The 492,168-nt window shown below is 42.6% G+C and overlaps 9 protein-coding genes and 2 long non-coding RNA genes across 29 annotated transcripts in view; 6 read left to right on the top strand and 5 right to left on the bottom strand.

The window, feature by feature from the left end:
• Positions 1 to 30,040: 30,040 nt before the first annotated feature.
• On the bottom strand, positions 30,041 to 32,084 carry LOC124040742. Its single transcript, XR_006839780.1, has 2 exons — positions 31,834 to 32,084; positions 30,041 to 30,724 (listed from the first exon to the last, which is right to left on the bottom strand). It is a non-coding gene; the product is annotated as an uncharacterized LOC124040742 (long non-coding RNA).
• Positions 32,085 to 60,253: 28,169 nt separating this feature from the next.
• On the top strand, positions 60,254 to 189,767 carry LOC124041206 (muscarinic acetylcholine receptor M3-like). Of its 4 annotated transcripts, XM_046358507.1 has the most exons (3): positions 60,254 to 60,490; positions 119,873 to 120,001; positions 182,518 to 189,767. In XM_046358507.1, exon 3 carries the CDS (start codon positions 182,534 to 182,536, stop codon positions 184,406 to 184,408), a length of 1,875 nt encoding a protein of 624 aa, XP_046214463.1. In that variant the 5' UTR covers positions 60,254 to 60,490; positions 119,873 to 120,001; positions 182,518 to 182,533; the 3' UTR covers positions 184,409 to 189,767. The 4 variants fall into 4 exon arrangements, with proteins under 4 accessions (XP_046214463.1, XP_046214461.1, XP_046214464.1 ...); XM_046358505.1 differs by lacking the exons at positions 60,254 to 60,490; positions 119,873 to 120,001 and adding an exon at positions 166,743 to 166,862; XM_046358508.1 differs by lacking the exons at positions 60,254 to 60,490; positions 119,873 to 120,001 and adding an exon at positions 168,347 to 168,716.
• A 4,177-nt stretch (positions 189,768 to 193,944) lies between these two features.
• On the top strand, positions 193,945 to 195,540 carry LOC124042249 (myosin heavy chain, fast skeletal muscle-like). The gene is made up of 5 exons (XM_046360663.1): positions 193,945 to 194,019; positions 194,438 to 194,590; positions 194,870 to 194,974; positions 195,056 to 195,151; positions 195,287 to 195,540. Exons 1-5 carry the CDS (start codon positions 193,945 to 193,947, stop codon positions 195,482 to 195,484), a joined length of 627 nt encoding a protein of 208 aa, XP_046216619.1. The 3' UTR covers positions 195,485 to 195,540.
• Positions 195,541 to 196,784: 1,244 nt separating this feature from the next.
• Positions 196,785 to 259,653, top strand: fmn2a (formin 2a). The gene is made up of 18 exons (XM_046360662.1): positions 196,785 to 196,932; positions 198,458 to 200,481; positions 203,324 to 203,496; positions 206,240 to 206,356; positions 207,911 to 208,728; positions 209,894 to 210,038; positions 219,646 to 219,733; positions 225,604 to 225,665; positions 229,637 to 229,728; positions 229,824 to 229,953; positions 230,315 to 230,461; positions 230,842 to 230,901; positions 231,433 to 231,553; positions 233,191 to 233,283; positions 238,952 to 239,003; positions 254,169 to 254,318; positions 257,939 to 258,020; positions 258,430 to 259,653. The coding sequence occupies exons 2-18, from the start codon at positions 198,489 to 198,491 to the stop codon at positions 258,454 to 258,456; spliced, it is 4,350 nt and encodes a 1,449-aa protein (XP_046216618.1). The 5' UTR covers positions 196,785 to 196,932; positions 198,458 to 198,488; the 3' UTR covers positions 258,457 to 259,653.
• On the bottom strand, positions 259,533 to 268,109 carry LOC124041205 (gremlin-2-like). Of its 2 annotated transcripts, none has more exons than XM_046358503.1 (2): positions 267,537 to 268,109; positions 259,533 to 260,828 (listed from the first exon to the last, which is right to left on the bottom strand). In XM_046358503.1, the coding sequence occupies exon 2, from the start codon at positions 260,825 to 260,827 to the stop codon at positions 260,273 to 260,275; it is 555 nt and encodes a 184-aa protein (XP_046214459.1). In that variant the 5' UTR covers position 260,828; positions 267,537 to 268,109; the 3' UTR covers positions 259,533 to 260,272. The 2 variants fall into 2 exon arrangements, with proteins under 2 accessions (XP_046214459.1, XP_046214460.1); XM_046358504.1 differs by lacking the exon at positions 267,537 to 268,109 and adding an exon at positions 265,364 to 265,845.
• Positions 268,110 to 269,651: 1,542 nt separating this feature from the next.
• On the bottom strand, positions 269,652 to 324,625 carry LOC124041204 (regulator of G-protein signaling 7). 4 transcript variants are annotated; one of them, XM_046358500.1, is made up of 19 exons: positions 324,453 to 324,625; positions 323,361 to 323,470; positions 291,329 to 291,425; positions 285,957 to 286,007; positions 283,041 to 283,147; positions 282,355 to 282,406; positions 281,824 to 281,888; positions 280,148 to 280,224; positions 279,830 to 279,911; positions 277,937 to 278,011; positions 277,732 to 277,830; positions 277,496 to 277,557; positions 276,991 to 277,101; positions 276,620 to 276,745; positions 275,275 to 275,461; positions 275,004 to 275,093; positions 274,248 to 274,301; positions 270,661 to 270,697; positions 269,652 to 270,228 (listed from the first exon to the last, which is right to left on the bottom strand). In XM_046358500.1, the coding sequence occupies exons 2-18, from the start codon at positions 323,430 to 323,432 to the stop codon at positions 270,677 to 270,679; spliced, it is 1,428 nt and encodes a 475-aa protein (XP_046214456.1). In that variant the 5' UTR covers positions 323,433 to 323,470; positions 324,453 to 324,625; the 3' UTR covers positions 269,652 to 270,228; positions 270,661 to 270,676. The 4 variants fall into 4 exon arrangements, with proteins under 4 accessions (XP_046214456.1, XP_046214455.1, XP_046214458.1 ...); XM_046358499.1 differs by lacking the exon at positions 270,661 to 270,697; XM_046358502.1 differs by lacking the exon at positions 274,248 to 274,301.
• A 4,031-nt stretch (positions 324,626 to 328,656) lies between these two features.
• LOC124041203 (ubiquitin-conjugating enzyme E2 D4-like) lies at positions 328,657 to 331,843 on the top strand. Its single transcript, XM_046358498.1, has 7 exons — positions 328,657 to 328,839; positions 329,934 to 329,997; positions 330,175 to 330,206; positions 330,562 to 330,639; positions 330,757 to 330,862; positions 331,076 to 331,169; positions 331,437 to 331,843. The coding sequence occupies exons 1-7, from the start codon at positions 328,816 to 328,818 to the stop codon at positions 331,480 to 331,482; spliced, it is 444 nt and encodes a 147-aa protein (XP_046214454.1). The 5' UTR covers positions 328,657 to 328,815; the 3' UTR covers positions 331,483 to 331,843.
• A 4,933-nt stretch (positions 331,844 to 336,776) lies between these two features.
• On the top strand, positions 336,777 to 412,912 carry LOC124041202 (protein bicaudal C homolog 1-like). 10 transcript variants are annotated; one of them, XM_046358496.1, is made up of 21 exons: positions 336,777 to 337,257; positions 364,577 to 364,623; positions 374,261 to 374,330; positions 380,633 to 380,712; positions 382,942 to 383,100; positions 386,239 to 386,292; positions 389,774 to 389,956; positions 393,001 to 393,252; positions 394,204 to 394,335; positions 395,454 to 395,643; positions 396,390 to 396,539; positions 396,679 to 396,866; positions 397,117 to 397,258; positions 398,201 to 398,351; positions 398,663 to 398,834; positions 398,958 to 398,997; positions 399,104 to 399,258; positions 399,503 to 399,665; positions 400,771 to 400,934; positions 405,167 to 405,266; positions 409,848 to 412,912. In XM_046358496.1, the coding sequence occupies exons 1-21, from the start codon at positions 337,065 to 337,067 to the stop codon at positions 409,973 to 409,975; spliced, it is 2,913 nt and encodes a 970-aa protein (XP_046214452.1). In that variant the 5' UTR covers positions 336,777 to 337,064; the 3' UTR covers positions 409,976 to 412,912. The 10 variants fall into 10 exon arrangements, with proteins under 10 accessions (XP_046214452.1, XP_046214451.1, XP_046214450.1 ...); XM_046358495.1 differs by having other exon boundaries at positions 382,939 to 383,100; XM_046358494.1 differs by having other exon boundaries at positions 382,939 to 383,100; positions 405,167 to 405,281.
• Positions 412,913 to 423,771: 10,859 nt separating this feature from the next.
• LOC124041200 (phytanoyl-CoA hydroxylase-interacting protein-like) lies at positions 423,772 to 445,109 on the top strand. 3 transcript variants are annotated; one of them, XM_046358484.1, is made up of 6 exons: positions 423,772 to 424,181; positions 435,118 to 435,244; positions 438,319 to 438,515; positions 440,230 to 440,404; positions 440,545 to 440,662; positions 442,175 to 445,109. In XM_046358484.1, the coding sequence occupies exons 2-6, from the start codon at positions 435,199 to 435,201 to the stop codon at positions 442,719 to 442,721; spliced, it is 1,083 nt and encodes a 360-aa protein (XP_046214440.1). In that variant the 5' UTR covers positions 423,772 to 424,181; positions 435,118 to 435,198; the 3' UTR covers positions 442,722 to 445,109. The 3 variants fall into 3 exon arrangements, with proteins under 3 accessions (XP_046214440.1, XP_046214439.1, XP_046214441.1); XM_046358483.1 differs by lacking the exon at positions 435,118 to 435,244 and having other exon boundaries at positions 423,777 to 424,181; XM_046358485.1 differs by lacking the exons at positions 423,772 to 424,181; positions 435,118 to 435,244 and adding an exon at positions 435,852 to 436,029.
• On the bottom strand, positions 434,598 to 436,511 carry LOC124041201. Its single transcript, XR_006839897.1, has 4 exons — positions 436,218 to 436,511; positions 435,095 to 435,229; positions 434,951 to 435,012; positions 434,598 to 434,869 (listed from the first exon to the last, which is right to left on the bottom strand). It is a non-coding gene; the product is annotated as an uncharacterized LOC124041201 (long non-coding RNA).
• Positions 444,539 to 492,168, bottom strand: part of LOC124041199 (protein FAM13A-like) — a 125,005-nt gene continuing 77,375 nt past the window's right edge. Inside the window, exons 7-20 of the mRNA XM_046358482.1 lie at positions 462,591 to 463,526; positions 462,157 to 462,289; positions 461,115 to 461,206; positions 455,336 to 455,372; positions 454,078 to 454,249; positions 450,160 to 450,373; positions 449,882 to 450,023; positions 448,806 to 448,887; positions 448,375 to 448,583; positions 445,962 to 446,045; positions 445,765 to 445,872; positions 445,360 to 445,562; positions 445,131 to 445,232; positions 444,539 to 444,735 (exon numbers count right to left, since the gene is read on the bottom strand). Coding sequence (XP_046214438.1) covers positions 444,612 to 444,735; positions 445,131 to 445,232; positions 445,360 to 445,562; positions 445,765 to 445,872; positions 445,962 to 446,045; positions 448,375 to 448,583; positions 448,806 to 448,887; positions 449,882 to 450,023; positions 450,160 to 450,373; positions 454,078 to 454,249; positions 455,336 to 455,372; positions 461,115 to 461,206; positions 462,157 to 462,289; positions 462,591 to 463,526 — 2,638 coding nt within the window. The 3' untranslated portion in view covers positions 444,539 to 444,611. The remainder of the gene's footprint in view (positions 444,736 to 445,130; positions 445,233 to 445,359; positions 445,563 to 445,764; positions 445,873 to 445,961; positions 446,046 to 448,374; positions 448,584 to 448,805; positions 448,888 to 449,881; positions 450,024 to 450,159; positions 450,374 to 454,077; positions 454,250 to 455,335; positions 455,373 to 461,114; positions 461,207 to 462,156; positions 462,290 to 462,590; positions 463,527 to 492,168) is intronic.

Below are 492,168 nucleotides of genomic sequence, written 5' to 3'. Positions count from 1 at the left end.
CTTGCAGCGCGATCTGCGTCACAAATAGAACTGACTTCTATTTTAGTCCTTGGCAACGCAGAAGCTCGTTGGCACGCGCGAGCAGTGTGGGTGCAATAATTGAATGATATAGATTTCTAAATTTATTTTGCAATGAGAGCTGTGTAGTCATCCTGTTAGCCTGCAGCTTTGATATGTGCTGATATATGATATATATCAGACATTATACCACAGGTATGACCAAACATTTATTTTTACTGCTCTAATTATGTTGGTAACCAGTTTATAATAGCAATAAGGCACCTCGGGGGGTTTGTGGTTTATGGCCAATATACCAAGGCTAAGGGCTATGTCCAGGCACTCTGCGATGCGTCGTGCATAAGAACAGCCCATAGCTGTGGTTTATTGGCCATATACCACACCCCCTCGTGCCTTATAGCTTACTGATCTATTTATTTTTTGTAACACTGCATCTGTTAACACAGTTTACCACTCATTTTGTAGATTTCCTATCTTCCTATGTATAATCCAGAGTGACGAATGTGGACTGTCAAATGTAGAAGGATGATATCCACGTTTATCCTTGGTCTGAAAGCATAATGTATGTGTTTTGTGTGGAGAGAATTAGTCACTTGAATTAATTAAATTCACCAGTGCTGGTTGTTCTGAGATGACTGCCCTTACAAAAAAAACATGGTTTTCGGGCACGTGTGAACAAATCATGGGAAAATGTTCACGTGATGAAAAAATATATATTTTTATCTTCTCATGAGTCAGACAAATGTTTTTTTTGAGTTCACATGTTATTTTTCGTCACTCCCAGCTACATCTGGTTTACCATCCAGGGACCAACCACGACCAACCCTGCTTAGCCTCAGTGGCAAACCATCAGGGGATGCAGGGTACTATGTTGCTGGAATGAATGTGCCAAAACCTACAATTGGAAAAAAGGCAGGAAAGGCATAGGCCAGGGTAACATCCAAAGATAGAGAAAATTGCAGGAAAGAAGGATGTGTTTATTTAAAAATCGTGTTACCATAAAAACAATGACTGAATTTTTTTTTTCTTCCATTTAAAATGCATTTCTTCTCGCATTTCGAAATTATTTCCTTGCAATGATTTCATAAGTTTGGCTTGATATTAACAGCACAAAAGTAACTCAGTCACTAGAGGATTGCACCATATAACACTATTACTCTATTAAATGTGTTTAAAGCAGCAATCCTTAATTGAAACATTAACAAAGTTGACTCCCTGCCACAGTTGTGGTAAAAAGCCGAGAGCAGGGCTGGAGAAATGCAACCCCTCTGAAATCTATAGACTACACTATGGATTACATTTAACATTTTAGTTATTTAGCAGGTGCTCTTATCCAGAGCAATTTACAGTTAGTGCAGTCATCTTAAGACAGCTAGGTGGGACAAACACATATCACCGTCATAGTAAGTACACTTTTCCTCAATAAAGTAGCAAAGTCTGGTTGAGATGAGAAGGGGTATTATTTATGACACTCTTTGAAGAGGTAGGGTTTCATATGATTTCGGAAGAGGGATAGGGACAGCTGTCCTGAATAAGTTGCAGGGGTTTGATGGCACAAGCTGACTGTCCATAATATCAAAACTCATTTTAACCATGTTTTGAGGCTATGCAGTAGTTGTTAACAAACATTGCAGGAAAGCAAAGTTATATTTTGGGTTCTGATGGGTAACAACAGCTGAACTAAACTCATATGTTATATTCTTTAAGAATCAATGGGTATATATAATTTATTTATATGTCCAAAAATGGATGTAGCAACTAAAGATTGACCATTTAACAGGCAGATACCGTCATACAGTAGAACTATGTCGCCATTTGAACGTGATCCATTAACTTGCCCCCCAAAAACTGTTCTGCGAATGTCCCGCAAAATCGTTCCCTTGTTCTGCATTTGGGCATTTTAGATGTGATCACCCTAATTCCACCCTGTGGAACATTGATAGTGCAACATGTTAACACTTTCTTTTCTCATGCGAGGAGAATATAACGTTACTTAAACTCCGGCAAATTCGATTTTCCCTTTCACATGTGGAATTGCAAGTTCACGGGAAAAACAATTATGTTTAAAAAAATATATATACGTGAAAAACGTTAATGTGAAAATCTCACTTTCACCAATGGAATTGTAAGTTCACATGTGAAAAACAATCACGTGAATGTTTTTCACATGTGAAAGTGAATATACGATTTTCACATGAAACCACAAATTTGATACTGAAATTCACGTGAGGTGACAACATGTTAGCCGCCTTACATGTGAAAAGGTGGTGTTAACATGTGAACTCTAAATTAAATACATGTGAAAATATAGTTTCACGTGTAAAATGTAAAACAGCTATTTCACACATAAAACTGCAAATGTACATGTAATAAATGTCACATTAATTCAAGTGCATTAACTGTACATCAGTAGTTTTGCTTCCATTCATATTTTATTAGCATTTTGGATTCTACTACTTGAGTATTATCAAGAAGAAGTAGCAAACAAAAGTTGTGTGAATATAAGGAGCATGTCAAATCTTCAGTCAGTCTCCAATCTGTCCATTCAGAGCCATGTCTCTCTGGTATGCCTCTCTTACACAGAGATAAACACTTTAGCTCTCACATCTGTTCCTCTCACCCTTCTATTATCAGGCTGACTCTCCAGTCTGAACAACGTTCGGAGCGGTGCAGGGCCAAACCCTCACCATGACTGTGAAATGAATCGCCCATGCTTAACAGCATGATGGACCACTGCTTCAGAGGGCCCTAGCGATTTCTTAGAGGCTCTAAGCGCAACAAAGTGATTACAGGACCGCGGCGAGGACAGTTAACCATTAAATGCTGTGTGTAGGAGATTGGCAGGAGTGAGACGGGGCCCTGCATGCCACCTGCATATATCGTCCTCATTATGCTGAGGTCAAGGAGGAAGCAGGCTATTACTGTGGCCATGTTTTGATTTGTCTCATAAGACCTAGCAGGGAATTAGTGTTGCTTTGTCTTACTCCAGTTGATTGAACAAAGACAGGTTGAATACGTTCCCTGTTCATCATTGTGATCTCAATGAACTCGTTCAAGGGTCTTTTCATAAAATCATATATGGGCCTGGACTATGTTCATTGTAACAACAACAATAAAAACTCCATTGCTGGGTCCTTTGCACATAACGTGGCAATTGTTCCATTGGAAATGTGCTACTTGGGGAAAATGAATGTCTCTAACATATTGAACATAAAGGAGGCCACCCAGATTTACCTACAGTAAAACCGACTATCCCAGGGCATGGATGGTTGAGATTATCTATGGTTGTCACATCCTTCCTCGTCTAGAGCAAGGACATGAAACCCCTCTCATCGAAACCCTCTCCCCTTTGGAAAGGTATCCCATTCCAATGTGAATGAAGAACAGATGCCCAACTTGCCTTGTGGTTCCCTCGACGAACAGAAGCTAGTTGTTGAACCAGCTGAGCAGCATTCTAAACGATTGTTACAGGAACACAGTGTGCTGAACCTTAGACACTCGTCCTTAAACCAACCCAAATAAAACATGTTTTGTTTAGTGGCTACCGGCCACCGAGCCTTGATCAAAGGCACCCAGGACAAGATGGATGATAGCAAAGCAGACAGCAATGCTATTTCCACGTAGCAGAGCAGACGGCGCCGTTTCCCAACGTCCTTAAACAGTAGTTGAGTCATGTTGAAGACAGCTGGTCCTGGCTCTGCAGTCTGCAACACGTCTGCCTGGCTGCTGAGGTAGAGTATGGACTAGAGGGCCACATGTGATCAGCCTCATTACTGGGGCTAATGGAGAAGTGTGGACAGCAGCACAGCCCGGGCTATCTGATAGCAACGCCGACCACAGTTCAGTTAGTAGAGAGCTGCAGCTATCTGTAGCAGCTGCCGACTACACAAGAGTGGCTTATGTACAGACATACTGTATATATTGTATTAGGCAGGCACATTATACCCCATACAAAGAAGAACACACATGCAAATACTGGAGCATAGAAATAGTTTGCATAAGGTCTCATATCTCCTGGGTGAAATCCCCACTGGGTTTTCTGTCAATGACAGAAAAGCCTAGCGGTTAAATGTCGCTGGTTTGAATCCCTGAGCCGACTAAGTGAAAGGTGCTTAAGCCTAATTCTTCCTTTAAGTTGCTTTGGATAATAAACCTGAAAGCACGAAACACCACATTTAACCATAGTAAGGTTACTGGGAATATACAAACAGTGTAGTTATTCCCTCCGTTAGGCAATAAAATAGGCAAATGTCGGTACAGAGACAAAGTGGAGTCGCAATTCTGGTTGACTGGCAGATCTGGAAGATTCTGGCTGACTGGCAGATCTGGAAGAATCTGGCTGCTCCTTGCAGACTGGCAGCTTCTTGCAGACTGGCAGCTCCCTGCAGACTGGCAGCTCCCTGCAGACTGGCAGCTCCTTGCAGACTGGCAGCTCCTTGCAGACTGCAGCTCCTTGCAGACTGGCAGCTCCTTGCATACTGGCAGCTCCCTGCAGACTGGCAGCTCCCTGCAGACTGACAGCTCCTTGCAGACTGACAGCTCCTTGCAGACTGACAGCTCTGGCTGCCTCATGCAGACTGACAGCTCTGGCTGCTTCATGCAGACTGATAGCTCTGACTGCTCCATGCAGACTGACAGCTCTGACTGCTCCATGCAGGCTGGCAGCTCTGACTGCTTCATGCAGACTGACATCTCTGACTGCTTCATGCAGACTGACATCTCTTACTGCTTCATGCAGACTGACAGCTCTGACTGCTCCATGCAGACTGACAGCTCTGACTGCTCCATGCAGACTGACAGCTCTGACTGCTCCATGCAGGCTGGCAGCTCTGACTGCTCCATGCAGGCTGGCAGCTCTGTCTGCATTGAACAGACAGGAGACTCCGGTAGCGCAGGAGAGAAGAAAGGCTCCGACAGCGCTGGAGAGGCGGGAGACTCCGACAGCGCAGGAGAGGCGAGGCACACTGTAGGCCTGATGTGTGGTGCTGGCACTGGTGGTACTGGGCCGAGGACACGCACAGGAAGCCTGGTGCGGGGAGCTGCTACCGGAGGGCTGGGGCGTGGAGGTGGTACTGGATAGACCGGACCGTGCAGGCGCCCTGGAGCTCTTGAGCACCGAGCCTGCCCAACCTTACCTGGTTGAATACTCTCGGTCGCTCTGCCAGTGCGGCGAGGTGGAATAGTCCGCACTGGGCTATGTAGGCGAACCGGAGACCCTGAGCGCAAGGCTGGTGCCATGTAAGCCGGCCCAAGGAGACGCACTGAGGACCAGATGCGTAGAGCCGGCTTCATGGCATTTGGCTCGACGCTCAATCTAGCCTGGCCGATACGCGGAGCTGGAATATACCGCACCGGGCTATGCACCCCCACTGGGGACACCGTGCGCTCCACTGCATAACACGGTGCCTGCCCAGTCTCTCTAGCCCCCCGGTAAACACAGGGAGTTTGCGCAGGTCTCCTACCTGGCGTAGCCATACTCCCTGTAAGCCCCCCCCAATAAATTTTTGGGGCTGATTCCCGGGCTACCATCCACGTCGCCGTGCTGCCTCCTCATACCAGCGCCTCTCCGCTTTTACCGCCTCTAGTTCCTCCTTGGGGCGGCGATATTCCCCTGGTTTAGCCCAGGGTCCTCTCCCATCGAGGATTTCCTCCCATGTCCAGAAATCCTTATTGCGCTTCTCCTCTTTGGGCTGCTCCTGCCTGTTGACACGCTGCTTGGTCCTGTGGTGAGTGATTCTGTCAGAGTTTTCAGATGGTGAAGGAGAGTCGGACCAAACTGCAGCGTGTTGATTGCGATCCATGTTTATTGAAACCAACGTAAACACGACTAAACACAAATACTACAAAAACAATAAACGAAAACCGAAAACAGCCTATACTTGTGTCAACTAACATCGATAAACACCTGCCTCTGATTGAGAACCACTTCAGACAGCCATAGACTTTCCTAGAACACCCCACGAAGCTACAATCCCACTAAGCTACACACCACATACAAAAACCCATGTCACACCCTGGCCTGACCAAATACATGGGAAAAACACAAAATACTTCGACCAGGGCGTGACAGACAGAATACAGGCAACAGAGTTTAAACAAAGTTGATATACATTATATACAACTAGGCAGAGTGAGCATAGAGCTATAAGAGAATGAGCAGATGTACAGTTTGTGTATGGTTGATATACAGTGGATGTACAACTTTACAGTATCAGTATGAGTATATCTAAATGCAGAGAGCTGGACAGAGTTCAATGCAGTTTAGTGCAGTTATTTAGTGTACAGTGAAGAGATGCCTTGATGTGGTGTGCAGGATAGAGTGCATAGTCCTTTAGGCTCTATGGGCCAGATGGCCAGTGGGTCAGGCCCACAGCATAGTCCTTTAGTCTCTATGGGCCAGATGGCCAGTTGGTGAGGCCCACAGCATAGTCCTTTAGTCTCTATGGGCCAGATGGCCAGTTGGTGAGGCCCACAGCATAGTCCTTTCGTCTCTATGGGCCAGATGGTGAGGCCCACAGCCCGGGGGAAGAAACTGTTTAGGTGGTGGGTGGTTTTGGTCATGGGTGACATGAACCGTCTGCCAGAGTGACAGAGGTGGGTGGCAATGATCTTTCCTGCACAGCCCTGGAGTTGTGCAGGACCCCCCCCCATAACAAGCTGTTTTAAAGCTAATTTCCTGCAATTCTACATATTATCACATAGCTTAGGCCAGGGATATCATCAACTAGATTCAGCCGGGGTCTGTTTTCTTCTTGAGCGCTTGGTCAGGGGGCCAGAACAAATCATTTGTAGACTGCAAATTGACCGCAAGAAGCCCAAAGAGATATAATGTTTGCTAACTGGGGGATATTGTATGGCATTGTTTTTTGGTTAGAAAATGCCCATGTTAATGGTTGGTGGCAGTGACTAACCATATGATGGATTGCAGTCTCTCCTTGTCCATAAGAAACCAACATGTCAATATGTCATTAATTTGGGTGCCCTATCCCTCTAAAATAGAACTGTAGAAAATCCTGCCTAGAAGTAGCTCTCCAAGAGGGTTGGCTGCCAAGCCCTGATCTACAGTACCTGTCAAAATTTGGACACACCTACTCATTCCAGGGTTTTTCTTTATTTTTACTATTTTCTACATTGTATAATAATAGTGAAGACATCAAAACTATGTAATAACACATTTGGAATGATGTAGTAACTAAACAACTCAAAATATGTTTTATATTTGAGATTCTTCAAAGTAGCCACCCTTCGCCTTGATGACAGCTTTGCACACTCTTGGCATTCTCTCAACCAGCTTCATGAGGTAGTCACTTGGACTGCATTTCAATTAACAGGCGTGCCTTGTTAAAAGTTCATTTGTGGAAATTATTTCCTTCTTAATGCATTTGAGGTAATCATTTGTGTTGTGACAACGTAGAGGTGGTATACAGAAGATAGCCCTATTTGGGAAAAGACCAAGACCATATTATGGCAAGAACAGCTCAAATATGCAAAGAGAATTGACAGTCCATCATTACTTTAAGACATGAAGATCAGTCAATCTGGAAAATTTGTTCAGTCGCAAAAACCATCAAGCGCTATGATGAAACCGGCTCTCATGAGGACCGCCACAAGAAAGGAAGACCCAGAGTTACCTCTGCTGCAGAGGATAAGTTCATTAGAGTTAACTGCACCTCAGATTGCAGCCCAAATAAATGCTTCACAGAGTTCAAGTAACAGACACATCTCAACATCAACTGTTCAGTGGAGACTGCATGAATCCGGCCTTCGAATTGCTGTAAAGAAACTACTACTAAAGGACACCAATAATAGGAATAGACTTGCTTAGGCCAAGAAACATGAGCAATGGACATTAGACGGGTAGAAATCTGTCCTTTGGTCTGATGAGTCCAAATGTGATATTTTTGGTTCCAACTGCTGTGTCATTGTGAGACGCAGAGTAGGTGAACGGATGATCTCCCCATGTGTGGTTCCCACCGTAAAGCATGGAGGAGGAGGTGTGATGGTTTGGAGGTGCTTTTCTGGTGACACTGTCTGTGATGAATAACCAGCATGGCTACCACAGCATTCTGCAGCAATACGCCATCCAATCGGCTTTGCGCTTAGTGGGACTATCGTTCATTTTTTTAAATGACAATGACCCAATACACATCCAGGCTGTGTAAGGGCTATTTGACTAAGTAGGAGAGCAATAGAATGCTGCATCAGATGACCTGGCATCAACAATCACCCGACCTCAACCCAATTGAGATGGTTTGGGATGAGTTGAACCGCAGAGTGAAGGAAAAGCAGCCAAGTGCTCAGCATATGTGGGAACTCCTTCAAGACTGTTGGAAAATCATTCCTCATGAAGCTGGTTGAGAGAATGCAGAGAGTGTGCAAAGCTGTCATCAAGGCAAAGGGTGGCTACTTTGAAGAATCTCAAATATAAAATATATCTTTATTTGTTTAACACATTTTTGCTTACTACATGTTTCCATATGTGTTATTTCATAGTGTTGATGCCTTCACTATATTTCTACAATTTATATCATAGTAAAACATATAGAGAAATCCTTGAATGAGTAGGTGTCCAAACTTTTGTCTGGTACTGTATTTCATTATATAATTTCACTTACTCTTTTCTTCTCTGTAAATGCCGTCATGGCTGTATTTTTACTGTAGGACTACTAACACGGAACCAAAACCTGCTGCGTTCATGCGCTATCGTGCATACATTTATTTTGTCCCCCTACACCAAACGCGATCACGACACTCAGGTTAAAATACCAAAACAAACTCTGAACCAATGACATTAATTTGGGGACAGGTCAAAAAGCATTAAACATGTATGGCATCAACCCTAAATCCGTAAACATGGGCACCCTAATAGACATTATCCTGACCAACTTGCCCTCCAAATACACCTCTGCTGTCTTCAATCAGGATCTAAGCGATCACTGCCTCATTGCCTGTATCCGCTATGGGTCCACGGTCAAACGACCACCCCTCATCACTGTCAAACGCTCCCTAAAACACTTCTGTGAGCAGGCCTTTCTAATTGACCTGGCCCGGGTATCCTGGAAGGCTATTGACCTCATCCCGTCAGTTGAGGATGCCTGGTCATTCTTTAAAAGTAACTTCCTCACCATCTTAGACAAGCATGCTCCGTTCAAATAATGCAGAACTAAGAACAGATATAACCCTTGGTTCACTCCAGACCTGACTGCCCTCAACCAGCACAAAAACATCCTGTGGCGAAATGCAATAGCATCGAATAGTCCCCGCGATATGCAACTGTTCAGGGAAGTCAGGAACCAATACATGCAGTCAGTCAGGAAAGCAAAGGCCAGCTTTTTCAAGCAGAAATTTGCATCCTGTAGCTCTAACTCCAAAAAGTTCTGGGATACTGTAAAGTCCATGGAGAACAAGAGCACCTCCTCCCAGCTGCCCACTGCACTGAGGCTAGGTAACACGGTCACCACCGATAAATCCGTGATAATCGAAAACTTCAACAAGCATTTCTCAACGGCTGGCCATGCCTTCCTCCTGACTACTCCAACCTCCCCCCGCAGCTACTCGCCCAAGCCTCCCCAGCTTCTCCTTTACCCAAATTCAGATTGCAGATGTTCTGAAAGAGCTGCAAAACCTGGACCCATACAAATCAGCTGGGCTTGACAATCTGGACCCTCTATTTCTGAAACTGTCCGCCGCCATTGTCGCAACCCCTATTACCAGCCTGTTCAACCTCTACTTCGTATCATCTGAGATCCCCAAGGATTGGAAAGCTGCCGCGGTCATCCCCCTCTTCAAAGGGGGAGACACCCTGGACCCGAACTGTTACAGACCTATATCCATCCTGCCCTGCCTATCTAAGGTCTTCGAAAGCCAAGTCAACAAACAGATCACTGACCATCTCGAATCCCACCGTACCTTCTCCGCTGTGCAATCCGGTTTCCGAGCCAGTCACGGGTGCACCTCAGCCACGCTCAAGGTACTAAACGATATCATAACCGCCACCGATAAAAGACAGTACTGTGCAGCCGTCTTCATCGACCTGGCCAAGACTTTCGACTCTGTCAATCACCACATTCTTATCGGCAGACTCAGGAGCCTCGGTTTTTCTATTGACTGCCTTGCCTGGTTCACCAACTACTTTGCAGACAGAGTTCAGTGCGTCAAATCGGAGGGCATGTTGTCCGGTCCTCTGGCAGTCTCTATGGGGGTACCACAGGGTAAAATTCTCAGGCCGACTCTTTCTCTGTATATATCAATGATGTTGCTCTTGCTCTTGCTGCGGGCGATTCCCTGATCCACCTCTATGCAGACGACACCATTCTGTATACTTCTGGCCCTTCCTTGGACACTGTGCTATCTAACCTCCAAAACGAGCTTCAATGCCATACAACACTCCTTCCGTGGCCTCCAACTGCTCTTAAACCAAATGCATGCTTTTCAACCGTTCGCTGCCTGCACCCGCACACCCGACTAGCATCACCACCCTAGATGGTTCCAACCTAGAATATGTGGACATCTATAAGTACCTACGTAGGTGTCTGGCTAGACTGCAAACTCTCCTTCCAGACTCATATCAAACATCTCCAATACAAAATCAAATCTAGAGTCAGCTTTCTATTTCGCAACAAAGCCTCCTTCACTCATGCCGCCAAACTTACCCTAGTAAAACTGACTGTCCTACCAATCCTCGACTTCGGCGAAGTCATCTTCAAAATAGCTTCCAATACTCTACTCAGCAAACTGAATGCAGTTTATCACAGTGCCATCCGTTTTGTTACTAAAGCACCTTACCACCCACCACTGTGACCTGTATGCTCTAGTCGGCTGGCCCTCGCTACATGTTCGTCACCAGACCCACTGGCTCCAGGTCATCTACAAGTCTATGCTAGGTAAAGCTCTGCCTTATCTCAGTTCACTGGTCACGATGGCAACACCCACCCGTAGCACGCGCTCCAGCAGGTGTATCGCACTAATCATCCCTAAAGCCAAAACCTCATTTGACCGCCTTTGCGACTGGAACGAATTGCAAAAACCTCTGAAGTTGGAGACTTATCTCCCTCAACAACTTTAAACATCTGCTATCTGAGCAGCTAACCGATCGCTGCATCTGTACATAGTCCATCGGTATATAGCCCACCCAATTTACCTACCTCATCCCCATACTGTTTTTATTTTATTTACTTTTCTGCTCTTTTGCACACCAGTATCTCTACCTGCACATGTTCATCTGATCAGTTATCACTCCAGTGTTAATCTACTAAATTGTAATTATTCACTCCTATGGCCTATTTATTGCCTACTCCTCATGCCTTTTGCACACAATGTATATAGATTCTTATTCTTCTACTATGTTATTGACTTGTTTATTGTTTACTCCATGTTTAACTGTGTGGTTGTCTGTTCACACTGCTATGCTTTATCTTGGCCAGGTCGCAGTTGCAAATGAGAACTTGTTCTCAACTTGCCTACCTGGTTAAATAAAGGTGAAATAAAATAAATTAAAATTAAGATAGTTAGCTTGCACTTGCTAGCTAATTTGTCCTATTTAGCTAGCTTGCTGTTTCTAGCTAATTTGTCCTGGGATATAAACATTGAGTTGTTAATTTACCTGAAATGCACAAGGTCCTCTACTCCGACAATTAATCCACACATAAAACAGCTAACCAAATCGTTTCTAGTCATCTCTCCTCCTTCCAGGCTTTTTCATCTTTGAACTTATATTATATGGTGATCCATTTAAACTTTCATAGTATTACCATGACAACCGGCAAAACAGTTTGTCTTTCAATCACCCACGTGGGTATAACCAATGAGGAGATGGCACATGGGTACCTGCTTCTATAAACCAATGGGGAGATGGGAGAGACAGGACTTGCAGCGCAATCTGCGTCAGAAATAGAAAGGAGTTCTATTTTATCCCTTGGCATTGCAGACGCTCCGGTCTGGTCAGCATGTTAGGGTCGCTGATATCGCGGATCTTACAAAGTATGGGAATATGTTCACTGTGTGCATAATCATCTTATAAAGCCAATGGTGAAAACCGTATTCCATCAAAAGTTAAAGTTGTTTCTCCCTGTAGAATTGCCAAAATTATGGAACAAAAAACGGAGGCGCAAGATTTAAAAAATATATATATATAAAAAACAGTGGTAGCTAACTGAGAAAAATGCTTCTCAGAAACAACACAATTTGTAGCAAAAGCTATCAAACTATAGCCTATACATGTAGGCTATTGTGTTGTTAAATTGTGTGTAAATACAATAATTGGAAAGCAATCGGAAAGCAATATTTATAATCAATTAGAACGAATAGGCCTATAACAAGCAGCTGTAATTCACCTCAAGTATTTTCCTCATTTTATTTGTAGCCTACCTGAAACGCTGATATTTGCGTTGTAAACTACTATTCACCTCTACCCAAATGCGCAGGACATATAGGCTAACAACATTGACGTAAAATAGCTAACCATTTTGATACGTGACATAAGCCTATAGTATTTTCATATTTTGATGTACGCTTTCATATTCAATGTTAAATACCTGTCCCTTTTCGATGATTTCCCACAAAAAAACAGACGAAAATCTCAACGGAGCTTCAAGCATAGCCTACACGAGACTTTACAATTCAAAGCTCTTGTCATCCTAATTGTACTTTTTGCGACCCGCAGAACTACAACATCAAATCTCCAATAGTTGATGCGAGGAGGCGGCACTGCTGTCAATAACGAACAGTGATTTGCTGTAGGATGTATTAGGTTACAAAATCCGATTTTGGATATAAGCCTAATGTTAATGATTTGTTCAAGACATACCGCACTGGACGACTCAGAAACGAAAAAGTCGTATTTTGCCGGGGAAATGTGTTTTTATACTAGAAGGAAGTGAACTTTCCTCACTGAATTGGCGTTTCCCTCACTATGAACCTGTGCCTAGGTGTACACCCAATACACATAAATACATTGTGGAACGGATACGCAAACATGGTTGTTTGAACCAGTTAAGACAACGATGTGCACATTCCAATGCGACAGTCTATACGCAATGAATGGGACAGTAGGAAACCGTATTTCTGTAGGCTATTAGAATGACATTTGGAGCGTTGTTCAATACCATTGTAAAAATAGCTCTACTGTATAAAATATATGGTAGGCTGACAACATTAAGTTAAAGCAATCATAACCAATAATTGTTGGATGAGCTGCCGCTAGTTTTTAGGCTAATCTACAGTATAGCCTACAATGTGTAATATCACATGAACGGCTGCATGATTTCAATAGTAACAGTAATTGGCACCGAGAGTGGAGGCTATCGATGTATGCTACATTGCTAATTCAATGTTTTGGGGAATATCTTACTGTTTACATAATTTAGTAATTTAATGATAGAATACACTAGGTCTGCTTCCACAACTTGTTTTTAAAGTATAACTTTTGAATGTATATAAATGTAACCGATGTGAAATGGCTAGCTAGCGGGGTGCTCGCTAATAGCGTTTAAATTGGTGACATCACTCACTCTAAGAACTTGAAGTAGTTGTTCCCCTTGCCCTGCAAGGGCCGTGGCTTTTGTGGAACGATGCTTCATGGGTGTCAGGCGTAGATGTGTGCGGAGGGTGCCTGGGTCGAGGAGAGGGACGGGATCTATACTGTTACGTAAACAAAGTGCATATAAATCTAACCATTCAAAACGAATACAATCTGAACCGCATAATATAATATTGCACCATATCAAAGAAAAATAAATTACAATTTGCAAAACTGCCGCATCCCACAAATTGAAAGGATGCTATTACACATGTGCATTTAAAGAATACATTTTTTAATGTATACAACAAAGTGCATATAAATGTAACAATTCAAAACTAATACAATCTGAACAACATAATAGAATATTGCACCATCAAAGACAAATAAATAACAATGTGCAAAACTGCAGCACCCCACTTAAAACATTAAACAGGTCCCTCTTTTCTCTCTCTTCTTTATTGCCATGTTATAACCAGCAGCACACAGCAATGCTGGCCATATTTTGCTTTTATGAGAGATTTGCATTCAGAAGTGCAAGCTGCCTCACTCGAGGGGCTGATGCGGTTTCTTTTCTCAGTAATTATTTGTCCCGTTTTCGAGAAGACCCTCTCAGAGGGAACGGATGTGGCCACTATGCAGAGTATTCCTGTCATGACTTTAGTAAGACGTGGGTAGATAGAGGCCTTGTTCTTCCAACAGCTCAGAGGATCTGCAGATCTTTGGAGGATCGGACCTCCATTATGGCATCTGCTGAGGGATTCCATCATGCTGCATCCCTAGTTTCTCTCTTGTCAAACAGCAGACGTTTGTGGCACTACTGCTGGTGCTTCTGCTCCATCTGATCCCTCTTCTTCCACTTGCCCTGGTTCCTGAGCCAGCTGACTGCTGGGGCTGTCCAACCCTGCTGCTGAGGTTATTCTTTGAAGTGCCTCATCAATTGCTCTGGCATCACTGAAGGCTAATTTCTTAAACCTGGTGTCAAGTGCAGGGGCTTCTGATAGCACGTGATTATATTTCATTCTGTGGAACTTTCTGTCCATTGATGAACATAGGGTGTCCATCAACTCGGTCACATGTCCTGTGGTTAAATTTGCTTCTCTCTGGTGGCTGGCTGTGATTCACCGCAGACCCTTACACAGAGTATCATTTTTGAGGCTGTCACATTGAATTCCACCTTGTAGTGCAGTCTTGTTTAGGCTTCAGATCAGGCATCTCCACCTGGCGTTGTGTAGACTTTAGTTTTTCAGCACCTACAGTGCTCCTGTGGATGTATTCCAACGCTGCTTTCACTTTGTCCACAGTGGGCTTCATCACCTCCAGAGCATCTCTTACAATCAGGTTGATTGTGTGGGCAAGACATGGATGATGGGTCCATTGTAACATTTTTATGGCTTTGGTTATGTTAGCTGCATTGTCGCTTTTCCATCTACTTGCCATTCTCTGGCCACTCCCAACAGTTCCTCTGCCAAGTTCTCTGAGGTATGTCTGTCGCTGAACTCTAAACAGTCCAGAAGACAGCTAGACATCAAAAAATCTTCAATGAAGTGACATGTAACCGACATGTAAGAAGTGAGGCAAACTGCAGTAGCTTTTTGGACTCTTTACCACACTGAAGCCTGTATGCTCTCGTACAGTTGTAGAATAAGTGATTTTGAAAGGGTTTTCCTGCTTGGAATTGTGTACATTGGATTTAGACCAATAATTCCTAAAAACCTCAGTGGCAATAATTTTAGCCAATGCAATATAATTTTGGCCTTGTTTTGCTCCAGACATAGACTTTGGCATAAACTGGTCCATAGAAGACTACATTGATGTGGGTCGCAGAGTAGGCCTACTTGACTGAGTGGATACATCTCCACGTGTGGGGGTGCTGGTTCCACCACTATCACTAGCCGGTCCCAGCTAGCTTCACAGCTGGGTGCACAGTTCGCATATGCTGGTGTAGGTTGTGCGTAGAACCGGCTTTATATGAAATTTTGTTTTGGAAAATTCTACACTGTTCTCTAACATTGTCTGCATTACTAAAATGCATCCAAATGCTACTGTGCTTCTGACTCATTTTCCAGCTGTTGTCCTCGCTCTTCTCGGCTGCTAAGTGTGTTGACTGTAAGTGAGTTGGCTCGGCCCTCCCTCACGCATCTTTGGTTCATTGGTTGACACCGCGTGTCTTATTGACAGGAACAACAGTTGAGGCTGTTAGTCTGAGCAGACAGTCAGAACGAATGAGCTTGAGCATTTAGGCCTATATTATTTTATTTATTTTTTCGTTCTTTGAATTAGTTAAATCTATTCATTTAAATCTTTTGATTATTTATATCTACATTTTTATATTTTTATAAATAGCTGGCTCCCAACGTTCACCTACAAGAGCCGGCTCTAAGAGCCGACACGTTCGCAAACGACCCATCACTACCTTGGAATTACCTTGATTTCAGCATAAATTGGTCATAAAATTTGATCTGATCTTCATCTAAGTCACAACAATAGACAAACATAGTGTGCTTTAACTAATAACACAGACATTATTGTATTTTTCTTGTCTATATTGAATACATCATGTAAACATTCACAGTGTAGGTTGGAAAAAGTATGTGAACCCCTAAGCTAACTTGGAGTCCAATCAATGAGACATGATTGGAGATGTTGGTTAGAGTTGCCCTGCGCTATAAAAAAACACTCAAAATGCTATTCACAAGCAACATTGCCTGATGTGAACCATGCCTCAAACAAAAGAGATCTCAGAACACCTAACAATTCTTTACAGGATGGCCACTCCTAGGGAGTGTAGCAACAGTGCTGAACTTTCTCCATTTATAGACAATTTGTCTTACTGTGGACTGATGAACATCAAGCTATTAGAGTTACTTTTGTAACCCTTCCCAGCATTATGCAAGTCAACAATTCTTATTAGAATGCTCAATGAGTTTAAGAAGAATCCTAGAGTGTCAGCTAAAGACTTACAGAAATCTCTGGGACATGCTAACATGTCTGTTGACAAGTCTATGATACGTAAAACACTAAACAAGAATGGTGTTTATGGGAGGACACCACGGAAGAAGACACTGCTGTCCAGAAAAAACATTGCTGCACATCTGAAGTTCACAAAAGAGCACCTGGATGTTCCACAGCGCTACTGGCAAAATATTCTGTGGATAGACGAAACTGCAGTTGAGTTGGTTGGAAGGAACACACAACACTGTGGAGAAAAAAAGGCACAGCACACCAACATCAAAACCTCATCCCCACTGTAAAGGATGGTGGAGGGAGTATCATGGTTTGGGGCTGCTTAGGGCCTTGACAGCTTGCTATCATCAATGGAAAAATGAATTCCCAAGTTTATCAAGACATTTTGCAGGTGAATGTAAGGCTATCTGTCTGCAAATTGAAGCTCAACAGAATTTTGGTGATGTGAGCCTCCCGAGTGGCGCAGTTGTCTAAGGCACTGCATCGCAGTGCTAGCTGTGCCACTAGAGATTCTGGGTTCGAGCCCAGGCTCTGTCTCATCCGGCCACGACCGGGAGGCTCATGGGGCGGTGCACAATTGGCCCAGCGTTGTCCGGGTTAGGAAGGGTTTGGCCGATAGGGATATCCTTGTCTCATTGCACACTAGCGACTCCTGTGGCAGGCCAGGCGCAGTGCGTGCACACTGACACGGTCGCCAGGTGTACAGTGGTTCCTCTGACACATTGGTGCGGCTGGCTTCTGGGTTGGATTGGCATTGTGTCAAGAAGCAGTGTGGCTTGGTTGGGTTGAGGACGCATGGCTCTCGACCTTTGCCTCTCCCATACAGAGGCAAAGGTGCAGAAATGAGAAAAGACTAACTACTACCAATTGGATACCACAAAATTGGGGAGAAAAGGGGGTGAAAAATGAAATACATTTTTTTTAAAGAAGAAGTTGGGTGATGCAGCAGGACAACGACTCAAAACACAGAAGTAAATCAACAAAAAATGGATTCAACAGAAGAAAATACGCCTTCTGGAGTAGCCCAGTCAGTCCTGACCTCAACCCAATAGAGATGCTGTGGCATGACCTCAAGAGAGTGGTTCACACCAGACATCTCAATAATATTGCTGAACTGAAACAGTTTTGTAAAAAGGAATAGTCCAAAATTCCTCCTGACCGTTGTGCAGGTCTGATCCGCAACTACAGAAAATGTTGAGGTTATTGCTGCCAAAGGATGGTCAACAAAGTTAGTAAATCCAAGGGCTCACATACTTTTTGCACCCTGCACTGTGAATGTTTACACTGTGTGCCCAATACAATGGAGCAGCAGGTAGCCTAGTGGTTAGAGTGTTGGACTAGTAACCAGAAGGTTTGCCACATTGAATCCCAGAGCTGACAAGGTCAAAATCTGTTGCTCTGCCACTGACCAAAGGCAGTTAACCCACTGTTCCTAAGCCGTCATTGAAAATAAGAATTTGTTCTTAACTGACTTGCCTAGTTAAATAAAGGTCAAATAAAAAATAAAGACATGAAAACATATAATTGTTTGTGTGTTATTAGTTTAAGCAGACTGTGTTTGTCTATTGTTGTGACTTAGATTAAGATAAGATCACATTTTATGACCAATTTATGCAGAAATCCAGGTTATTCCAAAGGGTTCACATACTTTTCTTGCCATTGTAGGTGCAAAGTTTGTGTTGGTCAGAGAAGATGCACCTTGGGGTGACACCAAATTACCAAAACCTTCTTTGTACATATTTTTTTTGCTGCGCGCCACTGTTTAGCGGAAGAAAATTGGAGCAAAATGTCATCTAGCCTCATCATTTTCTAAGGTGTGATCTGTACTGTTAACTGCGCTTTACGGATGAGTCGTCAAGCCTGCATGTGTAGTTATGGTGACCTGCATGTGTAGTTATGGTGACGTGTAGTTATATATTCCTAAATAGTTATATATTCCTAACTACAGTGCATTCGGAAAGTATTCAGACCCCTTGACTTTTTACACATGTTGTTACATTACAGCCTTATTCTAAAATAGATTACATTTAAAAAATCTTTAGCAATCTACACACAATACCTTATAATGACAAAGCGAAAAAATGTTTTTAGAAATGTTTGCAAATTTATTTAAAAACTAAACAAAAATCAGACACATTGCTATGAGAATCTAATTTGAGTTCAGGTGCATCCTGTTTCAATTGCTCATCCTTGAGATGTTTCGACAACTTGATTGGAATCCACCTGTGGTACATTTAATTGATTGAACATGATTTGGAAAGGCACACACCTGTCTATATAAGGTCCCACAGTTGACAGTGCATGTCAGAGCAAAAGCCATGAGGTTGAAATAATTTTCGTAGAGCTCCAAGAAAGGATTGTGTCAGGGCACAGATCTGGGGAAGGGTACCAAAACATTTCTGCAGCAATGGAGTTCCCCAAGAACACAGTGGCCTCCATCATTCTTAAGTGGAAAAAGTTTAGAACCACCAAGACTCTTCCTAGAGCTGGTCACCCAGCTAAACTGAGCAATCGGGGGAGAAGGGCCTTGGCCAAGAACCCGCCGAGTTTCTCTGTGGAGATTGTAGAACCTTCCAGAAGGACAATCATCTCTGCAGCACTCCATCAATCAGGCCTTTATGGCAGAGTGACCAGATGGAAGCAACTCCTCAGTAAAAGGCACATGACAGCCCGCTTGGTGTTTGCCAAAATGCACAAAAAGGACTCCCATACCATGAGAAACAAGATTATCTAATGAATGAAACCAATATTGAACTCTTTGGCCTGAATGCCAAGTGTCACATCTGGAGGAAACCTAGCACCATCCCTGCGATGAAGCATGGTGGTGGCAGCATCCTACTGTGGGGATGTTTTTCAGCGGCAGGGACTGGGACACTAGCCAGGATAGAAGGAAAGATGAAGGAAAGATGAACGGAGCAAAGTACAGAGAGATACTTGATGAAAACTTGCGAAAAGACTGCAATGAAAGTGCACCTTCCAACGGGACAACGACCCTAAGCACACAGCCAAGACAATGCAGGAGTGGCTTCGGGACAAGTCTCTGAATGTCCTTGATTGGCCCAGCCAGAGCCCGGACTTGAACTTGACATCTCTGAAGAGAACTGAAAATAGCTGTGCAGCGACGCTCCCCATCCAATCTGACAGAGCTTGAGAAGATCTGCAGAGAAGAATGGGAGAAACTCCCCAAATAGAGGTGTGCCAAGCTTGTAGCATCATATACCCAAAACGACTTGAGGCTGTAATCACTGCCAAAGGAGCTTCAACAAAGTGCTGAATAAAGGGTCTGAAATTATATGTAATTGTGATATTTCAGTTTTTTGCAAGCATTTCTAAAAACCTGTTTTTGCTTTGTCATTACGGGGTATTGTGTGTAGATTGATGAGGGACAGAACAATATAATCAATTTTAGAATAAGGCTGTAATGTAACAAATTGTGGAAACAGTCAAGGGGTCTGAATACTTTCCGAATGCACTGTATCTCACTATGTAAACTTCTTCCACTTCCATTAATAGTAATACTTTTAGTCAGTTGAGCAAACACACAAAATTTCTTCTGAAACTTCCTTTTCTAGTTAATTTCTACCCTTCGTGTCAGCATGTGTTTGCAGTCGTTGAAGGACATGTCATTTAAGTGTGTTGACTCAAAGGTCAAGAGGTGGCTGTTTGTTGAGCCGTGTCTCATCCACATATCCTTAGACAGAAATGTCAACGAGTGTTTTCTTACTTTCTCAAACTTTCTCTAGTCTGTCAGAATCACTTGAGGTGTGCTTACTGGACTGCAGTGGAGATGTAAGATATCGAGATTCATCCCCTGATGCTCCTGGAGAGGCAGAGGCAGGCTCAATATCATGCATCCACAATGAGGCAAGTTCTCACTGTAGTCAGCCAGGTGTTTCTCTATACACTTGGGAGCTCATCACAGAAGTAGAGGAAGAAATATACAGTACTGTCAGCTAAAATGTGAGTTAGAAGTCCAGATAAAAAATAATCTTAGTTGAAATATACCTGTACTTATCTTCCTTGGTTTGATTCCCATAAGGCATTACGTTGTGCTCCATCTGTTGGAAATGTCTAGCAAACTTTATCACAATGATTCAAGCACTCTTGCTGGTTTGTTTAAAAAAAAATCTTACTTTTCAATTATGGTTTTAGGATACATCAACTACATATGTCAGAATAAAATAACCTTATAATGCATCATTTTCATTTAGGGATGCTTTATGGCAGCAATCCTAGGGTATACAAAGGAGTTCAAGAATGTGGCTAAAGAAAAATGGTAAGTTTTTACCATCAAACTAATGTTCAGACATTTTCAGAAAGGTCAGAAACCTTTCACTGCACTACTCGAGGCTTCAAAGAGCCAATCTGGTTTTATTCTAGTACTGGACCCAGCTGAAAACCTTCATCTTTAATAACTACAACTGCAGGAAATCAAACATGTCATTTCTTATCAGAAGTTCAAAGACTACAGCATTAATACTTCAATTGCACAAGGAGATGAAAAGATGGAATTCATAGGTACAGTATCAAACATTTCAGAGTAATGAACATTTTAGTGTAGTTACATATTAAGAAGAGACATGCAGGTTTTATGAGGCAGGTTAAATATATACAGTAGCACCAACATATAAAAGTTGGTGCAGGTTACAATTTGTGCAGAAAGCAAACGTATAATGCACCCTGTCTGCACCTTGACTTCCAATGCACCTTGAAATTATAGGTAATATTGTCTCGCTAAGTTCTTTGTTGCTGTCTCTGTGGAAATTTGGGAACATTTTGCATAGGGAATAGAATAGTTTCATATCAGTGTTGCCAGTGTTTGACACAGTTCACTCTGACATACAGTACCAGTCAAAAATGTGGACACACCTACTCATTCCAGAGTTTTTCTTTATTTTGACTATTTTTTACATTGTAGAATAGTGAAGACATCAAAGCTATGAAATAACACATATGGAATAATGTAGTAACCAAAAAAGTGTCAATAGTTCATTTGTGGAATTTCTTTCCTTCATAATGCGTTTGAGCCAATCAGTTGTGATGCGACAAGGTAGGGATGGTATACAGAAGATAGCCCTATTTGGTAAAAGACCAAGGCCATATTATTGCAAGAACAGTTCAAAAAAGCTGAGAGAAATGGCATCATTACATTAAGACATGAAGGTCAGTCAATCTGGAAAATTTGAAGAACTTTGAAAGTTTCTTCAAGTGCAGTCACAAAAACCAATAAGCGCTATGATGAAACTTGCTCTCATGAGGACTGCCACAGGAAAGGAAGACACAGAGTTACCTCTGCTGCAGAGGATAAATGCATTAGACTTAACTGCACCTCAGATTACAGCCCAAATAAATACTTCACGGAGGTCATCAACTGTTGATGAGACAGCATTCTGCAGCGATGCACCATCCCATCTGGTTTGCACTTAGTGGGACTATCATTTGTTTTTCAACAGGATAATGCCCCAAAACACCTCCAGGCTGTGTAAGGCCTATTTGACCTAGAAGGAGAGTGATGGAGTGCTGCATCAGATGACCTGGCCTCCACAATCACCCGACCTCAACCAAATTGAGATGTTTGGGATGAGTTGGACCCCAGAATAAAGGAAAAGCAGCCAACATGTGCTCAGCATATGTGGGAACTCCTTCAAGACTGTTGGAAAAGAATTCCAGGTAAAGCTGGTTGAGAAAATGCCAAGAGTGTGCAAAGCTTTTTGGTTTACTACATGATTCCATATGTGTTATTCCATAGTTTTGATAGTTTTCACTACAATGTAGAATAATAGTAAAAATAAAGAAAAACCCTTGAATGAGTAGGTGTGTCCAAACCTTTGACTGGTACTGTACAAAATCACAACTTTCTAATATCAGTTCTAATTTTCACTGCAGCAGAGCTAGAGTTTCTTGTAATGCTTCTCAGTAAACATGTATTACCATATGTGAGCAAGGGAGTCAGAGGGCTCCCCACATTAGCATTTAGATTGGAGACCTCCATGCCAAGAGAAAGCCAATTATCAAGGAGGGTTTAGTAGGGAGGAAACAAAGCTAAAATGGCAAAGACCACAGAGGCGAGTTATCACCTCAACCTAGATTATCTATGAACCTCCCCTTCTGATAGAAACCCTATGTCCAACCCCCGCTCTATTCGGGTTGGTGACCACTGTCCCCCCATAGAACACCATTGCCGAAGAGATGCAGAGGGTTGTTGCTATTAATGCCAGTAGTTGCTGGCATTAATAATTCAAATGTAAATGAGCTCACTCAAAGTTGGGCTGAAACGGTTTGGAAAATAATCTACTTTCCAGCTGCATCTGTGTTTTACATTGTCCCTGTTTTTCATGGAACTCTGTGTTTCTGGTTTATCTTTGGGACTGATTGCGAGACCAATGAATTATATATGATACCTTAATCAATCTTTTGAAATGTAATACATTGGTTTACACTGAAGGAATAAATGTGAATATTGTACATCTCAATCGTATTGTTATTATTCATTAGTGCATGGAGCTAGACCTGATAGTGTTGTTTATGGATTTTCTTGTGATCCATTCACAAATGTCAGGGTATCCGACAGATGTTACTGCTCAGTTTTTCTGTCTGACAAACATTCAGGGGTGCATAGAGGGGAAAAGCTGAGGGAGAAAGAGCTGAGAGATTGAATATGTGTCGAGAGAATATAGGGAGGAAAAGATTGTTGGATTTAGTCAAAAAGGTGCAAAGTGCAGTAAATATGAATCACTTCATTTGTCAGTTGCGTTAATTTATAAAATAACTACTTTTGCCAAACAACTCTCAAAATTGACCGGATGGCCTTTATTTCAAAATATAACTTTTCCCAAGAATAACTGTAGTTCAAAACATGATCACTTGTGGTAGAATATAGCCTAGGCTACTAAGCACAAACTGGTAACATACTACAAGGTAAATGTTACGTTATATTATGTTACTACTTTGTGCTTAGGTTATATGCTACCACAAGTGCTCCCGTTTTGAACACATAGAATGCTATTCTGTTCTTTTGAAATACATTTTCTTAGGTTTCTAATGTTTCTAGAGACCTGACAAATGAAATAATAATGGATTTCTTTGTGATAGATTTAACACTTACTTACTTGAATTGTGGTGTTTTTTTGCTGTTTTTTATTTTTTACATATAGTCTACAGTTACATAAAGTAATACAATGCTATTCAGTTACATAAAGTAATAAATGTATTATTTGAAATATTACCTAATGTTACCTATAACCTTCTTAAACACAACCAAAGTTGTATGAAATGTATTAGACTGTTAGAAGGTTGACGTCAAAATTACAGGTCATTGGCTCAGAACGGCATGGCACGAAGCCCGGCTTTTGTAGTGTTACATTTTGAAGTGACAAAGGCTTTTTATGTTCACCTGCAATATAAAGCACTCTCGTGCACCAAACATCCAGGCAGCCAATGTACTGTGTGCCTGAGTGGCTCTGGCATTTGCAGACTAGCAGATCCTCAATCACTGTCCAAATATATTGAGATCGGGAAAGGTCGCAACACAGCAAGAATGCAGTAACTTGGCCAGACTAATGGCCTGAATGATGAGCAAGACATCTCTACTTCTTTCTTTCTTCCCCTCCCCACTATCTCTCTCACACACTCTCTTTCTCTGTGTCTTTCTGCCTCTCCCTCTGTCTCTCATAAATTTGAATTTTAATCTAAATACAGTCCTCTAGTCCATGTGAAGGTTTTAGCTCAAACCTACAAACCTAAAATGATAAACCTTTCTGATTGTCCACTCAGTTTGAAAAGCACCTTAATCCCAACACAATTTTACAAAATTAATTTACCAACATAAATTAATTCTCTACACATTTCTCTGAGAAATTGACTATAGTAAAAATCTCTTCGATGGGCAGTAAATTGCAAAACGATACAGGTATTAAAGTATTAAGGTCCAATCGATAGAGCTATAACAAATATCAGTGGGATAATCCGAGATCATCAGCCAACCATCAAAGCTTCCTGAGAGTGAGAGAGACAGAATGAGTGACAGGAGAGACCTGGATGTAATGTAATAATATGTCTGCTGCTGCTAGCCTACAGTTAAGATGTTAGGTCTCTGCTCTCTCCAATTTTGTCACATTTTCCAGTTGAAGCCTTGTGTGTACAGTTGATTTATATATATAGAGTAGCATAGGGAGGCAGAGGTCCTGAGAACTGGTCGAGCCTGATCTGCTACGTTGTTTCACCAGGCCTGTGAGCATGTGATTAACCTACATCGATACATGGCACCGGTCACCCTAGCCTGCATGTTCTGGGATCTGCTTGGCTTGGGGGCCAGGAGGGAGAATGCCTGGGTGAGGATGGAGGTGTGATTTTGACTGGATGAATGGTGACAGCCGATATACTGCATGCTTGTAACTGGCTGTTAGTTATTACCTGATTTAACCCAGTGATTGTAAGGAAAGCGGCCGTTCATCACCTTATCTTGTTCCCTCGGGTGAGTCACTGAGACAGTGCACACTCTTAGAAAAAAGGGTTCCAACAGGGTTCTTTAGATGTCCCCATAGGAGAACCATTTTTGGTTCCAGGTAGAACCCTTTGAGGTTCTAAATAGAACCCTCTGTAGAAAGGGTCCTCCTATGAGGACAGCAGAAGAACCCTTTACATTTATTCTTTTCTATGAGTGTAGGCTGGTCTTTTTGGTGCATTTCATGTTTCAAAATCCAGTGAAACTGAGTAGAACAAACTTCGCTGCTTGATTCTGAACAGTTGTACAAAGAGCTCCAGACTCAAACCAACAAACCTAAACCCAGCAGGAGACTCTATACTTCAGCAACTGTATTTGTTGATAAATCCTTCATACTGAAATATGAAATACCAAGCTCTATTGACATAAAAAACTGCACATATTTCAATTCTGCTACCTTTTATCCTGTAGCCATTGGCTCTAAATACCTGATATGCTTGAGAACAGAAAATCAAAGGGTAAACAAGCTTCAATATGTTCCCTCATAAAAGACGGAAATTATGACTGGAATTTGTTTTGCCACTGTCAATGCCATGAAGGCCTCTCAGACCCAAGGGAAGTTCATGCTGGAGGTTATCCTGAATAATCTGATCGGCCATGGGTCGGCCGGCCGTTAGCCACAGATACTAATCCTCTACATTCTCCTCAGGTGTCAGAGTTCAGTCAACCTGACAGTATCAGTCAAAAGGACGTTGTGACATTTGGGATTACTCCTTGGCACTTAGTCTTTGAGTCCTCTATCCACAACCTGGCTCTCTATCCACAGCCTGGCCCTCTATCCACAGCCTGGCCCTCTATCCACAGCCTGGCCCTCTATCCACAGCCTGGCCCTCTATCCACAGCCTGGCCCTCTATCCACAGCCTGGCCCTCTATCCACAGCCTGGCCCTCTATCCACAGCCTGGCCCTCTATCCACAGCCTGGCCCTCTATCCACAGCCTGGCCCTCTATCCACAGCCTGGCCCTCTATCCACAGCCTGGCCCTCTATCCACAGCCTGGCCCTCTATCCACAGCCTGGCCCTCTATCCACAGCCTGGCCCTCTATCCACAGCCTGGCCCACAGCCTGGCCCTCTATCCACAACCTGGCTCTCTATCCACAGCCTGGCCCTCTATCCACAACCTGGCTCTCTATCCACAGCCTGGCCCTCTATCCACAACCTGGCTCTCTATCCACAGCCTGGCCCTCTATCCACAGCCTGGCCCTCTATCCACAGCCTGGCCCTCTATCCACAGCCTGGCCCTCTATCCACAACCTGGCTCTATCCACAGCCTGGCCCTCTATCCACAACCTGGCCCTCTATCCACAGCCTGGCCCTCCCAACTTCTATCCACAGCCTGGCCCTCTATCCACAACTTGGCTCTCTATCCACAGCCTGGCCCTCTATCCACAACTTGGCTCTCTATCCACAGCCTGGCCCTCTATCCACAGCATCCACAGCCTGGCCCTCTATCCACAGCCTGGCCCTCTATCCACAGCCTGGCCCTCTATCCACAGCCTGGCCCTCTATCCACAGCCTGGCCCTCTAGCCACAGCCTGGCCTATCCACAGCCTGGCCCCCTACTAGCCACAGCCTGGCCTTCTATCCACAGCCTGGCCCTCTATCCGCAGCCTGGCCACCTACTAGCCACAGCCTGGCCTTCTATCCACAGCCTGGTCCTCTATCCACAGCCTGGCCTTCTATCCATTCCCTGCCTATCTGCCTCTCCTTTCATCTCTAGCACTTGGATCCTGGTTTTTGAATCAGTCCTTTATTGTATTACATTTCAAGCTGACTGTAAAAAGTACCTACAGTTGAAGTCGGACTTTATATACACTTAGGTTGGAGTTATTAAAACTAGTTTTTCAACCACTCCACAAATTTCAAATTTTAACAAACTATACATTTGACAAATCGGTTAGGACATCTACTTTGTGCATGACACAAGTAATTTTTCCAACAATTGTTTATAGACAGATGATTTCACTTATAATTCACTGTTTCACAATTCCAGTGCGTCAGACGTTTACATACACTAAGTTGACTGTGCCTTTAACCAGCTTGGAAAATTTCAGAAAATGGCTAAAGCCATGGCTTTAAAAGCTTCTGATAGGCTAACTTGACATAATTTGAGTCAATTGGAGGTGTACCTGTGGATGTATTTCAAGGCCTACCTTCAAACTCAGTGCCTCTTTGCTTGACATCATGAGAAAATCAAAAGAAATCAGCCAAGACCTCAGAAAATAATTGTAGACCTCCACAAGTTTGGTTCATCCTTGGGAGCAATTTCCAAACGCCTGAAGGTACCACGTTCATCTGTACAAACAATAATACACAAGTATAAACACCATGGGACCACACAGCCTTCATACCACTCAGGAAGGAGCGGTATGGAGCATTCCCTCCACTATTATTCTGACATTTCACATTCTTAAAATAAATTGGTGATCCTAACTGACCTAAGACAGGGAACTTTTACTGCGATTAAATGTCAGGAATTGTGAAAAACTGAGTTTAAATATACTTGGCTAAGGTGTATTTAAACCTCCGACTTCAACTGTATATTGACAAATTCAATTCTGTGAAGGGTACACATCCCATATATTTTGTAACCACCCTCTGGCAGCTACTTGCTTACCTTCAAAATAAATACTCTAGTTCCTCACATTGAGCACAAAGTCACTGTCACACTTGACTTACATTTTTGGCACAGAGCAACAACTCTTCTTTGCAGAAAGCCTGCAAATCAAATTTACCACCTGATTACATTGACTACGTCTGGCTCATGATTTCCTTTTTGATTATATTTAGTTCATCATTCTACCGGCTGTCTACCAGAGCAATTATGCCTCCATGTTTATTATCCTGGTGTGTTTTCACTGTGATTATCTTGTAATCTCTGTTACATCGACAACTATGGGGTCAATACAGAGGAAATTAGACACATTTTCTCTGAAAGGTCTAATTAAGGTGTATGTGTTTATTTTTTGTTAACTCTAGACACTCCTCCATCCCTCCTTACTTCCTTATCGTTCTTATCCTCACCTCACACAACCTCTCAGACCATGGACTGATTACTGGTCTGTCAATTTACTAATGGTTGAAATTCCAGCAATTCTATACCACTGCTGTGTCCTTGCGAATGAAGAAAGCCCACTGTCTGTTTTGTTAGGCATCCCGCTGTAAAGCTGGGTAATGTCATCAATGTACACCATGTATGGTCTGCAGCATGTCTTTTCCAATAATCTTTAGTTTTTCGAAGAAAACAAGCAGGATACATACCACTGAGGTGAGAGAGCAGATAAACATCAAAGTCTATCCCCTCTCAGCTCATCTCATATAATCCTCCTGCGGCCAAGGATATAATTTTAGTCTATTGGTCTATAGGTTAGAGGTCGCCTGTTTTAAGCCAGGGGTTGGTCCCTACCTCCCACACATCGCTGATATAATCTTTAGAGTCTTTTGCAATTGGAAGGAGCAACTGTGATCATCCCTAACATTTTGTATTCATGTTAACGACCTTCTTCTTCAATGACCATGGTCCAATATCCATAACGCCAAACGTCTTTCACTTAACAGCAAAGGAAATGACTACTTGTGAGTTAATGGATGTATTCCTGAAACAGTATGTGTACAAGATATTTGATTAAACGGTTAAATACGTAACATTACAGTGTGATAAAGACGTCTCGCTCTACATGTTTGAAATCAATTGCAGAGATTGACTACACTGTAGAAGTTGCTGCTATTTACAAGACTGCGATACTCATAATTCTGTAATTACCAAATGTAATTTATCAATTACAGCAGAAACGATCCAGCAAGCAGTTTTAATCACTTACCATGAGAACAACTTTTAAGTATGATAAGCATGTGTTTAGTCAGATTCCCCCGCAAAAACGCTGCTGAGCATTACTGTTCCTTTCCCTTTCATCCAACAGTGAGGAGTCTGAAGAGTCCTCTAGCAACAGCTGGATGCAGGTAGGACCAGATAAGGGGAGCAATTGTAACATTCCTTTAGATAAGAATGTGTTTAGTCAGATTAATGTTCGCAAGAAATGAAAACCTGCTGAACATGACTGTACATTCCCTCCAACAGTGAGGAGTCAGAAGAGTCCTCTAGCCACAGTTGGCCTCAGGCAGGGCCAGACAAGGGGAGAGACTGTGAATATCTGATGGTAGGGTTCTGGGACACTGCTCCTGCTGAATTCCCTTGGCTCTAGAGATTAGGGGTTGTTTGGAGGAGCCCACATTTGGTATTCTGGTCACATCTCTGCCCTCATCTAGAAGAGTCTTACCCACCCGCGGATGCTCAAGGGCCAGTATTGCCTGTCACCCCGGTGCAGAGCTGTGAGATTCTAGATGAAGGACTAAAGACGGTGTATCTACCCGTCAAATATCCACTTCATTTCAGTAATGCAGCTGCTGGAGTACTCTAGTACTGTATAAAAGGTTGAATAGATGGATAAAGCGGTGGATGGATGGAGTGTTATTAGTAGTGAGTGATGTAGCAGTGGTGACTACAGTAGTAGTGTTAGTACTGACTGCAGTACAATAGTAGTATTAGTACTGGCTGCAGTACAGTAGTAGCAGTAGTAGTATTAACTGCATTACAGTAGTAGTATTAGTACTGACTGCAGTACAGTAGTAGCAGTAGTAGTAGTATTAACTACATTACAGTAGTAGTATTGGTACTGACTGAAGTACATCAGTAGTATTGGCACTGACTGAAGTACATTAGTAGTATTGGCACTGATTGCAGTACAGTAGTAGTATTCGTACTGACTGCAGTACAGTAGTAGCATTAGTATTGAGTGCAGTACAGTAGTAGGCTAGTAGTATTTGAAGGACAATGGAAGTATGCTTAAAAACAATCTTGTTAAAAAACAATAAAAATTCAAGTTGTTAGGTCCATCATTATTCATCGTTGTGCGTTTTCAGTAGTTGTCCTCGTTCTAGAGCCAGATGCCCTCATCCAGCTGCAGGAGTATTCTTAAACTTTATTCCAGTTTGGATAGATGGATGGAGTATTAAATGATAAAAGGAATGAACAAATATTTTTTTATGATGGAATAAAATCTTTTACTTTTTTTACAAACACACATTTATAAATTGTGAGCTGAAGATAATTGTTCACCTAACAGGATTGTCTTTCTTCTGTGGTTTCACCAGCCAGGTGCCCTCGTCCAGCACATTTTCGTGCTCTCCAGTAATGAACCACCTGGCCTTGTAGCGTTGGTCTCCTCTGTCTTTCCCAAGGTCCCACACCTCCATAAACAGTATCTCTTCAGGCTCTTCCAAGCAGTCAGAAGTCAGGCCAAGTTTCTGGAGATCGATAATCAGAGTGGGGTTGGAGTCTAGGTACTGGGCCAGGCCGGAGCTGAGGTGATTGGTTTGTGAATTCGGCTGAGGCTGGTATTGCCTATTGAGGCCTGTCAGGTTATTCATAACCCCCAGACAATGGCACACAAAGAATACATTTCATCCCCTTGCTTTCTTCATTGTCAAAAAGAAAAGAAGAATTATTGTTTCCAAAATGTAGAATTGGAACTAACAAACACGTTTGCATGTTAAAGGTCAACATTCCAAGTCAGGTATCCTTTGTGACATCGATATGATGAGAATGAAAATTAGATGATCACATCAACGTTCTATTGTAATAATTCTCATAATCTCTCAGTTTCGATTTATTGGTTTATTCGGATCCCCATCCGCTTTTGCAGAGGCAGCAGCTACTTTTCCTGAGGTCCACAAAAACACAAAACATGACAAGTAACAAGACACTGATACACAAAACAGTGACACAAATGTAAAATACAACTATATACAAACAAAACAACACAAAAGAGTACAAACATTACAACAAAAATAATGTGTGTGTCTGATATTGTTCCCCTAAAGCTGATACCCCACATCTGATGTGGTGACATAATTGAATAGACATCATGTTATTGCTCTTGTATAACTTTAGAGGAGAGTATACTCCTTACTCTCCCCTCTATCTCTCTCACACACACTATTATAAGTCGAAGGGGTGAAGATATTCTGGATTTATACCAGTGGCGATCAGTGCCGTTTCAGATGAGACAGGACGATTTGTTTTTCATGAGCATGGACTTATTTCTATTACAGCATATCAGATGACTGTCATTCATATTCCATTCACCCAGTTAAATGTAACAGCAATAGGTTTAGGGTATTAAATGATACTCACATTTTCCCTATACCCATTATGAGGTTGCTATAACCTAGCCTACTGTCTGAATGAAAGTTTACAATGTAGGTGCATGCAGGTTGAGAGACACATTTGATATGACAGACATGGACAGACATTGACATTCAATACTGCCTTGCACACTCTTGCCTGCATCTAGCTGATAATGGATGTAATCAAGGTTCTCTTTCTCTTTCTCCAATTCAGGTATGTTTATCCCCGTTTTGTTCCACTTGCTTCTGTTTAAGAAACGTTGTTGAACAGAATCGACGGAATGAATACACCCCTTATCATGCATAAACAGAGTAAACCGTTTCATAACAGCCACGTTGTATTCCTTCTCTCATCTACGTTATGCGCTCTCCTCCACTCACCTCTTCCCTTCACTTGTGGACTTCAATGCACAACACCTCAGCTGTATGTGACCAGGCGAAAAAAACTTTCCAAGCCAAACCGCTACACACAGCCTATATTGTTGTCCACATAATAGCTAAAGTAACGTCATAGTCAGCATAGCTAATGGAACTAACGCATTAGTAAAACCGCTACAATCATGCAGTAGCGTTAGTGTACAGTCAGTAAGCAGTAACACCAGCGGGCCCCGGTGGCAATACATTTGTAAAACCAAAAGCTAACCTTGACATGGCAGAGTTCCAGTGTTGTGTTGGATAGTCCTAGCCAGCTAGCTAACATAGCATCCCACTCTTTGAGCAGGGTGTTAGGATAAACTAGCTAGCTGCATTTTCTAGCTAAGTAAGTGAAAAAAAAGATAATCTCTCTATTTCACTCTTGCTTCTCCTTCATTTAGGAATAAATTAATTTGTTCAACTATTTTCTTTCTGTCTCTGAGTCGACCACTCACAACATGCAATGCAGTGCTAGCTAGCTGTAGCTTATGCTTTCAGTAATATATTCATACACTGATCCTTTGATTGGGTGGACAACATGCTGCAAGAGCTCTGATAGGTTGGAGGATCTGATCCTTCAACTAAATTTACCTTTGCCCCTTGGCTCCCGCAGTCTACCAGTCTAACAACTCCAGTATCAAATTGGGATCAAGTGTTCCAGGCTCTCTATCAGCTTACCTGAATTCTGTTGGAAGACATTAAAGGAGTGAAGTAGAGGTTTATTTTATGTCTTACCGAGGACATCGTATTGACATGCTGTCTGTTACTTAACTGAGGGAATACCAAAATGAATGCAGAGATTTTGCTGGTTTAATTGTCCCAGTAAATTGGACTTAATTTCTGAGGCACAACTGCATTATTGTGATTGGCACAGTAGAAGATGAGAATTCAAACCCTCTGCTTCTCTAATTGGGTCCCCAACAAAACCAATTTGGATAGTGTGGTGCACGTCTCACAGATGAAGCCGGCTTATAGGTCTAACACGCCTGTCTGTTTTCTTAATGTTGTATATTTCATGTTAACAAAATACAACACCCTCTGAGTATACCCCAGCTTAGCTGTTTGATTTTGATATCAACACTTGCCAGGAACTTTATAATTGTTTTTTAAATTTTTTATTTTTTTATATCCCTTCAACCAACCTTCCCACTCAAAGCATGATGAGAAAAGGTTCATTTAAACCAAAATACATCATTAGGATCTCACACTGCAACCGCATAGATGTAAACAACACCACTGAACAGTTTCAGAACAAAGCTCAGAATTCAAAACTAATTATTTTTTATTTATCTAGGCAAGTCAGTTAAGAACAAATTCTTATTTGCAATGACGGCCTACCCCAGCCAAACCCTAACAATGCTGGGCCAATTGTGCGCCGCCCAATGGGACTCCCAATGGGACTCCCAATCGGTTGTGATACAGCCTGGAATCAAACCAGGGTCTGTAGTGACGCCTCTAGCACTGAGATGCAGTGCCTTAGACCGCTGTGCCACTCGAGAGCCCTTAACCATTAAGTTAAACTCTGTGACTGATCTGTGATTTTCTAAACCTTATTGGGGTGACTCATAAACAAGTACTCTGAGTGTACAAAACACTAGGAACACCTGCTCTTTCCATGACAGACTCTGAAGTGATATTAACACAAGTAAGAAAGTGATTGAAGAACAGAGGAAGCTGGAGACACCCTAAGACCATTATCTAAAACCTTATCTGTGTGGGTTCCCAACAAATCTGTATATATGGCTGACCATTTTCTATCAATACTCTGGGATGTCGATGCAAGTTCCTCCTAGCATGGCTTGAGTGGCTAATTGTGTCCTTGTCCAATCAGCAAGCTGACCTGACCTTCCGTACACTCTCCTCTCAGTATGTGGCTAATGAAAAATGTGTGAATATGTGAACATATCTGTCAGAAAGGAATGTCCCTCATGATCCAATGTGGTGTGTGTGTGTGTGTGTGTGTGTGTGTGTGTGTGTGTGTGTGTGTGTGTGTGTGTGTGTGTGTGTGTGTGTGTGTGTGTGTGTGTGTGTGTGTGTGTGTGTGTGTGTGTGTGTGTGTGTGTGTGTGTGTGTGTGTGTGTGTGTGTGTGTGTGTGTGTGTGTGTGTGTGTGTGTGTGTGCATGTTCATGCATGCTTCCTGTTGGCAGTCTCTGTCCCAGATGTAATTTTCACCTGAGATGGCTGCCAATCTTAGCCCTGTAGTGTTGGCACCACCTTAGCAGAGCACTGTGTGCCAGACCTAATGAAGACACACAGATGTGCTGGTAAACAAATCATCCCCTGGCACAATGGCACTGCCACCATTCAGGAAGACAGCCAAGGGACTTAAAAAAGTACACAACTTTGCTCAGAGAGAGAGGGGGGGGGGTTCATGAGCAGATGAGCTTCTGCATTTTTCTGCAGTTCTTAAAAATATATATAGATTTAGAGTTAGATAAACTTGGATTTTACAGCAAGGACATATATACAGGATACAAACAAACACAACATAACCTTCACTCCAAATCGAAACTCAAAACGTACAACCTGATTTTGGACAGAATTACAGAATTACCTGGAAGGCTTACAACTACCAAAGATGATTATTCCCAAGCTATACAGCAAATGCTCTGTCAAACAAACAGAGGGGTGTTACCTATGGGTGGAAACTCAGGATACTAGACAACAAGGACTCTGAGTCAGCTAATATAAATCTCTATAAGTCTGGAACAGTATTGGTACAGGGCAACTGCAAACAATTTCACCTGGACTTTCACCTAATCAAAGAAATAGCTCAGCAGGAGAAGCTCTCCCTTGAGAAAAATACCCCCACCCTGAACGGGTCAGATCAGACCTCTTCATTACATAAACCCACAGACGAGCAACTCCAAGAGGAAAGTCAACCTCCGAACACAGAGTACTACTCCCTCATTGAAATGAAAGATAAATTCACCCAGCTAGAGGGAGGGCAGTTAGAGCTGGAACAGCAGGTGATTACACTACAGTCAGCATAGACCCAGACAACAGTCCAGCACAACAACACCCCCTTTACTAGACCTGGAGAGCTGGAGGTGGAGAGAGACAGATCTGCACTCTGGACTGTAGTGAGGCAACATATACAGGAGAACGAGCAGGAGCAGGAGCAGGAGCAGGAGCAGGAGCAGGAGCAGGAGCAGGAGCAGGAGAAGAACGGAGCACTAGAGGAGAGGATCAGACTGCTGGAGGGGAGGGTGAGGGGGATGGTGTGTGACCGAGAACAACCCATTAGAAAGGTGGCCACCCCAGCAGAGAAGCCAACAGAACAGCCCACCTCAGCTCCCAACAAAAGTCTCGACACCACAGCAGTGGTCCACCCCAGACCCTGACCATAGCGTCAACAACTCAGTGGGACAGACAAATGAAGAAGCCCAAGCCCCTGGGATCCCACCCCCTCTGAGCACCCCTCATTGTCAGCCACCAAGATAGTCCTCCTGACAACCCCCTCCTCTTGGACTCAAGAGGGAAATATATACAATAAAAATAAATAAAAATTCCCAAACATAGAGTGTCTAAACTCTGGTGTCCAAACACCCAGTGCGCCCTAGACCTTCTGTCTGAGGACAACTAGGGTCACCCAGCCATATAATAATACACACAGGCACAAACAACCTGAGAGCACAGCAAGAAAGGGTGGCCACAGCACTCAAGGGAGTGATTGAAGAAGCTTCTTCTACTTTCACCCTTCTACTCTCCACCCTGCTACCATGAAAAGACTTCCACCCTTCTGCCATACAGCAGGTAAACCCAAGTATTTCCAATGACTGTGCCTCAAAGCCAAATGTTTTGAGGCACAGTCCACCCTGGACTTGAACAGCCTTTACGACCAGGTCCACCTATACAAGGCAGCAGTGCCCACCTTCGCCCTGACCCTAAAGGACATCGCTCTCAAACGCAGCCCCAACACTTCACACAGAAGCAACACATCAATAGACACCCAAGATGCAAGATGCTGGTCTGGGCGAGATGCTGGTCCCCCCGAGGACCCACGCTGAGAGAACCTACATCCAGACCACAACACCACCAGCCACATCCACCCACCCCAAACAATCAACACCCCCCCAAGTCAACCATGCCCACACCCCATTTAGGCCCCCTCAGATCAGACCTATGCCCCTCCTGCCCACCACATGCCCCCCACTCCCACAAAGAGGGCCTCAACATGGAAGTCACACATACGCCGAGCACATGAGTGGGCAAACAAACCCAACCCCCACTAAATATATATACAGTATATCCATATACATATATATACACATATATACATACACATACCTATATAGATATACATACTTTTTTGAATACACCTTTATTATTCCCAACAAACCCTACCACCCTTCCCCCAATTGGAGTAAACTAATAAACAATAACACTTAGGCTTCTACCGTCAGTATATACATCCTATACACATTTTACAGACACAATGTGTTTTAAAATAGTTATATTTATTTTGGTTTTAGTCCTTCCTCTATTTCTGAAGTCCATCCAGTTTGATTTCTATTTGTAACTGTGTTATTTCACAACATTTCTGAACCTATATACATTTTACAGACCCCGTATGCTTTCCATTGGTTATCTTGTTATTAGTCCCACCCTTCAGCTCCATTCAACCCCTCCATTTTGGATTTCTATTTGCCATATATTTTTCAACTGTGCTGTGATGCTTCACAAAAGTACTGAACCTTTCTATTCTCATAGCTTTGGCAGATTGTAAATTAAAAATAAACATATTTGGTTAAAGAATTATTATATTATTGATTGATTGACTGTGGCTTTTCATATCACCCAGTATTGCTATCTGCAGCGTTAGTTCTAGGTTAAAAACTAGCTACATATGGACAATACCTAAAAAAATTATTTAATGACTCTGCCTCTTCACAGCAAAATCTGCAGAGCTGGGAAGATTGTATCCCCCATATATATAACATTCTATTGGTTGCAAGAATTATGTATAGTATTTAAATTGAAAAATGTGAAGTTTTGAATCCGGTGTTGTTTTGTGTATCAATTCATAAACCATGTGCCATGGAATGGGTACAACGAAAATCTCTTCCCAACTATTTTGCAATTTATATGGCACAGCTGTCAGTTTTTTGGTCCTTAAATGAAATTGATGTATGTTTTTATTTATCACACTTTTCTTTAACCATGTACGTACTTTAATACAGGGCCGACATACAAGTTCCTTACTTTTCCCCTTCTACTTGCTTCTTCCATCTTTGTTGTAATGCTGCAATTAGTTGGTTGTAATTTTGGATAGAGCAGACATTTCCATATGTCTGTGTTAGCTGCATGTGTGACATAATTCCACGAGTCCTATTTATGATATCATAAAATTATACCTTTTTATAAATGTATTCGAAAAATATGTTTTTTTAATCAATTAGTATATTTTAGTTGTTGTATTATTTGTTCTGTCTTTTCAGGTGGATTAAACTGAAAGTGCAAGCAACTTTCTAAGGCTTGTTTAAAAAATAACAATATTTTGGAAATGATCTCCTTTTCAAACAACCAAAAGTGAGCAGTTGTTATCTGAATAAAGGGAATAAGGCCATTCTTGAACATAGGATGAGACATTCCTATCAATTTACTAGAGAACCAGTTTGGATTTAAATATAACTTTTGTATGATTGATGCTTTTAGTGAGAGGTCTAATGCTTTAATATTTAATCATTTCTGCCCTCCAAATTCATATTCCTTATATAAATAGGCCCTTTTAATTTTGTATGGCTTTCCATTCCAAATAAAATGTAATATTTTTGTTCATATAATTTAAAAAGCAGGTCACTAGGTGTAGGCAAAACCATAAGCAAACAGGTAAACTGTGATATGACTAAATAGTTAATCAGGGTGATTTTTCCACAAATATACAGGTATTTTCCTTTCCATGGTAGAAAGATCTTATCTATTTTTGCTAACTTTCTATACAAATGTATTGGAGTGAGATCATTTATTTCCTTTGGGATTTGTATACCGAGTACGTCCACATCTCCGTCAGACCATTTCATTGGTAAACTACATGGTAATGTAAAATTAGCATTCTTTTAGTGATCCAATACATAATATCATAATTTGGTTTTAATCCAGAGAGGATAGCAAAAGTATCTAGATCCTCTATGAGGCCGTGGAGAGATTCTGATTGTGGTTTTAAAATAAAACATGAATCATCAGCATACAATGACACCTTCGTTTTTAAGCCATGGATTTCTTATCCCTTAATATTATTTTTTGATCTAATTTTAACAACTAACATTTCGATGGCAATAATAAATAAATATGCCGATAGTGGACAACCTTGTTTTACTCCTTTAGATAGTTTTAAACTTTCTGAGCCATTATTTACTATTTTACACCTAGGGTTACTATACATAACTTTAACCCATTTTATAAGAGATTCCCCAAAAATGTAAATATTCTAGGCATTTATATATAAACTCCAGTCGTACTTTATTAAAAGCCTTTTCAAAATCAGCTATGAAAACCAGGCCTGGTGTCCCCAATATTCCATAGTATTCTATTGTTTCTAGTACTTGTCTTATATTATCTCCAATGTATCATCCATGTAAAAAACCTGTCTGATTAGGATGAATAATATCTGACAATACTTTTTAAATTCTATGCGCCAAGCATTTCGCTAGGATTGTTGCATCACAACACAGGAGTGTAAGAGGTCTCCTATCTGATAATTTACAATTTATATAGGAGTGGTTTAAAACATGCTAATAATGGTCCTCTGAGTATATCAAAAAATGTTTTGTATACTTCCACTAGTATGCCATCCAGCCCTGGAGTTTTCCCAGCCTTAAAGGTCTTAATTGCATCAAGAAGTTCCTCCTCTGTAATTTGGCCTTCACATGAGACTTTCTGTATAGATGTTATTTTGACATTATTATTAGGAAGAAAATCCATACAATTAGTTTCAGTTAGTGGAGATGGAAGAGACTGAAACGAAAACATATTCTTAAAGTACTTTATTTCCTCTTTCAAAATATAATTTGGTGAATCATGCATGACTCCATCATTTGTAACAAGTTTCAATACATTTTTTTGGTAGCATTTCTATATTGAAGATTGAAAAATAATTTGGTGCATTTTCCCCCATATTCCATCCAGTTCGCTTTTTAAAAATATATTACACGGGATCTTTCTTGAACAAGTTCCTTAATTTTTTTTTGTTTTTCCTTTAACTTATTTAGTGCCTCTATGGTACAGTTTGTATTGCTATCAAACTGTACTGTTAGTCCTTCAATTTCCTTTGTTAATATGTACTCTTTTGATATAAATGACTTTTGTTTTATAGATGAGTACTGAATTGCATGGCCTCTAAAGGCACATTTAAAAGTGTCCCGTACAATAAGGGGATCTTCTGTACCTATGTTATGTCTGAAAAAGTCAATTATAAATTATTCTGTCCTAGTTCTAAACAATTTACCATCTAGTAGGCTTTGATTAAATTTCCACGCCCATGTGGAAATTTTGTAAGAGTAATATATATGCCAATTATGTGATGATCCGACCGCATTCTGTCCCCTATCAACACTTTTTAATGAAGACAGCTTCCCCATCCTGGAGGGGGAAATCAATCATTTCCAGGCCCAGGGACATGTACTAGTCTGTGGCGACCTAAATGCCAGAACCGGACAAGAACCTGACACCCTCAGCACACAGGGGGACAAACATCTGCCTGGAGGTGACAGCTTTTCCTACCCCATATGACCCCATAGGCACAACTATGACCACATAACCAACAAAAACGGGTCTCAACTCCTGCAGCTCTGTCGTACGTTGAGCATGTACATTGTCAATGGTAGGCTTCGAGGGGACTCCTATGGTAGGTACACCTATAGCTCATCTCTTGGCTGTAGTACTGTAGACTACTTAATCACTGACCTCAACCCAGGGTCTCTCAGAGCGTTCACAGTCAGCCCACTGACACCCCTATCAGATCACAGCAAAATCACGGTCTACTTGAACAGAGTAATACACAATCATGAGGCTTCAAAGCCAAAGGAACTGAGTAATATTAAGAAATACTATAGAGGGAAGGAATGTAGTGTGGAAACCTACCAAAAAAACAATTAGGCAACAACCAATTCACTCCATTTAAGACAAATTCCTTGACAAAACGTTCCACTGTAATAGTGAAGGTGTAAACTTGGCAGTAGAAAATCTAAAAATGTAAAACAGAAAACCGAAGAAAAAGAACAACAATGACAAATGGTTTGATGAAGAATGCAAAAACGCAAGAAAGAAATTGAGAAACCTGTCCAACCAAAAACATAGAGACCCAGAAAAGCTGAGTCTACGCCTTCCCTATGGTGAATCCCTAAAACAATACCTAAATACACTACGGAAAAAGAAGGAACAGCACTTCTGAAATCAGCTCAATGTAATTGAAGAATCCATTGAATCTTAACCACTTCTGGGAAAATCGGAAACCACTAAACAAACAACAACATGAAGAATTAAATCATAACCGCCAACGATAAAAGGCAGCCGTCTTCATCGACCTGGCAAAGGCTTTCGACTCTGTCAATCACCGTGTTCTTATTGGCAGACTCAACAGCCTTGGTTTCTCTAATGACTGCCTCGCCTGGTTAACTATCTATTTCTCAGATAGAGTTCAGTGTGTCAAATCAGAGGGCCTGTTGTCCGGACCTCTGGCAGTCTCTATGGGGGTGTCACAGGGTTCAATTCTCGGGCCAACTCTTTTCTCTGTATATATCAATGATGTTGTTCTTGCTGCGAGTCATTCTTTGATCCACCTCTATGCAGACGGCACCATTCTGTATACGGCCCATATACGGCCCATATGGCCCATCTTTGGACACTATTAACAAACCTCCAAATGAGCTTCAATGCCATGAAACACTCCTTCAGTGGCCTCCAACTGCTCTTAAATGCAAGTACTAAACTAAATGCATGCTATTCAACCGATCGCTGCCCGTTCCTGCCAACCAAGGTGAAATAAATCAAATTAAAATAAATGAATTCAAATCTATCCAAAATGGATAAAAAACTTCTCCAATCTTTTTGGCTCTATAACAAAGAACAAACAGCAAACACATATACATGATCAAATACAAATCTTAGAATCAACTATTAAAGACCCACTGGATTATCCAATTACCTTGCACGAACTACATGACAAAATAAAAACCCTCCAACCCAAAAAAGCCTGTTGATGGTATGCTCAATGAAATTAGAAAATATACAGATAACAAATTCCAATTGGCTATACTTAAACTCTTTAACAACATCCTTAGCTCTGGCATCTTTCCCAATATTTGGAATCAAGGACTGATCACCCCAATCCAAAAAAGTGGAGACAAATTTGACCCCAATAAATACCATAGGATATGTGTCAACAGCAACCTTGGGAAAATCCTCTGCATTATCATTAACAGCAGACTTGTACATTTTCTCAGTGAAAAAAATGTACTGAGCAAATGTCAAATTGGCTTTTTACCAAATGATCATACGACAGACCACGCATTCGCCCTGCACACCCTAATTGACAAACAAACAAACCAAAACAAAGGCAAAGTCTTTGACTCAATTTGGCATGAGGGTCTGCTATACAAATTGATGGAAAGTGGTGTTGGGACATTATAAAATCCATGTACACAAACAACAAGTGTGAGGTTCAAATTGGCAAAAAACACACACATTTCTTCTCACAGGGTCGTGCGGTGAGACAGGGATGCAGCTTAAGCCCCACCCTCTTCACCATATATATCAACGAGTTGGCGAGGGCACTAGAACAGTCTGCAGCACCCAGCCTCACCACACTAGAATCTGAAGTCAAATGTCTACTGTTTGCTGATGATCTGGTACTTCTGTCACCAACCAAGGGCCTACAGCAGCACCTAGATCTTCTGCACAAATTATGCCAGACCTGGGCCCTGACAGTAAATCTCAGTAAGACCAAAACAAGGGTGTTCCAAAAAAGGTCCAGTTGCCAGGACCAAAAATACAAATTCCATCTAGACACCATTGCCCTAGAGGGCACAAAAAACAGTACATACCTTGACCTAAACATCAGCACCACAGGTAACTTCTACAAAGCTGTGAACAATTCTGAGAGACAAGGCAAGAAGGGCCTTCAATGCCATCAAAAGAAACAAAATATTTGATATACCAATTAGGATCTGGCTAAAAATACTTGAATCAGTTATAGAACCCATTGCCCTTTATGGTTGTGAGGTCTGGGGTCCGCTCACTAACCAAGAATTCACAAAATGGGACAAACACCAAATTGAGACTGCATGCAGAATTTTGCTAAAATATCCTCTGTGTACGACATAGAACACCAAATAATGCATGCAGAGCAGAATTAGGCCGATACGCATAAATGACAAAATCCAGAAAAGAGCTACTAAATTCTACAACCATCTAAAAGGAAGGGATTTCCAAACCTTTCATTTAAAAAAGCCATCACCTACAGAGATTAACCTGGAGAAGAGTCCCCTAAGCAAGCTGGTCCTGGGACTCTGTTCACAAACACAAACACACCCCACAGACCCCCAGGACAGCAGAACAATTAGACCCAACCAAATCATGAGAAAACAAAAAGATAATTACTGGATACATTAGAAATAATTTACAAAAAGAGCAAACTAGAATGCTATTTGGCCCTAAACAGAGAGTACACAGTGGCAGAATACCTGACCACTGTGACTGACCCAAACTTAAATAAAGCTTTGACTATGTACAGACTCAGTGAGCATAGACTTGCTATTGGGAAAGGCCGCCGTAGGCAGAACTGGCTCTCAAGAGAAGACAGGCTATGTGCACACTGCCCACAAATGAGGTGCAAACTAAGCTGCACTTCCTAACTTCCGGCCAAATGTATGACCATATTAGAGACACCTATTTCCCTCAGATTACACAGACCCACAAAGAATTTGAAAACAAACCCGGTTTTGATAAACTCCCATAACTACTGGGTGAAATACCACAGTGTGCCATCACAGCAGCAATATTTGTGACCTGTTGCCACAAGAAAAGGGCAACCAATGAAGAACAAACACCATTGTAAATACAACCCATATTTATGTTTATTTATTTTCCCTTCGGTACTTTAATCAGTTGCACATCGTTACAACACTGTATATATACATAATATGACATTTGAAATGTCTTTATTCTTTTGGAAATTCTGTGAGTGTAATGTTTACTGTTCATTTTTATAGTTTATTTCACTTTTGTATATTATCTACTTCACTTGTTTTGGCAATTTTAACATATAGTATGTTTCCCATGCCAATAAAGCGCCTTGAATTGAATTGAGAGAGAGAGAGAGAGAGACAGGGTGGTGTTTAAGACTCACTACTCTGAAAATGGATTTTTCCCTACAGCTATCTGTACAAACAGGTAACATATTGGTTTTTCTTAAATCGTTTGGTCAGAGCTCTATTCCACCTGAGGTTTTCCCAAAACCACTGTGGGCTAAAACACAGCATATTAATAACAAACTTGTTTTGAGGAAAGCCCAGCTACTCCCAACATGCGGAAAAATGTTTTGCTGCTGTGTTTTAGGCTGCCACACTGTAACCAATCATCAGATTTGGAATCCCATTTACTTTCTTAATTAAGCTTAGCGAAAGCTTTTTTATTTTCAAATGAGCTTGCCTTCTTTTACTTCATGCATTGTGCAGGCTAACAATTCAATTATTCTTCATTGTGCTTCACAAAGAGCATGACCTCAATAAAAATGTTTCCTCTTCCAAGGTATTAAAACATTCCCTCTTATGAGTCCTACTGCATATCTGGGAAGTGAATGCTTTATGGAGAGGGCTAAAACCAGGTGGTGAAGCCGCAATGTTTATCCACCTCACCTCAGGTATTGTTCTCATCCAATGTCAAGCCAATGGCAGCTGTATGGCTGTGCTGCGCTTGGTAGTTATCCACTTGAGAAAAGCAAATATTTAAGTTGGAGAAAGTAGTTTCACAACGTGTCCCATCTTTTTACAGTGTAGCACTCTGACTTACTGTGCCAACGTCATTCACGCCCGTCTCATTGACTTTGGCCCTGTGGAGTGGAGTGAGTAACAGAATGTTCCCTAAGGAGGTTATCATTGTCACAGAGAGGCTAAATGGTCAAAGGCAGAGAGCCTCTCTCTGGTTCCTACTCCGGTATTAGCCAGCTGTCATCTACTGCAATCACACCATAATCAAGGACTTCTGTTATGCTGCGGTTACGTACGTTACTTTTATCTCACAGATTGATGCCCTTGGATATGATCAGGACTCAGGCCATGTTATATGAAAGTAGGCCTACTATAGAAGCATTCATGCAGTGGCGTCATGTATACAGAGAAACATGAATTTCAACCTTAGCATGAACTGTATAGAGTTAAATTAGATATTTGTATTTTTTATTTTTTATTCACTCCCATTTAAAATGGAACATCAAAGTTGATAGTTGTTTTACTCCAGTTAAGTCCTTTAGGACTATACTTCCATATGTATTTACTGTATACTATTTTTGTTTTTCATCTGTTTGTTGTAATTGTAATCTCATTCATAATATTGTATTTTGTACAACTCCTGAGGCTCAACAGAAACGGCAGACATTAAACATGCAGGATCCCACTTAGAGGTAATGCTATCTTATGTGTTATTGCCAGAGGCCTTCTCTGTGTCCATTAAAGATGTTTTATCCAGCATTAAGCTCTGTGCTTGGCTGAAATGATTGTGTGATTTTACCTGCATGGACTAGTGATATAAGTTTAAATACCAGCTCCAGATGTGTATCACATCCTCTAGAAGTATAATGGAGGGTTAGACTGGCTACTGGCAGTTAGCTACTGTGTATCCCCTTCCCTGTTATAATTTCTCTCCCTACAATACACACACACATGCAAGATTGCAGCCATGAATGTACGTTTACACACACACGTGCATCCACACGCACACACACACATACACACTTACCAAACACTTGCCGCTCTTGATTACCCCTCCAATCCCTCAGATCTTTTTGGCCCATATGAAAAGATACTATATTATACTATGATGTAAATACTATAGTATTCATTGTAGTGTTTTTGCTGACTTTACTGTAGTATACTGTAGTATTTATAGATAACTACAGTATAAATACTGTACAGTTGAAGTCAGAAGTTTACATACACCTTATCCAAATACATTTAAACTCAGTTTTTCACAATTCCTGACATTTAATCCAAGTAAAAATTCCCTGTTTTAGGCCAGTTAGGATCAACACTTTATTTTAAGAATGTGAAATATCAGAATAATAGTAGAGGGAATGATTTATTTCAGCTTTTATATTCATCACATTCCCAGTGAGTCAGAAGTTTACATTCACTCAATTAGTATTTGGTAGAATTGCCTTTAAATTGTCTAACTTGGGTCAAACGTTTCGGGTAGCCTTCCACAAGTTTCCCACAATAAGTTGGGTGAATTTTGGCCCATTCCTCCTGACAGAGCTGGTGTAACCGAGTCAGGTTTGTACGCCTCCTTGCTCGAACACGGTTTTTCAGTTCTGCCCACACATTTTCTATAGGATTGTGGTCAGGGCTTTGTCATGGCCACTCCAATACCTTGACTTTGTTGTCGTTAAGCCATTTTGCCACAACTTTGGAAGTATGCTTGGGTTCATTGTCCATTTGAAAGACCCATTTACGACCAAGCTTTACTTCCTGACTGATGTCTTTCGATGATGTTTCAATATATCAACATAATTTCCCCACCTCATGATGCCATCTATTTTATGAAGTGCACCAATCCCTCCTGCAGCAAAGCACCCCCACAACATGATGATGCCACCCCCGTGCTTCACGGTTGGGATGGTGTTCTTCGGCTTGCAAGCATTCCCCTTTTTCCTCCAAACATAATGATGGTCATTATGGCCAAACAGTTCTATTTTTGTTTCATCAGACCAGAGGACATTTCTCCAAAAAGTATGATCTTTGTCCCCATGTGCAGTTGCAAGCCGTAGTCTGGCTTTTTTATGGCGGTTTTGGAGCAGTAGCATCTTCCTTGATGAGCGGCCTTTCAGGTTATGTCGATATAGGACTCGTTTTACTGTGAATTCAGATACTTTTGAATCTGTTTCCTCCAGCATCTTCACAAGGGCCTTTGCTGTTGTTCTGAGATTGATTTGCACTTCTCACACCAAAGTACGTTCATCTCTAGGAGACAGAACGCGTCTCCTTCCTGAGCGGTATGACAGCTGCGTGGTCCCATGGTGTTTTTACTTGCGTACTATTGTTTGTACAGATGAACGTGGTACATTCAGGAGTTTGGAAATTGCTCCCAAGGTTGAACCAGACTTGTGGAGGTCTACAATTTATTTTCTGAGGTCTTGGCTGATTTCTTTTGATTTTCCCATGATGTCAATCAAAGAGGCAGTGAGTTTGAAGGTAGGCTTTGAAATACATCCACAGGTACACCTCCAATTGACTCAAATTATGTCAATTAGCCGAAGCCATGACCGTTTTCTGGAATTGTCCAAGATGTTTAAAGGCACAGTCAACTTAGTGTGTGTAAACTTCTGACCCACTGGAATTATAAGTGAAATCATCTGTCTGTAAACAATTGTTACAAAGTAGATGTCCTAACCGACTTACCAAAGCTAAAGTTTGTTAACAAGATATTTGTTGAGTTTTATTGACTCCAACCTAAGTGTATGTAAACTTCCGACTTCAACTGTATACTATAGTAATTAATATGGTGTTTTTGCAGATTGTAGTATACTGTAGTATTTACTGTAGTGTTTTGGCAGACTGTAGTATACAGTAGTGTTTTTGTGGACATTACTGTAATATCTACTGTAGTTTTTAATTATATTTGATATAGAAACCTACTGGAGAAATACTAAAAAGGCAAATGTTCCATAACCTGTAGGTAGGTATGACTGGGGTCTGAATGGATTGTTCAGAGCTTCTGCTTTTTTCTATAACCTGTAAGTAAAACAACATACTTTATGGTGTATACTTGGCATGTAGGTTTCTCACCCATGGGTGCTACAAATTGCAATGTGGGGGAGGGGAACGGGCAGGGTATATGTAAATAAGATACTGTGGTATTTACTACAGTTTAAAAAAAGTGTGGTGTTCTTGCGGACTGTAGTGTTTTTGCGGACATTATTATTGTATTTACTACAGTGTTTTTTGTTTACTATAGATTCTACAGTATACTGCAACATTCTGTAGTAAGTACTACACATGATCGAGGGATAGTACAGTGTATAGTATAGTATTCTACAATAGTTTACTATAGTATTTTACAGTACGTATTCTACAGTAAACTGTAGTATTTTTTATGTGGGAGTATCAACAACATCTGCCCACTCCTCATCTTCCTGTCTGGATGTCCAATTCAGAATTAATCAAGAATCCAAGAAACTGTTCTGGAGACAAACGGATGAGAATCCATGTCTTTGGCCTTTAAAGGTAACCATCTTTCAGATGCAGCGAAGAAAAATAAATAAGAAATTGTCCTTATTAGGCATACACTTCTATCTAATCTATCTCTGTCTCTCTGTCTCACACACACTTTACCCCTTCTGAACACTTGTCTTTTGAAGTGTGCCCAATGAAGAGCCTCTGACTTTCTCCCTTGTTTAGTAGCTAATCAGCTGAAGCTGTGTGTATAATCAGGAAGGGGAATAGTCTATGTGAGGGATTCTGGCGTTGGAGAAGGTAGGAGCGAGCCAATGAACATCTGGTGAACAGGTGTTACGGTAAGACACACTGAGTCACATAAGGCAGTGCATTTCAAAAGACATGTGTTCAGAAGGGGTAAGGTGTGTGTGAGACAGAGAAACAGAGATAGATCTTCCTGTCCGGATTGGCGCCCCCCTCGGGTTCGTTCTGTGGGGGAGATCTTCGTGGGCTATACTCTGCCTTGTCTCAGGGTAGTAAGTTGGTGGTTGAAGATATCCCTCTAGTGGTGTGGGGGCTGTGCTTTGGCAAAGTGGGTGGGGTTATATCCTGCCTGGTTGGTCCTGTCCGGGGGTATAGTCGGAAGGGGCCACAGTGTCTCCCGACCCCTCCTGTCTCAGCCTCCAGTAATTATGCTGCAATAGTTTTTGTCAGAGGGCTAGGGTCTGTCTGTTATATCCGGAGTATGAGTTACACATGGAGTAAAACAAACATACAGTCAATAATACAGTATAAACAATTCTATATACGATGTGAGCAAATGAGGTGAGATAAGGGAGGTAAAGGCAAAAAAAGGCCATGGTGACAAAGTAAATACGATATAGCAAGTAAAACAGTGGAATGGTAGATTTGCAGTGGAATAATGTGCAAAGTAGAAATAAAAATAATAATAAATAACTAAATAAAAATAAATACAGTAGGGAAAGAGGTAGTTGTTTGGGCTAAATTATAGGTGGGCTATGTACAGGTGCAATAATCTGTGAGCTGCTCTGACAGTTGGTGCTTAAAGCTAGTGAGGGAGATAAGTGTTTCCAGTTTCAGAGATTTTTGTAGTTCGTTCCAGTCATTGGCAGCAGAGAACTGGAAGGAGAGGCGGCCAAAGAAAGAATTGGTTTTGGGGGTGACCAAAAATATATACCTGCTGGAGCGCGTGCTACAGGTGGGTGATGCTATGGTGACCAGCGAGCTGAGATAAGGGGGGGACTTTACCTAGCAGGGTCTTGTAGATGACATGGAGCCAGTGAGTTTGGCGACGAGTATGAAGCAAGGGCCAGCCAACGAGAGCGTACAGGTCGCAATGGTAGGTAGTATATGAGGCTTTGGTGACAAATCGGATTGCACTGTGATAGACTGCATCCAATTTGTTGAGTAGGGTATTGAAGGGCTATTTTGTAAATGACATCGCCAAAGTCGAGGATTGGTAGGATGGTCAGTTTTACAAGGGTATGTTTGGCAGCATGAGTGAAGGATGCTTTGTTGTGAAATAGGAAGCCAATTATAGATTTAACTTTGGATTGGAGATGTTTGATGTGGGTCTGGAAGGAGAGTTTACAGTCTAACCAGACACCTAGGTATTTGTAATTGTCCACGTATTCTAAGTCAAAGCCGTCCAGAGTAGTGATGTTGGACAGGCGGGCAGGTGCATGCAGCGATCGGTTGAATAGCATGCATTTGGTTGTACTTGTATTTAAGAGCAATTGAAGGCCACGGAAGGAGAGTTGTATGGCATTGAAGCTTGCCTGGAGGGTTGTTAACACAGTGTCCAAAGAAGGGCCAGATGTATACAGAATGGTGTCGTCTGCGTAGTGGTGGATCAGAGACTCACCAGCAGCAAGAGCGACATCATTGATATATACAGAGAAGAGAGTCGGTCCAAGAATTGAACCCTGTGGCACCCCCATAGAGACTGCCAGAGGTCTGGACAGCAGACCCTCCGATTTGACACACTGAACTCTATCAGAGAAGTAGTTGGTGAACCAGGCGAGGCAATCATTTGAGACACCAAGGCTGTCGAGTCTGCCGATGAGGTTGTGGTGATTGACAGAGTCGAAAGCCTTGGCCAGATCAATGAATACGGCTGCACAGTAATGTTTCTTATCGATGGCGGTTAAGATATCGTTTAGGACCTTGAGCGTGGCTGAGGGGCACCCATGACCAGCTCTGAAACCAGATTGCATAGCAGAGAAGGTATGGTGAGGTTCGAAATGGTCGGTAATCTGTTTGTTGACTTGGCTTTCGAAGACCCTAGAAAGGCATGGTAGGATGGATATAGGTCTGTAGCAGTTTGAGTCAATAGTGTCCCCCTTTGAAGAGGGGGATGACCGCAGTTGCTTTCCAATCTTTGGGAATCTCAGACGACACGAAAGAGAGGTTGAACAGGCTAGTAATAGGGTTGGCAACAATTTCGGTAGATAATTTTTAGAAAGAAAGTGTCCAGATTGTCTAGCCCGGCTGATTTGTAGTGGTCCAGATTTTGCAGCTCTTTCAGAACATCAGCTGACTGGATTTGGGAGAAGGAGAAATGGGGATGGCTTGGGCGAGTTGCTGTGGGGGGGTGCAGTGCTGTTGACCGGGGTAGGAGTAGCCAGGCGGAAAGCATGGCCAGCCATTGAAAAATGCCTCTTGAAATTCTCAATTATAGTGGATTTATCAGTGGTGACAGTGTTTCCTATCTTCAGTGCAATGGGCAGCTGGGAGGATGTGTTCTTATTCTCCATGGACTTTACAGTGTCCCAGAACTTTTTTAAGTTAGTGTTGCAGGAAGCAAATATCTGCTTGAAAAAGCTAGCCTTGGCTTTTCTAACTACCTGTGTATAATGGTTTCTAGCTTCCCTGAACAGCTGCATATCACGGGGGCTGTTCGATGCTAATGCAGAACGCCATAGGATATTTTTGTGTTGGTTAAGGGCAGTCAGGTCTGGGGAGAACCAAGGGCTATATCTGTTCCTGGTACTACATTTCTTGAATGGGGCATGCTTATTTAAGATGGTTAGGAAGGCATTTTAAAAAAAATATTATAATAACCTGGCATCCTCTACTGATGGGATGAGATCAATATCCCTCCAGGATACCCCGGCCAGGTCGATTAGAAAGGCCTGGTTGCTGAAGTGTTTCAGTGCTGAGTGGAGGTCCGTTTGACAGTGATGAGTGGAGGTCGTTTGACCGCTGACCCATTACGGATGCAGGCAATGAGGCAGGGATCGCTGAGATCTTGGTTGAAGACAGCAGGGTGTATTTAGAGGGCAAGTTGGTTTGGATGATATCTATGAGGGTGCCCGTGTTTAAGTCTTTGGGGAGGTACCTGGTAGGTTCAATGATAATTTGTGTGAGATTGAGGGCATCAAGCTTAGATTGTAGGATGGCTGGAGTGTTAAGCATGTTCCAGTTTAGGTCGCCTAGCAGCATGAGCTCTGAAGATATATGGGGGGCAATCAGTTCACATATGGTGTCCAGAGCACAGCTGGGGGCAAAGGGTGGTCTATAGCAGGCAGTTCTATCTTGTCTGAAAATGTTGTAGTTTGGGATGAAAATTTTAGAATTTTTGGTGGTCTTCCTAAGCCAGGATTCAGACACAGCTAGAACATCCAGGTTGGCAGAGTGTGCTAAAGCAGTGAATAAAACAAACTTAGGGGAGAAGGCTTCTAATGTTAACATGCATGAAACCAAGGCTATTACGGTTACAGAAGTCATCAAAAGAGAGCGCCTGCGGAATAGGAGTGGAGCTAGGCATTGCAGGGCTTGGATTCACCTCTACATCGCCAGAGGAACAGAGGAGGAGTAGGATAAGGGTACGGCTAAAAGCAATAAGAATTGGTCGTCTAGAATGTCTGGAACAGAGATTAAAAGGAGGTTTCTGGGGGCGATAAAATAGCTTCAAGGTATAATGTACAGACAAAGGTATGGTAGGATGTGAATACAGTGGAGGTAAACCTACGTATTGAGTGATGATGAGAGAGATATTGTCTCTAGAAACATCATTGAAACCAGGAGATGTCATCGCATGTGTGGGTGGTGGAACTAATAGGTTGGATATGGTATAGTGAGCAGGACTAGAGGCTCTACAGTGAAATAAGCCAATAAACACTAACCAGAGCAGCAATGGACAAGGCATATTGACATTAAGGAGAGGCATGCTTAGTCGAGTGATCAAAAGGGTCCAGTGAGTAGTGAGGTTGGTTGGGGTCACGGCGATTCAGACAGCTAGCCGGGCCATCGGTAGCAAGCTAGCATAGGATGGAGGTCTGTTTTTAGCCACCTCGTGCGTTTCCGTTGGTAGGATTAGTGGGGTTCCGTGTGGTAGAGGGGATCAATCCAATTCGCAAAAAAAACAATAGATATAGTTATAGAGGCCCCCAAAAAAAAAAATTCCGATAGGTCTATTCAGATAGCAGCCGATAAGACAGCTAACGATTAGCGGACCGCAGATGGGCGTTCAGGTAACGTTGCGACGGAGGAGCCAGCCGGATAACTCCCTCGGATAGATAACGTCGGTAGTCCAGTTGTGAAGGCCCGGTGGGGCTCCGCGTTGGCAGTAAAACGGGTCCGGATAGGTGATTGTAGCCCAGGAGTGACTGATGGAACTCTTCAGCTGGCTAGCTCCGGAATAATTGATGTTTGCTCCGGAATCGACGTAAGCCGATAGTCACACGCATAGCAGCGAGCTAGCTGCGAGATCCAGGTATAAATGTCCAGAGTTAGCGGTTGAAATCCGGGGACATGGAGAGAAAAATAGGTCCGGTATGAGCCGCGCTGTACAAAACTGGTGATAGATGTTCGAGCTAAAGGATAGCTGATGACCACAAAGCGTGGTTAGCTGAATACTAACGATTAGCCAGTAAAGAAGCGAACTAGCTTCTGATTAGCTTCTGGATTAGCTTCTGGCTAGCTTCTATGGAGGATTACAGATTTGAGGTAAATAATACTTTCTTTAAAAAATATATAAATTGGTGAGTGTTTTGAAGATGAGTTTATGGAAAGTAAAAAAATAGATATAAAAATGTATGCGAGGAAAGTTGTAAATATATATATATATATTACAACACATGCCGAAAAGCTGCTGTGTTGTTCAATGTACATGTTACCAGGTCAAAATTCCTGACCTACGGTTTGCAATGCTCCCACGTAGGTACATAGAGACTGCGAAAGAGCCCTGTTGCTTCAGGCTATTCGGTGAATGGAAAATGGAAAATTTAGGGGACACAGTGTCCAAGTATTCTACATGTAACTGTGTGTAGAAATTCTTTAATCACAGGTGATACATTTAACTTTTTTACTACAGTCAGTTTGTAACCCCGTTCACTACTTGTAGTTGGATAGTTCTGGTCGGTAACTTGCTAGCACTCACGTGGCTGCTATCACCATCATGAACAGGGGCATGAGGGAAGCCCTACAATATAATGTTTCCTAAGTAGTGAGAACGCTTCGGAGCAGGCATTATTGAAAAGTCATCTTTAGACATGTTGTACTTTTTAAAATAGTTATTTAATGACTAAAATAAGCAGACAACAATAAACTTGCATTTGAAAAAGGTCACTTTGTTGCTGTGAGGCAATGGGGTAACCTACCGAAGGTAAACACAGGTTGTTAACCCTACAGGTGGGTAAGGCCTTCTACGTTTTATCTAATATTGACTGGGACTATTGCAGGTGTTTGAAAAATTCACAATTCACCAACTAGTCCCCCTCCAGACCAACCCCCAGTCACACTCACGTACTTTGTGCCCCCTCAGATATTTGGGGTTTATGACGTCCCTGTGGTAAGTGGTTGGTGTTATGGTGGTGACCATTACAGCTGGGTTTTAGATGATAAGAGGCAACAGTGTGGAACTGAGCTACAACAGCCCTTTCTTAGAGCTTCATGTTGTGCTCAACATGGCATGGTGGGACACAGAATTGAGTACCGCTACTGTTTGTATATTATTTTAAAGATGCATTTAGCACTACCAAGCTATAGTTGGAATGAACCTACAGTATTAAATCTTAAATAAATATGTTTTGCTTTGAGCTGTGCTATAGTGTAGGGAGACACTCTGTCCAAGGTTGAGGTTGCTTCCTCCAATTATCCTCATGTTGTTCTTTATTTGTCCACTAACTTGCATTGATGGATTAGGCTTAGGGATTTCATATGACATTCTATGGTCTCACCTTGATTTTCAAAGTGAAAATATGCTTTCAAATGTGCTTTCAAACCATACACAGATGTTTTGCGGCAGCCATTTGAAGGAAGGTAAAGTAATCTGGCCCTCAAACCATCACGGTCACCTAATAATCCAAAGTTTACAATTGGCTCATTCATCCCCCTCCTCTCCCCTGTAACTATTCCCCAGGTCGTTGCTACGAATGAGAAAGTGTTCTCAAGTCAATTTACCTGGTAAAATGACAGATAAATAAAAAATCATCCACTTTCTATCACGATTAAAGGGGAGAGAACGTGACAAAAATAAGGATGATTCAGGTGAACCCACTCGCTCTCTATAGTCATTAAAATATTCAGAATGTTGAATGGCCATAGGTTTCATAGACTTTCTTGACACTGTGAGTGATGGTGATTGTATCCATGTCCGACATTGTAAGGGTCACATGCTATAGGCTTCCTGAACAAGCTAAGTAGAACTGTGGATTGTAATTCCCACTACACCTTTCCAACAAATGAAAATCGTTGAGTCAATTCTTAGTGATTTACCAATTTGGCTTCATGTTGATTCCATTATGTTTTATTGTGAGGTTTTGCTCCTTCCACTTTTAAAATCAGTGCATGGTTTACAGCTTGCTGAATGAAAATGTAGGAAATTGATTAGATGTTCACAGATCAATAAGATGTGAATTGTGAATCAAGAAAATGTGCTGAATACCATTTATGACGGATGGGACCCCTGAAAAGGGGAACAATGCTCTGTGATTATGCACATGCAGACTAAAGTGTCTGCTAGAATGTGACAAGCAGATTGAGTGGACTGAAAATCAAGTCAATTCATATGATTATTCCATCAAGCACCGATCAAGCGCTATATAGCCTCAACACATGGTTAAAGCTATCATTTTATATTGTGAATGATCAGTCCATGCATAGCTCTGTTTTTTAATTTGAGAGTGTTTCCATTTCTCCAGCTCGGTTCCTCAGATTTCTACCAAAACAGTGGCGGGGAGTTCGCTTTGTTATTGTTTCAACAGATAATTCCCCCTTTATAGGTTTTTGTGAGCACAATGTATAATGCACCCATTGAGAAAGTGTGCCTGACAGTCAGTCAGTATTCAGACATGAATCATACCGACTTGTGATCAGTGTTTGAATGGGACTCCCATCCCATAGTAGCGCTCTAATAGTGCCCAAGACTGTATGTCTGGGTGTGTTCCCAGCTCTGCTTCATGTCACACATTATTATTAACCCCCGGGCAGGCCTTTGATAGCTGGGGCTGCTGTCCTATAGAAGGCCCTTATAATCAGAGCCCCATAGAAAACAGAGAGGTCCTGCAGAAAGGGAACTCTCTGAAGCTCACGAAAGCTGCTTGTATGCTAACGGGGATGACATGGAAAAGGATCAGAGAGAGAGAGAAAGAGATAGAGAGAGAAAGGGGGGGGGGGGAAACAGTAGTGACTGAAAGAGAATGTATGGCAAGTAGAGATGGAGAGGAGGAGAAGTGCCGGAGAGAGACTGAGTCAGCAGGGCACTGTCACTATGATGGAAAGCGAGAGGGCACTGTCACTATGATGGAAAGCGAGAGAGCACTGTCGCTATGATGGAAAGCGAGAGAGCACTGTCGCTATGATGGAAAGCGAGAGGGCACTGTCGCTATGATGGAAAGCGAGAGGGCACTGTCGCTATGATGGAAAGCGAGAGGTCACTGTCGCTATGATGGAAAGCGAGAGAGCACTGTCGCTATGATGGAAAGCGAGAGGGCACTGTCGCTATGATAGAAAGCGAGAGGGCACTGTCGCTATGATGGAAAGCGAGAGAGCACTGTCGCTATGATGGAAAGCGAGAGGGCATTGTCGCTATGATGGAAAGCGAGAGGGCACTGTCGCTATGATGGAAAGCGGGAGAGCTCAGACAGAAAGGAGAGGAAAGGATATGTATGGAGAGAGGTTGGAGAGAGAAACAAAGACAGAGATGGATCAGAGCAGCTTTGGTTTAGTATTCTGGTCCAACAGTGAAATTCAATAACTCATATCTCATATTTACAAATTATGCCAAGGACATACAGCAGCTATCCCTTGCCTATGAAGGAATCATTTTTTTTTTTAAATACATGCCTACCAAATTGGATGCCCTCCACAAAATGAATGCACTGCTCAGCGAGCATTCTGAAAGGGACTTTCATTGTCACAATAAGGTGATGTTATTAATATTTTGTATACCCTGTATACTTTAGAAAGTTAGATACATGCTTTTTCTTTTTAATCTACAGTAACATACAGAGTTTTGAGTCAGAAGTTTACATAGACTTAGGTTGGAGTCATTAAAACTAGTTTTTCAACCACTCCACACATTTCTTGTTAACAAACTATAGTTTTGGCAAGTCGGTTAGGACATCTACATTGTGCATGACACAAGTAATTTTTCCAACAATTGTTTACAGACAGACTATTTCACTTATAATTTATTATATCACAATTCCAGTGGGTCAGAAGTTTACATACACTAAGTTGACTGTGCCTTTAAACAGCTTGGACAATTCCAGAAAATGATGTCATGGCTTTAGAAGTTTCTGATAGGCTAATTGACATAAATTGAGTCAATTGGAGGTGTACCTGTGGATGTATTTCAAGGCCTACCTTCAAACTTAGTGCCTCTTCACTTGACATCATGGGAAAATCAAAAAAAATCAGCCAAGACCTCAGAAAAAATGTGTAGACCTCCACAAGTCTGGTTCATCCTTGGGAGCAATTTACAAATACCTGAAGGTACCACGTTCATCTGTACAAACAATAATACACAAGTATAAACACCATGGGACCACGCAGCTGTCCTACCACTCAGGAAGGAGACACATTCTGTCTCCTAGAGATGAACCTACTTTGGTGTGAAAAGTGCAAATCAATCCCAGAACAACAGCAAAGGACCTTGTGAAGATGCTGAAGGAAACAGGTACAAAAGTATTATTCATCCACAGTAAAATGAGTCCTATATTGACATAACCTGAAAGGCCACTCAGCAAGGAAGAAGCCACTGCTCCAAAACCGCCAGACTACGGTTTGCAACTGCACATGAGGACAAGGATCGAAATGTCCTCTGGTCTAATGAAACAAAAATAGAACTGTTTGGCCATAATGACCATCATTAGGTTTGGAGGAAAAAGGGGAATGCTTGCAAGCCGAAGAACACCATCCCAACCGTGAAACACGGGGGTGGCATCATCATGTTGTGGGGGTGATTTGCTGCAGGAGGGCCTGGTGCACTTCACAAAATAGATTGCATCATAAGGTAGGGAAATTTTGTCGATATATTGAAGCAACATCTCAAGACTGTAACGGCGTTCGTCTGTTGAAGGAAGAGAGTCGAACCGAAATGCAGCGTGTTTGTTACTCATGATCTTTAATGAAAGAAAACGAAACGATACATGAAATAACTCAATACAAAAACAACAAACGGAACGAGAAACCTAATACAGCCTGTCTGGTGAACAACTACACAAAGACAGGAACAATCACCCACAAAATACAAAGTGAAACTCAGGCTACCTAAATACGGTTCCCAATCCGAGACAACGAGAATCACCTGACTCTGATTGAGAATCGCCTCAGGCAGCCAAGCCTAACTAGACACACCCCTAATCATTCACAATCCCAATAATACAAAAACCCCAATACGAAATACAACAACAAAACCCCATGTCACACCCTGGCCTGACCAAATATATAACGAAAACACAAAATACAATGACCAAGGCGTGACAAAGACATCAGTCAGGAAGTTAAAGCTTGGTCGCAAATGGGTCTTCCAAATGGACAATGACCCCAAGCATACTTCCAAAGTTGTGGCAAAATTGTTTGAAGTCAGCAAAGTCAAGGTACTGGAGTGGCCATCACAAAGCCCTGCCCTCAATCCTATAGAAAATGTGTGGGCAGAACTGAAAAAGTATGTGCAAGCAAGGTGGTATACAAACCTTACTCAGTTACACCAGCTCTGTTAAGAGCAATGGGCCAAAATTCACCCAACTTATTGTGGGAAGCTTGTGGAAGGCTACCCAAAACGTTTGACCCAAGTTAAGCAATTTAAAGGCAATGCTACCAAATACTAATTGAGTGTATGTAAACTTCTGACTCACTGGGAATGTGATGAAAGAAATCAAATCTAAAATAAATCATTCTCTCTACTATTATTCTGACATTTCACATTCTTAAAATAAAGTGGTGATCCTAACTGACCTAAGACAGGGAATTTTTACTAGGATTAAATGTCAGGAATTGTGAAAAACTGAGTTTAAATGTATTTGGCTAAGGTGTATGTAAACTTCCACCTTCAACTATACAGAAGGATGCAACTTTTATGATTGTATACCATAGTAAAATAGGATGACATATGATAGTGATTTTACCTCATAAATATAATATATGCTAATTATGTGATTGTATGCACTGATTGACAATGAACATATACTGCTTTGCTTCACTATACTCTGATGATTCTATGAAGAGTGTGTTCTCATGCCTAGATGTGAGTAGTGCTGAGCATATTCTCATCACAACCAAAGTTCAAACATGGCTAACATGCTGACCACACCGCTTGCATCGTGTGCTGGAGCATTGCAAAATAAATGTACACATACATGTTATTCAATCATTGCACCCACAGTGCTTGTGTGCGCCAACAAGCGTCTGCATTGCCAGGCGTTAAAATAGATGTCAGTTCTTTTTGTGATGCTGAACGCAGTGCAAGTCGTGCCTCCCATCTCCTCATTGGTTTATAGAAGCAGATACCCACGTGCCATCTCCTCATTGGTTGTCCCCACGTGGGTGATTAAAATATATGAACTGAGGTCAGTCAATCGTGGTAATACACCTATGAAAGTTGATGCCAATCGCCATATAAAATCCAAAGAAGACAAAGCCTGGAAGGAGGAGAGATGACTAGAAACGATTCGGTTGGCCGTTTTATGTGTGGATTAATTGTCGGAGTAGAGGACCTTGTGCATTTCAGGTAAAATAACAACTCAACGTTTAAATCCCAGGACGAATTAACTAACAACAGCAAGCTAGCTAAATAGGACACATTAGCTAGCAACTGCAAGCTAGCTAGCTAAATTGCCATACATGTTTAATGCTTTTCGATCTGTCCCCAAATGAATATAATTGGTTCAGAGTTTGTTTTGATATTTCAACCTGATTGTCGTGATCGCGTTTGGTGTGGGGGGACAAAATCTATATGCGCCCGATGGCGCATGCGCTCGTCCGGTTTGGGTATGGTGTTAGAGGAAATTATGTTTACCATTACAGTGGCAATGCCGTATTACCCTCTATTTTACAGATGAATGAGTATCATGAAAGCCAGCAGGATGACACTATAAAAGAGTATTGAAGGAGGGTAAGCTCCTGACCTTTGTTGTGAGGTTACAGACAGTGGGTCATATTTGTGTCCATACAAAAACACAATACTCCACAACCCCGAAAGAAAGCCTGGACTCCGTTGCACAATGACAAGAGTGTGTGGAAGTCCACTGGTCCAACACTTTTGCCTCTGACCAAATGACCTGCCATAGCAATGGTGGGCATGGGTGTAAAATTGGAAAAGTGTGAAATTGAAGGATGATGGGCTCACAACCTAATTTTCAACTCTAGAGTGGGAAGGGGGGATGGTCAATTATCTTTCTTAAGGCAAGGGGAACCTCAATTTAAAGACTAAGTACTTTCTACCATGTAATCTGACAGAGAATAACGAATGATTATTATGATAAACCTATTATTTATTACAAATGCAGCTGCAGCAATCAATATCTTTTTTGCATCTTTTTTGGGGTGTAGTTTTTTATAAATTTGTTTAATATTTGTCCTTGTTCTATTGTACTTTCTTTCTTTGTTTTTGTGTTTGTTTGTTTCTGGTATCGCTTTCTTAAATCTCTACAAGCATACCCACAGGATTTACCTAAAATCTAGGGACTATCTTAGCACATGGTGAAGTGCTCACTCCAAAGGGCTCAGACACACCAATAGCGTTTTCTGGCCACTTAGCACCTCTGAAAGTAATTTGTGAACCGAGTGCACACCAATTATCACCAATGTCCGTTTCACCATCATGTTGCTGATTAATGTTGCAGTGTACCATTGTCATATTCTCTGAAATTACAGAAAATGTGATAATTATAATATTTGGAAATGGTTTAGTTGTGTCATTTACTGTTACACACCATATGTCTACAGCGGCTGGTCCCTAAAACACAGCGCGCTGAACTATTGGCAGATGCACGCTAACGTTAGATCGTATTTGTTGCAATGTGTGCGAGCCTTTAAATATACATCGCTCAATGACCTGAAGAGTCAGCCTACATACAGCACTGCACTCAACATGTCACACCCGCGCACGCGCACGCACACGCATGGTGATGACGATGATGATGATACGGTGTTTATCAGAAATGATATTTAGATTATATAATTTAACCATGGCTATACATTAATTTTGTCTGATTGTCAAAGGAATATAGAAGTTCTGAATTTAAATATGGCGGTGGGGCTGGGCAACAGTCTACGCTGGATAAATAAGTAGGGCGAGAGAGCCCATTCCCCAAGTCTCTGACAGTATTTATAATTGGTTTACACATTCCACTGTGGATTAACATTCACTTCTTGTTTGTGTTTTAATCAATCAATTAAAACATTTGGTTTGGCTTCCTGTCTTGCACATGCTCGTGTCAAACCACACAATCATATCTACTGTAAATAGATAGTTTTATTTCAACGGATTCATGTACTAAACACTAAATGATTGGAAACAAGGTTGTGAGTGCCTTGGACACAGCAGCTTTGTTATTATGTTCACAAAAAAAAACATTGGAAAATATGAATAGGATGGTAATTACAGGATAGTAATTCAACGCACAATAGGTGTCATTCCTCGCATACTTTAATCACTGTATCAAATGTTTCATCCACTAGAAATCCTTGCATTCCACACAGAGCTCCTGGAATGATCAATGAATTCTCGATAAAACAACGGTTGTGCCACCTGCTGGCACGTCATTGTCCTCCTGGCCAATCACACTAATGTACCCGGAGAGACACTTCCCGTGCGCTCCTGGAGATTCCACAGCCTTCCGTAATTAGTGCCCGGTCCTTGGCGGGTTGTCCGCGAACAGACAACAGTTAAGCAAGGCGCGAGCGGCAAGGCTGGGCACACTGTCAGAGGGCTTCAACGACTTTGTTTGGACTGACCTATGAAACTGTGGCGAACTGTGGACTGCCTCCTTATGCCAAATATATCGTCCTCGGCTTTATCCGTCAATTAATACCGTTGTTTGTAAGAGGTAAGTACACATGTGTGAGTAATATTACAACGTGTGTTTTGTACAAATATTTTATTTTATTAGGTTATATACTTTTTTTCTTGGTCACGGTTTCTTGAATTTCTTTCTAGTAACGTTATTTGCATAACGTTAGTTGTACGCAGTTTCACCATTATGTTGCTGATTAATGTTGCAGTGTACCATTGTCATATTCTCTGAAATTACAGAAAATGTGATAATTATAATATTTGGAAATTGTTTAGTTGTGTCATTTGCTGTTACACACCTTTTCTATAGTGTCTACATTCGAATATCGCTCTTTTCTAAGTTCGAGGAAGCAAGTGCTAAGCGCATATAGCTATAGCTTTTATTTTAATGTGCTGACGTTACACCCCAGCATCCTCTACTGCAAACTGTCCCCTGAAAATAAATGAAAAAATGTTGCTGCCTCGCTTCATCATTTAATTTCCTTGTATTCGTGCATGATAGTTATGTGCATTTTTTGAGAAATGGAATTGAATTGTGCCCTTACATGGCATGTGGCAGCTTTCATGTATTGTGGTTACTGTTTATTTACAATGTCCAAAAATGGAAAGGCAAAGGAATGTTCCTTTTTTTACTTGAGGGTACTTTGACGTAGTGTCAGATAATGTCAAGCTTTATAGCATTGGTAACAAACTATGTAATCTACAGCCACCCCAGTGGTATAACTATCTTATTCAAGCTTTATATAGGTTGTTTAAAGATATTTTTTACATTATTCCAAGCCAGATGTTTCACTCATATGTTTAGAGGCTTAAATCATATCTGCTTGCCATTATTTGTGATTTGTTGCATGATATACAAACTGTCAGCTATACCTGGAATGTGTTTGAGAAAATATGTATTTACATGCAGAGACTGAGCCAGTTGACTGAATATTAGAGATACAGGTTTTGTGGTTTGGTATTTGTTACAGTTGCTATACTGTAGGTAAAGTGGCTTTGGCCTATAGATGGAAGGTGCCATGGGAATGTTGCGATAGCCTGAGATTATCATTGTTGACTAGATACAGATTCTACCCCAGATAATGTGATATAACCAAAGATTTTTGGTGTCCATTACTGGCCGTTACAGGAAAGCCCAACATGTTTTGTTCTCGATGTGGCCAAAGTGGTATCTTATAAATGTCCATGTCCAGTTGCAGGTGGTTCGTTTGAATTTAGTCACCTACTCCATCAATAAGATAAGATTTGAAATAGGCAAGATGGTGGCGTATACATTGTTGGATTACTTCATGGAGCATTTTCAAAAATTCAAATTACCGCCTGCAACTGGACACAGACATATAAGGTAGTTCTTTCGGGGTGGCAGGTAGCCTAGTGGTTAGAGTGTTGGGCCAGTAACCGAAAGATTGCTGGATTGAATCCCCGAGCTGACAAGGTAAAAATCGGTTGTTCTGCCACTGAACAAGGCAGTTAACCCACTGTTCCCCTGTAGGCCGTCATTGTAAATGAGAATTTGTTCTAAACTGACCTGCCTAGTTAAATAAAGGTTAAATAAATAAGAAAGTATCACAAAATATCTATAGCGGCGGTTTGTATGGGTTTTCCTGTAACGTCCAGTAATAGACACCAACAATCTTTGGTTATACACTCTAAAAAGAAAAGGTTCCTGGAGTATCCTTTAGGGGTTCTTCAAATTGAAACTGTTGGGGAACCCCTATAGTTCTTCAAAGAACCTTTTGTAATGGATCCTCGAAGAACCTTTTGGGGTTAATTATGGACATACCGTGTCCATAATGTAAAGGCCTATGAGATATTAATTGAAGAGCTAAGGGAGGAGGATGGTAAATGTGATCTACATAACATACCAATACCAATTCACATACCTTTGTATGCCTCCTTGTCTGTATACCTGCAGAGAGACACAAAGGTGAGCAGTTCAATCATCCAATACAGCTAGCCTTCAACATATTCTTATAGCCTACATATTCTTACCTCTATGTTAATTGATTGAATTGTGTCCATTCCATGTTCTAGAAAGTTTTGCATAAATATGAAAAGATAGATGCTATCATCATAAAACAATGTCAATTTAGATCATACAAGGGACTAACAAACCTTACCTTAAATTGAGGAGATCTTTACATTTTTCAGTTAAGTGCCTTCACCTGCTGTCCTTTCAAATTCAAATCAAAATATTTCAGTTGGACAGTTAGGTTCCTGCAAGAACCCCCACCAACTAAGGAATTTCCTCGATAAACCCCACCTCCTATGGGGTTATTGGAAGAACCTTTTGGGTGCCATTTTCAGTGCCAAGAACCCTAAGGTTTTTCAAAGAACTTTGAGGATTTTAGAAGAACCCTTGTTGAACCCCTCATTTTTAGTGTATCACATTATCTGGTGTACAATGTGTAGCTAATTTCTGACATGTTTTCATGGTGTGGTACTGAAGGATATACTGTACAACGGTTGTTTAATCCTGGATGCTGATTGGTTAAAACCATGTTCCAGCCAGTGTCTATTCCAGAAGATAGCACCGGTTAAGGCAATGAGGTTGAAATGCTTACTTACTGTTCCATCTCATTGCGTAATCCACGGTCTCACCATCCCAACCAGGCAATTTATAAACTTGATCTCCACTGTAAGAAAGCATATAGACATTCTATTCTTTCTTTTGGTTTTCAACAGCAGAGATTTGTATAAACCTCGCTATCTGTCTCTCCAACATTTGCAACATTGTTTCAATATTGAAATCTCCAGCTGGCCCATAGTAATAAACATGTCGGGAGTTGGGATCAGACAGACAGGCAACTTCTTTCTGCCAGTTGAAATCATGAATCAGCTTCATTTTTATGTATATAGACAAGGAAATGTCAATTGAAATACAGGTCAAACAAAACAAAATGCAGATAGTTTGCTGTTTTTCCAGCAAACTGGGAGGGGGGTGGCTAGTGGTGGCTATTCATCCTGATGGTCTGGGGGTAGAAGCTATTGGCCAGTCTGAAAGCTTTTGCTATGATGCTTCTATGCTGCCTTTGTCTGAATGATGGAAGTGGGGATAACAGGGCGTGGCTCGGGTGGCTGAGGTCCTTGATCTTCTTGGCCGTCCTGCGACACCTGGTGTTTAGGCAGGCAGTGTGCACCCAATGGTGCGTCCGGCTGAGCGTACCACCCTCTGTAGAGCCCTGCGGTCAGCAACCAGGTTGTGATACAGCCCGACAGTATGCTCTCGATGGTGCTTCTGTAGAACACTATGAGGGCCCTCGGGGACAAGCAGGATAATGCCCTCGAAGCCCGTGTTTGGAGGATATATTGGCATGTTTTGGTCATTATCACTTAAATAATACACCCTTTGATGGCCTTAGTGGGGCTGGTTAGCCAATTGTTGCTCAGACAAAACTGCATTGCTGTTCTTGCTGTAAAGGTGAACTTTTCAATGCATTATAGTGAAAATATTTCAGTCCTTGACCTACTTCATTGTAACCATACAGGTTCATTGTACTGTATATAGGCAAAATTGTTGCATTTATTTGTGTTTTCCTGAGGAAATATGAGGGAGTCTCAAACTACTTTCCTTCACAATTGCATTTTAGTTACAACTCCTAAACCACACAGGCATATCTTGAGGAAAAGTCTCATTCATGTTCCAATTATTTTATGGTACATTGCAGTAGGAAGCTCTGTCTACTTTTAGAGCAGAAATAGTAATCTATTTCACTCATTGAGCTTAATTAGTCTTCATCTTTATGTTAAATCCACTGTAATCCACTTTCCCAGGACTTCAAAACAGACCAGGACAGAGTGGCTATATTTAGACAGGCCACCACTCATTCCATGCCACTGCTTTTGTTTGTGACATCTCTTTTCAGATAGAAAATCTAAGGGCAATCTTGCTTTGTTAGAAAACTCCTCAGCTATTGGGGATATTGCTTTTGAGCACTTTGATACAATTTCCAGGTAAGGGCAAAAGCATTCTGCGAAATTTAGATGGAATGGGTCAATGGGAAGAGAACTCTGCAAAGAGGTGGTTAGGTTGAAATACCTGTGAAGTATTGGAGAAGGTGTTGAAAGTCTCTGCAGATCATTCCTTTATTGTAAACACATGTATCAAGTATGAAGGTAAGACCCAGATGCAGACAACGTCGAATTAACCTCTTTGGGGCCACCTGGCCAACATCCGGGGAAATTGCAGAGCGCGAAATTCAAAATACAAGTGTTATACATCAGTTAAAATTTCAACTTCTTGTTCATCCAGCCGCTTTGTCAGATTTCACAAAGGCTTTACGGCGAAAGCATACCATGCGATTATCTGAGGACAGCACCCTGCATACAAAAGCATTAAAAACATTTTCCAAACAAGCAGAGGCGACACGAAAGTCAGAAAAAGCGATAAAATAAATAATTTACCTTTGAAGATCTTCCTCTGTTTGCAATCCAAAGGCTCCCAGCTACATCACAAATGGTAGTTTTGTTCGATAAAGTCCTTCTTTATATCCCCAAAAGGTCAGTTTAGTTGGCGCGCTTGACTTAGTAATCCACCGGTTTCCCTCATTCAAAATGCATACAAATGAATCCCGAAAGTTACCAATAAACTTTGTCCAAACAAGTCAAACAACGTTTCTAATCAATCCTGAGGTAGACTAATATGTAAATAAAATATGAAATTTAAGATGGAGAATAGTATGTTCATTACTGGAGATAAATAACGAAGTGCGCATCATCACCGACGCGCGCCACAATACTACAGCCAAAATGGGAGACACCTAGAAAAACTACAAATTCTAGCTAATTTTTCCAAAAACAAGCCTGAAACTCTATCTAAAGTCTGTTGACATGTACTGGAAGTCCTAGGAACTGCAATCTGGGAGGTATTCCTTTGATATTCCCATAGACAGCCATTATAATGAGTGGTGACCTAAAAAAAAAATCCCGGATTGATTCTCCTCGGATTTTCGCCTGCTATATCAGTTCTGTTATACTCAGACATTCTTTTAACAGTTTTGGAAACTTGTGTTTTATATCCAATACTACCAACTATATGCATATCCTAGCTTCTGGGCCTGAGTAACAGGCAGTTTACTTTGGGCACCTCAGTCATCCAAACTTCTGAATACAGCCCCCTACCCCGAAGAAGTTAACAATGGTTTAATAATCCAACAGGGGCAGGCAATAGACAGGTCAAGTCAGGCAGAGGTCAGTAAACCAGAGGTGGGGCAATGGTACCGGACGGTAGGCAGGCTCAGTGTCAGGGTAGACAGAATGGCCAGGCAGGCGGGCTCAGAGTCAGGACATGCAAGGGTCAAAACCAGGAGGGTGAGAAAAAGAGAGACTGGGAAAAGCAGGAGCTCAGACACAAAAACACTAGTCGACATGACAAACAAGATGAACTGGCAACAGACAAACTGAGAACACAGGTATAAATACACAGGGGATAAAGGGGAAGATGGGCGACACCTGGAGGGGGGAGACAATCACAATGACAGGTGAAACAGATCAGGGTGTGACAGTACCCCCCCTCCTCAAGGGGCGCCACTTGGTGTCCTACCTGGGCACATACCTGGTTGACCGGGGTGCTGGCGGTGGAAGTCGGCGATGAGGGCTGGGTCCAGGATGTCTCTAGCAGGGATCCAGCACCTCTCCTCCGGGCCATAACCTTCCCCAGTCAACCAGGTACTGGAACCCCCTGCCCCGACTCCACCCGGAGGTGCAGGTTTCGGGTGGAGAGCCATACACTCTGCGTGGAGCAGGGGTCTGGTGGCAATCCGCTTGTCGCCTATACCTGGAAGTGGTCTTCAGAGTGGCCCGGGCTCTCTTCCAGGTACGGCGATAGTAGTGGATGAACATCTGGGCAGAGGGATTGCTGACTTCCTCCTCTTGCTCAGGGGAGAGCGGACGCTGATATCCCAAGAAACACTCGAATGGCGAGAGACCCGTGACAGAGCAAGGAAGGGTGTTGCTGACGCCAGGCAGTAGGGTTGGCGGAGACTAGGCAGTAATGAGTCGTCTCTAAGTCCTGGTTAGCTCGCTCCGACTGGCCTTTGGACTGGGGGTGGAATCCGGAGGACATGCTGGCCGACAACCCATTGAGTGAGCAGAACGCCTACCAGAACCGGGACGAGAACCGGAAGACCTCCTTGGCCGAAGGTACTTTGGGGAGAGGAAAGAAGTGGCGGCTTTGAAAAACAGGTCGACCACAGTCAGGATAGCAGTGTTGCCCTCAGACGAGTGGAGACCTGTGACGATATCCAGGGATATATGGGACCAGGGACATTGAGGGACAGGCAGTAGTTGGAGAAGACCAGCCAGAGTTTGCAGAGGAGTCTTGTTCTGTGCCCAGACAATGCAGGCGGCGACAAATGCGAGAACATCCCGAACCATAGTGGGACACCAAAACTTTTGTCGCACAAAGGCCAGGGTCCGACGAGTGCCCGGTTGACAGGCAAGCCTGGAGGAATGGGCCCACTCCAGGATCACAGAGCGGACAGCATCAGGCACAAACATCCGGTTATCGGGCCCCCACCCAGGGTTCGGCTGGGATCGCTGCACCTCTCGGACCTGTTTCCCTATATCCAAGCTGAGTGCCGTCGCCAGGCACGAGGTGGGAAGCATGGTCTCGGGCTCTGGGGTGGTAACCGTGGGGTTATAGTGGCGAGACAGGGCATCCGGCTTGACGTTCTTGGACCCTGGCTGGTAGGAGAGGGAAAGCTGAAACAGGTAAACAGCAGGGCCCGTCTCTCTTGCCTGGAGTTGAGGCGCTTGGCGGTGCGGAGATACTCCAGGTTTTCGTGGTCGGTCCACACAATGAACGGATGTTCCACCCCTTCCTAGCTGGGGCCTCCATATCCTCCAACACCATCTTCACAGCGAGATGCTCCCAATTCCCCACATCGTAGTTCCTCTCAGTGGCGTTGAGGTGGTGGGAATAGAAGGCGCAGGGATGCCGCTTAAGGTCCAGGGCAGAACGTTGGGACAGAACACCCACCATTCCGCCATTTCCGAAGCATCGGCCTTCACCACGACCTGAGGGAAAGGGTCAGGATGAACCAGGATAGGAGCAGTGGTGAAGCGGTGTTTAAGGTCAGCGGCAGAGGACCATGTGAATGGAACCTTGGTATAGTAGAGGTGAGTGCAGACAGGGGAAGGCAAGGGTCCTGTAACCCCGGATAAAGTGCGATATAAGTTGGCTAACCACAGGAAGCATTGCAGCTGCTACCTGGATGTAGGCTGAGGCCAATCCACCACCGCTCTCACCTTCTCGGGATCCATCTGGACACTTCCAGCAGAGATGATGTAGCCCAGAAAGGGAATGGTAGAACGATGGAACTGGCACTTTTCCAGCTGGAGAACCTGTTGGACGTGGAGCACTTGTTCTTGGTGGGAGCGGGAGAAAACAAGGATGTCAATGTAGATGAAGACGAACCGGTTCAGCATGTCACAGAAAACATCATTCACCAGAGCTTGGAACATGGCAGGGGCGTCGGTGAGGCCAAAGGGTGTTGATCAGATAGTGGCCGCTTGCCGCTTGCCGTGTTGAAGGCAGTCTTCCACTTGTCCCCCTCTAGTATCCGCACCAGGTGGTAGGCGTTTCGTAGAAAACAGTGGCCCCCTGGAGCGGCTCGAAGACCGAAGAAATGTGTGGTAGAAGATAACAGTTCCTCACAGTAATGTGATTGAGTCCCTGGTAGTCAATGCATGGCGCAGGGTCTTGTCCTTCTTCTCCACGAAGAAGAAACTTGCACCAGCGGGAGAGGAAGCGGAGCGGATAAATCCTGTTTCTAGGGATTCCGCAATGGAGGTCTTCATAGCCTTGGTCTCTGGTCCTAACAGAGAGTACAGACGTCCCCGGGGCGGCGTGGTGCTAGGGAGAAGGTCAATCCTGCAGTCATAGGGGCGGTGCGGCGGAAGGGAAGTGGCCCGGGACTTGCTGAACACCTCCCGGAGGTCCTGGTACTCTGCGGGACTGGCGGAGGCGTTCGGAGCAACTTCCGAACACCCAGGAAGACGTCCCGGGGCAGGTTGCGCCGACTTCAGACAATGGGCGTGGCAGAATGGGCGTGGACCATGATAGCACCCGTAGAGAGGTTGAGGAGGGGATTGTGTTGCTGGAGCCAGGAGAATTCCAAGACCACGAGAATCTGGGGGGACTTGATGAGCAGGAATTGAATGGTCTCACTGTGATTCCCTGACACACGCAGGTTGATGGGAGTGCTGATATGGGTGACCCGACCTATAGAGCGCCCAACCAGCACTCTAACATCCATGGGAATGGAGAGGGGCTGAGTGGGGATGTTTAGCTCGGAAGCCAGTGTGGCGTCCAAAGAGCTCTCATCGCTTGTGTTGATCCTGCGTTGCCGTTCGGCTGGCGAGAGCCCAGGAAACCTTGGGTGCTCTCAGCAACGGGACCATCGGGGACTTCCGGGATGACTCGGGGGCGAGGTGGAATCCTGCAGACTCACGCACATGGCCGGCTGTTGCTCCCGTATAGGAGGGCTGAAGCTCAAAAATTAGGACACACTAAGCTAAAAACGCCTAACAGGTGCTCGGCTCTCCATTAAAGCGTTCCGGGGGAGGTAAATGGGGTTCCCAGGAATGTGGAGTGGCCGGTGGAGCGGCGCTGCTAACCGCAGAGTTACTGAGTGGTGGTGGGGGTACCACTGTGGCAGGCTGCCCCCCAGACAGCAGCATGTCCAACGCCCGGTCATGGCGCTCAGCCCATGTTTTGACCCCCTCCATAAGACATTGAAGCAATTCCTTGTGCCAACCAATGGATGCTCCTTGGGAGGAGATGACATTGCACAGCTGGACCAGGTCTGCTGGGTCAGTCATGGCCACTTCGTACTATCAGGTATGAAGGTAAGACCCAGATGCAGACAACGTCGAATTAACAATGGTTTAATAATCTAAGAAGGGCAGGCAATAGACAGATCAAGGCAGGCAGGGGATCAGTAAACCAGAGGTGGGGCAATGGTACCGGACGACAGGCAGGTTCAGGGTAGGTAGAGGGCAATAATCCAGAGGTGGGGCAAAGGTACAGGTCAACATGCAGGCTCAGGGGAAGGCAGAGTGTTCAGGCAGGCGGGCTCAGAGTCAGGACAGACAAGGGTCAAAACCAGGAGGACGAGAAAAAGAGAGACTGGGAAAAGCAGGAGCTGAGACACAAAAATGCTGGTTGACTTGACAAACAAGACGAACTGGCAACAGACCAACAGAGAACACAGGTATAAATACACAGGGGATAATGGGGAAGATGGGCGACACCTGGAGGGAGGTGGATACAATCACAATGACATGTGAAACAGATCAGGGTGTGACAACATGGTTGGTGGTTCATCAACGTAGTAGCAAAATGCTCAAGGATCCACCCATGCAATCGATATGAAAGATCCGGCAGATAGCATAGTATGGTGGCAGGTATCCTAGCAGTTATAGTGTTGGGCCTTTAACTGAATGGTCGCTAGTTTAAATCCCAGAGCTGACATGGTGAAACAGCTTTTGATGTTCCCTGAACAAGACATTTAACCCAAATCGTGCCATGGTTGCCGTTGATAATGGCTGACCCTGGCTGTGACCCCACTCTCGGGGAGTTGGAATATGCAAAAAATAAATGTAAAATATAATCACCCACCTAAATATTATTCCATGAAAGTCTATAAAAATATCCCTGTTGGCATAAGTGGATGAAATCAGTATTAACTGACTGACTAGCAAATATCCCTGTTTTTAAAAAACTGGTCTATGGTATATTGCCTGTTGTAAAACAATGATCAATCTGGTGTACAGTATACCGTTTTCTTTACAGAGTCTCAGTCGTGTACTTAGACCCGAGGGCATGATTGTAGCGAGGCCTTGTGAGGTGACTGACTGCTGTCTGTGCTGTCTCTACTCATGCTCTCACAAGGCCTGCTTAGCTTCACAGAAACTGGGAAAATAGACATTGCATCCAGTAGCATGTCATTCCCCTCCCATATCCCAAACACATTTCAAAACACACAGCCTAGCTACGTCTGCAGCCGATGTATGGGCTGCATTTAAAAAGAGCAATGATTACAATGGAGTTTAATGCACAGTTTTACTGCATCATTAACAACTTCAGACAGTGAAAGGCCTCCTATAGTCAGGGGCATTCAGTGTAGGCTACAGTTGATTGGACTATTGATTAGTTAATTCAATTGTTTTAGTAGTTGCAAAGTGCTCATAATTCATTGACCTTTACCTCCAGGATGTGACTTGGTGTGAAGTGTACCCTGGGCTTACAGTTAAGTGTTTTTATGAGAGCTGTTAAAGGAGCTTATTTTTTGTATTGGCATATTGTACTGTATCTACAGTTGGCTACTTAGAGATCCCCGACCAAAGTCAGATAATGAAAAGTGTTCAATGGGCAGATTTTTGGTAAAATGGGAAAATTCATTATGGTAAGAGAGTGGACATCATCAATCAGGACATTTTATAGCCAATGTTTTCCTTCAGTTGAAATCCCCACATTTAGTTGAGAACAGCACATCCAAAACAGCACATTGGATGTGCTGTTTTAACTGTAATGGAGACACTCCACTGTGCTAGTATTCATATTTCTATATTTATCAAATGTAAGTGTTGAGGACTGGTCCCTTCAGGCAGCTCTTCTGTGCTGATGCCTTTCTCTTTCTCTGATAGTGCGAGTCGAGGGAATGTTGATTCATGGTTAATATACTGTATGGAGCACTTTTTTCTGCCTGCTCTGTCTCTTCTATGTACTTAAATCAATAAGGCCTAGCTGTCCATCATTTTGTGAGGAAGAGACCAAGAGAGGTGTAGAAGGAATGAGATAGAAAGGGAGAGGGAAAGAGGGAGTGAGTGAGGGACAGAGAGAGGGAGTAAAAATAAGTGAGAGAGGGGGAGGGATAGACAGACAGACCTGCTGTACCCTGGCCTTATATGACAGCCTGTTAATCCAAGGCAGCCTCCACTCCAGTCAAGGCGAGTCTCGGGCCAGGCAGCTCCACTCCAGGCATGGCGAGTCCAGGGCCAGGCAGCTGTGTGTGGAGGGACAGGGTACAGTGAGAGGATGGAAATTAAAGGGATAGAGTTAGTGGAACAGACAGAGAAGGAGCGCGAGATGGTGAGAGCTGCAGAGGGACAAAGCAAAAACACTGACAAACTCTCAATTACAGTGATTTGCTACTGTGTTTTCATCAAACAAGGAGCTGACTGTATTAGATGGTTTGTTTATTATTCCGAGCTAATGTACTGGCTCACAATACTGATATGATAAAATATTACTTTCCAAATGAAACTTCAATAGGTTGTTTCTTTTACTTCTTTGTGGCATACTAGTCAGTCATATTGTTTTGGCTTTTTTTACTCCAAACAATTGTTGCATACAATTATTTTCTCTGGGTATATTTCCAAGTAGGAATAGCAAAGTTTATTTTCTGAACGTCTCTTAAATATTTCCTTTGTGAGATGTACTGTAGCGTAAGCAACTAATTTGATCAAAATGTGCGGAAGATAAAACGGTGAAAAACCATGTTGTGTGTCAATCCATGGGTTTCCCATTTGGGTTGTCTTTTCTCCTTGATTAAATAAACACCCAGTGTTAATCAGGCTGCCCACACACCCTCGTGTCTCACACAATAGAACCATCTAGAACACACATCTACTGCTTTGTGAGTCATCAGTTTAGAGGGAGTCAAGCTACAAAGGAAACCAGTGACAAATGGAATTCTAAGATAATGAGCTTTAAATTTATTGAATTGTTCCCCACAATGAAATCGTGGCAGGGACTGTGGGTCTGTCTCCGTCCGTTCGTTCGTACGTTAGTCACACGCGATATCTCAGACAACACTGGCCCGATTTTCACAAAACTTGGGTGAATGATGTGTCTTTCCATAGAGATCCGGCATTTTACACTGATTACACTGATTGGTCAAATGGTGGTGCTATAACAAGAGATGAAAATCAAACTTTGAAAGGTCATGCTCCTTACCCCATTTGACCTAAAGTCATGGCATTCGGTACATAGGTCCCTCTTCTCACAAGGAACAAATTTGCCTCAGGGACCCAGAAGGTCCGCCATGATGGATTTACCACCATTTTGAATTTTGTGAAAACACTTCTGGCACTGAATGACTATGTGGCATTTATGGACAAAGGTCTCAGCGAAATATTTTCCAGACTAGTACCTAAAACAACATGGCCACTATTGACCAATAAATATTCACATGGGTGTGGTCTGGCACAGAAATAAATATAAATTAGTCAAGGATATTGGTATTGCAACACAATTTGGTACACATGTTGCAAACACTGTCAAGACTCAGCATATGCAAGAACATTCATATTGACCAAACAGTGGCACTATAACGGGCACATGTTTATATCTTTTGATCTGTTTGACTGAGTGTGAAACTTGGCACACATGCTGAGGGATGTGAGTCTAGCTAACCCACGCGATATCTCAGAGATAACTGGCACAAATTTGACGAAACTTGGGTGAATGATGCATCTGGCCATAGAAAGCCGTCATTTACAAAATGACATTGATTGGCCCAAAGGGGGCGCTGTATTATTCGTAGGGGACAACATGTTTACTGTTGTCTTGTATGTTATTTCGAGTAACGTCTAAAAAAATGAAAATTAACTGTAGTTTATAATTCCGTTTTCAGTTTATTTGATGTTGAATTATTCCACAAGACTACATTAAATGTAAAATCATTAGGTTTTTGTCAAACGAATCCAGGAGAATCTGTAGCAGAGTTTCTTTCAATTAAGCTGTGGCATATTCACTTTGAAACATGTCTCCTGCTTGTTTTCCTCGTTGCCTAGCTGTGTTTGTTTCTCTTCACCTCTCTGGTTCTTTGATGACACAACTCATCAACCACATCTTCAGCATGTCAAACATAATTTCAGACTGCTAGAATGCATAGCTGAATTACATTTTCTTCACAAGTTTTCGCATTCAATTTTTAAAAAATTGTCTAGTGAGGTGAAGTGTTTTGTTGATAGACACTGATTCATTTATGCACCTTCTGCACCAGACATTTCCTAATATCTGTCTTGTCATGTTTTTTTGTGGAGGAAGAAAGTAAATGTCAAGAGAAGGAAAGATGCACAATATTGGATTAGTCCACAGAGAATTTGATCATTACTAGGGTTGCAAAGGGAGGGTATATTACTGGAAACTTTCTAAGGTTACCAGTAAACTACCAGAATTTGGGTATCTTTCTGGGATTTTAAGCAATTTATCTCAAGACATCTAGTGCCACTTTTGCGTATTTCAGATTATCGCAGGTGTATGTAATTATCTCTGGCCTTCTCTCTGGCCTTGTCACATGCAAAACACATAAAATAGACAAAAAAATAGAATGAAACGGCTGTAAAACATTATCCTAAATATAAACCATCAACTAAGTGAATACCATTGGTATGCGGTTTAATATGCGGTTTTAACCATGAAATATATATTGTAATATTGTAATATATGCCATTTAGCAGACGCTTTTATCCAAAGCGACTTACAGTCATATCATTTTAATTTTATACACTTTTATTTATTTTACTATAGCAGTTTGTATTTGTTGTTAAACTGGTGGCAGTTGTGAACAAATCAGTAGTTGGATGAGTTGCAGAGGTAACTGAAAATAATGCTTGTTAAATAGATGCTTTTTTCATTAATTAGGCTGTTTTCTCTTGAACCGTATTGTCTGTCTATTAGAAACTCATGGATAATATGAATACAGATATAAAAACATGAATACTATGTATGAATCAAACATTTTTTACAAGTTATTTAAGTATAAATAAGCAAAATTACGATAGATGGCCGCATATTTTCTGTTAATTACCAAAATTACTGAAGATTCCAGTAACTTTGGTAAATTACCAGTAGCTTTGCAACCCTAATCATTACTATTCCTCTCAAAGGCTGCACAGTTTGTCTTGTCAAAGCCTCCATCGTAACTACCAGTAAGAGATAAGAGATATAGACAGTCTGTAATATGCTCTCACTCCTTATGTCATGACGTCAGTGATATTCAGTTTGGAAAGTTGTAGTTCTAGAAAGATGCGCGAGTATTCAACTTGGAATTTTGATTTGGATGACTGTTCAAAACTATTTTCCCAGTCAGAGCGAATGTTTTTATTTTTTGAATTCCCATTTGTTTTGAACACTGCAGTTTGTATTGTTCTCCCGTTCTGTTCTCTCTGGGAGCACAAACCAACACCTGTTTAGAAACGTCACCGTGGCTATGTGTGATTGATACATGCATGTCTATCAGTGCTACCAGGAGAGAGAGAGAGAGCCCTCTGGCCAACTCCTGGGAAGTACATTAAACAGGGAGAACTGTACCAACTAGCCTGGGTGCTTGGGAGATACGTTCACTTTTCACAAAGAAACAGCCATAATGGGAGCATTGCACATGAACATATGGAACTAGTTTCCTTCTCGTCATTGTAGCTAGCTACAAAGAAACCACTGGGCTTAAATGTTCTATTGTTAGATAGACAACCTACTATGTAAAGACGGAATGTATGTGTCATGTTTTGTCTTTGATTATCATGCCTTGTCCCTGTTCTTCTCCTTCTATTCGTTTCCCTCTGCTGGTCTTATTAGGTTCTTTCCCTCTTTCTATCCCTCTCTCTCCCCCTCCCTCTCTCACTCTCCCGCTCTCTCTTCTCTCTATCGTTCCGTTCCTGCTCCCAGCTGTTCCTATTCCCCTAATCAATCATTTAGTCTTCCCACACCTGTTCCCGATCCTTTTCCCTGATTAGAGTCCCTATTTCTCTCCTTGTTATTCGTTTCTGCCCTGTCGGTTCCTTGTCTAGAATTCACCGTGCTGTGTTTGTGTATCGCCCTGTCGTGTCGTGTTTTCCTCAGATGCTGCGTGGTGAGCAGGTGTCTGAGTCTGTTTGGTTCAAGTGCCTTCCCGAGGCAACCTGCTGTTCACCTGCTGTTCAAGATCGAGTCTCCAGTTTGTCCTCGTCATTTCGAGTGAAAGTTGTGTTTTTTGATTGTATTTACTTTACTGGATTAAAGACTCTGTTTTCGCCAAGTCGCTTTTGGGTCCTCTTTCACCTGCATGACAGAAGGAACCGACCAAGGAATGGACCCAGCGACTTCAGACGCTCGTTACACTGCCGTCAAGATCCAAGGAGCCATGCTCGGCAGACACGAGCAGGAATTGTCTGCTGCTCGCCATGCCGTGGAGAACCTGGCCGCTCAGGTTTCCGACCTCTCTGGACAGTTCCAGAGTCTTCGTCTCGTGCCACCTGTTACTTCCTGGCCTGCCGAGCCTCCAGAACCTAGGGTTAATAACCCACCTTGCTACTCCGGGCAGCCCACTGAGTGCCGCTCCTTTCTCACGCAGTGTGAGATTGTGTTCTCTCTCCAACCCAACACATACTCTAGAGAGAGAGCTCGGGTTGCTTACGTCATTTCACTCCTTACTGGCCGGGCTCGAGAATGGGGCACAGCTATCTGGGAGGCAAGGGCTGATTGCTCTAACAAGTACCAGAACTTTAAAGAGGAGATGATTCGGGTTTTTGACCGTTCAGTTTTTGGTAGGGAGGCTTCTAGGGCCCTGGCTTCCCTATGCCAAGGTGAACGGTCCATAACGGATTATTCTATTGAGTTTCGCACTCTTGCTGCCTCTAGTGAGTGGAACGAGCCGGCGCTGCTCGCTCGTTTTCTGGAGGGACTCCACGCAGTGGTTAAGGATGAGATTCTCTCCCGGGAGGTTCCTTCAGATGTGGACTCTTTGATTGCTCTCGCCATCCGCATAGAACGACGGGTAGATCTTCGTCACCGGGCTCGTGGAAGAGAGCTCGCATCAACGGTGTTTCCCTGCTCCGCATCGCAACCATCTCCCTCCTCTGGCTCAGAGACTGAGCCCATGCAGCTGGGAGGGATTCGCATCTCGACTAAGGAGAGGGAACGGAGGATCACCAACCGCCTGTGCCTCTATTGCGGAGTTGCTGGACATTTTGTTAATTCATGTCCAGTAAAAGCCAGAGCTCATCTGTAAGCGGAGGGCTACAGGTGAGCGCAACTACTCAAGTCTCTCCATCAAAATCCTGTACTACTTTGTCGGTCCATCTACGCTGGACCGGTTCGGGTGCTACATGTAGTGCCTTGATAGACTCTGGGGCTGAGGGTTGTTTCATGGACGAAGCATGGGTTCGGAAACATGACATTCCTTTCAGAGAGTTAGAGAAGCCTACGCCCATGTTCGCCTTAGATGGTAGTCATCTTCCCAGTATCAGATTTGAGACACTACCTTTAACCCTCACAGTATCTGGTAACCACAGTGAGACTATTTCTTTTTGATTTTTCGTTCACCGTTTACACCTGTTGTTTTGGGTCATCCCTGGCTAGTATGTCATAATCCTTCTATTAATTGGTCTAGTAATTCTATCCTATCCTGGAACGTTTCTTGTCATGTGAAGTGTTTAATGTCTGCCATCCCTCCCGTTTCTTCTGTCCCTACTTCTCAGGAGGAACCTGGCGATTTGACAGGAGTGCCGGAGGAATATCATGATCTGCGCACGGTCTTCAGTCGGTCCCGAGCCAACTCCCTTCCTCCTCACCGGTCGTATGATTGTAGTATTGATCTCCTTCCGGGGACCACTCCTCCTCGGGGTAGACTATACTCTCTGTCGGCTCCCGAACGTAAGGCTCTCGAGGATTATTTGTCTGTGTCTCTTGACGCCGGTACCATAGTGCCTTCTTCCTCTCCGGCCGGGGCGGGGTTCTTTTTTGTTAAGAAGAAGGACGGTACTCTGCGCCCCTGCGTGGATTATCGAGGGCTGAATGACATAACGGTTAAGAATCGTTATCCGCTTCCCCTATGTCATCAGCCTTCGAGATTCTGCAGGGAGCCAGGTGCTTTACTAAGTTGGACCTTCGTAACGCTTACCATCTCGTGCGCATCAGAGAGGGGGACGAGTGGAAAACGGCGTTTAACACTCCGTTAGGGCATTTTGAGTACCGGGTTCTGCCGTTTGGTCTCGCCAATGCGCCAGCTGTTTTTCAGGCATTAGTTAATGATGTTCTGAGAGACATGCTGAACATCTTTGTTTTTGTCTATCTTGACGATATCCTGATTTTTTCTCCGTCACTCGAGATTCATGTTCAGCACGTTCGACGTGTTCTACAGCGCCTTTTAGAGAATTGTCTCTACGTAAAGGCTGAGAAGTGCTCTTTTCATGTCTCCTCCGTTACTTTTCTCGGTTCCGTTATTTCCGCTGAAGGCATTCAGATGGATTCCGCTAAGGTCCAAGCTGTCAGTGATTGGCCCGTTCCAAGGTCACGTGTCGAGTTGCAGCGCTTTTTAGGTTTCGCTAATTTCTATCGGCGTTTCATTCGTAATTTCGGTCAAGTTGCTGCCCCTCTCACAGCTCTTACTTCTGTCAAGACGTGTTTTAAGTGGTCCGGTTCCGCCCAGGGAGCTTTTGATCTTCTAAAAGAACGTTTTACGTCCGCTCCTATCCTCGTTACTCCTGACGTCACTAGACAATTCATTGTCGAGGTTGACGCTTCAGAGGTAGGCGTGGGAGCCATTCTATCCCAGCGCTTCCAGTCTGACGATAAGGTTCATCCTTGCGCTTATTTTTCTCATCGCCTGTCGCCATCTGAGCGCAATTATGATGTGGGTAACCGTGAACTGCTCGCCATCCGCTTAGCCCTAGGCGAATGGCGACAGTGGTTGGAGGGGGCGACCGTTCCTTTTGTCGTTTGGACAGACCATAAGAACCTTGAGTACATCCGTTCTGCCAAACGACTTAATGCCCGTCAAGCTCGTTGGGCGTTGTTTTTCGCTCGTTTCGAGTTTGTGATTTCTTACCGTCCGGGTAGCAAGAACACCAAGCCTGATGCCTTATCCCGTCTGTTTAGTTCTTCTGTGGCTTCTACTGATCCCGAGGGGATTCTTCCTTATGGGCGTGTTGTCGGGTTAACAGTCTGGGGAATTGAAAGACAGGTTAAGCAAGCACTCACGCACACTGCGTCGCCGCGCGCTTGTCCTAGTAACCTCCTTTTCGTTCCTGTTTCCACTCGTCTGGCTGTTCTTCAGTGGGCTCACTCTGCCAAGTTAGCTGGTCATCCCGGTGTTCGAGGCAATCTTGCGTCTATTCGCCAGCGCTTTTGGTGGCCGACTCAGGAGCGTGACACGCGCCGTTTCGTGGCTGCTTGTTCGGACTGCGCGCAGACTAAGTCGGGTAACTCTCCTCCTGCCGGTCGTCTCAGACCGCTCCCCATTCCTTCTCGACCATGGTCTCACATCGCCCTAGACTTCATTACCGGTCTGCCTTTGTCTGCGGGGAAGACTGTGATTCTTACGGTTGTCGATAGGTTCTCTAAGGCGGCACATTTCATTCCCCTCGCTAAACTTCCTTCCGCTAAGGAGACGGCACAAATCATTATCGAGAATGTATTCAGAATTCATGGCCTCCCGTTAGACGCCGTTTCAGACAGAGGCCCGCAATTCACGTCACAGTTTTGGAGGGAGTTCTGTCGTTTGATTGGTGCGTCCGTCAGTCTCTCTTCCGGGTTTCATCCCCAGTCTAACGGTCAAGCAGAGAGGGCCAATCAGACGATTGGTCGCATACTACGCAGCCTTTCTTTCAGAAACCCTGCGTCTTGGGCAGAACAGCTCCCCTGGGCAGAATACGCTCACAATTCGCTTCCTTCGTCTGCTACCGGGTTATCTCCGTTTCAGAGTAGTCTGGGTTACCAGCCTCCTCTGTTCTCATCCCAGCTTGCCGAGTCCAGCGTTCCCTCCGCTCAAGCGTTTGTCCAACGTTGTGAGCGCACCTGGAGGAGGGTGAGGTCTGCACTTTGCCGTTACAGGGCACAGACTGTGAGAGCCGCCAATAAACGCAGGATTAAGAGTCCAAGGTATTGTTGCGGCCAGAGAGTGTGGCTTTCCACTCGCAACCTTCCTCTTACGACAGCTTCTCGTAAGTTGACTCCGCGGTTCATTGGTCCGTTCCGTGTCTCCCAGGTCGTCAATCCTGTCGCTGTGCGACTGCTTCTTCCGCGACATCTTCGTCGCGTCCATCCTGTCTTCCATGTCTCCTGTGTCAAGCCCTTTCTTCGCACTCCCGTTCGTCTTCCCTCCCCCTCCCGTCCTTGTCGAGAGCGCACCTATTTACAAGGTACATAAGATCATGGACATGCGTTCTCGGGGACGGGGTCACCAATACTTAGTGGATTGGGAGGGTTACGGTCCTGAGGAGAGGAGTTGGGTTCCGTCTCGGGACGTGCTGGACCGTTCACTCATTGATGATTTCCTCCGTTGCCGCCAGGATTCCTCCTCGAGTGCGCCAGGAGGCGCTCGGTGAGTGGGGGTACTGTCATGTTTTGTCTTTGATTATCATGCCTTGTCCCTGTTCTTCTCCTTCTATTCGTTTCCCTCTGCTGGTCTTATTAGGTTCTTTCCCTCTTTCTATCCCTCTCTCTCCCCCTCCCTCTCTCACTCTCCCGCTCTCTCTTCTCTCTATCGTTCCGTTCCTGCTCCCAGCTGTTCCTATTCCCCTAATCAATCATTTAGTCTTCCCACACCTGTTCCCGATCCTTTTCCCTGATTAGAGTCCCTATTTCTCTCCTTGTTATTCGTTTCTGCCCTGTCGGTTCCTTGTCTAGAATTCACCGTGCTGTGTTTGTGTATCGCCCTGTCGTGTCGTGTTTTCCTCAGATGCTGCGTGGTGAGCAGGTGTCTGAGTCTGTTTGGTTCAAGTGCCTTCCCGAGGCAACCTGCTGTTCACCTGCTGTTCAAGATCGAGTCTCCAGTTTGTCCTCGTCATTTCGAGTGAAAGTTGTGTTTTTTGATTGTATTTACTTTACTGGATTAAAGACTCTGTTTTCGCCAAGTCGCTTTTGGGTCCTCTTTCACCTGCATGACAGTATGTATCCAGGATATATGATGACACATTGTACAGCAGACGGCCATCTATGATTTCTATTATATTTTACAGCTACAAATCAATAGAACAGGATTAGGAGAATGCAGATGTATTATCCACTTGTATTGGGAGACAAACAGTGGAGCTCAGTCTCTGTGTACATTCCCACGGTTGCCCCTGGTTATTCCAATACAAGCCGGTCGATGAGTGGCCAATGATAAATCAATTGGCTTTCCCTGAATTACTGCAAGATTAGATGTTCTTTTTACAACCCCCATCAGATGTTACAAATGCAAAATTATCCTGATTTGGGAGAATCTATTGGTATCAGTCTGTCTTGTGCATAGGTTTGCAAAGCAGTTATTTTGATAATTAACAGAAAATCTAAGGCAATCTATCATCATTTTGGTAACTCATACTTGAATAACTTAATACAAAATAATATATATATATAGTATTCATTTTTAAATCTGTGTCCATATGTTCCATGAGTTTCTAGTAGATAGATCATATGGTTCAAGAGAAAATAGCCTAATTAATGAAAAAAGCATCTGCAACTTGTCCAACTATTGACTGTTTTACAACTGCCACCATGTTGATGCCAAAACATTGACAACAAATACATAGACATGGTCAAATAAATACAACTGTATAAAATACATATAAAATATATTTCATGCTGAAACCCTCATATTACACACCAATGGTATTCACTAAATTGATGGTTTATATTTAGGATAATGTTTTACAACTTTGTCATTCTATTTTTTATTAGAAAATCATTATTGAATTATTTCTTATATTTTACGTGATAAGGTCAGAGAGAGGGCCAGGGATAATTACAGACACCTGTCATAATCTGAAAAACCCAAAAGGGCCACGAGATGTCCTGAGATAGATTACATAAAAACCTTGAAAGATACAAAAATTCTGGTATTTACTGGTACATTTTGAAAGTTTCCAGTAATACACCCTTCCTTTGCAACCCTCCTTGTGCACAATCACATTTCCTTTTCATTTTCCTTTCACCTCTTGACTGCCAGATCATAAAAACATTTAACACACCCAGGGAATTGTCAGCGCTCCACAAGTGATAATAATCTGGAGCTCATGGTCATTCCTGGAATGTCGACATTTGGCGTGACATGAAAGTGCTCTGATGGAAGTGTGAAGATATTGATTTTGAAGTAAACTTTCCATATGGCTAATCTGTTTTAGTTCACAGTATTATCTCTGTCATAGAAAATGGCCTCAAGGCAAAAAGCGTAACATCTCATTCCATAAACAGTGTAATTTAGTGAAACAAATTGTTATTTTCCTTTTAGTGTAACTATATCAAATTGTGAATTTGGGAAATATTGCGATCCTACGATGCTGAAGGAAATTCTGAGCAAAAATTCTGAGCAATAATTAGGATCTGAAGTTGCTGAAGTGGAATCTTTGGATTGGACACAGTCCCTGAACAAGAAGGAATTAAATGGTTTGGCAAGGCTCCAGCCAATGTATTTATGGCAGACATTCACTGGCAGACAGAAGTAAATAGTTTGTTGCTTTGATGCTCTCTTGTTTTTAAAAGTAATCATAATCTGAGCTCACTGCATTTCTTTATACAATATGGACACACACTGAATGGAGTAAGTGCAAATTACTATCATTCAGCCAAAACATAGAGCATACACATAAATACCACATTTAATTTGAAGCAACTTTCACCACCCTACATAAAAGCTGACAGTATTAGAATCTACAAAAATATCATTGCTTAATTTCTTGTGTCATAAAGGTAACATAGAAACACAGTTTTGAATATGAACTGTAGCTGACCTACAGTAGTTTGCCATGTAGATCAAGTTAATTGTAAAGAGCTTGTTTACAGCAAGCTTATACTTCAGAGTTTTTGTCAAAAGAACCCAGAAGAATCCGTTGCGGTTTCCCTCACTTAGTCATTGCTTAGCTTTGTTTGTTTCTCTTCACATCCCCGGTTCTTTGATGACACACCTCATCAACCACATCTTCAGCATGTCAAACATAATTTCAGGCACTGCTAGAATGCATACCTAAATTACATTTCCTTCAGAAGTTTTCAACTTCAGACGTTGTTTTAGGGTGAAGTGTTTTGTTGATCGACACTAATTAATTTATGCACCTTCTGCACCACACATTCTCATTTCTTGTTCATGTTTTTTTGTGGATGAAGAAAATAAATGTCCCCGGAAGGAAAGATGCACAATATTGAAATTGTCCGTACGACGGCTGCACAGTTTGTCTTGCCAGAGCCTCCACAGTCTATACCATTCAGGGATAAGAGTTATAGACACTGTGATGGTTACTCCTTGTGTCCCTATGTCACCAACCTACATAACAGCTGGTAGTATTAGAATCTACAAAAATATAATTGCTTAATTTCTTATGTCCAATGTTGTTTATAGGATTAGTTTGTCTTCCAAGAACTAGCTCTTGATAATTTGGCCCGGATCTGCATTGCCCTATCATCTAAAAACTGCTCCTCACAGGCTCCATCTTTAGTGCTTCAATGTCTGCCTTCCAGGATGCAATCATCTGGCCTATGTAAGTACTTACAGTACATCAGTCAATCCCTTAACTGCTGCAAAGTGTCAGGGGAGTCGGACGTCTTTGTGACCCTGTTGCTGCTCCTCTGACGTTTATTATTTACTTATAAAGATATCATGATATTATGTGATGTAATTAATAAATAACGAAAGCCTATTTAGAGCTTGAGGGAGCAGCTACGAGTCTGAGTCATTTCCCTGTCTTCTCCGTAAAGACTCATTGAGCCCAGGCAGGTCTGTTTCTAATAACCGAGAACTCCAGCGTTACATCATAATCAGGAGATATCTGGCTTTATTTACATAGTTCCTAATCAAGTGTTGGGACCACCTTTTTTTGGGTGTGTTTCATGGCTTTAGTATTGTTAATGTGAAAAATAAAAGGCCCAGATGCATGTGGTTAGGGTTCAGTCAGGTGTTTAATTGTCTGCTCGCCTCGGATAGAAAATCCTTAACTATTAAATGGTACACTTAATCAGTGCCAAGAAGACAGAACTTACAGTTGGCTTTCAAGAGCCAGCCATTAACCAAATTCCTCGATTAACCCTCGCCTTCACACCTATTGTGTTTGGTCATCTAGCAGATGAAGCCAATCCATTTCCCTGTGTCAAAAAAAACATGCAATGAAAAGATAAATCTTTCACAATGCCCAACACTTGGCAGTGTGTTTCTGGTAGCATTCTGAGTAGTGCATAACCAAAATACTGTCCTCTGAAAAAGCAGTCACTTCAAAATGTTGTTTGTGTCTTAGTACACTGGCCAGGTAGCCGGAATGGGCCTTCTTTTTTTGTGTCCTTTGATTAATATACAGTGGCAATAAAAATTATGTGAACCCTTTAGAATTACCTAGATTTCTGCATAAATTGCTCACAACAATAGACAAACGTAGTGTGCTTAAACTAATAACACACACATTATTGTATTTTTCTTGTCTATATTGAATACATACATTAAACATTCACAGTGTAGGTTGGAAAAAGTATGTGAACCCCAGGCTAATGCCTTCTCCAAAAGCTAATTGGAGTCAGGAGTCAGCTAACCTGGAGTCCAATCAATGAGACGAAATTTGAGATGTTGGTTAGAGCTGCCTTGCCCTATAAAAAACACTCACAAAATGTTAGTTTGCTATTCAAAAGAATCATTGCCTGATGTTAACCATGCCTCTGTAACGCTTCTTGTTGGTGGAAGGAGAGGAGGACCAAAATGCAGCGTGGTCAGTGTTCGTCATGTTTTTAATAGAACAAACTGAACACTACACAAAATAATAACGAAGAGAAAACGAAACAGTTCTGCCAGGTGAACAGACACTAAACTGAAATTAACCACCCACAAAACACAATGGAAAACAGGCTACCTAAATAGGGTTCTCAATCAGGGACAACGATTGACAGCTGCCTCTGATTGAGAACCATACCAGGCAAAACACAGAAATAGAAAATCATAGACAAACTAACATATACAACCCACCCAACTCACGCCCTGACCATACTAAAACCAAAGACAGAACAATGGAACTAAGGTCAGAATGTGACAGGCTCAAACAAAATAGATCTCATAAGTCCTAAGATTAAGAATTGTTGACTTGCATAAAGCTGTAAAGGGTTACAAAAGTATCTCTAAAAACCTTGATGTTCATCAGTCCACGGTAAAACAAATGGTCTATAAATGGAGAAAGTTCAGCACTGTTTCTACTCTGCCTAGGAGTGGCCGTCCTGCAAAGATGACTGCAAGAGCACAGCGCAGAATGCTCAATGAGGTTAAGAAGAATCCTAGAGTGTCAGCTAAAGACTTATAGAAATCTCTGGAACATGCTAAAATCTCTGTTGGCAAGTCTACAACACGTTAAACACTAAGCAAGAATGGTGTTCATGGGAGGACACCACGGAAGAAGCCACTGCTGTCCAAAAAAAAACATTGCTGCACGTCTGAAGTTTTCAAAAGTGCACCTGGATGTTCTACAGTGCTACTGGCAAAATATTCTGTGGACAGATTAAACTACAGTTAAGTTGTTTGGAAGGAACACAAAACACTATCTGAGGAGAAAAAAAGTTACAGCACACCAACATCAAAACCTCATCCCAACTGTAAAGTATGGTGGAGGGAGCATCATGGTTTAGAGCTACTTTGCTGCCTCAGGGCCCGTTTAGCTTGATATCATCGACAGAAAAAATGAAGTCCCAAGTTTATCAAGACATTTTGTGTAAGAATGTTAGGCAATCTGTCCGCGAATTGAAGCTCAACAGAAGTTGGGTGATGCAACAGTATAACGGCCCTAAACACAGAAGTAAATCAACAACAGAATGGCTTCAACAGAAGAAAATACACCTTTTGGAGTGGCCCAGTCAGAGTCCTGACCTCAAGCCGATTGAGATGCTGTGGCAGGACCTCAAGAGATGTGTTCACACCAGACATCCCAAGAATATTGCTGATCTGAAACAGTTTTGAAAAGAGGAATGGTCCAAAATTCCTCCTGACTATTGTGCAGGTCTGATCCGCAACTACAGAAAACATTTGGTTGAGGTTATTGCTGCTAAAGGAGGGTCAACCAGTTATTTAATCCAAAGGTTCATATACTTTTCCCATCCTGCATTTTTAATGTTTACACGGTGTGTTCATTAAAGACATGAAAACATATAATTCTTTGTGTGTTATTAGTTTAAGCAAACTGTGTTTTTATGTTGTTGTGACCTAGATGAAGATCAGAGTAAATTGTATGACCAATTTATGCAGAAATCCAGGTATTTCCAAAGGGTTCACATACTTTTTCTTGCCACTGCAGAACAAATATAAACATGGTTTGTATGGATTGCTTTTCTGAAAATAGCCAACTCGTTCATGTCTGTTATTGGACCCTGTCATTGTGTTTAAGTGATGGTTAAGTCGTTGTGCTCAAACTCAATGAGTCCATCAGTCAGTGGGTGTGACTTGCAAAACGTAAACATGACACAGGCCGTGTCTGAACAGCGGGCTCGGTTGATTGCTGCACCAAACACATCCATCATGAAGACATATGCAAATGATCCTAGCGTACTGGGTCTGACATCGGTACCCTTCCTTTAGCCTGTTCATAAGTCTTGTCAGAACACAAGCTGAATAAAACAAGCAAGCATACGCTTCTTTAGACAGTTTTCTTCATCAGCATTAAAGGTTATAAATTGTCCCCAAACATGATAATAAGCTTAATCATGAAAAGTTGATTTTCAGTTTACAACCATCATCATCATTATGGCTCTTAAAAAGCCAGGGAACTGTAGTATAACCTTTCACAGTTCTATCAACTCAAGTGCTAAAGAGCCCTGGTCTGGGTCAATGTAACTTCAATGCAACAAAATGGAAAGTTAATTTAGAGTTGGTCCTGTGACGGCTTAGCAAACAACAGAGATCATATTCATGAACAATGACCAAACATAGATTTTTAAGCTCTTGGTAAACTTTAAGTTCCCATTTTTTTCTGGAAAGCAAAGTTTGTTCAATACATTTTGGTGGATTCATACAGTCAACACATTCAATATTTCAATATGGTTATACAAGTCAATGCTTCTTTACACTTTTCCTGCATGCATAGCTGGGGGCTTTTCTAATTTTCGGACTGATGTTATGTCTGGCATGGATAGGACAAAATTAATTTTCCTCCATCACAGGCTCTCTGTTTGCTTACATTGGGCATAATGAACCATTAATTCACTGCTGTCGCCTGAAGACCGCAGTCATTTTGAGAAGAATTAGCTCTTGGAGAGACAGGGCAGATACAGAAAAACTAAAGAGTCAAGGCATATACGAGTTTCCATATACCCTGTGCCACAAGACACTGGTCATTTTAGTTAAGATGGGCATTTGTCTTAATGTGGGAGACATACAGTGGGGCAAAAAAGTATTTAGTCAGCCACCAATTGTGCAAGTTCTCCAACTTAAAAATATGAGAGTGGCCTGTAATTTTCATCATAGGTACACTTCAACTATGACAGACAAAATGAGAAAAAAATCCAGAAAATCACATTGTAGGATTTTTAATGAATTAATTTGCAAATTATGGTGGAAAATAAGTATTTGGTCACCTACAAACATGCAAGATTTCTGGCTCTCACAGGCCTTTAACTTCTTCTTTAAGAGGCTCCTCTGTCCTCCACTCGTCACCTGTATTAATGGCACCTGTTTGAACTTGTTATCAGTATAAAATACACCTGTCCACAACCTCAAACAGTCACACTCCAAACTCCACTATGGCCAAGACCAAAGAGCTGTCAAAGGACACCAGAAACAAAATTGTAGACCTGCAGTAGGCTGGGAAGACTGAATCTGCAATAGGTAAGCAGCTTGGTTTGAAGAAATCAACTGTGGGAGCAATTATTAGGAAATGGAAGACATACAAGACCACTGATAATCTCCCTCGATCTGGGGCTCCACGCAAGATCTCACCCTGTGGGGTCAAAATGATCTCAAGAACGGTGAGCAAAAATCCCAGAACCACACGGGGGGACCTAGTGAATGACCTGGAGAGAGCTGGGACCAAAGTAACAAAGCCTACCATCATTAACACACTACGCCGCCAGGGACTCAAATCCTGCAGTGCTAGATGTGTCTCCCTGCTTAAGCCAGTACATGTCCAGGCCAATCTGAAGTTTGCTAGAGAGCATTTGGATGATCCAGAAGAAGATTAGGAGAATGTCATATGGTCAGATGAAATCAAAATATAACTTTTTGATAAAAACTCATCTCATCGTGTTTGGAGGACAAAGAATGCTGAGTTGCATCCAAAGAACACCATACCTACTGTGAAGCATGGGGGTGGAAACATCATGCTTTGGGGCTGTTTTTCTGCAAAGGGACCAGGACGACTGATCCGTGTAAAGGAAAGAATGAATGGGGCCATGTATCTTGAGATTTTGAGTGAAAACCTCCTTCCATCAGCAAGGGCATTTAAGATGAAATGTGGTTGGGTCTTTCAGCATGACAATGATCCCAAACACACCGCCCGGGCAACGAAGGAGTGGCTTCGGAAGAAGCATTTCAAGGTCCTGGACTGGCCTAGCCAGTCTCCAGATCTCAACCCCATAGAAAATCTTTGGAGGGAGTTGAAAGTCTGTGTTGCCCAGCAGCAGCCCCAAAACATCACTGCTCTAGAGGAGATCTGCATGGAGGAATGGGCCAAAATACCAGCAACAGTGTGTGAAAACCTTGTGAAGACTTACAGAAAACGTTTGACCTCTGTCATTGCCAACAAAGGGTATATAACAAAGTATTGAGATAAACTTTTGTTATTGACCAAATACTTATTTTCCACCATAATTTGCAAATAAATTCATTAAAAATCCTACAAGGTGATTCTGTGTTTTTTTCTCATTTTGTCTGTCATAGTTGAAGTGTACCTATGATGAAAATTACAGGCCTCTCTCATCTTTTTAAGTGGGAGAACTTGCACAATTGGTGGTTGACTAAATACTTTTTTGCCCCACTGCATATTAATTTATGCCTGTTTATTCACAGTGTAGTATACTTGCCAGTGATTGTAAGGCGGGCATTATTTGCAGACCCTAACCAGTAGGCCAAGCCCTAAGGCGTCATACACCTTAGTAGTGATTGCCATATTTGGTCTCTTTCTCACTATGTTATACTTTGTTGGTTATACAAGTGGATGAAAGTGAGGGGGCCCATTCCAACCAGCTTGAAAGAGCTTGCCCCTGACCAGAACAACACAATATTAGAGCTAGTCTTAAAGCCCTCTCTCCCTGTAGGGCCCAGTCTGTCTCTGTTCCCTCTGTGAATTCTCTTTATTAAGTCCTCATCACTGCTGACTCTCCCATCTCCAGTGGACACGGTTCAGCTGTTCTTTCCCTCTCAGTCGACCCAGTGAAAACAGCCTGCTTAATTAGTATTAGAAGGGCCTCAACTATCTGTCACATCTGAGAGTCAATGCTGTTGGTTTAAGGTGTTAGTTTAAGGATCTGTAAGTATATATTAAGTATATATCAAGTACTATATACTTGCGTGTCACTGAATGTGACATTGAAAAAAATAAGACTTCTAAGGGGTTTTAGTTAGGAGTGTTGTAAAGGAAACATTCTTATCTTTCTCAGTCAGATAAGTTTGAAATGTTTAACTAGATGCCGTTCTTGATTGAAGGCGGTACCACTTGCTGCTAATCCCTTGTACAGTACAGTATATCCTTCTGTACTTTTTACTTAGTAAGCGTTTACGTAGCCACTGTTGCCACAGGTCTTCAATAATGTTTTTTAGGATCTAACAGTCTTTGACATATTCTTTGACGAAGACCTTGTAAAGACAACCAACAAAACTTTAAATATTTCTGTTGTCTTTTCATCTTCTCTCAGTTTATACAATTTGTGTTGTTTGATGTTAAAGGTCTGGGAGCATAAAAAAGATATTGCATTGGAACATCAACTTTTTGTTCTTGTCAACACTGCATGGCTAAATAAAATACAAATACACTTTTAAAATTAAAATTAAAAGCCCTAATATGCTGTTCCCATGATATCAGAATATTGACTTTGAATCCTACATGGCAATAATGATATGTGCGAAAGTCTCAGCAGAGATGATTTGAAAACACAAACACTTCCCGCTAGTGAATGTGCCTTACTATGGAAAACGTATATGGGAAGGAATTAACACAGATGCCGTGAGAAAATATTGCTTGAGGATGGTTTGGTAGTGAAGTGTTTGTTTTAGTGACACACTATTTAAAGGGCCCCAAATGTCATCCTTCGACTGTCCTCCATGCTGTTTGATTCCTCTCTCAACCTCTGACCTTTTTTCCCCAGTTTTCCATTCCACAAGAAAACCTTCACAGCGTCTTACACAGCCTTTAAAGATCTGCAGTAGAAATAGTATGTCTCTGAGTCTTGTGATTGACTCTGCTAAAATACTTAAAGGGCAGCTGCACTGCCTGATTTGGCCTCATTTTAGATTTGGTTCATTAAGAAAAGCCAGCGGCCATTACTGAATTCAAACATGAGTTGGTTTCGGGGTGTGGTTTGATGTGGGTGTCTCTTGTGTGTGTTCACAGGTGGGAAGAGTTAGTCTAATTATTTAGCCAATTAGCTTCAGCTGGCTGGTGTGCCACCGTAGCAAAATTTGTTTGACTTTGGATAGCCTATCTCTGGGAATAGTTAAAGGCGGTCAATAAATTACACAATGTAAATGGAACAATATTTTAATGTTGCACATCTTTCAGTTGTCTCATTAAATTCTTTCAATATTTGCATATGAATTTCTATTTTTGGGGGGATGTTTCTGGTTTTTAAGTCATTGAAATTGGAGCTATTGACCTTTTAAAATATTGTCTCATGTACATTGTGTAATTTACTGATGGTCCCTAACTAGCCCTGTAGCGATATGGAATGTCAAACTGAATTGACCGTGGGCATTACGATCGAGTTGTGTGCAGCTGCGCCCCGAATTGATGGTTACTTTGGTGTTGCCAGCTGTGGGCAGTTTTGAAATGAACCCAAACCACAGAAAACAGTTAGAATATCCTTCATTCCGTGACATACCATTTTTTCCTATCATCTCACAAACCTCCGTTTTGGACGAGACTGACTTTATGATCAAAGTTATCCTATTTACACTTGGTGGTCAATTTTTACACTAGCATAAATGTTTCTTGTGGATATACAGTGCATTCAGAAAAGTATTCTGACTCCTTTTTCCACATTTTGTTGTTACAGCCTTATTCTAAAAAAAGAAAATCATTAATCTACACACAATACCCCATAATAACAAAGCGAAATCAGGTTTTTAGAAATATATATATATAAATGAGGTATTTACGTAAGTATTCAGACCACTTGCTATGAGACTCGAAATTGAGCTCAGGTGCAGCCTGTTTCTATTTATCATCCTTGAGATGTTCCCATCCATTTGATTGGAGTCCACCTGTGGTAAATTCAATTGATTGGACATGATTTGGAAAGGCACACACCTGTCAATATGAGATCCCACTGTTGACAGTGCATGTCAGAACAAAAACCAAGCCACGAGGTTGAAGGAATTGTCAGTAGATCTCCGAGACAGGATTGTGTCGAGGTATAGAAGGGTACCATTTTTTTTTTGCAGCATTGAAGGTCCCCAAGAACACAGTGGTCTCCATCATTCTTAGACTCTTCCTAGAGTTGGCTGCCCGTCCAAACTGAGCAATCGGGGTAGAAGGGCCTCTGGCAGAGCTCCAAAGTTCCTCTGTGGAGATGGGAGAGACTTGCAGAAGGACAACAATCTCTGCAGCACTCCACCGATCAGACTTTTATGGTAGAGTGGCCAGACGGAAGCCACTCCTCAGTAAAAGGCACATGACAGGCCGCTTGGAGTTTGCCAAAAGGCACATAAAGACTCTCAGACCATGAGAAACAAGATTCTCTGGCCTAATGAAATCAAGATTGAATTCTTTGGCCTGAATGCCAAGCGTCACATCTGGAGGAAACCTGGCACCATCCCTATGGTGAAGCATGGTGGTGGCAGCATCATGCTGTGGGGATGTTTTTCAGCGGCAGGGACTTGGAGACTAGTCAGAATCGAAGGAAAGATGAATGGAGCAAAGTTCAGAGATCCTTGAAGAAAATCTGCTCTCGATTGCTCAAGACCCAGACTAAGGCGAAGGTTCACCTTCCAACAAGACAATGACCCTAAGCTAACAGCCAAGAGAACGCAGGAGTGGCTTTGGGACAAGTCTCTGAATGTCCTTGAGTGGCTAAGCTGGAGCCGGGACTTGAACCTGATCGAACATCTCTGGAGAGAACTGAAAATAGCTCTGCACCAACACTCCCCATCCACCCGAGAGAGCTTGAAAGGATCTGCAAGGAAGACTGTGAGAAACTCCCCAAATTCTGGTGTGCCAAGCTCATGGTGTCATACCCAAGAAGACTCAAGGCTGTAATTGCTGCCAAATGTGCTTCAACAAAGTACTGAGTAAAGGGTCTGAATACTGATATTTCTGTTTTTATTTTTTATAGATTATTTGTATATTTTCCCCAAAATACGGTTTTTGCTTTCTCATTATGAGGTATTATGTATAGACTGATGAGGGGGAAAACTATTTAATACATTTTAGAATAAGGCTGTAACGTAACAAAATGTCAAAAAAGTAAAGGGGTCTGAATACTTTCCGAATGCACTGAATGCACACATAGACTATTTTCGATACAGGAAGTTGCATTTTAGGGGTAGTTGGTCTTTAAACTTAATAATAATAAGCTTAATTATCTTTGAGAATTTAGAACAGGTTCTGTCTCCGTTGGGTCATGGATATTGGCATGTGGGACATGAATATGACATTTTTAAGAGTTCTATTCAACCCTTGAAATAACTGAAATTGGAGTAGAAATGACCCATGCTCTGATATTCAATATTATTCATTTTATTTGCTGCATGGTGCTGAGATGAAAGGAGTTGTGTAAAAAAAAGCAATATCCCCCTCACCCCTGTCCTCCCCTGCACCCCACCCTATATCACCTCTGCTGTAGCTTCACCTCAGACAGTCACATTTGGATGAGAGAGCATGGATCTCTGCACACGCACACACACGCACGCACGCACGCACGCACGCACGCACGCACGCACACACACACACACACACACACACACACACACACACACACACACACACAGTGATTCAGCTAGGAACTCTGTTGGAATGTTGGGTGCTGTGAAGCAGTGATGATGAACGCCTTGATGACAGTTGGCTCAATGGAGCATGCCGTCAGGATTATTAATTAAGTGTCAAAGGAGCTCGACTGAGCTGTGTTCAATTACCCACCACAGATATCATATTATAAGCTACATCAGTTATCACGTATTACTTTTCATTTTATCCATCCCTTTGTAGGATGTGTTGGTATAAGTGTGAGGTACTTTGAAAGTTAACTCCAAATACCAGAGCAAAATCAATGGTCTGCCTGGTCTATTTTACTTGAATAATTTTATGCACCCTAGCCAGTGCTTGGATTTCATTGGAGCAAAGAAAGTGTGGTTGTTCAGTCAAAATCTCAAAAGCGTAAATAGTTATTGCTTTTATCTCTTTTTATTGCCACCTTGATCATTCACCTGTATTTCCATGAGCTCCCAGCTCTCACAACAGGATATAGTCTGTTTCTTTTTAAACTTAGCCTCACAAATGGCTTGTGTAAGATTTTTAAAAAGGCTAAAACGCAACAGTACCTCAAAGTGTCTCGGTCCTGTGCCGTGTCTATATGCCCCCCCTCCTTTCATGGTATGATCTAATATTGACCAGTAGGTCAATGTAGCACGGCAAGGTTAATGAGATACTGTAGACTACATGTTCTGCTTAGTTATTCATGGATACAGTAACACTAAATTTGACACCCAGTGTCATATCACTTTATGACACAGTCGTAACTATGTCATAATATAAAAACCAATACTAAAAGCTGACATAACTTGTCAGGTGGCATATATTGCATTATTTTATGGCTGGTTATGACACCTACAGTGGGGCAAAAAAGTATTTAGTCAGCCACCAATTGTGCACGTCCTCCCACTTAAAAAGATGAGAGAGGCCTGTAATTTTCATCATAGGTACACTTCAACTATGACAGACAAAATGAGAAAAAAATACAGAAAATCACATTGTAGGATTTTTTATGAATTTAATTTGCAAATTATGGTGGAAAATAAGTGTTTGGTCAATAACAAAAGTTTATCTCAATACTTATATACCCTTTGTTGGCAATGACAGAGGTCAAACGTTTTCTGTAAGTCTTCACAAATCAAATCGATTTATATAGCCCTTTGTACATCAGCTGATATCTCAAAGTGCTGTACAGAAACCCAGCCTAAAACCCCAAACAGCAAGCAATGCAGGTGTAGAAGCACGGTGGCTAGGAAAAACTCCCTACAAAGGCCAAAACCTAGGAAGAAACCTAGAGAGGAACCAAGCTATGTGGGGTGGCCAGTCCTCTTCTGGCTGTGCCGGGTGGAGATTATAACAGAACAAGGCCAATATGTTCAAATGTTCATAAAATGACCAGCATGGTCCAATAACAATAAGGCAGAACAGTTGAAACTGGAGCAGCAGCACAGCCAGGTGGACTGGGGACAGCAAGGAGTCATCATGTCAGGTAGTCCTGAGGCATGGTCCTAGGGCTCAGGTCCTCCGAGAGAGAGAAAGAAAGAGAGAATTAGAGAGAGCACACTTAAATTCACACAGGACACCGAATAAGACAGGAGAAGTACTCCAGATATAACAAACTGACCCTAGCCCCCCCCCCCCGACACATAAACTACTGCAGCATAAATACTGGAGGCTGAGACAGGAGGGGTCAGGAGACACTGTGGCCCAATCCGAGGACACCCCCGGACAGGGCCAAACAGGAAGGATATAACCCCACCCACTTTGCCAAAGGACAGCCCCCACACCACTAGAGGGATATCTTCAACCACCAACTTACCATCCTGAGACAGGGCTGAGTATAGCCCACAAAGATCTCCGCCACGGCACAACCCAAGGGCGCCAACCCAGACAGGATGACCACATCAGTGACTCAACCCACTCAGGTGACGCACCCCTCCCAGGGACGGTATGAGAGAGCCCCAGTAAGCCAGTGACTCAGCCCCTGCAATAGGGTTAGAGGCAGAGAATCCCAGTGGAAAGAGGGGAACCGGTCATGCAGAGACAGCAAGGGCGGTTCGTTGCTCCAGAGCATTTCCGTTCACCTTCCCACTCCTGGGCCAGTCTACACTCAATCATATGACACACTGAAGAGATGAGTCTTCAGTAAAGACTTAAAGGTTGAGACCGAGTTTGCGTCCCTGACATGGGTAGGCAGACCGTTCCATAAAAATGGAGCTCTATAGGAGAAAGCCCTGCCTCCAGTTTTTTGCTTAGAAATTCTAGGGACAATTAGGAGGCCTGCGTCTTGTGACCGTAGCGTACGTGTAGGTATGTACGGCAGGACCAAATCAGAGAGATAGGTAGGAGCAAGCCCATGTAATGCTTTGTAGGTTAGCAGTAAAACCTTGAAATCAGCCCTTGCTTTGACAGGAAACCAGTGTAGGGAGGCAAGCACTGGAGTAATATGATCAAATTTTGGGGTTCTAGTCAGGATTCTAGCAGCCGTATTTAGCACTAACTGAAGTTTATTTAGTGCTTTATCCGGGTACCCGGAAAGTAGAGCATTGCATTAGTCTAACCTAGAAGAGACAGAAGCATGGATACATTTTTCTGCATCATTTTTGGACAGAAAGTTTCTGATTTTTGCAATGTTACGTAGATGGAAAAAAGCTGTCCTTGAAATGGTCTTGATATGTTCTTCAAAAGAGAGATCAGGGTCCAGAGTAACGCCGAGGTCCTTCACAGTTTTATTTGAGACGACTGTACAACCATTAATTGTCAGATTCAACAGAAGATCTCTTTGTTTCTTGGGACCTAGAACAAGCATCTATGTTTTGTCCGAGTTTAAAAGTAGAAAGTTTGCAGCCATCCACTTCCTTATGTCTGAAACACATGCTTCTAGCGAGGGCAAATTTGGGGCTTCACCATGTTTCATTGAAATGTACAGCTGTGTGTCATCCGCATAGCAGTGAAAGTTAACATTACGTTTTCGAATGACATCCCCAAGAGGTCAAATATATAGTGAAAACAATAGTGGTCCTAAAACGGAACCTTGAGGAACTCCGACATTTACAGTTGATTTGTCAGAGAACAAACCATTCACAGAGACAAACTGATATATTTCTGACAGATAAGATCTAAACCAGGCCAGAACTTGTCCGTGTAGACCAATTTGGGTTTCCAATCTCTCCAAAAGAATGTGGTGATCGATGGTATCAAAAGCAGCTCTAAGGTTTAGGAGCACGAGGACAGATGCAGAGCCTCGATCCGATGCCAATTAAATAAAATTTACCACCTTCACAAGTGCAGTCTCAGTGCTATGATGGGGTCTAAAACGAGACTGAAGCATTTCGTATACATTGTGTGTCTTCAGAAAGGCAGTGAGTTGCTGCGCAACAGCCTTTTCTAACATTTTTGAGAGGAATGGAAGATTCGATGTAGGCCAATAGTTTTTTATATTTTCTGGGTCAAGGTTTGGCTTTTTCAAGAGAGGCTTTATTACTGCCACTTTTAGTGAGTTTGGTACACATCCGGTGGATATAGAGCCGTTTATTATGTTCAACATCGGAGGGCCAAGCACAGGAAGCAGTTCTTTCAGTAGTTTAGTTGGAATAGGGTCCAGTGTGCAGCTTGAAGGTTTTGAGGCCATGATTATTTTTATTATTGTGTCAAGAGATATAGTACTAAAACACTTGAGCATCTCTCTTGATCCTAGGTCCTGGCAGAGTTGTGTACACAAGGTTTTCACACACTGTTGCTGGTATTTTGGCCCATTCCTCCATGCAGATCTCCTCTAGAGCAGTGATGTTTTGGGGCTGTTGCTGGGCAACACAGATTTTCAACTCCCTCCAAAGATTTTCTATGGGGTTGAGATCTGGAGACTGGCTAGGCCACACCAGGACCTTGAAATGCTTCTTCTGAAGCCACTCCTTCATTGCCCGGGCGGTGTGTTTGGGATCATTGTCATGCTGAAAGACCCAGCCACGTTTCATCTTCAATGCCCTTGCTGATGGAAGGAGTTTTCACTCAAAACCACACGACATATGGCCCCATTCATTCTTTCCTTTACACGGATCAGTCGTCCTGGTCCCTTTGCAGAAAAACAGCCCCAAAGCATGATGTTTCCACCCCCATGCTTCACAGTAGGTATGGTGTTCTTTGGATGCAACTCAGCATTCTTTGTCCTCCAAACACGACGAGTTGAGTTTTTACCAAAAAGTTATGTTTCATCATGTTTCAAGTTTGGTTTCATCTGACCATATGACATTCTCCCAATTTTATTCTGGATCCTCCAAATGCTCTCTAGTAAACTTCAGACGGGCCTGGACATGTACTGGCTTAAGCAGGGGGGCACGTCTGGCACTGCAGGATTTGAGTCCCTGGCGGCGTAGTGTGTTACTGATGGTAGGCTTTGTTACTTTGGTCCCAGCTCTCTGCAGGTCATTCACTCGGTCCCCTTGTGTGGTTCTGGGAGTTTTTCTCACCGTTCTTGTGATAATTTTGACCCCACGGGGTGAGATCTTGCGTGGAGCCCCAGATCGAGGGAGATTATCAGTGGTCTTGTATGTCTTCCATTTCCTAATAATTGCTCCCACAGTTGATTTCTTCAAACCAAGCTACTTACCTATTGCAGATTCACTCTTCCCAGCCTGGTGCAGGTCTACAATTTTTTTTCTGGTGTCCTTTGACAACTCTTTGGTCTTGGCCATAGTGGAGTTTGGAGTGTGACTGTTTGAGGTTGTGGACAGGTGTCTTTTATACTGATAACAAGTTCAAACAGGTGCTATTAATACAGGTAACAAGTGGAGGACAGAGGAGCCTCTTAAAGAAGAAATTACAGGTCTGTGAAAGCCAGAAATCTTGCTTGTTCGTAGGTGACCAAATACTTATTTTCCACCATAATTTGCAAAGAAATTCATTAAAAATCCTACAATGTGATTTGCTGGATTTTTTTTCTCTAATTTGGTCTGTCATAGTTGAAGTGTACCTACGATGAAAATGACAGGCCTCTCTCATCTTTTTAAGTAGGAGAACTTGCACAATTGGTGGCTGACTAACTACTTTTTTGCCCCACTGTACATAAGAGTGCACAAACATGGTCTGATCTGTTTATTAGGCCTACAAAAATGGGAGACATAAATATAATATGATGTCCATCTAACCTGGAGAAGGAAATTACTGTTGAAATACATAAAAAGTGGCACTGACCCAATGATAAAGACAGTGAATATGCACAATATGGCCGATGTTCTCCACTAGAGATAATAATACTTTTTGCTGAAGTTGAGAATTTTGATAACTAAATGACAGATTGGAGTCTTTTCATTGTCTACTCCTTACAGCAAAAGCCATTTGTTTTCCAAACTGTTTTTCAGCAATTGTAATTTTAAAATATTGCGATATGCCTGGCTGGGTCTCTTAATTTTTTACATTTTTATTTAACCTTTATTTAACTAGGCAAATCATTTTAGAACAAATTCTTATTTACAATGACAGCCTACCAAAAGGCAAAAGGCCTCCTGCGAGGATGGGGGCAGGGATTTAAAAAATAAAATACAAATAAAAAAATAGGACAAAACACTCTGCTTATCACAAGCAGTCGCAACTTAACCATAATCTATTTGGTATTTGCCACATTTTCTGCCCAAATTTTTGGCCCTTCCGACTGTAGCCAAATCATGCTTTCTGGTGAAGTAGCCTATTTGTAATAATTTGTTTATATTTCTGTATAGACAGGATATCCCTGTTTCGAATTGAACGAATCATAATAAATTGTTTTACATAGGCCCGCCCCAGCCTTTCCGCTTCTTCCAGCCAGCCAGCCCTTCCGGGTTAAGAAACACAGCTAGCTAGTTAGCTAACACAGCTAGCTAGCTAGCTAGCACAACACTTGGGACATCGTTTGCCACTAACATCATAAATATGGAGCATAAATCATCACACACATTTTCAAAATGTCCTCTGTTTTAGTAGACACTCTTATCCAGAGTGACTTACAGGAGCAATTAGGGTGAAGTGCCTTGCTCAAGGTCACATTGAATGATTTTTCACATAGACAGCTTGGGGATTCGAACCTGCAACCTTCCGGTTGCTGGCCCAATGCTCTTAACTGCTAGGCTACCTGACACCCATGTAGTCTAGCTACTACTGCTGTACTGCCCAAGTTTATTCTGGAAAGTTTCCTCTGCCCCCTAGTACGAAGTTCCCTAAACATCATCATAGGCTGGCCCAAAAAGATCAGCAAGTATGACCAACAAAACCAAAAAAAATATGAATCCTCTTTCATCAAGTCATCCTACAATTTCTATCTAATGTAACATTTACTAATGTAAAGATAAAGAAAAGAGAGGGCATGTAAAAAGTATTTTTTTCTCAGCATGATATAAAGCAAACGTAGAGGTGTCGACTCAGTGAAGATCTAAAGTGAAGTTGTCTTTTATCTCTCGCTGTACCCTGGTGCAGGGAAAAATTCCTGTTCAGCCTCAGAGAAGCATGATTCTGGTTCTTATTCTGGATAGCTCAACTCCTGTAAATAGTGAAAGGACATTTGGATGTCTATGGGACCGTTTTCCAATCATAACATTGTAAAACACTCACAGTGGGATATGAGTTTTCCCAACTTGAGACTCAAGGGAGGATGAATGACCTGTCGAACTAGGGTGCCCCTTAATTAAAATGTTATTCACACAGTATGTCATCGCTAAGTTGATATGTTCATTTCAGTTAATGATTTGGAATGAAAAGGTCTACTTGCCAGCCAGTGCATATGTGACACGCCTCGTATATCAGTGGTTGACGGCTGGCTTGGGTCTCTCTGAGTTGTTCTGTTGTCTATTGTCATCCATATAACCCTCTTGCAGGTACTATCTTCTTCATCCTCTCTGCATCATACAGCAGGAGAAGTGGAGAGAAGAGAGAGAGGGGAAAAAGAGGTACCTGTCATGCTAGGGGTCATGATGTATGCGCTGAAAGGCGAGTGGGCAGGCATCGACCACAGACACCCACACAGGCTTAAGTTAAACCACCTCTGCCACTACTTCTTGCAGTACATAAGTTTCCATTTACCATTCCATAGACATTAACTTCCTAAACCAGACTATACATGTATAGTCCTGAGTCTTTCTCTCTCTCTCGCTCTCTCTATCTCTCAATTCAATTTAAGGGCTTTATTGGCATGGGAAACATGTTTAAATTGCCAACTCAAGTGAAATAGATAATAAACAAAAGTGAAGTATACAATAAAAAATGAACTGTAAACATTATACTTACAAAAGTTCCAAAATAATAAAGACATTTCAAATGTCATATTATGTCAATATACAGCGTTTTAATGATGTGCAAATAGTTAAAGTATAAAAGGGAAAATAAATAAACATAAATATACAGTGGCTTGCGAAAGTATTCACCCCCCTTGGCATTTTTCCTATTTTGTGGGGGTTTGTATCATTTGATTTACACAACATGCCTACCACTTTGAAGATGATAAATATTTTCTTTTGTGAAACAAACAAGAAATAAGACAAAAAAACAGAAAACTTGAGCGTGCATAAAAATCCCCTGGGTCGTGGTGTAATCATAACAACATTCAGGAACTCAAGTCCTTTTGTTCACCTGACCTAGAATTCCTTACGATCAAATGCCGACCGCATTACCTACCAAGAGAATTCTCTTAGATTATAATCACAGCTGTGTATATCTCCCCCCAAGTAGACACCTTGACGGCCCTGAAAGAACTTCACCGGACTCTATGTAAAACTGGAAACCATACTGTATATCCTGAGGCTGCATTTATTGTAGCTGGGGATTTTAACAAAGCTAATCTGAAAACAAGGCTCCCTAAATTTGATCAGCATATCGAATGCGCGACTCGAGCTGGCAGCATTCTGGATCATTGCTACTCTAACTTTCGTGATACATACAAAGCCCTCCGCCACCCTCCTTTCAGAAAATCTGACCACGACTCCATTTTTTTGCTCCTAGCTTATAGACAGACACTAAAACAGGAAACGCCCGTGCTTAGGTCTTTTCAACGCTGGTTTGACCAATCAGATTCCATGCTTCAAGATTGCTTCGAATCACGTGGACTGGGATATGTTCCGGATAGCCTCAGACAACAACATTGCTGACTCGGTGAGTGAGTTTATTAGCAAGTGCATTGGTGATGTTGTGACTAATAAAACCTTCCCCAACCAGAAACCGTAGATTGATGGCAGCATTTTCGCAAAACTGAAAGTGCGAACCACTGCTTTTAATCATGGCAAGGCTACCGGAAACATGACCGAATACAAACAGTGTAGCTATTCCCGCCGCAAGGCAATCAGACAAGCTAAGCGTCAGTGGAGGGACAAAGTAGAGTCGCAATTCAACGGCTCAGACACGAGACGTATGTGGCAGGGTCTACAGTCAATCACGGATTACAAAGAGGAAGCCAGCCCTGTTGTTGACACCGTGTCTTGCTCCCAGACAAATTAAACAACTTCTTTGCTCACTTTGAGGACAATACAGTGCCACTACCGCGGCCACAATCAAAACCTGTGGGCTCTCCTTCACCATGGCCAACGTGAGTAAAACATTGAAACGTGTTAACCCTCGCAAGCCTGCCGGCCCAGATGGCATCCCTAGCCGAGTCCTCAGAGCATGTGCAGACAGGCTGGCTGGTGTGTTTACGGTCAAATTAATTCAATCCCTACCCCAGTCTGCTGTGCCCACATGCTTCAAGAGGGCCACCATTGTTCCTGATCCCAAAAAACTAAGGTAACTGAGCTAAACGACTATCACTTCTGTCATCATGAAGTGCTTTGAGAGACTAGTCAAGGATCATATCACCTCCACCCTACAGAGACCCACTCCAATTTGCTTACCGCCCCAATAGGTCCACAGACGACGCAATCGCAATCACACTGCACACTGCCCTAAACCATCTGGACAAGAGGAATACCTATGTAAGAATGTTGTTCATCGACTACAGCTCAGCATTTAACACCATACTCTCCTCCAAACTCGTCATCAACATCTACTGCATCTTGCCATTGCCGCACGGCCATCGCTCATCCATATATTTATATGTACATATTCTTATTCATTCCTTTACACTTGTGTGTATAAGATAGTTGTGAAATTGTTAGATTACTTGTTAGATATTACTGCACGGTCAGGACTAAAAGCACAAGCATTTCGCTACACTCAAATTAACATCTGCTAACTATGTGTATGTGACCAATAACATTTGATTTGATTTGAAGGTTTTCATTTTGAGCCCTGACCCATACAGAAAGATACTGTTGTTTGAGTGCTGTGATAAAAAGTAGGCTATAGATTCTTAATTCCCATCCTCATTCAGAATAAATGTATAATTGCTGACATTATAAAGAGATAAAAGCACATTGATTACTATGCACTTCTTACTCATTACGTTTGTACAAATAGACAACTTTCAATCAATCATTCACTGGTGTGTCATCACTATGAGTTTGGAGCTGTATAGGACTGAGGCCATCACTTCTCTCCCAGTCATCGCCAACCAGCTCTCCGGACTTTCGAAGACAAGGTCATATGCACCCTCCCATATAGCATTCTTGTCTTCCTCCACAACCACTGCTCTAAAACCTATGGCTGTTGCCTTGTGGATTTGGTAACTTCGTCCAGCACAGCCTTTAGCGGTGACACGACAGTCAGAATTTGAGTCTCTTTTCCTAGCTTCTTGAAGACTAGAACTAGCTTGTTGGAAAATTAGGCTTTTCCCAAAGCCTGTTGGCAAGACTGCCATTACATCCTCCCCTCGCACAAATGATCAAAATGGTGAAAAACAAAAAATGGTCGGTCGTTACTATGTGGCAGTGTCGTCTGTCTATCTCCTTTTCAGAAAGCTCCATCAGAGTTTTTCTAACTTTAGCTTCCGGCTTGTTTACTTATCTCTGGTGGGGGGCGTAGGAAATTGACGTGGAAGCGTGAGGGACATTGCACATGCAAATAGCGTGCATAAGAAGACCAATCAAAACATTTGGTCAAATTCTGAGTGAATATCTAATTTGACACACTCTCCTGTCCAGACCAGTGAGTCACAGCTCTTCTTCACTGTGTAGTCACTAGTCACGTGGGTTGTGCCAGCCAGGCTAATTCTTTACAAACATTCTACCTATGGACCTTCCTCATTAGAATTCGTATAGTGGTTGAAATTAGGCCTGTCAAACAAATAAAATAATTAATCAAGTTAATGGCATGAGTTCATTGTGATTAATCACAATTTTTGAATTTGCTCACATTTGGCCCTAAATATGACAAAAATGTCAAAAGCAGTGCATTGAGTTATAGGCATACTATGTTTTGATTGTAAGGGAAAGAAACACAAAATAATCTGTATCAGAATGTTCTTAATGAAATTTTCACCATAAAAACACAACAGTCATCACTATAAGGGATAGTGTAGGGCATTTATTATTGTAAAGGAATAATTCCTAGTTGTCTTGTTATGGGATGCTAAGTCTATCCTCCAATGGTCAGCACTGTCATACTAAGGATCTTGGCTAGGCAGCAACCACATTCAAGTTCTTCATTTTACAGCCCAGTCCTACAGTTCTATATTAAAAGTGTAATGAGAAAAGGTTCCGGTTGGTTTTTGAATTGAAAAATCATATCCACTGCAATCTGTCTCACTCGGTCTCTTTCTCCATTTTCTGAATTAAAGTAGAGTATTTTGGGACTGCAGGACCCAATATCAAGATTTATACTTAGCTTTCATTCCCTGCCAAGGAGATCATTTGTAATCTATTGACCGGAGCTGAGTGAGGCCAGCCAGATAAACATTAAGAGCGTGTGTAACTTCAGCATTATGCTTATGAGTTATTTCCCATTCTTGCCTTGCCTGGCTACCCATGTCATGTTTGTCATTTATTATCATGTCTTGTCCCTGTGCTCCCCATTCTGTTCGTTTCCCTCTGCTGGTCTTATTGGGTTCTTTCCCTCTTTCTATCCCTCTCTCTCCCCCTCCCCCTCTCACTCTCTCGCTCTCTCTTCTCTCTATCGTTCCGTTCCTGCTCCCAGCTGTTCCTATTCCCCTAATCATCATTTAGTCTTCCCACACCTGTTCCCGATCCTTTCCCCTGATTAGAGTCCCTATTTATTCCTTTGTGTTCCGTTCCTGTCCCGTCGGTTCCTTGTTTAGTATTCACCATGCTGTGATTGTGTTTCGCCCTGTCCTGTCGTGCTTTTTGCCTTCATCAGATGCTGCGTGTGAGCAGGTGTCTCTGTCTACTACGGCCTGCGCCTACCCGAAGCGACCTGCAGTCTGTGGCCGCTTCTCTTGTTATTCCCCTCTACAGACTAGAGGATTTCTGTTATTCCCTGTTTGGACTTGAATAAACTCTGTTTCTGTTAAGTCGCTTTTGGGTCCTCTATCACCTGCACGACAGAAGGAACCGAACAAGGAATGGACCCAGCGACTACAGACGCTCGTTACACTGCCGTCAAGATCCAAGGAGCCATGCTCGGCAGACACGAGCAGGAATTGTCTGCTGCTCGCCATGCCGTGGAGAACCTGGCCGCTCAGGTTTCCGACCTCTCTGGACAGTTCCAGAGTCTACGTCTCGTGCCACCTGTTACTTCCTGGCCTGCCGAGCCTCCAGAACCTAGGGTTAATAACCCACCTTGCTACTCCGGGCAGCCCACTGAGTGCCGCTCCTTTCTCACGCAGTGTGAGATTGTGTTCTCTCTCCAACCCAACACATACTCTAGAGAGAGAGCTCGGGTTGCTTACGTCATTTCACTCCTTACTGGCCGGGCTCGAGAATGGGGCACAGCTATCTGGGAGGCAAGGGCTGATTGCTCTAACAAGTTCCAGAACTTTAAAGAGGAGATGATTCGGGTTTTTGACCGTTCAGTTTTTGGTAGGAGGCTTCTAGGGCCCTGGCTTCCTTATGCCAAGGTGAACGGTCCATAACGGATTATTCTATTGAGTTTCGCACTCTTGCTGCCTCTAGTGAGTGGAACGAGCCGGCGCTGCTCGCTCGTTTTCTGGAGGGACTCCACGCAGTGGTTAAGGATGAGATTCTCTCCCGGGAGGTTCCATCAGATGTGGACTCTTTGATTGCTCTCGCCATCCGCATAGAACGACGGGTAGATCTTCGTCACCGGGCTCGTGGAAGAGAGCTCGCATCAACGGTGTTTCCCTGCTCCGCATCGCAACCATCTCCCTCCTCTGGCTTTGAGACTGAGCCCATGCAGCTGGGAGGGATTCGCATCTCGACTAAGGAGAGGGAACGGAGGATCACCAACCGCCTGTGCCTCTATTGCGGAGTTGCTGGACATTTTGTTAATTCATGTCCAGTAAGAGGCCAGAGCCCATCAGTAAGCGGAGGGCTACTGGTGAGCGCTACTACTCAGGTCCCTTCATCTAGATCTTGTACTACTATGTCGGTCCATCTACGCTGGACCGGTTCGGGTGCTACATGCAGTGCCTTGATTGACTCTGGGGCTGAGGGTTGTTTCATGGACGAAGCATGGGTTCGGAAACATAACATTCCTTTCAGACCGTTAGACAGGCCTACGCCCATGTTTGCCTTAGATGGTAGTCATCTTCCCAGTATCAAATTTGAGACACTACCTTTAACTCTCACAGTATCTGGTAACCACAGTGAGACTATTTCTTTTTGATTTTCCGTTCACCGTTTACACCTGTTGTTTTGGGTCATCCCTGGCTAGTATGTCATAATCCTTCTATTAATTGGTCTAGTAATTCTATCCTATCCTGGAACGTTTCTTGTCATGTGAAGTGTTTAATGTCTGCCATCCCTCCCGTTTCTTCTGTCCCTACTTCTCAGGAGGAACCTGGCGATTTGACAGGAGTGCCGGAGGAATATCATGATCTGCGCACGGTCTTCAGTCGGTCCCGAGCCAACTCCCTTCCTCCTCACCGGTCGTATGATTGTAGTATTGATCTCCTTCCGGGGACCACTCCTCCTCGAGGTAGACTATACTCTCTGTCGGCTCCCGAACGTAAGGCTCTCAGGATTATTTGTCTGTGTCTCTTGACGCCGGTACCATAGTGCCTTCTTCTTCTCCGGCCGGGGCGGGGTTCTTTTTGTTAAGAAGAAGGACGGTACTCTGCGCCCTGCGTGGATTATCGAGGGCTGAATGACATAACGGTTAAGAATCGTTATCCGCTTCCCCTTATGTCATCAGCCTTCGAGATTCTGCAGGGAGCCAGGTGCTTTACTAAGTTGGACCTTCGTAACGCTTACCATCTCGTGCGCATCAGAGAGGGGGACGAGTGGAAAACGGCGTTTAACACTCCGTTAGGGCATTTTGAGTACCGGGTTCTGCCGTTCGGTCTCGCCAATGCGCCAGCTGTTTTTCAGGCATTAGTTAATGATGTTCTGAGAGACATGCTGAACATCTTTGTTTTTGTCTATCTTGACGATATCCTGATTTTTTCTCCGTCACTCGAGATTCATGTTCAGCACGTTCGACGTGTTCTACAGCGCCTTTTAGAGAATTGTCTCTACGTAAAGGCTGAGAAGTGCTCTTTTCATGTCTCCTCCGTTACTTTTCTCGGTTCCGTTATTTCCGCTGAAGGCATTCAGATGGATTCCGCTAAGGTCCAAGCTGTCAGTGATTGGCCCGTTCCAAGGTCACGTGTCGAGTTGCAGCGCTTTTTAGGTTTCGCTAATTTCTATCGGCGTTTCATTCGTAATTTCGGTCAAGTTGCTGCCCCTCTCACAGCTCTTACTTCTGTCAAGACGTGTTTTAAGTGGTCCGGTTCCGCCCAGGGAGCTTTTGATCTTCTAAAAGAACGTTTTACGTCCGCTCCTATCCTCGTTACTCCTGACGTCACTAGACAATTCATTGTCGAGGTTGACGCTTCAGAGGTAGGCGTGGGAGCCATTCTATCCCAGCGCTTCCAGTCTGACGATAAGGTTCATCCTTGCGCTTATTTTTCTCATCGCCTGTCGCCATCTGAGCGCAACTATGATGTGGGTAACCGTGAACTGCTCGCCATCCGCTTAGCCCTAGGCGAATGGCGACAGTGGTTGGAGGGGCGACCGTTCCTTTGTCGTTTGGACAGACCATAAGAACCTTGAGTACATCCGTTCTGCCAAACGACTTAATGCCCGTCAAGCTCGTTGGGCGTTGTTTTTCGCTCGTTTCGAGTTTGTGATTTCTTACCGTCCGGGTAGCAAGAACACCAAGCCTGATGCCTTATCCCGTCTGTTTAGTTCTTCTGTGGCTTCTACTGATCCCGAGGGGATTCTTCCTTATGGGCGTGTTGTCGGGTTAACAGTCTGGGGAATTGAAAGACAGGTTAAGCAAGCACTCACGCACACTGCGTCGCCGCGCGCTTGTCCTAGTAACCTCCTTTTCGTTCCTGTTTCCACTCGTCTGGCTGTTCTTCAGTGGGCTCACTCTGCCAAGTTAGCTGGTCATCCCGGTGTTTGAGGCACTCTTGCGTCTATTCGCCAGCGCTTTTGGTGGCCGACTCAGGAGCGTGACACGCGCCGTTTCGTGGCTGCTTGTTCGGACTGCGCGCAGACTAAGTCGGGTAACTCTCCTCCTGCCGGTCGTCTCAGACCGCTCCCATTCCTTCTCGACCATGGTCTCACATCGCCTTAGGCTTCACTACCGGTCTGCCTTTGTCTGCGGGGAAGACTGTGAGAGCCGCCAATAAACGCAGGATTAAGAGTCCAAGGTATTGTTGCGGCCAGAGAGTGTGGCTTTCCACTCGCAACCTTCCTCTTACGACAGCTTCTCGTAAGTTGACTCCGCGGTTCATTGGTCCGTTCCGTGTCTCCCAGGTCGTCAATCCTGTCGCTGTGCGACTGCTTCTTCCGCGACATCTTCGTCGCGTCCATCCTGTCTTCCATGTCTCCTGTGTTAAGCCCTTTCTTCGCACCCCGTTCGTCTTCCCTCCCCCTCCCGTCCTTGTCGAGAGCGCACCTATTTACAAGGTACATAAGATCATGGACATGCGTTCTCGGGACGGGGTCACCAATACTTAGTGGATTGGGAGGGTTACGGTCCTGAGGAGAGGAGTTGGGTTCCGTCTCGGGACATGCTGGACCGTTCACTCATCGATGATTTCCTCCGTTGCCGCCAGGATTCCTCCTCGAGTGCGCCAGGAGGCGCTCGGTGAGTGGGGGGTACTGTCATGTTTGTCATTTATTATCATGTCTTGTCCCTGTGCTCCCCATTCTGTTCGTTTCCCTCTGCTGGTCTTATTGGGTTCTTTCCCTCTTTCTATCCCTCTCTCTCCCCCTCCCCTCTCACTCTCTCGCTCTCTCTTCTCTCTATCGTTCCGTTCCTGCTCCCAGCTGTTCCTATTCCCCTAATCATCATTTAGTCTTCCCACACCTGTTCCCGATCCTTTCCCCTGATTAGAGTCCCTATTTATTCCTTTGTGTTCCGTTCCTGTCCCGTCGGTTCCTTGTTTAGTATTCACCATGCTGTGATTGTGTTTCGCCCTGTCCTGTCGTGCTTTTTGCCTTCATCAGATGCTGCGTGTGAGCAGGTGTCTCTGTCTACTACGGCCTGCGCCTACCCGGAGCGACCTGCAGTCTGTGGCCGCTTCTCTTGTTATTCCCCTCTACAGACTAGAGGATTTCTGTTATTCCCTGTTTGGACTTGAATAAACTCTGTTTCTGTTAAGTCGCTTTTGGGTCCTCTATCACCTGCACGACAACCCATCCACATCTCTCCTCAACTGATGTTTCTTCTCCACCATGATGCTGGATTTGCCTCATTCCACTACAATTTCTAGAATGCGAACACATTCTAAATGTTCCAATTGGTCCCTGAAACCGATGGGTTGGGCCGGAGCCGGCGTACACGATGACGTTATCAACTTTGATACTCTGATTGTTTGTACTTGTTAAAGATTATCCAATCGCTGATTAATTTGTTTTTGTGCAAACAATGCCTCTCATTTTGAAGTCACACAAACAACTTTTAGTCTTTCAGTTTCAGACCAAATGTATGTAGCGATCGAAAGAGCAGCGGAATGAAGTTCAGAGTGAGTCGTTAGGCATCCTCTTCCTTCAGATGATGTGAAGGTTGAAGTCGTGAAGTCTGATGTGATGGTTGCATTTTTATCTCAGTGGCTGGTGACTATTGCTGACTGTCATATCCACCTCCTGGCAGTTTATACCACTATGATACTTGACTTTTATACACTGTCAATTATTCCTTCAGTGTCAGTTTCATACAGGGCAAGGTCAGTAAACACACCTACGAACATGCTTTAAGCCCACTCCACGGTTACTGCCTTAGCCAGAAGGGAGGATTTCACCTTTGGAACACCCAGTAGAATTCAAGTGTAAATGAATCCTCTGTAAAGATCTGGAAATGCAGTTAACATTTGACATCCAAACCATGAAGAACAACCCACTGGGCACACACTGGTTGAATCAATGTTGTTTCCTCATCATTTAAAAAACATTCTGTTGAACCAAAGTGGAATAGACATTGATTTGATGTCTGTGCCCAGTAGGAAGTTGAAAGTGTAGGAGCTCTACATCGTGCCGTCTAACCAAGTACTTTCAAATCCTTCAGTGCATCAACCAAGCAGTGCTCCTAACTGCATTTTGTATTGTAAATGTTTATGTACAGTGTTAGGCTTTGAGAACATGTATTATATCCCTGTCCATCTGTGGAACCTGCACTGCCATCCTTCCTTCAAATAGCCTCCAAGTAATCCCTAAGGATAGCTTCATTTTCTTTTAACATTCAATATTTGGCCCTAAATTGACTGTGACAGTGGAGACAGTGGGTTTGTTTGACCTTCCTCAAGATAAAGAGCTTTAGAAAACAGAATAAAGGTGTATGCCCCAGTTTGGCTAACACTCAAAGTATCTATCTCCTTAGCTCTCTTGGAAGGATTATGTAAAGTAACACTTTCAAGGATTATATTAGATTATTAATGGTACTCACTCAGATATTAGCATGCACTCAATTAAGGGGTAAATAGGATTTTGCTAGAGTTCTGATTATTCATGTTGTTTATGAAGTTCATCATGAGGGCATCAGAGAGTAAATTAAGTTTATTAACATAGACTGACAGCAACATCATTTACTGGATTTTCACTACAAATGTTATATTTCAGTAACATCATTCATTTTTATCATTCATGAATATGCCAGGACTCAGTATGTCTCTGTGGCTAAGGAAAGAAGGAGCCTATCTGCCTTGGAAAATGATCCTGACATGTCTCATGTCAGCTGGAGAACCATTGCACCTGCATTTCAATGGAAGCCCAGGACAATTTCAGCAGAGGGTGGGACTTGACTGCCACAGGTTCAAATATCCCACATTGATATTCCCTTCTCAGTTAAAAGCAGTCTAATTAAACTGCATGCCAAACCGTAAGGGTGGCCTGGTCAATATCATAGTGCTTATTTGCTGTCACAAAGCCATTGATAAAAGCTCTCTGATTCTTGCCCACACAATTCAGAGACAGGCTTATAAGTGGATGGATAGTTTTAAATTCATGTCTGTTGTGTTTATGTTACATTATGAAACATGGCTGTGACTTCAAGACCGCTGGCACCACTTTCTCTGTCATGAGGTTTATATAGTCGCTCCTTGAAGTAAACAGAAGAGGAGACTGATGTGGGATGCTACACATGGCCGAGTGTTGTATATGGGTTTTCCTTATGGCTGTTGTATCCTTATGTGGGGACCATTACTCATGGAATTAACATCTAAATGATGAAAACATTAACTCATAGGATGTACTGTAGCCTACATTATAACATGTTATTTTCAGAGATGTGACTTAACTCATCTTCCAATTGTCCACCTAACCTTGTGACTTTCCCCACTCCTGATAGAGCAGGGATTGTCAACTAGATTCAGCCGCGGGCTGATTTTTTCTTGAGCGGATAATTTGTAGTCTGCAAATTGACTGCAATAAGCCCAAAACAAAAATAATATTTGACTAAAACAATCATTTCAAACCTTGCTTACGATCACATATACAATATCTCTCTATTATGCTTGGGAATACTTTGGAACAGATTTCCAAAATTAAAATCCCTTGGAGCTGGTTGGCTTGTGGTTTTACAGTCTTTATGTCTTTTAATAATAATAATACAATTGCTTGTGGGCCGCCAGTTGGGGAACCCTATTATAAAGTAGAATAGCTTTTGGTCAGTGAGACTGACAGTTATGTAATTTGGATTAGAGAAAGTGATTCAATTCACACAATCATTCAAGGTGAGTGATCAAACATAATTGGATTATAACTGATTCTAAATTCCCTTACAGGACACAGAAGGGTCTGTGGCATGCTAAGTAGGTCTTATCTGTGCAAATAGATCGGTTTATCCCACTGAGTTCCAGGCAGTCCGTGTTATGACTATAGAGATGACCATGGGTTTCTCTGGAAACAGGGGTCTTCATTCCCCACCATCAGCCACACTCTCATCCCTGACTCACCCCCTCTCACACATTCCCCTATGCGGTAGCACAGCTGGACAGAATATACACCTCAGTACGCCATCACTTCACCATACTGAGGTATTTATTAGACATGCACTAAGCCCTGACTTACCTTGGTTATTACCTATCAACAAATCAAGTAAGCATCGTTGTAGGTGGTTTAACACATATGTAAAATGTGGGTGTTATCTTGTCTTAAAAGCTTTTAGTTAGGAGATATCCAGTACCATGTGTGCCCTTGTTGTTGTCATGACGCAAGGTTTCAGGTTTGAGGCCCTTTTTTATGATGTCACGTTGGACCTCAGACCTCTTAAAGTGGAACAGTCAACGTTTTAACTACTTTGCAGATATGAACAAACAGACAATCATAATATCAGTCAAAAATATCAAATTCTCAGTTTATGCTTCAAAACCAACTTTATAAGAGGTTTTAAAAATAGGTTCTATTTGATACAAAATTCCATGGTGTGCAGTAAGGCAATAGATGGATGCAGTTCAATGCATGATTCATATAATTTACCAATACATTTCTTGGTAGTCCCAAAAAATATTGCAGGTTGTAAATCACAGCTGGCCTGGTACATTGTTTGCTTCCTGCATTCGGGATGCACTGTTTCAGTTTCAATGACACAATACCTTGAACAAAAACGGACAACTGTAACTAAGGCTGGAAATGTCAATACAATCAAATTAGCAAGGGCAATGATCACAAGTCAGTCATAACATGGCTAATAGGCTAGCGCACGTGTCAAATACAAGACCCGCGGGTCGAATAGGACACACAAGCGATTATAAAGGAGTCAGCAGTTGAGTCATCTACTTTATGAAATTGCAGCCTGATGCCCTGGCATCAGTGCATTCAACGTCAATTGTGCCACTTTTGTGTGTCCCCTTTACAGCAAGCAGAGGAAGGGAAGTGTACAAACAGACACATGCCACAGTCCTAGCTAGGCTACTAAAATGTTGTAGACTGGCTTTGGTTTTTAAAGCTTGACCATGAATAACCAAAAAACTAAACCTGCAACAAAACACCATGCAAAGGAAAAACATGTAGGCCTATTACAGCAACATCTGAGCAATAGCCTTGCCTGGCTACTTGCTACTCAACTACTAAGGCTGGACAAGTATTATTTAGATCTTTTCTGTTTTAATACGTTAAAATGCTATATATGTACATACTGTAAGTGGACATTATAAAGGGTCATATTAAAAATAAATAATAATAAATGGCACGTTTGGGTAGCAGTTGCATGTAAAAAAATAAATACTGTAAATATGCTATATCTGGCCCGGCGAATTAATTGTTTTTTCAATGCACTGATTGAGTTTGACACCCCTGGGCTAGCGTTTCTATTGATGTAACTAGCTATTTATTTAGCAAGCTAAAAAGCTGCTGACCGACTTTTCCCCCTCATATCATTTTTCTTTGGCTACAGCTAGAGATGCTGCAGGTGTCATTTAACTAGCTAGTAATAAATGTGAATCGCTAACATATGTCTTAGTTGTCAATCAAATGTATCAAATGCATCCATCAAATGAGCAGGCAGGCAAGTTCCCATTCAGTTGTCATAACGTGGTTTGGGACGAGCATGCATTGGCACAATTTGGCAGGCAAACTGCAGAAGGACGATGTGCATAGACAACTGAGGGAGAGAGTGATTACCTTTTTATGGTTGTTTGATCAATTGGATTGTGAAGTTCCAAAATGTCAGAGGACTCCCGTGGTGTTTGCATATTTGCAAAAAATAAGGTACATTTTGTGGAATTTTTCTACTGCATGTTAACACACAGTGCAGTTTAAAGTTAATTATTACAGGCCCATGTGGCAAATGGCTTATTTGCAAATAGGCCTACTGTAGCTCTGATTGGCTATGGTGCACCGGTCTGTGTAGACACCAGTCCTGGACAGGACAGATGTTTTTATTCGGTTTTATTTACTGCAATGTCTATTAATTGTCCAAACGCACGGCCGTTTCCCACTCTATATTTCTATTGAGTTTTCACAAATGCCTTGCTATACGTCATTCCCAAACATTCTATTAATTGCTGAAAATGTGAAAATTAACATATCTAGGTGCTTGCTTGTACTCGCTTGTATATTAAAATATTTTAATAAGATTGAATGTTGCTAAAATGCTGTCAGTTCCACTTTAAATCACTGTGAGACCATTTGGGACCACTGAAAATGGTAGGTCCCAAAACATGTGGTTCCATACAGTTTTTCATCCTCCAGGGTAAGATGAATACAAACAGTCAGTGAAATGGGTTATCAATGTGGTATCAGCCAGTATATGTGCAGAGCAGATAGAAGTTATACCCTAGTTGGGCAAGATAAGACTACTCTTTAAAAAAGGAATGCCTGAGCTTACATAAATACGACCCAGCTTGTGAGTTCTCCTCTAGCTGTGTGCTGAGAGAGAGGAATATGGGCTCGCTGAGGCTTAATTAAAACCAAGGTTGTGTCCTGTAGATGTTACGCTCCCCCGAACTGTCAACTGAATTCGACAGGCCGTTTGGCTAGAGCACAGACAGACAGCCACTGTAGCTTATATTTTGAGCAAGGGTAGCTGTGTGTTACATATGTTATGAAAATAATGAGATAATGTCAAGAGGACTATGGACATGTCCCGTTTAGTTCATTTAATGTTAATGACCAATGCTCCCTGAGAACCCTTTCAATGATAATTCTGACCAATTATAAATACTTAAAACTTAAATAAGTTATTCTTATAACCTTACTATGACCTTATTATGACGTGAATTCACCCACCCACGCGCACACACACACACACAGTCACAGGCACTTACACACAAACACATGCTCACATGGACACACCTCACACACACATGCACACTTAGATTAGCAATGGCCTATTGTGTTAGAAAGTCTCATGTCAGATGATTTCCATTTCTCATTATGGAGAAAAAGTAATCCTATTCATGCTTCACGCATATTAAGAGTCACATTAGCCTTTCTCTTCAGATTAAGGAAGGAAGCTGGGAACATGTTCATTGTCTCATTTTAACTCCATATCCTTTTTATGGCAATCATATGAATGTATTTGAATACTCAGCCAAAAGCTGCCTATAATTAGCTAAGTGAGGTCACTGATCTTAAAATGAAATACCATGTCTTGTTGGAATGCACTAACTGTAAAAGGACTGTTTTTGGGGAGAATGAGAATTGGTCATACAGTATGTCAATAGACAACCAATTAATGGTTACAAAGTAAGTGGAAAATATTTAGCTACATACAGAATTTGTGTTGATGATGATGTTTGTCAATACAGAAGCTATTCCTTTTTATTATCACTAATATGCAGCAATATTGATCTATTGATCTAGCCCATCGTTCAAGTGCAACATGCGATGAAAGGACCTTCCAATACAATCAGCACAGGAAATTAATTGTTTTACATCTGCTGTAGTACTGTTACTATAATACTGTAGTCAGCTACCTGTATAGAAATCCTATCTGTGCTTCTAATAAGGTCCCATCCAGCTTGTCATTGGCCCATTCTCATTGAGTGTCTCCCTCAACAGACCCTTTCTTTAGCAAAGATGTTTTAGTCTTGGAACTCATTCACGACCAGTGCTATTTTTTTATGGGTTGATAGGGGGTTCATATTTTCTCTTAACTAGAAGACTTATTTAATCAGATGTCATAAATTCTCCTTTGTTTCCATATCAGGCAATGCAGAGCAAGTATCAGTAGGTGTCACGTTGTATAAATGATTGAATTCAGGCACAGGAATTCGTAATAGGGGGGACGAAGCCCTAAGGCACGGGGACGAAGCCCAAAACAAACACCTATACAAAAACACAGGAATGTAACCCCAACATAATGAGCGAGATAACACCTCTAATAAATACACGGGACGAGACCTGCAACACACTACACGGTGCGAGATCCGTAATAGAAAATGCACAACAATACACAGGACATGACCCGTAATAACAAGGGCACAATACACGCAGAACGAAAGCCAAAAACACAAAGCACAGGTACTCACAGACCAGCTGACATGGGTACAATAACCAACAAGACAATGGTGAACAGAGGGCACATATATGCAATTACTAATCAGGGGAATTGGAATCAGGTGTGTGTAATGAGTTCAGGGATGCCTAGGGTCCGGTGACGTAGACCCCCGGAACTGGTGCACGGGAGTCAGTGACAGTAGGTCTATGAAGAGACTGTTTGTTTAACATATGCAACCCAGTGGGCAATGGAAGCCATTTGAAGTGAGCTTCTTGTGGAACTGTGAAAGGTTCAACGAATTGTGTGAGGGGTAGAAATGTGCGGATTTCTACGTTCCCTCCGGCCATTGCGTTCAGCAGTTCAATGACGAGACATGTCTCAGTCCCTGGAGCAAAAACTTTGTGCTATACAGGATCACAAGTACAGGACATCAATAAGCTGCTCCCAAAAATTTTAAACCAGCATCAGGAAATTGAGTCTATCATAGTTCATGTGGGATTCAATTACATTATGAAGGGCAGCTCAGAACAGCTCAAGATGGATTTTAAAGAACTGATTGGGCCACTGCTTGACACCAACAAACACCCTATAATATCTGTCCCGCTACCCTCCCTAAATCGTGGCATTGAACGTTTCAGCAGACTTTTAGCCCTCCATAACTGGCTACAAGACTACTGCAGCTCTGTGGGTATAACAGTTATTGACAATTTTGCTTCCTTCTGGAGACAAAGCTTGTTTTATAATTACGATGGTATCCACCCAAATCATTTGGGTTACTGGATCCTTTCACAGCGACAATTATTTATATAATGGCCTTAAGCCCAGCTCAGTTAATCCCTTCCATTGTGTTGATCAGTTGTCATAATGTTTCAGCCAATGTACATTATCCCAGGGGTATTGGAAGACACAATGTAAGTAACCTAATTTTTGTCCCTCTAAATGCCCTGAATGTCTCTGCTGACCCCACTGCTATTGTATACAGTAATCATGTGCCTATAAACAAGAGTTCTACTGTTAGCACTCAGGTGGTGTGTCATAGTAGGAAGTCCACTGTGTGCAGCTCATCCTGCACTAACATAAATAACATGAGCATGTCTACTTCTGCTAAGCTTCCCAGTAAAGCAATGACAACAATCAAGCATCCCAAAAAAGTGCTAAAAATAGCCCACATTGACATTTGTAGCCTAAGAAACAAGGTTCATGAGTCAATAACTTGCTAGTAACAGATGATATTCATATTCTGACTATCTCTGATACAGTGGTAGCAATACATGGTAATTGTCAGAGATATGTGTATAGGTGGCAGGGAAGTCAGGTGCAGGAGAGTCAAACGGAGTGTAAAATGGAGTCTTTTAATATATGTCCAAGTAACATGCTCCATAACACTAAATAGAAAAATTAATATAAACAAATATGGGTTCGAAGACCCGTCGCGCACCTATACAAACAACACTACACTGACAATAAACAATCTCTGACAAAGACATGAGGAAACAAAGGGTTAAATACACAACAGGTAATGAATGGGATTGAAAACAGGTGTGTGGGAAGACAAGACAAAACCAATGGAAAATGAAAAATGGATCAATGATGGCTAGAAGACCGGTGACGTCGAACGCCGAGCACCGCCCGAACAAGGAGAGGCAACGACTTCGGCAGAAGTCGTGACAGTAATAACATCTACAGAAAATACAGAAATGCCAATGAGGGCAGTGTTGCGGTCTATATTAAAAACCACATTTCTGCAAATGTTATAGAGAATCTCATGTTAAATACTGTTGAAGTAATATGGCTAGGTTCATATGCCTCACCTAAATCCATTCTTGTGGGAAGCTGCTATAAACCACCAAGTGCTAACAGTCTGTATCTGGATAATATGTGTGAAATGCTTGATAATGTACAGTATGTGATGTTAACAGAGAGGTATATTTTCTGTAACCAGTGCCTGCAACCTGGTTCAGGTTATCAGTCAACCTACCAGAGTAGTTACAAACAGCACAGGAATTAAATCATCAACATGTATTGATCACATCTTTCCTAATGTGGCAGAAATTTGCTTTAAAGCAGTATCCAACGCTGGACTTGACAAATTTATAAAATTGCTTATTCCAGTTACTAATAAGCATGCACCCATTAAGAAAATGACTGTAAAAACTGTTAAATTCCATTGGATTGATGAGGAATTGAAAAATTGTATAGTTGAGAGGTATGAGGAAAAAAGGTATGGCAATATGTCTGGCAGTACAATCGATTGGCAAACGTAGATTGAGAAATCATGTGACTAAATCTAATAACAAAACGAAGAAGAAACTATACTATGAAACAAAGATAAATTATATATAGAATGATAGTTAAAGGCTTTGGAGCACCTTAAATGACATTTTAGACACAAAGGCAAACTCAGCTCCATCATTCATTGAATCAGATTGCTCATTTATCACAAAACCCACTGATATTGTCAACTACTTTAATGACTTTTAATTGGCAAGATTTGTAAACTTAGGCATGACATGCCAGCAACAAACGCTGACATTACACATTGAAGTATAACTGACCAAATTATGAAAAACAATCATTGTAACGTAATGTGAGTGTGGAAGAGGTGAAAAAATGATTGTTGTCTGTCAACAATGACAAGCCAACTTGGATGAAAAATTATTGAGGATAGTAGCGTACGATATTGCCACTCCTATTTGCCATATCTTCAATATAAGCCTACTAGAAAGTGTGTGCCCTCATGCCTTGAGGGAAGCAAAAGTCATTCCGCTACCGAAGAATAGTAAAGCCCCCTTTAGGGGCTCAAATAGCAGAGCCAACTTTTGGAGAAAAAAATTGTGTTTGACCAGATACAATTCTATTTTACAGTAAAATAATTGACAACAGACTTTCAACACGCTTATAGTGAAGTACATTCAACAAGCACTTACACAAATGACTGATTATTGGCAGAGAGAAATTGATGATAACAATATTTTGGGGGCTGTTTTGTTAGACTTCAGTGCGGCTTTTGACATTATCGATCATAGTCTGCTGCTGGAAAAACGTATATGTGTTATACACCCCCTGCTATATTGTGGATAAATAGTGACCTGTATAACAGAACACAGAGGGTGTTCTTTAATGGAAGCCTCTCTAACATAATCCATGTAGAATAAGGAATTCCCCAGGGCAGCTGTCTAGGCCCCATACTTTTTTCAATCTTTAATAACGACATGCTTGAGTAAAGCCAGTGTGTCTATGTATGCAGATGACTCAACACTATACACGTCAGCTACTACAGTGACTGAAATGACTTCAACACTCAACAAAGAGCTGTAGTTAGTTTCAGAATGGGTGGCAAGGAATAAGTTAGTCCGAAATATTAGTCCTAAGCTAAAAGCAGTGTATTTGGGACAAATCATTCACTAAACCCTAAACTTCAACTAACTATTGTAATGAATCATGTGGAAATTATTGCTTGGAGTAACCCTGGATTGTAAACTGTCATGGTCAAAACATATTGATACAACAGTAGCTAAGATGGGGAGAATCCATAATCTATCCATAATATAGCGCTTCTCTGCCTTATCACCATTGTCAACAAGGCAGGTCCTACAGGCCCTAGTTTTGTCGTGCCTGGACTACTGTTCAGTTGTGTGGTCAGATGCCATAAAGAGTGACTTAGGACAATTGCAATTGGCTCAGAACAGGGCTGCACATTTGGCCCTTGGATGTACTCAGAGAGCTAACATGAATATTTTGCATGTCAATCTCTGCTGTCTCAAAGTGGAGGAGAGATTGACTTTATCACTACAATGTATTTGTGAGAAGTGTTGACATGTTGAATGTACCAAGCTGTCTTCTTGAACTACAAGCACACAGCTTGGACACAGTCTCTTCACAGTCCCCAAGTCCAGAACAGACTACACATTACTACATAGAGCCATGACTACATGGAACTCTGTTCCACATCGAGTAACTCATGCAAGCAGTAATATTAGATTTGAAAAACGGATCAAAATATAATTTATGGAATAGAGACACAAACCCAGGCACAGACACACAATACATATACACACACGATAACATATGCACTATACACACATTTACACATGGATTTTGTGTTGTAGATATGTGGTAGTAGAGTTATGGCCTGAGGGCACACACTTAATGTGTTGTGAAATCTTTTGTGAATGTATTGTAATGTTTTTAAAATTGTATAACTACCTTAATTTTGCTTCCTTGGCAGCAGCTTATGGGGATCCACAACAAATACAAATACAGATAGGCGTGATGTAATCAGATGAATTGAGTCTTCTGAGAGCTGATTTACGTAGTGACCCAAAGAATGGTGTTAAGTCTACAGTCACTACTGAGCCTGTATCTAAGCTTTAACAGCAATTCAACTCTAGCACATATCTGAAAGGCATCAAATATGAGTTTAAATTTTTTTGCCTTCTAAAGGTGACGGAGAGACATTTTTCTGTAAGTCCAGTCCTTTTTTAGGGACTTTTGTTATTGTATTTCAACACAGTATTCCAAGGTTCTCTGTTCAGTTCATGAGGTGTATTGTTAATGGGTTATTTTTAGCTCAGTGTATCATGGTACCTATAATTTAGGCCGATGTTGAGAATGCAATATCAATACACTCTTAGAAAAAAAGGGTTCCTAATGGGTTCTTTGGCTGTCACCATAGGAACCCAAATGGGTTCTACCTGGAACCAAAAAAGGTTATCCTATGGGGACAGCCAAATAACCCTTTTAGGTTCTATATAGCCTCTTTTTTCTATGAGTGTACAGTAGTTTCAACAAGGACTGATCCAAACTTCAATTTCGTCTCTCTCTCTCTCTCTCTCTCTCTCTCTCTCTCTCTCTCTCTCTCTCTCTCTCTCTCTCTCTCTCTCTCTCTCTCTCTCTCTCTCTCTCTCTCTCTCTCTTGCTCTCTTTCTTCTTTCCTCCCCCTCTCCCTCCCTCCCTCCTGTCCCCCCCCCTCCCTCTCCTCCAGACACCATGACCCAGTCGGAGGATAAGCACTCACAAGTGGACGGCACAGATACTGAAATGGACGTCATAGACGCTGAAATGCACTCCACTGAAAGGTGACTTCCAGCCACTTCACCTTCCCAAACTTTTGGTAAGTAAACTGAATCCTTCACAGCTCTGGACGGATAAGAGACACATGCTCCTTCCCCCTGCCTGTCGCTGTCTACTTGCTTTCTCATAAAGACCTTACTGTATATAATGGTAATCGTAGAAAGACTTTATGCTCCAACTGAGGAGAGCTGTCTTCAGCTGAATCAATAATCTTTTTCATGTTTTTGTCGTTGTTTTCTGCTGGCCCACACTCTGAAATGGCAGTCAGCTGACTGGGCCTAAACTTCTCTTGCTTTAAACTTGCAGTATTGATTGGCTGGCCCCAGTAGAATTGTGTTTTCATCTGGGTGAGAAACATGCCTGGGAAAAATCTTTATTTCTTAATTAAGAGGCAGTCTCTTTGATGGGGCCACCGTTTCATTCCCTTTTTAGAATGACAAAAAATGACAAAAAATATACATCATCATCAATTTGAGATTGCTTCCATCTGGAGAATACGCCTTTATGACATACAGGCCCCCTGTTGTGTGTGAGTGTGTCAGACGAAGGGGATACACACCCCTACTGTGTGTCAGACAAGGGGCATGTGGTGCTGGATATTGATCGGTGATCAGATGCATAAATGTGGAGTGTTTATTGTTTCTCACACTGGGTCGATGTGGGATTGTGCGTGAATGTGCATGTGTGTTCATGCTTGTGGGTGTGCGTGGGGGGGGTCTGTACATGTCTGTAAGTGTGATTGTACTTTTTACTTGCTCCCCTCAGAAATCAATTCATGGAGAATGGAGAGATTCCAGACCATGTGTCAGTCAGATTTGTAATTTTTTAAAATTATTTTACCCCTTTTTTCGTGATATCCAATTGCTGGTAGTTACTGTCTTGTCTCATCGCTACAACTCCCGCACGGACTCGGGAGAGGCGAAGGGCGAGAGCCATGCGTCCTCCGAAACACAACCCAACCAAGCCGCAATACTTCATAACACAGCACGCATCCAACCCGGAAGCCAGCCGCACCAATGTGTCAGAGGACACACCGTACACCTAGCGACCTGGCCAGTGTGCACTGCGCCCGGCCCACCACAGGAGTAGCTAGTGCGCGATGAGACAAGGATATCCCTGCCGGCCAAACCCTCCCTAACCCGGACGATGCTAAGCCAATTGTGTGCCGCTCCATGGGCCTCTCAGTCGCGGCCGGCTGCAACAGAGCCTGGGCTCGAACCCAGAGTCTCTGGTGGCACAGCTGGCACCGAGATGCAGTGCCTTAGACCACTGCGCCACCCAGGAGTCCTAAAGTCCGATTTTTAAGGTTTGCGACCTACGTAGAAAGGCTAGTTACGTGACTCATGTTCAACATTGTTCAATCAACTGGTGTCCTTCAAAATAGCCTCCGGATATAGTTTATTTATGATTATGCATTGGCTCAGATTTGTGTAGTTACTGACCTACTTACACTGACCTATGGGTTGATATAAGTGCAACCCCCTACCACACAATATCATTCGGACTTGATTGACATTGGCAATATACTCCCAAATATTTTGTGCTTACCTAACCACTCAAATGGTGGCCTAAATTGATGATGGACGTCTGTCAGTTCAATGAAAACAAAAAGAGAAGGGCCATTCAGTTTTGTATGAACACTTTTCCATCCATACTGACAGAGATGAGTTTCAATTGTATTTCAACAGAGGCTTGCAGGGCCAGATTGACTATTTGAGGCAATGTTCTGTACGCTAAACAAGATTGACTTCATGATCGATAGAACAGGCCTTACGTCAGGCCAAAATAATTGTCTCAAGCTCTGCTGGGATATACATGGGCTCTCCAATCTGCCTGGTTATAAATCCGATAGAACTGTGTCAACATCCGTTTGTGAAACTGAGGTAGCAATATTCACCAAGTGATGTAATTAAACAGTTTTTGTCATTTAATTTTTGTGAATATAATGACTTGTCCAGAATAATGCCTGGAGTCCACTCATTGTTTGGATCTCAGCAGTGTCTCCTATTAAAGTAACTGTTTCCATATTTCTATGAAATATGACCTAAAATGAATTGCAATATGAGTGAAATAGTTTTCCTTCCAAAAATAGGTATTTCAAGTATTTTAAAAAGCAGCTTTCCTGTGTTAGAATGGTGTGGGCATACCCCAACAACAGAATGGTGTGGACATATACTGGTCATTAAAAATATTCATGCATTTTGACCACTAATTGGCCAGCTCAGCCAATGAGCCAACATAACATCATGTTCTATGAGGAAATAGCAAGCATTTTTGAAATGGTCTGTTTGAGATACATGTTTTGGGTGGGGGTTTTGAAGTGTTTTTCTCCAATTTATGCTTTGGCCACAAATACGAGTATAGGACGAGTCAACAACATTATTTGGGTATGAGTTAACGGAATATTAACGTTTAACCGTTAGATTTTCACTGGACAGTTACTAACAGCTCTTGGGGAAAGTTACTTATACAGTAACTCAGCGGCGTTGTATACTGTATGGATATAGTATCTCATGTCAACCCATGTTATATTCTTCATTTTAGTCTGTAGTAACCAGTAGAAACCGGGTCTCATTCCCGATAATAAGGTTGGGGACAAACAGGGGCTGTATGAAAGGTTAATATGAGGACTCAGTGTTGAGATAATTGGAACCGCTGAGACATCATTAAAATGGGTCTTGCATATTAGAAATGATGAAGGTTAGGTTAGGTGACTTTGTTTTGATCTGGTTCTGGAAACTGATAAAGCTGTTTTATACCGTCGTTTTTCATACAAACAGAATAAACGAGTCATGATTATTTTATAAATGTTGTGTTCTTTGCTGGGTTGTTGGTCACGGGTCTGTACGTGTGTGCTTTTGGTATTCAGATGCAGTCTTAAACCGCATTCATTTGCAACTCTTAAATATTCACTATGCTGCCTACAGTAGATTTTGGTTCAATGATGTTTTCCAATGTGATTATTTTTTATACACAATTAAGTATGCAATGATGAGTGACAGGGCAGATTATTGGGGAACAACAAAGCCACAAGGCTGTAGACATGTCTGTCGATCAGAACACAGATTTTTCTAAACCTATTTTTTAATTATTGTAATGGACTCAGTGTTTTGCTGTGTACTGCATTATGAGTTACTGTTACAATTGCAGGCATTGATTGTCTGTTTATATCCTAAAAAACATCCCCTCCTCCTCCTCGAAAGAACACTTATTACGATCCGTCCTCGCAGCCCAGGAGGGGTATTTTTTCATGCATGACAAGACTGCAAAAGTACTCACCTCGAGGAATGTTGCCATCCTCTTGGTAAAATCTTAAGGTGGCATTAGTTCTTATGGAGGCACAAATTAAAACTTAGCCATACTGTTGTATTCCAAGCGTTCCCGTCTCTCTTCCCTTCAGGGCATCTATGGACTCTGTCACGATCTATAGATGTAGAATTTGAGCCAGTTCGCTATATCAGGAAACATTTTCCTGCAGCAACTAGACATGTGAACTATTATGTGGCCTATAATTAATGGACATTTTTGTAAGTGTTGATACATTTTTCATATGGGAAAATCAAGTCTGAAATTTTAATGTGGAAATAACTTCAGAAAACTTTAACCTCAAATACACTATAATGTTCTAAATGTCCCGCATTGCATGAAAGTTCTCCTGCAACAGGGCGATCAAATTAAGATCCTACATCTGTATATCATGACTGCCATTAATTAAGACCAATGGGTAGAGGATGGCAGAACATGACAATGAGAGATGAAGGGTATAGAGGAGTAAGGGAGCCAGAAGCCCACGGTGTGACTCTACCCTTGATAACTTTTTAATTGGCTACTTGTAAAGGCCCCAGGGCTGTTGTCACCAGACAAAGTAGCTGGCAAGGCAAAGTGATCTGAATTCCATGTCAGTCTTGAGTGGATAAGGGAACTGGCAGGTATACAGAAGTGGGTGAAGACACATTCTGTCAATCCCCTAGTCAGTGGAGCTGCTATGTTCTGAATAACTCAATCTGGGACCTTTTAAAAAGACAGATAGTGGCGCTATCATTTCCCTTCAGTTATTCAGTTCATCTGCCCAATCAAATAGGGATTTCAAAAATACTATTAGCCCTACAGCCATGATTTATTATGTTCCTCACAAATGAAAACTTATCATCGTACTACAGAGCATTCGGAAAGTACTTAGACCCCTTGACTTTTCCACATTTTGTTAAGTTACAGCCTTATTCTAAAATAGATTAAATTGTTTTTCCCCCTCATCAATCTACACACAATACCCTATAATGGCAAAACAAAAACCTTAAAAAAATAAAAAGTTTTTTGCAAATGTATTAAAAAAACAGAAATATCACATTTAAGGATTCTGTTACGGTTTTCTTCCTAGGAAGGAGAGGAGGACCAAAATGCAGCGTGGTTATGGTTGAACATCTTTAATAAAGATGATAACGTGAACAATATACATATACAAACCGTGGAAAAACCAAACCAGTCCTAACTGGTACAAAACACAGAGACAGGAAACAATCACCCACAAAATTCCCAAAGAATATGGCTGCCTAAATATGGTTCCCAATCAGAGACAATGATAAACACCTGCCTCTGATTGAGAACCACTCTAGGCAACCATAGACTTACCTAGAATACTACACTGAACACAACACCAATCTACAAAACCCCTAGACAAGACAAACACATAATCACCCATGTCACACCCTGGCCTAACCAAAATAATAAAGAAAACACAGAATACTAAGGCCAGGGCGTGACAGATTCAGACCCTTTGCTCAGTATTTTATTGAAAAACCGTTGGCAGCATTTACAGTCTTGAGACGTCTTGGGTATGACGCTACAAGCTTGGCACACATGTATTTGGAGAGTTTCCCCAATTCCAATTCTTCTTTGCAGATTCTGTCAAGCTCTCTCAGGTTGCATGGGGAGACTAGGCTATTTTCAGGTCTCTCCAGCGATGTTTGATAGGGTTCAAGTCCGGTATTTGGCTGGGCCACTCAAGGACATTCAGAGACTTGTCCCGAAGCCACTCCTGCATTGTCTTGGCTGTGTGCTTAGGGTAGAGGTCCTGAGCGCTCTGGAGCAGGTTTTCATCAAGGATCTCTCTGTACTTAGCTCCGTTCATCTGTCCTTTGATCCTGACTAGTGTCCCAGTCCCTGCTGCTAAAAACATCACCACAGCATGATGCTGCCACCACCATGCTTCACTGTAGGGATGATGCCAGGTTTCCTCCAGACGTAACGCTTGGCATTCAGGCTGAAGAGTTCAATCTTGGTTTTATCAGACCAGAAGATCTTGTTTCTCATGGTCTGAGAGTCCTTTAGGTGCCTTTTGGCAAACTCCAAGAGGAGTTGCTTCCGACTAACCACTCTACCATGAAGGCCTGATTGGTGGAGGGTCGCAGAGATGGTTGTCCTTCTGGAAGGTTCCAAACTTCTGTGTTCTTGGGGACCTTCAATGCTGCAGGCATTTTTTGGTATCCTTCCCCTGATCTGTTCCTCGACACTATCCTGTCTCAGACCTCTACGGACAATTCCTTAGACCTCATGGCTTGGTTTTTGCTCTGACATGCACTGTCAACTGTGGGACCTTGTATAGACAGGTGTGTGCCTTTCCAATTAATATAATATACCACAGGTGTACTCCAATCAAGTTCTAGAAACATCTCAACGGTGGTCATTGGAAACAGTGTGCACCTGAGCTCAATTTCGAGTCTCGTACCAAAGGGTCTGAATACTCATCTACACTACCGTTGAAAAGTTTGGGGTCACTTAGAAATGTCCTTGTTTTTGAATGCAAAAAATCAAATTTTTTCAACCATTAAAAATAACATCACATTGATCAGAAATACAGTGTAGACATTGTTAATGTTGTAATTGACTGTTGTAGATGGAAACAGCTGATTTTTATTGAAATATCTACATAGGCATACAGAGGCCCATTATCAGCAACCATCACTCACTGTGTTCCAATGGCACGTTGTGTTAGCTATTCGAAGTTTATCATTTTAAAGGCTAATTGATCATTAGAAAACCCTTTTGCAATTATGTTAGCAGAGCTGAAAATGGTTGTGCTGCTTAAATAAGCAATTAAACTGGCCTTCTTTAGACTAGTTGAGTATCTAGACACTAATGTACTTGTCGTCTTCCTCAGTTGTGCAACGGGGCCTCCCACTCCTCTTTCTATTCTGATTAGAGCCAGTTTGCGCTGTTCTGTGAAGGGAGTAGTACTCAGTGTTGAACGAGATCTTCTGTTTCTTGGCAATGTCTCGCATGGAATAGCCTTCATTTCTCAGAACAAGAATAGACTGACGAGTTACAAGCATCATGAAACCACTGAAAAGCAGTTTTTTGGACCTAACTTGTTTAACACTTTTTTCATGTGGTTTCATCTTTCTTTCAGACTCCATGAAATGATGATCTCGTCCTAAATATTTGGTCAAATTATTTGTTTTGTGTGTAGTTATCTAGAAACAAGGGTAGCTCAACTTACCCCTTTGGCTCAACTTACCCCTCTCTCCGCCTATTTGTTCTACCCAGTCTTCAGTACATTTGTACATTGAATTTGAACTTTTTTATTTCAGGGCAACCAGGTTTTGTTTCATGTGCTCTATTTCAAGAAAGCTCAGTTCCCTTCCTGCTTGTGACCGTGTCCAAGTGATCTGTGTCTCTAGAATTGGATTTTCTGGTGGGTTTCTTTAAATTAATAAATCCCTTTAACCTTCCAGCAAAAGTAGCACCAAGAAATTCCTCATTGTGAAACCACTTCATTACTGTAACGGCTTTTCTCTTCCTCTTCTGAGGAGGAGTAGCAAGGATCGGACCAATACGCAGCGTGGTAAGTGTTCATCTTGGTTTTTAATAAGATTAATGAACACTGAACAAAACAATAAATGACAACTTGAAAAACCGAAACAGTTCTGTGTGGAACAAAACACTGACACGGAAAATAAGCACCCACAACTCAAAAGTGAAACCAGGCTACCTAAGTATGGTTCTCACTCAGGGACAACGATTGACAGCAACCATACCAGGCCAAACACAGAAATCCCAAATCATAGAAAAAAGAACATAGACAACCCACCCAACTCACACCCTGACCATACTTAAAACAAAGACATAACAAAATAACTAAGGTCAGAACGTGACAATTACTGAAATATGAAAGCTTTTCTATGATCTCTTTCAGGACTACTCTTCTTAGAATGTTAATATGTAGCCTACATTAACCTTTTCTGACATCACTCTTTTATTGACCAGATCGTTAAAATATGTCATCTTATATTTTCCCAATTTACATGTACGTATGCGTACATTCATGAGAATTATCGTAAAGTCTCCTGTGATCTACTATTCATATTACATGCATTATGCAACTTCAAGGTGACTGATCTGAGACAATACCATGAATGACATAGCAAGGTCATTACCAGAAGATTAACAGACATTACTTTGACAAAAACCCAACCACTGCGGTAGCTTACTAAAAATGGGGTGTATCTATTATCGCGTGTCACAAGTGTAGGCCTACTTGCTCGTTGTCTTTTACTTTGAAGAAAATTACAATTGGAACATTGAGCGAAGGCTTCAGTGTCTGTGGCAGGCCATCAATTTACTGTCTCAAAGGAAAACAAAAGAGCTGTCATAGTTCACACACACAATGGAAATCTTGTTTGGCCCTCAACCCCCAGTGTTCTTTATAGAGTTGTTTGAAAGGGTTGAATGTATTTCAGAAGATTGGCTTCCGATACCATCTTCTCTGTGTCATCTCTTGGCTGAGTCATTTTAGTGCGGTCATTTTCTTCATCCCAATAGAGTATCCATGGGAAAACCTGCCAATAAATGCTGGATCTTAATGTGATGAATGATGATACATTACATTGACTGTAAAGGGATTTTTATCAAATCAAAAGGGTTTTCTTGAGTGCCATAAACTTTGTAGCGTTTGATTCCGTTAAAGCATGTTTTATTCCAAAAGCCACCCAGACAGACATGCCCAAATACTTTGAAGCACTATGCAAATGTTGAGACCTAACTCTTTGGTAATTAATACTGTCTGGTTCTGGTTCTGTTGAGTGTTTGGCAGTGTGATTAATACAGGGAACTTCATGTTTCTACTCTTGGCTTCAGATGGACAGCATTCTGGTAAATTGTACATCTCCGCTCCTGACACCGTTCATCTCTTTTGTCATCTCTCTCTCTCTCTCTCTCTCTCTCTCTCTCTCTCTCTCTCTCTCTCTCTCTCTCTCTCTCTCTCTCTCTCTCTGTCTCTCTCACTCGCTCTCTCTCTCTCTCTCTCTCTCTGTCTCTCTCACTCGCTCTCTCTTTCTCATTCCCTCTCCCTCTCTCTCATTAATTTTGTGTGGTATGTCATTTAGAAGACATAGGTTGCAGCTGGTATGTGTGTGGTAAAATTCACTGATATGACGCCTGGCGGTGAGATAAAGATTGTTTGAGGAGAGGACAGAAACAGAACAGGACATTTCTCATCCTGACTACTGAGTCTGTACTGTTCTGCACTCAGCTGAACGGTATGTCTCAGTAATTGCTACAGAGAAAATAATGATAAAGATACTAAAGCAAGACACAGGAAGTTGCACATTCCGTGGTGAATATGAATGTTATTTTATCCAACTACATCATACTGTAGATACATTTGTAGACTTACTAGACTATCACCAGATAAACTACAAGATTAGAGGAGAGGTTAACATCTGTCATCTATTGCCATCCAACCATCCTATGATGCTAACTGACACATTTCTCATTTTGCAGTGTCTCTGTCCAAGTGAATGTTTTTCCATTTGGGGGCTGAAATCTGAAGATCTTGAATTGATGATTCTGGCTTTAATTAGTATAGCCTGTTTTAGTGATCTCAATAATTCTTTACATGCTATGCTAATCTGGGCCAGAACCAGCAATGCTTTGGGATGGACAAATTCACCAGACTCTTTACGATGTGCCTGCAATGTTTTCATTTCGTAAATTCTGTTTTTTTATGGCTAAATGCTCAAATACGAATGACTGGATAGATAAAGTCCACCTGCTAACCTCTGCTTTTGGTTTTGTAAGGTAAAGATATCACTTAAAAATCTGTGGGTAAACTCCCTATATTTTCTATACATTATTTATGCGATTGGTGGGTAAAAGCCTATCCATTACACCACTAATAGGTGGGAAAACGCCTATCCAATACACCACTGATAGGTGGGTAAACTCCTATCCACTACACCACTGATAGGTGGGTAAAATCCTATCCACTACAGCACTGATTGTATCGTTATTGATTTGTTACAGATAGCACCATGTAATGTGTGAAACTATCAGTGTGTCATTCAGGACAAACATGTGGCTACTGTGGGGGGCTGCTTTGGCATCAACTACATGGTCAGTGTAAATTTCGATATCCTCATCACTATCTACCGTTACCAGTTATGGCAGGAGTCATTTTCTCCCATAACTTTCTCGATTCGCTTCTGTCTCTGTGAGGGCGACAACGGCAAGTAAAAGTATTGATGACTAAATCTAGACTCTCCACTAGTGGAGGCTGGTGGGAGGAGCTATAGGAGGATGGGCTCATTAAAATATATATATATTTCACCTTTATTTAGCCAGGTAGGCAAGATGAGAACAAGTTCTCATTTACAACTGTGACCTGGCCAAGAATACAGCAAAGCAGTTTGACACATACAACAACACAGAGTTACACATAGAATAAACAAAACATACAGTCAATAATACAATTGAAGAACATCTATATACAGTGTGTGCAAAAGAGGTAAGAAAAGGGAGGTAAGGCAATAAATAGGCCATGGTGGCGAAGTAATTACAATATATCAATTAGACACTAGAGTGATTGATGTGCAGAAGATGAATGTGCAAGTAGAGATACAGTAATGGCTGGAATGTTATAAATGGGAGGGAGTCAAACATGTGTTTTCCATATGTTTGATGTGTTCTATACCGTTCCATTAATTCTATTCCAGCCATTACAATGAGCCGTCCTCCTATAGCTGCACCCACCAGCCTACTCTGCTCCCCACTATAGTGCATTCTCAATTAACCCAGAGGTCACAGAGCGGTGTGGATCCTTTGGACAGGTAATTTAACAGTATGCCTCCCCTTTCAAAAATTCATTATCTCCTTTAAGATCCTCTGACCTTGAGGGGTGAAATAGTGAACAGAACTCATGATATAGTGTTTTCCTTACAGTGTATAATTAAAACCATTCACAGTGCTGAGCACAGAACATGGTGTGATCAACATGCTACATTCTATTCTAGAGGTATTCACAGCAGTTTCTCATGTGTTGTGTTTGGAGATCTATTGCTGCACAGGGTCCTGTGTTCCCTGCAAGACAACGCCATTTGTACTGTATCAGCTCGTGCCAATGGCGATTCCCTTCCATCATGTCAATGATGTGTTGATATTGATGCATACTGTTTGTTGAACTCTTTGACAGTATCCTTTCTTTTTTAAACTCTAGCCAAGTTTTGTTTTGGTCAGTCTGTGTTGCTGTTGCTACAGTATATCCATGCATGATACTGTCCATATGTAATGCGGGTTCTCTGATAATCCTGAACTTCAACCTTTAAAACTCCTGTAGTGTTGCAGACTGGAGCCTCTCAGCTGTATTCATGAGGCACAGTGTGTTCAGTCACTGGGGACTGGCTTTCTGGCTTGGCCCTTAAGTGGCAGGGGAGTAAACGGCAGAGGTTTCTGACTCTGCAGGCTTTTGGCTCGAACCTCTCAACCTCCTCCCACCCTCTTATCTCTCTGGCGTAGGCAAGGGCTATCAAAGGACCTGTATGGTGCCTTAGGCTGTATGTTTATCCCATGCAGAAGGGAAGGGGGATAGTTACATAATCGCTACTGCCAGTGAAATAATGTAATAGTGCACATTCATTACCTTTGAGGTTATTAGTTCTGGTGTTTTTCTATTCTAATCTAGTGTAGTTTATAGAGTGAAATATCAGTGTGATAATACACACAACTTTGATATAGCGTTTATAAACTCATCAAAAAAAGAAACGTCCTCTCACTGTCAACTGCGTTTATTTTCAGCCAACTTAACATGTGTAAATATTTGTATGAACATAACAAGATTCAACAACTGAGACAGAAACTGAACAAGTTCCACAGACATGTGACTAACATAAATGGAATAATGTGTCCCTGAACAAATTGGAGGTCAAAATCAAAAGTAACAGTCAATATCTGGTGTGGCCACCAGCTGCATTAAGTACCGCAGTGCATCTCCTCCTCATGGACTGCACCAGATTTGCCAGTTCTTGCTGTGAGATGTTACCCCACCCTTCCACCAAGGCACCTGCAAGTTCCCGGACATTTCTGGGGGGAATGGCCCTAGCGCTCAGCCTCCGATCCAACAGGTCCCAGACGTGCTCAATGGGATTGAGATTCGGGCTCTTCGCTGGCCTTGGCAGAACACTGACATTCCGCGACACGTCAGTGAAGACCACTTTTTGCCAGTCCAGTCTGGTCAAGCGATGGTGGGTTTGTGCCCATAGGCGACGTTGTTGTCGGTGATGTCTGGTGAGGTCCTGCCTTACAACAGGCCTACAAGCCCTCAGTCCAGCCTCTCTCAGCCTATTGCGGACAGTCTGAGCACTGATGGAGGATTGTGCGTCCGTGGTGTAATTCAGGCAGTTGTTGTCGCCATCCTGTACCTGTCCTGCAGGTGTGATATTTGGATGTACCGATCCTGTGCAGGTGTTGTTACACGTGGTCTGCCACTGCGAGGACGATCAGCTTTCCGTCCTATCTCCCAGTAGCGCTGTCTTAGGCGTCTCACAGTACGGACATTGAAATGTATTGCCCTGGCCAAATCTGCAGTCCTCATGCCTCCTGGGAGCATGCCTAATGCCCATTCACGCAGATGAGCAGGGACCCTAGGCGAGTCAGTAGAAAGGCCTCTTTAGTGTCCTAAGTTTTCATAACTGTTACCTTAATTGCCTACCGTCTGTAAGCTGTTAGTGTCTTAACCTGTTGCGACGAGCAATCCCGTATCCGGGATCTTAAGTATAGCCTCAAGCTCATTAGCATAACGCAACGTTAACTATTCATGAAAATCGCAAATGAAATGAAATAAATATATTGGCTCTCAAGCTTAGCCTTTTGTTAACAACACTGTCATCTCAGATTTTCAAAATATGCTTTTCAACCATAGGAAAACAAGCATTTGTGTAAGAGTATTGATAGCTAGCATAGCAGTAAGCCTAGCATTCAACAGGCAACATTTTCACAAAAACAAGAAAAGCATTCAAATAAAATAATTTACCTTTGAAGAACTTCGGATGTTTTCAATGAGGAGACTCTCAGTTAGATAGCAAATGTTCCGTTTTTCCAAAAATATTATTTGTGTAGGAGAAATCGCTCCGTTTTGTTCATCACGTTTGGCTGAGATAAAAAAGCGAAAATTCAGTCATTAAAACGCAATTTTTTTCCCAAATTAACTCCATAATATCGACAGAAACATGGCAATCGTTGTTTAGAATCAATCCTCAAGGTGTTTTTCACATATCTATTCGATGATATGTCACTCGTGGCAGTTTAGTTTCTCATCTCTTCAAAATGGAAACATGCACGCGCCTGGAGATTACGCAATAGTTTCGTAGGAGGACACCGAGCGGACACCTGGTAAATGTAGTCTCTTATGGTCAATCTTCAAATGATATGCCTACAAATATGTCACAATGCTGCAGACACCTTGGGGAAACGACAGAAAGTGTAGGCCCATTCCTTGCGCATTCACAGCCATATAAGGAGACATTGGAACAAAGCGCCTCCAAAATCTGGGACATTTCCTGTTTGAAATTGAATCTTGGTTTTGCCTGTAGCATCAGTTCTGTGGCACTCACAGATAATATCTTTGCAGATTTGGAAACGTCAGAGTGTTTTCTTTCCAAAGCTGTCAATGATATGCATAGTCAAGCATCTTTTCGTGACAAAATATCTTGTTTAAAACGTTTTCATCCCAAAAATTGAATAGCGCCCCCTAATGCATAACTGGTTAACGACCATTCCACAGGTGCATGTTCATTAATTGTTTATGGTTCATTGAACAAGCATAGGAACAGTGTTTAAACCCTTTACAATGAAGATCTGTGAAGTTATTTGGATTTTTATGAATTATCTTTGAAAGACAGGTTCCTGAAAAAGGGATGTTTCTTTTTTTGCTGAGTTTAGTATTATTTGTTGATGAATGTTTCTGCCTTTGCAGCTGACCATAATTAACTTGCCTGTTTAATATGATATTCATCTTCTTCAACTGTGTTCAAATGCTTAATATGGTCTATTAGAGGGGGAGCTTTGCTCTACAGAAGGCTATTGATTCCATTACTGCGCTCCCCGTACATCAGCTTTGTCCTAATAAAGTTAACGCTCTCAATTATCTCTCTCCGCTGAGGCTTTTCTGTCTTGATCTTGTCTCTACTCAATCACCCCGTCAATGAAAATGATGTCCAATTATGTCAGGTAATTACATTAGCTTGTCTTGGGGAGAAATCAAATTATGTTCACTTTTTCCTCCTGCTGTCCATTGCTTATGTTACCTCTGCATGTGTTTATGACATGCCATTGTAAGTATTCTTTCTTACTTCGGCAAGTCTTTTTATGTTTAGCACTTTGTAATACTGCATCTGTGCCCTATCCAAATTCCGCCAACCTTTGTGACCTAATTTAACCTTGAGGAAAGTGCACTCGGATGCATGTTGTTAACCAACATAACAAATCTCATAGCTATGGCGGAGGGAGCTAGGCGAGCAAGGCGTCCTAAGGTCACCTTATCACATTGTTATATCCCAGAGCACCAGACTTCTCTCATTTAGCTCAATTACTGATTACAGTATGGGGAAAGTGATATGGCTGCTCTGCTGTGTGGTCATGCTTTATAAGGAGGTGTGTAGCTCTCTCTCACCATGCACTGATAAGCACAGGGTTTGAATTTCCCTGTTTTGCAACATTGCCAGAAGCAGAATAAATAAACGAACAAATGTAAGTTTTCGCATTTCATTTGGACAAATTCAAGACTGACCACAGTCCATGAGAGCTCATTTGGAGTCTCACTCATTTGTTAGCATGTCAAGAAAAATAAACGCAGAATATCAGTTACTAAAGACAGAATGTTTGTTTAACCCTTACTGCGTACGCTATGTGTGTAATTGTAATGAAATTCTTGTGTGCTTTGCAGTTAAATGCTGTTGGAAAATATTTGTCTTTTGAAGTTAAATCTCTTGCATTTTTTTGCTGGAGGTGTGTGTGTGTGTGTGTGTGTGTGTGTGTGTGTGTGTGTGTGTGTGTGTGTGTGTGTGTGTGTGTGTGTGTGTGTGTGTGTGTGTGTGTGTGTGTGTGTGTGTGTGTGTGTGTGTGTGTGTGTGTGTGTGTGTGTGTGTGTGTGTGTGTGTGTGTGTGTGTGTGTGTGTGTGTGTGTGTGCGTACATGCGCGTGTGTGTACGTGTATGAGTGTGTGCGTGCAGGAGTACATTCTTGGAGCAGAATATCCAGCCAAGTAAACCAATCTGATTTTAATGAGTCCTAACATTACAGGGTGTTTTCTTGTTCATTTCTCAGCAAATTCAGACTTTGTTGCATCGTGTTCGTCAGCTAACTATTGGAGTGATTTGTGAGGTGCAATAACACTAACAGCCATTTTCTCTGTGAATTATTGAAGCCAAGAATACGACCCTGTGCTGCAATTCATGACAGTCCATTGATTTGGCTCTTTTTTATTTGGATAAAAAAGGTATTCAGAAGTATGTTTTATTCCCCATGGGGTCCTTTTCAATCCCATTTTTTACTGCACACTTTTACATTTGTGTCTCTGAGCACTTAGCAAAATGCAAAGACTAGACCCAGCTACATCTCCCAGACCCAGACAGTAGTCAAGACCAGCTCCCCAGTGAAAATACTATTTCTTTAGATATATTCTGCAGACTGATGCCTGTGCCGGCCCTCTTGCTGCAGTCAATGATGTGCTAAACAGGGATTATGTGCATCATCAAACATGGCTCCTATTTTGCATATATTTAACATTTATTTTTATACGAACTACAGACAAAGCTATCCCAATGATAGATAGAAGAGATTATGCAGGCAGACCTGAATATTTATCCATCCTAAGTAATGTCATTGGGACAAAAGATAACCATCCTTTTTACCCTTGAATTTCAGTTCACACAGAGTCAATGAATGCACATATTTAGAAAATGCTACTCAAGATTGTTGGGATTATTTCTTATCACATTGGATTTCATGAGAGTTGCTAAAATCCCTGTCTTTCAGACATCTTTTATGGTGCATCTATGGCGAGTTGTATTTTTTCTCTTCTCTCCATTACCTTGAGGAATGACAGGGAGTTTAAAAAAGGAAGGATCATTATCACACACCTATCCCTGTCCTTCATCCTCTTTCTCTCTCTCTCTCTCTGTCTCTCTCCCTCTCTCTCTCCAGTCTCTCTCTCTCTCTGTGCCCTCTGTCATGGTATGTTTTATAGGGGCAAGAATAACCCCTATACACAGTTGGCAGCCTACCATCAGCATTATGGTGGAGGTATATTTGCTATTGGTCAGCATAAAATCATGTTGAGTCTAGTGTCCCACTGTATGTCATTGTGCAAGGCTATGGGTGTGTAAAGGCACTCATGTGTATTGGGAATGTGTAATGAGAGAGGTTAGAGATGGTGGTTTGTGACTTATGCAGGTTGGCTATGGGGACAAGGTTACTGTAATGTAAGGAGAGAAATGTATCCCTGGACTTCAAAATAGACCTTGGTCACCTTTTCCTTAGTTATCCTGGGGAAATGCTTTTACTATTGGAATGTGAGACTGTGTATTATTGATATCTAGGCCTATGACATTGTACTGTATCATCCCTGCAAACCACTAATTTGAACTCGTTATTTCATGAAATATTTTCACATGAAAACAAGATTCCACTTGGAAATGTGTTTCTGTATGAATAATATAAAATAATTAATAAACTTAATCGCACACAACAGCAAATGCTGCTCCGTGCACATAGTAATTACCCCAACCTCCCGTCAATGAAACGACCCTGTGGCTAAAAATAATTTATCTTCTCCAGAATTCTAGTATTGGTCTGTTTATTTTTTATCTTCAAAATATTTCCTTCACTAGCTACGTTTCCATCCAATTGGCAACACACTTTCATGAATACTCTAATATCTACATAAAAACAGTCCCACCAGAGATGTGTTTCCATCAAATTGACTTGTTGGGGATGAAAGGCTGTGCGTGATGAGGTAGTGCACATGAAATTACCTTTTACAGTTAAATTCGTACCAAATAAAAAATACAAGGGTATTGGGTTACTGTAGCATTTTCAACTCTACTGATGGTTTCCTCACACAAAAAAGCATTATATAGTGAGTGTGCCCAGTCTGGTATTGGCACATGCGCTCTAGCCAACAGCTCACAGATACAGTGTGGGTATAGCCTACATTGTGAGATTATTATTATGGACTTTTTTCCCCAATTTCGTGATTATGATATTGTCTCTTTGCTGCAACTCCCCAACAAGTTTGGGAGAGGCAAAGATCAAGTTATGCGTCCTCCGAAACATGACCCGCCAAGGCGCGCTTCTTAACACCTGCCCGCTTAATCCGGAAGCCAGCTGCACCAATGTGTCAGAGAAAACACTGTTCAACTGACGATCAAAGTCAGCTTGCAGGCGCCTGGCCCACCACAAGGAGTCGCTAGAGCATGATGAGCCAAGTAAGGCCACCCCCCGGCCAAGCCCTCCCTTAACCGGGACTACGCTGGGCCAATTGTGCACTGCTTTATGGGACTCCCGGTCACAATCCTGTCTCGGATCTCTACGGACAATTCCCTCGACCTCATATCTTGGTTTTTGCTCTGACATTCACTGTCAACTGTGGGACCTTATATAGACAGGTGTGTGCCTTTCCAGATCATCTCCAATCAATTAAATATACCACAGGTGGACTCCAATCAAGTTGTAGAACCTCTCAAGGATGATCAATGGAAACAGGATGCACCTGAGCTCAATTTCAAGTCTCATAGCAAAGGTCTGAATACTTATGTAAATAAGGTATTTCTGTTTTTGCTTCGTCATTATGGGCAATTGTGTGTAGATTGATCAGGATTTTCTTTTAAATAAGGCTGTAACGTAAACAAAATGGGGGAAAAATGAAGGGTTCTGATTACTTTCCGAAGGCACTGTACTTTGATCTGATTACAGCATTGCATGTTGAAAGGCATGAACACTGTTGTGATGTTAATGAGTTTAATTGCCTAACATTGTACCCATGTTGATCTACAGCACATGGTGGTGTGCTTGTCCCTGTGAAGATACAAAAGGTGATAATGAATGACACATTTATCACATTAAATCGATGCATATGAACATAGTCATTATACACATTAGTCTCCAGCTGACCTAATCAAATGCTCAGCATGAGATAAATCCAATATTCACAGTTGGTCCTCAATCTAATGGTTGGAACAACTTCTGAAATGTTTTTCCTCCAACCAGCCTCAGCCCATGCAGTAAATTATTACTAAATGCAAAATCATGTTGCTGTAAGTGTGAAATTAACATGTGCATTACCATATGCAATAATTAGTACATTACTGTAGCAAATCATGGGGTTAGTCATGCAGGGGCTTTGCACATGCTGAACCCCAACACACTACTTGCTACACCAAAATTGTGTGTTGGTAAAGTTACACAGTGCCAAGTGAAGAGATGTGGCCGCTACACTGATAGTGTTACTGGTTTGCTAATCATAATGAATAAAACAACCCTTTAAGTTAAATACTTACCCAGTATCCCTGCCACTCTCTCTCCTCTCTCTTCTCTCTCTCTCTCTCTAGCTCTCTCTTTCTCGTTGGTATTTGGTATTTTATTAGGATCCCTATTAGCTGTTGCGATAGCAGTGGCTACTCTTCCTGGGGTATGCACACAACATGAAACATGACATAATACAGAACCTTAACAGACAAGAACAGCTCAAGGACAGAACCTCTCTCTCGCGCTCTCTCTCTGGGTGAATGAGGAGTCTGAAAAACTCCTGTGTCAGCATCTCTGAAGAAGAAACAACAACGTGCTGTTGTTTTTTACGCCATGCAGGATAGAGCAGAGAGGCAAAGGAAGCGTAGATGCTGTTCGTCAGACTTCCTGGTTTGGAAGCAGACTGATCAATATGCATAGTTGTAGGGTCCTGTAGCACAGCGGGTAGCCAGGCCTACACCCCATATTAGTTATAGGTGCTGCTTGTACATAATTTGATCCCATATAGTACATGACGTGCTAACAAAGCCATAATACCAACCTGGGCCAAAAATAGGCAATCATTTGTTTGTTCCCAAACCACACGTGTCACGTGCAATAGGCCTAATCATTAAATTCACGTTGAGGATGTGGAAAGGTGGAGCAGTTGAACAGCCGTAAAATGTGTCCTTAGAAAGCATCTCCAGGTCAGGAATCTGACTTCCCTAGGGTTGCATGGGTAATTTAAGGTCCACAACAGTAAATGTCGAACACGACCGTATTTCAATAGGCGAGGAGAGCGGTGATAAATTGCTTACTGTTGCCTCACCTCCCACAGTTTGAGACGTATATCACCCTTACATGAAACACTATCTTAGGCTCTCATAAACAGCTTAAATCCATGTTCAGTTCACCCTGATTTACTCATGAAACAACATGGAGAAGGGCCATGGTAACCAATAACACAGTAAATCCATTGTTGTTGTTTCCATCTCTGAACATGGTAGAAAATCAGAGGTATTTGGCACTGTGATATCACAGTTTTTTTCCTACATTTGTCATTTGCTGTTTTAGAGATTAGGATGATCTCTTTTGAGAGTATTAGCTACCTTTATAGATTTTCGCTTTAATAAAATGGCTTTCAAAGGTAATATAATTATTTAAGTCTGGTCCCCAGAAATGGTGTGTTGTCTGTAATTTAAATGAGACTATTGAGTCTATTTTATCTATATTCTTTGTAATGGTCTCACATTTCTAGAATATTATGTGTGTTGAAACTGTCACAGAGTCACAAAGATAGCCACTGAACTTGGGATCATTCACAATGTTTCAGAGAAACTTAGTTTCTCAGAAAACCAGAACAAAAATGATGCGTAATTGCATCAGATGCTAGATTAAGCTCTCAGACAAGATGTAAAGAGAAAGATACTAAATCGACTTGCAAAGTCTCCACCAGTGGAGGCTCCTCAGAGGAGAAAGGGGAGACGATCCTCCTCAGTGAAAAAAAAGTAAAAAAGTGAAACATTTAAAAAGTTATAATTTTTTGAAGACTACTAAATATAATGACGTCACTAAATAATTGATTACAACATTATTTTGCAATGAATGTCGACAGTAGGCTCAACAGCACTCTGTAGGGCAGCACCATTGTGTCGCCGGAGGACAGCTAATTTCCGTCCTCCTCTGAGTACATTGACTTCAAAACAAAACCTAGGAGGCTCGTGGTTCTCACCCCCCTCCATAGATTTACACAGTAATTATGACAACTTCCAGAGGACATCCTCCCACTTATCAGAACTCTTACAGCATGAACATACATGTCCACCCAATCAAAGGATTAGAGAATGAATCTATACTGTTAAAGTTCATATTAGCAAATCAGTCAATTTAGATCAATTCAATAGGTCCTAATCTATGGATTTCACATGACTGGGCAGGGGCCTGGGAGGGCATAGGCCCACCCACTGGGAGCCAGGACCTACCAATCAGAATGTGTTTTTCCCCACAAAAGGGCTTTATTACTGACAGAAATACTTCTGAGTTCCATCAGTTGCCCGGGTGGCTGGTCTCAGACAATCCTGCAGGTGAAGAAGCCAGATGTGGAGGTCCTAGGCTGGCATGGTTACATGTGGTCTGTGGTTGTGAGGTCGGTTGGACGTACAGCCAAATTCTCTTAAACGATGTTGGAGGTGGCTTATGGTAGAGAAATGAACATTATATTCTCTGGCAACAGCTCTGGAGGACATTCCTGCAGTCAGCATTCCAATTGCACGCTCCCTCAAAACCTGAGACATCTGTGGCATTGTGTTGTGTGACAAAACTGCACATTTTACAGTGGCCTTTAATTGTCCCCAGCGAAAGGTGTAATGATCATGCTGTTTATGTCATGTTTGTCATTTATTATCATGTCTTGTCCCTGTGCTCCCCATTCTATTCGTTTCCCTCTGCTGGTCTTATTAGGTTCTTTCCCTCTTTCTATCCCTCTCTCTCCCCCCTCTCTCACTCTCTCGCTCTCTCTTCTCTCTATCGTTCCGTTCCTGCTCCCAGCTGTTCCTATTCCCCATAATCATCATTTAGTCTTCCCACACCTGTTCCCGATCCTTTCCCTGATTAGAGTCCCTATTTCTTCCTTTGTGTTCCGTTCCTGTCCTGTCGGTTCCTTGTTTAGAATTCACCGTGCTGTGATTGTGTATCGCCCTGTCCTGTCGTGTTTTTGCCTTCATCAGATGCTGCGTGTGAGCAGGTGTCTCTGTCAGCTACGGCCTGCGCCATTGGACCAAAGCGCCTGCAGTCTGTGGCATTCTCCTGTTATTCGCCTCTACAGACTAGAGGATTTCTGTTATTCCCTGTTTGGACATTTCCTGTTAAGGATTCAGGATTTGTCGTTTTTTAAACTGTTTGGATTTTTATGAATTATCTTGAATTCCTGAAAACTCTGTTTCTGTTAAGTCGCTTTTGGGTCCTCTTTCACCTGCATGACAGAAGGAACCGACCAAGGAATGGACCCAGCGACTTCAGACGCTCGTTACACTGCCGTCGAGATCCAAGGAGCCATGCTCGGCAGACACGAGCAGGAATTGTCTGCTGCTCGCCATGCCGTGGAGAACCTGGCCGCTCAGGTTTCCGACCTCTCTGGACAGTTCCAGAGTCTTCGTCTCGTGCCACCTGTTACTTCCTGGCCTGCCGAGCCTCCAGAACCTAGGGTTAATAACCCACCTTGCTACTCCGGGCAGCCCACTGAGTGCCGCTCCTTTCTCACGCAGTGTGAGATTGTGTCTCTCTCCAACCCAACACATACTCTAGAGAGAGAGCTCGGGTTGCTTACGTCATTTCACTCCTTACTGGCCAGGCTCGAGAATGGGGCACAGCTATCTGGGAGGCAAGGGCTGATTGCTCTAACAAGTTCCAGAACTTTAAAGAGGAGATGATTCGGGTTTTTGACCGTTCAGTTTTTGGTGGGGAGGCTTCTAGGGTCCTGGCTTCCTTATGCCAAGGTGAACGGTCCATAACGGATTATTCTATTGAGTTTCGCACTCTTGCTGCCTCTAGTGAGTGGAACGAGCCACGCTGCTCGCTCGTTTTCTGGAGGGACTCCACGCAGTGGTTAAGGATGAGATTCTCATCCCGGGAGGTTCCTTCAGATGTGGACTCTTTGATTGCTCTTTGCCATCCGCATAGAACAGACGGGACAGATCTTCGTCACCGGGCTCGTGGAAGAGAGCTTTGCATCAACGGTGTTTCCCTGCTCCGCATCGCAACCATCTCCCTCCTCTGGCTTTGAGACTGAGCCCATGCAGCTGGGAGGGATTGTGTCTCGACTAAGGAGAGGGAACGGAGGATCACCAACCGCCTGTGCCTCTATTGTGGAGTTGCTGGACATTTTGTTAATTCATGTCCAGTAAAAGCCAAGTGTCAAAGCGGAGGGCTACAGGTGAGCGCAACTACTCAAGTCTCTCCATCAAGATCCTGTACTACTTTGTCGGTCCATCTACGCTGGACCGGTTCGGTGCTACATGTAGTGCCTTGATAGACTCTGGGGCTGAGGGTTGTTTCATGGACAAGCATGGGTTCATGAAACATGACATTCCTTTCAGAGAGTTAGAGAAGCCTACGCCCATGTTCGCCTTAGATGGTAGTCATCTTCCCAGTATCAGATTTGAGACACTACCTTTAACCCTCACAGTATCTGGTAACCACAGTGAGACTATTTCTTTTTTGATTTTCCGTTCACCGTTTACACCTGTTGTTTTGGGTCATCCCTGGCTAGTATGTCATAATCCTTCTATTAATTGGTCTAGTAATTTATCCTATCCTGGAACGCTTCTTGTCATGTGAAGTGTTTAATGTCTGCCATCCTCCCGTTTTTCTGTCCCTACTTCTCAGGAGGAACCTGGCCTTTTTACCCTTGATTTGACAGGAGTGCCGGAGGAATATCAATATGATCTGCGCACGGTCTTCAGTCGGTCCCGAGCCAACTCCCTTCCTCCTCACCGTGTCGTATGATTGTAGTATTGATCTCCTTCCGGGGACCACTCCTCCTCGAGGTAGACTATACTCTCTGTCGGCTCCCGAACGTAAGGCTCTCGAGGATTATTTGTCTGTGTCTCTTGACGCCGGTACCATAGTGCCTTCTTCCTCTCCGGCCGGGGCGGGGTTCTTTTATAGTTAAGAAGAAGGACGGTACAGTCTGCGCCCCATCAGGATTATCGAGGAGGTGAATGACATAACGGTTAAAATCGTTATCCGCTTCCCTTATGTCATCAGCCTTCGAGATTCTGCAGGGAGCCAGGTGCTTTACTAAGTTGGACCTTCGTAACGCTTACCATCTCGTGCGGATCAGAGAGGGGGACGTAATGTGGAAAAATGCGTTTAACACTCCGTTAGGGCATTTTGAGTACCGGGTTCTGCCGTTCGGTTGCCAATGCGCCAGCTGTTTTTCAGGCATTAGTTAATGATGTTCTGAGAGACATGCTGAACATCTTTGTTTTTTCTATCTTGACGATATCCTGATTTTTTCTCCGTCACTCGAGATTCATGTTCAGCACGTTCGACGTGTTCTACAGCGCCTTTTAGAAATTGTCTCTACGTAAGGCTGAGAAGTGCTCTTTTATGTTTCCTCCGTTACTTTTCTCGGTTCCGTTATTTCCATCTGAAGGCATTCAGATGGATTCCGCTAAAAACAGTCCAAGCTGTCATGAAATTGGCCCGGGATGAAAGGTCACGTGTCGAGTTGCAGCGCTTTTAGGTTTTACAGTTAATTTCTATCAAGGCGTTTCATTCGTAATTTTCAACAAGATGCTGCCCTCTCACAGCTCTTACTTCTGTCAAGACGGTTTTAATGGTCCGGTTCCGCCACAGGGAGCTTTTGATTTCTAAAAGAACGTTTTTTCCCCGCTCCTATCCTCGTTACTCCTGACGTCACTAGACAATTCATTGTCGAGGTTGACGCTCAAGTTATGCGAACAGAGGTAGGCGTGGGAGCCATTCTATCCCAGCGCTTCCAGTCTGATGAGCCAAGTAAGATAACCGGGACTACGCTGGGCCAATTCATCCTTGCGCTTATTTTCTCATCGCCTGTCGCCATCTGAAACTATGATGTGGGTAACCGTGAACTGCTCGCCATCCGACAGGCGTGTGCCCTTCCGAATGGCGACAGTGGTTGGACAGGGCTCCAATCCTTTTGTCGGATGACAGACCATAAGAACCTTGAGTACATCCGTTCTGCCAAAGGTCTGACTTATGCCCGTCAAGCTCGTTGGGCGTTGTTTTTGGGCAATTGTGTCGGTTTGTGATTTCTTACCTGTCCGGGTAGCAAGAACACCAAGCCTGATGCCTTATCCCGTCTGTTTAGTTCTTCTGTGGCTTCTACTGATCCCGAGGGGATTCACTGGGCGTGTTGTCGGGTTAACAGTCTGGGGAATTGAAAGACAGGTTAAGCAAGCACTCACGCACACTGCGTCTCCGCGCGCTTGTCCTAGTAACCTCCTTTTCGTTCCTGTTTCCACTCGTCTGGCTGTTCTTCAGTGGGCTCACTCTGCCAAGTTAGCTGGTCATCCCGGTGTTCGAGGCACTCTTAAATGCGTCTATTCGCCAGCGCTTTTGGTGGCCGACTCAGGAGCGTGACACGCGCCGTTGCCCGTGGATGCTTGTTGGACTCAGACTAAGTCGGGTAACTCTCCTCCTGCCGGTCCTCAGACCGCTCCCATTCCTTCTCGACCATGGTCTCACATCGCCTTAGACTTCATTACCGGTCTGCCTTTGTCTGCGGGGAAGACTGTGATTCTTACGGTTGTCGATAGGTTCTCTAAGGCGGCACATTTCATTCCCCACGCTAAACTTCCTTCCAGTGCTAAGGAGACGGCACAAATCATTATTGAGAATGTAATCAGAATTCATGGCCTCCTTTAGAAATACTTTCAGACAGAGGCCCGCAATTCACGTCACAGTTTTGGAGGGAGTTCTGTCGTTTGATTGGTGCTGTTGCGTCAGTCTCTCTTCCGGGTTTCATCCCCAGTCTAACGGTCAAGCAGAAGGGCCAATCAGACGATTGGTCAAGGACATAACTACTCTCGCGCCTGAAACCCTGTGTCGTCTTGGGCAGAACAGCTCCCTGGGCAGAATACGCTCACAATTCGCTTCCTTCGTCTGCTACCGGGTTATCTCCGTTTCAGAGTAGTCTGGGTTACCAGCCTCCTCTGTTCTCATCCCAGCTTGCCGAGTCAGCGTTCCCTCCGCTCAAAAATAGCGTTTGTCCAAACGTTGTGCAGCGCACCTTGGGATGTGGAGGTGAGGTCTGAACACTTTGCCGTTACAGGGCACAGACGGTGAGAGCCGCCAATAAACGCAGGATTAAGAGTCCAAGGTATTGTTGCGGCCAGAGAGTGTGGCTTTCCACCTCCCAACCTTCCTCTTACGAAACAGCTTCTCGTAAGTTGACTCCATGTTCATTGGTCCGTTCCGTGTCTCCCAGGTCGTCAATCCTGTCGCTGTTTCCATCTCTGCATTCTTCCGCGACATCTTCGTCGCGTCCATCCTGTCTTCCATGTCTCCTGTGTTAAGCCCTTTCTTTAGCACCCCGTTAGTCTTCCCTCCCCCCCCCGTCCTTGTCGAAGCGCACCTTTTACAAGGTACATAAGATCATGGACATGCGTTCTCGGGACGGGGTCACTATATTCTTTGTAATACTTAGTGGATTGGGAGGGTTACGGTCCTGAGGAGAGGAGTTGGGTTCCGTCTCGGAGAACCGTTCACTCATCGATGATTTCCTCCGTTGCCGCCAGGATTCCTCCTCGAAAGTGCGCCAGGAGGCGCTCGGTGAGTGGGGGACGTACTGTCATGTTTGTCATTTATTATCATGTCTTGTCCCTGTGCTCCCCATTCTGATTCGTTTCCCTCTGCTGGTCTTATTAGGTTCTTTCCACTCTTTCTATCCCTCTCTCTCCCCTCCCTCTCTCACTCTCTCGCTCTCTCTTCTCTCTATCGTTCACAGTTCCTGCTCCCAGCTGTTCCTATTCCCCTAATCAGAACTTTGCATCATTTAGTCTTCCCACACCTGTTCCCGATCCTTTCCCTGATTAGAGTCCCTATTTCTTCCTTTGTGTTCCGTTCCTGTCCTGTCGGTTCCTTGTTTAGAATTCACCGTGCTGTGATTGTGTATCGCCCTGTCCTGTCGTGTTTTTGCCTTCATCAGATGCTGCGTGTGAGCAGGTGTCTCTGTCAGGTACGGCCTGCGCCTACCCTGGCGACCTGCAGTCTGTGGCCGCTTCTCCTGTTATTCGCCTCTACAGACTAGAGGTGGCTTATTTCTGTTATTCCCTGTTTGGACATTTCCTGTTAAGGATTCAGGATTTGTCGTTTTTCTGTTTGGACTTGAATAAACTCTGTTTCTGTTAAGTCGCTTTTGGGTCCTCTTTCACCTGCATGACAGTTTAATCAGCTTCTTGATATGCCACACCAGTCAGGTATATGGATTGTCTTAGCAAAGGATAAATGCTCACTGACAGGGCTGTAATGAAATTTGTGCACAACATTTGAGAGAAATAATATGTTTGTGGTTAGTAGTTGACTCAAAGAGAGAGAAAGACAATAGTTTAACAGTTTTGAACAAATTGTTTTCTTCAAAAATTAAGGAAGAGAGAGAGAGAGAGCCTACTCAAACATCTGGACCTGCCTTGTTGATAGTGCTGTTAAGAAGGTAGAGCAGCACTTTATTATGGACATACTTCTCCCCATCTAGCTCCTGTTGTGTCAATATGTTTTGACCATGACAGTTTACAATCCAGGGTTACTCCAAGCAGTTTAGACACCTCAACTTGTTCAATTTCCACATTATTTATTACAAGATTTAGTTGAGGTTCAGGGTTTAGTGAGTGATTTGTCCCAAATGCTATGCTTTTAGTTTTATAAATATTTAGGACTAACTTATTCCTTGCCACCCACTATGAAACTAACTGAAACTCTTGATTAAGTGGTTAGTTGTTAGAGCATTGGGCCAGTAACCGAAAGGATTGAATCAACGAGCTGATAAGGTCGTTCTGCTCCTGAACAAGGCAGTTTACCCACTGTTCCCCGGTAGGCCGTCATTGTAAATAGGAATTGGTTCTTAACTGACTTGCCTAGTAAAATTAAAAGTGTTGCAGTAGTTTCAGTCGCTGTAGTAGCTGACATGTATTGTGTTGAGTCATCTGCATACATAGACACTGGCTTTACTCAAGTTGTTAGTAAAGATAGAATGTTTCAATGTCTGTCACCTTGATCACTCAAATGTCTCTTGACCTGTGTACACCAACTTTGTAAACGTTCATTCATAGGCTAGGTTGTAGCAACCTCATGATGGTTATATGGTAAGTGTATGTATCATGTAGTAGCCTAAACCTATCAATGTTACATTGAACTGGGTGAATGGAATATGAATTAGATTCATCCAATATACTGTAATGGAAATAAGGCCATGCTCATAGAAACAAATATTATCCTACCTCATCTTAAACGCACTGACCACCACCTCCTAAACGGAAACTTTCTGCAAGTTTCAGGAAAGTATATGGGCCAAATGTCCCCTCCCCTTCCAAAATTCAAAAGATTTGAGCACCTGTGAAATTGTGATTTGTCCAAATGATCAATGAAAAGAAAATCTGCATACCAGAGCTAAGTTCCTTGTTAGTCATCACATTCCACAGTCCGTTGACAGATGCTACTACCATGTATGTTATGTACGTATGTCCAGGGAGATTAATAGTGTCACAGTGTCAAGGAGGTGTGACTGCTGCTCGCAATGGTTGTTACTTAGTTATTCTAAGACAGTCACACTGCTTAATCATATGGAAGCCCTGTGCAACCCCAGCATTACTAGAACAGTAGTGTTGTTGTCATTGTTATTGGCATGAATCTTCTGGTAGATTGCTGTAGTAATTACAACTGAAAAGCTTCGGTCCCACTGATGTCACCCTGCATTTATATCCTCTAACCTGCCCCAACAGATTTTCTTTCAATTCTTTTTAGTTTTCTTATTTGTAACTTCTGATAATTAATATCATGGTATTAAGAACACACTCTTAGTTTGGCTGGCTATTTTCGTCTTTTGCTTTATTGCATTATTTGGATAAAAGTCCAAAACAAAGAGCTAAATGGATAACTTTTACACAATGTTTGGCTATTATTTACACCGATGAGTGCTGGACTGTGTCCTCTTGTTTTGGGGAATTACAAATAACAGTGAAGGTCTACCTAGCCATGTCTATCTATGTCTACTTATGTCTACCTATGTCTACTTATGTCTACCTATGTCTACCTATGTATAATTATGTCTACCTATGTATAATTATGTCTACCTATGTCTATCTATGTCTACCTATGTCTACCTTTGTATAATTATGTCTACCTATGTATAATTATGTCTACTTATGTCTATCTATGTCTACCTATGTCTACCGATGTCTACCTATGTCTACCTATGTATAATTATGTCTACCTATGTATAATTATGTCTACCTATGTATAATTATGTCGACCTATGTATATCTATGTCTACTTATGTCTACCTATGTCTGCTTATGTCTACCTATGTTTACCTATGTCAAATCAAATCAAATTTTATTTGTCACATACACATGGTTCGCAGATGTTAACTTATCATTTATATTGCTCACTGGAGTCATATGTTAGCATCATTTTCGACCGAGGAGGACAGTGCATTCAGTCAGCTGGAACTACCTGTAATGAGATAATTGAGAGAAATGATGGTAAAGCAGAGCAGGATGCCAGGCAGTCACAGCCAATTTAACCAGGATTTAACCAGCACCCAGGCTGCATTCCCTGAGTTTCTCCCCCTCTCTATCCTACACCACTCCCCTACTCTCTATTCTGTACTTTTCATTTCTACACTTTGACTGTGTAGTGTTGTACCCCCTTTACCTCTTATCTCTCTCTTTTTCTAACACGACTCTCCTCAAACTATTGACTCTATTTTCTTCTCTCTCTCTCTCTCTCTCTCTCTCTCTCTCTCTCTCTCTCTCTCTCTCTCTCTCTCTCTCTCTCACACATGCTTTACTTGATATGTGTTTGGACTCATTCCCTATTTCCAAACTCAGCTATCGACTTATATAACACAAGTCATGTTCTACCTAGACTTTTTTCTACTGTATGCCTACAGCTAAATTAGTACAATGTTGCCACGTGCCTTCAAATTCCTTTTGAAAAGTCTATTTGGAGAAAATGGAACTTTGGTCCTCTGGGAGGTTTAGAGAACGCATGACTGAGTGAAAGTGATGATCTGGATTTTGTAACTGTTATATGGCATGAGATTGGTATGCTTCCACATCTTTTCAATGACAGACACTTCTGTTTAACCCATTGAGATTCACAGCACTGACTCATCAATAATGTAGGTTGGCTGTGCATAGGACCATTCTTAGTAGTAGCACAACAAAAGTGCAATGACAAGCTGTTGAAGATATCTTAGGACATTTCTTCTATGGTTTTGTGTCACAGAAATGTTCCATCCATGTCATCATTTATGTGATGCATGATGATCAACTTTAGCTCCTTAAGTGCAAAGAGGCTTAAGTATTTAACTGCAGTACAGTATTGCATTTCTCCAAAAACAGTCTCGCTATCCATCACACAAGCTCCAAGGTAGAAATGATTTATTATCACTCTGGAAATTACACTACATGATCAAAGGTATACAGTGCCTTGCGAAAGTATTCGGCCCCCTTGAACTTTGCGACCTTTTGCCACATTTCAGGCTTCAAACATAAAGATATAAAACTGTATTTTTTGTGAAGAATCAACAACAAGTGGGACACAATCATGAAGTGGAACGACATTTATTGGATATTTCAAACTTTTTTAACAAATCAAAAACTGAAAAATTGGGCGTGCAAAATTATTCAGCCCCTTTACTTTTAGTGCAGCAAACTCTCTCCAGAAGTTCAGTGAGGATCTCTGAATGATCCAATGTTGACCTAAATGACTAATGATGATAAATACAATCCACCTGTGTGTAATCAAGTCTCCGTATAAATGCACCTGCACTGTGATAGTCTCAGAGGTCCGTTAACCTGTTGATCCTACCCCCTACTTTTTCGAACATTCTGTTAAAAATCGCGCAACATTTCAGCGCCCTGCTACTCATGCCAGGAATATAGTATATGCATGTGATTAGTATGTGTGGATAGAAAACACTCAGACGTTTCTAAAACTGGTTAAATCATGGCTGTGACTATAACAGAACGTGCGTTTCATCGAAAAGCGCAGGAAAATCTGATCACTGAAAATTGGAAAATATATCAATGCGCCACTTGAATGTAATGTTGAATGGGAACCACATTACCTGGAGCCGAGATTGCAATTCCTACAGCTTCCACACGATGTCAACAGTCTTGTCATTTGCCTAGGATTTGTTTCTTGGTCAAACGAACAAGAGACAGCCCATTTCTTCCGGTCTGTGACCGGATATTTTGGTTGGAATTTATCCGGAAATTATTTCAAGATGGAGAGCTGTAGAATATACATCGCCTCGTGATCAATTTGATCGATTATTAACGTTTACTAATACCTAAAGTTGCATTACAAAAGTATTTCGAAGTGTTTTGTGAAAGTTTATTGTCAACTTTTTTAATTTTAAAAAATGACGTTGCGTTATAAAACGCTGTTTTTTCCTTGATCACACAGTCTTCATAGTTCGATATCTAGGCTATATATGGACCGATTTAATCGAAAAAAAGACCCAATAGTGATGTTTATGGGACATCTAGGAGTGCCAACAAAGAAGATCGTCAAAGGTAATGAATGTTTTATATTTTATTTCTGCATTTTGTGTAGCGCCGACTATGCTAATTATTTTTTTTCACGTCCCCTGCGGGTCTTTAGGGGTGTTGCATGCTATCAGATAATAGCTTCTCATGCTTTCGCCGAAAAGCATTTAAAAAATCTGACTTGTTGGCTGGATTCACAACAAGTGTAGCTTTAATTCAGTACCCTGCATGTGTGTTTTAACGAACGTTTGAGTTTTAACGAGTGCTATTAGCATTTAGCGTAGCGCATTTGCATTTCCAGATGTCTAGATGGGACGCCTGCGTGTCGGGTCGACCTAAGAGGTTAAAAGCGCTGAGAGCATCATGAAGAACAAGGAACACACTAGGCAGGTCTGAGATACTGTTGTGAAGAAGTTTAAAGCCGGATAATATTGAAATGGAAGGAGTATCAGACCACTGCAAATCTACCAAGACCCGGCCGTCCCTCTAAACTTTCAGCTCATACAAGGAGAAGACTGATCAGAGATGCAGCCAAGAGGCCCATGATCACTCTGGATGAACTGCAGAGATCTACAGCTGAGGTGGGAGAGTCTGTCCATAGGACAACAATCAGTCGTATATTGCACAAATCTGGCCTTTATGGAAGATTGGCAAGACGAAAGCCATTTCTTAAAGATATCCATAAAATGTGTCGTTTAAAGTTTGCCACAAGCCACCTGGGAGACATACCAAACATGTGGAAGAAGGTGCTCTGGTCAGATGAAACCAAAATTGAACTTTTTGGCAACAATGCAAAATGTTATGTTTGGCGTAAAAGCAACACAGCGCATCACCCTGAACACACCATCCCCACTGTCAAACATGGTGGTGGCAGCATCATGGTTTGGGCCTGCTTTGCTTCAGCAGGGACAGGGAAGATGGTTCAAATTGATGGGAAGATGGATGGAGCCAAATACAGGACCATTCTGGAAGAAAACCTGATGGAGTCTGCAAAAGAACTGAGACTGGGACGGAGATTTGTCTTCCAACAAGACAATGATCCAAAACATAAAGCAAAATCTACAATGGAATGGTTCAAAAATAAACTTATCCATGTGTTAGAATGGCCAAGTCAAAGTCCAGACCTGAATCCAATCGAGAATCTGTGGAAAGAACTGAAAACTGCTGTTCACAAATGCTTTCCATCCAACCTCACTGAGTTCGAGCTGTTTTGCAAGGAGGAATGGGAAAAAATTTCAGTCTCTCGATGTGCAAAACTGATAGAGACATACCCCAAGCAAAAGGTGGCGCTACAACGTATTAACTTAAGGGGGCTGAATAATTTTGCACGCCCAATTTTTCAGTTTTTGATTTGTTACAAAAGTTTGAAATATCCAATAAATGTCGTTCCACTTCATGATTGTGTCCCACTTGTTGTTGATTCTCACAAAAAAATACAGTTTTATATCTTTATGTTTGAAGCCTGAAATGTGGCAAAAGGTCGCAAAGTTCAAGGGGGCCGAATACTTTCGCAAGGCACTGTATGGACATCTGCTCGTCGAACATCTCATTCCAAAATCATGGGCATTAATATGGAGTTGGGCCCCCCTTTGCTGCTATAAAAGCCTGCTATAACAGCCTGCTATAACAGCCTCCACTCTTTTGGGCACATAAATGTACACTACCGTTCAAAAGTTTTGGGTCACTTCGAAATGTCCTCTGTTTTTGAAAGAAAAGCAAATGTTTTGTCCATTAAAATAACATCAAATTGATCAGAAATACAGTGTAGACAGTGTTAATGTTGTAAATGACTATTGTAGCTGGAAACGGCTGATTTTTAATGGAATATATACATAGGCAAACAGTGGCCCATTATCAGCAACCCTCACTGTTCCAATGGCACCTTGTGTTAGCTAATCCAAGATTATCATTCTAAAAGGCTAATTGATCATCAGAAAACTCTTTTGCATTTATGTCTGCACTGCAGAAAACTGTTGTGCTGATTTAAGGAGCAATAATACTGGCCTTCTTTAGACTAGTTGAGTATCTGGAGTATCAGCATTTGTGAGTTCGATTACAGGCCCAAAATGCCCAGAAACTCGTCAGTCTATTCTTGTTCTGGGAAATGAAGACTATTCCATGTGAGAAATTTCCAAGAAACTGAAGATCTCGAACAACGCTGTCTACTACTCCCTTCTGTCCCGCTGTCTACTAACCAGAATAGAACGAGGAGTGGGATGCCCCGGTGCACAACTGAGCAAGAGGACAAGTACATTAGAGTGTCTAGTTTGAGAAACAGACGCCTCCCAAGTCCTCAACTGGCAAATTCACTAAATAGTACCCGCAAAACACCAGTCTAAACGTCAACAGTGAAGATGAGCCTTCTAGGCAGAGTTGCAAAGAAAAAGCCATATCTCAGACTGGCCAATAAAAATAAAATATTAAGATGGGCAAAAGAACACACTGGACTGAGGAAGATTGGAAAAAAAGAGTTATGGGCAGACAAATCTAAGTTTTAGGTGTTCGTGTCACAAAAGAAGAACATTTGAAAAGATGCTGGAGGAGTGCTTGACGCCATCTGTCAAAAATGGTGGAGGCAATGTGATGGTCTGGGGGTGCTTTGATGGTGGTAAAGTGGGAGATTTGTACAGGGTTAAAGGGATCTTGAAGAGGGAAGGCTATCACTCAATTTTGCAACGCCATGCCATACCCTGTTGACGGTGCTTAATTGGAGCCAATTTCCTCCTACAACAGGACAATGACGCAAAGCATAGCTCCAAACAATGCATTAACTATTTAGGGAAGAAGCAATCAGCTGGTATTCTGTCTATAATGGAGTGGCCAGCACAGTCACCGGATCTCAACCCTATTGCGCTGTTGTGAGAGCAGCTTGACTGTTACGGATACAGTTATCCTGTGTGTGTGTGTGTATCCTGTGTGTGTGTTTCTTTTCTCTCCTTCTCCCCTCACAGGTGAAAATCATCACTCCCCAATCAGTCAACAATCAATCATCAATCAGAAGACACACCTCCTCCTATTTCCTGACCTATCACAGTTCCTTCCCCATGGTTTAAAAACCCCATCATTTGTTTGTTCTAAAGCGCAATCTCTAGCTCAATCTCTCTGTAAATGCCATGTCTGTAGGTCTCTGTGTTTCACTCTCGCTTTGTGGCTTAACCTCTCTTTTGTTTAAAGCACCTCCATAGCACTTTGTCATCACCTCTGAGTATTGTTTTTGGTTATGGTGTTTGTTTGTTTGCTAGTGGGAAAAGGGGGAAACCAAGACAAGTCGCCCATGGGCATACACTACCCGTAGGTGAACTTTGTTAAATACACTAGTTAGAACTGGGCGGACCACCCACTGTATTTTTGGTTAGTTAGTTAGTTGTTGTTAAAGTAGGCTAGTCTAGCTTAGGGGTGTGTTTTTGTATATTTGTTTCTTTCCTTGGGTCCAGCTCAGCCCCTTTTCCTGCTCCCCCCATTACCGTGTGTTTATAAATAAACCTAGAGTTTGACGGTAGATTTCTGTTGTCGTGCACACTTTTACTTTGTCACAATAATAATTTGCATGAGTTATGTTACGGGTCTCATTACCATCCCCCCTAGACTGTCGGGCCAAAAGGGATTCGTAACATTGACTGTATGGTACGTAAGAAGTGCCCATCAAGCCAATCCAACTTGTGGGAGGTGCTTCAGGAAGCATAGGGTGAAATCTCTTCAGATTACCTCAACAAATTGACAACTAGAATGCCAAAGGTCTGCAAGGCAGTAATGGCTGCAAATGAAGGATTCTTTGACGAAAGAAAAGTTTGAAGGACATAATTATTATTTCAATTAAAAATCATTATTTATAACCTTGTCAACGTCTGGACTATATTTTCTATTCATTTTGCAACTTAATTTCATGTATGTTTTCATGGAAAACAAGGACATTTCTGAGTGACCCCAAACTTTTGATTGGTAGAGTATATCATTCATTTAAAAGACAAATGGATGTAGCAACTAAGGATTTTACCTACTATGCAAAATCTGGTTGAATCAAATCAAATCTTAATTCAAATCAAAATGTATTAGTCACATGCGCCGAATACAACAGCCTTACAGTGAAATGCTTACCTACGAGCTGCTAACCAACAATGCAGTTTAAAAAAAATACAGATAAGAATAAGAAATAAAAGTAACAAGTAATTAAAGAGCAGCAGTAAAATAACAATAGCGAGACTATATACAGGGGTGTACCGGTACAGAGTCAATGTTCGGGGCCAATGGTTAGTTGAGGTAATATGTACATGTAGGTAGAGTTATTAAAGTGATTATGCATAGATGATAACAGAGAGTAGCAGCGGTGTAAAGGGGGGGGTGATGCAAAAAGTCTGGGTAGCCATTTGTTTAGATGTTCAGGAGTCTTATGGCTTGGGGGTAGAAGCTGTTTAGAAGCCTCTTGGACCTAGACTTAGCGCTCTGGTACCGCTAGCCGTGCGGTAGCAGAGATAACAGTCAATGACTAGGGTGGCTGGATTCTTTGACAATTTTTAGGGCCTTCCTCTGACACCGCCTGGTATAGAGGTCCTAGATAGCAGGAAGCTTGGCCCCAGTGACGTACTGGGTCGTTTGCACTACCCGCTGTAGTGCCTTGCGGTTGGAGGCCGAGCAGTTGTCATACCAGGCTGTAATGCATCCAGTCAGGATGTTCTCGATGGTGCAGCTATAGAACCTTTTGAGGATTTGTGGACCCATGCCAAATCTTTTCAGTCTCCTGAGGGGGAACAGGTTTTGCCGTGCTCTCTTCATGACTGTCTTGGTGAGCTTGGACCTTGATAGTTTGTTGGTGATTGTAACAGTCTTCTTCCTCCTCTGACGAGGAGTAGTGGGAAGGATCGGAGGACCAATGCGCAGCGTGGTAAGTGCTCATGGTACTTTTAATAGAACACAGAAAAATACAAAATAACAACGTGAAAAAATAAAAACCAAACAGTTCCGTGTGGAACACACAGACACAGAAAATAGTCACCCACAAATCAAGGGTGAAAACAGGCTGCCTAAGTATGGTTCTCAATCAGGGACAACGATTGACAGCTGCCTCTGATTGAGAACCATACCAGGCCAAACACAGAAATACCAACTCATAGAAAAACAAACATAGACAACCCACCAAACTCACACCCTGACCATACTAAAACAAAGACATAACAAAAGAACTAAGGTCAGAACGTGACAGTGATGTGGACACCAAGGAACTTGAAGCTCTCAACCTGCTCCACTGCAGCCCCGGGAAGAGAATGGAGGTGTGCTCTGTCCTCCTTTTCCCATAGCCCACAATCATCTCCTTTGTCTTGATCACATTGAGGGAGAGTTTGTTGTCCTGGTACCATACGGCCAGGTCTCTGACCTAATATAATAATAATAATAATAATAATAATATATGCCATTTAGCAGACGCTTTTATCCAAAGCGACTTACAGTCATGTGTGCATACATTCTACGATAACAACATTAGACCATTAGACCATAACAACATTAGACCATAACAACATTAGACCATTAGACCATAACAGCATTAGACCATTAGATCATAACAACATTAGATCATAACAACATTAGATCATAACAACATTAGACCATTAGACCATAACAACATTAGACCATAACAACATTAGACCATAACAACATTAGACCATAACAACATTAGACCATTAGATCATAACAACATTAGACCATTAGACCATAACAACATTAGACAATTAGATCATAACAACATTAGATCGTAACAACATTAGATCATAACAGCATTAGACCATTAGATCATAACAGCATTAGACCATTAGACCATAACAACATTAGACCATAACAACATTAGACCATAACAACATTAGACCATTAGACCATAACAACATTAGACCATAACAACATTAGATCATAACAACATTAGACCATTAGACCATAACAACATTAGATCATAACAACATTAGACCATAACAACATTAGACCATAACAACATTAGACCATAACAACATTAGACCATTAGACCATAACAGCATTAGACCATTAGATCATAACAACATTAGATCATAACAACATTAGATCATAACAACATTAGATCATAACAACATTAGACCATTAGACCATAACAACATTAGACCATAACAACATTAGACCATAACAACATTAGACCATAACAACATTAGACCATTAGATCATAACAACATTAGACCATTAGACCATAACAACATTAGACAATTAGATCATAACAACATTAGATCGTAACAACATTAGATCATAACAGCATTAGACCATTAGATCATTAGATTAGACCTCCTCCTAATAGGCTGTCTCGTCGTTGTCGGTGATCAGGACTACAATTGTTGTGTCATCGGAAAACTCAATAATGGTGTTTGAGTCGTGCCTGGCTGTGCAGTCATGAGTGAACAGAGAGTACAGGAGGGGACTGAGCACACCCCTGAGGGTCCCCTAGGTTGAGGATCAGCATGGCAGATGTGTTGTTACCTACCCTTACCACCTGGGGGCGGCCCGTCAGGAAGTCCAGGATCCAGTTGCAGGGGGAAGTGTTGAGTCCCAGGGTCCTTAGCTTATTGATGAGCTTTGAGGGCACTGTTGTGTTGAACGCTGAGCTGTAGTCAATGAATAGCATTCTCACATAGGTGTTCCCTTTGGCCAGGTGGGAACGGGCAGTGTGGAGTGTAATAGCGATTGCATCATCTGTGGATCTGTTGGGGAGGTATGCAAATTGGAGTGGGTCTAGGGTTACTGGGATAATGGTGTGATGTGAGCCATGACCAGCCTTTCATAGCACTTCATGGCTACAGATGTGAGTGCTACCAGTCAGTAGTAATTTAGGCAGGTTACCTTAGTGTTCTTGGGCACAGGCACTATGGTGGTCTGTTTAAAACATGTTGGTATTACAGACAGGGAGAGGTTGAAAATGTCAGTGAAGACACTTGCCAGTTGGTCAGTGCATGCTCGCAGTATATACGTCCTGGCAATCCATCTGGCCCTGCGACCTTGTGAATGTTGACTTGTTTAACCTGTTGCGACGAGCAATCCCGTATCCGGGATCCTATTTATAGCCTCAAGCTCATTACCATAACGCAACGTTAACTATTCATGAAAATCACAAATGAAATGAAATAAATATATTTGCTCTCAAGCTTAACATTTTGTTAACAACACTGTCATCTCAGATTTTCAAAATATGCTTTTGAACCATAGCTAAACAAGCATTTGTGTAAGAGTATTGATAGCCTAGCATAGCATTAAGCCTAGCATTCAGCATGCAACATTTTCACAAAAAGAAAAGCATTCAAATAAAATCATTTACCTTTGAAGAACTTCAGATGTTTTCAATGAGGAGACTCTCAGTTAGATAGCAAATGTTCAGTTTTTCCAAAAATATTATTTGTGTAGGACAAATCGCTCCGTTTTGTTCATCACGTTTGGGTAAGAAAAAACCGGAAAATTATTTCATTACAATGCAAACTGTTTTCCAAATTAACTCCATAATATCGACAGAAACATGGCAAACGTTGTTTAGAATCAATTCTCAAGGTGTTTTTCACATATCTATCGATGATAAATCATTTGTGGCAGTTTGGTTTCTCCTCTGAAGAAAATGGAACGCGCATGGACCTGGAGATTACGCAATAATTTCGACGGAGGACACCGGGCGGACACCTGGTAAATGTAGTCTCTTATGGTCAATCTTCCAATTATATGCCTACAAATACGTCACAATGCTGCAGACACCTTGGGGAAACGACATATAAGGAGACATTGGAACACAGGGCATTCAAAATCTGGACCATTTCCTGTATGAAATTTCATCTTGGTTTCGCCTGTAGCATTAGTTCTGGGGTACTCACAGATAATAGCTTTGCAGTTTTGGAAATGTCAGAGTTTTTTCTTTCCAAAGCTGTCAATTACATGCATAGTCGAGCATCTTTTCGTGACAAAATATCTTGTTTAAAACGGGAACGTTTTTTATGCAAAAATTAAAAGAGCGCCCCCTATCTCGAAGAAGTTAAAGGTCTTACTCACATCGGTTACAGAGAGCGTGATCACACAGTTTCCGAAACAGCTGCTCACATGCATGTTTCAGTGTTATTTGCCTCGAAGCGAGCATAGAAGTAGTTTAGCTCGTCTGGTAGGCTCGTGTAACTGGGCAGCTCTCGGTTGTGCGTCCCTTTGTAGTCTGTAATGGTTTGCAAGCCTCCAACATCCGACGAGTGTCAGAGCCGGTGTACGATTTGATCTTAGTCCTGTATTGACGCTTTGACTGTTTGATGGTTTGTCAGAGGGCATAGCGGGATTTCTTCTAAGCTTCCGGGTTAGAGTCCCGCTCCTTGAAAGCTATGAAAAATACCTATGAAAACTTTAGGTAGATAGTGTGGTCTACAGCTTATCATGAGATACTCTACCTCAGGCGAGTAATAGCTTGAGACTTCCTTAGATATAGTGCACCAGCTGATATTTACAAAAATACATCGTCTGCCGCAACTTGTCTTAACAGACGCCGCTGAGGTAACCTGCCGGTACAGCATATAACCAACCAGCTGTATGTTGAAAGTGTCGTCGTTCAGCCACGACTCCGTGAAGCATACGATATTACAGTTTTGAATGTCCCATTGGTAGTTTAATCTTCCGTGTGGGTCATCAATTTTATTATCCAAAGATTGCGTGTTTTATAGCAGAATGGAGGGGAGTGGGGGTTTATTCGATCGCTTATGAATTCTCAGAATCCTCTTCATGCAAATCACGGGGATCTGGGCCTGTTCCCGAGAAAGCAGTATATCATTCGCTTCGGGCTCGTCAGACTAGTTAAAGGAAAAAAAGGATTCTGCCAGTCCGTGGTGAGTAATTGCTGTCCTGATATCTAGAAGTTTTTTCCGGTCATAAGACATGGTAGCGGAAACATTATGTACAAAATAAGTTTAAAAACAAGTTACAAACAACACAATCGGTTGGGGACACGTAAAACGTCAGCCTTCTCCTCTGGCTCCATTGTTATATTGTTTCCACATCATTTCAACAACAAAAAATCTATGTGATGATGAATCAACGTGGAAAACTGAATGAATTTTCGAAAAGTAATCAACATATAGGCATTTCTTCTTTACCTAAATCCAATGACATGGTTACGTGTTTTGTAGATTTCATGTTGAATTCAGGTTAGTTGACAACTCAACCAAATGTATATCAAAGGTAGACGTTGATCTGACGTCTGTGCCCAGTGGCTGTAATGAGGCCTGTGTAATTCAGATCTGCCTCCTGAATGTTAGGAGGAGACACTCTCTCTCATGCAATTTGGCTAATTTAATCTTTTTCCCAGTTGTTATCTTTGGTCTAATGTGCCCTCTTCAGGATATTGCATCAATGTTGTGTCATATGCAGGTAGCTTGGAGGCAACCGAAAAGTTGCTGGATCCAATCCCCGAGCTGACAAGGTAAAAATGTGTCATTCTGCCCCTGAGCAAGGCAATTAACCCACTGTTCCCCGGGTGCCGTGGATGTCGATTAAGGCAGCCTTCCGCACATTCAGAGGGGTTGCGTTAAATGCGGAAGACACATTTCAGTTGAATGCATTCAGTTGTACAATAGACTACGTATCCCCCTTTTCCATATGAAAGCATAATTTTGCTTCTGATCAGTGTAGAGAATCTTTTGACCAGTCATCATGATAATTAAAAAACAGAAATGTCCAGATATGTGGGCCTCAGCTAAGTTCAAAGTTCATGTGAAATCTAAGCAAACAGCATGAGCACTATTTTTTCACAGACCTCAAAGCAGTCAGAACCTCACAAACGAGAGACATGCGTGGAGGGTGACTTATTGGATTGCAAAGAGAAGAAGTCAATTTCACAATATAATGAGCTAATTTCGAGTGAGCATTGAGAGGCCAGCTATACATTTGATCCAGAATTGAGTAGAATTGAGATCCAACTCCTTCAGGATGTTTATGGTTCAATTTCAGATTGCGTTGGAGCTTTAGATATGAAGCTGGTATGGATTGTTCTGCATTATTTCGACCAAGTGTTCAACCATACTGACTTGTTGATATTGATTGTTTTATAAAAGTAATTTTAATGGACTGCCTGGTGGTTGAGTTTCCTCTCCTCTCTTTCTCTCTAGATACTTACATGATTGGAGCATAAACATATAAACTTAATGTCACAATATTGCTTCTCTGACAGGGTCGTAATTTGAAATTGATTGCAAGTGAACATAGACAGACTAAATGGTGTTTTAGAATGTCCAAGGCTGAAATAGCATGAATGACAATAAAGGTGAAAGGGTCAATTTTAAGAAAACATGTCAGCTCAGTAAATTGCAATCAGCTTTTATTGCACGTGAAGGACAGTTCACAGGAAGACAGTTAAGTAAGATCAATGAAAGAAAAAATCTATTTTAACTGGTGCTTCATGCTCTCTCTTTTTCTGAAACAATTTTCTGAATGGATAAAAGGACAAATTGCATCTATTATTACAGAGTTATGAGTCTTTGTGAAACCAGGCCAAAATGCCACTCTGGCACTTCACAGTACCATTTGTGAGAAACAAGGAACAATATGTTTTTGAACAAGCCCAAGTAACACAATTACAAGACTTGGACCTATTAAAGTGATTATTGACACTGCTGAATGCTTGATGAGTAACATTAGATTGTGTTTGATGATTAATCTAACGTTAGATTCCAGGTGTACAGTTGTCAGTGACTCAAGAGATTCTCCCTTGGGCTGTTTAAGCCACATTCACCTATTAAAAACAATACAAAGCAAGTAGTGGGGAACCTATAAGCAGGGCCTGACATGGTATTTTTATTTTCAGACAAACTGCATCTCTGCATGTTATCATTTCCTCTGTTAGCCAGGTCCTGGCTGCATGAAGAGTTGACTGTGTACATTTTTCATATAGCTTATGCTGTGATTGGCACAAAATAGTGTGGGGTAACAAAATGATCCCTCAAGTCCCCAAAGCCTGAAGGCTCGTCCATCAAGTAGTGTTCACTGAAGCCCAATCTGTGTGTGCAGTGCTGTGCCAAGCATAGCAAGGGCATTTCACATTACTGTTACCTTGGCCTTAAGATTTACACATGAGACATAACTGTGACCTCACAAGGGGGGAAGACCCCCAACACAGCCAGAACTTCTTGATGATTACAGTTTATGATGCACAAAGGCCATTTAAGCCATTTTGTGCTCACGAGTGGTGCAGCAGTCTAAGGCACTGCATCTCAGTACAAGAGGCGTCACTGTAGTCCATGGTTCAAATCCAGGCTGCATCACATCCGGCCGTGATTGGGAGTCCCGTAGGGCGGCACACAATTGGCCCAGCGTCATCCAGGTTTGGCCGGGGTAGGCCGTCACTGTAAATAAGAATTTGTTCTTAACTGACTTGCCTAGAGGTTAAATTAATAAAACATTTTAAAAAGTATAGTAACTTACAGCCCATAGATGTGCCTGACTCGTCAATAGGTATGAGCTGGATGAGGATGATGCTCATTAATATAAATTAGAATGTATAAGCGGAATGTAATGTTTTGGACTGAGTGAGGGTTGATTTTCCCAGTGGGATTAATTTAATGCTAACTTTCTGTTTTGGGTTGTTTTCCCATGGTGTATATTTATTTTTGCTGCCATTGCAAAAACTCAGCTGATCAGTATGTTGTCTGACACAGCGAGTGTTGCAGTAAAAATTCAGTGAGTTGATGAGCTGAGATGAAAGTTGTGTTTAATACTGACCATCAAAAAGCAGGATGAAATAGTGCTGTACTCTATGTAATTTTGTTTTAGGATGGAATAATTCATTTGAAAGGTTTTAATTTCTTTCAAATGACTCACTGTAACCCCCAATGATTGCAGTGTACAGTAGCAGGAAGCCAAGTCAAGGGCGTGAGCAACCTTTCGAAAGACATTTTGGCTATATTTTTCCTCATGAGTTTCTTCCCCATCCTATTCTAGTTGTCGCACCTTAGGGTACATTTATAAAGGAAGTTAAGGCTGAATTATTCATTTGCTGCTATGAATAGACAAGAACACTGCCATTGAAAAAGACAGCAGCAAACTATTTTAACTTCCTAAGTGGTCTTCTCGCTATCTCTCTCTGTCTCACCCTCTCTCACTGTCTTATTCTGTCCCTTGCTCCCTTAGAATCTCTCTCTGTCTCACCCTCTCTCACTGTCTTATTCTGTCCCTTGCTCCCTTAGAATCTCTCTCTGTCTCACTCTCTCTCACTCTTATTATGTCCCTTGCTCCCTTAGAATCTCTCTCTGTCTCACCCTCTCTCACTGTCTTATTCTGTCCCTTGCTCCCTTAGAATCTCTCTCTGTCTCACCCTCTCTCACTGTCTTATTCTGTCCCTTGCTCCCTTAGAATCTCTCTCTGTCTCACCCTCTCTCACTGTCTTATTCTGTCCCTTGCTCCCTTAGAATCTCTCTCTGTCTCACCCTCTCTAACTGTCTTATTCTGTCCCTTGCTCCCTTAGAATCTCTCTCTGTCTCACCCTCTCTCACTGTCTTATTCTGTCCCTTGCTCCTGTACCACAGCTGTAGAATCTCTGTCTCTGTCTCAGCCCCAGTTCAATCTCACTGTCTTATTCTGTCCCTTGCTCCCTTAGAATCTCTCTCTGTCTCACCCTCTCTAACTGTCTTATTCTGTCCCTTGCTCCCTTAGAATCTCTCCCTGTTTCTCTCTTTATAAGTTTCCCCTTTCCTTTGATATTAAACAAAGACACTGAATATAGGTTTCAAACCTCTCTGATATTACTGTGGAGACTGATTCGGGTCGCATGCTGTCTGTTAGGGGAAAGAAGGGCTGGCTGTGTAAAGTAGCATTGATTAGATGTGACTGACCAGTGATTAATTTAATCAGGCCTCTGATCCAGCTGTAGGTTATGCCCAGTTCAATCTGTCCCCTCACTGTACCACAGCTGTAGGTTATGCCCAGTTCAATATGTCCCCTCACTGTACCACAGCTGTAGGTTATGCCCAGTTCAATCTGTCCCCTCACTGTACCACAGCTGTAGGTTATGCCCAGTTCAATCTGTCCCCTCTCTGTACCACAGCTGTAGGTTATGCCCAGTTCAATCTGTCCCCTCTCTGTACCACAGCTGTAGGTTATGCCCAGTTCAATCTGTCCCCTCACTGTACCACAGCTGTAGGTTATGCCCAGTTCAATATGTCCCCTCACTGTACCACAGCTGTAGGTTATGCCCAGTTCAATCTGTCCCCTCTCTGTACCACAGCTGTAGGTTATGCCCAGTTCAATATGTCCCCTGTAGGTTATGCCCAGTTCTCTGTACCACAGCTGTAGGTTATGCCCAGTTCAATCTGTCCCCTCACTGTACCACAGCTGTAGGTTATGCTGTAGGTTATGCCCAGTTCAATCTGTCCCCTCACTGTACCACAGCTGTAGGTTATGCCCAGTTCAATCTGTCCCCTCTCTGTACCACAGCTGTAGGTTATGCCCAGTTCAATCTGTCCCCTCACTGTACCACAGCTGTAGGTTATGCCCAGTTCAATCTGTCCCCTCACTGTACCACAGCTGTAGGTTATGCCCAGTTCAATCTGTCCCCTCACTGTACCACAGCTGTAGGTTATGCCCAGTTCAATCTGTCCCCTCACTGTACCACAGCTGTAGGTTATGCCCAGTTCAATCTGTCCCCTCACTGTACCACAGCTGTAGGTTATGACCAGTTCAATCTGTCCCCTCACTGTACCACAGCTGTAGGTTATGCCCAGTTCAATCTGTCCCCTCACTGTACCACAGCTGTAGGTTATGCCCAGTTCAATCTGTCCCCTCACTGTACCACAGCTGTAGGTTATGCCCAGTTCAATCTGTCCCCTCACTGTACCACAGCTGTAGGTTATGCCCAGTTCAATCTGTTATGCCCAGTTCAATCTGTCCCCTCACTATACCACAGCTGTAGGTTATGCCCAGTTCAATCTGTCCCCTCACTGTACCACAGCTGTAGGTTATGCCCAGTTCAATCTGTCCCCTCACTGTACCACAGCTGTAGGTTATGCCCAGTTCAATCTGTCCCCTCACTGTACCACAGCTGTAGCTATGCCCAGTTCAATCTGTCCCCTCTCTGTACCACAGCTGTAGGTTATGCCCAGTTCAATCTGTCCCCTCACTGTACCACAGCTGTAGGTTATGCCCAGTTCAATATGTCCCCTCACTGTACCACAGCTGTAGGTTATGCCCAGTTCAATCTGTCCCCTCACTGTACCACAGCTGTAGGTTATGCCCAGTTCAATCTGTCCCCTCACTGTACCACAGCTGTAGGTTATGCCCAGTTCAATATGTCCCCTCACTGTACCACAGCTGTAGGTTATGCCCAGTTCAATCTGTCCCCTCTCTGTACCACAGCTGTAGGTTATGCCCAGTTCAATATGTCCCCTCTCTGTACCACAGCTGTAGGTTATGCCCAGTTCAATCTGTCCCCTCACTGTACCACAGCTGTAGGTTATGCCCAGTTCAATCTGTCCCCTCTCTGTACCACAGCTGTAGGTTATGCCCAGTTCAATCTGTCCCCTCACTGTACCACAGCTGTAGGTTATGCCCAGTTCAATATGTCCCCTCACTGTACCACAGCTGTAGGTTATGCCCAGTTCAATCTGTCCCCTCACTGTACCACAGCTGTAGGTTATGCCCAGTTCAATCTGTCCCCTCTCTGTACCACAGCTGTAGGTTATGCCCAGTTCAATATGTCCTCTCACTGTACCACAGCTGTAGGTTATGCCCAGTTCAATCTGTCCCCTCTGAACCACAGCTGTAGGTTATGCCCAGTTCAATCTGTCCCCTCTGAACCACAGCTGTAGGTTATGCCCAGTTCAATCTGCCCCCTCACTGTACCACATTCTTTATTTGTTGTCCATTGGCTCCTCAGTACTCCAATAGTATGACTGTCCTCCTTACCTCACTCCTTAAACAACCCGTCAGGACAAGACCGATAAAGAGGGATAGTAGTGTTCTCTCACAGCTTTGTATATACAATGTATCTGGACGTAGCAGGGTTTATCATTTGGGGAGGGTGTTTAGTTTACATTCCCCAACTGCTGTTTCTCTGGGATTTTTATAGTACTGAGGACAACCTTGGTGTCACGCTGTCACTCTTCCTGACTGTCTGGCTGTTATAAATATTAGGTTCCATCTGAGGGATGAGCAATGAGTCTGAAAGCTATTAAGTGTAAAGAACATGGAGGGTAAGGTCACCTTCATAAAGCTGGCCTCAGTAGACACACCAGACATGATCTGCCTAGCTAGGAGATATGGTGATAAAACATATGCATTCTTAATTTGACTTGATTTACCCTATGCTGTTGATTTTGAGCAGCTGTTGAAGTGAATTGGATGATTCTTGATACATTTATGTTGTGCTTTCAGTATTTCAAAAACAGGAGGTGCATATTATGCAGTCCTAGTTATGACCTTGGACATTTTTCATGATAACCTAGCAGATCCTGTGTCCGCAAGAAGTTATGTCACCGAGCAGTCCAAACGAGAATCATATTTCTCAAGGGGACAAAGATCAAGGATGCTCATGATGCCATGAATCTAAAACAGCTTCTTTTACATAGTCATTTCCATCATTTAGGGTGGTTATTGGACAGCCCTGATAGAATAGGGCAGTTGGGTATGAAACGTGTATGACTGGTAACTTTGAAATGGAATCCACTTGAATGTAACATCTTCTTCCATGAGCCATTATGGTGGCCCTTACGGACCCTTGGAGATGGTGTCTATTAGAGTACATTGTGGGCATTACATAAAAAACACAATGACTGAAGTATTTATGGTTTTATCTCTCCTGGGATTCATTGGGTATTGCATCTAGTCCCTCCCAGGAAATGAAAAGAGAAAGACGGAGGAAAAACTCAGAGTAGTAATGTCTGATGTTTGCTCGGTGTTCACTCACTAGTCTCAGCACTGGATTGTTTACCTGACAGATCGATACAGATTGGTGCTTTTTACAGAGGACCCTGACATGATTGACAGGACCTTTCCGATGAACCTGCTCCTCATCCTCAACGGACTTGAGAGGAAACACAGGTTCCTCCCAGTTAGTTCTGGGACAGGTGCAATGGAAGTGCGTCAGATTCTCTCTGAAATGTAAAGGTTGATTTGACATAAGGTGAAGGAACTTTACAACTCAGAACTTCAAAACTCAGAAAGCCTACAGCTATTGTCTCATTTTAATTCCAGAGAAGAGAGGATCAAAACAAGCATCTCATCTGCTTTTTTTACTATAATGCTTGAAATTGAAGGGAGATTGTTGTGACAAGTTGTCGACCTTGAAGTTTTTCATAAACGTTCCTTTTCTAAACTCAGCGAGATGATGATTGTGATATGCATTGTGGAACTTGCTACCCACACCATTGTCACCATTGGCCTGGTCATATTTCTAGCTAAACAACTCACAGCTAATTAACATTTACCTCATTCAGAGTGGCAGTCACAACAAATCATTGAAATATATCACATAAACTATGCAAACAGGGGAGGGGACATTTATGTACTTTTCTGACAGATCCCGGATGTGGGTTTAAAATAAATTCTAAGTACATAAAACACCTAAGGTCAAGTGAATAGGCATGTCTCTTCTTAGATCAGCTGAGTGTTTCAATGACCACTGTAAAGGGGTTACTGATTAACTAAATACCTTGAGCTCTGTTTAGAATAATGTAATCTCGCTAGCACTGTCGCCGCTGTGCACACATCAAGAAAAACATATGCTGGCTGCTCATTGATATCTGTCAGTTCCATGGTAATACAGATTTGATTTGTCAAGTGTTTCCCGGACTCGCTGGTGATGCTGGATTAAATGTGACTTCTACCTCTGTCCGCCCAGATGTTTAGCTTTAGCACTTTGATGTCAGTTGGGTAAGAAACAGAAGGTACAAGGGCAGTATTCATGAAGGTGAATGGGGACATTATTTGAAAGCACTGATGTCATTTAACCTAGTTATGATAATGTGCTACATAGAAATTCCAGTATTTTCTAATAATTTAAATGCCCTCAGGTAAAAAGGCATCATTGTTATTTTTTTAAACTGCAATAATTGCTGAATTGTTTGCCCATTTAAACAAATACCTAGACAGACCTTTGAAGTGATCTGCATACTAAAGAAAAGAGGAACAGGAAGAAAAGAATGATGTTTTCCTGTGTATTTGGTTTCTCTGAGAGACCACTAGCCCTCGCGTTGTTTGCCACCCCAGCAGTTTGGTCCAAAGCAGGGGAAACTAATTGACTTGTTTTAACTCAGATGTTTTTATGTGCCTTTGGGATAGACCTGAGGAGAGAAGTAGAACTTATTATCAGTGACTTTAGAAATAATTTAAAGAAACAGTGTGTGTGTGTGGTGATGAATTAGAGGAATTATGATAGATAAAGAAAATCCAAAACACATGAAGTGTGCAATTATATATATTTTTTTTTGTCTACAAAATTATCACAACTATATCTTATGTTTATTGATTGATGTTATTCAAGCAGCAAAGTAGTGATATTTTCCTAGGTAACCTTATTTTCTCTGAAGATATCCCAAATAACTGGAAGCAATCTGCTGCCTTGGTAATCTGATCAAAGATCCTGGAGGTTGAATCAATTTGCCACAACACCAATTTAACTCTTATCTTGACGATTGTTGTGTTGAAACACTTCTGTCTTTGATTTGGTATGACTATTTTCATCAAAGCAAAAGTCTAATTATAGGGACTCTGAGTAATTGTCGGCCTCATGACCAAAATGTTATTGTTTGTTGCTTATTTTAAGTTGCTGTGTTTATACCAATTACGACCTCCATGCAAGACTTGATATGCCATCATCATGCTTCGTGTCCTCCTGTTTGTGTGAGAAATGATTTGTCACACTTGATTCACTAACATCTTGGAGCTTTCCACGCCCCTGTTGACATTGGAGCTAGATTATAAGATATACAAAGGACTGTTGTTGCCCTCAGTACATCATAGTGTTGGTTCTTGGGCGTGTCCAATATCTGTACAAACACTTCACAAAACAAGCATTTGGAATAAATGAACCCAATACAAATACTGTGGAGTAGAGCTCATCTTAAACACTCATATTTCACAGTCTGCGTGTCCACTAGGAGATCATATCAGTGTGGTCATGGATGACGAATTGGTGCAAGGAACTTTCATTCCAGGCGGAGGTCACTCTGGGACATGGGTGGGGAAGCAGAGAATAACCGTATAATGGCTTTGGTCTTCCCGCCAGGGGATTTAGTGTTTCTCCCACACTCTCCAGACACTTATCAGTACATAATGTATGAGACGGAGATAAACACGGAGAAGTAAAAGAGAAGTCATAATCAGATTTGTATTTTTATTTTGGGAGGAGGTACCAAATGGCTACTGCTCTCGACTCCATGGTGCTGCAGGGATTGCCAAACCGACTGAGCATTTACAGTCTTTTACAGTCTACCATGTTTACCTACTGATCTCGTCATTGAGTAATACACTCACTCTGAAGGCTGTTTAAATACGTTTAAGGGCCACCTTGATCGGTTGTGACGTCTGAAAACATTGACTCAAGAGGGGCTCTTAAGGAGAAAACGGTGCTGTTGATAAAGAGGGAAGCGGTTTAGGGCAGACTTCCAGAGAACCTTCAACCTGTGCCAGACTGCTGGGGGCATACAAGTCATTTATTTTACTAGGGTTGGAGACCAACTTTTACGCTTTTGGATCAACTACCGTGAAGGGAAAAATACACATTGGGTACAGTATGAGGGGTCTGGCGGGCCACTGGCTATGTGGATGTGGTGTTGTAGCCTACAGCAATTCTTAAATGGTATTCAACCCTTAGAAAATTGTCACAGTGGTGAGTGTAACACATATGACACAGTGTTAAATACATAAAGGGTGTTAAAAAGTTATGACTACAAGCTCAACCTGCGAGCTTCCTGGCTAAACTGTATGTTTTTGTAGATGGCGTGAGAGCCGCCTCATTTTACGTACAGTACCTCTGACCAGACACTACGTTACTATAAGCACCAAGATGAAAATACATAGATTTAACACTTACAGAACATGTCTCTGGGTTCTGGTCTGCTGTGTGGTTCTCCTCACACTATGTGGCTATGTATTAGGCTACTACTCATATTGTATATTAGCAGTACCACTGACCCAGTAGAGATGAAGCCTTTTCCCTCTCATCATGGCGCCATGCTGTGGCAACAGTCAAGAGGAGTCATTACTCTCCATCCTCGTAATGTCTTCATAGCAGGACCGTACGGTCTCTATTCCACCACTTATACTCCCCGCACGCCAAGGCACCAACAAACTCGTATTGTTCTGTACGCTAGTAATGAGAGTTGCTAAATGGAAAATGAGCTCAGGCCTTGTTCCTGATGCTAACTAACAAGAGACTCTCTACTGGCTATTCCCCTATCGCTGTCGGGAACAGTGACAGACAGAACACGCAACACTGTGTCTGGCAGCTCTGGCAGGGTAGCAATCGGTAAGCATGGTTAATCTATCACTCGCCTGTCCCCATTGGCATTCAAGGCCCATTAGCTTGTGAGCACCCAATGAAACATACAGTTGTAAAACAACTTGCTGTGCTGTAGGACTGCTAGGCAATTGGATGTGTATACATTTTAACGCTTTTGTTCGGGTTTCAACTGTAGGTTTGGAGAAAGGCGTGAAATAGAATTTTGAAATAAGTCTTTACCCTAGGTGGTAATCTATAAGAAATGTTCTCTCTCACCCACAGACCTTTCTATTTAGCTTCTAATCCTTTGTTTTTAGTGATTTTGTAATGTATGGCCTCTTATGCTGTTTCCTTCAAAGCCTCTTAGTAATCTGTGACTTCTGTGTGAGCTCATGGTGTCACTGCATGCATTCATACTTTATTTGTTTTGAACATTAAATTAAAGAACAGCTACTATAAATAAGATCACACCCGTATCAAAACATCTAAAGAGCACATATTAATATTGTAAGAGGTAAACAAACAAACAAAAGTGAAAGCAGCAGTGTTGACTATGTACTCAAAGTAAGAGAGACGCAAGTAATTCAAGGACACTAAGCTGTCTCGCTCTGTGATTCACAGTAAAATGCAGGGATCCTGCAAGCAAAGTCTCTGCCAATACAGAGATGACTTTCACCTGTTTTTTTCTACTATGAGGCCTTACTGAGTGTCCAAGACATAGTCTGTTACATCTGGACATAATTGTACCTCAGAGTTAGTACTCTTCCCAAGTGGTCCCAAGTGGTTCCTTTGTATACTTGGCATGTGTGAATAGGATTGGAATGCGACAGACCGTCTGGTACACTGCATGCATGCTTGTGTGTGTGCAGGTGGAGGGTATAAACTATTATAAGCTGGGACCTCACGATACGATACTATCACGATACTTAGGGGCCGATGCGATATGTATTGCGATTCTCACAATATGTTTGGAACATCAAATCGCAATAAAGTCACAGTATCGAATCAAAATACATATAGATACATATAGATACAAGTGTATTTTGATTCGATATACAGTGATTTTATTGCGTTTCGATGTTCCAAACATATTGCTCACCATATGTCTACTGCAGAGGGACAAGAGAGACCCATGAGAAAATGAGTTTTGATCAGTCATGGAAATAAAAGTGTTGAAACAAATTAGCTCCCCATTTAAAAAGAAGATGGAGAACAAGCTATGAAGGAAAATACTGGAGTTTTGGTGCAGGTACAGCCAACTAGCGCAAAAATAATATTGCGATTTTGTCAAAACGATACAATACGATATAGATTCTCCCCCCCCCCCCCATCACTACTAGAAGCATACTTTTTGTGTGGCATGGTGACAAAATTGGGGCCATGCTTATTATGAAAAGGTCAACTGAAAATAAGAGATTGATTCATGGGTAGACAGATGTGACCAGCAGGCACCTTTACAGAAGGTAATCATATAGGGCTATATTTGGCTGTTCAGGAGGAAGCAGTGACTGAGATGATACAACAGGATACACCCTGGCCAACTGCAGCCGTGTGTGTGTAGATGAGAAAATGTATCTTAGTTACATTTTACCACTTTAAAGTTTAGGTTCACACTTATTTTAAGCATAACCCTGTTATAACAGCTGACATAACTCATCATAACCTGTCATAACATTGTCATAACACTGTTATGACACTTATTTAGACACGTTGTGACATATTGTGATATTTTATTTCCTCGGTATGACACCTACATAAGAGTGTCAAAACCCACTGAATCTGGTTTGTCCATTCCGTTGAAGATAGTTTATTAAATACTATACATTTAACCCTATAATAGGCCAAGTGATAAAAAGCCTTTATCCATTTTTTTGGTCTAAAAAAAGTAACTGGCTTCAACATGGAAATATTATCCTACACATTGAATTCGCATTTCAAATTGCATTGCATGTCCAAGCCATGGACATTGTCTACCAAATAAGATTAGCCTACCTTTTAGCTGCTGATATGGCCTGTATAGGGACTTTGCCACATACAATAATATTAATAATAATATTTATTCATATTTGGGGGTTGCTTATATTTGTCCTATTTTGTAAATAATTGTAAACGTAAACAAACAGGCAAATATCAGTAACGGATTTAGCTCCACAGCCAACAGAGGAAAGTGGTCAAATAAATTAATCGAATCTGGAGAAAATATATGTAAACAGTTTTGCTGCTCCCAAAGGTGATATATATATTTTTATAAAACATTGGTGATAGGATACTGATTAATTAGGCTACTGTGCACCTCCTCTGGCAAAATGTATGTCATAACCAACTTCCTTACCGTGAAGGCCAACTTTTGGCGGGTCTAAAATATCCGAAGACGAGGCTAAACTTCTCTGCTGTTTTGATCCCTTATCTACCACATTGTGGCAGTGTGAAGCACACCCGTGCACATGCGCAGATACTCCATGTGACTGTGTGAGGGGAAAGTGTTGCGTCACATTCATCTAAATATCTACGTGATGTTTGTTGCAACGTCATCTCGCTGAGTCTACCTTTAGCATCAGCCTAAAATAGATCCCCATACAATAAGTCCTAAAAACAACAACTATTGTAGTCCAATAGCCATCTCTTAACCTTCTGTATGAGCCTTACTCCAGCCAAGTTGCCACGGACTACTCCCTCTGGTCAATCGAGCTATGATAGATGAATTATTTTTGCCAGGACTCTCTGTGTACTCTGCTGTGTTTGAGCGAGGGTGAACAATGGTGCGTGTAGAGGGAGAGATGGGGGAGAGAGATAAAGTATACAGGAAAGCACTTGTAGACATGGTGTCCATCCCGTCACAGAGAAAAGGGGTGGCTGTCCTAGCCCCTAAAGAGGGATCCGTACCTCTCTTTGCACATAAACACAACAAGGTGTTGTTGAGATGAGTTACACTCTCTGTTCAAGGAGGTGATCACTCGTGAGTTTCTCGAGCAAATTCCATGCTCATATTTAAAGAAACCTTTCCCTGTGCTAAGGGGTGTTTACATTGGAGGGAGTGTGTTTTTTCCCCTCCTTCGAGTGCCTGTTCAATAGGCGACTGGCCACACTGCCTTTTAAGGATGGATCGTGATAGTGTATAGTTGGAATTGAAACGTGTATAGAATCTCACGCTTTATTGTGAGAGGGGTATGACTGTACACTTTGAGATAATATCTTAACAAATGATTATCTTTAGTAATTGATAGTGCACAGAGAGCATTTCAGAAATGAGTTAGAACACGCATCAAGAGGTAGGCTATAATCTAGATAGACCATAATATACTTTACACTTAAAAGGGTTATTCGGTTGTCCCCATAGGAGAACTCTTTTTGGTTCCAGATAGAATCTTTTTGGGTTCTATGTAGAACCCTCTGTGGAATGGGTTTTACATGGAACCCATAACTGTTCAACTTGGAACCAAAAGGTTCTACCTGGAACCATCAAGGGTTCTTCAAAGGGTTTTCTTATAGGGACAAAATATTGATTGATATAATTAATAGTTGTTTTTTCCTCCCCTCCATACGTAGATAGCAAGCTTAAAGGGATACTTCGCGATTTGGACAATGAGGACCTTTATCTTCCCCGAGTCAGATTAACTCGTGGATACAATTTTTGTCTCTGTGTGCAGTTTGAAGGAAGTTGCTAACTTGCACTAGCGCAATTGCTAACTATCGTTAGCGCAATGACTGGAAGTATACAGGTATCGGCTAACATGCTATAGAGCCATAGACCTATCAGATACCCATAGACCTATGGCTCGCAAAACTACCTCTAACTTCCTTCATTTTTGATACAGAGACATAAAAATGACATCCATGAGTTCATCTGACTCTGTGGTAGTAGATAAATGATGATCCCTTTAAGGTCTGGTCTAGAAGACTATGTGTGCTGTACTGTCAGAGTGAAGGTCCTAGCCTTGTGTTTGATAGATCCCTGACTGAGCCTGGAGCGGGGGGCTTTGTGGATTCCACCAGACTCTTTAGGGAGGCTGTCAGGAACTGTGAAAATCCCATGATCCTTTGGCAGCTGCTAGAAATGGGACAACATCCTTTTCGTTTTTTTCTTCTCATTGAGCTCATTGTTCCTGTTTAGCCATTTAGCTTTTATCCAAAGTTACAGTCATGTGTGCATACAAATGTTCCTGTTTATAAGTAATGATTTCCAATGTAAGCATTCCAGAGGGAGACATTGTTGTAGTACTTTGAGTCTCTACTAAAGATGCCACAATAAAAAGTCCTTTCCTTACTGCCTATCATAATTTAGGGTCGTGTATGAAATGTTGGCACCTATGGCTAGAAGAAGAGATCTCAGTGACTTTGAAAGAGGGGTCTCAAAGGGAGTTTAAAGGGTGTGTGTGTGTGTGTGTGTGTGTGTGTGTGTGTGTGTGTGTGTGTGTGTGTGTGTGTGTGTGTGTGTGTGTGTGTGTGTGTGTGTGTGTGTGTGTCAGTCACCAGATCTCAACCCAACTGAACACTTATGGGAGATTCCGGAGCGGCGCCTAAGACAGCGTTTTCCACCATCGTGAACAAAACACCCAATTATGGAATTTCTCCACTTACAGACACTTGTAGAATCTATGCCAAGGTGCATTGAAGCTGTTCGGTCTTCTCGTTGTGGCCCAACACCCTATTAAGACACTTTATGTTGGTGTTTCCTTAAAGACCTGCCCTGATGCTAAACTGGAACTGTAGACTTCTGGATTCTCCTAAAATAAACATATTCTGCTTGGGTTTATCACAAGAAACAGCACAGATAAAGTCATACTATCGTATTTTGGGAAAAAGTGTGTTTAGTCTTACGAACTCAAATACCTTTGTATACAGTATGTTTTGAATATATTGTTAATCAGCCAATTTAACAGCTAATCTCAGTGAATGTGTTGACTGTTCCAAGAACGAATATGTTCTATGCTCAAATCGCAATTTCAGTATAATAGACAGTATGTCACGGTTTTCATATGGTGAAGGAGAGTCGGACCAAACTGCAGCGTGTATATTGCGATCCATGTTTAATCAAACAACGTAAACACGAATAAACACAAACACTACAAAACTATAAATGAAACGAAAACAGCCTATACTTGTGTCAACTAACACAGCACAAGGACATCAAGACACTCAGGACAATCACCCACAATACAACCAAAGAATATGGCTGCCTAAATATGGTTCCCAATCAGAGACAACGATAAACACCTGCCTCTGATTGAGAACCACTCCAGACAGCCATAGACTCTCCTAGAACACCCCACTAAGCTACAATCCCACTATCTACACACCACATACAAAAACCCATGTCACACCCTGGCCTGACCAAATACATGAAGAAAAACACCAAATACTACGACCAGGGCGTGACACAGTATTGGATATAAATATGAATTATATCTATTCAGTGAATAAAGTCTAATGATTGAAACATCCAATTTATAAGAAATGTGGGTCATTCCATGGTATTGTGTTTGTTAGACAGGATCAGACTTATTGTTCAATAAAACAGGTTTGATGACTCCACAGCAGACACAGTGACCACAATCTGCTCACAAGATCTCGTTTCACCCTCGAATATATGCCACTTACTGAATTTACTATTCATTTTGGCAGGAAAAAACAATTATGTTGTCTTGTAATTCTACATGCTCCAGTTTGGGTGTGTATCAGTCTGGCCATTGGTTCTGTGTAAAGCCAAGCTCCCATGATCAATGCCATGCTGGTAAATATATATTATGTGCTCCAGAATTCATTGGTAGTTCATTCATTGGGACTGAAGGGATTTTATGAACATAATCCAGTGCACATTTTCTCAGATCACCATTAGTGCTTATTCACACTGGCAGGATTCACACTGCCCACTCAGTTTTGCATTACCATGGCTCACACTTTCTAGACCATCCAGTAATTGGTGTTGTATGTGCATATGTGGGCATGGTATAGTCATGGTTGAAATTCAAGGCAATTTCAATCAAGGTTTATTAAATAAACTGCTATGTACTTTAGTGCAATTGTATGTCCGGTTCATGGTTTAAAATGGTGCCATAATTCCTCTCTGCAGTACACTGTAACAGTGTTCCCCTTATATTCATTTAGCAAAAAATATTATGCATTTGTATTATATATATATATATATATATATATATGTGTGTATTTCTGCCAAGATGCGCTAGTCATTGGATAGTCGTTGGCCACTGACTGGAAGGATGGGAACAGCTAGAAAAGGGGCTGCTGTAAATCACCCATGCACGCAGGTGTTATGCATTGGTGGTGCGAGGTGAATCCCCCCCAAAGTGATTTATTCATTATCATATCTCTTTTATTTTTTTCCTATTTCTGCAGGTTTCTTTTACTGTGTTGATGAAATGGTCCAGATTTGTCCATTCGGCCGTCAAGATGGATTCCTGGCTTTTGACATACAGTATGGGATTGATGTGTCTCACCATGCAGTGATAAATGCTTCAAAATGTCAAAGAACAGGTCGTGTAAGGACGGGGAAAACGAGTATCGATCACCTATGTCTCCAAAAAGACCTGGAGTCAGTTTTTATAAAGCAGCTCGAAGCTAGGCCTATGTATTTAAAGTGGCAATCTCCAATTGGTACATCAATTTTGGACATTAAAATAATACCCATTGTTTATTGAAGATTATAAACTTTGTGGTTTGAGCCCTGAATGCTGATTGGTTGACAGCCATGGTATATCAGACCGTATACCACGAATATGACAAAACATTTATTTGAACTGCTCTAATTACATTGGTAACCAGTTTATAATAGCAATAAGGCACCTCTGGGGTTTCAGGTATATGGCCAATATACCATGGCTAAGGGCTGTGTCCAGGCACTCAGCTTTACATCGTGCCTAAGAACAGCCCTTAGCCATAGTATATTGGCCATATACCACACCTCCTTGGGCCTTATTGCTTAAATATAACTTACAAATGCCTCATGAGCTTAGTTCAACTGTTGTTCTCCAACAGAACCCCAAAACAGAAGCTTGTTTTACTCCACACTGTATAGCGTCAAAAAATTGTAAAACTATCATTTTGATCTCATGGATGGTCAGATCTTGTATCCATAGCTCTGTATATGAATTTGACAGTGGTTACATTTCTCCAGTCCCATCCCTCAGCTATTCACCAAAAACAGTGGTGGGGTGTGCAGACCTGCATATTGCCCCTTTAATGAGTCAAAAATAGCCATCCTGCTTGAGCACTTCACCACAGCTGAGATATAGCAGAATTCTAACTGACCATGAGAGAAAACAAGGTAATTGTTTGGCTCTAGTGCTTGTCTGCCAAATGCTCGATAAAGTACATTTCAGTGGAAAATACTGTATTCTCCTCTCCCCAGCTATTTTGTTGAGTAAAGATTTGTTGTGCGACAGAGACACGACAATGTTTCTCATCACTGTTATTGAGTGTCCCTGTGTTGAATCGCACTTTATTCAAATTTTGGAATGTGGGGTCCTGTATCTCTGACCCCATGGGGTAATTCTTTGGTGTGGTGGTTGTCACGTGTCAGGTTAAACTAGGAGTAACCTGGTATTCTGGCATTTTGGCTTACTCCCTCTGGACTTAGAATAACCACATCCTGTGGGCCTGGTACAGTAGCCCCAGGGAGTCATAATCCTCTCTCTCTCTCTCTCTTTCTCTCTCTCTCTCTTTAATGAGAAGTTGACGATGAAAGCACATTTCCTTATGTTCAATCAGTAATCCTTACAGAGACGCATTTTCGCTTTCAGGTATTTTGTCAATTTTAAGATGTTTAGCCCTCATTAGTGACACCTTTATATTCAGTGGAATTTAGTTCATAAAGAATTCTGTGCGTTGTGAAGGCTTTCTTTGTTTTTTTATCATAAAGAGGAGGATCTTGGTGTGTGTGTGAATGAGAGAGTGTGTGTGACGTGAGTGTGTGGGTGTAAGAGTGGGGGGCAGGTATGGTTTCTTTTCAAATCTGTTTCAATGTAGGCCCACTGGGCACAAACATCTATTTTACGTTGGTTCAATGTAATTTTTTTGAAATGATGAAACAATGTTGATTCAACCAGTGTGAGCCCAGTGGGTGCCTAAATTTGTGTGTGTGTGTATGTGTATGTGTGTTTCTGAACATGTTACTCTTCTTTCCCTTGCCACAGATGGCTGAGTGCAGCTTGGGGCACATGGGGTAAAGCAGCAGTGCATTGTGGGGTGGTGGGGGTACTGTCAGGGCACAGGTGTGAGGCATCAAACGAGGTGCTCTAGGGGGATGTGGCTGAGGGTGGCAGGTGTGCCCACTGGTGCCAGGTCAACTCTGGTGTCCCACACCTAGTCTGGCCCAGGGTAGCAGCTGAGGCCAACAAAGCCTTCAACAGAAACATCAGATAAGGTTATATACAGAATTTAACAAACTCAAACTGAGATTTAGAATTGTAATGGGTACCATTTTAGTATGGCATGAAAATAGTTTATATTTAAACATGTGAACTATTTCCATCACTCACCCAGAAAATATAATTGGACCATTTCTTAATGAAATTGCATTCATCAGGTTGTCTGCCTGCCAAAGGAAGAACTCTCCTCAATGGTTTCATATCCAGTGGGCCATCACAGCAGCAGAATCCAATAACTAATTAGCAACATCCTGGGGAAAACAAACCGCTCTCTGAGCTTTCAGACAGCGAGACAGGGAGATTAAGAGCCAAAGAACTGGGAGTGGGAATGCTCCCTCCATCCGTTTTCCCCTCTTCAAGCCCGTACTTGGTTTGCCCAAGAGATCCAGATGTAGACATTGTTGTGTGAGTGTTAGCACATAATGTGATGGAGTGCAGAGTGCTCTAGCTAGCTTATAACTTCATTCTCACTCGGATTCAGTCCTTGGCGTTGTGTTCTGTGGCGTTGTTAGCCTCTTCTCTGCTCTTCTCCTCTCTCCCCTCCAGCACACTTGTCTCAGCTCACTTTCTTTCCAAAAATGACAGCAGGCAAAACGTTTGTTGTAGTCAACTTTAGTTTGGAGGCTGGAGGCTCCATTTTGCTCTAAATATAGTAAGATGGCGCCGGAGAGAATGGCTGCCGTTTCATGGGCTCTTAACCTACCATGCTATTTTGTTAGTTTTTTTGCATTTAAAAAATATATTTTGTATATAATGTTGCTGCTACTGTCTCTAATGACCGAAAAGAGCTTCTGGAAATCAGAACAGTGATTTCTCACCTTGAACTGGACGAAGAATTTCTCTTTAATGAGTCGGACGAGAGGGATTTACTCCAGACACCCGAACATGCCCTCATCTCTATCGTTCACAGGAGAAATAGACAGAAAAGATATCGTGGAAAGAGATCGAGGTGCCTTGTGAGGATCCGTCGACGAGTGGCTAATCTGCCCTTGCCATCCAAACTACTGGCCAACGTACAGTCGCTGGAAAATAAATTGGACGAGCTGAAAGCATGTATATCCTACCAACGAAACATTAAAAACTAATATTTTACCGACGACATGAATAACATACAGCTGGCGGGTTACACACTGCATCGGCAGGATAGAACAGCAGCCTCTGGTAAGACAAGGGGTGGCGGTCTATGTATATTTGTAAACAACAGCTGGTGCACGATATCTAAGGAAGTCTCAAGGTTTTGCTCGCCTGAGGTAGAGTATCTCATGATAAGCTATAACCACACTATCTACCTAGAGAGTTTTCATCTGTATTTTTACGTACATACCCCCACAGACCGATGCTGGCACGAAGACTACACTAATTAGCTGTATACGGCCATAAGCAAACAGGAAAACGCTCATCCAGAGGCAGCGACCCTAGTGGCCGAGAACTTTAATGCAGGGAAACTTAAATCCGTTTTACATCATCTCTATCAGCATGTTAAATGGGGAAAAAAGGGGAAGAAACTAGACCACCTTAACTCAACACACAGAGCTCTCCCTCGCCCTCCATTTGGCAAATCTGTCTATAAATCTATCCTCCTGATTCTTGCTCACAAGCAAAAATTAAAGCAGGAAGCATCAGTGACTCAATAAAAAAGTGGTCAGATGAAGCAGATGCTAAACTGCAGGACTGTTTTGCTAGCACAGACTGGAATATGTTCCGGGATTCTTCTGATGGCATTGAGGAGTATACCACATTAGTCACTGGCTTCATCAATAAGTGCATCGATGACGTTGTCCCCACAGTGACTGTATGTACATACCCCAACCAGAAGCCATGGATTACAGGGAACATGCTCACGGAGCTAAAGGGTAGAGCTGCCGCTTTCAAGAAGCAGGACTCTAACCCGGAAGCTTAGAAGAAATCCCGCTATGCCCTCCGACGAACCATCAAACAGGCAAAGCTTCAATACAGGACTAAGATCGAATTGTACTACACCAGCTCATCAGATGTGGCAGGGCTTGCAAACTATTACAGACGACAAAGGGAAGCACAGCCGAGAGCTGCCCAGTGACACGAGCCTACCAGACGAGCTAATTACTTCTCTGCTCGCTTCGAGACAAGTAGCACTGAAACATGCATGATAGCACCAGCTGTTCCAGAAGACTGTGTGATCACGCTCTCCGCAGCCAATGTGAGTAAGACCTTTAAACAGGTCAACATTCACAAGGCCACAGGGCCAGATGGATTACCAGGACGTGTACTCTGAGCATGCGCTGACCAACTGGCAAGTGTCTTCACTGACATTTTCAACATCTCCCTGTCTGAGTCTAATACCAACATGTTTCAAGCAGACCACCATAGACCATGTGCCCAAGAACACTAAGGTAACCTGCTAAATTACTACTGACCCGTAGCACTCACGTCTGTAGACATGAAGTGCTTTGAAAGGCTTGTCATGGCCCACATCAACACCATTATCCCAGAAACATTAGACCTACTCCAATTTGCATACCGCCCCAACAGATCCACAGATGATACAATCTCTATTGCATTCCACACTGCGCTTTCACACCTGGACAAAAGCAACACCTATGTGAGAATGCTATTCATTGACTACAGCTCAGCGTTTAACACCATAGTGCCCTCAAAGCTCATCAATTAGCTAAGGACCCTGGGACTCAACATTTCCCACTGCATCTGGATCCTGGACTTCCTGACGGGCCGCCCTCGGGTGGTAAGGGTAGGTAACAACACATCCGCCATGCTGATCCGTAACATGGAGGCCCCTTAGTGGTGTGTGCTCAATCCCCTCCTGTACTCCCTGTTCACTCATGACTGCACAGCCAGGCACGACTCCAACACCATCATTAAGTTTGCCGATGACATAACAGTGGTAGGACTGATAACCAACAACGATGAGACAGCCTATAAGGAGAAGGTCAGAGACCTAGCCGTGTGGTGCCAGGACAACAACCTCTCCCTCAACGTGATCAAGACTAAGGATATGATTGTGGACTACAGGAAAGGAGGACCGATCATGCCTTCATTCTCATCGATCAGGCTGTAGAGGAGCAGGTTGAGAGCCTCAAGTTCCTTGGTGTCCACATCACCAACAAACTAACATGGTTCAAGCACACCAAGACAGTCGTGAAGAGGTCAAGACTAAACCTATTCCCCCTCAGGAGAGTGAAAAGATTTGTTTCAAGATTTTGTCCTCAGATCCTCAAAAGTTTCTATAGCTGCACCATCGAGAGCATCCTGACTGGTTGCATCACTGCCTGGTATAGCAACTGCTCGGCATCCGACCGCAAGTCACTACAAAGGGTAGTGCATACGGCCCAGTACATCACTGGGGCCAAACTTCCTGCCATCCAGGACCTCTATACCAGGCGGTGTCAGAGGAAGACCCTAAAAATTGTCAAAGACTCCAGCCACCCTAGTTATAGACTGTTCTTTCTGCTACCGCACGGCAAGGTGTACCGGAGCTCCAAGTCTAAGCCCAAGAGGCATCTTAACAGCTTCTACCCCCAATCCATAAGACTACTGAACATCTAATCAAATGGCTACCCAGACTACTTGCATTGCCCCCCCCCCCCCCCCTTTTACCCTGCTGTTACTCTCTGTTATTATCTATACATAAGTCACTTTAATAACTCTACCTACATGTATATATTACCTCAACTACCTCGACTAAATGGTGCCCCAGCACATTGACTCTGTACAGGTACCCCCCTGAATATAGCCTTGCTATTGTTATTTTACTGCTGCTCTTTAATTATTTGTTACTTTATTTATTTTTTTTAAGGTATTTTTCTTTAAACTGCATTGTTTGTTAAGGGCTTGTAAGTAAGCATTTTACTTACATTTGTCTACACCTGTTGTGTTCGGTGCATGTGACAAATAAAATTTGAGTTGACTTAAAATTGTTTTGTTTTTTCATTATCCCTGGAAAGGTCAAGTTAGAATCATCTTTTCATATCTCTTGAAATAGAGTTTCAATATTTCCCTCTATAATTCTGTAGTGTTTATCTTTATTATGCGTGCGCGTTGGTGTGTGTATTTGTGTGCACATATTTGTGTTATTCTGGGCAGGGGAGGTACCTCTTCTAACACTCACTGGCTGTGGCTGTCCTTGGGCGAGAGAGCCTGTAATGTTCTGTTCTCTATCCTATCAGTGAGATTAACAGACAGGCCATGAATGGTGGTCGGAAAGGACTGTGATGTATTTTACTGAGACACAGGAGCTGAATTGAAATGAAGGCTACCACCTGTATGCTAAGTCACACCAGCAGTCTGACAGGAGATGTGTCCAAGCCTTGGTGTTGTTTACAGCGTTACTGTAATTGTGTTTTTATAGATGCTCCTTGCAATCAGATTGAGGCTGTGGATGTATCACATGATGGCATGTTGTGCTGCGCTACTGTTCTGGCAATTTGCAAGATCAGAGGACTGTTTTTGTAATGGACACTCCTACAAAAAACTTCACGTGACTTTAATCTTCAAAATCTAAATTGCTTGTGTAGCGTAACTGGGGAAAAAATTGCAAAGGTTAAACACAAAATGTATGACTAGAAATTGTTTACAAACAATCTTGTTTGTCTAGAAAACAGCCATTCCACCTACAGTAAATGTGAAAAACTGTTCTGTTAGCCTCACCTGCTGTATATTGTACTGTTCTCAGTATATTGTAGTAATCTATCTCTCTCTGTGTTCTCCCCAGAATATGCCAGGACTTCATGATGAGCTCCAACAGCACAGACCCTGGCCTCTACCTGACCATCAGCTCCCCAGGAATGGGCATCATCTACCCAGACACCAACACTCTCCACAGGGACCCCTGGCCAGAGCTAACCAGCCCGGATGACAAGGACTCCTTCCTCAGTGGCCTCTTCAACCTCACAGGCTCGCTCAATGAGACGGTGACCTCTCTGACCTACGACTCTCTGGGGGGTCACACAGTGTGGCAGGTGGTCCTCATTGTCTTCCTCACTGGCCTCCTGTCCCTGGTCACCATCATTGGCAACATCCTGGTGGTGGTATCCTTCAAAGTCAACCGCCAGCTCAAGACTGTCAACAACTACTTCCTGCTCAGCTTGGCTGTGGCTGACCTCATCATCGGGGTCATCTCCATGAACCTTTACACCACCTACATCATCATGGGCCAGTGGGCCCTGGGCAATTGGGCCTGTGACCTGTGGCTGGCTATTGACTATGTGGCCAGTAACGCATCCGTCATGAACCTGCTGGTCATCAGCTTTGACCGTTACTTCTCCATCACCCGGCCCCTCACCTACCGCGCCAAGCGGACCACACGGCGGGCTGTCCTGATGATTGGCCTGGCCTGGTTCGTGTCCCTGGTCCTTTGGGCCCCAGCCATCCTGTTCTGGCAGTACTTTGTGGGGGAGCGCACTGTGCCCCCTGATAAGTGCTACATCCAGTTCCTCTCAGAGCCTATCATTACATTCTGCACGGCCATGGCTGCCTTCTACCTGCCTGTCACTATCATGAGTGTGCTCTACTGGCGTATCTACAGGGAGACACAGAACCGCGCACAGGAGCTGGCTGGCCTGCAGGGCTCAGGGAGCCGAGGCAGGGGAGGGGAGAGGGCTCACTTCGTCCACCACCAGGCTGGTAGTGCCAGGAGCTGCAGCAGCTACGAGCTGACCCAGTCCTCCCAGAGAAAGAGCCCTGGCCGGGCGCTGGCCGCACGCTTCCACTGCTGGCCCATGATGCGCTCCTGGAGGCCTGGCAGTACCCGGCCTGGGGAAGGGGACGCTGACCACAGCAGCAGCGACAGCTGGAACAACAACAATGCCAGGCTGTCAGTGGACCACTCAGGCTCGTCTGAGGACGAGGAGGGAAACAGTAGAGGGATGATGCCTCAGGACCACGCCATCTTCTCCATAGTCCTCAACCTGCCGGGGATGAAGGCAGCCGTCAACTCCCACCTCACCTCCTGCGAGGACCTGGACCTAGCCTCAGAAGAGGACCCCCTAAGGGGGGAGGAGGACAGCCGGGATGGCCTCTCTACCACCACCACTACTACCACCCCTGATGGGGCCAACACAGACAGCAGCAGCTACCACCAACGCTTCCCCTCCCGGATATCCAAAGTCCAGTCCATGCCTGCCCTCCAGGCCACCAGAGTGGGGCCGCTCTCTGGCTCCTCTGCCACCACCACCAAATCACCCTCGGCGCCCATCTCCTTCAAAGACGCAGCTCTAGCCAAGAGATTCGCCTCCAGGGCAAGGACGCAGATCACCAAGCGCAAGCGCATGTCTCTGGTGAAGGAGAAGAAGGCAGCACAGACCCTCAGCGCCATCCTGTTTGCCTTCATCATCACATGGACACCCTACAACATCATGGTGCTAGTCAACACCTTCTGTAATGGCTGCATCCCCGAGGCTCTGTGGGCGCTGGGCTACTGGCTGTGCTACGTCAACAGCACCGTCAACCCCATGTGCTACGCTCTGTGCAACAAGACCTTCCGCACCACCTTCAAGATGATACTGCTCTGTCGCTGGGACCAGCGCAAGCGGCGGAGGAAGCAGCAGTTCCAGGAACGGCAGTCCGTAGTGTTCCACAGGAGAATTCCTAAAGACTCAACGTAGCGGGATATAGACCCAGTGGGCATCTGGTGATGATGATGATGATAATGATGTTAATGATGATGAGTCTGGGATCTAACAGGACAGTGGATGGATGAGGCATCCTAAAGGTTCTGTCTGTGGTTTTTAACTGCACAGAGATTCCCAGGGAGGCGGCCATATTGTTGCTGTGGTGTCTGATGTTCTCTGTGGAGCCACGACCTCCACAGTGACATATTCCTCTGTTTCTTCAAGAGAGCTCCTGTGGTGATAGCTTCCTCTAGATTGTTCCAGTTCTCAGCATTTCAGAGAAGTGCAGCTGAAAGGACTGACAGTGAAAACCAATAGAACAAGGGCTTAAAATGCAATGAGGGGACAATTCAAAGTGCAATTGATACCTACGGAGATAATATGATATAATATGTGTTATGGATTTGGGGTTTTCCATTTCTTACCATTTTCTTCTCAGTGGTAGAGCTGTATCGTACAGAGCAGTTGGGGTTTTCTAAGTAAACTGTACATCTGTTATATCGCATTGAAAGACAAGTCCAGAACATTGTGTGTCAATAGACTGCATCGTATTGATTTTGAGCTCCCTTTTGGCTGAGCTAGATGTTTTTGTTCTTTTTTACTCTTGACTTCTGTACATTGCCTTCAACTTGGTTATAGCTTTCTTGTGTCTTATAAAATGAGAGAATTTAAAACAAAACGGTGTCTTATTTGTGACAACCGGTGTTTCAAAGTTGATGGTTATTTTTGTGTAATAAATTGGTCTATAGATTTTCGTCTATAGATTGTGAGCCAGTCTGAAAATATTTCTGAGTACCTCAGTGAGCTGGTATTGTGTTCAATGTGAGTTGTGGTTTACATGCTGGAGACAGTAAGTGCATCAATTTATTCAATTGTTGTTAATGTACCCAAGGTTTTTGAGTAATGGTAATATGATATTTCTAACTTGATACCTAATGATTAATTGTACGCTAAAGAGATTGGTCATTATGAATTGTAATGTTTTGATTATATTTGAAATAATATTTGAGAAGGTTTCTCCATTTCTTCTCACTGGCTGTCCAAATGTAATTCCCTAAGTAAAAGATTGGTCTGTGGTCTCTAGATGAAGTCTCTAGCTCCTAGAGGATTTAGCAGTGCCAGAGCAGCATCTGCTGGATGAATAGAATTCTACACTCTAGTAACTTCCAGCTTACTTCCATCAGGGAAATGCTGTTGTGGGTCCATAAGACAGTGGGAGATTCCGTTTTGGATCAAAGTCTGTCCTCCAGTCCTCCGCCCTCCTCTCCTCGGTGACACGGAAACTGAAAAGTGTTAGGAGAGTTTCAATTCAGAGGATGCTCAGCTGCATTCTTACACGGAAGAGTTTTGAAATCTGCCACACACCCTTTGAAACAGCAGTTGTTTTCTCAGAGTAGAAAATCACACATTTAATAAAGGATGTGTTACTTATCCTTTCATCTATAAAATGTCTAGTTCAACTCGCTACATGTTTAACACTTATGTTTAACACACTGGTATTTTGGGATTCCACCTCTGTAAACATAATGTGCATGATGATGCATTAGAGAGAGGAGAGTCTCATTTCATATCAGTGTCATGTTTCCATATTCTCATCTTGCCTCCTCGCCTCAATTCTCTATGAGCTTTTTCTAAAGGAGGCGAGGAGAGGACAGAAGAGAGGAATCTAGGAAATCCAACAGAGATTCTCCCATAGCTGAGAATAGGTAAGAAACTTAAAAGAAAATGGTTAGACCAGTTTAGCCCTGCTACATATGGCATATGGATGGTTAGACCAGCTTAGCCCTGCTACATATGGCATATGGATGGTTAGACTAGTTTAGCCCTGCTACATATGGCATATGGATGGCTAGACTAGTTTAGGCCTGCTACATATGGCATATGGTTGGTCAGACTGGCTTAGGCCTGCTACATATGGCATATGGATGGTTAGACTAGTTTAGGCCTGCTACATATGGCATATGGATGGTTAGACTAGTTTAGCCCTGCTACATATGGCATATGGATGGTTAGACCAGCTTAGCCCTGCTACATATGGCATATGGATGGTTAGACTAGTTTAGCCCTGCTACATATGGCATATGGATGGTTAGACCAGCTTAGCCCTGCTACATATGGCATATGGATGGCTAGACTAGTTTAGCCCTGCTACATATGGCATATGGATGGTTAGACCAGCTTAGCCCTGCTACATATGGCATATGGATGGCTAGACTAGTTTAGCCCTGCTACATATGGCATATGGATGGTTAGACCAGCTTAGCCCTGCTACATATGGCATATGGATGGCTAGACTAGTTTAGGCCTGCTACATATGGCATATGGATGGTCAGACTGGCTTAGGCCTGCTACATATGGCATATGGATGGTTAGACTAGCTTAGGCCTGCTACATATGGCATATGGATGGTTAGACCAGCTTAGCCCTGCTACATATGGCATATGGATGGTTAGACTAGCTTAGGCCTGCTACATATGGCATATGGATGGTTAGACCAGCTTAGCTCTGCTACATATGGCATATGGATGGTTAGACTAGCTTAGGCCTGCTACATATGGCATATGGATGGTTAGACCAGCTTAGCCCTGCTACATATGGCATATGGATGGCTAGACCAGCTTAGCCCTGCTACATAGGGCATATGGATGGTTAGACCAGCTTAGCCCTGCTACATATGGCATATGGACGGTTAGACCAGCTTAGCCCTGCTACATATGGCATATGGATGGTTAGACCAGCTTAGCCCTGCTACATATGGCATATGGATGGTTAGACCAGCTTAGCCCTGCTACATATGGCATATGGACGGTTAGACCAGCTTAGCCCTGCTACATATGGCATATGGATGGTTAGACCAGCTTAGCCCTTCTACATATGGCATATGGATGGTTAGACCAGTTTAGCCCTGCTACATATGGCATATGGATGGTTAGACTAGTTTAGGCCTGCTACATATGGCATATGGATGGTTAGACTAGCTTAGGCCTGCTACATATGGCATATGGATGGTTAGACCAGCTTAGCCCTGCTACATATGGCATATGGATGGTTAGACTAGTTTAGCCCTGCTACATATGGCATATGGATGGCTAGACTAGTTTAGGCCTGCTACATATGGCATATGGATGGTCAGACTAGCTTAGGCCTGCTACATATGGCATATGGATGGTTAGACTAGCTTAGGCCTGCTACATATGGCATATGGATGGTTAGACTAGTTTAGCCCTGCTACATATGGCATATGGATGGTTAGACCAGCTTAGCCCTGCTACATATGGCATATGGATGGCTAGACTAGTTTAGCCCTGCTACATATGGCATATGGATGGTTAGACCAGCTTAGCCCTGCTACATATGGCATATGGATGGCTAGACTAGTTTAGGCCTGCTACATATGGCATATGGATGGTTAGACCAGCTTAGCCCTGCTACATATGGCATATGGATGGTTAGACTAGTTTAGGCCTGCTACATATGGCATATGGATGGTCAGACTGGCTTAGGCCTGCTACATATGGCATATGGATGGTTAGACTAGCTTAGGCCTGCTACATATGGCATATGGATGGTTAGACCAGCTTAGCCCTGCTACATATGGCATATGGATGGTTAGACCAGCTTAGGCCTGCTACATATGGCATATGGATGGTTAGACCAGCTTAGCTCTGCTACATATGGCATATGGATGGTTAGACCAGCTTAGCCCTGCTACATATGGCATATGGATGGTTAGACCAGCTTAGCCCTGCTACATATGGCATATGGATGGCTAGACCAGCTTAGCCCTGCTACATATGGCATATGGATGGTTAGACCAGCTTAGCCCTGCTACATATGGCATATGGATGGTTAGACCAGTTTAGCCCTGCTACATATGGCATATGGATGGTTAGACCAGCTTAGCCCTGCTACATATGGCATATGGATGGTTAGACCAGCTTAGCCCTGCTACATATGGCATATGGACGGTTAGACCAGCTTAGCCCTGCTACATATGGCATATGGATGGTTAGACCAGCTTAGCCCTTCTACATATGGCATATGGATGGTTAGACCAGTTTAGCCCTGCTACATATGGCATATGGATGGTTAGACTAGTTTAGGCCTGCTACATATGGCATATGGATGGTTAGACTAGCTTAGGCCTGCTACATATGGCATATGGATGGTTAGACCAGCTTAGCCCTGCTACATATGGCATATGGATGGTTAGACTAGTTTAGCCCTGCTACATATGGCATATGGATGGCTAGACTAGTTTAGGCCTGCTACATATGGCATATGGATGGTCAGACTAGCTTAGGCCTACTACATATGGCATATGGATGGTTAGACTAGCTTAGGCCTGCTACATATGGCATATGGATGGTTAGACTAGCTTAGCCCTGCTACATATGGCATATGGATGGTCAGACTGGCTTAGGCCTGCTACATATGGCATATGGATGGTTAGACTAGCTTAGGCCTGCTACATATGGCATATGGATGGTTAGACCAGCTTAGCCCTGCTACATATGGCATATGGATGGTTAGACTAGCTTAGGCCTGCTACATATGGCATATGGATGGTTAGACCAGCTTAGCTCTGCTACATATGGCATATGGATGGTTAGACTAGCTTAGGCCTGCTACATATGGCATATGGATGGTTAGACCAGCTTAGCCCTGCTACATATGGCATATGGATGGCTAGACCAGCTTAGCCCTGCTACATAGGGCATATGGATGGTTAGACCAGCTTAGCCCTGCTACATATGGCATATGGACGGTTAGACCAGCTTAGCCCTGCTACATATGGCATATGGATGGTTAGACCAGCTTAGCCCTGCTACATATGGCATATGGATGGTTAGACCAGCTTAGCCCTGCTACATATGGCATATGGATGGTTAGACCAGCTTAGCCCTGCTACATATGGCATATGGATGGTTAGACCAGCTTAGCCCTGCTACATATGGCATATGGATGGTTAGACCAGTTTAGCCCTGCTACATATGGCATATGGATGGTTAGACTAGTTTAGGCCTGCTACATATGGCATATGGATGGTTAGACTAGCTTAGGCCTGCTACATATGGCATATGGATGGTTAGACCAGCTTAGCCCTGCTACATATGGCATATGGATGGTTAGACTAGTTTAGCCCTGCTACATATGGCATATGGATGGCTAGACTAGTTTAGGCCTGCTACATATGGCATATGGATGGTCAGACTAGCTTAGGCCTGCTACATATGGCATATGGATGGTTAGACTAGCTTAGGCCTGCTACATATGGCATATGGATGGTTAGACTAGCTTAGCCCTGCTACATATGGCATATGGATGGTTAGACCAGCTTAGCCCTGCTACATATGGCATATGGCCAGCTTAGCCCTGCTACATATGGCATATGGATGGTTAGACCAGCTTAGCCCTGCTACATATGGCATATGGATGGTTAGACCAGCCCTTAGCCCTGCTACATATGGCATATGGATGGTTAGACTAGCTTAGCCTGCTACATATGGCATATGGATGGTTAGACCAGCTTAGCCCTGCTACATATGGCATATGGATGGTTAGACCAGCTTAGCCCTGCTACATATGGCATATGGATGGCTAGACTAGTTTAGGCCTGCTACATATGGCATATGGATGGCTAGACCAGCTTAGCCCTGCTACATAGGGCATATGGATGGTTAGACCAGCTTAGCCCTGCTACATATGGCATATGGACGGTTAGACCAGCTTAGCCCTGCTACATATGGCATATGGATGGTTAGACCAGCTTAGCCCTGCTACATATGGCATATGGATGGTTAGACCAGCTTAGCCCTGCTACATATGGCATATGGATGGTTAGACCAGCTTAGCCCTGCTACATATGGCATATGGATGGTTAGACCAGCTTAGCCCTGCTACATATGGCATATGGATGGTTAGACCAGTTTAGCCCTGCTACATATGGCATATGGATGGTTAGACTAGTTTAGGCCTGCTACATATGGCATATGGATGGTTAGACTAGCTTAGGCCTGCTACATATGGCATATGGATGGTTAGACCAGCTTAGCCCTGCTACATATGGCATATGGATGGTTAGACTAGTTTAGCCCTGCTACATATGGCATATGGATGGCTAGACTAGTTTAGGCCTGCTACATATGGCATATGGATGGTCAGACTAGCTTAGGCCTGCTACATATGGCATATGGATGGTTAGACTAGCTTAGGCCTGCTACATATGGCATATGGATGGTTAGACTAGCTTAGCCCTGCTACATATGGCATATGGATGGTTAGACCACCTTAGCCCTGCTACATATGGCATATGTATGGTTAGACCAGCTTAGCCCTGCTACATATGGCATATGGATGGTTAGACCAGCTTAGCCCTGCTACATATGGCATATGGATGGTTAGACCAGCTTAGCCCTGCTACATATGGCATATGGATGGTTAGACCAGCTTAGCCCTGCTACATATGGCATATGGATGGTTAGACCAGCTTAGCCCTGCTACATATGGCATATGGATGGTTAGACCAGCTTAGCCCTGCTACATATGGCATATGGATGGTTAGACTAGCTTAGGCCTGCTACATATGGCATATGGATGGTTAGACCAGCTTAGCCCTGCTACATATGGCATATGGATGGTTAGACCAGCTTAGCCCTGCTACATATGGCATATGGATGGTTAGACTAGCTAAGCCCTGCTACATATGGCATATGGATGGTTAGACCAGCTTAGCCCTGCTACATATGGCATATGGATGGTTAGACCAGCTTAGCCCTGCTACATATGGCATATGGAGCTGAAAAGTGGTGCTCTTTTCATGTTACGTCACAAAGCCAGTGATTTCCATCAAGTTATTTGACCGTGCAAACAGTGTGATTTAAGGTGATTTGTCTACATGTTTTTAATAATACCCAGTGCTAAAACAATGGAATAGCTCCATTTTAAAATGTATTGTCATACTATGTGATACACCATGCTTCAGGCCTGAACCGGATGAATACCGTTCTAAAAGGAAAATATTAACAACCCGGCTTCTTTTTGTTTATGCATTTTGCTGATAAAGTGTATGTATTACACTTAGGTTTGTAAATGGATAGTGAAAGCAAATAACATACATGTACCACAGGCATGTTGAGTGATGACTATGTGATATTGAGAAGAATGTCAGAATGCTACCGTGTGGGGTAACACTTTATAATAATGTTCAGACAGGAACATTATTATAAAGTGTTACCCAGTGGGGTATGTAAGCCAGATAAAGATGAAAAATGAGAGAAATTATTCAGTGTCTGAACTGCCAATGGATATTTCTTCTACTTTCAATATGTGATACAGTGTTACTATACTCCTGATACAGTGAGGTGTTTGTTTGGGATGTGAACTACAGGACCTGAAGTAAGATCAAATGAATAGCAAACTATAACTTTTATTGTTTTTTGTTACATTTCAAGTATGCTAATCGTACCCATGTTATAAGTGAATAAACAAAAAATATTTTTATTGACAGATATAGTGTGTATCATATTTACAGCTCAAAAACATTTTCATTTGAATTTTTATGAAATCATTGTATTCCTCCAGTATCTAAGTGAAATTTGCAATCACACAATAATGAAGAAGACATCAATGCAGCACCGTAGGCCTACTGTACAATTTACAGTATAACGACCACTTTAAACAGATGATGATGGATTTATTTCGGGAACAAGTATCTCTTAATGTCTTCGCAGAATAGTAGGAGCATACCAGTTAATACACTGTAGATTGTCATCAATAGTATCTCCAGTAACAATATGCATGAGCACGTTAGTGGGAGAAGCAGCTAACATATTCACTTTCAGACAGGAACACTTTCCACGTTGTCAAAATGTAACACTTTCCATAGGCCTAACACTCAACAAACAGTTAGATGTAGTTTAATAATAATGTGCATAATGTGTTTTGCTTCTGAACATCCTTGCATTGCATTTTGTTATGTTGAAATTCTTCATTGGTCGTCATGGCAACCATGCATGCTCCTTCATAGCGCAAATCTTTTGTGAACGCTTCCACCATAATCGTCTGCAGGAGGCTGAGGAAACTGTTGTGAGACAGTGAACTCAAAGTGGGCCTCTCTGGGGAAGACCAAGCAGAGGCTGCAGGGAGAGGTGGAGGACCTCATGATTGATGTGCAGAGGGCCAACGCCTAGTCCGCCAACCTGGACAAGAAGCAGAGAAACTTTGATAAGATCTGGCAGAGTGGAAGCAAAATGTTGAGGAGTGCCAAGCTGAGCTGGAAGGAGCTCAGAAGGATTATTGATCTCTCAACACTCTACTCTTCAAGATGAAGAACTCCTATGAGGAGGATCAGCTGGAGACCCTGAAAAGGGAGAAAAATAAATAATCTGCAACATGAGAAAACTACAACAATACTGTGTATCAACCATGTATGTCTCCTGAAAATATCCTTATTATAAACCAATGTTGTGTTTGTGTGTGCAGAGGAGATCGCTGACTTGACTGAACAGATCGGAGAGACTGGCAAGTGCCTCCGTGAGCTGGAGAAAGCAAATAAAACTGTGTAGACAGAGCAGTGAGATCCAGACCGCTCTGGAAGAGGCTGAGGTAGAGCCCACTGCTGTTCCATAAGTATAAACACATTAAACTGTTACATGTTGAAAATGCTGTATAAACACATTTAAACAACTACTTTGCTTTGCCCATTCAGGGTAAACTAGAGTATGAGGAGTCCAATATCCTGCAGCTGGAGCTGAACCACATCAAAAGAGAGGTGGACAGGAAGCTGGCGGAGAAGGACGAGGATATGGAGAAGTTAAAGAGTGAGGTGGACAGGAAGCTGGCGGAGAAGGACGAGGAGATGGAGAAGATAAAGAGTGAGGTGGACAGGAAGCTGGCAGAGAAGGACGAGGATATGGAGAAGATAAAGAGTGAGGTGGACAGGAAGCTGGCGGAGAAGGACGAGGATATGGAGAAGATAAAGAGTGAGGTGGGCAGGAAGCTGGTGGAGAAGAACGAGGAGATGGAGAAGATAAAGAGTGAGGTGGACAGGAAGCTGGCGGAGAAGGACGAGGAGATGGATAAGGTAAAGAGGTGGACAGGAAGCTGGCGGAGAAGGACGAGGAGATGGAGAAGATAAAGCGAAAGAGCCAGAGGTTGGCAGAGTCCATGCAGAGCACTCTGGACTCTGAGGTCCACATTAGAAACGACGCCATGAGAGTGAAGAAGAAGATGGAGGGAGACCTGAACAATATAGATATCCAGCTGAGGCACTCCAACAGGAAGACCAACAAGGCCAAAAAACAGGAATGTCTATTGACAGCTCAAGGTACAAAAGCCAGCCATCAGGTTAAAAAAACTGAAAAATAGTGAGGGAATTGTCTTGATCAGTAGCAAATAATGACTTTCTTGACTTAAATCATTTATTCTGCAAGTAGCATACAGTGTAAGTCCACAAATTATGGTTTGGCCAGTTGCTCGAGGGTCTTCCTTGAGTTCTGTGAGTTTCTAGAATGCACTGTGGTCCCTATATGTCGTTGTCCCAGCATGCCACTGAAGACATGAAGGAGCAGGCCGCCATGGTTGACCGCAGGAACTCTCTGATGGTGGCTGAGATTGAGGAGTTGTTCTGGAGCAGACAGAGTGAGCGAGCACAAGCTGGTAGACGCCAACAAGCGTGTGGGACCTCAACACTCCCAGCTAACACGAGTGAAAAGCCATTTCCAGTTCCCATCATTTTATTTTATTTTTTATTTTACCTTTATTTAACTAGGCAAGTCAGTTAAGAACAAATTCTTATTTTCAATGACGGCCTAGGAACAGTGGGTTAACTGCCTGTTCAGGGGCAGAACGACAGATTTGTACCTTGTCAGCTCAGGGTTTGAACTTGCAACCTTAAGGTTACTAGTCCAACGCTCTAACCACTAGGCTACCCTGCCGCTCCCATCATGTGACTTGTACATTATATTCTCTTGAGATTATCTTGAGGTTCAACTCATCATTAATAAATGATTATTCCTCCAGTACACCAGACTTCTGAACACCAAGAAGAAGTTGCAGACTGACCTGGTGACAGTGCAAGGTGAGGTGGACGACATCATCCAGGAGGCCAGGAACGCAGAGGAGAAGACCAAGAAGCATATCACTGATGTGAATCCTCATAATGTGGCTTGTATGGTAGTCTACAACCCCAGGCAAATATCTGAGAGGACTCCCTTCTAGAGAATGTAGGTATGATGACACACTATACAATCTGATTGTCCAATTCAGAGTTTTATGTTCAATTGTAGCACATTATATCGAAGAATATAGCATTTCTCTGGCCGGTACAGATACCAAATAATATCCTGGTGATAATGATGGTTATGATGCCAAGTATAAAAGCCAGTATATATAATTTGATTGAGTATTGATTACACCTTCTCAAACATTGTGTCCATGTCCCCTGTGCTACAGGTGGGTGATCTTGAGACTGAGGTGGAGACCGAGCAGAGAGGAGGTGTGGATGCTGTCAAGAGAGTCTGCAAGTATGAGCGCAGAGTCAAGGAGCTCACCTACAAGGTAAGAGAAACACCTGCACACACTCTCACTCACACAAACACACACACATGACTTGTGAGCTTTGACTATTGTCTCACACAGACTGAGAAAGATAAGAAAACCGTCAGCAGACTGCAGGACCTGGTGGACAAGTTGCAGTTGAAAGTGAAGACCTACAGGAGGCAGGCTGAGGAAGCAGTGAGTCACAGTAGACTTGCAGTCAAATACTCACTGTATAAGGAGAATCATTACATTGTTATTATCTGGTTTTCTCCCTCCTCACCTGTTCGTGTATCCTCTTCCTCTCTCCCTCTCACTTTCTCCCCCTCCAAGGAGGAACCATCCAACTCCCACATGTCTAAGTTCAGGAAGGTGCAGCATGAGCTGTATGAGGCAGAGGAGCGTTGTGACATTACTGAGACCCAGGTCAACAAGCTCATGGCCAAGGGCCGCTATGCCGAACACGAACACATTACAGATCTGCTGTTACACCTAGGCTGCATCGGAAATGGCACCCTATACCCTGTATAGTGCACTCCCTTTGACCAGGACCCATAGGGAATGCGGTGCTATTTCAGACGCAGACCCAACACACATGTCCAAATATATCCTCATCATCCTCACCACTTGATGGTTCAGTGTATACAGGTCGATATTGACCTAATAACTTTATTGGAGCATAATGACTTAGAGGTCTCTGAGAAACCTATACTTAGAGAATATTGATGCAGTTTCTAATGTTAAAGAATATGAGACAACTCCTACTAAATGTATAAATGAAATGTAAAGCAAAGCTGAGCGCAGAGGCTTACAAAGGAGTACCGTATCACATCCATTGTATTATTTCAAGTGTTCATGTGTGGATTATGGATGAAAAGGGTGATGTTGATCCCTTCTTTTCTCTTGTCACGGGCAGCTGGAGCTCATTTTGTTTGTTTAATAAAAAGAAGATGTTTTTTTATTCAGAGCCAACATTAAACATGTGTGGCCACACTAGTCTCCCTGGTTACACATGACACAGTACTATACCCAGAGCTTGAAACGAAATCACACCTCTCAACTAACTGAGTATACATTTAGGGTTGAGCAAAACATCCAAAATGATCTGAACAATGAAGATCGCAAATTGTCCATCAATTAGTAATTGTATAATTATAAACAAGAGATCTCATCACTCATGAAAGTGGTCCTCTGTAGTTAGTAGAGCATGCTGCTTGTAATGCCAGAAGAGTGGTTTCGATTCCCAGGACCACCCATGCATGACATGCATGAATGTAAGTCGCTTTGGATAAAAGCAGCTGCTAAATGGCATATATTATTATATTATATATTATATTCTCTGTACAAGTTAAACGTTTTTATTCATTACGTTCCAGAGAGCAAACACTCTGAAATACTTCCAATGTACAGATTAAAATACTCCAGCTTTCTGACCTCACCTTGCAATTATATGACAAATAAGTACATGTATATTACACGTTTCACCCCAACTAAAACATCAAGAGATGAGAGAGAGTCATCTAAACTATACTAAAATATGATACCGGCTGACTGACTGTATGTCCGCTGCATTCCGTTTTTTGGGGGGGTCCTTTATAATACAATTATATGTATACATTCAGTGCATTGCTGTGGTACGACCACATGGTTTGTATTGGAAAATGTGTTAGGCATTAGCATTAGTGCTAATCATATCATAATGAAATAGTTTGCCTGTCAGCAGGCTGTGTTCCTAGTAACAGCAGGATGTTGTTGTGTGTTGTGAAGGAGGAGCAGAGTGAGGTTGAGTATGACCAGGATCAGGACATGTGATGATAAGTACCACTTCTTCATGTGACCGAGGAAGAGGAGCAGCCCAGTGGAGATTACAAACACTTGATTGTGTTCCACTCAAAACTGGAGAAAAAACATTCAGGAAAGGACTTTCTCTTCTCTCCTGTGGGTGTAGAGTGACTGCTATTATATATATTGAACTGAAGGTATGTATAACTTGTATTTTATTAATGTAAACCGTTTAGCAGATTTTCCTTTTGGCCCAATGTGATAATGTTCTATGTTGGAAGATAAACAGTAGCCTTCTGTCTTTGTGCAGACAGTTGTTAGTGATAAATTGCATAAACAGTTTACTGGGCAAGTATTTAATTGGTTGGACTAATCGGTAGGCCTAATCTAGTCGTTCTGTTCTATTACTACACAGATAATCATTCATATTAATAATCAAGAAAGTGAATCTTAAAGTAGTGAAGTTGCATACATTTAATATGATAATTAAGTTGAAAAGTATTATTCTCAGGAAAACATATATGCATTGCACATCTGAGTTCAAATGCTGATCATTGATAGATGTACCGTGGTGGCCATTTTCTTGCCAAGCATTCTCCAGAAATGATCTACCAATGAGCCACACCCAATGTTCAACTAGTAATCACTGTTTGAATTAGATGTATTGATTACAGTGTCTAAATGATAAGAATCAACAGAATACCCTGGAATAAATATTTATTCCCCCCCCCGGTTGGACATTCTGGTCATGAGGCCGGTTGGACATTCTGCCAAATTCTCTAAAACTATGTTGGAGGCTGTTTATGGTCGAGAAATTAACATTTGATTATCTGGCTACAGCTCTGGTAAACATTCTTGCAGTCAGCGACATTCCTGCACGGCCCTCAAAACATGAGAGACATTTGTGGCATTGTGTTGTGTGACAAAACTGCACATTTTAAAGTGGCCTTTTGTCCCCAGCACAAGGTACAGCTGTGTAATGACCATGCTGTTTAATCACTTCTTGATATACCACACCTGTCAGGTGGATGGATTATCTTGGCAAAGGAGAAATACTCACTAACAGGGAAATTTGTGTACAAACTTTGAAGGAAATTAGATTTTTGTGCCTATGGAACATTTCTGGGGGGAAAAAATTCAGCTCATGAAACATGGGACCAACACTTTACATGTTGTGTTTATATTTTTGTTCAGTGTACTAAAACACAGACTAAACACACAGCTATTCATAGATATGTAGTCTGTAGAGATTGGAACTGATTACTTGAATCATATTCCCACTGGGACTATAGACATGACGCAAACAACTGCTGACATATGTGTAACAGTACAGGGAATACCCAGGAGAATACAACACGAGAAAAAACAAGGCAGTGTTAAATACTAGGTTTATAACGGGTAAACACCACAATGGATATGAAATGTTTACAATGCTGTTGTAGCACAAACCAGAAAGCTATTATTATATTATATTTTTCCTCCAGATGATGAATTAATGATAATGGCATTAGCAGACACTTTGAAAGCATAGATTAGGGTCTAACTATATTACATGACAAAACGTGATTTGAATAGGAATTTTGCCTGGATTTCTTTTTTCAGTCGTTCCTATAGGCTCCATTGAAAACAAAGTGCCTCTGATCTTACTGTAAAGAATTATGTTTCAATATAAACTGACTGAATGGCTACTGAATACTTCCACTCTCTCTGTTGTTAATTTAGACTGTCCAGCTTGTACCCTCCTGCAGTCAGGATGCAGACCATTCAGACTGTAGAGACCCAGGTACCTTTCCTGAAGGAGAGCTTCTTCACCACAGCGTTTAAAGACAGGAGGAAGAGTAGTGTGACTAACCTGCTCCGCAGACAGCAACAACATCAACATCATACTCACCATCCGCTTCCGCCTTCTCTGGACGGGGAGGAGCCTCGCATTGAGCATGCTCGACTGGGTCGCTCATCCAGCAGCCCGTTATGCAACAAAGCAGAGCGAGCAGATAGGAGCAGGGAGGGGGAGGGAGACAGTGAGTCTGTCAGCCTCCTCTCAGCAGCAGCAGCATCCTCACAGCTGCTCCTGACACCGACGAGCAGGCAGGGATTAGTGCTGAGCTCCCGGAGAACCAGTTCAGCAAACGATGAGAAACAGCCCCAGCAGCATGGCCTGATCGCCAAGGGGGTCCGCCTGTTTAGGAACATGGGGAACCAGGAGGCCAAGCAGAGGAAGGTGGTAGGGGGAGACGCCCCCTGTGATGGGGGAGCCGAGGACAGAGAACTGGAGTGCTCTAATAAAGGCAAGAAATCCAAAGGGGGAGATGCCGGCAAGAAGAAATCCAAATCGGAATCCAAAAGCTCTGTGTTTTCCAGTATGCGGCTCAAGAAGAGTCTGTCGAAGGCAAAGGGGTTGTCCAAGGAGGATATCCTGGACAGCAAGGGATCCCAGCTGGAGGAGACCGGTGGGGTCAACAGCAGCCTCTCGGCAGATGAGCTGGGAATGATGTCGGATGGTGAGCCAGAACAAGGCCACTTGACAACATCGGGGCCGGAGGACGAGGGCCAGAGGATTAGTTCAGGATCAGACGGGGACCTCTACAGCTTCCACTCTGCTGCGGCTGATCATGAAGATCTGCTGTCGGACATCCAGCAGGCTATTAGGGAGCAGCATGGGACCTGTGACGGGGTCCTGGATAGGGTCACTGTCCCTTTGGCTGAGGAGGTCACCTCCCCCATCTCCAATTCCGATGGTGATGTTGAACCCCTAGCCCCTGACCCCACTGACCCACAAGAGGTAGCCTCCACTCAGGGGCCAGACCTGGACAAGGGACAGGTGGATGAGACACCTGTTGTTACTGATACTGTAGGACCATACCAAAGTGCTGAGCTTGGACAGTCAGAGGCAGAGGGAGGTGTTGCATCTGGGGGGGAGTCAGATTTAGGTTCACCAAGTGACAGTGGCCCCTCCTCGGCTGCCTTCGACACCGAGAGGAGCAGTGGAAGCCCCCTTCCCAAAACCACCAGCACCTACAGCTTCCCAGACACCACCGCCACCACCACATCCTATGAGAGCGCAGAGGAGCCCCAAGACGACCTGGAGATTCCGGTGGTGACCTCCCAGCTGACTCAGAGCCAGAGCTTTGATGAGGGGAGTAGCACCATCGAGGGGGTCAGGTGCATCAGGTTGGGAACGACCTCAGGGTCACCCAGAAGTGTCAGTAACATGGACCTGACTGTGGAGAGGGAGGAGGGGGACAGGGGGGGAGACTTCCAGTCTATGAGCAGGAGGAAGAGTAGCTATTCTGTCTCTCTGGTGACGGCTGACAGTTCTAAAAGAGCCCTTTCCAGAAGGACGTCCTCCACTACCTCCACTGTCAAGCCATATCCTCCCATTCACCCTTCCTACGTGAAGACCACCACCAGGCAGTTGACATCCCCCATAGGCTCCCCCAGCCAAAGCCCCCTTATCCCCCGTAGGATGGGGCCAGGCTCTGGGGCAGGGTATGGGGGCCACAAGGCCCAGCTGTGGAGGACCACCAGGCAAAGGTCCTGCAGTATCGCCGGGCCTCTCAGTCATTCTGCAGACTGGACCAAGGATCTGGAAGGCCTCAGAGCTAGGCATGAGGATGCCGCTGACCTCCAGGAGCATGGGGGGTCAGAGAGAGGCATCCCAGGGGCTAGTCTGACCCTAGGCACCAGACTACGCCTCTCAGGTGTCCAGAAATCCACCACAGGGCCAAATCAAGATGTCTTCTCTGGTAAGTGACTGAGCATATAGGTGCTAAATGAGTTACAGGGTAACAAAGGGGGAAAAATGTTGGTTAGATAATAATTTAGGCCTATTATGGCTGGGAATACATGGAAGGCTGGTTGTAGTAAGCCATCATTTTGGGCTTTGAGCCTTTTTGCCAAACAGGGATTATGTGAGTGTGTAATGATAATGTGTGTCATGTGAGTGTGTAATGATAATTATCATCATGTAAAATTACAATAACCATTGTGTATTTATAAATATAGGACCAATAGATGTGAATGTATTTCTGTAATTATACTGTTATATTGAATTTGAATATCAACCCCTGTAAGAACATACTGTGCTGTACCTTATGGAGCAATATGTTGACATGGATATCCTCCTCAGAATTATTAGACTACAGAAGGCTGATGGTCTGGGGCTCAGCTGTTTCAGCTCTCTGCTCCCGCAGCAGTGCTGATTGTGAAAATGATCACACCCATGGCAATGCCGTTCTTTGCCCAACTGTCTTGAGAGGGCTACACACCACCACACTCACACAGACACACAAACAAACACACACAAACACACCACACACACACACACACACACACACACACACACACACACACACACACACACACACACACACACACACACACACACACACACACACACAAACACACTCACAGAATGTTTGTATTACTTTTTAACGCTGCATTGTTGGGAAAGGGCTCATAAGTAAAGCATTTCACGGTAAAGTCTGTGATAAATCTAATTTGATTGAACCTCTTCACATTTGCACAGCTGAACTGTAGCTAGATATTCAAATCATTCATTGATACAGTGGTAGGTTGCTGTCAAACTTGATTATCAGTTTATCATTTTATCAACCAGACCATCTTGTTATCCAGTCTGGCCCTGGTTTGCCTCAGCTATTGGAGCACTCAGTCATGTGACATGGATCTGTTTTAGAGAATATCAATAGGGACAGGGGTCACTAGCCTTTACACTGAGGGGATTCTTTGCTGGTGCTGTTGTTGTTTGTGTTCATCTTTGTCACACTTTAAAGGCAACAAAAATACCATTTCTTTGGATAAGGATGTTCATCATCATACTGTCTGTGTATCTAAAAGAGGGTTGGCTATTGAACAGAGAACAACGTGGGATTTTAACAAACATTTTGATTTCTTCATGTTCTTTAATCACACTGCTTAGACAAGCCTAAAATAGCTTTGAACTATTCTTACCTGATCATAATCTGAAAAAACATCCATTGCAAGGACAAGGACAAGAAGAAGTTTTGTATCACAACGTTGAAAAAAACCACTTTGCAGCGTCGTGCAGCGTTAATTTGGATTTCTTTGTTATTAGTCCTGAGTACTTGATCTTTGGCGTTATTTGCAGTTGGCTCACGTGTTCCAGCTAATTTAAGTCATAACACGCATATAATATCATTATAGATGATTAGTCTGACTGTTTTAATTGAATCTCCTGCCAGTAGAACATGGATCAGTAGAGGAGTAGGCCTACGTCTCCCCACCAAAGCTCCTCTGGTCACATTGCCATGACTTGTGACCTCTCTGGATTAGAAAACCAGGCCTTCCCTTGCTCTGTCTAGGCCATCCCTTTCGTAACATACACAGCTGAGCAATGTGGTAGGATTATTCCTCCCCACCTCCTATGACTCAATGACCAGGATCGTTCTGATAAATATTGTTATTTTGATGGTGGCCTAGAGTACTGTTTAAATGCCAGCTGTTAATGTGAAGGTTAAGCCATGGCATTTGCAGAAAGCATCTTCCATCATGTGATTTCTAAGAAGGTGCCCTCTTTTGGCCACCTCAGGACCAATAGATGTTGCACAGAGAAGTTGAAAACACAGTATTTATAAAAGAATAGTAGTAACACAATACTGTTTTGCAGTACTACATCTAGCTAACGTATCAATGTATAATGTTTGTTTAAAAACTGGGTGGTTCAAGCCCTGAATGCTGATTGGCTGAAAGCTGTGTCATATGAGACCATGTACCAGGAGTATGACAAAACATGTATTTTTACTGTTCTAATTGTGTTTGCAACATAAGGGGGTGGGATATATGGCCAATATACCATGATTAAGGGCTCTTCATAGCCACAACACAGAGCAGAATGCCTGGATACAGCCCATAGCCGTGGTCTATTGGCCATATACAACAAACCCCCAAGATACATTCAGGGCTCGAACCACCCAGTTTATAAAAACAAACATTATACAGTGATACGTTAGCTACTTAGTGATAACTAATATAAGCCATATATACACTTTTGCTCCAGCATTTTCTATAATGATGTAGATTAGAAGTTTGAAACTGCTTGCACTTGTAGGTGCCAATTATCCAAACTGTTTGCACTCGTATGAGTCAATTATCGAAGCTGCTTGCACATGTAGATGTAGGTGTTAATTATCTTGTCTGAATCTGTGATCTACCATCTCACTCTCTATCTGTAGATCTTTGAATGTTAAATGTTTTACATCTGTGTGTATCTCTATCAATTTCAAAAATCCCTCTGCTGTCGCATCAATAGCCTCTGCTATCTGTTTCTTCATAACGGTGTGTCTTCCCCAGATCTATTTTATGAATGTCTCTTTTGCTTTCTCTCTCTCTCTCTCTCTCTCTCTCTCTCTGTCTCTCTCTCACTCTCTCTCTCTCTTTCTTTCTTTCTTTCTTTCTTTCTTTCCTTTCTTTCTCTCTCTGTCACTGTCTCTGTCTCTATGTCTCTGTTGCTGTCTCCCCCCCTTCTCTCGCTCTCGCTCTCTCTCCCTCTTCCTCTCTGTGTCTCCCTCTGTCTCTCTCTCTCTCGCTCTCTCTCTTTCTCTTCCTTAGGACACACCTTGTTGGAGCGTCTATGTCTGCAGCAGCAGGGGAAGGGAGTGACGGAGGAGGATGCGGCGAGGTTGTGTTGTCGTATGTTGGGCCTGGGGCTGCTGAAGCCCCTCAGTGACTGTTTCAGAGAGCAGCATGAAGACATTGTCACTCCAGCCACAGTCACCTTTAATGTGAGAACCAACCCTTTACTTAGTAACATTGTTTCACTACTGCCGTTTCAACAAATATCACACTGATCAAAGGCTGATCGCCTGAACTGGCTAGTAATCACTCACTGGACGATAGTTTATTATGAACAAATTTATTCAAACAAATGTATTCTGGATTATGTATCAAATATCCACCATCTCCATATCTGGATGTTTTTATATTTGAGCGTTTCCTCATGTTGACAACAGTTCTCATGGTCAGCCTAACCATGTGAAACTGATTTCATAAATGTTTAAATCCTTTTCCCAGTAACGCTTCACTCGGACGTAATCTCATGTTTGTGTGGTTATAATTTTCCAAGCAAAGTTCGTTGAGCGCGCTGTCAGTGCCATTTTTATCACATGCCCCTTGCAGCTGAATCCACTCAGCTGTAAGGTTCTTAGTCTGAGGATTTAAATATAGATTTCACGGCTTAGTCATTTTTCGTAACTAGAAAAAAATTATATTGCGTGTGTACATGCAATCGTGTGTGTGTTTGTGTGGGTGGGGGGGTGGGGTCTTCCTGTTGCATTATCTCCATAGGGACTGAACATTGTGTTGTGAGGCAATGGGTTGTCATGTTTCCTTTCTTGATGTGCCATGTGATCAGAGCTGCTTTTCTTTTGCTCAGCCACCAAAGCAGATTTGTGTCTGAACAGATGAGCGTTTGTCTCTGGCTGCGCTGTGCACCTCCCCCCTTAGATACACTCACACAAATAAACACACTGTCACAAACACTCAGTCATAACATGCACACAAAATCACATATAAATACAGTATGCACAGACACACACACGCATGCCTTACAAACAGTCACTCTGTGACACACATACATCTGCTTGCGTAGACCATCTGCTGACTGCGTTGCATAAGAGCCCCACGTGCCCAGGGCTCAGGCTGCTCTTGAGAAGGCTCACTGTGGCTGGGTTGGTTCGCGCATGTCATCCCCTTTCACTGTCTCTACCTGGGGTTGGACCCGCAACCCTGCATTATTCAGCTTGACCAGAGTCAACCTCTAACCGTGTCTATTGACAACGCTGCTCTCCTCCCTCACCTACTCTCCTCCCTCACCCGCTGTCCTCCCTCACCCTTTTTTCTCTCTCTCACTCAATCTCTTGCCCTGTTTTATTTTCCTCTCTTCCATTTTTGTAATGCTACTCTTGCATATTCACTCTCATTCCTCTCTCTCTTTCTCTCTCTCTCTCTCTCTCTCTCTCTCTCTCTCTCTCTCTCTCTCTCTCTCTCTCACTCTGTCTCTCTCTTTCATATTCACTCTCATTCCTCTCTCTCTCACTCTCACTCTGTCTCTCTCTTTCATATTCACTCTCATTCCTCTCTCTCTCACTCTCTCTCTTTCATCTTCACTCTCATTCCCCTCTCTCTCTCTCTCACTCTGTCTCTCTTTCATCTTCACTCTCATTCCTATCACTCTCTCACACTCTTTCAACTCCACTCTCATTCCTATCTCTCTCTCACACTCTTTCAACTCCACTCTCATTCCTGTCTCTCTCTCTTCCTCCCTCCCTCTCTTTCTCTGTCCTCACTGTCCTCTCCCCTGTAAAAGTAAAAGTAGACAGCCTTTTTTGATTCCCTGAGATCTAATCACTCACTATAGTGCCACTATAATGAATCAGCATTGTCTCTATGGGGAAAATATTGTTGATGTGATAGAGTAGGGGGCTATGACAGGTTCTGACCATGTTGTTGTCTCTGTCTGTACTGTAGTTGTGATTCTGTCTCCAGTTCAAACGGGAGTTCTGGTTACGGTTTTGTTCTGGCATTGACTTCACAGAGAAAACAACGCCCCAGGCAAGCTCACAGACTGGAACAGAATGAATATGTGCTACGTAAAGTGTAGACACCCACTCATACACATGCATACAGTACACACAAACACACACACTTGACATGCACAGTGTTGGAATGGCTTGATATTCTTACATAGATGAATAGCTATTATGTAGAGGTCTGTAAATTATCCGATTGATTTACAATATATTTAGATTCAGACTAAATTGGGCCCTTAGAATTGCCCAATTGTATGTATTAAATATCATATTACTGTGCCGTGCTGGAACTGCTTGCTGCAATGGAATCATTCACAGCCATTTCCCAGGAAGAAAATGTGCTCAGTTGATAAGTAATAAGCTCTCATGCATTAAGCTGAACTAATGGAATATACACGGTAACAAGCTGAGTTTTCATATCTCAGATGAATGAGATTGGCTTTCTTTTAGCTTCTCGCAATGTTCTACATGTTCCACTGTACAATAGGGAGTCTTGTGCTAAGCAAACACTGTACCTTAGATCACTTAGGAAAAGTGGACGTTTTTATTGGTTCGATTAGTACAGTGAAAGCCCTCTCTGTTTAGCCAATGTTGGTTGATGTCCTCTGAATCAACAGAGGGCTTTACATAGGTTGCTTTATTGATTTATTCCTTGGAGTAAAATGTGATTAAATATGAAGGGAGTTCCTGTTTCTCTGTCTGTATGTTAAATAACTGTGTGCCTTTTTTTTGCACTTCCCTGTTTTGGCCTTGATTTGTGTGTATAAGTAAATGACAAAACAGGGCAGTGCAAAAAATAAAAAATAAACTGAAAATGATGTAGGTCTAATGTCCCAGTTATATTCGCCTGGTTATTATATGGTGTTAATATATCATGTGAATAAAATTCTGTAAAAATACATACTAACATGATCATCGTTTGTTTTCCCTCCCCCAGGAGGACCAGCTGTATACTTGGGCCACCTTCGGCCTGCCCTCCCACCTCTGGGAACCACATGAAGGCCGTACCCCAGGCCGCATCCAGGACCTGTGGCCCCCTCCACAACCAGCTCAGGTATGTTTTCAGCACTGTGTGTTTTATGTAGTGTACCACGCCAAGCAGATGAGATCCAGAGGAGAACATTTATTCAAATAGTTCGACATTGAAAATGTTGCGTCAACTTCAAACGATGACTGTGTGCCTCAGAAGGACAACAGATCTTTGTAATCTTCAGTTTGCTATTACAACTAGAAGTGAATGAATGCCCAGACATGTTTTGTTACAATACTGTCCTCTAGTGGTTATATTTTGTATATTTTGTACAATGACAGCGCATGAGGATATTACTGCTCTTCCAACAGAGGTCAGGCTTGGCTTGAATTCTCACGATAACTTTCATAGGTCATTGTCAGAAGCAGGTTAACTTCATATTCTGTCAAGCTCCTAACCTTGTAATGGTCTCCTGAACGTCACTCAGAAAGACTCGGACTGTAAAGTCAACACGAACTGTAGTATGCATAGACATGGGTGTTGTGATGTGCATCTAACTCTGGGCTCTGCACTCTACACATGGCCTCTTTGAAGATCATGGAGACTTTGATCATCTCGTGGGTCAAGTCTTTGAAGTCTCCACATCAATGTTCTAACTACCAAGGTGCTGGAAGCCTGGCGTCTAGACATGTGGTCTTCCCTGACCTGACCCTGACCATGACCCTGACCCTCACTTTACCCTGACCTATAACCCTGGAACCAAACACCCTCAGTTGTGTTTGTTTGTTTACCCTTATTCACTCAGGTTGTGGCATCTACTAGGTTTGAAGTCTGAGGAATTGTTCAAAATATTGCTTTTTTGTAAGCATGTATTTTTTTGTAAAATGGGCTTCTTCTATAGAAATAAGTCCTACCACTCACTAAATAGTAGAAACCAGATTATCTAGTCAACGCTCTTGTCAGTCCTAGACTATGGTGACATCATCAATATGAACGCAGCTGCCACTTCATTAAAGCAGTTAGATGCAGTTTATCATAGCCCACTGTGCTTTATTAAGGGAGACAGTTTTAGCACTCATCACTGCATTATCTACCAGAAAGTTGGTTGGCCCTCTTTGATGTCACATACTGAAGGTTGATACATCGCTATGTTTTCATTTATAAAGCACTTTTACAAAAAGTCCCACGGTACCTAACATCTTTACTAAACTTTAGACATACGAGTTACCACACCCGCTTACTTTGGTCTCTACTGCATTAGGTAAATCAGCTTTTAGTTTTGTTGTACTTTATTTGTGCAACAGTCTTCAAAATGTTCTTAAATGTGATGTTCTGGTACCTTTAGGGCAATTCAGAAAGTTGATGAATGTGTTCGTTTTTTTAAGCCAGTTTTTTTCTTTCTGCTTGCATGTTGTATTTGGATGTGGGTAATGGTCTCGGTATGACTCCATGATAAAATAAAGGTATAATAAATAGTCAACATAAAAAGCACATTCCTTGAAAAGTGTTAATGGCTTGACTGTTTACGTCCATCAAAAAGTGCTTCAAACATCCCTTTATGTAGTATTCAAATGTACAACGTTCTGTATTTTATTGCTTCTGCTTGAAAGGTGGTCTGAAATCCTTTTTTCGTGACAGATTTCGTCAAAGTCCGGGAATCTGTCACAAGAGGACAATGGCAGTGATATTCCAGGGCTGGAGAAGACCATTAATGACTTGAGGATAAAGATGGCAGCACTGGAAATCCAGCATGCATCTCTGGAGATGGAGATCAACTCGAAGAAGAGAGGAGATGGGGACAATACTGTGGCCTTGGGGGGTATCAGCCTCGCAGGAAAGAAGAGGATCGAGGTTTCCGTACAGACATCCCCTTTGGAGGAGGCCTTTAGATTTGAAGTGCCTTTCAGGGGAGGGTCAATCCCCTCCTCAGCCTCTCTCCCAGCAATCTCCTCCTCCTCCCTCCACAAACCTGAGTTTGTCTGTACCTGCCAACAGCAGCAGCAGAGTGGTACCCAGCCCCCACCTTCTCCCACCCCAGGTATACCCCCTCCTCCTCCTCCCCTTCCTCCTCTACCTCAGCTCTCTGGAGGGCCCCCACCACCACCACCCCCTCTCCCTGGTGGGGCTGGTCCTCCTCCTCCACCCCCTCCTCCTCCTTTACCAGGTATGGGCGGATCCTGTCCCCCACCTCCACCCCCTCCCCTGCCAGGCTTTGGCCCCCTCCTCCGCCCCCACCCCCGGCGGTGGACCTCCACCTCCACCCCCGCCACCAGGTATTGGCCCCCTCCTCCGCCCCCACCCCCTGGCGGTGGACCTCCACCTCCCCCAGGATTTGGCCCTCCTCCCCCTCCCGGTGTATTCATGGCCCAGGAGGCTGGCCCTCAGAAGGCACCCATTGAGCCCCCCAAGCCCATGAAGCCTCTCTACTGGACCAGGATCCAGCTGCATGCTAAAAAGTAATTACTAGTCCACTTTAGTCCAATGACTGTTCGTACATATACAGTATGTTTATCCAAAGCTTCCTGTTTAACTACAGTATATGAGATATCCATAAACATAACGCATGAAAGAGAACGTATGCAAAAGATAGAGATAGATCATTGACATTCATGGAGGCTATAGAATGGGTTTTCTACTGAAGATAAAGATCAGCCTTGTAAACCAATGTTACACAGATGGTAACCCAGTCTAAAATCTGAGAAAGATGTGGGGAAAGAGTTTGGTGAGATGTTGTTTGAGTTGAAACAGATGTTGAGATGTGCTTTGCAGTGTTGGGTAAGCTTGTCTGAAATCATAGTTTCCCAAACTACCAACACTGGAAGAAGTTAAGCTACACTAAAGCTACCTTAAGAAAAATATAGTTTCCTGAACTAAAACTAATTCGAAAAAGGAGTTCATTACATCCAAGCTACTTCGGGAAAAATTGTCATATCTAAATCTGAAATGTCATAGACTACAAATTGCAAAAACAGATCACTCTGGGGTCAGGTGTTAACAGAATGTGTCATTTAGCCAATTAAACACAAAAACTATGTTTCAACTGTGATTTACGCAGGTCTGATGACGAAAAACAAAGGAAATTCTTCCCTACTTCACAAATATTTTCTTTTCTTTTTGCAATAAAAGTAGTGTGTAGTTTCAGTAGTTAACTACACCACTACATGGCCAAAACGTTATTAACTACTGAAAACACTACCTAGATTTGAATTTAGTTCAACTACCACCAAGCTACTGCAAAATGAAGATACATTTCTAGTTAAACTACATGTATGTTCACTTCTCCCTAACATTGGCGGTTTGGTACTGATGCACTTGGTCAGACTCCACACACGTAAATGTGTCTTATAATAGCCTTCAAATTGTACTGTTAAGTGTAAATAAGTCCATCTTATGATAATCAGTGGGCATGATACATAGTGGTGTTTTTATTTATAGTTATTGGAAATGTAATGTACTGTACAGTTGTCTGAAGAGGTGCTATAGTGCTGGTCTTCCTGCTTTCTGGGGCTCGGTAAAGCATAACATGCCATACATTTTCAGTTGTAGGTTTGAGGTATACATCACCAGGATAAAGATGAAATGAAAGTGATGTAATGCAGATCTTTCTCTCTTCTACCTGAGGGATGCGAGTGGTTCTCTGGTTTGGGAGAAGATCGAGGAACCGTCAGTGGATTTTGATGAGTTTGTCAACTTGTTTTCCAAAAGTGCTGTGAAGGAGAAAAAAAAGCCAATATCAGACACCATCACCAAGTCCAAGGCCAAACAGGTACTGTACATTGTTTGAGCTTGTGTCTGCCTGTTTGCCCTGAACTCTCTTTGGTTCCATCTCTCTCTCTCTTCCTCCCCTTGATGCTCTTTGGTCCCATCTCTCTCTCTTCCTCCCTGTGATGCTCTTTGGTCTCATCTCTGTCTCTTCTTCCCCATGATGCTCTTTGGTCCCATCTCTTTCTCTTCCTGTCCTTGACTCTCTTTGGTCCCATCTCTTTCTCTTCCTGCCCTTGACGCTCTTTGGTCCCATCTCTCTCTCTTCCTCCCCGTGACGCTCTTTGGTCCCATCTCTTTCTCTTCCTGCCCTTGACGCTCTTTGGTTCCATCTCTTTCTCTTCCTGCCCTTGACGCTCTTTGGTCCCATCTCTTTCTCTTCCTGCCCTTGACGCTCTTTGGTTCCATCTCTTTCTCTTCCTCCCCGTGACGCTCTTTGGTCCCATCTTTTTCTCTTCCTGCCCTTGACGCTCTTTGGTCCCATCCCTGTCTCTTCCTGCCCTTGACGCTCTTTGGTCCCATCCCTGTCTCTTCCTGCCCTTGACGCTCTTTGGTCCCATCCCTGTCTCTTCCTGCCCTTGACTCTCTTTGGTTCCATCTCTTTCTCTTCCTGCCCTTGACTCTCTTTGGTTCCATCTCTTTCTCTTCCTGCCCTTGACGCTCTTTGGTCCCATCTCTTTCTCTTCCTGCCCTTGACTCTCTTTGGTTCCATCTCTTTCTCTTCCTGCCCTTGACTCTCTTTGGTTCCATCTCTTTCTCTTCCTGCCCTTGACTCTCTTTGGTCCCATCTCTTTCTCTTCCTGCCCTTGACTCTCTTTGGTCCCATCTCTTTCTCTTCCTGCCCTTGACGCTCTTTGGTCCCATCTCTTTCTCTTCCTGCCCTTGACGCTCTTTGGTCCCATCTCTTTCTCTTCCTGCCCTTGACGCTCTTTGGTCCCATCTCTTTCTCTTCCTGCCCTTGACTCTCTTTGGTTCCATCTCTTTCTCTTCCTGCCCTTGACTCTCTTTGGTTCCATCTCTGTCTCTTCCTGCACTTCTATCCGTCACATTAATCCCCTGCCTGTAAATGACATGAGGAAGTGACGTAGCCAGTAACTGATTATGTGGTGTGAGGTCTGGCTGCCCCTGGATTCCAGGCCCAGCGAAACTCGGAGCCAGTGTGTGGCGTGTGGTTCGCAAACCCACACTGATGACTGGGAGACACTGTGGCAGCCTCGTCTGTCCTGTGATTCCTCCCCTGAGACCGCTGCTCCGTGGCTCAGATCCAATAGTCTAGCATAACTTCCCTTTCAAACTTTGTACTGTACTTTTCTGTCACAGCCACTGATCTGATGGATTTAAGTGCCATGGTGGAGAACTAGCCAGCCAAGCACTTCCGCTCTAAGTGGTCACAGGGGAAATTAGGATAAAAAAATAGGGTTTAGTAGAGTATTGGGACAGAGCCTTTCGTGTGCTCTTCCCTCTTGTGTGAGAGGGACTTCCTCTGTGTATTCAGTACAGACAGACTTGATGATTGATGAAGAGCAGAAAGCTAGGCTGAGTCACTTTCTATACTCACTCTCAGTCAGACCTCATTATGTCTGGATTCAATCAACCTACCGACCATACAACATTCATTCATCACATGGATATGAAGAATACCTTTTTAAAGTAATAATGGAATAGCGTTTGCAAAGCATTTTTTATGCGTTATGTCGAAAGTGTTAGATATTTGGATATACCTTGTTATCATCTTTCTTCTCTCTCACACCTTCTGTCTTTGTTATGACTGGATTTGTGTCTTCATATCAGAGTGGACTGGCTACTTCACACTGTACTAACCCACTTTGTTATATTCAATGTTAAATGGGAAACTGTAGAGAAAGAATACTGTACTCAGGCCTTTAGGTTTAGTCACATTAACAGACGTCTGCGTTTCTCTTCTGCCTCTGAGTACTTTTTCCACATCAACAAATGTTGTTTTGTGATAATTTATTCTCTTTTACGGTCTAATGAAGAACAAATTTTCCCTCAGGGTTTATTTCTGGCATGTTGATGCAGGGCTTTGTGGGTTTCGTAGAAATATGTGTAGGCCAACATTGAAAACACAGTATTACTGGAATGATTGACTCATGACAGGGAGGAGACACAAATAAAACATCAAACGGTGATTGACGGGAATTAAAGATCTTTTAAAACCTAGGATTCAATTTCTGCACATGGTTTGTATGTAATATTTTCATTGAAACCATGTTTCCATCAGGAAACGTTTTTGAATGGCTAATGAACTGTACATTAATAAACAGTTTATGATAAACTAGTTATGATATACTGCAGGAGAATGGTTATTCTGTAGATCCTGTCAAAGGGATATCAAATGTGGTAGAATGATCTTCAAAAAGGATATCCAATGTGGTAGAATGATCATCACTATGAGCACATCAGACAATATTATACTGCAGTGTAATACCACCATTATGCACCTGCAATAGGAGCTTGGCCAACTGATATATTACTACTTTTATCATTGAAAATGACATTCTATGACGTCTACAGTGTGTTGGAGGCAGGAGGGCAGTGATGTACCTGTGTCCATGTTCTATGTTGTGGTTTGTGTGATCTGGAGCACATGCAATTGGTCTGTTTGAGTCTGGGGTTTACTAGCTACCCACCCCACACCACTTTATTACCCAGAAGCCACTCTGCTTTCTCAGTCTGACTGTGGTCACCTGGAGTGGCTACTCCACAGGAGGTAGGTGGCATCTTAATTGGGGAGTACAGGCTTGTGGTAATGACTGGAGCAGAATCAGTGGAATGGTATCAAATACATCAAACACATGGTTTGATGCCATTCCATTTTCTCCGTTCTGGCCATTATTATGAGCCGTCTTCCCTTCAGCAGCCTCCACTGGTCAACTCTACTGTGAACCGTACATGATACATTCCATGGTTTCACCAAGGCTGTTGGCTGTTGGTTTATCCATATACAGTGGCTTGCGAAAGTATTCACCCCCCTTGGCATATTTCCTATTTTGTTGCCTTACAACCTGGAATTAAAATAGATTTTTTGGGGGTTTGTATTATTTGATTTACACAACATGCCTACCACTTTGAAGATGCAAAATATGTTTTATTGTGAAACAAACAAGAAACATGATTTAAAAAACTGAAAACTTGAGCGTGCATAACTATTCACCTTCCAACGTCAATACTTTGTAGAGACACCTTTTGCAGCAATTACAGCTGCAAGTCTCTTGGGGTATGTCTCTATAAGCTTGGCACATCTTGCCAAGGATTTGGGATGTTTTGGCAATTCTTCAAGGCAAAACTGCTCCAGCTCCTTCAAGTTGGATGGGTTCCGCTGGTGTACAGCAATCTTTAAGTCATACCACAGATTCTCAATGTGGAGTGTAGAGCTTAAAGTGGTCCTATGGACAGATACTCCAATCTCCGCTTTGCAGCTTATCTTTTGTCTCTTTGTTGCCCATCTGATTAATGCCCCCCTTGCCTGGTCCATGAGTTTTGGTGGGCGGCCCTCTCTTGGCAGGTTTGTTGTGGTGCCATATTCTTTACATTTTTAATAATGGATTTAATGGGTGCTCCATGGGATATTTTTTTATCACCCAGCCCTGAGCTGTATTTCTCCACAACTTTGTCCCTGACCTGTTTGGAGAGCTCCTTGCTCTTCATAGTGCCGCTTGCTTGGTGGTGCCCCTTGCTTAGTGGTGTTGCAGACTCTGGGGTCTTTCAGAACAGGTGTATATACAGTGGGGCAAATAAAGTGTTTAGTCAGCCACCAATTGTGCATGTTCTCCCACTTAAAAAGATGAGAGAGGCCTGTAATTTTCATCATAGGTGCACTTAAACTATGACAGACAAAATGAGAGAAAAAAAATCCAGAAAATCACAGTTTTTACCAAAAAGTTCTATTTTGGTTTCATCTGACCATATGACATTCTCCCAATCTTCTTTTGGATCATCCAAATGCTCTCTAGAAAACTTCATACGGGCCTGGACATGTGCTGGCTTAAGCAGGGGGACACGTCTGGCACTGCAGGATTTGAGTCCCTGGCGGTGTAGAGTGTTACCTATGGTAGGCTTTGTTACTTTGGTCCCAGCTCTCTGAAGGTCATTCACTAGGTCCCCCCGTAAGGTTCTGGGATTTTTGCTCACCGTTCTTGTGATCATTTTGACCCCACGGGGTGAGATCTTGCGTGGAGCCCCAGATCGAGGGAGATTATCAGTGGTCTTGTATGTCTTCCATTTCCTAATAATTGCTCCCACAGTTGATTTCTTCAAAACAAGCTGCTTAACTATTGCAGATTCAGTCTTCCCAGCCTGGTGCAGGTCTACAATTTTGTTTCTGGTGTCCTTTGACATCTCTTTGGTCTTGGCCATAGTGGAGTTTGGAGTGTGACTGTTTGAGGTTGTGGACAGGTGTCTTTTATACTGATAACAAGTTCAAACAGGTTCCATTAATACAGGTAACGAATGGAGGACAGAGGAGCCTCTTAAAGAAGAAGTTAAAGGTCTGTGAGAGCCAGAAATCTTGCTTGTTTGTAGGAGACCAAATACTTATTTTCCACCATAATTTGCAAATAAATTCATAAAAAATCCTACAATGTGATTTTCCTGATTCTTTTTCTAATTTTGTCTGTCATAGTTGAAGTGTACCTATGATGAAAATCACAGGCCTCTCTCATCTTTTTAAGTGGGAGAACTTGCACAATTGGTGGATGACTTAATACTTTTTTGCCCCACTCTATACTGAGATCATGTGACACTTAGATTGCACACAGGTGGACTTTATTTAATTAATTATGTGACTTCTGAAGGTAATTGGGTGCACCAGATCGTATTTAGGGGCTTCATAACAAAGGAGTGAATACATATGCACTCACCACTATTCCGGAGTTTAAAAAATAAAAATAAAAAATTGAAACAAGTTCTTTTTTTTATTTCACTTCACCAATTTGGACTATATTGTGTATGTCCATTACATGAAATCCAAATAAAAATCCATTTAAATTACAGGTTGTAATGCAACGAAATAAGAAAAACGCCAAGGGGGGTGAATACTTTTGCAAGGCACTGTATTTCAACTTGATCAGCAGTTGTAAATGTAGGTATGATTTACTTGGCACAATATAGTGGCATATAGTAAAAGATATTGATGATGATGTACAGATGTGGGATCTTAATTTGATGGCCTTGCTGCAGGAGAACGTTCTTGCAATGCAGAAAATGTGAAACCTGTAGTGTATTTGAGGTTTAAAAAGGCTTCTGAATTTGTCATTTACACTTTGAAATTTCAGACTTGATACCAACCCCTAGAAAAATGTCCATTAATTATAATCCACATAATAATTAAAATGTCCTGTTGCTGCATGATTATTTTCCTGCTTTAGCAAACTTAATCAAATTACGATTTTTCATCTGTCCAAGAACCGATATTTAGAGACTCCACAATCTAAAGCAGGTCATTTAAAACCTCTAGTGACTCCCCATCCCGGATCCGGGAGCGTAATCATCGACTGACAATAATTAGCATAACGCAACGGACATGAATATTACTAGAAAATATTCCTATTCATGAAAATCACAAGTGAAATATACTGAGACACAGCTTAGCCTTTTGTTAATCATCCTGTCATCTCAGATTTTCAAAATATGCTTTTCAGCCAAAGCTAGACAAGCATTCGTGTAAGTTTATCGATAGTCTAGCATAGCATTTTGTCCAGCTAGCAGCAGGTAACTTGGTCACGGAAATCAGAAAAGCAATCAAATTAAATCGTTTACCTTTGATGAGCTTCGGATGTTTTCACTCAAGAGACTCCCAGTTAGATAGCCAATGTTCATTTTTTTCCAAAAATATTATTTTTGTAGGCGAAATAGCTCCGTTTGTCCTTCATATTTGGCTGAGAAATCGACCGGAAATTACGGTCACGAAAACACAGAAAAACATTCCAAATTAGCTTCATAATATCGACAGAAACATGGCAAACGTTGTTTATAATCAATCTTCAAGGTGTTTTTCAAATATCTATTCAATAATATATCCACCGGGACAATTGGTTTTTCAGTAGGACCGATTGGAAAACTGGCTACCTCTGTATTATACGCGAGAGTCACTCTGAGAGCCATCAGGTGACCACTTACACAATGTAGCCGCTTACGGGTATTCTTCAACATAAATGCGTAAAACTACGTCACAATGCTGTAGACACCTTGGGGAATACGTAGAAATCTGGTTGATAGCCCTTTCACTGCTCCATAGGGACGCATTGGAACTCAAAGCTTTCAAAACACGAAGCATTTCCGGATTGGATTTTTCTCAGGCTTTCGCCTGCAATATCAGTTCTGTTATACTCACAGACAATATTTTTACTTTAAAGGGTTGTCTATCCTAAGCTGTCAATTATATGCATATTCTAGCATCTTGTCCTAACAAAATATCCCGTTTACTTTGGGTACGTTATTTTTCCAAAAATGAAAATAGTGCCCCCTAGTCACAACAGGTTTTAAAGGCCCAGTGCAGTCAAAAATGGGATTTCCTGTGTTATATGAAAATATATTTCCATAACAGCCTAGTGTGAAATTTAGAAATGGGTGATAATGCCCTTTTATTGTAAAAGCTATTTGAAAAGACTGCCTGAATAAGAAAGAGAGGTCCAAACCTCTCTGCCGATTACAGCTAGTTTTGCGTTTTTCCCTCCCCACTCAGACCACTCACAGACAGTCCCAGCAAAATTCTTCCTTGAGAAATTGCTCTTTGTTAAGAAGCTATTTTTGTTCGTTTTTGACCATTTTAATTGAAAACAATCACAGTAAGGTACATTGGGTAACACTTTAATTGGATAGTCCATCTATAGATGCTCTACAGACTATGTACAGACTATCAGTAATATTTAAACTAACTATCTACTAACCCTAGCCCTAACCTTAACCCTTATCCTAACCCTAACCTTAACCCTTATCCTATTCCTAAACTTAACCCTTACCCTAACCCTTATTCTAACCCTAACTGTAACCTTAGCATGCAGTTGCTTTAAAAAGATAAATAGTTGTTGATAGTATGACCATCTTTAGAGCATCTACAGACCAACTTTCTGAATTATCCAAATAAAGTGTGACCCTTACTTGTTACCCAGAAATGATTTGATATTGACATAAAAACATCTTTAACACACAGTACCAGTCAAAGGTTTGGACACACCTACAGTACTCATTCAAGGGTTTTTCTTTATTTTTACTATTTTCTACAATGTAGAATAATTGTGAATACATCAAAACTATGAAATAATACATATGGATTCATGTAGTAACCAAAAAAGGATTAAACAAATAAAAACTAGATTTGAGATTTGAGATTCTTCCAAGTAGCCATCCTTTGCCTTGATGACAGCTTCGCACATTCTTGGCATTCTCTCAACCAGCTTCATGGAGTGCATTTCAAGTAACAGGTGTGCCTTCTTAAAAGTTCATTTGTGGAATGTATTTCCTTCTTACTGCGTTTAAGCCAATCAGTTGTGTGGTGAAAAGGTAGGGGTGGTATACAGAAGACAGCCCTATTTGGTAAATGACAAAGTCCATATTATGGCAAGAACAGCTCAAATAAGCAAAGAGAAACAACGCAAGATTTTCTTTGGGAGCCATCATGTGACCACTTGCTAAATGTGGTCCCTTACGGCTATTCTTCAACATAAATGTGTAAAAAGACATCACAATGCTGTAGACACCTTGGGGAATACGTAGAAAGCGTAAGCTCATTCGTAGCTCATTCACAGCCATATAAGGAGTCATTGGCATGCAGGGCTTTAAAAAAAATGGGGCATTTCCTGGTTGGATTTTTATCTGGGTTTCGCCTGTAACATCAGTTCTGTTGCACTCACAGACAATATCTGTGTTTTTGTCTATCCAAAGCTGTCAATTATATGCATAGTTGAGCATCTTGTCGTGACAAAATATCCCGTTTAAAACGGGAACGTTTTTTATCCAAAAATGAAAATACTGCCCCCTAGTTATAAAAGGTTAACCCGCATGGCCACCACAGCATTCTGCAGCAATACACCATCACATCTGGTTTGCGCTTAGTGGGACTATCATTTGTTTTTCAGCAATTCAATGACCCAATACACCTCCAGGCTGTGTAAGGGTTATTTGACCAAGAAGGAGAGGGATGGAGTGTTGCATCAGATGACCTGGCTTCCACAATCACTCGACCTCAACCCAATTGAGATGGTTTGGGATGAGTTGGACCACGGAGTGAGGGAAGAGCAGAAAACAAGTGCTCAGCATATGTGGGAACTCCTTCAAGACTGTTGGAAAAGCATTCCAGGTGAAGCTGGTTGAGAGAATGCCAAGAGTGTGCAAAGCTGTCATCAAGACAAATGGTGTTATTTCATAGTTTTGATGTCTCCACTTTTATTCTACAATGTAGAAAATAGTAAAAATAAAGAAAAACCCTTGAATGAGTAGGTATGTCCTAACCTTTGACTGGTACTGTATTTGTGATGTGCCAATCTATTCTCACATTGTTGTTGTGACATTTTACTTTTAAATAGTGAAGTCTCGCCATTGATACGCACAGGCCTTTAATGCATTTTGTGGTTTGTGAAAAACTTCATTTGATAAACAAACAATTACAGAGAAAAGAGCACAGTGGACATACACTATTGTACACTTAGTGGGCCTTCCCTACTGATCTCCATATGAACTCTATTATCACTGTAATGGGTTGAAGTGATAAGTCGAGATCTAAGATCTATGCATTCTGGATCCTCCCATTGAAAATATGATGGATGTGGAGAACTGAACTAGAAGGGTAAATGTTCAATCACTTTAATCCGGTTTATTATTTGCATAATGTTTGTGGGTGAATTGGCAACAGTGCTCTTCCCATAAAAGGAAATGATAACGGGACATTGAGCCTCAGTTCTGGCCTGTTTTGGACTTATTTTATATAGAGCTACAACTACAGGGAACTCTCTTCCACCTCAACTCAAGCTAGCAGTAAAATCAGATTTAAAAAACAAACAGATAAAACAGTACCTCACGGAACATCACGGACTGTGAAGAGAAACACTCTAACACACACACACACACACACACACACACACACACACACACACACACACACACACACACACACACACACACACACACACACACACACACACACACACACACACACACACACACACACACACACACACACACACACACACACACACACTCTAACACACACACTACACACACCCACACATTGTAATATTGTACATTTTATATTGTAAATGTGTAATATCTGAACATTGTTACTTTTAATGGACATTGTCTTGATGTATTGTTGTATTTATGATGTAGTCTGTTGTTTTACTATGATGTATTAATGTATATCTGTTTGGACCCCAGGAAGAGTAATAAATACTAAATACTAAATTCAAAAGTTCTCTGTTCTCTGTTCTCTGTTCTCTGTTCTCTGTTCTCTGTTCTCTGTTCTCTGTTCTCTCTCTCTCTCTCTCTCTCTCTCTCTCTCTCTCTCCCCCCCCCCTCGCTCTCCCTCTCGCTCTCTCTCTCTCGCTCTCTCCCTCTCGCTCTCTCGCTCGCTCTCTCGCTCTCTTTCTCTCTCTCAGGTGGTGAAGCTTTTGAACACCAAGCGATCTCAGAATGTGGGGATCCTCATGTCCAGCATCCACTTGGACATGAAGGACATTCAGAATGGTGAGTGGTGATGTTCCACCTCAACACAGCATAATGATGTTATTGCAACCGGCTACGCCCGCTCTGTAGTTACCTAAATTCAAGTTCGTTCGGACAAAGCATTGAACTCGCTAGACTTCTGATGGATCTAGTCATAATTCATGTGTGTTATTGCCCCAAGTGAGATGCCTCATTATTGAGTTATCACTAGACTTTCAAGTAGGAAGGATGTGGTATTCTGTTTCTCTCTGTGTGTTTCCACCTTTCATTTGGTTTGCTATATTCTATTTTATCCCACTTTCTCTCGTTCTCTAATCTATTGTCAGTCTGTGTCCTAGTCTAAATTGCCTTTTTAAAGGGGAACTACTCCAGACTTAACTGAGAATGGAATCTCCTCCTGTTATAGTCCTCTGATTGCCTCGCCATTCATCCCTCATCCATGTGTCTAAACATGCCTTATAAGATGTACACTGGGGAGGGTCTGTCTATCCTATAAGTTCTCTTCATAGGCTTATCTCAACGGGAGGAGGTGGGCCATACTCATCAGTCGCCAGTGTTAGGACTTTCTTTCAGCATACAGCATTAGTGTTGATTAGAGGGTACAGTATATCATGAGGTGATGAGATTGGGAAAGAGAAATACAGTGCTTCACATGTTCAGAATGATCTGGGAACCATCCACGTAATGTTACACTGTTTGGGATTGTAATATGTTCTCTAAACCCCACATCTAAAGAGACAAGGGAGAAATCATAGTTTTGATGTTCTTTTTTATGACTGTGGCATCTTTTTATAGAGATTCATGATAGCTCACCATTGGTGGTTATTTAAGCAATAAGGCACGATTGGGTGTGATATATGGTCAATATACCACGGCCAAGGGCTGTTCTTATCCATGACGCATCGCGAAGTGCCTGGACACAGCCCTTAGCAGTGGTATATAGGCCATATACCACAAACCCCCAGGTGCCTTAATGCTATTATAAACTAGTTACTAACATAATTAGAGCAGTAAAAACAAATGTTTTGTTATAGCTGTGGTATACGATCTGATATACAACGGCTGTCAGCCAATCAGCATTCAGGGCTCGAACCACCCAGTTTAGAATTAGTCTTCTATTTGGCTGACACTTTCATAAGACACCTCCGTGCAATGTGGGCTTCCTGTAGGCTTTTAGAGGGCTAGTCATCGTGCTAGGTGCCAGGGTTGGAACCTGGCTCATTGCGGTATGGAGGATGCTGGAAGTTGCTGCTGGGTTTGGTCATGGATGGGGGAGATGATACAGGCTTTTCCTCTCTGTCAGATACTCAACCCTGTTTGACTCAGTAACTTAAACCAAATGAGTGAGAGTGAGAGAGCAGGCAGAGAGAGCGAGAGCAGGCAGAGAGAGGGAGAGCAGGCAGAGGAAGGGAGAGGCTGGCCCTGTGGTGACTGTGGAGGGAAAGAGAGTGTGAAAGGGTTTAGGGTGAAAGCTAAATAAAGAGAGAGAGAGAGAGAGAGAGAGAGAGAGAGAGAGAGAGAGAGAGAGAGAGAGAGAGAGAGAGAAACTGGCAGACAGAGGGTAGGGTGTGAGAGAGATCGAAATGGAGTATGTGATGGAGCCACTTGGGGATTGAAGAAGAGATAGAGGGATTCATATTATAGAAGAAGAAAGCTGTTTGAGGATTGTTCATTTTCTCTCACAGCAATATTCCGTTGACAGACATGGGATAACAAAATAAAATAAAGATCTGACAGTTTTGCTTGTTTGGCCAGACTGACCACAGTACAGAAACACCAAAAGGCCTTTACAGAGCAATTTCCAAATCCCCAATGATTTCCTACAGATCAAGGCCAGCAATATGAATGATTGGAAGAAGATCACAACTGGGTTGATGCTGTGTTTACTTGTTTTCAGATCCCCATTAGCTATTGCAAAGGCAGCAGCTATTCTTCCTGGGATCCACAAAAACACAAACATGACAAGTAATGAAACACGGGCCTCCCGAGTGGCGCAGTGTTCTAAGGCACTGCATCGCAGTGCTAGAGGCGTCACTACAGACCCTGGTTCGATCTCAGGCTGTGTCGCAGCCGGCCTCGACCGGGAGACCCATGAGGCGGCGCACAATTGGCCCAGCGTCATCCGGGTTAGGGGAGGTTATGGCCGACTTGTCCCATCGCACTCTTGCGACTCCTTGTGGTGGGCGCATGCATGCTGAATTCGGTCGCCAGCTGTACGGTGTTTCCTCTGACACATTGGTGCAGCTGGCTTCTGAGTTAAGCGAGCAGTGTGTCAAGAAGCAGTGCGGCTTGGCGGGTCGTGTTTCGGAGGACACATGGCTCTCGACCTTCGCCTTTCATATGGGTGTTGCAGCGATGGGACAAGATCGCAACTACCAATTGGATCTCATGAAATTGTGGAGAAAAAGGGGTAAAAAGTACAACAACAAAAAAATGACAAAACACTAGTTCACTGATAGACAGGTCGGCAAAAATACCAATTGTTTACACATAGATTTATGTGTTAGGTCAGTGGTTAGGTGGGGAATAGTAACTACAAAGGTTTTCATAGAACACTCATTCAACTGATTTATCTACACTTATATTCCAGGGAGGGTTACATTCGGCTTCTATTAGAAAGGAGATTGTGTGCAAACGTTTCAGCTAGGAATGCATGTGTCATGCAAGTTCATTAACCTTTCGTAATCAGACATACTGCAGGAAAGACTTAATATGTCATGTTTATTATATCATGTTCCTTTTTAGATGAGCTTTGTGGCAGTACTTCAACATAGATCAGATGATATACGTACGTGGTCTCTCTGTGCTCAATACATACCTCAACACGTCAGGTTCAGCAAGCTAGACCCCCAGGCTCTGTTTATCTTTAGCATTTACTTTCAAAGGATTACACTCACAGGTGCGAGGTCCTTGCGTTGAGACAAAAAGGTGACATCATACACTGAAATTCAAACACAGCGCTTTTTACCTTGACAGATTTGTCAAGAACCCACATTTATGTTTTAGTTTATGACTTCCAGTGTTAAAGGGGAGGGATGACAACTTGGATACTCAGTAGTACCCGTGGTGTGAGAAAGCAGTCTGTACTGCAGTGTGTGAGATGTGTCACCAGCTCATCAGATGGCCAGCAAGAACAGCCCTTGTACCAACAACCTAGAAACCAAGTGTAATGTAGATTATTTTTGTTTTCACCTTTATTTAACCAGGTAAGCTAGTTGAGAACAAGTTCTCATTTGCAACTGTGACCTGGCCAAGATAAAGCTTAGCAAATCGACACATACAACAACACAGAGTTAAACATGGAATAAACAAAACATACTCAATAATACAGTAGAACAAAAGAAAACAAAAAGTATATATACAGTGAGTGCAAGTGAGGGAGTTATGGCAATAAATAGGCCATGGTGGGGAAGTAATTACAATATAGCAATTAAACACTGGAATGGTAGATGTGCAGAAGATGAATGTGCATGTAGAGATACTGGGGTGCAAAGGAGCAAGATAAATAAATAAATACAGTATGGGGATGAGGTAGGTAGATAGATGGGCTGTTTACAGATGGGCTATGTCCAGGTGCAGTGATCTGTGAGCTGCTCTGGCAGCTGGTGCTTAAAGCTAGTGAGGGAGATATGAGTGACCAGCTTCAGAGATTTTTGCAGTTCGTTCCAGTCATGGGCAGCAGAGAACTGGAAGGAAAGACGACAAAAGGAGGAATTGGCTTTGGGGGTGACCAGTGAGAAATACCTGCTGGAGCGCGTGCTATGAGTGGGTGCTGCTATAGTGACCAGTGAGCTGAGATAAGGCTGGGCTTTACCTAGCAGAGACTTGTAGATAACCTGTAGCCAGTGGGTTTGGCGACGAGTATGAAGCGAGGGCCAACCAACGAGAGCGTACAGGTCGCAATGGTGGGTAGTGTATGGGGCTTTGGTGACAAAACGGATGGCACTGTGATAGACTGCATCCAGTTTGTTGAGTAGAGTGTTGGAGGTTATTTTATAGATGACATCACCGAAGTCGAGGATCGGTAGGATGGTCAGTTTTACGAGGGTATGTTTGGCAGCATGAGTGAAGGATGCTTTGTTGCGATATAGGAAGATGATTCTAGATTTAATTTTGGATTGGAGAGGCTTAATGTGAGTCTGGAAGGAGAGTTTACAGTCTAACCAGACACCTAGGTATTTGTAGTTGTCAGAGCTGTCCAGAGTAGTGATGCTGGATGGGCGAGCAGATGCGGGCAGTGATCGGTTAAATAGCATGCATTTCGTTTGATTTGCGTTTAAGAGCAATTGGAGGCCACGGAAGGAGAATTGTATGGCATTGAAGCTCGTCTGGAGGTTAGTTAACACAGTGTCCAAAGATGGGCCAGAAGTATACAGAACGGTGTCGTCTGTGTAGAGGTGTATCAGAGAATCACCAGCAGCAAGAGCAACATCATTGATGTATACAGAGAAAATAGTCAGCCCAAGGATTGAACCCTGTGGCACCCCCATAGAGACTGCCAGAGGCTAGTACAGGCTAGTAATAGGGGTTGCAACAATTTCGGTGGATCATTTTAGAAAGAGAGGGTCCAGATTGTCTAGCCCGGCTGATTTGTAGGGGTCCAGATTTTGCTGCTCTTTCAGAACATCAGCTATCTGGATTTGGGTGAAGGAGAAATGGTGGGGGCTTTGGCGGATTGCTGTGGAGGGTGCCGGGCAGTTGACCGGGTTAGGGGTAGCCAGGTGGAAAGCTTGGCCAGCCGTAGAGAAATGCTTCTTGAAATTCTCAATTATAGTGGATTTATCGGTGGTGACAGTGTTTCCTAGCCTCAGTGCAATGGGCAGCTGGGAGGAGGTGCTCTTATTCTCCATGGACTTTACAGTGTCCCAGAACTTTTTTTTGAGTTAGTACTACAGGATGCAAATTTCTGTTTGAAAAAGCTAGCCTTAGCTTTCCTAACTGCCTGTGTATATCTGTTCCTAACTTCCCAGAAAAGTTGCATATCACGCGGGCTTTTCGATGCTAATGTAGAACGCTACAGGATGTTTTTGTGCTGGACAAGGGCAGAAAGGTCTGGAGTGAACCAAGGACTATATCTATTCCTAGTTCTACATTTTTTGAATGGGGCATGCTTATTTAAGATGGTGAGGAAGACACTTTAAAGAATAGCCAGGCATCATCTACTGACAGGATGAGGTCAATGTCATTCCAGGATATCCCAGCCAGGTCGATTAGAAAGGCCTGCTCGCAGAAGTGTTTTAGGGAGCGTTTGAGGGGTGATCGTTTGGTCGCAGGGACATTACGGATACAGGCAATGAGGCAGTGATCGCTGAGATATCGATTGAAAACAGCAGAGGTGTATTTGGAGGGCGAGTTAGTTAGGATGACATCTATGAGGGTACCCGTGTTTACAGATTTGGAGTTGTACCTGGTAGGTTCATTGATAATTTGTGTGAGATTGAGGGAATCAAGCTTGGATTGTAGGATAGCCGGGATGTTAAGCATGTCCCAGTTTAGATAACCTAATAGCACGAGCTCAGAAGATAGATGGTATTTTGTACTGTAGATTATGCATGTATTGAAGTCCCTGTGCGCTTACCAGCAACAGGCCAAAATATGTTTCTCATATTTCTCATGGATCAAATTAATTTAGTAGGGAAATGGGACTGTAATCAGTCTAGATATCTTGACATTAGTTATCTTTTAGTCTGAAATGAATGATAACTCAGTCGGGGGGCTAAATGTACTGTATGAGTGTATTGGCAGATCTGCCAAGGCTGAACACATGCTGTTGTTGTTCTTGTCATGACTGGTTAAGATTTATTTGTAAGATGGGACCAAAATCTTTTATCAAATAGGAACTCGGCAGATATTATCATTAAATGCTACCTATTCTTTTCCTTCCTTTCAAGCCATTCTGAACATGGACAACACTGTGGTGGACCTTGAGACCTTGCAATCCCTGTATGACAATGTAAGTTGTTTGAAATATATTAATGATTATACACTACGCTTTTTCATTGGTAAATGTTTGATGACACAAACTGTCACTGAAGGAAAAAACAAACATGTTTTGGGCAGTGTTTCTGAACCTCCGGTCCGTGGACCTGTAGCGGTCCTGAGGATTTTGCTGGCTGCTGGTCCCTGAGCTGGTTAACTGACATTAATTTAGTCAGCACTACAGTGAAAAAAACATAACTTGCCGGTCCTTGACAGAGGAGGGACAATGGCTTGCCGGTCCCTGGCAGAGGAGGGACCATGGCTTGCCGGTCCCTGGCAGAGGAGGGACCATGGCTTGCCGGTCCCTGGCAGAGGAGGGACCATGGCTTGCTGGTCCCTGGCAGAGGAGGGACCATGGCTTGCCGGTCCCTGGTATCAAAAATGTTGAGAAACACGGGGCATGTGGAATATGAAAGGTTAATCAATGGACAGGCAAACGTGTCTACATTACCACAAGTCATGTAAGATTCACCAACTCACACAAGTTCCATGTAGAGGTTGTTGAACAACAATATCATCTAGATTTGGAGCTTTTAGACTCCAAATGTAGTGTTTTACAACGAAACCATCATTGTTTAAGTTTCATGTCATATAGTTACAGAAAGCTACAGTACTAATGTAGTCAAGCCACAGTATTAGCAACTAGTTGTAAATCAGTCAACGGTTATTCATTTTGTTTTATTTTGACTACTAAACAAAAACTACAATTCCCATCAATTATGTGCACCTTCCTTGGAACATGTGGGAAGGCGGGCTGTTCATAAACAGTCTTTGAATCTTTAGTCATTACCTAAGTCTTTATAGTGTTTCCAGAATAGTTGAATGATTTTGCTGTGGATGTCAGTTCCACAGCGTCTGCTCTGAACATGCCTCTGTATCTGGACTTCATGTTCCATCTGGTTCACTTGAAAGGCCAACTAAAGGAAATGTGCTTTAAATACCAAAACAAACATGGAAGCCACAATCCCTATTGGTATGTGTGGTGTTTGGCCACAGAGTAAGCCCTGTGTACTGTATGTATGCTGGAAGGGGATAGACATTTCTCTAGTAAACATCTATTGTCATTTAAAGCAGTTGGCTCCTCTCTTGTAAGACATGCATTATCATATAATCATACATATTATCTCTATTGGATTTTAATGTATTTCTCTACACTGGTATAATAGGCACTGTTTTATTAAAGTACAATGGGATAATGTAATAAAGTGTGTTGTTATTTAATTACAATAGCCACATCATTAGCCTTGCAAGACTTTAACCGGCCAGTGGATGGCTCATAATAATGGCCGGAACGGAGCCAATGGAATGGCATCAAACACATGGAAACCATGGAAACCATGTATTTGATGTATTTGATACCGTTCCACTGATTACTACGAGCTCGTCCTCCCCAATTAAAGTTCCCCCAACCTCCTGTGGTTTAACCTGTCTCTTTTAGCTGAACATTTGGATCGTTATGTCAACAAAGAGAGAAGCATGAAAAGGAACATGTTTTTTCAATTTCAACCTTGATACAGGTTTAAGATACTATGACATTCCTGCGAAGCTTTTGGCTGGGCAACACAAGAGGCCCGTCCTTTGACTTCTAGAGCCACATTAATAATATTGAAAATGACTGTGGCTTAAGACATGGTGTAGTTTTGAGGAAATGTGTCATAACCCATAAGAGTCTAAGTTCTGTCTAAACCGGAGTTGGGGGGGGAAGTACTACTAAGCTATATGGAATTGTTTTAACAAGGTCATACCAAGGATAATTTTGCTATTTGAGTTAGAATTTTAAGACCACTTGAAGAATCCAAAAAATATATTCTAAAATGATTTGATGAACATTTTTAATTGGCCTTACTGCTTTTAGCCCATACAAACGCATTTAATAACAGATTCACTACATGGAACTACAGACTTATAACTCTCAGGTATAGGATAGACACTTCAGAACAAATTTTCTTTAGGTTTGTTTTTGGGGGGGGGGCTAAAGAAAGATCAGGAAACATTTATAAATATTTAACCCCTTATTTTCTTCACTAAACGATCTCCATATATACTTCCATACATTTTTTCAACTGGTACCGGGGGACCTTCAGACGAGCCTTGTGAGGCCTGTGGGCGAAACAACCGACATGAACTTGTTCGTGAGAGTCTCACCTTTACACAGACTGATCTTATTAGTGTGTAGCCCCAACTGTTCAGATGCTAGAGACAGAAGTTGACAGATCAACTGTACCGATTTCAGATAAGTCCCAAGACACTTGTGTGGGTTGGAGAACACCATTGTGTTCTTGAGAGTCTCACCTTTCCATAGAGAGGTCTTAATAGTTTGTAAGCCAAACCGTTCGGTAGCTACAGACGATTCTGTGAGAAGAGCGATTTCCGGGATGTCTCATGGTCTTTCAAACACCGCCCTAGCTCTGTCACCTCTCACCGCAGATGCGGAAGTGTTACATCGGCAGATGTGGTGGATTGAGACACATCCAATGCAATATTGGATGTGTCTCAATATCTGTAGCTTAAACTGGCAGATTTTATGGGTATTTTTTTAATTACGCTAATTAGATTTCTGCGGAGGCGTGGACATCGGCCTTAGTAACAGAGGGTCAGCGCAACCCAGAGTCAAATTGAGGAGCCAAATTGTTTCTCTTTTGTATTGCAACTCCATCCAGTCTCCCAGTCTCCAACCCCTAACCACAGTTGGCAGTGTAGCCACCCTGACTTCGGAATAAGGGGTTCTAATGGTTACACCCTCACAGTTCTAGAACACACTCACAAACACAAAGCCTTGGAGAAGGTCACTCCTCACTTCACAGTACGACGTGGAGTCACCCTGTCTGTGGGCTCTGAAAATATAACCACTACTGCTCTCACAACACAATCCCACAGGAAGGAAGAGGTCACTGTGAGGTACCCCTCCCCACAAATATCAGGAGTCATAATCATCTGACAGGGAACCCCTCCCAACACCACATTACTGTGCACGTGATAAGCATCAGCATGACAAACCCCAACACTTGACATCTACTCAAAGGCTGAGACTGCCGGGGTCGAGGAACATTATAACAACACTGTCACCTTGTATGAAAAACACAGGATTGGTGACAGTAACATGGGTCAATACGATAATAGCACCTCAAGCTAGGTTCTCGGTCATCAGAAAACAATCTTGACTTGAAGTTTAGTGCCATACATGGGAGGTTTAGAAAAACACAGTTGACCAGAAATAAAGGATTGGTCACACAGCAGTTGCCTTTCTCTGGAATGTTGCATGCAACTTTCTCTCATACTATCACAGCCAAAGAGAAATGTACCAATTCATAGATCTGACCATCATATCGTCTTGTCCACAAATTACTCCTCACGTTGGTACACCCAGAAGTTAAAAAAGGACCTGTTTCATGTTAAATGTATTTACACTTTAAAAACATATCGTTAACCAGAACCAGAGCTTACCCTGGCAGACCCAAGGCAGAGTGTGTTGAATACTAATTTGCCCTGTGTTTGATCTGCTGCTGCTGAGTTATTCCTGGGCCAGACTGGAGTCAACGTCAGCTCCCCTAACCTGCTTCCTCAGACAAGCCTGAAGTCATGAGAGACTTAAAGAGTTTACATTTCTCTGTGTTGGCCGTTTTATGGTTTTGCCATTTTGCATCAGGCCTGTCAACCTCTATTGTCTTCTTGCTTTTGTTAAATGATATGCCATCTCTGGCCTGGTTTATTTTTATTCGATCACCTTGTACTAAACTGTGGTTTTGTGTCGGAGAATGTGAAAATATCTTATAAATCGAAACCATACTATAGTGTTCATAAAGTATCTACAAAGGGTGTATTTGACCACATTCAGTTCCCTTCTATGTGCAAGAACAGGGTATGTGTACGGTATATCTCAAGCACAAGGTACACTTTTGTGTTTCACTTGCAGTTACCCAATATCACTCTCTTTACCTATTTCAGAGAGCCCAGCAAGATGAGATGGAGAAGATTGAAAAGCACATCAAGTCATCCAAAGATAAAGACGACGCAAAGCCATTGGACAAGCCTGAACAGTGAGAGCAAATGTAGGCCAAGAGAATCACCATTTCAAAATGGTGTCTGCCTTTTATCCCTATCATCTTGTTCTTGTACTTTCCTCTTCCCTAAGGTTTCTCTTCCAGCTGTCCCAAATCCCCAATTTCTCAGGAAGGGTGTTTTGTATCCTCTTTCAATCAACCTTTGATGAATGTATCTCCTCCATCCTCCGGAAAGTTGAAATCCTTCAGAGAGTGTGTACGGTGAGTCTCCTCTACATTCCGTCTGAAAACAGCCTGTGGTGTTAGCGGACAATGTAATGTACAGCCATGCATCGAGAGTGTTCAGTACATAAGGAATGAAAGCCAGTATCTTTGGTGAGGGATAATATACAGCCTCCTAGATACCAGATGCACTGAACTGAACTATCTCTTGCTCTTCTTCAGTTTGTCTATTTCCCCCCTCGATCTTCTGTTTCTCTATCCTCTTTTCTTTGTTCATCTTCTTGTCATTTTGCTTCCCGCTTCTCTACCTCTCTCTTATATATTTCCCTTTCTCCTTCTCGTCCCTTCTCCACCCCTTCCTCAACTCCTTGTCTCTGTCTTTCCCCATGCTGCGTATCAGACTCTGCAGAGAGGTCAGTGTGTGATGCAGGTGCTAGGTCTTGTCTTAGCTTTTGGGAACTTCATGAACGGAGGGAACCGATCGCGCGGGCAGGCTGACGGCTTCACTCTGGACATCCTGCCCAAACTCAAGGACGTCAAGAGCAGTGTGAGTGTGTGTTAAGCTCTGACCGTAACTGCCTTATTACGGTGCTTAGGGAATGTCTTTGTCCCCAAATGAGTGACTGACTGACTGCTTGTTAGATGTTTGGTGTACCGCCAGTGCTGTCCTGTAAGAACATAGTGGTCAGTGTTTTCAGTATTGGAATCCCAGAGAGGTGCCCATAAAGAATATAAGACAAGTTACCAGCGTTAAGTTATGACACTCTCCCCAGCAGAGGTTTCCTTGTGTTTGATGCATTGCTTCTAAGTCCTCTTTAGATGTTTTCTCCATACAAATTAGAACATTCTGCTCTAAAATGATTAGATTAATGACAAAAAGGATTTACAGTTTATTTATTTGGATCTTTTCAACTGTCTCTCTTTCAGGATAACTCTCAGAGTCTTTTGTCATTCATCGTTGCTTACTATCTGAGGCACTTTGATGAGGTATGTTCTAGTTCCTGTTTATTTGAATCACTTTCTGATTTACTCTGATTTGCTGGGATATCTTTCCAGAGCCCTTTTCATCTTCTCTCTCGCCAGAGGATAGCGTGGCTTATTTTTTTAATCAAATTATTTATTTTCCTTTCCTTTTCTCAGTTCAACTCGACCTGTAGCACGTTAGCTGGCACAGGATCCAAAGGGGGCCTATTGTAAATAATTAGGTTAGCCAGATGAGATGAACTCAGGCGAGAGTATGTTGCCAAAATCAACCTACACGACACTGTTCTGGGCTCCTAATGGCTCCCAGGTAACACTGATTGACAGGATAAACGTATTCTTTGATTACAATGGCTCCTCTCTAGCTGACAACTATAACCACTACCACCATTGCAACCTTATCTTACTGGGAATGTTTGGACTACTGATAAGAATGGTCGAGACATCCAGCCCAATGTTAACTGAGATGTATGCTGGAGAGGGTTGTTCTGGTCTTTGATGATGATTGACTTTGACTGTGTGTCTGTATGTTGTCAGGACGCAGGTAGAGAGACCTGTGTCTACCCTCTCCCTGAACCCCAGGATCTCTTCCAGGCCTCTCAGATGAAGTTTGAGGACTTTCAGAGAGATCTACGCAAGCTAAGGAAAGACCTCAAAGGTGAGACTGGATCCCACAAATATATTATCTCCATTTGGAGCTCCACTGACAAACCTTGGACTGTATGTCACCAACACCAGGTAGTAAACCTGAGTCAATGTTGATTATGACAGGTGTCACATCATGTTTATGGCCCATTGTGTAGGATTTATGAAAGTATAACTCAGGTGAAATGCATCCCTGTATCTCTATCATGGGAAATTCTTCCAAGTGTGCCCAGCCATAGTGGTGTTTTGATCACAGAACAGGGCCAATAGATAGCATCTGTTTGTCGTACAGACCACCAAACCAGATGGAGAGTCAGGGGCAGACTCCTGTAGAATCACAACACAGAGAGCCAAACAGGCCAGGTTCAAGGGGCTTCTCCTACCTGTGTGCCCCAGCTCAGGCCCCTTAGAGTGGGTCAAGGACCTGGAGAGGCCGCCTTATTTATGCTACCCCCTGCATACTCACATTACAAACCACAAGATCTGAAGGTCCCATAATTAAAACCTTCAAAACTATCAGTGTACTGGGTGGGTAGCAATACTGTTTGACAGTCATCCAGTTGAGCAAGAACAGAATATAGTCTGTGTATCCTTTTCATAATAGTTCAACATAAATACTAGGTCACTTTGCATAAAATACAAGTCCAGGTAGCACTTACAAAAATGTTTTAGAGGTTTGCAGGGAATTACTAACTAAGGCTGAAGTCTGTCAAGTCTTTTCCCAACAAAAAGCCCTGATGAAGTGTGGAAATCAGATTACACACTTAAAGCCAAGCTCATTGGTTGAAAACAAAATCCCTGTGCGACCGAATGAATGACTGAATGGGGAAATACTTATTATATTCATTAGTCAGTCCTGACTCATTCAACACTTACAGCACATTATAGGGGTCTACAGGTGGGGAAACATTAATGCTAACAGAGTGCATCTATTTTATATGTGTTAATCAAGAATAATCACCCAAATCTCCTCTCTTCTCTATCATGTTTTATGTATCTTACTGTTAAACCAAGGCTCCTATTGTTTTTTACTGCACTGCAATCAATCTTGTGAAGCTTCCGATTATCAGGTTTCCAAGGTCCACTGGGAGACTGACTCACGTCCTCATTCCCAATGGCAGAGTACCATGATGGTGTACATAAATGCTTCATCACATACTGTAGGTTCTCTTTACTTTAGAGGGAACAGCTGAGTGTTGCAACAGATGTGGGCTTCAATGACAGTTGCCTGGGGATTAGGTTAATTAGTAGGCATCCCACAGCAGTGGGCTTGGATGGCCCTCAGGACAACAGCTAGCTCCACAGAGGGGGCCATATGGTCAACCAATTAACTCTGAGAACTCTGGCAGGCAAGTTTTGGATTCATCATGGGCGCTGATGGACCGTGACTCTGGGGTGCTCCAAGGGACGTTTAAGGAGTCTGCAGGTTCCATGGGTATCACTCATTGTTTGGAGAAAAGTATTAGGGTGAATGGGAATGCATCATTACTGGTTAGTTTGCCTTTGCCCAATCCACATCAGTTATACACATTATGTACAGTAATTAGCCCCAATTACACAAACAGGTAGAGTGTAATACTGCAATGTCAAAAATAGTCTTTACAAGCTGTCTCGTTCTTTTTCTTCCTTCTTTGTCCTCCTCCACTCCAGCATGCTCGGCCGAGACAGAGAAGGTCTGTCAGGTCTCTTCTGAAGAGCACCTGCAACCCTTTAAAGAGAAGATGGAGGGGTTTCTGAGCCAAGGTGAGTTTATGAACACAAAGTACAGACAGGCAAGAAGTGAAGGTGCCCCTGTTGTAGTTACTTGACAAATGACTCAACCATCACTGAGGCCATTTTGGGTTGTGGCTGAGACAAATGGACCATTGATCAATGACAAAGGAAGCCATTTTGGTTCTTCAAGTAGTGAGAGTCAAGCTTCGAGACAGATCATTGATACCCCTTATCCTTGGTGCAACTCAAGTGTAGCTGCCCCAAAGATGAAGGCTAATGCCTCAGATATTTCACTGGGTTATGTTCAGTGTCAGAATACCTGACATGAGGAAGCCATCTTGGATCTGTGTTAGAGAATAGAGTGTAGAGATGGGCAGTTGATCATGATGCTAACCTTTGGTTAGACTGCACTGCATCTGTCCTGCCAAAACTGATGTCTCAGTTGCTCTTCTGGTTAATGTACAGTGTTTGGAAGAAAGATGTGCAGAGATCATCATTCTACCTGCTCAGACCTGCACCTTGTGACTATTTGCACTGACTCTCCGCACATCAAACCCTTACACACAAGCACACAAGCACATGCGCACACACACAGACACAGACACACACACACATACAAATACACATACACATACACATACACATACACATACACATACACATACACATACACATACACATACACATACACATACACATACACATACACATACACATACACACACAAGCACATAGACATATAAACACACACACACTCACACACACACAGACACACACAAGCACGCACGCACGCACACACACACACACACACACACACACACACACACACACACACACACACACACACACACACACACACACACACACACACACACACACACACACACACACACACACACACACACACACACACACACACACACACACACACACACACACACACACACACACACAAGCACATAGACATAGACATATACACACACACTCACACACATACAAGCACACACACAGACACACACAAGCACACGCACGCACACACAGACACACACATGCACACACAGACACACAGACACACACGCACACACAGACACAAACACAGACACACAAACACACACACACGCACACACAGTCAATGCTGCTGTTCTATTATATACTACTTATTCAACTGAACGACCAAGTCACTTCCCACTTTATATTGTAAAGACAGTCATAATTGACATAGCACACTCATAATCTATGCTGTATATTGTATACATATCAGGTTATTGCAATGCATATTAACTTCTTATAACTTATTTTATTATTGTACTGCAATGTTGAGGGAGCTAGCATTTCACTGCACATTTTATACCTGATATAAACTGTGTACGTGACAAATACAGTTTGATTAGATTTTTATTTGAATCAACGCAGTTTCCATGGAGACCTTTGCTTACACCAGACTGCATTGAATAACTCAAGGCTATTGTTTCAGCTTTGTGCCTGTTATGATGAGCTGCAGCAGCACCTGTTAGCTGAGCCTTTGACCTCTTGTCTGAAAGACATTTCAAGAGCAGACGTACTTCCAGGCCAAACATGAACACATAATGAGGGCTATAGGCAGGATTGGACCCTGACAGGTTAGATAGTGTAACTGTAATAGCAATCTGGTTTGTCCTTGTCTTCCTCCTGTTCATTCTTCACCTCTTTTCTTTCTCTTTTTACTTTATGGCCTCTGGAAGAGCCTCCTCTCTCAACCTCACTCGTTTACTCTCTCGTTCTCTCCATTCCTCCCTCTGTCATATCAGGAAATCAAATAAACACTTGGAGGAAGCTGTTTACCCTGGGAACAGTTAAAACAGGGATGATGAATTAGCAGTGGAACGAGCGCTGATGATGAATCCACCTAGCGCCTTCCCTTTGTGATCGACCATGTTTGTTTTCATTTGACCACAGTGTGTTTGTTTATCACCCTCCCTCCCAGACCCTTTCAACAACCTCCTGTAAAAGAGTACCTTCACCCCTGCATCTCAGTCCTTTTAACTTACTTAACACTGAGGTAAAGCGTAGAAAATCTGTTTAAAAGAATGGAACTATGCTCATCATAACAGAGAAAATTAGGTTTGGTTTTCATGTCTATTAAAACATGTAGGATATCATTCTAGGCAGTTTTACATAGCAGGCTATTTCTAGCTAACTGTTCCCATTCTTCTTGTAATTCTGAGCTCACTGGCCCCTTCTCAAGTGATGTTGTATTCAAATGAGAGTTGGTAATCTATAACACATGCTCTTCTGCTATGTTGCTCACTGTCCTTGAGTCCAACTTTAAAGGAAGCCTGGATGAAAGCGTCTCTCTGAAATAAATATTGGGTTTTCCCTTTGATGCAAATGACGAGGTTGTCCTCAGAGAGAGGAATGTTCGGCGTAACACTGACATGTGACTTGGAAGGCTCCAGACTAAATTCGCTGGTTGCCTCCACTGCGGCAAAAAAAAAGCAACAACAGCAATGTCTTATTTGTGTTATTTCTATAATTTCAGACCCTGGAGTTAAACAGTTTCTGGCTCCACAGTTTCCACCACTCTTGTTTATTTTCTGACCATGAAACTAACCACAGAATAACAGTGAAAGGGGACTCGTTGGAACGGCACTGTTTGGTCTAGCTCGATTTTCCCCGCTTGTTTCACAGATTCTCATGCATGCGATGCCTTTGATGGAGTCTCTGTGCCTCCGAACAGAACATTGGCCATGTGATTATCTGTTTCTGATGGAAATATTAAGATTACTAATATTGTCTGCGTGCTCTCTTTAGGGGACTGATTACTGCGTTGGTTACAAGGGTTGCCTACTCATACCATATCAGATAAGATTTATTCGGCGTTGTCCAGAATCTATTTTTAAACCTCTAGACAGGTACTAACGCTACCGTTTAAACGTTTGGGGTCACTTAGAAATGTCGTTCTTTTTGAAAGTAAAGCTCATTTTTAAGTCCATTATTAAAATAACATCAAATTGATCAGAAATACAGAAAGCCTGTATTAACTCAACACATACAGTCCATGTTGTATGACATTTTGGATGGATTTAAAATGGATTCCATACTTCTTTGCTGATTGTTATTCTGTTGCATTGATCTGATGACGTCCATCCTGTTCAGATTTCTGATTGGTTATTGATGAGCAATAGGAGGCAGATGTAGAAGAGAGGATCAGTATTAGAATGATTTAGTACAGGGAGCCGTGGACAAAAGTGATCGTCCCATTGGACATGTCAAGGTTTCTTAGATGTCGCTCTGGCTTCAATTACACGCAGTGATTTGATGTTCCCTCGATAAAGACAGGCCGAAGATCCATGCCAAGAAAGATTCCTACCCGTCTACTTTAGTGGATGCCTTGGAAGGCTATGAAGAGGCTATAGGTTTTAGGTTGCTATGGATTTGGAAGCTGCCCTTGAAGGCTACTAACAACATGTCTTATATGGTATCTATCTACCATATAGGATTGTGTGTGAAAGCAATATAGCTGGAGAAACACGCAGATGAGATTGGCTAGGTTTGAACCTGGGTCGCATGTATGCCACAAGACTGTTGTCAGTCCAAGAGCAAGCGTGGTTCACCAAACCACCTAAGGTACCTTTCACCTTCGCTTTGACATCCTCGTCTGCATACTACAAGACTGTGTTAGCCCACTCAGCTAAAATGTTGGCCTATAGGCATTTTCTCAGGGAGCTAATGCAAGTCAGGTCTCAGACAAAGACTGGTTCACCAGAACACCTTGGTTACAGTATCACAGACATCCTCAATATCTCAATGAAAATGAACTGCACTGTACATAAAACATTTTTTATAAGATGTTGATTCGTTGTACATTTGTAAGGCAACCAGCTGCGATAGGATTGTGAGTTTGCTTAACACATAATTTCTTTTGCAAACTCACTATCCTATTGCAGCTGGTTGCCTTACAATTGTACGTCGAATCAACATCTTTGTTTATACAGGGTGGAAGAGAGAATTAGAGAGAGAATTATGAAAAAATCCTCCTAAGGCTAAGGATATCTTCTAGAATTCCTCTGAGTTTGAGGATATTTCACAATAATTCCCTGAACTCATTAATACTAAATGTACACAAAGAACACTTGCCTTGAAAACCATGGTGTTCATTTGTCAGTGGTGCCACCGCAGTCAGTTCAACACTCAATTACATGAACTAACCCTGAAAATGACAGCAAGTGTTATTAATGTTGATGTGTGAAATCATGTGTAAACTGTCTATACAGGGGAAACCCAGTCATTCTGCCTATATGAGAAATTGTATAAGCTACACTAGAATGGGCAAAAGTATGTGGACCATCTCTTTCCAAAATCATGGGCATTAATATGGAGTTGCTATAACTGCTATAACAACCTCCACTCTTCTGGGAAGGATTTCCACTAGATGCTTGAGCATTAGTGAGGTCGGGCACTGAAGATGGGAAATTATGCCTGGCTCGCAGTTGATGTTCCAATTCATCCCAAAGGTGTTCGATGGGGTTGAGGTCAGAGCTCTGTGCAGGCCAGTCAAGTTCTTCTACACCGACAAAACATTTATGTATGGACGTCGCTTCGTTCATGGGGGCATTGTCATGCTGAAACAGGAAAGGGCTTATCCCAAACTGTTGCAACAAAGTTGGAAGCACAGAATCGTCTAGAAAGTCATTGTATGCTGTAGCGTTAAGATTTCCCTTCACTGGAACTAAGCAAACAAACAGGCCCAGACCATTATTCCTCCTCCACCAAACTTTACAGTTGGTACTATGCATTGGGGTAGGTAGCGTTCTCCTGGCATCCGCCAAACTCAGATTCATCCATCGGACTGCCAGATGGTGAAGCGTAATTTATCACTCCAGAGAACTGCTTCCACTGCTCCAGAGTCCAATGGCAGCGAGCGTTACACCACTCCAGCCGACGCTTTGCATTGCTCATGGTGATCTTAGTCTTGTGTGTGGCTGCTTGGCTATGGAAACCCATTTCATGAAGCTTCCAATGAACGGTTCTTGTGGTGATGTTGCTTCCAGAGGCATTTTAGAACTCTGTAGTGAGTGTTGCACCTGAGGACAGACGATGTTTATGCACTACACGGTTCAGCATTTGGCAATTCCGTTCTGTGAGCTTGTGTGGCCTACCACTTCGCGGCTGAGATATTGTTGATCCTAGACGTTTCAACTTTACAATAACAGCACTTACAGTTGACCAGCGGCTCTAGAAGGGCAGAAATTTGACAATCTGACTTGTTGGAAAGGTGGCATCCTATGACGTTGCCACGTTGAAAGTCACTGAGCTCTGCAGTACAGGTCATTCGACTGCCAATGTTTGTCTATGGAGATTGCATAGCTGTGTGCTCAATTGTATACACCTGTCAGCAATGAGTGTGACTGAAATAGCAGAATCCACTAGTTTGAATCCAGAATCCACTAATTTGTCCACATACTTTTGTAGCGTATTTATCAATACTAATAATTAAACCTTGTTTATGGCTTATGTGTAACCGGCCACATTGTTATCATCATCGCATTGTATCTTCATGTTGTCCATAGTAACTGAACTGGTAACTACAGTAGCTCATGGGATGGAGTGCCACATGTTTCTATAATGATCCATTACTGCTGAACTTTGCCTACTGTATGATGTTGTCCTGTTGAGTGGCTTATTATGCCTATATTCTGACTATTTTTTTCTCTCACAGCAAAAACTGATCTGGAGGCACAAGAAACACAACTAGAGAACACTCATAAGATGTAAGAATACACCTGATAATATTTTTCCAGCTGTTAGAGCTTCAGTATGATACATTGTGACAATGATCATTTTGTAAGTACAGTTTACAAGATTATCAGCTAAGTTCACTCTTTACTGTCCTTCATCAACATTTAGATCCCCAGGCTACATGGAACATGTACCTCTACCTATAGATGGCCTTTACTGTGGCTCCTGTGATAGACTGAAGACATCCAGTGTCTGGGTTGTTTATCCAAGCAGAGACAGAGTAGACAGCGTTGGGCTCCAGGCTTCTGTTAACACTAGGCAGGAATGTGTTCCCTCCAAACTCCCGGGTATTGATCAAGCACAAAACCAGGGCATTTGTCACTTTCACGTGTGCTCTCTCTTCCTCTATTTATCTTTCTCTCCTGTTTGTCTCTCTCTTTCTCCCTTTCTTTATGTGTTTGTCTCTCTCTCACCCTTTGTGTTTGTCTTTCTCTCTCTCCCTTTCTTTAAGTGTTTGTCTCTCTCTCCCTTTATGTGTTTGTCTCTCTCTCTCCCTTTATGTGTTTGTCTCTCTCTCCCCCTTTCTTTATGTGTTTGTCTCTCTCTCTCCCTTTATGTGTTTGTCTCACTCTCTCTCCCTTTGTGTTTGTCTCTCTCTCTCCCTTTGTGTTTGTCTCTCTCTCTCCCTTTCTTTGTGTTTGTCTCTCTCTCCCTTTATGTGTTTGTCTCTCTCTCTCCCTTTCTTTATGTGTTTGTCTCTCTCCCCCTTTCTTTGTGTTCGTCTCTCTCTCCCTTTCTTTGTGTTTGTCTCTCTCTCTCCCTTTATGTGTTTGTCTCTATCTCCCTTTATGTGTTTGTCTCTCTCTCCCTTTCTTTGTGTTTGTCTCTCTCTCTCTCTCCCTTTGTGTGTTTGTCTCTCTCTTTCTCCCTTTGTGTTTGTCTCTCTCTCTCCCTTTATGTGTTTGTATCTCTCTCCCTTTATGTGTTTGTCTCTCTCTCCCTTTCTTTGTGTTTGTCTCTCTCTCTCTTCCTTTGTGTGTTTGTCTCTCTCTCTCTCTCCCTTTGTGTTTGTCTCTCTCCCCCTTTCTTTACGTGTTTGTCTCTCTCTCCCTTTGTGTTTGTCTTTCTCTCCCTTTATGTGTTTGTCTCTCTCCCTTTGTGTTTGTCTCTCTTTCCCTTTGTGTTTGTCTCTCTCTCCCTTTGTGTTTGTCTCTGTCTCCCTTTCTTTGTGTTTGTCTCTCTCTCTCCCTTTCTTTGTGTTTGTCTCTCTCTCTCCCTTTGTGTTTGTCTCTCTCTCTCCCTTTCTTTATGTGTTTGTCTCTCTCTTTCCATTTCTTTGTGTTTGTCTCTCTCTCTCCCTTTATGTGTCTCTCTCTTTGTCTCTCTCTCCCTTTATGTGTTTGTCTCTCTCTCTCCCTTTATGTGTTTGTCTCTCTCTCTCCCTTTATGTGTTTGTCTCTCTCTCCCCCTTTCTTTATGTGTTTGTCTCTCTCTCTCCCTTTATGTGTTTGTCTCACTCTCTCTCCCTTTGTGTTTGTCTCTCTCTCTCCCTTTGTGTTTGTCTCTCTCTCTCCCTTTCTTTATGTGTTTGTCTCTCTCTCCCTTTATGTGTTTGTCTCTCTCTCTCCCTTTCTTTATGTGTTTGTCTCTCTCTCCCTTTCTTTGTGTTCGTCTCTCTCTCCCTTTCTTTGTGTTTGTCTCTCTCTCTCCTTTATGTGTTTGTCTCTATCTCCTTTATGTGTTTGTCTCTCTCTCCCTTTCTTTGTGTTTGTCTCTCTCTCTCTCCCTTTGTGTGTTTGTCTCTCTCTTTCTCCCTTTGTGTTTGTCTCTCTCTCTCCCTTTGTGTTTGTCTCTCTCTCCCTTTCTTTATGTTTGTCTCTCTCTCTCCCTTTGTGTGTTTGTCTCTCTCTCTCTCCCTTTGTGTTTGTCTCTCTCTCCCTTTCTTTGTGTTTGTCTCTCTCTCTCTTCCTTTGTGTGTTTGTCTCTCTCTCTCTCTCCCTTTGTGTTTGTCTCTCTCCCCCTTTCTTTACGTGTTTGTCTCTCTCTCCCTTTGTGTTTGTCTTTCTCTCCCTTTATGTGTTTGTCTCTCTCCCTTTGTGTTTGTCTCTCTTTCCCTTTGTGTTTGTCTCTCTCTCCCTTTGTGTTTGTCTCTGTCTCCCTTTCTTTGTGTTTGTCTCTCTCTCCCTTTCTTTGTGTTTGTCTCTCTCTCTCCCTTTGTTTGTCTCTCTCTCTCCCTTTCTTTATGTGTTTGTCTCTCTCTTTCCCTTTCTTTGTGTTTGTCTCTCTCTCTCCCTTTATGTGTCTCTCTCTTTGTCTCTCTCTCCTTTATGTGTTTGTCTCTCTCTCCCTTTATGTGTTTGTCTCTCTCTCTCCCTTTATGTGTTTGTCTCTCTCTCCCTTTATGTGTTTGTCTCTCTCTCCCTTTGTGTTTGTCTCTGTCTCCCTATCTTTGTGTTTGTCTCACTCTCCTTTCTTTGTGTTTCTCTCTCCTTTGTGTTTGTCTCTCTACCCCTTTCTTTATGTGTTTGTCTCTCTCTTTTCTTTGTGTTTGTCTCTCTCTCTCCTTTTGTGTGTTTGTCTCTCTCTCTCCTTTGTGTTTGTCTCTCTCTCTCCTTTATGTGTTTGTCTCTCTCTCCCCCTTTCTTTATGTGTTTGTCTCTCTCTCTCCTTTATGTGTTTGTCTCACTCTCTCTCCTTTGTGTTTGTCTCTCTCTCTCCTTTGTGTTTGTCTCTCTCTCTCCTTTCTTTGTGTTTGTCTCTCTCTCCCTTTATGTGTTTGTCTCTCTCTCTCCCTTTCTTTATGTGTTTGTCTCTCTCCCCTTTCTTTGTGTTCGTCTCTCTCTCCCTTTCTTTGTGTTTGTCTCTCTCTCTCTCCTTTATGTGTTTGTCTCTATCTCCCTTTATGTGTTTGTCTCTCTCTCCCTTTCTTTGTGTTTGTCTCTCTCTCTCTCTCCCTTTGTGTGTTTGTCTCTCTCTTTCTCCCTTTGTGTTTGTCTCTCTCTCTCCTTTATGTGTTTGTCTCTCTCCCTTTATGTGTTTGTCTCTCTCTCCCTTTCTTTGTGTTTGTCTCTCTCTCTCTTCCTTTGTGTGTTTGTCTCTCTCTCTCTCCCTTTGTGTTTGTCTCTCTCCCCCTTTCTTTACGTGTTTGTCTCTCTCTCCCTTTGTGTTTGTCTTTCTCTCCTTTATGTGTTTGTCTCTCTCCCTTTGTGTTTGTCTCTCTTTCCTTTGTGTTTGTCTCTCTCTCCTTTGTGTTTGTCTCTGTCTCCCTTTCTTTGTGTTTGTCTCTCTCTCTCCCTTTCTTTGTGTTTGTCTCTCTCTCTCCCTTTGTGTTTGTCTCTCTCTCCCTTTCTTTATGTGTTTGTCTCTCTCTTTCCATTTCTTTGTGTTTGTCTCTCTCTCTCCCTTTATGTGTCTCTCTCTTTGTCTCTCTCCCTTTATGTGTTTGTCTCTCTCTCTCCCTTTATGTGTTTGTCTCTCTCTCTCCTTTATGTGTTTGTCTCTCTCTCCCCCTTTCTTTATGTGTTTGTCTCTCTCTCTCCCTTTATGTGTTTGTCTCCTCCTTTGTGTTTGTCTCTCTCTCTCCCTTTGTGTTTGTCTCTCTCTCTCCCTTTCTTTATGTGTTTGTCTCTCTCTCCCTTTATGTGTTTGTCTCTCTCTCTCCTTTCTTTATGTGTTTGTCTCTCTCTCCCTTTCTTTGTGTTCCTCTCCCTTTCTTTGTGTTTGTCTCTCTCTCTCCCTTTATGTGTTTGTCTCTATCTCCCTTTATGTGTTTGTCTCTCTCTCCCTTTCTTTGTGTTTGTCTCTCTCTCTCTCCCTTTGTGTGTTTGTCTCTCTCTTTCTCCCTTTGTGTTTGTCTCTCTCTCTCCCTTTATGTGTTTGTCTCTCTCTCCCTTTCTTTATGTTTGTCTCTCTCTCTCCCTTTGTGTGTTTGTCTCTCTCTCTCTCCCTTTGTGTTTGTCTCTCTCTCCCTTTCTTTGTGTTTGTCTCTCTCTCTCTTCCTTTGTGTGTTTGTCTCTCTCTCTCTCTCTCCCTTTGTGTTTGTCTCTCTCCCCCTTTCTTTACGTGTTTGTCTCTCTCTCCCTTTGTGTTTGTCTTTCTCTCCCTTTATGTGTTTGTCTCTCTCCCTTTGTGTTTGTCTCTCTTTCCCTTTGTGTTTGTCTCTCTCTCCCTTTGTGTTTGTCTCTGTCTCCCTTTCTTTGTGTTTGTCTCTCTCTCCCTTTCTTTGTGTTTGTCTCTCTCTCTCCCTTTGTTTGTCTCTCTCTCTCCCTTTCTTTATGTGTTTGTCTCTCTCTTTCCCTTTCTTTGTGTTTGTCTCTCTCTCTCCCTTTATGTGTCTCTCTCTTTGTCTCTCTCTCCCTTTATGTGTTTGTCTCTCTCTCCCTTTATGTGTTTGTCTCTCTCTCCCTTTATGTGTTTGTCTCTCTCTCCCTTTATGTGTTTGTCTCTCTCTCCCTTTGTGTTTGTCTCTGTCTCCCTATCTTTGTGTTTGTCTCACTCTCCCTTTCTTTGTGTTTCTCTCTCCCTTTGTGTTTGTCTCTCTACCCCTTTCTTTATGTGTTTGTCTCTCTCTCCCTTTCTTTGTGTTTGTCTCTCTCTCTCCCTTTGTGTGTTTGTCTCTCTCTCTCCCTTTGTGTTTGTCTCTCTCTCTCCCTTTCTTTATGTGTTTGTCTCTCTCTCTCCCTTTCTTTATGTGTTTGTCTCTCTCTCTCCCTTTGTGTGTTACGAATCCCTTTTGGCCCGACAGTCTAGGGGGGATGGTAATGAGACCCGTAACATAACTCATGCAAATTATTATTGTGACAAAGTAAAAGTGTGAACGAAATAACCACGACAACAGAAATCTACCGTCAAACTCCAGGTTTATTTATAAACACACGGTAATGGGGGGAGCAGGAAAAGGGGCTGAGCTGGACCCAAGGAAAGAAACAATAAATATACAAAAACACCCCCCTAAGCTAGACTAGCCTACTTTAACAACAACTAACTAACTAACCAAAAATACAGTGGGTGGTCCGCCCAGTTCTAACTAGTGTATTTAACAAAGTTCACCTACGGGTAGTGTATGCCCATGGGCGACTTGTCTTGGTTTCCCCCTTTTCCCACGAGCAACAAACAAACACCATAACCAAAAACAATACTCACAGGTGATGACAAAGTGCTATGGAGGTGCTTTAAACAAAAGAGAGGTTAAGACACAAAGCGAGAGTGAAACACAGAGACCTACAGACATGGCATTAACAGAGAGATTGAGATGAGCTGAGCTGAGCTTTGAGCTGAGCTCTAGAACAAATGATGGGGTTTTTAAGCCATGGGGAAGGAACTGTGATAGGTCAGGAAATAGGAGGAGGTGTGTCTTCTGATTGATGATTGATTGTTGACTGATTGGGAATGATGATTTTCACCTGTGAGGGGAGAAGGAGAGAAAAGAAACACACACACAGGATACACACACACACAGGATAACTGTATCCGTAACAATGTGTTTGTCTCTCTCTCTCCCTTTAAGTGTTTGTCTGTCTCTCTCTCTCCCTTTGTGTTTGTCTCTCTCTCTCCCTTTCTTTGTGTTTGTCTCTCTCTCCCTTTGTGTTTGTCTCTCTCTCTCCCTTTCTTTATGTGTGTGTCTCTCTCTCTCTCCCTTTATGTGTTGTCTCTCTCTCTCCCTTTCTTTGTGTTGTCTCTCTCTCACTTTCTTTGTGTTTGTCTCTCTCCCTTTCTTCATGTGTGTCTCTCTCTCTCCCTTTCTTTATGTGTTTGTCTCTCTCTCTCCCTTTCTTTATGTGTTTGTCTCTCTCTCTCTCCCTTTCTTTATGTGTTTGTCTCTCTCACTCTCCCTTTCTTTATGTGTTTGTCTCTCTCTCCCTTTCTTTATGTGTTTGTCTCTCTCTCTCCCTTTCTTTATGTGTGTGTCTCTCTCTCTCTCCCTTTATGTGTTGTCTCTCTCTCTCCCTTTCTTTGTGTTGTCTCTCTCTCTCCCTTTCTTTGTGTTTGTCTCTCTCCCTTTCTTCATGTGTTTGTCTCTCTCTCTCCCCTTTCTTTATGTGTTTGTCTCTCTCTCTCTCTCTCCCTTTATGTGTGTGTCTCTCTCTCCCTTTCTTTATGTGTTTGTCTCTCTCTCCCTTTCTTTGTGTTTGTCTCTCTCTCTCCCTGTATGTGTTTGTCTCTCTCTCCTTTTATGTGTTTGTCTCTCTCTCCCTTTCTTTGTGTTTGTCTCACTCTCTCCCTTTCTTTGTGTTTGTCTCTCTCTCTCCCTTTCTTTGTGTTTTTCTCTCTCTCTCTCCCTTTATGTGTTTGTCTCTCTCTCCCTTTATGTGTTTGTCTCTCTCTCCCTTTCTTTGTGTTTGTCTCACTCTCTCCCTTTCTTTGTGTTTGTCTCTCTCTCTCCCTTTCTTTGTGTTTGTCTCTCTCTCTCTCTCTCTCTCTCTCTCTCTCTCCCTTTGTGTGTTTGTCTCTCTCTTTCTCCCTTTGTGTTTGTCTCTCTCTCCCTTTCTGTATGTGTTTGTCTCTCTCTCTCCCTTTCATTGTGTTTGTCTCTCTCTCCCTTTCTTTGTGTTTGTCTCTCTCTCTCCTTTGTGTTTGTCTCTCTCTCTCCCTTTCTTTATGTGTTTGTCTCTCTCTCTCCCTTTCTTTGTGTTTGTCTCTCTCTCTCCTTTCTTTGTGTTTGTCTCTCTCTCTCTCTCTCCTTTGTGTGTTTGTCTCTCTCTTTCTCCCTTTGTGTTTGTCTCTCTCTCCCTTTCTGTATGTGTTTGTCTCTCTCTCTCCCTTTCATTGTGTTTGTCTCTCTCTCCCTTTCTTTGTGTTTGTCTCTCTCTCTCCCTTTGTGTTTGTCTCTCTCTCTCCCTTTCTTTATGTGTGTGTCTCTCTCTCTCTCCCTTTGTGTTGTCTCTCTCTCTCCCTTTCTTTGTGTTGTCTCTCTCTCCCTTTATGTGTCTCTCTCTTTGTCTCTCTCTCCCTTTATGTGTTTGTCTCTCTCTCCCTTTATGTGTTTGTCTCTCTCTCACTTTGTGTTTGTCTCTCTCTCCCTTTGTGTTTGTCTCTGTCTCCCTATCTTTGTGTTTGTCTCTCTCTCCCTTTCTTTGTGTTTCTCTCTCCCTTTGTGTTTGTCTCTCTACCCCTTTCTTTATGTGTTTGTCTCTCTCTCCCTTTCTTTGTGTTTGTCTCTCTCTCTCCCTTTGTGTGTTTGTCTCTCTCTCTCCCTTTGTGTTTGTCTCTCTCTCTCCCTTTCTTTATGTGTTTGTCTCTCTCTCTCCCTTTCTTTATGTGTTTGTCTCTCTCTCTCCCTTTATGTGTTTGTCTCTCTCTCTCCCTTTCTTTATGTGTGTGTCTCTCTCTCTCCCTTTATGTGTTGTCTCTCTCTCTCCCTTTCTTTGTGTTGTCTCTCTCTCTCCCTTTCTTTGTGTTTGTCTCTCTCCCTTCATGTGTGTGTCTCTCTCTCTCCCTTTCTTTATGTGTTTGTCTCTCTCTCTCTCCCTTTCTTTGTGTTTGTCTCTCTCTCTCCCTTTCTTTATGTGTTTGTCTCTCTCTCTCCCTTTCTTTATGTGTTTGTCTCTCTCACTCTCCCTTTCTTTATGTGTTTGTCTCTCTCTCTCTCCCTTTGTGTTTGTCTCTCTCTCTCTCTCCCTTTATGTGTGTGTCTCTCTCTCCCTTTCTTTATGTGTTTGTCTCTCTCTCCCTTTCTTTGTGTTTGTCTCTCTCTCTCTCCCTTTATGTGTTTGTCTCTCTCTCCCTTTATGTGTTTGTCTCTCTCTCCCTTTCTTTGTGTTTGTCTCACTCTCTCCCTTTCTTTGTGTTTGTCTCACTCTCTCCCTTTCTTTGTGTTTGTCTCTCTCTCTCCCTTTCTTTGTGTTTTTCTCTCTCTCTCTCCCTTTATGTGTTTGTCTCTCTCTCCCTTTATGTGTTTGTATCTCTCTCCCTTTCTTTGTGTTTGTCTCTCTCTCCCTTTCTTTGTGTTTGTCTCTCTCTCTCTCTCTCTCTCTCCCTTTGTGTGTTTGTCTCTCTCTTTCTCCCTTTGTGTTTGTCTCTCTCTCCCTTTCTGTATGTGTTTGTCTCACTCTCCCTTTCTTTATGTGTTGTCTCTCTCTCTCCCTTTCTTTGTGTTGTCTCTCTCTCTCCCTTTCTTTGTGTTTGTCTCTCTCCCTTTCTTCATGTGTGTCTCTCTCTCTCCCTTTCTTTATGTGTTTGTCTCTCTCTCTCCCTTTCTTTATGTGTTTGTCTCTCTCTCTCTCCCTTTCTTTATGTGTTTGTCTCTCTCTCTCCCTTTCTTTATGTGTTTGTCTCTCTCTCTTTCTTTATGTGTTTGTCTCTCTCTCTCCTTTCTTTATGTGTTTGTCTCTCTCTCTCCTTTATGTGTTGTCTCTCTCACTCTCCCTTTCTTTGTGTTTGTCTCTCTCTCTCCCTTTCTTTGTGTTTGTCTCTCTCCCTTTCTTCATGTGTGTGTCTCTCTCTCTCCCTTTCTTTATGTGTTTGTCTCTCTCTCTCTCCCTTTCTTTATGTGTTTGTCTCTCTCACTCTCCCTTTCTTTGTGTTTGTCTCTCTCTCTCTCCCTTTCTTTATGTGTTTGTCTCTCTCTCTCTCTCTCCTTTATGTGTGTGTCTCTCTCTCCCTTTCTTTGTGTTTGTCTCTCTCTCCCTTTCTTTGTGTTTGTCTCTCTCTCCCTGTATGTGTTTGTCTCTCTCTCCTTTTATGTGTTTGTCTCTCTCTCCCTTTCTTTGTGTTTGTCTCACTCTCTCCCTTTCTTTGTGTTTGTCTCTCTCTCTCCCTTTCTTTGTGTTTTTCTCTCTCTCTCTCCCTTTATGTGTTTGTCTCTCTCTCCCTTTATGTGTTTGTCTCTCTCTCCCTTTCTTTGTGTTTGTCTCACTCTCTCCCTTTCTTTGTGTTTGTCTCTCTCTCTCCCTTTCTTTGTGTTTGTCTCTCTCTCTCTCTCTCTCCCTTTGTGTGTTTGTCTCTCTCTTTCTCCCTTTGTGTTTGTCTCTCTCTCCCTTTCTGTATGTGTTTGTCTCTCTCTCTCCCTTTCATTGTGTTTGTCTCTCTCTCCCTTTCTTTGTGTTTGTCTCTCTCTCTCCCTTTGTGTTTGTCTCTCTCTCTCCCTTTCTTTATGTGTTTGTCTCTCTCTCTCCCTTTCTTTGTGTTTGTCTCTCTCTCTCCCTTTCTTTGTGTTTGTCTCTCTCTCTCTCTCTCTCCCTTTGTGTGTTTGTCTCTCTCTTTCTCCCTTTGTGTTTGTCTCTCTCTCCCTTTCTGTATGTGTTTGTCTCTCTCTCTCCCTTTCATTGTGTTTGTCTCTCTCTCCCTTTCTTTGTGTTTGTCTCTCTCTCTCCCTTTGTGTTTGTCTCTCTCTCTCCCTTTCTTTATGTGTGTGTCTCTCTCTCTCTCCCTTTGTGTTGTCTCTCTCTCTCCCTTTCTTTGTGTTGTCTCTCTCTCCCTTTATGTGTCTCTCTCTTTGTCTCTCTCTCCCTTTATGTGTTTGTCTCTCTCTCCCTTTATGTGTTTGTCTCTCTCTCACTTTGTGTTTGTCTCTCTCTCCCTTTGTGTTTGTCTCTGTCTCCCTATCTTTGTGTTTGTCTCTGTCTCCCTATCTTTGTGTTTGTCTCTCTCTCCCTTTCTTTGTGTTTCTCTCTCCCTTTGTGTTTGTCTCTCTACCCCTTTCTTTATGTGTTTGTCTCTCTCTCCCTTTCTTTGTGTTTGTCTCTCTCTCTCCCTTTGTGTGTTTGTCTCTCTCTCTCCCTTTGTGTTTGTCTCTCTCTCTCCCTTTCTTTATGTGTTTGTCTCTCTCTCTCCCTTTCTTTATGTGTTTGTCTCTCTCTCTCCCTTTATGTGTTTGTCTCTCTCTCTCCCTTTCTTTATGTGTGTGTCTCTCTCTCTCCCTTTATGTGTTGTCTCTCTCTCTCCCTTTCTTTGTGTTGTCTCTCTCTCTCCCTTTCTTTGTGTTTGTCTCTCTCCCTTCATGTGTGTGTCTCTCTCTCTCCCTTTCTTTATGTGTTTGTCTCTCTCTCTCCCTTTCTTTGTGTTTGTCTCTCTCTCTCCCTTTCTTTATGTGTTTGTCTCTCTCTCTCCCTTTCTTTATGTGTTTGTCTCTCTCACTCTCCCTTTCTTTATGTGTTTGTCTCTCTCTCTCTCCCTTTGTGTTTGTCTCTCTCTCTCTCCCTTTATGTGTGTGTCTCTCTCTCCCTTTCTTTATGTGTTTGTCTCTCTCTCCCTTTCTTTGTGTTTGTCTCTCTCTCTCTCCCTTTATGTGTTTGTCTCTCTCTCCTTTATGTGTTTGTCTCTCTCTCCCTTTATGTGTTTGTCTCTCTCTCCCTTTCTTTGTGTTTGTCTCACTCTCTCCCTTTCTTTGTGTTTGTCTCTCTCTCTCCCTTTCTTTGTGTTTTTCTCTCTCTCTCTCCCTTTATGTGTTTGTCTCTCTCTCCCTTTATGTGTTTGTATCTCTCTCCCTTTCTTTGTGTTTGTCTCACTCTCTCCCTTTCTTTGTGTTTGTCTCTCTCTCCCTTTCTTTGTGTTTGTCTCTCTCTCTCTCTCTCTCTCCCTTTGTGTGTTTGTCTCTCTCTTTCTCCCTTTGTGTTTGTCTCTCTCTCCCTTTCTGTATGTGTTTGTCTCACTCTCCCTTTCTTTATGTGTTTGTCTCTCTCTCCCTTTCTTTGTGTTTGTCTCTCTCTCCCTTTCTTTGTGTTTGTCTCTCTCTCTCTCTCCCTTTGTGTGTTTGTCTCTCTCTTTCTCCCTTTGTGTTTGTCTCTCTCTCCCTTTCTTTGTGTTTGTCTCTCTCTCCCTTTCTTTATGTGTTTGTCTCGCTCTCTCTCTCTCCCTTTATGTGTTTGTCTCTCTCTCCCTTTCTTTGTGTGTTTGTCTCTCTCTCTCTCCCTTTCTTTATGTGTTTGTCTCTCTCTCTCTCCCTTTCTTTATGTGTTTGTCTCTCTCTCTCTCCCTTTCTTTATGTGTTTGTCTCTCTCTCTCTCTCTCTCTCTCTCTCTCTCTCTCTCTCTCTCTCTCTCCCTTTCTTTATGTGTTTGTCTCTCTCTCCCTTTCTTTGTGTTTGTCTCTCTCTCTCTTTATGTGTTTGTCTCTCTCTCCCCTTTCTTTATGTGTTTGTCTCTCTCTCTCCCTTTCTTTATGTGTTTGTCTCTCTCTCTCCTTTCTGTGTTTGTCTCTCTCTCTCCCTTTATTGTTTGTCTGTGTTTGTCTCTCTCTCCCTTTGTGTTTGTCTCTCTCTCTCCTTTCTTTGTGTTTGTCTCTCTCTCTCCCTTTATTTGTGTTTGTCTCTCTCTCTCTCCCTCTTTTATGTGTTTGTCTCTCTCTCTCCCTTTATGTGTTGTCTCTCTCTCCCTTTCTTTGTGTTGTCTCTCTCTCTCCCTTTCTTTGTGTTGTCTCTCTCTCTCCCTTTCTTTGTGTTTGTCTCTCTCTCTCCCTTTGTGTGTTTGTCTCTCTCTCTCCCTTTGTGTTTGTCTCTCTCTCTCCCTTTCTTTATGTGTTTGTCTCTCTCTCTCCCTTTCTTTATGTGTTTGTCTCTCTCTCTCCCTTTATGTGTTTGTCTCTCTCTCTCCCTTTAATTGTTTGTCTGTCTCTCTCTCTCCCTTTGTGTTTGTCTCTCTCTCTCCCTTTATGTGTTTGTCTCTCTCTCCCTTTATGTGTTTGTCTCTCTCTCCCTTTATGTTTGTCTCTCTCTCCCTTTGTGTTTGTCTCTCTCTCCCTTTCTTTGTGTTGTCTCTCTCTCTCCCTTTCTTTGTGTTTGTCTCTCTCTCTCTCTCCCTTTCTTTATGTGTTTGTCTCTCTCTCTCCCTTTCTTTATGTGTTTGTCTCTCTCTCTCCCTTTCTTTATGTGTTTGTCTCTCTCTCTCCCTTTCTTTATGTGTTTGTCTCTCTCTCTCCCTTTCTTTATGTGTTTGTCTCTCTCTCCCTTTATGTGTGTGTCTCTCTCTCCCTTTCTTTATGTGTTTGTCTCTCTCTCCCTTTCTTTATGTGTTTGTCTCTCTCTCCCTTTCTTTGTGTTTGTCTCTCTCTCTCCCTTTATGTGTTTGTCTCTCTCTCCCTTTATGTGTTTGTCTCTCTCTCCCTTTCTTTGTGTTTGTCTCACTCTCTCCCTTTCTTTGTGTTTGTCTCACTCTCTCCCTTTCTTTGTGTTTGTCTCTCTCTCTCCCTTTCTTTGTGTTTGTCTCTCTCTCTCTCTCTCTCCCTTTGTGTGTTTGTCTCTCTCTTTCTCCCTTTGTGTTTGTCTCTCTCTCCCTTTGTGTTTGTCTCTCTCTCCCTTTCTTTGTGTTTGTCTCTCTCTCTCCTTTCTTTGTGTTTGTCTCTCTCTCCCTTTCTTTATGTGTTTGTCTCTCTCTCTCCCTTTCTTTGTGTTTGTCTCTCTCTCTCCCTTTGTGTCTCTCTCTTTGTCTCTCTCTCCCTTTATGTGTTTGTCTCTCTCTCCCTTTATGTGTTTGTCTCTCTCTCCCTTTATGTGTTTGTCTCTCTCTCCCTTTATGTTTGTCTCTCTCTCCCTCTGTGTTTGTCTCTCTCTCCCTTTCTTTGTGTTGTCTCTCTCTCTCCCTTTCTTTGTGTTTGTATCTCTCTCCCTTTCTTTGTGTTTGTCTCACTCTCTCCCTTTCTTTGTGTTTGTCTCTCTCTCCCTTTCTTTGTGTTTGTCTCTCTCTCTCCCTTTATGTGTTTGTCTCTCTCTCCCTTTCTTTGTGTTTGTCTCTCTCTCTCTCTCTCTCTCTCTCTCTCTCTCTTCTTTCTCTCTCTCTCTCTCCTTTCTCTGTTTGTCTCTCTCTCCCTTTGTGTTTGTCTCTCTCTCCCTTTGTGTGTTTGTCTCTCTCTCTCTCTCCTTTCTTATGTGTTTGTCTCTCTCTCCCTTTCATTGTGTTTGTCTCTCTCTCCCTTTCTTTGTGTTTGTCTCTCTCTCTCCTTTATGTGTTTGTCTCTCTCTCCCTTTCTTTATGTTTGTCTCTCTCTCTCCCTTTCTTTGTGTTTGTCTCTCTCTCTCCCTTTCTTTGTGTTTGTCTCTCTCTCTCCCTTTGTGTGTTTGTCTCTCTCTCCCTTTCTTTGTGTTTGTCTCTCTCTCTCCCTTTGTGTGTTTGTCTCTCTCTCTCCCTTTGTGTTTGTCTCTCTCTCCCTTTCTTTGTGTTTGTCTCTCTCTCTCCCTTTCTTTGTGTTTGTCTCTCTCTCTCCCTTTCTTTATGTGTTTGTCTCTCTCTCTCCTTTCTTTATGTATTTGTCTCTCTCTCCCCTTTGTGTTTGTCTCTGTCTCCCTTTCTTTGTGTTTGTCTCTCTCTCCCTTTCTTTGTGTTTGTCTCTCTCTCTCCCTTTCTTTGTGTTGTCTCTCTCTCCCTTTCTTTGTGTTTGTCTCTCTCTCTCCTTTCTTTGTGTTTGTCTCTCTCTCTCCCTTTCTTTGTGTTTGTCTCTCTCCCCTTCTTTGTGTTTGTCTCTCTCTCCCTTTATGTGTTTGTCTCTCTCCTTTTATGTGTTTGTCTCTCTCTCCCCTTTCTTTGTGTTGTTTTGTCTCTCTCCCTTTCTTTATGTGTTTGTCTCTCTCTCTCCTGTATGTGTCTGTCTCTCTCTCTCTCTTTTATGTTTTTGTCTCTCTCTCCCTTTGTTTGTCTCTCTCTCCCTTTCTTTGTGTTTGTCTCTCTCCCTTTATGTGTTTGTCTCTCTCCTTTCATGTGTTTGTCTCTCTCTCCCTTTCTTTGTGTTTGTCTCTCTCTCTCTCTCTCTTCTCTCTCTCTCTCTCTCTCTCTCTCTCTCTCTCTCTCTCTCTCTCTCTCTCTCTCTCTCTCTCTCTCTCTTCCCTTTGTGTGTTTGTCTCTCTCTCTCTCCCTTTCTGTATGTGTTTGTCTCTCTCTCCCTTTCATTGTGTTTGTCTCTCTCTCCCTTTCTTTGTGTTTGTCTCTCTCTCTCCCTTTATGTGTTTGTCTCTCTCTCCCTTTCTTTATGTTTGTCTCTCTCTCTCCCTTTCTTTGTGTTTGTCTCTCTCTCTCCCTTTCTTTGTGTTTGTCTCTCTCTCTCCCTTTGTGTGTTTGTCTCTCTCTCTCTCCCTTTCTTTGTGTTTGTCTCTCTCTCTCCCTTTGTGTGTTTGTCTCTCTCTCTCCCTTTGTGTTTGTCTCTCTCTCCCTTTCTTTGTGTTTGTCTCTCTCTCTCCCTTTCTTTGTGTTTGTCTCTCTCTCTCCCTTTCTTTATGTGTTTGTCTCTCTCTCTCCCTTTCTTTATGTATTTGTCTCTCTCTCTCCCTTTGTGTTTGTCTCTGTCTCCCTTTCTTTGTGTTTGTCTCTCTCTCCCTTTCTTTGTGTTTGTCTCTCTCTCTCCCTTTCTTTGTGTTGTCTCTCTCTCTCCCTTTCTTTGTGTTTGTCTCTCTCTCTCCCTTTCTTTGTGTTGTCTCTCTCTCTCCCTTTCTTTGTGTTTGTCTCTCTCCCCTTCTTTGTGTTTGTCTCTCTCTCCCTTTATGTGTTTGTCTCTCTCCTTTTATGTGTTTGTCTCTCTCTCTCCCTTTCTTTGTGTTGTTTCTCTCTCTCCCTTTCTTTATGTGTTTGTCTCTCTCTCTCCCTGTATGTGTCTGTCTCTCTCTCTCTCTCCCTTTATGTTTTTGTCTCTCTCTCCCTTTGTTTGTCTCTCTCTCCCTTTCTTTGTGTTTGTCTCTCTCCCTTTATGTGTTTGTCTCTCTCCTTTCATGTGTTTGTCTCTCTCTCTCCCTTTCTTTGTGTTGTCTCTCTCTCTCCCTTTCTTTGTGTTTGTCTCTCTCTCCCCTTCTTTGTGTTTGTCTCTCTCTCCCTTTCTTTGTGTTTGTCTCTCTCCCTTTCTTTGTGTTTGTCTCTCTCCCTTTATGTGTTTGTCTCTCTCTCTCCCTTTCTTTGTGTTTGTCTCTCTCTCCCTTTCTTTATGTGTTTGTCTCTCTCTCCCTTTCTTTATGTGTTTGTCTCTCTCTCTCTCCCTTTCTTTGGAATGTTATGTGTAGAGGGATAATATCACTTTATGTTATTGAGTTAGGAAAGAATGTGATTGTGCCAGCTAATACATTCTAGTATTTCTTTGTGTTCTGAAATGCCCAGTCACCTTTACTTAGCATACTTCCATATCAAGTGTTTTTCTGAAATGCTCTTTTTTTTTCAAGATTAACTTTCACTTTTCACATATTTATTATAAGCCTACAGGTTTCACAATAACTTAGTGTTTCTGTAATCTACTATTGTAATTTGTGTATTTTGGGTTTGATGTAATGTTTTTGTTCTCTCTATCCTCAGTTTTTTGGAGCTGAGCATGTTCTTCTCAGTCAAGGCCAAGGCGGGCGAGAAGGAAGTCTCTCCCAACACGCTGTTTTCTGTGTGGCATGAGTTCTCCACTGATTTCAAAGATCTTTGGAAGAAGGAAAACAAACTGAGGTTACAGGAACGGTAAGGATTGGTGCAAGCGGTGTTTTGCAGTTTTTTTATGTGTGTTTAGTCCATCCTATTCAATGAATGCCACTCTTTGCTGGGTCTTACTTTGGGGAGGGTTGTACAATATATGTTCTGAACTTCTACAGACCTACCACAGGTCGACTGTACGGTACATGTCAAATCTAAATGTCTACTTTTACTACTATAGTGCCTTCGGAAAGTATTCAGAGCTTTGACTTTTTCCACATTTTATTACGTTACAGCCTTATTCTAAAATGGATTAGAGAAAAAGAGCAATCTACACACAATACACCATAATGACAAAGCAAAAACTAGCTTTTAGAAATGTTTGCACATTTATTAAAATATATATATATATTTACCCTTTGCTATTAGACTCGAAATTGAGCTCAGGTGCATCCTGTTTCCATTGAGGTGTTTCTACAACTTGATGGGAGTCCACCTGTGGTAAATTCAATTGATTGGACATGATTTGGAAAGAGACCGACCTGTCTATATAAGGTCCCACAGTTGACAGTGCATGTCAGAGGAAAAACCAAGCCATGAGGTCAATGGAATTGTCCATAGAGCGCCGAGACAGGATTGTGTATTTGTATTGTATTTATTATGGATGCTACAAGCTTAGCACACCTGTATTTCAGGAGTTTCTCCCATTATTCTCTGCAGATTCTCTCAAGTTCTGTCAGGTTGGATGGGGGCATGTCTGCAGAATTGAAGGTCACCAAGAACACAGCGGCCTCCATCATTCTTAAATGTAAGACGTTTGGAACCACCAAGGCTCTTCCTAGAGCTGGCCGCCTGGTCAAACTCATAAATCGGGGAGAAGGGATTTGGTCAGGGAGATGATCAAGAACCCAATGGTCACTCTGACAGAGCTCTAGAGTTCCTCTTTGGAGATGGGAGAACCTTCCCGAAGGACAACCATCTCTGCAGCACTCCACCAATCAGGCCTTTATGGTAGAGTGGCCAGATGGAAGCCACTCCTCAGTAAAAGGCACATAACAGCCCGCTTGGAGTTTGCCAAAAGGCACCTAAAGACTCTCAGACCATGAGATGACAAGATTCTCTGGTTTGATGAAACCAAGATTGAACTCTTTGGCCTGAATGCCAAGCGTCACGTCTCGAGGAAACCTGGCACCATCCCTACGGTGAAGCATGGTGGTAGCAGCATCATGCTGTGGGGATGTTTTTCAGCGGCAGGGACAGGGAGACTAGTCAAGATTGAGGGAAATATACAGAGCGATCCTTGATGAAAACCTGCTCCAAAGCGCTCAGGACATCAGACTGGGCGAAGGTTCACATTCCAAAAGGACAACAACCCCAAGCACACAGACAAGACAATTCAGGAGTGACTTCTCGACAAGTTTCTGAATGTCCTTGAGTGGCCCAACCAGAGCATAGGCTTGAACCCGATCAAACATCTGAGGAGAAACCTGAGAATAGCTGTGAAGCAACGCTCCCTGTCCAACCTGACAGAGCTTGAGAGGATCTGCAGAGAATAATGGGAGAACTCCCCAAATACAGGTGTGCCGAGCTTGTAGCATCATACCCAAGAAGACTCGATTCTATAATCGCTGCCAAAGGTGCTTCAACAAAGTACTGAGTAAAGGGTCTGAAAACTTAGAACTTATGCCATATTTCAGTTTTTCACTTTTAATACATTAGTAAACATTTCTAAAAACCTATTTTTGCTTTGACATTATGGGGTATTGTGTGTAGATTAATGACAAAAAACGATTTCATCCATTTTAGAAAAGGTATGAATACTTTTCCCGAAGGCACTGTATATCTCCCTGGAACACAAGGAACCTACTGTATATCTCCCTGGAACACAATGAACCTACTGTATATCTCCCTGGAACACAAGGAACCTACTGTATATCTCCCTGGAACACAATGAACCTACTGTATATCTCCCTGGAACACAAGGAACCTACTGTATATCTCCCTGGAACACAATGAACCTACTGTATATCTCCCTGGAACACAAGGAACCTACTGTATATCTCCCTGGAACACAAGGAACCTACTGTATATCTCCTTGGAACACAAGGAACCTACTGTATATCTCCCTGGAACACAAGGAACCTACTGTATATCTCCCTGGAACACAAGGAACCTACTGTATATCTCCCTGGAACACAATGAACCTACTGTATATCTCCCTGGAACACAAGGAACCTACTGTATATCTCCCTGGAACACAATGAACCTACTGTATATCTCCCTGGAACACAAGGAACCTACTGTATATCTCCCTGGAACACAAGGAACCTACTGTATATCTCCTTGGAACACAAGGAACCTACTGTATATCTCCCTGGAACACAAGGAACCTACTGTATATCTCCCTGGAACACAAGGAGCCTACTGTATATCTCCCTGGAACACAAGGAACCTACTGTATATCTCCCTGGAACACAAGGAACCTACTGTATATCTCCCTGGAACACAAGGAACCTACTGTTTCACATTCACCTTCAACACACCAAGCACATTACCTTGACAAGCCATGTGAAGCCATCTGTCGGCTTAATGTGAGAATAAAGCACCTTGACTGAGGTCAAATGTCGTGCACCTTGAGCTCTTCGACTCCCCTTGAAACGATAGAGAATGCTGTGTGTTGTAACAACCAAGGATGCTGAAGCAACCGAACACCATTAATCCCATAATGCAGTACAGGTTTTATGTAATAATCTCGTAGAAGGGAAATGTATCAGACAAACTTACATTTTTATTCATATAGATATACTCATATTTCTATTGAACCTACCCTGTGAGGTAAATATCAAGCAGAAAGTCAGGATTTGCCATAGATGAGTGTTGAATCTTCAGTGTTGGAGTGAATGATCCCCAAACATGAGTTTTCAATAGCATGCATCACATGTTCACTATTAGATCCTATCAGAGTCATTCAAATTCATAGACAAGATAAGAAAGAGAAGAGTTGAAACGACCCAGATCGGTTTCATAACCCCAATAATGAAAAGAACACATGAGAGATTCTGTTAGCTTCCAGTGGTTTGATGGTTTTGGAGATAACATTTGAAAAGTCAACAAATGCTAATTGTTTCGTTCTGCTGGATGTAGATTACATTGTGATATGTACTTTAAAAAAATAAAAAGTAATGTCTTGTGTTTTGTTAATTTGCGGGAAATGATTCAAACAAAGTTGTAATCATTACCTATTTGGCCTACCACCATCTAGACAATTGGGAAATGTAGAGCCCCCCCGCCCAACCTGACTTACTACAAAGGCATACCAAATTTGGACAAACACGCACACATGTGAATGTACTGGTCTAGAATATTATTTTTATTTTTTACACAGTGTGCAGTGTTGAGAGTCAGGCCACTGAATGGTTTAAACCTGTCTCTATCATCACAGTGGATCAGAAATGGGCTTCTTAAAACATTGGAACTGGTCACCCATAACTTTCTCCTGTATAAACAGCAGAGACCCAAACCTTGCCTGGAAAACCTCACTGCTGAGTTGCCTGACCTTTTACTACTGCAAACATACCTTATCTCCATTTCTAGGAGAAGGTACATTTCAAATGCAAGCGTGTGTGTATATTACAAATGCATGGCTGAAACTAGTGGTGTCTTTTCAGACTGAAAACGGCAGAGGAGGTTTTCAAACAAGCCAGAGAGAAGGTCTCGTACAGCGTCAAACCCAAACAGTCCTCTGGAATAGTGAGTTTTCTTTAAGTCTCTTTTTCCTTCTTCCTAAACCATTTTCTCCTAACCGCTTTCTGTATATCTTCTGTCTCTTTATTCCCCATAAAATACAGATGTAGGAACTTAATTTTACCTTTACTGTCACAGAATATAATCATGCCGCAATAGGATTTTAATGAATAGTCGATTTATGTAAATCACGAAGCTCATCTGCATGGAAAATTCTCAACAACAAAGGAGTGATCAAATTAAGATCCTACAACTGTATTTTCCCCCTTCTAACTCCTAGTTTTTAAAATCTCTGTAGAAATCCCCCCTCCACCCCCGTTACCACTTTATTTTAGTGTCAAAATGCGGGGGTGAATTCATTTATGTGCCCCATTGTAATGTCTGAAACTCACTTCCATCTGTTTTTATTCCACAGAAAGCCAAACTCGGTCAGAAGATCTGAGCCAATGGACTGGAGAAGTCTTACCCAGGAAAAGTTTGCACAAGTGAGATCAACACAATCTGAAATGTCTTTTTAGCTATTGTATTTAAAAATATGTTATGTTCTTTTCTTTTTTTAATAGTTTATTTCTGTCATCCAACTGGTTATACATGTAAGTATGCCCAACATACTTGTTGGAAAGTTTGATATAAACCCTGTACCATGCATTGGCGCTATCTGTCAATGAGAGATTTCTCCCAAGTCCAAAGTAAGTATTGTAGAATTAATTAAACAGTTAATTATTTTTGGACAGATGCCATTTTAATGAGAAATGCATCGTTTTACAGTGCGACACACATGTTCTGGTATCCAGCCTATCCCCTGTAGCATTTGATAGAAGACACCAGTTAAGACAATCATGTTTCAATAAGCCATTTCTATCCATCCCTGCACTGCCTTCCAGTATAAAAAGGAGAACAAGAGTGAGCTTGTATATATATTTGCTTACCAGACAGCAAGTCAAGTGCCTTTATAGCACACTGAGCTAGTTAATGACAAATGAGCCAATTCAATTAATCTACATTACAACCTGTATGGAAACCAGACCTGCTTAGTGAAAACTTACATTGTGACAATAATCAGTTTATCATACACTGTAGTTTCATAGAAGGATGATACGTGATGTACAGTTGTAGTTTATGCAATAAATCATGAACTTAACCATGACTTAAGTTTAGCTGCTAAGGTATTTAGTACCAAGGTATTTAGTAGGTCATGAGGATTTCACATCATCCTCTATTGTTTTTTATTATGGAACCATAGCTACATATTGAAATAATATTACAACTTTTAAAAAATAACCTTATCCACATGACATGTAAAATGATATGCAATCTGTATGTGACATATCCTGTATGATTTGTATGTTTGAATTGTTTTCCTGTTCTATGTTCTGTATGAGCCTTGTAGAGCTGTTGGTGACTGTGTCCCCATTTGCGATAATGCCTTTGTTCCTGATAAAATACTATTTATTGAAGATGAATCATCCTGAAAGTCTTTATCTGAATAGTTGTCGAACCTATTCTTCTCAAACATCATTAGTCAACTATATCCTTTATTGCCACAACATTTGCATTCAGACCACACAGATGTTTCACATGAAATAGATTTTATATATATTTATAGCTACTTATCCTTTGACATATACATATATATTTATAGTACAACAGTTATACATAAAATAGTAATATAATTTCTTTACTGGCTAGCTTGATATTTGTGTCAATTATTTCACAGGTGGCTCATAAATCCACAGGCAGATACTTAGACAGACTAGGTTATTTTTTCTCAGTCTGAAGCCCTATTGCCTGGACAGTTCCCCCAGGTAAGCCCAGTCCACAGCATGCCATAGGCAGCTTAAGAGCTCCACTTTCAGTCTAGAACTTGGTGCTGTGCTTATGATTTTATATGTTCCAAATGTCCAAGGACCCAGTTGTGTAATATGACTGACTGTGTTGAACTGAAACATGTCTGTGCTTCAGTTGGTGTTGTGCAATGCATCCATTTATGTCTGCAATTTGTAGTTTTACCATAGCTGTCCATATAGTCAACGGGCTAATAGATGGGCCACTCTGTACTACCAGTACCTGTAGGGTTCATTTTGTGTGACCAGTAGACCTGTGTACAAAGTGATAATGCAGCATAGTCCAATATAGGGGAGAGGTACTACTAGCTTGTCCCCTGTCATGTCTACGGTATTCATGTCCAGGTTAACGTTCACTTTCACAGTCACATTAGTGTCCATGGTGACTGTCATGGTCTGGTTCCAAAGAATTCTTCACAGTTTTCCGTTACCACTCACATCCACCGACATACAGCGACACTGTTTGACACGCTGCACCTTGCGATGGCGGAAGGCTGGTTGCAGCCCTGGACAGTCCAGCTGCACAGTGAGCTGGGTGATGCGGTGCGGCCTGCAGAAGGAACAGGACTGGAAGGGCTCTTGGGCCTTGTTGTGGTTCTTCCGGCCGGACCCCAGGCCTCGATTTGAGCTAGGGCTCATGTGGCGGGGGATGTAGAAGGAGTTACACTGGCCATAGCAGAAGCGGTTGACCACCGTACGACTCCGACAGCCCTCCTCGCTCACTGTCTGGCGGAGGGGTTGTGTCTTGCACCAGTCACGTCGGAGGTACCGGCGCTCCGTGACCACCAGGGCCTCCCGACTTGACGAAAGGACTTCGGGTTTCCGCGGCAGCAGGCGCTGACGCTCCGACAGGTTGCCTTTGGACTTGAAAAGTGAGGGGATGGAGCCCTGGGGGCGGGGCTTCCTGGTGTCTGTGGCAACGCAGAGCACCCCAGCCAGTAGGACCGGGAGAGTGATTCTCCAAAACATTCTGGGGAAAATTAGACAAAGGTTAGATTCAGTGCTACAAAACTAAGATTGAGCCTTGTACATAAACAGTGACTATACTCTGACTAGAATGTATTGGTTTAAGCGAGGTTGAATCTACTGGGTATGTCTCAATCTACTGGGTATGTCTCAATCTACTGGGTATGTCTCAATCCTTGAAGTTATTCCAGTGTAACAGCATTCCGTCTGTGTGTGTATGCTTTGGTGTTTAGCCTATGTATGTGTGTGAATGTTCACATGTCACATTGAACTTCCCCCTCTTCACTCTGCCCTTTAAGGCATCATTGAGTTAATCAATCGATCATCTTGTCAACGTCTGTGTCAATACTTATATTTGCTTTCTTCTCAGCTACAGAACTCTTCCAAAAATAAACATGTCTTGCCATCAAAGGAAACCCTTAAACACCCATAACGAGAAAAGGAAGTTGATTTTATTGGTCTCGTCGCCGGGTAAAATAATTAGGGCTTTGCTTACTCTAGTCATGAACTATGCCGCAGATATGTAAACATGCATTAGCAGGCCCATCTGAATGTTATTAGGGGAGGAGAAGAGTACCCTGTGGGTCTCCATTCCCACTCTGTGACCAAGCCCTAAGCCCTATGAGCACTATAAACTGCTCTGTCTGTGTCTCTCTCCACACTGCCGACTGGCAGATGTGAGACCGAGATGAAACTCTCCATAAACACACATAAACACATGCCTAAACGCTCACACACACATACAATTCACAATGTAATCCAAAAATAAAGTTCTTTAGAATTTTGTCTTTCTGATTTTTACTGGTAAAAGGAAGTATGATTTAAGTTGAATACCTTTGTTGGGAAAGAAAATGACTGGTATGTATCTGTATTAATGCCAGTACAATTTGTCAGTCACTCAAAAATCTTTGCAACAGATGTTGTTCTTGAATTGCATATACAGTATAAAGTAAGAATTCTGAATGCGGACCAAAATCCCTCCAAAGCCATTGGCTGCCCCAATTCCCTGAAAGACGTCTTTGCTGTGCAAATTGTGCATCCCTTCTCCATTTCCTGGACATGGGACAACACAATTGGACGTGGGACAATGACTTTATCATGATCTACTTTGGGTTTCTGTCTCTGTTTAGTTTCTGCTCTTGACCCTGGGTCATGGCGCTCTGCCCTGTTAACCTCTCTGTCTCAATGAAACTGTCCCAATGTTCACAGTAATCTATTGGGCAGCTGTGTCTATGACCAGAAGGTAATGAAGTATAGAACAGCCGAGCCAGGAACCATGAGGATGGTGGTGAGCTAGGTACTGGTATACCCAGGAACCGTGAGGATGGTGGAGGGCTAGATACTGGTATACCCAGGAACCATGAGGATGGTGGAGAGCTAGGTACTGGAATACCCAGGAACCATGAGGATGGTGGAGAGCTAGGTACTGGTATACCCAGGAACCATAGGGATGGTGGAGGGCTAGGTACTGGTATACCCAGGAACCGTGAGGATGGTGGAGGGCTAGGTACTGGTATACCCAGGAACCATGAGGATGGTGGAGAGCTAGGTACTGGAATACCCAGGAACCATGAGGATGGTGGAGAGCTAGGTACTAGTATACCCAGGAACCATGAGGATGGTGGAGAGCTAGGTACTGGTATACCCAGGACTGGTATACCCAGGAACCATGAGGATGGTGGAGGGCTAGGTACTGGTATACCCAGGAACCATGAGGATGGTGGAGAACTAGGTACTGGTATACCCAGGAACCATGAGGATGGTGGAGAGCTAGGTACTGGTATACCCAGGAACCATGAGGATGGTGGAGGGCTAGGTACTGGTATACCCAGGAACCATGAGGATGGTGGAGGGCTAGGTACTGGAATACCCAGGAACCATGAGGATGGTGGAGGACTAGGTACTGGTATACCCAGGAACCATGAGGATGGTGGAGAGCTAGGTACTGGTATACCCAGGAACCATGAGGATGGTGGAGAGCTAGGTACTGGTATACCCAGGAACCATGAGGATGGTGGAGAGCTAGGTATTGGTATACCCAGGAACCATGAGGATGGTGGAGAGCTAGGTACTGGTATACCCAGGAACCATGAGGATGGTGGAGAGCTAGGTACTGGTATACCCAGGAACCATGAGGATGGTGGAGAGCTAGGTATTGCTATACCCAGGAACCATGAGGATGGTGGAGAGCTAGGTACTGGTATACCCAGGAACCATGAGGATGGTGGAGAGCTAGGTACTGGTATACCCAAGAACCATGAGGATGGTGGAGAGCTAGGTACTGGTATACCCAGGAACCATGGGGATGGTGGAGGGCTAGGTACTGGTATACCCAGGAACCATGAGGATGGTGGAGAGCTAGGTACTGGTATACCCAGGAACCATGCGGATGGTGGAGAGCTAGGTACTGGTATACCCAGGAACCATGAGGATGGTGGAGAGCTAGGTACTGGTATACCCAGGAACCATGAGGATGGTGGAGGGCTAGGTACTGGTATACCCAGGAACCATGAGGATGGTGGAGAGCTAGGTACTGGTATACCCAGGAACCATGGGGGTGGTGGAGGGCTAGGTATTGGTATACCCAGGAACCATGAGGATGGTGGAGGGTTTAGAGAAGAGGACTGAATGGATGGTGGATGATGGTGGTTATGAGAAGGACAAGGGGGAGTTAAACTTCACCTCTTCAGTGTCTTCCAGAGAAACTGATGTGTGATAAGAATGTTTACATAATTCATGCATTGATGTCAGTAGGAGATTTCTGTGAAAGTTCAAGTTACGCACGACTAAGTCTGGCTCAACTCTATCATAAGGACACATCTCTTACACACACACACACACACACACACACACACACACACACACACACACACACACACACACACACACACACACACACACACACACACACACACACACACACACACACACACACACACACACACACACACACACACACACACACACACACACACACTTGACAACACGGGGTCAAATGTAATGATGATGTTTCCTTCTGTCCCCACTGCATCTCAATGTCATGACCCTCCTCCATCATTCAATGATCTACTCACCAGTTAAACAAATGCTTTTGTCCCTAAAAACATCCAGTGACTACTGATCAGAATGGATGCACTCAATCCAACACAGTGGGCTTCCTGCAAAGTTTTTCCTCTTCATTAGTTAAGACGACTAGCCCAGGTCTGGTGGGTTTAAAGGCCCTAGGGTTTGGAGGGATATCCTGACTGTGTACACAGCAGATGACAGATATGTTATACAGTCAGTGCTTCAGTCCTTCTCCACTTCCAAACTTTGCCTAAGTATGATACAGACGACCCTGCCAGCTATCGTCATCAATCTCACAGCAAGACAAATTGCGGTTTGGAGGTTGGGTGGGGAAGTGGGGGGATAATGATAGTGTACAGAGAGACTGTTGGAAAACAAAACAAACTCTTTAGCCCTGACTTTACTGCTTGCAGCCCCCCTCATCCACCCCCCTGACTCTCTCTCTCACCAATCATCATGGAGTCTGAGCCGGAGGGAGACTGTGGTTTTTGTATTATCGGTGAGACAGAGCTGAACTGGACCATGCTATCTGTCCACTTACAGGGCCACTGCATGTTATATCACAACCACAAATACCAGGCTCTATACGCTTGAATGAACCGTCTCAGACCTCAGGTCTACAAATAATGGACTCCAAAAACAGAACTGGGATAGCCATCTCCCAGAGTAAGAATTGCCAATGGCAACTTGAGCTTTACTGACCGCAGTGGGCGGCTACACTTGGATGAACTTTCCGTCTGCACCAAAGTACCAGCGCCTCTATCGTAGCAGATCAACCATTTTAGGTCAAGGGTTCTTCAATAATACAATCTGCTAATTATTCAGTCAATAAGCTCAAAGCAGTACCTTCCACATGGGCCCTGAGATAAAGTGTTAGCAATGACAAGAACAGGATAACTGACGTCAATTATTGTATTCAATTCAACAGGCCAAAGCTCACACACAGAAAACAAAACTCTGTGTTTTTACATGAAGGCAATTACATTGGACTTCATTATCTCCATGTGTGGCTTGCATTTCCCCAAACTGGCCTCTTCTGGCTCATTAACTGTGAAAATGTGCATTTTGAGGAGCTTGGGTTGAATGTGTTCAACGCCAACATGCCCCTGAGCTGTTTGGACAGCCATTTGTCACCACAATCCATTTTCATAATTACTGCCAGCTGAGAGATGCTCTACTGGTCTCCAAGTCTCCAGCAGTTAGGAGAGGCACTTTGCTCTCCATCCCCCTCGGTATTAGTAGAGATATTTACCCCGCACTTAACAGTAGACACACAGAGTGAGAGCAACATATTGTAGAGAATGACCAGGCAGGGAAGTAAACCCGGCTTGCTGGCCTGAAAGACTAACTCCCTACACATCGCACCAATAGGGTTAACTCACATGGTGGGAATTGTAACATGGCTCATATAGGACCCGATTCTAATTTAGGAAATTACGCCTTTCTTACGCACGTCTCACCAGCTGGTATTACCTTATGAAGTTGAGTAACGGGTTTTGCAGGCGTTGTTCCCTTGCGCACAAATGTAGTTCAACCGCTGAAAACACTCCCAAGTGCTTGCCAACACATTTTCTCTAGGAGTTTTCATTCAATAGGGTTTTCATTACATTTATCGTAATCCATTCCTTTAAATACTGTGTATGTTTAATTAGGTACACAGTATTTCTGCCACCTCTGGTCTCTTGGCCCTCCCAACCCTACGGGAGGGCAGCTTCCTCTCAGCCCAGTCAAAGCTCTGTCCTGGTACCTCAATGGTGGAACTAGCTTCCACGTTAAGCTAGGACAGCAGAGTCCCTGCCCATCTTCCGAAAGCACCTGACCCCCCAATAGGGGTTGAACAATAATCCTAGAAATCTACCCTAATCCTCACTAATCATGGAACTGTATATCAACCGTCCAGTCGTTGTGAACTGTACGTCAGGCTCCAGGTTGAACCTGCTACAGTAGGTGTGGTCTGAGTTCCATAATGATTCAAACAGGCTACATGTTCCAAATTACTGCACAACGTCATCCTAACATTATGCACTAATAGCGACCCTCAGGAACAACTTGGACATGACAGAGAAAGGTCAACGGAATGGAAGGATGCAAAATGTAAACTACAAATTGAAGACATCGAACACTAAAGTGACAGCTATAAATGTATGTGGGTATTACTGATGTTGGCTCCCGATAATGGCTAATATTTAATATGATACAAATTGTATAATAAAAATAAGAAATTCAAAAAATCAACTCGGCAGATTCAGGTCTAAAAGAAACCTACAGCTTGGGTGTACTCATACTCATTTAGCTCTTTTCAATAGCTCCTTAAACACTTATAAATTCCAGTGCAACGAGAATGTTGTTATTTCAATCGCAAATTAAATGCTTTCCACTTGGAACTGTCAGGTTCGCCTGACGTTATTCATGGTTTCCTTTGCTTGTAAAGGCGATGGAATTATGAAGGAATGAAAGATAAATATGGTTCATCTGTAGACACACCTTCATGTCTTAGATTTCCACCCTGAACGAATAGCAGGTGAATAGCATGCTAAATGCATTGTTCCAATATTACAAACATACAGTGTTCGGAAATTTAAATCTAATATGAATTAACAAAAAGCTCTTTGGATTAATCTGGAAATAATAGAGTGGGGAAGGGTTTATATCAAAGGGTTTATATTAGGACAAAGATGTGTCCTGCCTAAATCCTCTTTGGAATCAGAGCTATCAGTCCAAGGTGGAGCCGTCACCGGAGCGGGGAATCGGATCAGAAGCCAAGCTCACTACTCACACAACGCTTACACACGCAAACTCTCACCCACACATGTAATTCATCTGTCTCTCACATATTCACAAGTCCCGTTAATACCTGCTTCTAACTTGCATAATTACTCCTGATATTTTCCACGTTCTGATTGTGCCCACATTATTAGACAGGTGTAGACAATCAAAAGACACATCGTGATCTGATTGTGATCAGATCATCCTGTCCACCTCCAGAGGTAGTCAGACATGCATGATGTCTGGATATCTTACAAGTGTAGACAGATCTGGACAGAGAAACCATTTCAATCATTATTATTCCACTCTCTGAAAGCATTGACAGGTGGCACTATTGACAGACTACATCAATATGTATCCTACAATAAATAAATACATATTATTTTGAAAGATTATCTGTGAAATGTGCGTAAAAGAAGGGACCAGAAAATCTGGTCACAATGCAGACACAGTGGACGGATAACACACATTTTAATACCATGTGTAGACACATTTCTGGAAACGTGGGCACAATCAGAATTTAGACAAGATCAGGACAAATGACCCATGTTAGCACCAGGTATAAACAAGGCTACAGGCTCTCTTACACACTGATGGATTTACACTGTGACACAAAGTTACATTCTTACCTTAATGCTATAGCTTCTCCCACACCTACACAAGCCAAATAATTTATCACTAATAGTCTTTCATTCATTAGCCAAATCAACAATCACCCACACACCCATTAACTCACTGAAAGCACTCACTTCCATAAACATTCAGGAAAATTCTTCCTGTGATTGAATCTCACCCTCTATATCTGTTGCTCTCCAGCCTGAATAACTGACCAGCCACCAAGACTACTGTATGAACAGAAGGAGGAAGACAGTGACTGTACCTCTTGCCACAGTGTCCCAGGACAGTGGGGTGATCCTGTCTCAGTTAAGGGTAGCTGTCCACCCTTACTGGTCCTGTAGAGGGAATCCTGGTGTTGGTTTCCATTGGAACAGCAGAGGTACCCGAGGTGGACTTTCAGCTGAGTGTCCCAAGGTCTGTGGTCCTGTTTCTCTCCACTGAGTCTGTATCTTTGAGTTTATTAATAATCCATATTTATCTCAAAATATGTATATATATTTTTCTCCTCTCTTTGTAATCTGTCTTTCTATGCCATTGGGTTTCTGTGTCTCAGTATTCTAGTTCGGTGTCTCTGTGTGTTTCCAGCTGGGTTTGGAGTCGCACTTCTGCTTCCCCCTAGACATAGATGGGGGCTTTCTATTGGCTCTGACCACAACATGAATCAAACCAAGCCTCACCTCTCTCCCATACCCTCTCTGTTTCTCTGCATACTTATCCTCCCTCCTGTTTCCACAAACATACTCACTGCTGACTCTCCACTCTTGGAATCCCCTGTCAGTCTTGCTCATTCCCTCTTCCCTTCTTCACTCGATCACTCCCTCTCGTACTCTGAAACCCCAAATCCATCTTGCTCTCCCACTATCGCCCCCTTCACGCAATTTCCTCCCTCACTTTCCCTGTCTCTCCTTCACTTTCATACTAATATCTCTCTCTCTCACTCTCTCTTTCCACCTATCCACCTTTCTTCTCCCTTGGCCATGAGGTGGGTTCAATGATTAGGTGTTCCAGTACCACTGAAAGCCTTCAACACACACCACCAAAGAAACAAAGACCGGTTCAAGGAAACTTTTATCTGACACATCCATCTCAGCTCTCTCTGAGACTCTCATAAGACCACAACACATTGTTCCTTTTTCCCAAACATGGGTGTGTGAAATCACATAATCCATAAATCATCCTTACTCCTGCCTACTCACATGTCAACGGAACCCTTTGAAATTGCCATTCCCATTATTTTGGTTTAGGTATAAAGAAGAAAGACAATGATGTACTGGGAACTGGAACTGAGACAAAAAACACTGGCTGTCATTCACCGTCAAAGATCTGAAACATCCGCAAAAAAAACTTCACTGTCTAAACAGTTACCATCTGATCCTACCAGTAGAGAATAGCAGGAAACTATAGCAGCTGAATTCAAGCCTCAGTCTTTGTCCATACTATGACTAATATCTTAAGTCATGGTTTCTCATGGCTTTAATATACTGACTGACCTGAACTGACAAGGTTATGTTTTGTAAAACTCTGTTAGTGATATTAGCCATTAAGCCTTAGGGCTCAATTCACTTCGTAGGGCAGAACACCCACGCTCTGGTGCAGTATAGTGCGACATAGGCAATGTTCCTGCCTTTCGCGGAAATTGCATTCACAGTAAATGCTGCATATGTCGGCTCAATCGGAAATGACCTTTCAATTTCAATCGCGCTATAAAGCAGATCTTCAGCGCTACTGATTGAATTGAGCCCACAGGGCTCTAGAAATGTATAGGTCATTTCTGATTGAGCAGACATACGCAGTGTTTCCGGTGAATGCAGTCTCCGCTAAAGCGGGAAAATTGCCTTTGAATGTCCATCACACTAACGCTGAACTTCCTCGATACGGATTGAATAGAGCCCTTACTTTTTGTGGTAGCATATTTTGTACAGTATAATAAAATGTCTAAATTGCTAACAAATAACACATTTGAACAAAATCAACAAACAAAGCATTCTTTTTTTTGCAAATGTACAACTTATTCCCTTAAATTATAGTCAAATAAGCGAAGACCAGTTCTAATCTAACGGATACCCAAACCTACTGTATGTTATGCTTTGTTAAATCTACCACCATCTAGTGGCAACACCTAAAACTGCAGATGACAGTCTGTGCCCTTAGCAGACAGATCAGTGAGAATAATCATAACAATGACTCCAGATCAGGATGTTCATCTACTCCTTGCTAGTCATTACAAAATGTATTGATTCATTACCAGGACAGTGAAAACAGATAAAGGGACAACTTTAATACAATTTTAAGTGTCTTTAAATATGGTATAAAAATAAATGCAGGAGAGAGTAACAAAGAGGTGCGTTCTACAGAAGACAACAGACGGCAGCTTGAATGAGACTTTACACATGTAATGAAAACTGTGCCAATTACTGTAGTGCAATAAAAGCAATGCAAAATAAACATAATCATATATATATATGCATACTGCACAACACTTCCCTTAGTGTGACAAAAGTAGGTGTGATTACAGATCGTGAACTGTATAGTAATAATATTTTTTATTAGATTTTACTGTTAAGCTGTCGTTTCTTAATTTTTTAATTTCTGACATCATTAGCTCAGCTGGAGAGGAACAGGCGTGTCCATCAGATATGGTGGAAGTAACTGGACACTGACTTTCTGTAAAGGCATTATCCGGTCTCAATGTCTGTCCTAAAATGCCTACCTGCCCCAAAATGAATGTCCTCGCCAATAGTAGATATAGATCAAGTAAAAGAAATAACAAGCCTTCTCCTTGGACATGCAACATCTGATGTACTGCCCTGCTCATCGTCTGAGTGGAAAGCAGACGGCGATGATGTAGAAATGACGTAGAAATGACGTAGAAATGGTCCTCTATATTGCAGAGTGGCTGTATATTAGCATGATGGCACAAGGTTGGTCAGCCTCTTTGATGTAAGGGATTTCCCCTGGGAGAAGAAGAGGGATGGAGAAAGAAAAAGAAGGAGAATAAGATCAATTATCTACTGTAATCTAAGATCCACTCTAATATCCTCCTGTAATCTAGCGTGTGGAAATGTCTGTGCAGAGTGAGAGTTCTACCTGGTCGGAATACGAAAGTGTGTCATGTCTGGATTATACTGACATCCTATGGGCATCAGGTGTACAACATGATTTTGCATCATACTGTGTTATTGTGTTATACCATATGTCAGACATGCTGTAGGTTCCTTCATCTGAGTAAAGTTCATTCATTGAATACAGTTTACATCAAGAGCTGTCAAAGGAGCTGTCTCCATGCAAAACATGTGAGGGAGAACACAGAGAGGATGAAAGTCAGTGAGATGAGCAACCACATGCGATTTACTGTAACACTCTGCACTGAGTTTTGGAATTATTACCTGGATGTAAAATCCTTCAAAACAAGTTCTTACTTTTCTGTGGGGACAAGGAGAGAACACAGAATGAGGTAGGACATTTTGGCAGGTTGGTTTCAGGGACCAAAATGTGAGACATGCAGGAGAGGTCACATGCCTCTGTCCTCTAACAGCTCAGCTGACTCCTCTAAAGGCTGGATTCAATCTGCATTGCAGAAGCATCACAAAAGATCCACGTTATAGCTTGACAAAAATGTAAAGGCAATTTTCCCACGTTCGCGGAGACTGTGTTTTTCAACCACTCCACAAATGTCTTGTTAACAAACTATAGTTTTGGCAAGTCGATTAGGACATCTACTTTGTACATGACACAAGTAATTTTCCCAACAATTATTTACATATTATTTCACGTATAATTCACTGTATCACAATTCCAGAGGGTCAGAAGTTTACCTACACTAAGTTGACAATGCCTTTAAACAGCTTGGACAATTCCAGAAAATGATGTCAAGGCTTTAGAAGCTTATGATAGGCTAATTGACATCATTTGAGTCAATTGGAGACCTGTACCTGTGGATGTATTTCAAGGCCTACCTTCAAACTCAGTGCCTCTTTGCTTGACATCATGGAAAATCAAAATAAATCAGCCAAGACCTCGGAAAAAATACATTACAGACCTCCACAAGTCTGGTTTATCCTTGGGAGCAATTTCCAAATGCCTGAAGGTACCACATTCATCTGTACAGACAATAGTACGCAAGTATGAACACCATGAGCCCACACAGTCGTCATACCGCCCAGGAAGGAGACGCCTTCTGTCTCCTAGAGATGAACGTAATTTGGTGCGAAAAGTGCAAATCAATCCCCAAACAACAACAAAGGACCTTGTGAAGACTCTGAGGAAACAGGTACAAAAGTATCTTTATTCAGAGTAAAACGAGTCCTATATTGAGATAACATGAAAGGCCACTCAGCAAGGAAGAAGCCACTGCTCCAAAACCGCTATAAAAAAGCCTAAGCCAGGTTTGCAACTGCACATGGGGAGAAATATTGTACTTTTTGGATAAATGTCCTCTGGTCTGATGAAACAAAATAGAAATGTTTGGCCATAATGACCATCGTTATGTTTGGAGAAAAAATGGGGAGGGTTGCAAGCCGAGGAAGACCATCCCAACCGTGAAGCACAGGGGTGGTAGCATCATGTTGTGGGGATGCATTGCTACCGGAGGGACTGGTGCACTTCACAAAATAGATGACATCATGAGGGTGGGAAATTATGTGAATATATTGAAGCAACATCTCAAGACCTCAGTCAGGAAGTTAAAGCTTGGTCGCAAATAGGTCTTCCAAATGGACAATGACCCCCAAGCATACTTCCAAAGTTGTGGCAAAATGGCTTAAGGACAACAAAGTCAAGGTATTGGAGTGGTCATCACAAAGCCCTGACCTCAATCCTATAGAAAATTTGTGGGCAGAACAAAAAAGTGTGTGTGAGCAAGGAGGCCTACAAACCTGACTCAGTTACACCAGTTCTGTCAGGAGGAATGGGTCAAAATTCACCCAACTTGTTGTGGGAAGCTTGTGGAAGGCTACCCGAAACGTTTGACCCAAGTTAAACCATTTAAAGGCAATGCTACCAAATACTAATTGAGTGGATGTAAACTTCTGACCCACTGGGAATGTGATGAACGAAATAACAGCTGAAATAAATCATTCTCTCCTATTATTCTGACATTTCACATTCTTAAAATCAAGTGGTGAGCCTAACTGACCTAAAATAGGGAATTTGTACAATGGTTAAATGTCAGGCTGAGTTTAAATGTATTTGGCTGAGTTTAGTTAGTTAGTGTGTGTTAGTTAGCTTAGTTAGTGTGTGCGCTAAATAGCGTTTCAATCGGTTACGTCACTTGCTCTGAGACCTTGAAGTAGTAGTTCCCCTTGCTCTGCAAGGGCCGCGGCTTTTGTGGAGCGATGGGTAACAATGCTTCGTGGGTGACTGTTGTTGATGTGTGCAGAAGGTCCCTGGTTCGTGCCCGGGTATGGGTGAGGGGACGGTTCAAAATGATACTGTTACATTGGTGCCGTGACCCGGATTACTGGTTGCTGCGGAAAAAAGGAGGAAGGTCAAAAGGGGGGTGAGTGTAACGGATGTGAAACGGCTAGCTTAGTTAGTGTGTGCGCTAAATAGCGTTTCAATCGGTTACGTCACTTGCTCTGAGACCTTGAAGTAGTAGTTCCCCTTGCTCTGCAAGGGCTGCGGCTTTTGTGGAGAGATGGGTAACGATGCTTCATGGGTGACTGTTGTTGATGTGTGCAGAAGGTCCCTGGTTCGCGCCCGGGTATGGGCGAGGGGACGGTTCAAAATTATACTGTTACATATGTAAACTTCCGACTTCAACTGTATGTGGGCTCAAGGAAATTACCTACATTTTACCACAGATCTTCTGCTATACGGATTAAATCCAGCCTTAAATTTCAGAGGAGTTAACAAATGCAACATTGTGTATCAAACTACACAAAAACATGATTTCACAAGAATAATAAACCAATATGTATAGGTTATATGCAGATATACTTATGCCCCTATTGCATCTAAGTCTTGAAATGGAATGATGAATGTCTAACTACCATTGTTGAATAAATATGTTTTTTATTAATTAACGTCTGATTAATCAGTTAATCATGAAATATACAGTGCCATTCATACAGTATTCACACCCATTGACTTTTTCCACATTTTGTTGTGTTACAGCATTTGGCAAGCCTAAATAAATTCTGGAGTGAAATGTCCTTAACAAGTCACATAATAAGTTGCATGGACTCACTCTGAGTGCAGTAATAGTGTTTAACATGATTTTTGAATGAATGACCTCATCTCTGTTCCCTACACATACAATTATCTGTAAGCTCCCTCAGTCCAGCAGTGAAATTCAAACACAGATTCAACCACAAAGACCAGGGAGGTTTTTCATTGCCTCTCGGAAAAGGGCACCTATTGGTAGATGGGTAAAACAAATCAAAAAAGCAGACATTGAATATCCCTTTGAGCAGGGTGAAGTTATTAATGGTTTCTCAAGACACCCAGTCACTGTAAAGATACAGGCGTCCTTCCTAACTCAGTTGCCGGAGAGAAAGGAAACTACTCAGGGATTTCACCAATGGTGACTTTAAAACAGTTACAGAGTTTAATGGCTGCGATTGGAGAAAACTGAGGATGGATCAGCAACATTGTAGTTATCTACAATACTTACCTAATTGACAGAACAGAATAAAAATAGTCCAAAACATGCATTCTGTTTGCAACAATTCAAGGGGTATGAATACTTTCTGAAGACACTGTATAGGCTAATTTCTCAAATGAAACACAATAATTCCTTTAACAAAACTCTTAGAAAAGCTTACTTGGTGCTATAACTGCAACATACAAGTCAAAAGGGAAGGAAAGGAGAGGCACAGTACATGTTGACAAGGCCCTGAAAAAGATGGTCATGAAACGCCACCATGCCCGTGTCCAGGGGAGGTGACGGAGGGAAGGAGAGAGTGATAAAGCAGTGGATACGCTTTATCTGAACAGGCCCGTTGGTCAACCAGAAAAATCCATGTCCTCTTACCACATTTCGAGTGAATTTCTCAAATGAAGTTCTGCGGTCCTGAATGCCTCCATACTTAACAACAAAAAAAAGACGAAAAAGGGAAAGCCAGAAAAGAAGGACAGAGCTGAAACCAAAAAGTGAAGTAATGGGAACAAACTGAACTGTGAGGAAAGGCCCTTTGAAAAATAATAGCAAAGATAAGGATATGCCGATGTGATTATGATGAGAATTATACAGTGATATGTGACATAACACAAAACATAAGCCAAATCATAGAAAATCATGAATGAACTATAATTTTAATTATAAACTGGGTGGTTCGATCCCTGAATGCTGATTGGCTGACAGCCCTGGTATATCAGATCGTATACCAAGGGTAAGACAAAACATTTACTTTAACTGCTCTAATTACGTTGGTAACCAGTTTATAATAGCAATAAGGCACCTTGAGGGTTTGTGGTATATGGCCAATATACCACGGCAAAGGAGTGTATCCAGGCACTCCGCTTTGTGTCGTGCATAAGAACAGCCCTTAGCCGTGGTATATTGGACATATACCACACGCCCTCAGGCTTTATTGCTTAATTACCCCATTATCACAACCATCGTTACAGGTCAGACACCTTATGAGGCATTTTCTTTGCATGTGAAAATGCTGCTACAATAGTTATTCCTTCACTGCTGGAGGCACCAATGTCATTGTTCCAGGTCCTAGGCAGGGCAGGTCAGAGAACAGCAGTGTACACAGCCATGTTTATTATTTGAAGACCTTACCTTTTTCTTGGCCTGTAGCAGCTCCTGATAGGCACTGGAACGGATGAAGCGGCTGTAGGAGTCACTCTTCATCAGCTTGAAGATGTGATCCTGTCAACCACAAGGAAATGGTTCAACCACAGTGATGGTCATGTTGTAACTGTCTGTGGAGATAAATGTACTCAACAGTACAGTAGCTTATCCAGCTGATATCCCAAACACACAACAGGCATAAGTCAGTGACCTGCCTATAATTACCCTACAGTTCACTAACATATTACTACAGTGTTACCTGTGCGTCCTCAAAGGCATAGCGTCCAGGGTCCTTGACGTTCTGGGTGGTCTTGTCATAGCTCTTTGAGTCAACATTGATGGCACTGGGAGCTCCAGAGGCCAGGAACTCCTGCCAGATCTCCTGAACCCGGGTCGGGACCTCCCGGATGGGCCTCTTCTTTACCTCCTGGACCGCTAACCAGAACCTTACAAGACACAACATGGGGGCAGGGAATAACACAGTTGTATTTGGCATCATCATCATCATCATGATGAGGCCGGTGACACTTTGCTTCTTGAAAGTCCAATATCTTGAAAACTTGACTGCTGACATTGTCACGCCCTGATCTGTTTCACCTGTTCTGTGATTGTCTCCACCCCCTCCAGGTGTTGCCTATTTTCCCCAGTGTATTTATTCCTGTGTTTCCTGTTTCTCTGTGCCAGTTCATCTTGTATTTTTAGTCAACCAGCGTGTTTTTCCCCATACTCCTTTTCTATTCTCTTTTGTTAGTCTTCCAGGTTTTGACCACTGCCTGACTCTGGACTACTTTCCCGCCTGCCTGATCATCCTGCCTGCCCAGACCTTGAATCTGCCTGCTCTTCGGTACCTATTGGACTCTGAACTGGTTTTGACCTTTTTCCTGTACACAACCATTCTTTTGCCTACCCCTTTTTGGATTAATAAACATTGTAAGAGTCCAACCATCTGCCTCCTGTGTCTGCATCTGGGTCTCACCTTGTGCCTTGATAGACATGCAAAACATTTTGGGACTGTATCAACAGTGGACTAATTACAAAATACCAAAATATAATTTTGAGTGGATTTTCCCTTTAACTATAAACATGATCGCTTGAACCCTTCTATTTTTGTCTTATCACTATTTAGGCTAATATAGGACAAGCAACATATTGTACATTTGAATGCTTGTGCATGTCTTGTCCAGGATAAGCCGTTTTCCCAACATGGTTTCATGGATATGTACTACAACATGTATATGTACTGCACAGATCTTGTCTGAAAATATTTGTATATAATATAAATTCAGTGCTCAGTTATGTCCTCTAATGGTGATAACATCACATCTAATTTTGGGGTAATTAATGTGACCAATTAGGTGTTAAATTCCACCTCTGACTTTGTTAGATAATAACAACACTCACTTAGTTACATTACCAGATTGACCTGAAGATTAGCTCTGGGCAAAACAGTTCAGACAAGTACCAGACGAGGAAGTACAGGAAGCGTGAATGAAGTGCAAGGATAGGTTGTGTGGGAGAGAAAAGAAGTGAGAGCGTGCATAGTGGGGTGTATGTGCGTTAAATGTGTGTGCGTGTGTGTGTGATGTGTGTACTGTATCCCCTACCTCAGGTTCTCTGAGCTGAACTCAGACTCCAGGAACTTGAGGAACTGCTCCCTCCCCACCTGATCCTTGAGAACCTCGTTGATGCCGAACGCCCACCTCTTCACCCTCTGCTGACCTGGCTCCTTACTAGGGAGAGACACACACAGTCAGACATCACAGTGTACAGAGGGAAAACCTCAGTGAACAGTTAACAGTACACAGTCCACACTACACAGCTACAAATACTTTGATTACTACCTGACATCCCTCAGGAGATGGTCTGATCCAGAGCAACTCACAAATCATTTACTGGTATCACTTACTACTTGTACCAGTGTAAATCAACACAGAATAACCACAGAGATTTAATAATAAACTTGAAAAAGACACACCTAGCCTCCAACTCCCATACTGTGGTGTCATCTGAGATCCAGGGGTTGGAGGGGTCGGTCGACGTGATGAAGGGGTCATATTCCACATACTGCTCTGTATAGGCCAACAAACTGGGAAGAAAGACACCTTTACTCTTCAGTTCAGGCAGGAAGAGTCTACAGAAAATGTGACAATGTATTGTGCGCTCTGGGGAACTCAGGATATAACTAACATCAATGCTACACAGTATTTGACCTTGAAGATAGCAGGAAGTGATGCAGTATCTTTGCTTTAACACAATAGTGTGTAACCCAGGCAGCTGAGAATGGGAATCTCTGTTTAGTGTTACATAACAGCACAAGAAATTACAATTAGGCTTAGTGCTGATGATACACAGCAGGTATTGTTTGGGCTAAACACTTTTCAAGGTTGTCTAAGCTCTTAATTACTGGCTACATTAAGTTTTAGAGAGTTCATGGAGGGATTAATGGGGGGGAGAATGAAGAGACGGAGAACTTCGCTCACCTCTCAGCCACTTTGGACATTTTCAGTCGATGTCTGTCTAATTGCCCTCCCCAATAATTGATCTGGAACAACATGGGGAAACAATATTTTGTGAATTTCTGGAAACTGGTCGAACTGACAAGACAGTAACAGTGTTGCCATCTTAAATGTAAATTTGGAAAGAACAGTTTCCTTCCAAACATACATTGTGCAATGCAAGAGAAACTACCCTGGAAGTCCAGCAGCTTCTACATTACCTGGTCCTGTAGCTGCTCCTCTGTCGCTGGCTTGGCCTCTGGGGCAGGGGTGTGGGTGGGGCTGTGGGTTCGCACATCATTCTGAGGCCCATATACTGACTGAGACAGAGAGACAATCAGAACCCACCCAAAATCAAATATTTTAAAATAACAGTGTTTCAGTTGACCTGTTATTCAGAATTAATGGATTTATATAAAAAGTCACCTTTCTTGTCTTTTGGGGATTTTTCATTCTGGAGGACTTCTTTATGTCGACTTCTGTTGTGTTTACACATCCGGGCTAGAGAGCAACAGAAATTAACCGAAGAAAAACAAGCCCTTCAGGGAGCATTTTCTGCTTCTTCCTATTGATTCACTAGCAGCTCAGGTAGGACTGTTTAGGGAACCCAGAAAAGCAGCTTCTTCTATTGCACTTTGCGACATGCTCAGTCAAACATGATCTAGTAAAATATTAATGTAAAACATATTGTCTGTACGTCCTGCATGATCAAACAAGGGGCACAATTAAGGTATCCTCCAGGACCACGGTGGCTAATTGGTTTGACGAGGCTGCTGTGAAATCAGAAAGGAACCTGATTATAATGTTCCAAGCATGCATGAATTGATCCTGTTATTTTCCAATTAAGCTCATGAAGCTGGATTTTTCCAGGGAAGCGGCTCCGTTCCCTAGTGGAAGATTTACTAAGAAGGAAGTGTGTCTGAATGGATGATGAGGTCATAAAGACCACTGGAGAGCTGCAGGTGAATACATAATGTTTTAGGAATTGACGGTACCTCAATAACATTTTGATATTATGGCAGGCAAAGAGGAAAGACAAAAAGCTCTGCCTTTACCAGGCAAATTTTTTTACGATCATCAAACCCATCACATTATTCATATTAAACATTATTCACATTGAATAGAGAAATAAATTACTTTGTAGACTGAAGAAAGCACAGGTTAAGTTATTTAACATTTACAAAAAACATCTAATTAAAAAAAATCAATTACATGTATTTTGAATTTCTAAGATAATGTGGATAATGGATATTTCTAAGCATGGTATGCATGACAATACACCACAATATCCACAAACAGAAATACTAAGTTAGGGGCTCGATTCAATCCGTATTGCGGAAGTTCAGCGATATAGCGCGATTGAAATTTAAAGGCAATGTTCTGCGTTCGCGGAGACTGCAATCGCAGTAAATGCTACATATGTCCACTCAATCGGAAATTAACTTAACTGCAACGCAATAGCGCGATTGAAATGTTAAGTGATACAGATTGAATCAATCCCTTACATGCTGACCACACCGCTCACGTCGCGTCAGCGAGCGTCTGCATAGCCAGGCGCTAAAATAGAAATTGGTTCTATTTGTGATGATCAACGCGCTGCAATTCTGGCCTCTCCCATCTCCTCATTGTTTTTTAGGAGCATATACCCACGTGGGTGATTGAAAGATTAACTGAGGTCCGCACTGAAGTCGGTTGTAGTAATGCACCATAAAATTGGTTGCCAACCGTCATATAAAGTCCTAAGAAGAAAAAGAAGTCTGAAGGAAGGAGGAGAGATGATGAGAAATTAATTTGCTTTACTGTTTTATCTGTGAATTAATTGTCAGAGTAGTGGACCTTGTGCATTTCAGGTAAAATAACAACCCAATGTTTATACACCAGGACAAATTAGCTAGCAAAGGCAAGCTAGCTAGCTAAATTGCCATGAATGTTTCATGCTTTTTGACATGTCCCCGAATTATTATAATTGGTTTAGAGTTTGTTTCGATGTCCTGATCGCTTCTGGTGTGGGTGAACAAACAAAAGAGTGAGGATCATCGGCACAATCCACAATGGCACGAAAGCCTAAATACACAGCACAGGTACTCACATGCACCAACGGACATTGTAACAATAATCGACAGCCCAATGGAAACCAAAGGGCACACTTATACAAGTACTAATCAGCGGGAACAGGGGACAGGTGTGCCTAATGAAAGTTACGGTTTGGACAGCATGTTAGGCTCCAGTTAGCTGTATCCTCCAGTGGAAAATTTGGCCAAACTTGTAGCTAGGTTTTATGTTATGGAGCATGCGATTTTAAAAGCTCAATAAACTCACCACTGGTCTGTGCACATCCCAAAACGCTCTTTCTTGACTATCGAGGATTTTCCTCTCAATCTTATCTCTTTTCTTATCAACTCTGAGGACAAAGGATACACAGTACAAGCAATTACTTTTCAGGTCTTTTCACAAAACCATATGTAATATTCATGTTTTGTCTTTGACACTTCCCCTGCCTAAAATGTGGTGTTGTTAGGAAACTGCTGAGAAATGGTAGTTAAGAGATGATGGCACATCCGTTATAATGAGTAGGAGTGTGGTGATCAACTTAACACTCATCAACACATAGTAGATTTGTTTCATTTGGAAACTTACTTTGCTTGTGCTTCTGCTTGCATAAATATGAACTCCCATTTTCTGGCAAATGCTCTCTGTAGCCTCGCTAAGCTCTCCTGAAACAACAATGACCATAAAAAAATCAAAATAGTAAATCTAGCCAAATAATGATTTGTCTTATCTCATGACATGATATAATAACACAATAATAGCAACAGAAAAAAAGTTTTCACTTTGAAGATACAGGCTGATATCAGTGTTAAGGATGCTAGTGCTAACATACTAAAGATATGAAGATAAAGATAACACACATACTAAAGATACAGGCTAACATACTAAAGATATGAAGATACAGGCTGATATCAGTGTTAAGGATGCTAGTGCTAACATACTAAAGATATGAAGATACAGGCTGATATCAGTGTTAAGGATGCTAGTACTAAAGATATGAAGATAAAGATTACTAAAGATAGATACTAAAGATATGCAGGCTGATATCAGTGTTAAGGATGCTAGTGCTAACATACTAAAGATATGAAGATACAGGCTGATATCAGTGTTAAGGATGCTAGTGCTAACATACTAAAGATATGAAGATACAAGGCTGATATCAAAGTGTTATCAGGATGCTAGTGCTAACATACTAAAGATATGAAGATACAGGCTGATATCAGTGTTAAGGATGCTAGTGCTAACATATTAAAGATATGAAGATACAGGCTGATATCAGTGTTAAGGATGCTAGTGCTAACATACTAAAGATATGAAGATACAGGCTGATATCAGTGTTAAGGATGCTAGTGCTAACATACTAAAGATATGAAGATACAGGCTGATATCAGTGTTAAGGATGCTAGTGCTAACATATTAAAGATATGAAGATACAGGCTGATATCAGTGTTAAGGATGCTAGTGCTAACATACTAAAGATATGAAGATACAGGCTGATATCAGTGTTAAGGATGCTAGTGCTAACATACTAAATATATGAAGATACAGGCTGATATCAGTGTTAAGGATGCTAGTGCTAACATGCTAAAGATATGAAGATACAGGCTGATATCAGTGTTAAGGATGCTAGTGCTAACATACTAAAGATATGAAGATACAAGCTGATATCAGTGTTAAGGATGCTAGTGCTAACATACTAAAGATATGAAGATACAGGCTGATATCAGTGTTAAGGATGCTAGTGCTAACATACTAAAGATATGAAGATACAGGCTGATATCAGTGTTAAGGATGCTAGTGCTAACATATTAAAGATATGAAGATACAGGCTGATATCAGTGTTAAGGATGCTAGTGCTAACATACTAAAGATATGAAGATACAGGCTGATATCAGTGTTAAGGATGCTAGTGCTAACATACTAATGATATGAAGATACAGGCTGATATCAATGCTAAGGATGCTAGTGCTAACATATTTACTTGCCTACTTAAATCAAAGTTAAATAAAAAAAATACAAAATATTAATATCAGCCTGTATCTTCATCTCTTTAGTATGTTAGCACTAGCATCCTTAACATTGATATCAGCCTGTATCATCATCTCTTTAGTATGTTAGCACTAGCATCCTTAACACTAAACTAGGCAAGTTACAGATGCTAGTGCTAACATACTAACGAGATGAAGATACAGGCTGATATCAATGTTAAGGATGCTAGTGCTAACACACTACAGAGACAATGACAATGAAAAGAGAAGACCTACCGCCTCGTAGTCTGCCAGCTCCAGACGAGCTTTGTTTTGCATTGTTCTTTTGCAGAGGTAAACGGCTGGGGCACAGAACACAGAGGAAGAACAAATCAATCAGAAAACAGAGAAAACTACTGTTGACCAGATGCTGTTTTACAGATAACATTTTTACTTTGCCAAACCCTTTCTGCATCAGCTGCAGTCTAGGCCACAACATTGATGTGATTCCATAACCAGAGTACCATGTGGCATGTAAAATGGTCTTAACAACATCCATCGCTGCTTTGAGGATGCAAACGGCTATCTATATGGCTAGAGGGGTTGTAGCAACTTACATACAAATACATATATTCACACATTGAAATGAACAAACCACCATTGATGGTTCTGTTTTCTTCTGCAAAGCCATTTGGGCCACAATGTACTGCATGTCAGATGCTACACAAATAAAATCAATTTTGATATTATCATGTTGATGGTTACATTCAATGCTCTGTACAGCCTTCCATTGTGTAAAACTATTCACTACTGCTAAGACACACTTACCATAGTCTGTATTCTCTGGTTCCCAGCAGTTTGACGGCCAGAAGTAGGGGGTCTGGGAACAACGATTGTGAGGAGGAAATAGTGAGGGACAAGGCAGCTAAAGAACTGAGACACCTTGATCTAAGAACTGATCTAAGAACTGAGACACCTGGATCTAATAACTGATCTAAGAACTGAGACACCTTGATCTAAGAACTGAGACACCTTGATCTAATAACTGATCTAAGAACTGAGACAACTTGATCTAAGAACTGAGACACCTTGGTCTAAGAACTGATATGAGAACTGAGACACCTTGAGCTAACAACTGATCAAATAACAGAGACACCTGGATTTAATAACTGATCTAAGAACTGAGACACCTTAATCTAATAACTGATCTAAGAACTGAGACACCTGGATCTAAGAACAGAGACACCTTGATCTAAAAACAGAGACACCTGACTAAAATCCCTGTTATTTCTCTAGAGCGGGGCACTTTAATTGCCTCAGTAAAACATCCAGCAATATAACTGGATTAGGTGTAAAATATAAAGCCCATAAGTCCCTGTGGATAAGCGCTCAATAAAGACATATGAATCCTAGTCCTCCATGTATGGTCTGATATGGATTGGATCAGATACGGTAGACAGTAGGAGTACATTATAGTACACATAAGAGCTATGCAGCCTATGAATTCACTGTACCTGAAACCTGTAGAAAGTGCCATCGTCTTTCAGTGTGAGTACATGGTCTGATATGGGGAAGAAGTAGCCGTGGGCAGCCATCAGGGTCCCCAGGTGAAGGGCCTCCACTGGACAACACAAATAAAATCCTATAATTTTCCACCACAACACCCCTAATATTCCCACTGTCCCCTTTGACACACCTCACTTCCCCCCTTCACCGGGGTATGGTAAATGAGGTCAGTATAGTACCGATGGGGATGTTTACCTCATATGCCATACCCTTGTCACCTCTCCTAATGTAAAATTAAACCCATTCTATTTTTATCACTATTTCTCTGTATCTAGAATGTATGTAAGATCCAGCTATGCATCAATAAATTATCACTCATTCATGTTTAAAGACATGTTTACTGATAAATGTGAGTGCCCTTCAAGTGTATTTGCGTCTTTGCATGTGGATTTGTGTGTGTTTATGCATTTTGTGCTTGTGTGAGATTGTTAGTCTGCATGTTAGATGCAATGTTGTGAAGCGAAACAGCAACATACTGTAGAGGTATAGCAATTACAGAAAGAGCCAGATAGCTTCCCTTCAGAAGACTACACATAGATTGCATATATTCAAGCATTCTGAGAGTGGATTTGCACATTCATCTAAATTAATGTCTGGTTAGAGCTTCACACACTGTGGATATCAAACAGGCTTAAAGACAAATCCACTCACCCACCCAAAATAACTTAAGTCTACTCAATGTTTATATTTCTTTACTTTTAACAACTTTCTGGATTGTTAGCACATAGCCCTAAATCATGCATTTATTACCACAAATTGTGGTATACCCAGAAGTATACAGCTTCTCCGTAGGATGAAACAGGAAAATATCAAATATTATTTCTTAACCTGGAATAGAAATTAGTGTCTGGCTTGGGAAGAGTATCCTCAAATTGTTATTCCCTACTTAAAGTACAGCTGTCTGACTTTATGACCCCCGACTCTACTCGTATGCCCTGTATTAGTCTTTAAAATGGCTGAGCCATTCAAATGTACACTTCCTCCTAAATACCCTGCAGACTGGAGATCATAATTAATTTGAGGTCATTTCTGTACTAGTATGTGGCTATGGGTGTATTGGTACCGTCCATTTGTGTTCTATAACATTTGTAACCAAATGTAAACTTTCCTCACAGGACCATTGCGGCCTCCAACAAGATTCTCTCAGGCTGAAACTGTGTTTCAGTGCAATTTCCTGCTCTTGTGAGACCTTGTCAGTGACGACACAGTAAAGTGAGATTCCTCAATAAAACGCCTTGAAGTCAAGAAATCAAATGGTTTCACTCAGAGCTCTACCCTTTTCAGTCTGAACCTGTTTCCTGCTGTTGTATGGGAGCAGGTATTTCACCCTGGCTACAGCCCTTTTGAGAGTTCTCCAGTGCTCCAGAGTCCATGCGTGGTTTATGAAGTACTATTGAGTCAGCTTTGTGTTAGAAAGTGATAAATGTGTCACTAATGCGGGGGAATCGACCCATCCATACCAACACATGCAACAAAATGTACACACACACGAGCTCTCCTCTAAATCAGTGATAGGGGTTATGCCTATTGCCTCCCTTTGTCTGCCATTGAAAAGCTTCCCTCTGAGTGACCTGACCTAAAGTGGCAGCATCTGCTGGGGCGGCAGGGTAGCCTAGTGGTTAGAGCGTTGGACTAGTAACTGAAAGGTTGCAAGTTCAAATCCCCTAGCTGACAAGGTACAAATCTGTCGTTCTGCCCCTCCTAGGCCGTCATTGAAAATAAGAATTTGTTCTTAACTGACTTGCCTAGTAAAATAAAGGTAAAATAAAAATAAAATAAAAATACTAGGTTACAGTATATACATGTCTTAAAAATCTATTGCTTTAGAAAAGCCTCACAAGTCCTCAACTGGCAGCTTCATTAAATAGTACCCGCAAAACATCAGTCTCAACGTCAACAGTGAAGAGGCGACTCCGGGATGCTGGTCTTCTAGGCAGAGTTCCTCTGTCCAGTGTCTGTGTTCTTTTGCTCATCTTAATATATATTTTTTATTGACCAGCCTGAGATACGGCTTTTTCTTTGCAACTCTTCATAGAAGGCCAGCATCCCAGAGTCGCCTCTTCACTGTTGACGTGGAGACTGGTGTTTTACGGGTACTATTTAATGAAGCTGCCAGTTGAGGACTTGTGAGGCGTTTGTTTCTCAAACTAAACACTCTAATCTACTTGTCCTCTTGCTCAGTTGTGCACCGGGGCCTCCCACTCCTCTTTCTATTCTGGTTAGGGCCAGTTTGTGTTGTTCTGTGAAAGGAGTAGTACACAGTGTTGTACAAGAGATCTTCAGTTTCTTGGCAATTTCTCGCAATGGAACAGCCTTCATTTCTCAGAACTAGAATAGACTGATTAGTTTCAGAAGAAAGTACTTTGTTTCTGGCCATTTCAAGCCTGTAATCGAATGCTGATGCTCAAAATACTCAACTAGTCTAAAGAATGCCAGTTTAATTGTTTCTTTAATCAGCACAACAGTTTAAGCTGTGCTAACATAATTTCAAAAGGGTTTTCTAATGATCAATTAGCCTTTTAAAACGATAAACTTGAATTAGCTAACACAACGTGCCATTGGAACACAGGAGTGATGGTAGCTGATAATGGGCCTCTGTACTCTTATGTAGATATTCTATTTAAAAATCTGCCATTTCCAGCAACAATAGTCATTTACAACATTAACAATGTCTACACTGTATTTCTGATCAATTTGATGTTATTTTAATGAACAAAGAAAATGTGCTTTTCTTTAAAAAACAAGGACATTTCTAAGTAACCCCAAACGTTTGAACGGTAGTTTAACTGTGAATGATTCACTGTTTCACATATCTAGTGTCACATAATAGGAGACATAATAGGACACTAATAAGCATGCATTACCTTGATCTTCAATATTCAGGTTTTTGATCATCCACTGTACAATGTCAGAACCTGGAATGGAAAACCACACACATAAATACACCCAAAGCCTACTGTATACAGCACCTTTTAGCCCAGTGATGTAAACTATAGACATTATTAAAGGGGCAAAATGGGATTGCTACATCTATTTGTGGACTTATATATCAATGATATGTACCCACTAATTCTTGAAGAATATAACGTATAAATGCCTCATAAGCTTAGTTCAACTGTCATACCCCATCACAACCCAAAATATAAGCTTGTTTTGCTCCATTGTTTGTAAACAATGTTATTTTAAATAAACATTGCATACTCTCACAGCATAGTTAAAACTATAATTTGGATAATATTGACGGTCAGTCCTTGTTACATTTCTCCAGCCCCCTCCCTCGTTTGTTTGCAAAACATTGGTGTTGTAACGGTCTTCTTCCTCCTCTGACGAGTAGTAGGAAGGATCGGAGGACCAATGCGCAGCGTGGTAAGTGTTCATGATACTTTTAATAGAACACAGAAAAATACAAAATAAAAACGTGAAATAACAAAAACCGAAACAGTTCCGTGTGGAAAACACAGACACAGAAAATAGTCACCCACAAATCAAGGGTGAAAACAGGCTGCCTAAGTATGGTTCTCAATCGGGACAACAATTGACAGCTGCCTCTGATTGAGAACCATACCAGGCCAAACACAGAAATACCAACTCATAGAAAAACAAACATAGACAACCCACCCAACTCACGCCCTGACCATACTAAAACAAAGACAAAACAAAAGAACTAAGGTCAGAATGTGACAGGTGTTATGTTTGTTTTTGTTATTGTTTGAACTGCAGATTGCCCCTTTAATACACCAGAGTTGGCCCATTAATTACATGCAAATTCCTAGCATGTGGGTGGGTAATTGGCAGTCCAACACACTATGCTTTTATTACCATTAGAAACCACCTACCTCTGTTCTCATTCATACAAATTACACCCCTGATAGTGGCTGGAACAGTCATGGCAGAACCTGTCTAACTAATGCTAAGGACAACATGGCTAGTACATATCAGAGCCATATATTTAGAATGGATTTAAAGCCATCATTAGTGCACGTAAATAAAAATGATCTTACAAGTAAATAATCTTAACAGCCCACAATATTGAGTGCAACATCTGGCCTCAAGCCATCTTCACACCCCAGCTCAACCACTGGTTTTCACATGGCTTAGATAGAAAAGTTATTATCACTGTGTCTCTCTCTCCATCTCTCCTCTCTATGTGTGGTGTACGAGATGGACAGAATGTATTAAGTGAAGAAAAGGGATCAGCGGGGTCACCAAGAGATGGAGTGACTCTCCACACCTGTCTCTTTCTTCCCCTGTCTCTGAGATGAGCTCCTGAGGACTCGACACGTCTTACCACAACTTCAGAAAAATAGGTGGATTAAAAACTGTGGATAAACTAACGCAAAGCAGAACAATAATGATCAAACGCTTAAATACATCTTCGGAATGTCTGATCCTTTTCTTGGCGTTGTACATGGATTGCATTTCTTAGACCCACTTTTGCACAACTTGAAATACAATTGTCATCAATGAATACAAAATTCCCTGTAAAGTGTTTGTTCAAAGAATATCGACACGTTGTTTTCATCAGAAGAGAAAATATTGTGACCTATGTTGGTCTTGTAGTCTGAGCTGCTGCCACTAGACCACATATAATGCTGCAGCATGGGTTTGAATCCGGCCCACTACTATTTCAGCAATCCTCTTATTATTTAAAAAATATCTAGGTCCAGTATCTTTTCTACATACTTTATATTTGCTTTTGTGTTGTTTATGTTTACAAGTGTGTATATGTACATTTGTTGTGTTGTAATGCACAAATCATTTAACCCTGCCACGACCCACAGTTTGGGAAGCACTGTTTGAATTAACGCTGTGTTTCTGCTTGCTGATGGAAAGTCAAAAAACCTATGAGTAGACCAGCCTATGTATTGAATACACGAACATGTGTTGTGATGAGAATTGGATCCTGTACACTATGTGCTTACTTTCCATTTTCTTTTTTGAACATGAATGATATTCGATTTGATGTGTATGAAATTGTTTGGTGAATTATGCATAAAAGGAGAGTATTAGCCCATAATTCTGCACATTTTAATTGTTGTATGTCCAATTGTGATCATCGACTGCAAATAAAATGTATTGATCAACTGGGATTTATTTTAAGACAGGGTTACTTTCTGTTTTGTCAGGTTAGACTCAAGAGAAATGTTTGTGTTCATCTTTTTTTCATCAAGAGCATCTGTTGTGTTCATTTGATGAATGTGTTTATCAAATGCATTTACTGTTTTGCAAAAGGCCACAAAGTTCAGTGTCTTGAGTCCACTGTTTTGAAAATTGATAGCATTTACAGAAAACTGTAAGATAACAGCCAATTAGCATTAGCATATCCAGATAAGATTGATCATGGATTACCATCATTAATACACCCAGTAAAATTCACACCTTCAGCAATTACTCACTTTCTAGGAGGTTAAAATGGTGAGATGTGTGAGGTAATCCGCTACAAGGCTATTCTGAAAATAGTGTAATACTATGACAGCATGTATGCCTTCGGGAAAGTATTTAGACCCATTAACGTTTACCACATTGTGTTACGTTACAGCCTTATTCTAAAATGGATTAAATTGTTTTTTTATAATCCTCGTCAATATACACACAATAACCCATAACGACTAAACAAAAACATTTTTTTATACATTTTAGCAAATTAATTTTTTTAAATCAGAAAATAAATATCACATTTACATAAGTATTCAGACCCTTTACTCAGTACTTTGTTGAAGCACCTTTGGCAGCGATTACAGCATTGAGTTTTATTGGTGCTACAAGCTTGGCACACCTGTATTTGGGGAGTTTTTCCCATTCTTCTCTGCAGATCCTCTCAAGCTCTGTCAGGTTGGATGGGGAATGTCACTGCGCAGCTATTTTCAGGTCTCTCCAGAAATGTTCAATCTGGTTCATGTCCAGGCTCTGGCTGGGCCAAAGACATTCAGAGACTTTTCCTGAAGTCATTCCTGCGATGTCTTGGCTGTGTGCTTAGGGTCATTATTCTGTTGGAAGGTGAACCTTAGCCCTAGTCTGAGGTCCTGAGTGCTCTGGAGCAGGTTTTCATAAAGGATGTCTCTGTACTTTGCTTTGTTCATCTTTCCATTGATCCTGACTAGTCTCCCAGTCCCTGCCGCTGAAAAACATCCCCACAGCATGATGCTGCCACCACCATGCTTCACTGTAGGGATGGTGCCAGGTTTCCTCCAGAGGTGACGCTTGGCATTCAGGCCAAAGGGTTCAATCTTGGTGTTATCAGTCAGATAATCTTCTTTCTCATGGTCTGAGACACTTTAGGGGCCTTTTGGCAAACTCCAAGCGGGCTGGCATTTGCTTTTTTGTGTGGAGTTGCTTCCGTCTGGCCACTACCATAAAGGCCTGATTGGTGGAGCGTTGCAGAGATGGTTGTCCTTCTGGAAGTTTCTCCCATCTCCACAGAGGAACTCTGGAGCTCTTTCAGAGTAACCATCACAATTGGTCACCTACCTGACCAAGGCCCTTCTCCCCCAATTGCTCAGCTTCCAAGCTCTAGGAAGAGTCTTGGTGGTTCAAAACTTCTTCCATTTAAGAATGATGCAGGCCACTGTGTTCTTTGGGATCTTCAATGCTGCAGACATGTTTGGGTACCCGTCCCCAGATCTGTGCCTCGACACAATCCTGTCTCTGAGCTCTACGGGCAATTTCTTCGACCTCATGGCTTGGTTTTTGCTCTGACATGCACTATCAACACTGGGACCTTATATAGACAGGTGGGTGCCTTTCCAAATTATGTCCATTCAATTGAATTCACTACAAGTGGACTTCAATCAAGTTTTAGAAACATCTCAAGGATGATCAATGGAAACAGGTGCACCTTAGCTCAATTGCAAGTCTCATAGCAACGGGTCTGAATACTTATGTAAATAAGGTATTTCTGTTTTCTGTTTTGAATATATTTGCCAAAATTTCTAAAAACCTGTTATCGCTTTGTCATTATGGGGTGTTGTGTGTAGATTGATGAGAATATATACATATTTGATCAATTTTAGAATAAGGCTGTAGCGTAACAAAATGTGGGACAAGTCAAGGGGTCTGAATACTTTCCTGAATGCACTGCATGTATGATGCATATGTATGTATGTATGTATGTATGTATGTATGTATGTATGTATGTATGTATGTATGTATGTATGTATGTATGTATGTATGTATGTATGTATGTATGTATGTATGTATGTATGTATGTATGTATGTATGTGTATGTATGTATGTATGTGCGTGCGTGCGTGCGTGCGTGCGTGCGTGCGTGCGTGCGTGCGTGCGTGCGTGGATGCATGCATGCATGTATGTATGCATGCATGCATGTATGTATGTATGTATGTATGTATGTATGTATGTATGTATGTATGTATGTATGTATGTATGTATGTATGTATGTATGTATGTATGTATGTATGTATGTATGTATGTATGTATGTATGTATGTATGTATGCATGCATGCATGTATGTATGAAAATACCCTAAATAAAAGGTGACATTCTGTATTGTCGCTTCATACAAACATTTTATCTTACATTACGAACGCTTGAGTGTAGAGTTGTATTTAAAATATGTAGCTTCACTGTCTAAATAAATATGGAGGGGAGTGTATACGTGACTCAATTAACAAACTATTGTACTGCAGCTACTACTAAATAGGGGGCATTTCATTTTAACTGAATGCTGAGCAGCACTGAATAAGACTGAACAAAACAGTTCCTCCATTCATCCTGTGGCTGTGCTGTTCATTTAGTCTTTCTATGGACTTCATCTTGGCTCCAGAGTACTTTACTGTTCCAGGATCACCACTCACATTACATCAACTGTTCTGCTTGTATACGTATTCTAGGGAAGGTCACGAGTGACTTCCTGAATAATGGCAACTCATATCTGTTGTTTGCTATCCTGCAAAAGGAATATGCATGCTCCACTTTTGCATAAGGTATTAAAGAGAACAAGACACATTTACAAGGCTATCTAGCCTTCAAGTTTCCATTGTGTTCAGTTTTGAGTGTCGTTTCTCAACTCTAGGTTCTCTTTTCAGAACTCTGCACAGCTCCCTGCAACATTATGATTAATTTTGGTATTCTGTTTCATCTCTGGTTTAGGTGTATGGGTTTCACAACCACGGACAGCTCTCCCAAGTCAGTCAGAAGCCAGAAGACTTTATTAGCTGGCATTACCATTTCACTGCTTACAATATATTACAACACAAGCTTTAGGTAAGATGTTTACCTGAAAAAACACTTGGAATCTTGGATAAAAAACTTTTCACAGTGCGGATAGGAATTCCATTCTTCTCATCCTGCATGCGGGCTATTACGTCCTCCATCTGGAAGAAAAGAGAGAAGACATAATGTTAGAAATTATCAGTGGAAATATAGTCAGGAGACTGGGGAAAGTGGCCGGAAAAGGCTGCTGTTGTGAATGGCCTCTGTGACACAGCTCTGCCTCTGTGATCCACTGGGCACAGACGGCAATTCAAGGTCTATTCCACGTTGGTTAAACGTCCCTTCGTTGAAATGACATGGAAACAACGTTGATTCAACCAGACACTTCTCATGTCAATGTCAGTTTATGTTACTGGATTAGTGATAATTTAGTTTATCAACCCTAATAGCAAAGTGTCTGCCTAATATTTCCCCATCCTATGCGTCTTTTAAAAAACTGGACAAAACAAGATGTCACAAAAAAGACATCAGAGAAATATAAAAGGACATTGTGATGACTGAATCACACCTTCAAGCTAAAACCTAAAAGAAATGTGACATGACAACCTGGATAAAAACAGACATGCCACAGAAAGGCAGATCTGCATCGCAACTCTCCAGGATTGGAGCATTGCTATGGCTCAGGTGCCCTGGCGGAAGGCCCTATTTCCAGAAACAGACAGGACAGAGTGAAGTGAAGCGTGGCCCGGATCCGTCAGCCTTCACGGATGGATGCCAAAAGATATCCCAAAGTAGCCCTCTGGCATAAATAAATACAATGTAACAATGTGACACACACACACATATACACACACGTAAACACACACACAGACACAATGCAATGTCTGCTGTTCTATTTCTACTCTATAGACTTCAATGTACTTCCCATATACTGTATCATATAGGATAACTAATTGGTAACCATTAGGGTTTGTTGGTTAGTGTTGATTACAAAAGCTCATTTTCAACCCTCGTTGATTGCATTTGGTTAATTTGACTGGCTGCCCTGTGCCTCGTCGACTTTCCCCATCAGTCTGTACAGTATCTTGACAACTACACTCCATAAATATTTTCTTCTGGCAGCTGTCCTCTGGAAGGGATTTCCATAGACTGTATCTATGAAAGGAATCGCAGGACCACATTGTCTGATGCAACATTTGAGGGATATTTATTACAAATACATGGCCCTCAGACTGAAAATAACAAACACAATAAGAAGGCCTCCTTGCAGAGACACCTTCACTCATGTTCTCCCAGGCCCAGAACCCAGGAGACCTGCAAGCCCCACTCCATAGCACTCTAAACCATTCCCACTGGTCACAGGTACAGCTCGTCACCTGCGATGAGGGAGGAGAGAGAGGGAACAAAGACAGAACAAATGATAGCACAACATAATAACATTACATCTCCTATTCATACACATACTTAAGAATAATGGATCAAGGTGTAATGATGAAAGTATGCATATATGTCACAACCTGATCTGTTTCACCTGTGTCAGGATTTGGCCAGGGTTGTTCCGGTTTTTGGTCACTAGATGCCCCCATTGTGCCTTTTGACCTTTTGTTTTCCCTTTATCCCCATTATTATTTGCACCTGTGCCTCGTTTCCCCTGATTGTATTTAAACCCGTTGTTTTCCTCTGTTCTTTGCTCTGTGTTTGTATGTTAGCACCCAGACATAGTACCCTGAGAACTCTTGTTGATCCCGGTGGACTCTCTTGTGGAATTCTGTTTTTTGTTATTGTTTGTTTGTTTTTTGAGTATCTTTTGAGGCTTTTTGTGCTTTACCTTCCACCTTGTGGATTTACCTTTTTTGTCTTGGAGGATTACCTTTGTTCTTGTAAGATTCCTTTTGAGGTTGTGGAGTTACATGTTTTCCTGAAGAACTTCACTTTTTACTTCATTAAATACACCGTCTCAAGTACTGCTGTGTCTGCCTCATCTTCTGGGTTCTGCCGACTATTCGTGGCTCAGTTGGTTAAGTGACTGTTTCTCACTCCGGAGACCCGGGTTTGTAACCGGGTCCTGACAACCTGTCTTTGTGATTGCTTCCACCCCCCTCCAGGTGTTGCCCATCTTCCCCATTATCCCCTGTGTATTTATACATGTGTTCTCTGTTTGTCTGTTGCCAGGTCGTCTTGTTTGTTTGTTTTGTAGTCAGCGCCTGCTTTTCCCGTCTCTCTTTTCTCGTCCTCCTGGTTTTTGACCCCTGCCTCTCCTGACCCTGTACCCGCCCGCCTGACCGCTCTGCTTGCCCCTGACCATGAGCCTGCCTGCCGCCCTGTACCTTTGCCCCACCTCTGGATTACTGACCTCTGCCTGACCTGACCCTGAGCCTACCTGCCTTCCTGTACCTTTGCCCCTGTTGCTGTAATAAACATGTTTACTTCGATACGGTCTGCACCTGGGTCTTACCTTGATTCCTGATACAAAAAACTGTCAATTTATGAAATATGGATTATGATACTGATTTATCTACTGACCAATAGAATAAAGGGTAAACACATAACAATAAATATTCATACCTCCACTCTGTCATATTCAGCCCCCCTTCTAGATATAGATGGCAGGCACCCCCTGAAGGCCTCCCTTCACAGCAACATTACCATAATGTTATTCTTACAGTGGACATTTGCAAAAATGCTGTGGCTGAGTACCTGAGACTGCCATGTTAGTCTCAGTTACCATTACCTAAGCACTGGATCTTTGTACAATAGTCTAAAATAGAGATACTTACTGAGAAATGGTGTTCAATCTTCAGATACGTCCAATGGCAGTCAGTGCAGTTTAAGCTGAGGGAGGACGGCCTTATTTCTATTACAGCATATTGGATGACTTTTATTCATATTCCATTCACCCAGTTCAATGTAACAGCGATAGGTTTAGGCTACAACATGATACTCTAATTTTCTCTATACCCATCATGAGGTTGCTACAACCTAGCCTATGAATGAAAGTTTACAACACAGGTGCACACTGGTCGAGAGACAAATTTGAGGTGACAGACAGTGACATTCAATACCGCCTTGCACACTCTTGCCTGCATCTATCTGATATAGGGTGTAATCATTAGTCTAACAGTTGCAAACAAGATTTTCTACCAGACAAATGTATACCCGTTTTGTTCCATTTGCATCCGTTTAAGATACATTTTTCAACAGAATCGGCAGAATGAATACACCCCTTATCATGCATAAACACAGTTCACAGTTTCATAACAGCCACGTTGTATTCCTTCTCTCATCTACGTTATGCGCTCTCCTCCACTCACCTCTTCCCTTCACTTGTGGACTTCAATGCACAACACCTCAGCTGTATGTGACCAGGCGAAAAAAACTTTCCAAGCCAAACCGCTACACACAGCCTACATTGTTGTCCACATAATAGCTAAAGTAACGTCATAGTCAGCATAGCTAATGGAACTAACGCATTAGTAAAACCGCTACAATCATGCAGTAGCGTTAGTGTACAGTCAGTAAGCATTAACACCAGCGGGCCCCAGTGGCAATAAATTAGTAATACCAAAAGCTAACCTTGACTTGGAAGAGTTCCAGTGTTGTGTTGGATAGTCCTAGCCAGCTAGCTAACATAGCATCCTCTCTGTTTGAGCAGGGTGTTACAGTAGGATAAACTATCTATCTGCACTTTTTAAATGTTTTACCGCCTCCACTGAAGGCGATTATTTCATTTGAAGTCACAATGGACTGTTTTGTTGTCCTAACTATTTGATGACAATAACACATAATTGCAATTGCTGGACACAGTAGCACAGCAACCTAGGATGTACCAACGTCTCAACTGAAACAGAATATGGAACAGAGTAGAGCAGACACCTCTGTTATCAAGAATAGTAAATACAACTGCATCAAATATAGATATGTAAACACACAAGTCCTTATTAAAATCAATTCACCAGGGCAACCAAGACATGCACGTCACAACTCTTTTGAGAAAATGGAGAATCTTACAAAAAGTGCTTGCCTTATTTCAAGTTCCCTGAAGCCAAAACCTATTGAGTAATTGGCTTGTAATGGACTGAAAAGATTATGATTATTAGAAAGCAAATTACGGACTCCTCTTTAAACCTGCGTATTCCTCCAAACCTCAGTTGTCCTGAGTCTGCACAACTCTGCCAGGACCTAGGATCAAGAGAGACGCTCAAGTGTTTTAGTACTATATCTCTTGACACAATGATGAAAATAATCATGGCCTCTAAACCTTCAAGCTGTATACTGGACCCTATTCCAACTAAACTACTGAAAGAGCTGCTTCCTGTGCTTGGCCCTCCTATGTTGAACATAAAGTCGCTCTGGAAGTCGCTCTGGATAAGAGCGTCTGCTAAATGACTTAAATGTAAATGTAATAATAAACGGCTCTCTATCCACTGGATGTGTACCAAACTCACTAAAAGTGGCAGTAATAAAGCCTCTCTTGAAAAAGCCAAACCTTGACCCAGAAAATATAAAAAACTATCGGCCTATATCGAATCTTCCATTCCTCTCAAAGATTTTAGAGAAGGCTGTTGCGCAGCAACTCACTGCCTTCCTGAAGACAAACAATGTATACGAAATGCTTCAGTCTGGTTTTAGACCCCATCATAGCACTGAGACGGCACTTGTGAAGGTGGTAAATGACATTTTGATGGCATCGGACCGAGGCTCTGCATCTGTCCTCGTGCTCCTAGACCTTAGTGCTGCTTTTGATACCATCGATCACCACATTCTTTTGGAGAGATTGGAAACCCAAATTGGTCTACACGGACATGTTCTGGCCTGGTTTAGGTCTTATCTGTCGGAAAGATATCAGTTTGTCTCTGTGAATTTCGGTGTTCCTCAAGGTTCTGTTTTAGGACCACTATTGTTTTCACTATATATTTTACCTCTTGGGGATGTTATTCGAAAACATAATGTAAACTTTCACTGCTATGCGGATGACACACAGCTGTACATTTCAATGAAACATGGTGAAGCCCCAAAATTGCCCTCGCTAGAAGCATGTGTTTCAGACATAAGGAAGTGGATGGCTGCAAACTTTCTACTATTAAACTCGGACAAAACAGAGATGCTTGTTCTAGGTCCCAAGAAACAAAGAGATCTTCTGTTGAATCTGACAATTAATCTTAATGGTTGTACAGTCGTCTCAAATAAAACTGTGAAGGACCTCGGCGTTACTCTGGACCCTGATCTCTCTTTTGAAGAACATATCAAGACCATTTCGAGGACAGCTTTTTTCCATCTACGTAACATTGCAAAAATCAGAAACTTTCTGTCCAAAAATGATGCAGAAAAATTAATCCATGCTTTTGTCACTTCTAGGTTAGACTACTGCAATGCTCTATTTTCCGGCTACCCGGATAAAGCACTAAATAAACTTCAGTTAGTGCTAAATACGGCTGCTAGAATCCTGACTAGAACCAAAAAATTTGATCATATTACTCCAGTGCTAGCCTCTCTACACTGGCTTCCTGTCAAAGCAAGGGCTGATTTCAAGGTTTTACTGCTAACCTACAAAGCATTACATGGGCTTGCTCCTACCTACCTCTCTGATTTGGTCCTGCCGTACATACCTACACGTACGCTACGGTCACAAGACGCAGGCCTCCTAATTGTCCCTAGAATTTCTAAGCAAACAGCTGGAGGCAGGGCTTTCTCCTATAGAGCTCCATTTTTATGGAACGGTCTGCCTACCCATGTCAGAGACGCAAACTCGGTCTCAACCTTTAAGTCTTTACTGAAGACTCATCTCTTCAGTGGGTCATATGATTGAGTGTAGTCTGGCCCAGGAGTGGGAAGGTGAACGGAAAGGCTCTGGAGCAACGAACCGCCCTTGCTGTCTCTGCCTGGCCGGTTCCCCTTTTTCCACTGGGATTCTCTGCCTCTAACCCTGTTACGGGGCTGAGTCACTGGCTTGCTGGGGCTCTCTCGTGCCGTCCCTGGGGGGGTGCGTCACCTGGGTGGGTTGATTCACTGTTGTGGTCCGCCTGTCTGGGTTTCCTCCCCCCCCTTGGGTTGTACCGTGTCGGAGATCTTTGTGGGCTATACTCGGCCTTGTCTCAGGATGGTAAGTTGGTGGTTGAAGATTTCCCTCTAGTGGTGTGGGGGCTGTGCTTTTGCAAAGTGGGTGGGGTTATATCCTTCCTGTTTGGCCCTGTCCGGGGGTGTCCTCGGATGGGGCCACAGTGTCTCCTGACCCCTCCTGTCTCAGCCTCCAGTATTTATGCTGCAGTAGTTTATGTGTCGGGGGGCTAGGGTCAGTTTGTTTATCTGGAGTACTTCTCCTGTCCTATTCGGTGTCCTGTGTAAATCTAAGTGTGCGTTCTCTAATTCTCTCCTTCTCTCTTTTTTCTCTCTCTCGGAGGACCTGAGCCCTAGGATCATGCCCCAGGACTACCTGACATGATGACTCCTTGCTGTCCCCAGTCCACCTGGCCATGCTGCTGCTCCAGTTTCAACTGGTCTGGGCCCTAGGACCATGTCCCAGGACTACCTGACATGAGGACTCCTTGCTGTCCCCAGTCCAACTGGCCATGCTCCTGCTCCAGTTTCAACTGTTCTGCCTTACTATTATTCAACCATGCTGGTCATATATGAACATTTGAACATCTTGGCCACGTTCTGTTATAATCTCCACCCGGCACAGCCAGAAGAGGACTGGCCACCCCACATATGCTCTCTCTAATTCTCTCTTTCTTTCTCTCTCTCGGAGGACCTGAGCCCTAGGACCGTGCCCCAGGACTACCTGACATGATGGCTCCTTGCTGTCCCCAGTCCACCTGACTGTGCTGCTGCTCCAGTTTCAACTGTTCTGCCTTATTATTATTTGACCATGCTGGTCATTTATGAACATTTGAACATCTTGGTCATGTTCTGTTATAATCTCTACCCGGCACAGCCAGAAGAGGACTGGCCACCCCACATAGCCCGGTTCCTCTCTAGGTTTCTTCCTAGGTTTTGGCCTTTCTAGGGAGTTTTTCCTAGCCACCATGCTTTTACACCTGCATTGTTTGCTGTTTGGGGTTTTAGGCTGGGTTTCTGTACAGCACTTTGAGATATCAGCTGATGTACGAAGGGCTATATAAATAAATTTGATTTGATTTGATTTGATTTGAAAGAACACAGGTATAGAGTATAAAGAGTATGGGGTAACAGAGATGCCTATCTAACGTGTATGTCCTCCCTCCTCAACGGGTGCAACTGCTGCCAGACAGACAGAGGATCGAACGCTTTGCTGAACAGTTCTCATCAGATCATTCTGAGCAAGTCTCTAACAAAGCACTGTCACTATGACAACAGAGATCCTTAGGTAAAAGACAGCTGCTACCAGTATTCACAATGCCAATAGATTATCCATACAGTAGCTAAACGACAGCAGGCACATTGAGAAATGAAACATCCTGACACCTTTTTAGAACTTAGTTACATGATTCACTGAGCTAATCGGCAGGATAACAGAGTGATGATCGATACTTCACACTGTCTCTCCCTCCCACTGAACATTTTTTTCTGAGTACATATCATGAAGAAGAGTGTTTCTCTCTTGTACTGAATGCCTAGAACTACACCTCGCTGCCTTTCTACAGCGAATTGCCTGTTTTCTGAACACAAGTATGTAAATATGGAATGACTAACAAAAGCTCCAAATATAATAAAGGCTACGACTTTGCTATTCCAACTACATATGTGGAATCTTAATTTGATCACTCTTTTGTTGCTTAGAAATGCAAACTTGTTGTATTTGAGTTTTTTAAAGTTTGTCATTTCCACTTTGACATTTCAGACTTGATTTGCCCTAATGAAAAATGTATTCATCCACTACACAAAAATTCCCCCTAATTATAATCCACATAATAATTTACATTTCCTGTTGTTACAGTATCATTTTCCTGTTGTAGCAAACTGGCTCATATGAAGATCCTACATCTGTAGTGCATAATGTGTCTCAGAATTGTCAAGGAGCGCCAATGAGCATTTGAGACAAAAGAACAAACATTCACTTTTTAATGAAGCACTAAACTTTTTACTCTGCTTCATACATCTACTCACTTGAACTGCTCGCTACCAGGAAAAGAGAGAGAAAGGAAAGAGTGGGTTTCTTTTACAGCATCACCAGCATGGAAGTGGGACAATCATCCATCACGGAGGAGAATAATGGAGGAGCTTTTCATTTCCTTACAGTGGGCCTGCTGCTCCTGTAGGGCTTTACAGAAGCTTCATGAATTGCCCATTTAACGACAATGGCCTATTGTGGCAGGTTTGTGTTATCTTGTAAACATTTACGTTTTATCCTGCAGCACCATGATTGCAGATTTTGAATGAAAGCTGTGCATTTAGTGTATTATGGGGCTTTAAGAACTGCTTATCCTGAGGGGAATGGAATTATCCAGCTAGTGTTATCTGAGGAGGACACAAGTGTAGATTTTTACACGGTTATAGTTACCCTACACACTTCTATCACAGTGTTCTAGAAAAGCAAACACTGTTGCATGTCACACATACAGCACAATAAATACACCACACATTATGGAGCATACAGGCAGATTTAATGCAGATTTGAGTGAGAATTGGTCATGGACACTTCCTCTTCCCGTTCCATTTTTAAATCATCCACTACACAGAGAATTGCTCACAGTCCTCAGGCATGATGTGTGGCATTTTGAGTGAAAACACAGTTATGTCGACAAGCAAATAAGAAACACAGTGTTGAACAGTGTGATGCGTTTGCATAATATGGACTCATTCCAAAAACACAATGTTCTCCTCATGCCTTAGGCAAAAACAGAACATAGGCTTGTTTGAGATCCTCATTCAAATGTACATGCCATATATAAACAGATCAAGAGAATAGAGTCAAATGTGAATAGATCAATCCTCTGACTTGGTGGCTTTATCAGCTAAATCCATCCATGCCCTTGTTAATAAAAAAATGTACATTCAACCTCATATAGTGTAAATTATATGGAGAAATATATTATTAATTTAATAGCCAATGTTATAAAGGTGTGCTGAACTAAGATATTAAAATGGTCTTTATTCATAAGATATCTTTCCAGATTCAATCCCCCACATTTTAGTAACCATTTTCACCTCATTTCAACAGGACAATTAACTTGGAAACATATGAGGCTTAAAACTCATCCTTCTCGCAGAGAACCGTCAAACATAGTGATATGAGCTTACTGTTTGAGAGAGAGGCATCGTCAAAAAACACAAATGATAAATTATTGAAAAATAGAAAACCAATCAACTACTTTGATCATCATATTTGCATACCCTGCATGTGTCACAATAATATTCTGTATGTCTATCAATCGACTGATGAGCTTCATTCAGCATATTCCATAATGCCACTCAGTGTCCAACTTTTCAAAATATGAAGTAAATAGAAATATATGACATGTTATAATGTCCCAATGCGATAACGGACATCTTCAGATTTAATATCAATTACATTTACACATGAAGCTGTCATCATAAAATATTCGCTCTGCATTGCCATAGCCTACTGTTTCATCATCTGAACTGGGTATTCTGAGTGAAGTATCTGGTTACACAGATATTGATATTGCTCTGCCTCTGCAACTAATAAAGATAGAAAAGCAATGATGCCAAGTGCCAAAAATACACTACTGCCTCTCCAAGAAACCCTCCCCCTCCCACCCCCCAATCCCCCTCCCCCATAAACTGCTACAGTGGAATATTAACACATGCCAGACAGACATTGAAATGGTCAGTACCTTCAGGACAGGAGGGAGAAGTTATTGACCTCTTAGAGACAAGGTTAGTGCAAGAATGACGTGAATTTTAAGTACCACTCTCCGTCTATGTCTCTTTGTTACTAAGGCAACATCGGAAGACGTAGTACTGCAACGACATCACAGTTTGCCCGTCGTTAACAGGAGATGGAGAGGGAGTGGGAGGATACTTAGGTCCTGTGAAGGAGAGCCCCTGTACCGGGAAAACTGGGAGGAGAAAGGAGTTTGGTTTTGTAACTGGAACTGTAAATACAGTCATACACATGACTGGCAGTATTTGGTTCTCTCTCTTCCTCCCTTTCGTAGGTACTAGTAAACCTGGAGCACAGTCATGCTGAAGAGGCTGCATTCTGGCTCACAGCAGGACGGGGCTAGAGAACATGAAGAGCAGATGCCTGAGTACAAATGGTGCCCGGATAAGAGACGCTTAGCCATGCAAATGAGAGGCTCACTTCCAGAGGCTTCTGTTTTGTCACACCAATTCAGGGAACTATCCATTTGTAGAAGAGTTATGCCACAACAAACATGAGGAAGAACAAGCAACATTCGCCCACATCAGTAAACGATATCATTATCATAACGTCATTGTCATTGTATTTTCCCTTTGAAGACACTGTAATGGACCATGAAATGAATAGTACATTCTAACCCAGTGGGCACAACAATTCATCTAACCCAGTGGGCACAACAATTCATCTCTTCTTTTCTTCTTTTGTATCCTTTTGTAACTCTCCCTCATTCGACACAGCGTTTCCCCTCTGGCCCCTAAAAAGTGCCATTTGAATTGACAACATGAACTTACACAACATCCTGAAGTGGACAGACAATGAGTGAAAGAGCGACATGTCTGAACGTTCTACCCCAGTTCACAGTTAATAATATACAGGTGTGATTTCTAAGAGGGTTTTGACTATAGCGTTCTCACTCTGTATTCAATTTAGATTGTGTTCCAGATGGTTGCCGACGGAGACACCAACGTTCCTATTCTGCTTTGAATAATTATTTTCAGCTCAGATGCTCATACATACCCCACAAGCCATGCCACCATGGGTTTCTTCACAGTCCCCAAGTCTAGAACAGACTCTAGGAATTGCACAGTACTACATAGAGCCATGACTACATGGAACTCAAGCTAGCAGTAAAATCTGACTTTGCACACGCACACATTGTAATGTTGTTGTATTGTAGTATTATCCATTTTATATCGTACGTTTGTAATAAGAGAGTAATAATATAATGAAGTAGTGTATGATGCATTGTTTTATTGATGATGTGGGCTGTTGTGTTTTTCTTGTGATATAATTGTTTTAATCCTGTTTGTACCCCAGGAAGAGTGCCTTGACAGCAGCTAATAGGGATCCTAATAAATACAAATTAAAAAATATACCAAGGCCTATACTATTCTACAGTCAATCACCCATCCCTTTGGAACATGCTGCCCCCATTTCTCCTACGTGTGAGCTTTCAGGGAGAGGGATAGAGAGAAGAGAGAGAGAGAGAGAGAGAGAGAGAGAAAAGAGGGAGAGAGAGAGTAAAGAGAGAGCGAGAGAGAGAGAGAGAGAGAGAGAGAGAGAGAGAGAGAGAGAGAGAGAGAGAGAGAGAGAGAGAGAGAGAGAGAGAGAGAGAGAGAGAGAGAGAGAGAGAGAGAGAGAGAGAGAGAGAGAGAGAGAGAGAGAGAAAAGAGGGAGAGAGAGAAGAGAGAGCGAGAGAGAGAGAGAGAGAGAGAGAGAGAGAGAGAGAGAGAGAGAGAGAGAGAGAGAGAGAGAGAGAGAGAGAGAGAGAGAGCAAGAGAGAGAGCAAGAGAGAGAGCAAGAGAGAGAGAGAGGATTGTGACTCCCTGGGGCTACTGTACCAGGCTCACAGGATGTGGTTGATCGAAGCTGGAGTCCAGAGGGAATAAGCCAAATGTCAGGATACCTACAGGGGATTGTTGAATTCTCTCTCCCCCTCACCCCTCCCCAGGGAGAATCCTGCCATTCCCTATCCCTGTATTGGAAGCTGAGCTGTGAATCATGGATGTGAGGTAGGCCTGCTGCCTGGAAAAACGGCAGCATTTATCCTCGTTTGACATTTTGTCTGATTAACAGGCGAGATATTCCTGGCAGGAGTTTTATGCCAGGTCGCTTTCTCATTTCTTTGCTGGTTTCTCCCCCCCCTCCCCCACCACCATTATAATACACCTCCCTGTATTTCTGCCTGTGTGAATGGAAAGATCTCAGATAGACATGAAAACATGAAATGACCCCGGGATTCGACAGAACATCGCTCAGGGATGCACAAATACAATACAACATTCAAAATGGGTGAATATTTCCTTTAAAGGGCACTTCATTGAATATAACAGGCTTATTGGTGCATAATTTGAAGAGTTAATTTCCAAAACGCTACATCCACCAATTTGTCACATTTGTGTTTTTTCACCAGAAATGATTTCTTATGGATGAGTACCTTCATGTGTGTGTGTGTAGAATATTACTGTTTTCAGATTTTTTTATTAATCTATTTTAGTTCTGTATTAAAATGTATTTTTTTTGCTAAACTATATTTCCATAGATTTTTTTCCATTATTTGTCATTTTTATGTATTATTTTTACTTTTTTTGTTGTATATATATATATATTTTTTTTTAATATATTTTTTATTTTTTTATTTTTTATTATACCCCTTTTTCTCCCCAATTTCGCAGTATCCTCAATTTGCTAATCCTCAACACTGGGGCTCTACAAGGATGCATTCTCAGCCCTTTCATGTACTCCCTGTTCACCCATGACTGCATGGCCATGCACGCTTCCAACTCAATCATCAAGTTTGCAGACGACACTACAGTGGTAGGCTTGATTACCAACAATGACGAGAAAGCCTACAGGGAGGAGGTGAGGGCCCTTGGAGTGTGGTGCGAGGAAAATAACCTCTCACTCAACGTCAGCAAAACAAAGGAGATAATCGTGTACTTCAGGAAACAGCAGAGGGAACACCCCCCTATCCACATCGATGGGACAGTAGTGGAGAAGGTGGAAAGTTCTAAGTTCCTCAGTGTACACATCACAGACAAACTGAAATGGTTCACCCACACAGACAGCGTGGGGAAGAAGGTCCTCAAAACCCTCTACAGATGCAAAATCAAGAGTATCCTGTCGGGCTGTATCACCGCCTAGTATGGCAACTGCACCGCCCTCAACTGCAAGGCTCTCTAGAGGGTAGTGCGGTCTGCACAACACATCATCGGGGGCAAAGTACCTGCCCTCCAGGACACCTACAGCACCCGATGCCACAGGAAGGCCAAAAAGATCATCAAGGACAACAACCAACCGAGCCACTGCCTGTTCACCACGCTATCATCCGGAAGGCGAGGTCAGTACAGGTGCATCAAAGCTGGGGCCGAGAGACTGAAAAACAGCTTCTATCTCAAGGCCATCATACTGTTATACAGCCATCACTAACATAGAGAGGCTGCTGCCAATATACAGACTCAAATCACTGGCCACTAATAAATGGATTAAATAATGGTATCACTAGTCACTATAAATAATGCCACTTTAATAATGTTTACATATCCTACATTACTCATCTCATATGTATATACTGTATTTTAAACCATCTATTGCATCTTGACTATGCCGCACGGCCATCGAGCATCCATATACAGTATTTATATGTACATATTCTTATTCCATCCCCTTACATTGTTAGTCGTTGTGAATTTTTAGACTACTTGTTAGATAATACTGCATTGCTGGACTGGAAGCACAAGCATTTCGCTACACTCGCATTAACATCTGCGTATGTGTATGTGACCAATAAACATGTATTTCATTTGATTTGATGTGTTACAGTTCTGTCCCATCGCTGCAATGGACTCGGGAGAGGCGAAGGTCGAGAGCCGTGCGTCCACTGAAACCCAGTCCAGCACTGCTTCTTGACACAACACCCACTTAACCTGGAAGCCAGCTGCACCAATGTGTCGGAGGAAGCACCATAAACCTGGCGATAGAGCCAGCATGCATTGCACCCGGCTCGCCACAGGATTCGCTAGTGCGCGATTGGACAGGAACGTTCCTGCCGGCCAAAACCTCCACGAACCCGGACAGCGCTGGGCCAATTGTACGTCGCCCCATGGGTCTCCCGGTCGCGGCCGGCTGCGACAGAGTCTGGACTTGAACCAGGTTCACTAGTGGCACAGCTAGCGCTGCGATGCAGTGCCTTAGACCACTGCACCACTCGGGAGACATATTTCCATTGTTTAGCTGGAATGAAATGTTCGTATCCTGTATATTTGACTGTGATATGTGGTTGTCTGTCCTAGCTATCTGTCCTAGCTATCTTAAGATCAATGCACTAATTGTAAATTACAAAAATTACAAAAATGTTTTACATACAGTACAGATCTCATATTACTCAATTGATTCATTTTTTAAAACATGTTTTTAAATATTAATGTCACAAATGTATCATTTGAACAGTTCTTTATGAAAAATGTAGTTATTTAGCGGATATATAGCGTTTTGCAAACAATTATCATTATTTGTCTCTCTGAAATGAAACCAACAAGTGATAGATTTCAAACAAATACATGTCTGTCACTGAACCACCCGATGCCATTGTTAGATACTGAAAGAAACATACCAGTCTCTTTCATAAGTTCATTAAACAATAAAAGCTCATTTACCAACATTTCTGAAAATGGATATATAGCGTTTTGGAAATAAACTCTTAATTTCTACTTAAAATATCAAAGGGATGCAAAAGGCCCTCATTTGGTGGAACGACCCTGATACTGCTGTTTCAGTTACTCTCCCAATAATCCATTTTGATGTTTCTAATGCTGGCTTTGCAGCCATTGATCCATTGTAACTGTTTCTATTGCTAAGTCTGCCTTTACAGCCACTGTTTATACCGGTATGTCCAATGCTGTCTGTGTTGTATCTGTATGTTGTTCTTTCTGTTTCTATTCCTTTGCTGTCTCTAAGGTATCTGTTGATGGGTCTATGGTTTCTAATGTTGAGTCTAGGCTCTCTGTTGTTGTTTCTGCTGTTTGGACGGCTGTCTCTCTGGCTGATAGTGGGATAGAGATCCTGGGGCAAGGCCTCTCTCTCTCGCTGTGTCTCTCAGTGGGCGGACGGTGGGCGAAATGACTAAGCCAAGGTTGGTCGTGTGCTGGAACAAATTCCACTGAGAGCGTATAACGCTGCCCACCTACTGTGGTTTCATCACTCAAACAGCCTGCTGAAAATGAATAAATAATGTAAAAAATAAAAGATGCATAATCATTTTCTGCAGTGTCTTAACTGAGCTGGCTGAGCTGCACTGATGACAATTCAGCCACAGGAGATACTGATGAGAAAGAAACCAGAGAATATAACTACATGACATGACCATGACCATGTTTATGAGGGTATTCACAAAACAAATACATACAGTTAACCCTGGCCTGTAAATGTATTTTCTATTATTGATACTACTGTATGCGTTCATCTCTCTTGTATTCTATGAGAGCGCAATCTATTCATCAAATCCAGTTTTATAATGATGTGATGTAGCAGCACGGGGCATTACGTCCATATACACCAACCACAGTGCATCCTGGGGGTTAGCATCTGCTGATTAGCTATGACACAGCGGGGGGAGTTCATCAAACTTTAACCCAGTTTAAAGATTCAGAGATGGATGCATTTTAACAGTTACTGATCATGTGAAACAAGGAAATGTACCACAGCAGTAAGTTTTAATAAGTATGGCTCCACCCAAATTGAGGCAAGTACTGTGTGTAACTACAGTCTAAATAGTCCGGGTTCACATCTAGAGCTTGGGACTATAAGGTTCTATCTGCAAAAAGATGATTCTGAGATAATTGGCTTTAACGTTCTGAATCCTCATTGGTTTGAATGGTGTCAGCAATTTTTATCTTGTATTCTTTTGAACTTAACAACATGAATTAGGCTATATCGGTAGAGAACATTGAACAGAACAAGGCTAGGTCAATAACTCCTTTTTGACATGAATGCAGATAGAACCTTATAGTCCAAAGTTCTCAACATGTGAAGAGTCTCATCTGTGGACAAAAAAATACAAGGAGGAAGAAGGAGGGAGGTTGTGGAGGAAAACACAGATGCATTGGGAGTGGAGGGAGAGGGGGGATGGCTTCTATTTTTAGGTCCTGATAACATGAGAGAGAGAGAGAGAGAGAGAGAGAGAGAGAGAGAGAGAGAGAGAGAGAGAGAGAGAGAGAGAGAGAGAGAGAGAGAGAGAGAGAGAGAGAGAGAGAGAAGAGCATCTCTAGCCCAGCCCAGCCCCTCCTTTGCACGTGCAACAGACGCTCGGGAACGCTCTGTCTCCCAAATACCAATGAGTTGGAAGCAGCTGGATCCTAACGGGCATTCCAGGCCACATCCCTGTCTCTGGAGCAGAGAGGGACTGAGAGTCAGATGGGACAGACACACAGCCAATAACCATAGACTGACAGGCAAAATAATGCTAAAATTGTATGGAGATCATAAGCGTTTTGATACACACTATTGATACATCTATACTGAACATTCACATAATTGCTAGAGGGCTTGTGATGGTCTTGATGCAGGTTGCATCAATAACATCCTTCCAGTTAGTCATTTGACACACTCATGAAAGGACAAAGGAGAAGCAAGATAGCTGAAAGAATCCAAATCAATCTACAAATGCCATAAACTTAATTAAGATCCTCAAATTAAGATCCTACATTTGTATAGTAAGGCACAAAAAATAGCTTACCATCTCCTAATGCACTGCTTAAGGTTATCTCTGGCACAGGGGGAAATAGAGATGTAGGATCTTAATTTGAGCCAGTTTGCTACAGCAGAAAAATAATTCTGCACCAACAAGAAATGTGAATTATGTGGATTATAATTAATTAACATTTCTGTAGATGTTGATACATTTTTCGTAAGGGAAAATCAAGCCTTTTTAAAACTCAAATACACTTTGATGTTTAGAAAGTTCTCCTGGAATAGGGTGATCAAATTAAGATACTACATCTGTATAGGCTTTGTAAAGTCTGGGGCATCTGTAGAGGCTTAACAAGACGATGGAGAAGCCTGTTAGCCACGTCCAACAGGAGGACACAAAGTCTACCTGAGACACACAGGAAGCCCAGACAGAGGATTGTACATCTGATTTATATGGAATTGTACAAGGCAGCTCGGTAAGACGCGGCCCCTTGTCTCAAACTGAAGGATTGCTGACAGGGTTCTGTCTTTCTCTTCTCCTCTATCTTGGAGAACTGTTTAATTGGTTGTTCATCAGCTTGGTTACAGCTTGGTTGTTATTTTTAAGTGTTTTGTGGGAAACTGGGAAATCATTGCATGCACTTCTGGGCGCAGGCAAGCACACACACACACATACACACATACTGTACAGACACACACAAACCCTGACACATTCCTCACACCCTCAGTTAGCCAGAGATCTGTTGGACACCCTGTTGAAGTGTTGGAGATAATAGCGTTTGACTGAGTGCTGGTTGTCATGGGAATGCAACCATCAGTAATCCCAGTGGAGAGTGGGGAAGAGTGAAAAAGCACAACTTTTCCAGACACTGGTATTGTCCACAGGAATGTCACTTTCCAATTAGTAGATAACCAAAGCAGGGAGACTGAAACACTCTGTGAGAAAAATAATGACAAGAAGAATGACTTGCGTTTTCCTATGGCGGGTACGTCTTGAAAACATCCTGGAGCATTTCTGCAACTGTTTAACCATCCTGAATGTAGTCTCTTTCATAGCTTCAGGAGAATTTCTAGGGATTTGGACAGAGTTGCACACTTCCAATTAATTTAACTAGGGAGGCTTTAATTAATTGCACCATGTTAAATTAATGAAAGTAAGAAAAGTAATTTTGATACCAATTATAAGGGTTCATTTTTAACAGAGCTGGAAGATGAATTTATCAAATGAATACATAGACTGGAGAATGAAAATCCCAATATAAGTACAAGTTTATCAAAGTAGTTGGATTTTGTAGTAGTAGTAAAGTAGTTGGCTTTTGTAATACTAGTATTGTCATCATTATTAATATCAAAATCATGGTACATGTACGGACAGAAAAACACACAAATACTATTACAGCAAGACATTCTATGGGTGAACAGAGACAACGCAGAGGCACAGAGAGCCAAGATGGAGACTGGTGAGGTGAGCTCGGGCTATGGCTGCCAAGCTGAACTAATGGCATGAAGCAGTGAGCTGGGTTGCAGGTGGAGACAACTCGATGAGCTGTGACCGCTGGTCTATGACTAATGTGACTCCATATTGAGGTCACAAATAAGCACTGAAATATGTATGGTAATTAGTAATGTAATTGTCATAGGCATGATGCAATACAGTATTTATTTTAATTTGACTGTTAGTTATTACAAACCTTGTTTGGTTGGAGGACTGACGTATTCCAGAAATACATCATCATAGAACAGAATCAAGACAATCCCCTCGAATAACAGAGAGTTTTGATGTGACTGCAACATAACATGCTTATTTAGAGTGTTCCTACCAAAAAAGCTGTGAATGATGGGTGAATCAACATTTCATATGGGAGGAAAAATAATTATGCTACGCAGCACCTCAATACATTCTCTCTCTCGTTCTCTCTTTCGCTCTCTTTCTCTATCTCGCTCCCTCTTTGTCTCTCTCTCTCTCTCTCTCTGGACTTCAAAGCAGAGGGAGAGAGGGATGGTTTGCTGGTAGGACTCCATACTGGGTTTGGGGGGTAGAGAGAGAGTGAAAGAGAGAGTGGAAGAGAGAGAGTAGAGAGAGAGAGAGGGAGAGAGAAAGGAGAGAAAGGAGAGAGAAGAGATGAGGTGGTAGCAAACAGAGGAGAGCGAGTGAAATAAATAAAAGGAAGAACATTGCGAGGGAGAAGAAGCAGGATGGACACACCGACACATCTGAGATCTAAGGGGAAAGCAGAGAGACACAGTTAAGCCAATCCGTCAGTTTTTCTCCCTGCAGTCGTTAAGAGCTGACCATCTCTGAGCTCATTAAGCTCATCAGTGGTGTGGCCAGACCCTGCTAATCTGCCATTAGATGGAGAGTTGTAATTAAATGAATCAGACAGACAGACAGACAAGGCCTACGAGACCCTGAGTCAGCTATCCCTTTAATACCTAGACGTCCTCAGCCCCTTGTATAATACAGAAGAAAATACAGTGTAGTATGATTATAGTGCTAGCCAACTGGCTGGAGAACTTTCTAAACATCAAAGTGTATTTAAGGTTTAAAAAGGCTAGGCTTTTCACAGGAGAGAGATGAGAGATGGCCTAATGTGTGGACACTCCCACTGCCATACCATGCCAGCAAGGGAAGTAATCTAGATGTACAGGCCATTCTGTATTTGGTGCGTCAGTAATATGCAACAGTCTGCCAAGGAATAATGATACATATTTTACCAATACTTTCATAATCTACTGATAGTGGTCTGTAATGTCCTACTTTTGGAGTAACATTTGGCATAGACTATAAAGACAAACTCAAGCTGTTCCATTTTCATAAACAGCAGGAGATATAATTTCTAGGATTGATGTCATACAGACATAGCATCTTCATTAGAGACAGTTTGCCACAGCATAAAAATAATCCTCCAGCAACAGAATATGTGAACTATTATGTGGATTATAATTAATGGACATTTTTGTAGGGGTTGATACATTTTTCATAAGGGAAAATCAAGTCTGAAATTTCAAAGTGGAAATTACAAAAACTTAAGAAGCCTTTTTAAACCTTAAATACACTTTGATGTTTAGAAAGTTCTCCAGCAACGGGTTGATCAAATAAGATCCGAATAAGATCTTACATCTGTATAGGCTTTGTAAAGTCTGGGGCCTCTGTAGAAGCTTAACAAGAGGATGGAGACGCCTGTCAGACACGTCCAACAGGAAGACACAGAGTCGACCTGAGACACACAGGAAGGCCAGACATTGCAGGAAAGTTCTCTTGCAACAGGGTGATCAAATTAAGATCTTACATCTGTATGAGTCCTAGCCTTTTATGCAATAGTGGAAAAACACCAAGACAGAAATGCCTACGCAATCCAGCAATCCAACATCAAAATCACTATTTCCTTGTGAAATATATTTTCATCCCTTTTGAACTAGAGGTTGTATGTTTTCATATACACCCACATGAAAACATACCACAGTTTACTATAAAATACTACTACAAAAGCCAACTACTTTGATAAACTAAAATACTACTTACTTAATAATTCATACTGTTGAATACTATACTAGACACTGTAGTATACCTCACTCATGTGTAGTACTTACTATAGAATGGTGTAGTATACTGTAAAATACTATAATAAATACTACAGTATACTAAAAGCCGCAACAACACTACATTATACAGTAGATCATATATTGTGTTCCCTACAGGTTATAGAGAAGAGCAGAAGCTCTGAAATATCCGTTCAGACCTCAGTCCTATCTACCTACAGGTTATAGAAAATGTGCTCTTTTAGTATTTTGTCTAGTAGGCTTCCTCAAGGCCAAAGCCTCCACTGCTATGTCAAAGATAATCAAACAAAAACGCTGTAATAAATACTACAGTGATGTCCGCAAAAACACTACAGTAATTACTATAGTACAGTTGAAGATGGGAGTTTACATACACCTTAACCAAATACATTTAAACTCAGTTTTTCACAATTCCTGACATTTAATCCTAGAAAACATTCTCTGTCTTAGGTCAGTTAGGATCACCACTTTATTTTAAGAATGTGAAATGTCAGAATAATAGTTGAGTGAATGATTTATTTCAGCTTTTATTTCCCAGTGCATCTAAAGTTTACATCCACTCAATTAGTATTTGGTAGCATTGCCTTTAAATTGTTTAACATCGGTCAAATGTTTTGGATAGCCTTTCACAAGCCTCCCACAATAAGTTGGGTGCATTTTGGCCCATTTTTCCTGAAAGACCTAGTGTAACTGAGTCAGGTTTGTAGGCCTCCTTGCTTGCAAATGCTTTTTCAGTTCTGCCCACAAATGTTCTATGGGATTCAGGTCAGGGCTTTGTGATGGCCACTCCAATATCTTGACTTTGTTGTCCTTAAGCCATTTTGCCACAACTTTGGAAGTATGCTTGGGGTCATTGTCCATTTGGAAGACCCATTTGCGACCAAGCTTTAACTTCCTGACTGATGTCTTGAGATGTTGCTTCAATATATCCACATAATTTTCCACCCTCATGATGCCATCTATTCTGTGAAGTGCACCAGTCCCTCCTGCAGCAATGCACTCCCACAACATGATGCTACCACCCCCAAGCTTCACGGTTGGGATGGTGTCTTTGGCTTGCAAGCATCCCCTTTTTCCTCCAAACATAACGATGGTCATTATGGCCAAACAGTTCAATTTTTGTTTCATCAGACCAGAGGACATTTCTCCAAAAAGTACGATTTTTGTCCCCATATGCAGTTGCAAAGCTGGCTTTGGCTTTTTTTATGGCGGATTTGGAGCAGTGGCTTCTTCTTTGCTGAGCGGCCTTTCAGGTTATGTCGGTATAGGACTCATTTTTACTGTGGACATAGATACTTTTGTACCTGTTTCCTCCAGCAGCTTCACAAGGTCCTTTGCTGTTGTTCTGGAATTGATTTGCACTTTTCGCACCAAAGTACGTTCATCTCTAGGAGACAGAATGCATCTTTATCCTCAGCTGTATGACGGCTGTGTGGTCCTATGGTGTTTATACTTGTGTACTATTGTTTTTACCGATGAACGTGGTACCTTCAGGTGTTTGGAAATTGCTCCCAAGGATGAACCAGACTTGTGGAGGTCTACAAAAGTGGAGTTCTTCACTGATTTCTTTTGATTTTCATATGATGTCAAGCAAAGAGTCACTGAGATTGAAGGTAGGCATTGAAATACATCCACAGGTACACAGGCACAGGCACAGGCATCCAATTGACTCAAATTATGTCAATTAGCCTATCAGAAGCTTCTAAAGCCATGACATAATTTCCCAAGCTGTTTAAAGGCACAGTCCACTTAGTGTATGTCAACTGTGAATTAAGTGAAATAATCTGTCTGTAAATAATTGTTGGAAAAATTACTTGTGTCATGCACAAAGTAGATGCCTTAATTGACTTGCCAAAACTATAGTTTGTTAATAAGAAATTTATGGAGTGGTTGAAAAAACTTCCGATTTAAACTGTATATACTAGTTTTTTACCACAGTATTTATACTATAGTAAACTATAAATGATACAGTATAGTACAGTCATGTCCGCAACACTACAGTTAATAGTACAGTATTCACTGAAGTGTTTATGCAGACTTTAGTCCGCAAAAACAGTACATTGATTACTACAGTTAAGTCCACAAAAACAATACAGTGAATACTATAGTATTTAACCATAGTATACTATAGCATTTTTTAATGTGGGCAGTAGTCATTTCCGTTGGCCTACATAGCACACAAAGGGCTTCACACAAAGATTCCTCGGATCGGCCAATTAATGAGCCTCTCACTGAATGAATTTGAATGCTGCTTGGGGGAGCTTGGCACTTCACAGCTCTTCACTCCGTTTCATATGATGTACAATTGCAAGGGTCTGAATAGACCTGATACCCAGCTGATGATTCACTGTAATATCTGTAGACAAGATTTGTTTTACACAGCTGTGTTACCATGGCAGAGGCAAAACTATAGGCTTGTTCCTACATAATGCCCTGCGTGTTCACCACAGTATGCTCTCATCAATCAACAAATCAATAATCGATAGTGCAATTCATTCACACATGCTGTATATGGTTTGTAAGCACAATAATATAAATGAGACCAATATTAAGTAAGAATAACAATAACGGAATCATACAATAACATTTGCTCAGCTGTGTGTTTAATGGTCATACACGTACTCTAGAGAGTGGAGAGAAGAACTCACCATTCCACTCACTGGCTGCCAAGACATGAAAAACAAAAGCCTGAACTGCCATACACACAACACAAGATCAGGCCGCTTGAAAAACCTTTTCTGCAGATTCCAGCTTCTGGCTAAAGAGACAGAAGAAATGCAAATCAAAAGAAACACAGTCACTCACACCCTCAAACAGTCTCTCACACCCTCAAACAGTCACACCCTCAGTCACTCACACCCTCAAACAGTCTCTCACACCCTCAAACAGTCACACCCTCAGTCACTCACACCCTCAAACAGTCTCTCACACCCTCAAACAGTCACACCCTCAGTCACTCACACCCTCAAACAGTCTCTCACACCCTCAAACAGTCACACCCTCAGTCACTCACACCCTCAAACAGTCATTCACACTGTCAAACAATCACTCACACCCTCACACCCTCAAACAGCTATTCACACCCTCAAACAGGCTCTCACACCCTCAAACAGTCACACCCTCAGTCACTCACACCCTCAAACAGTCATTCACACCGTCAAACAGTCACTCACACCCTCAAACAGTCACTCACACAGCTGAAGCAGACCTTGGGAACCATTTGAGAGAGACAATTTAACAAATATTGAGACGTAAATACACAAAGTTTTAAAACCTAGTAACTAAAGATCCAGCCATTATATAGAGCTATAAAAGCTTACCTAAAATGCTGGCATGGACGGGCTTATAAAGTGATTAAGTGGGTACTCAAATAATTGACATACAGGTTAAAATAATGGATATGCATGACCAATAATATCAAAGGTGTTTCAAATGTTATGAAAGAGCCCCAACCTTTCATCTGTTGTTCATCCTTTCCAAAGCCATTTTGGTGACAGGCACCCGTTGTATTCAATGAAAGCACTGTGATGTTTCAGATCAATCTAAGCATCTATAAGCATCTAGAGTAGACACATGCACACCCGCACGCACGCACACACACACACACGCACACACACGCACACGCACACGCACACGCACACGCACGCACACACACACACACACACACACACACACACACACACACACACACACACACACACACACACACACACACACACACACACACACACACACACACACACACACACACACACACACACACACACACACACACACCCCTACTGGAGGAGGATGTTGTTCTATCCTCTGTGTGACTATGAGCGCCTCACCGGGGCTGCTTTTGTCCCACATACAGAACGCAGCAGAGCATTATTCATCATAGCACATGACCAAACCCAGAGAACCACACTCACAACTGCGATATTGACAGATGCTTTATACTGTATGTGACTGGAAAGAGTACATTACAGGGAGTAGGGAATGATTGGGTTGTGCCTGAAAACACCACAAATTGAAGTATGTGCATCGTAAAGGAGATGCTGCATACTGTATCTTCTATTCATATTTGATCGTTTGCTTTAACCCAGTGAAATGCTCTAACTTAAGTGTCAGCCAGGAGTGTTGTGAATAAATCAGGTAATCACAGCGCATGCTATTAATATGCTTGGAGGAAAAGCGGCACACAGCTCCACAGTAATCAGGTCAACACCTCTACCCCTCTTCCATCCATTTTCATTAGAAGTAAACGACAAGAGCTGAGAGAGGATATGGAGTGTTATTCCCAATGGAGTCCCTGTAAAACCTCCATCCACTATCAGCAGTAAAACTCTCCCTGGCCAGATTACAGAAAGTGTATATTTATTGGATGCCTTAAAATAGTGAGCAGAGACCAATATCTCATGAAAATCTTTACAGGAAATGAATTTGATGACCTACAATTGATTTTGAAAAAGAGACTTCAAACAACTTAGAAATGGCATGGCCGTGATAACATTGTGCAAGAAATTGATTACCTAATGAATAAAGAAAATTATTCTGCGAGGGTTCTGTTACAGGCAGCGGTGGAAAAGTACTAAATTGTCATACTTGAGTAAAAGTAAAGATACCTTAATATAAAATGACTCAAGTAAAAGTGAAAGTAACCCAGAAAAATACTACTTGAGTAAAAGTCCAAAAGTACCCGATTTTAATGTACTTAAGTACAGTGGTGGAAAAAGTACTACATTGTCATACTTGGGTAAAAGTACAAAGTAAAAGTAAATTCTCTACATCAAATTGCTTATATTTAGCAAACCAGATGGCACAATTTTCTTTTTTATTACTTTTTTGACAGCTAGGGGCAACTCTAACACATAATTCACCTCGTTAGTCAGTATGTGTTACACCTGTGCTGGTTGCCGTCTCATTAGTGGGAAGGTGTTTAACCTGTACTGGCCAAGGTGCTATTTAAGAGTGGCTGGCCCAGTGCTCCAGTTGTCTTCTTTTTTTTAAGTTTAAAAAAATAAAAATTACCCCTTTTACCTCCCCAATTTCGTGGTATCCAATTGTTGTAGTAGCTACTATCTTGTCTCATCGCTACATCTCCCGTACGGGCTCGGGAGAGACGAAGGTTGAAAGTCACGCGTCCTCTGATACACAACCCAACCAGCCGTACTGCTTCTTAACACAGCGCGCATCCAACCCGGAAGCCAGCCGCACCAATGTGTCGGAGGGTACACCGTGCACCTGGCAACCTTGGTTAGCACGCACAGGAGTCGCTGGTGCGCAATGAGACAAGGACATCTCTACCGACCAAGCCCTCCCTAACCCGGACGACACTAGGCCAATTGTGCGTCGCCCCACGGACCTCCCGATTACGACCTTTTTGGTTTGCTTATTGTCTTTAGGTTTGGTGTGGGTTTATCTTTTGTTTACCTCTTAGTGGGCAAATTTAGTGGGTGCTCATGGTGGGTGTATTTTAGGTCCCAGCTGTTGTTGCTATGCAGCTTTCAGTGGACACCCCCTTGAGTGTCTTTCAGAACCCCTCCTAAAAACCCGCCTGTTTTGTTTTGGTTGTTGTCAGTGACTCTTTGTTAGTTCCCCTTTCTGTTTGAGCAACAATTTCTAGTTTACTTGCTGGGGAACGTAACAGTTCCCAGAACATTGTTCTCATAACACAAACTGTCCAGTCGGGGTGATGATTATAGAATGTTTGTATGAAACATTTGTCTAATGTTGCAAGAACGGTTCTAGAACACATTTAATCTGTTCTTTATAGGTTCCCAGAATGTTTCATTAGGTTGTGGGAAGAGTCTGGTGGGAACTATGTGGGGACATCACAAAATATATGTTCCATAAACGCCAAAACTGTACAGTTGTGCAGATCCCAGCCTTTATTATGAGCTGTCCTCCCCTCAGCAGCCTCCTGTAGTCCCTACAATGTAAGCACTAGACTGTTCCCACAACCTAATGAAACAAAAAGCTGTGGCCTTGTTATTTTATTTTATTGTAAAATATGGTCAATCAGAACACAGAACATTTATTAAAATGTTCCCATCCTCTTCATATGCTGTGTACTCGTAACTCTGTATTTTATGATTTTCTTTCTTAATCACATGTGGGGTTTGCAAGTTTAAAACTCACATGTGCAGATTGTCAACGTATGAAGTGTCAACATATGAAGTGTAAAAAATATGGATGTGCTTGCATAATTAAATTCTGTTCAAATGTCCTATGAATAAAATGAAAATGCCATGTGTCTCTATATCACCTACAACACAGTCCACAAATGCAAATTGCCATGAAATCTGGAGAGAAACAAAACAGGGCTGTATTCCAATCTGATGTCTTATGCTTTAATTTGCATGCTGAGAATGTTGTGGTAAGATTAGGTCAAACTTAAATCTAACATTTTCTAAATGTTCTTGAAATGTTCTCAGGACCTCCATATCAAGGTAAGCTGTATATTGTGTGAACATCAATGGAATATGAAACCTAAAACAAATATGCTATGAAGATCATAAAAAAATACTTATTTCATTCTTACAACATTAAGGGAATGTATGTGCAACCTAACTTAAACGTTGTTTGAATGTCATCACAACTGAGCATATTTTGTGTTTTGTAATGTACCCACACTGTTCCCACAACCTAATTACATGTTCTGGGAACCTTTAAAGAACTCAGAAAGGCTGCTTTGTCAACATTCTTGTAACATCAAAAGAATATAAAACAAACATTATCTGAACGTCAGCACAACTGGACAGTTTTTGCATTTTGGGAACTTGTCCTGTCCCCACAATGTTACCACAACCTTTTGAAACATTCTGGGAACCATTAAAGAACAGACTAAATGTTTTCTGTGAGTGTTTTTGTAACATCAGGCAAAAATCACACAACTGGACAGTTATGGTGTTTTGGGAACATATCTGTTGTGATGTCTCCACAATCTTCCCATCAGACTGTTCCCATAACCTAGTGAAGCATTCTGGGAACCATTAAAGAACAGATTAAATGTGTTATAGGAACGTTCTTGCAACATCACGCAAATGTTTTACACAAATATACAAACTTTTGGAGAAGGTTCTGTGGTGGTTGTTACAGAGGTTGTGCACAACATTTTAGTGAACGTCAGGAGAACATTCAAAGGATGATCATCTGAAACATTTTTGATAAATAGATTTGATTAAAAACATTCTCTGAATGATATCATCCTAGTGTTATACTGAACAAAAATATAAATGCAACATGCAACAATTTCTAAGATTTTACTGAGTTACTGTTCATAGAAGGAAATCAGTCAATTTAAATAAATAAATAATAAATTCACAAATACCTTTAAATAAAAGTAGGGGTGTGGATCAGAAAACCAGTCAGTATCTGGTGACCACCATTTGCCTCTTGCAGCGGGACACATCTCCTTCACATAGAGTTGATCAGGCTGTTGATAGTGTCCTGTGGAATGTTGACCCACTCTTCTTCAATGGCTGTGCAAAATTGCTGGATATTAGCGGGAACTGGAACACGCTGTCTCACATGTCGCCCCAGAGCAACCCGAACAGGATCAATGGGTGACATGTCTGGTGAGTATGCAGGCCAACTAGGACATTTTCACCTTCCAGTGTAATAGCGTACACCCCGCCGGTAGGCGTCTGATTGCCGTCATTTTCGTGCGATTCTACATGTAGAATCGTTTTGCACTCGGATTACAAATTACGGACTTCACTGTGTTCAGAGGTGCTAAGTCAGGGGTTCCTAAACATTTTTGGCCCGCAACCCCATTTTAATATAAATTATTTTTCACGACCCCACCATGTAAAAAAGGTTATGTGATCAACGGCCAATGTTTACTTTTTTAATTTTGGCTTTGACAGTCTATTACAAATAAGTCTGACAATATTTTTTACAGTATGGTTTGAAATGACTGAAATTCATCAGAAAGGTATTGGGAAGTTCAGAAGATTATCAGGCAATAATGTTGTATGACCTTCTGTATAGAAGTGTCAGGTTGTGCGCTACTGGTAAGTGGTCAGGTGCAGGAGAGCGGAGAGTTGTGATCAGGCGCACACTTTAATTGGCAGAAGTAACAACAGACGGACGCAACTGCGTCAAAAACCTCCAGCCAAAATGGCAAAAGTGCAAAGCGCGACAACAGTCAAAATAATGCAGAAGTTAAACAATTAAACACACTCGGGTTCAACAAGGTACCTGGGGAAAAACCAGCCTGGCGCATAATATGAAACATGTAACAATCAATTCCACACAAAGACATGGGGGAAAACAGAGGGAACATATAAGTAGTGTGATTAGGGAATGTAAACCAGGTGTGCGTGGAAACAAGACAATGACAAGTGGAGCGGCGATGGCTAGTAGACCGGTGACGTCGACCGCCGAACGCCGCCTGAACAAGGAGAGGAGCCGACTTCGGCGGAAGTCGTGACAAGAAGTCTGATTTAGTGCCTGCTCTTGTCCACTCGGTTCTAACGGCTTGTTGGCAAACTAGAGGGGGAAAGTATGTTTATACGTGTTCCTGAGGATCTTTCAGTGAAGGGGTCATAATATTTTGTAGCTTAAAACACTCAAAAGATAGAGCCACATTTGTAGGAAGAAGACAGAAACCGCTCTGTTTATTACAACCATATCTAGCAGCTACTGGAGGTTACTGACGTAACCCCGGTTCTATGAACCAAGCTCAAATTTCTCTTGCTGCCCCATTTTCAAATCAGGCGACCCCTAGTTTGGGAAACCATGTGCTAAGTCCTCTCGGCCAACTAACGCTACCAGTGTGTCTGTGCCATTAGGCCGCTTAGAAAAGTCTCTGCATTGACCATCTTGTTCAGAAGTGTAAGTGGGTCATCCAGCAGTTCAGCGGCCACATGCAGTCAAGAAGTGACCGAATGGAAGAGTAGATGAGATCAGGGAAGATCACAGTCATAGACCAGCTGAGAAATAGATCTGGTAATACATTATGAATGATATCTCAGCCATGTGAAAGGAGTTTGCTTAGAAATGTATTTTACATGCACTTGTGCTAATTTATTTCCATCACCAGAACAATGTTTTACCCTGACAAAAATTAAAGTTCAAGAGATCAATAGCGGAAGGAAGGAAGCAACATCATATCTGTAATTGAGTTGCCAAAAAGTCCACAAATCAATAGGTCCGGGAGTCTTTGTTACTGTTTCTCCAAACCGCTTCCTTTATTTAATCGAATAAGTAACACAATTCCCCTCCCAACCAAATTAGGAATAACAAATCCGTTCAAATATACCCACCCAACCCTCTCACTCTTAGTGTTTGCCCATTTTCAAATAGTCAAACTTTGAATGCCATTCTCTTCCAGTGGAGGCTGCAGTATAAGGAGGACATTAAGTACTGTACCTTTGTTTTTCACATGTAGCTACAGCATGAAAGGAGAAACTTCCACCAAATCTCTCTAAAAGGACTGTAAATATAGCACAACATCCCACAGCTATGAAAGACAATACATGGAATAGTTTCCCCACATTCTTCTTGCTTTGTAATAGAAAACAAGAGCTGTTGCAGAGGAAATGTGAAAATCCACTGATGGGTGAAAGAAATGAAATGAAGAAGAAACCCCGATAGAGAACAGACCACAAGGGTCTGTGATGGGAAAATGATCACTTTATTGATGGATTTGACAACGTGAGACAGTGCCTTTCCTGCTCTGATTATGTGGTAACATACAAACAGCTCGCACATGTGATTGAATTCACAGACCCAGAGGTTTGTGACTGTTAGGCAGTCTCTAAGGATCAGCTTCAAGTTGTAATGATGCGTGTACCGGAGAGTTGATTGAAATAGTAGGGAACCATGTTTCCTCTGAGTCCTCACACAAAATCTGTCATTTGTTTACCTACAGAATTCCTTAGAATTCAATTGAGCCCATCTCTGTCATTTTTACACCTAATTTTGTTTCCAACTGCCTACACACACTCTGAAAGCATCTACCTATGGAGAGTACCTGGTAGTAGAAGTAAATTCTTACAGTTCCCTAAAAACACTGAGATTTCATTTGACCAGGGACAAAGAGCTACAGTGCACCATAATATGTTTCACGTTGAATTGAGACCTCATTTTTCACATTTAACCTCAGTATTGAATGTACAGAGCAATGTAAGTAATCTGACCTCTCTGCTAAAAAGATGTGTCAGAGAATAATGTAGAAAAACAAAACCCCAGCTACTGCCTCTTCACTTATGTTCTGCCATTAACCTGGCAAATAATATTAACAGAAAACAATAAACACAAGTCATTTTTACTGTGCAATTAGTAAGTTGGCTTTTGGTCCATTGCAAATAACATCAACACCATGCATGACAGTCTTTCTTGGTTGAGGGTTGACAAGAGATTAACTGCTACTCTTCAAGTTTTTATGAGAAATATTAATGTGATGAGAATTACAAATTGTCTGCATAATCAAATAACATTCAGCTCAGACACCCACACATACCCCACAAGACATGCCACCAGGGGTCATTTCAAAGTCCCTAAGTCCAAAACTAATTAATGGCACTGCACAGTATTATACAGAGCCATGATCCCTTCCATTTCTAATTATTCACGCAAACAGCAACATTTTAAAAACAGGATTAAACAACATCACATGGAACAACGGGAACTGTGAGGGGACACACACAAACACACACACAAACATACACACTCTAACACATATTTTGTTGTTGTTGTATTGTTTGTATATGGTTGTATTGTAAATGTGTGTGACTGTCCTTGTCTATCAGTGTATCAGTGTTTTATTACTTGTCATGTTTTGTGTTTTTTTGTGAATCGCAAGAAGAGTAGCTGCTACTTCAGCAAAAGCCAATGGGGAGCCAAATAAACAAATACATACTCTCTTCCATATAAAACAAAACAAATAAACAACTAAATACTCTATTCCATACAAAACAAAGCAAATAAACAAATACATACTCTCTTCCATATAAAACAAAACAAATAAACAACTAAATACTCTATTCCATACAAAACAAAGCAAATAAACAAATACATACTCTCTTCCATATAAAACAAAACAAATAAACAACTAAATACTCTATTCCATACAAAACAAAGCAAATAAACAAATACATACTCTCTTCCATATAAAACAAAACAAATAAACAACTAAATACTCTATTCCATACAAAACAAAGCAAATAAACAAATACATACTCTCTTCCATATAAAACAAAACAAATAAACAACTAAATACTCTATTCCATACAAAACAAAGCAAATAAACAAATACATACTCTCTTCCATATAAAACAAAACAAAATAGTGAGCTGAATCCAAATCCCCACGAGCCATATACTCTGCAGCTATGAAAAATGTTAAATCATGCGAAATCACATGCACATGCACATTCACTGAGTAAAATACACACAAAAAAAGTTATTCTCATTGTTCTGCCTACTTTTCATTATATTTTTTTCAAGCTATTTTGAAGCTTGAGGTAAGAATATATTAATACGATATCCCTACAGATCATCAATACATTTCTCATTCTCAGTGGGGAGTTGCACTGATGGACTAGATAGATTTCACAGCTGAATCTAAAGAAATACTGCATTGACAACATACTAGACATTCTAATGCATTTTCCTTCCTTTTGCTCCAAAATGTGTAACTCAACTGGTTAAAATGGCTGAATGTCATACATACACAACCAGAGCCTCTGGAACAAACCAGACCCTATGGAACAAACCAGACCATGTAACCTGAGTGTGTTTGCATGCAAGTCCACGTGTCTATATGCATGTTTGCATTTATGTACAGTCATGTGCATCAGTGCACATGGTGACACCCCCGTCATACACTCATTTCGATTGCCACATACCTGTAACTAGCTGTCGCTACAAAACCAAATCAAGGACATGGATTTCAGTAGAGTCAAAGCCTTCTAGTTGTACATGTGTGTCCTTTAGCGTTGGGTTTGTATCAGCCTACACGGTGTCTTATCGCTACTGAAGTGCAGCATACAAAAAAAGTGCACTGAGGTTGAATGGGTTTTCACCCAGTTTGAACACTGTTCTCCACACCTTACCTTTCTGTATACAATCATGTTGGGTGATTCATCGGCTACTCCATTGCTCCCCACACTGTTGGTCTGTGCCATGATCCAGTAGGGTGAACAGCCTCAGTAATGCTCAGGTGCTGAAGCAGAGAGATAGGACAGGGGAGATCATTATGGCATGGAAACATTAAAGAGGAATCCTACAGGAACAAAATGTCCCTTACCTTTAAGCTACATACAAAATAGAAGAATCCTTTGCGTGCATACAAATGACCTATTAGATGTCAGTGAGTCTATTTCCAATCATAGGCTAACATGGTAGAAATGTTAATATCATCAACTAATTGATGTATTAACTAAATGTTTTGGCTGGTTAATTTCAGTACAAATAGCAGTAATTACAGTGATGTGATCATCATTATTATAATCATCACCATCATTCTCCTCCTCATCATTTCATATTTTACCATTATATACATTCCTTCACTATTCGACCCGATTAACATATGCACAATATCGAGATTTAATGAAAGCTTACACAAAGGCCTTATTGATTTCTGCCTTGCTATCGTGCTTATTGACATTGGAGAATTCAATAGCTCCTGAGATGCGGAAAGGCAGCACGGTGGCAAGAAAACGTGCAGGCAAGCTCTAAATCAAAAACAGTGGATGTAGGAGACTTAACGAAATAGGCTCGGGTTGTTTCTCAAAGGGAAAGTAAAGAACAATGTGTAAAATACATTTAATTTAGTGCCATTGAAATACAAAACGTGAATACAAAGTATACAAAAAAAACCTTTCATTACAAACGGTGAGAAATGATCGAGGGCAATTTTGTGTGCATCCGAGGTTCCGTATCTAATCTTCGCCCCAAACGACACCCACCGCATCCTTTCAAGGATTATTCCAAAATACATAGCATATGTAAATATCATAGTCTTCCCTTAGCTCCCATCATCACATAGTTAATAGTCAATGAAGTGCCTCCATCAAGCCAAGACTCCTATAATTTCAGTACCGTGGACAGCTACAGCAAAAAGCCCGCTCCCTTGATCACTTGTCTCGATCTATCGTGAATAAAAGGAAAATATGTAAATAAGCAATCGTTCTTTGATGATTTACCTGAAAAAACGCACAGCCTGCGAATATCCTGTTTCTTTGCAGAACTGGTGTGCAGTGCGTGTGATAGGTTAGGCTATGTCAACTGGCAGACATAGGAATTCGAAGATAATTCATTGGCAATTGTTAGAGACAGGCATTCGATGCAGACTTGGTTGTTACCGCTTCCCTCTTCTCCAAAATGATGCTGAAAGCACGGGCGCGCGGCACCCACAGAATAACGTGAACGTGCATCGATCCATGACCAATCACGTGCAAGGAATCCAAACCCCTATCTGGCACATTTACAGGGGACCGTCAGATTGAAATAGCACTGTGTTGTTGTTATAAAACAGTAATGGTGGTCACACATTTCTTTAAACACATTTTGGTGAGCTGAGCAGAGAAACAGGCATACTACTTAGGATAATAATGATGATGATGAATTGGGAATACACATTTGGTCAATTACATGTAATGGTGTAATGAGTACCCACCAAAACCTATAAATAAATGTATCTGTGTATTCTTTATGTATTGCTTATATTTCTGTTACACACTGTGACATTTTGCACATTCAATAGTCATTTTAATTAGTCTTTTTTAGCCTACCTTGCTAGAATGTTAATCATATTGACATAGCTCAGAGATATCTGATTAGCATTTAGGCCATTAATTGGATGGCCAATGTCATAAAGCTAATAATGATATTCTCATCTGTAGCCTACAAAACATCTTCCTTCACTTCATTATGCATGCACAGTATGCATATCTTTCAGGTTTAGGTGACACTGTGTCCAAACTCTTGTTTGTCTTCAAGGCCTGTTTGCTGCTGTGGTAAAATCTTGAGTCTTGAATATCCAGAAATGATTAACAACCTCATTTGATGCAGCATCGTTGGCTGGGTGGCACACCACTGTCAGAGCGCAAAGGATTTGCAAAGAAATGAGCTTCAAGACTCATGTGTCACTCATTCCAACCCAAATCCGCTTCTTCCATCTCACTTTCGTATTTCTCCTCAACCTCACCTTACATCGAATCAGTTTTAATATTTGAACACATTTTTTCAAAGGCTGAACATTTATGCTCATCATTTATTTTGAAAAAAGAGAAGTATCTGATACGCAGTTTTTTTTTGTGGCACCGACTCTTGGTCCCTGAAGACTCTCAATCCATATGATACATTTGTTGGCGTGTATAAATCCACTACTACTTTTCAATATAAATGTTTATGGTACATGTCCTCTCAGGATAGCAAGTTACTATAAATGTTCATTTTAATACATGCAGTTAACACAGAATACCTAGACCTGGCAATCTACCACCAACAGTTTGTCTACAATCATATCAAGGGGCTTCTCCTTTCATCAAGCAGAATAGTTTTCTATAACCCTTTCTCCCTCTCCCATAATTCCATATCTATTTGAGGTGCCTGTACTCAGTTCCGGTGAGCTCCTGTCCAAGTCAAGCACTGCCTCTATGCAGTATTGACTGGATGTCACTGGGGATCTCCCTATATTGAACGCCTTATCAGTAGAATTCACTCGAATGTCAGGCCGGGTCAACCAAGGGCCCCTTAGGTCCCTTCTAAGAACTGGAGCCCATCCCGTGAGAAAACCCTGCAAGTATAATATGTGTCATATGCCCTGCCTTCTTCTTCCCCACGTGTCAATGTAACAGACATCACGCTGCTTGCTTAGCAAGTACCACATCCTCCTGACGAGGCTCACACCGAGGCTCGAACCCAGGACATCTGCCTTGCTAGCACATGTGAACGCCCTCACAAAGCGTCTTACCAGTCGGCGACATCAAAAAGTTAGCTATTTGGTGGCACTTCAGAATGAGGAGTGAGTTTCACACATCCACATGTGCTACACCAAGACCTAGGTTCGGTAGGTTACTTTATATATGTAACAAGTTACAGTTCCTGTCCAAAATTGTAATCTGTAAAGTAACATTTGGATTACCCAAACTCAGTAACATAATCTGATTACTTTCAGTTAGTTTTGGATTACCTTCCCCTTATTAATATTGATGTACAATTTGTAAGTCGCTCTGGATAAGAGCGTCTGCTAAATGACTTAAATGTAAATGTAATGTACCCGTGCTTCAAGCTATGTAACATAATAACATTTGCCAGTCTGAGATAGAGATTTCGTTTTTTTTTGCATGGGCTGCATCTCAATACAGCGCATCCACCTATGCAGCCTTCCCTATCTGCAGTGGAAAGTTGCAGAGCTACAGCACTGTTTGTCAGACCAGGAGACACCTGAAAATTGGTCTTCTCAGGAAAACGTCCGTAACTAACATGGCACTCTATAGAAAGATGAGACTCTCACGAACACGATGGTCTTCTCTATTTTGATTCATGACTTCCATAAGCCCCACGGGACTTGTCTGAAGTCCGTTTGAGCTACAAACGAATATGTGTCATGGGACTTGTCTGAAGGTACTGGTTAAAAAAATTATGGACATATGGAGGTAGTTTTGTGCCAACAAAAAAAGGGGTTAAATATGTGTAAAAACAAATACATATATATTATATATATATATATATATATATATATATATATATATATTATATATATATATTATATATATATATATATATATATATATATATATATATACTTCCTGAGCTTTCTTATATTTCGTAGATATAGGACAAACACTTCAAAACCTTGTTTCTTATAAGTTATCCTTTTTTGTATTTTTTTGCAATTTATAATTGTGTTATTAAGTGCATTTCTGTGGGCTATAGTAGTAAAGGTCAAATTCAATAATTTATCAAATCATTTTCTTATATGTATTTTTTCTATACCTAAAGGGCTCTTAAAATTACAAATAAAATAGTTAAATGATCCATAGTATGACCATCTTAAACAATTCCATAGGTCAGTTTAGACGCCCCCCACCCCTTATGCACTTCTGGACTTTTATTTAAGATGTCTATGTTTTTTAGAAGATGATCCACAGTTCAGTAGTCACGCAGTCAAGAACATTAGAGCCATCTGGTGGTTCAAGACAGAACACTGCCCAAACTAGTGCAACGATATCAGAATTACTGCTAGACAACAACCAGACATAGTTTTGGAATACTAAACATGCCTTATTTGATTGATGCTTACAAATGCAGAGATCTAATGTAGTAGGCTAGCTCAGTTAGGAAAAATCTATGAGAATATCATTGTATCTAGTTGTGTGGAAAAGCATCACCCCAGTAGATTGATGGTGCATAAATAAATATGATTGGCTATTTGGTATTCGATATTAGCATTGTTCACGTCATGTCCAAATCATCCGAAAGTATTTCAAATTGATTGTGAAGCAAAAGTCAACAAAGTCACTTGTAGATGATTTGAACAAAACGTTAGCATTTGGAAACAGTCCCAGCGAAACTAAACTAAAGCATAGATTGCTGTCATACCACAGAACAATGAGACAGATATTTCACTGAATGTATAAATGTGAAGCGTCCGCTTGGCTTTTCAACTCACTACAAAATATGGTAGTGAGAGGAAGACCAGTGGCTGACAGTGGGAGAAGATGGAACCAAATGGATTTTGGCCGACATTCTGCAAATTTTCTCATTGATGAAACCTTTTATCTCAAAACAGTTTTTTCCTCCCAAAACTATAATCTGTTACGAACAGTGGATTAAGTTTTGTAGACTTTACCCTTTGTTCAAATTTCCAATTGAGTTGTTTAAAAGGCGTGGAAAGGCAAATTGAGTTATTGCACAAGCACACATTACACAGTAGGCTAATTTATTCTCATTTGAAATGACAGGCTGTGGTCTATCTTGGTTTAGTTATTAAAAATATTTGGTCATGCCTTGTCCATGGACTGGTTACAGGGTAAGGAAACCAATGTCATTTTGGTAGCTATCCCTTTAATTTATGTTACGTGCATCTGTCCGCGAGAGATTAGCAATGTGCCACAGATAAACCATTTATTATCGTAATCTTTGAGTGTACTGTCACTTTAACAGGCCGATGTTCAACGTAAAAACTCAAATCCCCAGAATGCACAGTAGTTTGAGTCCTCGCCAAAAGGGTCATGGTTAGAAGGGATACAGATTTTATCAAATTAACGTCAAAAGTAAACATTTGGGGGATTTTAGCTAACCAATTTCGTAACCTTGATATAATTATCATAACCGCATATGTTAATTCCCCAAACCTGCTGCGTAACATGGTCTCCTAACCTGTTACGAAAAGTCAAATCTGACAAAAGCCGTATCCTCTCTAGTCAAAACCAACAAAAAGCGGAAACAAAAGAAATCGCAAATTTCTAGAAACAAATTTTGGTGAGCTGGGCAGAGATACAGGCATACAACGGACAGCTTTCACTGTTAACACCATACACCTAACTCAGGAGGGCTGACATGGCTTTGAAAAGAATACAGAAGGTGAGTGTGTCCATTAATTGTATAATGTCGTCATGTTCATAAACGGTTGGTCGATGTCCTGTCACAAAATTCCACGATAGCATACTATAGCTAGCTAGCTCATTTTAGCTTTGGACGTTAGCTTTGTCACAAAATTCCACGATAGCATACTATAGCTAGCTCATTTTAGCTTTTGACGTTAGCTGCGTAGGTATGTAACGTTCGCTAGCTACCTATTTAGCTAAACCTTTGGCTACTTTGTCAACAATGGTTTAACTTGTCTGTTATTCCGCACCAACGAAATACAACACTTTCATCGCAGCAATAATGACAATAAACTAACTGTTAATTTTTTACCTTGTCAGGCTGGCAAATAAAAGCTTGCTAATATTAGTAACGTTAATTACACCTGTTGGCTATTGGCCTACCAGCATAATCATCAGTCAATCAATAACGTTAGCTAACTAAGTTAACTAGTTATCGGTGTAACGTTAGCTAGGTAAGTGAATTGTATCAACGCCATAACTAGCTAGTTACAGTAGCTGGTTAGATACTCGTAAATTAGCTAACCAACTGGTCTGTTAGCTACTCGAACTTGTAAGCTAGTTATGTTGATTTTCTGGTTATTCCTGTCTGTCAATGAATAAAAACGCTTCTGGAATCTTCATCACCACGAGTGGGCTATTGTAGCTATCTTTACTTGTTTTACTTTCAGTGTATATTTCAACAGAACATTAACGTTAATGCGCCTTTATATAATTCATGAAATTCAGCAGTAGCTAAATTATGGATATATGGGGGTCAATTCCTAGTTATATATGTAGCTAGCTACGTACCTTGTTGTTTACTTTTTAACCAGGAAAAAACATTGACACGGCGTCTCTTTTGCAAGGGAGATCTGGCCAAGAAAGCAGCAGCTGTCAAACATTACACCATGTAAAACATACAGCACAACATGTCACCTAGCTAGCTACTTGAATTCGTATAAAGCCATATAGACCACAAGACTGACTGTCAAAGCAGCTAACAACATTGTTGGGTAGACAATGCACTATATGTATGGCATTTTCCCCCTGTGCATAATTCATTGTGCTACATTTAATTTTATTTTACAGGAGCTACATGACTTGCAAAGGGACCCTCCTGCTCAATGCTCAGCTGGACCAGTTGGAGAGGACTGTATGTTTCACTACAGCTTTTGTGGCCACCTTAATTAATGCAGAAATACAATTTGATGCATATGGAAATGAAGGGGTATTGACCTCAGTCGATTAATTCCTTTTGGTGCCATTTTGTATTTTATTACTGTCAATAATTATATGATTTGATGTGACCTAATGTCTCTTTCTTTTACAGTGTTTCATTGGCAAGCCACAATCATGGGACCTGTAAGCCCTTTTCTAAATTCTCATTGTTTCTAAATCTTTAGTAGACAACAGTGTGTCAATATTGTGTTGATTTCTGATGGAAGCTATTTATTCTGCTTTGGTCCCATTGTTATAAGCTCAACCTTCTTGCACCAAAGGAACATGTGTTAGTCTCCTTGTCTTACTATATAGCCTACTATAACGGAGTTGCTTGGATGTGTGTCACCTCCAGTAAACCCCCATCACACTTCTGTTACTGTAAACAATGACAAGTAAAGGGAGGCTGACTGTGGGCTTTAACATTCTATTGAGTATTGGGTGTCACTTTACGGTTCACAGCACTGTTTTAACAAGGAACCTTTCACCCCTCTTTTAGACTGACAGCCCATATCAGGGAGGAGTGTTCTTCCTCACCATCCACTTCCCAACAGACTATCCCTTCAAACCACCAAAGGTTAGAAATGCCTCTTCAGCTCCTGTTACACAATATTCCCCTAGGTGTAGAGTACCCTAAACCACATGCAGTATGTATGCCTGACTTTCTTTTTCTCCATGTATTTTCTTTCCATAGGTAGCCTTCACAACAAAAATCTATCACCCAAACATAAACAGTAATGGTAGCATCTGTCTGGACATCCTGAGGTCACAGTGGTCGCCAGCACTTACAGTTTCAAAAGGTAAGACAAACTGGCTTACATGTGTGGTTTGTAAACCAACTTGTTTTTCTGTCTTTTGTACCCTCATGAAAGTTAGTTGAAAAATACATCTCAAATGTTTGTCTGATTTGTTCTCCAACTGTTAACCTTGACTATATTGATCATGACTATTATTGCTGGTGTAATTGAGAAATAAACTCATCCTGGTTATCCCTGCCTTTTTTGTTCTTCCAGTTTTATTGTCCATATGCTCTTTGCTATGTGACCCAAACCCAGATGACCCCCTAGTCCCAGACATAGCACACATCTACAAGCAGGACAAAGAAAAGTACGTTTACACGCTCTCTCACACACATGCACACTATTCTTCTTCTAGCAGGAAAAATATATGAACATGACATTCCTTTAATGTGTACAGCATGTAGTCAATTATAGAATAAACATCTCTTCTGAAAGTACACACTCCTCCAAGATACTGTATCTACTGTATAATGATATGGCTGCTTAAAACAGACTGTCTGAATGTAAGATTTGGCTGTAAATGGCTCAATAAGTCTTTGTTAAACCTGGTTTACATTTTATTTTGTTTTTACAGGTACAACAGATTAGCAAGAGATTGGACTCAAAAGTATGCAATGTAAAGGACTGAAGTTTGAGACAACGGAAGAGGTTTAATCAAATTAACTTCATGGACACTTCTGAAAACAGTACTGTTGCCACCCCTCATCCACACTGGTTCAAGAAGAAGTGTTGTATATGGGAAGCACTTTCTATCCCCAAACTAACTGCTTTTATGCTATGAAGTCATTATTTTCCTTTTGTTTGACGTTCCCAATGTTATATAACTTATTATTGAGTTATTTCTGAGATGACCCATACAAAAAACAGACCAATTATGACTCCACCCCTTCCATCTTATAGTTTTTTTTCTCCTTTTAGAGATTTTTATTGTGTAGTATAAAGCTATACTGAATCTATTTTTATTATTTTGCATTAAAAAGTTTATAAAAAAAAAAAAAGATCCTGTCTTTATTGTTATTCTAGGGAGAGATTTATTTTAGATCTGCACAAGTGCCTGGAGGTTTGGGCTAGGATTTATTTTGGATTAGGGCAGTAGAATTCAAATTCTTCCCATATCATTCTGTATTTCACCACTAGATGACAGCATTTACCTCTTCTCACCTACTACACAGGAGCACGGCTCATTGAATGCAAATTCGAATTAGGGCTATAATCTGGCAGGTTAGACATGGATTTCCCAAATCTATAACTCCACAGTTAATAGCATTTATTTTTATATGTATACATTTCAGCTACTATCAGGTTTAATTATGACAGTGCGTTCTGATTTTTCAGATGGGATGTCTAGATGGAATAGGGCGTTTTGTCAAATTGACATCAAAAGCAGATTTTGGGGTGGGTTGGGTTGGTATTTTGGCTAAATGTAATCCTTTTCCTTACCAAAGTAATTCTCCACACCTGCTACGTGAAGTAACTTTCTACACTATCCTACAAAAATTCAATTTTGACAAACTGTATCCATCTAGACAACCACTCTAGTCCTACGTAAGGATGAAAGTTGACCCTATGAACTTCAACATCTGAATTAAAGCCTAATAAGAGATTCATAATATTTGTTCAGTCTCCTTGTATGTATGCTGAGGAATAGCGCTGTAGGCCTACATATGAATGAGATGAAGCATATTGTCTAAATGTTTCAATTCCACAGAGGCAACTCAACTGTCTAAACTGAAATTCTCCATTTTATCTCAGCGTATCAACTCATACAGAAGTGGTTCTTGTGGGGTGGTGTTGGGCCATTGTGTAGTTTTGTTACTGTATTGTTTCTTCAGGATGTGAATTGCTTCCTCAATGTTTCTTAGAACTCAAATGCTTCCTCTGGCCATTCTCTTACAGTACGGTTAATTTACTGTATCTCATCGGTGACATGGAATTGAGTCATAAATAAAATACACATTGTAATGAACTTAAGTAAATGTATTAAACCTAGTCAAATTAATAAAATAAACCTACCTACAGTGCATTTGGAGAGTATTCAGACCCCTTATTACACATTCTGTTACATTAAACCCTAATTACATTTACATTTAAGTCATTTAGCAGACGCTCTTATCCAGAGTGACTTACAAATTGGTGCATTCACCTTATGACATCCTAATTCTAAAATTGATTTAAAAAAAAAAAAAAAAAAATTTCAATCTACACCCAATACCCCATAATGACAAATTGAATACAGGCTTATAGAAATGTTTGCAAATGTATTAAAAATAAGAGAATGATACCTTATTTACTTAAGTATTCAGACCCTTTGCTATGAGACTTGAAATTGATCTCGGGAGCATCCTGTTTCCATTGATCATCCTTGAGATTTTTCTACAACGTGATTGGAGTCCACCTGTGGTAAATTCAACTGATTGGACATGTTTTGGAACTGCACGCACCTGTCTATATAAGGTTCCACAGTTGACAGTGCATGTCAGAGCAAAAACCAAGCCAAGAAGCAATTGTCCAGGAGACAGGATTGTGCTGAGGTACATCAATGGGGAAGGGTACCAAAAAATGTAAGGTTCCTGAGAACACGGTGGCTTCCATCATTCTTAAATGGAAGGTTGGAACCACCAAAACTCTCCCTAGAGCTGGCTGCCTGGCCAAAATTAGCAATCGGGAGAAGGGCCTTGGTCAGGGAGGTGACCAAGAACCCAATGGTCACTCTGACAGAGCTCCAGAGTTCCTCTGTGGAGGCTGGGAGAACCTTCCAGAAGGACAAACATCTCTGCAGCACTCCACCAATCAGGCCTTTAAGGGAGAGTGGCCAGAACCGAAGGCACTCCTGTATAAGGCACATGACAGCCCACTTGGAGTTTGCCAAAAGGCACCTAAAGGACTCAAACCAGGAGAAACAAGATACTCTGGTCTGATGAAACCAAGATTGAACTCTTTAGCCTGAATGCCAAGTGTTACTTCTAGAGGAAACCTGACACCATCCCTACAGTGAATCGTGGTGGTAGTGGCAACAGCATGCTGTGCGGATGTTTTACAGACTAGTCAGGATCGAGGGAAAGTTGAAAGGAGCAAAGTACATTGCGTTCCTTGATGAAAACCTGCTCCAGAGCACTCAGGTCCTCAGACTGGGGTGAAGGTTCACCTTCCAACAGGACAATGACCCTAAACACACAGCCAAGACAATGCAGGAGTGGCTTCGGGACAAGTCTGAAAAATTGTCAAAGACTCCAGCCACCCTAATCGTAGACTGTTTTCTCTGCTACTGCATGTCAAGCGGTACTGGAGCACCAAGTCTAGGTCCAAAAGGCTTCTTAACAGCTTCTAACCCCAAACCGTAAGACTCCTGAAAAGCTAATTAAAGGGCTACCCAGAGTCCTCTTTTACACTGCTGCTACTCTCTGTTTATTATCTATGCATGGTCACTTTAACTCTACCTACATGTACATATTACCTCAATTACCTCGACTAACTAATGCCGCCGCACATTGACTCTGTACTGGTACCCACTTTATATAGCCTCGCTAACGCTATTTTGCTGCTGCTGTTTAATTATTTGTTACTTTTATTTTCTATTTAATTTTACTTAACACATTTTTCTTAACTACTTAAAACATTGTTGGTTAAGGGCTTGCAAGTATGCATTTCACTGGCACATGGGACAAATACAATTTGATTTGATTTGAATGTCCTTGAGTGGCCGAGCCAGAGCCTGGACCGATCAAACATCTCTGGAGAGACCTGAAAATAGCTGTGCAGCGCCGTTCCCCAGCCAACCTGATAAAGCTTGAGAAGATCTGCAGAGAAGAATGGGAGAAACTCCCCAAATACAGGTGTGCAAAGCTTGCAGCATCATACCCAAGAAGAATCGAGGCTGTAATTGCTGCCAAAGGTGCTTCAACTAAATACTGAGTAAAGGGTCAGTACCGGTCAAAAGTTTGGACACACCTACTCATTCAAGGGTTTTTCTTTATTTTTACTATTTTCTACAATGTAGGATAATTGTGAATACATCAAAACTATGAAATAACACATATGGAATCATGTAGTACCCAAAAAAGTGTTAAACAAATCAAAATATATATTATATTTGAGATTCTTCAAAGTAGCCACCTTTTGCCTTGACAGCGTTGCAAACTTGGCATTCTCACAACCAGCTTCATGAGGTAGTCACCTGGAATGCCTTTCAATTAACAGGTGTGCCTTCTTAAAAGTTAAATTGTGGAATTTCTTTCCTTCTTAATGCATTTGAGCCAATCAGTTGTGTTGTGACAAGGTAGGGTGGTATACAGAATATAGCCCTATTTGGTAAAAGACCAAGCCCATATTATGACAAGAACAGCTCAAATAAGCAAAGAGAAATGACAGTCCATCATTGCTTTAAGACATGAAGGTCAGTCAACACAGAAAATGTCAAGAACTTTGAACGTTTCTTCAAATGCAATTGCAAAAACCATCAAGTGCTATGATGAAATTGGCTCTCATGAGGACTGCCAGAGGAATGGAAGACCCAGCGTTACCTCTGCTGCAGAGGATACATTCATTAGAGTTACCAGCCTCAGAAATTGCAGCCCAAATCAATGCTTCACAGAGTTCAAGTAACAGACACATCTCAACATCAACTGTTCAGAGGAGACTGTGTGAATCAGGCCCTCATGGTCGAATTGCTGCAAAGAAACCACAACAATGAGAAGAGACTAGCTTGGGCCAAGAAACACGAGCAATGAACATTAGACCGGTTTAAATTTGTCCTTTGGTCAGGAGTCCAAATTGGAGATTTTTGGTTCCAACCACCATGTCTTTGTGAGACGAGGTGTTGGTGAACAGACTATCTCCGCATGTGTATTTCCCACCGTAAAGCATGGAGGAGGAGGTGTTATGGCGTGGGGGTGCTTTTCTGGTGACACTGTCTGTGATTTATTTTGAATTCAAGGCACACTTAACTAGCATGGCTACCACAGCATTCTGCAGCAATATGCCATCCCATCAGGCTTGGGCTTAATGGGACTATCATTTGTTTTTCAACAGGACAATGACCCAACACACCTCTAGGCTGTGTAAAAGCTATTTTACCAAGAAGGATACTGATGGAGTGCTGCATGAGGTGACCTGACCTCTACAATCCCCCGACCTCAACCCAATTGAGATGTTTTGGGATGAGTCGGACCGCAGAGTGAAGGAAAAGCAGCCAGCATATGTGGGCATTCTCTCAACCAGCATATGTGGGAACTCCTTCAAGACTGTTGGAAAAGCATTCCAGGTGAAGCTGGTTGAGAGAATGCCAAGAGTGTCCAAAGCTGTCATAAAGGCTATTTGAAGAATCTCAAATATAAAATATATTTTTATTTGTTTAACACTTTTTTGGTTATTACATGATTCCATATGTATTATTTCATAGTGTTGATGTCTTCACTATTATTCTACAATGTAGAAAATAGTAAAAAGAAAAAAAAAACATTGAATGAGTAGGTGTTCTAAAACTTTTGACCAGTATGTAAATGTGACATGACCGTTTTCAATTTTTAATAAATGTGGAAAAAAATCTAAACCTATTTTTGCTTTGTGATTATGGGGTATTGTGTGTTTATTGATGAGCAAAAAAAACTATTTGTTGGTGTGACCCTGGATACCCATGAATAAAAAAAAACAAGAAAATTGTGCCGTTTGGTTAATATAAGAAATATTAAGTATATTTAAAACCAAATACTTTAGACTTTTACTCAAGTAGTATTTTACTCGTTGACTTTCACTTTTACTTGAATAATTTCCTATCAGGGAACATTACCTTTACTCAAGTATGACAATTGGGTACTTTTTCCACCACTGCCTATGCTTTTCATACATGATAGTCAATAGTGATGATCTGAAAAGGGTTAATTTGGACAAATGATGGGAAGGAATGCAATAAACTACATTTGGGAGGAGTCCCACGTCTTCGAGTTGTGCCTGACACGTGAAACTTTTACTTGTGCTCTAGACTCAGAAAATAAACTGTAGATCAGACTATTTTTAGAGCGGTACTCTATGAGGACATCAGAGGGGGCTCGAGAAAATGGTCGAGGAATAAGTCACTGCGCAACAATGAGTCTGAACACAATCTCGAAGTGATAAATGTAGGGAAGTAGCTTTTACAATCCACAATCTGGTAGTTTACAATTAGTTCGAAACGCAGTGGCCACTGGAAACGTTTCTGCGCAGCGCAATGGCTGCCCAGTGCGACTCTTTGAGCGGATACTTGCAACAGTCCGACCAGGGCTCGAACAGCGAGCGCAGTACCGACTCCCCGGTCGCCGGCTCCGAGGATGACTTGAGCGGACCCCATGCCTTACCAGACCCGGAGTGGACGGAGGAGAGATTTCGAGTGGACCGCAAGAAACTGGAAATCATGTTATTAGGTAGGCCTAAAGAAAAAACACAGGCATATGGTGCTCTGTGTTGCTACATTTTAAAACTTTGACTACATTTTAAAACATTCCTTTGTTATGGAAATGGGAACTATGCCAACTGTATGCTTCCAAAAACACATTTTCCCACTTCATATGGTATTTGCAATTTTTTTTCCATGAACATTATTTGTCTATATTTCGTGTCTGCCTTGTCCGGGAATGTGTAGGCCTGATGTTACTTTGTCGCTCGTTTACTGATTTTTGATGTCTTCGGAGACTGTCCGGTTCCAAGAATTTTGGCCATAATTTGAAACATTTCTTTGTAGTTTCTTTTGATCACCGAAAGCAAATGACACATTGTGGTTCCCTCTGCTCAGTTGGTATTGAGATGTAATCAATGGCATGTATTTTTCTAGAATGGGCATAGTCTTCTATAGAAAGTTGCCTCAATATTACATTAATTAAAACAAACGTTAGACACGGTACAATTGTTTATGCAAAACTAGTCATTCAATTCTGACTGAAGTCTCGGTCACCTCACCTGCATCTATAATGTTTGTGCCATGGTCAGCAGTTGAGAAGCATGAACACGACTCGACCAATAGGAGTCGCTATGAGCACGTGTTATGGTCATCGCTGAAGTTTTACGTTCTGATACCTCAATAGCTGAAAACACTTCTATCGATGAAACCAAACCAACCTGAAAATATTTCCTGGTCATTGGTAACCTATAACGATGCAAAAGCCCACGTTGTTTATGGTTATTTAACCTAATTAAAAGTATTTAAGAATACTATTTTGTCAATATCTCATGTAGTCTGTATGTGCAGTACTGTACAAACCTATAGTCAATGATCTGTCTGAGATACAAAGCGTATTTGCACCCACTGTTTTCCAGATGGTGATAAAGTTGTATTCCCATTCGTAGCTACTCCAGCACAATCTCTGTCACCGTCATGTCTGTGAACAGTTGAACGACTGACATAAGTCCCTTGGAATGTACAGGGTGAGATTCTCATCAGTTATTGCAAAACACATCTTGTAGAAGAAGAAACCAGCTTTATGTAACTGAAGACTCTATCAATCCCACAGGAAGACTGTGAGTTGCCATCAGCTGGAGAAACAGCCCAACAAGGCCATACAGGGAACACTAACAACAGGAGATAATGAACCCAATGAAAGCAACCCATGGAAGCTGAGATATCATGCAAAACAATGGGTTTCCTATTCAGCTTGACACGAGACAAACCATGTCTTTGTCTCTCTTGACACTTCTTTCTCATCCTGTTGGATATCTACTCAGTGGGCTACAGATTGATCTACTCTCCCTTGATTATCTTTCCTTTCATTACAGTACTCTTTTGATTATAATAAGTTGACCTCTGATGAATGTTGTTCCGAACTTCTCCTCTGTGTATGCCCAGGATAATCCAGATCTGTGTGGGTGGACATTATTATAAAAATGCCTGTTTAATTGGAGCACATTTATCAAACCTGCTCTGTAGTTCTGTGTTTTGAAGTTGAAGAAAAAACTGTTATGGGTTTTCTGTCTGTCTTTCTCTCTCTTTCACCCACACTTCCAGCTCCTCATGGTTGTGGCCCCGTTGCTGCTGTGCTACTCTACAGTCCTTAAAGCTCCATGTCATCCCTTCATAGAATCTACTAGAAAACAACATGTTAAAGAGATGGTCACTGCCACACACACACAGGCACACACACACACAGTATGTGCAGAAGACCAGAGGTTGTCCCTAAACTGAAGTCATCTGCACATACTGTGTGTGTGTGCCTGTGTGTGTGTGGCAGTGACCATCTCTTTAACATGTTGTTTTCTAGTAGTTTCTATGATCATGGCAGCATTTCTCCATGTTAACATTCAGCCAGTGGCATGAAGTGAATATTACTATTTGTTTCGTCTGTGGTCAGTCGTTGGCCTTTCTCAATTGGGCAAAAGTCTGTTCTCTCCTTGAGTCCTCCGTGACCCGGTAAACCTATAAGTGGTGGCCATGAAGGAGAGTGTCAATTCGTTAATAGAGGAACAGAGGAGTTTGCTCCTCTCCCTCGATTGCCTCTTCCGGGGGAAGATGCTCAGGTGTATCCTACCATGGAAGCGTTTTGAAACAACTGTTGTTTTCTCAGATGAGAAATGCATGCACACATTTAATAAAAGGGTACGTTTATCATTTTATCTATAAAATGTCTGGCTCAACTAGCTCAAAATTCTATACCACTTTACACAGGTACTTGGAGATTCCAGTTCTTTAAACGTCATTAGCCTAATGACATTCTAGTGGAGAAGGATAGTCCAAATTCATACAAGTGCATTTATTTCCACATTTCCTTTCCTCGCCTCCTCGATTTACCTTTTACCTTTTTCAAAAGGATGTGAGGAGAGGAGGGAGTATATGTCATGCGGAATTAAGGAAATCCAATTGAGATTCAATTTAATTGAACCCTTATTTTACCAGGTAGGTTGCCTGAGAACACATTCTCATTTATAGCAATGACCTGGCGAATAGTTACAAGGGAGCGGAGGGGGGATGAATAAGCCAATTGGAAGATTCTCCCAGTGGTTCAGAGTGACTGATCGTGCAACCTCAACCATGAAACATCATTAGACTTTAAAAAAAGATATACTTTCTCTATTCTGGAAGAGTTGAAGGACGTACTCTATCCCATAGGGCTTGCAGACATATTTTTTAAAACATTCCATCTTCATCAGTAGTAAGAGCATCCTTGGGTGGTTGTTTTTTTAAATGCATAATTAACCAATATACTGTATATTTAACTCCAAGCCTGTTTAGGATGCTTTGATTGGTCATTGCGTGTTACCGTCAGCGCTGTAGAATCTGTTTTCATTGGAGGAGAGGGCTTTGTTGATGTGGGACTCGGTGTCCTGAAGTGGACACAGCCCAGAGTTTGGCCTATCGTTAAATCATTGTGTGGGAACTTCAGTATATTTTCACTCCAGGTTTTATCAGCTGTGACGTTATCTCTGGCCTCCAATGCTTGGAAACTTGTGTAACCTGCATTATGCAAAAGGGAAAGGTCCTGCATGAAGCCTGGCTAATGTTAAAAGGTGCTTCAAATAACATCTCCCATCTCAACTTCTACTATTGAGAAGTTTTGGAAGACTTCATTTAGAGTGAAAAAACACCTGTTAGGAATGTGTGTAAGCTTTTATTTAGTGAAGTAATGAGTCCTATCTGAATAGCCAAATGTAGGCCTCCTCTTGGCTTGCATTGCAGTGTGACTTCTTTCCAAGCCTCCCTATAAAATCCATTAAGCCAGTATCCGGATGGTGTTGAAATATACAGTATGACAGATGAGCATCTCTTTCCCATGCACAGTTGAAGTCGGAAGTTTACATACACTTAGGTTGGAGTCATTAAAACTCGTTTTTCAACCACTCCACAAATTTCTTGTTAACAAAATATCGTTTTGGCAAGTCGGTTAGGACATTACTTTGTGCATGACACAAGTCATTTTCCAACAATTGTTTACAGACAGAATATTTCACTTATAATTCACAGTATCACCATTCCAGTGGGTCAGAAGTTTACATCCACTAAGTTGACTGTGCCTTTAAACAGCTTGGAAAATAACAGAAAATTATGTCATGGCTTTGAAGCTTCTGATAGGCTAATTGACATAATTTGAGTCAATTGGAGGTGTACCTGTGGATGTATTTCAAGGCCTACCTTCAATCTCAGTGTCTCTTCACTTGACATCATGGGAAAATCAAAAGAAATCAGCCAAGACCTCTGAATTATTTTTGTATACCTCCACAAGTCTGTTTCATCCTTGGGAGCAATTCCCAACGCCTGAAGGTACCCCGTTCAAGTGTAAACACCATGGGACCACGCAGCCGTCATACCGCTCAGGAAGGAGATGTCTTCTGTCTCCTAGAGATGAATGTACTTTTCTGCGAAAAGTGCAAATCAATCCCAGAACAACAGCAAAGGACCTTGTGAAGATGCTGGAGGAAACGGGTGCAAAAGTATCTGTATCCACAGTAAAACAACTCCTATATCGACATAACCTGAAAGGCCGCTCATCAAGGAAGAAGCCACTGCTCCAAAACCGCCATAAAAAAGCCAGGCTGCGGTTTGCAACTGCCCATGGGGACAAAGATTGTACTTTTTGGAGAAATGTCCTCTGGTCTAATGAAACAAAAATAGAACTGTTTGGCCATAATGACCATCGCTATGTTTGGAGGAAAAAAGGGGAGGCTTGCAAGCCAAGGAACACCATCCCAACCGTGAAGCACGGGGGGCATCATCATGTTGTGGGGGTGCTTTGCTGCAGGAGGGACTGGTGCACTTCACAGAATAGATGGCATCATGAGGGTGGAAAATGATGTGGATTTTTTTTAAGCAATATCTCAAGACAATTGAAGTTAAAGCTTGGTCGCAAATGGGTCTTCCAAATGGACAATGGTCCCAAGTACACTTCCAAAGTTGTGGCAAAATGGCTTAAGGACAACAAAGTCAAGGTATTGGAGTGGCCATCACAAAGTCCTGACCTCAATCCTATGGAAAATTTGTGGGCAGAACTGAAAAAGCATTTGCGAGCAAGTAGGCCTACAAACCTGACACAGTTACACCAGCTCTGTCAGGAGGAATGGACCAAAATTCACCCAACTTATTGTGGGAAGCTTGTGGAAGGCTACCCAAAACGTTTGACCCAAGTTAAACAATTTAAACGCAATTCTACCAAATACTAATTGAGTGTATGCAAACTTCTGACCCACTGGGAATGTGATGAAAGAAATGAACGCTGAAATAAATAATTCCCTCTACTATTATTCTGACATTTCACATTCTTAAAAGAAAGTGGTGATTCTAACTGACCTAAGACAGGGAATTTTTACTAGGGTTAAATGTCAGGAATTGAGAAAACTGAGTTTAAATGTATTTGGCTAAGGTGTACTGTATGTAAACTTCTGACTTCAACTGTATGTCAATATTCGCCAACACTCACACAGATCTGTTCTATCGGTCAAAGGTCTGTTTTTACTATCGGACACATACCCCCCCCCGTGCATTGCCTCCGTTGCAGATTATCACAAGTTGTTTTGGTGCCCTACTTGTAAATGAAATGACATGGTCAAATTGAAATGTCTTGAATTGGCAGTCAATGGATAACCAGTTTTAAGTCAGTTAATGATTTTAAGTCTGTAAATGTTTGCAAAAATCTCTCAGTAACTGTCTGCATACCTCAAGTGCTTGTGTGTTGTTGGTGCAGGAGGAAAACTTGAATGAAGTGTAAACTTCTTTATGATCCTCTGGTCACATAAACTACCAATCTCATTAAAATTATATTTTTTATTAACTAAAGTGTGGGAAAACATTTCCTCTTAGTCATATATTCCAAATCAAATGTGTGTGAATATGTCCATGTATGTGTAGTTTCCATAGTTACAAGCAAGGTAAACATGTGTTTTGGAGACTCTCAACTGGCCTTTGTTTATTGGGGTTACCTTTTTCCTAACAAAATTGTATTGTTAATTTGAAGTTAAGTGAAATCTTTGTATAGACTTCTGGTGACCTACAGTATACAGACTAACTACCCCCCCCCCCCCCCGTAATTAAATTAATAATTTTCTTCATTGTAACATTTTGTTTCCCTCCCCCTAAACCTCTACCTGACAATTATTGGGTAGCTGTATCTTGGCCTTGAGGTGTAAAAGCGCTCTTCGAAAACAAATGGTAAACGTGCAGATTTGCTGCTACCTTGTAGCCTACAGGTTTACTTCAGTATTCAGTAGGCTATGCCTTGCAACATTATACACTCTGTCCCCCAGTAGGGATGGAACTGAGTACATTGAAGTCAATGTAAAACTGATCCTGGATGGAAAGAAGCACAAACTGGGTCGAAAAGCAGAAAAAGGGTCTTCTCTCTGCGGCATGTCCACATTTTGTCCTGAAATAGTGTATGGGCATAGGCCCCCATCCTCGTCTTCCTCCTGGGTGCTGAGTAAGAGCTTCAGACAGGAAGTGAGTGTTGTGTGGGGGAATGTGCTGCAGCCACCACTCTCTACTGTAGGAGAACACAGGACTGTTTCAACCTCCAGAACCACATACTGTTAGACCTTGAAAGGGTTCATATCCACAGTCCATAGTCATACTATTAAACTAATGGGCTGTTTTAAGTGGTGTTTACTGAGGACATTACAGTGACTCATCATGGGGGAGCTCAAAGTATGTCAAGTATGTGGTGTAAACCTGAATAAACTTCGGTATAATGTTACTCAAATGTTTTTTTTCAATTGGAGCTTTAACATCACTCTATACTCTGCTCCTCAACATCATGGCAAGCAGACATTATGCCAAAACAGTATGTGATAAAGTGTTTGTGCCTTTTGTATACTGTAGCTCCTCTCTCTGTATCCTCAATCTCTCCTCTCTGGATACTGTAGCTCTCCTCTCTGTATACTGTAGCTCCTCTCTCTGTATCCTCTATCTCTCCTCTCTGGATACTGTAGCTCTCCTCTCTGTATACTGTAGCTCTCCTCTCTGTATACTGTAGCTCCCCTCTCTGTATACTGTAGCTCCCCTCTCTGTATACTGTAGCTCTCCTCTCTGTATACTGTAGCTCCCCTCTCTGTATACTGTAGCTCTCCTCTGTATACTGTAGTATACTGTAGCTCCCCTCTCTGTATACTGTAGCTCCCCTCTCTGTATACTGTAGCTCCCCTCTCTGTATACTGTAGCTCTCCTCTCTGTATACTGTAGCTCTCCTCTCTGTATACTGTAGCTCTCCTCTCTGTATACTGTAGCTCCCCTCTCTGTATACTGTAGCTCTCCTCTCTGTATACTGTAGCTCTCCTCTCTGTATACTGTAGCTCTCCTCTCTGTATACTGTAGCTCTCCTCTCTGTATACTGTAGCTCCCCTCTCTGTATACTGTAGCTCTCCTCTCTGTATACTGTAGCTCTCCTCTCTGTATACTGTAGCTCTCCTCACTGTATACTGTAGCTCCCCTCTCTGTATACTGTAGCTCCTCTCTCTGTATCCTCAAGCTCTCCTCTCTGTATACTGTAGCTCTCCTCTCTGTATACTGTAGCTCTCCTCTCTGTATACTGTAGCTCTCCTCTCTGTATACTGTAGCTCCCCTCTCTGTATACTGTAGCTCCCCTCTCTGTATACTGTAGCTCTCCTCTCTGTATACTGTAGCTCCCCTCTCTGTATACTGTAGCTCTCCTCTCTGTATACTGTAGCTCTCCTCTCTGTATACTGTAGCTCTCCTCACTGTATACTGTAGCTCTCCTCTCTGTATACTGTAGCTCTCCTCTCTGTATACTGTAGCTCCTCTCTCTGTATACTGTAGCTCTCCTCTATGTATACTGTAGCTCTCCTCTATGTATACTGTAGCTCTCCTCTCTGTATACTGTAGCTCTCCTCTCTGTATACTGTAGCTCTCCTCACTGTATACTGTAGCTCTCCTCTCTGTATACTGTAGCTCTCCTCTCTGTATACTGTAGCTCCTCTCTCTGTATACTGTAGCTCCCCTCTCTGTATACTGTAGCTCCTCTCTCTGTATCCTCAAGCTCTCCTCTCTGTATACTGTAGCTCTCCTCTCTGTATACTGTAGCTCTCCTCTCTGTATACTGTAGCTCTCCTCTCTGTATACTGTAGCTCTCCTCTCTGTATACTGTAGCTCTCCTCTCTGTATACTGTAGCTCCCCTCTCTGTATACTGCAGCTCCCCTCTCTGTATACTGTAGCTCCTCTCTCTGTATACTGTAGCTCCCCTCTCTGTATACTGTAGCTCTCCTCTCTGTATACTGTAGCTCCCCTCTCTGTATACTGTAGCTCTCCTCTCTGTATACTGTAGCTCCCCTCTCTGTATACTGTAGCTCCCCTCTCTGTATACTGTAGCTGTAGCTCCCCTCTCTGTATACTGTAGCTCTCCTCTCTGTATACTGTAGCTCTCCTCTCTGTATACTGTAGCTCTCCTCTCTGTATACTGTAGCTCTCCTCTCTGTATACTGTAGCTCTCCTCTCTGTATACTGTAGCTCCCCTCTCTGTATACTGTAGCTCTCCTCTCTGTATACTGTAGCTCTCCTCTCTGTATACTGTAGCTCCCCTCTCTGTATACTGTAGCTCCCCTCTCTGTATACTGTAGCTCCCCTCTCTGTATACTGTAGCTCTCCTCTCTGTATACTGTAGCTCCCCTCTCTGTATACTGTAGCTCTCCTCTCTGTATACTGTAGCTCTCCTCTCTGTATACTGTAGCTCCCCTCTCTGTATACTGTAGCTCCTCTCTGTATACTGTAGCTCTCCTCTCTGTATACTGTAGCTCCCTCTCTGTATACTGTAGCTCCCCTCTCTGTATACTGTAGCTCCCCTCTCTGTATACTGTAGCTCCCCTCTCTGTATACTGTAGCTCTCCTCTCTGTATACTGTAGCTCTCCTCTCTGTATACTGTCGCTCCCCTCTCTGTATACTGTAGCTCCCCTCTCTGTATACTGTAGCTCTCCTCTCTGTATACTGTAGCTCCCCTCTCTGTATACTGTAGCTCCCCTCTCTGTATACTGTAGCTCTCCTCTCTGTATACTGTAGCTCCCCTCTCTGTATACTGTAGCTCCCCTCTCTGTATACTGTAGCTCTCCTCTCTGTATACTGTAGCTCCCTCTCTGTATACTGTAGCTCCCCTCTCTGTATACTGTAGCTCCCCTCTCTGTATACTGTAGCTCCCCTCTCTGTATACTGTAGCTCTCCTCTCTGTATACTGTAGCTCCCCTCTCTGTATACTGTAGCTCCCCTCTCTGTATACTGTAGCTCCCCTCTCTGTATACTGTAGCTCTCCTCTCTGTATACTGTAGCTCCCCTCTATGTATACTGTAGCTCCCCTCTCTGTATACTGTAGCTCCCCTCTCTGTATACTGTAGCTCTCCTCTCTGTATACTGTAGCTCCCCTCTCTGTATACTGTAGCTCCCCTCTCTGTATACTGTAGCTCTCCTCTCTGTATACTGTAGCTCTCCTCTCTGTATACTGTAGCTCCCCTCTTCCAACCTTTTCTGAAACATCCTGATACAATTTAACAATTATATTGAACTTTGCTTACACATTGAATTCCTTTATCCCATGCATGATGAAGTGTTCAGGAGCTCTAATATAATTGAGGTATTTTCTTGTGGAAAAACCTGCATGTCATTACTCGAAATAAAACCTGGAATCATGTTTCAACGGTCCGACTTGACTCGAGCTCTCTGACCCATTTCTCTGCTTCTGAAACTGTGAAATTAATATATATTATTTTTAATAATATTTTTTTACTTCACCTAGAGCTCTTTTTCTTCTGCACCTTTAAAGTGCAGATTTACATTCTGGCTGGTTTGCGGCTGCTATAATTGTACTTTTTTTGAACTACCACTCTCTCCCCTTTGAGTGCTGTGTTTATCTTAAAAGGACCTCGCTTTGTGGTTAGTTGTTCTTTCACTTCATTCAACATTTAGTACAATCTGCTTTTTCTCCACATGCCCTGATTGGAGAGAGTGCTCTTGGTTGGTGGACCTGGTCCTGGCTGTTGCTAGAATATTCTTCAATGGGATCAAGGAAAAAGGAAAGAAAGGGAACAGAAACATCATGTTTAGTTTGATGGAGAGGGCTGGACGCTGGTCATTTCAAAAAGGCCCTAATTGAGTTACTTTGTTGATTTGGCTGTGTCTGTGTGGACTGTGGATGCCATTCGTCAAAGTCATCAAGGAATGAATTCCCACACATTCAGATAACAAACAAACAAAAAAGTGTAGATGAAAGCTGGTTATTTATGTGAGTGAATTTGGTATATGAATTCTACTGTCGGCTATTAGCTGTGTTTAGGGTACTATGTCTCCGTCTGTTTTAGTGAAACCGACTTCTTCAGCCCCTCTGGAGTAGGTTCTTACGCTACATACCAGGTACAAGGGGAATACTTAGGTTGTGAAATGTTTCTGGCAAGTTTGCAACAACTCACCCCCAATTCACCAATGGGGGGAGACGGGTAGACGCCCGCAATGTGATAAAGCATCATTCCTGCACCTCATTCTAATGCCTCTACTTAGCAATTAAACCAACAGACTGACTCAGTGGTTGTCTGGGTCTCCTATTTGTTTGTTATTTGACTTGTATTTTTAGTTAGAAAAAGGACCAATTTGTTAAGTGTGTTTTATACTTAACTGTTTATGTGGTATGTCTTAAACTGTCTAGTGTTTTATGGATTGTGAGTTGTGTAAGCTTTCTGTATCATATTTTATTTTCTAGGGCCGTATCCACAAATCATCTCAAGAGTAGGAGTGCTGTTCTGGGATCAGTTTAACCTTTTAGATCATAATGAGTAAGATGGTATGGACAGATCCTAGATTAGCATTCCTACCCTGAGGCGCTTTGTGAATACGGGCCCAGTACTGGCAGTCTGTCAACTCCACTGCAACATTACACATCTGGGAGTTTGTTTATTCATTTATTATTTCACAGTTGCCTGGCAACTGCACATGCCTTCTTCTCCTGTGAAAGAAGTCATTCGGAGACGACAGCAGCCTGTGTTCTGGACAGGAACACAAGAATACGGGTTGTTTGAGCTGTTGCCTTTCTTACAGCTGTTGACTTTCTTACAAAGTGCATAAGTGATTACGAATTTAAGAGGTCCCACAAAAGCAGACGAAATAACAAATATGCATGGCTTAAAAGAAATTGGCATGGCCATGGATGTAATGTTTTTTCTCTGAGCCTCTCCAACATTTGGCCAGCAGCAGTGACCGGAGGTTGTTGACAACTTGTTTGGCTGTAGCTACTACTTCCTGGGTCCTTCCGTCCTTACTGATTTAGATACGATTATGTGGATAGTGCGGGAGTCGAGAGCTACTCAGGAACTGAAGTTTAGTGAATGGATGCTAACCTGTGTGATGGTTTGCCAGAGGACCACATAGAGGAAGACTCAATAGTGCTCTGTCCATATCTGTTTTCTCAAGTGCTGCCAGCAACTTGTCTGTTGAAAGGTGATATACTGGATGGAAACATCACAGCTTTCATCCTGCTCATTTAGAGTTGATTTATTTAAACAGGCTTGTCAATGAAAAATAATGTTTTTGGCAGAAATCGTTAGTGTTAAACACATCCTTCTGTTTATCGTCTAAACATTCCAGTGGTCCTCTCTTATAGATCAATCTTAATGCCGCCCACTGTCATACCATTTCTCAGAGAGATTGATGGGGATGGCAAGATTCAAGAGGCGTAGTATTGCGTGCAGCACAGTTCTAAATGGTGAATGATTTCACCAAACTTGTCTTAAGCAATAACTCAAGTGGTGCGTGCGCGGTTTGGGCATGCATGCAGATGGTGTGTGTGTGTTTTTTAAAGACTCCCCCGTGTGTACTGTCATTTCCATGTTGAATCAGCTGAGAGGTGCTGACGCTCATAGTGTTCTGCTTGAGAGCATCTGGTGGGTGGAGAAACATGGTAAGAACATCCTGCTCTCGCTATATTCCACTCCATTCTATCTGGGAGTGGTAGTAGTTCATTCAGACTTGTCCTAAGGGGCTATTTCACACAGCTGGTCGAAGGACTTAAAGCCAGCTAACTTTCACAAGTACATGCAAGAGTGTTTGGACAGACATTTTGGAAACCTGAAATTTGGACAGCGGTTCAAAACAAAAACAATTTGGCTACAGCTTTAGGCAGTTCTACCTCGGTCTTTATATGCTGACAGTGATTTCCTTGTCTCTGTGATATATTGTCTGTTGGTAATTTAACCACCATAAGCATTTATCTTGTATTAATTTACAACGGTCCTTCTCTTTTCTCGTTTTAAACCAGTGATTACTGGTTACCGTTTTAAACCAGTGATTACTGGTCAGAGTATATTTTCCTGTTGTGTCAGAGCAAAGATAGTTTTGTGTTCTGCTTTAGTTCTAATGTCCATAAACATACTGTGAGTGCCAAAGCCTTGCTCTAGAGTCTACACCCCAATGTCCTAAGAGCTCTGTGCTTAAGTCACTCTGTTACTGCTGCCCCACCAGGATTTGTCTCGCCAGGTATTGTGATTTAGATGGTGCCTTTGGGTTTTCCTCACTTTTCATGCTCCAAAAAACTCCAACCATCATCCTTAGATTTGTTTGCGCTTTTTTGTACATAATAAGGTTCTAGACATCAGAAGAGCGATTACTCACCTCGAACTGGACAAGGATTTATTTTTCTTTAATGAGTCGTACGCAAAGGATATACTGCTCATCCCGGACCAGGCCCAAATCTTGGTCATTCGCATGCAGAGGAGACGCTGTTGCAGAGGTCGTAAAGCCAGATGCCTGGCAAGACTGTCGCTGAGTGGATAATTTGGCCTTTACCCTCCGTTCTGCAGTGTGGTCTCTAATATTAAGGAAGTCTTGAGGTTTTGCCCACCTGAGTTAGAATACTTCATCATAAGTTGTAGACCACACTATCTAACGAGAGAGTTTTAATCTATATTCTTCGTAACTGTCTATTTATCACGGGAAGTGGTCCGATGAAGCGTATGCTAAGCTATAGAACTTTTTCGCAAGCACAGACTGGAATATGTTCCGGTATTCATCCAATGGCATTGAGGAGTATACCACATTGGCTTTATTAATAAGTGCATCGATGACGTCATACCCACAGTGACTGTACGCACAGTACATATCCCAACCACTAGCCATGGATTGCAGACAACATCCGCAATGAGCTAAAGGCTAAAGCTTCCGCTTTCAAGGAGCAGGACACTAATTCGGACGCTTATAAGAAATCCCACTACACCCTCGGACAAACCATTAAACAGGCAAAGCATCAAAACGGGACTAAGATTGAATCCTACTACATTGACTCTGACTCTCATCCGTATTGGCAGGGTGTGCAAACTATCACTTATTACAAAGGGAAATCAATCCGTGAGCTGCCCAGTGACTTAAGCCAACCAGACAAGCGAAATGCCTTCTATGCTCACTTCGAGACAAGCAACACTGAACTATGCATGAGAGCACCAGCTGTTCTGGACGACTGTGTGATAACTTTCTCCATAGTCAATATGAGTAAGACCTTTAACAACTTTAACATTCACAAGGCCGCAGGGCCAAACGGATTACCAGGACAGGTACTCAGAGCATGCTCTAACCAGCTGGCAAGTGACTTCACTGACATTTTCAACCTCTCCCTGACCCAGTCTGCAATACCTACATGTTTCAATCAGACCCCCATAGTCCCTGTGCCCAAGAATGCCAAGGTAACCTGCCTAAATGACTACTGCCCCATAGCACTTGCATCTGTTGCCATGAAATGCTTGGAAAGGCTGGTCATGGCTCACATCAACACCATCATCCCAGAAACCCTGGACCCAATTCCAATTTGCATACCACCCCAACAGATCTACAGATGACACAATCTCTATTGCAGTCCACACTGCCTTTTCCCACCGGGACAAAAGGAACACCTGCATAAGAATGCTGTTCATTGACTACAGCTCAACGTTCAACACCATAGCTTAGTGATGCGCTTGGAGGGCACTAAGGACCCTGGGACTGAACACCCCCCTCTGCAACTGGAGGTGAGGGTAGGCAACAGCACATCCACCATGCTGACCCTCAACAGTGGCGCCCCTCTGGGTTGCGTGCTCAGTTCCCTCCTGTACTCCCTGTTCACTCACTACTGCGTGGCCACGCACGACTCCAACACCATCATTAAGTTTGCAGAGAACATGACTGTGGTAGGCCGATGGACGATGAGACAGGGAGGAGGTCAGACACCTCGCAGTGAGGTGCCAGGACATCAACCTCTCCCTCAATGTGAGCAAGACAAAGGAGCTGATCGTGGACTATAGGAAAAGGAGGGCCAAACTGGCCCCCATTAACATTGATGTGGCTGAAGTGGAGCGGGTTGAGAATTTCAAGGTCCTTGGTGTCCACATCACTAACGAACTATCATGGTCCATACATATCAAGACAGTTGTGAATAGGGCACGACAGCACCTTTTCCCCTTCAGGAGACTGAAAAGATTTGGCAAGGGTCCCCAGATCCTCAAAATTCTACAGCTGCACCATTAAGAGGATCCTGATTGGTTGCATTACCGCCTGGTATGGCAACTGCTCGGCATCTGACCGTATGGCACTACAGAGGATAATTTGTTTTTGATTTCATCGTATGTCGAATGAGGCCATCATTCTACAGCTCCAACACTATTTACTTGTTTTGGAGGGTAAGAGGAATGTAATCATCTCTCGCTCTGTACACATAATCAAATCCCATTTTATTGATCACATACACATGGTTAGCAGATGTTATTGCGAATGTAGCGAATTGCTTATGCTTCTAGATCCGACAGTGCAGCAGTATCTAACAGGTATACATTTACATTTAAGTCATTTAGCAGACGCTCTTATCCAGAGCGACTTACAAATTGGTGCATTCACCTTATGACATCCAGTGGAACAGTCACTTTACAATAGTGCATCTAAATCTTAAAGGGGGGTGAGAGGGATTACTTATCCTATCCTAGGTATTCCTTAAAGAGGTGGGGTTTCAGGTGTCTCCGGAAGGTGGTGATTGACTCCGCTGTCCTGGCGTCGTGAGGGAGTTTGTTCCACCATTGGGGGGCCAGAGCAGCGAACAGTTTTGACTGGGCTGAGCGGGAGCTGTACTTCCTCAGTGGTAGGGAGGCGAGCAGGCCAGAGGTGGATGAACACAGTGCCCTTGTTTGGGTGTAGGGCCTGATCAGAGCCTGGAGGTACTGAGGTGCCGTTCCCCTCACAGCTCCGTAGGCAAGCACCATGGTCTTGTAGCGGATGCGAGCTTCAACTGGAAGCCAGTGGAGAGAGCGGAGGAGCGGGGTGACGTGAGAGAACTTGGGAAGGTTGAACACCAGACGGGCTGCGGCGTTCTGGATGAGTTGTAGGGGTTTAATGGCACAGGCAGGGAGCCCAGCCAACAGCGAGTTGCAGTAATCCAGACGGGAGATGACAAGTGCCTGGATTAGGACCTGCGCCGCTTCCTGTGTGAGGCAGGGTCGTACTCTGCGGATGTTGTAGAGCATGAACCTACAGGAACGGGCCACCGCCTTGATGTTAGTTGAGAACGACAGGGTGTTGTCCAGGATCACGCCAAGGTTCTTAGCGCTCTGGGAGGAGGACACAATGGAGTTGTCAACCGTGATGGCGAGATCATGGGCAGTCCTTGGGCTCATCAATGGGCAGTCCTTCCCCGGGAGGAAGAGCAGCTCCGAGGTTCAGCTTGAGGTGGTGATCCGTCATCCACACTGATATGTCTGCCAGACATGCAGAGATGCGATTCGCCACCTGGTCATCAGAAGGGGGAAAGGAGAAGATTAATTGTGTGTTGTCTTCATAGCAATGATAGGAGAGACCATGTGAGGTTATGACAGAGCCAAGTGACTTGGTGTATAGCGAGAATAGGAGAGGGCCTAGAACAGAGCCCTGGGGGAGACCAGTGGTGAGAGCGCGTGGTGAGGAGACAGATTCTCGCCACGCCACCTGGTAGGAGCGACCTGTCAGGTAGGACGCAATCCAAGCGTGGGCCGCGCCGGAGATGCCCAACTCGGAGAGGGTGGAGAGGAGGATCTGATGGTTCACAGTATCGAATGCAGCCGATAGATCTTGAAGACGGAAGGGACGTAGCCAGCGGTCAGGGATGAGTTGATGAGCGAGGTGAGGTAAGGGAGAAGGTCTCCGGAAATGGTCTGGAGAAGAGAGGAGGGGATAGGGTCAAGCGGGCAGGTTGTTGGGCGGCCGGCTGTCACAAGACGCGAGATTTCATCTGGAGAGAGAGGGGAGAAAGAGGTCAGAGCACAGGGTAGGGCAGTGTGAGCAGAACCAGCGGTGTCGTTTGACTTAGCAAACGAGGATCGGATGTCGTCGACCTTCTTTTCAAAATGGTTGACGAAGTCATCTGCAGAGAGGGAGGAGGGGGGGGGAGGAGGATTCAGGAGGGAGGAGAAGGTGGCAAAGAGCTTCCTAGGGTTAGAGGCAGATGCTTGGAATTTAGAGTGGTAGAAAGTGGCTTTAGCAGCAGAGACAGAGGAGGAAAATGTAGAGAGGAGGGAGAATAGATAGTGCAGTATATACAAATGAGATAAGTAATGTGAGATATGAAAACATTCTTAAAGTGGCGTTATTAAAGTGACAGGTGTTCCATTTATTGAAGTGGCCAATGATATCAAGTCTGTAGGTAGGCAGCTGTTTTTCAATCTCTCTGTCCCAGCTTTGATGCACCTGTACTGACCTCGCCTTCTGGATGGAAGTGGGGTGAACAGGCAGTGGTGGTTATTGTCCTTGATTATCTTTTTTTCCTTCCTGTGATATCGGGTGTTGTAGGTGTCCTGAAGGGCAGGTAGTTTGCCCCTGGTGATGCCTTGTGTAGACCACCCTCTGGAGAGCCCTGCAGTTGTGGGCGGTGCAGTTGCTATACCAGGTGGTGATACAGCCAACAGGATGCTCTCGATTCTGCACCTGTAAAAGTTATTGAGGGTTTTCGGTGACAAGACAAATTTTTGCAGCCTCCTGAGTTTGAAGAGGCGCAGTTGCACCTTCTTCACCACACTGTCCGTGTGCGTGGACCATTTCAGTTTGTCTTTAATAGGTACACCAAGGAACTTAAAATTTTCCACATTCTCTACTGCTGTCCCATCGATGTGGATAGGGGGGTGCTCCCTTTGCTGTTTCCTCAAGTCCACGATCATCTCTTTTGTTTTGCTGACATTGGGTGAGGGGGTATTTTCGATACCGATTAATCGGCTGATTTTTTTAAATAATTTATAATGACAATTACAACAATACTGAATGACCACTTATTTTAACTTAATATAATGCATCAATAAAAATCCATTTAGCCTCAAATAAATAATGAAACATGTTCAATTTGGTTTATATAATGCAAAAACAAAGTGTTGGAGAAGTAAAAGTGCAATATGTGCCATGTAAAAAAGCTAACGTTTGAGTTCCTTGCTCAGAACATGAGAACATATGAAAGTTGGTGGTTCCTTTTAACATGAGACTTCAATATTCCAAGGTAAGAGGTTTTAGGTTGTAGTTAATATAGTATTTATAGGACTATTTCTCTCTATACCATTTGTATTTCATATACCTTTGACTATTGGTTGTTCTTATAGGCACTATATGAAGTGTAACAGTGTAACAGTATAGCTTCCATCCCTCTCCTCGCCCCTATCTGGGCTCGAACCAGGAACACATCGACAACAGCTATACTCGAAGCAGCGTTACCCATCGCTCCACAAAAGCTGCGGCCCTTGCAGAGCAAGGGGAATAACTACTCCAAGTCTCAGAGCGAGTGACGTTTGAAACGCTATTAGCACACACCCAACTAACTAGCTAGCCATTTCACATCGGTTACACCAGCCATTAGGCTGATAGGCTTGAAGTCATAAACAGCTCTGTGCTTGCGAAGAGCTGCTGGCAAAATGCACAAAAGTGCTGTTTGAATGAATGCTTACGAGCCTGCTGCTGCCTACCATCGCTCAGTCAGACTGCTCTATCGAATCATAGACTTAGGTATAACATAATAACACACAGAAATATGAGCCTTTGGTCATTAATATGGTCGAATCCGGAAACTATCATTTCGAAAACAAAACGTTTATTATTTCAGTGAAATACGGAACCGTTCGGTATTTTATCTAACGGGTGGCATCCCTAAGTCTAAATATTCTTGTTACATTGCACAACCTTCAATGTTATGTCATATGTCATACGTAAAATTCTGGCAAATTAGTTCGCAATGAGCCAGGCTGCCCAAACTGTTGCATACACCCTGACTCTGCAATGAACGCAAGAGACATTACACAATTTCACCTGGTTAATATTGCCTGCTAACCTGGATTTATTTTAGCTAAATATGAAGATTTTTTTTTTTTAAATACTTCTGTGTATTGATTTTAAGAAAGGCATTGGTGTTTATGGTTAGGTACAGTCGTCCAACGATTGTGCTTTTTTCGCAAATGCACTTTTGTTAAATCATCCCCCAGCATTGCATTGATATGCAACACAGGACACGCTAGATAAACAAGTAATATCATCAACCATGTGTAGTTATAACTAGTGATTATGATTGATTATTTTTTATAAGTTTAATGCTAGCTAGCAACTTACCTTCTGTAGCTCAGTTGGTAGAGCATGGCGCTTGTAACGCCAAGGTAGTGGGTTCGATTCCCGGGACCACCCATACGTAGAATGTATGCACACATGACTGTAAGTCGCTTTGGATAAAAGCGTCTGCTAAATGGCATATATATATATATACCTTGGCTTCTACTGCATTCACGTAACAGGCAGGCTCCTCGTGGAGTGCAATGAGAGGCAGGTGGTTAGAGCGTTGGACTAGTTAACTGTACGGTCGCAAGATTGGATCCCTGAGCTGACAAGGTGAAAATCTGTCGTTCTGCCCCTGAACAAGGCATTTAACCCACCGTTCCTAGGCCATCATTGAAAGTAAGAATGTGTTCTTAACTGACTTGCCTAGTTAAATAAAGGTAATAAATAAAACAAATTAGATTTTTTTTTAATCGCCAAAATCGGCACCCAAAAATACCGATTTCCGATTATGAAAACTTGAAATCGGCCCTAATTGGTCGACCTATAGTCAAGACCCAGGGACTCAAGCTTAATGATGAGTTTGGAGGGTACTATAGTGTTGAATGCTGAGCTATAGTCAATGAACAGAATTCTTACATAGGTATTCCTCTTGTCCAGATGGGATAGGGCAGTGTGATGGCGATTGCATCGTCTGGACCTATTGGGGCGGTAAGCAAATTGAAGTGGGTGTAGGGTGGAGGTGATATGATCCTTGACTAGTCTCTCAAAGCACTTCATGATGACGGAAGTGAGTGCTATGGGGCGATAGTAATTTATTTCAGTTACTTTCAGTACCTTAGTTTTCTTGGGAACAGGAACAATGGTGGCCATCTTGAAGCACGTGGGGACAGCAGACTGGGATAGGGATTGATTGAATATGTCCGTAATACACCAGCCAGCTGGTCTCCGCATGTTCTGAGGATGTGGCTAGGGATGCCATCTGGGCCGGCAGCTTTGCGAGGGTTAACACGTTTAAATATTTCACTCACTTCGGCCACGGAGAAGGAGAGCCCACAGTCTTTGCTAGCGGGCCTTGTCGGTGACACTGTATTGTCTTCAAAGCGCGCAAAAATGTTTAGTTTGTCTGGAAGCAAAACGTTGATGTCTGCGACGGGGCTGGTTTTCTTTTTGTAATCCATGATTGTCTGTAGACCCTGTCACATACTGTACGTCTTGTGTGTGAGCTGTTGAATTGCGACTCCACTTTGTCTCTATACTGATACTTTGCTTGTTTGATTTCCTTATGGAGGGAATAGCTACACTGTTTGTATTCGGCCATATTCCCAGTTGCCTTGCCATGATTAAATGCGGTGGTATGTGATTTGCTGCCATCGCGTATGCTGCCATCAATCCACGGTTTCTGGTCAGGGAAGGTTTTAATATTCACAGTGGGTACAACATCTCTTATACACTTCTTTATGAACTCGCTCACCGAGTCAGCATATACGTCAATGTTGTTCTCTGAGGCTACCCGGAACATATTCCAGTCCACGTGATCGAAGCAATCTTGAAGTGTGGAATCCGATTGGATAGACTTAAGCACTGGCGCTTCCTGTTTTAGTTTCTGTCTATAGGCGGGGAGCAACAAGATGGAGTCATGGTCAGATTTGCCAAAAGGGGGGTGGGGGAGGACCTTGTATGCATCACGGAAGTTAGAGTAGCAATGGTCGAGCTTGTTACTTCCTCGTGTACTGCAATCAATATGCTGATAGAATTTAGGTAGCCTTGTTCTTAAATTAGCTATGTTAAAATCCCCAGCTACAATAAATGCATCCTCAAGATATATGGTTTTCAGTTTGCATGAAGTCCAGTGAAGTTCCTTGATGGCCGTCTTGGTATCCGATTGCGGGGGGATATACGCGGCTGTGACAATAACCAAGGAGAGTTCTCTTGGGAGATAATACGGTCGGCATTTGATTGTGGGGAATTCTAGGTCAGGTGAACAAAAGGACTTGAGTTCCTATATGTTGTTACAATTACACCATGATTCGTTAATCATGAAACATAAATACCCGCCCTTCTTCTTACCGGAGAGATGTTTATTCCTCTTGGTGCGATGCACTAAAAATCCCATTGGCTGTACTGACTCCCGACAGCATGTCCCAAGCTAGCCATGTTTCCGTGAAATGGAGTATGTTATATAATCCCAGATATCTCTTTGGAAAGCAACCCTTGCCCTGATTTCGTAGACTTTGTTAACTAGGTACTGGACATTAGCGAGTAATATATTTAGAAGTGATGGGTGTTGTGCGCGCATCCGAAGCACCACTAGAAGACCGCTCCGGCACCCTCTCGTCCGGCGACGTTGTTTTGGGTCGGCTTCTGGAATCAGTTCAAATTCCATGGGAGATGCAGACAACAGATCCGCTTTGGAAAATTATTCCTGGTCGTAGTGCTGGTTGTGCTGTTAAGTTGACGTCTCTCTGATATAGTTAGTTCTTCCCGGCTGTATCTAATAACACTTAAGGTTTTCTGGGCTAACAATGTAAGAAATAATACATCAAAAAACTAAATACTGCACAGTTTCCTAAGGACTAGAAGCGAAGCTGCCATCTCTATCGGCGCCATCTTGTCTCGTACCAGGCTAAATGCATCTGTCCAGGCTGCATCCTCCATACTGCTTCCAGGAGCTGTTTTATAGTGACAGGATGGATGCCTTGGTTAAGATTAGGTGAAGTGTATATAGTATCTAAGTTTTGAACTAATGGGTGGGTTTGATTCATTAGATCCTATTTGATGGTTTTTGGTAAATGGCAACATAGATTACTACTCATAAATTGACTTCATATTTTGTTCCATATTTCACAAACACCCCAGACATATTGTTTGCAACATCCCGTTTGTTCTCCGAGGTCTCAATTTTGAAACCCATAGATTCCTCCTCCTTTCTTGCCTGCTGCAGTACATAGTGGTGCCAATGTTAATATGAAACTCATGAGATGTTCTATTATTATGTAACGCGCTGGCGTATAATGATAAAATATTACTTTATGCTGTCACAAGTATGCCATAACAGATCAGCATATCCAAGGTTGTCAAGACGGCTAACGCCAATCTAAAACAACTGATTTAGGCAGCTCTGACATGTAAGACTCAGCTGAAGTACTGATGTTCTCCACCCCCATAACAAACCCCAGAGGTTCACGGGGGCGCCCACCCGTCACAGTTTTGCTGCACACTGTTTAGCAGTTTTGCATCGTTTCAAATCAAATGTTATTGGTCACATGCAGATGTTATTGTGGGTGTAGCGAAATGCTTGTGTTCATAGCTCCAACAGTGCAGTAGTATCTAACAATTCACAACAATACACACAAAACTAAAAGTAAAACAATGGAATTAAGAAATGTATAAATATTAGGATGAGCAATGTCAGTGGCATTGACTAAAATACAGTATAATAGAATACAGTATATACATATGAGATGAGTAAAGCAGTATGTAAACATTATTAAAGTGACTAGTGTTTCATTATTAAAGTGGCCAGTGATTCCATGTCTATGTATATAGGGCAGCGGCCTCTATAAAGTACAGGGTTGAGTCACCGGGTGGTGATGGCTATTTAACTGTCTAATGGCCTTGAGATTGAAGCTATTTTTCAGTCTCTCTCCCAGCTTTGACGCACCTGTACTCAACTCGCCTTTTGGATGATAGTGGGGTGAACAGGCCGTGGCTCGGGTGGTTGATCATCTTTTTGGCTTTCCTGTGACATCGGGTGCTGTAGGTGTCCTAGAGGGCAGGCAGTGTACCCCCGGTGATGCTTTGGGCAGACCGCACCACCCTCTGGAGAGCCCTGTGGTTGAGGGTGGTGCAGTTGCCGTACCAGGCAGTGATACTCAAATGTGCATCTGTTTGTGAGGGTCTCAGGGGCCAAGCCAAATTTCTTCAGACTCCTGAGGTTGAAGAGGCGCTGTTGTGCGTTCTTCACCACACTGTCTGTGTGGGTGGACCATTTCAGATTATCAGTGATGTGTACGCAGAGGAACTTGAAGATTTCTACCTTCTCCACTGATGTGGATAGGGGCAGTCTCCCTCTGCTGTTTCCTGAAGTCCACAATCAGCTCCTTCGTTTTGTTGACGTTAGGTTATTTTCCTGGCACCACTCCACCATGGCCCTCACCTCCTCCCTATAGGCTGTCTCGTCATTGTTGGTAATCAGGCCATAATCATGTTACTGTTTTATTGTCTGCAAACTTGATGATAATATAGTTACTGTCACTGAGATAGTGGCTTTCCTTCTACCAGGGCCTGGGTTTTGACCCGTTGTAAATTCTGATTGTACCACTTGAATAAAAAATAAAATGTTGTAGACATTGAGATTTGATTAACAAATTGTCTCATTGAGAACATGACAGAACAGTGTTTTTGTATGCTTTATTTCTTTCTCGTTTCTGTATGTCATGAAGAGCTGCTAGGCTAAAGTACACCTGCTGCTGTGCATGTCTCCATTGTCCCATAACAACCTACAGAGCTAAGACAATGTTAGTATTTTGGTGAAGTGTATATTGTTTTGACAGTATAGAAATCAACCAACTGAAAGTTATCATTCGGTACTGTATGTTACCCACCCACGACCAGAGGCTTAATCTTTCCCAAAGTCACACATGCTAGCCCAGTATCATCCAATCTCCTAGTGTGGCCCAACTAGGTTGTTTCATCCACCCCTTGGGCTTCCAATAGAAATACTCCCGCCTCTCAACAGTTTGATTCACCACATTCCTCATCCACAATGACCAGTAACTTCCACAGGGCGTCCTGATTCCTGACCCCTGGCCCCAACCTGCTCCTACTTCTGTGGAAACATCAAACATCATTAACCTTTTGGTATTCTCTTTTTAAATTATGTTCCCTTTAAGTAATTTCAGACTCGTCGGGGACTGTGAGTGTAGAAATAGTATTTCATGTGAAATTTATGGGTCACATTCTTCTGAGTGAAGCAGGCTCTCTTGTGAAACATTTACAGACGTGTTTGCGGGGGAGTAAGTACAAGGATGTGTGAAACTTACTTTCTGTAGGCATTACTCCATTGCCAAGAGCCAGTTAGTCTGGACATTAAAAACACTACCAGTTGGGGTCATTTGTTCCCTATCTAATGCTTACATTTGTGCTTACCCAGGACATGTTATGTTGAGAAAGGAAAGCAAAATCCATTTTTCCCTTCAAATCATGTCAAGACACTAGTATTGCATTTTACCACACATTATGCAACTCATGGTGATCCTGACTGGAGAATGAAGGAAGTGCCTTTGCACATGTTTGCATATTAAGGTTTAAGTCTAATGAAACTGTGGCTAGGTTGTAGGGAACCAACCTGGATCAATCGCAGGATCATTATATATTGATATTCTGTCATGTTGTCAACCCCTCCACAACATTAACTACATTTGTGTTGATATCAAGAAAGCAAAAGTACTTTCATTTCAATAGCAAATCATGGTGACATACTATATGACATTGTCCTGCAGTCTTTTTCCAAAGAACACATACTGTGTGTTTCCATGGACCAATTCTAGCCAGTTAATCATTCTGAATGTTGACCTTTTCAGTCATTTTTCTATAGATAATGCATTTCTCTCCAGGGGTAATACTAAACAGAACATTGGGCTCGGTTCAGGGCAATTCCACGTTAACAGAGTGACACTGAGACTCAGATGTTTCACTTCAAAATGTATGTCAAACAAAAACCAATGATTGCAAAGTTAAACAAACCATACAACTCTATGCGCAAATGACAGTTTCCACTGAAACGTTACAAAAACACAAGGCAACAGAATGATGGTTTGTGCTGTTTGTTCCGTTATTCTCTTACCAAACTTTGCATTTGTACTGAGCTTTACTCTACTTGACTATACTGTACTGAACTTTACTGTACTGTACTCTACTGTGATGTATTTTGATCTCAACTTGTGAAACATGGCCGTAGACTGATTGGTTCAGATTTGGTCGGGACTAACCAAATTTGGTCTTGTTTAGTGGTGGAACTCATTAAAATAATAGCCAGTGTGTATAATAATACCCAAATATGTACTACATATTTCTACCTTTGTGTACCTATTCAGGGTGCATCACGATGATGGATTCATATCCATAATTATGCATTTCTGTGTAGTACAGATTAGGGACCAATGATGAAATTCCATTACCGCAATTCTGTTACTGGGTGTAAATCCACTTCACCTACTCTAGTTCAGTAACCAAAATTGATTTTTGACATGACACCTTAGTTGAGTTCCCATTCTTTCTGCAGACATATTTAAATCTTAATTTGGAGCAGATATACTATACAACAGTATTCGGACACTTCTTCAAATTAGTAGATTCGGCTATTTCAGCCACACCCGTTGCTGACGTGTATAAAATCGAGCACACAGCCATGCAATCTCCATGGGTTAACATTGGCAGTGGAATGGCCTTACTGAAGAGCTCAGTGACTTTCAACGTGGCACCATCATAGGATGCCACCTTTCCAACAAGTCAGTTTGTTAAATTTCTGCCCTGCTAGAGCTGTCCCGGTCAGCTGTAAGTGCTGTTATTGTGAAGTGAACGTCAAGGAGCAACAACGGCTCAGCCGCAAAGTGGTAGGCCACACAAGCTCACAGAACGGGACCACCAAGGGCTGAAGCGCGTAGCGCGTAAAAATCGTTTGTCCTCTGTTGCAACACTCACTACCGAGTTCCAAACTGCCTCTGGAAGCAACGTTAGCACAAAAACTGTTTGTCAGGAGCTTCATGAAAAGGGTTTCCATAGCTGAGCAGCAGTGGTGGAAAAAGTACCCAATTGTCACGCTCGAGTGAAAGTAAAGATACCTAGAAAATGACAAGGGAAAGTCACCCAGTAAAATACTTCTTGAGTAAAAGTATTTGGTTTGAAATGTATTTTCTAAAATATACTCATTTATCAATAATAAAATATTCCTTATATTACGCAAACCAAACCACACCATTTTCTTGTTTCGTTTTTTACAGATAGCCAGGGGCACACTCCAACATTCAGACAACATAATTTACCAACAAAGCATGTGTGTTTAGTGAGTCCACCAGATCAGAGGCAGTAGGGATGACCAGGGATGTTCTCTTAAAGTGTGTGAATTGTACCATTTTCTTGTCTTACTAAGCATTCAAAATGTGACAAGTACATTTTGGGTGTCAAGGAAAATGTTTGGAGTAAAAAGTAAATCATTTGTCAAATATAAATAGTGTGGCCTTCCGTGTGGCTCAGCGGTCTAAGGCACTACGTCAGTGTTGAGGCGTCACTACAGATTAGGGTTTGATCCCAGGCTGTGTCACAGCCGGCTGTGACCGGGAGTCCCATAGGACAGCGCACAATTGGCTTAGCGTCGTCTGGGTTAGGAGAGGGTGTGGCCGGGGGGCTTTCCTTGGCTCATCATGCTCTAGCGACTCCTTGTGGCAGGTCGGGTGCCTGCAAGCTGACTACAGTCGTCAATTGAACAGTGTTTCCTCCGACACATTGGTGCGGCTTGCTTCCAGGTTAAGCGAGCAGGTGTTAACCAGCCAAGCCGCGCTGCTTTTTATGTTTCGAAGGGCGCATGACTTGACCTTTGCCTTTCCTGAGCCTGTTGGGAGTTGGAGCGATGAGACAAAATCGTAACTACCAATTGGATATCACAAAATTGGGGAGAAACAGGGGGTAAAATTACAAAAAAAAAAGTGTAATATATAATATATGCCATTTAGCAGACGCTTTTATCCAAAGCGATTTACAGTCATGTGTGCATACATTCTACGTATGGGTGGTCCCGGGGATCGAACCCACTACCCTGGCGTTACAAGCGCCATGCTCTACCAACTGAGCTACAGAAGGACCACTATATAGATAGATAGATATATATACTGCTCAGAAAAATAAAGGGATCACTAAAATAAGTATTTGATCACCTATCAATGTGCTATGTCATGCAATAAAATGCTAATTAATTACTTAAAAATCATACAATGTGATTTTCTGGATTTTTGTTTTAGATTCCGTCTCTCACAGTTGAAGTGTACCTATGATAAAATTACAAACCTCTACATGCTTTGTAAGTAGGAAAACCTGCAAAATCGGCAGTGTATAAAATACTTGTTCTCCCCACTGTACATACATACTGTTGAAGTCGGAAGTTTACATACACCTTAGCCAAATACTCAGTTTTCACAATTCCTGACATTTAATCCTAGTAACATTTCCCTGTCTTAGGTCAGTTAGGATCACCACTTTATTTTAAGAATTTTATTTGTAAAAAAAAAGAGGGAGATTTTACCAAAATTCTGTTACCAGATTTTGCATATGCACTGTTCTTCCAGTAAATGTGTTTTGTAAAATGTTCAGTGGGAATTGTTAAAAGTAGTCCTTGTGCATAGGATTGTATGGTTTGTTTAACTTTGCAATCATTGGTTTGCTTGACAAAGATTTTGAAGTGAAAAATCAGTCTGTCACTCTTTTACTGTGGAATTACCCTTAACCATAACATCATTCGTGTCATTACACCAAGGCCAATATGTATCACTGTACACCAGTGCTGTGGTGCTCCTGGCCCAGTTTCCCTGAAAATGTGGTAAATCTACCAAGAAAATAGAGAAACGCATCATTACCAGCTTTGCATCAACTGCCTTAAATGACGGATGAACATATGAATGCACTCAGGAGAATAACTATGTGTTTTACATCAACAGAAAAGCCACAGGCCAGACAAATGGATGTGTAGATGTATCTGTATCATAAACAAAGTATTGTATTCACTGTGGTTAGGAAACTGTTCCGTGCCATATTTTACAGAGGTCTTGAGTGGTTTTTTTTCATTGCAAGTATTTAAAATAATAGTTGTTGTACTCAGGGATATCCCTACAAAAGTGTGTGCTCTGCCAGATATGTCAGTAATTTCTCTTGTAGCTAACATTTCTAATGCCACCCGTATGATACCACAGACATTGTCTGTCAAATTGTGTGAATATCCCAAAAAGATGGGTCTCCCATCATGGTAGTAGAGCACTGAGACCTTTTATACAAAGTTCAGCAATTTGTTAGAAGGAAGCTGTATCTAATTTGCAGGTTTATCAAGAATGAATTTGACTTCTTTCTAAATCCAAAAATGAGATACTTTTGGGGATTTAGTCCTGTTATCCACACATTCTCAGGACATTAGTTAACCCGAGCGTGATTTGGCTCTGTGAATGTTACACATTACTGTATATTTAACAGTTGGTGGTTTCATGAATTGTTCCTTTTTCCTCTCCTCTACAGCGGCAACTGAGGGAAGAGTCAATGGTGGCGAGGACTTCTTTCAGAAGGTAAGTCTCGAGTCTGTATTATTGTGTTTGGATGTCCAGAGGAGAACACTCAGGTGGTGAAATTAGAGAACGTGTCAGGTATTTTTATAAGACTCAGTTTAGTTTGTACTAGACTGCTCTATGCTATTGCATAGGAACCTAAGTAATTGCCTGAAAAAAATGGAAAAGTGTTTGAATGCACTGCTCCTGTCTAAAGTGCTGTTTACTGAAATGTTTGAACTTTCTCCACATAGTTAATTAAAGTCCATTAACATACTAAGTTGGCATTCTTTGTCTGGTTTTGAGGCAAGTTTATTTAAATGTCAAAGCAGGAAGCAATTTAACTGTCCCTACAGCCATTTCAAAATCAAGAATGCAAACCATGCGTCATCCCATAATTTTTTTTACCATAAATTCTAGACATGTTTTGTCTCTGTAAATATGAAGCTCATTCAATTAAACTTATCTGACATAAATGTAGGTGGTGCCTTGGCTTGCCAATCATGCTTTTCCAAAGCCACGGCCCTGTCTTCACAGTTCACATGCAATCCTCCCTACGCCAACTCTCCATTCCAATGGATGCCTGTCAGAAGTTAAAAGACTAGTAACACAGACAGTGATGTTTTTATTGAAGAATTTCCGTTCAAATGGGTCTAATTTTCCTCCGATAGCATGACAACCACAGAGACCCAATTAATGTCAGTAAAATAAACATTGTAGAGATCTGGAACGCTTTATTTGAAAGAAAATGTATGAGGTTTGTGTGGACTACCTTGAAGTTGATGAAAATGTAAAGTGTAACTTGACCCTTTCCTTCCTCAAACACACCCATGCACCACACACACATTTATGAAGTTCCTCATATGTCACACACAATGATTTTCTCTCACCCCTCCCCTCCACTCACACACATTGTCTTTTTGAGGAAAGCAGTTTGCAAAGAAAAAAACTAAACACTTGCAGGGATTTGCCTGTGGTAGATCACCCTCTTACTCACTGTCTGTTCGTCTTCCGTTCAGTCCAGGCCAGCTCTCAGACTCCCCCCACCCCCTCTCTACCTCTCATGCTGGGTCCAAGCATTGTTTCCCACTCAGATCACTGTATTAAATCATTTGTAATGTATTGTTATATGGATCTTTGGTGTATTTGACTGATGGACAACATACTTTATGTGTAGGCTATTATATAATCTCTCATTGACAGATTATGTGTGTAAAACAGGAATTGACAGACTGTGTGAATTTTACTTCTGGGTAACCAAGATTAGCTATAATAAAATGTGTAACTGCATTTAAAAAATATATTTATTTTACCAGGTAAGTTGACTGAGAACACATTCTCATTTACAGCAATGACCAGGGGAATAGTTACATGGTAGAGGGGGATAAATGAGCCAATTGGAAACTGGGGATGATTAGGGGGCCATGACTGTATGAGGGCCAGATTAGATATTTAGCCAAGACACCGGGGGTTAACACCCCTACTCTTACGATAAGTGCCATGGGATCTTTACTGACCACTGATTTCCCTATCTGATAGACGGGTGACATTTTAACTCAAAGACCATGGACCATTGAACAGTTCAACAGGCTATTAGGCCATCTAATTTCGGAACGTGAAGAGTTGGAATGGTAGACTATGGACCATAGAACTTTAGTTGAGGCTTTTGTCAAATGTCTTTCAGTGCCTGAAAGACAGTCCCTCCCTCCTTATCCCTCGCCTGTGGTTCTGTAAACAACGCCAGCTTGATATACGAGCACTGATTCACTGTGATCTGAGGCCAGGAGGATTCTACTTCATTTGTTTAGGAGTACAACGTAGCCCTGTAGTTTTGTGCTGCTAAGCTAGTGTGAAAGGAAACTATTTAGATCATTTTTGTAGAAACTAGAGGGATAGAGCGAGGAAGAAATAGGAGAAAAGGTGAAAATGAGTCATCACATTGCAGTGAAGCAATCAGTGATGTCTTTGTGAGGTGTCCATTGCAGCAATCCGATAGCCAACTAAATTGGTTTGTTGCTCTGTAGATACCTAGTCACTTTTTATGTTGTAACAAGTGAAAAGAGTACTGAAATATCCTACTCCACTAGAAGTACTGTTACTGTTGGAGCTAGGAACACAAGCATTTCGCTACACCCGCAATAACATCTGCTAAATATGTGACCAATAAAATTTGATCTGATTTGTTACTTTAATGAAATTTTACTCAAGCAAACTACTAGTATAAAAAAAAACTACTCAAGTAAAAGTACAAAGTAGCTCATTTAAAAAGTACTCAGAGTAAAGGTAATTTTGTAACTTGTAAAATAAAAACATTGACCTTTATAGCTAATTTCGCTAAGGTTACCTGAACGTTGTTACACATGATATTTTCCATGCAATACATTGGAAAAATAAGAGAAAAGTAATGTACCAGTATGAGCTAAGTTCATTTTATTGCTTGAGTTGCAGCAAGGTACATCTGGAGAAAAAAACCCTGGAGTAGAGAAGGGGCTATCGATGTTGGGGGCTATAGATATTGTATTTGATTGATTAACTATATATAGGCTACAGACAGAGTACATTTAGGTGATGTAGTGTTCCTTGAGCAAAAACACAGGTGTTATGTTCTAACGCCGTCACGTTTCTCTGAACTTGCTGTTCAGTTTTATCAGGGCCTGATTTTGTGAATCGAGTTTACCCGTGCTCGCTTTGCAATAAAGAGCAGTCCAGCACAGCTAAAAAGACACTCACAAGCATCAGAGGCAGGCAGGCCTGTGTTCAGTTTGAGGGACAGCTTCTTTATGTATGGAAAGGAATGAAGCATGTTCATCTTGTCTGACACACATGCAAGGTACCCATCCAGCTCCCCTGTACCTTGTGACCTTCTCGGCACCTTCTTCATCAGATGAATGCTGCCTCTGTTGCTCTGTCTCAACCTCTGTCATTGTGTCAAGGTGATGCTTCAGATAGACCAAATCTGTATAGTGTCAAATACACCGAATATTTCAACAAATTCTGCTTCATGTGGCAACTTAGTTAATCATATCACTGACATTATAATAGACCAAACAGACTTTCCATTGTTATTATTCCCAGTTCCTGTGAACTAGAGTGACCTTTGTCAGTTGATCTCAGACCTAAAAAGTTGTCTAATGTTGAGATGAGTCCATGTCTAGCTGTACCTACTGTGGACACTCACACAGGTATATTATGCACAGTTAGACTTACTGAGTCTCTGGCTTTTAGATGAACGGTATTCTAATTTACACAGACAAAATAGCGACAGTACATAGCGAAAAATCCTAGGATTCTCTAAATACTGAATGTCATGACCAAGCAAGCCAACGTTAACTAGCTAGCTCGCTACGTCACTTATGGATGTTAGACTAATGTTGTTAGCTAGCCCAAATATCTTACATGGCTAGCTAGCCACCACCACATATAGTCATATCGACGTGCTAGCCATAACAGCTATCATCATCAGGTGGTGGTTAGCCATGTAGCTACCTTAACTGCAAGGATAGTTTGCTAATGTTAGCATGCTAGACAACTAGGCTAACAGTAACGTATTGCAGTGACCCTGATTTATAAGCGCTTTTGTGGCAGAGTAGTTGGCGCGCTGGGTTTGGTGCCAGAAGGTTGAGGGTTCGAGCTGCACTCCATGCATGTTCCAGTACTATATATTGGTGTCGGAAGTGATCGGACCTCACATCCACGACAGAGCGTGTGCTTGACCGGTGAGCACACTCCTGCAAGACTGTGTCCTGTGAGGTCTAGCATGGAGGTAGTAGTGTAGCGACCCTGGTTTATGAGCTCACACTTGATCATGCTCTTGTGGAACCGTCGCTGGCTCGCTGGGCTTCGGGACTGAAGGTTGAGGGGTCGAGCCGCACTCCCTGTCTTTTTCATTAGAGCAGTGGTTCCAAAACTTTTTATAGTCCCGTACCCCTTCAAACATTCAACCTCCAGCTGCGTACCCCCTCTAGCACAGGGTCAGCGCACTCTCAAATGTTTTTTTTGTTTGTTGCCATTGTAAGCCTGCCACACACACTATATGATACATTTATTAAACCTAAAAATTAGTGTGAGTTTTTGTCACAACCTGGCTCGTGGGAAGTGACGAAGAGTTCTTATAGGACCAGGACACAAATAATAATATTATAATAATCAAGGCTCTTTATATAACCATCTTACATATAAAACCTTATTTGTTAATCGAAAATTGTGAGTAACTCACCATAGGTTAATGAGAAGGGTGTGCTTGAAAGGATGCACATCACTCTGCAATGTTGGGTTGTATTGGAGAGAGTCTCAGTCTTAAGTTTTCCAGACACTGTCTGTGCCTGTATTTAGTTTTCATGCTAATGAGGGCTGAGAATCCTCTCTCACATATGTAACAGTTTTGCTTCCGTCCCACTCCTCTCCCCTGCCTGGGCTTGAACCAGGGACCCTCTGCACACATCGACAACAGTCACCCAAGAAGCACCGTTACCCATCGCTCCACAAGAGCTACTGACCTTGCAGAGTAAGGGGAACAACTACTTCAAGGTCTCAGAGCAAGTGACGTCACCGATTGAAGCGCTATTAACGCGCACCCCGCTAACTAGGTAGCCATTTCACACTGGTTACACAGGTACGTGGTTGCAAAGGGCATCAGTGTCTTAACAGTGCGATTTGCCAAGGCAGGATACTCTGAGCGCAGCCCAATCCAGAAATCTGGCAGTGGCTTCTGATTAAATTAAAACGTTTCCTCCCTTTCACGATATGTCTCATAGCGAAATACAATGCTCCATTCAAAACTCAAGTAAAAGTTAAATGACTTACTTTGAAAAATACTTAAAGTACAAACACTCTGAAACTCAGGTGTTATGTTCTAACGAGAGTATTTGTATAATCTCTGGTTTGAAACAGTGGAAGATATTGTGCAGTAGCTTTTAATTTTTGATTCTTTTTTAAACTATGCACATATTAGTTGAGTGCCTTAAGGTAAATGTCTTGTCCCCAAAAATAATGTAGCTTGTGAGAGTTAGCATATGGATTGTTGGCACACGTTCAATTCATCCGATCAATCTCATTGGATGAAAACCGTGGATGGATCACTAACTTAAGATCCTCTGCTCTCAGCTTCTGTTGAAACAGGAGAACTATCTCTCAATTCCCGCCCACATCGCTTTACCTTCCTAAAACCTCTCTGTCTCTCTCTAACACACACATACACACACACACACACAATCTGAATCCACAGCTGCACCAATGCGATACAGTGCCACACACACACACACACACACACACACACACACACACACACACACACACACACACACACACACACACACACACACACACACACACACACACACACACACACACACACACACACACACACACACACACACACTTGTATAAACTCATATGCACCGAGCACATGTGGCTGTTCTTATGACATTGCCATAATGACATCCTGTTCGATTTGGGTTACAGTATGTAACTGCACCTCCTGCAAGATCCAATCATCATAACTTGTTATGAAACTGATCATAACGCTAGACGTATGCATTATTTGAAAAGGGTGCGGTAGTAGAAAGACTAAAGAGTGGAACATTAAATGTATAGTTAACCTAATTTGTGCAAATATCTGACCCATTTGAAAGGTATTTGCTGGCGCCTTCATAAAAATAAACGCCATCCACCCTTAAAATGGTGTGTGGTCTGTCTTAAATCACTCCCATCTGTATGGCCTTGCCAAGAACAGCAACTATGAAGAGGAAGAAAGTTCCTGAACAAGACCCTATAGAGATAAATAAATTGAATGGGCCATAAAGTTTGGACTTTGGAAACTATATAATTGCATATACCTCTATAAACACAAGGGTGTCTGGTTCATCACAATTTCAATCATTTGACATCACTTTCATAGGGTTCTGCACTGCTTTGTAAATAGCTGGCTTTCCAAACATGCCAGGCCTTTACTCTGAGGCATACATTTCCTGATTAGACGCAACAACGGGCAGTCGTCATCTCATAACTATTGTGTTGCCTTGCATGTTGCTATGTAACATTATACAATTCCTGTATCCATTTTATCATGTTATATCACACAGTATCTGATCATAGGCCATTCCCTGGCCATTCCTGGATTGTTTGTAGATTTGCCAATGTCAATATTTTGGTAGAAACGCATTACATATGTACTGGCGTAGCTGAAGAACTTAAAAGTGCCACAAGGAGTAAAAAGACGAGTTGGGTTTCTTCACCGGGACAATCATTTTGTGGAATTAAGATGAATACCTCGGTGACAAAAAGCAGAAACCCCATTTTATTGGCTCATCAGACTGATACAATTGGGGAGGGAAAGGTCCAAATGGGGGAGGGGATCAGAGCCGAAATTCCTGAAGGACAAAATGTTCTAGAGATGTGTTTTAGTTATACAGTTGAGTGGGAGCACGTGTTTATGGAAGAAAAGTATATGGGGGGTTCATATAAAATGTATGATAAGATGCTAACTTGCGTATCATGATGAAGACAGTGTGGGAGAGAAACGGAGATAAATCTCTGATGCAAATCTTGGATTCGGATATCCCTGGGGCTACATTTTCCAGTGTAAAATGGTACAACGGAGTCCACGATTATTAGAGGTCAACTGTATACCATGTCATCCTCATAGTTGGAAGCAAAACGTTGTTTCCACAAAGTCCTAGCATGTTAGAATCTGGTAAATTAGTATCTGTCCAATTCAGAAAACAAACTGCTCTATTCTGTTCGTTGGGAAGGAAATACATCCAAAATGATGTTTATTTTCCCTTCACCCAAAAGACTACCTTCCTGGATCTCTATTTTATTGGTATTATCCTGTAAAATGGTTAAAGTGCCACAGCCAAGAGCTTTCATGAGAACTCCAGCTTGGCAGGGGCTTTTCCTGCTATTAGATGAAGATAATACCCAAGACCAGTAACATGAGCCAAGGTCTTTAGTGAGAAAGGGAAAAATGCAACTCAACAAGACACATTTGTTATACTGTAGGAATGTGATATATATGGTGGAAGCCTTTTTTTGGCTGCCAATACTGTAGTGGATTTGTTTTTATTGGTGTCAATGAAGAAGGCAGAGACGTAACAACCAGGTTAAATTGAGACTTTTCATAAAAATAGTCGTTTTTTTTCTTCTTCCAAAACATAAGTTTGTAGCGTTTGTATTGTGAATAGGCTCCACAATCAGTGATGCTACTTCGAAGATCTATGTGGATGCAACAGTCCATCTGTGATTTGTTAACACTGGAAATTAATAACTAAGCCCAACTCCTACCAGATATTGAGTTGTATTTTGTATAGGCTACTTTTTCACAGGTACTAAAAATCTTACCTTTGCAATTGAATTGACTAGATCATTTGAAATGGTTGAAATTCAATATTGTTATGCATGTTTACATGGGGCCCTGCAATGACTAGGACCAATATTTTTTGTCAATCTTATTGCAAGCTCAAAGTAAGATTGTGAGGCATGCAATTACCCCATTATTATGTAGCCATTATTTATGCTCCACTTCACTTTCCATATTTGTGTGATTATAGTATGTTTGAGAAACTCAGTGAGGCTTGAAGGGCTGTCTGCTCAACCATCAGTGGTCTTTAACAGTGTGGAATACCGGAGTGAAAATGCACACGTTCAACTAGCACTGCCCTATTGGTGTTTGAGACTGGTGCTGGAAAATCAGTCAGTTTGGAGGGTGTTTAGAGGATACCATGCAGGCCCACTTCCCAAACATATGGAGGAATTTGAACATTTCCCCTATGAATACTGTGCTGCATGAAGATAGGAAATTGTAGAATGAAGGCTGTTCTTTAGTATTCTTCTTAGAAATGCAGTTCAATACATAAATAGGGACCATAGATCCAGCAATGTGGCAGTTACTCTAATGAGTAAGTACTGTACAATCCTGACCATAGACGGGGACATTTACAGTAAGCATGTTGTCCCTCTCTGCATGGGTTTCCATGTGAGGGCCTTGCATAACCACTGAAGCTCAGGAAAAACATGGATCAGCTTCATACTGCATGAGGGAGCAGTCATACGGCGCTCACGTGTCCAAGCCAGTCTCAGTTCATTCCTTCTCCATCCAAAAACACGAGCCCCCGGTACGCGTTAAAGCAAACAATCACGACAGGACCTTTTGTAAAAACAAGGAAATTGAGGACAAGGACAGATCTCTGTGTTTTGGAGATGAATGGTTTTGAGAAATATTCATTTCTAATGTGAACCACCAGTCAGCAGGTCTCCATAAGGCGATGCAGATGGTTCGTATTTCTCGGGGCTTAACTGTGTGATCCCCAGTCAATGTTCAGGAAGTTAGGCGAAGGTGAGCGGCCTCATGAGCGTGTGGATGAGGAGTGTAGTACCTCAGAATAGCATACTCTGTCCTCTCGGACTTTGCTCTTTTTTTGGGGGGGGTACTTTTTTGTTTCACATTTGTGCAAATGCTCCTGGTTACAATGGGTAGGCTAGTCAACAGGCTCTCACAGAATGCAGCTGACACGTTTCACGTTTTCCTAAACCGACAACCCAGTCCACTTCAGAAAATATGTAGATGTCAGCTTTTTTCGTCACTTAGTACCGCCGGGAAACATTTGTTTCAGTAAGTTTTTATATCAAAAGGCACGTTTTGGCTTGATCGTACCATTTCTCCACCATTCTGGTTCATTTCTCCAGTTTCCTTTTTTGAGTTTGACTTTCGCGCACGTTCTCTCCTTCAGAGTGCAAGGCCTTTTTAGAAAATTGTTGATGGTAGACCTCTCTTCGTAGGTGCTCTTCAAAGTCAGCATGGCAAGAGGTTAGAGGAGGTGTAAGGCAGTGAGGCATTGTCCCAAGTTTAGACGAGCTTCAAGCCACATTAAAACAGCAGAATGTTTTAACACCATTAAAACAGCAGAATTGTGAAAGTTTCTGGCCAATGCTGACTAGAACGTTGTCCTCATTTAATAATGTTTATTTGAAGTGAGGCTGGATCTCTTATGTTTAAAATAATCTCTGTTAACCCTGAAGTAAAATCTTGCATAATTTGATCAGCTGCGTGATTAACTTTTGTGTTCGTACATGTTAGAAATTGTGAGCTCCGGCAAAATGAAGTCTCCACCCTCTCAAAAGGAAACTCTCAGCCCCCCCCCCCAAAGCACAAGAGTTGAAGCACCCCCTTCGTCCAATCCTGATGCGTCCAAATACCCAGTGAGGAAAACCCCCCAAATGTAATGATGCTAGTTATCTCATGCATCGCATTCAGTCCCTGCAGATTCTTCAGTCTTCACGCAAAATCTGCCCACACGAGATTGTTTAAAATGGCACGTGTGTGTGTGTGTGTGTGTGTGTGTGTGTGTGTGTGTGTGTGTGTGTGTGTGTGTGTGTGTGTGTGTGTGTGTGTGTGTGTGTGTGTGTGTGTGTGTGTGTGTGTGTGTGTGTGTGTGTGTGTGTGTGTGTGTGTGTGTGTGTGTGTGTGTGTGTGTGTGTGTGTACCATGCCGTTATCATCTGTCATGTAAAATTGGTCATCTAAACAAACTACAGTATAGGCACTAAAGAAGAATTATGGCGCAATTATCGGTTTGCTGATCTCCATTTCTGTACTTTTGAACTAAGATATGTAATAACACTTTCTTTTTCCTTTTATTAAATATGACCAATATCTATTTCAGGTCATGGATGAAACCAAAACACAGATAGCGTGGCCTTCCAAACTGAAGATCGGCGCCAAGTCCAAAAAAGGTGAATGTTTGTTTTGATTCTAGAGATACAGATCAGCTGTAATTATATCAAAATGAACATCCCTCCTGTTTACAGCCCTACAATTCACTCCACTTTTGCTTTTTCATTTCCGGGTGTAAGTCTTTAGGTTTGTTTGTGACAGATATATGCTGATTATGTCTATACGGGAAGAGTATGAATCAGTTTATTTGCAAGGACAACATATGCTTGCTTGTTTTCCCTCTGAAAGAACCCCCTAAGTCATTTTTCTAATCAAGAAAAAGGTCACAGCAGTATATTCATATGTTGACCACTTACTCTTCTCTCTGGTCAGTCATTTCAGACTTTACACCAATTTGTAAGTTTGTTTGAGGGCCCTTGAGTTAGAAGTTATGTGCATATAATGGCTTAGTTGTTCCACTGCTCTGTTGTTCCACTGCTCTGTTGTTCCACTGCTCTGTTGTTCCACTGCTCTGTTGTTCCACTGCTCTGTTGTTCCACTGCTCTGTTGTTCCACTGCTCTGTTGTTCCACTGCTCTGTTGTTCCAATGCTCTGTTGTTCCACTGCACTGTTCCACTGCTCTGTTGTTCCACTGCTCTGTTGTTCCACTGCTCTGTTGTTCCACTGCTCTGTTGTTCCACTGCACTGTTGTTCCACTGCTCTGTTGTTCCACTGCACTGTTGTTCCACTGCTCTGTTGTTCCACTGCTCTGTTGTTCCACTGCTCTGTTGTTCCACTGCTCTGTTGTTCCACTGCTCTGTTGTTCCACTGCTCTGTTGTTCCACTGCTCTGTTGTTCCACTGCTCTGTTGTTCCAATGCTCTGTTCCACTGCTCTGTTGTTCCACTGCTCTGTTGTTCCACTGCTCTGTTGTTCCACTGCACTGTTGTTCCACTGCTCTGTTGTTCCACTGCTCTGTTGTTCCACTGCACTGTTGTTCCACTGCTCTGTTGTTCCACTGCTCTGTTGTTCCACTGCTCTGTTGTTCCAATGCTCTGTTGTTCCAATGCTCTGTTGTTCCACTGCTCTGTTGTTCCAATGCTCTGTTGTTCCACTGCACTGTTGTTCCACTGCACTGTTGTTCCACTGCTCTGTTGTTCCACTGCACTGTTGTTCCACTGCTCTGTTGTTCCACTGCTCTGTTGTTCCACTGCACTGTTGTTCCACTGCTCTGTTGTTCCACTGCTCTGTTGTTCCACTGCTCTGTTGTTCCACTGCTCTGTTGTTCCACTGCTCTGTTGTTCCACTGCTCTGTTGTTCCACTGCTCTGTTGCCAATAAAACACTACAGCTATTTAAAGCTTGTCTGGGGGAAGGTTGGTTTTGACCTGCCCTCTTTGTTGTCCTCAATGAATGCCAGTGTGTCTTCATGCCAAATGTAAAATTCCAAAACTTGATGTAACTTCCTGGAAACTTTTTTAACAGCTCTTCAACCCCCAGTTGATTTAGAGTGTGCCCCACCCATACTCCCAAGTTCATTCACAAATCTAATTTCCATTGAGAGACCAGTTTGTCCATTTAATTTCCGCCCTATGATTTGTTGGGTGTCAGCCTTTTAGTATTACGTAAACCAAGAAGAAGCATGAACAATTTCCACTAATGTCTTCCAGTTATCTCATGAGTGCATGCACTGCATTTTTGTGCCTTTTGGAAGAAAAACACATGTATTTGTGATCATATGTGCTTCACAACCAGAGGAGAGAGAGTACTTCCTGGTACTATAATCAACCCTGTAATCTACCCAGAATGACTGGATAGCCGACACCTGTGAGTTTGATCTGAGGTTAGCCATCAACACAACTACTAGAGACAAAATGTTGGATCCCCATTCCATTCTGCTTCTCCACTCTCTTCTGTCTTGGATATTTGGAACATTAAACTACCATTTACATCACCAGCTGTCTATGAAAGTCAATCATTTACAAATTGGGGGTTGCTAAAACTCAAACTATTTGTCTCACTTTATGTAATCATGATGTGTCGCCATTGTCTCTGAAAAGCGACTCTTGTAGTATTTTACTCTGCCCTCGTAATGCCTGTGAGTCATGAGCAAATGTGAGAGTTGTTTGCAAGGCCTCCGTGCAGGTCCCCTCAGCCTCTCCATCAAAGTGGCAGGCCTTAACACCTCCAGCACCACTACCACCTGCACCAGTGTGATAAGACCAGAGTCAATATACCGTCCGGTGATTCATAGCAGAACAGTATCTCTGAGATGCAGGCAGGCTCATATTACACTTTACCAGAACATGTCACCATGAGAATAAATGACTAATGTCCTTACACATTTATATGTATGACCAGTGGGAAATGCTCTGACTATCCATCTTAGGATATGTTTTGAATTGACAGCATTTAATTGTTTAACTGTGTGTTTGGTTTTCACATTATTTTATACTTTGTTGTTTCCCATTTGACCGATATACTTTCTGTTCAGAATATGCAATATAGTAATCTATCAGTTATTTAAATACATCCTTGCATGACAATGGAAGACTTCATTCCTGGGTAGGCTTTTTTGAACACCATTTTGGTCTTTATCACTACTCTCGACACATAGCCACAGAGTGGTGACTTACACCTTTAATATACACATGTAAAACATTTTTTATGAAAGACGTCACAAGTTTGTCAATATAAAAGAACGGTAGAGCAGATCAACAGCGCCTACTGTAGTACTGAAGGTCAGACCGAGCCTCGTGATCAAGGAAAATATTTAATTTGGACTACTCATTATGAAGTTGGGCAGTTAAATGTCGCCCAACATCAGTGTTGGGGTAGTAGTGAACTACATGTAGTAGTTTCCTCTCCTTATGTTGAAGTGGCCTATGGCCGTGAGTTTTTAGGAAATCATATTTGTGTCCTGCTTCTTCAGTTCTGACAGTGATCACAGGCAACATGTAATCAAAGTTAGAAATGTATGTAGGACTTTATTCTATTCCAATCAACATTGGAGAGGTTAGACATACAGTGCCTTCGCAAAGTATTCAGACCTCTTGACTTTTTCCACATTTTGTTATTTTAAAGCCTTATTTTAAAATGGATTAAATAAATCCTCAGCAATCTACACAAAATACCCCATAATGATGAAGCGAAAATATATTTTTTAATTTGTTGTAATATTTTTGCAAATGTATACTCATTTACATAAGTATTCAGACCCTTTGCTATGAGACTTGTAATTGAGCTCAGGTGCATATTGTTTCCATTAATCATCCTTGATGTTTCTACAACTTGATTGGAGTCCACCTGTGGTAAATTGAATTGATTGGACATGATATGGAAAGGCACAAACCTGTCTAGATAAGGTCCCACAGTTGACAGTGCATGTCAGAGCAAAAACCAAGCCAGTGAGGTCGATGGAATTGTCTGTAAAGATCCGAGACAGGATTATGTCGAGGCACAGAACTGGGGAAGGGTGCCAAAAATATTATGCAGCATTGATGGTCCCCCAAAACACAGTGGCCTTCATCATTCTTAAATGGAAGAAGTTTGGAAACACCAAGGCTCTTCCCAGAGCTGACCGCCCTGCCAAACTGAGAAATCGGGGGAGAAGGGCCTTGGTCAGGGAGGTGACCAGAGCTCCGGAGTTCCTCTGTGGAGATGGGCGAAAATTCCAAAATGACAACCATCTCGGCAACACTCCACCAATCAGGTCTTTATGGTAGAGCGGCCAGACGGAAGCCAATCCTCAGTAAAAGGCACATATCAGCCTGCTTGGAGTTTGCCAAAAGTCACCTAAAGACTCTCAGACCATGAGAAACAAGATTCTCTGGTCTGTTGAAACCAAGATTGAATTCTTTGTCCTGAATGCCAAGCGTCACGTCTGGAGGAAACCAGGCACCATCCCTACCGTGAAGCATGGTGGTGGCAGCATCATGCTGTGGGGATGTTGAGAGGATCTGCAGAGAAGAATGGGAGAAACTCCCCAAATACAGGTGTGCCAAGCTTGTAGCATCATACCCAAGAAGACTTGATGTTGTAATCGCTGCCAAAGGTGCTTCAACAAAGTACTGAGTAAAGAGTCTGAATACATATGTAAATGTAATATTTCAGTTTTTATGTGTAAAAAAAGAATTTCTCAACCTCTTTGCTTTGTCATTATGGGTATTGTGTGTAGATTGAGGGGGAAAACAATTTTAATACATTTTAGAATAAGGCTGTAACGTAGCAAAATGTGTAAAAATTCAAGGGGTCTGAATACTTTCCGAAGGCACTGTATTTATCTTTTGTGCAAGTAGTCCAAGTTCATGGCATTCGGTCAAGGCAGGCACTCTTTACACGCTGGAATCATTTGGAAAATGTTTTGCTTTTCGGGAAATCGGGACAGCAGCAAGACCAATAACCTGAACTGACTTCCAACTTTTTTTGTTTGTTCAGCCGCCATTCTTTCACCAATCTTTCTTCGTCTATCAGTCATTTTTCAAATGTTTTTAAAGAGGTACCTAGATCCAAATTTACTTTCATTCTGAGCGTTTGTGTGATACTTCACTGTGTAAGCCCATGCTGGAAAAAAGTATTTGCCAGTAAGCAGAGGGGTCAAATTGTTATTTTTTTTGTCAAGTGTCAACTACCAAGACTTTTCCTTTTAGCTGTATTGCCATATTTTTGCTATTCTAGGTGTTTTGTGTGCCAAATTAACACTTAAGGTGTTCCACAGTCAATCATATGAGTACACAGCCGCTCACTTAAAAAATGTGTGGGTGTTCCAACGTCACACATAGCAAAACTCATTTTGCCCCACTAATGAGTACCAGATGTGCAGGTTAGGCCAGTGGAAGGCCAACACGCCCTCTGCTGGTGAGATGCCACCAGGGGAAGTAGATGTGGACTTCAGTCTCTTGTCACAGCTGTGTGTTTGGAATGTTTCCTTGAACGAAAGCTGTGTCAGTCACCTCTAATACGGCTGTGTTTTTCCTTTGCTTTTCTGTCTGACTGCGCCCACTCCTATCTTGATGTAACCCAATGTGGACTTGAGGCATTTGGGTTGTTTTTGTTTCGTTTTTTTTTTTGTCTCACAGCATTTTCTTTTCACTCTTCTGTGATCTTGCTTCAGCGTTGAGGCCACGGAGGTCCCATGTCGCACTGACGAGATCCACACGGCCTTCCACTGCTCCCACAATCCTTCCCCAGGCCCATTTAAAAAATGGAACACTGAGGCTCCTAAACACTTCCCTGCAGCAGCATTCCAGAGCCTAGCCAACCCAGATCTCTCCTCAGTAGGGCCCAGGGCCAGTTCGTGTGCTTTCCTCTTAGTTTTTGTTTTGTGACTCTATGGAGAGTTTCTGTTTGGTTGTGTAATTGGAGCTTTGATGTGGTGTTCAGCCTAACAGCACAGGATACAATAACTGACTGTTCTGTTTATTTGAATGATGGTTTCATTAATAGTTTACATTTGGATGAACTCTTCTGTTCTACATTATACGGTTTTACCTGCATTTCCCTCTAAAATCTCTAAACCCAACCAATGTCAATGGGTTTTATAAAGTGTAAAGTTTATAAACAAACTCTGAATATAAATATTTTCTTCTGTAGGAGTATACAAAGTCAATCGGAGCTATTTGGGTTGAGTGTGTGGGGAGGGGGGTTCCTGGAAGGCGCTAAACTGACATCCTGCCCCTCCGTACAGTCAAGAAAGGGGGGCTCCTAGGAGCTGGCTCGCTGCATGCCCAGATGGACTCTACAGCCATAAGCATTAGCAGCACTGTGTATTTATGTTGTGAATTGCTGTACAAGAGCTGAGAGGGTCTCTACAAGTGCAGTTTACTCAAATAATTGACATATTTGCCCAGATAATGTATTATGATGTGCAGATATTTTACATTTTCTCTGCAGTTTTTGAACTGAACAGTTGTGATGTAGTAGACACGTGTAGCCGTTTAGGTAGTATTTAGTTTAGCTTGACTAAAGGACACAACCTTGGTGTTTGACAACTGGAGGAGGACTTAATTTATTTAACCAGACAGAGGAACAGTGTTACGCCTTTGGCACTGATCGACTGGATGAGGTTTGTAGGATGGAAGTGAAACACATGGGACTGCCTTTATCTCAGGGCTAATTTAAGGGGTCATTATTCTGTCTTTGTATCCAGTACTGTCTGACTGATAGTAATACAACATTGCTGTGTAAGAGCCTATATTGAGAGTCATCACATCTGAAAGGAGCATTTACGGTAGTGCTTTATTTGATGTCACAACGGATCCCATCCACTCATAGGCTTGGGAAAAGGTGTTCAAATAGTCTCTTCTTGAGATCTGGATCTCTCCACCATTTTCTCTTTGTCTCTTTTTGTTCTCTCTCTGAACCTCTCTCTCTCTCTCTCTCCAGATCCGCACATTAAGGTTTGTGGAAAGAGAGACAACGTGAGGGAAGCCAAAGACCGAATCATGTCAGTCCTCGACACGAAGGTATGTATGAATGATGGAAAGGTTTTTGTTTTGTTGTCATGGCAACACCAACACTGACCTCCCTAAATGATCAACTAGAGGATGGTAGACACAGATGGATCCAATAAGTGTCTTATTTCATGCTCTAGAAAGCCTTGGTTTGCTTCCTCTTCAATTTGAGAATCTCAGACTTGTATAATATGACTTGCCACCAAGGTGGCCAGTGCTTAATTTCCTGAGTGTGTAATAGCTTAGCATGGTGCAAGTCTTGTCTCTATGGCAACAAACATCCTCATCCCAAAATGGGCACACCATAGCACCCCCTGTGGGCGAGTTTTATCATAACACGCCAAAGTATTTTCTCTGCACACGGTAGAGGGCTTCACAAATCGCGTATGGGTCAGATCTGATAGTCACGGTTATGTGTAACTTTAACTGACTTGTCCTGAAGGGAGGGAGGGAGGGGAGGGAGGGAGGAAGAATATTCTAAGTGGAGTTAATATTTGTAACTGTAGGATGAGAGAGCGTATGCACTGCATCTTCAATTAGCCTAGCTAGCTAACGTTAGCTAGCTTCTGGTTTGATGCAGTCGACCGATAATACGTAATCATATTTGATGATAAATAACCTAGCCATGGCAGTTATTAGTCTACTATAGCTCGAGTCAGCTTGGTTGGTTGCGGTCTCTCCCACTCTGCTCCGTGTCACTCGTTTACAGTACAGCCCCTCCCCGCCAGCTCGAGCTGGGTGGTGGGTACTCTCTTCGTTCGCTGGACTTGATCCTGCTAACTGTTCCAAATGTCCCAACTGAATTTGGAAAAGGGGCTTTTATGTAATCTGCGCCATCGTCTTGGAACACCTTACAAAATAATTTTAAACTGGAAGAACTTGTCCCGATTGGTGTTTTTAAATCACTGATGAATGATTTTGAGCCTGATTCCCTGACCTGTCAATGTTTTTAATTTGCTGTTTTATACTCTTGTGAATTCAATGGTTTTTACTAGATTACTTATAGTTTTTCATGTTGTCTGTCTGTATTTTTTTTGTAATGACTTGGTGCTGCCTATCTTGGCCAGGGCGCTGTTGAAAAATAGATTTTAATCTCAATGAGCCCTTCCTGGTTAAATAAAGGTTAAATAAAAAATAAAATAAGAGTGGCACCTCTACCTCCCTCCTCTCACTCTGTATCAGTCAGCTCTGGTTAATAAAGTAGCTTAAATGACTTTTCTGCTGCTTCCTCCACTTGGATCAGACCCGGTCTGGATCCAACCAGGTCTTTACGGAATGGGCCTACTTGTCCTTGGGTCTGTTCGGAACGGGTCTCTATATTTTTTAAATAAATGTATGCATATAGGTTCCGGGTGAGAGCCCCAGGTCTGTTTCGGAACAGGTTAAACTTTTAGGACCCGTGAAGACCTCTAGCATATGGTCACCACATGATTGGCTACATATTGCACCCCAATGAGTTGAATATGAAACAACTATGATTAGCTGGCATTAATATCAATGGATTTGTCAAGGGAAACTTTTTTTAAACAACATTTGTAAACAACATACTTTTAGGCTTATCTGCTTTAGCTCCATGTAATTGGATGTGACTGGTTATATATTCCTCACGCCTCTAAGTGGAGCATTGGGGACTGGTATTAGCTTCTCGTGGTGGACCCATCTGCCTGGCAGTGGTGTTGTACCAGAGCCGTGGGTGTGGGTGGAAGAGATGTATCATATTTGTCTTCAAAGTCATTCTACTATTATAGACTGATAGTCTAGTTTTGTTCTGGCCCGTTTGCATATTAGCCGAGGAGCATTCAAGCCATGTCAATATATTTGTATTTTTTTTATTTAACCTTTATTTAACTAGGCAAGTCAGTTAAGAACAAATTATTAATTACAATTATGGCCTACACCTGTCAAACCTGGACGATGCTGGGCCAATTGTGCGCTGCCCCTATGGGACTCCCAATCATGTCCGGTTGTGAAACAGCCTGGATTCGAACCAGTGTGTCTGTAGTGATGCCTCAAGCACTGAGAACTGAGATTCATTACCTTAGACCACTATGCCATTCGGGAGCCCCAATATTTAAGTTGTGTCAATATTCACAATATTGTCATGGTTTACAGTCATATGTTGGTATAGAATTTAATATTTACGCATGTTAGATTTCTATCATATCATTCACTATTAAGTGAACATTGTCTGGCAGGCCATGCTTAAGAAGAGTGTCTCCGCCTCCTTCCTTTCCCCAGCAGAGTAACAGGGTAACCCTTAAGATGGACGTGTCCCACACAGAGCACTCCCACGTCATCGGCAAGGGAGGCAACAACATCAAGAAGGTGATGGAGGACACGGGCTGCCACATCCACTTCCCAGACTCCAACCGCAACAACCAGGCGGAGAAGAGCAACCAGGTACAGAGAGCGATACCACCGTATATGTACAATTAACAATGTATACTGGATCTGATAGACTGAATACTAGTTCATGTGCTGTGCCATCACCAATCACATTTGCGTGGGACTGTCATGGCTTCTCTGTTTGCACAGGCTGTATTTACTTTTTTTATCCACATGGAACTGGTATACGGTTGAAGTCAGAAGTTTACATACACTTCAGTTGGAGTCATTAAAACTTGTTTTTCAACCACTCCACAAATTTCTTGTTCACAAACTATAGTTTTGGCAAGTCGGTTAGGACATCTACTTTGTGCATGACACAAGTCATTTTCCAACAATTGTTTACAGACAGAATAGTTCACTTATAGTTCACAGTATCACCATTCCAGTGGGTCAGAAGTTTACATGCACTAAGTTGACTGTACCTTTTAAACAGCTTGGAAAATTCCAGAAAATTATGTCATGGCTTTAGAAGCTTCTGATTGACATAATTTGAGTCAATTGGAGGTGTACCTGGGGATGTATTTCAAGGCCTACCTTCAAACGCTGTGCCTCTTTGCTTGACATCATGGGAAATCAAAAGAAATCAGCCAAGAACTCAGAAAATAATTGTAGACCTCTACAAGTCTGGTTCATCCTTGGGAGCAATTTCCAAATACCTGAAGGTACCACGTTCATCTGTACAAACAATAGTACACATGTATAAACACCATGGGAACACGCAGCCGTCATTCCGCTCAGGAAGGAGACGTGTTCTGTTTTTGAGTATGTCCCATTTGCTAGTTGCTAGAGTGGCATTCAGTGGCCATGTTGCAGAGAGCCGTTGTAATTTGCTGTTTTGATTGGCTGCAACATAGGAAGCGAGTGTGTTTGGGCTGGATTGAATAGACGAGCAGTAGGAACCAGCTGTAATTACGATTTACATCCACCTCTGGAGGAGGCAAGCTGCCAATTTATTTGTTGTTGTATGATTATCATTTTTTAAACAATACAAAACATACAAACGACAGCATACAAACGCTCACAAAGATCAACAAAATCACACTTGCCCAGACCCACCACCTCACGCCCAGCGCCCTCAGCGCCCGCATTGCCTCAAACTACACCATTTTGTTTCTCTCCGTCGCTCAAGCACTTTCAACATTTAGATAATAACCTCCTTTCCATTTTGTTAACGATGGAGGATTGGTTGATTTCCAGTTAAGCAAACATTTTTTCAAGATGATTTTCGAGAAAAGTATTTTCCAACCCATTGGGTATCTCACTGCCCCCTCATATACCATGTCTTTAAAAATCTGCAGACAGACGGATTCAAAGTATATTTACATTGTAATACTTCTGACAGCCAACTTTCGAACTCCGCCCATAACTTTTGGACTTTCTAACATTCCCAGAAGGCATGGATTATTGAATCATTGTTAGTTTTACACTTAAGAGGTGACTCTGCCCTTGTGCTGTAGAAATTGTGAATTTTTACAGTAGTTTATACTGGATTAAGAATACATTTTTGTTAACTGTAATTTGGTTAGATATGTTACAACATTCCCTCCATCTTGTAACAACATCAGCTCTTTTTAAGTCTTTGTTCCAATAGTTTATGTTTTCTAACAGATTGTCAGTTGGATAGGCTCTCTGCAAGGTTTTGTATATCTTACCTATCATATGAATATCCTATTCTGACTCAAATAGGATACCCTCAAGATTGATTGGATATACAAAAGATTTCGAAATAAATGTTGTGATATTAACCTTTTATGTTGCAATGTATTTGAAAATATCTACATTGGTCAGTCAAAAACTGCTTTTTAATAAATGTATTTCCTGTTACCAAGTCATTTCCGGTTTCTATGCCTTTAGTTTTCCATGTGGACCAATTTATCAGCAAATTGTGAAAAGCTATCCAAGGATTGAGGTTGTTAATGTTCTTAGCTTTATCCTTTGAAGATAGACGTGAAAAGATTCAGCATGTGCATCTTCAATATGTACCCCATTATTCCTCTTTAGTGCATTTAACAATATGTCGCAAGTTAAAGCTCTGGGTGGCGAGTTGATACAATTCTAAGTCTGGAAGGTTAAAACCACCCTCTGACTTGGGAGGATGTAAAACTTTCCTTGTTATTCTACGAGTTGTATTTGCCCATATAAAGTTGGTTATGAAAGAGTATACTTTTTTAAAGAATGTCTTCAGTGGGGTGATTGGTATTACTGAGAATAAGTCTGAAAACGTTGGTTTATTCTACCTGTAAGATTTATGGGAAGATTATTCCATCTAATTAGATCTGCTTTGATATTATTAAGAAATGGGATAAAGTTACCTTTTATATATTGTTGTTGTCACTCATTAAGTATCTTATGTGTTTAATATTTTTTGTGGTTCACTTAAAGTATTGCTGTAGATCGAGTTATTCTGATTTCTTTCCTATGGGCATTTCTTTTTTAAATATTTTTTTGTTACCAGCTAGTCTTAAAGACTGGGGCTTAATTTGTTCAGAAGTGCTGATTTAAATTTAGTCCGGAGTGATGGCTCTGTCGGCCAAAGCCTGGTTTGCGCCGTTATGGTGAGTTACCGATGAAGGGCTTGAAAAGTGAGAGAGGAGGAGAGAGATTATCGAACCGCTGGCAGGATATCTAATAAAGGCTTTTATCTCTTTTATTTTATTTATGTCATAATTATTTTAATCACAGGCCCACAGTCAGGATGTAAAGTGATGAAAGGCAATGGCTGGTTCTGGGTTCTTAAAGATGGTAAGAGTCTCCAAACCACCTTCCTCTTTATGGGGTTATTCTGTTCGGGTTGTGATGAAAAACAACCATTTTGGGGGGGGGGGTTATACAGCTAGCCAGCACTTGTACTTGACACCCCCTCCCTCCTTCTAGATCTGACTCTACTGTCAGCTACATTACTGAGGAAAAAATTACTTTCAATGCCTGTGATATGTGGTTGTCCCACCTGGCTATCTTAAGATGAATGGACTAACTGTAAGTCACTGGATAAGAGCGTCTGCTAAATGACTAAAATGTAAAGGAAATGGGAATGACGGGACTAAATGGACATTTTGCCAAAGGTTCTCTTTTCACGGCTTTAGATTCCAGTTTTGATGTTACGGTAATAGCTAAACTATAACAATGACTTCTGTCTGTCCATCTGAACAGGTGTCCATTGCAGGCCAGCCAGGAGGGGTAGAGGCAGCTCGATCCAAAATCAGAGTAAGTTGGAGGTCATTTCTATGGAGGTCTCTCTGAGGTCTGAGCTATAGAATTCTGAACAGGCTGTTATTGTAAGCATGTGTCACTACAGTCATCATTTAGTTGTCTTTTAACTGCATGTGTTAGCTGTGGAGCCTGTGAACTCTGTGGTAATGCTCTGGCCGTAAACCATGTGGAACAGGGTACAGAGCAACCGGTTCAAGCCCAGCACACAGTGCGTCTGGTTTGGTAGAGCTCCTGATCCATCTCAGAGGAAGGAGGGCCATTCCACTCCTGTGAGCCTCTGCGGTCCAGACCTTCCTCTTTTTTCTCCGCCATCACAATTCTTTGCACGCACGTGCTCCCTCTCTGAGAGGACCAAGACAAATAAGCTGAGTGCGAGAGAGTGCACGAAAGAGTGTGTTTTCACAGACAACAGGGCGCAACCCAGTTCATGCACTTCCTTGATAAAAAAGTTAACAAATGGAATTTGGAAGTAGCATTTGAGGGTACCGTTGTTGTAGGAAGGGGTTTATAAAATAAGCTGTAATAGCCACATGACCCTCCAAAGAACACGCAGCCAGCGGATGAGTGGGGAGGATCAAAGAGCACTTTCCTCTGACATCCTGCCTGCTTCTGTCAGTCCAAGCAGGACTCCTCGCCTCCCAAAGCCAAACACCTAGCAACCACACTCTACCAGTCCACCTAATCACTTAGCACCCCTCGCCCCAAACAGCAGCCCAGCTACTACCCAAACCTGTACCCTGTCCTTACTCATGCCACTCAGTACAACTATTCACACCTGTACCCTGTCCTTACTCATGCCACTCAGTACAACTATTCACACCTGTACCCTGTCCTTACTCATGCCACTCAGTACAACTATTCACACCTGTACCCTGTCCTTACTCATGCCACTCAGTACAACTATTCACACCTGGACCCTGTCCTTACTCATGCCACTCAGTACAACTATTCACACCTGTAACCTGTCCTTACTCATGCCACTCAGTACAACTATTCACACCTGTACCCTGTCCTTACTCATGCCACTCAGTACAACTATTCACACCTGTACCCTGTCCTTACTCATGCCACTCAGTACAACTATTCACACCTGTACCCTGTCCTTACTCATGCCACTCAGTACAACTATTCACACCTGTACCCTGTCCTTACTCATGCCACTCAGTACAACTATTCACACCTGTAACCTGTCCTTACTCATGCCACTCAGTACAACTATTCACACCTGTACCCTGTCCTTACTCATGCCACTCAGTACAACTATTCACACCTGTACCCTGTCCTTACTCATGCCACTCAGTACAACTATTCACACCTGTACCCTGTCCTTACTCATGCCACTCAGTACAACTATTCACACCTGTACCCTGTCCTTACTCATGCCACTCAGTACAACTATTCACACCTGTACCCTGTCCTTACTCATGCCACTCAGTACAACTATTCACACCTGTACCCTGTCCTTACTCATGCCACTCAGTACAACTATTCACACCTGTACCCTGTCCTTACTCATGCCACTCAGTACAACTATTCACACCTGTACCCTGTCCTTACTCATGCCACTCAGTACAACTATTCACACCTGTACCCTGTCCTTACTCATGCCACTCAGTACAACTATTCACACCTGTACCCTGTCCTTACTCATGCCACTCAGTACAACTATTCACACCTGTACCCTGTCCTTACTCATGCCACTCAGTACAACTATTCACACCTGTACCCTTTGGCATATTCTTTTCATACTGCCCAACCATATGACAACACCTGTACAGCCACCCCACATACGGTATTAATACCTACCCAGCTACCATTAACCCAAACATCCAACAACCCTCCACCCAAATAAAATCCCCACTCTGCTTCGTACTTATGTTGGCTGCCATAAAAAAATGTAGGAAAATAAATTAATCGTCTCCACTTCGATATACACTATCCTCTAGCAGCAGGGTTTAGAGACGACCTTTCATAGTTTGTTTGTTCCGGAGCAGCCTCTGCTGTTTTGGTTAACAGTACATGATCCTGGGTGGCCTCATCTGTCTCTGCCTGGGACCAAAACAATGATTGAATGGATTGGATGGGTTTTCCCTTCCCTGTAGTGCAGATGTGGAACATCCCTTGTTTGTCCCGGAACGTTGGTCTTCTGGCTGTTTTAAAGGGAAGGCTCAGATTGAGTTGTACCCTTAAACTTGATTGTGTATAATGAACACTTTTGTCTGTATTTAGTCTTTGTGTAGTCGTTATACAGTCTTTAAACAATGTCTTCCTTTCTGTCCTTTTGTCTGCTTGACTCATTCACACCTCCAGATTGAATACATATTAAGCTTAAAGTTGCCTGGAAGACCTGTTTTAAAAAGTTTATGGTAGTTCTATCTAAGCTGTTCTTCATTCAGAGCGCCTGGTTGGGCCGTTCTGTTTGTCCACTCTGTGTTTCCATACTCATTGGCTCTGACTCTACAGTGGAACTCCTGCAACATGATATAAAACTAGGCCCAGAAACATATGGGATTAATCATGGGTGCATTTCTTTGGTCGGAGTAATTCATGCTGTTTGTCCTTCTCTGGCAGCCTAAGCTATGGCGCACTGCCCAAGACTGAGTGTTTGGATAAGTCTGCCGTGTGTGTGTGTGTGTGTGTGTGTGTGTGTGTGTGTGTGTGTGTGTGTGTGTGTGTGTGTGTGTGTGTGTGTGTGTGTGTGTGTGTGTGTGTGTGTGTGTGTGTGTGTGTGTGTGTGTGTGTGTGTGTGTGTGTGTGTGTGTGTGTGTGTGTGTGTGCATACATGGGTAGACTTATGTGTATGTATGAACTTGTCAGCAAATTCTCCTGGCCTCCATCTAGGCTGTTTGAATGACTGCTGTGATTTGAGTGATGGAGTCCACTTTTAGTCTCTGCTCTCTGTGATGACTTGACTTGATTTATTATTTAGTGACTTTACCTTAACATTCACAGTCTGAGTATGAACAGACTGTCTAGGAGCAGACATGATCTGCTACTACAGTGTTGTACTGTATGTTTAATCAGCTCCCAATGGAAGTCTGCTGTAGCATGTGTGTGATGAAGGGCCTAACGCCTCCGGTCCCTACTGAGTACTGGCACAGTTGAAACCATTGTGATAGACAGCAGTCAGTGGTTTTATTGAGTTAAACCATTTCTATGCCATGTTTGGCCACTCCCGGCTGAAGTGGGACATGTCATGTCTGTGTAGATGTGTACATGCCAACCCTGTCCTACCTGAGCATTCCAAACTAGTACTTTTTGGTGCAAGGGAAATGTATGGGAGTAAAAAGTGCATCTTTTCTTTAGAAATGTAGTGAGGTAAAAGTTGTCCAAAATATAAATAGTAAACTACAGAAACAACATAAGTAGTATTTTTACTTATTTACTTTACACCACTGACTGCATGTATTTCGCTCTCTCTCGCCCTTCCCTCACACACTCTTTCTATTGGTCTATTAATCTTTATCATTCTCAGGAGCTGCTCCCTCTGGTTCTGTCATTTGAGCTGCCAGCCATCGTGCAGCCTGACCCAGGCTCCCCCACAGTGCAGCACATCTCCCAGACATACAACCTCACCGTCACCTTCAAGCCCCCCACACGTCTCTATGGGACCACCGGAGTGGTCCGCGGCTCCCAGAACAACTCTAGTGCCGTCAAGGTGAGGCCCAGCAACACCCCTCACATCTACCCCCCAACATACCACAGTACTTAGTGAACAACAGGGGTTGGGGCCTAGTGGTTCGAGAAGTGGACTGCTGTGACCAGAGGGTTGCTTGGTCAGCTCCCTAGTGGGAATTACAGTACTGTTGCCTTTAAAACCAAGCACTGTTCTCTAGCCCATGAGCAAGTAAATGTCTAATATAAGTTGTCTGGAGCTCTCTCTTCCTCTCCCCTTCTCCCCTGGGTCTCAGAGCTGTGGCTGGTGCTCTGGAGCCTTTCTCACCACTCAACCCAACACCCCCACCACCCACCTAACACTGACCCACCCGCACTCTAGCCATCAGTACAACCCAGCCTAGGGGAGTTAGTGGACGGGGTCAGTTTAGCTTGGGATGCTGGCCAGATTGGGGCTGGGGTATTGGGGGGGAGTATGTATGCTATGTAGTGAGAGACCTTGCTCTGTAAAAGGGGTCTGCCAAAGCCACTGTAGATTACTGTGCTGGCCTCAGGCTGGAGTTCCATCAGAAGGCCTTCTAATTCATCCAATGATTGTTTGCGGAGGCCTAGAATCAGACCATTCTGTTGGCTGCCAGGTGGCATTGAAAAACAGTGGTTTACTGTGGTGTAAACTATGGTTGAAATGTTGTTGGTTCACTAGCTGAGAGTGAACACTCTTTTCATTGGTTTTTCTTCCTGCACTTTTGCCATATTTGGATGTGCAAAATGAATCTCCTTTTTTACTGTGTTTTCCCTTGCCCCAGTCGGTAACTTTAGTTGAGAGTGCTGTCCACACAGTCGCTGACCTTTGCTAGCTCCTTTGAACAGAGTGCCTGGACATTTAAAAATATATATTTCACCTTTATTTAACCAGGTAAGCTGGTTGAGAAGAAGTTCTCATTTACAACTGCGACCCGGCCAAGATAAGGCAAAGCAGTGCGACACAAACAACAACACAGAGTTACACATGGAATAAACAGGCGTACAGTCAATAACACAATAGGAAAAAAAGAAAGTCTATATACAGTGTGTGAAAATGGTGTGAGGATGTAAGGCAATAAATAGGCCATAGTAGCGAAGTAATTACAATTTAGAAAATTAACACTGGAATGATAGATGAGCAGATGGTGATGTGCAAGTAGAAATACTGGCAAAAGAGCAGAAAAGTAAATAAAAACAAAATGGGGATGAGGTAGGTAGATTGGGTGGGCTATTTACAGATTGGCTATATACAGCTGCAGCAATCAGTTAGCTACTCAGATAGCTGATGTATAAGGTTAGTGAGGGAAATATAAGTCTCCAGCTTCAGAGATTTTTGCAATTCGTTCCAGTCATTGGCAGCAGAGAACTGTAAGGAAAGGTGGCCAAAGAAGTGTTGGCTTTGGGAAGACCAGTGAGATATACCTGCTGGAGCGCATGCTACGGGTGTGTGTTATCGTGACCAGTGAGCTGAGATAAGGTGAAGCTTTACCTAGCATAGACTTATAGATGACCTGGAGCCAGTGGGTCTGGCGACGAATATGTACCGAGGGCCAGCTGACTAGAGCATACAGGTCACAGTGGTGGGTGGTATAGGGGGCTTTGGTGACAAAACGGATTGCACTGTGATAGACTGCATCCAGTTTGCTGAGTAGCGTATTGGAAGCTATTTTGTAAATGACATCGCCGAAGTCGAGGATCGGTAGGATAGTCTGTTTTACGAGGGTATGTTTGGCGGCGTGGGTGAAGGAGGCTTTGTTGCGAAATAGGAAGCCGATTCTAGATTTAATTTTGGATTGGACATGTTTAATATGAGTCTGGAAGGAGAGTTTACACTCTAGCCAGACACCTAGGAGTTATTTGGCGTTTAAGAGCAGTTGGAGGCCACTGAAGGAGAGTTGTATGGCATTGAAGCTTGTTTGGAGGTTAGTTAACACAGTGTCCAAAGAAGGGCCAGATGTATACAGAATGGTGTCATCTGCGTAGAGGTGGATCAGGGAATCACCCGCAGCAATAGCGACATCGTTGATGTATACAGGGAAAAGAGTTGGCCCGAGAATTTAACTCTGTGATACCCCCATAGAGACTGCCAAAGGTCCGGACAACAGGCCCTCCGATTTGACACACTGAACTCTGTCTGAGAAGTAGTTGGTGAACCAGGCGAGGCAGTCATTTGAGAAACCAAGGCTGTTGAGTCTGCCGATAAGAATGTGGTGATTGACAGAGTGAAAGTCTTGGCCAGATCAGCTGCACAGTACTGTCTTTTATCGATGGTGGTTATGATATCATTTAGTACCTTGAGAGTGGCTGAGGTGCACCCGTGACCAGCTCGAAAACCGGATTGCATAGCGGAGAAGGTACGGTGGGATTCGAAATGGTCAGTGATCTGTTTGTTAACTTTGCTTTCGAATACTTTAGAAAGGCAGGGCAGGATAGATATAGATCTATAACAGTTTGGGTCTAGTGTCACCCCCTTTGAAGAGGGGGATGACCGCGGCAGCTTTTCAATCTTTAGGGATCTCGGACGATACGAAGAGAGGTTGAACAGACTGGTAGTAAGGGGTTGCAACAATGGCGGCGGATACTTTTAGAAAGAGAGGGTCCAGATTGTCTAGCTCAGCTGATTTGTACAGGTCCAGGTTTTGCAGCTCTTTCAGAACATCTGCTATCTGGATTTGGGTGTAGGAGAAGCTGGGGAGGCTTGGGCAAGTAGCTGCAGGGGGTGCGAAGCTGTTGGCCGGGGTTGGGGTAGCCAGGAGGAAAGCATAGCCAGCCGTAGAGAAATGCTTCTTGAAATTCTCGATTATTGTGGATTTATCGATGGTGACAGTGTTTTCTAGCCTCAGTGCAGTGGGCTGCTGGGAGGAGGTGCTCTTAATCTCCATGGACTTTAGTGTCCCAAAACTTTTTGGAGTTAGAGCGACAGGATGCAAATTTCTGTTTGAAAAAGCTAGCCTTTGCTATTGTCTGCACACTGTAAGAAAATACTAATATAAATATTGCTAGATTCTGCATATTGACTGATTGTATTGATATATTTATTGATTGATTTTCATCTCATCCCAGAGAGGCACTGCCATATTGCTGGAGCACCTGGCGGGCAGCCTGGCCAGTGCCATCTCAGTCAGTACCCACCTGGACATCGCCCCCCAGCACCACCTCTTCATGATGGGCCGCAACGGCAGCAACATCAAGCACATCACCCAGAGGACAGGAGCCCAGATCCACTTCCCCGACCCCAACAGCCCCCAGAAGAAATCTACTGTTTACATCCAGGGAATCATCGAGTCTGTCTGCGTGGCGCGCCAGTACCTCATGGTATGTGTCCATGCTTGGTTTGTAGAGATTAAGTAATTGCCTTGTTTCTGTTGCAGAATGACCCTGCATGTGGATTTCTGTTGAATAAGAGTTTTATTGTGTTCTGACCCTGACCAAGACACTTTCAGCTAAGTGGGTGTCTTGGTCAAATGTTATTCATTTAATTGTCTTTGGGTAAAAACATTTGCTGAGCAAGATGTCAAAGACATTACATTTAAAGATTTTGGCATCCTGCTTAATGTAACTTTAATCATAATATAAGGCAGCTATGCTAGTGTTGATGTCCTTTGTGGCAGTTTTGCCCAAAGACTCTTTAAAAATGCAGAAGTCCTTTTGTAAACATACCTTTTTTTGTCTGGACATGGGGTCACACAAGAAGAGGCCCCTCTGGTCTGCCTTGGGGCGGCAGGGTAGCCTAGTGGTTAGAGCGTTGGACTAGTAACCGAAAGGTTGCAAGTTCAAATCCCCGAGCTGACAAGGTACAAATCTGTCGTTCTGCCCCTGAACAGGCAGTTAACCCACTGTTCCTAGGCCGTCATTGAAAATAAGAATTTGTTCTTAACTGACTTGCCTAGTAAAATAAAGGTAAAATTAAATTGGGAGAACCGAGTCATTTGACGAGGAGATGAGCCTCCCCCACAGAGAGCCATGTTTAGACCATCAGACTGTAAATTACAGCTCCGGCCCCAGCCTGTCACCACCAGCTTGGCCCAACTATCGCTCAGATGAATATAACGTAGGAATGAGTTTGTGGTGGGATCATGCAAAACAGGCTTTTTTGGTCAATTGTTTTGGAATTTCTCAAGTAGTGGTTTTTAAACTGAGCCTTCTCTCTTAATTGAAATGTCTGGTCAGAAGAAAATGTCCCTGTTGTACTCTATGAGTGTTAGTTCTGTAACAAGGGTCTGTTTCATGGAACGTGATGATGATGATGATGTGTGTGTTCCACAGGGCTGTCTACCGCTGGTGCTGATGTTTGACATTAAAGAGGACATCGAGGTGGAGCCCCAGTGTATCACCGCTCTGATGGAGCAGCTGGATGTCTTCATCAGCATCAAGCCCAAACCAAAGCAGCCCAGCAAGGTACCACACTAAAACGTGGACATCTAGTATGTTTCACAGTGGCCTTAACACAAATCCAGGAAGCTACTTCACCAGGGTAATGCTACAGCTAAGATCCAAGGTTTTTCTCCCGGCCCTGACTATAGTGCTGGAAAAAATCGATAGTTTCACAGAACGATATTATTTTTGGACAATATATTGATATTTGACTCTAAGACTCCGGTATTTTTCATCTTATAGCTTGTTCTCATCTTCTTTTTAAATAGTGAGCCAACATGTTTTCAGCACTTTTATTTCCCTGACTGGTCAAAACTCGTTTTCTCATGGCTCTCATCTCTCCCCAGCAGACATATGGTGAGCAATATGTTTGGAACAACAAGTCACCGTAACGAATCACAATACATATCCTATCGGCACCTAAGTATTCTGATAATATCGTATCGTGAGGTCCTTGGCAATTCCCAGCCCTACCTAACTACAAAGCACCTTGCGTCATAAATCCAAACAATATAGTAGGCAGATCAAATTTGCTGGGCCCCAGCCTAACCACCTTCGCCAGGTGCCCTTTCCTCAGTGTGCCCGGCATGATGCCCAAACCCAGACAGGCCAGTGGGAAACGGTGGTGTGGTGCCAGTGTAAACGCAGCCCTACCCAGACCTCTCTTCTTTAACGAGGTGACACTACTAATCCAAACGGCCTTCCAAACACCGCTTTGCTTCTAGCTATTTGGCTACTCCATAAAGGAGGGTGTGGAGACAGAAAAATCGTGACTGGACTCGATTTGGCAGGACCAACTTTGGCAAGTTTAGGGCCCCAGAAATGATTTGTGTGCATGTTCATTCTTTATTCCTCACTGTTTTCTAAGCACTCTTAATGGTAATGCTGGAACTGGAGAAAGTTGAATATCCTTTCCAAACTCCCTTAAGCTTTCTCACGCGTGAATTAAAATGAACCACTTTATAAAAAAGTATGTTTTGACATTTTACTAATCCCTTTTTGATTCCACTGTTCATTCCATTAAAGAAACAATTAATTACGTTGCTGAAGTGTATTTCATGCTGACAACAACCTGCCATTTCGTTTTCTCTTTTTTCCTTCGTCTCTCCGTCTCTCTCTTTCTTCCACTCTCTCTTTCCCAGTCTGTGATCGTAAAGAGTGTGGAGCGGAATGCAGTGAACATGTACGAGGCCCGGAAGTTTCTGCTGGGTCTGGAGAGCAACGGAGTTTCATCAGCCCTGTCCCCCTCAACCATTGGCCCCTCCCCCACTCTCATCTGTCCCGTCGGCCTGGACATCCTGGCCTCAGCTGGCCTGGGGCTGAGCAGTCTGGGTAATGGAGTTCTCTTTACATCAGCCTCTTACACCATTATGAGAGTTCATTAAGAAAATGAACCAGGTCAACCCAAGGCCCTTTTCCACACACGTTTATAGATCAGGGATTGAAAAAGAGGCTTGAGTGTAATATGTAAATCCAACTTTATTGTTATCTTGTGAAAGGAAACAAAATGACAATAATAAATAAGAGACAAACAGAATGAATCGGGAGTTCTGTATCATGGGATAAACTGTTGTGTGTAGGAGGTTTATGTCTGGAAACTGACCACATTGACAGTGTGAATGATTGTCCTGCTTAAGCCATCTCTTCCTGGGGTGTACAGTATGAACCCAAAGGCCCATGGGTAAGATATGGGCCTCCACAGCTCGGCCTGTAGTTAATTACTACATCCCTCTCCATCAGATTACAGCTCAGCCTGCCAGAGAAATCCAAGCCTTATTTCTGGAGTCAAATGAGCCGTTTGTCAAACCCACAAACCTGTTTCAGTCTGCTTTGATATGTTTGGGTTGAAAGTAACATAGTTTAGCATTAAGTTATTGACTGTGTTGAGTTATATTTGTCAAAGGCCCAGTTCTCTCAAATGTCTCTCTCTTATTTCAATCCTGACCACTGATATGAAAGGATTTGATGAGTGATGGTGGTAGTGTGTAATAATATCTATTACTGGTGTGGGAAGAAATTAATTGTAGAGTGATACTGTAATGAGACACAGTCTTATACTGTGTATTTCTCTCCTCCAGGCCTCCTGGGGCCGTCAGCGCCCCATTCCCTCAGTAGCTCCCCGGCTCCAAACTCTGTCCTCAACAGTCTGAACTCTTCCATGAGCCCCCTGCAGAATCCCCCGTCTCCCTCCCCCTCACTGTGGCCCAGCTCTCTCACCAGCACACAAGGTAAGTTACAGTTGGTTGGTGCACAATCGCTCACGATCTCACACCTTTGGGTCTCACCTTGATCACAAATAGCTAGAAGGGATTGATATGATGAAAGTGTTACGATAACACCAAGGAATTTCCTCCCTCATGTGTCCAGGCTTCTCGTCTCAGTTGATGATGCACCCTGTAGCCCAGGCCACTCTGAGCAGTATCCTGCTCTCTGGGGTCAAGGGGTACACCCAGAACACTCCCTCCCCTCCCCCCGGCCTCGCCCCGATCGACAAGCAGACCAACGGAGTCCCTGACTGCTCCAAAGGCCCCTGTACCATGAATGGACATGTAAAGGTGGCAGATTTTTATAGACACATATTCACTAACTGTTACATTGAATGTATGTATACCTTGCCTATAGTGAGTATTCTTTATAGGGCTACATTGTGTGTGTGTGTGTGTGTGTGTGTGTGTGTGTGTGTGTGTGTGTGTGTGTGTGTGTGTGTGTGTGTGTGTGTGTGTGTGTGTGTGTGTGTGTGTGTGTGTGTGTGTGTGTGTGTGTGTGTGTGTGTGTGTGTGTGTGTGTGTGTGTGTGTGTGTGTAGCACCCTGGCTCAGTCTATGGAAGGATGTCCAGTTCATCTCTGGCAGACACAGTTCTGAACCCCAACCAGTGTGACTCAGTTCAGGAGGCCAGCGTACACAACCAGTCAGAACCTCGCTCCAGCAAGTCCAACCAAGACGAAGGTAACACGTACACACCGCACCTACAGACAACAAGGAAATGTGTAACTCTTGTAGCTATACTTTAAAAAGGTTTATAATACTCAAAAGACAGCCTTGGTATTTGGCCTTATTACCTGTAAGTTAATTTTTACCTCAATATATTTGTCTTGTTCTTATACATAGATCAATATGCGGTCCAGTCCCTATTCTCAAACAACTTTTCTAAGGTTGCAGCAGGGTGACATTGATGGCTGGTATTCCAGTGGTTGAGGTCCCTAATTTCCTGCGTCTCTAACATGTGTGGTTTGAGTGTAGCCTAGCTCTCACGCTCCTCACATTCCCGTGTTGTTGGAACTGGAGCTCAGTGGGCTCCCCAGCCTCCGCCTCCAGCCTGGCTGGTCACAGTAGTAACTGTTTCCTCTCCCTGACCTCCTCCTGTGTTCTCCATCCTGTTCCAACTGGCTCTGCTCCCCATAACCATCAAGCCCAGGGAGAAACAACCGAATAAAAGCATATCGAGGAGGCCTACACTCTCACACACAGATCCTATTCTGCAGGCCGGGTTACTGCCTGGAAGAGTGGGGAAAGAAGAGAAAAGCTCCTTCATTAGACTGCTTCTGTTTTTTATTAACACCGGGGCCAACTGTATGTTTTAGCAGCTACATTTAGTCACGCTCAAGCCATCATGCAGAGTGACTTAAAGGTGCAAACAATGTACTGAAACGTATACATGACAGACGATGGAAAGCTGAGCAACAAGGCACTCGAGAAAGAAAAGGTTGCTTTGGAAGAACAAAAACTTGGTTGTCAAGCACAGGGATGATACAAGAATGTAAAGAGTATAATAGCACATACAGTCAGATATATAGCCTATTGACTAACTTCATTAACTCACGAAGGAAGGAATATAATATCCCACGTTACTGTTTCTTCACATATGCTCTTTTACTTTCTCTCTGCCAGGCTCTGACACCTTTGTGGAAGTGGGCATGCCCAGAAGCCCATCTCACTCAGCCAATGGGAACGAGCTAAAACAGATGCTGGCTTCCTGTAAGACGTCAGGGAAACGGCATGCGGTGGAGCTCCTCCATGGGACCAAGAACTCCCATCTCCAGTATGTCTGTCCAGAGCTACAGTAAGACTATAGAAGTCCTCATTCTTTCATTCCTATGCCTAAACGGTACGACAATACGACTGGAACTCATTCCGGTTCACTTTCATAGAATAGAAAATGAAAGAACTTTGTGACAACTGCTGATATACAAAGGGCTTTATAAAATATGTTTGTTTGGTTGGTAAGAAAATAATAGTAAATAGACTGTCCTGTATGTCTTGTCTGTGCTGAAAGCTTCTCTGTTGTGACGGGGTTTGTACCTTGCTGTTTTTCTAATATGATCGTAGCTCTCTGTTGTCCCCCACCCACAGCTCAGACTGCCTCCTGTCAGACCCAGAGTCGAGTGCTTCAGACGGCCCTGTGACGGATAAGAGGGCGCCGGGCAGTGAGCGGGCAGCAGAGAGGGCAGCAGAGAGGGCAGCACAGCAGAACGAAAGGGACAGGATCCGCTTGGCACCACATTCCTCCTTTGCCAACATGCAGGTACAACTAGAGGTATTCCAACTCCACTTCTCTCTCTCACATACACACGCTCACATATCAGCGGATGGCTCAAGTGAATATGACAGGTAAAAGAACTGACACTGACCTTCCTCTCCGTTTCAGGCGCTTGAATATGAACAGAAAAAGCTGTTAGCAACCAAAGGTAAGTGTCAATCTTTCGGGCAGTTCCTGTCTAGTCTCAAGGGATACCGTGTTAATTTTTTTCAGAGCTTTCTGGTAACAGAGGTTTTATCTGTGTCTGTGTCCAGCTATGTTGAAGAAGCCTGTTGTGACTGAGGTACGGACCCCAACTAACACGTGGAGTGGTCTGGGTTTTTCCAAGTCCATGCCAGCGGAGACCATCAAGGAGCTGCGCAGGGCCAACCACGTTTCTTACAAACCCACAATGAGTACCACCTACGAGGTAAACTCTGACTATGAGGTAAACACAAATGGAGCACTCAACTGTTGAAGAGAATGTGTTTTTACTAACATACCTGATATAAAAGCTTACGTGAAGACTAATATGAAACATCGTAATGAATACACATAAAAAAAGATACATCTGTAAAGCAAAAAAGTTAACTGAATTGAACCATTACTGAGAGCTTATAACTGCAGCCCATGTATCTATCAGTAGGATCTGATATCCCCCTTCTCTCCCCCAGGGCTCCCCCCTGTCCCTGTCCCGCTCCGGCAGCAGAGAGGGTGTGGGCAACGGCAGTGATTCTGACAACTGGAGGGACAGGAACGGGGTTGGGAACGGTCTTGTCAACCACGCCGAATTCCCAGCGTCTGTTAGCAGTCCCAAGAGGAAGCAGAACAAATCTGGTGAGCTACCCAGCAGATATTTGTCTGAACTTTTTTTTTATGAAATCAAAAGGAGAAGAAAGAGAAAGGGAAGAAAATCAACACACCTACTCAGTCAACTCTCTCAAAAGTGTTGACGAGAAAGTTATGATGATGACGTAAGAAAGAAAGGGAACAAAGTCTAACCTTGAACAGCAGATGCTGTGTGAAGATTGCCTTGTTCATTAAAATGTGTATAAGTGTGTGGGAGTAGATGTGTTTAAGTGTTCCTTCCTCCTACACACCTGCACTTAGCAAAGTTGAAGAGACCAGATACATCTGTTCATTTCCAACTCATGTTCTTACCCTTGTATCAAATGATTTGTTATCATCAAAGCCAATCATTACTGGTAATGCTGTAGAGAAGCACACATTTATTCTACAGTATCTTGGCTTGTATTGCACACATTAAAGACTATCAAATGGCATATTTTTGCTTTAATAGATACAAATGTCTCAGTCACAACAACGTTTCAGCAGCAAGATGCGGAAGGGTTTATTTTATGTTGAATTAATCTTTTTTTTTGCAATGATAACTATCTATGAAAATCTTCTTTAATATTGACTGTCTGGGGCTCCTGAGTGGGGTAGTGGTCTAAGGCACTGCATCACAGTTGCTAGCTGTGCCACTAGAGAACCTGGTTCGAGTCCAGGCTCTGTCGCAGACAGCCTCGACCAGGAGACCCATTGGCCCAGCGTCATCCAGGTTAGGTGAGGGTTTGGCCGGCAGGCATGTCCTGGTCCCATCGTGCTCTAGCGACTCCTGTCGCGGGTCGGGTGCATGCATGCTGACACGGTTGCCAGGTGTATGGTGTTTCCTCTGACACATTGGTGTTAACCTGGATGTGGGCATTGTGTGAAGAAACAGTGCGGCTTGGTTGGGTTGTGTTTCGGAGGACGCATGGCTCTCGACCTCTCGCCTCTCCCGAGTCCTCCCGAGGCCGCACGGGAGTTGCAGCGATGAGACAACACTGTAACTATTGGATACCACGAAAAGGGGGTAAAAGTCTTATTTAATTATTTATTTGTATTTATTTTAAACGTCATTGACTTCTCTCATCTTCCTGTGAATGCTTCTGACTGACAGCTGCAGAGCACTATCTGAGCAGCAGTAACTACATGGACTGTATCTCCTCGGTCACCGGGAGCAATGGCTGCAGTCTCCAGTCCTCTCTCAAAGGGTCGGACCTGCCGGAGCTGTTCAGCAAGCTGGGCCTGGGGAAATACACTGACGTGTTCCAACAACAGGAGGTACTGGCCTATAGCCGCCGTAGCAAAAAATTATAATAAATCAAATGCTTTTCGTGAACTAACATTAAGATATACATACACTTATTTGAAACATCATATTCAAATATAAAATAGATTTTGAAAGTTGTTTAATAGCATAAGCATGTATAGAAATGTTGTAGCCCACGAAGCCCAGAGTGCTCGAGCTGCCTAGGCTAGAAATGGTGTAGCCTCAATGCATTTATAAAATAATTATTGTATAGTGCGCTTTGGGTGACCTTTATACGTGTATTTTGTTAACTAACGCTATAACCTCATTCTAATTAAAACCTTTAACTGATAAGTTACATAATAGCAATTATGTGGATAAAGTGCTAGACATGTTTGTTCACCAAATCTACTTCATCAAACAACGGTTAGAAGTTTGATACGATCAGCGCTGTCACTGTTGACCGTGAAGTAGGCTATTTTCAAGTTTTCACACTGGTAGGAAATTGGACTGATTTGATTTGACATAGGCATTGGTGGAAAAAATGCCCAACTGTCATACTTGTAAAAGTATAGATACCTTAATAGAAAATGGCTCAAGTAAAAGAGAAAGTCGCCCAGTAAAGTAGTACTTGAGTAAAAGTATTTGGTTTTAAATATACTTAAGTATCAAAAGTAAATGTAATTGCTAAAACGTATGTAAGTATTAAAAGTACATTCCTTATATTAAGCGAACCAGACGGTACCATTTAAAAATATATTTACATTTTTTAAGTCATATATATATATACGTATATATATATACAGATAACCAGGGGCACACTGACATGATTTACAAACAAAGCATTTATGTTTAGTGAGTTACCAGATCAGAGGCAGTAGGGATGACCAGGGATGTTCTCTTGATAAGTGTGTGAATTGGACCATTTTCTGTCCTACTAAGCATTCAAAATGTAATGAGTGCTTTTGGGTGTCATGAAAAATGTATGGGTGTCAGTAAAAAGTACATACACTGCTCAAAAAAATAAAGGGAACACTTAAACAACACAATGTAACTCCAAGTCAATCACACTTCTGTAGGAAGCAACACTGATTAACAAAAAATTCACATGCTTGTTGTGCAAATGGAATAGACAACAGGTGGAAATTATAGGCAATTAGCAAGACACCCCCAATAAAGGAGTGGTTCTGCAGGTGGTGACCACAGACCACTTCTCAGTTCCTATGCTTCCTGGCTGATGTTTTGGTTACTTTTGAATGCTGGCGGTGCTTTCACTCTAGTGGTAGCATGAGACTGAGTCTACAACCCACACAAGTGGCTCAGGTAGTGCAGCTCATCCAGGATGGGACATCAATGCGAGCTGTAGCAAGAAGGTTTGCTGTGTCTGTCAGCGTAGTGTCCAGAGCATGGAGGCGCTACCAGGAGACAGGCCGGTACATCAGGAGACGTGAAGGAGGCCGTAGGAGGGCAACATCCCAGCAGCAGGACCGCTACCTCCGCCTTTGTGCAAGGAGGAGCACTGCCAGAGCCCTGCAAAAATGACCTCCAGCAGGCCACAAATGTGCATGTGTCTGCTCAAACGGTCAGAAACAGACTCCATGAGGGTGGTATGAGGGCCCAACGTCCACAGCTGGGAGTTGTGCTTACAGCCCAACACCGTGCAGGACGTTTGGCATTTGCCAGAGAACACCAAGATTGGCAAATTCGCCACTGGCGCCCTGTGCTCTACACAAATGAAAGCAGGTTCATACTGAGCACATGTGACAGACGTGACAGAGTCTGGAGATGCTGTGGAGAACTTTCTATTGCCTGCAACATCCTCTAGCATGACCGGTTTGGCGGTGGGTCAGTCATGGTGTGGGGTGGCATTTCTTTGGGGGGCCGCACAGCCCTCCATGTGCTTGCCAGAGGTAGCCTGGCTGCCATTAGGTACCGAGATGTGATCCTCAGACCCCTTGTGAGACCATATGCTGGTGCGGTTGGCCCTGTGTTCCTCCTAATGCAATACAATGCTAGACCTCATGTGGCTGGAGTGTGTCAGCAGTTCCTGCAAGAGGAAGGCATTGATGCTATGGACTGGCCCGCCCGTTCCCCAGACCTGAATCCAATTGAGCACATCTGGGACATCATGTCTCGCTCAATCCACCAAAGCCACGTTGTACGACAGACTGTCCAGGAGTTGGCGGATGCTTTAGTCCAGGTCTGGGAGGAGATCCCTCAGGAGATCATCCGCCACCTTATCAGGAGCATGCCCAGGCATTGTAGGGCGGTCATACAGGCACGTGGAGGCCACACACACTACTGAGCCTCATTTTGACTTGTTTTAAGGACATTACATCAAAGTTGGATCAGCCTGTAGTGTGGTTTTCCACTTTAATTTTGAGTGTGACTACAAATCCAGACCTCAATTGGGTTGATGATAAATTTGATTTCCATTGATAATTTGTGTGATTTTGTTGTCAGCACATTCAACTATGTAAAGAAAAAAGTATTTAATAAGAATATTTCATTCATTCAAATCTAGGATGTGTTATTTTAGTGTCCCCTTTATTTTTTGAGCAGTGTATATTTTGGGGGTGAATGTAGTAAAGTAAAAGTTGTCAAAAATATAAATAGTCAAATACAGATACCCAAGAAAACTACTAAGTAGTACTTTACACCACTGCATATAGGTTAAATTGTATATAATTGTTGTTGTTGTTGAGAAGTAGCATAATGGTCATTAATGACTTGTCATTTAGTTAATTGTATGTCCCACTTAGAATGAACCATAACTGAAGCCTTCACAAATCCTTTATAATACCTAGTCTATTTAAGCAATAAGGCCTGTAATTAGAGCAGTACAAATAAGTGTTTTGTCATACCTGTGGTATACAGTCTGATATACCACCGCTGTCAGCCAATCAGCATTCAGGGCTCAAAAATGCTGATTGGCTGACAGCCATAGTAAATCAGACTGAACACCACGGGTATGACAAAACGTTTATTTTTACTGCTCTAATTACATTGGTAACAAGTTTATATTAGCAATAAGGCTCCTCAGGGGTTTGTGGTATTTGGTCAATATACCACGGCTAAGGCTGTAACCATGCCCTCCGTGATGCATCATGCCTAAGAACAGCCCTTGGCCGGGGTATATTGACCATATACCACACCCCTTCGTGCCTTATTGCTTAACAGGTGGGTCTAATCCTGAATGCTGATTGGTTAAAACTGCAACTTTAAATAAAAATAATAATAAATACTAGCTGTGACTTTGCTGATAGTTAATGTATTGAGGAAACATGTACTTACTATGACTGTGATGTTGTTGACCCACCTAGCTATTTTAAGATTAACACACTAACTGTGAGTCACTGTGGATAAGAGCGTCTGCTAAATGACTAAAATGTGAATGTAAAATGCAGCATGGGTTAACCACATTAACACAGGAGCAGGAGCCTTCATCCATCCCTGCTTGGCTGACTACAGTATAGTAGAGATATGCTACCCTAAGCCTTGGCTAGAATTTATGGATGGATCCGTCCTTTTTATGGTGCTATTCAATGTTTTAGCTGCCTATTGCAGCTAGGCTAAGCTTTTTTGCTGCCTATTGCAGCTAGGCTAAGCTTTTTTGCTGCCTATTGCAGCTAGGCTTAGCTTTCTTGCTGCCTATTGCAGCTAGGTTAAGCTTTTTAGCTGCCTATTGCAGCTAGGCTAAGCTTTTTAGCTGCCTATTGCAGCTAGGCTAAGCTTTTTCTCTGCCTGTTGGAGCTAGGCTAAGCTTTTTAGCTGCCTATTGCAGCTAGGCTAAGCTTTTTAGCTGCCTGTTGGAGCTAGGCTAAGCTTTTTCTCTGCCTGTTGGAGCTAGGCTAAGCTTTTTCGCTGCCTGTTGCAGCTAGGCTAAGCTTTTTAGCAACATTATGCAGTGGACTTCATGGGCTAGTGACTAGACTTATATTTATATACAACTAATAGCTTTATTGATATTAGAGCACATGGAAAATATTTGATAAGGGATGGGCATTAGTTATTTTATGTTGCAATGGGGGATTTTATTGTAAAATATATATATATATATTATAGTGTATAACAGGGATCATCAATTCGATTTCTTCTTGAGTGGATGATTTTCTGGTGTTTTTAGTATTATTTCTTTGCTCAGAAAACTTGGGTGGGCCAAATAAAATCCCAAATGTTTCTAATACCGCCAGTTGGGGAACCCTGGTGTATAGTGTGAAGTGGCATAATAAAGATATTGACTGTGAACATGCACTCTTTTCAGATCGATCTCCAGACCTTCCTCACTCTGACAGACCAGGACCTGAAAGAGCTGGGTATCACCACATTTGGAGCACGCAGGAAAATGCTGCTTGCCATCTCAGGTGTGAATGACTATGGTAATGTACAAACGTGTGTGTGTGTGTGTATGAGCGTGTGTGTGTGTGAACCCAGTTCCAATGACGTGTGCGATCAAGCTGGTCCTGCTGGGCTGTATGTGGTGATAATAGCTCCTGTCAGAAGTGTCTAGGGGGGGGACACCTCTCCTGATGGTGGCAGTGTGAAATTGACTTCTATTTTCATTAGGCCTCTATTGTCTGGCTCTGCCACTTGCCTGAGAGGCAGCCAGTCTGACAGCCAGCGAGCTTATGGGCTGTGGTACAACTATAGCCAGGCCCCATAGCTGAACATTCATTGCAATCAATCTCTACTGCCATCCATTGGTTTCAGTAGTCAGTGGTGCAAATCGTGTTTTTCTTTTTGGCTGACATAGAGGAGCTCAAATCCTCCCATACTGTTCCAAGGCAACAAAAGCCCCACATGTTTGTTGTGACATGAACTAATCCTTGTTTATAAATGCTGAACTACAGGAGTAATAATTTTCCTCCACCAGAAGTGAACATGATTCAATGAAGTGGCATTTTGATTGAATATATTAATATTTATGTATTCCTGTAGAATAGGACTTAGAACATGTTTTGTACCATTGCAGGTATGATCATTTCATGGTTTTGTATTAGAGAGAAGGGATCATATCTATATCAAAGTTTGCGGCTCATTTTTGTAGTGTGTCTTACTGATGCAGTAGGGGGTCACAGTGAGGTTTGGAGATGGAGGTGGTCTGCCTTATTGATGCAGTAGGGGGTCACATTGAGGTTTGGAGATGGAGTTGGTTTGTCTTACTGATGCAGTAGGGGGTCACATTGAGGTTTGGAGATGGAGGTGGTCTGTCTTACTGATGCAGTAGGGCATGGGTGTCAAACTCTGGCCCGTGGGCCAAATTTGGCCCGCGGGGTAATTATATTTGGCCCGCAAGACAATACCAAATTACTACTAGAGCTGGCCCGCCGGTATTATACAGCGCATTCACCACTAATACTACGAATCCCATAATGCTCTGCTGTTTTCGCGCGCCAATCAGGACAGGACCCAGAAACGCTCTCTCCTCTGTGACAGTAGTCATAGCAACATAGACGCTACAACTGTCAGCGAGCTAACCCTTCCCAAAAATGGCGAAAAGAAAGGCAGAAAACAGGAGCTTTCTGGACAAGTGGGAGGCAGAATATCTGTTTACATATGTAAAAAACAAACCTGTTTGTCTTGTTTGTGGAGTCAACGTGGCTGTAAGTAAGGAGTACAACATTAGACGACACTATGAAACGAAACATCATGACAAATACAAGGACCTGGACATGACTCAAAGGAGCCAGAAAGTAGAGGAGATGAAAAGAAGTTTGGTTTCACAACAGAATATGTTTAAAAAAGCCACATCACACAGCGAGGCTGCTGTAAAGGCTAGTTATATAGTGGCAGCAGAGATCGCAAAATCAGCCCGGCCCTTTAATGAGGGAGAGTTCATGAAAAAGTGCATGATGAAGGTTTGTGACCTCGTATGCCCAGAGAAAAAACAAGCATTTTCAAACGTGAGCCTGAGCAGGAACACAGTAGCTGATCGCACATGTGATCTTGCCACCAATCTGTATGACCAGCTGATGGAAAAGGGAAAAGATTTTGTTGCGTTCTCCCTCGCTGTGGATGAGAGCTGCGACGCATCTGATACTGCTCAGCTGTCAGTCTTCATCCGTGGAGTGGACTCAAATCTGTGTGTTACGGAGGAGCTATTAGGATTCAAATCAATGCATGGCACAACCACAGGAAAGGAAATCTTTGAGGAGGTTTCCAAATGTGTAACTGAAATAAAGCTGCCGTGGGATAAACTCGTTGGATTAACGACAGATGGTGCGCCAGCGATGTGCGGTAAAAAGAGTGGACTGGTGGGCATGGTTCGGGAGAAGATGCGGGAAGAGAACTGTGCAGGTGAGCTAACTGTTTACCACTGCATCATACATCAGGAAGCACTGTGTGCCAAAGCCCTAAAAATGGAACATGTTATGACCACAGTAACACAGGTAGTTAACTTTATAAGAGCCAAAGGTCTAAATCACCGGCAGTTTAAATCTTTTCTGGAGGAGTGTGGTTCGGGAATACGCAGACGTGCCGTATCACACAGAGGTGAGATGGCTAAGCAGAGGAAAAGTACTGAACAGATGTTTCGAGCTGCGTGAGGAAATATGTCAATTCCTGGAAACCAAAGGGAAGGATACTGTTATGCAGGTGAATGAGGACCCAAAAGCGACTTGGCGAAAACAGAGTTTTTAATCCAGTAAGAAACTTTACAAAACAAAAAGCATAATACTACTCGTAAGAACAGACTGGAGACTTGATCGAGAACTGCAGGTTGCCTCGGGAAGGCACTTGAACCTAGCAGACTCAGACACCTGCTCACCACGCAGCATCTGAGGGAAACACGACACGACAGGGCAAAACATAGACACAGCACGGTGAATTATAGATAAGGATCCGACGGGGCAGGAACGGAAAACAAGGAGAGAAATAGGGACTCTAATCAGGGAAAAGGATCGGGAACAGGTGTGGGAAGACTAAATGATTGATTAGGGGGAATAGGAACAGCTGGGAGCAGGAACGGAACGATAGAGAGAAGAGAGAGCGAGAGAGTGAGAGAGGGAGGGGGAGAGAGAGGGATAGAAAGAGGGAAAGAACCTAATAAGACCAGCAGAGGGAAACGAATAGAAGGGGAAGCACAGGGACAAGACATGATAATTAATGACAAAACATGACAGATACAGCAGAGCTCTGGGAGCAAAAGTTCCTGTGTGAGCTGGCCTTTCTCTGTGACATCTCGAGCCATCTCGATGCGCTGAACCTGCAGCTTCAGGGGCGGGGGCGCATCATCACAGACATGTACGCTGCAGTGAGGGCCTTCAAAACTAAACTGTGCCTGTGGGAGAATCAGATGCTGCAAGGAAACCCTTGCTTTTTCCCTGCTGCCAATCCATAAAAGCGCAGATCTCTACCGCCGTGTTCCCATGCGCACAGTTTGCTGAAAAACTCAGTGTTCTCGCCGCTGAGTTTAGCCGGCGATTTGCCGACTTCGATGCCCAGAAATGCAAGTTTGAACTGCTTAGTAATCCCTTCGCAGTTGATGTGGAAAATGCACCAACCAACATCCAAATGGAGCTGATTGAACTCCAGTGCAACGACACGCTGAAGTCAAAGTATGATGCTGTGGGCGCCGCACAGTCTCCACGGTTCATCCCTGACACAATGCCTCAGCTCCGCACCCAAGCTGCTCAGATGCTCTCCATGTTCGGCAGCACTTATCTATGCGAGCAACTTTTCTCCTCGATGAAGATGACCAAAACAACTCACAGGAGACGTCTGACTGATGAACATCTTCGCTCGATACTGAGGATTTCTTCAGCTCAGAGCTTGAGCCCAGACATTGATGAACTAGCATCCAAGAAGAGATGCCAGGTATCTGGCTTGGGCACATCAGATTAGACCAGTGTGCAATAATTAACGTTTTCTTTATGCACTTTTTCTTGCTACAAGGCATGGGCTTGAATGGTTGATTGATTTATTATCATTTTATTTGTAAAATTATTAGCCAGTGGAAAAAGTTTATTTTGGTATTTAAATCAGAAGGCTGCAAATAGAAAAGAGGCATACAATTTTTATTTACATTTTATTTATTTAATAAATGAATGCCATTGATGTGTTTTTTCATTTGAAATTCGATTTTGCATGTCTCCACTATTAAATTATATATTGTATGGTAATAAGCGATGCTTGTTCCATATTCTATGTTAAAGCAAAACTTGTTTGGGTCCATATTAAAAGGTTAATTTGTTCAATGTTGGCCCGTGACTTTGTTCAGGTTTTACATTTTGGCCCACTGGGTATTTGAGTTTGACACCCCTGCAGTAGGGGGTCAAGTTGAGGTTGGTAGAGGGAGGGAGTCTGTCTTACTGATGCACTAGGGGGTCACAGTGAGGTTTGGAGATGGAGGTGGTCTGTCTTATTGATGCAGTAGGGGGTCAAGTTGAGGTTGGTAGAGGGCGGGAGTCTGTCTTACTGATGCAGTAGGGGGTCACAGTGAGGTTTGGAGATGGAGGTGGTCTGTCTTACTGATGCAGTAGGGGGTCACAGTGAGGTTTGGAGATGGAGGTGGTCTGTTTTACTGATGCAGTTGGGGTCACATTGAATTTGGGAGGTGGTCTTTGTTCTGTTTTGAGAAGTGCTTAATGCGAAAGTTGGTTCCACTGCTGCACTCCGTTGCCAAGCTCAGATCAATTCTGATCTCTGCTGAAGAAGTCAGTGAGCTCCAAAACAGGAACACACTCCCTTCTCTCCTCACTTAAAGATGCTGAACCATTTTATTGACACATTTTTTAATAATTGTGTTCAGTAGATGGGTGATCTGCCTGGCAAACCAATGGGTCACAAAGAGAGGTCTTGTTGACGTTCAAAGATGTACTTTCCCTCCAATTTTGTTTACAGTTTGAATTGACTTGTCGGACTCTTGATGAATAAACATAGTATGTTATTGAACATATCTGAAACAATTGCAATTATACACTATTATGTTCTTGTGTCTTTTCCAGAACTGAACAAGAACCGAAGGAAGCTGTTTGAGCCTCCTATCAGGTCCTCCTTCCTGGAAGGGGGCGCCAGCGGGCGTCTGTCTCGTCAGTTCCACGCTGACATGGCCAGTGTCAGTGGCCGGTGGTAGAACTCCACTCCCCCAGAACCTAACACGACAGAAACCCAGCCTTCAGTGCCTCTCTCTGGGCTTCTGTAGCCCAGTCTCCAGCCTCTCTGGGTCTCAGTGGTCCACCCTCCATGTTATGCTTAACAATGACTGTTAAACTCTTTTTGGGGGGGGGGGGTAACAAAAAGCCATAGTTTAACCAGAAGTGCCAAAAAGAGATCTCAGTGGTATAGAAAGTCCAGTGTTCACTCCACATAGTGCTAAAATGTTTTTGTGGAGTATCTACACAAGAAGGGTATTTGACTAGTTATGAAGGACAGGTACTGTCTAATAGTTGTCATTTTTTGTTGAAGGGAACAGGCCAAATGATTAGTACGAAATAATTACATTGATACCGTCTGCATTCGTAGTATGCTGTTGTATCAATGACATGCACTTTAACAATACTAGAATTTTGCCTGTGAAAGCCTGATTCCTCATATTGGAATACCTATGCATTTTGTATTAACTCAAAGCACAGATGTATTTGTACCAAGCCAAATGTAAGCACTTAGTGAGATGGGGGAATGAAGTTAAAGTTCAAAGGTAAAAGTGCCCAAGTGACATCATCAACTAAACACAGAACCTAGAGAAATGACCTTTGACCCCTCTGTGTTTTGATTGACGGACATTCCACGAAGGTCAGTGTTGTATCCACCAGTAGTTGGGCAGCAGTCTGTCAAGGTCATATGTATTTAGACAATTATGATTTTGTATTTGCATTATGATTTTTTATTTTTTTTAATCATTTTTTGGGGGGAGGTTTTAATGATAATCAGTGTACATGTATTTTTTTTGTATTTTCATTATTTTATACAGTCATGAATAAGTTCCTATGGTTTGTCATTTGAATATTATTAGTCTCTTTGATAATTACTTTTGCCCCATAATCTGTGGAGCGGTCAGGCTGTGCCATGAGACAGCAGCAGATAGAGAGAGCGCAATCTGTCAGAAGTGATTCTGTTTGTTGGCCTCCTATGGTTTTCTTAGTCCTTGTCATTATGTCTCCTGTTAACCTTTCGGTGGTCTCTACTCTATGTTGAATCCCACTGTGTTCCTCTATTGATTCAGGAGACCAGTCACTATTCCCAGACGGGGTGCTTTTATCTTTCCATTCACTTGGACTGCCTTTAGAGCTGCGAACAGAGCAAGGACCTACTACAATGTAGAATGCCTCCACACTACTACAGTATAGAATGCCTTTACTTCTCTCTCCACAGTAAATTGCTCAGCAGGGAATCATTTATATTAGAATATTGCCATTTTTCAGAAAAGGGCTGACACTACTGCTCACCTAGGGGGGGGGGGGGTACACCACACCGTCGGTGGAAACTCAACTTTGTTTCATATGACAGCCCCTAGCCTAGACATGTTTCTCGACATTTACCAAGGTTGTGTCCTCATGGAGGAGTCTAAAGTCTTCATAACATTTATTCTAGATTAAATGGACTATAGTGGAAATATACAATTGTCAGTATCGGTTGTGAAATCAGATATCCGGGAATCTTGTAAAGCTATATTTGATGAAGTAACAGGATTATGTGTGCAGTGGTGCTGCTCATCAAAGGATGGGCTCACTCTGAGCGCTGTGTTATGTTTGGGTTCATATAATGGCACAGTATACTCATACCTTTTTGTTAATGTTGGCTGACTCTGGAATGTGTATTTGCTATAACTGCTTCCGATTGAACCCCCAGATTAAGCCTGGAAGTTGAGTCTTTTTGCATTCTATCATATACAGAGTGTTCGTTTGTCGATAGATGGTACAGCATTTGACTGACAATGCAGTGACCTGTATGTAGAGCCCAAGGTGTGAGTCTTAGAGGCCACTCAATCTTCAAACTAGATTCTAGGTTCAGAGTGTTGAAGTAGATGGAGAGAACATTTCAAAGCAACTTGCATGTCAAAATTGTTCTTAAATGTTGTTTCCGCACAGCAGCATCATCACTCTTAGCATCAACCGTTCTGTAATCATGCACAGAGAGAAGTCATGTGTTTTTTGTTTTGCATGCTTTCTCTCTTGGCCCTCTGTTGTATCATGTGTTTACACTATACCACTTTCCTAACTGATTTGAGCCATTCTCAATGTCGTTGTTGTATTAATATAACGTATTCTGACACGGTTGTCATTTCCGACCAGTAGTGTAGTGGTTCATTTTCTTAGACATTTTAAAAAGAGACCGGATATAAAAAGGGATTTGTTACTCCACAAAGAAATACGGGGTTTGTTTAACCCTTTATAATGGTACTATATTGAAGCTGTTCAGCATTGATTTATGTCAGTGCAGTTATGTCGACCCATGTACCTACAGTGCAGACGACAGTGTTTGTTTTCGTCCTCTGTAAAAGCCTCTGGTCATTCGTCTGTTTGGAGGGCAATAGAGATTGTTTTCTGTCAAGTGAATGTTAAAGTGAGAATTATTGATGCCTTTTAGTCTAGTTTAATGAAGGGAGTCATTTGCAATCAGTTTACAGCCGACCTCCTTTCCCCACACCTTTTACAGAACCGTTATTTCATGTTTGTGTTTAGTCCTTGTTATTCCTAAAGGGATACATTTGACGGGGTCTACTTTGTACTGCGATAGATCAAATGGGTCAACATTTATAATGAATGTAAACCACTAAGGAATTGGTGTATGTATTGCTTTGCGTTTCTATCCTGTGCAGCCATGCTTGTTTTTTAGCAGTATATCTCCAGTTTCCTGTGAGAGAGAGGTACAGTTCCAAAAATATTCCACAAAGAATTTAAGGAGTGATATTGCCTTTTGCCATAGCTATTTTCCTTTTGTTGATAGGATTGTTGAGCAGGACATTGTTTTAGCTCTGTTGTTAAAATCTGTAAATATAGTACAGATAAAAAGTGTTTGAGGAGTTATCAAATGTTATTACAAAGGAAATAAATGTATGCAGTAAAATGTTTCCTTTTGTTTTTGTTCATAGCACATACATTTTGACTGTTATAGTGAAGAGTGATATTCAATGTGTGAAGACAGTGAATTTGATACAATGCTATGGTAACCATAGCTGAGGAAAGCCTGTGTGAGGCCCACTCTCATAATCTGGAATATAATCCAACTCTTGGTATGTCCGATTTGGTGATTAAAAACGGACATGTCCACTAATCCCGAGGCAGGATCTATCTAATCCCAGAGAGTGAATCGACAGAGCACTAGGAAACACTAACCCATACCAACCATCCTGCCTGTATCACCACCGTACTAAATAAGGAATGTATTGTCTCTCCAATGCAACGCTCCGCCCCCTTCTCTCTCTTTCCCTCTTCCCTCAGATTCACTGTAGAGAGGAGGGAGAGGGAGTAGCAGCAGCTGGCAAATGTAATCCATTCCCATGTAATTAAGTGGCCCTAGGGTCAATGGTGGGTGCGCTGTTCTACTCTCTACTGAATGCATCACCCTTCCAGTCAGGTCACAGCTACATTCTCAGCTGTATTGTGTTTTGGCTATATACCTACCCTTTACCACTTTGACAATCTATTGTATCACTCTTTCTTTCTTGCTCCAACTGATGTGTGACGAGCTCTCTGGAGCAAAATAGCTGCCATGGCATTACCCAGGTGGGTGCTACACATTAGTGGTGGATGCAGGGAGTTTCTGCTGCATGTAATGTAAAGCCCTTTGGGCACCTGGTGGAAAAAAAACACTATGTAAATCCCATCTGTTATTGACTGAATATTTAGATGTGTTTATCTCCTCCAGGGGGGCACTACAGTAACAAAACTCCTCTACAAGGCCTACCGGTGTATTGAGCTAAATTACAGAAAAACATTTATTTGAATCATTCAGCTTTACTTAATGGCTATTATTAGAACATGCTCCTTGAATTTATTAGGCTTTTACTGAAAAATTGCTTCTAAGAGGAAATAGTGGCTCAACCTTTTATTGGTGTGAGCATTTCAAATTCTTGGATGTAGTCCTATTTATGGTACATCTCATTTAGCTTAGTCTATTGAATTATTTAATTTTAATTTGAGGCTGTAAAACAGTCTGAGGCACATTCATTGCCCTCCACTTTCCCCATAGCAGATGTATGCGCTCTGTGATGTAGAAATCATTCATCCAAAGCAAATGGACCTTCTCCATTCACAGCAGAAACAGCTGGCCTCATTGAAATGTTTTCTGAACAAGCATAGAGCGTAGACTATGATTCCCCTCGTTATCTCATAAAGCATCATATCCCCTGCTGGGGAGAGAGAGCTGAACAATATATCACTGCCTTTCATGTAAATCTATATGTAAAGTTAATGTCCAATGGTTGTTCTGTGAGGATGTGTAAGGAGGAAGAAATTTCTCCTGGAAATGTCATTAACATGAGGAAACAGTTCTCTGTCCTGGAAACAGTGCTGCCATTTAGACATCAATGAAGATGGTGTGATGGCATCCAAAAATAAGAGAAAAAAAGATGCCATCCAAAAATACTTTCTCCCTCGCAAAATGTCACTGAGGATGGTTACAGACAGAAGGCTTTCCAGACAGTGTTGTCACCTCACCTCTTGTCACCTTTAGGAGCTTCACTATCAGAATGTCTGACTGTTGTAGAAATGCTCTGTATGATCTATGCATGATCTATGCAACATCTATGAGGATGTTTTTTTTAGAACAGTAATATGTTATTTTGGGCAGCTGCCACGTGAATGAAATGTAATATCTAATCCTAACTCTGAAGTCGGTATTACATAATGGACTGCAGGACTGCGGGAGTTATTACATTGTTGTACTAAAAGTCTCTCACACTCTCTTCAGGTAATTGCCTTGCTGCAGGCAGAACAATAACATTTTCTTTGTGTGAAAATGTCCATTTGAAATGCTGCTCCAAAGAGAAGCTGCTTCTGCTAGTCCTACATTAGCATCACAGAAGAAACCATGAAGACTTAAAGCTCTTTTAATTACAATCTAATTATGCGTTCAATGAATCCCCTGGCTCTTACTATTTAAAGAACAGCAGCATACCCACACCAGACTACTACTCTGAAAGACAGAAAGGAGATGGGTATTTGGGTGGTGTTCATTTAAACTACAATGTAATCTGTATAGTAGGCTATGCAGTGCATTTAGATACTATAGTTACAGTACTCCTTTTCCTTTGATGTAATTCCCAGAATTCTTAGAGCAGATAATCAGATTTGGCCATGAAATTGTTTAGTCAGAAGATCCCAAACACACTTGGCTTCACAGAGCTCTGAACACTGTTAAATCACTGTATGTTGTGCAACAGTGCTCTTTGATTCTGTCCTCATCAGCTCTGGCTCACAAAGTCGCCCTTTCAGCGTCTATGCCAGTGTTTCCCTGGACAAGCACACCTGATTTAACTTGTCAACTAATCATCAAGCCCTCAATGAGTTGACTCAGGTGAGTTTGTCCAGGGCTACAACAAATGTGTGCAGTGGGGGGTACTGGTGGCCTGGAGTTGGGTAACATTTGTCTAAGACAAGGTCACGTTTATTTAGTCTACATTTAATTTAAACCAAGACCATCCTCATGATTCATAGTCATGTTTGAAATGCTGTCATTTCAATTTACTCCCACATTCAATCCTAGGTAGGGAATGACTCATACCCTCTGTCCTGATCAGGTCAGGTTACAGGAGACCACAACCCTACAGATTATCTCTCAACCCCAACAGAGGAGGAGAGATGTAGGGGTCTGAAGATGTGGGGGGGGTTTTATGACCCCTCACGCCCCTGGTAAATCTCACGCCACAGACAAATTCCTTTGTCCTGTTACTATGGAGAACCAGCCTCAGAACATTAAACATTAAATAAAGGGACTTTGGAACAATGGTTTCCGTCAACCACAATGGTGGTCATGACGATAGATGGAATGTGAAAATGTCATTTTCGTTTTGTTATTAAAGGTTAATAGATGACATTATTATGAAAACATTGTGAAGTGTTTTCCTAGTAGATGTTTGATGTTTATACATTGTACGTTGTATGGAAAATATCCAAATCAAAGAGAATGTTTTGGGGAAGATGAAATGTTAAGCTAGTTGTCTAAAATTGGATTTGAATAAAATCTAGAGTGTTGGCCCGTTATACTAAGTTCTAATCAATAGCCTATAATGTGTTTTGTCTATCTTTTATCATCATTGTAGTTTTTAGTGAATAAATATTCAACTAAGATTGGTGTGGTACGAATTCATTGGTGAGACCCGGGTCCGTGCAGATTCACGGGCTATACGAAGTTCAGAACAAGATTGGTAGAGGCAACTGGTTAATTAGCGGCTGTTGTAAAATAGATATTCCGATACTCTTTGAGTTAATTTGGGAAATAGGAACTCAAAAACTAATTTTCCCATGGTGCCCCAGGTTAATGAGTTAATAATTGCTTGATTCAGTTAATCACGCAATTAGAAACTTTAATCATTCGATGAACAACAGTCATCACATTAACTAATACAACGTCACGACAACTCATTGTGATAAAAGCATTTATTTGCAGGGAATCTTCCTTGCATCTATCTTTCTCTGCTTATTTATAGCTGCTTATTACTAGATGTCCACTTATAACTTGGATGGAATGACCACTGTCAACTCACTTTGTGCATGGCCATTAATCCAACAGTACAGACTGAGCTCACTCCAAATCGATGACAAGCTCCATTTCACTCACACATTACCACCATTTGGACGGACTGTGTTGGTAAACGGTCAGGCCCTGTCACAACACAGCACAATACGACTGTGACCCAATTGCATGTCCGGTGTTCACCCCCAGGGGAGGCAGTTAAGTGTTACACCCTTAGAGTACGGTTGCTGGGCTCCTGCCAATCTCCACAGTGTGTGAAAGGACCAGATTAGCTCTCTGGTCCAGATGAGACCAAGATGTGATGGGAACTAAAGCAGTCCATAGAAACATAGATGTTTAGATACACATACCAACACCCCAATCCCTCTTTAAACCAACCATGTCAGGCTGCCTAAAGCCAACACACATAGCCTTCAATCTCCAGCATATATTTTTTACTATTTTGATTTAACCTTTATTTGACTAGGCAAGTCAGTTAAGAACAAATTCTTATTTACAATGACAGCCTAGGAACAGTGGGTTAACAGAACAACAGATTTGTACCTAGGCAACTCAGGGATTCAACCTATCAACCTTTCGGTTACTGGCCCAACGCTCTAACCACTAGGCTACCTGCTGCCACACTATGGCTTGGTGAGTCTCCTTTTTTCCCTTGTGTTTCTCTCCTCTCTGTCACCATGGTCTCAAGTGGGCTCTGATCTATGTGCCACAGAGTGAGCAATATGACAATATGACACACAAACACACGGGCTGTGTTACGCAAGCGTGCATTTAGTAAGAGCCTCTGCAATGAGGAGAAATGGGGAGGGAGAGGGGATGGACGGACTGGTGTGGCCATAGATCAGTGTGGAAGGCTCCCCTCCCGCGTAAGGCTCTGATGCTAACATAGGATGACTCCCCCTAGGGGTTAGCATGGGAAGGGGGCTGCAGGGAGGGCTGCAGAATCACTCATCCTCATCTCCCTCCTCTCTAGAAGCAGATGAGTGTGAGAGCGAGAGAATCATGTTAGTTAACTTAGCTAGTAGAGGCTATAATGGCTGTTTGGCTGTAGATTACTTAACTGTTAGTTAATTACATGGAATTGTTATGTAAACAGACAAATCCGAAACAGATGCTGTCTTAATCTGTTTTCTCTGTTAATTAAAGCACTGTAATTAAACAACATGGGGTCATTACCAATTGTCTCACAAATACTGGCCTGACACTGTGGACAAACACACAGAAACTACTTGTCTAGACCACACTCAAGAGGCTAGTGTAGTAGGACTCCAATTGATATGATGTGCCAGTTTACACATGTATGTATTTGGTTATATTTGGTTATATTTGAATTAATAGCTTGGTTTGAGAGTAGTATTGCCCAAATTTTCTCATACAAATAGCTGTAGAGAGAGCAATAAAACCTTCAATTTTAATGAGATATATTTTTGGCCAGGGCCGGCGTTATGGGCGGGCGTAAGGGGGCCTGGCCCAACCTACCGTTCCTCCTTGCCAGTCCAAATAATATATTTGACCGAGACGCGCACCAACAGAAAGAAGCATCAATGTCAGTTAAAGCATCCGAGCGAGAGAAACAGCACGTGGCAATAGGTCTAGCTCAGTTATTCCCAGACTGGGGTATGCGTAACGCTGTCGGGGGTACACCAAATTAAATTAAATAAATAATATTCTTCACATTTATAAAACAGTCCATTGATATTTTCCAACTGGGCTATACATTTACGTTAGGTTTTTTTCACGCCTGAGTAGCTCATTTCACTGTCAAAAATCAAATTAAACCATCTAGTGTTCAGCAAAATAACAACATGATGTCAAATACAGGTATCCTGGTCAAATAATTAACATCCAATCACATTAACCGTTACTCTCTTGCGGGAATTCGACTAACAATGTAGCCAAACATAGCTGCTGCTCATGTTGGTATCTGTCCTGATGGTGCAAAAACCATGACAGGGAGACATAGTGGATTGGTAACGTGTACACAGCTGTTTTTTCTCACCTGAATGATCTGAATCTAGGGTTACAGAGACACTCTGAATTTAGGATTACAGGGACTCTCCGTAACTATATTCAATGTGCGGGACAAAATTGAGGCTATGATTAAGAAGTTGGAGCTCTTCTCTGTCTGTGTTAATCAATCAAATGTAAATAAATAATAATAATAATAAATAAAGCACTTCTTACATGAGCTGATGTCACAAAGTGCTGTACAGGAACCCAGTCTAAAACCCCAAACAGCAAGTAATGCAGGTGTAGAAGCACATTAACAAGAACAACACACAGGTCTTTCCATCATTGTATGATTTTTTGTGTGCAAACGAACTCAAGCTTACGGACAATGTCAAATGTGATATAGCGAAGCACCTGAGTGAGTTGGGTGCGCAATTACGCAGGTACTTTCCCAAAACTGATGACACAAACAACTGGATTCTTATCCCTTTCATGTCCTGTCTCCAGTCCACTTACGATATCTGAACAAGAGATTCTCATCGAAATTTGAACAAGTTGTCCTGTGAAAATGTAATTTAATCAGAAGCCACTGACAGATTTCTGGATAGGGCTGCGCTCAGAGTGTCCTGCCTTGGAAAATCGAGCTGTTAAGACAGAGATGCCCTTTGCAACCACATACCTATGTGAGAGTGGAGTCTCGGCCCTCACTAGCATGAAAACTAAATACAGGCACAGACAGTCGGTGGAAAATGATTTAAGACTGAGACAGTCTTACGGTTGTGGGCGGAGCAGTTGCCGTACCAGGCGGTGATACAGCCCGACAGGATGCTCTCGATTGTGCATCTGTAGAAGTTTAATATTAGGAAATCAGTCAATTGAAAATGCCATAGGCCCACCCACCTGGGAGCCAGGCCCACCCACTGGGAGCCAGGCCCACCCACTGGGGAGCCTGGCCCAGTCAATCAGAATGAGTTTTTAACTCCTCAGTTTCATCAGCTGTCCGGGTGGCTGGTCTCAGACAATCCCGCAGGTGACTTAGCCGGATGTGAGGGTCCTGGGCTGATGTGGTTACACGTGGTCTGCGGTTGTGAGGTCAGTTGGACATACTGCCAAATTCTCTAAAATGACGTTTGAGAAATGAACATTACATTCTCTGACGACAGCCCTGGTGGACATTCCTACAGTCAGCATGCCAATTGCATGCTCCCTCAAAACTTGAGACGTCTGTGGCAACGGTTGTGTGACAAAACTGCACATTTTAGAGTGGCCTTTTATTGTCCCCAGCACAAGGTAAACATGTGTAATGATCGGCTTCTTCATATGCCAAACTTGTTAGGTGGATGGATTATCTTGGCAAAGCAGAAATGCTCACTAACAGGTATGTAAACAAACTTGTACACAACATTTGAAAACTAAGCTTTTTGTGAGTATGGAACATTTCTGGGATATTTTATTTCAGCTGATGAAACATAGGACCAACTCTTTACATTTATATTTTTGTTCAGTATATTTGACTTAGTTGATGATGGAAGTTATAGGCCTTCTACGGCATTGGCCTATAGGCTATCCATGAGTTCTATGCTCTAATTTATTTAGCCGCTAATGGATCATAGCGTAGCAATGTGTCCATATGGCAGAGGCTAGTGTCCTTGCCATAGTTTAATTTGACATTTTAGACTGTATAATTTTACTTCAGATTTTATGATTGACCATGTGACAATGATTTTGAGAAACAAAGTTATTATTGAAATTAAACTGTTCCACAAATTTGCATATAAAAATAATCATAAATGGCACGCAGATCGGTATAAATGGTAGGATAACTTGTGTCGTGTCTTTGGCTATGCCGGATTAAGTGATATGACATGCTATTCTATAAAATAATTTCTCTGTAATTAATATTACCTGATTGAGCTAATCATGTAAATGTAATTAACTAGAGAGTCGGGGCCCCACAAAATAATATTTATAGAGCTGTTATCTTCCGAATAAACTCTTAAAGACCTAGTAATATTTTACATCAATAGCAGTCAATATTAATCATCACCTTAATTCAGTCTCATCTGAAAATTGTAAATTCTTGGTTATCTTCACAAACCCTGGCTAACAAGTTGAATCAGCAATACAAAATTGGGTTTAATTATTTATTTACTAAATACCTAACTAATCACACATAATTACACATACACATAATTAATCATAACTTGATTACAAATTACGTCATAAATGAAAACGTCCCTAGCGGAAGGAACAGATATGACAGCTTGTTACACAAAAGAAAAGGGGCTGGGTTTGAGTGAAAGAGCGGGAAGACTGAGGAACAAAGGGCGACACTGTGCTATCGTAAATACAGTATCTTATGCATTCTAAATTACCGCCCATTTGGAAAAGGAAAATGCAATAAATATTTACTCTGAGCTGCACTTCGGTAGGTTGGTGGTAGATGGAGGGCCGTGTTGCCAAACCGAGTCCTTTGTCCTTTGTGGTCAATTGAATACGTTGTTGTAACGTCGTTGTGTGATAGATGGGATACGCTGTCTGTTCCTTCCTAACCTGCGTTTGCAGCTGCTGTTGCTAACTCAACGGCTAGGAAGTATCACTTCTGTAGTGAATAAGAGTTCAAAGTTCATACCATTCGCAACCAAAGCTCACGCTGATGTTGGCTTCGTTCTGTAGTTATTATCTGAATCATTCTGACATCGGACCGTCGTCCTCACATCCTTGGAACAGGAGGTTATATTGTCATCAAGGCTTTATATAGGAAGGGAGAGGAGTGCGTGTTTGAAAAGTTTTATAGCCCATGTCCCTTCACAGGGGCGGGCCACTGATTGAGTAGAGCCCTAAACTTATAAAAACCCAATTCTCACATTTTAGAAGCTAAAATCACATTTCATCCCATCACGAATAATTTCATATTCAAACATTTAAATTGAACAACAATTCCATGTGAATCCGATAACTCTGATGTGTAGACTTTCCACTGTAGAGTTTATGTCATCTTATCATTGATGAGAATGTCTCAGATGACAACCGAACTGACATCATATTCATTAAGTACCACAGCATATGTTCACTTGGTCGGATTACCAGAATATAGTTCATTTCCCCCCACCTTCTGATGTTCCCAGAATCTCTATGTTAACCAAGCTGTTTGTAAATGTAACATCAGTAGGGTAGAGAGAGGAAAAAGGGGGGAAGAGGTATTTATGACTGTCATAAACCTACCCCCAGGCCAACGTCATGACACTTGTAAGCTTCCCCAAACTTCAAACTCACGAGCTGCTTATGGTCTTTACCAATACACCCATTAACAAATTTGTGAAAGCCCAAGCGCGCAGACAGTTCATCTCGCTACTAAAAAGGGAGGACTGGCTTTACTGAATCAGAGTGCGGTATACCGTTAGAATCTCATCAGAGTGTGCTGCATTTGTACTGCCATGGTGATTATGGGCTTATGGATGTTTAATTCGCTTGCCCATAACCCCACTAAGTAATCCTCCTCAAAATGAATGCACATTAATATGCAGGCAAACTATTTGTCCTTTAAAGCTCTCCAGAAGTGTTCATATGCCCTGTATTGGACCAAAATTCAGAAACACATTGATAATAGACATGGTTACATACATTATGAACAGTTATATATCCTCAGTTGACATTGAATCTGCTGCAAGAATTGGCATGCGACGTTGTTTTGTGTTTCCACGCGGTGTGGGTTTACAAGCACAAGCGCATCCTTGTGTGCATGCCTGCGTGTATCTGTAGGGGGGTTTAGGGCTTCCCTATTTCCAAGTGTATAAATTACATACACGCTGCAGTTACTTCCTCTGCCTTCTGAGCAGAGTGACTCAGTAGTCCTATCAGTATCGGCGCAGACGAAGACAGAGCAGCCCGGGCCTGCTGAAAAGATACCACACATCTTTGTCCAAATACCCCACGACGCTCAAGCCAACCGTGAAATGCAAAGTGTCACCGCGCTCTAATGTCGCGTGAAGCGCAGAGTATCCTTTCTGAATGGAGATTGCTCGACAGAAAACACCTATGTCTGCCGATCATCATACATAGGGCCTCCAGTTTTTCTATTGGAATGAACTATTAACATAATGTTACATTTTAATAATATTGCCAATAGCATATTTTGTTTTGCTTCACCACTGTCCTTGACCCTCATGTTTTGAAGGCTACTATCATGCGGTGTTCATAACAACTGGCAACTCGGAGATCAGTGCGTTCAAGACACCTAGGAACTCGAAAAAAACTAACTCCGACTGTGAAAAATCGTTTTGACGAACACCCAACTCGGAATTCCAAGTTCGAGTTCCAAGTTGTTTTGAACGCGCCATTTCACGAGCTCCGACTTTCCGGCCTGAAAATAATGATCATGATTTGATCATGATTTGATGATTTTTCCGAGTTCACAGTTGTATTAAAAGCACCATCAGTAGCAGCGCTTGACGTTGTGACCTGGAGCGACCGTGTCATTATAGCCAGCTCAGTGGGCGTTGCTGTCACTGTGGCCCACTGATAGACTGGGGAGAGATACTGCCACACACACACACACACACACACACACACACACACACACACACACACACACACACACACACACACACACACACACACACACACACACACACACACACACACACACACACACACACACACACACACACACACACACACACACACACACACACAGAGATAGAGAGGGAGTGACCACTGTTAGGTCATTATTAATCATCGCAAGGCAATTACATGGATCAATACATTTATAATGTGTAGTCTTCATAAATGTAGAATGACGCCATCTGTTTGCCTGTAAATCCCGCCTGTGTCACGTTAGACTCAAGAAAGGGCCCGTGGCTAAAGGATTGTGGCAGAGATGGGCCACGGCTGTTTAAAATACATTATTCTTCTTGTCATGATAGGTGAGGGGTCGTTACCGCTTCATTAACGCATGGGCCACTTGCACCTGCGCTCCTGTGGAGAGCGCGAGTCGCGGAGAGAGCTCCAAATAAGGATATATATATATATCCTATATATATATATATATATATATATGGACCACCTCGTTTGGCTGACGTTAGCAGAAACGGAACGCAAAATAAAGAATGTGTAGAGAGATTTAAATTGCGTTTTAAACCGTAGGGGCTGGAAGGTGTAATCTGCTTACATAAAAACCCTTAGAAATTGCTCCCTCGCCCCTAATCCGCTATTTATGTTCCACTGTCCTGCGGCTGAATAGGCGAAACACTTGTGGCTTTCATTGAAAATAGCGCGCGCGTGGAACCTGTTCATTGGAAAAATATATATATAGCCAAACATTAAAAGGATTGGCATATCTTCGTAGTATTTATTCCTATCACGTTGCAGAGTCAAATCGGCAGTGTGCTATGCGCTCGTGACGATTTGCTGACGCGCTTTTAACCCCCCTCCCCCGAAGAGTGAAGCTGCGAGAGAGCAAAGAGGCTGGGAACCGGTCACTCTCTCTCTCTCTTTCTTCACCGAATGTGAAGGAAGGCAAGTCCTGCGGCAAAAATCAGCGAAATTCCACCGATTCCAGGATAGGCATCCCAGCTCTGTTGCAGAAATGGAGGTTCCAAATTTGGGACACAACCTAACTAGCCCGATGAGTCCGTGTGAGGGCATGATCAAGAACCTCAGCTTGGATGCGATACAGTTATGCGAGCGAGAGGGTAAGCGCAAAATAAATGTAGTTTAGGCGTTGTAATTCCAATGATCACCCCCATCCCTTTCCAAAAATTTCATTCTATGTGCATTAGAAGATTCCCTGACATCAGATAATGAAAGATGATAGCCACCTATAGTAGTGCCACAATGTCTATATAGGTGTCCAAGAAGTACATAACACTTCTGTTTGGCCCTTATTTTATGATGAAAATGTAACAATATGGGCATGTTTACAGTTTATCTGGATTGGATGGAGACCGGTGCGCTGCTGCATCAGCGGCATAGCGGAGGGCGTCAATGCACATATTTTTCTTCACATAACCTACCCTATCTATGGAGCTTATGCATTTAGGTTTTCACAACGAAACGAAATGGTCATATCAGAAAAATTCTAGGAAAGCAATTTGGCGCAACGGTGAGGTTTCACCATTTCAGAACCATGGACGTGGACAGCATTCGGCAAAGCGTTTTTACACAGGTTCCAATGGGTAGAGACTAAGATAAGGATATTCTTGCCTGGAACAGCTCTGAACAAAGCTTAAAATTACAAATATATCGTCTATATTGAAGTAGCCTACAGTTAGAGCTGTTTTCATTTCAGAAACCACATACACAAGCCCAATACAAGGATAGCTTTGAATTGCATTATTTAACAGGCTCTGACTAAGAAAAGCTACATGATTTGATGATTCGGCTGGTTGAGAAGACAACTATTTACATATGCTACAGAGGCATCACTTTACAATGGCTCAAACACTATGGTCTGATCATTAAAAGGCTTTGTTGAAGTTCACATTTCGATACCAGGCCTATTAATTGTAGCTTAATATGACAATTTTATGTGAACATTTCAATACTGGATGTCAAATGCATGATGTAGCCTAGGACCTACGCTGACTAGGCTTATATGTTACCGGGATGGATTTTGTATTTTTGCAACATTGAGATCATTTGGAGAAATACATGCAGATGGAGGCCAGCTGTTGCTAGGCCTAACCTAGGCTACGTTTCTCTAAGTGTAGGCCTATATCCTACCATGGCTGATTTGAATGGAAAAAATAGCAAGTCATGATCACTGGAAGACTGGGCTCAAAGATGGCTGCACCCATAGAAAGGAGTGTGCAGACAGAGATGGAGCATCCACACCCTTCACTCTAATTCCTTAGATCATTTTACAACAGAGTGAGAAGGAACATGGTCAGATCCATTTGTTCCATAATATGCTAGATGACACATACTCAATGCATTCATTGCATTACAAAACAATAATAACAAGACAACTATAAGGTATGGCCTAGTCACAGAAATACTAAAGATGTGTTTTTAGAAAGATGTTGGTAGTGAGCATCTTAAACTGAGCTTTTGATTTGTACATAGGGGGGTGTTGTCTAGGGCCTGTGTAGTCAATGGTGGTCTTCACAAGACCACACAAGCAGGACAGTTAGACCCTGCCAGCATCCTTTGGACTGGTTCATTATCTCATCTGCTGCTTAGTGGGATGCAGTTGATATCCTCTTATACAACTCTGGCCTGATTTAAAAGCTGTAATTTTAGTAATGGTAAACGCTGGACCTTCTGAGGGACGTAGTTGTTGGTGCCAGCTCTGTTCTTTGTACTTGTATTGGCCCCTCTGCAGCAAACAAGCACTCTCCTATTTGTCAGGCAATACTGGGTAAATAGTGGCTAAGTGTCCTTGAGCTGCCCATTGTTTATAGTACAATAGCACAACAATCTCTGTCATTACTTTACAGATCCTGAGGGGAAATGACAGGGTTGTAATCAGGCGTCTGCTTCCGTTACACAACATTGTCATTTTAGTATGAAGCTCTTTTCCCAAGACAGACTAATTCTTCACTGGCTTTGATGATGCTTGATATAGCCTACATCAGCATCATGGGTTTGTGTTTTTCAACACTCCTATTTCCATGTAGATTTCAATATCTCTGATCCAGGGTCATTGATAATAGGGCCAATGCCATGATAACAATAAAACCATACCTACTAGACAAACCATATAAACATGAAAGCAGTTTAAACCATGGTTTTAGAATAAATCAGGTGTAGGACAGGATGATCTCCTGAAAAAGCATTCTCATTAACACCACAGACAGCTTTGAGGTCTTATACCTCAACATCACATGTAGTTTATTCTGCTTTGACAGACTAAAGCTTGAAGCAAGTTGTTTTGATGGGTTAGTATCATTTTAAATCTTCAAGGTTGTGTTTTCCTGTCCTTTCCTTAGGCTTATTCAAATGTAGGGAGTGTGCCCAAGCTTTTACGAACGGTTTGCTGTCTAAAAATACAATACATTCAGTTCTCTTGGAAATGTTCCCCAATGTATTTATAAAGCATTACATTTCATATTTATTTTAGTGCTGCAAACCTGTCAAATTATCCAGTATATGATCAATATTTAATCGTCAACACAAAAGTGAGGAATCCCAAATATATATATATATATACATATATATATATATATATATATATATATATATATATATATATATGTATATATATATATATATATATATATATATATATGTATATATGTATATATATATATATATATGTATATATATATGTATGTATATATATATATATATATATATATATATGTATATATATATGTATATGTATATATATATATATATATATATATATATATATATATATATGTATATGTATATATATATATATATATATATACTATTTATATATACCCCTTCAAGTTAGTGGATTCCACTATTCTGCTATTTCAGCCACACCCATTGCTGACAGGTGAATAAGATCGAGCACACAGCCATACAATCTCCATAGACAAACATTGGCAGTAGAATGGCCTTACTGAAGAGCTCAGTGGCTTTCAACATAGTACCATCATAGGATGCCACCTTTCCAACATGTCAGTTAATCAAATTTCTGCCCTGCTAGAGCTAGCCTCTGGCAACTGTAAGTGCTGTTATGGTGAAGTGGAAACGTCTAGGAGCAACAACGGCTTAGCCGCGAAGTGTTAGGCCACACAAGTTCACAGAACAGGACGGCAGAGTGCTGAGGCGCGTAGTGTGTAAAAATCTTCTGTCCTCAGTTGCAACACTCGCTAACGAGTTCCAAACTTCATCTGGAGGCAACGTCATGTCAAGAACTGTTCATTGGGAGCTTCATGAAATGGGTTTCCATGGCCGAGCAGCCGCACACAAGCCTAAGATCATCATGCGCAATGCCAAGCGTCTGCTGGAGTGGTGTAAAACTCACGCCATTGGACTCCGGAGCAGTGGAAACACGTTCTTTGGAGTGATGAATCACACTTCACTATCTGGCAGTCAAACTTAGGAATATGGGTTTGGCAAATGCCAGGAGAACGCTACCTGCCCAAATGCAGAGTGCCAACTGTAAAGTTTGGTGGAGGAGGAATAATGGTCTGGGGCTGTTTTTCATGGTTTGGGCTAGGCCCCTTAGCTCCAGTGAAGGGAAATCTTAACGCTACAGCATACAATGATATTCTAGATGATTCTGTGCTTCCACTTTGTGGCAACAGTTTTGGGAAGGCCCTTTCCTGTTTCAGCATGACAATGCCTTTGTGCACAAAGCGAGGTCAATACAGAAATGGTTTGTCGAGATCGTTGTGGAAGAACTTGACTGACCTGCACAGAGCCCTGACCTCAACCCCATCGAACACCTTTGGGATGAATAGGAACGCAGACTGTGAGCCAGGCCTAATCACCCAACATCAGTGCCCGACCTCACTAACGCTCTTGTGGCTGAATGGAAGCAAGTCCCTGCAGCAATGTTCCAACATCTAATGGAAAGCCTTCCCATATGAGTGGAGGCTGTTATAGCAGAAAAGGGGGGAGGGGGGGATCAACTCCATGATTTTGGAATGAGATGTTCAACGAGCAGGCGTCCACATACTTTTGGCAATGTAGTGTATGTGAGAAGGCACACATAACTGAGCCTTTCCCCTCTGTCTCAAGAGGAGCTCTGAGAACTGCATAGAGAAACAAAATAACTGGAACTGACATCACCATCAGAAGGAGCCGTTATATATTGTTAAAAAGCCAAACATCCATTTTGAATGCTGTATAAGAAATTCAGGCCCACTTGTCTACTAAATCAAATGTGTGCCAACCAGGTCTAATCTCAATATAAATGTATTCCGTCTATGTCCAGTGGTCACCAATTCAGTAAGTTACCATGATGGATGGGTGACATTAATTTAACCAAGTAGCTGTGTCTGTTCTCTAAGAGACCTCCCAACCGCCATCCCCCCATTCCAGCTGTGACACCATCATAGCTAGCCTCACTGTCAGACACTGGCTGTGTACGTGTGAGTTGAGCCTACCATCTGTCTTTCAGCAGCACCAACTAAATGAAATGAACAGCAGCCATAAGACCCCTCCCCAAGAGCCCAATATTACCAAACATCATCTCCAGCCTGATGCCATTTGTTTTTCTAAAATATACTAACAACACAAAACAAGAGGCTTAGACTCAAATCCCCTAAAAGCCAGTGGAAACCATGGAGAAACCTTTAAGAGAGAAATCCAGGAACTGAAAGGGGAAATGGAGTCATACTCTTGATACCATACCAGTGGTGTTTACAAATCAGAATAAAGATTTGTTATGATTTATTGTCCTGGCACTCTGACAACTCATCTGAGTAAGCAGGCATGAGAGCACATATTTTGTGTGGACAGTTGCCCCATGACGTGTCTGGCAGTAGCCTTGTTTACACATTGCACTAAAAGGTGGGTTTTGTGATCTGCTCAATCCGAACAAAGTTAGTCAATGTTAAAATGTGTCTCTTATCCGTCCACATTGTGGCCAGATTTCCTGGTACCGTCCTGTATGCAAATTATTTGACTGATATTCTTTCAGAATAATATTAATGTAATATGTATATTTTATTGATGCCATAAGTCAATGGTGCTACCTGACAATTATTTTAGGGGCCGGTATAATGATAATTTAAATGGTTTGACTATCAAGATCTGTTTACACTTGATTTATATCCAGATACAATCGGTGCCTGACTACCTCCGGAGGTACACAATGTGTATTTTAATCATCTACACCTGTATCAAAATGTGGGCACAATCAGAATGTGCACAAGATCAGGACAAAGAAAGCATGTTAGCACCAGGTGTAAATGGGGCTTATTACACTGCTGCTGCTCTCCACCTCATCCAGACCAGACACTGCACTTCCAGCTCTCTGGGGATTTAACCCTTTGCTGTGAACAGATTGTGTAACCTAGTTGAGGGGCAGAATTATGTTGGAATATAAATTGTTATTTAGGTAAAAGGGTCTTGATAAAAATTATAAATGACGTATATCAACAATGCTATGTAAACAGTTCCATAAAATATAGATTTTTACGCCAAAGTATTCTGTTGAGGGATTTAACATAATTTCCTCTCACTCAGGTTAAACATGCTAATTCTATGCAAATTAAACACAATGACTCACCTCTTCATCCTCCCCTAAGAGGCCTTTTGGATTTAATGAATTTGCTAGAACAGCTGGGTATATTTAGAGCTGAATTATTATACATTTTTTAATTTAGTCCTTCACTCTGCATTCTTACTCATTGTTTTCTGTTTTTGTTTCTATTTGATTGTTTTCTTTGTTGCTCAATTATCCTGTGATTTGATTGGAGTAATGCGTTACACACAGTATCTGTATGGAGCCGTATGAACAGAACTTTGTGTTTCGCTTCTAGTAGGATGTTATCGCTTTCACTGTCAGCCTGTGCTATCTTGCCAGTGTATTTTGAAAGTCTTGCACTGAATCGTACTTGGTGTTTGTAGTGTTGTAGTCTGCGTGAGAATTAACCAAAAATAAATGGTCTGTCTAGACGTTACCTCCGGATTTCCAACCACCTATAATGCTTCGACTGACTTCATAGCAGTGGATGCTGCTGAGGGGAGGACGGCTCATAATAATGGCTGGAATGGAGCGAATGGAATAGCTTCAAACAGATGGCAAACACGTGTTTGATGTATTTGATACTGTGAGGGAAAGTGTTGTCTGAAGAAATAGTATTGAATTGTATACAGCATCTACTCTCATTCTATCTTGGTTTGTCTAGGTGACTAACATCCTTCTCAGACCAATTGTCAGGACGCCCAGAACACTGTTCTGGGAACCAAAAGGAGTATCTCAGTTTCAAGGCCCCAGTTGAGAGATGAAGCCTCGTCAGTCACTTGCAGGAACCAACATTAATAATGAATAATGTAAATCATGCTTATATGACTTGTTTGTGTAGCAGTAAAAAAGGACTGACAGGGAACGTCCTTTTCAGAGTTTATCAAGCTAGGATTGAGTTTGTGAACATCTCCGGCCGTGATAATAAAGATTGATTCATTTACATTGAGTTTGAGTCCTTAGTGGTGAATTTCCATGACAATACCATTCCACCAATTCCGCACCAGCCATTACCACGAGCCCAGCCTCCCCAATTAAGGTGCCACCAACCTCCTGTGATTTATAGCCTATGGGTCATGTCGACACTCAGGAAAACTCCTCGCCCAAATCACAAGACAAGCCATGTATATACAGTGGGGAGAACAAGTATTTGATACACTACCGATTTTGCAGGTTTTCCCACTTACAAAGCATGTAGAGGTCTGGATTTTTTTAAATCATAGGTACACTTCAACTGTGAGAGACGGAATCTAAAACAAAAATCCAGAAAAATCACTATGATTTTAAAGAAATTAATTTGCATTTTATTGCATGATATAAGTATTTGATACATCAGAAAAGCAGAACTTAATATTTGGTACAGAAAACCTTCGCAATGACAGAGATCATACATTTCATGTAGTTCTTGACCAGGTTTGCACACACTGCAGCAGAGATTTTGGCCCACTCCTCCATACAGACCTTCTCCAGATCCTTCAGGTTTCGGGGGTGTCAATGGGCAATACGGACTTTCAGCTCCCTCCAAAGATTGTCTATTGGGTTCAGGTCTGGAGACTGGCTAGGCCACTCCAGGACCTTGAGATGCTTCTTACGGAGTCACTCCTTAGTTGCCCTGGCTGTGTGTTTCGGGTCGTTGTCATGCTGGAAGACCCAGCCACGACCAATCTTCAATGCTCTTACTGAGGGAAGGAGGTTGTTGGCCAAGATCTCACGATACATGGCCCCATCCATCCTCCCCTCAATACGGTGCAGTCGTCCTGTCTCCTTTAAAGAAAAGCATCCCCACAGAATGATGTTCCCACCTCCATGCTTCACGGTTGGGATGGTGTTCTTGGGGTTGTACTCATCCTTCTTCTTCCTCCAAACACAGCGAGTGGAGTTTAGACCAAAAAGCTCTATTTCTGTCTCATCAGACCACATGACCTTCTCCCATTCCTCCTCTGGATCATCCAGATGGTCATTGGCAAACTTCAGACAGGCCTGGACATGCGCTGGCTTGAGCAGGGGGACCTTGCGTGCACTGCAGGATTTGAATCCATGAAGGCGGAGTGTGTTACTAATGGTTCTTTGAGACTGTGGTCCCAGCTCTCTTCAAGTCATTGACCAGGTCCTGTCGTGTATTTCTGGGCTGATCCCTCACCTTCCTCATGATCATTGATGCACCACGAGGTAAGATCTTGCATGGAGCCCCAGGCAGAGGGTGATTGACAGTCATCTTGAACTTCTTCCATTTCTAATAATTGCACCGACAGTTGTTGCCTTCTCACCAAGCTGCTTGCCTATTGTCCTGTAGTCCACCCCAGCCTTGTGCAGGTCTACAATTTTATCCCTGATGTCCTTATACCCTCTCTGGTCTTGGCCATTGTGGAGAGGTTGGAGTCTGTTTGATTGAGTGTGTGGACAGGTGTCTTTTATACAGGTAACGAGTTCAAACATGTGCAGTTAATAAAGGTAATGAGTGGAGAACAGGAGGGCTGTGAGAGCCAGAATTCCTACTGGTTGGTAGGTGAATACTTGTTCTCCCCACTATGTTAAGTAGGTTGGTATTGATTGTTGATTTTGTTTAACCTCACCATAATCGCTCAAATTAAAGGGCAGTACTCAATTAGTTTCATTTGACAAGCTTAAAGTAAAGGACACATTTTCAGCAAACTGTGATTCTTGGCCATGCTTCCTGGCCTTCAATGGAACTGATGAGATTGTGAGCCATAGATTCAAGGAATTAAATGCAACCTGCTATACCAATGTTCATGTATTTATTTACACACCTCTGTCTTATTTACAGAGCAGACAGATTCTATTCTGAAAGCTACTGCATAAAGACGGCAATGCGGATTTCATTGAGACCTGCATCATGCCAATGTTTCTATTTCAAAATGTGGCAAAGTGATAAACACCCTGCTGCACCTGTGGGATTGTGTGAATAAGCTTGCAATCTGCTGGTGACATAACTGTGAGCTGTGTCTTCACAGACCAGACAGCTGGCTGGCTTAGAGCCTTCAGTATGACAAGACTCATTTATAATCCTCTGAAATGATGGACCAATATATTGCATGCCATTTCAGAAATGGAAATAATGTATACACTATGTCGCTCCTTGTCTCCCCACCAGGCATAATTCTCTTTTCCACGGCTTCCTTTCTCTTGGGTTTGATGAGCTATTGAGCTGTCTGAGTTATGCTGCATTGGTAAATGCCTTTTTAATGCCCCAACACTGAACATCATTATGCTCACTATGTGAGCTCACCATTAGTCTGGCAGTCAGGGCTAGTTTGGGAAATTCCAGACCTAGGGTGTATGCTGGAACATTAATACATTGTGGGAGGCAACATGTCCATCTGAGAGGCTACGTCACAGCCTCCATTACCTAATCGGCATATTGATTCCAATGAACTCCAAGCCTGTCGAATGGAACAGGCCTTAAACACAAATTGTCTGTGACCATTGCTTGATGTTAATTATGGGAGCCAGCTAGTTCTAGGCCTCAGGCTAGGATCACCATCACACTAGGTTAGCTTGGGAGAACACCTATAATTCTCAACTACAGCAGTCCTGCCTGACGCAGATACAGTACCACAAGGCCTGGGCCAAACAGGCCGACCGCTCCATCAACGCAAGACAAGCGTTCTATCATTCATACAGTATAGTAAAATGATAACAAAATAATGAATGTTGAATCAATTAGGTACTGCTCGACTATGTTTTATTAGAACATTAAAGGGTAGGTAGGATGAGTTTTTACTCACCAAAGTAACAGCGTAGTGTGGTCAAAGACTTAGTTACTTAGTTGTAGTCACGGTGTGGTTACCTACAGTTTGGAGAACAAGTATTTGATACACTGCCGATTTTGCAGGCTTTCCCACTTACAAAGCATGTAGAGGTCTGTATTTTTTTATCAAAAGTACACTTCAACTGTGAGAGACGGAATCTAAAACAAAAATCCAGAAAATCACATTGTATGATTTTTAAGTAATTAATTTGCATTTTATTGCATGACATAATTATTTGATCACCTACCAACCAGTAAGAATTCCGGCTCTCACAGACCTGTTAATTTTTCTTTAAGAAGCCCTCATGTTCTCCACTCATTATCTGTAGTAACTGCACCTGTTTGAACTCGTTACCTGTATAAAAGACACCTGTCCACACACTTAATCAAACAGACTCCATCCTCTACACAATGGCTAAGACCAGACAGCTGTGTAAGGACATCAGGGATAAAGTTGTAGACCTGCACAAGGCTGGGCTACAGGCCATTAGGCAAGCAGCTTGGTGAGAAAGCAACAACTGTTGGTGCAATTATTAGAAAATGGAAGAAGTTCAAGATGACGGTCAATCACCCTCGGTCTGGGGCTCCATGCAAGATCTTACCTCGTGGTGCATCAATGATGATGAGGAAGGTGAGGGATCAGCCCAGAACTACACGACAGGACCTGATTAATGACCTGAAGAGAGCTGGGACCACAGTCTCAAAGAACCATTAGTAACACACTACGCCTTCATGGATTCAAATCCTGCAGTGCACACAAGGTCTCCCTGCTCAAGCCAGCACATGTCCAGGCCCGTCTGAAGTTCGCCAATGACCATCTGGATGATCCAGAGGATGATCCAGCCAGGGCAAGTAAGGAGTGGCTCCGTAAGAAGCATCTCAAGGTCCTGGAGTGGCCTAGCCAGTCTCCAGACCTGAACCCAATAGAAAATCTTTAGAGGAAGCTGAAAGTCCGTATTGCCCAGCGACAGCCTGAAACCTGAAGGATCTGGAGAAGTTCTGTATGGAGGAGTGGGCCAAAATCCCTGCTGCAGTGTGTGCAAACCTGGTCAAGAACTACAGGAAACGTATGATCTCTAATTGAAAACAACGGTTTCTGTACCAAATATTAAGTTCTGCTTTTCTGATGTATCAAATACTTATGTCATGCAATAAAATGCAAATTAATTACTTAAAAATCATACAATGTGATTTTTCAGGATTTTTGTTTTAGATTCTGTCTCTCACAGTTGAAGTGTACCTACATGCTTTGTAAGTAGGAAAATCGGCAGCGTAATCAAATACTTGTTCTCCCCACTGTATAACCACACCGTATAATAGTTATGTTTTGGGATTTAGAAATATTTATTCACTTATTTTTTTATATATAAACATCAATTCAAACAATTGAGCAAACTTTTTCAGATGAATAGTGAACACAGTTCTTCACAGTAGTGGAACTTGGTGGGATCAGCAGAACCAAGGGATGGTTGCACCTGCCGCTCTCTTCCTCTCTGATTCTGTTGGGTTAAATGTGGAAGACACATTTCAGTTGTACAACTGACTAGGTCCCTTTCTGCCATTAGAAGAGCACTACCCACCACTGTTGCTCCACCTTCATTCTATGGATGGATGTGGCTGTTTTTCACTTTTTCAATCAAACCTGAAATGTAGAAAAATTCAGATACTAAGCAACAGGAAATTAGAAATTACTGTTGTGTATTATTTGACAGATGTGCTCTCACCATGATTTATCCTCTCTCTTCAGGAGGCTGATGACCCACAGCAGCAGGGAGGCAGGGTCTTGGGTATCCAACAGCGCCAAGTAGTGTGACTGGTGGCCAGTGGCATGAGGAGGCGACAGGAAATACATACTGCCCCTGATCAGACAGAGAGTGAGAGACACAGGGAAGATGGGAATTATACGAGTAATGCCTCTACCTGATGTATAGACGGAGCATGCTGCTGATCACAATACAAACATCCACAAAACGTTTTTTATATAGACCTACATGTACATTTTCTTAACTACTTTAGCTAGCTAGCTATGGATTAGGTGCCCCAACCACAGATCGCAGCAACTGTTCCCTCGCTGCCCCAAAGTCAATCAGCCAAATGTATTTCATAAAGCCCTTTTTTACATCAGTGGTTGTCACAACGTGCTTTACAGATACCCAGCCTAAAAGTCTGCTGGAACTGTGTATCAATGTCTTTAAAAAGTAGTCTCATACAGTCGACTTGAGGTCCAGCTCTCTGTCTTTCCCTTTTTTGATTTGAGTCATTTGTTTTGTTAGCTCAATTTATTTCATGCCACAACCTTGCTAGCTGCGGGGTAAATTACTGCACTTCTGACAAACGTAAATAGCACATTTGTTACTTTAACTATTTTTAGTAGGCCTACCCGTGCACTGCTTTGATTGCACATGGCTAGCTAACAAGCTCGACCTTGCTACATTTTTGCTACATTTTTGCTACATTTTTACATATAGAGGTAAAACGATGAAAGTTTATAGTCCGTTAAGTGGGACCCTGCAAACTAGCTAGCTACGTGTAAATGCTGCTGGGTAGTTATTTCGTATGTTAACTTCCTTACATCCGGACTGGAGCAGATAGCTAGCTAGCTGCCCAACTTGGCTTGGCCTGCCGCCTGCATTGCTTCATTTGGTTTGTGTGGAAACAGGTAAAATAGGATTGAAGATTAGATTATTGTTGTTGCATTCTAGCTAGCTAGCTGACTGTCATAGCTTGGAGGACAAATGTTCATACGAAATTCATCACATTTCCATGTTGGGGGATGGGCATATCCTGCAAATTGTTAGGCCTATACCTAGCTGTACATTTTCATTTGAATTAAACCAATGGACTCACCTTTACATTGACTGGGATTATGATATTCTAGGCCGAGTGGGATTACACGGGTTGAATTGTGTTTACATTTCTAGAGGCTGTTTATAATGAGTGACGTTCTGTTGGACTGTAATAGTGTAGTCACAGAACGGTTAGTTACCAGTAGCTTTGGTGTGGTGAATCTAGGTCCAAGGACTGAGCAGACTGCAGCCCCACAGGAGGGCTTTTTGGAGAGGAAGGCAGAAGGAGCTGCTGTGTCAAACACGGTCTGTCTGTTAGACCTTCTCTGTGCAACGAGGAGGTCTTTAATCTCATCATCACCTGACCCTCTCCTCCTGCTTCCATGTATCCCTCTTTCTCAGGGGAGAGGGCCAGACCAAGTAAAGAACCTCCAGACTGGATCACATCAAAAGGATCATGCATTTAGGCCTATGTGTCAGGAGGATATAGCCTACGTAATTCACTGGTTGACTAGTTGGTACCCATTTAGTTTAGTAAATGTACAATCATTCAATATTGCTCAGCAAGTACCTACCTACTGGTATCAGCTTCTTTAGAAACAAAGGTATAATATTTTACAGAGCTGTGTGTGTCCCTTTAGTTGGACATAATTTGCCACTCCTTTTGAGTAATTTAGCACAGCATTATCACAGTTTAGTCATAGTAGGCCTAGACCTAATTCTGTGTGATTAGATCGCCATAGGCTAACGAAAGCAGTTTGTAATGCTGTTATGTGGGCAAACATTGACAGCTTTAGCCAGGCTTACATTTGACATTTTAGTAATTTAGCAGACACCCTTATTCAGAGTGACTTACAGTTAGTGCATTCATCTTAAGATAGCTATGGGAGACAACCGTTATCACAGTCGTAGTACCATGCCAGTGTCAGTGTAATTCCTCTAGTATGCCTATTTGCAGGTTAATGAGGTGGGATTAGTGTAAACAGCTGAATAGCTAAATCAGCATTCTGGCACAGTGGCTTGGGCTGTGTGGGATGGGTGCTAAACAGCCATCCAAAATCTGGTTGGGTTTTACTCTGTGCTTTGCTGTTGGCCAACACTTAATTTTCTCAAACCAGTGTTCAGTGTTTGCAGATATCCTAGCGGTTATAGAAGTTTGTTTAGCACAGAGCAAAAGACCTGTTTTGAAAAATGCCCCTTGACAGAAACCCATTTTGTATGCCTAGTTTAATAACCTCAGTATGAATGATATGGTTTATGTTTTTAAAAACTCCATATGAACCAATTTGTGGAGTTACTCAATTATCACTTCGCCTCAAAACTCATGGTCTGAGATAGGCGTTCCATGGTCTGCTTCTTTTCTCATTGATAATTGATGCATTACCCCAGAATTCCACATTCTTGCTCCTGTATTTAGTTCCTGTATTCAGAGCTTGCACAGAAAACAAATAGTTGCCATGCCTTGAGTAGGTGTTTTAGTGTGTAGTGGATTCTCATGGCCATGTTACAAAGCTCTTATTCACTTTTGGTGTATAAGGCTATTTGTATTCCTGTGCGTCTTTGTGTGTGTGTTATGACATTTTCATTAACACGTAGACATTCTGTAGCACCAAAAGGTGTCTAAACATGCATTTAGTGAGTAAATTGTGAATTTGTCCTTGCTACACACACCTGTTCAAAATAGGGAGTATTGGACTAGATACAGAGGAAAATGGTCTGACAAACCCTGAACAAAAGGCTTATCAGAGCAATCTTCTATCTACTTTCATTTTCTTTGTGTGTGACAAAAGAAAAATGTCCTCCATGAAAAAGAAAAGCGAGGCTTTATTAAGAGATCCATCTGTGTTGGGTTGAGTCACTATAATCATCAGCGTTTGAAATATTTAATACCGTATGTGCTTGTAATCTGGGGGGATTGCAGCGTTGCCATGACAACAGATACATGGTGGAGCTCCCGCTCTTCGGTAAGTGCTCCACAGAGCACAGAGGCGGCCGAGTGGTGGAAGTGTTCCCTGTAGGGGTTTGTAGGCCCCCTCTTATGTATTAGATGTCTCAAATAAAATAAAACGTCAGTAGTTCTCTAAATTGTAAAATATCATTGAGACATTTCTCATCTCCTTAAGCATTAAAGCCCAACCAATCCCTTTGTCCCTGTGCCACAGGCAATAAATCACAGGACAGCGGTATCGTAGAGATGGAGGAGCTTCCTGTCCCTCAGAACATCAAGATAAGCAACATCACATGTGACTCCTTCAAGATTTGCTGGGACATGGAGCCCCGAGTCAAGGAACGTATCACTCACTACTTCATCGATCTCAACAAGAAAGAGAACAAGAACTCCAACAAGTTCAAACACAAGGTAAACTATTAACACGCACACAACAACAACTAGGCTATTTCAAAGGAAGAACACGCAGTTTATAATACAATCAAATGTATTTTATAAAGCCCTTTTCACATCAGCAGTGGGCACAAAGTTATTAAGATACCCAGCCTAAACCCCCAAAGAGCAAGCAATGCAGAAGATCAGATGCTAGAAAAAACTCCCTAGAGCCTGAAGTTGTCTATAAAATAATTTCTACATGATAAGGCCAGTTGTTTAGTTTGAGCTATAACACAAACCAGTATGTAGCCACATTGTAACCTTTATACCCCAAACAAGTAGTGTAACAGGCGTAATGAGTATATCTTAAATAATTAATCACCCCCACCACACTATTTTTTTGCTTAACTAACAATCGCACTTTACTTTTTTCCAGCTTGTTATCTCTGACTTTGCTGATAGCTCCTTTAAAGTGGGAAAATGTACTTGCTATTTTAAGATGAATGTACTAAGTCGCTTTGGATAAGAGCATCTGCTAAATTACTCAAATCGAAATGTAAACAAAGGGTAGATAACCTTTTACCAGAGCTCAGAAGCAGAACTGACACTCCCACACTCTAACACTAGGGAACCTTTTGTATTCTAACAGATTAAGCCCTGAGCATGAATGATATCACACAGCGCTAGCAGAGACTAATTGCACAAATATGGCTGCTTTTTCAGCCTTTAATCTAATGCATCTAATGTAAAAATTTTGCAGATCTATTTCATCAGTCTCCCATTCACATTCTGGGTGGAGTGAACATAAAAGCCCCCCCCCCCCCAAAGGAAGTGGTTTTCTTCTCTGTGTGAATATACATAGATAGAATGCATTTATTTTCATTACAGCACGCAGGGGTAATGTTGTGCATTAATGTACTGCTGTTGTCGCTACACAAGGCTGGTGTAATATTGCAGGGCGGGCCCAATCTATGTCCTGCTAATGCATATAGACAGGAAGTACTAGGCTCCATGGCATACATTAAATCAATATTGAGGAGACGGGGGAAGGGGAACGCCACAGGAGTCTATACATGTCGTTCATGCAGCTTAAAGGTCAAATTCAGCCATTTTTTTTTCTCAATATCAAATAATTTCTCGGTAACAATGAAGTACCTTATTGTGATTGTTTTCATTTAAAATGGTCAAAAATAAACAAAAATAGCTTCATAGCAAAGAGCAATTTCTCAAGCAAGAATTGTTCTGGGACTGTCTGGGCGTGGTCTGACTGAGGGGAAAACTGAAAACTAGCTGTTATTGGCAGAGAGGTCTGGAACTCTTTCTTATTCGTCTATTAACTAATTTACCACCTGGTGATGTCACCAGACAGGCCAAAACTTTATCTCACAAAAACAGGCAGACATTTCTGGTGGTCTTTTCAAACAGCTCTTACAGTAAAAGGGTAATATCATAATTTTCACAGTATTATTCCAACCTAATAGTGTGGAAATATATATAAAACATAGAAAATTCATGTTTTTGACTGCACTGGGCCTTTAACACTAAGCATTGTATTTATGCTGATTTAGTGTTTTGGTCTGTGCGTGGCATTAAAATATACTGTATCAATAGTGAGGAGGCCACTACTGATATGTTGCTTTTGCAGCTGAACAGTGAATAATGTGTTTATTCAGAGTTTGTGTTTTGTATGTAGAGTTGTAAACTTTGTGTATGTTGAGTTTAAGCTCTGTCTGCCGGTGTCCCTGTCCAGGATGTCCCCACCAAACTGGTGGCGAAGGCAGTGCCTCTGCCCATGACGGTGAGGGGTCACTGGTTCCTCAGCCCGCGTACGGAGTACACCGTGGCCGTCCAGACTGCCTCCAAACAGAGTGATGGAGACTACGCCGTGTCAGAGTGGAGCGAGATCATCGACTTCACCACCGCCGGTAAGGCAGGGGGCAGAAGAGGGACAGGGGAAACAAAGTATTTATTTTTTGGCCTATCCCTAAAACCTTCTATCTTTATTTGATATAGGCCTACATGCTGTATTCTCTCATTAATGGCTAATCCTAACCCCTGTTTCCAGATTATTCCACGGTGCATCTAACCCAGCTGCTGGAAAAGGCTGAGGTCATCGCAGGCAGGATGCTGCGCTTCTCTGTGTTCTACAGGAATCAAAACAAAGAGTACTTTGACCAGGCCAGGTACGTACGAACGTCTGCACAGCTGCCCTAACAGCCAGCACAGTTTTATTCTGACGTCATGATTCAGTATGTAAAAACGGGTTAATACGGGGAAATCACGTAATATAGAGATACATGACCCTTTGCTGTACCTCCTTCCCTCGTAAGTGAAAATGTCATAAGCTTTTCTCAAAGCTCAAAGGCAGTGGTCCAGATGGTATGGCTTGGCGTTACCCTCACAGCCTATACTCAGATAGTATAGGCTGTGCATGTGAAGGTCTAGTTCTGTATTGGGGGAGTTAGTCTAAGCTCAACAGAAAGGTATTATTGCAAAAAACTGCCTCCAATCCACAAAAAAACTCTGCTTACATTGCATCATTCAAAAAGTTAAGTATCTGGGTTAGCAGATTATATTTGGGTAAAACAGCCATTCCGCATATTTGTTTACCTATAAGATTTTCTGCATTTGGAATTAGAAGTGTACCATGGTCAGGAAACCTCTGAATTACTATTTTATATAACAGCAGCTTGCACAAGCTAGGTATAATTTTTTTTGGTTCCCATTTGTGCATATGGTCGCTGGAACAAATGACTTCCCCAATGACTGCATGCATTGGACCAAAGTCTCAAAACGTAGCAGCTTTAATTGCTAGATACAAAGCCTTTTAAAGTATATTCTGATGAAAGAGGAAGCTGAGTGTGTATCAAGCACCTGACTGGAAAGCAAGATGGAAAAGGGGGAAAGAGAGAGGAACAGAGTGTGAGAGAGGAGCGAGACAGAGAGGAGAGAAGTCTGGTGTATTTTTAGTTGTTTGCTGATGTGTTAACCAATTATGTATTTTTTTCTTCTTGGGGGATAAGAGCACTTTCTGTTCTTTAGTTTTATCTTCTCTTATTTTCATTTCTCTGTGGTGTAGCATGGTGAAAAACTACACAGAAACGGCTTCATCTCGTGGAGAATACACCCAAGGACAGTAAAATGAGGCCTTTCCTATGATGACCCGAATGGGACCTTAATAATTATATAGTTACCATGACAAAGAGACAATTATGGTTATAATGGCAACCTTTAAAGTGTTAGCAATGTAATTACGCCAATAATTGAAGCCTTTGGAGCTCAGATTTGCATCATAGGATATCTGACTGCCAATTTAAACCTCACAAGGTGCTTTCAAGTTTCTGCTATTCATTTGTTGGCATCCAGAGATCTTGCCGAATACAATCTATCTGTCGTTTTTTTTAGTCTGAGTTCTGTCTAGGGGCAAAGAAAGGTCTGTTTGCCAGTGAGAACTGAGGAGCAAATCATTATTATAGTAGATTAACTAGATGAAATTGATTAGATCAGTAATTTTACTCATTGTTTCTGAAATGCATCCTTTCTGAATAGGTTGTTTGCGTTGTCAAGAGACACATTGACAAGCTTTCAGTAGGATTCAGCTGCTACCCAAATCCCTGGTTGTATCAATGATACATTTATTGTAATAACCTATAGTATAGTGATTACTCAGACTGTTGTCCATGTCTCCTCTCCAGGGAGGTCCATGGGAACCACATGCTGCCAGCTGTGAAGGACAACAGTGGAAGTCATGGCTCACCTATCAGCGGGAAGCTGAAGGGCCTCTACTTCAGCTGCAACACAGAGTTCAACACAGGCAAGCCCCCCCAGGACTCGCCCTACGGCCGCACACGCTTTGAGATCCAGGCTGAGACCCTGTTCAACCCCAAGACTAACCTCTACTTCGGGGACTTCTACTGCATGTACACGGCCTACCACTACGTCATCCTAGTGCTGGCCCCACAGGGCTCGCCCGGCGATGACTTCTGTAAGGCAAAGCTGCAAGCACTCGACATCACCAACAACCACTTCCTGACTTGCACGGTGGACGAGGAGGCGGGCGACGGGGCACTGGTTTTCCGGCACGCCCAGGATGTGATCCTGGAGGTGATCTACACAGAGCCCGTAGACCTGGTGCTGGGCACGGTGGCAGAGATCAGCGGGCACCAGCTCATGAGCCTGTCTACCGTCAATGCCAAGAAGGACCCCAGCTGCAAGACCTGCAACATCAGCGTGGGACGCTAGTGGGAGACTGGACTGCACCTGTGCTACACACACGTACACACACGCAACCCCAACCTATATCCTCAAAGGACCACCCTCCCAAAAGAAGAACATTGCAGGAGAGGGACCCAGACTGTGAAAGACATTTAACAACAGGGTAGGGTGCTAGAATTCCCAGTCCATATACGCACACACACATCATCCATTTTCCTTTTCAACCTCATAGGAACCACCCTCTCAAAAGTGTGGCATTCTGTTCATCCCTCCCGCCGTCCCCATCAGAAGAGAAACCATGCAAAAGAGGGAGGAGCCCCAACTGAAAGATCTACAGCTGAAGTGTGGGATCCTAACAAGCCTTGGTCAGCATCATCAAAACCGCTAGCCAAAACTGACTGATCCTAACAAGCCTTGGTCACCATCATCCAAACCGCTAGTTAACACTGACTGATCCTAACAAGCCTTGGTCACCATCATCCAAACCGCTAGTTAACACTGACTGATCCTAACAAGCCTTGGTCACCATCATCCAAACCGCTAGTTAACACTGACTGATCCCTTTAAATGTTCTAACCAAACATTGTTCCGTGCATGTATTCACACAGCTTTTATCATTGATTTTCTCTTCTGTTGTTTTTCAAACGTCTCCTTCTCCCGTTGACCTCTTCAAATGTTCTGTTGTTCACTTCAGTCCAGGTAGACAGATGGTTGTGTTCCTGTTTTCCCATCTCTCCTGGAAGGCGTTCGAATGGTTCAGATCCGACAGATCTAAGTTACTCCTCCCTCTATCGGCAGAGACTGGTACTAATTTAGAGCTGCAGTGTCATCATCTTTATGCCAAAGGTAACACAAAAGGACAACTTGCTGTAGAATAACAATACTAATGCAACAGCCACTGAAAGCATATTAACTCGGAGATCAAGTTGAACTACTTGGTAACCATTAAGAGCATGATGCAGTATGTACAGCATGACTTTGAAAACTGAGTCTGTCAGTTCCTCTACCATAGCTACCCTTCTGCAATGTTACGTTTGATTTATTCTAGTTATAAAGAACCCATAAACTGTGTTTAGTAAAGTAATGTGAAAAAATATTTATTTTTTACTGATATATACACATATAAACCAGAAGTGCACAATGTCAAGAGCTCTGATTCTAGTAAACAATTGCATTTTTGGATGAAAAACACAAAAAGGAGAAAACAACACAGATTTGAATAACTTGCACTATGCCAACATTCACAAGTTATTTTTTTTCCAAGGCAATGTATAACTTGAATTGCCACAATTCATCATATCAACTATGAATTATTACATATCATAGTACAATGTGGGACTAAAAACGGATTGACATGCACAAACATTCTACAGGATTGTCGGATTGTGTATTCGGATGACATATCCCCCTTGCCAAGATTGCACTTTTCAAAGAGCAGTATTTTAACGTAGTAGACCACGTTACGTACCTGTTATATCGACATTAGTTTGGCAAGAACAAAATGCAAGTAACAATAAAGTGCCATAAAATAGCTTAGAATAGCATAACATAACATTTATCTAACATCAACTGTGATATATATTTGTTCTCTTTTTTCCTTAAAATGAAAGTGTTACACTCGCTACATCAGTTGCAGAAAAAAGTATAATTTGTCATGAATAACAAAGGACTTGTTAAGGGACTAAAAATAGCTGGATGTGGCCCAGCAATTCTTGCATCATCTTGCCATCACTCTTAACCAAAGTGAGAGTCAGTCAACATCAAAGTCATTTAAAGTGCATCACCATGTAAGCATCGCATGAAATATGACCAGAAGTACCGGTATCTCACTTTGAAATTTGTTCTGGAAAAAAAATGATCCAATAAAGTGAGCCAAAAAAAACTGTTTCAAAATAAAAGTCCCACTGTGAAGGAGGCTCAAACAGTCTTCGGAGTATCCCGTTTACTGAGCAGGACTTCCAGCAAACGGAGTTTAGCTTTTAAGTTCTTGTACTCGCAGTACTCCTCTGCCATGGGCCCATGGTCCTCTTTCTGGGCAGCCCTTTAAAGACGAGGAAGAGAAAAATACTAACTTAACATTTCAGATAAGCTGCAGCTTTCATTACTGGTATAGTCCCTGTGTTGCCTTATTCAGATAACTTTGTACAGTAAGTATTGTAATCGGAACATTTTATTTTACTTTCAAAAACCGCTACATGTACAAAATATGTGTATAGTTCAGAGCAGTTGTTTCTATCTCTCCGTCTCTCAAGTACTTCTTTGTGTCGTATTAACGTCAGTAAATGTGCATCACGCTGTTGTGATTCTGCTGAATTCTTCTGGTGGATGTTTTATTTTATTTTTCACAAGGTGTTGTTGAACTATGAAAACCAAATGTTCCAGTTTATTAAAAGAAAATTAAAGGAAAAGCAAACAGTGAAGTGTAACGAGTCTTACCGGCCGGTCTGTGTGTAGAAGTGGTCCTCAAAGGCTCGGAGAGCTGAACGGAGTCTCTTCTTCTCAGCTCGCGTCACCCTCAGCTGCTCCAGTAACTCTGACCTACAGTACAGTAGAAGTGGTCAGGGAGAGGACTGAATACATACAGCAAGGCCTCAACACTTCACTTGCCCAATCCCAAATCAACCTCTATGCACTGGCGAGAGAAGTTACACCTGGGAGAGAATACCTTGATGCCTCGTGCAGTGTTGCCGTGGTGACACTGGGCGGCTGAAGACCTTTGATCTCCTCCAGAGGTGACACCAGGGGCATATTGGCCACTTCACTATGCGGCAGACGCAGTGACTCATCTGAAGACACACAACGTAGAGCTGTATGAGGTAGCCAGGTGCTGTCCTTCACACACTCTTCATCAGAACCCTCTTCTTCCTCCTATAGGGAAACAGAGCACAGAGGCTGAGAGACTAGTTACTGTGTGTGTGTGTGTGTGTGTGTGTGTGTGTGTGTGTGTGTGTGTGTGTGTGTGTGTGTGTGTGTGTGTGTGTGTGTGTGTGTGTGTGTGTGTGTGTGTGTGTGTGTGTGTGTGTGTGTGTGTGTGTGTGTGTGTGAGAGAGAGAGAGAGAGACAGACTCACTATGGTGGTGATGACAGGGATGGTGGTGGGTGAACACAGGAGCTGCTGTTTGACCTGGCGGTAGCGATCATAGAGAGGCTTCATCAGAGTCTTCTCCTGTCTGTTGCTCTGAAAACACACAAATACATGGTTAAAAAAAATGTAATTGAGAAGCTACACAAAATAGGACATTTACAAGGAACACCGAGCAGTCTTACCGGTCGCCCATACAGGCTCTCAAAGTAGAGCAGACACTTCTGCAGGGTGACCTTCTCCACAGCCATCTGAGCTGGAGTCATCTCCTACAAGAACACAGCAGTGGTAATACAGTCAGACACCAGGCCAGAACCAAACTAATACACAACACCACAATTACACTGACAGAATAACACCCTCCGGGGGGTGGCGTGCACACCACCCACAGCTTCCAAGTATATTACTAGCTAATGTCCAGTATGTTACAATCCAGAGATAACAAGGTAGACAAAATCAAGGCAAGGGTTGCTTTCCAGAGAGACATCAGGGATTGTAACATACTCTGTTTCACGGAAACATGACTCTCGGGATATGCTGTCGGAGTCGGTACAGCCACCGGGATTCTTTTAGCGTCGCGCCGACATAAATAAACATCTCTCCGGTAAGAAGAAGGGTGGGCGTATATGTTTCATGCCTAACGCTCGTGGTGTAATTGTAACAACATACAGGAACTCATATGGCCAACAACCTCCTTCCCTCAGTAAGAGCATTGAAGATGGGTCGTGGGTGGGTCTTCCAGCATGACGACCCGAAACACACAGCCAGGGCAACTAAGGAGTGGCTCCGTAAGAAGCATCTCATGGTACTGGAGTGGCCTCGCCGGTCTCCAGACCTGAACCCAATAGAAAATCTTTGGAGGGAGCTGAAAGTCCGTATTGCCCAGCGACAGTCCCGAGACCTGAAGGATCTGGAGAAGGTCTGTATGGAGGAGTGGGCCAAAATCCCTGCTGCAGTGTGTGCGCAAACCTGGTCAAGAACTACAGGAAACGTATGATCTCTGTAATTGTAAACAAAGGTTTCTGTACCAAATATTAAAATGCTAATTAATTCCATAAAAATCATACAATGTGATTTTCTGGGTTTTTGTTTTAGATTCTGCCTCTCACAGTTGAAGTGTACCTATGACAAAAATTACAGACCTCTACATGCTTTGTAAGTAGGAAAACCTGCAAAATAATTTTATCAGCATATTGATTGTACTCTTAACTTCTGCGATGCATACAAAGCCCTCCCTCGCCCTTCCTTTCGGGCAAATCTGACCACGACTCCATTTTGCTCCTACCTTCCTATGGGCAGAAACTCAAACAGGACGTACCCGTGATGAGGACTATTCAAAGCTGGTCTGACCAATCGGAATCCACGCTTCAAGATTGATTACGGGGACTGGGACATGTTCCGTGTAGCCTCAGAGAATAATATCGATTTATATACGCTGATTCGGTGAGTGAGTTTATAAGGAAGTGCATAGGAGATGTTGTACCCACTGTGACTATTAAAACCTACCCTAACCAGAAACCGTGGCTAGATGGCGGCATTCGTGCAAAACTGAAAGCATGAACCACCGCATTTAACCATGGAAAGGTAACTGGGAATATGGCCGAATACAAACAGTGTAGTTATTCCCTCTGCAAGGCAATCAAACAGGCAAAATGTCAGTATAGAGACTAAGTGGAGTCGCAACGGCTCAGCCACGAGATGTATGTCGCAGGGTCTACAGACAATTACGGACTACACGTCTTGCTTCCAGACAAACTAAACATGCAACAGCGCCTCTTCAACCTCAGGAGGCTGAAGAACCTCAAACCCTCACAAACTTTTACAGATGCACAATTGAGAGCATCCTGTCAAGCTGTATCACCGCCTGGTACGGCAAATGCACCGCCCACAATCGCAGGGCTCTCCAGAAGGTGGTGCTGTCTGCACAACGCATCACCGGGGGGCAAACTACCTGCCCTCCAGGACACCTACAGCACAGGAAGGCCAAAAAGATGATCAAGGACAACAACCAACCGAGCCACTGCCTATTCACCCAGCTACCATCCAGAAGGCGAGGTCAGTACAGGTGCATCAAAGCTGGGACCGAGAGACTGAAAAATGGCTTCTAACTCAAGACTGTTAAACAGCCATCACTAACACAGAAAGGCTGCTGCCTACATACAGACTTGAAATCATTGGCCACTTTAATAAATGGATCACTAGTCACTTTAATAATGCCACTTTAATAATGTTTACATATCGTGCATTGATCATCTCATATGTATATACTGTATTCTATACCATCTATTGCATCTTGCCTATCCTGCTCGGTTATTGCTAATCCATATTTTTATATTCTTATTCCATTCCTTTACTTAGATTTGTGTGTATTAGGCAGTTGTTGTGGAATTGTTAATTACTTGTTAGATATTGCTACACTGTCGGAACTAGAAGCACAAGCATTTCGCTACACTCACAATAACATCTGCTAACCATGTGTATGTGACCAATAACATTTGATTTGAGCTAAAGAAGAGTAGCCTAATCTTTGTTAGAGAATAGGTCCTTTCACAGCCTATACGCACATTTCCATGGTGTTACCACTATGTGGGGTTTTACCTTGATGTTATGAGGCAGTTCCTCCTCCTCTCGTTTCTCCATCAGTCTCTTCATCAGGCTATCAATGGTCTCCTCCAGTGAGGGTTTGTTGTTACTGTTGTGGTAGTGTTCCATCGGCCCCTTGGGTTCACTTGTGGACCTGCATGTCCCTGTGTTTCCCCCTTTGTGCTGCTCTCTGAGCCCCTCTGCATACTGTTTCAGCTTCAGCTCTACACAGGTTCCATTTGATAATATACAACAGCCATACAAATATCAATATAGATTCAGAATACATGTCCTTCCTCCACAAAGAAAAAAACATCAAAATGACATAAATAACGAATATAAACAACATTCTACAGCCACCAAGTGGTGTGTCTTGGTGTTACATTCAGCATCTATTCACACAGGGGTTTCTAAACACATTTGATTGCACCTCGTCAAGGACTCACCTTTGAGCTGCTTTCGAGACTTGATGAGGTCCCGCATCAGTCTAGACACCTCAGGATGGGCAGTCCAATCATTGTATGCTGGCTGTCACAGAAAAACAACACACACCTCATGAATATATTACACATAGAAAAAAGTATGTTCATCATACTGTATCTGGCAAACTATATCCTATCATTATTATCAGTCCATAAACACTAGGTGGAGCCACACTAAATATATGCGCTATACTGGATGAAGAAGTACAGCCCTGGAAAAGACAGAAGTGTAATGGTTGTAAACGTCCAGTAGGTGAAGTCTTGTCCTTGAATCGGTCTACAGTTTTTCTCATTTGTGTACAAGCAATTTTTGGATCTGCTTTGAAACGTATCTATAGCAGAACAGCAATAATCAAATGCTTGAATACATTTACAGAACTTCTGATAATTGTCTTGCCTTAGTACCTGATTGGCATATCTTAGAACACCTTTCACAAAACTTTAAATGTCATCAGTGGGGGAAAAAAGCAATTTTAAGTGTTCACAGAATATAACGCATTGTTTTCACTGTCTCCGCAAACAATATGCTTATTTTTTTAATGTTTTTTATTTTTATCAGGAATAATATTTGATTTGATGTGTATGACATTTCTTGGTGAAATATGCATAAAAGGAGAGTAATTCCCCATAATTCTGCACCTTTGTAGCTGAACTTTTTGAAAATCTACAACATTTTCACAAAAAATGCTGGATTTCATCTTCCAAAGGCTCTGTGCAGCTGGTATTGGGATGACTTTGCGCTTTAGGAAAGGAAACTGAAGGTAAGTCTGCTTCTCAGCCCCAGACAGCTGAGACAGACAGAGAGATAGAAAGAGAGCGTGATTTGAACAGTCTAAACTGGCCTGGCATAGAGGGAGAGGAGATATGACTGTCTGTGGCTTTGATTCTCTCAGCAGAAGAAAATACATTCCTTTGTCTTTATGGGACAGTCTTCACTAAAACCATCATCAGTCAAACCATGGATTAATTCAGAAACTAAAAGGTTGGTCTCTGGGCTATAATGGGGTTGTAAATAATGTTTCACGGTTTCACTGTCTCACCCTGTACTGTCTCTCTTGCTCAAAGTGCTCTTCGAAGCGTCTGATCCTCTTCCTCACGTTCTGGATGTGTCTGTTGAGCGTCGTGACCGATGGGGCCTTGTTAGCGCCCTCTGCTGGTTCAGTCCTCACTGTGTAGTGAGCCCTGAGGAGGGAGGGAGAGCGAGAATGGTAAATGACCATTATCCATTACATACCGTACAAACATGTCCAGCACCACCTCACACACACAAACACAAAAACTGAACACAAACACACAACACTTGGACACAGTCTCATACATCCTGATGTGTTGTGAGCAGGGTGGGGAGGGGGCCGTTTCAGGGTCCGTGTTGAAGCGATGGCCCAAGTTGAGGTTGTGGCTGCGGGGGGACGGTACGGGACAGTCACCCACTGCAAGACGCTGAAGGAGAGGACTGGGACTAGGGGTCATCAGACACTCACTGCTACTGCCCTCAGAGAGAGACACGGAGGGCCTCTGGACCGGACTAGCTTCTGACAGAGGGCAGAGGGAGGAGAGAAAGAGACAACAGTGGTAAAAGTACATAAATTAAATGAAGACCAACAGGTTTGAAATGATAGAAAAGCTAGAAATGTAATTGTGCACCTGTCCTATTTACCCTCTGGATGGCAGACATGCATACATAATCTATGTCTCAAGGCTTAAAAATCCTTCTTGAACCTGTCTCCTCCCCTTTATCTACACTGATTGAAGTGGATTTAACAATTTACATCAATAAGGGATCATAGTTTTCACCTGGACTCACCTGGTCAGTCTATGTCAAAAACAACTGACTTCACTTCAGTCCTTCACTTTGGTCCTTTGTAGCTCAGTTGGTAGAGCATGGTGTTCACAACACAAGGGTAGTGGTTTTGATTCCTGGGAATACCATATGTAAAATGTATACACGCATGACTGTAAGTCACATTGGATAAAAGTGTATGCTAAATGGCATATTTTATATTATACACTGAGTGTACAAAACATTAGGAATTTCTCTTTCCATGACATAGACTGACCAGGTGAATCGAGGTGAAAGATATGATCCCTTATTGATGTCACTTGTTAAATCCACTTCAATCAGTGTAGAAGGGGAGGAGACAGGTTAAAGAAGGATTCTTAAGCCTTAAGACAATTGAAACATGGATAGTGTATGTGTGCCATTCAGAGAGTGAATGGGCAAGACAAAAGATTTAAGTGCCTTTGAACGGGGCATGGTAGTAGGTGCCAGGCGCACCGGTTTGAGCATGTCAAGAACTGCAACGCTGTTGGGTTTTTCACACTCAACAGTTTTCTGTGTATATCAAGAATAGTCCACTACCCAAAGAACATCCAGCCAACTTGACACAACTGTGGGAAGCATTGGAGTCAACATGGTCCAGCAAGTGCCTCCCGGGTGGCGCAGTGGTCTAAGGCGCTGCATCGCAGTGCTAGCTGTGCCACCAGAGACTCTGGGTTTGAGCCCAGGCTCTGTCGCAGCCGGCCGCGACCGGGAGGCCCATGGGGCGGCGCACAATTGGCCTAGCGTCGTCCGTGTTAGGGAGGGTTTGGCAGGCAGGGATATCCTTGTCTCATCGCGCACTAGCGACTCCTGTGGCGGGCCAGGCACAGTGCACGCTGACCAGGTCGCTAGGTGTACGGTGTTTCCTCCGACACATTGGTGCGGCTGGCTTCCGGGTTGGATGCGCGCTGTGTTAAGAAGCAGTGCGGCTTGGTTGGGTTGTGTTTCGGAGGACGCATGGCTCTCGACCTTCGCCTCTTCCGAGTCCGTATGGGAGTTGCAGCGATGAGACAAGACAATAACTACTAACAATTGGATACCATGAAATTGGGGGAAAAAAGGGTGTAAAAGTAAATAAATAAATTAAAAATATTAAAAACATGGTCCAGCATTCCTGTGTAACGCTTTCGACACCTTGTAGAGTCCATGCCCTGATGAATTGAGGCTGTTCTGAGGGCAGAGGGGATCTGCAATGTTTGGTATACTCAGTGTATATTACTTCATATCCAGAATATATATTCAAAATATATCCGCCCGTATACACAAAGCGTCTCAGAGTAGGAGTGCTGATCTAGGATCAGCCACCCACCCTATTCATCTTGATTTTAAAAAACAAAACTGATCATAGAATAGCACTCCTTCACTCTTTGTGAATATGGGCCAATGCTCCAACTGTATCCTGGTGCATCGTGACTCGACAAGCAAGCATGAGATACACCCACCCAAAGCAAATACTGAGAGAGCTTATATCATCCATAAGAATGATACTATACTAACCATAAGACTGATATCATCCATAAGACTGGTACTCACCATAACACTGATATCATCCATTAGACTGATACTAACCATAAGACTGATACTAACCATAACATTGATATCATCCATAAGACTGATACTAACCATAAGACTGAAACTAACCTTAAGACTGATATCATCCATAAGACTGATACGAACCATAACATTGATATCATCCATAAGACTGATATCATCCAAAAGACCAATACTAACCATGAGACTGATACTAACCATAAGAATGATATCATCCATAAGACTGATACTAACCATAACATTGATACTAAACCATAAGACTGATATCATCCATAAACTGAAACTAACCTTAAGATTGATATCATCCATAAGACTGATACGAACCATAACATTGATATCATACTAACCATAAGACTGATATCATCCATAAGACTGATACGAACCATAACATTGATATCATCCATAAGACTGATACGAACCATAACATTGATATCATCCATAAGACTGATACGAACCATAACATTGATATCATCCATAAGACTGATATCATCCATAAGACCAATACTAACCATGAGACTGATACTAACCTTAAGAATGATATCATCCATAAGACTGATACGAACCATAACATTGATATCATCCATAAGACTGATATCATCCATAAGACCAATACTAACCATGAGACTGATACTAACCTTAAGAATGATATCATCCATAAGACTGATACGAACCATAACATTGATACTATACTAACCATAAGACTGATATCATCCATAAGACTGATACGACTGATATCATCCATAAGACCAATACTAACCATGAGACTGATACTAACCATAAGAATGATATCATCCATAAGACTGATGCTAACCTTAAGACAGGTATCATCCATAAGACCAATACTAACCATGAGACTGATACTAACCATAAGACTGAAATCTTCCATAAGACTGACACAAACCATAAGACTGATATCATCCATAAGACTGATACTATACTAACCATAAGACTGATACTAACCATAAGACTGATATCATCCATAAGACTGATATCATCCATAAGACAGATACTAACCATAACACTGATATCATCCATAAGACCAATACTAACCATGAGACTGATACTAAACATAAGACTGATATCATCCATAAGACTGACACTAACCATAAGACTGATATCATCCATTAGACCGATACTAACCATAAGACTGATATCATCCATAAAACTAATACTAACCATTAGACCATAAGACCGATATCATCCATAAGACTGATACTATTCATAAGACTGATATGATCCATAAGACTTATACTAAACATAAGACTGATACTAACCATAACACTGATATCATCCATAAGACCAATACTAACCATGAGACTGATACTAAACATAAGACTGATATCATCCATAAGACTGATACTAACCATGAGACTGATATCATCCATAAGACTGATTCTAACCATAAGACTGATACTAAACATAAGACTGATACTAACCATAAGACTGATACTAAACATAAAACTGATACTAACCATAAGACTGATACTATTCATAGCCATTCATAGCCGTGGTCCTTCTGTAGCTCAGTTGGTAGAGCATGGCGTTTGTAACGCCAGGATAGTGGGTTCGATCCCCGGGACCACCCATACGTAGAATGTATGCACACATGACTGTAAGTCGCTTTGGATAAAAGCGTCTGCTAAATGGCATATATTATTATTATTATTATTATATATAAGACTGATATCATCCATAAGACCGATACTAACCATAAGACAAACGATGAAGAGACGCGATTTATTCACTGAAACAAGCACTATATATATCATAGTGTACAAGATATCACACAGTGCAAGAATAATAAATATGCTCACAAGGAGATGAGGGTTTATAAAAATATGGAGAGAGAAGGTGCTGTTCTCCTACCTGTCAGTGAGGTACTGATGATGTCCTGTTCCTGTTTTGGGAGGGAGTGGAGAGATGGGGTTAGGTTCTGATGGTCCTTGGTACAAGGGGGGTGATCCAGGTCCTCCTGAGGGGTTCCGGGTGGGGAGGGGCACAGCTCAGCCTCCAGAGCTTGCTGCTTGAGGGAGGGGCTCTGGAAACAGAAGCAGAACATGTCTTCAGAATGAGGGTTCTTGGGGAGGGTGCTGACTCTCTGTCTGGGGTGGGTGGAGAGGTTGGAGAAGGAGGTTGGAGAAAGCCTGATGCTGGCCCTGGGCTTGTCCTGAGGGGAAGCGATCCTGTGTTGTGTCCGTGTGCCCCACACCTCAGTTATCAAAGTGTAAGACGGTCACGTAATGGGGCTCGTCTCAGTTCAGCTCTCTCCTTGGCTTCATCAGACCTGGGTCCACATGTGATCCCAGTTGTTAGATCCCTGTGTGTGCGACAGCGTTCTCTGGTTCCTCAGAACGGTGAGATCCCTTCAGGCGTAGGATCACTGTGTGTTCTCCTTATCACTCCTCTATTCCCTGATTCAGTAGAATCCATATATGTGTTTTCCCAGTCTGTCTGCTTTCCCAGTGATCCTTCTACTGCTCCAGCTCTCCTCCACATGGATTATTCATAGCGCCAGGGAAACGTCAGGAAAACCACGCGTGTGGGAATATGATGTGGGGGGGCGTCTCCGTGGTAACGTTGTGAGGCTGAGCATTCTAACTGGAGAGCAGAGGCTGACGTTGTTAGCTCAGTGTGAGCAGCAGTACTAGGATAAAATGTCTTTATATGCATAAATATGGGCTAGGGTGGGGGAAAGAGTGGTTCATTTTGTTTCGTTTGACATCATGATTTGGTGATGTTCTAGAACCTCCCGCTCGCCGTGTGCGTCAGAGAGGAGAAAGATGAGAGGGAGGGGGCTGTTACTCACACACATACACACGCATAAACGCTAACACACACTAACCAGTATGGACACACACTAGCCTTTAGCCAATGCAAAAGTATTCCACTTCAGAAAATATATACTGTAGTATGAATTAAAAAGACACATATCTTTAATTAACTCATTATCTAATATGAGAACTGAAGTGAACCATTATATTCTGAGCTGTTCAAAAATAACCATACATCATGTTTTTGTCATTGTATTTGTCACTCTTCTCATTCTAAATTATAGGATGTAGCTTTATATAGTGTCTCATGTCATAAATGAAATACTATCTTGACTTTCAGAGGATATAGTTACCTTTTCAGAGTCAGACAGGTTTATTCCATCGGTCATGCTGAAAATTAAACATTTTACGTTGAAAGAAATCAACTGCAAAGCTATCACATTAAATACATAAAACTGTTATATGATTACATTTGTTACAGGTCAGAATGGGCATATTAAAATAATATTTAATGGGATATCATAATATCTGACTATCATAAGCGGTTTTGACCAAGGATGCGTTTACACAGGCAACCAATTAGGATTTTTTTTTCAGTTTTGAAAAAGATCTGTTGTGAAAAGATCTGATGTGATTGGTCAAAAGAACAATTAGTGGAAAAAGATCAGAATTGGGCTGCCTTTACAAATGCAGCCTAAGAGCCCTGGATGATAAAAAAAATATAATGCTTTTCAATTAATGGTGATGGCTACAATTATCATAAGTTAAATCAATGAAGAATCTAGTTCCATACAATAACAATTAGTTAAATCAATTAAGATTTAGCTGCATTTAGCAGCAGTACATTACAGGCAGTGCTGTGCCACCCTGAACGGGGTACTGGGTAAGTGTATGTTCCGCGTGACTAGATATGACTGTCGTTATTTGGACTGGAATCATATCCGAGTCATGACTGTAGGCACTGCTGTGTTCTGTTAACCTACTTCTGCAGCACTGAGTTCAGCTAGTGGAGAGAATCTAATCTGCAGGACACCAATGCTGAATTCAAAACAACATACAGAGAAAAAGGCATTGCCACAGATTTGTCTGGCTGGTCCAAATTTAGAACTCCTGTTTCTACACAACTATGTCTGACCTAGCTACAATTGCTGTAGCCTTGTCACAAGTTTTTATTGGTTATTGCTTTTGAAGCGCTTTGAGATTTATTTTGTAATGAAAAGCACTAAGGAAGTCAAATATAATAATGTATGTCCTTATATTCTTAACATCAGTTAATACCTATTTAGTGAAGTGGGCTAAGAATATATTAAGAATGAGGGATAATGCTTCAGAAACTGAATACATTATTTACAATTGTCTTGTAGAATTGTTTTATTATCCCTTTTCTGTGGCGCTGTAATGATGACAATCAGGCTAGTTCGTTTCTAGGTCCATTATTTGGAATCTTGGTCCTACGTTCGCTGTACCTACAATGACATCATACAGGTTTCCCTTATGCATGTCAGTGGATGTAAATCTGGAAAAAGAGTGTACAACTTCTTAAGCTCTGTGTCGATTTCGACAGTCCAGGTGTAAAGATCATGGGTTTTTGTGGACTCTTCAGGAGCCAAGATCAGTGCCTGCCAGTACCTGCCATTCAGTACCTTCCACTGGACTAGGTACTACATCATGGCAGACTACATCATGGCAGAGGTTTTCAGACTAAAAATTGTTCCAATCCGAATTAAAGATGCTACATTTGGGTTGGGTCAGAAGAGCAGTAGATGGATCAGTTCTGGGCGACTTTAACCTCCCCACGTCTACCTTTGACTCATTCCTCTCTGCCTCCTTCTTTCCACTCCTCTCCTCTTTTGACCTCACCCTCTCACCTTCCCCCCCTACTCACAAGGCAGGCAATACGCTCGACCTCATCTTTACTAGATGCTGTTCTTCCACTAACCTCATTGCAACTCCCCTCCAAGTCTCCGACCACTACCTTGTATCCTTTTCCCTCTCGCTCTCATCCAACACTTCCCACACTGCCCCTACTCGGATGGTATCGCGCCGTCCCAACCTTCGCTCTCTCTCCCCCGCTACTCTCTCCTCTTCCATCCTATCATCTCTTCCCTCTGCTCAAACCTTCTCCAACCTATCTCCTGATTCTGCCTCCTCAACGCTCCTCTCCTCCCTTTCTGCATCCTTTGACTCTCTATGTCCCCTATCTTCCAGGCCAGCTCGGTCCTCCCCTCCCGCTCCGTGGCTTGACGACTCATTGCGAGCTCACAGAACAGGGCTCCGGGCAGCCGAGCGGAAATGGAGGAAAACTCGCCTCCCTGCGGACCTGGCATCCTTTCGCTCCCTCCTCTCTACATTTTCCTCTGTCTCTGCTGCTAAAACCACTTTCTACCACTCTAAATTTCAAGCATCTGCCTCTAACCCTAGGAAGCTCTTTGCCACCTTCTCCTCCCTCCTGAATCCTCCCCCCCCCCCTCCTCCCTCTCTGCAGATGACTTCGTCAACCATTTTGAAAAGAAGGTCGACGACATCCGATCCTCGTTTGCTAAGTCAAACGACACTGCTGGTTCTGCTCACACTGCCCTACCCTGTGCTCTGACCTCTTTCTCCCCTCTCTCTCCAGATGAAATCTCGCGTCTTGTGACGGCCGGCCGCCCAACAACCTGCCCGCTCGACCCTATCACCTCCTCTCTTCTCCAGACCATTTCCGGAGACCTTCTCCCTTACCTCACCTCGCTCATCAACTTATCCCTGACCGCTGGCTACGTCCCTTCCGTCTTCAAGAGAGCGAGAGTTGCACCCCTTCTGAAAAAACCTACACTCGATCCCTCCGATGTTAACAACTACAGACCAGTATCCCTTCTTTCTTTTCTCTCCAAAACTCTTGAACGTGCCGTCCTTGGTCAGCTCTCCCGCTATCTCTCTCAGAATGACCTTCTTGATCCAAATCAGTCAGGTTTCAAGACTAGTCATTCAACTGAGACTGCTCTTCTCTGTATCACGGAGGCGCTCCGCACCGCTCTAACTCTCTCTCCTCTGCTCTCATCCTTCTAGACCTATGGCTGCCTTCAATACTGTGAACCATCAGATCCTCCTCTCCACCCTCTCCGATCTCTGGCGCGGCCCATGCTTGGATTGCGTCCTATCAGTCGCTCCTACCAGGTGGCGTTCTGTCTCCTCACCACGCGCTCTCACCACTGGTGTCCCCCAGGGCTCTGTTCTAGGCCCTCTCCTATTCTCGCTATACACCAAGTCACTTGGCTCTGTCATAACCTCACATGGTCTCTCCTATCATTGCTATGCAGACGACACACAATTAATCTTCTCCTTTCCCCCTTCTGATGACCAGGTGGCGAAGCATCTCTGCATGTCTGGCAGACATATCAGTGTGGATGACGGATCACCACCTCAAGCTGAACTTCGGCAAGACAGAGCTGCTCTTCCTCCCGGGGAAGGACTGCCCGTTCCATGATCTCGCCATCACGGTTGACAACTCCATTGTGTCCTCCTCCCAGAGCGCTAAGAACCTTGGCGTGATCCTGGACAACACCCTGTCGTTCTCAACTAACATCAAGACGGTGGCACGTTCCTGTAGGTTCATGCTCTACAACATCCGCAGAGTACGACCCTGCCTCACACAGGAAGCGGCGCAGGTCCTAATCCAGGCACTTGTCATCTCCCGTCTGGATTACTGCAACTCGCTGTTGGCTGGGCTCCCTGCCTGTGCCATTAAACCCCTACAACTCATCCAGAACGCCGCAGCCCGTCTAGTGTTCAACCTTCCCAAGTTCTCTCACGTCACCCCGCTCCTCCGCTCTCTCCACTGGCTTCCAGTTGAAGCTCGCATCCGCTACAAGACCATGGTGCTTGCCTACGGAGCTGTGAGGGGAACGGCACCTCAGTACCTCCAGGCTCTGATCAGGCCCTACACCCAAATAAGGGCACTGCGTTCATCCACCTCTGGCCTGCTCGTCTCCCTACCACTGAGGAAGTACAGTTCCCGCTCAGCCCAGTCAAAACTGTTCGCTGCTCTAGCTCCCCAATGGTGGAACAAACTCCCTCACGACGCCAGGACAGCGGAGTCAATCACCACCTTCTGGAGACACCTGAAACCCCACCTCTTTAAGGAATACTTAGGATAGGATAAAGTAATCCTTCTCACCCCCCCCCCCCTTAAAATATTTAGATGCACTATTGTAAAGTGGCTGTTCCACTGGATGTCATAAGGTGAATGCACCAATTTGTAAGTCGCTCTGGATAAGAGCGTCTGCTAAATGACTTAAATGTAAATGTAAAATCAGTACAGTTTTCCCCTCTCCTCTAGCAAGCAGAGATACCACCGCTCTATTGCTGCTGACCTTCCTCAAATGGTTCTTAATCATCTGTTTGTTTTCAACATGAAAGTGAAAAAGTGGATCGGGTTAAGGGTTCTTTCATAGTACACCAGCATTGAAAGTTGATTGTTCTGTTGAGATAATTGTATTACACCATATGAGTCATTATAGTTAATCATTAGAAAGACTGGTCTTGATTTGATGGGAATGTTGGGATAGGCTTGGTGATGCCTGGGAATCAGCCAGTAAATCAATGCTAGCAGCCAGCAGTGAGAGAACACGTGCCTTGTTCCCTAAATCATTACCAAAATAACTTACTCCTACTTCCTGTACTGTATTGGCCACTCCCTCAGCCCTTGCATGTGATTGATATTACCATGAAAGTAATATATCTGTTGACACAAATAAAAGTGTATCTTCCCTAAAAGCCTTGTACTGTGGGGCAAAAAATATTTCGTCAGCCACCAATTGTGCAAGTTCTCCCACTTAAAAAGATGAGAGAGGCCTGTAATTTTCATCATAGGTACACTTCAACTATGACAGACAAAATGAGAAAAAAAACAATAGAAAATCACATTGTAGGATTTTTAATGAATTTATTTGCAAATTATGGTGGAAAATAAGTATTTGGTCACCTACAAACAAGCAAGATTTCTGGCTCTCACAGACCTGTAACTTCTTCTTTAAGAGGCTCCTCTGTCCTCCACTCATTACCTGTATTAATGGCACCCGTTTGAACTTGTTATCAGTATAAAAGACACCTGTCCACAACCTCAAACAGTCACACTCCAAACTCCACTATGGCCAAGACCAAAGAGCTGTCAAAGGACACCAGAAACAAAATTGTTGACCTGCACCAGGCTGGAAAGGCAAAATCTGCAATAGGTAATCAGCTTGGTTTTAAGAAATCAACTGTGGGAGCAATTATTAGGAAATGGAAGACATACAAGACCACTGATAATCTCCCTCGATCTGGGGCTCCACGCAAAATCAAAAATCCCAGAACCACACGGGGGGACCTAGTGAATGACCTGCAGAGAGCTGGGACCAAAGTAACAAATCCTACCATCAGTAACACAATACGCCGCCAGGGACTCAAATCCTGCAGTGCCAGACATGTCCCCCTGCTTTAGCCAGTACATGTCCAGGCCCGTCTGAAGTTTGCTAGCATTTGGATGATCCAGAAGAAGATTGGGAGAATGTCATATGGTCAGATGAAACCAAAATATAACTTTTTTTAATGCCCTTCAATCAGCAAGGGCATTGAAGATGAAATGTGGATGGGTCTTTCAGCATGACAATGATCCCAAACACACCGCCAGGGCATCGAAGGAGTGGCTTCGTAAGAAGCATTTCAAGGTCCTGGAGTGGCCTAGCCAGTCTCCAGATCTCAACCCCATAGAAAATCTTTGGAGGGAGTTGAAAGTCTGCGTTGCCCAGCAACAGCCCCAAAACATTTCTGCTCTAGAGGAGATTTGAGGAATGGGCCAAAATACCAGCAACAGTGTGTGAAAACCTTGTGAAGACTTACAGAAAACGTTTGACCTCTGTCATTGCCAACAAAGGGTATATAACAAAGTATTGAGATAAACTTTTGTTATTGACCAAATACATATTTTCCACCATAATTTGCAAATAAATTCATAAAAAATCCTACAATGTGATTTTCTGGATTTTTTTCTCTCATTTTGTCTATCATAGTTGAAGTGTACCTATGATGTAAATTACAGGCCTCTCTCATCTTTTTAAGTGGGAGAACTTGCACAATTGGTGGCTGACTAAATACTTTTTTGCCCCACTGTACCTGTTTTTGTGCTGGTCTTGGTTCTGGGTGTCCTGAGCCTGCCAGCTCACTGCCACACACCTGACGCGCTCAGAGCTGGAGGGGTCATGATCCTAAAACCCAATACGGACAATGTCTTTATCAATAGACTGTACACACAGACTCATTAAATGAAACATACCATACCATTATGTACTCTGAGAATATTGGCATAAATTATTGCTGCAATTTACCCATTCTGACAAATTCATATTTCACCAAACATATCTCAGCGAATGTGCACTTTTGCTCATTAGCTAGTTATTTATTTCTATAGACTGCTTAATAGGGAGCCGTTTTGCACGTCATAATAACACTGTGGATTAGAAATAGCTCTGGATGTGTGACGTTAACATCTAGTCTATCACTGAATAATATAGAGTGGTAAATACATGTATACACTTAAAGTGTGTTGAGCTGAGGGTGAATCACCAATCATTTGTTTTCAAATCAAATCAAAGTTCACTTGTCACGTGTGCCGAATACAACAGGTGTAGGCCTTACAGTGAAATGCTTACTTACAGGCTCTAACCAATAGTGCAAAAAAGGTATTAGGTGAACAATAGGTAAGTAAAGAAATAAAACAACAGTAAAAAGACAAGCTATATACAGTAGCGAGGCTACATACAGACACTGGTTGGTCGGCCCAATTGAGGTAGTATGTACATGAATGTATAGTTAAAGTGACTATGCATATATGATAAACAGAGAGTAGCAGCAGCATAAAAAGAGGGATTCGGGGGGAGGCACACAATGCAAATAGTCAAGGTAGCCATTTGATTACCTGTTCAGGGGTCTTCTGGCTTGGGGGTAAAAACTGTTGAGAAGCCTTTTTGTCCTAGACTTGGTACCGCTTTGCCATGCCTTTTGCATTGTTATTGAGGAAAGAGAGAGCAAGAGAGAGAGCAAGAGAGAGAGAGGGAGAGTGAGAGAGATGAGATTGAAAGAGAGAGCGAGTGTGTGGGGGAGATTGAAAGAGAGAGAGAAAGAGAGTAGGGGAAGAGAGAGGGAACTCTATACACACCTGGCAATAGTCTTCTTTACTGTCCATGAGTCCACAGATGGCTAAAGGGGTTGTGCCCCTCTCCTTCTCTTCGTCCTCTTCCTCCTTTATGCTGGAGGAGGTAGCTGGGTCTTCTTCCTGTTGTGACCTTGTCCTGCTCAGGAAGAAATATCCAAGCTGAAGTGCATTCCTCAATATCTTTACCATAATGAGACTTGAGCAGGCAGGATAAGGTGGATCACCTTGATCTTCTCAGTAAGGACATCACAATGAAGCATTAATACATTAATAAACTGCATGTAAAGTAAGTGAACAGATGCAGGGGTCATATGGGGGAGGGTAACTAAGTGACATCACCTTCAACCCCCCCCCCCCCCCCCCCCCGGGGACTCTGGGACAGAGAGGGGAAAGCTCAGGAGGTATGAAGGATGGGCCACAGCACCACAGAGACCCACCTTCCCCTGAGACATCCAGGATTCTCCTCCTCATGTTGGCTAGGCTCCCCAGCTGGTCCAAGATCCTCCTCCTCCTGTTCGCTAAGCTCCCCAGCTGGTCCAGGATTCTCCTCCTCCTGTTGGCTAAGTTCCACAGCTGGTCCAGGATTCTCCTCCTCCTGTTGGCTAGGCTCCTCAGCTGGTCCAGGATCCTCCTCCTCCTTTTGGCTAGGCTCCCCAGCTGGTCCTGGATCCTCCTCCTCCTGTTGGTTAGGCTCCCCAGCTGGTCCTGGATCCTCCTCCTCCTGTTGGTTAGGCTCCTCAGCTGGTCCAGGATCCTCCTCCTCCTGTTGGTTAGGCTCCTCAGCTGGTCCAGGATCCTCCTCCTCCTTTTGGCTAGGCTCCCCAGCTGATCCTGGATCCTCCTCCTCCTGTTGGTTAGGCTCCCCAGCTGGTCCTGGATCCTCCTCCTCCTGTTTGTTAGGCTCCTCAGCTGGTCCAGGATCCTCCTCCTCCTGTTGGCTAGGCTCCTCAGCTGGTCCAGGATCCTCCTCCTCCTGTTGGCTAAGTTCCACAGCTGGTCCAAGATCCTCCTCCTCCTGTTGGCTAGGCTCCTCAGCTGGTCCTGGATCCTCCTCCTCCTGTTGGTTAGGCTCCTCAGCTGGTCCAGGATCCTCCTCCTCCTGTTGGCTATGCTCCTCAGCTGGTCCAGGATCCTCCTCCTCCTGTTGGCTAGGCTCCTCAGCTGGTCCAGGATCCTCCTCCTCCTGTTGGCTAGGCTCCTCAGCTGGTCCAGGATCCTCCTCCTCCTTTTGGCTGGGCTCCCCAGCTGGTCCAGGATAAGTGGAGCAGGTGAGAACACAGCCAGGTTCTCCATCCAAAACATCCTCCAACAGGTCTGGGATCAGGTGCTGTGTGTGGGTGGTGAGGTGCGAGCCAATGTCCAAAGTCTCAGGACTACACAGAGGGGATCATACAAGTACAATGTTAAAGGTACGAGTGATATTTGTGTTTAGCTGGAGGACATAATGCTTATTATTGTCCCCTTTTCCTCCAATAATAGCCCAAAATAATATACATTGTGCAAATTTGAGTAACAAGTTTAAGAATGGACAACAATATTCTGAAGATCCACTTGAATTAGGCTAAATTAAGCATACACCAAAGCCTTTGTAAAGATTGACTTTCACAAAATCAAGAACTGTCTTCCTACTTCTGGGTGAGAACACATTTAGTTTTTACTCCTTTCAGACCTCCAATTATCATCATCTCCCTGCTCTCAGCGAAACAAAACACAACTGATCTCCCAAGGTAGATATGTGTTGAAGGTAGTCTGAGAACGTAAACAAAGTGGTCTAACGCTTATGCACAGAGTTAGTAGCAGCAACTAGCATCGTGTCCAAGCCGTCTCACGCTACAGAAACACGAGATAGGCTCCTGCCCCTATGGGCCATTCTGGTTTGGACAAGGCTTAGGGGAGATCGGGGTTGGTTGTCACAGTGCTAATTACTCTATATCTAAATGGTGCTCTGTAATTCATTTTAAGGTTAAAATGTGTGAATTATTTTAAAGAACTCATCCACCTGGTCAATTCACATCAGCATGAAAAAACATTGAGGTGAGGAGAATTTCTGTTTTCATAGGTATAAAATGAATAATAATAATAATCTTTGTAAATAATTGCTATTAGGGAGTATCCATGAGTTCCTAGGTCAGTGTTTTATTCACTGCTTGAGCACACTCTGCCATCCCGGATGTCCTAGCCGTGTCTGAATCCTGGCTTAGGAAGGCCACCAAAAATCCTGAAATTTCCATCCTAACTTTAACATTTTCGGACAAGATAGAACTGCCAAAAGGGGGTGGAGTTGCAATCTACTGCAGAGATAGCCTGCAGAGTTCTGTCATACTATCCATGTCTGTGCCCAAACAATTTGAGCTTCTACTTAAAAATCCATCTTTCCAGAAACAAGTCTCTCACCGTTGCCGCTTGTTATAGACCACCTTCAGCCCTCAGCTGTGCCCTGGACTCCATATGTGAATTGATTGCCCCCCATCTATCTTCAGAGCTCGTTCTGTTAGGTGACCTAAACTGGGACATGCTTAACACCCCGGCCATCCTACAATCTAAACTAGATGCCCTCAATCTCACAAATTATCAATGAATCTACCAGGTACAACCCCAAATCCGTAAACATGGGCACCCTCATAGATATCATCCTGATCAACCTGCACTCTAAATACACCTTTGCTGTCTTCAACCAGGATCTCAGCAATCACTGCCTCATTGCCTGCATCCGTAATGGGTCTGCGGTCAAACGACCACCCCTCATCACTGTCAAACGCTCCCTAAAACACTTCAGCGAGACTTTCTAATCGACCTGGCCCGGGTATCCTGTAAGGATATTGACCTCATTCCGTCAGTAGAGGATGCCTGGTTATTCTTTAAAAGTGCTTTCCTCACCATCTTAAATAAGCATGCCCCATTCCAAAAATGTTGAACCAGGAACAGATATATCCCTCGGTTCACTCCAGACCTGTCTGCCCTTGACCAGCACAAAAGCTTCCTGTGGCGTACTGCATTAGCATCGAATAGCCCCCAAGATATGCAACTTTTCAGGGAAGTTAGGAACAGATATACACAGGCAGTTAGGAAAGCAAAGGCTAGCTTTTTCAAACATAAATTTGCATCCTGTAGCACAAACTCCAAAAAGTTCTGGGACACTGTAAAGTCCATGGAGAAGAGCACCTCCTCCCAGCTGCCCACTGCACTGAGGCTAGGAAACACTGTCACCACCGATAAATCCACGATAATTGAGAATTTCAATAAGCATTTTTCTACAACTGGCCATGCTTTCCACCTGGCTACCCCTGCCCCGTTCAACAGCTCTGCACTCTCCACAGCAACTTGCCCAAGCCTCCCCCAAATCCAGATAGCTGATGTTCTGAAAGAGCTGCAAAATCTGGCCCCTTTTCCATCTGTTTCCATCCATTTGACCTGAAATCAACAGCCATTGCTTATTCCTATTTTTTTAAGATAGAAAATGGTTGAAAAAAGCCTTAGTATGCCTTAGTAAATAAAATAAAATATATAGTCTTGACTCTTAGCTCATTTGACACCAAATGAGCTATGTTCGTGCTCATTGGGCCTTTTACATGGAAATACCCTTGTCACAATCCAACCCATTGTAACCATATTGTTCAGGGACACTGCCACTGCTAGGATACAACAAATCCCAAGGTCCTTTGTGCTTCTGCTATAAAAAGCTCCCATCATTTCCTCTTTTTCTGTCACACACCCACACAGACAAATTTACTCAAAATGTCATGTTATTATCAAGGAATAAAATGCAGAATTTTGTTAGGAATATGGTTAAATCAAATGAAGGCTATTTCTAAGATACTATATTGTTAATTTCCTATTACAACAGGAAGAAGCTACTAGCAAACACTGACAACCAACCCCACGATGGGTCTGGTTGCCACAAGTGGACCGAGTGTGTTTGATGGCTTATAACGCCATGTAGGGTTGGGCAGTATACCGTATTTTATGATTTACCGGTATTGATGCAGGGACCGGTTTGGGTTTTTACTTTACCTTCTATACCGGTATTTAAATGTTTGGTTTGTTAAATATGATACGCCTTGTGTAATGGCAAATGTTATAGTTTACTTCGCTAGTTGAGTCACCTCTCTCCGCGATTTGTCTCTGTGACACTTTCCACACAGACAGAGCCACGTTCCCTTTCACTCAATGAGCGCACTTGATCCTCAACCACGAGACACTTGCGTTCAGTCTGCGTGGTCAATGCAGCACATGCAACAATGTTGATGACAACAATGCTGTTTTCAATTTGCTTCTTAATATATATCCACTGGTGTTCTATATTAGTTTGTGTTTCTTACATCAGCAAACAGCTAGCTTGTCTTTTCTTAGCAAGTTACCATACATCTTGTGAGACGCTAATGCTAAAAGCTAGCTAGCTAATAAATGTACTGAGTAAGAACAAACGTAGCTAGCTAATCGAGCCTCATCAGTGATGGTGTAGATATAAATCAGCATGTTGTTTGTGCAACAGCATCTTCTAAATCAAAGAGGAATATGCTAAGCAAGAATATGTTAGCTACATGAAGTAGCTAAGAGAAAACATGCAATGTAGCCAAAGCCTTTGGGGTCCCCTAAGGAAACACCTATCAACACGAGATCCTACCCTGTCACAATAACTCCTCCCTGGCATTTTAATTCGTTGTCATCTCAAACAACACTGTGTTCAAAGTGTCCACTATTATATTAAAACTATATAATTTGAATAGTCATTATATTTCCATGATTCCAACAGTTTTGCTCTAATTCGCAAGTCAAATCGCAATTGCAACGTTTGGTTAAAAATGAATCCTAGATTATTTGGCCATATCCTGCAGCCCTACGTGGCAGTGTGGAAATTATCTCTATTTAACAATGGTGTAAAGTACTTAAGTAAAAAATAATTTAAAGTAATACTTTTAAAAAATTGTATCTGTACTTTACTATTTTTGACAACTTTTACTTCACTACATTCCTGAAGAAAATACTGTACTTTTTACTACATACATTTTCCCTGACACCTAAAAGTACTCATTACATTTTGAATGCTTAGCAGGACAGGAAAATGGTCCAATTCACACACTTGCCAAGAGAACATCCCTGGTCATCTACTGCCTCTGATCTGGAGGACTCACTAAACACAAATACTTTGTTTGTAAATTATGTCTGAGTGTTGGAGTGTGCTTCTGGTCAACCGTAAATAATATAAAAACAAGACAAGGGTGCCATCTGGTTTGCTTAATATAAGGAATTTGAAATCATTTATACTTTTACTTTCGATGCAAAACTATATTTAAAACCAAATACTTTTAGACTTTTACTCAAGTAGTATTTCACTTTTACTTTAGTCATTTTCTTTTAAAATATCTTTACTTTTACTCAAGTATGGCAATTGGGTATTTTTTCCACCACTACAATTGAGTGCAGGAAAAGCAGAAATGATAAAAGTGCTGAAATTTGTTTTGGTTGAAGTTGAATTGAACAGTATAAAACAATCAGAATGGAGAAAGACTCACTGAAATCACTTAGAATGTTAACTCAGCAAAAAAAGAAACATCATGTCACTGTCAACTGCATTTATTTTCAGCAAACTTAACATTTGTAAATATTTATATGAACATAACAAGATTCAACTACTGAGACATAAACTGAACAAGTTCCACAGACATGTGACTAACATAAATTGAATAATGTGTCCCTGAACAAAGGAGGGGTCAAAATCAAAAGTAACAGCCAGTATCTGGTGTGGCCACCAGCTGCATTAAGTACTGCAGTGCATCTCCTCATGGACTGCACCAGATTTATCAGTTCTTGCTGTGAGATGTTACCCCTCTCTTCCACCATGGCACCTACAAGTTCCCGGACATTTCTGGGGGAATGGCCCTAGCCCTCACCCTCCGATTCAACACGTCCCAGACGTGCTCAATGGGATTGAGATCCGGGCTCTTCGCTGGCCATGGCAGAATACTGACATTCCTGTCTTGCAGGAAATCACACACAGAATGAGCAGTATTGCTGGTGGCATTGTCATGCTGGGGGATCATGTCAGGATGAGCCTGCAGGAAGGGTACCACATGAGGAAGGAGGATGTCTTCCCGGTAACACACAGCATTGAGATTGCCTGCAATGACAACAAGCTCAGTTCGATGATGCTGTGACACACCGCCCCAGACCATGACGGACTCTCCACCTCCAAATCGATCCCGCTCCAGAGTACAGGCCTCGGTGTAACACTCATTCCTTCGACGATAAACTTGAATCCGACCATCACCCCTGGTGAGACAAAGCCGCGACTCGTCAGTGAAGAGCACTTTTTGCCAGTCCTGTCAGGTCCAGCGACGGTGGGTTTGTGCCCATAGGTGACGTTGTTACCGGTGATGCCTGGTAAGGACCTGCCTTACAACAGGCCTACAAGCCCTCAGTCCAGCCTCTCTCAGCCTATTGCGGACAGTCTGAGCACTGATGAAGGGATTGTGCATTCCTGGTGTAACTCAGGCGGTTGTTGTTGCCATCCTATTCCGCAGGTGTGATGTTCGGATGTACCGATCCTGTGCAGGTGTTGTTACATTTACATTTACATTTAAGTCATTTAGCAGACGCTCTTATCCAGAGCGACTTGTTACACGTGGTCTGCCACTGCGAGGACAATCAGCTGTCCGTTGCCTACCGTCTGTAAGCTGTTAGTGTCTTAACAACCATTCCACAGGTGCATGTTCATAAATTGTTTATGGTTCATTGAAAAAGCATGGGAAACAGTGTTTAAACCCTTTACAATGAAGATCTGTGAAGTTATATGGATTTTTAGGAATTATCTTTGAAAGACAGGGTCCTGAACAAGGGACGTTTCTTTTTTTGCTGAGTTTTTGTGTTGCCACACTAGGATCACTCACTACTTATTAAGCAAATGTAGAACTATAATTCAAAAACTTGTCATGTTTTGTCATTGATTATCATGTCTTGTCCCTGTGCTTCCCCTTCTATTCGTTTCCCTCTGCTGGTCTTATTAGGTTCTTTCCCTCTTTCTATCCCTCTCTCTCCCCCTCCCTCTCTCACTCTCTCGCTCTCTCTTCTCTCTATCGTTCCGTTCCTGCTCCCAGCTGTTCCTATTCCCCTAATCAATCATTTAGTCTTCCCACACCTGTTCCCGATCCTTTTCCCTGATTAGAGTCCCTATTTCTCTCCTTGTTTTCCGTTCCTGCCCTGTCGGATCCTTATCTATAATTCACCGTGCTGTGTCTATGTTTTCCCCTGTCGTGTCGTGTTTCCCTCAGATGCTGCGTGGTGAGCAGGTGTCTGAGTCTGCTAGGTTCAAGTGCCTTCCCGAGGCAACCTGCAGTTCTTGATCAAGTCTCCAGTCTGTTCTCGTCTTTACGAGTAGTATTATGCCTTTTGTTTTGTAAAGTTTCTTTACTGGATTAAAAACTCTGTTTTCGCCAAGTCGCTTTTGGGTCCTCATTCACCCGCATAACAGAAGGATCCGACCAAGGAATGGACCCAGCGACTACAGATGCTCGTAACACTGCCGTCGAGATCCAAGGAGCCATGCTCGGCAGACACGAGCAGGAATTGTCTGCTGCTCGCCATGCCGTGGAGAACCTGGCCGCTCAGGTTTCCGACCTCTCTGGACAGTTCCAGAGTCTTCGTCTCGTGCCACCTGTTACTTCCTGGCCTGCCGAGCCTCCGGAACCTAGGGTTAATAACCCACCTTGCTACTCCGGGCAGCCCACGGAGTGCCGCTCCTTTCTCACCCAGTGTGATATTGTGTTCTCTCTCCAACCCAACACATACTCTAGCGAGAGAGCTCGGGTTGCTTACGTCATTTCACTCCTTACTGGCCGGGCTCGAGAGTGGGGCACAGCTATCTGGGAGGCAAGGGCTGATTGTTCTAACAATTACCAGAACTTTAAAGAGGAGATGATTCGGGTTTTTGACCGTTCAGTTTTTGGTGGGGAGGCTTCTAGGGCCCTGGCTTCCCTATGCCAAGGTGATCGATCCATAACGGATTACTCTATAGAGTTTCGCACTCTTGCTGCCTCTAGTGACTGGAACGAGCCGGCGCTGCTCGCTCGTTTTCTGGAGGGACTCCACGCAGTGGTCAAAGATGAGATTCTCTCTCGGGAGGTTCCTTCCAGTGTGGACTCTTTGATTGCTCTCGCCATCCGCATAGAACGACGGGTAGATCTTCGTCACCAAGCTCGTGGAGGAGAGCTCGCGTCAACGGTGTTTCCCTGCTCCGCATCGCAACCATCTCCCTCCTCTGGCTCAGAGACTGAGCCCATGCAGCTGGGAGGTATTCGCATCTCGACCAAGGAGAGGGAACGGAGGATCACCAACCGCCTGTGCCTCTATTGCGGATTTGATGGACATTTTGTCAATTCATGTCCAGTAAAGGCCAGAGCTCATCAGTAAGCGGAGGGCTACTGGTGAGCGCTACTACTCAGGTCTCTTCATCTAGATCCTGTACTACTATGTCGGTCCATCTACGCTGGACCGGTTCGGGTGCTACATGCAGTGCCTTGATTGACTCTGGGGCTGAGGGTTGTTTCATGGACGAAGCATGGGCTCGGAAACATGACATTCCTTTCAGACAGTTAGACAAGCCTACGCCCATGTTTGCCTTAGATGGTAGTCATCTTCCCAGTATCAGATTTGAGACACTACCTTTAACTCTCACAGTATCTGGTAACCACAGTGAGACTATTTCTTTTTTGATTTTTCGTTCACCTTTTACACCTGTTGTTTTGGGTCATCCCTGGCTAGTATGTCATAATCCTTCTATTAATTGGTCTAGTAATTCTATCCTATCCTGGAACGTTTCTTGTCATGTGAAGTGTTTAATGTCTGCCATCCCTCCCATTTCTTCTGTCCCCACTTCTCAGGAGGAACCTGGCGATTTGACAGGAGTGCCGGAGGAATATCATGATCTGCGCACGGTCTTCAGTCGGTCCCGAGCCAACTCCCTTCCTCCTCACCGGTCGTATGATTGTAGTATTGATCTCCTTCCGGGGACCACTCCTCCTCGGGGTAGACTATACTCTCTGTCGGCTCCCGAACGTAAGGCTCTCGAGGATTATTTATCTGTGTCTCTTGACGCCGGTACCATAGTGCCTTCTTCCTCTCCGGCCGGGGCGGGGTTCTTTTTTGTTAAGAAGAAGGACGGTACTCTGCGCCCTGCGTGGATTATCGAGGGCTGAATGACATAACGGTTAAGAATCGTTATCCGCTTCCCCTTATGTCATCAGCCTTCGAGATTCTGCAGGGAGCCAGGTGCTTTACTAAGTTGGACCTTCGTAACGCTTACCATCTCGTGCGCATCAGAGAGGGGGACGAGTGGAAAACGGCGTTTAACACTCCGTTAGGGCATTTTGAGTACCGGGTTCTGCCGTTTGGTCTCGCCAATGCGCCAGCTGTTTTTCAGGCATTAGTTAATGATGTTCTGAGAGACATGCTGAACATCTTTGTTTTTGTCTATCTTGACGATATCCTGATTTTTTCACCGTCACTCGAGATTCATGTTCAGCACGTTCGACGTGTTCTACAGCGCCTTTTAGAGAATTGTCTCTACGTAAAGGCTGAGAAGTGCTCTTTTCATGTCTCCTCCGTTACTTTTCTCGGTTCCGTTATTTCCGCTGAAGGCATTCAGATGGATTCCGCTAAGGTCCAAGCTGTCAGTGATTGGCCCGTTCCAAGGTCACGTGTCGAGTTGCAGCGCTTTTTAGGTTTCGCTAATTTTTATCGGCGTTTCATTCGTAATTTCGGTCAAGTTGCTGCCCCTCTCACAGCTCTTACTTCTGTCAAGACGTGTTTTAAGTGGTCCGGTTCCGCCCAGGGAGCTTTTGATCTTCTAAAGAACGTTTTACGTCCGCTCCTATCCTCGTTACTCCTGACGTCACTAGACAATTCATTGTCGAGGTTGGCGCTTCAGAGGTAGACGTGGGAGCCATTCTATCCCAGCGCTTCCAGTCTGACGATAAGGTTCATCCTTGCGCTTATTTTTCTCATCGCCTGTCGCCATCTGAGCGCAACTATGATGTGGGTAACCGTGAACTGCTCGCCATCCGCTTAGCCCTAGGCGAATGGCGACAGTGGTTGGAGGGGCGACCGTTCCTTTTGTCGTTTGGACAGACCATAAGAACCTTGAGTACATCCGTTCTGCCAAACGACTTAATGCCCGTCAAGCTCGTTGGGCGTTGTTTTTCGCTCGTTTCGAGTTTGTGATTTCTTACCGTCCGGGTAGCAAAAACACCAAGCCTGATGCCTTATCCCTTCTGTTTAGTTCTTCTGTGGCTTCTACTGATCCCGAGGGATTCTTCCTTATGGGCGTGTTGTCGGGTTAACAGTCTGGGGAATTGAAAGACAGGTTAAGCAAGCACTCACGCACACTGCGTCGCCGCGCGCTTGTCCTAGTAACCTCCTTTTCGTTCCTGTTTCCACTCGTCTGGCTGTTCTTCAGTGGGCTCACTCTGCCAAGTTAGCTGGTCATCCCGGTGTTCGAGGCACTCTTGCGTCTATTCGCCAGCGCTTTTGGTGGCCGACTCAGGAGCGTGACACGCGCCGTTTCGTGGCTGCTTGTTCGGACTGCGCGCAGACTAAGTCGGGTAACTCTCCTCCTGCCGGTCGTCTCAGACCGCTCCCCATTCCTTCTCGACCATGGTCTCACATCGCCCTAGACTTCATTACCGGTCTGCCTTTGTCTGCGGGGAAGACTGTGATTCTTACGGTTGTCGATAGGTTCTCTAAGGCGGCACATTTCATTCCCTCGCTAAACTTCCTTCCGCTAAGGAGACGGCACAAATCATCATCGAGAATGTGTTCAGAATTCATGGCCTCCCGTTAGACGCCGTTTCAGACAGAGGCCCGCAATTCACGTCACAGTTTTGGAGGGAGTTCTGTCGTTTGATTGGTGCGTCCGTCAGTCTCTCTTCCGGGTTTCATCCCCAGTCTAACGGTCAAGCAGAGAGGGCCAATCAGACGATTGGTCGCATACTACGCAGCCTTTCTTTCAGAAACCCTGCGTCTTGGGCAGAACAGCTCCCCTGGGCAGAATACGCTCACAACTCGCTTCCTTCGTCTGCTACCGGGTTATCTCCGTTTCAGAGTAGTCTGGGTTACCAGCCTCCTCTGTTCTCTTCCCAGCTTGCCGAGTCCAGCGTTCCCTCCGCTCAAGCGTTTGTCCAACGTTGTGAGCGCACCTGGAGGAGGGTGAGGTCTGCACTTTGCCGTTACAGGGCACAGACTGTGAGAGCCGCCAATAAACGCAGGATTAAGAGTCCAAGGTATTGTTGCGGCCAGAGAGTGTGGCTTTCCACTCGCAACCTTCCTCTTACGACAGCTTCTCGTAAGTTGACTCCGCGGTTCATTGGTCCGTTCCGTGTCTCCCAGGTCGTCAATCCTGTCGCTGTGCGACTGCTTCTTCCGCGACATCTTCGTCGCGTCCATCCTGTCTTCCATGTCTCCTGTGTCAAGCCCTTTCTTCGCACCCCCGTTCGTCTTCCCTCCCCCCTCCCGTCCTTGTCGAGAGCGCACCTATTTACAAGGTACGTAAGATCATGGACATGCGTTCTCGGGGACGGGGTCACCAATACTTAGTGGATTGGGAGGGTTACGGTCCTGAGGAGAGGAGTTGGGTTCCGTCTCGGGACGTGCTGGACCGTTCGCTTATTGATGATTTCCTCCGTTGCCGCCAGGTTCCTCCTCGAGTGCGCCAGGAGGCGCTCGGTGAGTGGGGGGTACTGTCATGTTTTGTCATTGATTATCATGTCTTGTCCCTGTGCTTCCCCTTCTATTCGTTTCCCTCTGCTGGTCTTATTAGGTTCTTTCCCTCTTTCTATCCCTCTCTCTCCCCCTCCCTCTCTCACTCTCTCTTCTCTCTATCGTTCCGTTCCTGCTCCCAGCTGTTCCTATTCCCCTAATCAATCATTTAGTCTTCCCACACCTGTTCCCGATCCTTTTCCCTGATTAGAGTCCCTATTTGTCTCCTTGTTTTCCGTTCCTGCCCTGTCGGATCCTTATCTATAATTCACCGTGCTGTGTCTATGTTTTGCCCTGTCGTGTCGTGTTTCCCTCAGATGCTGCGTGGTGAGCAGGTGTCTGAGTCTGCTAGGTTCAAGTGCCTTCCCGAGGCAACCTGCAGTTCTTGATCAAGTCTCCAGTCTGTTCTCGTCTTTACGAGTAGTATTATGCCTTTTGTTTTGTAAAGTTTCTTTACTGGATTAAAAACTCTGTTTTCGCCAAGTCGCTTTTGGGTCCTCATTCACCCGCATAACAAAACTAAAAATACCGTCATGCCGTCCAATTTCTTAAATACCATGATATAATATTTTGGCCATATCACCCAGCCCTAACACCATGTTGGAATAAGATGTGAGGATAAAAAAAATGTCACTATTTCAAACCAATACCTTGGTCTTTCTATTAATACTGAAAAAAGCCTGGTAAGATATACTGGTGCTGAGAAATAAAAAGTGTGACAACCAACCCCGGTCTAGCCTACTTATTTTATTTAGCAGCAGCAACTTCACACTGAGTTCACCTCATTCAACTCAACTGAGTAGCAAAACATACAGTACCAGTCAAAAGTTTGGACACACCTTGTAACGGGTGTTGTCGGAAGGATGAGATCAAGGCGCAGCGTTCTTTGAGTTCCACATAATTTATTAACGAAGTGAAACTTTAGAAAAGACAAAACAATAAAGAATACATCAACCAAACAGCTTCGTTGTGCAAACTATCTGCACACAAATAAAATAACAAGATCTCGAAAATAACAAGATCTCACACAGAAGGAGGGAAAAGGGCTGCCTAAGTATGACACCCAATCAGAGACAATGATACACAGCTGCCTCTGATTGGGAACCACGGCCAGAAACAAAGAAATAAAGAACATAGAATGCCCACCCAAATCACACCTTGACCAAAACAAAATAGAGACATAAAAAGGCTCTCTAAGGTCAGAGCGTGACACACCTACTCATATATATTTTAGATTCTTCAAAGTAGCCACCCTTTGCCTTGATGAGAGCTTTGCACACTCTTGACATTCTCTCAACCAGCTTCATGAGGTAGTCCTGAAATGCATTTCAATGAACAGGTGTGACTTGTTAAAAGTGGAATTTCTTTCCTGTGTTTCAGCCAATCGGTTGTGTTGTGACAAGGTAGGGGTGGTATACAGAAGATGGCCCTATTTGGTAAAAGACCAAGTCCATATTATGGCAAAAACAGCTAAAATAAGCAAAGAGAAACAGCAGTCCATCATTACTTTAAGACATGAAGATCAGTCAATCCGGAGCATTTCAAGAACTTGAAAGTTTCTTCAAGTGCAATCGCAAAAACCATCAAGCCCTGTGATGAAACTGGCTCTCATGAGGACCGCACCAGGAAAGAAAGACCCAGAGTTACCTCTGCTGCAGAGGATAAATTAATTAGAATTAACTGCACCTCAGATTGTAGCCCAAGTACATGCTTTATACATTTCAAGAATTTAATTGAATTTCTGCAAAGAAACCATTACTAAAGGACACCAATAATAATAAGAGACCTGCTTGGGCTAAGAAACATGAGTAATGGACATTAGACCAGTGGAAATCTGTCCTTTGGTCTGATGAGTCCAAATGTGAGATTTTTGGACCCAACCGCCGTGTCTTTGTGAGACGCAGAATAGGTGAACAGATGATCTCCGCGTGTGTGGTTCCCACCGTGAAGCATGGAGGATATGGTGTAATGGTGTGGGGGTACTTTGCCAGTGACACTGTCTGTGATTTATTTAGAATTCAAGGCACACTTAACCAGAATGGTTACCAACCGCCGTGTCTTTGTGAGACGCAGAGTAGGTGAACAGATGATATCCGCGTGTGTGGTTCCCACCGTGAAGCATGGAGGATATGGTGTAATGGTGTGGGGGTACTTTGCCAGTGACACTGTCTGTGATTTATTTAGAATTCAAGGCACACTTAACCAGAATGGTTACCACAGCATTCTGCAGCAATATGCCATCCCATCTGATTTGCACTTAGTGGGACTATCATTTGTTATCAACAGGACAATGACCCAAAACACACCTCCAGGCTGTGTAAGGGCTATATGACCAAGAACAAGAATGCTGGTGCTGCATCAGATGAACTGACCCAATTGAGATGGTTTGTGCTGAGTTGGACCGCAGAGTGAAGGAAAAGCAGCCAACAAGTGCTCAGCATATGTGGGAACTCCTTCAAGACTGCTGGAAAAGCATTCCTCATGAAGCTGGTTGAGAGAATGCCAAAAGTGTAAAAAAGCTGTCATCAAGGCAAAGGGTGGCTACTTTGAAGAATATGAAATATATATTTGGATTTGTTTAACACTTTTTTGGTGACTAAATGATTCCATATGTGTTATTTCATAGTTTTAATGTCTTCACTATTATTCTACAATGTAGAAAAAAGTACAAATAAAGACACCATCACCACACCATCACCACACCATCACCACAACATCATCACCATCACCACACCATCACCTAACCATCACCACAACATCATCACACCATCACCACACCATCATCACACCATCACCTCATCACCACACCATCATCACATCACCAACCTCAACATCACCATCACCCACACCATCACCACACCATCACCACACAGAAACCTCACCATCACCACACCATCACACCATCACCACACCAGTAACCTCACCATCACCACACAATCACATATAACCACACCATCATCACACCATCACCACACTATCATCACACCATTACCACACAGTAACCTCACCATCACCACACCAACACCTCACCATCACCACACCATCATCACACACACACCATCACCATTCCATCATCACACCATCCACACACCATCATCACACCATCACCACACCATCATCACATCATCACCATCATCACATCATCACCATCACCACACCATCACCTCACCATCACCTCACCAACATCATCACCACACCATCAACACACCATCACCATACCATCAACACACCACACCATCACCACACAGTAACCTCACCATCATCATACCATCACCATCACCACACCACACCATCATCACAACATCACCACACAGTAACCTCACCATCACCACACCATCACCACATCACCACACCATCACCACATCACCACACCATCACCTCACCATCACCATACCATCACCACAACATCATCACACCATCACCATACCATCACCATACCATCATCACACCATCATCACACCATCACCACACCATCACCACACCATCATCACACCATCACCTCATCACCTCATCACCACACCATCACCACACCATCATCACATCATCACACCATCACCACACCATCATCACATCACCACACCATCACCACACCATCACCACAACCTCACGATCACCACACCATCACCTAACCATCACCACAACATCATCACACCATCACCTCATCACCACACCAACATCACACAGTAACCTCAACATCACCATCACCCACACCATCACCACACCATCACCACACAGAAACCTCACCATCACCACACCACCATCACACCATCACCACACAGTAACCTCACCATCACCACACCATCACTATCGCCACACCATCATCACACTATCATCACACCATTACCACACAGTAACCTCACCATCATCACACCAACACCTCACCATCACCACACCATCATCACACCACACCATCACCATACCATCATCACACCATCACCACACCATCATCACACCATCACCACACCATCATCACATCATCACCATCACCACACCATCACCTCACCATCAACTCACCAACATCATCACCCACCATCACCACACCAACATCACACCATCACCACACCATCACCATACCATCATCACACCACACCATCACCACACAGTAACCTCACCATCATCATACCATCACCATCACCACACCACACCACACCATCATCACAACATCACCACACAGTAACCTCACCATCACCACACCATCACCACATCACCACACCATCACACCATCACACCATCACCTCACCATCACCATACCATCACCACACCATCATCACACCATCACATCATCACCTCACCATCACCACCATCATCACCTCACCATCACATCATCACCACCAACCTCACCATCACCACACCATCACACCATCACCTCACCATCACCACAACATCATCACACCATCACCATACCATCACCATACCATCATCACACCATCATCACACCATCATCACACCATCACACCATCACCTCATAACCACACCATCATCACACCATCACCACACCATCATCACATCATCACACAATCACCACACCATCATCACATCACCACACCACACCATCACCACAACCTCACGAACACCACACCATCACCATCACCATCACCCACACCATCACCACACCATCACCACACAGAAACCTCACCATCACCACACCACCATCACCACACAGTAACCTCACCATCACCACACCATCACCATCACTATCGCCAAACCATCATCACACCATCACCACACTATCATCACACCATTACCACACAGTAACCTCACCATCACCACACCAACACCATCACTATCACCACACCATCATCACACCACACCATCACCATCATCACACCATCACCACACCATCATCACATCATCACCATCACCAACACCATCACCTCACCATCACCTCACCATCACCACACCATCATCACACCATCATCACACCATCACCATACCATCATCACACCACACCATCACCACACAGTAACCTCACCATCATCATACCATCACCATCACCACACCACACCATCATCACAACATCACCACACAGTAACCTCACCATCACCACACCATCACCATCACCACACCATCACACCATCACCTCACCATCACCATACCATCACCACAACATCATCACACCATCACCATACATCACCATACCATCATCACACCATCATCACACCATCACACCATCACCTCATCACCACACCATCATCACACCATCACCACACCATCATCACATCACCACACCATCACCACAACCTCACGATCACCACACCATCACCTAACCATCACCATAACATCATCACACCATCACCACACCATCATCACACCATCACCTCATCACCACACCATCATCACACAGAAACCTCACCATCACCACACCACCATCACACCATCACCACACAGTAACCTCACCATCACCACACCATCACCATCACTATCGCCACACCATCATCACACCATCACCACACTATCATCACACCATTACCACACAGTCACCTCACCATCACCACACCAACACCTCACCATCACCACACCATCATCACACCACACCATCACCATACCATCACACCATCACCACACCATCATCACACCATCACCACACCATCATCACACCACACCATCACCACACAGTAACCTCACCATCATCATACCATCACCATCACCATCATCACACCATCACCACACCATCACCACACCATCATCACAACATCACATCATCATCATCTCACCATCAAACCATCACCACACAGTAATCTCACCATCACCATCACCACACCATCATCATCACACCATCACCACACAGTAACCTCACCATCACCATCATCACACCATCACCACACCATCACCACACCATCACCACACCATCACCACACAGTAACCTCACCATCACCCACACCATCACCACACCATCATCATACCATCACCACACCATCACCACACCATCATCATACCATCACCTCACCATCACCATCACCACACCATCATCACATCACCTCACCATCAAACAATCACCACACAGTAACCTCACCATCACCATACCATCATCACACCATCACCATCATCACACCATCACCACACCATCACCACATAGTAACCTCACCATCACCATCACCCACACCATCACCACACCATCATCATACCATCATCACACAGTAACCACACAGTAACCTCACCACACCATCATCACATCATCACCACACTATCATCACACCATCACCACACTATCATCACAACATCACCACACAGTAACCTCACCATCACCACACCATCACACCATCACCTCACTATCATCACACCATCACCACACTATCATCACAACATCACCACACAGTAACCTCACCATCACCACACCATCACACCATCACCTCACCATCCTCACACCATCACCACACCATCACACCATCACCACACCATCACCACACCATCATCACACCATCACCACACCATCACCATCATCACACCATCACCTCACCATCACCACACCATCATCACACCATCACCATACCATCATCACACCACACCATCACCACACAGTAACCTCACCATCATCATACCATCACCATCATCACACCATCACCACACCATCACCACACCATCATCACAACATCACCACACAGTAAGTAACCTCACCATCACCACACCATCACCACATCACCACACCATCACCACATCACCACACCATCACACCATCACCTCACCATCACCACACCATCACACCATCACCTCACCATCACCACAACATCATCACACCATCACCATACCATCACCATACCATCATCACACCATCACCACACCATCACCACACAATCATCACCTCAGCATCATCACACCATCACCACACCATCATCACACCATCATCACACCATCACCACACCATCACCATCATCACACCATCACCACACCATCATCACACCATCACCATACCATCATCACACCATCACCACACCATCATCACACCATCACCATACCATCATCACACCACACCATCACCACACAGTAATCTCACCATCATCATACCATCACCACACCATCACCATCACCACACCATCATCACAACATCACCACACAGTAACCTCACCATCATCATACCATCACCACACCATCACCATCACCACACCATCATCACACCATCACACCATCATCACACCATCACACCACACCATCATCACACCATCACCACACCATCATCACATCACCACACCATCACCACACCATCACCACACCATCACCATCACCACAACATCATCACACCATCACCTAACCATCACCACAACATCATCACACCATCACCACACCATCACCTCATCACCACACCATCATCACACAGTAACCTCAACATCACCATCACCCACACCATCACCACACCATCACCACACAGAAACCTCACCATCACCACACCACCATCACACCATCACCACACAGTAACCTCACCATCACCACACAATCACTATCACCACACCATCATCACACCATCACCACACTATCATCACACCATTACCACACAATAACCTCACCATCACCACACCAACACCTCACCATCACCACACCATCATCACACCACACCATCACCATTCCATCATCACACCATCACCACACCATCATCACACCATCACCACACCATCATCACATCATCACCATCACCACACCATCACCTCACCATCACCTCACCAACATCATCACCACACCATCACCACACCATCACCATACCATCAACACACCACACCATCACCACACAGTAACCTCACCATCATCATACCATCACCATCACCACACCACACCATCATCACAACATCACCACACAGTAACCTCACCATCACCACACCATCACCACATCACCACACCATCACCACATCACCACACCATCACCTCACCATCACCATACCATCACCACAACATCATCACACCATCACCATACCATCATCACACCATCATCACACCATCACCACACCATCACCACACCATCATCACACCATCACCTCATCACCTCATCACCTCATCACCACACCATCATCACACCATCACCACACCATCATCACATCATCACACCATCACCACACCATCATCACATCACCACACCATCACCACACCATCACCACAACCTCACGATCACCACACCATCACCTAACCATCACCACAACATCATCACACCATCACCTCATCACCACACCATCATCACACAGTAACCTCAACATCACCATCACCCACACCATCACCACACCATCACCACACAGAAACCTCACCATCACCACACCACCATCACACCATCACCACACAGTAACCTCACCATCACCACACCATCACTATCGCCACACCATAATCACACCATTACCACACAGTAACCTCACCATCACCACACCAACCACTCACCATCACCACACCATCATCACACCACACCATCACCATACCATCATCACACCATCACCACACCATCATCACACCATCATCACATCATCACCATCACCACACCATCACCTCACCATCACCTCACCAACATCATCACCACACCATCACCACACCAACATCACACCATCACCACACCATCACCATACCATCATCACACCACACCATCACCACACAGTAACCTCAACATCATCATACCATCACCATCACCACACCACACCATCATCACAACATCACCACACAGTAACCTCACCATCACCACACCATCACCACATCACCACACCATCACATCACCACACCATCACACCATCACCACCATCACCATACCATCACCACAACATCATCACACCATCACCATACCATCATCATCACCACACCATCACCACACCATCATCACACCATCACACCATCACCTCATCACCACACCATCATCACCACACCATCACCACAACCTCACGATCACCACACCATCACCTAACCATCACCACAACATCATCACACCATCACCACACCATCATCACACCATCACCTCATCACCACACCATCATCACACCATCACCACACCGTCATCACACAGTAACCTCACCATCACCATCACCCACACCATCACCACACCATCACCACACAGAAACCTCACCATCACCACACCACCATCACACCATCACCACACAGTAACCTCACCATCACCATCACCACCACCATCACCATCATCACACCATCACCACACTATCATCACACCATTACCACACAGTAACCTCACCATCACCACACCAACACCTCATCATCACCACACCATCATCATACCACACCATCACCACACCATCATCATACCACACCATCACCACACCATCATCATACCATCACCACACCATCATCACATCATCACCATCACCACACCATCACCTCACCATCACCATCACCACATCATCACCATCACCACACCATCACCTCACCATCACCATCACCACACCATCACCTCACCATCACCTCACCAACATCATCACCACACCATCACCACACCAACATCACACCATCACCACACCATCACCATACCATCATCACACCACACCATCACCACACAGTAACCTCACCATCATCATACCATCACCATCACCACACCACACCATCATCACAACATCACCACACAGTAACCTCACCATCACCACACCATCACCACACCATCACCACACCATCACACCATCACCTCACCATCACCATACCATCACCATACCATCACCATACCATCACCACAACATCATCACCATACCATCACCACACCATCATCACACCATCACACCATCACCTCATCACCATCACCATCATCACACCATCACCACACCATCATCACATCATCACCATCACCACACCATCACCTCACATTACCACATCATCACACCATCACATCATCACCTCACCATCACCACCATCATCACCTCACCATCACATCATTACCACCAACCTCACCATCACCACACCATCACACCATCACCTCACCATCACCACAACATCATCACACCATCACCATACCATCACCATACCATCATCACACCATCATCACACCATCACCACACCATCACCACACCATCATCACACCATCACACCATCACCTCATCACCTCATCACCTCATCACCACACCATCATCACACCATCACCACACCATCATCACATCATCACACCATCACCACACCATCATCACATCACCACACCACACCATCATCACCACAACCTCACGATCACCACACCATCACCTAACCATCACCACAACATCATCACACCATCACCATCACCACCCATCATCACACAGTAACCTCAACATCACCATCACCCACACCATCACCACACCATCACCACACAGAAACCTCACCATCACCACACCACCATCACACCATCACCACACAGTAACCTCACCATCACCACACCATCACTATCGCCACACCATAATCACACCATTACCACACAGTAACCTCACCATCACCACACCAACCACTCACCATCACCACACCATCATCACACCACACCATCACCATACCATCATCACACCATCACCACACCATCATCACACCATCATCACATCATCACCATCACCACACCATCACCTCACCATCACCTCACCAACATCATCACCACACCATCACCACACCAACATCACACCATCACCACACCATCACCATACCATCATCACACCACACCATCACCACACAGTAACCTCAACATCATCATACCATCACCATCACCACACCACACCATCATCACAACATCACCACACAGTAACCTCACCATCACCACACCATCACCACATCACCACACCATCGCCACATCACCACACCATCACACCATCACCTCACCATCACCATACCATCACCACAACATCATCACACCATCACCATACCATCATCATCACCACACCATCACCACACCATCATCACACCATCACACCATCACCTCATCACCACACCATCATCACCACACCATCACCACAACCTCACGATCACCACACCATCACCTAACCATCACCACAACATCATCACACCATCACCACACCATCATCACACCATCACCTCATCACCACACCATCATCACACCATCACCACACCGTCATCACACAGTAACCTCACCATCACCATCACCCACACCATCACCACACCATCACCACACAGAAACCTCACCATCACCACACCACCATCACACCATCACCACACAGTAACCTCACCATCACCATCACCACCACCATCACCATCATCACACCATCACCACACTATCATCACACCATTACCACACAGTAACCTCACCATCACCACACCAACACCTCATCATCACCACACCATCATCATACCACACCATCACCACACCATCATCATACCACACCATCACCACACCATCATCATACCATCACCACACCATCATCACATCATCACCATCACCACACCATCACCTCACCATCACCATCACCACACCATCACCTCACCATCACCTCACCAACATCATCACCACACCATCACCACACCAACATCACACCATCACCACACCATCACCATACCATCATCACACCACACCATCACCACACAGTAACCTCACCATCATCATACCATCACCATCACCACACCACACCATCATCACAACATCACCACACAGTAACCTCACCATCACCACACCATCACCACATCACCACACCATCACCACATCACCACACCATCACACCATCACCTCACCATCACCATACCATCACCACAACATCATCACACCATCACCATACATCACCATACCATCATCACACCATCACCACACCATCACACCATCACCTCATCACCACACCATCATCACACCATCACCACACCATCACCACACCATCATCACATCATCACCACACCATCACCTCACCATCACATCATCACCACCATCACATCATCACCTCACCATCACATCATCACCTCACCATCACATCATCACCTCACCATCACATCATCACCACCAACCTCACCATCACCACACCATCACACCATCACCTCACCATCACCACAACATCATCACACCATCACCATACCATCACCATACCATCATCACACCATCATCACACCATCACCACACCATCACCACACCATCATCACATCACCACACCATCACCACACCATCACCACAACCTCACGATCACCACACCATCACCTAACCATCACCACAACATCATCACACCATCACCACACCATCATCACACCATCACCCACACCATCACCACACAGAAACCTCACCATCACCACACCACCATCACACCATCACTACTCAGTAACCTCACCATCACCACACCATCACTATCGCCACACCATCATCACACCATCACCACACTATCATCACACCATTACCACACAGTAACCTCACCACACCAACACCTCACCATCACCACACCATCATCACACCACACCATCACCAAACCATCATCACACCATCACCACACCATCATCACACCATCACCACACCACCATCATCATCACCACACCATCACCTCACCATCACCTCACCAACATCATCACCACACCATCACCACACCAACATCACACCATCACCACACCATCATCACACCACACCATCACCACACAGTAACCTCACCATCATCATACCATCACCATCACCACACCACACCATCATCACAACATCACCACACAGTAACCTCACCATCACCACACCATCACCACATCACCACACCATCGCCACATCACCACACCATCACACCATCACCTCACCATCACCATACCATTACCACAACATCATCACACCATCACCATACATCACCATACCATCATCACACCATCACCACACCATCATCACACCATCACACCATCACCTCATCACCACACCATCACCACACCATCACCACACCATCACCACACCATCACCACACCATCACCACACCATCACCTCACCATCACCACACCATCACCACCACAACACCATCACCTCATCACCACACCATCATCACACCATCATCACACCATCACCACACCGTCATCACACAGTAACCTCACCATCACCATCACCACACCATCACCACACCATCACCACACAGAAACCTCACCATCACCACACCACCATCACACCATCACCACACAGTAACCTCACCATCACCACACAATCACCATCACCACACCATCACCACACTATCATCACACCATTACCACACAGTAACCTCACCATCACCACACCAACACCTCATCATCACCACACCATCACCATACCATCATCACACCATCACCACACCATCATCACACCATCACCACACCATCATCACATCATCACCATCACCACACCATCACCTCACCATCACCATCACCACACCATCACCTCACCATCACCTCACCAACATCATCACCACACCATCACCACACCAACATCACACCATCACCACACCATCACCATACCATCATCACACCACACCATCACCACACAGTAACCTCACCATCATCATACCATCACCATCACCACACCACACCATAATCACAACATCACCACACAGTAACCTCACCATCACCACACCATCACCACACCATCACCACACCATCACACCATCACCTCACCATCACCATACCATCACCATACCATCACCATACCATCACCACAACATCATCACCATACCATCACCACACCATCATCACACCATCACACCATCACCTCATCACCACACCATCATCACACCATCACCACACCATCATCACATCATCACCATCACCACACCATCACCTCACCATTACCACACCATCATCACACCATCACATCATCACCTCACCATCACCACCATCATCACCTCACCATCACATCATCACCACCAACCTCACCATCACCACACCATCACACCATCACCTCACCATCACCACAACATCATCACACCATCACCATACCATCACCATACCATCATCACACCATCATCACACCATCACCACACCATCACCACACCATCATCACACCATCACACCATCACCTCATAACCACACCATCATCACACCATCACCACACCATCACCACCACACCACACCATCACCACACCATCATCACATCATCACCATACCATCATCACACCACACCATCACCACACAGTAACCTCACCATCACCACACCATCATCATCACTATCGCCAAACCATCATCACACCATCACCACACTATCATCACACCATTACCACACAGTAACCTCACCATCACCACACCAACACCTCACCATCACCACACCATCATCACACCACACCATCACCACACCATCATCATCATCACACATCACCAACACCATCACCACCATCACCTCACCATCACCACACCATCATCACACCATCACCATACCATCATCACACCACACCATCACCACACAGTAACCTCACCATCATCATACCATCACCATCACCACACCACACCACACCATCATCACAACATCACCACACAGTAACCTCACCATCACCACACCATCACCACACCATCACACCATCACCTCACCATCACCATACCATCACCACACCAACATCACACCATCACCACACCATCACCATACCATCATCACACCACACCATCACCACACAGTAACCTCACCATCATCATACCATCACCATCACCACACCACACCATCATCACAACATCACCACACAGTAACCTCACCATCACCACACCATCACCACATCACCACACCATCGCCACATCACCACACCATCACACCATCACCTCACCATCACCATACCATCACCACAACATCATCACACCATCACCATACATCACCATACCATCATCTTACCATCACCACACCATCATCACACCATCACACCATCACCTCATCACCACACCATCATCACACCATCATCACATCACCACACCATCACCACACCATCACCACAACCTCACGATCACCACACCATCACCTAACCATCACCACAACATCATCACACCATCACCACACCATCATCACACCATCACCTCATCACCACACCATCATCACACCATCACCACACCGTCATCACACAGTAACCTCACCATCACCATCACCCACACCATCACCACACCATCACCACACAGAAACCTCACCTTCACCACACCACCATCACACCATCACCACACAGTAACCTCACCATCACCACACCATCACCATCACCATCATCACACCATCACCACACTATCATCACACCATTACCACACTATCATCACACCATTACCACACAGTAACCTCACCATCACCACACCAACACCTCATCATCACCACACCATCATCATACCACACCATCACCATACCATCATCATACCATCACCACACCATCATCACACCATCACCACACCATCATCACATCATCACATCACCACACCATCACCTCACCATCACCATCACCACACCATCACCTCACCATCACCTCATCAACATCATCACCACACCATCACCACACCAACATCACACCATCACCACACCATCATCACACCACACCATCACCACACAGTAACCTCACCATCATCATACCATCACCATCACCACACCACACCATCATCACAACATCACCACACAGTAACCTCACCATCACCACACCATCACCACACCATCACCACATCACCACACCATCACCTCACCATCACCATACCATCACCATACCATCACCATACCATCACCACAACATCATCACACCATCACACCATCACCTCATCACCACACCATCATCACACCATCACCACACCATCATCACATCATCACCATCACCACACCATCACCACACCATCACCATCACATCATCACCTCACCATCACCACCATCATCACCTCACCATCACATCATCACCACCAACCTCACCATCACCACACCATCACACCATCACCTCACCATCACCACAACATCATCACACCATCACCATACCATCACCATACCATCATCACACCATCATCACACCATCACCACATCACCACACCATCGCCACATCACCACACCATCACACCATCACCTCACCATCACCATACCATTACCACAACATCATCACACCATCACCATACATCACCATACCATCATCACACCATCACCACACCATCATCACACCATCACACCATCACCTCATCACCACACCATCACCACACCATCACCACACCATCACCACACCATCACCACACCATCACCACACCATCACCTCACGATCACCACACCATCACCACCACAACACCATCACCTCATCACCACACCATCATCACACCATCATCACACCATCACCACACCGTCATCACACAGTAACCTCACCATCACCATCACCCACACCATCACCACACCATCACCACACAGAAACCTCACCATCACCACACCACCATCACACCATCACCACACAGTAACCTCACCATCACCACACCATCACCATCACCACACCATCACCACACTATCATCACACCATTACCACACAGTAACCTCACCATCACCACACCAACACCTCATCATCACCACACCATCACCATACCATCATCACACCATCACCACACCATCATCACACCATCACCACACCATCATCACATCATCACCATCACCACACCATCACCTCACCATCACCATCACCACACCATCACCTCACCATCACCTCACCAACATCATCACCACACCATCACCACACCAACATCACACCATCACCACACCATCACCATACCATCATCACACCACACCATCACCACACAGTAACCTCACCATCATCATACCATCACCATCACCACACCACACCATCATCACAACATCACCACACAGTAACCTCACCATCACCACACCATCACCACACCATCACCACACCATCACACCATCACCTCACCATCACCATACCATCACCATACCATCACCATACCATCACCACAACATCATCACCATACCATCACCACACCATCATCACACCATCACACCATCACCTCATAACCACACCATCATCACACCATCACCACACCATCACCACATCACCACACCACACCATCACCACACCATCATCACATCATCACCATACCATCATCACACCACACCATCACCACACAGTAACCTCACCATCACCACACCATCATCATCACTATCGCCAAACCATCATCACACCATCACCACACTATCATCACACCATTACCACACAGTAACCTCACCATCACCACACCAACACCTCACCATCACCACACCATCATCACACCACACCATCACCACACCATCATCACATCATCACCATCACCAACACCATCACCTCACCATCACCTCACCATCACCACACCATCATCACACCATCACCATACCATCATCACACCACACCATCACCACACAGTAACCTCACCATCATCATACCATCACCATCACCACACCACACCACACCATCATCACAACATCACCACACAGTAACCTCACCATCACCACACCATCACCACACCATCACACCATCACCTCACCATCACCATACCATCACCACACCAACATCACACCATCACCACACCATCACCATACCATCATCACACCATCACCACACAGTAACCTCACCATCATCATACCATCACCATCACCACACCACACCATCATCACAACATCACCACACAGTAACCTCACCATCACCACACCATCACCACATCACCACACCATCGCCACATCACCACACCATCACACCATCACCTCACCATCACCATACCATCACCACAACATCATCACACCATCACCATACATCACCATACCATCATCACACCATCATCACACCATCACACCATCACCTCATCACCACACCATCATCACACCATCATCACATCACCACACCATCACCACACCATCACCACAACCTCACGATCACCACACCATCACCTAACCATCACCACAACATCATCACACCATCACCACACCATCATCACACCATCACCTCATCACCACACCATCATCACACCATCACCACACCATCACACAGTAACCTCACCATCACCATCACCCACACCATCACCACACCATCACCACACAGAAACCTCACCATCACCACACCACCATCACACCATCACCACACAGTAACCTCACCATCACCACACCATCACCATCACCATCATCACACCATCACCACACTATCATCACACCATTACCATATCATCACACCATTACCACACAGTAACCTCACCATCACCACACCAACACCTCATCATCACCACACCATCATCATACCACACCATCACCATACCATCATCATACCATCACCACACCATCATCACACCATCACCACACCATCATCACATCATCACCATCACCACACCATCACCTCACCATCACATCACCACACCATCACCTCACCATCACCTCATCAACATCATCACCACACCATCACCACACCAACATCACACCATCACCACACCATCACCATACCATCATCACCACACCATCACCACACAGTAACCTCACCATCATCATACCAT

This window comes from Oncorhynchus gorbuscha, linkage group LG08 (assembly GCF_021184085.1).
Source record: "Oncorhynchus gorbuscha isolate QuinsamMale2020 ecotype Even-year linkage group LG08, OgorEven_v1.0, whole genome shotgun sequence".
In the NCBI taxonomy this organism is placed as follows: Eukaryota; Metazoa; Chordata; class Actinopteri; order Salmoniformes; family Salmonidae; genus Oncorhynchus; species Oncorhynchus gorbuscha.
Note: the sequence above shows the minus strand (reverse complement) of the source record. Positions and strands in the feature narration are given on the sequence as shown.

Bases quoted from the DNA above. Each gene is read 5' to 3' on its own strand.
- LOC124041206 (XM_046358505.1), top strand. From the start codon at position 166,831: ATGTTTAGCTTTAGCACTTTGATGTCAGTTGG. The intron at 166,863-182,517 runs GTAAGAAACAGA...TGTTCTCCCCAG, and splicing joins AGCACTTTGATGTCAGTTGG to AATATGCCAGGACTTCATGA.
- LOC124042249 (XM_046360663.1), top strand. From the start codon at position 193,945: ATGTCGTTGTCCCAGCATGCCACTGAAGACATGAAGGAGCAGGCCGCC. The intron at 194,591-194,869 runs GTAGTCTACAAC...CCTGTGCTACAG, and splicing joins CTCATAATGTGGCTTGTATG to GTGGGTGATCTTGAGACTGA. The intron at 195,152-195,286 runs GTGAGTCACAGT...TCCCCCTCCAAG, and splicing joins GGAGGCAGGCTGAGGAAGCA to GAGGAACCATCCAACTCCCA.
- fmn2a (XM_046360662.1), top strand. From the start codon at position 198,489: ATGCAGACCATTCAGACTGTAGAGACCCAGGTACCTTTCCTGAAGGAG. The intron at 206,357-207,910 runs GTATGTTTTCAG...TTTTCGTGACAG, and splicing joins CCCCTCCACAACCAGCTCAG to ATTTCGTCAAAGTCCGGGAA. The intron at 231,554-233,190 runs GTGAGACTGGAT...CCTCCACTCCAG, and splicing joins GCTAAGGAAAGACCTCAAAG to CATGCTCGGCCGAGACAGAG.
- LOC124041205 (XM_046358503.1), bottom strand. From the start codon at position 260,827: ATGTTTTGGAGAATCACTCTCCCGGTCCTACTGGCTGGGGTGCTCTGC.
- LOC124041204 (XM_046358499.1), bottom strand. From the start codon at position 323,432: ATGGCACAGACCAACAGTGTGGGGAGCAATGGAGTAGCCGATGAATCA. The intron at 275,094-275,274 runs GTAACACTGTAG...TGTGGTTGACAG, and splicing joins ATGCCTTTGAGGACGCACAG to GATCACATCTTCAAGCTGAT. The intron at 274,302-275,003 runs GTAAGGTCTTCA...TTTGTTGTTAAG, and splicing joins TGCTACAGGCCAAGAAAAAG to TATGGAGGCATTCAGGACCG.
- LOC124041203 (XM_046358498.1), top strand. From the start codon at position 328,816: ATGGCTTTGAAAAGAATACAGAAG. The intron at 328,840-329,933 runs GTGAGTGTGTCC...TTTATTTTACAG, and splicing joins CTTTGAAAAGAATACAGAAG to GAGCTACATGACTTGCAAAG. The intron at 329,998-330,174 runs GTATGTTTCACT...TTTCTTTTACAG, and splicing joins TGGACCAGTTGGAGAGGACT to TGTTTCATTGGCAAGCCACA.
- LOC124041202 (XM_046358487.1), top strand. From the start codon at position 337,065: ATGGCTGCCCAGTGCGACTCTTTGAGCGGATACTTGCAACAGTCCGAC. The intron at 374,331-380,632 runs GTGAATGTTTGT...CTCTCTCTCCAG, and splicing joins CGGCGCCAAGTCCAAAAAAG to ATCCGCACATTAAGGTTTGT. The intron at 400,935-405,166 runs GTACTGGCCTAT...CACTCTTTTCAG, and splicing joins ACGTGTTCCAACAACAGGAG to ATCGATCTCCAGACCTTCCT.
- LOC124041200 (XM_046358483.1), top strand. From the start codon at position 424,076: ATGGAGGTTCCAAATTTGGGACACAACCTAACTAGCCCGATGAGTCCG. The intron at 440,405-440,544 runs GTAAGGCAGGGG...CCCTGTTTCCAG, and splicing joins CATCGACTTCACCACCGCCG to ATTATTCCACGGTGCATCTA. The intron at 440,663-442,174 runs GTACGTACGAAC...TCTCCTCTCCAG, and splicing joins GAGTACTTTGACCAGGCCAG to GGAGGTCCATGGGAACCACA.